The following is a 545,884-nucleotide window of genomic DNA, read 5'->3' as shown; positions in this document are numbered from 1 at the left end:
ACACACTGCTGGTGTTACATGAGATAGCATTAGTAATCTAGAGAAATTCTTTAAGGAAAAATGCTGAGTTCACTCAGGCGATGTTTAAATAAATGACAGATGAGAGCCTATGTAAATATGATTAAAAATCCTGTGGTGGTTGTTCATGAATGGCTAAAGCTGGAGAAATGTCGCATTGCAAGGGGACTCATTTGCTTTACCTTGAAACCGATTTTATCCAAAGAAGCCATGGAGACAGCGTCCTTGGTGCTCTGCATGGACTAGTCTTGAGGAATCCCTGGCCCAGGTCCTTCATCTTTTCATTCAACATGTATTTACTAGGGTTTGGATGATATATGTATATTTAAAATGGGGGTCTTGTCTTAGTTAGGACTTCTACTGCTGTGAAGAGACACCATGACCACGGCAACTCTTATTAAGTAAACATTTAATTGGGGTGGCTTACATTTTCAGAGGTTTAGTCCATTATCATTATGACGCAACATGGCGGTTTGCAGGCAGACATGGTGCTGGCTACATCTTGATCTGAAGGCAACAGGAAGTCAATGAGGACACTGGGCCTGAACACATATGAGACCTCAAAGCCCACCCCGACAGTGACACACTTCCTCCAACAAGGCCATACCTACTCCAACAAAGCCACACCTCCCAATAGTGCCACTTCCAGTCAGCAGGTCTCATTCTAGAACCCTTATGTAGACCAGGGTCTGGCTTATGCATATAGACCAGACTGGCCTTGAACCTGCAGCCATCTTTCTGCCTTTTCCTCTAGGTACAGGAACCACAGATGCACCCTGACATGCACAGCTGGGATGATGTCCAGGTGCAGGATCACAGGTGCATCCTGACATGTCCAGTTGGGATGATGTCCAGGTGCAGGATCATAGATGCACCCTGGCACACCCAGCCGGGATGAAGTCCAGGTACAGGATCACAGATGCACCCTGGCACACCCAGCTGGGATGAAGTCCTTTATGAAGGTAGTGTGATGTGCGTTATGCATGGGCTGACTGTAGTAATTACCATGGTCGATAACCAAAGAAGTAAAATGTATGTTCTGTCTTCATAAGAATGAAGCCAAGGCAAATTATTCACCCATGTATGATATATTATTAAAATCATACAACATCTGAATTCAGAGGAATGAGTTATTCTCATAAATTGGAATTATCTGGAACCTTTCCATTCTGTTGCTTTTAAAAGATAGAAGAAATTCTACAGCTATTGTGTTCTCTTGCTTTGTGTTTTGATGGCTTGAGTTTCTGAGAAACAACCAAGAGAAAGCAGGAGGAAAGGATGTTTTCGGCACTCAGCTCTGCTCCAAGCCTTGGCGGATTGGGAACTGTTGTTCTGAAGAGCTCATTAGAGAAAAACATGTGAATACACACACTTTATAAAACAGCACAGGAGAGAGGACCTGGGTTCTAATCCTGCTTCTGGAACAAGCCACTTAGCATTTGTGTGACTCAGTTTCCTTATTCACAACCACAATACACTGATAAATTTGGTGAGCTGAGACACTCAGTGTGCCTGATGCCCAATAAGGACACTAACAGCCACTGTGTTTTCTGGGAAGAAGTGATTGGAGTTGGGAGGGAGGTATACTTGGTTACGCTGCCTCACCACAGTACCTGAAGAATTAACTCCTCCTCTAAATTTTGAGTTCAGCATTTTTTTCTTCATTGCATCAAGTGTTTGGAAAGAAAATATTTATTTTCTTCAATGTATTAACAAGTTACTTGTAAACACAGGGCACTTAGTTTCACTACAAGCATTTTTTTTTACATGCTTTCCTTTTAAAAAACAATTTTGATGGATTCCTTTCTCCTCTAATTAACATATCACATTTACGGCAGGTGTACCACTTGCTGTGGAAAATCAAGACTTTCAATTTTCAGGTCGTCAGCAACTGACATCGCAGTCCGACTTTAAACTGGATGAAATTACATATGACATTTAGAATTGAGTAACAGCGCTGACTGCCTCTGTGTCTATGGAGAAAAAGAACATTTCTTCTGACCTAGTGCTATCTTTTCCCCTTTTCAGCAAATAAATCATACCCGTGAGCTGAGAGCTTCTGTTGTTCTTTCCAATTCATTGACCAACCATGAAAGAGCAAACCAATCAAATGCCAAGAGTCTGGCCACTGTCCATCCGTGCCGCTCTCCAGGGGACTGCTGTCTCCCCAGAATCCTAGGCTTCAGAGAGACCTGCTTCCCTGGAGATTCCTGAGCTCAACTCTTTCAAAAGCTGACCTCTGAGAGGTGAAGCAGCGTGTCAAGTCGTGAAGGTAGCTGGTGATTGAAACGGAGTGTAGGGAGGGTCTGAGCACCTCTCTGTGTGTTTCTGAACTAAAGACTCCGTGTGTCAGGTCCTGTGTCAACTCCCGGATTCCTTAAATGTCTTCCTGTATTATCAGGTGTGCTGTTAGCTAAGTCATGCAGGCTCAGTACAGTATGCAGCTTGTTCTTGCAACAGAGTTTGGCTGGAACACAGACAAGCTCGTGCGGGTACTGTCTTCTTGCTATGATGAGAAAGTTAAATCCTTGCACGGGGACCACAGGAAGGCAAAGCCACTCCTCTTCCCACCTGGCCTGGTCCAGATCTCACCTGTAGATCAAGCCTGGTTGAACGTCCTTTGCTGTTCTGATTCCATGTATCGGAGTTTATTGTCTGAACTTGACAGAATAGAGTTTGGACTGACAACAACGAGAAGGAAGAAAGAAAACAGGAAGGCCCTGCATCCATTTATCTAATGTGGCTGGAAGTGTTCACTGGCTTTTGTACATGTCATCTCACTGCATGTCTCCAGGATGGATGTGCTGGGTCTTAGCTTGTACACAGGAAAACAAGCTCAGAAAAACAAGCACTAAGCTGCTTACATTTACATCACCAATCCTTAGCACAAGAACTTGGATTCAGCCTTCCTCAGTCTAAAAATCTCTTCAGTCTACTATACTGTGTGGTTTGTCAAGACTGTCTCCCACTTTAAAACAATGTGACGTAGCATCCCCTAAACTTAACTAAAAATTTACTTAAATTTCATCATTTAATTAAAAATATATTTAGTAACAAGTCATGTTTAACAAATAGCTAACAATAGACAAAGTTGTCTTGTGTGTGGCATCCTCACGCATTCGAATGAGTGGTTGATTGGACTGTACAAGAGGAGCAGGACAGGCTGGCAGGCAATTAGCATCCTGTGTTATTGAAGAAACTCAATGTCTCATCAACAGTAGGGGGAAGTCCTGTGTGTATAACCAACTACACAATTAATTACATAGACAGCGTGTAGATGTGCTTTATTTAATTAACAACCCTCTTCTCCAAGGCTTACTAAAATTCTCCAGTTGAATGTGTACTGAGATTGCATTAACCACCTCAGTCACTGGAGTTCTTTACAACATAGATTTCCAGGCCTTCAAAAACACCTCAGTCAGTGCACCTGAATATGAGTTTGGAGAGCTGTAATTTTCTTTCTTTTTTACCTGTATAGTTGATCTTTTGTTGTTGTTACTGTGCTGTGTGTGTGTGTGTGTGTGTGTGTGTGTGTGTGTGTGTGTGTGCATGTGTGGACATCAGAGGACAGATTTTAGGAGCAGGTTCTCTCCTCACACCTTGTTGAGGTAAGAGCTCCCCTGTGTCAGTAACCCTGACTGCTCCACGCTAGTTGGCCTGCAATCTTCAGGGACTCTGTCTCCGCCTTCCCTCTGGCTTTAGGAGTGGGGGGGGTTGCAAGCGCAAGCCACCACATCTGGCTTTTTGTGGGTTAAAGAGACCAGACTCAGGTTATCAGGCTTACATGGCAAGGGATGTCACCTCCTGATCCATTTCATCAGCCCTGTGCAGGTGATTTTGACACTGAGCCAACCCTGAGGTCCAGGACTCTGGAAGAATAGGTCAGCAAGGGCCACATCCTTCTCTCTGTCCTACAGAGCCCTCCCTTGTGTCTCTGATTCTACCCTCTTCCCAGAGAGCCGCGTCATGGTCATAGAAACATCATTCTGAGTCTTTGCTAAATGAGGCTGGAGGAAGGTATTGGATGGCACACACCACCCTGTGTATTTTCTCATCATCCACAAACATGGGGGTCATTCTGTTTTATTTGCACTGCCCATGGCTAGTTGTTGTTTGTTTCTCTCATTCATTTGTAACTTGTTTGCATTCGTATAAATTGTTCCACTGACAAACTTAACCCTGATTTCTTTGAATATAAAATGAGGTTCACAGACATTCAGAAGTTAGATAATAAATGGCAATTGTCCCCCATGTTGTGTCATCATCTTTCCTTCATGTCTAGCTTTTGAAAATGTCACTAAAACCACTCAAGATTAAAACCAAAAGGAGACTTGAACCCTGAACATTTGGAAGCTTACTGGATCTATCTTCTGATTTGAATCTTACCTCTGCAGTGTCAGGGCATTTAAGCTAATAAAACAGATTTTCAAGTATGTATATGTAACTACATTCAACCACCTTTCATTTTACCAGCCAGCTCCTCTGTCATCTTTAATTTGAATCAATGACCTCAATTGTATTTGCTACATGTTGGAAATCACTATTATTAACTTTGGGTGAGACAGTGAGGTCTTACTAAGAATGAGATGTGTGTGTTTCTTTGTCATAGATGAATTAAGACCAAAAATCATCGGACAGCTTCTCTACACCCCACACTGTAATTGTGACTGATGAGGTCCTAATGGGGAAAGAACCAGGCACAGAAGCTGAGAAAGGAAAGATGTCTAACATCCCAAGGAAGAATGATGATGACTATGAGGGCTTAAAATCACTACATCTAGTCCCTGAATGATGGCAAACATGGAGTCAGTGAGGACAAAGGAAAAACTCCAATAAAGCACTGTCACCAAACTGGGGCTCAAGATGAGAAATGCTGACTTAGTCTGTAATGCAGTCGACTTCCTAAGCCATCAGAACTAGGAGCAAAGAAAGGTAGCTGGGTGAAATCACTGTAGCCCAGGGTCTTTCTGCCTCTACAAGATCAACAGAGCACATTTCATAATATACACCCCAAAGAATAAGTTACCGTTCTCAGTCTAAAGTGGATTGACTACAACTAAATAAGCATCTGGTTTCCAACTTAGACTGACTGTAATGAGCACTCTAAACCATGTTTCTAACGTCAGAACTACTCCTTGTGACCGTATGCTGTGCGATATCCTATATGCTGTAAATATATGTTGCTATGATTGATTGATAAATAAAACACTGATTGGTCAGTAGCCAGGCAGGAAGGATAGTGTAGGCAAGACAAGGAGAGAGGAGAAATCTGGGAGGTAGAAGGCTGAGGCAGGGAGATGCTGCCAGCCACTGAGGAGAAAGCCTGATGTAAGATATCGGTAAGCACAAGCCACATGGCAAGGTATAGATTTATAGAAATGGGTTAATTTAAGATATAAAAATGGATAGCAAGCAGCCTGCCATGGCAAAACAGTTTATAAATAATATAAATCTCTGTGTGTTTACTTGGGGGATACAAATGGGGAGATTTGTCCTGACTGTGGGCCAGGCCAGACCAGGAAAACTTCAGCTACAACTGTATTTCCTTGTCACCTGTCCTTCCCTGGGAGGGCCCCCTTTCATCACAGGATAAATGTGCCCAACAGAGTAAAGTCACAAGTCCTATGACTTGTTGCCAGAGACAAGGGAGGGAGATTGGATTTGATTTCCACGAAATCAAGACACCTTTACTTGTGACGCCCTCTCCACACAGAATAGGCTGAACTGGCCTTTGTGGTAAGGGAGGCAGAGTTCCAGCCATGGTAGTCTAACACTGTGTTCTGTGTGCACATGGCACTTATTGAAATATACTGGACATTTTTGTTTTGGGCTGAGTATATGTGCAATCCCCGTTAGACTGAAGGAATGCTGAAGCTGGGAAGCAGGTCGACTCTAATTACCAGACACTAGATACATAAAAGCAACCAGGTCTCTCTAAAACCTGACCATTTGATCCTTTGTCTGGGTCAATGTGAGTGTGATCTTTATTGTGTAGAGAGAATAAACTAAAAAGTACTTGCATAAAATTATTCATTATATAAATTTACTAACATATACCCTTGTTTAGAAAATGCAGCAAGGCCGGGTGGCAGTGGTGCATGTCTTTGATCCCAACACTCTTGAGGCAGAGCCAGGCGGATCTCTGTGAGTTCAAGGCCAGCCTAGTCTACAGAGCGAGATCCAGGACAGGCACCAAAAACTACACAGAGAAACCCTGTCTCTAAAAACCAAAAAAAAAAAAAAAAAAAAAAGAAGAAGAAGAAGAAGAAGAAGAAGAAGAAGAAGAAGAAGAAGAAAAGAAGAAAAGAAGAAAGAAAATAAGAAAATGCAAATGCAGCAGGTCTAGGGACATGACTCATCAGGAAAGCACTTACCTATCATGCATGAGATCCCTTTTGCACAAAAACCAAACAAAAGCCATTCTACACAGGCACATGAAAACACAGGGACACATAAGATCATCAGGGTTCAAACAGATCAAAATTGCAAATGCATCTTTGCCTCCCCAAGTCCTCTTTTGGTTGTCATTCCTATCACTTATGTGTATCTTTGCTAGAATAGGGTCTATAGGACTGATGGATTATTTATGATAGTCACAGATGTGATTGTTCTGTGGTCTAAACGTGTATGGAAAATCCTGGGTGACCCGGATTAAAAGGGATTTCTTTATTGTAGAGTTTCTCAGAGTTTTTTTTTTGAGTACCCCAATACATTTTGTGATTCATCTATGAATTTATTACACAGTATTCCCCAATAGCCCTCTTTTCATAAAGTGGCCATGGGGCAAGTGTGTAGCTAGAGTTTTTCTACCTGGCTCATGGTCAGGACAAATCTCTCTCACCCGCCAGTCCCTCACAGAGACTAATATTACTTATAAACTGTATGGCCACTCAGACCCAACCAAGTAAACACACAGAGACTTATATTACTTATAAACTGTATGGCCATGGCAGGCTTTTTGCTAACCGTTCTTATATCTTAAATTAACCCATTTCTATAAATCTATACCTGCCATATGGCTCGTGGTTTACTGGTATCTTACATCATGCTTCTCTTTGTGGAGGATGGTAGCATCTCCTGACTCAGTCTTCCTGTTCCCAGAATTCTCTTCTCCCCTTGTCCCACCTATACTTCCTGCCTGGCTACTGGCCAATCTGCATTTTATTTATACAGAGCGATATCCACAGCACTTCCCCTTTTCTCTTTTTTTTTAAAGGAAGGTTTTAACTTTCACATAGTAAAAGTACATATAACAAAACAATTATCAAGCAAGAATTATAGTTACAATATCTAGTCTATTTATGATATCTAGTCTTTAACCAGGCCTGTGGTACATCCCTTTAATCCCAGCACTCAGGGGGCAAAGGCAGGTGGATCTCTGTGAATTTGAGGCCAGCCTGGTCAATATAGAGAGTTCCAGGACAGCCAGGGCTACATGGAGAGACCTTGTCTCAAAAACAACCAAAACAAACAAACAAAAAGACCAAAGCAAAACATTATAACAGGTTTCTGTAAGTTCTAAAGATAGTAAATAAGCCCCTGAAAAGATATGCAACATCTTCAGTCATCAGGAAAATGAAAAATTTTGAAACCAATGCCACTACACACCTACTATGGCTAAGTCATGTTTATGGGACTAAAGCTTGCTACATTTAAAACAATAAATAAATAGAAAAATGAATAAAGAAAAAAACCAGAGATAATGCTTTATAGACATCTGGGGGCCAAATCTTCAATGGGGGGAGAGGTAAGATCAGAAGAGGTGCTAATACAGATAGCGTCCATCGTAGCACAAGACCAGCCAGAGCAGTGAGGAAGTCTCAAAGTAGAAGAAAAGGTTTTCGGACACTCCTGGGGACAGTGGGAGCTAGTTCCATGAATAGGTGATGTTGCTCAGTAGCATGGCTGAGAGCATATGGGTCAACATCAAGTGGGCTTGTAAAGCTCGCTGTCTTAGGAACACAGGGTCCTATCTGACTGCTGGACAGTGAGGGAGGTCTCCACAGATGTGCAAAGCAGGTAGCTAGACGGCAAACAGCTGCTTGAACACGAACAACGTTAGCACCAAAGGCTGGGCTTTTGACATACAGGGTCTCAGCTTGTGGGGAAGAAACAAACAACCCAGGGTCTTGACAGAGAAGGCTCATCTTTTGATCCCATTTCTATAACATACCTGCAGAGTTGTTGGAAGGTTGGCAGGGATACGATGCTATGCCTAGACAGAGCAGGAAGTGGTCTAGTCAGAAAAACCTGCAGATGGACAGAGGACCTGAGACTAAGGTCATGAGCTGCTTGGGAGAAGTCCTAATCAGACCCTTTCATCACTTTCCAAAGTGCCAACAAGTGTTGACTGGTTGTCCCTTAGGTTCCAACTCCTGGAGTCTCATGTAGCCTTCGCATCATGTGGTGGTCCGAGTCACTTTGCTCTTGAAATGCTGAGCTAGCCCCCCAGTCTTCCCTAGTAAGTATGAAGTGGGAGAGACAGGCAGGCATATCTGAGAAAAATGGGCATGTGCAGACATTCTGATCCAAAGCCTCTGGGAAGCAGAAGAGAGCCTGTCCTTGTCTAGCTCATTTATTCTCTGGGACACTTTCCTTGTCCATTGCAGTCTTGTTGTCTATACATCACCTACCTCACACAGTTCCAAGCATAAAAGGGACAGTGTATGTAAAATGTTTGCTCCTGTTCTTAACACAAAGTTTACTCTTTCACAAAAATGTTCCTTAGAGGGAATGATTACGCCTTGTGACAACATTATAAATAAGAGACATATAAGAAATGATTAAACTAGAAAATCCCTACTTAGTCACCATGGTAATAATTTTTGCATCCACGGATGCTAAAATTAGAGAGTAAACACATGTTAGACAGGATGCATGTGTAGTCTCAAAGTATCTCCCCACAGGTGCTTATTAATTACAAAGGAAAACAATAATTACGATGGGAGAATTCGCCAGATGTCACCTTGGTCCTGTGATCAAAAGAAGCATGTCAGTCATGTGGGCCTCCTGCTGCGATGCAGGAAGGAAAAGACAGACTTAGATTTGTAGAACTCCCAACTAAAAGACATCACCTTGGTTTAACTAAGAGGGAACCTTTGCAAATCCAAATGGAAGGAGATAAAGTAACTGGCCATGATTCTCCAAAGGTGTCAAGGTCCTGGGACAAAGGAGATGCTGAGGGTTTGTCCCTGATTGGAGCAACTAGAGAAAGAGCACCATTACCGGTGATGTGGGATCTTGGCTTGAATCAAGGGTCCTGAAGGGGGTGCCAGTCCTTTGGTTGGTAAAATTGCAATAAGAGCCCGGATTCTGTATCTCTCAAAGTCATTTTTCTGATTTTGAGACGGTTATGTAAGATGTTAATGTTTGAAGACAATGGTGAAGGGCAAGTACAACTTTATACTGTTTCCTCAACTTTTTATAAGCCTGCAAATTTTCAAAATGAAGAGATTAAAAATTAAAAAAAAGAAGAAAGAAATGACTTCCCTATTCTGGTGCTTAGAGATAACAGGATCAGTATTCAAGGAGAGTTCCTCTCTCCTAGATATTTTGTGATAGAAAAGGTGAGAAGAGATCCAAGACGTGCATTTTAATAAGCATGTCCTCATCCCCAAACTTTGTATGGAGGAGTTACAAAGAGTCAGCAAAACAGACACAGAGGGTATGAGAGAAGAGGAAGGGATGGGAAGGGATTGCGTGTTCCTGTAAACAGGCTTCAGAAAGTGTCTCTGATGAAGGGGAACGGGTGGAGAGAGAGGCAACTGTGGGGTGGCATTGTTAGAGACATCATATGAAAGACATTGAGAGGGCAGAGAGACTAGGAGATTAATAGATACACGCTGGTTTTGTCGATGTGACTTCTTAGCATCTGCTGGCAAGACTGAAGTAGAGATTTCATAATTGTTTTTTGAATTTTTTTTCTCTGAATAGTGCTCTGCACTGGGACTCCTCAGCAAGAGGCCTCTGTACTGCTTACTTGCCTAAGGTGGTGACAAATCAAGGCAAATTGCAAGAGGAAGGGTTTATTTGGACTTAAGGTTCCAGAGAGATACGGCTCCATCATTGTCACAGTAGGCAGGACCAGCTCACAGGCAGGAAGCAGAGAGTGAACAGGAATTGGTGCATAGCTTATAAAGCTGCAAAGCCCCTCCAGTGAACACACTTTATCCCATCCCCCAGGCCACATCTCCTAAGCCTCCTCCAAATAGCACCGTCAATTGAGGACTAAGTCTTCCAACACCTGAACCTCTGGAGGACACTTCCATTTCAGCCGTCACAATCCCTTTAGCTGTGATACCGTCTAGGTACTGAGTTTAGTTTGGAGGACAGACTGAAAAACCATTGATCTGGGAGCCATTTGGCATTATGATGGACAAGTAGCTTAAAAAATAACCAGAGAGGAAAGGGGCCCCATAAACTCCAACATCTCATATAGTGCTCTATTGTTGAGCAGACAGTAAGCAGCAGCAGCTGACCCAGGAAGAGGGACTCCATGTTTCTCATGGGTCATCTTCATCTGAAGTGTTCGTATGTTTCTTCCTAATCATTGTCAAGACTGGAAGCCAGAAATGAATCTGAAAAATGGATGAATAGACACTGGAGTCACTTCAGATGCCTCTGCTAGAAGCTTTGAAAACAGCAGAAAGTATCTTTCTGAGTCTTTCATTGGCTGTACCTATTTTCCACTTGTGTATGTGTGTAGGTATCTGATAACAGCCATGCAAGTGATCTCGTGCTTGAAATGAAATGAAATTCTCTCTAGCAACAAGAGATTCCTCCCATCCACCCTTGAGGAACGATCTAGTGTGGCTTTGTTTGGTTGGTTTTTGTTTTGGTTTTCAAGACAGGGTTCCTTCAGGTAGCCTTGGCTGTCCTGGAGCTCACTCTGTAGACGAGGCTGGCCTCAAGCTCAGAGATTCGCCTGCCCCTGCCTCTTGAGTGCAGGGATTAAAGGCGTGCTCTACAACTGCCTGGCTTAGTTTGGCATTTATAAAGCAACTTTACTTTGCTGTCCTGATGACCTGATACGAGAGTTCTTGAACTCTTCTTTCAACAAGTTGCAGTTTCTTACTTTCCTCCCACTATTAAATAAGCCAAATAAAATCAGTAATGTGTATAGGAGGCATATAGATACAGCGATGATAGCTAGCTAGATAGATAGATAGATAGCTAGATAGATAGATAGATAGATAGACAGACAGACAGATAGACTTAGTAGAGAATGAGCAAATTCATTAAAATTTACTAAGTGGCAACCCTTTCCTTCCATGTTTTTACTTTATCTTTGGTGTAAAAAGGTAAAAATTAGCCATTGTTCCACAATAGCCAATACAAAAGATCTTCCCAATAGCCAACTACAAAATACTTGATTCAATAGGTTCCCCCAATCATATAGTAGTTGGCCTCCTGATGTGAAGTTATAGAATGCTTTGAAATCCACTATCATTTGCCTTTCAGACACAGCATTAGCTTAATTAGAGGCATACCTCCCCCTTGACCTTACCTTCTTAAAGTACAGACTCAGTTTCCTTTCAGCTTCTCCCAGTGGCTGCTTAGATCTTTTCTTAAGGAGCTTTGCATGGAGGTATTGGATTCGCTCCCTCTCCACTCCAGGGTAGAAGGATCCTGACACCAGGATTTTAAGCTGCATCAGCATGGAAGACAGCAGTCCTAGGACTATTAGTGTTACAAGAATAATGCTAAGAGGAACCCAAGTCCCAGACACACTGAGCCGTGGGTTAGGGATGCAGCTGGCTTCAAACACAGATATACTAAAGGAAGAATTATGGATGATGTCTTGAGTTCCTTGCCTCTAAAAGGAAAGAGTAAAATAATCAGTAGCATGCCATCTTCTGTCTCTGTCTTTCTACTTCTATGCAACACACTATTTTCCTGCAAATATTCAGGGAGCTTTGTCTAAAGTGGCTGTCTGTCAAATCTTCTTGGATGTGTCATGATTGGAGCAGGGGAGAAAGGATGACTTTTATCTATAAAGGTGACAGTGTTTTCCAAAGTGGATTTGTGGAGTAAATCTATGAAACAGGGTGTCTGCTCTATAGCTTCTGGTGAGCCACATGGCCATGGAAATGTTAGGTTCTCGGAAGGCAGAGAACTATGTTTAACAAACACAACCATAAACCCATTTTTTAATGGACACTTGGTCCTTTACTTAGGGCACACAGAGGTGATGAAAGCTGGGGAGTCAGCTCAGATGGAAGAGAGGATTGGTTGGTGATCCAGCCATTTAAGACCCAGGCATAGCTTCCAAGTAAGGTCAAATTCCTCTTCCTCAGGCCACAAAGTTAAAGGATGTTCACTGAGTCATAGTGTCAATTAATCTTTTGGAGTTCCAGGACTTCTTCTTCTTCTTCTTTAGACTCTTGATGACCCCTTTTAGGGTGACATGTTAACCCACATCACTGAGGGAGACCAAAAGTCTTTTTGGAGGGGATTTTTAAAACAGGGCGTTTTCTGGTGTCTCTGGGTGTTCAGGAGGGGCTAGAAGGATAGAGAACAAGCCAGCTGTTCAGCTGATGACGAAGAAGAACAGAAGATGACATTGAGCCACCCAGCTCAGCCACCCGAGTGGAGAGTGCATGCTGATTCAGCTCTTTTCTCCTCTGACCTGGGAAAGTCATTTAATCTCTCGGTGGATTTGTTTTCTAATTTGGTAGAGCAGGAATTAATGGACCAGATCCTGCCCATGAGTAAACTACTCCCAGTATAAATTAAACACCTTGGGGATGGGGCATTAACCTTACAGACTGGAATACTTAGTAAGTTATTATCACCCTTGTGCCTCAGAGCCCTGGGGCCAAGCAGAAGTAAATTCTCATTAAAAAAAAGAAAAGAAATAAAAAAACAACCACACCTAGAGAACATCTTACATCTTAGAGCTACCACCAAACCTGGGCCCTCTGTATAAATGCCAACTCACATTTGTGCCTAAGCAGTGAGAAACACTTGGGTAGCCTCTCTTCTGCCTTTATTAAAAAGACAGCCAGTCTACAATGAAATGGAGATTTTGGTCCCTAGAGCAGCAGCATGCACTCTTTAATACGATGCAAGAAGCAAACACATCGATTGAGTCAGTGCTGAGCAACCAGCAATAAGAAAGCAGCGGGAGTTCGGGCTGGGCAGGAGCTATTTAGTCTAGAAATCGAGCTGGGGATTTGCAATTGGGAGTCGGAGCTTCAGAAAGATTGAGTCAACATTTGTGTATGGGCTTGGTTCAGGGCAGTGTGGAAGACACATTCAGTCTTTCAAAATGCCAAGCAATATCCAAAATGAGACCCTGATGACTTAAAAATGTGTTTATTTCTCTTAAGTAAACAATTTGCTGAGATGGTGTTGCTGTGTGATGGATGAAAGTCAAGCTCTGCTATTGGATTGTCCTGGAAAGTTAATGGAGTCCAGAACCTGGCCCATGGGTTGTGTTCACTAAATAGGAACTAGGGCTATTATTGCTTATACTGCCCATCCATCCATGCTCGTCAGATCACTTCCCACATTCTTTATTTAAAACATTTGTCTAAAATTGTATGATAGTGGAAGAGAAATATTGGCAAACCTTGTACCAATGTTTCTCTTCCTGTCTGATTTCTCTTTCAGAAATCTGCAGCAACAGAGCAGGCGAGGAGCCTTCAAGGGCATCCTGGGATAAGGGCAGGGCATTGCCAGTCACTCGAAAGGAGGCTAGCTCTTGGCACAGTCTCCCAAGTATAGCAGAAGAAAAGTCAGGAGATGTCACAGAAATCTTGCACTCATATCTGACCCAGCATCCACCACTCAGCTGCTGTTGTGTGTGTACACAATGGCTTCTTCCACAGGCAGATGAGCTCTGCAGTGGAACTGTCTTGGTCTAGGCATTATTATGTCCCTGGTGCTTGACAGGGTACAAAATGAAATTTACGGGAAGAAAGAACTACACACACACACACACACACACACACACACACACACACACACACACATTACAGTCTAAACCAGCAAAAATTCACAGAACAGGCATGGATGTTTAGTATTGACTGAGAGAGAAATACCCAAGAGAAGCATCAGAGGATGGGGTGGCGTGGGTGGGGTGGGGGCAGGGGTGGGGGGGCACAATGACAAGAATGCTGTAGGGAGAGTGAGGTGGAGAGAGGCCTTTGGCTTCTAGGCTTCTTATTTGGATTCATTTGAAGCACGTCTACCATTATCGGCCTGTTCCAAATATCTAGAGCAGCAGAGAGCCTTATAATTAAGTGAATTCTTCAGGGGCAGCAGAGAGCTCAGAGTAATCAACTCTAAGAAGCAGCTCAGGAAGTGGAGGGCGAGAGCCCTGAGACTGTGTGCACTGAACCAGCAAAGAGGGAAGAGGAGCGTGGCTGGGGCAGGGGGATGTGAGGCACCCAGAAGCAGAGGAAGAGGGAAGAGGGGTCAGGGTGGCCCTTCTCCCAGCATCATGACAGAGGGGACAAGTCAGACATGTGGAGACAGTGTTTACACTGCACGGTGTACTTAACCCCGGCATGCACCCCATTCCCCCCCTCTCTCTCATTACAGCTGGTTCAACTCCATAATTTCCAATGTTAAAAAACAGGCAAGTGTCTACCATTTTCCAGATCTTCTGAAATGTTAGCATAATCACACATATCCATAGGGAAAAAAATGGGAAAGAAAAAAGAAAAGGAATGATGTAACCCTAGTCTTCTCTACTGGCTCATGGCTGCCAAGAGAAGAGAGAGAAGTTCAGGAAAAGCCAGACCCCCACTCCACCCTACCCCACCCCACCCCCATGAAACAGGGCCACCAGGTTGAAGAAGGACTCTCACAGAAGCCAGGATGTGGTGGTGCACATCTTTAATCCCAGATTTCTGTGAGTTCGAAGCCAGCCTGGTTTACAGAGTGAGCTCCAGGACAACCAGGGCTGTTACACAGAAAATCCCTGTCAGAAAAAAAAAAGAGAAGGAAGGAAAGAAAGAAAGAAAGAAAGAAAGAAAGAAAGAGGGAGAGAGAAGAAGAAGAAGAAGAAGAAGAAGAAGAAGAAGAAGAAGAAGAAGAAGAAGAAAGGAGGGAAAGAAGGAAGGAAGAGAGGGAGAGAGGGAGGAAAGAAGGAAGGAAGGAAGGAAGGAAGGAAGGAAGGAAGGAAGGAAGGAAGGAAGAAAAGAAAGTTTCTCACAGAAGCTTCTGGTAGGTATCAAGGTTGAGGCTCTGGCTTTGTTCCTCAGGCGGTGGAATTAGAAAGGGGATCTCAGTCTTGGCTGCACACTGGAGTTACTTGAGATGGGGCTGGAAAAAAAACCACTTTAATCTAAGTAAAGTGGATTCTGGAAAGGAAGATGCACTTCCTTGTCTCTTCAATCCCACCATGACACTACTCTTTACCCCAGGTTTAGAAGGTCTTGCTCTTTAGACCCTATGCCCGACTTTCCCAGTGTGTGGTCTGTAGTTCACCTACTCTAAGATCACAAGGAGTGTTCATGGAAATACTCTCCCAGTCAAAATGAAACACTACTAAAAGAGACCTGAAACTGTGTGTCTACCCATAGAAATTCTACACACACACACACACACACACACACACACACACACACACACACATACACACACAGAGTCACTGACAGAACTCACATTAAAAATAGAAGTTAGGTGTACATGGGCAGCATTTTAAGCGAATTTTGGGGTTCCCCAACATCCACCTCCTGAGGTGGAAGCCCTTTTCTGTTGACTAGGACTACATGAGAAAGTTCTCCATCAGAAAAGTTTGAAGTCTGTCTGTTCAAGTCTTGACAGTGGGAGAAGTCAGCCTCAAACCTGCCTCTTAAGTTTGTTTATATCCCTTGAGACTCAAGAAAAGTGAAATTAAAGTTTAAAACCAGAGACAAATCTGTTCGTACCCTCCAGGCTATGATGAGTCTAAGTTTCCCAAAGATAAAATGTCCTAGCTCTGGGAGCCCATGATCCTCCGGGAGCCTGAGATGATCCTCCGGGAGCCTGTGATACTGGGAAATAGATTTCAGCAGTAAGATTAAGTCAGCTGCCTCAAAATGGAGAAATTGTCTGGGTGCACATCATGTGACCATGTACCTGGTTTGAGAGGGACATAGCAATTTTTTTCTATGCACAGAGACATATGTGTGATGCCACCACAGGCCAAGGAATGCCACTGGCCAAGTGAAATTGCATGAGGGAGAGTGAATTTTCCCAGCTTTCTGAAAGGAGGACGTCTATGCCAACGGAACTTGGACTCCAGCCTAGCAAGACTGATTTTAGACTTCTCCCTGTTGAACTAAAAGAGAATAAATATATGCTGTTTTAATATACCCAGCCTGTGATCATTCGCTACAGTAGCCAGAGAAAAATAACATAGAATTCTATTCTAGCTCTGGGACCTAATTTAGCCTATACCTATTGGGCTCCTGTGAGCCAGGCACCCACGTGATCTGAGGGCACCGAGTGACGTGGAGGCCCACCAATAAAAAGCCCCAGGACACCACAAGACGTGCCTGTGAGCCCTACCTCTCCATGCAGTCTCAAGTGAACTTCAAGCCCTGGCAAGCTTTGGAACTGTTTGTTCACGGAGGAAATGAGTCGGTACAGCAGATAATCCACAGCTGCGAACAGCACCCACATGTAGAGATGGGTCAGGATGGGAAGGAAAAACAGCCCCAGGGTTTTCCTGCCTTTGGGAGTCAGCTGCAGAGATGGGATGATGATGTAATCCTTCCTTTCCTCCTTGTTCAGAGGGAGCACACAGGGCCGCTGTTGGAGCCTCTCCTTTTCATCAAACTGAACAAATTGTCTGGTGATATAGATGTTCTCGTACTTCCAGCCACAAGGGCCCAGGAATCGCTTCATGAAGAGGCCAGTGCTGACTAGAATGAGCAGGAGCCCGGTGAGGGCAAGAAGCTTCTGGCCCAAGGAAGACAGAAGCTCTGTCGTGACTACCATATGCGACAGGGCACCCAGGACTTCTCTTTTAGTGTCATTGATATGAGCCTCCAGGGTGCGGCTGGGACTGAAAAGGGAGACCACTAGAGTCTGGTTCCAAGAAACGAGGTCATCAAACAGATTCAGCGGAGTGGCGAGGCCATAAATCCACCGAAGGGCTTCACTATATCGTGTTAAAAGTGGAAAATGTATTGAAAAGCTCTTCGCCCTTAGGTTGCAAGTCATGCTGTCTAGGAGACCTCTGAAGTTATTAAACATATTTTCCACGTGCCCGAAGATCACTACCCCTGTGCCTGCCGCAATCAAAGCGCTTCTGCCTTCACGGAGGCCGCAGGAGAGAAAGGCCAGAAGAACGAAGCACCGCGCATGCTTGGAACGCCACAGAAAAATACAGGTGATGGTCCAGACGGCAGAGAGCACGCCCACTGAGGCGATTGATGGGAGGACCCAGCAGAAGGCTGCTGACAGGAGGCTCACTGAGAGGAAAGCCACAAAGCAGCAAACTCCCAGATGCTGGATAAAGTCCAGCCAGCCGGTACTTCCTGGAAACACATATATCCCCCAAAGCCGTAGGAAGAGACTAGTGCCCAAGGTCCAGAGCCTCATACTCCCCGTGTCCCTAGGAATGAAAAAAAACAAGTTCAGAAATTGCTTAGAGGTCAGAGAGTGGACTGGCTGTGAATACATATCATTTCTTTACCCTCCCTTTGTCTGCCCCTTCTAGTGGGACTCCCACCAGGAAGTGGGAGGTGGTGGCACACGCCCTTAATCCCAGCACTGGAGAAGCAGAAGTAGGTAGATCTCTGAGTTTGAGGCCAGCCTGGTCTACAGAGCAAGTTTCAGGATAGCCAGGACCACACAGAGAAAGCCTGCCTCAAGAAAACCAAAACAACAATTAGAGAGTAAGGTGTTTCTGCGTCCTTTGGCTCCAGGCTGGCCTTGTGATTGCTTTAATCAATTAAAGGCCATGTGACACCTTTAGGCCTGTGACTCACATCTTCATACTCTCTTCATACCCTGCCCTCTGCTGAATTGTATAGTTAGTGTCCTCTTGAAGTGTTAACAAATGCCACAAACTCACCAGATCAAAGAAACACTCTTTTTTTTCTCTTGGAACTCCTACTGCAAGTCAGTAGTCTAAGCTGGGTCTGTAGAGCCATGATTCTTTGGAGGGTCCCAAGCATTGCATTACTTCCCTGTGCCGGCTCCCCGAGGGGTCCTCGTTCTCTGTATCACAGCACCTCCCTCCTCCATCTCAAAGCCAGGTTGATTTTTTTCCCTTTTCTCTGGCCCCCACTTCCATCTTTACCAATTCTCTCTAACTCTGATCTTCCTGCATTTTGTTTCAAAGGAACTTTGGGACATTTTAGGGCCACTCACCTAGATAGTCTAGACTAACATTCCCTCTCGAGACCTTTAACTTAAGTGCATCTGCAGGGTCCCTTTTACCATGTAAGGTGGCATATTCAGGCTCTAGGCATTGGGGCACAGACAGCTTAGGAAAATGTTGTTTCACCTGTCCTATCAGGTTCTAGACCTGAGCAACATTTTATCCTGATGCTTCTCTCAACTGAACAAAAGGCCAGGTAATTGTCAAACATGTAAGACACACACCCCCAACCTCGCTGCCCTTGCAGCCAGCCTTCCAGCTGGTCACATACACTTGAAAAATAATAAATGCTATTTCGTTTGGTTTTCTCCCCACCAAATTTTGTCCTGGTCTGCTTGACTGCAATTGTTCATTGACAAGAGCAATGGTCCTGTGTCGTGGGTCCTAAGAGTTGACGGATGGGCTGCAATGTCAATAAAGCGCATTATGCAAAAGCATCTTTAATAGTCATCTATTTTCTGTGCTCTCGTTTTACAGACCAGAAAGCGTACCAAGGGCATCCAGACTTAAGTGTGGAGTTGGACTGGAGCCATGGCACCGGGCTTCCTCTTCTGCTATCCCTGCCTCATGAGTACAGGTCTCTCTGGAGACTATTCAGGGAAACTAAGAATATTCTTGTCCCTAAATTAATCATCTTTCCCAGATCTGGGATAATTAAAATTAAGGTGTTAATTTTAGGCTGTTTCTACTCTGCTCAATATGCATATTTAGGGCTCTGATGTTCTTACAATGAGTTGGGTTCATTTGGACTGTTTAAATAGATTTGAGGTTTCTTCTCTCAACTGACATAAAACTATCGAAAGAACATTGTACCATATGTATAAGATTTAATGGGGACACTGAGAAGCCTTTAAACACTCTCAAATATATTTGATTTCATACAAATATTATGGAATAGGATTTATGGTGCAGCTTGACATTGAGAAGCCATGCATTCATTGCACTGGGTATGGAAATGATGAACGTAGATGGTGGCTATGGAGCATGAACCGAGCAACCAGGTGAAAATCTGACTCTTTTTCTGTGTTCACGCTGAATGAGGTTAACAAAGGGCAGAATCAAGATGGAGGAAACAGGCACCTTAGTAATAAGCACATGTAAATTTCTGGTGCATGACACAGAGAGCTTGCAGGTGTCATTCTGAATGGATATTAGCAGAAAAGAGATGCAGAGAAAACTCTCAAGTTGAAGAAAGGCTTTATCTATTGCTTTTGTTCAATGCTGCAACAAAATTCCCTGAGAGAAAATCTTGGTAGGCTATTTAAGGGCAGATGTTCAGAGGCTTCAGTCCAACTTGTTTGATCCAGGATGATGGGCAGAACATCCAGACACCAGGAAGGCCTTGCAGAGGGCAGTTGTTACATGCAGACAGACAGTAGAGAGTAAGACAGGAAGTGAGCAGGGATAATATACCCCTAAGAACTCTTTCCCCAGTGGCCTACTTCCTTAAGCTCAGCCCCACCCCTTGAGTGTCCATAGCCTCCCAAAATAGTAGATAGAGACTATTCTGGAGACCAAGCATTCAAATCAAGAGCCTACGCAAGAACATCACATACTCACTACCATAACAAGGGTCTTTGTCACCCTGACTAGCTTCACAGAAATCAGGATCCTAAACATGTGGAGGCAGGAAAATGCCCAGAAAAGGGCATTTGCTTTGTAAGCCTGGTGTTTTGATTAGTTTTTGTCAGCTTGACACAGGCTAGCATCGTTTGAGAAGAGAGAACCTCAGTTGAGAAAATGTCCCCATTAGATTGGCCTGTGGGCAATCCTGTGGAGCATTTTTTTTTTTTTTTTGATTAACAATAGACATGGGTAGACCTATTCCATGGGAGAGGGTGGTGCCAACCCTGGATGGTAGTCCTGAGTTGTGTAAGAAGAAAGCAGGCTGAGCAAGCCATAGAAGAAAGCTGGGAAGCAGCACTCTTCCGTGGTCTCTGTTAGAATTCTGCCCTTACTCCAGCTACACATACACAGTTCAGGGTAATGCATCTTACGTCATTAGTGTGCACTGGCTACTACGTGTGTGCGCACAGCGTGGTCATGCAATCAGCACACGGGTGTTGTAGCTCTGTACTGGGAGCCCTTAAAAAGCCAGATGCAGACCCCACCCTCTCACTGTTCTCTCAGCTCTCCCCCCCATCTTTCTCTCTGCCCTCTGCACGTGCTCTTTCCCCGGCCTGGTCCTTTTGTCTCTCCCCCTTTCTCCTAATAAAGCTCTCTGCTACTAAGTAACCGGGTTCTGTCATGACTGTGACCTTTCCGCTGCCACCAGCGCCGTTTATCATTCGTTTCAGCCTCTGCTTCAGTTCCTGCCCTGATTTCTCTTTATGATGAACTGTAATTTGGACATGGAAGCTGCAATAAGCCTTTTCCTCCCCAAGCTGCCATGGTCATGGTGTTTGGTCACGGTAATAGAAAGCCTGACTGAGACATATGGCTACCTGAGTTCTGCTACGTGGAACCTGCATAAAAGTGGAAGGACAGAGTGAACGCCACAGATTTGTCCCATGACTTCTACATAGCAATGCATAGTAAATACACTCCACTCCCCCCACTAATACAATAAAGTAAAAATATTTCTTAATAAAGACTCCCCACAGGAGGCTGTTCTAATTTCACCAGAGGGAAAGGGACTTAGAAAGAAGCTTAGGGTGGGACCATGAAGAACCATCATTCTTTATTCCTGCAAACTTGTGTCACTTCAGAATCAAGTCAGATGGAAGGTGAGCAGTGTTTGCACACGGCCAATATCAATGGGTCTGTTCTCTGGACACTTCCCCGCTGGCCCTACACAGGAGGACCTGGTGGACATTGGACAGTGTGCAGAACATCCACCCCGGAGCAGGTCAGGAGCTGTCTCTCTCCCCTCAGATATGGCCCCAAGCACTTCCCTTGCCATTAATTTTAGAATAACAGCAGAACTTTTGGATTCGATCCCATGCTGTTATTTGACTGATTGGCACGTAGAAAGGTACTAATTGTCTATTACATCAAGGGCCCTTTGTAGGAAGCCTCCACATCCCCTACCTCAAATGCACTTTGCCTTTTACACCGAAGTTTTACACAGAAGCAGAAGTGGTGAGCCTTTACTGAAACCTGCCGGCCGGCACGCAGAGCGGCTGGTGGAGTGGAATTCAAAGCATTGCAGCCGTCAGCTCTGCGTTCTGCCTAGATCTCACAGGTCTGGGCTAGGGGACGGGGCTCTCAGCTGTCCAAGCTTGTTCCTACCGGAAACATGTCACACTCACCACCCATGACTGCTCAAGAGCTGACCCAAGTATCCCAATCCCATCTCCACTCTCTACCCATTCATTTTTCTCTTCTTCATCAAAACAGTTGACCCCATGAGGTTAAAATGTCTCCAACCAGCAGGTTGTCTTTAACCTAATTAGAACACCCAGTTTCATGTTTTTCCTAATTTCTTCTAAGAGGTCCCAATTTTTCTCGTCTGCTGAAGTATTAATAATGTATGTTGTAGGCTCATTTCTTCCTTCTCTTGCTTTATCCTCGTACAGCATGTTCTTAATACAGACATTCCTCCACAAGTATGAAACAGATTTATAGACACATTAAAATTTTAGTATTCTACAATAAAATCTAATATCAATTAAATGAGATCTATGGCTGCAATTTCATCCCGTAAGAGGCCCATGTTTACTCAACAAGCGACAGCTCCACCCTCACCCTCCTTGTCTTTGTGCTGAGAACAGAATATTACCCAGAGACACCTGCCCTTAGGGCGGAAGACTGGAGGCCTTCTCCTGGTCCACAGGGACAAAGCTGAGCCCCACCCTGAACCTCCTCTTCTCTTACCCGAGTGGGGCTTAGATTTCTTCCCCATCCTCGGCTTATCATTTTTCTTAATTTAGATGACATGATCCTTCCTGTTGAAGCTTGAGGAGAGAAACATCTCCCAAAACCTGGACATTCCCTGGAAAATGATGTGTCCCATCAACCCAACACAGTCATGTGCTTCCGTAGAAAATTGAGACTTTCTGTTTCCTGATCTAGGCAAAGCTTGAATGCTCAACTTCATGGGAAGCTGAGTGGCAAGATGGTTGCACCATTCACCTGATACTAGGATGCTATGTTATGCAGTAGACTTTGGCAACCTCTTTTTGCTTCAGTGTGGGCCTCACCACCCTGCTAGTTTTCTTCAGGGACTCTGATTCTCTCCTTTCCTAGGACCAGTAAAGTCCAAAGTCTGACAAGCTATTTGCTTGTTTCTTTCTCAGAGGCTTGGAGTCAAAATTCCCTGCATGCATGTCATGATCAGCCAGGGACACCATAAAGAAATGCCTTAGAAAAAAGCAGGAGACATTTCTTTTTCACAGTTTTGGAAGACCCTGTTCAAGGTCTCACAGGCCCAAGCTCTGGTGAAGGCTTTCTTCGTGGTGTGCAGGTGGCTGATGTCTCTCTGTGTGTCCTCACATAGCAGAGATGGGAGAGAAATCTCTGGCTTCTCCTCTTCTTTCTCTCTTCTTCTACTGTTTTTTATTCTTCCACAGTGTATTATCTTTAATCAAATGTGGAGACTCACCCTCTCTTTAGCAATGGCAAGCTAAATGTCCTTCTTCTGAGGACATATTGGGTGGAAGCAGGACCTGTAGACCATATTAACCTAAACTTCCTTAGAAAGCCTTTTCGTCACACAGCTGCACTGCGTGCACTGGGTTCGATCCCTAGCGCCTTTCTTTGGGGGATAGCTGACTAAAAGACGTTGGCTCAGTCTGGCGGGTTTTGGGCTCAGCTGTCAGTTTGCACTTGACCTTCCTGAAGCTAGTCCCTTCCTCCAGTCTCCCCACCCCTTCCCCATCTTAGCTCACTTCCCAGCCTTGCCCTGGAGGAGCTCTCCTTCCTCTTTCATTCCTTGGCATAGTTTGAGCGTGCTGTAAGCGGGTATTTATTTGAGCTCCGTTTGCTTCCCTTCCTTAGTGTTTACAGGACTGAGTCCTTCATCCTCTACACCATTTCTTTTGGCAGCTTCTAAAAGCCTACTTGATCCCTTTAACCTATCATTTTGCTTCCATTATCAATAATGCTGATTGCCTGACTCAACAGCCTTGTCTCTCCAACAAAAAGAGCCTGCTTCTCGCTTCTACAGCAGCAATTTCCCAAAAGCAATCACCACTTCCTTGCTTTTCTCTCTAGCCTATAGTTTGTGATGTGCCCAAGCAGGCAAGCCTTAGCTAGAGTGGACAGCAGAGCACTACAAGGACACCATCTCCCTTTCACAGGGTTAAGGTGATGCTCATGAGACCCAGTGAGAAGAAACAGAAAAGAACAGGGCTGTGGTGAGGACCCTGAACCAAGCCAAGTGCCCTGCGGAGCTGCACAGGCTGTGTATTTAACTTGAGCCCATGTTTACCTGCTTTTTATGCGGAGCTGAGCTGTTGCCGTGGAAACAGGAGCATCAGCCTTTCCCATCCACCCTGCACATGCAGCTAGCAAACACAGCTGCCGTTTTCTCTGGCACTGTGTGACACACACACACACACACACACACACACACACACACACACACACACACTAAATTCCAATGTATCAGCATGGCCTGGCATGGAATTCATGAATTTCCACCCCATACCCAGCGTCAACTCTGCCCACCTTACTGGGAGTCAGGGACACCCCCATTCCTGAGCACCAACCTTTGAGCACAAATCAAACTTCAATGTGCAAGTATATTTCCTATCTTACTTCAGATACAAAGCCTGGCTGGATCTCATAACAAATAGAATCATGAAATAATGATAACAACTTGCACGTGAACAGCCAGTCCTACAAGTGCTCTAGGTTGCTGTAGAAAACTCACATCCCCATTGGGGCACACAGAACGCTTGCTGCTAGAGCGAGGCTAGAAGGAATGAACATGGTCGTCTTGCTGGCGAAGGCCAGGAGCCTACAGCCTCAGGAACCATGCTGGCTCTCTCGCTGGCAGAGCACCCGACTGCTCCGCTATCTCACACTTGCCAACTCACCCTGACCCTGCTTCTGGACAGAGGCCAATGGCCTCAGCTCAGGCAGCCCAGATAATCTGCAGACACCTGGGGGAACACTAACCCAAAGGGACAATCTCTCCTTTCCTCTAGGGCACCGCCAAGCAGCTCTGCCTCCAGCTTTCTTCAGGACCTGACATGATATGAAACTCATTTGAAAAGAAATTCCAGCCAAGGGAAGAGTGAAATAAAAAAGATGCATGGCACAGACAGAAGGCCTGCTCTCTAGCCTGCATCTACCTACACAGACTATGTGGCTTTTCATAGGTCATTTCACCTCCTGCGTCCTCTCCAAGGTCCCTGCTGGTCCAGTGGTCTCTGAGTGACAGATGAATGAGAGCCACAGATGCCTGGAGGGAACACTTGGCAGCCGCTTCTGAGGCAGAGTATCAGAGCCCAGAATGAGACAGAGGAAAAATGAAAGGCGGCCACTTTCTTTTTCCTCGATCCTTTTCTCTCTCTCTCTCTCTCTCTCTCTCTCTCTCTCTCTCTCTCTCCCTCCCTCTCTCCCTCCCCCTTCTCTCTCTCTCTTTCTTTCTTTCTTTCTTTCTTTCTTTCTTTCTTTCTTTCTTTCTTTCTTTCTTTCCTTCTTTCAAACTTATCATTTGCTTGGGAACACGCTGTTCTTTCAGGCTGCCAAAATAGCATGAGCAGGAACTATGACCTCTCCTGAGGTGGAATGAATTCCTCACCAGCCTGCTTTAATCATTCTTGCCTTGGGAAAGCCAGCAACTGCCTTCTCCAACGAGGCTGCCTCCATACAAGAAGGGAGACTAATGAAAGCTGAAGGGTAAACAGAATAGCGTTTAGGGAACAATTCAGTCCATCACTGTGTGCTGCCAAGGTGGGAAGCTCACCGTTGGCCGGGCTGGGCCACTCCGCATTAGTGCAGCACAAACCAGCTCCCCACGCTAACCACAGTCAGGATGCCAGGCCACAGAGATTCACCCTTCCCAAGCCAGGTTGATCCGAACACACTGTGCCTTCAGCAGGACATCCCTGGGCAGCCTCCCCTGAGATTATGAGTACCTAGGTACCAGCCCCCCAAAAGCTGTCTTCCTGTTCCTTTGCTACATGGGCAGACAGCTGAGGTAGAAGATCAGTTTACAGTAGTCCTCTCTAGTCATGAGCCTTGATTCCAATTTACTAGTATTTTTTTTTTAAGTAATTTTAGAAGCAAGATTATTCTGAAGGTTTACTTACAAGTTTCCCTCTGCTTCCTCCACGAGCACAAAACACGCCCTCCTGGAAGCTCCAAGACTTAATATAGAGGAGGGAAAGGGGAACTAGACATGACACAGTGGCCACATCACCCTGCATCAATCTCTTCATTTCCCTCACAAAGTGACTAAGTCATTTAATATCACCAAGGGTAAACCGGTGTGAAAGAACCATGGACTTCTTTCTAGCACTTTCCTTAGAAGATGTTCCAGGCATTAACTCTAGGAACACAAAGATTTTTGAAGCTGGGGACTGCCTCTCTCTCTCCCCTCTTTTCTCCTCATTCACCCAGGAGTAGGGGTAAGGTGACAGGCTAGTTTTACCCTCAGGCTCCATGCAAGACTGGAGTCAGTTTCCTGCATGAGCCCAGGGTCTAAAGCACTGTGTCCTGCCTCAAAACCCCATGTAGGACACATGAGCTTAGACATTTAGCTCCATGGCTAAAGGACCATTGTTGTTTAAGGGAATTAGGAAAACCTCAGAAACTCCTAATTAGTCTGTGAAAGCTTTTATCTGAAAATTTACTATTCCTAGTGAAATTTAAGTGTCACTGAGAAGGGTGTCACTTTGAAGGTTATTATTAACTGTTAATAATAATTTTAATTTTATGGCTGAGTGAAAAGCAACAGAAATTTCAAGATATTAAGTCATATTTTCAAAACTATTACTCATGTGATGGTAACAAGCTTGGCCATTTTTCAAAAACACACCTCCACATCAAGATGTGACATAGTAACATTGCAATTACTCTCCTGATTAAATTACCAATTCTCTCCCTTCTCAAATATTTTTGTCTATTTCACATATGCTAGCTGGACTCTTTAGCAATGCCAACATTTTCCTGTATCCCTAAAATTACAAAAGTATCATCCATTTTGATTCAACTGAATTATAAATGAATAAGCATTTATTAAAATTCTACCAAATGCTTAGACACTGAGAGATGTAAAACCCTAATAAAATTCTAACTTCTGATTTTAAAGGGCTTGAGATTTATTAGAGAAACAAATATGTCTATCTCTGTGTGTGTATATATGTATCTACACACACACACACACACACACACACACACACACACACACACATTGGGGAGGGGGTTAAGAAGTTGGCTCATTCAGTTATAGACTTGCAATTCCAAAATCTGCATCCACAAGTATTTTTCCTCTCTCCATTGAACATTTGAGAGTACCATTCATTTTGATTCAGTTAAATGCAGTTGAAGCTATCAAGGGCAAGCTGAGACTATGAGACTTGAACTGATAGACTGTAGACCAGAAAGAGCTGGCAATGCAGCCTGAGTCCACAGGTCATTTCTCTGCAGCACTTCCTCTTCCTCAGAGACCCCAGTCTTCACTCTTCAACTGAGTGAATGAGGCCTGGCTATTTCATAGGTTCTTCATGCAAAGTTTATTGATTCAAATGTCAACCTCACTGAAAAAAAAGTCTTCATGATATAGAATGTTTGGCCAAAAAGCTGCATGTGGTGACCTAGCCAAACTGACACCCCAAATTAACAAGCACACCCAGATTGGCATAAATGGGAAAGAAAGACAAATAGATTTGTTTGTTTAGTAGCTGGGTAAGGACAAGGAAAGAGAGGTGAACTGGGTCTTTCTGTAGGAGCCATTTAAGCATGGAGACAGTGGCTCAAGGTTGCTATGGTTCTGATGAGGTGTCAAGATAAGCCCATCTACCCTGATATATATATATAAAATGGATAAAGACAGAGAGCTGGGAACTAACTAAATCAGCACGATTTGGCCTCCCCAACCACAGGGTCACATCCAACTTGAAACTATGAGGTGAATTAACTTTCTGAGGAGCATTGTACTGGGACAGGATGGGAGAACAAAGGTCTCCCTTTATTGGGAGTGGCCGTCTGAGACCACTTGGCTCTCAGACAGCCAGGGACTGCCTTAGGTTCCTAGAGCAAAGCTCTGGAGCTGACTGCCTGTAGCAAGTCAGAGGTGAGTTCAAGCTGGGAGAGCTGAGGTGTGGGAAGATAGCCCTGTAGCTGAGAGCTCACGCATGTCAGGGAGCCTAAGAAGAGTGGAGTGAGCAGAGGATCAGAAGAAGCACTGATTGATGGGGAGAGGCACAGGGCTGCAGAAGGCCCTTCCTGTGGGGAACTGACGTCAGGTTTTCAGTTGAATAAGGAGCAGGTTGCCCTGAGTGTGTCTGGCTGATCCAGAAACAGTGTTGGGGGCCCCAGGGGAGGAGAGAGCAAGCAGTGAAGATCTCAGGCAGGGACCTTGAGAGCGGACACAAAGGAGACCCAGGAAATGGCCCTGGTCTTTGGGACTGGGGGAAGGCGGGATCTTTAGTTGTTTTGGAAGAGGCATTTTTGGTAGAGGGCTGAACAAGAGTCCGGAAGGGAGGAGTCCACCAGAGGTGGACACTGTTGGGGATGGAAATGAGAAGAAGGCATCAGTGGGAGGAACAGGAAGCTCAACACCTGTGCCTGCATGGGCAGTGAGTACACGGGGAGCTGTCAGCATTTTCAGAAGAACGGAGGAAAGGGGAGCTGGGCCCAGAAGCCCAGAGGTTGGCGGTTCCTTTAGGGCAGTCTGCAGCCGCTGAAGAAGAGTCAGACTTACGACTCTCCAATACCCCCAGGAGTGTTCTAAGAGTCCCTCAGAATTCTCAAGAGGTGGAGTGAGACTAAATGGCCAAGCGAACTTCTACCTTAAAGACTCCTACAAATGGGTTTTTCTTGGGGTGGAGGAGAGGGGTATGGACATCTTAAATTCAGCTGAAAGATGTTATTTTAGTGCTTCTGTGAATTTAGAAAATGAAAATCCCCAGCTGGGGATTTTAACCCGGTCAGCTCCAATATTCCTTAGTGACTTGGAGAGTGCACATTACTATCAGCTGCAATTCTCAGCTTAGCAGCTTCAGACAGCAAGACAAGGGGGACAAAGGTGTAGAGCCCGTTCTGATTGTATAGTGTTACTGAAATCAGGACCCGGGCTTAGGAAGCTCACTGGGATTCTGCCAGCAAGGAGCAGCCATCATGAAAATTACTGTAGTATCCCAGAGCCAGGAGCATCCTCTTTTTTTCTCCCATCATCAAGGAATCTCTGCCATTTTACACGTGTTGAGTCATAGAAGCATAGATGACTCCAAGTTCATCTCAGTTCAGGAATTCCTCTGAGAACCGAGATGGGACAGGGTGGATTTGGAAGGTGCATGCCCTGGCATAAATAAGGCTGTCACAACAGCTTTTAACCTTAAGTTAGGACAGTCTTTCCTTGCCAACAGGCAATACAATGTTTCCTGTGCTGAACGTAGAACTAGAGCTCTGTTTGAGTGTCCAGTCAGGCTGGCTCCACCTCTCCTCAGCACTGCAGAACCACACGCCCAGCTGGGCTTTCCTGGAAAGATCTGTTATAATTTCCTCATAGATGCTGGTTATTTCTGTGACTCTACTACTGAGCCTGCATCTCACTCACCTTGGCCTTTGACACCCACAGCATCATCTGCTTTTTCTCTTGATTGAGTGCATTTTTCAAGCATATGGCCCAGTGCTTGGTTCCCAGGTCCCCTGACTGCCAAGACTCGGGACATATAAGGAAATCTAGATAGAAGGTGTGAGTCAGCTTTTCCTTCCTCATAAGTTTAAGAGTAGAAGGGTTTCTTTTGGCTCAGTTTTGGAAGTCTCAGGCCCGCTTGCATTTGGGCTGATGAAAAGGCAACACATCATGGTGGGAGCATATACATGGTGGGAGAAGCTGCTTGCCTCATGGAAACTGGAAAACAAAGAGAGAGGGAGGAGGAGAGATTATTCACACAATTCCCTTCAAGCCTCAGTAACATAACCTCAGATGTCTGTTTGGGCCACTTCTCAAAGTTACCACTACCTCCCAATAGCTCCAGGGATGGGGATCAAGCTGTGGGACCAATTAGAAATATTCAAATTATAAAATATAGAATAGAGACATTGGAGGATGAAGGCAGGATGCTTTCTGAACCCTCCTAGAGATAGAATGTAGAAGAAATGAGTTCAAAGAGAGAAGCAAGAAGGCTGTGGAGATTATGACTTGTTTGGGCATGTTTCTTTCCCACCTGCCAGTTTCCAAATAACCAACGTGGAGACTTACTGTTAATTACAAATGCTTGGTGAATAGCTCAGGCTTGTTACTAGCTAACTCTTACATTTAAATAAACCCTCCTCTGAACTGTTTCAGATATTTTTCACAGTGATGATAATCTGACAGAAAGATGAAGACAAGTTCACCAGTCGGGAGAAAAGATGTGGGGCCCTGGGAGTGTCAGCATACCTGGGCAGTTGCTCACCCTAGCCCTTGTCCTCAGCCAGTCTTGCATTAGATCATGGTCATGTGATTCATTGTGGCCACTGAGACCCACAAGGATCTTGAAGCAGAGCCTGTAGAAGAGCTTCCTTTAAAATGACTACCCTGAAAGGGATGTGTCCCCAACTGGACACGAATGTGTTTGCATGTGGTACATGAACAATAGTACTACTCTTGTAACAACAAAGTTGAGTAATAGGAAATGCTGGGACCTTGGTGGCATCTTTGATCCTTCTCTGCCCCAGAATGCTGATGTTAGCAAATATCCCAATTTTAAAAAAATAGTTCCCAAAGCTGGGATTAGTAGAAGAGGCCTGAAATTCCAGCTACTTGGGAAGATAAGGCAGGAAGGTCACAAGTTAAGCCTATCTAGGCATTTTAGTGAGGCCCTGTCTGGACAGCAAAGATGATGATGATGAAGGTGGTGGAGGTAGGGATGATGATGATGATGATGATGGTGATGATGATGATGATGATGATGATGATGATGATGGTGATGATGATGGTGGTGGAGGTGGGGATGATGATGATGGTGATGATGATGATGGTGGTGAAGAAGAGGAGGAGGAGGAGGAGAAAGAGGAAGAAGAAGGAGAAGGAGAAGAGGAGGAGGAGGAGGAGGAGAGCTGGAGATAAAGATTGATGATAGCGCATCTGCCTAGATTCAATCTCCAGTACCACAAAAAGCAAACAAAAAAGCAAAAGCAATCTTTCCATATCTACCCATCTCAATATATGCATATAAATTTAGAGGAATTCCCAGTTTTGTAACCTAAGAAGGATTTTGCACACATCCTTGCCCGTGCACGTACATAATCTGCCCCACACACCAGAAGGTGCATCTGTTACATTTAAGAATCAGCACTGTGACACCATCACTGTCAGCCATTGAGTGTACAGATAACCATCGTGTATGTACCACTGTGGCTCCACACAGAACAGTCCCAATGTGCTGCAAATGCTGTGTTCTGCTGTTCATTTTTCCTGTAAATAACTGCAGCATCATTTACCTTTCTTTTTTTTTTTTTTTTGTCCCATGGATTACATATTTTGAGATTTTTTTCCTTTTCCAGGGATTACATATTTGGGATCACATAGTATTTAGCCTTCCAGATGGCTGCTTTCTCTTGTGGTCAAGCTACCCTGAAATACATTTTATTAAGACATAATTAATGTAAAACAAACTACATGTTTCAATTGCACTATTTGATGTTTTTATACTTGCATATTTTCAGTTTTAAAAGATTTAAATGTATTTTTTAGTTATGTATATGTATCTGTGTAGGGGCATGTGCATATGAGTGCAGGTGCCTGTGGAGACCAGAAGAGAGCATTGGATCCCTTGAAGCTCTGAGCAAGCCTACACGTATGCTGAGACTAGAACTCTGATCCTCTGGTGAGGAATAGTAAGTGGCGTGAACATGTTAGGAGCTGATGGCCAACTCTTAAAGATTGAATCCATCACTCATCCTTAGGTTCAGAACCATCCCCAAGCCCTGTGAATATTTTAAAAGTTGGCTGTTACGTTAGCATTGTCAGACAACAGAATCTGGTCACATCCTCCAGGGTCCACACCTACACTTGGTGTAACACCTTACAGTGGTACTTGGTAAAGCTGCTGTAAACAGATTTGAGCTCTTATCAAAGAGGCTGTCTGCTACCTGTTTGCTTCTCCACATCACATATTGATAGGAAATGCTGTGGTCGCCTCTCTGGTTGGTATAGGCATCTTCTCTTGCTGTTGAGTTGTTTGTTCTCAAGTTGCTTACTTATTCTATGTTTCTGTAACTACAATACAATGTGACTGGGTAAATAAGGTGAGCTCTGATCACTTCTCTCCCTTTAAAATCCTAAACCACCAGTCACTGCAAAACTATCCTACGTGATCTGCGTGACATTAAGAATTCTAACATTTCCCAGCATCCTCTTTGCACACTAATAGGACATGTGACCTTTTGAGTCTTTGAGGAAGTGCTGTGTACATAGTGGGAAACCCTACAAACGCTTCCCTCTCACAGAGCGGGGCAGTGTCAGGCACATGGAATGCAAGGAGTGACCCACTCCACTGACATCCGGGTGTCTGGCTTACAGCAGCCTGCTGCTCAGCCCCAGAGCCTCACTCCAGAGTCCACAGACCTGGGTGCTGATGAGCTAGATCAAAGATGCAACCCAGCGCATCGGATGGGAAGAGGAGGAGGGGAAATTTGTCTCTGAGATTAAAAACATAATTAATAGTCTTCCAATCGTGGAGCTATAAATAGATCAAGGCAGTTTCTTGTATGCTGAGATGGAGTGAGCACAAAGAATAAGGAGGAAGGAAGGGGGTGTGGGCAGCAGGAGGGGGTACGGGCAGCAGGAAGAGGGTCACAGGAAGAGGACTGCATAACAAGGTCAACAGAAGTGTAATGGTTTATTATCTTTGTCTCTACTGCTATCTAATAGGAAACATGACCTTACCTAATTGTGGTTACCTCTAAGGAGGGCCCTGGCTACTAAAGGACAGGAGCTGAGGAGGGAGCCCTTATGTGGCATTCCTTTTGGTATATTTTAAATTTTTATTCACATGAACATTGCTTACTCAAAAACTAAATCATACAACCCCAATAACAACAATAATAAAAATGATTAGCTATAAAATTATGTTAATATAGGATTATAGTCATATAATTATATGTTAACTATATTATTTTTGTAGCTATAAACAGCAATAAGTTACTGTAATATAAACATTGGGGAAAAAAACAAATAATAAAACAAATGGACCTGAAGCCAGCTACTGGCTGGGCAGTTGTGGCTTGGACCCTCCATTTGCCTATAAAGCTAAATAGCATCTATCACCCTTACACTAATTACCAGCCGGCGCAGTAAATGGGGTGGGCACAACACACAGGGGTGTGAGTGGCTGGCATCTTCACCAGGACCCATCTGTGGGTGGAGGGCCAAAGCCATGGGGATACTGGGCAGACGAGCAAGGGGACAGAGTGGGATATCTCGACTAAACTCAGCAGCTGTGCCCTTGAAAGCAGCTGTGCCTGGTTGCAGAAACAGAAGTGGTTTGTAAATTCTAAACTAACCCCCACAGAATGTGTTCTGCTCTGGAGCTTTCTGAGCCCCTGGCTTCCTCTTGGCCTCCATTACTTTGGCCTCCGAAGGATAAACACTGGACATACACAGTCCTAAAGGTTGGTCCTGGCCAAGTCTCTAGGGGTTTCTTGGGTTGACCTTGTCTGGGCAGCCCCGGGGCTTTAAACTGCTTCCCTGTGGTCCAGCTTCTCCTATTCACTGTGGGTGCCTCTGTGGGACGGGTTGGCTGCTGCTCTGGTGTGAGCCAGAGTTGCCTCATCACCCATGCTTCTTCATTGCCAGGAATGAGAAGGGGTCATGGGACAAAGAATTGGTCAGTTCTTCCCCTTGTTTTTCTGCGGGGTGACCCTGGGGCCAGTGCCACCCCACACACCCGCAGTCTTTTCTTCCTGTGGCCTCTCTCTTAAATGAGAGAAAATCGAACCGAGAAATACCAAGATTTCAGTGTTGTCTTCCAGCTGACCTCGGCAGGCTCCCTCCACACTTGACTACTGGAGACCACAGACTTGGTAGAAAGGAGAAGACACTGCGAATTCCTGAATGTTACTGTCCCCTCACAGCAGGCACCAAGAGCTTTCTCTGAGGGACCCCTCCCCTGGTACCTCCCAGTGGTGCTGCTCTAGAAGAAATATGACTTTAGCACTAGAGATGGAGAAAACATCTTGCCAGGAGGTCGAGACTCTGGAAAATTGCTAATAAATTGCTACTGCTTGCTATTAAAAGGATCAGTAAGATAAGGCTGAACAGTGACTGATGGAGGCCCTCACATTTTGAGTATTAATGGGGGACATGGCGCCTGGCAGCTAGGAACAGTCTCACAACCAGAGCATGGATTCACCTCCTCCCACAAAAACTCTAACAGCTTCACTCACTGACTTTAGACCTGGAGTTACAGATGCTAGTTTTGAAAAAGGAAGTTATTTGGGGAGAATTAGGTTTCAGAGAAACCGCTTTATGCTAGGAATATTGAAAATTTTATTTACAAGAGTCTCGCGGGGCACCATTAGGATGGGGTGCATGTCCTGTGGGGCTGTGCCAAGACAGGAAGGAACCCAGGCATGCAGAGGGCTTCATGCTATTGCAGCCGTGCTCTGGTGCCCTAAGCACTGCTTTACTGAACATCTTGTTCGGTGCCTCTCTTCACCTCAGCAGATGGCCCTGAGGAGAACAGCAGGACCCCACAGTCAAGTGGGCACTCTAGGGGATGGGAAGCAGGGTCTTCTGGGGACTGATCTCTCCCCAACGACCTTCCATTATCCAAGAGGGAGGCACCAGACATCCACAGCTGAGCTTTGAATCACAAATTTCTACCTGTCTTCTCATTTTCTGGCTTCTAGATGGGCAGCTCCAGCAAGAGAAGCCTCTAGTGAGATCCAAGGAGTCTCGTTAGTGGGGAGTTCAGCTTGCCTTCCATTTGTCCATAGGGTTTCCCATTCAGAAGCCCTTCCATATAACACAACTTCCCATCCAAGTGTCTCCGAACTTGTAGAAGCTCCCACATTTGCCTCCCCGGGGATCACCCTGAGTTCACTGCCTCTGTAAAAAGCAAGTCTCTAAGGCAAATGTTGCCTGACAGGGCTGCCTGAAGGGGGCCCAGTGTCACATAGACGGCAGCTCTGGTCAGGGATTTAAGAATCTGGACCTCATGCGAGGGGGGCTAGCCATCTTTGGACAAGTGATTTGGGCTCCCTGGCTAGCTCCTCAGTTTCCTTCCCCAGGTGCTCTTTGATGCTCCATTTTCTCCTGCTCCAGGGAGCTCTGAATTTGCTGAGTTTACATACAGAAAAGTTGGGGCCTGAGGGAACTGTGACTACAAAAGGCCAGAACCCAAACACTCCTGAGATCTACATGAGTCAGCCTTGTCTACCAGGAACCGCTCCTCTGTGTCTCTGACTCAGGACAACAAACTCAATACTGCCCGAGTCTGAGCAGAACTGCAGGCCAGCAAGGGCCTGGCAGTGTGATGGAGGGAGGCTTCAGGACATAGACTGCTCTAAGTGGGTTGGCATGCAGACAAGAAGTTGCTGATCCAGTGGCCCATCCTTGTGGACTGAGGCCAGCATTCTACTTTTTAGGCCTGTGGCAACTTACTACGGTCATTTGCAGACTGCACCTCTTCTGTGCCCTGGGGCTTTCGACCAGCATTTCTATTCTGCAGAGCAGCCTTGGACTAAGGCCACTGAAAACATGCTACAAAACATCTTTTAAAACCTGCAAAAAGGGTGCTGCCAGAAACAGCTGTGTCCTCCTACCTGGGACCTAGCGTGGTGGGGACAGATAGAATCTGTCTTCTCACAAGGATACTTAGGCAGTCCGCAAGGTACAAGGTACTCATTGGACATCTGGGAGGCACCTCATCTGGACATCTTTAGGGGACCTGTCACCCTCAGTTGGCCTGAAGGTGGCAGCTCTTCCCAGGTCTGCAATGCACTGAGAATTTGCTTTTCTAAAGCCCTTTAAAGTAGGCCAGCTTCCCTCTCCCTGCCTGGACCACATCCAGCGTTAGCAGATTATGAAACAGCCTCACTTCTGTTTTCAGAGATTTGCTGGTAGAACCACCCCACCACCCACTGCTCCTGAACTGGGATAGCACAGAGCAGGCCTGGAATCAGGACAAGCCTCTGAAGGGCAGCACAGGATTCTGGGCAAGCCCCGGGAGTCCAGTTGATGTGATAGAAACGCACACTGGGGTACCTGTGAAGCCTGTGGTCTTGGCCCAGCATCCAAACCCATCTGAGGAAAATCAGAACAGCCACAACTTCCTCTCTGACCTCCTAGCCTTCCGCCTTCCTCCTAAACTAGGCGAATTGCTGAGTCATGAGGCCAGGTGACTTGGAATAGTATAGGAGGAGCCTGTAAAATAATGGAGGCACGTACAGGTCCAGCAAAAATTCAAAGCTGGCTGGGCGGTTGGTGGCACATGCCTTTATTCCCAGCACTTGGGAGGCAGAGATAGGCAGATATCTGTGAGTTCAAGGCCAGCCTGGTCTACAGAGTGAGATCCAGGACAGGCATCCAAACTACACAGAGAAACCCTGTCTCAAAACAAAACAAAACAATTCAAAGCTAGCGTCCAGTGTAGCAGGAGTTGATAGCCACAGACCACACACACTGCAATGAGATGTACTGCATACGTTGCTGGACATGCTGGGGACATCAGCTCCAGTCTTTGCATCCTGGAGTATCCCAGGAGTGTCCATAATGACGAAAACAGTCTCAGCTAACATTGATCTAACTATGTGCCCATCATCCTTCCAGGAGATTTTGTCTACTGGTTTGTTTAATGAAAATGGCCCTGTACTGCTGGTATTCAGTGATGAAATGATGAAACTGAGATACGTAGAGTTTACACTTCTTGTCCAAGGCCATACAGTAAATGAGTGGTCCCAAGATTCAAACCCAAGGCGATCTATCTTGGCTCAAGAGCTGAACAATGGTCATTGTTAATGATACGGTGAGCATTGCCTTCCACATAGACAAGACACAGAATCTCAGACAAGCAGGTTTCTGGGCCCCAAGTCTGCCCTTCATCCAGAGTATAACATGTCATTCAACCATCAGCATAGAATGGAAACTCTGTGGTCCAAGTGACAGCCACACGGAGCCACAGGAAGCCCACTTTGGGGGGCATAAATGAGGCCATGTTTAGTTCATTCCCAGGGTGCCAGGCTTCTTCCAGACCCCCTCCCTCAACACCTTGTCTCCACCATTCTGTCTCTAGCCCCTCAATGAGTCGGTGCAGCCCCTAACGAGGCAGCAGACCCTGGGGGAACAGCAGCTGCAGCAGCAGCTGCAGAGTAATGAGTGTACAGTGCCGGGTGAGCTAGAGAGACATTAGGATAGAAATTAAGCTAGGGAAGAGATGGATTGGAATGGACTTTGGAGACTTCTTTTTTCCATTCCACAGATTGCTTTTCAAGAGGAAAAGTAAACAGTAATAGAAAACAATTGTTCAAGGAGTGAGAGACTGTTTTCCTGCTACAAGCTTGACTTTCTGGCTGCATCTGCCTCCCAGGGCTCCATCAGTCTTGCAGCTTGGTGTCCTGGCCTGGGTGTCCAGGAAAACTTCTGCAGACTCTGTGTGCATAGGGCGGGGGCTGACAAGGATGCATTTCTTCATCAGCAACCTTTTCCGAGTTGGAGTATACGGAGTGCCTGGGGGTGAGAGGGGTCATAGCCAGATTGTCTCTGCTCCAGCTGGTAGAACCGCTAATCGCCTCCTGGAAGAATCCAAGCTATCCCTGGGGCTTTTTATAAACCTCCAGGATTTCCAGGACTCCTGTGTGGAACAGGCATCTTAGTGTCCTCCTCTTGCACAGTCAGAGCAACCATTTCATTTCTTAGCCTATGCTCTGCCTGCCCAGCCTTTTCCTTCCCTCGCCCACCTCCATCTAGTTCCTATCTCAGCGTTTGCAGCTCAATGGTTCCTGAGTGATGCGAGGCGCATGTGGAGGCTGGACTCTTATCGTTGTATTAAGGCCACTTGACAGGACCAAGCTCTCCGTCTTCTATTTCTGTCTGGTTCAACATCTACCATTCCATGCTAATGGCTGAAATAAATGTGAGGGAGAAGATTCATCAAGCTTTTCTGGAAGCAGGAGACAGTAGACGGTGTCATGTGCCTTGTGTTCACATCCACAAGGAGATTTATGACTTACATTCTTGACTAATAAGAAGCCTGCCCAGACTGAGATGGACTGAAAATTCTTTTTTTTTTGGTGTTGTCCGATTTTAGAGTTAAATTTATTGCATTCAATATTTTATCTCAGTATCAAATCATAAGGCTAAATGGAGCCTCAGATGTCATCTCTCCGGTCCTGGATCTTATGGGTTGGCTCTCTCCTTGAACCCCTGCTGGTGTTGCGACCTGACCCAGGACATTTGCTTTGTTAGATATGAAAAAGTTAGTGCTGAGAAGGTTGGGACCACCGGATTGAGAGTTTGATGGGCATGTTTAATCAGGTCATCAGTCATGGCTCAAGAACTGAACCTGACTTCTGTGCACGCCCAGCCACCATCTTCTCTGCCAGCATGGAGAGCTGTGAGTTGCAGAAGCCTTATGGCCACCTCGGAGGAGCTCCTAGAGAACCTAGAACGAGGAAGCAAGGTGGCCATGTGAGTCTGAAAAAAGCCCCATGACAAGGAGCCTCCTGCTCTTGTCAAAGAGAAACAGTGTGGTGTGGTGTGGTGTGTGTGACTTGGGCTTGTGACTACTTAGGCCTCGGGTGTTATTAGTAGCCAGGTTTACAGCTGGGAAGCCTAGGCTTAGAGGATTTAAGGACCTTCTCCAGTGCTGTGTGGATAGTTGGTCATAATGGGAATCTGTCCCTAGCTAAGGGCTGAACCGGACAATTAACAGTGAAGCCTTGTCACCAGCTAACTAAACACTTGGAAATGGAGAAAGAACGCAGCGCCGTTTCCTGTCCTCTGGCTCCTAAAAACACACTCCTCTCTGTCTCCCTTGACAAGGTTTTTCTCCTGCACTTCATGGGTTCCTGGGGGGTTTTAGGGAGAAGCCGGTGTCCTTGGCACTTTCCTACCCAGAAGGACCACCAGGTTTATTTCTTATCTGTTCCCGGCAGCAGGTCTGCTGTTCACACATTAGTATGGGGAATGAAACCCCAATTTTACATGAATCTGGCCATTCTGACAGCTTTATTATCACATCCATGAGCTTCAGTTTGGCAAGTGAGCAAGCGTGAGCACTTAATGCAACACGATCGGGGCATGAAGTAAGGCTTCCCATGGTCTCCTGTTCTAGACAGAGTTTTGCGAGGCAAAAGCCTAAGTGTGGCCAGGCACAACTGGAAGCCAGCTCCACAGGGCTTTATCCAGAACAGAGTGAGGTTGTTGCCTCCACTCAGCAAGTAGCTGAGGATGTTAAGCCTATGATGCGATGATAAAGCAGGTGCTCTTGACCCTCCTGGGAGGTTCCTGGAGGCACACCATCTGCTGAAAGCTACAGGGTAGCGAGAGGCAGAGGCCGTTGTGCCCTCCTCAGGAAAGCGCACAGCCACCACAGAAGCTTCTAGTGGGCATCTGCGGATATGCCACAGGCAAAGGACTGAGTCACAGGATGCTTCCAGGGGCTAAACCAGGGCATTCCCCTCCATAATGGAGGTGCCCAAGAGAACAGAGAGGAACTATTTGTTGAACTAACCAACAATACTATATGGCTGAGGAGCCATTTCTCAGCTACTCACTAGCTATACGGCTTCCGGGTGATTTGCTTGAACTATGAACTTACAGTGTCAACTGTGATGTGGAGATCATAGGCTCATTCAGCAAGGATGCTCTGTGTATTGAACAGCCTGGTAATAAACAACTGTCCCCACACTAGGGACACATGACAGCAGCAAGACCCCAGGCCAATGCAGAGCTCAGAGCCAGCTAGGCTGCCTCCACACCTGGCTCCCTTCTGCTTGCCCCATAGGGCAGCCCAGGCTCAGTGAGTTTCTAGAATGAAGCACAAGATGCCCTCTCCCAGGGCAATAGAGCCCAGTCATTGAAAGGCAGGGCCTCAAGGTCAGATGGCTCCATCTCTCATGGCTGTAGGCCGCGGCTGTTACTGAAGTTCCTAGAATTTCATTATCTTTGAACAGAGGCGAGGTTCATTCTGACATCGTTGAATTTTATGAAGGCTACTATGATACTACTTATAAAACAGTCTGTCACAAACCAGAGCTCGAGGAAAGGGGGCTGTTGCCACTGGATACAAGACTCCCCAGAGCTCTCCTCATTGCGGGATTGTGGTTGGGCAGAAAGAGGAGGCCTGGGTTTGAACTGCAGTTCTGTCTGGTAGGATGCCCTTTTAGTCAGTGGCACCTGCTTGACTTGTACGTTGGCACTAGAGCCTTCCCTGCTCTCTACTCTGGATCAGCAGGGTGGGCACTAGAATAGTACCAAGCACAAGAAGGACCCAGGAAGTGCCCGTGTGTAAAAGCTGTTCTCTCTTGTCCAACAAGGCTGCCAGGCTGTGATGGGCTTAGGTGGAGGTGCTTAGCATCTCATTAGAAAGAAGGCTCTGAGGTTTCCTGGAAATTCCTTGACAGGATGCCTGCTTTATGACACTCGACACCACCACAGCCCCTGGGACCCATGGTTCAGTTCAGCAAGGAGGAACAGACACAGCATAGGTCCTGCTCAGTCTGGGGTCTGTGTTGGCAGAGAAAGCAGAAGAAGACTCCATAGGAAGCACCAAAAGGCAATTCACTACGAGGCAGAGGCGATTCACGCTGTGAATCGCCCAGACTGCTGTGGAAGCAGGAGAGCAAGCCAGCAAGACGTCATTACCGTTTCTGTGTGACTCTTCCGGGGCTCGGGAACAGGGGTAAACCTCACGGCTGTTCTCTGTGACTTCAAGGGGAAAGCGCCAAGGAAGATAGAGTTCTGCCCTGGAGACGCAGTCCGGTCAGGCTGGAGCTCAGGGCTCTTTATACAATGAAGTTCTTTCACTTCTTCAGACAGTTCTGCATCCTGCTGTGCAGATGACACACTGTTGGTCTTTCCTTGTCTTTCCCACCAGAAGTAAAGCGGCCTCATGGCTTGGAGCACAAGGTCTTGACTGAGCACTTACCTGCTCTGTGACCTCGGCCCCGCATACATAGAGTACTTTATCACCAGACACATAAATGCGTGCTCAGCTAACGGCGTCCTTCAGCATTGTTATTAGTTGTTACTAGTTGTTACTAGTTACATGTTACTACATATGGGCCTCTAGATCAGTCAGTCTTACATAATAATCTAGCCCCAACACCAGGGACCATCCTCTAGTGTTTTATTTTTGTTTCTATTTAGTCATGGACCTACTGAAACTTCAGCACCTCCTTCTCTGGGATGCTTGTCCCTTTCCTTGTACCCATGGCATCACCTTGTACAGACTTACCAATGAGATTTCAGCTAGCTGACAAGAAGGTTGACATACACGTGTCGCAATGCAATTGAAGTTAGCAAATATCCACAGGGAAGCCCAGGAAAAGCTAAACAGATGCACCCTCACAACTTTGAAGCAGAGAAACTGAAGAGGGGCTTAAAAGACTAGACTCATGGGCTGTGATCCAAACCTTACAGATTGATCTGAATTCTTCCTTGGGAAAATTCAAGAAATGGGTTGTAGTGGGTGGTTGTCTGTACCATGCCCTGAAGGACCACCCCTAGTGAGGCATCGGATAGCTGCTGGGTACCTGCTGCTAGGACCCTGGGCATGGCCCAGGCAGGGACCCTTAAGACGTGGAATGTACATAACGTGCTCTCTCCTCTTTGCTACCTTGTGGTCTTCGATGCTGGTGTAGATTAGGGCAGAGCTCTCCAGAGAACAGTGCTGGACCATGCCTCACCTTTCCAGGATATTGCTACAATCCCTATTTCCTGTATTGTGGGAGTTTCCTGTATCGTGAATTAACCCCCCAATAAATTTTTATAATCATTAAACTATTTCCGTGGATTGGTAGAGATTTAATCACATTATCTGGCACCCAACACAGGGCATGGGTAAAGAGTCTTTGTGTGTGTCTACAGCTGTGTATAGTGAAAAGAAAATAACACATTGATAATAGCCACCCAAGGCCCTGTTCTCAGTCAAAGGAGCCTGGCTAGGCAGGAGAGAGATGTCCTGAGTCTGTAAGACATTGTGGACAGCCTCAGGAAGGTCAAAATCAGCTCTAGCAAAGACAACCCTGCCTGGTTGACCCAGACAGGGAGATCCAGGATAGATCCTCCCATGAGGATGACAGATGATAGGACTTGAGGTTCTTCAGAACGGAGCAGTCACATCTAGGTTATGGGAGTCGTCACCTGCTCTTCCATTAGATTCTCTCCTCTGAGGTCTACAGCGATGTTCTGAAAGGGGAACTTTGAACTGTTGTTCATTATTGTTAGTTGCTGTATGTACATAGCATGTGGTTTCCAGTGTGTGTACATGATGGCATGGTGACCTTGAGATAATTAGTGCATCATCACTTAGTGTGCTTTGTCTCGCAGTAAGAGAGCTAGAACTCTACTCTGTGCAGGTGCCTGGAATGCGTCTTACAGGCAGGTGGGGTACTTTTGATCTTTTGAACTTGTTCCTTCCGTCCATCTGACACCTCTATTTTTCAGCAGCATCTTCCAAACCCCCTGTCCCAGGCCTTGGCAATTACCAATCTGCCCTCTACTTCTGTGATTTCTAATTTTTTGGCTCCTCCATTTGGTTGACAATCACATGGCCTGGCTTGCTTCGCTTAGCACAATGTCTTCCAAGTTCATCTACTTTGTTGAAAATGACAGGATTTTTGTTTTCTTTTTTAATGCCCGTTGATGGCTGTTTGGGTTGCTTCCATATTTTGACTATTATGAACAGTGGTGAGATGAGCACAGGAATCTAGATGTCTCTCTGACATGCTAACTTCATTTCCTGAGGATTTAGACCCAGTAACGGGATTACTAGATCACACAGTAGATTTAAAAACCCTCTAGTGTTTTTCATAATGGCTGAACTAATTTACATCCCCACCCACACAGTATAGTGTTCCTTACAAAAGGAATCTTAAAAAAAGCTGCACCCTGCTCATAGTGAATGGGTGGTAATTTGTTTTTTAAAATAAAATCCAACATTTAATTTTCTGTTGGTGTCTCCTGGCCTCCCTCGGTCTTTCTCTCCACAACCTTTACACAAGACGAGAGACAACCACTCCAAGTGGGTGGTTTCTGTGGATCAGAGCCATTTGTTCCATCTCCTCATCCCTCTGTTCATGGGTAGTAGGCAGAGTTCTGACTGATACCCGGAGGTCAAAAGGCACAGGTGTGTTTGTCGGCTTGGACAAGTGACATAACTCTGTCTGAGCTTTGGGGTCTTCATTGGTAATAAGATAATCAGTGAGGTTGTAGTGAGAAGTTCCAGAATTAAGAATGCCTCCCAGTTCCCAGTAACTGTTACGAGTCATGGATTGTAAGGCAGACTCACACTCTCCTGATCACATGATCTCAGACACTGAGTGTGCTCTGACTCTCTCTGCGTCACTCAGGAATATGAGGGAGGTGTTACCTACTACTCCATGGAATCACACAAGGGGGTGAGAAGTGGAAGTGGGTGGGGGTAGGTGGGGGGATTCAGCGAGGACTGGCACGGGAGTCAGGCGTCAGGGAGGGAGGTTGTCAGGAGGCCTTGTCCTCAGGCTTGTATTCATCAGCCACTTCGAGATGTTTACATTTTGGCCTAAGAGGAAGTGCTCTCAAGATCTGGGGCATGTGAAACTGAGTCAGGATATGTGTGTTATGCTTCAATGAAGCCTCCTGTGACGTAGGCATCTCACTATTTTTTCTTGGGTGAAAACGCAAAGCTCTAACTTATTGTTGCATGCTGAAGGAGCTTCTGCTTTATTTCAGTTCCTGGAAAGCTCTCAGAAGCACCGGTTGACCAATAGGGCCCCTTTTCCAGCTGAAGGGGGACAACAAACATGGATGTTGAGGCCCAAACTGTCTCTTCTGCCAGACATAGGTGGGAGAGGTCACGAAGCTTCAGCTGCTTCTGGTCCCCTCTAGGTTCCCACTCACATGGTCCCCAGGCAGGTCCTCTGTGCCCTTCTCAGGAAGACCACACGAGACTATGCAAAGCACCCCCATAGCTTGGGGACTTGGACATGTACCAACATCTGCACTGCTGGGTCCTATCTGTGCTCAGCCCTAGGACCCTGCCAGGCTGAGCTCACATGAAAGGATGCTCTAACTTTAGGCCTGAGCCTAAGGCACCAGCCTGGCTTTGATAGTCACTTTCAAGTGTGCCTGGATGCCTGGGACTTTAGGAAGGCATCAGGTCAGATATGCAGCTCTTGGTTTCTGTTTCTGTGGGCAATATCCTTCACTGACAGACACTCTTCATTAAAGGCCTGCTAGGAAAGATTAGTGGTCACTGAAAACTCCCAACACAGGTGGAAGAAATGTCATTTTGTAGTCATTTTCCAACCAGATCTGGTTATGCTCTGTGTCCTGAATAGGTGAACTCATTGTGGTGTGTGTGTGTGTGTGTGTGTGTGTGTGTGTGTGTGTGTGTGAACTCTGTGGTGTGGCTAGTGTTTAACAGCTGATGGGTGGTGGTATAGATCATTCACTGGCACCTCCCCATGCCCCAGCATTGCGGGAGTCACACAAAGAGCCACCACCAGCCCCCATGCAGCCATGCCCAGGTCAATGCATGCAGCCATTTCCAGGTCAGTGTATGCCGCAATCCCCAGGTCAATGCATGCAGCCATCCCCAGGTCAACGCATGCAGCCATCCCCAGGTCATCGCATGCAGCCATCCCCAGGTCAACGCATGCAGCCATCCCCAGGTCAACGCATGCAGCCATCCCCAGGTCAACGCATGCAGCCATCCCCAGGTCAATGCACGCAGCCATCCCCAGGTCAATGTCCTGCAGGGATGTTGCCTCTCCACCCTCTGCTCATCACAGCACCTTGTCTTCCACCTCCAGAGCTCAGGCAGTAAAGTCCTTCAGTCAATCTCATCTACAGCAGTGACCACCGAACCCAGGACGAGGGGCTCCACATCCAGGGCTCTTGGTAGCTTTAACCCTTCATTCAAAACCATGAAACCCCAAATCTTCCAAACTCCAGTTATTTTCTCATTGACCCTATGCCCCAAGTAGGAAAATCCATATCTGATCACGTGTGCCAGGCTGCAGTCAAATGTAGGTTCCCCCAAAATATGGTATTCATTAACCTTTCGACCTTATGCATATATAAATACACTTCATCTTCAGATTGAGGTCTTGTCCCCAGCATATCTCATTTTATATATGCACATATTCCAAAGTTTAAAAAAATATCTGAACTATTGTTGGTCCCAAGCACTTCTGACAAAGACGATTCTGCCTGGTCGCAGGAAAGGTGGGGGACTGTAGAACTTGAAGAGGAAGGGACCTGCTCGTAGAAGGAAATGATGGACATGCAGGAAGGAAAGGAACAGTAACCCCCAGAAGTCCTAGGATCTGCACTCACAGAAAGGTGATGGGAAGGGTATAGATGCACATGATGCTAATGGCGTCTTCCACCCTTCCCATTTCCTACTTAAAATTCACACTTCAGTCCAGTATCCTCATAGGTGAGCTAGGATGTGCACGTGATCCTCTTTCCCAGTCTCTGAAGCAGTGGATTGGCTCCAAGAAGCTGCAGGGATCATGCTCTCCATTTACTTCCATCATCCTCATTACCAGCTTCTGGGGCTCTGGGTCCAGAAGGCCCTGGACGGTTTGTGTCAATCAACCATGAGAGAAACCTCCAGGCAAACCTAAGGAGGGATTGTTTAGCCTCTAGGCGGAGGGATTTTGTGGACTGGGTTAGTTTATATGGGAAGATCCACCAAAAGTGGGCAGCACCATCCCCTAGGGCCCTAAACTGCACGAGAAGCTGAACACCAGCATGCTTTCTGCCTCTTGATTGCATTGTGAACGGCTGGCTCAGGTTCCTGCTTGTGATGGACTGCAAACCCTTCCTCCTTATTTGGTTTTGCCAGGCATAGGTCCTAGCAACCTGGAAAGCAACTAAGAGGCACACTGAACTCTCTTTGGGTACCTGCCTGAACCCAAGGGGAAGTCACAACATCTGCCATCCGTACTGACTACTGGAGATGTAAGACACGGAAGAGCTCAAGGGGGCGGGGTCAAAGGGCTGGGAATGGCTCTCAGGAAGGCCTGTGAGCAGCGTGTTCATCAACTCTGGTTGTTGGAACAAAACACCATGGTGGCAGGGGTAGGGTGGGAGTCCTTGGCTTAAGAAAAAGGGCATTATTTTCTTTTAGTTCTGGAAACTCGAAGTCCAGATCAAGATGTTAGCAGAATTGGCTTCTTTTAAGGCCTGTCTGCATGGCCTCCTCACTGTGTCTCACACAGCCCTTGTTCTGTGCATGCAGGCCCTAGGCTCTCTGTAGAGGCTCTCTAGATCGTGGAGGTCACATCCGCAGAATCTTCTTCTTTTTCTAATTTTATTTTGAGACAGGGTATTGTTATGTACCCCAGCTGGCCTGGAACTCACTATATAGACCAGGATGGTCTAAAACTCATTCAGATCCATGGGACTCTGACTCCTGAGTACTGTGATTTAAAACAAGAACCACCACATCCCTGAATCCAACTGAAATTCCTCAGGAGACTCCCTCTGTACTGAACACATGCAGACATTTTTCCATTGTTCCCTAGACAACACAGTTTAACTAGTTCTATAGTGTTCAACAGTGTAAGTTGTCTAGAGACAATTTAACATATGTGTGTACATATAAATTGTGGGAACAGGCTGGGGAGATGGTTCAGTTGGCGAGGGCTTGCTGCACCAACATTAGGACCTGAATCGGATCCACAGCACCCACCTAAAAGCTAGATCCTGCAGTGTCTGCAATCTTAGCCATGGGTAGGCAGGAGAAGACCCCTCAGGGCTTCTGGGTCTGTCCAGCTGAGTCCATGAGCTCTGGGTTTAGTTAGAATCATAATCTTCCATTTTATCCTTGTACTTTATGGATACGTTTGTATCCATGCATTTATATGACTGTCACATATAACATGATATTTCATACTACACTAAGAGGTGCTTTTGACACCTATACAGTTAAATCTTTTATAACCATGTATCTTTCTTTTTAATGTGTTTTAAAACGCATTTTAAATTAAAATAGTCACTCCATTTACTCCCTTGCCTTTCCTCTCTCTGGTCCCTCCTAGGTACCCTCTCTTCATACCCTCTCAAATTGATAGCCTCTTCTTCTTTGATTATTATTGTTGCATACACACACACACACACACACACACACAAATATATAAATACAACCTGCTGAATCCAATTTTGTTAAATCCAATTTTGTTATTGTGTGGATGTGGTTTCAGGACTGACCACTTTGTGTCAGATAACCGACAAGGGAACTCATCCCTGGAAGAGGCCAGTTCTTCCTCTCCCACCCGTCAAGAGTTACCTATAGTTCTTTGTTGGGGAGTGAGACCCTGTGGGATTTTTCTCTCCTTCTGGTTAGTTCACAGGTCCCAGATGAGTCAAGCTGGATCTAAGTTGAAAGCCTCCTCCTTGCTGTCTAGCTTCTATGGGACCAGAAAACTCTATGCAATCTTCCAAGGGAGGGAAATAATAGTCCTACCCAGCTGGGACACCTATGAACTACAGCAATGACTGGCATGGCCGAATATCTGTGAAGGCTCAAAAGTGGCATTCCCATGTTGGTGGGATCCAACACCTGTCTAATTGGACTTAAGGCTCACTCAACAGGAAGGAAATCACATCTGGTGCCAGAAAACTAGCCAACTACCTGGGGCTAGTGAGGTCACAGACCTCAGAAAGGAATCTACCACCAATAGGGATCTACCACCATACTGCCTAGGGCAGCATGATTTCTCACTACATTCTGAATTTTATCCTTGTACCCACAGAGAAGTGTGGCTGCCACCCTTCATCCAAGAAACTCTCTACAGCAAATGGAGACCATCTCAGAAAACCACAACTGGACACAATACAGAAATGAAGGAAGTGTGGGGAGTGCAGCCCACTGGATACATCAAACCACAACTCCTGCGTCTGTGGCTCATGGACATCAAGGAAGAAGGGATGGAAAGACTACAAGAACCAGAACCCAGGAAGCCCACGGTGAAAGTCTCCCCTAGAAATGGCTGCGTACACAAGTCAGAAACATGTGTGATGATCTTCAAGTCATCAGCAAGTCAGAGACAATTCAAATGGACTTCCGGACCAAAGGGGAAGGGTATCAACCACTGTGTTCCATGTTCCATCAGCAGCCTCCTGAAAGGGGTCAGCCATCAGCACCCTTTTTGGCAGCCTGTATAGAAACTTCCAGAAAACCTTCACCAGCAATTAAGACTAATTATCTTAGAATCTCTCTGACTATTAATAGAAGAATGGATTTTCTTCTGTGAGCACTTGTCAGGATTAGCATTTCTTAACATGAGTATTGACCAATTGTCCTCTGTAAACTTTGTTTCTGTCATTTATCTTTGAGATTGACTTTTCAACTGCACATTTCTCATGGATCCCCGAGTGGCATGGGAATACTCTCCACCTGGTGACTATGCCTTTATTAGAAGAATTTTTGAAATTCCTGTGGCCTGTCAGTCATGTTTCTTTATGCCTTTGGGTGTTCTGTCTTCAAAAGGGTTTTCTCATCACAGAAATCCAGAGATGTTCTGTTAGATGAGTTGTCTTTACAGGTCAATCTCAACCCAACTGGAGCTTGTATTTCTGTGTGACATGAGCCAAGACTCTAGTGTAACTTTCTCCTCAAGAGGCCCTCCTTCCTGGTTTCTCAGTGATGCCTCTGGCTGCCTTAGGAAGCTATGCCTGGAAGTTACCAGCCCACCCAGGCTCCTGAGGTCAGCGGTCAACTCTCCTCTGTTCTCACTTGGCAACTTGTGGGGATTCTTTCCATGCAGGAAAAGTTCCAGTGATCCTAACTGGGAATGTTTTGCCAGTCCACACGTGAGTGGCTTGCTCTTTTCCTTTCAGAAATTGCTCCAACTGCATCACTCTACCTTCCAAATTAATTTCCTTTCCATTTCAACAGGAACCAAACAGAGTTGCTATGTACTCTGCACTCCCTGAACTAGCACACAAGGCAAGGCCCGTCAGTAAGCGCTCCCTGTGCTATGGAAGCCAAAGTCGTAATCTATGGGGAGTGGGAGGGGTAGGGGGTTGGGGGGTGGGGGGAGCGTGGGTGGGGGATGGGGGTGGTGCACACCTTTAATCCCAGCACTCGGGAGGCAGAGGCAGGCGGATCTCTGTGAGTTTTAGGTCAGCCTGGTCTACAGAGTGAGTTCCAAGACAACCAGGGCTGTTACACAAAGAAAACCTGTCTCAAACAAACAAACAAACAAACAAATGCTTGGGCTGGAGAGATGGCTCATCGGTTAAGAGCACTGGCTGCTCTTCCAGAGGTCCTGAGTTTAATTCCCAGCAACCACATTGTGGCTCACAACCATCTATGAGATCTGGTGTGCTCTTCTGGCATAAAGTCAATAGAGCATGCATACACATAAAGTAAATAAATAAATCCTTAAAAAAAGATATAGGGAGAAAATTATTTTAAGTTTTTCACACTAGAAAAATACACCCCCAACATTCATTATACAATGGGGGTCCTGTTCCACACAGTATCCTAGAGAGGCTCCCATCTCCATGTGCTGTGTGTATTCAGGGAAGGCCACCTGCCCCAAGGTCTACTAGGGTTTCCCCAGACTTAATTCTCCCAGCCTGGGCTCCGAAGGTCAGAGCTGAGGCTTCTGCAACTACAGGAGAAAAACAAGGCCTGGGAGAACGTTTACAATCAGTCAGGGACATACCTCAGGACTGGTCGGAAAGAAAGCCCAATGCTTGTAGTAATTGCTGAAGAGGAAGCATCGGCCACCTCATGTCTAGACACACCTCCTCCTCCCTCTCAGGCACGGTTAGCCCTAGACTTGCCTGAGGAGGTCTCAAATGGGGGTTGCCTGATCAGACTGGCCAGTGGACACGTCTGTGGGTGTTTTCTTGGTTGATAGTTAAGGAAGGAGGGCTCCGCCCACTATGGGCAGTGGCTAGGCAGGCCTGCTGTATAATAAAGCTAGCTGAATGTGAGTGAGCTTGGGAGCAAGCCACTAAGCAGAATTTCTCTGTGGTTTCTGCTCCAGTTCTTGGCTGTTCTCCCACCCCGGCACTGTTGTTCAGTGGTTGATTGTGACCCGGAAGTGTCAGCCAAGCAAACTCCCCCTTCCCAGGATGCTTTGGGTTGTGACGTTTATCAAAACAAAAGCAAAAAATAGAGCATGGAGAATGGCAGTGGAGAAATAAACAAATGTGAGGAATACATAATCAACAACAGCCAAGGCAATATGGCACCTCCAGAGCCCAGCTACCCTACTATAGCAGGCCCTGATATCCCAACACAGTTGAAGCACAAGAAAAAGACATTAAAACCAACTTTATGGAGATGACAGAGGTCCTTAAAGAGGAAATGAACGAATCCCTTAAAGAAATCAAGGAAAAGACCATAAAAAGATGGAGGAAAACATAAGTGAATCCTAGATGTGAGGGAAGGGATGGCCAGACTGCAACCCGCAACTCCAAAGAGGCTAGCTAACAGGGAAAGACCCTAGGAGGGACACATGGATGACCCTGTGAAGGAGAAGAGGATGAGATCTACATGAGAGGACTGGATGTGCAGAGGGTGAGGAGTGGGGGATGAGAGTATAGGGTCAAGCTGGAACAGAGACAGAGTGGGGGCAGGGAGTGAGATACCATGATAGATGAGGACATCATGGGAATAGGAAGAGGCAGGGTGCTGGGGAGCCTCTCAGGAATCCACAAGGATGACCCCACCTTGGAGTGCTGGCAGTGGTCTAGAAGGTGCCTGAACTGGTCTACTCTGGTGACTAGCCTAGCAAATAACCTAGCTGTCATCATAGAGCCTTTGTCCAGTAACTGGTGGAGGCAGATGCAGAGATCCATGGCCAGGCACCAGGCTGAGCTCCGGGATCCAATGGATGAGAGAGAGAGGGAGATTGTGCAGGCGGGGGACATTGAGATCATGACGGGAAGACATGCCGAGATGACCAGCCACACTGGTGGAAGCCCATGAACTGTGGACTAGTGGCTGTGGAGCCCCCATGGGACTGGACTAGGCCCTCTGGATATGGAAAACGGTTGTTTGTCTTGAACTGTTTGGGGGGCACCCAGGCAGGGGAATCGGGATCCATCCCTGGTGCATGGACAGACTTTTGGGAGCCCGGTGCCTGTGGTGTGACGCCTTGCACAGCCTTGGTGCAGTGGGAAGGGGCTTGGACCTGCCTAGGCTCAGTGTGCTGGGCTCTGCTGACTCCCCATGGGAGACCTCGATTTGGCAGATGTGGGGATGTGGGGTGGCTTGGGAGGAAGGGCTAGAAGGTGGGAGGAAGGAGGAGGGGGCATCTGTGGGTGGTATGTAGAGTGAGTAGAAAATTTCTCAATAAAGAAAAATGAAAAAAAAAAGGAGGAAAAGAATAAATCCCTTAAAGAAAGCCAAGAAAAAAAATGAACAAACAATTGAAGGAAACTTATAAAACTGTTCAAGACCTTAAAATGGAAATAGAAGCAATAAGAAAACACAAAGTAAGGGAATTCTGGAGATGGAAAATGTAGGCAGGGGAACAGGAACTACAGAGGCAAGCATCACCAACGGAATGTAAGAGATGGAGGAAGAGAAAATCTATTGAAGATATGATAAGAGGAAATAGACACCAGCCAAAGAAAATGTTAATTTAATGAAATTCCTGACATGAAACATCCAGGAAATCTGGGACATGTGAAAAGACCAAACCTAAGAATAATAGGAATAAAAGAAAAAGAATCCAAGCTCAAAGACCCAGGAAATAGATTTAACAAACAATAAAGGAAAATTTTCCTAACCTAAACAAGGACACACCTATAAAGGTACAAGAGGCTAATAGAACACCAAGTAGATTGGACCAGATAAAAAAAGTCTCCTCCTCCCTACATAATAATTAAAACACTAAACATACAGAACAAAGAAAATACTAAAAGCTGCAAGGTAATAAGATAAAGTAACATATAAAGATAGACCTATTAGAATTAGACCTATTACACCCGACTTCTCAATGGAGACTCTAAAAGCCAAAAGGGCCTAGACAGATGTCCTGTAGACTCTAAGAAACCATAGATGCCAGCCTAGACTACTATACCCAGAAAAACTTTCAATCACCATAGACAGAGAAAACAAGATATTCCATGATAAAGTCAAATTTAAACTATATCAACAAATCCAACCCTACAGAAGGTACTAGAAGAAAAATTCTAGCCTGAGGAGGTTAACTACAGCCATGAAAACACAGGGAGTAATTTCACATCAGCAAAATTGAAAGAAGAAAAGCACACACACACACACACACACACACACAGACACCACCACCACCACCACCACCACCACCACCAACAACAACAACAACAACAAACCAGGAATTAACAATCATTGATCATTGACACTTCTCATGTCAATGGAGTCACTCAAATCCCCAATAAAAAGACACAGACTAACAGAATAAATGTGAAAACAGGATCCATCCTTCTGCTGCAAACAAGAAACACACCTCAACATCAACAATAGACATTACCTCAGATTAAAGGATTGGAAAAAGATTTCCCAAGCAAATGGACCTAAGGAACAAGCTGGTGTAGCCACCCTAATATCTAACAAAATAAAGAGACAGAGGATAATTCATATTCATCAAAAGAAAAACCCACCAAGATCTTTCAATTCTTAACATCTATACTCCAAACATAAGGGAATCCATGTTTGTAAAGGAAATATTAAAGCTTAACTCACTCATTGATCCTCAAACATGGATAGTGGGGACTTCAACACCCAACTCTCACCAATGGACAGGTCATCCAGACAAAAACTAGACAGAAATGCTGGAGCTAATGGACATTATGAACCAACGGACCTAGCAGATAATTACACAATGTTTCACTTAAACACAAAAGAATACACCTTCTTCTTAGCACCCCTAACAACTTTTTCCAAAATCCACCACATACTCCACCACAAAGTCAGTCTCAAAAGATACAAGAAAATTAAAATAACCCCCTGTATCCTGTCAGACCACCAGAGATTAAAACTGGATTTCAACAACAGAAACAACAGGTTACCAACTCATAAACTGAACAACTCTCTACTGAATGAAAGCTGGCTCAAGACAGAAATAAAGAAACTGAAGAGTTTCTAGAATTCAGTGAAAATGAATACACAACATACCCAAACTAAGTGCTTACATTAAAAATAAAAAGAAGAGATCTTGTAGTAACTCAACAGCACACCTGAAAGCTCTAGAATAAAAAGAAGTAAGAACACCCAAGAGGAGTAGATGGCAGGAGATAATCAAACTGAGAGCTGAAATCAGCAAAATAGAAACAAAGAGAACAATACGAAGAGTCAATGAAACAGAGCTGGTTCTTTGAGACAATCAACGATTCTGCAAACTCGAAACTAGAGAGCAGCTGAGTAGAGAAGGCATTGCACGCTAAGCTAATATGGCTGGTTCCCAATCCTAGAGGAGGCATTGGGCACAGTCCAAAGCCTTGGGATGAGATGGTTCCCCAGCAGGTTGTTGAATGAAAAAATAAATTAAAAAAAAAAAAAAAAAGAAACAGGAAAGGAACAAGATTGCTCCTAGGTATGGTAGAGGAGGTTTGTTGTAGATATGGGGGAGAGCACAGTGAGAGGCAGGGAAATCTGGGAGAGTCCAGAGTGGACATGACCAGACTGAGCTGGCCATGTGAGGAAAGGGGTGAAGGGAGAGCAGAGGCAGAGGCAGGGACATCTGGGAGAGTCCAGAGTGGACATGACCAGACTGGGTTGTGCCATGTGGGGGAGGGGGGGGGAGGGGAGGGAGGGGAGCCAGGTGCAGTAGCCAGGAAAGAGGGAGGTAACTAAAATGTCCAGACTATCTAGGGAAGAGCAGCTCATCCCCCTGGCAAGGAGAGTTTAGGGTAGGGGCTGGGTATGGCAGTCAGGAGGGTCCAGTGACAGGTAGAGACTGAGGGATGCTAGGGGAAGCTGGCAGCAGGGTCTATTTTGATGTGTTAAACAGACATTTGTTCTGGGGTTGAAACCTAACAGGTGTTACTTTGTAGCCCTCTTTCCCAAACAACCAAAGATCTTAGTAGCAGTGTTAGCTAGAGAAGTGCTTCTAAAACAGTGGATCCTTCACATGCATACATAATTGCTTTCTAGAACTTTTACTTACTTTCCAGAAAGCTGATGTATCATAGAGGTGCACACAAAAACACGCAGGTAATTTGAATTGCCTTTTGTACAAACAGGTATGGTGGCCCACACCTGGAACCTCAACACCCACTGGGTAGAGGCAAGAAGACTCGGGAATCTAATGTCATTCTCATCCTGAGATATGTGAGACCATGTCTCAAAATAACAACACAAAGCAGAGGCTAGGGAAATGGCTTGGTGGTAAAGTCCTTGCTGTGCACTATGAGTTTGGATCCTTAGCACGCAGGTAAGAAGCTGGGTGTGGTAGGGCACACTTGTAATCCCACCACTGGGGAGGCAGAGATAGATCCTTGGAGCTCACTAGCCAGCCAGCCCAGATGAATCAGGGAGGTCCAGGGTCAGTGAGAGACCCTGCCTCAAAAAGTCTGGTGAAGAGGGACTGAAAGAGACACATGCACACATGCACACACATACACAAATCCCCACACGCACATGTGCACATATAAGCACATACATACACCACACAACAAATACACACACACACACACACACACACACACACACACTCCACCACCACCCTACAAGAGAAACAAACAAAACAAAATCCTTCCTTCCATCCCTTTTCCTCTGAGAACTTGATCTTGGCACAAGACACTCCAGTCCTGTATCTGCCTGGCCTGCCTGTCTTACAGGTTAGAGCCAATTTGTGTCACCCAGCCTGGGTCCACCCTTCAGCCCACACTCCCTGCCTTTCTGGTCACTTCTCTTCAGAAGGGAAGAACTAAAAATAATGTTCCATTTTATCTGAACTAGGTATAATTAGAAATTGTCTACCACTCGTTCATTTCTCTGCTCACTTGTTTATTATACATCTGCCTCCACTGGAAGATAAGCCTCATGGGAACAGGGAGCCTGTCTCGCTCTCTTCCCCCCGCCTCCCCTGCTCCTCCATCGCTGCTTGGCAGGGGACTAGCACAGCACATAATCACCGAGCAGAGAGATGAGAACAGGCATCAGGTTTGATTTAATAAAGCAGCTTACATCTACCTGTCACCTCGAGCAACCATCCTGTCTGTTCTTTGCCCACAGTCCAGCAGTCAATGTTGACGTTGTATCTCCCTCCTCAGCCCGGCTTGGTGTGGAACCCGTTTCACTGGCTCTGAAACAGCACTCCTGAAGGTTATGCTTCTCCTTCAAGGTCAGACTCTCCGACCTTTCTCAGCCACAGACTCTGGGAATCGGCTCCAGCCTGGGGCACCAGCAGCCTTCTTGAGATTGGCCAGAGCCTGCTTCATTTCTATTTGGTTTGCCCGTGTTCTCAAGTATGTGTTCTTCCTGTCCTGTAGGAGTGTTCCTTGAGGGTCCAGCATCAGGGCTTTGCTCATCCCTCTCTGTCCTAAGTGGAGCTTGCCTGATACTCTCTATGCTGAGCTCTCCATTTTCAGGGGTGATATGCTGGTTGCTAGTACATGGTTCATCCCACGTATGGATGTGTGTGTGTGTGTGTGTGTGTGTGTGTGTGTGTGTGTGTGTGTGAAGGTCTGAGGACAGTTATGAAAGTTGGCTCCCTTGTTCTGTCATGCAGGGTCTGAGGACGGAATGGAGGTCTTCAGGTTTGGTGTCAAGTGTCTTTACCCAATTGACTGAGCCATCCCGGTGGCCCTGTGGCTGTTCTTTTGCTCTGAGCTGTTGTAGAATTATTCTCCTGTATCTGCATTTGCCTGAGCTTAGAAGAAAGGATCATGCAACTTACTTTGGCCAGTGGCCTATGAGAAATAAACAAAGATGTCACATGTTTCTTCTGTGTAGGAGTGTGATGAGCCAATGTTTGCCACATGGAGAATGTGTCCAGGTGAACTGAGTCCTGAGTAGCCAGTGTGAACTCTCCATCAGGGCACAGCACTCCTTTGAGGCCTGGAGAAATTAGAGCAGCCTGTCACTGTGATCCCACATCTGCCCTTATGACTCACCTCCTCAACCTGACGCCTCCAGTTGCCATCAAGAATTCTACCCGTTCTGTTGTGAGAAGCTTAAGCCCAAATTGTCTATGTTTAGACTAGTTGAAATGTAGCTCTCTTCTGGACTGTCCTGTTTTGGTGAGTGACACCAACACCCTTGTAAAAACCGTCTCCTCTCCTGTAGACTCAACACAATCAGAGACAGTTGGCCCTTTCTTTCTCTTGTGTTGTGGTCCTCATGGTGTCTCACTGGTTCCATCACCTTTGCACTTGGACTATCATCTCTTGAGTGGTCTCTGTATTGTTTCCTCTGCCTTTCTGTCATGCCTGGTTAACGCATGGCTGTCACGAGGTAAACACCAAGGTCAGATTCTTCCTTTACATAAAAACTACAATGTACTTATAGAGCATGGAGGAAGTTCTCAGCCCTGGATCTGTCAAACCTGCCATCCACAGTCCTCTTTGTCCCTCTCGAACCCTCCAAGCTCTTTCCTCTTTCACATGGTTCTGGCTTGAGAACCAAACCACTTACTTGGACATAAGTAGTATATAACTTGGGGCATTAATTTTGTCAATATGATACTAATGAAATATTTCTGGGCATGTCCGTGAGGGTGTTTCTGGATGAGATTAGCATTTGGATTGGTGGACTACATAAAGCAGATGGCCCTTTCCATGTGGGTGAGCCTCATCCGTGAAAGGCTTACATAGAACAACAAGGTGGAGAAGTCTGACTTCTTGGCCTGGGAGAGTCCGTCAACCTTCTGCTGCCTTGGGTGGGGTCCCATCATAGGCTGCTGTTTCCCCAGAGTTTACACCACTGACTTCCCTGGGTCTCCAGCATGTAGATGGTGTGCAGTGAGACCTCACACGAGACAGGTCTGCATAATAAATCCGATTTTCTCTGTCTAGAATGTATGTGTTCAAGGCATTGCCTCACCTTGTTCACCCAGAAAGCTCAGAATGAACTCTGACTCCTTATAATGCTTTTCTTCTCGTTCATGCCTCTCAAAACCCAAACTCTCTTTCCAAATCCCGCCGATTTGTCAGCAGAAACTTCGCTGACTGGAATTGGCCCCACTTGTAGGTTGCTGAGGCCCTTGTGGTTACTTTGTCTGTTTGTTTTGCCATATCACGAGAATCTCTGCAGAAGTATCCTCTCCATCCAATAGTGTGATTTTCTACATGAAGCCACTGAGTCCTGAACACCTTTGATCTCTTACCCCCCAGAGCAAAGTGCTAACCTGTGTTATTTTCCATAAACATTGGTTGAGTGAAGAAATGCCTAGATGTGTCCTCAGTTCCCAGAGGGTTGTGACTATGCAAAGGGGATTCATGTGCTACTTTCACATTTTGATGAAACGGGGGCCATTTCAAGGCAAGGCAATCATGAAAGCTTCTTTTTAGTTTTGCAACTAATAAAAAAAAAATGGTCCACCCTGGGGTTATGAAATTTCATTTTATCTGAGTTAGAAATGTACTGCTGGTAATAATGACCAACTCAACATTAGGAACATCTGTGTTTTGCCATCAAGAGCTTTTCTCAGTGTAGGTCACTAAAGAAATAATGCTACACCCCAATCACATACTTACAGCTACTCGTTCACAGCCATTAGTAATGAAGAGCTCAAATCGCCTTGTGCCATTCCTTCTAGAAGAATCCCCATCATTGTTAATGTAACGAGTCCTTTATGACCTCCTTGCTCCTGGATAACAGCTTCCGTCTAGCCCTGGGAATACGAATGACAGGATTTTGTGACATAATGAGTTACCACAGAGCCGATGGCTCCCTAAAGATAGTTGCACAAACACAGACAAGATTTGCACAGACTGGCTTTGAGAACACATCCACGGCCCTAAAGCGCCCCTCACCCATTGTCAACTTCAGCAGCATCTGCTCCATCCAAACACTTGTAGGAAATGCAAATTTTAGGGTTCCTCTTCCATCTATTGTTGCAGGGTTGTTTTTTTTTGTTTTGTTTTGTTTTGTCTTGTTTTGTCTTTTATATAATGATGGGACCTTTGTTGACTCACAGTGATCCAGGACGCTTGCCTGGGACCAACCTGCAACAGTAGCTTCACTGGGACACGGATGAACACCAATGATTCAGACCCTTGAAAGTGATAACTCACTGAGTGAGTGAGGAGTAGGCAAACTTTATCAAGAGATTTACAAAATAGTGAGGCATGAAGTGGAGATTCCCTAACTGTAAAGATTTGGTAAAGAGAGAAAGTAAAACTCCCAGTGTCAGTGAGAAAGAGCCACGGTGGATTTCTGACCAAACTTGTGTCTGAAGCTTTTATGAAGCAATGGTTAAAGATCAAGATGATATTTGGTTAATTAGAGGACCCAACATTCATTGAATGCTCTCCTGCTCCAGAGAGAGGATCATGTCCTGTAATGGTCCGGGCTTACTTACTGGGTCAAGGTCACCTAAAACAGCCATGAGGAACGAAACCAGGCTCGGGTTGGAGGGGCCACAGCTAGGCTGAGGCTGTGACAGTTCTATTGAGAGCAATCAGACTTTATCAGAAACAGAACATAATGGCAATTGCCAGGATTAATACAGCTGTAGTTGCCAGGACATAGGAAGTTTGCAAGTCCCAGGGTACACAAGATTAATGTCAAGCCTCCATTCTTCCTTGACTACTACAGAGGAACACAAAGCAGCCTGGATACTTCACTGCCTGAGGGAGCACATTGGTCTCTCAGAAACTGGAGATTGTGCCTCAGGAGCCATGGACTCTAACCTGAAAACCCTATGATGCATTCCTCTCAAGGTAGCTAGGTCAAGCCAACTCCATGGTTCCCTGCAATGCCCTGTTTTCATGGTGCTCCCCTGGTCAGATGTTGTTGTGTAGTTAGAGTTTTCCTGCCTGGCCCAGTCAGGACAAATCTCTCTTACCCGCCAGTCCCACAGTGGCTCAGACCCAACCAAGAAAGCACACAGAAACTTACATTGTTTACAAACTGTATGGCTGTGGCAGGCTTCTTGTTATCTACTTTTTCTATCTTAAATTAACCCATTTCTGCTTATCTATACTTTGCCACATGGCTTGTGGCTTACCAGTGTCTTTACATGTTGCTTCTCATGGCGGCAGATGGCAGTGTCTCCCCAGCCTTCTACTTCCCAGAATTCTCTTCTCTCTTGTCCCGCCTATACTTCCTGCCTGGCCACTGGCCAATCAGAACTTTATTTACACAGAGCGATATCCACAACATTGTTGGGATCCTTCTTATCCATCTCTGTCTTCAGCTTTCTTAGTTGTTGACTTTGACTCTCTGTTAGCTGTTGGTTGGTGTCGCTACTTCCAGTTTTGCAGGTGTTCTAAGAGTTGTTAATTATCTTAAGCTGTTAATTATCCTAAGCATTCTGTGTTCCTCACAACTGTCAGGAAGTAACCATGATTGATATCCCTGCCTATCTCTTTGTCTAAGGGACCCATCTTGGGTCTCTTTCTTAAGATGCTGCAAGTTTGTTGGACAGCATCCTTACTTATAATTTAATCTATTGTAACAAGCTAAATTAGAATATGTAAAAGCAACCACACCTAGTATATGTCTCTTGAGGGCAAAGGTTTCCCAGAAGTTAGCCAGCTAGTCTGCCATCACTGAACTTGCTCCTTAGAGCCTCGTAGCCAGCTGCAAGCACTTTGTCTCTTAGCCTGGTGTCCTGGCTTGACTATTTTAACCCTATGACTTTGTTTTAACTCTACCAGCCATTCCCTCTGTGGCACACATGGACAACCTGCAGTTTTCACCAAGGACCCCGTTTCCCTGTTGCACACTTGGAGCTAGCTCTTGCCTCATCAAATCAGAAATTCTGGCAGTGGAGTCAAGACACTTGTTTTTAACAAGGCCTTGTGGGTGAGTCAAGATGTCAACGCTAATGTTTGAGAACCACTGCACTAACAAAGACACAGTAATATCCAAAGTTAAGTAAGCCAAAATGGAAATACAAAGCAAGGCTGGACCTCATGCTGTCTTCAAATTAGGGATGGTTCTGGATTTAGGATGGGTCTAAATGTCTTGACAGAACATTAATAAAATATAATGTCTTATTTTTTTAATGCACTGCAGTCAATTAGCTTCATCTATTTTATTGTACATTTGATCATCTATAATTTTGAATGTTAGGAATAATTATCTCAAGAGACTACCTACTTCTGTCTCGTCAGTGATGCCATTAAAAGCTTGCATGCACTATCATACCCAGTCTCCAATGCTTCTCTTTATTTCAATATTTAAGTAGTTCAATTACTTATTAATTATCCTGTTTGAGAAAAAAATTATGACTAAAAAAAAGCATAAAGACAAACATTAACAGTGATAAACAATACAAGAAACTGGTTGGCTCAGGAGTTACAAGAAAGAATCATGGAAAGTTTCAACCTGGTAAAATAATTCTTCCGAGTTTTTAAATTGTAAAAATTAAAATGCCTTTAAAATACACAAAAGAGTGCCATTGTAATGCCACTGTTGGTAGCTATAGCAGAAAATTAAGAAAACGACACCTTTTCTGGTAGCCAATTTCTGCTTCTGATGACAAAAATTTTTAGCCAAAGTGTACAACTATATATGTGAAGGAATTACAGCACAGGGCTGTGATCTTGAAAAGGGGGAAACTCAGCTAAGCCCATGGCCATGTCTTTTTGTCTGTGGGCACTTCCATGGCCCAACTTAGGAAAGTATGAACAAGGACAGTTATGACCCTGCAGAACTAAGATTCTGAGGAAACAGTGGGCTGTTGATGCAGCTAGGATCTGTAAGCTAAGGACCTAAGAAGAGAGAGCTGTTTAGTGGGATGACCTTCCCAGAGGTCAGGATGGCCACTCACTTCAATTTCTTCACCAACTGCTGGACTGTTTATAAAAGACCCACATTCTAGAGAGCAACCATTGTGAAGCTATGAGTTAACGGGTAATGCTGGGGGTAAATACTAGAATTCGAAATGAGCCAGAGTAGGAGCAGCTCAGTGAACACCAAGGTGTTCACTTGTGACTACAGTGAGGCTGTGCCTAACGGTAAATGCTATGCTGTAGGACGCAGTTCAAATCCTAAGCACTCCTGTCCTCAGTAAGGATGAAATAAAGCTGACAGGTAGAAGGAACACACAGCCTTGAAGAAACTTCAAAGAGAAGCACACCCAGGTACAATGTAGTCAAACTACTGAAAGACAAAGATGAAGAGGAAATTCATATAAATCTTTAAAGCTACAAAACAGGAAACGTGTAAGAAATAATGGGTAACTTTTAATCAGAAACAACAGATGCCAGAGCACAATGGAATGACACCTTTAAACTTGATGAGGAGAAACTGCCACATTCTTTATCTACTGAAAACATAAGGCAAAACTTGGGGTATGAGCAAAGGAAACAGTTGAATGAAGAGCAGATATAGAATGGGAGAAAAATCTTTTATACCTATGCAGCTAATGGAGGGTTACTATCTAGGCCATAAAAGAACACAAAATCCCAAATACCATGAAATCAGCCCAATCACCAAGTAAGTGCACTGGTGAAATGAAAAGTTATCATGAATAACAATGAAATGCAGATGACCAATAAACATGGAGAAATGGCCCACCTCCTAATGCATCAGAGAAATGCAAGTTCAAACTACACTGAGATTCCAGCCACATGCTGTTGACAGGAATGTGAACCAGTCACTGTGGAGATCAGGGGGAAAGTTCCTCAAGAAACCGATCATGTGTTCCACATAACCCGGCTCTAGCGCCCCTGAGTATTTATCTGAAGGACTCAAAGTCAACCCAGGATGGAGATATTGGCACATCAATGAATATTGCAGCATTATGCACAATAGCTACATTATGAAATCAACTTAGATGTCCATGAACAGAGGAACTGATTTTAAAAAATGGTACTTACACAAAGCAGAACATTTTAGTCATCAAAGAGAATGGAGCGGCATCACTGCGTGAAGAATGGTGGCAACTGGAGACTTATCTCAGATAAGCCAATAGCACATTTTTTTCTCACTCATCTGTGCATCCCAGATTTTATAGAAATACATCCGATCAAGTACATGTATACACCTGAGATTGGAAGCAAGAGGCTAGCAAAACATCTCTACTGTAAGGGACCAGCAAAACAGCTCTGCTGTAATGGTTCTTTGCAGATGATTTGAATTCAGTCTGCAGAACCCACATGGTGGGAGAAGGGAACCAATTTTCATAAGTGGTTCCTAATATTTACACGTGCACCATCACATACACACACACACACACACACACACACACACACACACACACACACGCACACACACACACGGGAGGGGGGGTGGATATTAATAAATGAAATTTTCAAAAAAGAAATTGATACATTCATACACCATTTCATTACTTAGGCAGGCAAACTAAATAACAAAAACAGCCAAAAGAATAGGCAGGGTTGGTAGACTTTCCTGTTATGATAGTTTTACATTTTACATTAATTATTAAAATATCTAATTTAAGTTGGCAGTAATAAATTGAGGATGCATTTTGTCATTTATCTAGAAGTGATAATCAAAAATTAATGCAAAGGAAATAGAAGAGTGAAAATGGAATATTAAAAAAGAAATTAAAGCAAAAGATAAGAAAAAAGACAACAGCAGATTAAAATACTTGAAACTGAATATCACGATGATAGAGATGATAGCCAGTCATATCAGTAATTATATTAATTATAAATTAATTTATTCCATTTAAAAGGTAGAAAATAAGATGGGATGGCTCACTGGTTGAGAGTCATACTGCTCTTGCAAAGGACCTGAATTTGGTTCCCAGAAGCACATCGGGCCGAGCACAAGCCCCTGTAACTCTAGCTCCAGGGATCTAATACTCTCTTTTGGCCTCCTCGGGCACCCACTCTCACATGTACCTTCCCCTCTACAGCACACAAGTATACCTCTAAATAAAAATAAATTTTAAATAAAGCAGAGACTAAAAGACCAAATTAAAGGCAAAAGCTAATCACATATCACCTGAGACACAGTGAGGAGGCCCAGGCAGGTTCAAAGCAGCATAATGAATACACTGAGCCAGAAAGAGTGATGTAAACACAGCCCAGAGTAGATTTCCAGCAAGGAACGCAGTGATAAAGGGCTGGTCCATGATGGCAGTCTAATTAATAAGGAAGATCTAACAATAATATATTTTACATAGTTAATAACAGAAGTTCAGAGTGAATGAAAAAAATGCTTGCAGAGTTAAAGAAAGAAATACATCCAACTACAAACAAGAGCTGTAGATTTTAACACCTTCCTTTCAATAACTGTTGGGATTCTATAATCAATAAATACATACAGTTGTAATTAATGTGAATCAACTTGTTCTAATGCCAATTATCAATAAGGATAGGGCAGTTTTGGCATGAATATCAGTGAAAAGGATGTCATTGGTGTTTACAGACTAACACCACCACCACCAGCTGTGGGCAGCCAGACCAGCAGGCGCTGGACGGAAGGACAGCCTCAGGAGACAAACTCTTGAAGTGTTCTCTCAGCTCAAACCAATATCAGCACAGTAAAATGCCCATATGTTTGAAGTGAATGTTCTTCTGCATGGTTTAGACTCAGACAGCAAGCACAGAGTGGAACCCTGGAGCTGAGGAATAAGATTCAGTGTCTGGAGGGAGATGGGTTGCTTCATGGTTTGTATTAGACAAGAAAATATAAAATTAATTATCTAAGTTCTTACAGTAAGAAACAAGAAAAGGAACAAGTCAAATTTAAGGTAATTAAGAAAGCAAGAAATCATCAAGAACAGAAATCAATGCCCAGGAATCAACAGAAGAACAGACCACATTTCCAGGTTGGTATGTTGAAATGATTAGCAAAATTGATAGCGAAATGAATAGCGAAGCTGATTAAGAACGAAAAATTACTGTTATTGGGAGTAAAAGGAGATAATAACTTCAGATATCAAGGGGATGAAAAATATTACAAATTCTTTCATGAGGATAAATTGACAACTTACATAAAACTGACAAATTCCTTAAGAATTAACCCAATCAGGCAGTTTTACATTTAAGCAAATTTATTTTTCAGTCAAAATACTCCCATAAAAAAACCTCAGTTCTACATGGCTTCAGTGTGGGATCTCATCAGACATTTAAGAAAGACATATTGTTTTTAACCCCATGCAGTAGCAGTTTGCTCCATCTTGAGGCTGTCACTGCCTGGATATCAACCCGGCAAACACATTACAGAAGGAAGACTGGAGACCACTGTCCATCATGGTTTCAGATTCAGGAGTCCTTAACAAACTGAATCCAGCCTTAGAGAGAGATAATGATGTCAAGACCACACTCAAGTCACTTCCCCCCAAAAATCAAATGGTTGGACTCTGGAAAACACATCTGTTGCATTCCCCATATAACAGAGTATTACAGGAAACCCATAATCACTTCAATAGAAGAAGAAAAGGTATTTGGCAGACTCTAACACCCATTTGTGACTTTCCAGAAATCTCTTAACAAACAGAGAATTAAAGGGATCTTTGAGATGACAAAGAACATCTATAAAAATTCTGCAATTGTCATAAAATGTAAAGGTTAAATATTGAACCATTAATATTACCCATTAATGTTAATAACTAATACAATATGATTTAATAGTTGAATAGTTAATATTCAAGAAGTCTTGAGCAGGACAGTCAGAAGAGAATCAAAAGCAACTGCCCAGTGATACTTCTTTTTCCCTTTCCTAGGATGCAAAAATTCTGGCAGGCTCTAGAGCTACTGTCTTGTACTCAAAGCAACCATGAAGAAGAAATCCATTTAATAGTAACCCATTTTTCCAGGGTCTTTAATACCTATGGCTTCATGCAAGTCATTCCTGATCGATACAAGACAAAATCTTGGTTGGGTTCTTCCTATATATTAGGATGTAGGTTTTTTCAATGAAATTCCAAAGCCTGTTGTAGAGGGCATTATTGGAATCCCTTGTAAGTAACAGACAAGTAAACCCAACCAGAAACACATAAACAGGAAACAGAAAGAGCTCACCTCCCTCTTGCAGCCTTCATAAAGAAAATTAGCCAGTTTGTCCATGTCCTGTCTGCCAGATAGCTTACAGAGAGGATACTGTATTGCTGGTATGGAAACATAGAGTGAGGTCTTCTTCACAGAGGCACTCTACAGTCTTTTACACTGTTACATTGTTAGGTCATGAGCAGTATTTTTTTAAAATATAATACAGGAACATGTTGTCTTTCAGTACATTACCCAGAATTGCTGGAAGCAGGAACTGCCACCTTTTCATGTCATTATGCTTCTTCTAATGACAACTTCTCAACACTACCCAGTGCATTCCTTGGATCCTGGAGTCTCCTTGTGTATTTTATGTTCTCAGGTCTTTATTACATAGCCACAAACAGTGGGCTCAAGATCCAGCTGATAAACCACCCAGCTCAACTTGTAAGAACAACATACCTGGCTGAGCAGTCTGCTGACTCTTTGATGTTTCTTAACCACAAGAAGAGAAAGGAAAAGTGGTCGTGGAGAGGATTTTGTTAGACATTGCAGCCATGGCAAGTGTTCCTGCTTCTGCTGGGCTCCAACCTTTCCCTGCAGAGCCTATGGCCCTGCTTTCTCTGGTGACAGGTCATCCAGGCCTAGGCTGACTCTACCCTGGGCTCCCAGCATCTGCTCCCTTGTAAGCTAGGATGCCTTATTCAAGGCTCACACAGCTCTTCAGGAAGATATGTATAATGAAAAGAAGCCTCCAAGTGTTTGTTTCTGTTTTCATTTTCTTTCTGGTTCTCCCCATTTCACACACTCACTTGCCTTGTATGCTGAATATTTCGTCCTACCAGTCAGTTCCCAAGTAATCACACAGACTTATTATTAATTATAAACACTTGGCCAATAGCTTAGGCTTGTTACTAACTAGTTCTTATATCTTAACCCATATTTCTTATCTACAGTCTACCACATGCCAGTATCTTTTTGCAGCATGGCATAGTCACCTTGTTTCCCCCCAAATCTTGGTGACTCCACCCCTCTCATCCCTGTGCTCTCTTTTTCCCGTCCACAAGTCCCACTTAACCTCTTCCTACCTAGCTATTGGTCGTTAGCTTTTACTAAGCCAATGAGAGCAACACATCTGCACAGTGTACAAAAAGACTATTCCATCACATTGCCTCTGAGACAAACAGGTCAAATTCTAGCTAAGGTGTGGGTTGGGGTATTTTCTGTACTGGTTCACACTTTTGTAGCTCTTTGCCTCTTCCTTTCTCCTCCTCAGTGGTATTCTGAACACAGAATGATACAGGCTGAGGTTTAGTTTCTAACAAACAGACTGCAATGTCTAAATTGGAATCTCCAAAATGACATAGAGCAGGAAAGCTGTGCCTATGGGTACCCCAAAGTGGCTGACGAAGTTCCTATGGAGTAAAATGGTCCCTGGTTTGTTGGGTTGACTTTTGCATGATCTTGAGACTCTGTGCTTTGTATCCTGTCCCTTCTCCTCTTGAGAAAACCATTAAAAAATATGATGACAGCTAGGTTATTTGCTAGGCTGGACACCAGAATAGGCTGGTCCAGGCACCCTCTGGACCACTGCCAGCAGGCCAAGGTGGGTAGGGTCAACCTTGTGGATTCCTGAGAGCCTCCCCAGCACCCTGCCTCTTCCTATTCCCATGATGTCCTCATCTATCATGGTATCTTCCTCCTTGCCCTCCCACTCTGTCCCTGTTCCAGCTTGACCCTCCTATTTCTCTGTGTTCTCATCCCCCACTCCACACCCTCTGCCACCCAGTCCACTCATGTAGATCTCATCCACTTCTTCTTCACAGGATCATCCATGTGTCCCTCCTGGGGTCTTGCCCTGTAAGCTAGCCTCTCTGGAGCTGTGGGTTGCAGTCCGGCCATCCCTTCCCTCCCATTTAGTATGCACTTAGGAGTGAGTACATACTATGTTTGTCCTTCTGAGTCTGGGTTACCTCACTCAAGATGATATTTTCTAGATCCATCCATTTGCTTGCAAGTTTCCTGATATCATTGTTTTTTACTGCTGAGTAGTACCCCATTTGTCCAGCAACAGATGGAGGCAGATGCAGAGATCCAAGGCCAGGCACCAGGCTGAGCTCCGGGAATCCAATTGATGAGAGAGAGGAGAGATACTGCAGGTGAGGGACGTCGAGATCATGATGGAAGGATGTACAGAGATGACCGGCCACACTAGTGGAAGCCCATGAACTGTGGACTGGTGGCTGTGGAGCCCCCATGGGACTGGACTAGGCCCTCTGGATATGGGGAAGACGGTTGTTTGGCTCGAACTGTTTGGGGGGCACCTAGGCAGGGGGATCGGGATCTGTCCCTGGTCTATGGCAGGCTTCTGGAACCCGGTGCCTGTGGTATGACACCTTGCACAGCCTTGGTGCAGTGGGAAGGGGCTTAGACCTGCCTAGGCTCAGTGTGCTGGGCTCTGCTGACTCCCCATAGGTGACCTCGATTTGGGGAATGTCGGGATGCGGGGTAGCTTGGGAAAAAGGGCTGGGGGTGGGAGGAGGGAGGAGGGTGGTCTGTGGATAGCATGTGGAGTGAGTAGAAAATTTCTTAATAAAGAAAAATGAAAAAAATGGATTTCTGGTTTGAAGTATCTGGGATTATTTTCCTCAGAGTCTCCAGGCAGTGAATTTGTATTTAAAGTTTGTCAGAATCATCAACATTTTAAGCGCTCAGCACTTATCAAACTTAGAACATTCAGGATGAGTCAACCCCTCGTCTCTTCCATCAGCCACCCAAGAGCTGATTTTTCAGAACTGTGTCACAGCCAATATTTGTGCATGTCTGCACACCTAGTCAACCTGCCACGTCGTATAACAAACCAAGAGTAAGTGAGGCCGCACATGCCTTTGCTCCCAATGTCTCCTGCTGTCTAATCAAAGCTTGCGGCTCTGAGAAAGCTCCTCTGGTCTGTAGTCTGTTCCCTGCTGTCCTGCTGCGCTTTGATACCCAGCAAGGTTCAAGCAGCAGCCGGGTCAGGATGCTGTGGTGGTCCTCCATGGTGGTGCTCCGTGGTGGTCCTCCATGATGGTGCTCCTCTGTGGTGGTCCTCTGTGGTGGTTCTCCATGGTGGTGCTCCTCTGTGGTGGTCCTCTGTGGTGCTCCTCTGTGGTGGTTCTCCATGGTGCTCCTCCGTGGTGGTGCTCCTCTGTGGTGGTCCTCCATGGTGGTGCTCCTCTGTGGTGGTCCTCTGTGGTGGTTCTCCATGGTGGTGCTCCTCTGTGGTGCTCCTCCGTGGTGGCTCTCCTCTGTGGTGGTCCTTCGTGGTGGTGCTCCATGGTGGTGCTCCTCTGAGGTGGTCCTCCGTGGTGGTGCTCCTCTGTGGTGATCCTCCATGGTGGTGCTCCTCTGAGGTGATCCTTCGTGGTGGTGCTCCATGGTGGTCCTCCATGGTGGTCTTCCGTGGTGGTCCTCTGTGGTGCTGAAGGTCAGGCGATGATGAGCACATGTGTCTTAGTTACTGTTCTGTTGCCATGAAGAGACACCATGTTCACTGCACCTCTTATAAAAGAAAGCCTTTAACTGGGGGCTTGCATAGTTTCAGAGGTTTAATCTAACTATTATGATGGGGGAGCATGCCAGCAGGCAGGCAGACATGGTGCTGGAGTGGTAACCAAGGATTACATCCTGTTCTGCAGGGAGAGAGAGAGAGAGAGAGAGAGAGAGAGAGAGAGAGAGAGAGAGAGAGAGAAGAACTGGGCTTGATGTGGGCTTTGAAATTTCAAAGGCCAATCCGCAGGGACACACTTCCTCCAGCAAAGCCACACCTTTAATCCTTCAAGTCCTTTCAAACAGTGCCGCTCCTCAGAGACTAAGCATTCAACTACAGGAGCCTATGGGGACCATTCTTATTCAAATCATCACATTACCCAAAAAGCCTTGTCCACAGAAACCAAGTAGCACACACAGCCCCCTGATTTTCTAGGTGAGAATGGGAGCAGGATATCATCAATTTCTTACGTGGGAAATGACTAAGCCGGGTGAGAAGGAATGCACAGCTCTCACAAGGATGTGGGGATGCTCTTCTCCACATAGGGACACTTTCCAGGATCTTTTTCTCCCATCCCCAGCTCTCCATAAAGAGCGGGGTACATGGAGTGAAACTTTCCCAGGACATTTTCAAAGCCTTGTTTTGATAGCTGTCACCTCCATCGGTGGGCTGCTCCTCTGGGGTGATGCCCTTTGCTGTCCTGAGGCCTGAGATCCTTCACTGGGCTTTCCTTTAAGTTGACCCTGGGCAGCAGGCTGTGGAGACCACTGAGGGGCATCTTTCTCTAGCAGAGACACTTTCACACACAGTAGGGGACACCCAACTGGGGTGATTGTCCAGGTGGAAATGCTTACAAAGGAGAACTCGTCCCTCTTTGGAAGGACCAGCAAAGAACAAAATGTTTTTCATGATAATCTGGTCAATCACTCATGATCTCATTGTTGGTCTATGTGGGCTATGTCACTCATTTCTGCCCATCCTCTTCCCACAATCTCATCTCCTTCCCTGGGGGTCTCAGAGAATATAAATGACATTGTTAAGCCTGAACAATACATATGAGTCATTTGAGTATAATTCTTTCAACAAGACAAAAAAGTGCACTTTGTGACATAGAAATTGGTCATGTAAGCACTTAGGAGTGAGCATTTTTTTTTCCAGTCAAGACATGAAGAAAATGGACACTGGTGGTTATCAGGCAGGTACCTTAGAGTTCTCCATCGACACCTTGAAACATTCAGAGGCCATATTAAAGATTCACTGGCAGGGGTGGTGACAAGCAGAGATCATGAAAGAATCTAGGGAAAAGATGAAATTATCATTCTACGCCAATGAAAATAAGGAAAATCAGACCAAAAAATCAGAATATAAAGCAAATATATAAACAGAACCCAAGCTAACAGTAGTTTTGCTATAGAAGTGTTACCAATGAAGTCAGACTTTAACAAACAAATGTAGCAGAGGAGGCTGAGTCACTAAGTGAGAGCGAACAGAAGCAGGAATGTACTCACAGGCAGAGTGGCAGGAGGTCAGAACCCAAGGGGAACAAAACCTGTCAGAAGTGGTAATCTCTTAGGAGATTGGGGTTGTCCTGGAAGGGCAGGTCTTCCTGCTACCCAGTGACGGGACTGAGAGAATGCTAACGTGTTTTCCAATTCCCCCTTGCCTCCTTTCTTTACAATCAAATGGAACGCAGGGAATCTTCAACTGGAATACTGAAGGGATGCTCACAAGAAGAAAAGAGCCACCGGTGAAGGCCCATTTCATGCTGATCCCACTTATGCATTCTAATGACACCTCAAGAACCTCAGGTACTGTTAGAATAAACAGCCCCTGACAAAGCAGCCTATGGAATGTGAGCACCATTAGAAGGAACTGTACTGTTCATAGCATATTTCAAGTAGATTATTTTAGAATGGTCTTAATGAATTCTCTCTGGACAAAGTAGGACATGCCTAGCAGATTGTGGTTACATGAAGCTCCTTCACAGAGAAGTGAGTAATCCAATTTATTGCCTGAAGACCTAGGTTTGCATCCAGCACATCTTCCAGATAGGTGACCTTGCTCATAAGATTTAACCCATCTGAACTGTAGTTTTCATACCTGTAAAACAAAGATTTAAAATATCCTATAAGGTAGTCTCCCCTCCCCCCAGGACATGGTTTCTCTGTGTAACAGTCCTGGCTGTCCTGGAATTCATTCACTTGAAACCACTGAGATCCACCTGCCTCTGCCTCCCAAGTGCTGGGATTAAAGGTGTGTGCCACTACTGCTTGGCTTAAGAATTAATTTATGTCGTATGCATTAATTAAAGTTATTTTGTAAGCAATGTGTTATAGGACAGTGAGTACTGATATCCATTAATATTGTTAGCGGGCTTTGATCTTGGCTCATTTTAGTCAACATTTTATCAAAGGCATGAACAAAAACCAGAGAGAAGCCTTATCAGATTACAGGAGACACAAAGTGGGCAGTGTGAGCGGATGGGTTTGATGAACCCCAAGACTCACGTAATTCAGTGACTGCCAGTGGTGGGGCAGCCTAATGATTTCAGCAGCTTGAAATACTGGACAGAATCCATAAGGAAAAAATAACCAAGAATAAACTTTAGATTTGCCATTGGCTAAAAATGAAATCCCACAAAGACAGAATGAAGACGCATTTTTGTCTTTGAAAGAAGATCCTCTGGAGGATCTGAGATGCTGGATTGACCATCAGCTCACTCTGAAAAAGTGGGTGGGAGCTAGCTGCAGAGAAGGCAGCACAGTTGTGGGCTGTGCCCATAGGGATCTCCTCCTCAGGCCACTGTCCATCTGGAGCTCTCTGCTTCACTTCGGAGAGGCTAGGATGACAGTTTCTAGCAAGTGACAAGTGGCCCCAGGGATTTTATGTCTCTAGAATGGGAAGGGTAAACTGGGGACAGGTGTAATGGTGACCCCGTGACTGTAACAAGAACAGCTGCCACTTCTGGCTTTCCTGGCACCATACTCGGCCTGTCGAGTAAGTTACTCCATTTCTTCCTTCCAACACTTGAAAACTATTCCGTCCCCCGTAGAGGAGAAACAGGGTTCTCAGCTCTCAAGGTTAGATACCTAGCAGACATGTCAAGCTCTGCAACGCAGGACTTCCTATTTTAATCCAGGGCAGGTACTTTTAGCTGATGTGCTTTCTGAGAGTTAGAGGGAATAAAATAGCTAAAGCAGAGCATTTGAAGGTCTAGCTTGTGGCAGAGGATCAGCCCTTTTCTGTGTGTTTCTAGACGATAGCAGGTGTTTCAGAATAATAAAATACGTGAAGGGAGAGTGAGGCTCAGGTTTAGGAAGAGGAGTCTGTAACGAGTCTGTCTGTTCCACCAGCTGGTTCCCAAATAATGACATGGGGACTTCTTACTAATTATGAAAGCTCAGCCTTAGCTTAGGCTTGTTTCTAACTAGCTCTTATAACTTAGATTAACCCATTTCTGTTAACCTACATGCTGTCATGTTTGGCTCGTGGCTTTTACCTCTCCTCCTGCATGTCCTGCTTCCTCTGCGTCCGGCTGGAGACTCCTCATTTCTTCTTCCCAGAGCTCTCTCTGTCAGGAAATCCTGCCTAAACCTCCTGCCTAGCTATTGGCTGTTCAGCTTTTTATTAAACCAATCACAGTGACATATCTTTACATAGTGTAATCAAATATCTCACAACAGGAGTCTGAGACTGAGGAGTGGGATGTGTTCCATGGAAACAAAGCACTTGCCAAGGGGTTGGCCAGCACTTTATGTTGCCTCAGTGCTACATGGCTGCCCTGGAGAACTTCAGTGATTCCTAGAGAGTCAACAATTTCATTAGATTCATCCTGGACACACGTATTAATTTGGATACATAACCTCAAGCAGCAGGAACTCTTTTGACCGAGCAAGACGTCGTCAGTCCTCAGATCCAGTGTAGCTGAGAATGTGAAGCTGTGGGACTTCCTGTTCAGTTCACTCCTCCTGGTTTTGCTGATCCATCTTCTCTTATGGAAAACCAGCTTTGGTGAGTCATCAAAAAGCAGAGCCACCAGCACTCTTGAGCTTCTCTTTTGCATCTAATAGAGGCGATGGACAGCCTCTCTGGTGTCGTCATCTAATAGAGGCGATGGACAGCCTCTCTGGTGTCGTCATCTAATAGAGGCGATGGACAGCCTCTCTGGTGTCGTCATCTAATAGAGGCGATGGACAGCCTCTCTGGTGTCGTCTAATAGAGGCGATGGACAGCCTCTTTGGTGTCAAGGCAAAGTAAAAGAGAACACCAACAAAAACCGTTCACAGGTTAGGCACAGGGTTGACTGAGTTAAGTCCATACCCCTAGTTCACCACCAGTCAGGGACATGGAGCGGGATAAATTAGAACATGGCAGGGCTTATGAGAACAATATTGGTGGGTGAGGGAGTAAGTGGCCACCAAGGAGGCATTTCAGATGGAACAGCGCAGAGGAATCTTCACATCAACCATCTGATTGATAACTAGGTCTCTCTCCCATTAAATCAAAACAAGCTTCTTGGGGCTGTAGACATGGCTCAGCAGTTAAGAGTGTTCACTAGTCTTCTCAAGGACCCAAAGGTTCCCAGAACCTATGTTAGGCAACTCACAACTGACAGCATTCCTGCTCAAAGAATCCTGTCTCTCTGGCTCCTGAAGGCATCTGCACTTATGTGGATACACCCCACCCACTACACATTTAAAAATAAAATAAATATTTACAAAACTAGCTTTTCAAACAAACAACAGTTCTTTATTGATTCTAGAATAATCCAGAACCTTTATTCTTTTTGTTGGACATTAATCCATTAATTTACTTTCACACTCACACCTACTTTTTAACGTGTCACTGTTCTAGACACTGCAGGCGTCTAGACAAAGGTGGTAGAGTCAGAGTCCTCCAGATTTCTTACCCACTCTTCTCTTTGCTTAGAACATTTTCATCTTGCTCTAGCTTACCACTGTCTTTATCTTCCTTCAATTTAACAGTTTGCAGACACCAACTACCCCACTGCCTGACTGGGTTAAACATGTCAATGTACCTTCTCATGAATCTAGGGATTTCACTTGTGGAATGCTCCGACTCCACTTGTGATTCTTCACCCTGGGTGTCTTTTGCAGAACGAAAGCTTCCCTGGGGGAGGCCATGTTTGTTTTGTTCATTGCTCTGCCTGGGACAAAATGCTTCTAAATGAAGTACGGACTAAATTCAGTTCATCTGGCAGGTATTTATTAAACACATATATGGCAAACATTTTTCTTAACATTGGGGAAACGAACAAAACCAAAACCAAAGACCGGAATCACGTGTGTCCCGGGGATGTAAAATCTTGACTGCTAGTAAAAATTTTGATTTAATGATCAATGAGTAAGCTGATTCATCTCACTACTTCCAAGTAGTAGAAATGAATACCAGTGGTTCTAAGTGTTTGGAGTTGACCTGCAGGGAGACTGAATGGTACAGAGGTTTTGTTCTGTAATTTTCAGACTAAGGGACTTACACGCTTGCCTGTTGTGCTAAGAGGGCAACTGTTCAGTCCCTCAAACTCTCATCCCCCACACTATTGCTCAATGAACAGTTCACAGGCAAGAAGTGGGTGTGTGATCTATAGCTTATATTGTCCATAAATACTAGTGGGCATAGAGGGCCTCACAAGATGATCCAAAGGAGACAGAGATGCAGAGCACATGCTTTTTAAGTGTACTGAGAGGTAAAGGTCATCTTTGATGACTGATTTCTTACCTACTCCTGTCATAGCCCAAGTAAGAGTGACCATCACCTTTGTTGTTGGCCGTGGAACTTTGGCACTCCTGGTTATGTGAATTGAAGGTCTTGCCATTAATGGCAATCATGCTGCAAAAATTAAGTCAGGATCTGTTCCTGAGAGTTGCAAAAGGAACCAAGATGATCAGTTTTGAGAACAGTGAGGGGTTTTTTGAGGACATAGAAGAAACTCTTGGGACTTTATAAAAGGAGTTCTCCGACAGCAAGAGGAATACCTCACTATAATAGGGATGTACTTTGAACAGTGAAAACTAGTATTGGATGTGTGGGGAGCTGGGATAGAAGGGAATTGTTGGAAACAGAGGAAATGGTCATGACCAAAAATGGATACAGAATTGCTGAATGTGAATCCCAACTAGTACCTGATTTCAGAGCCTGTGGACAACCCGATGGCAGCTCTTCTGGGGTTGTCTTGCTTTGGGTTTCAGGAACTGCCATGAAAGGATGTGGGGATAGCCTCATCCACTTACACTAACACAGTATAAGCCGGTCTTTGGACAGATTGTTAGGTCAAGTTCCCATGTATCTCCACAACTGGAGATAATCCCCAGCCCCTCACAAAGCTGAAGAGACTCTGCAATGGAACTGCATCAGTGGGATGAGGCCTTGGCTTGCCATCTTCACCCAGAGACCAGTGTACTCAGTGTAGTGGTTTGATGAGAATGTTGCCCATTGGCTTGTATTTTGGAATGTTTGGTCCTCAGTTAGTGGAACTGTTTGGGAGGGATTAGGAAGTGTGGCCTTGCTGGAGGAGGTGTCACTGGGGTTGGGCTTTGTGGTTTCAAAAGGCCACACCAGGCCAAGCATGTCTTGCTTTTCCTCTTTCTGTCTACAGATCGGAATCTAGGTCTCAGATACCGCTCCAGTGTCTGCATGCTGCCATGATCTACACCATAATGATAACGGACCAAACCTCTGAAACTCTAAGTCAGCCCCCAATTAAATGCTTTCTTCTACAAGTTGCCTTGGTCATGGTGTCTCTTCACAATAGAACAGTAACTAAGACACAGTAACTCTGTTGTCAGTAACTCTGAGGACGAACTCTAAAATCTCATCCATTCTGCTCATAAAACCTCTAAGTTGTGAGTCACTTAACTGGAAAGCACTCCAGCAGCTCTTAACGATAACAGCAGAAATCTTCCTAGACTTTATGGACACAGTCTGCTAGCAGCAGTGTGATAAAACCAGAAACCCACTCACGTCATAAGGAAGGAGGAGAACTGGAGCTATCCCCTGGAAAAGATAAGGCAGTTCACAGGCTGATGGTGGCAGGCTTGGGGATGCAAGTGGAGATGTCTCAGAAAGCACCATGAACAACATATGTAAAGAAAATGGTTTATTTAAAGTGTTAAATACCATCACCAGAATGAATTTGATTTACATCAGTCAGTGTTTGTTACAGGCCTAATCTGCCCTCCCCCCATTTTTCCCCAACTGGAATTCCCTTTACTTGAAAACATTCTATGTACAGGGCAGCAACGGTCACTGGCATGTGCTATTTACATGACGGAACCACAAGTTGAGGTGCAGACATGTGAAAATTAAAAAAAAGTACACCAACTTTTAAATAAATACTGCATAATGACAAGTATGTACAAATATTCCACAGTCATGTCTTTCTTAGTAAAATTAGAAATAATTTGTATAGGAATATGCAGAAAAGATTGTGACTCATTTTAGTGTCAGGAACATAGTGAATGTCTAGCCTAGGGGAGAACGAAGACGCTACAGGTCTCTTAAACCAAATCGCTGCTGGTAAGCAGGTGCTGAAAGTATCTCATAGCATTATGTTCCTTCGCCTGGGTCTGCCAGAGGTCTCAGAAAATCAAGACACGGTCTTGGTGTAGTTCATGTTGCACCACATAAAGAGAAGGCATTTTGAGTGATAGCTCATTTTAACTTTTGCACCATATCAAGCATGACAGTTTTCAATGGTCAGCATTGAATTCGAAAAGAGAAACAAAGAAAATATTTTTGTGTGTGCATGGCCTCCATTTAAACAAACGGGATGTAGATAGATTTCAAAAATTACTGCAAGGAGATAAAAGCAATCTTTAAGGACGTGTAATCAAAGCATATGTAGGAAACAGAAAGGATGGGTGGTTTATTACATTGACCAGTGACATTTCCTCTCATTAGGGACCTGGAGAGAAACCGGACCTCGCAGTGCCACTCAGCGGTAAAAACTGCCCGTGAACCACACATGGGGTCTTGATTGAGGGTTTGCATGTAGACTTTTGGTGATGGTGTCAAATAACTGTTAAGAGGCATATTGATGTTCTTTGAGTCATCTAAAAATTGGAGCTTTAAAATTGTTGCAAATTTATGTTTACTATATTTCTTTAGAAATATAATTTGTGAAAAATTGAATTTTACTACAGAAAAATGAATTAATAAACAGCCCCATGTTTCAGGGCTCCACATATTTAGCAGTGTTTCTATTCACATAGTAAATGGAAATCAGCTAAAGAAATTGCTTTAACAAATTAAAAAACAAACAAAACCTAAGACCTACAAATAATACTTAACCCCCTGTATGAATAATGCTGGTGCTAAAAACAAATTTGTTAGACATTACAATGCCACATGATTTTAGGATTTTCCTGTAAACTGAACTTTTAAGGTGAAAAAAAAATTACCATGCACTGTACAATAAACTGCAAATGTTCAGATATCTTCTTTGTCAAATACGTGCTGACTTGCTTGATGTCCCAAGTCATGTTGCAAAATCCTTTCAACATGCTTGAAATAAAGAAAGCTCTCAAACAGATTTGAGAAATCCCTAAATTCAGATACATCTGTGCTCTGAATCGAATATGGGGTCAGGTGAAAGATTTGCAGTATTTTAGTATTTTCTAGTATTTTAGGGTTCACTCAGGAGGAGAGAAGAAAAAAAGATTCAAAGTGGGAAGAAAAGTAAGAAGAGGAAAGATGTGAAAAATTTGCACATATTGAACTTCATAAGATCTGTATATTTAACATGGAAATAAATTGAATATATTATACTTATTGTCACATAAAGTATCTGCTAGAAAGTATTTTCATTTGTAATGTCTGCCAAAACACAGACTATGATTAAAGAATAAACATGGTGTGTCTTTGTATCACCCTGTTGCATTCTCTCCCATTTTAAAACCATGCACTAGTGAAATTTACTTTTAAAAATAATATAAATTGTTGAAAATGGCTGATTTTTATTTTATTTTATTATTATTTTTTTGCAAGTTGCAGCCCCGAGAAAATAATTTAAATATTCAGCTAATCTGTGTCCATGCAAAAAAAAGTTTCTTTAATTTCATTCAGTACAGTGCAGTCCCAGAATTTTGATTTCAGAGTCCAACACATCTTGGCATTAGTGAATGCCATGCCTCCTGGGGCTTCCCAGAGTCTACCAGTCTCCCTGCCGGAGCCCCCTTGGGAGCGGTGGCCAACTCTGCTCCTGACCACATCTTTGGTCTCTTGCTTTTCACCTGACGCTTCCTAGGACTTTGCTCCTTGCCCTGTAGTGTGGCTTAATGGCTGTAGAGCTCCATTTCTGTGGCATAACAGGCTTTGGGGGCAGATAAATGAAGACAAAACGATAAAAATATAAAGGTGCCATTGAAAAGGGCTGACTGACTCTTTGAGATTAATCCATGGCTTCAGATTGGACCGGAACTCGAGTGTCACTGAACTCCAAATGTGACAGTTCTTCACAGCTCTGCTCTTTGACCTGAGGGCCTTCGCTAGGGCACAATGTGTACGACTTCCTCTGAGAACACAGGATCGCTTTGTATCCCTAGACGTGGGCTCCAAAGACACAACATCAAGCATGCAGTGTTACCAGGGGTTTCGGCCTGTGCACTTTCTTCTGTTTCTGTATCACTGGTTGTTATGACAACACTTTTACAGCTGCTATGAACGAGAGTAAGAAGGTCCAGTAGAACTTTCCAGAGACGATTGGGAAGCTCTTCTTGTCAGAGGTGCCAAGGTCGGATCTACTAGGGAGGAAGGCGGGAAGAGTTTGAACCATCCAATCACCATATTGGATAGTTCTAGTTCGTCTAAAAGTATCTGGGCCACTCCCATAAAGGATTTGTGGTCCATGCGGCCATAATCTCCCCAGACAATGATCTGTTGGCAAAATAAAAAGTAACGTTAGTGTAAACACACACATCACAACAGACAAGCAAAGTTATAATTAAACTAGTAAAATGTGTTCAGCTAATGTGCTGTTGTCAAAGGTCAAGTTAAGTGCTGGAGCCTGATTAATGGCGATGTTGCCTTTAGCTCCCAGAAGCCAGGGTTACATTAGGAAAATTTCTCTACAGTGTCTGAAGCCACACAAGGAGCAAATCTGGTGTGTAGCCCAGGTCTGAACGTCTGTGGGGATTCCCCTGTGAGGGGGACAACAACAAACACAGCTGTAGATCACTGCCACTGCCTTCCAGTTGACGGAGAATTTCAGCCACGAGGAACAGGAGAGATAGCAGGTCTAAGGCCAAGCTTCGGGAAAGCCTTTCCTATGTCAGAGGCCAGCACTGAGCACACACACACCTGTAACACCTTTCCCTGGGGGCTCTCCTCGAAGGACAAGAGCTGCTGATACAGGGGCTCCAGGGTCTTCCTCGCCACCTTTGTCTTCTTCTTGGCTACGCAGACTCCGTTGTCCAACAGATACACCTTGACGTACGGTGCTGGGGAGAGAAGACAGTGACTGATGCCCAGAGCTATGAACTGGCCGGTTCATGGGGCCAAGAACAATGGCTCCGTCTTCCCTGAGAGCACACTAGCCACTGGCCTGCCTTCTTTGTCAAAACCACAATGACACTTGTCAGCCATGCAGTTTTAAGTATGTTGACACGGCCTTTGAGATTTGAGAGCCTTTTCCCCCACATCTCTTTCTTGTATGGATTTAAATGTTGAATTAAAAAGGCAAAATGTTTCTAGTCCCTAACGATCCAAAGGCAATGTCTTTAAATTACCAAATTTTTGGTCTCATTAAACATGCTTAAAATGAGGCTGGAATGTTTATGTTCACCCCCGAAGTTCACTGACTATTCAAAGGCATCTATCAGCTGGCAATGGTGTGAATTCAAGACAGGGGTGGGCTCTGAGGTGGTATGCTCAAAAGTAACTTGGAGCGACAGTTCAGTAGGAATTCTATGACTAAAACCTTTATGACAGACGGCTTTTATGAAAAGCATGTTCCTGCATGTCTCATGCTATTAATTATGGTGAAGGAGTCAATTATCCTCAAGACCTTTACACCATAATTTCAAAGTGATACAGTTAGTTAGTAACCTACACTTTATTTAAAAATTCCTTCAAGGACTGAGGAGTTGAGAGAGAAATGAAGTATTATAAGTTAGTACAGATGCCAGGATAGGGGTGCTTTCAGAATTCACAGCCTTATATACAAAGAAATGTCACTTTTACATCATAACAACACAGACTATGAGAAATAACTATGGAATATTTTCTGTTTTACCTGGCAGTGTCTTGGAACCTGGTTTTACAACAAGGCCTCGAGCCCGAATGATTTCCACCTCCAACTGTCCCTTTTTGTCCATCATCCCCACCTGGATGTCACCTGGTGGGACACAGGGCAGAAACACAGGAAGTAGGAGGAAAGCTTGAGCCAAAGAACTTGGTTTCAGACAGTCCCCAGATGTATTCATTCTTTAAGATTTAAACGTTCTTAGCAGTGTGTTACTTTAAAGACAAACAGAAATCACAAAAGAAAAAAACTAACGTTTACTGTTAAAATCTGGGACCCTTTATTCTTGCTGGTGATCTTGTTAAAAGTATCATGAAATTGAAGGAATGTGATTTTTCAGATGGAAAGGAAAAACAATGAAACCATGTAATGGAGACTCTCACCCATTGCAGGAGTAGCCAGGGTCTGGCGTCCCACTAGTTGAGCAGGGCCCAGGCCATCAAGGAAATCGCTGAACTGGCTGTCAGAGGCCAGGCGGACACCAGGGAAAATCAGGCTGAAGGCAGAACAACAGGCAGGATTAAATCCTCATCCTTCCCTCCTTTCAGGCAAGCTCAGGTTTCCTGCTGGCCTCACTGGTGTGGCCAGGCTAAGGGACCACTGATACTCATTAGACTCCAGCATCCCACACCACCTCCCACAACTCTCAGACCATCTTACATCCTCTAGCTTCCCATGCCTGTCACCAGAAGCACCTGCTACTCTATGTGGGCTTCTGTTATGTGTCTTCTCTTGCTTGGTCTGGAAGGTAGGGGAGATGATTTCTGTCGTGCATGCTCAGTATACACCAAGCACTCATCTACGCCATGCTTTGCCAAGTTTAATCCTCTTAACTAAACTAAGAGGGAGTCTATTATTTATCTTTATACAGTTGAAAAAACTGGATCATTCCCATTGGCATATAAATATGCTGCCATTTCATCATGCAAAAGGAAAAACAGCCCCTTCTCCTGACTGCACTCTCCTCCCCAGCCCCCACCCACTTGTTCCCCTGAATCCTTGGAAAGCCCTTCACATTCCCCTCTTCCATTTTATTTGGAAACTCTAATCGGCTTTTTGTTAATTTGTTGAGATGTCTCCAAATTCTGAGACATCTCAAAATTTCTCTACCCAGAAGTCAGCCAATGACGATGGCAGTTAATGTCATTGTCAGCCAATGACTACAGCAGTAACTCCTGCTGTCACTGACACAATCCATCCTTCCTTTTCCTGAGAAACCTTTTCCAGTCACTTCCTGGAGATGCTGGGCTCCCTGCAAAGCTTTCCCTTCTCTTCTGCCATTATGCTCTAATCTCTGCCAGTTCTGCTATTAAACACCCAAACTGCTCTTTTTAACTTCTTATCTTTTCCATGTGTCTGAGTTCCCTTGGAAGTTCCACCCAACTTAGTGGTGTCTGTGTCGGAGTTGTCTGGCCAAGGGCCTCTCTGGCTTAGCCTTCTTTTCTGGGCTACACACATTCATTCCAACAGCATAGTTGGCTAACAGGGTATCTACTGAGCATCTGAAAGTTAACTTATTCTAAACTGACCAACTGAACTCTCCTAAACACACACACACACACACACACACACACACACACACACACACACACACACACTACAAAGATGAAAAAGACTAATGAAATAAGTGGGTTTATTTCTTCAGAGATGGCCTTTGTATATAAAAGACAAAGGGTCCTGAAATCAGGTCTTATGGACTGTTTAGCTGACCTCTCTCATTTATTTTCCTTGCCTTATTTTACCCTCGACACTTACACAATTTATTGTGTATTTTATTGTTTTCCTTATAAATTAAAGTTTTTGATGAATTTTGTCTTGTCTTTTGGATGAGTGGAGGTAGTTTTGTCTCTTGTTGGTGCTAGACTCCAGCTCTTACACCCTAGGATGCTATAAACAATGGATACCTTCACCCTTGGTGAGTCACCTTCATATTAGAAACATGAAGTGATTTACCCAAAAATCTTGAGTCCCAGAAACCAAGATAAGAACTTTGGTCTCTTCTTGCTTTATTGGTTCCTATGATTCCTACACCCACTGTCTTAACTTCTGATTTGATTCTCTTGTATGGCTCACACCCAACTCACAGCACACTGTCTGGGACACTAGAATGTAATATTTGTTGAATGAATTCATGAGTATTCATGTTATTTCTCCAATAAGATGGTAAACATTTGAAGTAGAAGTCATCCTTGAAACATTTATATCCCTGGCAGCTTCCTAACAAAACTATAAACACGTGTGTGGGGACCATGCGGTCAACATTTTTATAGCCCATGCAGTATTCACAGAGAACATGCTCAGAGCACATTTATTTTCACTTTCCTTCAGGAAAGAACACATTTCTTTAGTGTAGTGTACGGAGTGTGTCACATGCCTGTGACTGAACCACTACCACACTCACCTGTGACTCAGCTTTCTACCTCCTTCACACTTCCTTAACGGTCAGCAAATCTATTTCTTTCCCTTCACCTCAAAAATGCAACCTGTTTATACACCCTATTTAAAAACTGCAGGATTATGTACCTCTCCTTTACAGAATGACGTTGGACAAAATATCATCAGGGTATGTAGTTAACAATGAGCCAACATTTCCTACGGCTTCAAATCTGTGAATTGGCTACATGTGTCTAAACATGGAACACTTCCATGGCGATGACAGAGCAAGGCCCTGAGCCCTGCTTTCTTCTCCTGACACCTTTGGTCTCATCTATGATAAGAAGTCACTAAATACTGCTGTTTTCTGGAGACAGGGCCACCCCATGCTTACAACCCTTTCCAGGTATCTTATGGTCGTGGATTCAAAGAAAAGCTACATAGAGAAAAAGGCTCACCAACTTCTTGTTGCTATTTTCTTCTGATTATTGTTTCACATAATTAAGATAAATTACATAACTTTCAGTGCATAAATTTTTCAATAGCATCTCTTCAACAGATCTAAGATTTTTTTACATTAAAAATTACTTTTTATTTATTTTATTTCATGTGTCTGGGTGTTTTGCCTGTATGTAGATCTGTGCATAGTGTGCATGGAGTGCCTGAGGAGGCCAGAAGAGGGTAGCTGATCTAGAACTGCAGTTACAGTTGTGAGCCTGCACGTGGGTCCTGGGGATCAAACCCATCCTTTGGAAGAGTGGCAGCCAGTCCTCTTAACCTCTGAGCCATCTCTCTAGCCCCAAGATCGAAGATTTAAAAAACTAATATTGCCTACATGGTGTGACATGTATGTTTATTATTTCTGTGATTTTATTTATTATTTTAAGCTCGGACAAACTATTTTATTTGTAGGTAATATTGACAGTCCCATTATAGCATCTTGTTGTGGAAGTAAGACACTTTATCTCCTCCAAGTTATTTCATTCAAAATAAAAAACCCCGATACAAATTGCTCAGTGGAGGGTGAAACAGGTTCTCAGGACTCAGCCAGGTTAAATGGAAAGGGCCTGAGGATGGATCCTGTGATTTAGCTCTTGTGTGAGCATGGCCGAGGCCTCACTCACTTTCCTTCCGAGCTGTAGCTGTTCATGCTGCCGTCCGTGGACTCGCGGCTGGCCTGCCGCGTCATCCAGTTCCTCATCTCCACTGCCAGGCCGGTCTCTGTGCTTCTCTGGACAGTGCTCCTCAGCTTCTTCCCTCCTGCTTCTGCAGAGACAGAAATCCAAGGGCATCACAGTGTGTCACCGAGGCCTGGCCGCAGAACAGCCGGCTAGCACCCGGAGACTGCAAATTCGAAGGACTGCAGACAGAGTTCTTAAGGAGACACAGAGAAAACGTATTTTAAACACTTCTAAGCAGTGTCTCCCTGAGTGAGCAGCACAAAGTACCATTGTTTATTTCCACTTAAAACAGTGTTCATGTCATTAACATAAGAAACAAAGAGGTTCAAACTGAGGATAATGAAATGCGCTTTGTTTTCATCACATACTTAAATTACCATATCAGTTATGCCTCTGGTATTTCACTGTAACTTTTAAATGCAAAATTCATTTATGCTTACCTTTTTCCCATCTCTTTTGTCTTAATTAAAGAAATAGGCCTTCATTTGGCTTACAAAGAACCAGATGGTGAGGGATACTCAACTTTTAGCTTTAACTTTATAAAAAATTTTAGGGTAACGTCTATGAAAAGGTGAAGAAATCTACACAAAAGGGGTAACTCTATTTGAAGGCAGTTTTGATTCTGCTGGTAACTTCCAGAAAGATTGTGTAATACAAAATTCCTGAAGTGTCACATGAAGGACCTCTTCAGTTTTTGGTCTTGGACGGTCATCTCTAAGGTGGTTGCATCTAGTGGAGCTTTCTCCCAGAAGGCCACCAGAGGAGCAGCCCTGAGGGAGACAAGCGCGGGGCATGGCTGAGCAAAGCAAGCTAGCTGCTCCAGAGAGGGAGCAGCATTGGAGCTGGGCTTGGAAGACAGGCCAACAGGGCCTCCAGGAAAAGAAGAGCATGTCTGGAGCAAAAGAAAGTGCATGGACAAAGGAGCAAGCCAGGAGTGATCTCGTGTGGAGAAGAAAGGGCCTTGGCTGAAGGAGCGCTGGGAAGTGGGGTATCGGGAAAGAAGCAAAGCTGTGAGGAGCCCGGCAGGCTGGAATATGGAGCTGGATCCATTGCGTGTTCTGCTGGCTGCAAAAGCCGTTAGCATCTGGAGATAAACAGCCATGTGACGCGCTCTTTCACCGTCAAGGGCTAGTAATTCTTCTCAGTGATGCTGGTGCTCCTGACGCGTGAGACTCTTTCCACCAAACTTATATTGCTCCACTTTGAAACACTGCTTTACATTTCGCTTTATTTCCAGTTTTGATACACATTAAAATGCTTTAGAGTAGACACAAAATACACATTATGACTGATCTCCAGCTAATCAAAAGCTGTACTGTGGGTAAGTAGCAAACATGTACTGATGATAAATGGTAAGAAAACATAAGGCTTCCTCAATGATTCCAGAAAGCTCTTCATCAGAGAAATGTGGTGCTACTGACACAATGATTCTTTTCACCAAGATTTGTGTGTTCGCTTCCCTTTGAAAGGCCTGAGTAGAGACGAAGTTGGAAATACGAATTTGTAGCCTCCTGTGGGATAAGTGATAATACATGGCTCACCACTGGAGGCTACCATTAAAAGTTAGACCATGAAAAAACATGGATGAGCCAAGTGATCAGGCCACAAACTAGTTCTGTTAGGGGAGTGAAAAGATAATTTATAAGGGATACAGAGCCACAGCCATTGTAGTCCAGTCATCAAATTCAGCAGCATGCCGAATCGTCTATCAAGTTGTTCTGGACAAAAATGGACTCACTGTTTCTAATCAAGTCTTCTGGTTTTCAAAAACACAGAAGGTAAAGTCACAAGACAAATAGCATGCACAAACAAAGCATCCAGACAAAACCCAGATACAGGATATTGTTCAAGAGAGCTGGCCCAGTCTCTGAAAAAGTTAACACCATGACAAAACCATAAGTAAGATAACGTAGACTAAAAGACAGCAAGGAGATGGTAGCCAGTGACCTTGGTTGTATGGGTTTTTGCCTTGTTTGTAAAACCAAAATGAAATAAGAAGTCCTTTAATAACCTTGTTGCACAAGTTTCTGAGTGTGGTGCATGTTTGCATACATGAGGGTATGTGTGTGGAGGCAGACATACACATATGTGAGGCTGAGCACAGGTCTTCCTCGGCAGCAATCTATCTTACTCACTGAGGCAGCTCAGAGCTTCAGACTGCCAGGATTACAGGCAGGCCCCACATCTGCCTGCCACTCATTTCCACGACTGCTTAGGATCCAAATTCCATACTCATACTGTGCAGCAAGCCCTTTACCCTGCTATCATCTCCCCAGCCCCTAAGATTTATTATTTTATTTCAGAGTGATCTTCAAATAGCTATGTCACAAAGCAGTATTATGGTTTTGCTCTCAGAAATCAGGAAACGTTAGGCTAACATGAGGGCTGAGTTCCTGCTTTACGGTTCATTTCCTTTCAGTATCTGCCCCAGGTGAACAACTACCATCACCTGAGACACACTTCAGTGGCATCTAGATGAGGATCTAGATATACACAAGGGAATGGCATGGAGGAACCTAGGTTATCCAAGGATAAAGGACCTTAGTTCTTAAGGATCTCAGGACATGGCGCAGCAATTCCAGAATCTATTGTCTTCTATTTACTCTGATGCTATTGAGCAAAAGTGACTTGAAACTATGCTGTTAGCGGGTGATGAGAACCAGACCCCACTTGGCTAAGAATAACAACATTTAAAAAGAGCTTGTGACCCTTCTGTCCACAACTGCTTTACTCACATAATCTCTTCATAGGTCTGAAAATTCCCACTTGTCCAGACGAAGCACAGAGAGAGGCCCATCAGTCACAAGATTCCCTGAAGCCACACAGTGAGTGTCAGCACCTGAATGTGTGCTCAGTTGCCAGACTCCATGTTCTCTGTTATTCATTAGCTTACTGTTAGAACATAACTAACTGCCTGGGTGGAGATGACGCAAAGAACCCTTTACAAGTAGCCTGGTGGCCTGGGAAGAAGCAGGAGCCTCAAACCAGTTAGGCTCGGGTGTCAAATTGCTTCTCTGTTCTTAACTTACTGAATGGCACCGAGCAAGTCACACCCTACTCCCACATTGTGAGATAAAAAGGTAACTGGAGGGACTCTGGTGGGCATTAAAGAGAGCACCCATCTAAAGTGCCCGGAAGAGTACCCGGAACACAGCAAGCCTTCAACCAAGGCCTTGGTACAAGACACAGACAGGGAAGAGGGGAACACCCCTCTTCGGACTGGTCCTGACCACTAACTAGCTGGTTGTGTGGTCTCCTAGTCATAGTTCCTCTCTGAGTCCGGGGCTGTCTGTCTGTGAAAACTAGGGTAGGGAGAGGAGAGCACCTGAGCCTTGGCCTCTTTATCTCTGAAGTCTGCGATCATCTCATTAGTGCACGAAGGGCCATGACAGCCTGTGTTGAGGAGTATGCTACTGTCAAAGAATCACAATTTCCTGGCTAAATAACTTTTTACAGCAGCCCTTACACACTTATCATTTTACATATTCCATTATCTGAAACATTTACAGACTTATTTATAAATTCTCAGCACCATAAAAATCTTTATGTCAATTCAAAATAAATACAATTTAACTTAAATATAATGCATTATGGTGATTCACATGTACTGCTACAAATGATGCCACGTTGCTATGCAACCTAAAAACTGAATCCATGTAATAGTGAAGATCTGTGAGAATAAGTACAAGTGAGCCAGGCAGAATTCTCTGCTGGTCCTGATGATGACGTTACTTTACATGGCAAAAGGGATTTTGCTAATTAATTGTTTAAAGGTAGGGAGATTATCTGATGGGCCAGCATAGCTGCTCCAGGCCTTTAAAAGCAGAATGCTGTCTCTGGCTGGCTTCAGAAGAGGAAATTAGAGACAGCAGAATCACCAGGACGATTCTTTCTACCTTTGCTTATTTGAAGATGGAAAGAGACACATGTAAAAGACATCACAGCCACCGAAGCTGCTGAGAGTGAGATCTGGCTGACAAGCAGCAAGAAAACTTGATTGGAGCCCTACACCTCCAAGGAACTTGGTTCTGCCACCAACACGAATGCCCCTGGAAGCAGAGCTGCTGGCAAGAGCTCAGCCAGTGTCTTGATCTCTGTGGTGTTACACATGATCATTCTGTGCTAGGCCTAAGATCTAGTAAGTAGATGCTGGTGTTGGATGCTAACTGTTATAGCAGCAGAAGACACATACTGAAGATCTTCTTTTCTCAGACGCATCTTTAAATGGAACATACATAAAGCTATTTTATTATGATTGTAGGGGAAGACCAACCAAATAGTTATGAATTTAGGTATGCTTTTTGAAAGTGAACACCTGTGCACATGCATATATACTTACATGCATAGTATACTAAACAAGACACAAGCAGTAAACCCATATCTAAAGCCCAGGTTGGGTTGTGGTTGAGCCCTTAAGCCACTCACTCTAGTATACAGTTTTTTGGAAGAAGATGCCTGCACGTCAAAATCAAGTTCTTTAACTGCCAAACACCACAGGGAGAAGGCAGCAGTGCACAGGAGGCAGCCTTGCCTTTCTGCTCTGCTTAATCCCATGACTCATTTATAGGGCACTTCCTGTATTCAAGGAAAACCAGTTGGTTCAAAACTCAAATGCCAGTTTCCCCTAATATCAGAAAACTCTTCAAGGGGCTTGACAACAAAATGAAAATGTCCTCATTGCTACTGAACTGGGAGACTTTCTTATTGCCCTGCTCAAGACTAGGCTTGACATATGATACCAAGCTCAATTTCATGGTGGTATCTTTTAAGTCCTTGATGCACAGACGTCACCTTGCTTTCCCTACACCTAGGAAGTCTCATCAATGTAATCAGAATTATTCCCACTTCATAATACAATTTTTCTTGCCATCAGTAGGAAAAGGAATTTCTGAGCAGGCTGGAAGACTGGAACAGTCTTTAATTTTTAGTGCAGACCACAATTCATGAGCTTTAAATTACTGAGACAGTATTGTGTCCAGAATCACTATTTTTCAAAATATATATATATATATATATATATATATATATATATATATATATATATATATATAAAGAAGTCATCTGTGTTACACAATAAAGACTTTTTAAATGCAATAAATAAGAAGTTCTAAAACAATCAAGGACTTAAAACATTTTTTTTGGAAGCAATCTTGGATCTATGTGTTTGCATTTGTATGTGTTCTCACTGTGGGAAATGAAATTCGAAGTTCTCAGTAGCTACTTTCTTTTTAGCAGCTGACATTCACATTTTAAAAAATCATGAGTACTTTCCAGTTTAGAGTAGTCTTCTATGGCACACCTCTAATTTCCTCGACTTCATTTATAGAATGATCTCCAGTGTGTTCACCAATGGCCACGGTGACCACTGAAGGTGTAAGGTCCCAGCAGTAGATTTTATACCAGACATGAAAAGAGATCAACAGTTTGTCAGCCTCTTTGGTCCCGTAAGATATCACCGTCGTGAGTAAGTATTATAACTACTTTTAAGGATCTCTCAGGGCTTTTCACTCTATAATTCAAACCTCTGAAAATTTAAACAAATGAATGAACAAAATTCCACATCTTACAATTTCTTTTGGGATAATTCAAGATCTGCATAAAAGGTGAAGACAAATTAATGGGAATTAACAGGTGGCTCTCACAATTGTTTGAGGACTTAATATAAATCCACTCAGTTCAGACTTTTGCTATACCTACTATCAAAATTGAAGAGCTACTAGCTGTAGTAACAGTGAACTACAAAAAACAAAACAAAACAAAAAGGGCCACAATCCTGGTAGACAGTAAGGCTAGCAAAGTAGAGTCATTTCCGCATCTTTGAAGTTAGCTGTGGTCATGTGACTTATCTGACCAATGAAATGCAAGCAAAATTGCTGGGTGTGGCTTTAGGGCAGGAGATTTAACAGTGGGTGTATACCTAGCCATACCTCTCTCTCTGTGGAAGCTGATAACAAAAGTCAGCCTGGGTCCCTGTGTACAGCCACACATACAAACACACGTGTATCCCATTGCAGACATGGTTTATTTTGTGTAAAGCCATGTATGTATTTTTGGCTGTCATCAGAACCCAACAAAACTTATTCTCATACACACACACACACACACACACACACACACACACACACACACACACACACGACAGCATAAAAAAAGAAGCTTAAAATCGGGACAGAACTTAACCGCCAAATTCAAAACTGAAAAAGGAAGGTGGAACTACCGTCATTTTGACTTGGAACTATGCAGGGCCCTTCTAGATCTAAAGCCTTCATAACTCTAGTCTTCATAACAGCGCAATCTGTTTATTATTACAATTACCTTCTATGTAAGAAAACCAGCCAAGTCCACAGCAGGCAAACAATACATATTTTAATTTCACTCTTGAGACGTCAAAGCCTACTCCTGTTTTTCAAAGCAAGTTAGATTCCATCTTCACTCAGTATTTTGTGTTTTTATTTGATAAAATATTTGATTTTTAACTTCCAATTAACCAGTGACTTGAAACCTCATTAACTTTTTCCTTGGATAAGTTTAAAATGTTTTACAGATAGTGTTGGGATTCTGATCATTCACGCACTTTTGTTCACTCATGAAAGCTGGGGAATGTCAGTGCCATTGCTACCTCACTAACCTTTGACCTCGTGAGCACAGTGACAGCATGTACTTAGGGAAGAGTAGAGACTGGTGTTAGAGGCAGTTACTCCCTATAACACCGACTCATTTCAATCTCTGGGCATGCCACTTTAGACCCACCCACACCAACAGGTAGGGATTTCATCAAATGATGTCCTGGCAGTCAAAGTGCACTGAATATTGTAAACAAACAAACAAACAAACAAACCCCAAACTGTGGCGTCACCACCATGAACAGCTGAAAAGGGCCCTGACCTTTTTATGTCTTAAGTCATCTATAAGTAGTGGCTGTAGTGGCGTTTGCTCTGCCCATGACCTTGGGCTATAGGGCCTGAAGGAGATCCTTCTTGCTGTTGTACAGGACCTCTTAAAAGGAAAAGGAAGCCCCTTCTCCTTGCTGCCTGCTTCCTGATCTGATCTAACCACCAGGTGGATTGGCTCCCGGTCAGATCAGAGGACCACTGCAGATGTCTACTCCATTCTGTATTCGTGAGTGTATTTCCTCAATTTGTATCTTTGTAAATCCCTAGTAACCATTACATAGACTCACATGGATTGACCTTAATAGAATCACAACGGAGGACTAGAACATCCTTCTTTGTGAATTCCTATAATTATAATTATTAATACTAACTTTGAACAAGAAATAAAGCCAAGATAATGATACCTCGTGTGTTGCTAGGTATGCCCACTCTACCGTTCTCTCCAGAGCAGTGAATTTATTTTGGTATTCTCAACACACACACTAGAAACTTCCTCCCGTGGTTTCTCTGTTCTCTCTTGTCAGTTTCATGGGATTCTCATCTCCTTTTGGATGTTGCTGTTCTGGACCACTGGAAACCATCAGCTCCTGATCCAAAGTTAAACCACTAAGAGAGCTGGTACCATACTTCTCGACTTTTCCCCTTAACGTTAGTCATGCCAGGCTCTCTACAACGAAGGGGAAACAGCACCCATGCCCTTAGGACTCTCACTGGATGTCCTAGGCACTGTCTCACATGCCATGAGTGATCCTCAATGTTACACCCTAGATGCTACAAATTCAGGTTTCCACTGAAGTATTTACCAGCTATGGACAGGGAACTTAGGTCTCAGAAACCCAGCATTCTTATCTGTAGATCTTAGATAATCCTTAGCTTATGACATGAGTACATGACCTGTAAGTGGTGTTTAACTAACAGTGATGTGTAAGATTAGATACTACACATGCAAGCCTCTAAAGCTGTAAAATGATACACAAAGCTTTATTTGAAAATGACTCGAAGCACACGTGAAATTGCCCAAATTAGTTTACACTTGTCCAGCTCACTCTTCTTAAGTCACTACAGCCCTACTATACATCGAAGGGGCGAGGTTCTGGCAAATACATAAATGAGTCACCTCACGCAAACTCACTTTTGGGAGAGGGGCAGATTACATTCGAAAGTAACTGGGAAAACAGAATTAAACTGAATTTCTGAAGGAAAAATATGAAAAAATTACCAGCCCACTTTATATAATTTCGTTCAATCCCAAGATGAGAAAGGAAGTTTCTAGACCTGCATTAGTAAGAAGCAGGTCGAGCACCTTAGAACTGCCTCTTCACTGCAAACTTCCAGAACCACGGAGAGCCAAGGAGCTAATTCTGGGAATGGAGCAAGGCTGCAGATGTGCTCTCTACTGAAGGTCCCGCTGCCACACCAAGAAGGACTTGACAGCTTCCACGACTGGCCGCGCCTGTCATCACTGCTGCTGGTTCTCATTCCAAGGGGGATATTTATTCTCTCGGACCTGTCGCTACCTTCTGTCTTAAAATGGGTCTTTTAGATAGGTGGTTCTTATTCTTAAATATCATCATACATTGAAGAACCATCTCTTAATATGAGAAAAAGACCTGCATGTCTCACAAAGGCTCTAGAACTCAACATGGATGAGAGTTTAAGGAAGATTTTTCTGAGAAGGGATTGCTATTGCTCTATGCAAAAATAACAGTGTGTATGATAGTTGAGGGGCCAAACTTGCAGCAAATTTAAAATATGAGAAAGCCATGTTTACCATAGATCTCATCTGTACATTTCCCTTTCTTGACTGCTCACACTCAATGAACAAAGATGAAAACAACTAAATAGTAAACTATTAAAAACATTTAAAGCCATAAAAATAAAAGGTAATCACACTGAGTTCAACAGCTGGCCGTTTAGCCACTGGCAGCCATTTTCAATAACCAACTGATATTTGTTAAATTTTTGTTTTGCCAATTTTCTTCCTAAGAAAAACATTCCATTCTTCAGCTGCAGAAGTTAACTTTGTCACATGTCACATTTCCTGTGCTTTGCAATCAAGGCATTAGCACATGGCTACAGCTTGCTGCCACCAACATTGTATCTCAAGTCGCCAAGTTCAAGAAGCAGATACCAGAGGCTTTCAGTCTAACAAGGGTGCTGGCCAGACTGGCTGATTTCTAGGAGCAGGTCATGTGTACACAGTGACTCACCATCAAGGAGACACGGGCAAGTGGTGATGCATGTGACAAGCAGCAATGCATGCAGGGTGGCTTCTGTAGCATGGTTGTGGGCATCATATCTATCCTCTAGACAAAAGTTTCTAGTCTAATCCAATTTTTATTTAGCAGATAGATTTTCTGCCTAATTGTCTGATTTATGTTGAATGTTTTCTAAATAACAGATATCTCGAACAGGTTCCATTTCTAATTTAATAAAAAATGTACTCCAGTTTATATAATGATAATCCCTAGTATAGGACAGAGAAAGTGGGACAAGCATTCTTGCACCTGTAAGAATCCAAACAGTTTCTTGATTCATCAGTGTTTCCTTCACCTCCAATAGTATCCTTTCATGTCCTGATAAGCACATAGATAGCAAACTTGGGCCAGGCCTGTGGTGATGCCTTTAATCCCAGCACAGGAGGTTCTCTGTGAGTTCGAGGCCAGCCTGGTCTACAGAGTGAGTTCCAGGACAGGCAGGGCTGTTACACAGAGAAACCCTGTCTGGAAAAACCAAAACCAAACCAAACCAAACCAAACAACCAAACAAACAAAAAAGAAAGGAACCTTGGTCATGTCTCCATTCACATCCATATTTTGTGCTTGCTAGAGATAGAATGTAAAGGGATATGTTACACACACCACACACACACACACACACACACACACACACACATGCTATATATAATACAAATGTATATATATATATATATATATATATATATATATATATATATACTACATATATATGTAACACATAATCATATAATTCCCACCTACATAAGTTTTTTATTTAGTAGTGAGGGAAGCTAGTAAACAAATGATGATGGCCCAGAGCAACATACTCTGAGTTCTATATGAATAGCCTTACATCATTAGGACTGCACAACTTTCTGTCAATGACAGAAGCGCTCTATGATGGAGAGGTATTCAATAAGGTCATCACTAGATACATGATGCTACTGAGCACTTGAAATAAGGCTTGTGCCTCAGGTACTGGATAACACAGATCTAGAGGTTCAGAGACGAGCAAAATATTTTAAACAGTTGCAATAAGAGAAGGTTAACATAATAACATTAAGTCTCAACATTACTTCAAGATATATATCATTATAGACTTTGCATAAAAATAAGCTAAACTAAAAGAAATGAAATTTGTTACTTAAGTTGTTAACTAGGCAAAGGTGGAATTACTATTTCAAATCTAGGTCCATCCAAGTGTTTCTCCACCTAGAGAAACTCTTGTGGTTTATGAGACCTCACAGGTAGATGGGATGTGAACTGAGCACTAACAAACAATTAAGATATACACATAGTAGTGGAAGAACAGTAAGGTATCAACAAAACTGGAGCAAGGAGGCTTAGTTTATAAGTTTAGTAGTTAGATTTGGAAGGACTTAGAACATCAGGATAAAGGCTTTCCTTAGAAGAAATGGGAATCTGGTTTGCTCTATACCAGTGGTTCTCAACTTTCCTAATACTGTGACCCTTCAATATAGTTCTTCATGTTGTGGTGACCCCAGCCATAAAAATTTTTTTGTTGTTACTTCGTAATTATAAATTTGCTACTGCTAAGCCAGACGGTGGTGGCGCACGCCTTTAATCCCAGCACTTGGGAGGCAGAGCCAGGTGGATCTTTGTGAGTTCGAAGCCAGCCTGGTCTATGGGGTGAGATCCAGGAAAGGTGCAAAGCTACACAGAGAAACCCTGTCTCAAAAAAAAAAAAAAAAAAAAAAAAAAAAAACCCAAAAAACCAAACAAAACAAAAACAACAAACAAACAAAAACAACAACAAAAAATTTGCTACTGCTATGAATTACAATGTAAATATCTTGTGTTTTCCCATATTCTTAGGTAACCCCAGTGAAAGGGTCAGTCAACCAAAAGGGGTCAACACCCATAGGTTGAGAACCACTGCTCTAGAGGCAAAGAAACTGGACTGGACCCGGAAAGCAGTGAGAGCGGGTGCAGTGCTATATCGAGGTTTCAGAGATGAGCCATTGGATCCAGCTGAGCTGTCAACAAGAATGAGAAGAAACGGAACAGAGAAATGCTGGGAAGGGAGCAAATTTCCTTGGCGGAAGTTGAAAACTCTATGTTCTCTGGGTCAGATTTGGTCAATAAATGTGTGTGTTTGTCCTGAGTAATGCTGAGATTTTTAAGTTTTGCTGCCAATATTTTAAAGTTTAAGGGTTTTATGGGAAAAACCAAGTTTATGATTGTGTTGAGTACAAAAACAAAAGCCATTGTGCCAGCCTGGAACAGAGTCAGCTTGCCATTGCCCAAAACGACTCTTCACCAGTCTTCTGTGGATGGACCCTCCCCAGTTTTCAGCCCTCTCCTGTTCCTCTCCTGCCTTGAGGATCTATGTGTTCATGCCGCCACTGATCTATAAACCCTAAGGGAGCAGGTACCACCAACTAACTGATCTATTTTAAACAGCCAAAATAATTTTCCTTGTGTTACTATCATGAAATAAAACCCAAACCAAGATATTATCCAGACAAAAGCAGGTTCTTGGGGGGATGTCAGAGAAGGTCACAATTGTGCCCCTTATCACTTGTTCACAGAAGCATATTACTAGTGTGATCTAAACCCCACACGAGGCCCTGGCCTCTGGATATATTAGACAGAACTAAACCTACAGTGGACTCTCTTCTCTGGAATTTGGGGATTGGGACTGAGAAAGGCACAGTTTACAGAATGGTGGCACTGCAACACATGAACCCAGAGATTACCAATGTTCACTAGACATATACTCTGGGCAACAGAGCACAAGAGAGAGCCGGGCACTGAAAGAACTGAAGCAGCCATGTGAGGCAGGAATGAGGAGGGCAGGAAGGGAAGAGGCTGCTCTGGCTGCCTTTAGATCTGTGTGAGGCCTAGAGGACTCTATAGATTTGGGGGAAAGTCTCTGCAAAAACATCATTTACACATACACACACACAGTTCCTCATTTTTATTTCCAAATTTTAAAAAGAGAAATATTTCAAAACTAAAACCATTGTTTAATGTAGGCAGTTTCTTTAAGTACCTCACCTTATAAACACACGGCAGTTGGTAAATCTCCTTCCTCCCCAATCAAAAGCCAGTACAACATGAGGTAGAACAAATACAGATGATCTTCTTTAAGCCATAGTAATGGCCTAGCATATCACAGCAGAAAGCATTTTCACTGGGTGGATATAGTCCTGGATAGTGATGGGGGTTGCCATGACAACTTCCTAGGCAGTTTCTTCTGTAAGCCATTGTATTGCAAAATGTCTCCACAAAGAAGCTCTATCTCCTTGCGGGCCTTGGTGGAGCATGAAGGCAAACTGGGGCTTACTTTCACTTCTATATTTAAGGTTCCAATTACTTTAGGGCGGTGTTTCTCAAGCTATGGGCCACTGCAACCCCTCTAGGGGCAAATGACCCTTTCACAGGGGTTGTCCAAGGCCTCCAAATAACACAGGTATTTACATGACAATCTATAACAATAGCAAAATTACAGTTATGATGTAGCAACAAGTAATTTTATGGTTGGGATCCCCACAATTTGAAGAACTGTACTAAAGGGTCACAACATTAGGAAGGTTGAGAATCGCTGGTTTAAGGGTGCTCTTTGAACCTAAGATAGTGAAAGATGCTGATTCTTAGGTTTAATGTGAGTTGAAGTGTTGATCCATTTATGTTTTTTTTTTAACCTCCAAAATATCTTGCTTTACTGTGTGTGCCTTAAGTACAAATCTAATACAAAAATCATGTCATTTTTAAATATGATGTACTTGTTCAATGAAAGGATTTTTCATATAAAATTATAATGCAAGGGAAATGGATTCTATAAAAAGGTCGACAATAAAAGAAAGAAAATGGTCCCCAAAGGGAGTGGCACTATTGGTAGGTGTGGTCTTGTTGGAGTAGGTGTGGTCTTGTTGGAGGAAGTGTGTCACTGTTGAGGTGGGGTTGGAGGTCTTTTATATGCTCAAGCTATGCCCAGTGTCTGAGACCACTTCCTGCTGCCTGTACATGAAGATATAAGAATCTCAACTACCTCTCCAGCACCATGTCTGCCTGCACGTCGTCACACTCCCAGCTATCACGCTCCCATCATGATGATAATGGGCTAAATCTCTCAACTGTACGCTGCCACCTCCTCAATTAAATGTTTTCTATTATAAGAGTTGCCATGGTCATTGTGTCTCTTCACAGAAATAGAAACCCTAACTAAGAGAGAAGTTGGTACCAGGAATGGGGTATTGCTGTGAAAGGCCTGACCGTGCTTTTGTTTGGAGGAATCTTGACTCTGGTACTTGGGGTTAGGAGAGCAGTGGAAAGCTTTAAGTGTTGCTTAGTGGGCCATCCTAGTAGGAGCGTGGAAGACAGTGGTGCTGAGTGTGGTTTGATGAACCGTGGGGTGTTCACTCAAGAGGTTTCAGAGGAGAAGAATTTTAGCATGTCATCTAGAAATGTTGTCTGAGGAGTCTGCCTGAGGCTAAGTGAAATGTTTTAAATTAATTCCATTGACGGAAGAAATCTCAAAACAGCCTAGTATAGACTTTGTTGTGTGTTGAGTATAGCAGTAACTCTAATGAAGATTTATAATGAAATAAATAAATAAATAAATAAATAAATAAATAAATAAAGAGAGAGAAAGAAAGAAAGAGAAGAAAAGGAGCAAGATGAACAGGGCAAATTCCAAAATGAAAATTTTGAGGAGAAAAAGAGCTCCAGGAAGTGGAATGGAGCTAAGTCCTGTGTTCAAGGAGATAAATGGATTAAGAAATGGAATATACAGAGTGGTGACCTCAGGGTAAGATCCCACCCAACAAAGTTTCCAACTTGTGAAAAGGAACTAAAGAAAAGGCTAGAGCTGGGTGTGGTGGCACACACCTTTAATCCCAGCACTTGGGAGGCAGGGGCAGGCACAACTCTGAGTTTGAGCCAAGCCTGGTCTACAGAGCAAATCCAAGGACAGCCAAGCTTAGGCACAAAAGAAAACCATCGAAAACAGAAAGCTGGTGACAATGTAATTGAACAAGCAAGCAGCAGAACTTGGCAGCTTTGGCCACGGGGTTCTAGCTTTAGAGTTAAGGGTAGAAGAAAGGGGTCATGGAATTTTCCTCCATGACTAAGAAAAGCCGCTGAGACCAGGCGTGTCAGAGGTGTCAACTGACGCCCAGAGAGGCCTTGTGTGAAGCTGTGAAGGAGAAGCCTGGATTGCTTTGGAGACCCCAAGATGTTGGAAATGCCAGACTGTGGCATACTTGCTGAGGAGAGCTGCTAATAGGCAGTAGAACCAGCCCAAGAGAAAGACGCGTGCTGCACTCAATAGAGCTGAAAAGAGTTGTTGATCTGAAAAGCATTTGATATCAGACATGGAGATGCAGAGTTTGGAGGTTGTCCAGCTGGTTTTCAGTCTTGCTTTGGTCCAGTATTTCCTCACTATGCTCCCTTTTCTATGTTTTTGGAACAGTAATGCATATTCTGTGCCATTATATGTTAGAAGCATGTAATCTCTGGTTTTTTTTTTTTTCACTTTGATTTTATAGGGGATTAGAGTTAAGAGATTACATGGTTCTCAGAAGAGACTTTGAATTTTGGGCTTTAAAACATTGTTGAGACTGAGATAGAGTATGGAGACTTTGGAAGTTGGACTGAATGCATATTTGCACTATGACATGGCTACAAGCCATTGGGGGCCAGGGAGTGGGATGTGGTGGTGTGAACGAAAATGGCCCCCTGAGGGAGTGGCACTATTGGGAGTTGTGGCCCTGCGGGAGTAGGTGTGGCCTTGTTGGAGGAAGTGTGTCACTGAGAAGGTGGGCTTTGAGGGCTCATCTATGCTCAAGCCACACCCAGTGAGTTGGTTTACTTCCTGTTGCCTACAAATCAAGATGTAGAATTCTTCAGCACCATGTCTGCCTGCACACCACCATACTCCCAGCTGCCATGTTCCCTACTATGACAATAATGGCCTGAACCTCTCAACTGTAAGCTGCCACCTCAATAATGTTTTCCTTTGTAAGAGCTGCTATAGTTATGGTGTCTCTTCACAGCAATAGAAACCTACCTAAGACAGTAGTCTATACATCTCTCTCTTGCCCCAGTTTGGCTTTGGAAGATGTGTAAATACTGTGATCAGACTTAAAACGTCTAGATCACACACTGAGAAACAATTCATAGGGAGAGATGGTTTGATTTGCATTCGGCTGAAACGGAAAACACCAGTGCAACTATTCAGTTAGTCCTAGCAGCAACACCTGTTTCCTGCACTGAGAGTTATACTGACATACATGGAGAATATTTGACTTCGACAGAGCAAAGGTGAGTTTCCAGCTGTTACTCAGCAAGATAGTTTCTAAGACTTAGGTGTGTCACTAACTCCACACTAGGACTCACATCATCTCATTAATTGAACAGGCTCTTAAAAGGCTGTGTGTGTGTGTTTAGGTAAGTCCCTTTTTACTGAGAGTCCTATCTCATTCACAGTGGCCTCAAACATGTGGTCCTCTCGCCCTGACTGCCCAGTCCCAGGATTTCAGGTTTGCACCATTGTGACCATCGAGAAGAACCTCTGCTTCAGTGACCCTCGCTATCATATGCAGATGTCCCCGGCTTTCTAGTGACTCTTAAGCGACTTTCGTTTCTTTCTGATTTTCTTCTAATTTAATTTTAAACTGGCTGATATACAGAAGGAATTAAATGCTAACTTATTTAGTTACTTTGTGTTGAGTTGACAGGCTCTCTGTGTATGGTGGCCAGATTAAGTTTCAATCAGAGGTGGTAGGGTGTAAAATATTGGGGAAGTAAAATTCGTCCCATAATATACACATAACTAACTAAGGACCATGAGCTTAGAAACGCAGGGGCATGTAGACGGCCTCTAGGAGACCCTCATGCATCAGCAACTCAGCCACACAAACGTGTTCTCTTTGATGGGAAGCTATAGGGTTGCTTCTACAATTACAAATGGAAGGAAACATTGCTTGAAATAGTTCCTCTATTCTTATAAGTGCTCCAAATATTCAAATTTCCTATGTATACTAATTGTATCAGGAAGGAAGAATTACTGTTGGGACCAAATGTGTTACAGAGTGAAAATATAACCTGTTCGAACAGGTTCCATGACAGAATGAGTGAATGTCATTTATAAGTTGTTAACAACGGGAAGAGTAGTATTTCCACTACTTTTATCTAAAACAGCCTCAGAGATCTGGAGAACATCCTGTGGAATCAACGCAGGGAAAGGATAAAAACAAACTTGCCAGTAATCAGAAAAGCTGAAACAAAGACCAGTCTACACAGTGAATTAACTTTGCTTCTGGCCTGACTCAAGCCAGCCACACTGGGATTTGTTATGTGTAGGCAACGTGTTTACCTTCTCTGAGTCTATATTTTCACAAGAGTAAAACATAAAAAACAAAAACCATCTCAAAGAACTCCCATGAAATAAAAGGAAGGAATACAGAGAAGCTGCATAGTTAATGATAACTATTACTGGGCTCAGTTCTCAGACCATGGCCTCCTACAGGGAGATTCAATCTAATACAACTGTTATGAAACAATTCTTAAAGCACTGTAGTCAGCAGTTATGGGGTTAGATCCTAATTCTACTACTCACTAGCTGAGGATTCCAGGCAGTTTTCAAATATGTGCAGGATGATGTTTCATGAAAAGTTAGAAGCTTGTGTTACTGATGCCTGAATCAGCATTTTACACACTCTCTCAGGGGACCCCTCTTTAACTCCTAAATCAGGCTCTCTTAATGCGTCTGATTACACTGTATTTTACCTAGCTAATACCTGTTATAGTTACAACGTTATTTCTGTTTCTTCATTAGACTCTAAGAAGATAAGATAATGCACCCAATTCACACTCTCACAGCTACAAACACATCAAATACCCTCTCTGAGTATTTCTGATCATGACTTGACCTCTCGGGCACTTTCTGTACGGAAGAGCAATGCCTAGAGACACTGTTTAAGAACGAAACGAGAACACAGCTATTGCACTATTTCCAGGTGAAAATATTTTTAAAAAGATTTTAAAAAACCAAAAAAAAAAAAAAAAAAAAAAAAAGAAAAGGGGAGAATAGGAACATGCTAGCTTTGCTCTCCTCCGGGCTTTACTGAACAGACTAGACTGCTAATGTAGTCAGTCAATTCCAGTGATCAGGAGACCATCGCTTCCATTAAATCAGCTGTTCTCTACCAACGTGAACGCCATGTTCAGAAGTATTTCCTTTTCTTGTGAGCTGGAATAGGTCTCACAGGAATGATAGAATAATGCTTCCAAGTATATTGCCCACATGAACTCCATGTGTTCTGCATGGGTGTCTCAATAGAAAAAAACATTGCCGAGTGTTGTGGTCCTGCTCTGGACCACCAGTGTCTGTGTCTCACAGATCTGTGGAGATGTTGAAACAGTTTCTTAAAACACAGGAATTTCAAGAGTGAAGGAGTGTTGTGAAACCAGAAAAGAAAGTTTGGATTCATTTCTCTTGGCTGTAAGTTGACTCTGGGCCAGTGAAGGATTCACTTGTGGAGAGTCCCTCCTTGATGGGAATAGAGGCACATATATGGTACATTTAAAAATGCTGCCTTCCTTGTGGAACATTTTGTCTTGGCAACTCAAGAGGCAATATTATTGCACAGAAATCTGTTCTCATGTGTATACGTAGAAACTTCCTTTGGGATTTGTCTGTATGAGACACAGATAAGTGAATGTACTTTCAATTTTCAAAAATCTTCACATTTTGTTTAAGCCTTTCTTACTATCTCAAAAATGCTTTTAGGATGGTATTTTGTAAACCCCCACATCCCAGTAATAACTTAAGAATGATGATAGCTTATGCGAAGTAAACTCAAGATTGAGGAATTAGCATTAAATGCTTAGAAATAAGTCTACATTTTATCTAAGTATATGTATTTTCAGGCACACCTAACTGAATCACAGTTTCAGTACTTACTAGGATAGTGAGTATGTGCAGTCAAGTATCCATAAAGAACAATCTAGAACTTGGAAGCTGAGCACCAGGCTGTGTTTGTCACTCTAGACTTCCAGTACTAACTCCAGTGCCAACTGAATGGGCAAGTTTCTGAATTCCTTTTTGCCTCAGCACCTTCATTTGTGAAACACGGCTAAGAGAGGGTATGGGCCCTCAAGGCTAAACACTACAGGACACAAGCAGGGCCTAGTGAGCAGGGATTCTGGGGACCAGCTACAAATAGGGTTGTCCAGTCATTCACTTGAACGGTCTCTAATTGGTTGACCTCATACCTTTCCCAGAATTTTAAAGAAATAATTTCAGGAAACAAGTCAGCTGTAAACGTACAAAACAGAAAAACAAGGATAAGTATGAAAATCAAAAGTCATGGTTTCACAGGGAGTTGCCTTAGTGTTACACCTGCATTTATATGTGTCTGTGTTTATAGCAAATTAAGATTCAACATCAAGACAGAAGAAACTTGGAGAGCTGAAGACTGACTGTATCATTAACTGTCCGCCCCTCTCCAGAGCGAACACGGGAAATTCTTATTCCCATCTGTTCTTAAAGTAGGTAGTTAATTTCTTCTAAACTAGAGTTCGGTAGATTCCTAGTAAGAAATAAAAGCAAGTAAATCTTAATTCTATACAGTTTTGGTTGCCAAATCTTATGAGAGTTCTTCATCAAGGAAAACCAGGATCTGTTATTCCAAACTTTATGAAGGTCTGCAAATCTCTCGGTGAAGAGTTTAACAGAGCCAGTCCCTTTTACTTAGAATGACACAGTTGAACAGGAGACAGCCAACAGCCAGAATCACACATTAGCTAGTGAACGAAGTTCCGAGTGGACACAGCGCAGAAGTGCCTTCAGTGTGTCTACCTTCTCCCTGTCCACCACACTGCCTCTCCACCTGATCTCGGCTGTCACAGGCGGGACACCTAAAGTTCGCTGCTGCAGTCCTCCTTAGTTTTCCCGCATTTCTGTCCTCCAGACTACATGCTGACACAGAGACTGCGGATTTAGCAAGTAAACAAAAGCAAATAGTGTGGGGGCACACAGGAGTCGCCGCCTGCCTTCACCCGGTCTACGTGTTCATTCAGCTTCCAAGTGCTCCATAATTCAATCAATCTCACCAGGCAGCTATTCCCCAGGAAAGCCTGGAGAGCTCTAAGAACAACCTGCAAACAGTGCTTCTTAGACCAGTGCTCTAGGGGTCTTCCAGGCACAGTCCTCGCAGCGGCACAGAGGCTATTTGGAGTTCTCACCTGAGTCCAACCCGCCTGCCACCAACCCCAAGTGATCTACAACACACACACCAACCAAGAGGGGGCGGGAACAGTGGTCCTCACCTTCTCCTTCTTCTTCCAGGGAGTTCATGCAGGGGAAGTAGCCTGCAAGAGCTTCAAAGGAGGCAGAGAGGCTGCTCCGGCTCTGGGAGCGTTGCATGGAGCGCCCAGCGGCGGCTGTGCCCCCCAGGCCCTGCCGGCCCATCTTGCTGGAGGACCCGCTTTTCCCGCGGTACAAGATACGAGGCGTCTTGGCGGCTGGCGCGCGGCGACCGCTGCGGTTCCAGAGCCTGCTGGTCGGGGGGCGGGCTGGTTCCGCGGAACCCTAGGGTTCCGGTCCCTGCCTCCCCGGCCCAGCCCGGCTGGGATGTGGCTGGGACCTTGGCTTTGCTGGGGAGGGATCGGGAGGAAAACTGTCAAGAGGAGCAGCTGCTCACTGTGGAAGTCCAAGGTGTCGCCAGGGGAGCTGAGGATCCTGGAGGCTGGAGCCGCTAGCCCGGGTGCCCTCCCTCGCTGGGAGCTGCTGCTGATGCCGAGCTCCCCCGCCAATCAGCGGCTGGAGGGGGCGGCACCACCGCGCGAGGCCGGGGCGCACTTCAGGTTCTGACCTGCAGACCCCTTGTAGCTACCAGTTTCCTCCTCTGGCATGGCCAGCAGCTGAGAATGGTGTCTAATTAGGTGTACCGAGTAAGGCAACTCAGAGTGGAACGTGGGGAAATTCCTGGTACTCACTCTCCCTTAACAATTTCTCTTCAGCAGCTGTTCACACTCCCTAGGTGTAGATGAGGCACTATCTTTATCATATTTTAACCAGTGCTTATGAAAACCTACATTAACCCTCTCTTTTTAACTTTAAAGTAACGGGAAAAAGTCAACAGGAGAGTTCTTTGAAAAGAGACAACAGAAATACCAACACTGGGGAGACGCACAATGATGCGCGTGAAGTTTGCCTTCATTCCAGGAGCCTCTAATTTCTTCTTTCTCTTAGCTGCCCACTGTTGCTAAGAATAACACCATCAAGTGTAACATCACAGTACAAGGTTACATCTTAACATAAATTTGTAAGCAACACAGTTACTAAAAAACAGCACCGTTGATAAGCAAAGTTACCATGTTTCTGCAAGATGGAAATCTCTGTCTCTGAACACAAAGCAAGTCTGATACATTTTATTAGGAGTCAGAAGAGTGCCTTAAGTTTCTAAAACCTTAGGGAAGTCATTTACCCTCTCGATTTTCTTTTTGTTGTTGTTGGTTTTTTTTTTTTTTTTTTGAGACAGGGTTTCTCTGTGTAGCTTTGCGCCTTTCCTGGAACTCACTTGGTAGACCAGGCTGGCCTCGAACTCACAGAGATCCGCCTGGCTCTGCCTCCCGCGTGCGCCACCGGCTCCCTTCTCGATTTTGTAAAGTAATCACGCGCGCGCGCACACACACACACGTATATACATGGTTTTTACTAGGAGTACTGAGAAATTCAAGTGTTCAAGTTCAGTTAGTCAACCAAGCTCCTGGCAAACGCCAGGTATGCGTGCGCGCACGCGTGTGTGTGTGTGTGTGTGTGTGTGTGTGTGTGTGTGTGTGTGTGTGTGTGTGTGCATGTGTATTGCCAGAGGGGAGGAGTTAGGGAGCAGCAATAGATCAGTACATGGCTTAGTGTTACAAGGAAAAACAGATGCAAACAGAGGAAAAGGGCAGTTGAGAAATCTCAGAGGTGGCAAGGCTAGGCCCCTGAGCAGAGGTCTGGAGAAGGCAGGAAGGAGGGCCTGCAGGGTGCTGTCAGCATGGACTTGGAGTGCAGAGACACCAAAGGCGGAGCAGGTGAGAAGGGATGGAGCACGCAGGACAGGGTGAGGGCTTGGCTCTCAGACATGAGAGCTCAGGAAAACTGCTCACGAGGAACAATACTCTCACATCTTTCTAAAAAGTCCAAAACTTTCAGCACACACACACACACACACACACACACACACACACACAATCATTGTAACAAAAGGTTTTGTTATTTAGACCAAATTTCTCTGTTTTCAGACAGATATTCATCCTTTCTTATTAATATTCCACAGCTTGAAGTCAGTTCCCTTTTCAGTATTCACTCTCCTACATTTCAAAACCAGATAAAAGTCAGAGAACTCTAGGAAAACATTTTCATACACATCGGTTTACTGAAAGAACAAAAGCTTTTACCATTAAACAAGAATTTCATTAGAGGGATAAAGAAAAAGATCCCAGGCTGAGAGAAATGGAAAGGATTTATTTAAAGTCATCTTACGGTTTTTGAACTGTCAGTCATGATTTTTTAGTGAGTTATGAAAATAACGGACTTGCATTTGATCAGTAATTTATTCATTTATTTGAATTTTTTGTTTCTGACTGTGTATGGATGTGTGTATGCTCATGCATGCATGTGAGTACTAGTGCCTTCAGAGGTCAGAAACATGAGATTCCCCCAGAGTTGTGAGCCACCTGACATGGGTGCTGGGAACCAAACTCAGGTCCTCTGGAAAAGCACAGTGCTCTGAACCACTGAGTAATCTCCACAGCTCTTGGTCAAAATTTTAAAGAGTAAAACTGATATAAAAGAATCAGAGTTTGTCTACAGTTCTGTTTCATGAGTAGGTATGCATGTATATATGTATATTGAACTATGATGTAAAGTATGTTTCTTGCCTTTGAAACTATCTTATATGTGAGGAAATTTAGACTTAAGAGTAAAATAGTTTCTTGTACTGGCTCAGAAGGATTGAATGGCTAAATCATTCATCTTTTAACAGGCTATTTGCCTGAATGGGGCAGGGTAATAAAAGCACACAGCTTTGCTATACGAACACAAATACTTGAACGAAGTGGGGAGTGAAAGTTACCTGCTTAAAAACTTTTGGGAAACACTGCCAGGACATTTCTAGCTTCCTGGCAGGAGGAACACATGAAGGACGAGGGCTGAGCAGAGAGTTCCCAGGAAACAAAATGGATGGAGATGGATGGGAAACTTTGCATCTTGGTGGGTGACAGTTGCCCCAGAAAGACACATGCCAAGTCTCTAGCAGAGGCTGTATGAGGAGGTGCTCTTAGGCCATGTTATGTGCCTCAGCATTGCTTGGTCAGACCGGAGGAGTCCAGTGCATGTTTCTAGCTGAGCAGCACTCCTCTCTTGAAACGCCAAAGCAAGGCCTCCCTGGGATGCTTTCAAACAGTTAAACATTGCCATCTTAAGTGACAAAGACTGGCATAGAGAGGGGAACAGGACACGCAGGAAGGTGGAGAAAAGCTACTTTACTTTGGGGAAGAAAGATTCAAGGTAGAAAGAACTAACACACACAGTAATGATCAGATAATTCTTGTTTCACATGATAGCTTAGAGAATAGTCTGAAATGATTGAGGCAAATTAGATTCCACTTTATTAGTCCTGTGCTCAACTGCTTTCAAAATATTTCTAGTTTCACATAAAGACATGTATTTCATGATATTTAGCATTGTTTATTTATTTAATTATTTGTTTATTTTTTTGAGCTGAGGATCAAACCCAGGGCCTTGCACTTGCTAGGCAAGCGCTCTACCACTGAGCTAAATCCCCAACCCAGATATTTAGCATTGTTTGCATTTTTGTTTTTGAGATGGGTCTCATTATGTAGCCTAGACTTGCCTCAGACTTCTAATCTCACTGCCCCAGTCTCCTGAGTGTTGAGAATACAAGAGTGCACACCAACACATGTGGGTTGCTTACACAAATTTTAACAAGCCTAGTTATCATTCCTTATTCTATTCAGACACATCTACTGTCGCCCCTGATTAATTTAAAATTCATATAAACAACACATAAAACCATTTCAGAAGTACACGTGTCCAAATCCAAGACACGAATAGTTTATGTAGTAATGCATATGTAGCCTAGCATGTGTGGCTACACAGTTAGTACATGCATATGCAGTCTGCTCTGTGTAGCTACACACTGTACATACTTTTGGATTTACCTCTCCAAGGATGGACCATTATATTTTACTACACAGAAACAAGCATATTTCTAGAAAATGACAAACTCAGGATCCCAATTTATTTTTAATTCTCTTATCCATCCAAACATAATTAGAGATTAAGAGTCACAAATAAACATAATAAATTCCCTTCTAAAAATAAAATCCTGAAAAAATTCCATCAGAAAATATGAAAATCATCTTTCTGAAGGAAAGATAAACAGATATACTTTGCATATGCTAGTATTGTATGCCACTTGATGAATGCAAACCAACGTATTTTACAGATAAGAGTTCATAGAAACATACTACATTAATATGTCAAATATTCCATCAGTCCTAACAGAGAATCTTCTTTGCAGATGTCCTAACAAAGACTCAGCCATATTAAGTACATGTGCACTGTGGCAGCGCAGGGCTGAACCACACAGTCTGACTTCAGGTAATGTCTGAGAACCATGTCACAGATGTTACATATGCTCATGTAAAACTAAGATGGTAGAAAGATACAGAACATAGAAATGATAAATGTGCTTATAATTATACTGTGAAGTTCATCAAAAACAAATGTGGACAATCCAATCTTAAAGTCATACTGCTTATTTTACCTACATAGTTATGTTAAATCTGCATTGCTTTCCCCATAAAACATACCAAATATTATATATCCCAGAACTGAATTTAAAATCTGAAATCAACATTCTTTTCTCTCATTCCTAGCTTTATGTTAATATGGCAGAAATAAAGCATAAACCTTGGAGCTTTCAGTTTCAAAGGTATTTTTAGTTTTTACTTGGCAGATTTTGAAAGTGAAGAACAGATGTTACAGTTTAGCAGCTGCCCAATCCACAACCCAGCCAAGCTGAAGAGGGAAAAAGGTGCTCAAATGTGATAGGAGGGAAACAAAAGAGATGAAGTAGTCAACAGTCCCATCATTAGTGCAGTGAGATTCATGATAACACATGTATTTACCTCTTAGGAAAATCTGTCCATGGAAGTAAAAACATACTGATTAAGCTAAAACATGGTGATAAGATTTCACCTGTGGCACGAAGGGGAAAAATCCTTAAAGATCAAAGCCACATGTAATGAAAAGAGAAAGTGAGGAGGAGCACACACTGGGACACATCCCTCTAAGCACAGTAATAATTATGAAGATAACAGCTAGATTTATGTCCTTCATATATATAATTTAATATCAACACTACGAGGTAGTTACTACCATTGTCTCTACTTCACAGATGACAAAATTAACAAAATAGTCATCCAATAAATATTTGTTGCATACACACCGCAGGCCAGACATGCTGCCATCACTGAGGATACAATAGCAAACAAAAATTGACAGAAATCCCTGACCTCTTGCAGTTTCCATACTAGTGAAGTGGTGGCTAACATTAAATGCCACTATTGTAACCAGCCTTCCCCCCAAAGCTCTGCACGGCAACACATAAAACCATTTCCTAAGTACACAATACTTGCAGAGATACTACAGACAGACTCATTATATAGAGGAGGAAACTGAGGCGCAGGCTGTTAAGAAATGGAACCCGCAGTAAGTCTACAACGTCTGAGTCACAGCGCAAACCAGCTCTTGAATCCAGTACTTTGCTGCACTCTACTTCAACAATGCTTAGACTCTGTGGTTTTGAAGATAAAGGAGAAACCAGCTCAGATGCACCGTTTCTCCTGTTCTGACCTAACACAGATTATATCTCTTATGGAAAAATGTGCAAATCTCTTTCCAGCAGCAAGACAGAAGCAGTTCTGTAGCACCAGGGGACGGCAGCAGTGTCCTTCCCTGACACCCTCCCAAGTCCTAGATCTCCCAGTTTGAGGGCTCAGTGCCTGTAATGCTCTCAGTCCCTACAGTTTAGATGCCAGGGTGCTTCACCTGTGATTCTGACTGGCTATAGATTGGTGTTTCCACAAGCCCCTCCCCAGCAGCTCCCAGAACTGAGGGAAACATCTGGGGATATCTCATTACAAAGGCTGTTGGTGGAGACACACAGGGCGCACTGAAGAAGGAGCTGGTAGTTTCTATGCACTCTCTTAGCTCTCCACATGTTGAGCTATCTAGAATCTCTCTAAACTGCCTCTGACGGTGTTGGTGAAACTGAATGGCACAAGCATTAAGTAGTGAGGTGGTGGCAGCTATGTGACAAGGTGACTGGGAAAAGGGTGTTGTCTAATGTCTGCTCCTGCAGCTTTTCAGTGTTCCCTCTGAGAACAGGTCAGCTCCCTTCTGAAATGGGGCCTTATCTACTATCAGAAAAAGTAGATTTTCTTGCTGATGAACTTCAAGGCAAGGAGATTAGACTTTCTGTGTCCTTCCTTAAAGAGAAGAAACTGCTTTTTAATGGCCTATCCTGTGGAAGGAGTTATAAGCCAGGAACGATGGGGAAAAAAACCACATACCAGAAAAATGCATACCCCCATAGCCTCATAATGCCTCAGTAATAAATTCATACAAAGTCTATGTAGGAATATCAGGAGATCACTCTCGAACATTCCAGGAAAAAGAAGACATTTTCTTTTTCTGCTATGATTCACCTGGAGATTCTGGGGAAGTACCATCCAGTAACTTCTCATAACATGAGATCAATAGCATTTCAGAATTTTATGGGTGCAATCATTCTGTACAAGTAGACAATAAGATCTAAATGTCTTCCTGAGTTTCAGGTACCAACGAAATAATGATGTAGCATCCCTAAGATAAGTGTGCTGAAACTTGTTCTTCCATAACTCATTATTTATTTGCTCCTTTTACTGAAGCGTGACTACAGTAATATTACATATGCACAGAACATCGGATTCCCTCAGTCACAATTCAGTCCAGTTTTTGCTTTCTTTCCTTTGTGACTGGCTAAGTTCCATGCACTCATTTGAGTACACCTGGAAATAAAGTTTTGATGACCACTCTGTTCAGGTAAGTTACATACTGTTTAGACATAAACTTCTTAAGTTGTTTACACTGCTTGATACTATTCAGACATAAAGGAAATTTGATGTTTTTGTAGATGTCTAATTTTACTTGTAGACAACTTAATCAATTCACTATATATGGAGATAGGAAATTTGTAACATTAAGGTTGTTAAAATCCAAAGGCAGTAGAGATAAATGAAGGTTCTCCAAAGTATTAAAAAATTCAGGATTTTAAATAGAATATTGGAAAAAGAAAGCCCATGAAAAACATTCCTTCCAGGTCAAACACATCACCTAGACTGGGTATAAGTGAATTCCTGCCTGAAGGTAGTTCAATTCTACTCAGTGTATTGAAAAACAGGAAAACAAGTGGCTAATTCAGTAATCAAACTAAGCAACTCAGCAGCAGCTGACACCCCGAAGGTGCTGTGCGCTAAGGGGTGAGTGACCCGAGTGTCTGTGCGCTAAGGGGTGAGTGACGAGTGTCTGTGCGCTAAGGGATGAGTGAGTGACGAGTGTCTGTGCGCTAAGGGATGAGTGAGTGACGAGTGTCTGTGCGCTAAGGGGGTGAGTGACGAGTGTCTGTGCGCTAAGGGGTGAGTGACGAGTGTCTGTGCGCTAAGGGGGTGAGTGACGAGTGTCTGTGCGCTAAGGGGTGAGTGAGTGACCCGAGTGTCCGTGCGCTAAGGGGTGAGTGAGTGACGAGTGTCCGTGCGCTAAGGGATGAGTGAGTGACGAGTGTCTGTGCGCTAAGGGGTGAGTGAGTGACGAGTGTCTTGCTAATTTGAAGCTTTACAGTAGGATAGAACAATGTAGATGGAATATGTGGTTCTTGAATTTAAACTGAAGTGGCTCCACTAACCTGCTTGATTTACACCTTCACAGTAAGTCTGAGGAGGCAGAACTATTCCAGGGAAAACAGTCTCAGGTGGAGGCAATCTGTAGTATAATTTATATTCCTTCTATCTGCTCAACAAATACAATAATAATTCATTTTTATCTCTTAAGTCCTTTTGAAGTCTGGGAGTTTAGTGATAACAACTAGAATGGATCTTTTTCCTCATAATGTTGACAATGTAACAAGTAGAAAGACACTAAAAAAGAACCATCAAGAACAACTCACAGCAAGGCAGCGTGACACATGTCTGTAAGTGTAGGGAGGTGGAGGCAGAAGGGTCAGGAGGTCAGGGCAATGCCTGGTTCAACAGTTAAGTTCTAGGTCAGCCTGGAGTGTGTGTATAGGCAAATACTATTCCATTTTGTATAAGATACTTGTCCATTTGTAGACTGAAGTATGGAGATACCATGGAACCAACCCCACAAGGATACTGAGGCTACTCTTCACACAGACAACTGGAAAAATGATACTGAATAAGTTTATGCCTCTCAGTGTCAACAACAGCACTTAACCAAAATTCCCTAGGCATTTCCCATGGTTTAATTATAAGGGCTTTAGATATTACAGCTAATTGATAATAATTTTGTTTTATAAAGTTACTTTCCACAATTTTTTTCTTCCTTTTCTTTGTGTGTGTATACATGTGTGTGTGTGCGTGTGTGTGTGTGAGTGTGTGTGTGTATATGTGTGTGAGTGCTAGCCCATGTAGACATATGTGGAAACCACATATAGGAAGCTGATGATAAGTTGGGTTCCTCAACTCTTCCTCACCTTAATTTTTGGAAATTGGGTCTTGTCATTTTGACTAGCCTGTCTGGCTTGTCAGGAAACCCTGAGATCTACCTGTCTTCCCCCATCCCTGGTGGGGTTACAGGTATATATCATTAGGAAGCCTGAGATCTACCTGTCTCCCCTTAGCCCTGGGTATATATTACCAGAGCAGGCTTTTTTTTTTTTAAATGTGGATTCTGGGGATTCAAGGTCAGGTCCTCATGGTTCTATAACGAGTACTTTGCCAACCAAGGTATCTTTGTAGCCCTCTCAAATATATATATATATATATATATATATATATAATATACAATTAATATAACATAATTGTATATTAATATTGGTATATATTAAACAATATACGCAACTCCAAACATATCTTGAAACTCATCAGTAATATTTTACAGATTTTGAAGCATAAAGAAGACAAATGTATGCACATCCATTAGCAGTGATTTAAGTGAAGAGTAGTTTACCTGTGCATTCAAATTTTCTTATGTTTCTGCATATTGGATAGTCTACAAAATATATATGAAGCATCAGTGTATTATTCTTACCCAAGAGTCTCCACTGAAAGCATTTAACACAGACCACTGATTGCTTAGTAGAATGGATCACTCACTCACTATTAAATAACATTAAAGAAATAGTTATCCATCAGTGCAAGTAGATGAAGAAGTGGGTTGTGTCAACTACTGACTGGCCACTGGTTAAATCTACTGCATTTAATCACTATGTGTTATTTGAATTAGTAAGTATAAAAAGACTAAAAGAACAGACCATGTAAAAAATGAAAGGACCAGCGTGCATCTGGAACATAGTTTACATAGCCCAGAGGTATTTAAGATAACAAGCATCAAAACTAACAGAGAAGGGGATAGGAAGGGGGGGATGATGAGAGAGGAGGAGGAGGGGAGTGGGGAGGAGGAAGAGAGGGAGGGGGAAATGCTCCTGCTTTGGTGGTGATAATTGCTACATTTTTAAGATCAAGAGACTAATTCTATAGGTTGCAGGATTATTACATTCTAATACACAATTTAGAAAAGCATAGCATTCGACTGGAAAAGTGAACTAAAGGGGAATCTAGAAGTAAATTACTTTGGCTTTCACAAAAAGCACAAATTATATAGGTACAAAATGACTCAGAAAAGAATAAACCAACGGAAATGTAAGAAGTTAAAAATAAAACTGTTCTCTATGAGACCCAAAATGATCAACTTGCTGTCACCTCCCAGAGTCCTCCAGGTCCTGTTCTCACTGGCCTGCATTTCAGAGCCGACCACTAGACTCCAAGGATGACCTTGCTGTGGCTCTCCAAGAAGATCCTTCCAGTTTCCTTCCAATCCCTCGTCTTCTCAAACCCCTCCCCCAGTGGACTGCACCTCTTCTATCAAACTTATACCTTCAATGTCTACAGTGCATCCTAGCAATCAGTTCTGGGCCCTCCTCTCCCACACACTCCCCGCCCTCACCCCAGGATGGCCTCTTTCCATTTTCAGTCTGGAAACTCAAATATGTTCATGCAACTGTTCCCAGCAGCTTCACCTCTGAACTGAACTTCTAGAGAAGTCGGGTTAACATTACCTCTAGAACATGTCTCAGATGGCTCAGTCTACTCTTTTGGTTTCTTTCCCAAAGAAATCTGTTTCTTCTTCTCTTTACAGACTTAATAAATGACATGAGTGGCCAATTTTGCTCAGTTAAAAACATCTGGATATCCCTTCTTAATCTTTACTGAATGCCTTTCCATCAAATCATTATCAAACTTTGGATTCTACTTTAAAAATATAATTAACGAGTTAAGGACTGTCCATTTCTCTTTAGACCAGCCCAAAGCTTTTCCTCCCATGCCTCGAGACATTGTTCATGAGGGAGCCAAGATCATCTTTGAAAAAGAAAATGTTTCATACCAGTAGCCACGCAAAGCCTTTTGAAAGTCTCTGCAGCTACAATACGATGCCAACATGCCGCATGGCCTCAGCACCTGTGTTTGCTCTACCACAGGCCGTTCTTGCTGCAGCTCAGCAGGATGAAGGCACTCTGGGGTAGTCTTTAGGATGGACTCTGGTCTATCTCAGCTCTTCCATCGATTTTCCTTCCTCGGGACTCAGCCTTTTCCTGGAAAGGGAATCTATGTGGGGGATGGAGAGACTCTGGTGTGGTACATAACTGTTCTTCACAGAATCACTCCAAAATTGTAATGTTAAAAGTATGTACTTTTTTCTTCTCTACCCGTCAACTGTAACCATGACTGGAACAAAGGCTATCTCAGTTTATTTACTACTGACACTTTCTTCGTATCCAGTGACTAAAATGTCAAAGACACACAATCTTACCCAGCTAATAAATACAATGGGAATCTTGGAAGGTGTTTGTAATTTTGTCCTATTTAAAAATCCTAGTTTCTTATATTAAGAATCACAGTATCAAACATTGAGGAAGGATACTGTAAGCTTTAAGCCTATCACGGAAGTTTTATTTTAGTAGATGCGATTGCAATGTCAATGTTCTCTTGGTCCAGTGATTTCCTAAGCCAGAACTGTACCTTCCCCAGTACCGCTGGAAGAAGCCTCCTACAACTGACTTCAGATATTAAGAAATCTTCCTTCAGGCTGGACATCGTGTAAAACTGCCTGGGAAGGGTCCGTTTCAGTGAATGAGCCTAGGTTAGGGAAAGCAGCTGCAGTCTGGCCTGTGCACCTAGGAGAGAAGGACCCATGATGCCAGGTTGTCACAGAAAATGGAACAGACCCAGAGATCCACAGGCAGGCAGGAACATTGCATTCTGTGTAGATTTATGACATTCTCAAAATTATTACAGTAGTGTTCAAGAACACAGAAGCTGGGAAAAGGAACAAGTCATCTATATAAGCACACCTTTCAGTTGAAAAGAATCACCTTAATTTTCCTTTAGAAAGCTCTTAAAATACAAAGCTCAGTGAGATTCTAAGGCACTGAAGAGGTGAAGGGGCAATCAGAGTCCTATGCACGGTACTGTTCCCATCTGCCAGCTGCTCCCGAATAGCTCAGTGATGGAGGATTACAGTTTTAATTAAAGAATAGTTAACAGTCAGTGTTAATATGGTATTTAAACATCCTTACTGTGGCATCCCAACTGAGCTCCAGTTCTGCTTCTGTTCTATGCAGAGTCTGCCTCCATAGAAAACCATGAAATACTTAAGACATGGAAGCCATTGCTTCCCCCACAGCCCACTTTCCAAACCTAGGTTTTTCATAACGAGTTACTTAAAATATTAGAGAATATAGCTGTCTTATTTTCTGGTGAGAATTTTTATTGAAACTATTTTTTCATACAATATATTCTGATTATGGTTTCCCTTCCCTCATGTCCTCCCAGCCTCCCCACTATCCCGCCCCCACCTCCAGTCCTCCTTTACCCCTCTCTTAGAAGACAAGGTGGCCTCATTTTTAGTGGCTCAACTCACATGAGATGTCTGCAGGTCATGCAAACTTTAATCTCCCTGGGATTTGGCTTTTAGTACTCAACTGCTTCCCTTCAAAATGTCCTCAAATCTTTCCTCATTCTTTTGTATTAAATATTAAAAATACATAGTGACCAGAAGCCCCCTGCTGTGCCTTAAGGTGTGTGCATCGGCTCTCCTCACTGTCTCAGGACAGGAATCAACTCCACATTTATTATCTGTGTCAGAAGTGTATTTTAAAATTCCCCATTCCATCTTATTGAGTCAAAACAGCTATAAATGTACTTCAACATATCCCTAGTCTGTGCTTTCTAGATACACATGGAAGGTGTTGTATGCTTCTTCTATCTGGTAGTTTTTCAGAAAAACCTAAAAGGGACCCTGGGCAGAAGAAAGCAAGGAGAGGGAGTCGGGGAATGAGAGAAAATGATGGAAAGGGAATGCAGTCAGAGTATATGATAGACCAGAACAAAAATGTCATTATGAAACGCACTACAATGAATATACACTACTAAAAAATGTCAAAAACTCTTTTGGCTATTTCATTTATATTTAGGTACTTGCTATATCTCCAGTACCTCAAATGTATTAGTATATAAAGGAAAGACCATGTTCCCACAAAGCTCACAATGTAGCCAGGGGGAAGCACCAACTAAACAAGGAACCAGTCCATTCTACAGTAAGATAGTGAGATAGTACAGCACATAAGAAAGGAGGAGGTGACAGCCACCATGATTCCAAAAAGATGATGTTTGAGACAAGTCTTGAGATGGCTTTCCTGTCCTCTGAGCTGCCTGCCTCCCCTTCCTGTTACCATCTGCTTCCTCCTATTATTTATCACCTACAGTGCGTGAGGTACTATAACAAGTCCCAGGGATGAGATCCACGAGGGAGTCTATCTCTGTCATTAGATCACAGCTAGCAGGAACAGAAGCATGAAACAGACATCCCTGTGTGCTAAGTGTTAAAATAAAAGTGTGAACACAAGTCACAGAATTGGAAGAAACTAACTCTATTGTATTTTGACTGTTTTTGAAGAAAATATAGTCTTCTCCTCCCAAGATTTCTACTACACTATTTGTACCTTCATCTGTGTTCAATGGAGTCCTGGTTGTAGTTACATTAATTATCTCCAAAAGATTCCTGCAAATATTCAGATATTTGAAGTTTTCTAGCATTCCATTTTACTTTACTAGTAGAGTGCTGTGATTTCTTCTAAAGAAAGCCCGTCATTTTGACAGTGTTAAACCTCAGAATCCCATCCATTTACTTTTCAGACTCACTTAAATACTCCACTTAGTTTTCTTTGTCAAGTTTGGAGGATTTCAAGTCTATTAAAAAGTTTGTTTACCAATGGTCTGCCTCCTCCAGTTTTCCTTTCTATAAGACCTGTTTCTATGAAGACAAGTAGACTATGTCCTGCTATTGCATTTATGAATATCATCTCCCCAAGGCTCAGCTTCACCTCAAAAACACTTCCTTTTTAATTTCAAATGTCAGTTTTCCTTGTTTATTGAACCACAGGACTTCCTGTGGGATCGGTTACTCAAACAGATCACTAAGCACCATTGCCCACTGAGTAATTGCTTTTGTTATGTCATATAATAATCTCTATATAAGATGTTCCTCAATTTTTAAACAGCCCTTATTATTCACATTTCAGATGAAAGAACTATGAATGTCACTCAATTCCTCCCAAATGTATTTTCCAAAGTCTTAGGACATGTACTATACATCTAGCTGGGAGGATTTCATAAGAGCCTGTGATTGAGTGATTATTTAACACAACAGTCATTTACTGGAAGACTGTAAAGCTTACATCCGCCTGCTGAAACACCTCTGACTCATTTACGCTGTGAGGTGAGGCATGCTTACTGCTGAGCATGTGTCATGCTCCCTGGGACAGAAAGGAGAGGGAGTAATAAGCACAGAGCATAGGGACCGTGACATGGGACAATCACACAACTGTTTAATTCTAGCTGCACGGCTGTTAGAAATCTATCAGATTAAAGAACCTTCACTTCAGTTTTAATTTTGCCTTTTATGTTTCCTTCAATAACAGAGCCAGTCTCTAGCTCTGCAAATGGATGAAGCTGTTGGCTCTCCATGAGGAAAAGACCGGCTGGCCCCAGAAAAATGGTGAGGAAGTGCAGAACTCATTCCACTTCCAACAAGAGAGTAAACACTATAGGTCTTCAATGCTACTCTGGGACTTTTAGTAGACACTCCAAGTCTCTGGCTTTAAAGAAAGTCTGCTTTTTATCCTAGCCAGTTATCTCTTTAAAAATAAATATGTGAATTTCCACAGGTCATTAAATCTCTTTTCACAAATATACTTGTATGATTTCTCTCTACTGCACACACAAATGTCTCTGGGCTTCTTTCCAATTCAATGGCTTACAGCTAAACTTTTTATTTTCTTCTATACAACACCAAGATAGTCTCTACTGTTGAAGAATATTTGTTTAACTATGTAAAGATGTGTTGCTGTTTTACCTTGTCTGCCTAAGGCACTTGATTGGTATAATAAAAAGCTGAATGGCCAGTAGTGAGTGAGGAGGTGTAGGTGGGACTTCCAGGCAGGGAGAGTAAGTAGGAGGAGGAATTTAGGCTTAGGAAGAAAGAAAAAGAGATGCCAGGGGCCAGCCCACCAGACAAGGAGGAAGCAGGAAAGTAGGACATATAGAATGAAAGGAAGGTAAAAAGCCCCAGGGCAAAATGTAGATGAATAGAAACAGGTTAAAATAAATTATAAGAGCTAGTGGGACAAGCATAAGCTAAGGCTGAGCATTCATAACTAATAATAAGTCTCCATGTCTTTATTTGGGAGCTGGTTGGCGGCCCAAAGAAAATTCCAACTACACTCTGCTTTTCCTTCTTGTGAATTGTCTAGAAACTAGGCTGCCTAACTCCTTAGTCTTCATCCTGCAAGATGCTTACTTCTGTCACTTGGGGTACAGGATGGAACAGTGATACTGTGAGCTCTGGAACCTGTCCTGACTACACTTATAGGCCACAGTCCCAGCTATAAGGTACACTTGGGCAATTCTTCTCTGCACCTTAGTTCTGACCTGTAAATGGTAGAGAATGACGACAATAAATGTATAGATACTGTGAGAATTACCCAAGAGCGAATATGACACAATGCATGGTATATCATGAACATTCAGTAAACATCACAATCATCTGAATGATTAATTTAATAGTTTGTTCTTTCCTCAACTGACCATGGCACCATGTCTCATGATAGATGTTATAGTTTGGGTCTGAAATGTGCCCCCAAAGACTCAGGTATCAATGTATAGAGATAACTGGATTATGGAGGCTATGACTTCATCAGTGGATTAATTATTGGCAGATTCATCCCTAGACTATTATGACATAATGGCATCTATGTGTGGATGAGGCTCATCTAGAAAAACAAGCCACCAAGCCTCTCCACAGCTCCTGCTTTGCTTCCGGTATAGCATGATATTACGCTTCACTTTAGATCCAATGTAATGGCACCTGCCCATCATGGAGTAAATTCTGAAACTTTGCCACAAGAAATCATTCTTCCTAAGGTTATCCGAGGTGCTTTGTCACAGCCATAGAACACTGACTACCACAACAGACATACACAGAAAAGCAAAGATCTTGTTTCTATGTAATGTGGCCCAAATATTACTAGAGACACTTGGTCAGAATTTGGTGCATTGTTTTATGCTTCTGAAAGATGAAAATTTAGATTAACTAGAATTCAGGACAGGCAAATGTCAGCATCCCTTAACATAATTTCAATACAATGTAACTTCCAAAGAATTAAAAAAAGTAGTTTGAGCAGGCTGTGGTGGCATACTCCTATAATCCTAGCACTCTAGAAGATGAGGCAGAGGTGCATGAGTTTAATGCTAGCCTGAGCCACACAGCTAGACTTAGCCTAAAAATGATTTAATTAATTAAAATTTTCAATAGCTGAGTGACTTTTGATATAGACTTTGGCTTTTACAGACACCAAATGGAACTTTGTGTTGCTATGGCAAATCAAGAGTTTTTATTTTCTATTCATAATATTTTTTAGGGCCTATAAGGTTTTATTGCTGTAATTAATAGTGTTTCTAGATGCTTTAAGACATAAATTTATTCAAGTATTAAATTATTATTAGTGTTACAGTAGCATTTTGGGGACCAAAATAAAAATAAATTCACCGAAAGTGCAATATAATATAAACAAGCAGCTTTTAATGATGCATGTGGCTGAGAGCCACCTGCAATGATGGAGAGATGGGGAGAGGGGAAGATTTACTAAACTAAAAAGTAAAAATAGGGAAATTTGAACCAATACCACAGCAATCAAAAGGGTGATAAGTGAGCACTATGAACAAGTGTGTGAAAATCAAGTGTTAAGTTTAGATAAAAGTGGACACCTCACCAGAAACACACAGGCAGAATCATAAAGAATGAACTTGTTTGGTATACCCATAGCTAGCAAAGGGACTGAATCAGAAGTCACAAACCAAAATTAAAGACACTGACCTGGTCTAAGTTTTGTTCCCTGGTGTTAGGTCAGGGTCTAGCTTTGTTCCCTGCAGTAGATATCCAGTTTTCTAGTCCCACTGGGTTGAGACTGCATTTTCTCCACTGAAGGGCTGCCACAGATTCAAGGGTGGCTTCTGGTCTCCCAGTTACGTTTCCCTTGGATGCATGCCTGTCTCTGCACCAGTACCACAGTGTTGTGATCATATTTGTAGCTAAGTTTAAAATGAAGACCTGTTAGCTCTCTAGTCTTCTTCTCTTAAGGTCTGACTATTTAGGGCCATTTGATTTCATAAGACTTTTATATTTCTACAAAAATATGATTGAGGTGCGAGAGCATTTAATGCCATTGAACTCACTGTATTTTTCACCTAAGAATAGTTGAGATGGCTTTTTTTTTTTTTTTTTTTTTTTGAGACAGGTTTCTCTGTGTAGCTTTGCACCTTTCTTGGAACTCACTCAGTAGCCCAGGCTGGCCTCTGACTCACAGAGATCCACCTGGCTCTGCCTCCTGAGTGCTGGGATTAAAGGCATGCGCCACCACCGCCCAGCGGCAAAATTTTAACATATTTTATCACAATAAAAAGCCTGAAGATTAAATTATCTGCACCAATAGTAAATATCATAAATATCATGCTTTCTGTTTCAACAAAGAACATTTGTAGTTTCTTAAAAGAATACTCTTGTCTTCATACATATACACGTAAGTATATGACACACATGTTTCTTTTCTTTTTTCTTTTCTCTTTGGTTTTTCGAGACAGGGTTTCTTTGTGTAGCTTTGCACCTTTCCTGGAACTCGCTTTGGAGACCAGGCTAGCCTCGAACTCACAGAGATCTGCCTGCCTCTGCCTCCCGAGTGCTGGGATTAAAGACGTGCACCACCACCGCCCAGCGACACACACATTTCTTAATGGCAAAAAATGTATTTCATTCATATCATTATTCTTATTCCCAAGCCCATCACAATGAGTGGGTTCGGGTTACTGATTTGTGTCTAAGGACACTTTTATCTCAATACCTGCTGGTAAAGGAGCTATACATCACTAAAGCACATTTTTAGCTACTAGTCTCCTAAAAAAAGTATTTTGAAATTAAACACCAGCCTCTGTAATAGTTCTGAATGAGCATCTGACTATAACTCCTGTTGAAACTTCCCTTTGGAATTGATATTTTTTCATTAGTATTTTGAACTTGTACTTAGAAAATTTATGTTTTGCTATTTTAGAAGCCCTAGCTCATTCATTTATAACTTGTTCAATACACCAACATCAATGGATTTTCTGAGCCCATCTTTTATACCTCCACTTGATCAGGAAGCAAGTCAAAAGAGAACATATGAGCCTCACTTTCATCATCTGAAGCATGCAGGAGAGAAGCCCGGATAATTTTTTAAAGAGCAGAATATATTAAGAATAAACAGTGCCAATTTCTAGCTACTTAACTAAATACAAAAAACCCCATAAAATCTTGAATTTCTAATGCCACCGAAATCTGTGGTGAGGAATGATTCATGTCCCTGACTGTATCTTTGATACTATGGTATCCTAGGTACTACTACTAATATATATTAAGTGGAGGTGAATTAAATTTTATTTTGAGAATTTTGGGGCAGTTCTGGAAAAACATGGGAACCCTAGTTGTTTTTACTAGCTAGATTAGAAAGCATTGATTGTACATAATAATTAAAATTTCCATGAATCTAAATGTGTATACACTTCTGAGCATACACATATATCAATGCCATATATAAAACAAGGTAGAAAAGTATATTTAATTATGTCCTTCAATCAATTCTTATGCTAGTATTAAAACTCTGGTTCAGTATGTATTTGTATGGTTTTAAAATTATCAATAATTTAATCAAAATTTAATATTAAAGGAATATAAAAAATTATTATTAAAAGGAATAGAGAAATGCAAATTAAAACTACAATGATATGTTATCTCATATACGTTAAAAGGCTTTCATCCAAAAAAATGAAAGAAAACTGTAAGAGAGGATGGAGAGAAAAGGGAATTCATTGTTGGTGGGCACGTAAATTATGAAAAATAGTATGGAATTTCTTCAAAAGATTAAAAATAAAACTACCACATGACGCAGTAATCTCACCTCTGGGAATACATGCAAAGGAAAAAAAAAACAGTATGCCAAGGAGCTATCATAAACTCCTGTTCACTGGAGTATTACTCAGCATGGCTAAGACATGAAAGCAGCCTATGCTGTCTGTCCACAGTGCATGGATGGATTTTAAAATGTGACATCACACTCGTGACCTCACTTCCTGTGACTTGGCAACAGCCTGCTTCTTGGCTGGTGGCTGCATCACTTCGTTTTGATGTGGCCTCCTTCCTGAAAGATTCATTTTGTGCAACAGATATATGCTAAGAAGTTTTTAGACTAAAAAATGTGAGCTTATCTATTATATTATGTAAAAATGGAATACTTTTTACCATTTGAAGAGGGAAATTCTTATCATTTTCAACAATATGGATGAATCCACAGGACAGTGTTAAAATAAGTCAGGCACAGAAAGACAAATATACACTGGCATAATTTGAGGATAAAAACAACCATTTACCTAGCGCTAACTCAGACCTTAAGACACCCATGGCGGCATTCTTTTTTTAATCTATTTCTAGCCCTGTGACCTGGCCACAGTCTTGAGTATCTCATCTAGACTCCTGCACAGATCTCTGAGATTTTTGACTCCAGTGTTTCCTTCACAAATCATCTTCCTGTTTAAAGTCACAGATCAAGGCCTGAGAGAGCAAGAATAGCAATTAAGAGAACACAGTGCTTCAGCAGAGGAGCATAGTTCAGTTCCCAGCACTTATGACCGACAGTTCACGACTCCCTGTAACTCCAGCTTCTTGGGGATCTAAGGCTTCTGGACTCCATAGGTATTCACACTCATGTGCACACACCCTCCACACATGTCACATAACTAAAAATTATTTCTGAACTATTTCTTTTTGTTTTTGTTTTTGGAGACAGGGTTTCTCTGTGTAGCTTTGCACCTTTCCTGGAACTCACTTGGTAGCCCAGGCTGACCTGGAACTCACAGAGATCCACCTAGCTCTCTCTCCCGAGTGCTGGGATTAAAGGCGAGCACCACCACCACCTGGCTTCTGAACTATTTCAAAACTCAAATATCTTCCTTAGTAAGACAAGAAACTCACTGGGTTGATAGGACAAAGTCTGATACTGTGCTTGGAATTACAAGTTCCACAACCTGTTCAACGCTTCCTCCATCTCCTCTGCTGCAACTTTCAGGTGTGCACAGCTGTGGGTAGTCTTGTACTCTGCACTGTACCTGCCACACTGCTTTACTCATGTCATGACCCCTTCTTGTCACCAGGGGTAAACTTCACCTTGTCCCAGAGCTCAGCGGCCTTGTATTCCTGCTTTCAGAACATGGAAGAACTTGCAGTTTGGCTGAATCTAGCATTGTCTCTAGTCTCGACTTTCTCCATTTCTATTAATATGCAGAAACCTGGTTTATCAGAACATTCTTTGAAGGCCCCTTCAGGCTATGTGTGAGTGAGGGTGCTGAAGGAGCCCAGCTCTGCAGCATTTCTGATCACACTCAGTTCAGGATTTTCTCTTCCTCCACCTAGGCTTCAAGTCCATGGTCTCAGCAGCTTTGTCCTCAAACTACTGTATGACTTAGAGAACGCTCTCCTGTGTCGCTGTCCATACACTATCCTGCACAGCTCAGCTTAATCCCAGATCGCCTCTAGGAAAGTGATGGCTGTTAGGGCAAATATTTTTATAATATTTCAATTCAGATAAAAGAAACGTTTAGACATGCTTGAAAACGAAAAGATAACAGCATAAACTCTAACAACAACAAAAATACGCAAGGGTAAGGACTAGCTAATTTCCCGAAATATAGACTAAAATACTAGTATGAAAAGATTCTTAAAACTTCAGTTATTACAGAAGCACAAGTTAGGATGGTGAGCTAACACTCTTGCTTGCCACGTTCATGCTGACATTAGTTTGCTGACACTACACACTAACGGTTGGGAAGCAATGCCCATCAGCACACTAGCGGTTGGGAAGCAATGCCCATCAGCACACTAGCGGTTGGGAAGCAATGCCCATCAGCACACTAGCGGTTGGGAAGCAATGCCCATCAGCACACTAACGGTTGGGAAGCAATGCCCATCAGCACACTAACGGTTGGGAAGCAATGCCCATCAGCACACTAGTGGTTGGGAAGCAATGCCCATCAGCACACTAACGGTTGGGAAGCAATGCCCATCAGCACACTAGCGGTTGGGAAGCAATGCCCATCAGCACACTAACGGTTGGGAAGCAATGCCCATCAGCACACTAGTGGTTGGGAAGCAATGCCCATCAGCACACTAACGGTTGGGAAGCGATGCCCATCAGAGCACACTAGTGGTTGGGAAGCAATGCCCATCAGCACACTAACGGTTGGGAAGCAATGCCCATCAGCACACTAACGGTTGGGAAGCAATGCCCATCAGCACACTAGTGGTTGGGAAGCAATGCCCATCAGCACACTAACGGTTGGGAAGCAATGCCCATCAGCACACTAACGGTTGGGAAGCAATGCCCATCAGCACACTGACAGCAGTTGGGAAGTAATGCCCATCAGCATCTAGCAGTTGCGAAGCAATGCCCATCAGAGCACACTAGCGGTTGGGAAGCAATGCCCATCAACATACTAGTGGTTGGGAAGCAATGCCCATCAGCACACTAACAGTTGGGAAGCAATGCCCATCAGAGCACACTAGTGGTTGGGAAGCAATGGCCATCTCTGGCAGGAATGTTGGGGCATACACATGGATGCCCTTTTGGGAAGGAGACAAGAACAGCACTCTGGTGAAGATGGTGTTAGAACTTCAGCTAAAGTAATTCAGCCCACAGCAAAGATTCAGGTGGATTAGTTAGTGTCCAGGTATGCAGCTCTATAAAGGAATGCTCTCCCAAGTTCACAAGGAGAGGTCAGTGAGCATATCAGTTTAATGCCCTTTGCGATGAGTGTGGAAGTTATCTGGAAGTCCAGCACTGAGAAACAGTGAGGAGATATGTAGTTGGCACACACTCTTTCCCTAAGTGTCCCAGCTGACTGCTTCCTTAGCAACAGAGATGGGCTCTCTACAGTGTGGTTATACACTCAGTCACTTTAATCAGGCTATAGGCAGTATGATGTCTGTCTTGTTCAAAGCTGTATCTTTCATAAGCGGTATAGCAGTTACACACTGTAGCTACTCAAGGAATATTTGTTGAAGGAATGAATGGAGGTAACATTTTGCATTGAGGTTACTCAGGCTAACAGAAAGCAAGAAATTGAACTTAAGCTCTTGAAACAATTTTCACATGGATCTTTTCAGCCAAAAAGCTAAATTCCTACATTTCATTCAAGTAAAACAAATGTTTGTGAACAAACATTTCTGGCACTACCTGAGTCACTTTGTATGAGTTAGTTATTTAAGACAGAGAGAAATAGATTCACACTTTCCATTCTTTTCCTATCACACGGGAACAGAGACACTGACATTCAAATACTATTCAATGTCTATTTTAAATTATAAAGCATGCACGTTACACCTTTCCTTTTAAAACAGCTTTATTATGCCTGCAGCAGCAGCAGCAGCAGTTCTCACGGTGCTATCTAATCGCTGCTATGGCATCCTTCAGAAGAGCGCTCCCTCAACTTCACACGGCATGCCTACTCAAAGCATAGCCATGAGCTGCAGGACATTGTTTCAATAAAAAAGCTACATGCACGCTGCCCTATAAAGCTGGATTGGAACCGGTGACACAGCTAAGGCAATTTCAAGGCAGGACACGTTATTCACGGTTTGGTGGTCATGCTGGGTGCACATATATCCACTGTGCTGCCAGTATAGCACACAAGCAAATTCAGCACAAAAAAGAATAATGACAAGAAATGAGCACTACTGATCTATGTCCCTACCATACTACACTTTTTACTGTTAATTTATAGTTTATTCCTCCTAGTTAAGCACATATATATAGTATATTTATGCTGTGTTACGCTGGCAGCAGCCTCATACATGTTTATTGGGCTTCTGGTTTTGTCCAGCAGGCAGGTTGGGTGACTGTTCTGTATCATAGAGGTCTGTGAGTACTCTGTGATGTTCTCACAGTGAGGAAATGGCCTAATGACACATTTCTCAGAACTCATCTCCATTGTTAAGTGATCCTTATCTATCTGTCCTTAACACTAAATAATATACAGGAAAAATCTTGCTACTGTTTATACTTAATTTTCATGTGATTTCCTTCATGGATTAATCAATGGATATTCACTACTACCTGAAGAAGTATCTTTACTAGTAAATTAATCTGTCTACCCCAAAAGAAAAAAATTAATAGCATAAACATACCAACATCTCTTTTAAGTAAAGCTAGATTTAGGGTTAGGTCATATGAATTGTAGTAAAAATTTTCATCAAGCTAATTCTGAGGATACATTTTTAAGACTATGGCTCTTCTGGAGGAATTACACTTTTCCACACTTTGGATAACTTAGCAATCAATGTTCTGCTATGGTGCCATATTGATGAGCTCATGCAGTTGCTTACTATTAACAGATTCCAAACAAGCAAATACAGGGGCAACCGCGTCTTTGAAAATGTGACAGCTCCTATCATCTCTTTGGCTTGTAAGCCATGCGTTGTCTTCAATTCACTTCTGTGTAAACCTCTTTCCTTTTGGTTTGAAATTTAATTGCTTCTTGAAAAGCACAGAACATGCTCTATTGCCCACATATTCAGCATTTCACACTTCATTAAATCTGGTCTGACAAACCAGGATCCCAGCTGGGACTTTTATGTGAAATAAATAAATTAAAGGAAGTTATTTTAACCACTAAGTATCTATTAGGTGAGGCATGCTGATACACAAATGTATTTATGGCAAAAAGAACTGAAACAAAACAAATACAATATGAGGGGCTGTCATATATGAGCTACCTGTGTCCAAAGAGAAGAACTGGAGTAAACTTGGAAGTCACAGGAATCAGATCCAACTCACATTTCCTGCTTATTAGAGAGGATGAACCAATTGCTTCATATAATTTTTGGCTGCCATAACTTAGTTTTTGAAAGATTAAAGCAATTTAATTTGTAAAGAACAATTGCAGTTAACAACAAATTTGAAGTCTCCAAAAAACATGACGTGGCCCCACAATGATGATTCTATGTGGACAATAATAATACCACTAAGCTGACAAACACCACCTAAAGACCAACTTTGGACTGCAAACTGCTCAGGACAATTTTGAGATGGCTAGCTGAGATGATCCAGACTCACAGACTATTTCGAGGGAGGGCTTGAGACAAGCCCTTCACTTTTGCATTATGCAGAGACTGGACAACAAATGATTCAGCTACCTCTCCCAGGACTTGACAACTAACCAAAAATTTTTCTTTTCAGGATCCCCAAAGATGCCTTTGCCCACAAACAGCAGGAAGTAATTTTAAGAACATGACACCCACATTCCCAATAGGTGGGGCAGGTGGTTTTTGGTCTTTCTATGGGTTTTGGATAATTGGTCATTGTTTAGGATGGTTGATTATAAGTTGTTATTGTTAATGGTCAGGAAAAAAAAAGGGGGTAAACAAAGGAGATTAGATTTAAGGTTACTGTTTGAAAAAAAAAGAGAAAAGAAGATATAGATAAGAGGTAATTATTGAACCTACTCTGAAAAAAAAAAGATATAGAAATAATAAAGGGTAGATTATTGAATCTACTCTGAAAAGAAAAAAGAGAGGATATAGATATGATAAAAAGGTAGATTATGGAACCTACTTTTAAAAGTAACTACTAGTTTTAAATATTTTACATTAGATTGGATTTTTTATATATTGTATAAAAATTATGTACAATTTGAGATTGATTTTGTTAGAATATATTATACATATATTTCTAATCTTGTTCAAGGTATTGTACCTATATAGTTCATTTAGTAGTTAGTTATTACAATCAAACTTGTAGTCATATTAGGTATGCTTTCAAGGTCAAGCAGAAATATATTTTAGATAGACAGGTCATCTTCAAACACTTCAGAGATCTGCAGAATATGGCATTTAAGATGTTTTAATAATATAGACTTTTTTCTTTGTTTTTATGACTATGAGACATGTTTCCTCCTAGCAGCACCTAAGAGAAGATGGGCATTGAAGAAACTCCACATGGAGTTAACTTTCATTGTGGCCAAAGTTAGCTACTAGGCAAGGAAGTGCCCTTTGCATTGACGGCTGACAGTTTGCTGTCCAAAACGGACAGACAGGACATAATACAAAGGACTGTCGATCCTTGACAAGACAAGGTAGGCTCTTTAGAAAATCCTGCTTCACAAATGAGTCTGTCATATACACTAAGCCTGTAGACTGAAGATGATGCCCCAACACTGTAGAGATACTTCAGGTGACTGTCCAAGCAGCCAGCTGTTTCTTTCATTTCTCAAATTTTTGGGAAGTTGCTTGTTTGCACTTCCTGTTTTACTAGTTAGTATTACTTCTTTCTTGGGTCTCTGAGGGACTTGAAGATTAGATAGTTATAATTTTTCTTGTTAAGAAATTCAGGAAAGAAACTCACTAAAGAGGTGTAAAGTGTATAAGTTTGAAAGATATAAGATAGTTTGGCTTAGTAATACAAATTAGGATAGAAAGTGAATTAGGTACATTCCAGACTCACCAAAATCAGATAGATAATGGAATATTTTCTCTGAATTTGTCAAATGCAAATGGGCTAGACACTGTTGATGTATTTATTGTTTGTATATATTGTACTTAATGTATATAGTTTTTCTTGTATTAGTTATAATTTTTTATTTTAGATAAAAAAGGGGAAATGTGATGTATTGTGCCCCCCAATATTGTGCACTCTAATAAAGTTCATCTGAGGCTCAGAGGAAAAAGACAACCACTATATTAAACATAGAAGTCAGGCAATAATAGCACACGTCTTTAATCATAGCATTTGGATTCTCTGTGAGTTCAAGGCCACACGGGGAACAGAGCCAGGCACAGTAACATATGCCTTTAATTTCAACTAGTTAACCATAAAGGTCTGGAGGTCTGTACAGACGGGAAGTGACATAACTGGGCAGAGAGAGGAAATGAGATGGCAGAACAGAAAGGGATATAGGCGTAGGTATAAGGAAAGTAGGTCTCTTTCTAGACTGAGGTGTTAGTGAGGTGAGGTTGTCTGTGGCTTTTCCTATTCCTCTGATCTCTCAGGTTTTAGCCCCAATATCTGGCTCTGTTTCTTTCTTTCTTAATAATACCATTTAGCAATTTGTCTTACATCTATCCTTATGAGAGGTCCCATGTACTCTGCATCTTCCATCAATAGAACCTATCCTTATGAGAGGTCCCATGTACTCTGCATCTTGCATCAATAGAACCCATCCTTATGCTTATTAGAAATCCTTTCTCTCCAGGCCCTTGACCTGAGCTCTGTTTATCAGCCAGCAGAACTCATTCTTATTGTAAAGGTCACAGGTACTTCGCTACTTTGTTGGCTAGTTTCTGTGTAGCTGTCCCTGAAGCTTTGCTGTGATAACTGTCATGTGGAATCCGTTCCCTAAAGTTTGACTGTGTTTAAAAGCGTAAGAAGAACAAACCTCAGCATCAGACTCTCTAGCAGTCTTGATCCAGTCTGACTGACCAGGTCTGGCTGCACTGAGTTTTCATCCTACTTCCTGGGCCATTCATTCCCTGCCCGTGGGGATACCTCCAGCGACCTCACCACGCTACAAGAAACAGTTTTGTTCATTAAATAACCAAAACGAACAAAGCAAAGTCAAGTCTTAAAGAGTTTGGCAAGTCTTACTTCTACAGAATCTCTTAATTTTAAGAGTAAACAATATGCCTAAAATGTAATTATATTAAGTTTTCTTAATCCTAAAACGGTTTAAAAATATCAATAAAAATATAAGGAGAAGAGGGCTCTATAAAGTGATTTTTACCAAGTATAAGGCTCTGAATTTTATCCCAAAAACCCACATTAAAAAACAAAACAGAACAAAGTAGGGGATGACAGAGCACTCTGGGGCTTCATAGATAGCCAATTTAGCCAGACTGTGAGTTCCTGACTCAGTGAAAGGCTCTGTCTCAGAAGTAAGCTGGAGAGATGGTTCTGTGGTTAAGAGCTCCAGCTGCTTTTACCCAGGACCCAGGTTCAGTCGACAGCACAACATGGCAGTTCACAACCATCTGTCACTTGAGTTCCAGGGCTCTGGTACTCTCACCGGGCCTTTGTGGGGACTGCATGTATGTGGTGTACTTACATACAGGCAGGCAAAAAAAAAAAAAAAAAAAAAAAATCAAACCAAACCCAAACAAAAAACATCAAATACATAAAGCAAAAATAAAGAAAATAAACTGGAGGGCAATTATGGAAGACAGTTAATGACCTGATTTACACATGTATACATACCACATATGTACATGCATATGATCATGTAAGCATCCATCCATCCATCCATCATCTATCTATGCATCCATCCATCAATCCATCCATCCATCATCTATCTATCTATGCATCCATCCATTTATCTATCTATCTATCTATCTATCTATCTATCTATCATCTATCTTTAAAGAGAAGGGAAGCTATTCAGCCAAAGATATGCAATTTCATGTTGAAGAAAGTAAGAAAAAAGGGGGAAAAACCCTTAGAAACACAAAATGTGCTATTTAATGGTGAAAGCAAGAGATTTCAAGGGTTCAGATATAAATAAGTTGCAATCCTGTTATATAAAACTTCAAAAATGGAAGAAGAGGCTGTAGCTTTGGAATGCTTGAGTTTCATCTACATAATGCTTCTGAGGCTTTCTCAACTCTGTTGTTACTCCTCCACCAGCAGGAAGCTGTTTGTCCCCTCGCCAGGTTCCCTACGGTTCCGCTCTGACACACTGCTGACTGCCACCATCATACCGTTTGTATCATAAGTAACCAACTGAATTTCTCACATAAGAGGAACTATTAAATTAAAAAGAAAATTTTCAGTGCCTATATTCAATTTTGGGGGGATTTACAAGGAAACCCATTTCCCACATTCATACATTTGCAAAGATTAGGACTCATGAAGTCTATGAAGGAAAAAGCAAGAATTGGACTTAGGAGAATGCCTGCTAAGGTCATGCTACTTAAGACTCAACACTGGTCTGTGAACTTGTCACACTTCTTAGTCAGCCACTGTAATTTCTTCTCATCCTTTCTTTTCTTTATATATGCTTGGGGAAATAGGCTCTTTCCTCGTTTTATCTTAAGAATGTGTTTCTTTGAGCAGCCTTTTCTATACTCTGAAAATCCAGATTGCTGCAGCTGTGCTAAGAGACTAGCCTTTCGGGATTCCGAACTCTTCCAAAAGAGGCGAAAGTCACAGGTTGGAATATCAAATGTTATCTAAGGTGGATATGGAAAATAATCTGGCTTTGTGTGAGAATGATTCTGGAAAGCAAATCAGCAATCGAAGAGTTTATGAGATCTTACAGAACAAATGGATGTGACTAGTGAGAGCATTAACATAGAGCCACAGGGCTCTGTGCTCAGGGAAAGTTGTCAACCCTAAGAGACAGTTACTAACCTTTAGCAACTTTTTCTGCATGATATGTTGGCAGTGCTAGAAGTCAGGCATCCGTCAGTGAAGAATGCTAGAAATTTTATAATTCCGAATGTTTAGTAAGGGAGAAAATAATGGATTTTCATTGAATCTTTAGAAGCTTATTGTCTTGGGATTTTAACAATGAATCTCTTTAATTTCCATTACTATATTCACGGCCTAATGTATAATGTTTACAGTGTGCATTACTGTCTTCTTATGGATTTTAGTATACCACCAATCCAGACAAACCTAGGAAGCTTCCAGTCTTTTTTTGGAAAAAAACTAAACCAAAAACCTATGTATTACTTGGAGATGTTGAATGGCTCTTTATTCTTTGGAGGTTTTGAAAGGTTACAGTGATCTTGGGTAGTTAAAAATTTATGCATAACCCATCATTACTAAAAATGAAAAATAAAGTGCTTTAACGGATCAATTTTGATTACTATGAAATACAATTAATTAATGGCTTAAATAAGATTCCCAGCTTTATTCCTGAGGTTATAGACTTGAAATTAGGTTTCTGGTGTGAAATGAAAATGTAACTGTAAATCTGAACACATTTTCATCTATTCGTATGCAAAAAAGATCTAATCAAAGCAATTATGCTTTCCACAATCCAGGTTAATACTGAAAATATTTTACAACCCCCAGTTAGAACACGTGTTAGCTAGTAATATTGGTGCAGCCCATATATTATCAGTAACACAAACAAAGCATTACATAGACCATAAGTTTTCTATAGTCTCTTTGTATGATAAACAAAAATAAAACTTCTTACCATAGTATGCACAAACTTTTAAAAAACTTGCCTTCTGTAGAGCACCCAGCTGGATCAGGCCCTCTGGATAAGTGAGACAATTGAATAGCTTGAACTGTTTGGGAGGCATCCAGGCTGTGGGACCAGGACCTGTCCTTAGTGCATGAGCTGGCTATTTGGAACCTTGGGCTTACACAGGGACACTTTGCTCAGCCTGGAAGGAGAGGACTGGACCTGCCTGTACTGAATCCACCAGGTTTAAATGAATCCCCAGGGGAGTCTTGGCCCTGGAGGAGATGGGAATGGAGGGGAGGGGATGGGGGGAAGGTGGGGGCGGGAAGGGGGAGGACAGGAGAACCCACGGCTGATATGTAAAATTAAAACACAAATATAATAATAATAATAAAAGTAAAAAAACCCAAAAACTTGCCTTCTTAATATGACACACATGTACATACACATCAAAAAATTACAGTGCTTTCAAAGGGAGCAAATGAGTCTTATTTGCCTTATTCTTTACTATTTCTAAGCCCCAATCTTTGATTTGGTAAGAATTTATAGGGTGTATATCACATTAATTTTATTTATTAAGGGTATGTTTTACTTTACCTTTTAGTATTATATAAAATAAAAATTTCTAAAAAACACTCAGTGGCAACTGCTGATGACCAATGAAAAGTTCTTTGATCTATCTGTAAAGTTCTAAACCTTGATGATAAAAGAGAAATCACAAAGGCTTAGATCAATGTTCAGTGAAAGCTTTTACTATAGAAAGAATATTTAAAATCAATCAAGCATAAAATCTCTTTTATGTCAGACAAAAAGAACCCCAATATTTTTAGACATCATGAAGGAGATCTAAGAGCTTAAGTGAGTAGTGTCTTCCTGAGTAGCTTTAAAGCTACTTATTTAAGTAAGAACCTGGTAACAAACAACTCAAATTATATAGATGAAGTCGAGAATAGAAGCTTTATGAATTGTAGTAGTTTACACAGTACCTAAAATCTTGTAATTTTAAAAGTTTATGACCCAATGTGGCATGTGCAAGCTAACCACTATGACACCAAGAAGACACACAGTGGCCTTTGAGTATTGTAGTCCGGCACTAGGACCTTTTGTCTCTGGCTATATAGAAATTTGCTTGTACAAAAAAAAAAAAAAATCACATTGCTACACTTTCTATATAATTAGGGGGGGATATAAGTGAGAACACTGACTGCATCCTATTACGAGATAATAGTTCTTCCTTTGTCAATACATATCGTTTAAGGTTGCCATTAGGCATAAGGGAAAAATTTTACCATCAGTGTATTGCTTTCACAGTTCCCAGCCCTAACCCAGCTTCATAAGTTATATGTCTTTGTGATACCTTGCTTATAGCCTTGCTGCACTGGGGATGGGCTTGGTCCTGCCTCAACTTGATATTCAGGACTTTGTTGACTCCCCATGGGAGGCCTTACTCTTTCCGAGGAGTGGCTGGGGGGTGGGTTGGGGAGAGGTGGGGTAGAGCGGGAGGAGAGGAGGGAGGGGGAACTGTGGTTGGTATGAAAAATGAAAAAAAAACTTAAATAAAAGCTATATATGTCTATAGAACTTAGTTATATCTACTGCTTCACTCAAAAGATCATCAATGGTGAAAATAGTTTAAATTAATGAAACTATCAAGTACAGGCTGGGAACTTTATTCAATTACATCACAAATTTACAAGGCAAAAGTTATGGGTCTCAGCATCAGAAGACAAAAGAATATTCTTTATACTCTGCTAAATAGTTCAGAATTTCATTAGCTTTTCCGCAAAGGACTGAATTCAGAGCTATCATATCATCCTGTTACCCCACTCATGTTTTCATAGTCAAGAGAATGAAAATACACAGATGACAAGGCACTTGTACATGAATGCTTACACCAGCATTATTCATGACAATCAAAAGATGCAACTGGCCCAAATGTCCATTCATAATTGACATAAAAAGAGGCACAACCACACAAAGCTGAAAACACACGAAAACATAGGTAAATCTTGAAAAAAATTATTCTAAATGAAAGAAGTTAGTCAGGAAAGATGAACATCTATAATGGAAGCCCAGAATAGAGAAATGTAAAGATATGCTGAATGGATTAGCAGTCACCCAAGGGCAGAGAAGAAGGAGAGAGTAAGAAAGGAGCTGACAGTTTCCGGGAAGGGAGGCACTTTTGGGTGTGATGACAATACTCTAAAATTGTGGAGATGGTTGCATATGACTTGAATATATTAAAAACTATTGGGTTATATACTTTTTAATGAATTGTGTGGTGTGAGAATTATATCTCAGTATTGTTTCTAAAAGAAAGTCACATATTTAAATATAATGATTATTAAAAAATTGATATGCTCTTAAAACTAGTGTTGGTACTTGACAGAATTTTTGGAGCCAGATGTTTGTGATAAGAATATAATTATTGTTGTAACATTATGTGCAGTATGTACAAACTGGATCAACCATTTAAACCTATGCAAACGAATAGGACTTTGCTTCCCAATCCTCCCTCTGCTGTGTGGAGGGTCTTCCCCTCTGTGTACCTGCTACATCTGTGTGTTTCCTTGTCCCCAATAAAATCATTTCTTTACCAGCAAAAACAAACATAATCATGTCAACAGCTTAAAAGAAAATTCCCTAACTGTTACTAGTGGATTGTGGGGCTTAAATATTCTACAATAAGGATGTACTAAGTATCTTTTTTTCCTCAGGACAAAAATTGTAACTTTCAAGTAAAACATTTCCCAAATACAAAAATAGGAAGAGTTATTTGCAGGAGGGGGAAAACCCCCAAACATAAAAGCAGAAGTCTTTCCATTAACATCTGATTCAAGAAGAGATCATTTGCCACCCTGATTTATTACACTAACATTTATTTGCCTTGAGTCAGGTCTTTTAAGAGGCATAAAAAGATGTCATTAGCTTTGAAGGGGAAATAAAGTTATATATACACAAATAAATATTCCTCCAGAAAAAGGATTCCAAATGTGGACATGCAGAATTATATCACACAAGTAAGTGTTGCACAAAATCACTATTTTTCAGTTTTAATTTGGCACAGCTTTTCAGTGAGGTGCTGTCATAAACAAACAAAATAGTCCAGGTGTGTCACTGGAGAGATGACCCAGTGGTTAGAGCACACTGCTCTTGCAAGGGAGCTAAGTCTGGTTCCCCAGTAAGTATCCTTGTTAGGTAGTTCACAACCTCCTGTAATTCCAGGTCCAGGGGACTTTACATCCTCTTGGCCTCTGTATATACCTCCTCATGTGCATGAATGAACACATGCATAATTAAAACAAATATTTTTAAAAGAAAAAAGACTTATTTATATAGAAAATATAGGATTTGTCATTTTCTCTTATGGTTCTAATATAATGATAACATTCTCTTAAATAAAACTGACTTTAAAAGAAAAAATGTTTGTATTACAATAACACAAATTTTATTCCCGTTAGTCTTGTACTATTTGCGCCAACCCCTTGCCTCCGGGACGCCTAAATTTTAATTTAATGATAGAATTTTTAATGGACTCAGGAGTAAAGTTTGATTATGCTTAGGGTACATAATACAGAACCACAGCAGAAACGGTCGGCAGCTAAGATTAAAGGTCTTCCTTATGACCCTGCCTAAGCCACTGGTCATAGAACCCAAACCTGAGAAGTCTACCTCTCTCATGCCCCACAAGGATATCAAGTAACATCTTAATAGTCAGTACTAGTCGGCACTAAGGCTCTGCCCACTTTTTCCACTCTATCTCCTCTTAAAGGAACATGCTGTAACTGGAGACTGAGGACGGTTTTGGACTTTATCCTAATTGACTCCACAGCCCATATATTGACGCTTCACTGCTGGCTTATGGCAAGACTGCAGATGGTGAGTCTTCAGGTGACGTTAACCCGAGGACGCTTAGGTGTTTCCCCAAGTAGTCCAAGACACGCTTCACACTAAAGAATTATTTGCTTAATGCAACTTCGGAATTAATTACTTATTCTCTCAATATTTTGCATAGTCACAAAGCACATAAACACAGTAACACTTTATAAAGGTCTGTAGTTAAGAAAAGATTAGCACTATTAGCATGATTTAACCTACCTCCCCACCGTTATTTGGCCATGAAACGCCACTGTTTCGTTTAACAGCTGGTAGCATCCAAAGACCTGATATCTGTTAGAGGAACTTCAGGAGACACTGCTCTAATGCAAAGGCTGTATGTTCACCAGGCCACACCACACCAAGTAACCATTTAAACCACCACATCCCGCCAAACCCTGCCTATCACACCAAGTTATCATCTAAACCGCCACAGCTGTCTATTACACCAAGTAACCATCTAAACAGAGGAAGAAAACTCCACATCTTGCTTCTGAATCGCTTTGCCCTGGCGCCTGCCACTTTGTTAACATGTTTTTCCTTCTCAATCCCTTTGAAAATACTGATAGACAAAAATAGATCTTAGATTGGCAAGAAGACTCAATGCCATATTAATTCATTAAATACTTCAACAACCTTAAAAAGCAATAAATCATAGATTTAAAAACTTCAAAAAATCCACAGATGATACAGAACAGATTAAAAACTTAATTTTACTTTCTTACTTGGCATTATGACTTACATACTGAAGATTTGGGTTTGGGAAATTTAAAACAGGCTGTCACCTCCATCCTCTTTGAAGTCATGGTAGAAAATGAATGTAATATCTAATTGGGGGTGGGTGGGGTCAGTTACAGCAGCAATGGAAGCATGAACAGGCTCTGAGACCCGGACTCCAGCCTCCTCTAAGTGCAAGCCTGCTTCCATTCTAGAGACACCACTGTTAGGCTCCCTTACCTCTCTCCGAGCTGGAAACAAGGCCAAAGAGAAATGCATTTTAGAGACATTATTTTAGAAAATCACTTGTCTTCAGTCTGTCAGATATATAATTAGCAAATATTTGATTTGGAGACAGACACTGAGCCAGATGTTTATAGAAATAAAGAAATGAATGCAATATAGAAAGCCAGCAGATATGTGAATGTAAATTACTTTTATGAGTTAATCAACTATAATGTGTTTAGGTATGATTTGTTATTATGATTAATAACACTTTTTCATCTGCATCTAAATTAGATAACTACATTTTTCAAAATTTGGATTACCTTCCTCAGTAGAAAAAACAGGTGGTAAGAACACTTCCTTATTCTCAGGGAACGTACAACAATACATAATGAATACAGCTACTCGTATTCTAGAACTACAGCAGTGTATATGAAATTGCACTTGTGCTGGCTGGAGGTAGCACATGCTTTTAATCCCAGCACTTGGGAGGCAGAGCCAGGCGGAACTCTATGAGTTCAAGGCCAGCCTGGTCTAAAGAGTGAGATCCATAACCAAAAGTCAGACAGAGAGTATCCAAAATTAACAAAATCAGAAATGAAAAGGGGGACATAACAACAGACAATGAGGAAATCCAGAGAATCATCAGGTCATACTTCAAAAACCTCTACTCCACAAAACTGGAAAATCTAAAAGAAATGGATAATTTTCTGGATAGGTACCACAACCCTAAGATAAATCAAGACCAGATAAACCATTTAAATAGTCCAATAACCCCTAAGGAAATAGAATCAGTCACAAAAAGTCTCCCAAACAAAAAGAGCCCAGGACTAGATGGTTTCAGTGCAGAATTCTACCAGATCTTCAAAGAAGACTTAATACCAATACTCTTTAAATTGTTCCAAACAATAGAAGCAGAAGGAATATCACCAAACTCCTTCTATGAGGCTACAATTACCCTGATTCCTAAACCAAACAAAGATGCAACAAAGAAAGAGAACTACAGACCAATCTCCCTCATGAACATTGATGCAAAATTACTCAATAAAATACTGGCAAACAGAATCCAAGAACACATCAAAACAATTATCCCCCATGATCAAGTAGGCTTCATCCCAGGGATGCAAGGGTGGTTCAACATATGAAAGTCCATCAATGTAATACACCATATAAACAAACTCAAAGAAAAAAACCACATGATCATCTCACTAGACGCAAAAAAGGCAGTTGACAAAAATCTAACACCCCTTCATGATAAAGGTCTTGGAATGATCAGGAATACAGGGAACATACCTAAACATAATAAAGGCAATCTACAGCTAGCCAACAGCCAACATCAAATTAAATGGAGAGAAACTCAAAGCAATACTACTAAAATCAGGAACAATGCAAGGCTGTCCCCTCTCCCCATACTTATTCAATATAGTACTTGAAGTTCTAGCCAGAACAATAAGACAACATAAAGAGATTAAGGGGATACAAATTGGAAATGAAGAAGTCAAGCTTTCCCTATTTGCAGATGACATGAAAGTATACATGAGAGACCCCAAAAATTCAACCAAGGAAATGATACAGCTTATAAACACCTTCAGCAACATAGCAGGATACAAGATAAACTCAAAAAAATCAGTAGCCCTCCTATATACAGTAGACAAACAGGCTGAGAAGGAAATCAGAGATACATCACCCTTTACAATAGCCACAAATGATATAAAATTCCTTGGGGCTACTCTAACTAAGCATGTGAAGGACCTATATGACAAGAACTTTAAGTCCCTGAAAAAAGAAACTGAAGATGTCAGAAAATGGAAAGATCTCCCATGCTCATGGATAGGCAGGATTAACATAGTAAAAATGGTGATCTTACCAAAAGCAATCTACAGATTCAACACAATCCACGTCAAAATACCAACACAATTATTCACAGACCTGGAAAGAATAATACTCAACTTCATATGGAAAAACAAAAAACCCAGGATAGCCAAAAGAATCCTGTACAATAAAACAACCTCTGGAGGCATCACAATCCCTGACCTCAAGCTCTACTATAGAGCTACTGTAATAAAAACAGCTTGGTACTGGCACAAAAACCAACATGTGGACCAATGGAATTGAATTGAAGACCCTGACATTAACCCACACACCTATGCACTGCCACTGTCTATCCAGTGTGTCTACCTGGACTTGCTGCCTATCTGCCCAGCAGTTGGGCCCGCCTTGGCATGGTCCTGCCCTTTACCTCTCTAACCTCTCCCCATCTTGTGGAAGTCTCCAGCAGACCTCCTCTCACCCCATTCTAACTCACTTTGCATTTCTCTGAGTGGCCTCCCTCTCAGGCCGCTCTGAGACTTCTTGAACTCCACTGGCACCTCTTATTCTGTAACCTATATATTTATACACATATAGATATATTTATTGTGTGATATATCATCCATTATCTGAGAGTTAATATTAGTAATTAATATTGGAATAAAAGAACCGTGTTTGCCTCAGGAGGGCTATCAAGGAAAGCGGGGCTATTTAGTAAATTATTGCCAATGAAACCACTATACCTTGTAAAACCATGGTTATTCTGAATTGTTGGAAGACCCATATGTGTTTGTGTTTATAACACTCTCATAATAAGATATAAGTTCAAAAGTATGCAAAACTTCTGTTTTTAAGAAATACTTAGAAATCCATGTGGAAAAAATACTACTTACATTCAATTACTTATAATTCATTTTTCTTCAAAAAGAAAAGCTACCATGTAATACTCATATATATTTTCTTCATTATGTCCAAAATCATGAAGCACCAAGATTAAAGCCTGAAAGATTGTAATGACCCTCCTTTTGAACTAAAGCTAGGCCAGTGTTGGTATGCAATAGACTGGGGACTCTGCTGCTGCTGCTGCTGCTGTCATGATGGCAGGAGGTTGTTGAGGCTGTATCCAATCAGAGCGTCCGGTATTATTCCTGAGTCAGCAGGTTAGGACAACTGGAAGAGAGATGCTTAACCGAGACACTACTTTTTTTCATAAGATTAGAACGTAAGCTAAGAAAGGAAGCCAGATGAATTCTTAGATGTTTACTTTTGTGTTTAGTTATAAAGAATAGCATCTTTTTCATTGCTCATGAAATTGAGAATTTTGTTATTAAACATATAGTTTCTTTAATTTATTTAAAATAACTTCATTATATTTATTAGCAAAGAAATTTTTCCAAGTGAAATAAGTCACATAAGTATCACATTTGAGAAAAACCTGACACACAGTCTTTGTGTTAAATCTATTTAACACGCTGAAGTACATTTGTCAGACTGGAGTCTCCAATAAGCTACTTCCCAACTGCCTGGTGCAATGAAGAGGATTCGGTCTGCTGGAGAGTCACAACTCTAGCATCCTTCTTCCTGTGACACAGAAACTCTAGTCCAGGACAAGAAACCACAGCTGGAAGTAACAGGAAGGGCCCAGGACGGAACAGGGAGCAGAGACACTTCCAGTATCAGGTGGAGCAGAAGGAGTGACAGGAGGGCCGGGCCCGTGTCCGCGACCTTCAACACCTCTTTCCTTTGGAGAGGAGAGTTTGCCTGAGAGGTGCTGACATAGAAAGCTGCCTCAGCGTGTCATCTGCAGACAGTCTCCTGGAGTCACTGTGTGGTGCTACTGGCCTTCCTAGACAGTTATTACCAGACTTCGTCACTGTACCTCACCTCACTGTGAGTCTCCTAATCAAAATGTTTCCCCACCTTGGCTAATACTTTGTTATGAGCTCTTACCACACTTTGATTTTTCTAAGCAATTATAAAGCTGCCAATAAAAAATGAATTTTGAATATACCAGAACAATACAAAAATCAAAGTCACACTTAGGACCCAAAGCCCCCAGATTACATCATTCCATTAGTCCCTAACTTGAATACTAAAGAAAAGCATGCTAGATTCTACTTTCTCACATTTTAATCCAGATTAAATGATATAATTTAAATTATATATCTAGATTAACTATAATCTGTTGCCTCTTCCTCTCATAGCAGATACAGCATACAAAGGCAGACCCTTTGGTAGAATTGAAATCCCAAAGCCATTTGGCTTTGATGATGGAAAGATGGGGCAGACTAGGTCAGTATCCTCTGTGATGGACTCTTACTTCAAGGCAAACTTTGTAATTTTGACTAATTACTCTTCATTTGTTTAAGATTGTCCATCCGCCTGGAACATACATATCAAACAGAGAATCTGAATGAGCATTTATCAAACTGTTTGTTAAGTAGTAAATCTAAATAAATATTCACTGAATAATTTAAAAATTCTACAAGGCAGTGAGTAGTAGTTTCAATTAAAAAACGTTTATCTTGGAATAAAACATTATTAGGATGTCTTCACTTAGAACAGCATCAGAGAGGATGGATTCCGTGTTAGTGTTCATCCTGTGAAGTCTGCAATACACAACAGCTCTCCAGCCCTTGGGGATAATGAGCCTCAGTCCTTTTCTACACTGGAAAGTGAGCTTCACAGTCCCTCCTCGCCACTGCCCACAGTTACACTACCGTCTGCAGTTTTCCTCATTTTCCAGCAGATACCTGCAGTTGTCTTTGGAAGTCTTCATAGTGTTAACTGAAGCAGGACTCAGAAGAGCAAAGGCACAGAACAGTTCTGTGCGCCAGTTCTGTGTGGGGATTCATTTCAAACGGCCTGACCTCAGAACTACACTTGTGTTTAGACTCACTCGGAAAGCTTTCAAGCACTTGACTAATAAAATCAAAAAATTTCTTTTCTTTGCATGTGTTTCTCAGCTCAGAAACATGCTCTTTATGGCCTACTTATATATAGTTATTAGGCAACTACTGATTTTTCCCATGAACAATTCCTCTTGGCTATTTACACCTTAGATTTATAAGCAATTAAATGAAGTAAAGCCTATATTAAAAGTCTTACCCCGAGGAAGTTTTATTTTGAAAGGGTGTTTTCCCCTAGTGATATGAAAAGAACTAATTACAAAAGCACATTGCAGACGACATGGACTCATCAAGCGGAGCGACTTTGGAGCAGGTCTGTCTCCATAAAGCTTTTGATGTGTGAAATTAAATAATAAACTCTTGCTCCTGCTAATCATATGTTTTAATATAGTAAATACCGGTTATAGTTTTATATTAGGAAAAGTTTAAATCTTGTGTTCTCTAGTAAAAAAAAAATATAAATTGTGAGTTAACTTTTATTTCTTCATATGTTGCTGCCAAGAAAGTATCTAAGATATAAATAGTCACTTAAGTGCATTGTAGTGTTTTTGAATCCTCCTCTTCTATCTCCTCTTTACTATTACCACTGATGGCAGTCAGAATGATTCTCCAAAGGTGCCTATGAACTACCTCATAGACGGAAAACATGTTGCATTTGTCAGCAAAAGGTCCTTTTTAGACGTTATGAAGTTATGGAGCTGGACAGTGGTGGCGCACGCCTTTAATCCCAGCACTCAGGAGGCAGAGGCAGATGGATCTCTGAGTTCGAGGCCAGCCTTGTCTACAAAGTGAGATCCAGGACAGGTTCCAAAGCTACACAGAGAAACCCTGTCTCGAAAAACCAAACCAAAAAAAAAAAAAAAAAAAAAGAAAAAAAACCCAAAACAAAACAAAAAACCAGTTATGGATAGTAAGGTACACAGATTAGAATCTAGGGTCAAACAAGCATTCTTAATTTGTGATAGGAAAATGAATAAAATAACGTAAGAGTTCACTAGGAAATTAATAACTTATAACCTGCATGTATGGAAAAGTATAATACAAGACCATTTGCATTTGCAGAAATAATGGAAACAGTGTTTCCTTAACTTTTAAGAGTTTTATTCTTTTATAAACAGTAACAATAAGACATAAGAGGATGAGATCATGATGAAGAAATGAACCCACCCTTAGCTTAGGATAAAGTAATTTTCTTTGGAGACTGTGGCCACTGGTAGGTTACCCACACTCCAGGAGATGGCCGCACACCCACGAACACATGGACAGCACTTGTGGACTCAATTGGTCATTAGGGGAAAAAAGAGCCAAGTTAAAGGGGGGGTCTATTTTACACACACACACACACACACACACACACACACACACACACATAAAAAAGATAGACACACATATATATCTCACAATGTGTGTGTGCAGTAGCTATATATAACTTATCTATCTATCTATCTATCTATCTATCTATAGCTATATATAAGGAGTGTTCTGTAGCTATACAAATTCTTTTGTTACTGACTTCTTTTGTTACTAGATCAAAACCACTAAGTTGGTATTTGGAAATAATTACCAATTTTAAACATGATTAAAAATTGAATGATAAGGAGCTTCTGAATAATTAATGAAGACAGGCCTCATTTTCTTTTCTCTAATACATAGGAAAGGGCTACACAACAAGGAAATTTAAAAAAAATTAACTCCACCAATATCACAATGTTTGTGAAGGTAAAAAGTAATCTATGATTAGTTATACATGGAAACAAAGCCAGTATTGTTAAAGAATCTCTATATGGGCTCACAAGATCCATAACTTTGAAATAGAAATGCTGTGTAAGTATATATGGAATACTTTTGCAAACACTGTACAAAAGACATTGGCTATGGAGACACTGACCGTTCTCTTTTGATTCCAGCTCCTGGGACACAGTATGCTTAAGAGCTTCTGCCATTTTTTCATAATCATCCTATTTTATTTTATTTTATTTTTTTTGGTCTCCTCTCTGTGACCACCTTCCTGGACCAAACTCTAAAGCTCAATCTTCCAGCGAGTGCTGTGTCAGTTTACTACTCTTTGTTCTAACATTATGTTCTTCTCGGACAATTTCAGCTTCAGTGTAGTCTAAACTTTGTAACTCTCATGCCAACGTCAAGATGAGACACGTTTAGATGAGTATGTTTTGGATACCTCTACTTGGGGATCTGCACGGATGACATCAGGGTGTTGTGGATCACACATGCCTGCTGATCCTTCCCTACATGCCCTCTCCTGCATAGAGTATGTGTTAAGAACATGGTGATCACCTATGGCGGCAAACGAGGAATCTGGGGGGCAGCTTTGAACCACCTCTTTAGCTGCTCATGTCTACCCAGTGGTCAGCGCCTGAGTACTAACTGCACTCCTTAAAACTCCCCTGAGTCTATTATCCTTTCTCTACCTCATCCCAACTCACTCCATTCCAACAGGAATTTCATGCTCACTTATCTATCAGCCTTATCTCCAGGCAGTCAGGCCTTTAACTTTTCCATTAAAATTACACAGAACAGCTTAATTATTCTGGCACACATCCACCTTTAGACCTTGTTCATCATGGTTTCTGTCTGGAGCCTAGTTCATGGTCACTCCAGTCACTGAGATGATGCCGTGGATCAGGGCTGTCTTCTCCAGGAACTACCTCCTGAAGCCCTAGACTGGGGAGCTAGCTGTCCTCTGCATGCCCGTGTAACTCTAGTTCTACCACTGACAGATGCTGGAAGCAATGTATTAAATATTTGTCTTGGATTATGTTTTAAGGATCCTGAGCCCGGCGGTGGTGGCGCACACCTTTAATCCCAGCACTCGGGAGGCAGAGGCAGGCGGATCTCTGTGAATTTGAGGCCAGCCTCGTATACAGAGTGAGATCCAGGACAGGCTCCAAAGCTACACAGAGAAACCCTGTCTCAAAACACCCAATAGAATCCTGAGATAAATGACCTTTGCTTGCCTTTGTGTTTGACACATCTGATACACAGTAAGTGCTCAATGTTTGCCAAAGATTTTATTAAGTGGAGTTAATTATGTAGGTTAATACCAGATATTATCTAAGTTTTAGTCTTATTTCTCATTTTGAAGTAAAAAATAAATGTATTTTTTATTGCCACATATAAGAAGTTCACATGTTAACTGAATGTGATGTTTCAAAAAGTGTATGCACTGTATGATGTTTCAAGTGAGTTAAACACCCACAGTATCTTCACTCCTTAAGGTCTTTTCTTTAGGCTTTTTGGAATGCCTAAAGCATGTCACCACAGTTTTCCTGGAGTGTGAAAACTGGACTGCTCCCTGAGGCTGTCCTACTGCAGCCCAGGAGCCAGGGCTCTGCCTCTTTGCACCCCTCCTTCATTCATGCGCTGTGCAGCTCAGGAGCCAGGGCTCTGCCTCTCTGCACCCCTCCTCCTTCATTCATGTGCTGTGCAGCTCAGGAGCCAGGGCTCTGCCTCTCTGCACCCCTCCTTCATTCCTGTGCTGTGCACTTCTCAATCTTTTTAAAACACAGACTTCTTTACAGCAATTTCAGATTTACAGATGTTTGTGAGGTTTAACTAAGGAATTGCAATAACGTTTTAATTGCTAGAAAGTACAAAATCACCTGTCAATCAAAATCCCAACATTTGTTATGTCAACACGACACTTACTAGCTGGTTTTGAAATCATTTAAAGGTAATCTGCGCATCTGCAAATGAAAGTTATGTTTCTATGTAAAAATGTGAAATGGTATTTTGAAACACCAAACAAAAATTACAATAACAAAACCTACAAAGTAAATTGTAACCAGAATTTAAAGAATATTATCAAATAACTATTTCAATATGATGTTATTATCACACAAGGTCCAATTTTCATTATCAAAGTATGGTTTGCAAAACCAAGATTAGGCGGGTCCAAGAATTAATACAATCAAATTATTTTGTGTTGTAGAAATATACTCCAATTTCTGATAAACAAAGCAAAACAAAAAACCTAGCAACCAAACAGAAATTAGATTTAATCCAGTTGCCTATAATTCATTTTACTATAAAGGAACACCATATTACATGCCTTTGTTTAAGTAGAAGATATGCTATTATTTTCAAGATACTAGGGTTTAATTAGCAACATCCATTTGAAAAAGAGGCATGCTTTGACTCAGAAATTTCTTAATTGCTAACAGTGGCTTTTCCGAGTAGGAGTGTTGTATATAACTTATTTCTGCAGATGTAATTAGAAACCGGATTTAAAGTAGCAAAGCCTTGAATATCTTCACTGTCAGCAGAAAAATCCTTCCATCCCAGCAGCTGAAGAGTATACTGGTTCTTGAAATTTTAACAAGGAAATGAAGACTTAGTAAAGAAATGGATAGTATAAATGTTGCATACAAATTGAAAAGGTTAGGTTGTCTGCAATAAACACAAAATGTGAGGTTAAATCTCCATAGCAAATTGCTGGGAAAGAAAATTAATGCAGCATGCTCCATGGTGAGGAACCTAGGGGAAAGCAAGGGTCCCTTAGATCAAAGCTGCCTCACAAAGCCTCAGCACCTAGCAGTCACGGTCAGAGTCTCCCCTGAGGAGCAAAAACACACACTTTCAACAGCTGCCACAGTTCACTTTTAAACTGGCTGCTAGATTGCTGAAAAAAAAAAAAACCATCGCTGTTACTTTTCAAACGGATGAACTAGCCTAAAACTCCCCTTTCCTCTGGACGATGTCACTATCCACAATTACTGTGATAAAACACCATGAAGAGTGTATATTGTAAGGACAACTCAAATAGGAAGAAGTCAAGAGTAACATCAAAGTTCCTACCGGTTTGGCTGAGTTGAGACGCACTGCGACTCTTCCGGGACAGACCAACAATAGCTACCATTTTGGCCCCAATGCTAGAGCGTCGCTTCTTGCCACTGGTACCCAAGGTGCCCACTGCAGTGTCCGACTGGCTGCCATCATTCTTCTCGAGGGAGCACATGTCTCCACTGATGCTCGTGCTTTTGGTCATGTTCTTCCCTGACATGCCCATCTGTCTGCTTTGCATTTTGGATGTAAACACACTGTCAGCCGGTGGATCATTAAAAATGAAGAGGAGAGTAAAAGGAAAAGACAGAAGAGGCATTTTAGATGAAACATCAGGAATATAACAATCAAATTTATCATCTTTGGAATGTATTTTTAGGATTTAAGATTTCCAAGTAGCATAGTCTTGAATATACTCTATTCTCTATCCAGACAACTATAACACATAAGGCAACTATGAACAAAGTCAGAGTCAAGTTTATTCTGCTCCTGAGGCACTGGGTGAATGGTCATGGAGGAACACAAACACAGAAACTTGGACCTTTCTTAAGAGCAGGAAGACCACATGTGCTTTAAGTTTAAGTAGGCTTACTTAATAATGGTTAATTTTTCTAAGAGGGCTAGATATTTTCATTAGTCTTACGTTTTAAAAAGTTGTTTCCTTTTACTTAATTTTGTAATTATGGGTGTAATTCAAGTTTTTAAAAATAAAAACTTCCCTCATAGTTTTAGACAAAGTCAGAAAGCAGTTAACGAATTACTGAAACATGGAAGCGGACCATGGACCACTGCAAGACTAATACCTCACGGGGAGTAAATTGAAGACAGGACCAGGGATTCTTCCAGTTACTGGGGAGTTGTAGGACGCAGAATGGGGATGAAACATCTGCAAGCAGGCTCTCCAGCTGCTCCCTATAAATCTGGGATCATGTGAAGAAAGCAGCCTGTTTTCAGGGATTGGGAAATTTGTTCAGACATCATCATTTTGATTTGGTATTAGAGAGTTACAGTTCGTGTTTTGCTTTGGTCCTGATAATGGGACTGTTCAGCACATGAGTAATAAAAGCTAGGGATTAAAAGTCAAGAGACAAAATATCTGCACATTTTCTCCAAGATTTAAAAGGATAGATAAGGTCCAGTGTGAAAATTTAAAACTACATTGAACTATTTTATTTCTCATATCAATTTTAATGAGAAATAAGGCAGAGAGAAAATCACTGCTTGCATTTTCACACTACCCCACACTAACAATGTTCCCATTTGTTGGATTTTGTTCTTCTTTAATAAAAACGGAGAGAACTCGTGCAGAAGGCAGTCTTCCAGTTGAATGCCAGCTGTGTTGCTACCTCACTGACATCTTTTGAAGAATAATTATTTGTGCTACTCTGAGCCCCAGGATTATCACTTGCAAAAGAATATTTGTTTTAAATAATTTGTGAGGGGAAAAGCTGGTAAGTGGAAATTATAACATTAGGGAATATGTGGAAGTTAAAGCCATTCAAAAATGTATGGGTCCTGGACTACTGAGTCCAAAAAATATGGATCCACTTTCTCTTGACTGCAGATGTGACTAGCCGCTGGGTCCCTTCCCTACACTGGACTGTAAACTGGAACTGTGAGCTGAAAGGAAGCCTTTCTCTCCTGAGCTGCTTGTCAGGATATTTTATCACAGCAAGAGGAAATAAAAACTGGACAGTTAAACCAGATCATTTGGGAAGTCTGGATTCATGAGATGAACCAATTAGGTACATAACAGGGAATAAAGGGAATATAAAGGTAAAATTATTTGTTCAGAATGATTATTTTAGTAGAAAACATAAATATATGGCAAATATTATAGGACATACATATGTATATAGATGCCATTATCCTAAAAGTAGCTTTAACTTTTTCCCAGCAATATTTGTTTAAAATGTCCATTTTTCCTATTCTGGTTTTCCCAAAATAAACATAAAAAGAATCAGCAATGGCAACAATAAAATAAAATAAGTTAGAAGAGGCAAAAGAAAAGAGCAAGCAGGGACCAACAGCACATTTCCTCTACACAAGCAAAAGTACTGAACCTTTGTTGTTCCATGAATTGAAGATGACAGCTTTCTAGATACTCCTGCTATGTTATTAAGTTGTAAAGTGATTGACTGCAGGGTGATTGGTTCTAGATAAGGGTTTGCATAGTTCTAACTATTGCTTTGTGTTCTCTAAGATTTGGCTTTAGAATATACAAACTTTGCATATTTTGTAGTTTTAAAGTTAAGCACATAAAATTGTCAACACAATTGATCAATTTTACAACAAAATTACAGTTGTTAAGATGCACCATGAAATAAAATTAAGAGCCAAATCTAGTATTATTAGAGGAAAATAATATCTCTTTTCCACAAAATATTTGTAAATATTATCCAGACATACATAGCATATAAAGATATGTGAGTACACTGAATGAAATATATTAATTGACAGGTTTGAAAGAATACAGCTAAGTGGCTTAGCCTTAAAATTATGATTTGTAAGAACATGGAACAGCATTGTAAATAACATGTTTTCACACGTGAATGAGTATTTCATCACATGGAAACCTGGGGAGAGAGGAGGACCTTAGAGAAGACTTAGCGAATGGTGTCTTTTAGATCTGGTGTGCAGAGGTGCAGAAGGTCTAGCAGTACAATACAGTGGAGTATGCAAAGCACAGCAGGGAAAAGATGCACAATGAAAAACTGGAAGTGGGATTAGCTAAGCTCCCATGCACTGTTGCCTGGAAAGACACACCTCGTCTTCTTTCCCACTGTTTTGTTCTTGGATGTCAAGTGTGATGAGATAATCTGTTAAGATTACAACTCTCCTGTATGTAGATGTTTGTATGGTTTATTCATATGTGAGGGTGTATGTGCCCATGTATCTATGTAGCAAGTCAACATGAGTCAGGATGTCAGTCAGGTGATGGATGTCTTCTATTGCTCTCCCTCTTGTTTTTTGAGGCAGGGTCTCTCACTGAACATGGACTTCACCAATTCAGCTAGACTGGCTGGCTGAGCAAGCTTCTGGGTTCCTCCTGTCTGCCAATCAGCTCTAGGATTACTGGTGTGAGCTGCTGTGCCGAGCTTGCACATGTGTGCTGGGCATCCAAGCAGCTTGCACAGCAAGCATTCATCCACTGAGCATCTCCTCAGCTTCCCTATAATTCATTCCTAAGTGCAGTCTTGGTAGCTGATGGGCAGACGTTTCACTCTGAAAGTGTTATACCTTGAATTTTAGCTTGTTCCTTGCATGGACCTTGCAGCTGCATAAAGTTCCTTAATTTAAGAACCTATATACTGTTTCTTTTCTAATGTGTGGAACTTAAGGTTGTTTAATTTACTATTTATTAACTTTACTTCACTTTAGCTCAAATGACCATCAAAGCAAGTACAATAGTAATCATTTACTGAACAGTGATTAAGGGATACTACTTATCACCATCGTGGGGGATATAATGAGGACATCGTTTACTGGCTGTGCAAAAATGCAGGCAGAGCTTAAACAGAAACCCATACTCTACTGTCAAGAAGCCTTGATGAAGTCAAGCATTGAAGAAAATCTCCTTGAAGCATACAGAAAAACTAAATTTCTCATAGTAATTCTTTGATTTCAGTTATGACAGAAGTTTAAAGTTTAAGATTTTAATATTTATTGGATGTCCTGGATATGAATACATTATATTAAAATGATACAATGTATTAGAATTGAGCTTTCAGTGTGTTGAGAGGCTATGTATGTGTGTGTATACTACAAAGTTAATGTCCAGAGGTGGGTAAGAATATTTAGCTAAGTAATAAAGTATTTTTGGTCAAAAATATCTGTCTTGATTATAGCCATTAGCAATGAACCTTTAAGGGTTCAAATCTTGAGACTCAGGGCAGGAGGCAATCAATGTTCCATGATCTCAGAATAGTTCACTATTTACTTGAAATAAACTAAGGGACACATGTGAAGTCCAGAATTTCTGAAACTCCTTTCTCAATAGCTAGTTAGCATGTAAAATTTCAATACATTAAAACTGTTTTAGACACAAAGAGTTTTTCTCTGGAGAAAACTAGCTCTCCCACTCTCAGGATCCCTCAGTTGCTGTAGTGCTTTGTGCAGGCTGGAGTCCAAGAGCACACCAATTGATATCCAGTATTAATGACCAGCTCTGAAAACACACCTGAGGAGCATTATGCAGACTGAACAGGTTACATTATATATTTATAATATACACATATGTGGAATAATGAAAAAGAGGACATAAATGTGAAAGAAACCAAGGGGGTATATGAGAGGGTCTAGAGGGAGAAGGCAGAAGGGAGATGATATCATTATATTATAATCTCAAAAATAAAATAAAACAACTAGAAGAAAGAACTCTTGATTTGAAATTTTAACAATTCAAGAAACCCTGATAAAGTCAAGCACTGAAGAAAACCTTTCTGAAGTATACAAAAAAACAGACTTTCTCAATTATGACAGAACCTTGAAGTTTAAGATTTAATGTTTGTTACTGGACTGATCATCTCTTTAAAATATATTTACTCCCTAGCTACTATGAGGCTGGCTTTGTCCTGAGAATGGGCGTTTCCATGAGGCAAGATAATAAACAAATGACCATATCAAACAGCGGTACATGATATGGAAAAATACAGATAAAAGAGATAATGATGTACTAGAGGTTTAGGTGAAATTTTGGGGTGATATAGGGAGATTTCTCTGAAGAGATAATTGAGCTGAGTCCTGAATGATGAACCCAAGTCATGTATACCAAGGAGTTCAGTCAAGTCATGTACCTCGAGGCAGGACCACAGCTGGCTGTGAGCTAACTTACAAAGCTACAGCGGCTGAAAGCACAGGAAAATGCCTGAATGCACTAGATGAAAATCACAGCTTGAAATGCTTATTCTTATTAAATGAGCTATTTGGATGTTAGCCCAGAGCTGAGACCGGAGACCATGAGAACACAGATTGTATAGGTTGTTGGGCCAGAAGATTTGGGGGGGGGGGTTCTAATGCCAGTATTTTATCTCTGAAGACACACCATCCAAGGCTTCTAGAGAGATTGTAGATATTTGCCTTAAAAAGTGATCTTTGTAAAGGATAAATCATTAAGGGAATTAGGAATATTCCTTAGTTGAACACTTATAATTATTAAAATTAAGTTTGTCTCCATATGAACCTCTCTTTTCTGAATTCATACATACTTTCTTAAATTATTAGAAACATATATCCTTTCTCTACCAGGATTGTAGGAGTGATTTAATGAAAATAATTGAACTTGTGGGTCATATTATTACATATTCTCATGGCTCTCTCCTATCTTCTTTCTCTTTCCTTAATGCGTTTGAGCTGTGGTCTTATTGCATTGCCCATCTGACCCTGAGCTACACAATGAGATGATAACCCCCAGTCTCAAACAGACTGGCAGTACTCAGATTTTCTAACTATTTTGGCCATTCTCATATGGTTATTTTCAGCACCTTCTATCATATTGGTTATATTTCCCCAGATTCTATCTGTATGCTTTCATTAAATACACAAATAAATAGATAAATAAATAAAGAAGACAAAACCTGGGCCTGATAAATAAATAAGAAAGACAATACCCAGGCCTGGACATGGCTCAGTTAGTTAAGTGCTGGAGGACCTGAGAACACACAGACAGGCTGGACATGGGTAGTGTGCATCTGTGACCCCAGCACTGGGCTTGGCACCACTGAACTGAGGAGCAAGTCTCAAAACAACAAGGTGGAAAGCAGTGGAGAGAAGCACCAGATTTTGACCTCTGGTTCCCACGTACATGCATATGCGCTAGCACGTCCATGTAATTGAGAGGAGCACGTCCATACATACAGAACACACACACACCCCCTCCTACAAACCTGCATTGAAAATGTGTTTCAGTCACAAGTGTCATTATTTTCACTCATTGCTAATTTAAGAACAAAGTTATGAGTTAGAATTTTTAAATGTTTTCATTATAACATGTATCTTATAAGCACTGCATATTTTTTCATATCAGCTAATACTTTATTATCCTCAGAGACTTGCCCTAATTGGCCTCTTCTCCCTTGACTTATTGGCCGCCAAACGTTTCTCGACTCAGCTAATTTCAGCTATGGTAAACATCACGGTGTCAAGTGAGCGATTCCTTTTGCTAATGTCTCTCATGCACCTACTTGATATCAGGTCCCAAGGGAGTGAGTGGGGGCTGAACTGGTGCCTGAGCTCCACATTCCCGCACAAGGGGGCTGAAACTGAAGGGACAAAAGAATGGTTTATTTACTTATTTATTTTTCTCCACACAAAGAGAATTTCCTCTAGTTGGTTTACAATACTCTATGCAGAAGAACATCTTTCTCTAACGTGTCTAGAATCCACTCGGGCTGCTGGTAGTTGTGGCTCTGCAGTGCAAAAGAGAAGGACCCAACAGTCATTATGTGGAATAAGTAGCAAGTCATTGCAACACTTAGAGCTGCCAGAGGAAAGAGACACAGGACTCAGCACTAAGAGACTCTACTGCCGGAGACTTGAAAAGAAGAGATCGAGAGGGCTTTAGAAACATGTTTCTTGAATCATGGGTAAGAATGGTGGCACATAGGGAGGAATTTTATAGATTAGGACACAGAATTGAGAGAGCATGGCACAGTTTAAAGATGAGTAGTGTGGCTTGGCCGAATTACCCAGGTGTCATAGGCAAGGGGTAGTGATGCTGAGTCCTTAGAGAGCAAAGCATTCGCTCAAGGAGTACTGGTGTAGGCAATGTTCAACACTGGAATTACGTCATCTTCTGACCGAGAGGTTCTGGAGGAAGCTGTCCTCTCAGGTCAAATGCGCAGGGGACTAGGCCAGGCTAGAGAGGTGAAGTCAACACATATTTGAAGAGCAGGGGGCACGTGAGGATGGGAGGATGGCTGAAGCAGGCCAGCTAACAGGGTAAGGGAGGGTGGAAAAGTTCAAGAAGGCAGCTCAATGAATATGTAAGGGTGGGAAGGGAAACCTGAGACAGAAGAGTGGTAAACCACAGAAGACAGAAGAGTGCTGTTCATGGAAGTTGGAGTAGACAAAAACTGCAAAGATGACATTTGAAACGAATATTTAAAAAGGGATTCCAGGTTGGTAGTTTTGAGGGTTTACTGACTTTGAAGAAAAAAAAAAAAACTATTCAACTAGAGCTATATCAGTTTCCAAGGAACCAAGAAAGGGCTCTAAAGAAGGAGAGGAGAAACTACAATGGTAGAGAATTCTAGAAACACAATGGGAAAGAAGGAATGAGGTAGGAAGCTCACAGGGCTATCAAGAGGAGGGAAAAGTACTAAAATTAGGATTCCTGGTATTTTACTAAATTTTAGAAAAAGTGAAGGACTTTCAGCAAATGGAAAAGAAAATTAAAATCTGTTACAGAAAGTTCCAAGATGGAAAAACATAACATTAAGAATCCAAGAGAAAGTCTAGAAACTAAGATAACAATCTTACTTTCTATGATTTTAATTTTGGATCAAATGAAAAATGTAAAAATGAAGTTTCTAAGATTTTCTAACTTCTGTTTCATAATTAAGTAATTTTTCAGCAAAGGAAAACATTTTTAAAAGATGTATTTATTTGTGTATGACTACATGTATGGCTGTGCACCTCATGCAGACCTGGTGTCTGAGGAAGCAGGAAGAGGGGCTGACCGACCCGGAACTGGAGTGAGCTGCCATGTGGGCACAGCATGGAAAGCAGGCTCTCTGCAAGAGCAGCAGATGCTGGGACCCCTGAGCATCTCTCTGGTCACCATGCAATACTGGCGTTCTTCTCTTCTCCTTGAAGCCACACATTCTTAGTCAATTTTAAAAGGTTTGCTCTCAATTTAACTCATTTTTTAATCAGCATTTAGTTCTGAAGAAAACATAGGTCATTTACTTTTTGAAATACTCATATATTTTTGTACTGGGACTAATCCTTATTATTCCTTATGTCTTAGACCAACAAAACTAACTAAAGCCAAGTATTCCTATATATAAATGTCATGGGCAGTGACAGGTTTCTCTCCAACTCATTTTTGTTTGAGTTTTTTTTCTGGCTTTACCACAAGTATATATAGCATTTAAAATAACATTAAAACCTCTATAACAAAATATTAGAAGATATATTTTACCTATAACTTTAGGTATCAACTTACATTTTCACCATTCTTATTATTAAAGAACCACTAATTGTTAAGATTGTATAAAAAGAAAATGTGTATTTTTTTGAAATAGGAACACTAAATAAAAAATTACATTTAAAAGTCTTTCAATTATTTGTTTTATTTATCTGAATATTTTGCCTGAATGTATGCACATGTGTGCATGCTGCCTGCAGAGGTCACAAGAGGGCGTCATACCCCACGGAAGTGGAGTTTTGGATGGCTGTGAGTTGCCACAAAGGTGCTGGGAGCCAAGCTCAGGCCCTTTGCAGGAACAGCAAGTGTCCTTAACTACTGAGCCATTTCTTCATTCCATAAGAAAAAAATTACGTTTGCTTCTAAAAGTGGTGCTGGGAAGGCAGCTCAGCTCTGCAAGCATGAGGACCCGAGACTGACTCCCAGTCCATGGAAAAGCCAGGCATGGCTGAGCATGTCTGTAACCTCAGCACCGGAGGGCAGCGACAGGCAGACTCACAACAACAACAACAACAACAACAACAAACGCCTGGGCAAGCAAGCCTGGTCCACAGAGGTGAACTTCAGTTCAGTGAGAGACATTGACTCAGGGCAATGATGCAGACAGCAGGGTAGAGGGTGGTGATGCAGACAGCAGGTAGAGGGCGGTGATGCATACAGCAGGTAGAGGGCGGTGATGCAGACTGCAGGGTAGAGGGTGGTAATGCAGACAGCAGGGTAGAGGGTGGTGATGCAGACTGCAGGGTAGAGGGTGGTAATGCAGACAGCAGGTAGAGGGCGGTGATGCAGACTGCAGGTAGAGGGCGGTGATGCAGACTGCAGGGTAGAGGGTGGTGATGCAGAATGCAGGTAGAGGGTGGTGATGCAGACTGCAGGGTAGAGGGTGGTGATGCAGACAGCAGGTAGAGGGTGGTGATGCAGAATGCAGGTAGAGGGTGGTAATGCAGACTGCAGGTAGAGGGTGGTGATGCAGAATGCAGGTAGAGGGTGGTAATGCAGACAGCAGGTAGAGGGTAGTGATACAGACAGACACTTATGGACTGTTCTGGCTCTCAATGTATGCACAATGACACATGTACCCCAGACTCATATACAAGCACTATTCTACACACCACACACAAAAATAGAAAATAAAAAATAAAAGTAATGTGAAGGCTAACCTTAACATGAAAATATTCTTTGGATATAAATTTGACCACAGAACTACAAACTTGTGTTTGAACAATCGACAATGTTTAAATGGACACATGTCGAGAAGATAAGTAGTACCACTGACTGCAAGTGTAAAGTAGGTTAGGGTCACACTTTGAAAAACAGTATGCATTGTAATTTACCTGCAACACTTTACTGTAATACAATAAAGCATTCTGTAATCACTGAAAATTTTCAGAGAATAAGAATACGCTTTAAAGCTACATACATATTTTGGCTGGCATCTACTCATTATCTGAGGCTCATATTGATTCAAATCTATCCTTCAAACTGACATGGCGAAACCTGCTGGACATTCCGAAGTCTGACAAGAAAATAAAACAAAACCCCTCTAAAACCTTTTCTACAGATTTTTCAAGAACAAATATTATTATTCATAATGACTCATTTATCCTTGCAAAGTGTCTTTTGCAGAAGTTGTCTTACATTTGCCTGATGACAGCAGACCATGGAAAAGTGGTCTGTTGCCCTTAATGATTCTGAGCATTTATTGCACAAGTCAGGCAACATGATTTGTAGGTACCACATGCAACTTCTACTGTTCCCTCAGGTGCCTGGAATCAGGAGCTCTCCATCAGAGCTGCCACAGCAGTTTTAGTGAGCATTGCAGCACCAATCTAGAAAACTCTATCAGAAAAGGATGGGTCCCTGTCTGTTCTCTTTGGCCTTTGGATTCAGAACCACAGCAGAGGCCTAGACTGCTTTCAGAGACAGCACTGCTCTCGGGTCTTTTGTGTGCCTAGAAGAAGCAGCTCAGGGTAGAAAAAGACAGACAAGAAGCAACATGACAAAAATCCAAATGAGGGCAGGGCAGACACAACACACAACACCAGACCACAGGGCCCAGCGCAGACTCAAATGTTCACCAGCTCCATGTTTGTGGCTACTGGAGTTATTTCTAAACAATGTGTGCACATGCATAGGTGCTTGCATGTGATATGACTTTATGTCATGTCAATGATCATCACAGCTCAAACCATGGAGAAAGAAAGTAAGTCAGAGTGGATATGAGGGCGGACTCGCAGGGGGCTATCATGTTAGCATCTAGCACCTAGCTAAGACTCATTCAGTTAGAACTGAATCCACACACATCCTATAGAAGATTAAATGACTCTTAATCACAGATAAGCAACCATTGTTCACTGTTACAATCACACAGTTCTTACCTCTTTGTCCTATGCTAGTAGCTTTATTTTTGAAGGAGTTTATATATAAAATTTCCATGATTATTTACTGACCACTAGAGAAAATATTATTCATGTAAAAACATGCCAATAAATACCTGATTTTGAATATTTGCTTAGCTAATATTTGTGCATCTAGACTATATTCCAGTCATGATTTCCTTGTATAAGTTTGTTTTCTATGACAATCAGTCACCATGATGAAAGAAGACCATCAGGATGTTAGATGTTTAACCCTTTTCCCCCTTTTTATGTTCTTCCATTGACACGTGTGGAGGTCAGAAGACAACGTGGGACAACTTGTGGGAGTCAGCTCTCTTCTTCTATCACATGTCTGAGGGACTGAGCTCAGGTCCTCAGGCCTGGCAGCAGGCACACTCGCCAGTGCATTTACCAGGGGAGCCAACATGCCAGCCCTTGCCCTTCTTTCTAGATCCCAACTCAATCTGCCCTGCAAAGACTGTGCCTTGCTGCTCTGGAGTGGCAGCTCACTAGGCAGAGTGCTAGTCCTTCGGGGTTAGGAAACACAATGGGACTGGAATTGACCTATGGGAGTTAGGAGAGCCACCTCTCAGTCGAGTGCTCAGTGTTTAGAGTTTTCTAATCTAATTGTAAGATGGAATGAAGGAAGTAATAACATGACAAGACAATGCAGGAAGCAAAAGAGGAACAGTGTCAGGGTTTTCTGGAGCAAATATATTTCCTCTACTAAGAATTTCTAACATAAATGTGAGGCATTGCGTGTACTTTTATCTGTGACCCCCTTGAGCAAATAGACAAACGGACAAATAAAATATATTCCTTAAGAATGTCAAAGAGCAATGCTTGTCATTTATTCTACACTAGAGTCAAAACTACATGAAGCAAGCAGTGAGCTTCTTTTGTTCAAAAGTCTAGGTTTCAAAATCATGCCTGCCACCATTCTTATTTTATAGACTCTTCTCCCCAACACTACATAACTTAAGTTTCTCAAATGCTCCTTTTACATGGAAGGAATTTAAGTGGGGTAATATTGCTTTTAAATGTTATGCTTTTAAATGTTAAATATTGCTTTTTTAAATGTTACTTAATGTGGTGGGTTGAAAGAAAATGGCCTCCAAAGGGAGTGACACTATTAGTCGGTGTGGCTTTGTTGGAGTAGGTATGACCTTGTGGGAGTAGGCGTGACCTTGTTGGAGTTGGTGTGGCCTTAGTGGAGGAAGTGTGTCACTGTGTGTAGGCTGTAAGGTTTCTTTTTCTCAAGCTTTCCTTGGTGTGATAGTCAGTCAACTTGCTATTGCCTGCAAGATGTAGGCCACTCAGCTATTTCTCTAGCATCATGCCTGCTTGCATGTCCTTATGCTCCCTGCCATGATAGACTGAACCTCTGAATAGTAAGCAAGCCACCACAATTAAATATTTCCTTTATAAAAGTTGCTGTGGTCATGGTGTCTCTTCACAGCAGTAGTCAACCCTAAGTAAGACATTTAAGATTAGGCAAAAATGTTACCTGACGTAAGGTAAAAAATGCACTAATCCTTACAATGAGGTCATCACTTCGACCTGGGCATACATAGCAGGAGGTCCAGCAAAGGTCACCTGGGATTCACACATCTCGTAAGGAATTCGATCACCTAGTGGAGGCTAACTGAACTTATTTATGACATACACTCTGGCTGTTATTCAGGTATAACTGAGTTATCGAGGCTGTCAGTGAGATTCAGTTGCCACACTATATGAAAAGGGGACAGCGAGAACAGAAACTTACCCAGAAGTTTTTCTAAGGCTTTCCATCTCCTTTCCTTCTGGCTCTCTTAGGTAGCTTGCTCCACTGTCCAATGTCTCCGAAATCCTCTTTCCTCTGCCTTTTCTCTCACCCTTTGCGCCCTCACATTCTTGTAAACAGAACCATCCTAGATGGCACACCTGTCATTTCAATCACTCTTTTGTAAATACCCTCCACTTGTTAATGTTGCTCTTCATATGGCAACCAAACGGCTGACTCCTTGATAAACCCTACAGTGTGGCTCCTCCATGCACAGGTTTCAATATTTAGGCAGTTTAAAACATTTTAGCAGGATGGCGCACCACATCTCATGGGAACAGCAGAAGTCAGAAGGCCGCACATCTGCTAGGCACAGCCCGCAAAGCTGAGCTACATGATGGCCACTGCGCCATTTTGGTTTTCATCTCCACATGTTGCATGTGGGGGGGGGGGGCTTTTAATATTTGTACAACTTGGGGATACTGGATTGATGGAAATTTTCCTATGAATCATTTATGCCTTCGCCCAGGAATACTGCTTCTAAGCTTCCCCAGGAAAGTCCTGAGTATACTATCCCTCCCACTTTAGGGAGATAGCCTTATCAGCTTGAAGGTCTTCCTTACCTTGGAGACTGTGGCACACATAAAAGATCCAGAGGTCTCTTCATGAGACCCAGAGACACTCTTGAAACATCTGTCCCTGTACTTACTCAGGAACAAAGTAAACTTTAAAAGGTCAACAAGATTTGGTGGGCTAGAGGAGTTGGTCACAGTTCAGATTACAAGCCTCTTCCCGCTATATACTCAGGCAATTATGTGGTACATACGGCAACAAAGTTAGATTAGCTGAAGTTGTCTCTGCCCTACACAGGGACTTATATTGATGGACAAGGAATGGTGTAGAATGATGATAAAGGATGAAAGGGCAAGACCTCCCTTTCATAGAAAAGTTAGCAAATGCAGAGTCATTGTGGTCTCATATGATCAAGGAACAACAGAACGCCAGAATTAGACATATAAACAAATTCTAGGGCTGGGGATTTAGCTCAGTGGTAGAGCGCTTGCCTAGCAAGTGCAAGGCCCTGGGTTCGATCCTCAGCTCAAAAAATAAATAAATAAATAAAGAAAGAAAGAAAGGTAGAAAGAAAGAAAGAAAGGAAGAAAGAAATTCTATAAAGATATAAAATGTAAACATTACATTATGCCAGAATTTGAATAATAACTGCAGAAGCCTTGGCCTAAGGATTTTTCTTGTGCATTCTAACCATTAAGAGTTAATAATGCACTGCTTGGGACATGGCAATCTGCTCAGGCTGGCTTGGAGACTTTGTTTTGGTCAGCATCCTTGAAGCCACAAAAGCTATCAGCCTGAGAACAGGCTGCCATATGCCTCTAGATACTTAAAAATTGGGTTATGGGTTGATGGTTAAAAATGTTTGTAAAAGATAACTGTTTATCAGTGAAGACTAAACTTGAGTGAAAAATGACTGCAAAGGATAACTTCTGTTCTGTCACGGTTCATCAATGATAACTAGACTTAGGACCCTAGATGTGCAAGAAAAAAAGTTAAACTCATATCCAAAACCAAAAATGATATGATCTATGATTTAAAACATGAATCTATCCACACTTACTAAATTCTGTATAAATAAAGAAGCACTCTGAATGCTTGTCAGTCAGGCTGCAAGACTCTCTCAACCATCATGCCTAGCTCATTCTTCCTTCAACGACCCCTTACCTCCTCTCTGGGACCTGTCAACTGCCAGGGCTGCGTCTGGCAGCAGAGCAAACTGATTCTAGTAGAAGTCACTGTCGTCTACTTCAAAAGCCGGTTCACATACACTCTGTCCCACCCATCACAGCCTACACACCTTCATTCAACTCAGTCTTACACTTTTTGCTTCACTCTTGGCAAATAACTTTTTCTTAAATTTTCTAAAAAATAAGAGGGGGGGTGCATATTGAAAAAAAACTGTGCACTTCATTAACAATTATTTGTGTAAATAATTAGTGAAAACATATATAGGCATTTATGTTTAAGTTAGCAGTTGTTATATGAATTCTGGAAGCGTCTTTTCAGCTACCTACTTGTAAGGACTCAGACATTACAAATAATGGAGTCTTTCCTTAATGACCAAGATAATAACTATACATCTTATCTGTTTTCTGGATCGCAGAAGATATGGAACTTTAGGTAGACGAGCACAAGCTACAAGAGAAGTCCTGATGAAAACTGGCTTGAAACATTGCATGTCCTCTTACATTGACCTTACATCTCCTGCAGGCACCACTGCATGGGTTTTCTATCTTGAAAAGTATTAGGGAAATAACTGAAAGACCAAAATAGCTACACGTAAATGTACTTCTTGTCAAAGAGAGAGGTGGGGAGATTACTCAAATAGATTGTACTTGTGTATGAAATGATGAAAAAATAATTAAAAGAAATAACAAACAATTTTCCTTACGCCATAAATGTGCTTTATGTTTTCAGGTTCTTATAAAATATCTTGATCTAACCACTACGTCAAAACAATGGTTTCTAACACTGTCAAACATGCACTGAATGTTTGCCTTTGTTAAACACTCTTCTCCTGGCTTCTTGAACAATTCACAAACTCCCTTGAAGGTAACAGAGGTCCCTGGTTCCTGGGTAACAATGAAAAACCAACTTTTAAAGCGTGCTTGGAAACCAGGAGAGCTGGCTCACACTGACAACCCACGAGATTGAGCAGGAAGATTACGATGAGCTAAGGCTAGCCTATGTTACAGAGTAAGTTCCAGGCCAGCATGGGCTACAGTGTGAGCCCTTCCTTCAAGAGAACAAACAAAGTAATCCTATGAGCAGTATCATGTGTTGAGAGACTGCTGGTGGAGACGCAGCCCCCAAATAGTGTCATGGTGCTCAATCAGTGGCCTGAGAACTCCGTGAATGTGGTTTGGGTAAAAACCACCTATCAGTGTGACCTTTCCAAATACTATTTCTTCATTATAGAAATAGGGACAACTGTTTGCCAAGAGAATGTGAGAGGAAAATTTAAAAGTAACTGAGATGCTTTGTACTCTGTTTAGCCAGAGGTAAGCACTCAGTATCCACTTACCCTTCTAAAGATTAACTATTTGATGACATTTTATTCAAATTTTTCAATTTTGGTTTAAGTTTGAATAACAGCAATAACAATAGCCATTTGTGCTAAACATTGTTGTAAGCTGTTGATATATATAACAATTTAAGAATTTTTAATAATCTAAAATATGAATAATTTTATACCACTTAAATATCGGACAGAGAATCATAAAATTTAAGGAGGGGCTGACAAGATGGCTCAGCAGGAAAAACACTTACTATAATACCTAAGTTCAATGTGGTGGAAAGAGAGAACCAACTTTTACAAGTTGTCCTCTGACCTCCACCGCTAAAACACACAGACACTAATTAAGAAGTGAATAAATATATGTAAATACTTTTGAAAACACTCAAACTTCAGGCATGTGTTACAATCAAGCATCAAAAGGAAAAACAAAAAACAAAAAAGCAACCTGATCCAGTTTGCGCACCTGTCTTGCAGTGAGGTTTACTTTTTAAAGGGGCATATTGTTTAGTCAGTGACATTTACAAGTGTCTAGATGTCAACTTGACCGGAAGTAGAGGCGTTTCCGATTTCACCTGCTACAGTGACTGAGAGGAGGTATGGGCTCCATCCTTCCATTGGCTGCTCGGAACAAGGAGATGTTGTGTTTGGGGTAGGGCTGTCCTCAGCTGCTGGCTCTCCCTCCCAGGGAGGCCGCTGCTTACACCTTCACTGTCTCCATCCTGTTCTCTATTCATTAGCCTCTGACCAAGTCTTTCCTTCCCTTCTTGTTCTCCTGTTCAGAGATGAGACATTTATAGACATGACTATAAGTCAAGTGTTCTTTGCCCTCAGTTGGGCAAATTGACAAATAACATGCTACCTTTGGTTCCTAGCTCCTTTCATTACAGGCAGGACAAATTTGCTCCTCTTGGGCAAAGCTCTGGGAAAAAAGCCACACACTAAATTTTACCCTTAAATTATAAATATTGTCCAATTGGGAGAACACAGGAGGCACAAAATGTCCAGGAACATTAGTAGAGAGCAGTTTTCATCTCCAACTACTCACCAAGGTGACTTGGATTTTAAATAATACAGCACATAGGTATAGTCCCAGGAACCCTCTGGAAGAAGAGCTAGACATTTGCAGCTTGAATTTTCTCTACTTGTAACTGCAAGTGGCATACAGAATCCACTTAAGGAATTCTAACATTAGTTACTGAAAACTGACCTTATTAAAAATGTCTTTCTTGGTCATTTTGCTTTTGCAGAGTTCAGACAAGATGTTATGACTCAATTTTTGTCAATCGACCATGTGTAAAACATATTAAGTGGACTTCTCTAGCCCCACACTTTCTTTTTAGTTAAAAAAGAATACAACAACATCCCTTTCCCCTCAAAAAAACAGTGTCTATACCTTCTTCAGTTAGTTCTTAGCTTATCTGTGGCCTATGTTATTCTAAAGAGTACATACTAAAGAATGAGCTTGGAGAAAGTATTTTTTCTCATATACAGATATAACTACAGATTTAAAATTACTTTTCAGACTGGCTACTTCTTTTTTTTTTTTTTTTTTTTTTTTTTTCAGGACAGGGTTTCTCTGTGTAGTTTTGGATCTCACTCTCTAGACCAGGCTGGTCTTGAACTCTGCCTTCCCAGTGCTGTGATTAAAGGTAGATTAAAGGTATGCACCACCATCACCTGGCACTACTTCTTAATTTTAAGAACAAAATACTATATTAGTTCAGTAGGTGCCATAATTATACAGGCTTACTTTGGTTATTAATTACACATATAAGAAAGTGGGATTTTGCAATTTTTAATATCTTGAGACAACGTTCCTATTTTAAATTCCTAAGAATATTAACCCACAGGTGTTACTGAGGTTAAAATCTTTCTTAAATAAGAGTTAAAAAATTATTAGATATTTTGCTTGGTGGAGGTGGCACACATCTTTAATCCCAGCACTTGGGAGGCAGAAATAGGTGGATCTCTATGAGTTCAAGGCCAGCCTGGTCTACAGAGTGAGTTTCAAGGCAGCCAGGCAGTTATATGGAGAAACCCTGTCTCAAAACAAAACACTAAAAAACAAAAACCTCCCAGATTGTTATATATTATATATTTATGGAAATTACAATTTGAAGTGACTAGAAAAGAAGAAAAGTTAAAGCAAACACGTACTGGAGGCATGTGGAGGCTATGCTCTGTCAACCACAGCAGCAATCATGCTACTGAGTAAAACATAAAATGTGGAAATCAGAAAAAAATGCTAGATTTTTTTCAAAATAAAGGAATTCATTAACAAGAATATTTCCAACAAAATGAAATTAGATAAATTAGGAATTCTAGTTACTAGGATAGTGGTTTATTTGTCAGAGACAAGTCCAGCTTCAGCAACCAGATTTGTTCAGTTTAATTATTCCAGTTATAACACTGAAAATTTCTACAAAATTAATGGCGATAGGACATTTCCCTTATTTGTGGTTAATTTATCCATTTTATGCTATTATTCCATTAACTTAAGCCACATTGTGGTAGAAAAGCTGACAATTTTGGATTAAAAAAAACCCCACCAAGTTGCTTAACTATCATGTGGGCCTGAACAAGATTTGATATTGTGCTTTATAGAAAAGAAGACACAATTTGGGATAATCAAGTTAGGATTATAATACAAAAATTTTGTGAAAATTATGAAGAACTACAAGAATAAAAGATATTCTTATGTAATCACATATATATATATATACACAAAATAAGCCACTGTTTGCTCTACTTGTCAGTAGGTTAAAATATAACACGGTTTAATTTTAAGACAGTAATTTTTGACAAAATTCTTCCTTTTGATTTTTTCATGATTTAAAAATCACAGAATATGTCATAAATTCAAAGAAGTGCAAAACATACCCACTCAAAGAATAATTTAAAAATCAATACACTCGTGATCACTCTGCAAGCTAAGAAAATGCTTATATAATCCCTCCTCTCTCTCTCCTCTTTCTCACTGCTTGGACTCCTGGAGCTCCACCTGGGGTTTGGCCATGGATCTCTGCATCTGCTTCCATCAGTCAGTGGATGAGAGTTAGGGTGTTCAGCCATCTGATCACCAGAGTAGGTCAGCTCAGGCACTCTCTCGACCATTGCCAGTAGTCTACAGTGGAGGTATCTTTGTGGATTTCTGGGGACCTCTCTAGCACTCTGCTTCTTCCTATTCCTGTGGAGTCTTCTTTTATCATGGTATCTCTTTCCTTGTTCTCTCACTCTGTTCCTTATCCAGCTGGGATCTCCCACTCCTCTAAGCTCTCTTTCCCCCCTCTTCATTACTCCCCCTCACGTCAAGCTTGCTCGTGTAGATCTCATCCATTTCTCTGTTGTTGGACGATCCTTCTGTCTTTCTCAGGATCCTCTTTACTAGGTAGCCTCCCTGAAGTTGTGAGTTGCAGCTTGGTTATCCTTGGCTTTACATCTAGTATCTACCTATGAGTGAGTACATACCATGTTTGTCTTTCTGAGTCTGGGTTACCTCACTCAGGATGACATGAGACCATGATTGGAAAAAGCACAGGGACAAATAGCCAAACTAGTGGAAACACATGAACTGTGAGTCAATAGCTGAGGAGCCCCCATGGAACTGGACCAGGCCCTCTGGATAAGTGAGACAGTTGATTTGCTTGAACTGTTTAGGAGGTCCCCAGGCAGTGGAACGGGGACCTGTCCATGCTGCATGAGCTGGCTTTTTGGAACCTAGGGCCTATTCTGAGACACTTTGCTCAGCCTTGGTGCAGGGAGGAGGGAACTGGTCCTGCCTCAACTGAATGTACCAGGCTCTGCTGACTCACCAGGGGAGACCTTGCCCTGGAGGGGGTGGGAATGGGGGGGTACATTGAGAAGGAAGGCTGGGGGGGTGGGAGGAGGGAGGACAGGGGAATCTGTGGTTGATATGTAAAATTAAATTAATTATAAAATAAAAATATTTATAAAAAAAGCTAAGGAAGTGGCCTTTTAAAGGTCATTGGCAAGTAGAAATGGTTCATGCAAAGCTTGTAATAATTATAAAATTCAAAGCATACAGCTCATAAGGTGGAGTGAACTATTCAAGACTGGATGGTCAGCTCTCCAGCACTACACAGACTGGATGGTCAGCTCTCCAGTACTTCACAAACTGGATGGTCAGCTCTCCACAGCACTACACATACTGGATGGTCAGCTCTCCAGTACTTCACAAACAGGATGGTCAGCTCTCCAGTACTTCACAAACTGGATGGTCAGCTCTCCAGCACTACACAGACTGGATGGTCAGCTCTCCAGTACTTCACAAACAGGATGGTCAGCTCTCCAGCACTACACAGACTGGATGGTCAGCTCTCCAGTACTTCACATACTGGATGGTCAGCTCTCCACATTACTACACAGACTGGATGGTCATTTCTACAGTATTACATATGGGAGAAGAGAGGATGGTCAGCTCTACAGTCCTACATAGAGTTCACAGCCGGAGAATTTGTTTGGAAAAACCTCTCCTCGTGGTTTATGAGCCTGATTTGAGAGGAATACTACAAAACTTCTTTACTGGAGTACTAAATAACTTCTAAAGGTCCTTTCAATTATGGCCTTTGGTTTTCTGTATATAAGTAAATGAGAAAGAAATGAGGAACTAAGAATTTAAGAATGAGCCATGAGATAGAAGTTGAATGCACTCACTAATTAGGGAGAAGAAAGAGGAGGAGACTGAGACAGTTGAGTAGGTAAAGGTGTTTGCCCTGATTCCAATCCTGACCTCCTGAGTTTGATCCATGGGTCGCACATGATGGAAAGAGAGAACCAACTCCTGCAAGTTGTCCTCTGGTACCCACATGCTCAGTGTTGCACCCTACCCGTACTCCATAGACAAAACCAATACATGTAATAAAAGAATTAAGAATCATGACTACAATCTTTACTTTTCAAATCATCGTTCACACTCATTATATAAGTTTGGGTATTTTAATGCCCAAACCTCATCTTTTAAGTGTATGGGCATGGGCATTTCTTTATTCATCCATTTTTCACAAAAACTCATGAAGGAACTACATGGAGGCGCTCAGAGAAACACATGCTACCTCCAGAAAGCTGAAAGTTCAGCATCAAGGCAATACCATTGCTCGCCAAAAGCAGCATCATGGAAACGGGGGTTGGGGGGGGGTGGGGAGCTTCATTCCTGTAGACAGTCAGTGCACATGTTTCCCTATCATAGTGGTACAGATCTAAACTCAGGATGATCTCCATCTCAAAACAGAAATGCTGCTGCTTGCTCTATCCCTCCCTAACTTAACAGTTTTATGTCCAATGACATATCAGATGCATATATCTATTAAAAACATATACATGTGTGCAATGTATTCTGAATGCCATGCATCAGGTGGAAAGACATTCATATGTAATATATTTATATGTATGGTTTAGAAAATGGGGTTTTAACCATGAAGTACTCTGTGAAGACAGAACAACATTATTATCTATTAAGTGAAGACTTTGAAAACATAATTGGATAAGAGGATAATTACATATAATCTTAACAAGCATATAAAAATATCTTCCTATAGTTCTCATTTATTATTAAACTGAAAAAAACTTGATTATTTTATAGCTCAAAACTCAGATATTATTTGTTCTGGCCATGTAATGTACAGAATAAAATCTTACAAAATGGACAAATTTTAATAACATTAAATATTATATGTAGGAATTATGGACTCCTAATCACCATGTAAGAGTGAACTCAAAGTAGTCTTGAGAGACACAACAAAGAAACAGATGATAGCAACAGTGGAGTGGTACAGTTGGTATAGATGGCACTTGGTAAGCATTGTTAGATGCAGCTTGGTCTACACACACACACACACACACACACACACACACACACACACACAGCATAGATGGAATTCTAGAGTGGTGAATTTTGATCTCAGTAACTAAAAGTATGGAAAATATAGAAAATAGGTCATTTTTCTATTGCATGTTAGTGTGCTATGAGTTGATTTCATTTGAAGTAATTTCCCAAACAGTACAGTGAATCATATTTTCAAATATGTCAAAAGTCAGCAAAAATGTTCACTGTTCATAAGATTTATTGAATTATATGAAGTATTTTTATGAAGTTCTTCTACTAGTGACAGTATTTGAGAAATAAATCTCATTTTACATTGCTTGGGTAAGTTTTCATGTTGTTGCATTTGTGACCTGTTATTTCAGTTTGAATTCCTTTCATAGTTTCACCCATCTGCTCACTTACGTCACCCTTATGGTTATTTTAAGTTCTAAAGATGTCTTCTGGATAAATTTTATACCACAATTCTATATTTAAACACAACAAGAACAAAATATTTTCCTTTTAAAAAATACTAGCGAAATAAAAATATATAAAATTAAGGTATATTTCAAAATTTCAAAAGTATTGCATAAAATAATTACATCTGAAGATTAGGAGACACTAATTTAAATGACTTCATTATAGGACATGTCAAAATGCACATGCATTTTACTAATGTTGACAGCACATACAGTAGTTCCCAAAGTTATCGGACCAAAGACTCACTTACACACACACACACCCACCCATACACACCTATCAATTCATAGGATTAACTTTCCCAAGAATACACTTGAACAATGCTGATTTAAAAGAATGAACTTTATGTTTCTAAGTATTAGTACCCTCTATACTTAACCTGTTGACTGATTTTAGGTAGATCTCTTTTTCATGTTCATATTTAAGATTAAGGAATATCATATACATAAAATGGAAAGATCTCCCATGCTCATGGATAGGCAGGATTAACATAGTAAAAATGGTGATCTTACCCAAAAGCAATCTACAGATTCAAATGCAATCCCCATCAAATTACCAACACAATTCTTCACAGACCTGCAAAGAATAATACTCAACTTCATATGGAAAAACAAAAGACCCAGGATAGCCAAAAGAATCCTGTACAATAAAACAACATCTGGAGGCATCACGATCCCCGACTTCAAGCTCTACTATAGAGCTACCATAATAAAAACAGCTTGGTACTGGCATAAAAACTGACAAGTGGACCAATGGAATCAAATTGAAGACCCTGACATTAACCTGCACACCTATGAACATATAATTTTTGACAAAAAAGCCAAAAACGTACAATGGAAAAAAGAAAGCATCTTCAACAAATGGTGCTGGCATAACTTGATGCCAATGTGTAGAAGGCTGCAAATACATCCATATCTGTCACCGTGCACAAAACTTAAGTCCAAGTGGATCAAAGACCTCAACGTAAATCCAGTTACTCTGAACCTGATAGAAGAGAAAGTAGGAAGTAGTCTTGAATGCATTGGCATAGGAGATCACTTTCTAAATATAACACCAGTAGCAACAGACACTGAGAGAAACAATCAATCAATGGGACTTGTTGAAATTGAGAAGCTTTTGTAGAGCAAAGGACACTGTCAACAAGACAAAGTGACAGCCTACAGAATGGGAAAAGGTCTTCACCAACAACACATCTGACAGAGGGCTGATATCCAGAATATATAAAGAACTCAAGAAATTAGACATCAAAATGCCCAACAGTCCAATTAAGAAATGGGCTATAGAACTAAACAGAGAGAGAATTCTCCAAGAGGAAGTTCAAATGGCTGAAAGACATTTAAGGAAATGCTCAATATCCCTAATTATCCAGGAAATGCAAATCAAAACGACTGTGAGATACCACCTTACACCTGTCAGAATGGCTAAGATCAAAAGCACAGAAGACAGCTTATGCTGGAGAGGATGTGGAGCAAGGGGAACTCTCCTCCACTGCTGGTGGGAATGCAAGTTTGTACAGCTACTTTGGAAATCAATATGGCGCTTCCTTAGAAAATTGGGAATCCAGTTCCCCCAAGACCCAGCTGTAGCACTCTTGGGCATATACCCAAGGAATGCTCAATCATACCACAAGGGCATTTGCTCAGCTATGTTCATATCAGCATTGTTTGTAATAGCCAGAACCTGGAAACAACCTAGATGCCCTTCAACTGAAGAATGGATAAAGAAAATATGGTACATATACACAAGAGAGTACTACTCAGCAGAGAAAAATCAACGACATCATGAGGTTTGCAGGCAAATGGATGGAACCAGAAAAAATCATTCTGAGTGAGGTAACCCAGACTCAGAAGGACAAACATGGTATGTACTCACTCATAGGAGGATACTAGATGTAAAACAAAGATGACTAGACTGCTACACAACTCCAGGGAGGCTACCTAGAAAATGGGACCCTAGGAAAGACACATGGATCACCCAATGACAGAGAAATGGATGAGATCTACATGAACAACCTGGACAACAGTGGGAGTAATGAAGGGCAAGGTTTGAGGGAAAGAGAGCTTAGGGGAGCAGGAGATCCCAGCTGGATCAAGAACAGAAAGGGAGAACAAGGAATAACAGACCATGATAAATGATGACCACATGAGAACAGGAATAGGCAGAGTGCTCGAGAGGTCCCCAGAAATCCACAATGATACATCCTCTGTAGACTGCTGGCAATGGTCGAGAGAAAGCCTGTTCTGACCTAGTCTGGTGATCAGATGGCCAAACACCCTAACGGTCGTGCTGGAACTCTCATCCAATAACTGATGGAAGTAGATGCAGAGATCCTTAGCCAGGCCCCAGGTGGAGCTCCAGGATTCCGATTGTCGAGAAAGAGGAGGGACTGTAAGAGTGTGAATTGTGGAGACCAAGATTGGAAAAGCACAGGGACAAATAGTCAAACGAATGGAAGCACATGAATATGAACCAAAGGCTGTGGAGCCCCCAGCTGGATCAGGCCCTCTGGATAAGTGAGACAAATGAATAGCTTGAACTGTTAGGGAGGCACCCAGTCTGTGGGACCGGGACCTGTTGTTAGTGCATGAGCTGGCTGTTTGGAACCTTGGACTTACACAGGGACACTTTGCTCAGCCTGGAAGGAGGGGACTGGACCTGCCTGTACTGAATCCATCATGTTTAAATGAATCCCCAGGGGAGTCTTGTCCCTGGAGGAGATGGGAATGGAGGGGAGGGGATAGGGGTAAGGTGGAGACGGGGGCGGGAGGGGGGAGGACAGGGGAACCCATGGTTGATGTGTAAAATTAAAACACACATATAATAAAAAAATAATAAAAGAAATATCATATAGAGGAACCTATGAATTTGTGTATAAAAATACAATAATCTAAGAAATACCCATTTTGGGCCTTATACTCAGGTTGCACCCAAAACTAGAGAAGCTTCTCAAATACACTGCTGAGCTATTCATTCAAAATGACATTTCATCTTACAACAGGCTCATCAATCATGGATAAGGGCAGGATAGCCCACTCCTCCGAAGGAATTTCAGGAAGTTAGAGCTTGCAGGGAGGAAAGGAGCCGCAGTCCTCAGTGGTGTAGACACTCATATGAGCTTCACTCAAGTACCTCCTGACCCTGTTGACTCATGCCTGACTCATGCCATCATTCCTTGCTCAATACAGTAGGTCACAGACAGACAGGCAGGCAGGCAGACAGACAGGCAGACAGGCAGACACACGATCAGGAGAGGTTCTTGGAGAAGAAGGATTTGGTAGGAGAAGGAAAGGATCAGAGGATAATAAGGGCAGTGGAGACTTTAACCCAAGAATGTTATAGATACATATGAAATAACGTAATAAATAAGCTAAATGAATAATCTTTTTAATGTTTAGTTAAAAGCTAATAATAAGTCATGACTTCCCTCCTGAGAAACTTTTCCTATGAAATCTACTAAAAGTCGTTTGGCTGGGAGTGGTAGAGCATGCCTTTAGAGCAGTGAGAGAAACACTGGCCTTCCAGGTCAAGACACGACCTTACTGACTGGAGAAAACTGAGGCTGTGGGTGGTTAACGCCTGTCTAGTCAGGTCTCCACTCTCATGCCTTTCTTCCTTCTGCTGAGCAGTGCATTCAACCCTGCTTCTGCTCAGTCCTTGCTCCAGCTGCAGGCTTTCACTCTACTGACTGTGCCTTCTTAGTCCTGTCCTCAGGGGCACTGACTCTTCAGACCATGATCAATCTGAATTCTCCTGACTCTTCAAAATGGATGACAGGCACTTTCAGCTTTTCCATGCACAGAAAAAAATGGTGGGCTAGTGACATTTCTTATATTTCATTTCCTACATTTCACGGTCCTAGTTTGTCTGCTGCAAATTCTTAACAATACAGAGTATACAAATGAAGGCCAATGATTACACTTATGAGGAAAGGATGAAAATGGGTCCATGAAAAGAAAGAAAATTGTCACCTGCTTTTAGAAATAAAGTCTGTACTTCTTTGCATCATGAGAAAATAAATACACATGAGGAAAAAAAGAGATGAATGAAAATTTGAGAAAACTAGCTTTTAAGTCATGTTGGAACTGAAGAAAATATGCTTGAAGTTTTAATATTTACATACAATACTTACTGAAAATATTTCTTCTTTCAACATTAAAAACTAATACATTGTGACCATCATCCTGTGAAAGTGCATGAGTCAGTACTTTTTTAATATTAGCAGGCTGTGCAATCATCCATACCATCTACTTCAGTAAATCAGCATCACAAACAAACCTGTGACAGTGGCAGTCACTCTGAGTTTTCCTTTCACCTCAAATCTCAGCGGCCACGAATTTATTTTTAAAAATACAAATCCCTTCATTGTAATGAACCCACAAATAAAAATATCACACAGATGCTGTGGGATGTTCTGTATGTCAAATGTGTTGCTCTGATTGGGTAAAATAAAGTGCTGATTGGCCAGTAGCCAGGCAGGAAGGATAGGGTAGGCAGGACAAGGAGGAGGAGATTTATGGGAAGTGGAAGGCTGGGGGAGACACTGCCAGCTGCTGCCATGACAAGGGAGATGTAAGGTAATGGTAAGCCACGAGCCACGTGGCAAAGTATAGCTTAATAGAAATGGGTTAATTTAAGATAGAAGAAGTAGATAACAAGAAGCCTGCCACGGCCATACAGTTTGTAAACAATGTAAGTTTCTGTGTGTTTACTTGGTTGGTTCTGAGCTTCTATGGGCCTGGCGGGTGAGAGAGATTTGTCCTGACTTGCAGGCCAGGCAGGAAAACTCTAACTACACACAGATACACTGAGGTAGTCATAGAAATAAACACTTGTTCTGTCTCACACACTGTACATCTGAATGATCTTCTGCACAGATAGAGTACCACATATTTTTATTTCAGCAGATTTGTCTATTCTGGACATTTAACACAAACGTGGTAAGTACCATGGCCTTTGTCTTTGGCTGTTTCACTTGGTATCAAATTTGGAAGCCTTGTCCACATTGAACATTGTGAATCAGTAATTTAAACCTTTATCAAGTTGACAATGTACCATATATGACTATCTCATATTGTTTAACTGATATTCAATGAAAAATTTTTATCAAGTTTCACAAACTGACTACTTCATAAAAATTGACTGCTTATGTTTCATGCTATCAATATAATGTTTATATTGATGTTTTTTAAGAGATAAGGATTTTCTAGTAATATGCATGAGAGAAAAATAGTTTAAGTTATGAAAGCAGAATTGGAGTTGGGAAAATAGACATGACTTAAGTGATAATTAAATAGAAAATCAGTAAGACCTGGAGCTTGGAAGGAGGCAATTCTGTGTAGTGGAGAAAAGTTACCAAAGAACAATGCCCAGCTTTCTGGTTTGTTCAAGTTTGAATATAGAGTTGTCAGACCCATAGAGACTGAAAAAAAATTAGGGCTGTGTGTTTGGTGGGCTGGGAGGTAATAAAGAATCTAATTCTACATATTGAGTTCAGTGTTTCCTGTGGTAGATAAGATGACTAAAGCTCTTGGCTGGAAATAAAAGTTTTAAAAGAAAGTTTTCTGTAGACTATTCTAAAATGGATGAGAGCATCTTCAAAAAGGCATCATGAAATTTCCAGGCAAATGGATGAAACTAGAAAATACCATCCTGAGTGAGGTAACCAAGACTCAGAAGGACAAACATGGTATGTACTCACTCATAAGTGGATATTAGATATAAAGCAAAGGATAACCAGACTACAACCCACAGCTCCAGAGAAGCTGGCTAACAAGGAGAAACCCAAGAGGGACGTATGGATCGCCCTTGGGAAGAGGAAATGGATGAGGTCTCAGTGAGTAGACTGGGGGTGAGGGGGTCAATGGAGTGTAGGGGATGGGGGATGAGAACATAAGGGAATGGGATGGTCAATCTCGAACAGGGTTGGAGTGGAAGAGCAATGAAAGAGATGCCATGATAGAGGGAGACATCATGGGGATAGGGAGAAACTAGGTGCTAGGGAAGTTCCCAGGAATCAAAAAAAATGACCCCACTGTAGACTACAAGCAATAGTAGAGAGGGTGTCTGAACTGACCTACTCCAGTATCAGATTGGTGAATATCCTAACTGTCATCATAGAGCCTTCATCTAGTTACTGATGGAAGCAGATGCAGAGATCCACAGCCAAGCACCAGGCCGAGCTCCAGGAATTTAATTGAAGAGAGAGAGAGGAGAGATTCTATGAACAAGGGGCATCAAGATCATGATAGGGAAATGTACAGAGATGATCAAACCAAACTGGAGTAGGCAAACTGTATAGGTAAGACAGTTATGTAGCTTGACCTGCTAAAGTCCCCCTTGGCAGTGGGGTCAGGATCCATCCCCAGTGCATGAGAGGGCTTTTTGGAGCCCAGTGCCTATGGTGGGACACCTTACACAGCTTTGGTGTAGGTGGAGGGGCTTGGATGTATCAGGCTCTGCTGACTCCCCATGGAAGATCTTGCCTTGGAGGAGATGAGAATGGGGGTGGGATGGTGGGGGAGGGAGCTGGGGAGTGGGGGAGGGGAGGGAATCTGTGGTTGGTACATAAATGAATAGAAAATTTCTTTATATATGGAACTCTTTAAAAACAAGTAAAGGCAATTCTAAATGGCTGATGCCATTTAGAAGAAAAGCATGCACAATCACAAAAACCCAGAGCAAAGTCTCAGAAAGAGAACAGTAGTGGAGGCAGAGTCTAATAAAACTGCCCTGATAGAATATGAAGTAGACAACTAAATTTAGTAGCCTATTTAATTCTACACAGTTTTAATGAAAGTAATGCAATGCACAACTGTATGATTATAGTGACTACTATATGTATGTACATGTGTAGTAAGAAGTATCAAGACATTATGTTATGTAGTTTTATATGCAACAGTGAGGCAAAGAGAAAACTTTCCTCTAATATATTTATATAATGTAGTTCACAAAATTGAATGGCATTTGCATTCTTTTGACATTTAACTAAAATTCTTAAAGAAAGATGATGACAATTTTTTCTAAAATGGGTAAGTGTCATGAAGAGAGAGCATCCTCAAACACTTTCATAGCCAATGCGAAGGTAATTCTACATGGCTGCTCTAAGGACTTCCACGAGCCACCTCTATTTAAGACTAGAGTGGATGGGTAGTCAGGTCAGTTATCACAGGAAAGAAACCAAAGCTTTCAGATTGTGAAAGAGGATGTAAAGTCATCTGCAGTCATAGATGACTTGTATGCAGAGTCATAGAAAACTGTACATACAAAATCAACAAACAGAAGTCAGTGCAGATCCTAGCAATGATTTATAACAGCACCAAAATCAAAATGCAAAGAGTAATATTTTTTAAAAAGTGTATGATGATTACAGTAAAAATTCAGATATAACTGCAAGAAAGTAAAGAAAAATAAATGGAACAACACCTCATGTTTGTGAACTACAAAACATAATCTGAAAAATGGCAATGATCCTCCATGCTGGGGGATGGCTCAGCCCACAGGTGCTTGCTGTGTAAGCCCAAAGGCTTGAGTTTGATCCCTAGAATGCATGGAGAGCAGGAAGGAAAAAACCAACTCTACAGTTTCCTTCTGACATGTACCAGCACACACACAGCAATAACATTTTAAATAATTAAAAATTGGTTTTTAAGTGGTAATAACTCTCAAATTGACTGAACCAGCCTCTACATCAAAATTCCAACTGCTTTCTTTTTCAGAAACTCCCAAAGTGATTTCAGGATTCATTAGAAAATACAGTACATCCAAGGAGTAAACAGACAGCATCTTCATCTTCTGGGGTATTCCTTTTCAATACAGACATTCCTGAGCCCTACTTTAAATATACAGAATCACAACTGGAGGGGTAGTGTCCAAATATTTCTACTTCTTTTTTATTGTCAAATATGAGCATAAGAGAGTGTTGGAATAAGATTCTCATATTATTTATTACAGGCAAGCTGTATTTTCCGTGAGAAAGAAAACACATGCCATTGGTGCAACTACAAACAGGAGGGAAGCCTACCGTGTCCTCTGAGAAGAGTCAGCATGGAACAGTGTTTCCAGAATGCAAACAAAAATGAACTCAATATAAGTTGAGTACTAAATAATGGTGCATTCTGAAAATATCTTCCAACTGATGGAAACACATTTCATTGTGCTCTTGGCTAACTACGGAAGCAGTTACCTCTTGAGTTCCTGATTTTAAGGTCACATCATCAGAACAACACGTGTTGGTGTTGCTGTCTACTGTGTGCATCCAAATTCTGGGAAAGAGTGAAGCACTGACAAGGTAAAAACGCCTAGGAAGATAAAGCAGGCAGCCATACAGGCCGGAGTGAGGATGAGAACATATGATTTTAGAGTCCCAGTCACCGCTATTTTTACATGAACTATTACTGCTGGTCCTCTCCCCCAGACCCTCCTCCTTTTTGTTTAAAAAAGGGTCTGGCTCTGTACCCCCAACTGGCATCCAATTGTACTCCAGACTGGTCTTAAACATGTGGCAACATTGCTGTCTTAGGTTCTCAGGAGCTGGGATTGCAGATGTGAGTCACTGTGCCTGCTATAATACTTGCCCATTAAAGTGGGGTAAGTCTATTTTCTCATTTTAACCATTATGTAAACTATGATGTAAAATTAGTATCCTATCAGCAATACCTTTGTATACATATTTAAATAACTGCTCTCCTGTCTCGATAATTCAATAGTGTAAATCTCTCTTATAAAAACAACTAATCATGAAAACTTGAATCTATACCAATGTTTTCTTCCAAAAATTCCTATTGGAAGAGTAGTCTTCATTAAAAATGAAAAGTATATTTGTGCAGCATTTATAGATACAGTACTAATAAAAACTTATGAAAATTCTCTCTCTCTTTTTTTGGTTTGTTTGTTTTTGTTTTTCAAGACAGGGCTTCTTTATGTATCCCTGGCTGTCCTGAAACTCCCTCTGTAGACCAGGCTGGCCTTGAACTCACAGAGATCCACCTGCTTCTGCCTCCTGAGTGCTGGGATTAAAGGCGTGCGCCACCACCGCCTGGCAAGTTTCTTAACTTCTAATCTTTGTCTCATGTCCCCAGAACAGGACATGGAAGAATGGATACGGTTTAGTTTGGACACAAAGCTATGAAGATGGCAGGGTCTGAAAAAGTATTCTTGTCACCATGGTTTTCAGCTTCTAACTCCTTCCTACAGTCCTGTGCCTTCCGACAGCTACATTGACGAGTTTTTTTTTTAATTTTTATTTTAACTAAGAAACCATTTTACCTCCAGTGTAGAAATGTTTCACTTCATTTCTGTCTCAGTTATCAGTTCAGTAGATGAGATGTTTTCTAAATAAATATTGGTTGAATGAATGATTTATCTTTATCTTTATCTCTCAGTATCTTATTTAGTCACAATTTCTCGCTTCTCCTATTATACAACATAACCAGAAAATGTATATAATATACTTGTACCTTCTACAGTATACCATGTGCAATCATTAAGGTGATGGGAAAATTTTACCAGATATATATTTGTGTAAATACAACACTCAATTGTGAATGCTATCATTCATTAATCAAAATATAAAAACTAACATTTACGGAACCATTTTAAATTTACTTTTGCTACCCATTTTCTTCTTAAACATTTAGCGAATTTACTTTAATATGACTCACTACAAATGAACAACACAGTCTTGCACTGAAAGATGCATCCTGCAACAAATTCTAATCATTGCAAAGATACTAGCAAGCATAACAGCATTCTTGTGTATTAAAGTCATTATGGTAAGGATTAGAACTGCTGTAAATACTCAACAGTGACAATTCTTTTTACTTGGTAAAACTTGAATTCAAAGTGAAAGATATGAAACGTCCACAGCTTACTGTAGAATAAGACAGTTTCCAACTGTATAAGAATTTAAGTTACGTTTAGTTTTTGAACAATCTATGATTGTAATATCAAGTACCAAAACACAATGTTGCTAATAATAACCATACATAGTTCCCCTCAGAATAAATCAGTTAGATTGATCCTAAGAAATGAAAGCAAATTCAAGAATTTATAGTCATAATGAATGAGGAACACTAACATTTTCTTATGAGCAATTGTAGTAGTTACCTCTAGTCATCTTAAGAAACATAAGTTGCCTACAGACATCAACCTGGCCCTTGAAATGTACAGGTCCACAGCATCCACAGTAAGTTGAGTAAAGATAATCATCTCACTAGGAATATACTCATCTCCCTTGCTCTCATAAAATAAAGTGACCTTTTTGTCCTGAAGAAAACAGTGATAGCAACATTTAAGAGTGGAGAGCTTACATCATATACGTCTGAGCTTCTGCCCTCACAGTCTCTCCAGCTGGGCGCACTGTATAAACAGCACGATCTAACACGTCTGTCCTCCAGACAGACCTGGGTAGCTGCCATTTCCTTTCAGAGAATCATGGACCAGGCAGCATGGTGCATGCCGGGATCTGAGCATTTAAGAAGCTGAGTCAGGAGGATTATGAGTTTGATACTAGCCTGGCCTAACCATAGCAAGTTGTGAGATGCTGTTTCAAACAACAAAGCCAGAAGAACCACAAATGCCAGGATATGGAGAACACTGTCCCTGTTTCTAACTGTTCTCAGGCCTCAAACTGCACTAGAATATCTCATAACATCAGTAAGTCTCAAGGGAAATAGGGACTATTATGCGTTTTCCAATTTTTTTTTAAGATTTTTTTTCTACTAAGCAATTATTTTTTGTAAATAGAATCTTATTTTAAGGGTACTGCCTTTTCCCTAAAGAGTCTCCACTCTCGGTAAGAAGATATGCCAGTTCCTCTTTCACTCATCTTTAGAGGGAAGCAAGGGGAAAAAGAACATGCTAAGAACACAAAGTAAAATCAAACTTAAATTTATTGGTAAACAAAATCAATCGGATCTAGTGGCTATAATTCAACGTACTGCAAGCCAGCCTGATGGTAATTTGCAGTGTGGTAATCGGCTGTGTTAGCAGCAGACACACACAGGCACAACACAAGAAGACAAGGGAACTCTGAACAGGAAACAATGCTTAGGAAGGAAGGGGAAGACGCACTCCACTAGGGGGAGCCCTCCACAGCCGCCGGCGGCTTTACCTGTCCTCGTCGTCCTCTTGGGAGACACTCCTGCGCAAGTGCTCTCTGCTCCACTGCTCTCTTTCTCTCCCTGGCTCGGGAGCATCTTGTGCTTTCCTTTCCTCTCCTGCTTCTGTGTGTCTCCCCTCCTCTCCTGCTTCTGTGTGTCTCCCCTCCTCTCCTGCTTCTGTGTGTCTCCCCTCCTCTCCTGCTTCTGTGTGTCTCCCCTCCTCTCCTGCTTCTGTGTGTCTCCCCTCCTCTCCTGCGTCTCTGTGTCTCTCCTCATGGTGTGTTTCTGCAAGCTCCTTCCCTCTCCCACCTTCACTTTGTATCTCCTCCTTTACCTCTTGCTCCTCCTGCACTGTCTCTCCTTGCTCAGCCCCTCCTCCCCCTCCCGCCTCTACTCCCTTCATCCTTTGAATGAAACATAAGTGGAAGGCATGCAAAGAAACACAAAAGAGAAAAAAGAAAAGTCAAGAAAAATGCAAGTGAAATGAAACAGAGAGACAATGAAAACGATCAAACTTAGGTGAAACTGAAATCACTTAAACGTTGAATGCATTTTCTCACTGCATACCACAGATACACTGGCAAGCAATACCTAATCACGATAGTTTAAAAACTGTATCTTTAGTTACAGAATAACATGGGAAGTGGGCTGGGTCTGCACTCTCCATTAGAGAGAGTTCCAATATCCACGAAGCAACAAGACAAGAGGGAGCTGGAAGAAAAGCTAATGTATACTAAATTTTCTTGAGGCAGTCAAGAATGTTTCCATGTATTTATAATACTTTCAAGAGGGTAAGAAAGTCTCCCATTAAAATAGTAATAGTTTTTTTTAATTAAGGAAATATATTCAATCAGAAAGAAGCACCCTCCAAGATAATTGTTTTTCATAATTATCAGAACGTTAGATTCACACCTTTACTAAACCAACATTTTAATTTAATAATGATCTACCCATGGCTGTTTATAAGTTACAAGCACAAAGATATTATTCCAAGCAATTTAGTACACAAAACTGTCATCAGTTCCATAAAAATTGACCAAGATAAAATAAAATAACATATACAGAATATCTTATTGCTTTTACAATATATATAACAATGTTTTAGAAGACTACGTGCTATTTATCCAAAGGAAGACGACCCTCTGAAGAGCAGGGCATTGCTGCCCCAGCGCCTTACCTGATTCTCCGGTCTCCCCTCGGCCGCTCCGACTGGACGGACATGTGGCTTGTGCTGCTGAAACGAGAGGCACTACTAGCCCTGGAAAGCGCGGACACATCACTTACGTCACTGTCCGAGGATCTAGTGGAGACAGTGTCTGCCCCTCTATGTGGGTCCCATCCCGGTCGGTACTGTTGACACAGATTGACAAATACGCACAAGCCATCAGTATTACCACAGAAAGCCACCATTAGCCTGCTCCCATTCCAGCACTGTAACTCTGCACCCGGGGTACTGCAACACCCAACGCAGTTGCATAGAAAACAAAAGTGAGCGGCAATTATCCTAAGACAAAAATAAAACTTATATGAAACCTTTGTTTTTAGCAAAGTAACTGCAGCTTTTACACCACACCCCGATGAGGGCCATTAAAAGTTTCAAACCAGCAATGGCCTTAGGGAAGAACACTTAGCTAAAATCTGGGAAATAAACATTTCGCTTAACATTAGGAAGCACAGCTCTTAAATTTCTGATAAAAATTTGAAAGAAAAAAAAATCTGGTCAAGTTTCCTCTGTGTAAATACCAATTCTAGTAGCCATCAACTTTCTCTTTAATCCATTGCACTTCACTGAAAACCTAGAGATAATACAAAATCCAATTAATGAAAAACTAAGCGTTTTAGAAAAGTCAGGAGAAAAGAGAAGTTTAATTTCTGAGCAGTTGCAGGAATTTTGATGAATCCTAGAAATATTAGAAAAAGTCATTATTTACAATAGCTCAATCTTCCTGGAATTGAAATAATTAGATGTTAAGTGGCACAGCAGGGTTCAAGGGATTCTAGGGTACTCAAATATTCTGGGAAATTGAAAACCAACATAAATATTTTATGTTAATGACCTACTCTCATAAAATACATTTAATGTTAAAACTAATGGGCATAATTGAATTTTATCACTGACAACAAAAGATCAGTTGCCAAGAGTCTTCAAGCTGAAATTTAAAAAAGAAAAAGAAAAAAAAAAAAAGGAAAGGGAGGTAGGGACCTTGGAACAAAGGAGACTCAAGCGGCTGAGCAAATTTGAGCAAATTAATCTTTAATATTCCTATTGTAAGATGATAATAATAATCATATTCTTCCTGCACGATAGTTTTGAAAATTAGAAACAATATGTATTTCGTTACATTATAGCTAGTATGATGTAAATAAGTGAAGTACTATTACTATGTTGTTACTTCTGGATTCTTCTTCTAAAAACCCACCCAGTGTGGCTATGCTGTGCCCCTATCACTGCATAAGAGAATCTCTGCTAATCGAGCTTCTTTTATGCTCATTATACACCTTATGCTGAAATATGCTTATTTTTAAGAATTATTATTAGTCTAAGTTTTTGAGAACTTTCTTAATATAGGTACAGGCAAGTTTCACAAAACTTTTGATAAAACAGGTATTTTATATAAACCACTAGCTGTAACCCGTAGACTTATCATTTCATAAAATAATCCATGAGAAATAGTAGTTCAGCATAAATATTTGATAGATACATTTTAACCAATACAACTTGAACAGCAAGTGGCCATAGCTTAAACATCTATATCCAAATGACTTGTTTTGTTTCTTCTGGACCTCACAATTTCTAGCAATATACATTTTCATTAAAAACTGACTTCAAATGTAAAATAAAGGGACTGTTTCTAAGATGCCATAAAACATTAATAATCAAATTCATTAATCTAGAAATCCATAATTAAATTAGGTGGCAACTCGCTTTTTTAGTTCACCTTACCTTTCAACTTTAACTACTAAAAAAATAAACTATCCAGAACACTGCTGCCCTGTTACCCCAGGAAATGTCTATATATAAAAAAATATGGTGTTTATTAATATGAATAAAGTTATTCACTTATTTGGTACAAATTTAGTTCATAATACTCTTTTTCAAAAAATTAATTTAAAAGTACCAATTAACTTATTATTGTTTTATTTCAATAGGTAGATTTAAGATTTTCTCTTATGTATCCACCTGTACATCTAAATAATATATTTATGAACAATTGTAATAGACTATATTTATATTATCCACTCTAAAGTACATTGACCAGAAGTTGAGACAGATATGAAAATCTTTAATTTTACCAATAAATCTTTAAATATTTCAACTACAAAAATGTTTTAATTGTTCAGTAGATATTTAACTGTACCTGGGGGACTTTATTTTTTCTCATTTCTATAATTTATTAAAAAAAGAGAGGCAACCTGCTACCATTTATTTTGAGATATTTCATAATTAGATAGAAAAGCAGTCTAGCATTATATTCTTATTTGCTTTTGCTCATGAAAACATCGTATCTGAATTCAAATGAAAAGTAAAGAGCGTTAACTGTAGCAGGAAGTAGAGACAATAACAGTCATTAGACACCAAGTGTCATGAGTGAGACTGAATCACTAGTCTGAATTCTAGCCATATAAATGACTAGGCTTCCTTTCTTGGACTAATTGCTTTTACGAGTGTCTCAGTTATCACTGTAAACAATGTGGAAAACAACAATGCCTTTTTGCTATGCTTGCTGCAATGATTAACAGAACAGCGCCTGCATCCAGCACAGTACTGGACACATAGCAAGAGTTTAAATGGCAAATGAGACTATGTTTTGAAACCTTATATTTGGAAACAAACTACTCAATGCCAGTAAAATAACTTTCTTAATTTTGTGTTTCTCTTAGCAGATAAAGCAAATGACTGTTGAAAGTTCAAGGCCAGCTTGGGCTACAAAGCAAGACTCTGTCAAAGAAAACTCAACAGGACACTCAGTGTCTCCTAGAAATAGCTGTTGTGGAAGTGCAGTGCCTAAAGCATACAGTCATGCAATGAAAAGGAATTAAACAGTATAGCTTGTATCAAGAACAGAAAATAGCTAAAAGCTGTAGTTTGATGGTATAATTATCTACTCAAGACTGTACCATTCTGTTTATTCCTAAGCAACTAAGCATGTTTACAATAGGGATATATCTGTGTCTTCAATCACAAATAGGTATGTAATAAACAGAATGAGAAACTTAAAAAGTGAGGCCAAGAAAGTCATTTAAAATTACATTATTCATTTGTATGTGTGTGCGTATTTCATAATGCCAGAAAGTAGGCTGCTGGAGAAAGAAGTCATCAACAGTCTTTCCCAGCTATGATTCCTATGTACTATGATAATAACCTACTAGACAAGACATGATCTCTGATGCAACCATGGCATGACAGTTATGACCGTCAACCTATGGTTTTCTGATTGGATTTGAGGCTCACTCTATAAGAGGGAAGGAAGGTATGCCTGGCACTATAAATCTGGAAAACAACTGGTTGGCTGTGGAGATCATGGGTCCTGTCTGGGAACCCACTATTTTTTCCTAATGAAGATGTTGTCTAAAAGCCTTCTAAGTACTCATTTCTACCTAGAGACCAGTGTTGCTCTCAATCTTGCAAAGGGCAGAAGTTAATGCAGAGACTCATAACTGGCCAATACAACACTAGGAACTTCATTCATGGGTGAGTGAACCATGAGACCCCACTGATTCGTGGGGACTCTGCAGTTACTGGCTGGTGGAGGGACAGGTGTAATTTTCTGCAGTAGACTAACTAAGATAGATAAGCTGCTCATGCAAGCCTCTCTAATTAAATTCAGTGGGTTGCACACAAGAGGAAGACATGAGAACAAGTGGGGAGGGGACTGGAGAGAAAGATTTCATTGGAAAGGGAGAGCATTGGAAGGAGAAAATGACTAAAATTCATTGTGTATTAGAGAGGGCAATGGAGGACGAAAATGGCTCCAATTTGTGTGTATATGTATGAAGCTACCAAAGAATAAAACTATGAAAAAAATAAAAAAAACGCTTTAATATATAAAGGAAGAACATAGTTTAAATATACTTAGGATAAAACATAATCATATATATAATTCAAGATCCCCATAAAATTATGGCCTGATACTATAATTTACATAGAAAATGTCTAATGTATTTTTTACTCAAAGTATGATAAGCAAAAATTGTAATTTTAACAGTGATATAAAAGCAATTCAACTGTTATTATACCCAGAAAATGAGCTATGAGTGTGAATAATAAATTGGCTTATTTAGGAAATAGTTGGTGTTGCCTTTGCAATATACATCAAATAAGGTTTTAAACAATTGTCAGGCAGGGTACAGTTGACAGATTAACAAGGAATGCTCATTATTCTATTTGGTGGAGCAAAAACAGAAGCTACATAATCTAAGCTGAAAACTACCCTGCTTGGTGATCACTAAAATCTTGGGCAGGGCTTTCCCAACAATATTGTGATATTTCATATGTCAATTTCAAGCAGATCATGAACTATGGAAATTTACAGGAAATTATCATTCTTCAGAATGTTCTAGACTCTCAGGAGTTCCTAAGTGGCCTGGAAAAGTTAATGTTCTTCCCATTTATCTAAAATTAGTGGAAAGTAACAGTGTATTTGCAAAGCTCTACTGGAGAGCCAGAAATCATTAAAATTTTAAGATATAGTTGATAAAAATTGAATTTTTAAAATAAAAGTTCCATATTCTTAAGTATCTCCATTTGAAGGTTTTGGGCAATTTCCCAAACTGTGATCCCCACCCCCACATAGCACTGCATCAACTTTGGCTATGCCAATCTTTGTACATGGACATCTCAGATAAAGAATTATGAGTTTCCTCAAGCACTGGTTAGCTCCAACTGAACAAATCTTACTAAACACTGTATCTTGTTACAAAATGCTAGCCTAAAAAATTACTACAAATGCTAGACAGAAAACAATATCATCATCATAAAGAACAAAGTAAGTTTATGTATCAATCTCTCCAGTATTCTCCACTTTAATTATTAAGAAATATTGGTTACTCATTTAAGAGACACCAATATTACCTTAATATTTAGCCCCTTGGGGGTAATGAATAGGTATTTGGTCTTTGTATTGGTGAGTACTTAATGGCCATTACTGCTGGATGCCCATTCCACATGCTTCCTCCTCCTCAGTTCTTTACTAAGCAATCCAGCCATTAGACAGCAGCAAAGCAAAACTTTATTTTCTAGGCTCCCTCACAGCTGGGTTAGAATTAGACTAGAGTAACCACTAACACATGAACAGGGATCAAGGGATAATCTTCTGTTTACAATGGGCCAACGCTGGCCGGTGGAATTGCCCTCCTCTCTGGCTGAAATTTACTATTTACCCACTGGTGTAGCAGCAATTCTGTGAATGAAAGGCTTTTTCCAAGAAAGGAGCAGAAAGACTACTTCAATAAGTAGTAATTCCAGTCCTGGACTGCTGTTTGTACTCTGTGTTGAATGGAAAAGATAATCTTTTACTGATTTTGTAATTTTGTCAGATTTTTGTTGTTGCTGGATGCAAACCTGACCAATTGAGCTGGCTAGGTTTTTGTCAACTTCACACAAGTTCGAATCATTTTAGAAGAGGGAACCTCAATTAAGAAAATGCCCCCACCAAATTGGCACATGGCTATACCTGTGGTTCATTCTCATTCTCTCTCTCTCTCTCTCTCTCTCTCTCTCTCGACAGGGTTTCTCTGTGTAGCTTTGCGCCTTTCCTGGAACTCACTTGGTAGCCCAGGCTAGCCTCAAACTCACAGAGATCCATCTGGCTCTGCCTCCCGAGTGCTGGGATTAAAGGCTTGTGCCACCACCGCCTGCCCACCTCCTTCTCCTCTTCTTTTTAAAGATTTATTTATTTATTATGTATACAGTATTGTGTTTGCATGTATGCCTGCAGGCCAGAAGAGGGCACCAGATCTCATTACAGATGGTTTTGAGTCACCATGTGGGTGCTGGGAATTGAACTCAGGACCTCTGGAAGAGCAGCCAGTGCTCTTAACCTCTGAGCCATCTGCCCAGCCCACAGTTCATTTTCTTGATTGATGACTGATAAAGGAGGGCACAGCTCACTGTAGGTGATGCAAGCTCTTGGCTGGTGTTCCTGGGTGCTATAGAAAGCAGGCTGAGCAAGCCACAAGAGCAAGTCAGTGAGCAGCAGTCTTCTATGGCCTCTGCATCAGTTCTTGCCTCCAGGTTCTTGCCCGGACTTTCCTCAGTGATAGAGTGTTACGTGAAAGTTGTAGATGAGACAAATCCTTTCCTCCCCAAATTACACTTGGTCATGGTGTTTCTCATAGCAATAAAAACCTTGACCATGACACCAATATACAACTCTTTCTAGTGTATATCCGAAAAAATATATTTTCTAACCTCATGCTAGAGACATATTCTATAAACAACAATATTAATGAATATTAAAATGCAGTCATATAAGAGGCAATATATTATGATGACCATGGGTTAAGAGAGCTGAAAGACATGGATATGTACTGAACTATTCTTCCACTACAGTAGCCATGTAATCTTAAGCAACTCTGTTGATTTTGTTGAGTCTAGAATAAAACAACAGATATACTAACTTCCTCTCAGGTCAATGTGAGCTAAAATTAAAAAAGACTTGACTCAGTAGATATTTATCATGACAGTCATAAGCCACAGTCTTTGATGACACCAAAGTTCATTTTCAGGATACCGAGTTTTGCCCACCATTCAGCTCTACCCTCAAATATCTTGACCTAAAAACCTTGAAACTAGCTAGTGATCTCCTTTATAAATTATTTTCTAATCCTATGTCCTGCAAATAAAAGAAACCAATAATTCCAATTTGTTAATTCACCTTCAGTCATTATATAAATTGTTAATCTATAATTATGCTTATATTATACTCTAAGGAAAGTTTCAAATCAAGAGAAACAACAACCTTTAATTATAACTAATTAAAGCTTGAATAATTCTTATGGTTTACAAATGACTTTACATAATTTATTTATCATTTCACTTTCCCAATATATAATCATTGTTATTTTTTAAAATTCTACTTATGGATAGAAAATATACTTAGAATACTAGCAATCGGACATTTACTGATTTAGGTTTATTTTCTTCCCTTTATTATGCTGTGAAATTGCAAATGCATGTCATCTGAACTTTCCGCCTCACTCTGGAACTGTGGAGTCTGCTCTTCTCAGACACTGAAGAACCCGTAGCCATGTTAGTAGAAATGACCCATTTCGATTATGAGACAGCATCTCATTTGTTCCTTTTGAGACCAGACCCTTACTAGCAAACAATTTCATGCACACTGAAGCCAAGAGAGGACAGAATAAAATGCCAGCTCTTAGTCTAAACTGACGGACCCACACATAGCAGACACACTCCATCAACTGGTGCTAGTGAGGGCCTCTCCAAAGCTCAGGTCAGAAACTTTTATGGTCTACTCAGAATTAAGAAATACTGAGAAACTAGAAAGACGAGCACGAGAGGGTAAACAGAGGGGTTGAAGACGGAGATGGGAAGAACATGTGGGACGTTGAAGGGGGAAGATGGCTAGTGGGGGTGAAAGGGCACAAGAGGGAGGCTAAGAAAAAGACAGCGGTAGAAAGATCAAGAAAAAATTAAATTTTAAATATGCCACAATGAAACTTAATACCCTGCTTACTAATTCTTAAAAATTTTTAAAAATATAAAGAAATCGGGCCTACCTACAAAAACTTATAGTCTTTTGTATCCATTTTTAAGCATTACATGGCTCATTACCTAACTTTTATACTTTATTAGAGAATATTTACATGCATTAATAAGATATGCGACACCCTAATAGACAAGCTTTATTAATCATATCCCAGGTGTGAAATGGCAAGCTAGCATCTCAAGTGTTGCTAAAGAAATAAGACATGAGAACACCAAGAGCAGGACCACAGTTGTGAGAATCTGAAGCAGGCAGGTACAGAAGAAATATGAGCAGAGTTATAAAGTAGGGCTTTATTTCAAATATCAGTACCTTGGAAGGTAAGAGAGAGATCACAGGTACTTGTATGTAGGAGAACTAAAGCTAAATAATAATCTGAAAACTACATGGTATTGAAAAAAACCAAACAAACCTAAAATGGCCCCAGAATCCCTCTGGCCCATTACATTCGAGCACATGGCAGATACAGGAGCACTGTGTTGGGAATCTGGAAGGCCGTTACTTTGAACTTTTGAACCTGTTAACATGAAAGAGGAGAAGTAACCTGGTCCCCAGAGGCTACTCTGGATGGAAGAGCAGCCACGCCTGCGCATCCAGAGCAGTAGACGCTACACAAAACTCCTTGTCTGTAATTTTCACTAGTATCTTAAATATTCTATTAGTTACATTTCATTTTTATTATTTATTTATTTTCGGCTTTTTAAGACAAGGTTTCATTGTGTGGTCCTGACTATCTTGGAACTCACTCTGTAGAGTTATGTTTTAAATACATATGTTTACTCACAATAGTGACTGCCTTCGAAACCTATAATACTGCAAATTTTATGAAAATTTAGAAAAGCAGTATAGAAGAATATAGATATTGGTATTCTAAAAATATAATATCTGGGAGAGGGTCCAGCCCATTGTGGGTGGTGCCATCCCTGGGCAGGTGGTCCTGGGTTCTATAAGAAAGCAGGCTGAGCAAGCCAGGAAAGCAAGTCAGTAAGCAGCTCCCCTCCATGTCTCTGCATCAGCTCCTGCCTCCAGGTTCCTGCTCTGCTTAAGTGCAAGCTCAATAAACCCTTTCCTCCCCAGCTTGCTTTTTGGTCATGGTGTTTTGTTGCAGCAATAGAAACCTTACTAAGACAGATGCTAAAAACTCACTTTCAAAACCTTTCCCAAAACAGGCTTAATATTTTAACTTGCTTTCAATATCTACATCCATGTTAACTCACAAAACTAAAAATAAATTAAAATAGAATATTCTATTGATTGCTGACTAGGGCCAAATCAAATGCCCACAGCTGGAGGAACTAGAAAGACAAGTGTGTTGCCCATTCTCAAAAGTGCATATTTTAGTTGGAAAGACAAGAAACAGGAGCTGTACAGTACACAGAACGAAACACGTATGACTATCGATCGGGTAAATTGTTTTTTTTTTTTTTTTGGAGGTAAAAGAGAATTGTTACTCCTTGTATTCTTAGACAACACAGGAACAAACTGTGCTTGTAACAACAGTGCTATTGTCCATAGGCTGACCCTTTTATCTGCAGGTAGCCAGAGACAATTTTATTTAAAATTCTTTCTTTTGTTTGTCTTTAGGAACATTATATTTACTAAAAAAAAAAAAAAAAAAGGAATTCCATTTTGGATGGCATTTTCTACTGTGCTACCAAAGTATAAGCTGCTGTTTCAGTTATTTGAGACAGGGTTTCTCTGTGTAGCTTTGGTGCCTGTCCTGGATCTCGCTCTGTAGACCAGGCTGGCCTCGAACTCACAGAGATCCCCCTTTCTCTGCCTCCCGAGAGCTGGGATAAAGGCGTGTGCCACCACTACCTGGCCAAACAACTTCTTCATAACAAATTATTCTTTTAACACTTCCTACCACTAAATGTGACTCTATGGCTGGAAGTAGAAATGAATGAATAATGGAAGAGAAAATAAATCTGTTTCTGAAAGTCAGTATGAAATTCAGGTTAAGAGAACCACACTGGAGTGTGATTTTACAGCTAAGAAAGATGCTTTTTAAAGTGAACTTTCAGAAACAAACTCAGAATATTTTCTAAGGATTTGAGAGGATAGTAGGGAAAACGGAAAAAAAAAGAGAAAGAAAAAAGTTACAAAATCAACCAAAATGCTCCAACCAATATAGCTTCAGTTAGCAGTGTTAAGATCATTACCCACATTGTAATGAAACATGCTTTGCATACTTCATGCAACCAGTTACATGTAGACCAGAAAAGGGCCTTGGATTTCCTGAACTGGAGAGGCTGTAAGCCACTATGAGGACACTGGGAACCAAACTAAGGTCTTCAAGGGCAGTACATGTTCTTGACCCTGAGACATCTCTCCAGCCCCTCAAGTGTTAATTTAAATGACCATTAGCTAATCTGCAGAGATTTGTTGTGGTCTGAGCTGAGTTGCTTCCAGATCAAATGAGGGAGTCAGTGTCTCAGAATGTGACTGCGCCAGAGGTCAGGGACTTTAAGAATTGACTAAGATAAAGGGAGGTCATTTGGCTGAGCCTAACCCATTCTGACCGGTGTCCTCATGGAGCCACGCTATCGTGACATGGCCACAGAGAAGAGACTGGGAGAACCCAAAGCCAACACTGATATGTTAAGGCGGGACCTCAGAAGGAAACAACACCTTTAACCTTAATTTTCAATTTCTAGCACCCCAAAAATGAGGAAATACACGTTCAGAGTTTAAGCTACTTAATCTATAGTGCTTAGTTAATAAATTAATATAACATGTTAAATAAAAGGAGAAATTAAAGCTAATTTTTTTCAAAAGAAAACCAAAGATAATTATATTATTAAAATACAAAATGTCTAACATTTCATTAAAATTATTTACTGTGAATATTTTATATGTATTTGCATGAAATGAAGATATGACCAGAAGTTGCTTCCATCAACTAAAACATCAAGGACAGAAATTCACTCGATCAGCTTTATGATGTGTGTGTTGTATGTTTACATATAAATCTAAATTAAGTGTAAACAAACATTTCTAGCTAACTATATCAGCAATAGATATTTGAAATAAAATTGAAGGATATACAGATCAACAGGAAAGAAAGATAATAATCTGACCAGACTCAGAAAAGCACAAGAACACTTAAATAAGTTTTTAGGTTTCTTAAAAACTGTAACTTACTTCAGTTTTCTCTTTTCTTGCTTTTATGATTGCCTTAAAGATAATTTTATCTATCTGTCCTAGACTTTTGAAGGCCACAAATAAAACCCGAATTCCAAGGGCTCACTAGAAACAGCAATTCTTTATTGTCCTCTACATTCATCACTATCACTACCATTGCTAGTGTTAGATTATGGCTAGATGATGCTGATCTTCACGGCCCCATCTCAACAGCTCTCTGTGTACACAGAGTAGATGATGCTGATCTTCACGGCCCCATCTCAACAGCTCTGTGTGTACACAGAGTAGATGATGCTGATCTTCATGGCCCCATCTCAACAGCTCTGTGTGTACACAGAGTAGATGATGCTGATCTTCACGGCCCCATCTCAACAGCTCTCTGTGTACACAGACTTAATTAGGAAAACAATTCTGTGCAGAATATGAGGTAACTCCCCTATGGCTGTAGAAAGGTAGAGGGAAACTATGCAGTTTACTTCTGGAGTTCCATTTAACACTACTGCTGTGGGATGTCTTTCTGTATGCTGTGAATATGTGTTACTCCCACTGGCTAATAAATCAAGCTGCACTGGCCTATGGCAGGGCAGGATGGAGCCAGGCAGGAAAATCCAAGAGAGACATGAAAGGAAAAAGGAGAGTAAGGGGAGATGCCAAACCACCCGTCCAAGGAGCAACATGTAATGGGATACAGGTAAAGTCACAGAATAAGTGGCAATACATAGATTAATAGTTATGGGTTGAGTTAAGTTATAAGAGCTAGCTAGTCGGAAGCCTTAGCCATGGACAGGACTGGAACTTCCAGCTACATGCTACACTGCAACCTACATTAAATCATAATCAACTGATGAAAATCAACTGAGGACTGATTTTCCCCAAACTGCCCATAAATCGGTATTTCTGTACACTGCTCTGGATGTGGCTGCTACCGTAGGTACTGATGACTCACATCAAGAAAAATAGATACATTCCCAATGACTTATCATCCCTTCTTCTACTTATTTCAAGGATAATAGAGGGTTTGGGGATTTAGCTCAGTGGTAGAGCGCTTGCCTAGCAAGCGCAAGGCACTGGGTTCGGTCCTCAGCTCTGGAAAAAAAAAGACAAAATAACAAAGATAATAGGAAAAATGATATCAATGTATACACAATATGTTTAGTTAGCTAAAAATTCTAGTCTGATGGATATTCAAGATAAATGGGAACAAGCTGTGAGGTGATGACTCATGCTTTTAATCCCAGCACTCAGGAAGCAGAGGCAGGCAGATCTATGTGAATTTGAGGCCAGCCTGGGCTACAGAGTGAGTTCCAGGAGGGGCTCCAAAGCTACACAGAGAAACCCTGTCTCAAAAAAAAAAAAAAAAAAAAAAAAAGATAAATGGGAACACTCCCTTTACAAAGATTATTAAAAAAAAAAAAACTAAGAAAAGGAAAAATAAGACAAAAAGATTTTCAAAATATGACTGAATCCTTTGTCTTCTCAATATATGACTGTCCTTTAAGCAATTTTTCAAATTTGACAATGGGAGTGAAGGCTTTCTTTATTAGGGCTAGTCACAGGACAGTACTGATAACTGCTGCCATTAGTAAGTACTAGCTGTAAAATCTCGTACTAGCTTTCTTCATAAATACACTTTTAAAGAACTAGCCACAGAGTGGAGTGCAAAAGTACACAGAAGGCAGTGGCTGGCTAAGGTGGAGGAGCAGAGAGGAAGCCATCTCTCCGGTGCACAGGGCACCGGCTGATATTTCCACTGCTTGGCAATCTATGGTGTGGTGGCAGCCATGACTCAGTGCCCAGTCTTTCTAGAGGCCGGCCAGCTGGCTTGGCAGAGAGAATTCTTCCAAGTACTGGAACTTTTATCTTTTGTGCCTCCCAAAGCAGTTCTACTGGTTTCGGGAAGTATGCTGGTAGTTTGCTGTGCAATCTGTTCAATGCAGGGTTTATGGAAATGAACACAATAACAAAGAAATTGCCAAGGCAAATAGATTTCAGAAATGGTGTGTTATGATGAAGAAATTGAGATGTGGCCTCAGAGTAGAGTAAGGTCAATAGGAATTCTAAAACTGTGACCCCTACTTCTGCTTATGAAAAAACAGACTGTTTACTGAGAGGAGAGAAGTTCATAACTTCCTAGTGGACATCACAATGGAATCCTGAGCACCTGAAAGCAGAAGCATTGCTGAGGGCGCCATGATGCCTGGTTCCCTGAGTACCAGACTGTCATGGTACTTGAGAATGGACGGGTGTTTCACAGCTCTCTCTCCAGTAGAAATAAAGCCTGGCTTACACTCACTGCACTGCTTGCTGTATAATGTCAGCAACTCAAACTTTTGGCTTAAGAAAAAACTTCCCAAACATTTTATTTCAGTTAGTGCTCTAAAACTCATATATAAATTCATTGTTCTATTTCTAAATCATATCTAAAATTCATACATTTTATACATCTTAATAATTTGTATAAGACTATTTAATCTGTATTTTAAATTCTGCCTTATATAAGTTTAATCTATGAGCTTTCAGATATATTTATAACCCTCACAATTAAGTTGTATTTGAAAATGTATACTATTAATTATAGGGACAATACATGTATATAATGCCAACTTTGACAGTATAATTTATCTCAGTAATTTTGTTTATAAATATTAGTCACCTGTTACAGTTGTCGCTTTTTATAATTTGCATGTCATTTTCAAGGTTCATAAATTCCCACCCTTTATATTATTTTTCTTTTATATTTTGGTTGCTTGAACCTATTAGAAAAGGAAGGGAACATTTAAGGGTATTTGTCCTATGTTAGATCCTTTCATTAGCTCAGTTATTTCATAAGTTTTATTTGGATCCACCACTTTCATTTGTACTGTCTATGAATATCTTTGATTATGTCACTATTAATAGAAAATTAACTAATAGCACCCACGTCATTACTGAGCATTTACTAAGTGCAAAGCTGTATCTTTTCATATCATCACACTGCCCAGTGAAGTTTCTCCCATCACACTATTAACAGATAAAGGGCCAAAGCCATCCGAACCATCCAAAAGAAGTCTGCCTGGCTCCACGCTGCACTTGAGAATTGCTTCCCCAATGGGCTGATGACACCCATGTGGTCACTCTTACCAACACCCACATGGGCACTCCTGACAAGCTTCCGTGATGTCCTCTCTCTGATATCACCATTCCTATGTTCTGAAAAGTCAATATAAAGGCTAGCACTGAATTTGCTTTCTCTGTTGAAAACAGTTGTGATAAAATAGAATAGTTTAATTTATTGTGACAATCTTGCAAATTGTCTAAAATATTTTATATTGTCTACTATGGTTCCATAAACTTTAATTTTATTTGTACTTAAAATTAAATATGTACCTGTATTGGTATCCATATTTTATTTAAGTGGATTTAATTTTAATGTGTTACTCATGTTTATGAGATGTGTGCACGAGTGTTTATCAAACTAGAAACTTAAGCAACAAGCGGCAAGACATACGTCAGCAGTGCCTGACAACTGGCACTACAATGGACGGAGAAAATAACCCTTCCTGTCTTTCACAGCATCGTTTCTGCTTCTAGAAAACCAACTCTCTGAATTCAATTAATAGAATAGACTTTTAGATCACAGGTTAAATGAACTGTAGGGTTTTGGTCTATATTTGAAAATATCACAATAATTTATGAATTATACTGCTTTTTAATTGTGTGTAGTCAAATCAGAAAATTGCAATGTAGGTGATATAATAGAAGAGAACAACGTGATTTTGGAGAAATTTTCCATAAAATGTCCTTTAAAAAACAACATTACAGAGAAATAATCTTTGAGGTCCATTGTACATTCTGTGCTAATGAGTTGTATGCTATTTTTGTAAAACAGTAAACAACAACAACAATTTTTTTTATTCAGTTGTTTTTTTTTTTCCTTTTTTGGTTTTTCAAGAGGGGGTTTTTCTGTGTAGTTTTGGTGCCTGTCCTGGATCTCACTCTATAGACCAGGCTGGCCTCGAACTCACAGAGATCCGCCTGCCTCTGCCTCCCAAGTGCTGGGATTAAAGGCGTGTGCCACCACTGCCTGGTTATTTAATTGTTTTTAAAATTATCCAAGATGCCAAATATAGCTAATTCAAAAATAAACATTTATATATTTAAATATTATATAATTTTTCATGGCATTTGATACTTAATTATGAATGATTATGCTAATTTATTATTATATTATATAAATCACAGGTCAACTATCATTTGTGCTGGTAAGTTTTACAGACAAATTACATGTTTCTGAGCCAATGAGAGAACATTGATTTTGAAGAAGAAAAGTAAGTTAATAAGTCACTGTCAAGAATGGAAAGGGTAAATGAATCACATTCAAGATGGGAGAATATTCAAAGCCTGAGAAGCACGTGGACTGCAATGCCATAGTCTTCTCTGAGGAAAATCCTTGAGAAAAACAGAAATCACATGTGCATATTCCTTTATAGTCTTATCCAAAATATCCCCTGCTTCCGGTTTCTGAGAATACATAAAATGTTTCTAGAAAGACTTGCTTAGCAGGATGCCTTTAAAGAGAACACTAAGGAGGGTTTGTTAGTACTGTGAGTTGATCAAGAGTTATTTAGAATGATCCATACTGAGGACTTGAGAAATCCGGAGAGGGGCCAACAAGGTCGACGCTAGGGATTTGAAAAGCTAGTCTCATGTTTAATACAATTTGACACAGAACTTCATGATACCATCGCCAACACTCCAGGATTATAGCTAAAAGTGTAGCAGGTGGTTTATATGCGTAAAGCTTTGGGTTTCCTGTCAGTTATCTGAAAACTGACAACCTGGGTTAGCTATAGCACCGTTTCCCGTGACTCAGTGGGTGACCGACGTGCATGTGCTAACCGCCTCTGCTTTCTAACGAAGCTCACCTAGCCTTTCTGTACTCTGTGTAGCCCAGTCTCTATTTTATACGGTGTTTTCTCCTCTCTCTACATTTTATAATACTAGATAACCTATTTTTATATTTTAGAACAGTAAATTATTTAACCTTTATTTCTAGCAGTAGATATCCCTGCTTTCTATATTTGGTGACAAGATACCAAAGCTTCTATTATTTTAAAGTAAAAAATCTAACTTTATATATTTTATAACAATTGACTACCTAATTTTCAATACTTTATTAATAGTTCCTTTATTAGATTAGTTTTTTTTGGGGGGGGAAACTGGATATAACATATTAAAATACATAATCCAATAGTAGTTTTTTAAAGTGGCACTTAAAGAAAATCAAAATAGGTAAATAAAGGCTGGAGGTGTGAGTGTCTCTTATTAAAAAGAAGACATGATTCTTAAAATTGTGATCTAAGAAGCTATTAATATGGAAACTAAAAACAACTTAATCTTGGCTGAAAAAACATACTCTGTAATTTTTCTTTGACCTTTAACAGAGAAAGGTTAACCTAGAAATGACTGGGAGACAGGGTACAAGTACAGTACCAAGTACAATTCCACATTTGGAAACAAGTGCAGCTGTACATTATCGACTGGATTATAGTTTGGAGTGAGCAGGGGCAGAATCCTAGCTCCACAAAAAGGAAGGCTGTGATTTTTGTTATGCTCTGTCCAACTCCATACAAGGTCTTACAAAATGTAAGGTAATTTACTCTCAAAATAAAAAATCCAATTTTCATTATTATTGATCCCTGGCTTCTAGCCAACTACTTCCTTTACAAAAACTAAATTTCAAAATTGCTTCATATTAGAGCAACAGTTTTAAAACTTTAGTCTATATCAGAATCATCTAATGGAGATTTCACAGGTGTGAAGAATGTACAGAATTGTATTTCTTTTTTTTTGTTTGTTTGTTTGGTTGGTTTTTCAAGACAGGGTTTCTCTGTGTAGCTTTGCGCCTTTCCTAGAACTCGGTAGCCCAGGCTGGCCTCGAACTCACAGAGATCCGCCTGCCTCTGCCTCCCGAGTGCTGGGATTAAAGGTGGGTGCCATCACCACCCAGCGAGAATTGTATTTCTAAAATGTCCCCAGGTGCCATGGATGTCAGTGCTCTGGGATTATACTTTGAAAATTATGAAATTATCTTGCTCAGTATAATTAGTTCTTTATTAGTACTCCAGCTTTTTCCAAACCTAAAATGTTTAATGTCAAAGGTTAAAAATCTGGGGCTTTAAACATTCAGTTACCAAAGAGTGGTGAGGACTTCAAATTTATGTTTTGGAATACAAAAACTCTTAGCCATACCTATAGCATCTCTTTGCTCCAAGACTCTGAAATAAACTTGTAAGGTATTTCAAATAAGAATCATTGCTACTGCTTCTAGAGGGCAGGCTGGCTGGCTGGCTCGCTCGCTCACTCATCTATCTATCATCTATCTATCTATCTATCTATCTACACATTTATTTACTCATTTATTTATTTATTTATTTGCTTGCTTACTTACTGTTTATGGTTTTGAAACAAGGACTCACTGCGTAGCTTTGTTTGCTTGTTTGTTTGTTTACTGTTTATGGTTTGAAACAAGGTCTCACTGCGTAGCTTTGGTTGGCCTGGAACTCACTTTGCAGACCTGGCTAGCCATGAACTCACAGAGGTGTCTGCCTCTGCTTCCTCAGTGCTGGGACTAGGACTTCTTTTTTATTATATGACTGATGCAGCTCATTCAATCAACTATGCTTTGCCTTTTCTGCCTTTGCTTGCTTCCTTGATTGATTTATTTTTTGTTTATTTATAAATAGCATTAATGATTGTGTCCAGGGCATCCTACCTTCTAGGCAAGTGTCCTACCAGTCAGGTGAGCCCCATCCCCTCACTGCCTGTTAGGATGCCACACTGCACACCTGGCTCATTACATCTTGAGCTACCTTTCCCTTACTTTGTCCTGGCTTTTGTTTTTCATGACACACTTTTCTAAAATGATGATATTATTGAGAATATTATATGTAATAATCACATTAGACACGATACTCAAGCTATACAATAATATGATCCTAAAATGCCTTTAAAAATATAAAGGCAATGAAGAGCAAGATAAATAATACTCTTAATTTTCTTCCTGTCTAGATCTCTTATCTCAACTTATACCCAGAAGATAATTTAAAAACATACTTGCTAAATCACCCCTTGAACCTTCTAAGCATATGTTTGCTCCCATAACTCAGTAATAAATCAGATTTACTTAAAATAACAAAGTAGTAAAACAGAAAAAGATGTACAAAAACACACAGGGTGACAATGGAGGATTTCCCTAAACATTTTTGAAGGGATGCAAATTTTAAAATAAAATAAAAAAATATAAAACCTTTGGTCTTTAGGTCTTTAACTTTATATGTTATATAATAATGTGTTTCTAATAAGGAGAAGTAGTATATCCCTAAGAGCTGGTACACAAACACATTATACATTTTAGCATTTAATATCACTGGGCCATTACATTATATGTTTGTGTCTGACTTATCTATATTCAGTCATTTAAAAGAATCTAGCAGCTTCATATGATTGCTATTTTACAACTTTTAAAAAGAAAATTGTCTTGCCTTCGAATGGTAATCTTGTTCCAGTCTGGGATCTGATCCGGCTACCTGTTTGTATTTGTTAATTTTCATTTGGCGATTTCTCTCCTCTATATCCATAGCACCTATCAAGTAGAAAAAAACCCATAAAATTAATGTTCAGTTCTTACTTCTAAATCCTAATCAGGATGTATAAAAGAAGAAATGTGAGGCTGATCTGTTGTTTTCACTTGAAGTAGGAGATATAAATTAAATGTAGTATTCTCTTTAATTTAAGTTAAACTATGCATATCAGTAAATAAAAGCATGACTATTAAACATAATAATTTCAATCTGAATAAAATATACTTGGATTAAAAGAGAAGACAACTAGATTAAAAAAAAAACACTGGCACATCTGTGTCCAGAAGAATATATTTGATAGTGCACAAATTTGGCATGAGAACTTTGGCTTTCAATTCATCATGTCAGTCTAATTGGTTTGCAACTGATTTCTAACTGTTTTCCAACGCAATTTAAAACTGTACTTTTAACTACTGTCATAAAATTAGGCTCCTTGTTAAAGCAAGTTTTCCTAGAATACATTATAAATCTAGTTATCAGAAATTTGAAATTTCTATAACTAAAATTAAAAAATGTTTATGGAATACACTTTTGATGATACCATGCTGGTAAGTATACAAAATACTACTGAAATCAACTAAAAGTAGAACATGAAAAATGAATGATAAGCCTATTATAAAAAGGAAACGTGTCTCAGTAACTATTACTATCTCAAAATAATCAATTTTAGATGGGTTTTTAAACTCTGATTTGATTTTAAAAAATTAATTTAACCAACCCTACCAAATATAAAAGGAATATACTAAAAGTGTATGATTTCCATAAAGAGAATTTATGGGAAGATTATTTTTTTCTTAAACATTTACAATGAAAAGCACCAAAGAGGAAATGAGTTCAATGGACTCACTGGAGGCTACAGGAACACTGTCATGTAACTTTATAAGCACTATGCATGTGGACACAAATATAAACACACAAACACATACATACCCTTTGCTCAAGATCATAACTTTAAAGCTGAAGTAGAGATATATAGACAAAAATGTACCCATCAAAATAAGCATCTAATACTTACCTGATCTAAAAAAATATTAATATAAACGGGACTGAAAATATCGCAACATTATTAGCAGTTACTGAATCCTCTCCTCAGTGTTTTAATCATTTTAAATACTACTTATGCTCTGTAAAAATTTCATTATATATCAGATAAGTCTTGCTAATAACAAATTTTAAGTGAAGTCTTGGAAACACAATTTTCTAGAAAGATTAACAAATTATTGGGTAAAAGTATGCATAAAGAATTAAATTATATGACCTCTAAATCTGTCATCAAATTGCTGTTGTGCTATGAGACAGGTTTAGGTGGACCTCAAACTCGCGTCTCAGACTCCTAGGTGATGGGATTAGTCCTGTTTTTATGCCATCAAACTTAGACCAATTATTCAGTAAGTAGTCAAAAAACTCTTAGAATAGTCATGTTTTAGTAACAGTTTAACTGACTCCACATTAAATTTAAGATTGCAGAATAAACTGAATGATATATTAAAACATATGAATACCTGTGATGTGATCTCTAGTCAAGTATAACACCTGTTAGTCCATTAAACAACACCAGTGAAATTGTTCATTGCTCAAGAACTACTCAGACATAAAACAAATTTATTTCACAACAGCAAAAGAATAAAATTAGCCCTGGATGAAAAAATATGTGTAGTGAAAATAGGGTATTAGCTAAACATTGTTTGGGAAAAGTCTTTAAAATTTCATTTTGCTATCATAATAGTAAAACAGAATGTTAAATACAAATAATACCAATTGACAAGAAAATTTAAGCACACATAGACACAGATAAAAAATGTATAAACATAAACATAAATATTTTCCAATACTTAGACTTTTTGGTATGGAAAACTTCTATGACAGCTACATGTAGTCCTGAATACTAGAGAGTAATGTGCCAACAGGGAGGAAGGGCAAACTTCTCATATAAAGACAATAATATACACTGTAGGTTTGTGGGTGTGGGTGTGTATGCGCAAGAAAACCACTTGGTCCTGTAGTGGAGTCCTCGTTTGTGTGAGTGCATGAGTGTGTGTGCATGTCTAGATCACAGGACCAGTTCAGGGGACACTGTACACCCTGCACTTTTGAGATAGAATCTCTCACTGGCCTGAACTCATCCATTAAGTTAGGCTGCCAGGCCAGTGGACCCCAGAGATCTGCCTGCCTCTGGCTGCACAGTGATAGGGATACCCACAGAGTATTCCTGGCTTTTCTCCTTTAACCTGGTGGCAGGTATGGAACCCAGAGCCTCACGCCCTCAGAGCAAGCAGTTTACTACAGGATCTCTCTCTTCAGTCCTGACTAGCAGATTATTTTGCTGGTGTGCAAACTTTCACTTGGCTGCCAGTCTGCCGGGCCCCGAAGAAAGCAGCCATAGGCAATACTTACACAAATGACTGTGTCTGTGTTCTTGTAGCAAACCCATAGTGAACAACATACGAAATGTGAGAAAATGAGAACATGTCCTCTAAAATCGAGGGGAACACTGTCCATTTTCATCAGTCCTATCTAATACATCAAATAAACATCAGTGAAGTATTAAACAGAATCATTAGGCAAGAGAAAGAAACAGAACACAGCAAAAAGAGCCATCTATCTCTCTTTGCGGATTGTGTGATACTGCCTGTGAGAAACCAGCAAGACTCCTGCAAGACTCTCAGAACTGATAAGCCCAGCAAAGCAACAAGAAACAAAAATCAACAGAAAATGAATAGATTTTCTATGTAACAATTACATTTGCAATAGCATTAAGAAATTAAAATTGAATACCTAGGGATGAAAATATCAAGGAAATGAAAGGGTGCTACAATCTATAATATGAAAAAACTTCCCATGTTTTTGTATTGGGAGAATTAGTACTATTAAAATAGCCATAGCACCAAAAACAAAAACCCTGCAAATTCAATGCAGTCCCCAAGAAAATACCACTGGAATGCTTCACAGAGCGAGAAAGTAAACAAAAAAGCAAACAAACAAAAAATCGAAATTCAACTGTAAGTAAAAAAACAAAAAAACAAAAAAAAAAAAAACAAAAAAAAAACACCTCAAAATTCATCAAAGCAAGCACAAGCAAGAAAACCAACGGCGAATGCATGAAAATATCTGATTTCAAAATGCACTCATGATTAATAGAGATAGCTTAACTACTTGATAAATATAGACACAGAAACCCATGGAGTAGGAAACTCAGAACTAAATGAATGCAGCAGCAGCTGAGTCTTGACAAGATCCCCAAAATACACACCAGACAAACAAACAGTACTGAGCAAACTGGACATTCACATGGAGATTGAAACAAAACCCATACCTCTCAAATTTTATAAATACCAGCGGAAAATGCATCATGGACCTCTATGAAAGACTTGAAACTAATAGTTGAAAAAAACAAGAGAACTCGTCAAGATTATAGCAAGGATTTCCTGAATAGGACTCCAATATCCTAGGGAACAAAATCAAGAATTTAAATATTGGATTATAGAAACTTTCCAACTTCTTCACAGCAAACAATCAATAGAATGAACAGACAACTTAATTGTCTTTGCCAGATATTTGTCTAACAGCATTAACGCACAGAATGCACAAAGAAATGAATAAACTTCCTTAAAGATTTGTTTCTGATCATGTGCATATCTGTGTGCATGTCTGTGCATGGAAAAACAAGTGCCCAGGGACAGCAGGAGTGAGCATCACATCCCCTAGAGCTGGAGTTACAACTGGTTGTGGGTTCTGTGCCATGTGTCAATTTCTCTAATATACTTTTAACAACAAAGAAGAGTAATCAATCAAAAATGGGAAAATGATCTGAATAAACATTTTTTTAAAAAGGACAAATGAAAAAGCAAAAATAAAAATATAAGTGGCTAATTAATAAATGAAGAATGCTTACAATTTAGCCACCAGAAACATAAAAATCATAACTACACTGAAATTCTTTTCATAACAGAGAGAATGGCTGTTACATTATTGTTATTATTTTTTTTTAAAGGAGAGGGTAAGAAATCCTGGTGAGCTGGGCAGTGCTGGCACACAACTTTAATTCTAGCACAGAGGAGGCAGAGGCAGGTGGATCTCTGTGAGTTCGAGGCCAGCCTGGGCTACAGAGTGAGTTCCAGGAAAGGCGCCAAAGCTACACAGAGAAACCCTGTCTCGAAAAAAAAATGCTGAAGACATCAGCAGAAAGGAATCCTAACACATAATTGGTGGGAAAGTAAGTTAACACTGCCACTATGGAAAATAATATATGAGCTATTTTTAAAAACAAAACAAAACAACACCAAAACCCCAAGGTAAGTAGAATATGACTCAGTTACACTACTGGTGGGTATTCAGTTGAAGGAAATGAGGCTCAAACATAAAATTTACTGTGTCCCATTAGGCAAGTTGTCGAATTAAAGTGGGAACCTTGTCAACAATAATAAAAAAAAAAACATGGGACATATACATAATAGCATATATTCAGTGAAAAAAATGAATGTCATTTATAGAAAATGGATGGGAGGATATTATGTTAAACAAAATATATTACATAATCTGGGTCCCAGAAAAACAAGTATCACGTGATTTCTTTCATCAATGAAGCTTAAAGAAAAACAAAAATTAAAAAAAATAAATAAAGATGATCCAAAAGAGGAGGGCCTATAAAGGAAGGAAAAAGTAATTAGAGAGAGAGAAGAGAAAGGAAAAGAAAAGGGGCAGATGGGAGTGAGGAGATGGTCAAAGCCAGGGGCAAAATGAACTAATCTGCATAACTAACAACATTTATGACTTAAAAACCTTACATTTATAAAACAAGTATGGTACAAGATTCAGGTCTTGGCATATTGGTTTAATTTTTCATAAAAAAGGTCCTTTCTCATTAGTAATGATCAAAAAATTGTAAAGGATCTGAGCTGGGAGGATAGCTTAATTGGTTACATGCTTGACTTGCAAGCAGGTGGACCCGAGTTCCATGCACAGAATTCAGCTCAGAAAGAAATCTATGCATGATGATGCACACTGACAATTCCAGTGTTGGGGAAGTAAAGACGGGTGAACACCTCGGACTCGATGGCCAGCCAGCTTAATTTAGTAGGTTCCAGGCCAATGAGCAACTCTGGGTTGAAAAATGAGGTGGATGAAACCTGAGGAGCAACAACCAAGGCTAGCCTCTGATGTTCACACAGATGCACACATGTGCATGTGACTACACATATATACACACAAACTATATGATTAAACTTATGTATCATTATTTATATTTAACTGATCACTACAACCCTTAAGAATAATACTAATCTACACTCACTTTATTTAACTATAGCTACCAAATTTCCAATCTCCAGGTTAACTCTTCCTTCCAGACAATCACCACTTATAGAATGTATCCAAGAAAAATTCCTGATTCTAGCCACAAACAATAAATCTCAATGGATCACATTAGCTAACATGCTTGAATAAATAACCCCTCAAAGAGTAACTTTGAAATCTTCTAGGAGAAAACGCCATGGGACAAATGAACACCATACCATAATCAATATGCCTTATATGAAGTCTTGGACAGGAAGAGTCGCTGATAAAGAAACTCACCATAAAGAATTCCCCACTGTCAGGTTTCAAACTGGACAAAAGGCTGAGGTGCCTATTTACTATATCTAAGAGGACCTTGGCCTCCAGCTTCTCCCAGCTTCCCTCAGTCTCTATCTGTTACTGTTACGGCCCTCTTGGCTGGCATACCCCACCCCCTACTGTTGTGGGATGTTCTGTATGCTGTGAATGTGTTGCTCTGATTAGTTGATAAATAAAATGCTGATTGGCCAGTAGCCAGGCAGGAAGTATAGGTGGGATAAGCAGAGAAGGAGAATTCTGGGAAGAGAAAGGCTGAGTCAGGAGAAGCCAGCCCACCATCCAGGGAGCAGCATGTAATGGCACACAGGTAAAGCCATGGAAAACGTGGAGACATACAGATTAACATAAATGGGCTGAGTTTAAGTGTAAGGGCTAGTCAGTAGTTAGCCTGAGCTAAGGGCCAAGGAGTTTTAATTAATATTAAGCCTCTTTGTGATTATTTTATAAAAGGCTGCGGGATTATGGGTGAGAGATTTGTCGTGACCACAGGCCAGGGGGGATACAAAAAAACTTCAGCTACACCCTACCCTAAACTTCTCCAGCCAAGGGGCTGGGCTGGCCTTACCCCAGCCGCCCTACCCTATATGACCCACCCATTTTGTTCTCTGGACTCTATTTTTTGGGCCTCCTGGCTGCTGTACCCGGTTCCCCTCTCTCCCCTTGCCACCATCCTCACATGGCTCAGGGTCCTGTGCACTACCCACTCTCCCCACTCTCCTGATGTCCATCTCTGCCTATTCTCCCTTTTATCTGTAACAAACTTTCTCCTCCATCATACTTAGGTGTAGTCATGCCCTTTCCTTTCTTTTTATTTCTTTTTTTTTCATTTACCCACCACCAAATAAATTTTTCTTTGTTGGACTTTTACACAGTTAAAGGAAAGTAATCCAGAAATAATATTTTTGTTTCATCCAAATTTAACCTTTTTTCCCCCTTCCTCTTCTTGGAATGAAAAACAATTTATAAGATGAAGGCAAATGGAAAGAGAACTGACTGGATGAAGAATGGACCTTAAAGTTATATACAGATGAGTAAAGATAGGTCAATCGAGACAGTGATACTAGATAGCTTTGTCTTGTTTTGTTTGAGAGAGGCTCCTACAACACAGCTCCAAGTGGACTGAACACAGTCCTCTGCTGCAGCCTCTTGTGAGTTATTATTCTAGTAATCTGCTTTCAGACGCATCTCTGCTCATTTTACAAAAGCAAACCAAGACACAGGAAATTTCTGTTTCGGTTTGCCTCTGTAACACGGCAGGTAACTAACACAGCATATGCAAATGTCTGAGCAGTTCAAATATTAAGACTTGTTAACAATGTTAATACTGACTGTATTATAACAAATGCAAACAAAATAGTTCCCCCAATTATTGTGATATGATTATTGTTCATATTGGTTTCCTTTATATTTTGGTTTCAACATTTTAAGAGTCTTATAAGCTTTTAGTTATAAAATGAAATTATATTAGCCAAGGCTTTAAATCATAATTTAAATCAATAATGATAATACTATCTCAAACAAAAGACATATAAGAGAAGATAAACATGTGGGGGTTTGAATTGAGAAAACATGTAGAGAAAAGAAAATATTTGCTACTTAAATTAAGGACACATTGTTAAATTAAATGATAGTAAACACTAAATGTGATGCTTCCAATGCAGTAACACTTTTTTTCCAAAAATACATGTTGACCTCCTAAAACATAATCATATATTTGGGTCATGAGCTGGGTTAAAGCTAGTAACATTTATGCAGCAATACGTAAATAAGGAGAGGTTTAGGGGGTGTAGACACTAATTTTGATTCACAACATACACAAAAAAAAATAAAATTCATATATTTTATTCATAGTGTCTAAATAAACATTTCACTCACTGGTATTCAAATTTGTAATCAAACTTTGGATTGTCATTAGTTGGAAAGTGATTTACAACAGCAAAAGGAGATATTTACAAGTATGGGGTTTGAACCCTACTCATGTCCACCAACCCACTTGTGCCTCTTTTCCCAAGCCGCTAAGTGGTCAAAGATATAAGAACTGCAAAGAAGAACATCATGCTGTTTAACCCCACTTCAGACACTGAAGGAGTGATCCACAAACAGGGAAATCTAAAAAATGGATAGTAATAATGAGGGAAAAACTCAGTTGAGGTCACTCTTAAGAGAGAGAAATTGGAGAACGAGATGACTAGGTATCAGGGCAGCTAACTTCATCTGGATGGAATATAACCTCCCAGTAGCTCCCATATGAATACAAGTTACACCGAGGAACCTAAAGAAAGCTTGAAAGTAGATTGAAGTGGTCTTACTTATAATCTCTACATTCTTGTCTTAGTCTCATCTCAACCCTCTAGTCTGTATTCTCTATGTCATCCTTTGCATGTTGGACCCATTTTTGGCTTTAAAATGTGTCACAGGTATTCTGTAAGGTTAAGAGTGTGTTGGGATGGGAAACAGGACTATTTCATTCTAAAATCCTCAGACAGCTTAGGTATTTATCTGGTCAAGATGGTACACAAGAGAGACCTGTAAGCTTTAGCAACTGTCTCAACATCTAGAGGCCTACTGAAGGAATGTTTTATAAACATTCCTTGAAAAAATGGATTGCAGGATGTTAAATCTAACAGCCCTAGATTAAGAATTTTATGAATAATTTTTCTCTTATGTAAGTCAACTATGTTGTATTATAAAGTTAATACACCATATGGTAACTAGGGAGTAACTTTAATGCAACATAATGAAGCATGTTGATCATATGGTTACTTTAAGATGAATTTTTAAGACTTTATTATATTTTTATTCCTGTATTAATAGACATCGTTTAGACATTAAATCTAGAATTGATTAGAACTATACAAAAATGTGTGGTTTTGATCTATAATAATATTAAGAGGAAGCTTTAAACAGTTGAGGAACTCATGTTTTAAATAATATTATATTTTGGCAATATGTTTAGGAATTTATGACAAAATCTCTCCAACCTTATGATTATTATCCTTTGGTTACACAGTTAAGAGCTAAAAATTCAGGACAATTTAGTTATGCCAAGACCCAAATTTCTGTTATTATTAAAACAACTCATCTCCTACATGAGAAAATGAGTTGTTCCTACTTTTTTGCTTATTTTCCTTCTCCATGGTAGTGTTTTGTTTTGGTTTTTGGAATTTCTAGGTTTACTCTTGAAATGGAAAGTATTCCATCTTAGCTGGCAATTATTTTATTCTGTTAAATGAAAGTACAAATGTGTGCATGCAAACACATACATACAAATACACACATTTTAATTTTAGAATTTTCTCTTTAAACAATCCCGGGAATGTCCATTATTCAAACATCTTACTTGCTAGTTGGTTAGAGATTACTGATGTATTAAATGCAGTGTCAAAATGGTAATGCAAAATCTGACTTTGCTAAAAATAAAGTAAAAAGTAGATATATTTTTCTGAAAAATAACCTTTTGCACAATTTGAGCTTGATTATGAAAAGTACTTTCAAGTTCCTTCAAATTATAAACATGATGTGGGGAGTAGGGGAACCTGGGGGAGCGGGAGAAGCGGGAGGGGAACTGTGGTTGGTATATAAACTGAAAATCAATTTTAAATAAAATAACATGTAATAAAAGGGAAAAAACTACAAAAGTGATGTTTCTAAAACAATACAACTCTTAATATTTAAATGACAACAAATCTAAGGTTGTACATATATGATTTAGACAATGCCTCATTAAATGATATAATTTTCATATTACAAATATCTTTGTGAATCTATTATATGTGAATTTAATACTAAAAAGGTTAAAAGCAGTATTTTTTCTTTTTTAAAATTTTATTGGATTTATTTATTCATTCATTCATTTATTTATTCATTCATTCATTCATTTATTTATCTTGTTAGTTAGTTCCATGGGGGTAGGAGGGATGTACAAAAGCTACTGTATGCTGTGGAGGTCAGAGACAAATTGTTGGGGGTTGGGTTTTCTCCTCTCACGTGGGTCCTGGATATGGGACACAAATCATCTGGCTTGGTGGCAATCCACTAAACCGTCTCACAAAACCCCCCACCAAAAGGTCCTAATTATTTTTAAGCTTCTGGAATTATTTTGATCATACTAATTTTACTATTATTCTCATCGTTGGTTAAAGCGGCGCTGCTTCTGGCCTGTCGCCGCCCTCAGCGGCCATGCTGATGGAGCAAGAGTGCCTTAGTTAACTGTTTAGAGCTTTATTGAGAGGGAGGGAGGGAGGGAGGGAGGGAGGGAGGGAGGGAGAGAGAGAGAGAACCAGAGAGACAGAGAGACAGAGAGACCACGCTGAGGGAAGAGAGCTGAAAGAGAAAAGGGAAGGACACAGAGGGCCCGCCCGCTTTTAGGCTGGGCCACATCCTAGGCTAATGACATAATTAAGGACAGAACCCTTACACTCATAATCATATTTTTATATTTTGAAAAGAAAATATCATGCTTCAATTAATATTCTTTTTGGATTATGATTTAAATGTTTTTCATATTTACCTATCCCTGACTTTCTTGTTTAAGGAAATGTCTATACATAACTTCCACTAAACTTTTCTATTAAAGCTTTTCAAGTAACTTAGGTCTCAAGGTTCTTAATACTTTCTCTAAGCTCTAGCAAATGTCTTTTCCCAACACGCTGTGTTTTTATTTAAGATTTTGATATGTTTAGTGACCACACTACAGTCAGTTCTCTCGTTTCTTTGATGGTAGTTTTTAAGAGGATGTTCTTCTTTTTTAGATTGATAAACTTTTATTCTCCTATGAATACATATAAATCTGGGCCAAGGGTTGTAGAACAGTGGTATAACATGTGCTCAGGATGTGTGAGGTCATGAGTTTAATACCCAGGAACCCCATCCTCAAATAGAATCATTCTGTTAAACTAGCTGGAGTTCATTACGAAAACTAAGTAGTGTTTGGGAGCCAGCCCAAGCTCACCTTCCTAGCGAGTGGACTAGAATTACATCTACGTGACTTCACTGCTGCTCTATCCTACTCAGACATTGTTTCAGAAATGAGAAAGCTCAGGAATGCAAGGATTGAAGCTGTGATTCAGTCTTATGTGACTAGTACATTCTACACTAGCAACTACAAACTAATACACCTGTGACACATATAATACGTATTATATATTATAACGATATACAAATAATAGATAGCAAATGTAAATAATAATAAAATAAGTAATAATAAAAATATATAAAGCAAAAATAATTCTATATAACAGAAAGAATGCATCCATATATTTTCCCACATATTTGGGGTTGAGCTCTTATTAGGTTATAGTGACAAAGAAAATAAACTTCAACATCACTAGAGATATGAGTCTAGGCTAATGAAGTTACTAACCTTTTACTGGTTAACACTTCAGTGAGCTTTAGAAAAGCATTAACCCATCTCACTTTTCCTACTGCTGACATCCACCATAAACTGCTAGTCACAAAACTTGCTAACAGCATTCCCAGTATCAGACCCAGTGCTTGGCTCCTCCTCTGCTGATCCTTCTTTTGTTCATGGCTTTGGACAGAACACACTCATCTTCACTTACCCCACGTTTACTCTGAGTTTGTTGAATCTAATACAATGAGGTTAGTACAGACCAAGACCTTGTTTGCAGCGTTATGACTGCAACAGAGTCAGAGAGCCCACACTTCACCAGGACAGACCTATCTCCCCACCACAGGGATGCCAAGAGAGACTTCAGATTACATTTTACCTAATAACAAAACCTGTTTTCTTTTTTTTAATTTATTTTTTAAAATTATATTTGTGTATTAATTTTACACATCAGCCATGGGTTCCCCTGTCCTGCCCCCTTCTGCCCCACCCCCACTATTCCCCCCATCCCCTCCCCTCCATTCCCATCTCCTCCAGGGACAAGACTCCCCTGGGGATTCATTTAAACCTGGTGGATTCAGTACAGGCAGGTCCAGTCCCCTCTTTCCAGGCTGAGCAAAGTGTCCCTGTGTAAGCCCAAGGTTCCAAACAGCCAGTTCATGCACTAAGGACAGGTCTGGGTCCCACTGCCTGGGTGCCTCCCAAGCAGTTCAAGCTATTCAATTGTCTCACTTATCCAGAGGGCCTGATCCAGCTGGGGGCTCCACAGTCTTTGGTTCATAATTCATGTGTTTCCATTAGTTTGGCTATTTGTCCCTGTGCTTTTTGCAATCTTGGTCTCAACAATTCACGCTCTTATAGTCCCTCCTCTTTCTTGACAATTGGACTCCTGGAGCTCCACCTGGGGCCTGGCCAAGGATCTATGCAACCACTTCCATCAGTTATTGGATGAGAGTTCCAGCTCGACTGTTATGGTGTTTGGCCATCTGATCACCAGACTACATCAGATCAGGCTTTCTCTAGACCATTGCCAGCAGTCTACAGAGGATGTATCATTGTGGATTTCTAGGGACCTCTCCAACACTCTGCCTATTCCTGTTTTCATGTGGTCATCATTTATCATGGTCTGTTATTCCTTGTTCTCCCTTTCTGTTTTTTGATCCAGCTGGGATCTCCGGCTCCCCTAAGCTCTCTTTCCCTCAAACCTTGCCCTTCATTACTCCCACTGTTGTCCAGGTTGTTCATGTAGATCTCATCCATTTCTCTGTCATTGGGTGATCCCTGGGTCTTTCCTAGTGTCCCATTTTCTAGGTAGCCTCCCTGGAGTTGTGTAGCAGTCTAGTCATCTTTGTTTTACATCTAGTATCCTCCTATGAGTGAGTACATACCATGTTTGTCCTTCTGAGTCTGGGTTACCTCACTCAGGATGATTTTTTCTAGATCCATCCATTGGCCTGCAAACCTCATGATGTCATTGTTTTTCTCTGCTGAGTAGTACTCCCTTGTATATATGTACCATATTTTCTTTATCCATTCTTCAGTTGAAGGGCATCTAGGTTGTTTCCAGGTTCTGGCTATTACAAACAATGCTGCTATGAACATAGCTGAGCAAATGCCCTTGTGGTATGATTGAGCATTCCTTGGGTATATGCCCAAGAGTGCTACAGCTGGGTCTTGGGGGAGATGGCTTCCCAATTTTCTAAGGAAGTGCCATATTGATTTCCAAAGTGGCTGTACAAGCTTGCATTCCCACCAGCAGTGGAGGAGAGTTCCCCTTGCTCCACATCCTCTCAGCATAAGCTGTCTTCTTAAATAATCCAATCTGTTTGATTTAAAAACTATGACCTTCACTCTAAAGCTCCGTACTTTAATTAGGGGCATTCGTACCTTTCCTGGTGGACTCTGACGTGTCATTCCTGTCACTAAAGTGCAGAGCAGCCTCGGGCTCTCAACAGAGGCCCTTTCTCCCTTACCCAGAATGATGGAAAGCTGACCCTATCATACTAGCTGCTAGAAAGTTGTTCAAAGCTTACACAACATCACACACACACAGACACACGGGGACACACACACACACACACACACACACACACACACATGGACACACAGACACACACACACACGCACATACTCACACACTATAGTATGAGTGGGTAAGAGAGACAGGGCCCCCAAACAACCATGCCCTTATTTTCCAGGCCTGCATTTCTGCTTCTCGTTTACTTTTCTAATCCCATGTAAATCTCTTTTATGTTCATTCAATTCCAAAGCAAATTTCACACATCTCTTCATCCATCATGGACCCTCAGTAACTTCAATCACCTATGTACATTTCTAGCATTAAAATACATTTGCCTTCCCAACTGCCATCTATGTTCTACCTCAGAAACCCATTCCTGCGACCAAACTTGCTCTCTTTATGTTATCTGTAAATGTCTAACACAAAAAATTAAATAACAGATTAAGCTCTGATAACAATCTCCTCTTAGATTTGTCTTCAGTATCATATTAAATTAGTTATTTCACCAAATCTTTTCTCATTCAGAAATTTTTAAAAACCTGCATTTACCTATGACCTCCCCTGCTCATTTCCCAGCACATGACTTCAACTGGCCTCGTCATGAACCCTACATCTCTCCTCCTTTTCCACTTTCTTTTGTAACTCTTCGTCAGTGCATCTTGGATCCAAATAATTATATCAGAGCTGTGGCAATCACCATTTAAGGGAAACAATGTCATCATGAATATAGGATCTCTGTGTGTCGTCTTGGTGGGCGTCTTCTTCCAAGCCCCAAGTTAGCTGTTCTTTATAACTTCTCTACAGCACCAACATTGTTTCCCTGTTTCCATATCAATTTGAAACATCCTTTATAGAAATAACCAACATTTTCTAACTTTTAATATACAATATGATATAACAAGTATTGTTTGAACTAACCCCAATTCTGACAGACATGATCATATCATTTTTTGTGATTCTCATATAATAATAGTGTCTATAATTAATTATTGCAGTTTTTGTTAGACAAGCTCTGATTTTGCTTGCCTTGATCTTTCCAACATCCAGTATGGTACTACAAGTGTTTGTTAATGAAAAACATTCGTTGAATGTTTTTCTTCCACGAAACCCTTTATGTAAATCTGTTTAAAACTGATTTTATTTGAATTTGTAACTTTTTTGAACATACTGTTCAAACCATCCATACTGGCACATTTACATATTATCCTCATCTATTAATTACTAAGTAGTAGGAATAAGTAAATAAATTCAATAAACTTTCTTCATGGCCTATGTTAGATCTTTGGCATCTTCATATCCTAGAACAATAATGGTCATGATATAATGAAAAAGCTTTTTTCAAGTTATGTAAAAGTGGAACAAATCAAGTTTTAAGGTTAAAATAAGTTTGAGAGTAAATTATGTTAACTTAGTAATTTAATCTAGCTGACTTTATCCCATAAATACTCACATGTATACATATACACATGTATGTATCTTTTACATCTGACTATTTTTCTAGTTACAGAACAACAACATATACACATGAAATTCACTATTTTACTTTTATCCATCAAACTGAAGAAGATGCTGTAAAAGTTGGAATATAAATACTTTTAAAACCTGAAAAATTAAATATTTTCATATATTAGAAAGTGAAAATTTATGAAATGAGTAAAAAAAATAGTAAGATGTTTCCAGGATAAGTTAGATTATATGAAAAGAAAACTGAAGAAAATCAGTAGGAGAGACAGACCTGTATATCTTTTCCTTGTGGAATCCACTTCTTCTGTGGTCACAGCATATAATGAACAGACATAGACAAAGGAGATGGGTGTGAGTGGATAAACTCAAAGGTAACTGACACTGGAGGGAAGAGCCCCAAGTCATTGAGAGAAATCCTGTGTAGTTGTAGGGAAGATAACAGTCAAATGCAAAGCATTAAAAAAAGGCAAGAATTGATGGCAAAGTAGTTAAGTAGCTATAGGTTAGCAGAATGTGAAAAATAAAGTTAGTGCATAGAAGAGGATCTAAAAGTTTAGTTATATAAGTACAGCCGATCTTGAATACTGACACTGAAGAAAAATACCATTAGTAAAAACAATATTATTTATGTGTCCACATTTTTTAGACATTGCTGAGTCAAATTAAAACCTGTGAAAATGCCTTCAATATTTAAGTATCTAAAGAAAGAATTTGAGTTATGTCATTAAAAAGAGCTGTATCCACCCAAAACTGTGATGTTTCTCCAATTAATCAGGAAAAAGTTTGTCTATCCAGCCAATATCTCATTAAATATTCTACTCTAGTGAAATATTTAAATGAAAAATTACAAAATAACAAAGTACAACATAACTCATTATAAGAACAGTAGATGAAATATAAGGTTGTAGTTTATCACTGAACATTAAAATTGTCATTAATTTTGAGAAATTTCATTTGACTATATTACTTTATAATAACTACTTATTCAGAAAATTCTTACAAATATCACATTATAGATTGTTCCTACAGTTTCTTCTAACATTTACCCTTGCAAATCACTATTAACTAGAATAGATAAGGCACACATTTAAGAAATAATTCTTTTCTAACTACTACCTGAGAAGTTGAAAACTTATTGGTTTATACAGCAATTTGAAATCAAGAAAAAAGTCAATTAAACTAAGCTTTCAAAGAAAATCTTTCAGCATATTGATGAGGTAGTTTTAGTACATCTAGCACAGTGAAAGAACAACACAAAGTCATAATCTCCTGTTGAAATCAAATCCTCTTTCCTGAATACAATCACAGACTTCTTAAATACCACACTCTGTTCTAGATAAATTGAATTATGAATTTTGAGTGACTTGTGAAGGAAAAAACATATTGGAATACAAATATATTAGAGTTTTAAGTCCTGAGGTAATTAATTATTAAAACAAATGCTTCTTTTCATGGATGGCAAGAAATAAAATCTTTCTATTACAAGAAAAGTACTAAAAAGTCTTAGAAAAGGAGAAAGAGAAATAACTGAAAAAAGAACGACATTTGATACCTACCAATGTTCTCTTTATTGTCTAAGCATATTTTCATGTATAAAATCAGACACTCCTCACAATTGTATTTCAAACTAGAGGCCCCTAATATGATTGAACACAAGAAAAAACCAATCTGTGCCCTTCTGAAACATACCTATGTACATGTATGTCAAAGAGCTGCAAGCCGTATGCCCCTTTCCATTCCCATTTCACCCACACTGTGAAGGTAATGTAAAAAATTAGATACAGTAATAGCATAGGCCCATGCTGGAGTCTGACTGTCACATTATTATTCTTTGATATGACATTTTTATAGATAAACATTAGCACAGTGATAAAATAGTTAAAAGGATAACATGTTAAAAATAAATTGGTAAGAATTGGAAGATTGTTTGTTTACAGATACATCATCTCATTTTTTTTTTTTTAGAAAACATGAATTGCAATTAATTAAGCTTCCTTTACTTCTAAGCATTTTCCCGCACACTGGATCAATTGAAATGGTTATCATACTACATATTGTTTTGTAAATGATGATTTCTTCTCAGTTTCACTCATTATTATAGTAAATAGTGGAGACAGAGAGAGTTTAAGTGAACTTACCCAAAGTCACAAAACAAATACAGTGGTGGAATCAGTAACAGAACAAACATTTTCCTCATTACCTGGCTAATTTTCTACTGCTATCTGACCCAAGAACTTATGAGACAAGATATTAAACGATGAAGAAACAAAGAACCAAACTTCTCACCATGAGACCTGAACTGGATATTTAGTAAAAAAATTTCACATCACAAATGGTCAAGTAGCCCAGGATGCTTTCATTTTATAGGAGATCGGTCAGAACCTACATTCTTAGAGACAATCATTTAATACAAATTTTGTATTATTCATAAAAGGAACAAAAAAGATCTATCTCGACCATCTCACTACTGACAGGAAGTGTCCATTCAACCACTTTCATTATTTATGTATCTACGATACAGTGATTAACAGGTCAAAAGAGTACATATAAAATATAACTCAGGCAGATAGAGTCATCATGCAAATCAGCAATCCTCCATGTACAATCAGTTCCCAGCTTTGTGGAAGGCTTCTTGTCTTCCTTGGGGTTACAGTTAAATGTAGTATGTGTTAAAACAGTCTCATTTAAAAGAAACACTGTACACGCATGGTGATGGAGAGCAGATGCCACTGGCCCCTTGAGGAAGCTGTATGTCAGCTGCTAGGTCCCCATGGGCCAGTGTTCTTAATGAGTTATTTAAAAAAAATGAAGGAGGGAGATGGTGTGAGGTAAGATGGAGAAGGAAATGGGTGCTATAAGTACAGTTTGTTGTATCTACGTGAGAAAGTCTTAAAAATAAAGTAAAATTTTAAAAGTTTTGTGTATCCCCTTCCACTTCCCATTTGTATAGCTTTCACTTGATCATCACCATGATACAAATGTTATCATCTCTGTCAGTCAATGACCAGTTACCACACCCTCTACCACCAGCACACCAGGATCTTCATTGAACCATAATCGTTAAGAGTGATCACAAAGAGCAAAAGGAACCCTGTTTTGCAAGTGTTGACTTCTGTCACAGTTATGGCTACAGCTCTGTTTTAGACTTAGCAGATACAAAGGGTTTATAACTATGCAAAAGTATCTTTCAAGAAATATTTTTAAATGTAAAGAACTATCAAGCTGTAAATCAGAAAAGGATTTGAGTCTAACTCAAACAAAACATACACATATACATACTAAAAAACTAGATCCTTTGGCTAAATATTCAGGTATTTTGGCTTTTACAATTAAAAAAAAAAGCTACCATATATTATTCTTACAAACCATATTTGGTTTAGTTACAATGTTGAAAATGTGCATATCTACCCCTGCTATCCAAAATTTTAAGCAAATCAAAATGTCTTTCCTTGTAAATGATGTTTTATATTCTCAACTTTCTACTGAACATATGTGAAAAATTCAAACAGACATCATAACAAACTTTAGTTTAAAAAGCTGATGGATAAGACCTGCAATTTTCAGCACAGGCACTGAGCATCCTTCTACAGCTCTGTTGATGAGCTAACGATGTTCCCACTCATCACCACTCAGAGAAGCACATTACAGTTAGTACTGTTGTTGGAGAGACTGTCCTTGAGTTATCAGACATCCTTGAAGAACAAGCATTATATTCAAATATTTCCAACACAATGAAAAGGAAACAAGAACGGTTTAAGTTTTTTAGAGAGTAAAACTAACAACAGAATGTGATTTTTATTAGTTCAGAGATTTACAATGATATCTGTAAGAGATGTATATTTCCAAAACAAGCCTGGATGAGCACACACTCAAGCAGGATGGTCTTAGAACATGTCAGGAGGAACATAACTGGATTCTGGAGTTTCTGTGAGGTCCTGAAACCAGGCCCTTGAGAATCAAGTGTTGGCTTTATTTATTTCTAAGTGTACTAATAGCACTTAAATCTAAAGCTTATCTGTTCATTTGTATCTTATTAAACATTAACTTAATTTGCCTTACAAAGATTTTTTATCAAGAAAAATAAATTCTATCAAAATCCATAAATTATAAGACAATATGTAAAAGTAACTAAGAATAGAATCCTGATTAATCTTCCCAGATTTAATGGATAAAATATCAAATTAGAAGACTAGTTTAGAATTATTCTTTAGATTGAATAAATTATAAAATCCTTTCAAGAAATCTCAAGGTATTCAAAACTAAAAAATAAGAATATAAAATATGAAAAATTCCCAAGAAAATTTCATGTGTAAAATTTAATATAATCACCCATAATAGATAAATTTATAAAGCATAATACACTGAAGAAAAATCCCTATCTTCATATCAATTAGAAATTCTATAGGTGTTATGATACAGACATGTTTATATTGGAAAAAACCACCACTCAAATCATACAAGGCTAAAAGTAGAACTTACACAGCCACAGTGATTGGAAAGCCTAAGTGGTCCCCCTGGATACTGTTAGGTCAGAAAGATAATACATACTGCTCCAATACAGCATTTCATTGACTTGATTTAAAAAAAAAAAAACAAAGAAACAAAACAAAGAAACAGGCACAACAAGTCAAGAAAAGGCCCACAGATTGATTTTCAGATAAGACAGCAAACCAAGGGTACCAATGAGCTTTCATAGTAATTATCATATATGAAGGCAATTCAAAAAGGTTCTTAGATATAACATACCTCACACATAGAAAGTGACAAATTAAGACTAATAACTCACTTATGGAAAGTATTAATTAATCACCAAATATATTAGAAGTCACTAAAGTGCTATTTTCACACATTTTGAATGATTTAAATCCAAGACTATCTTTCAATGACTTTCTCATGTGAAATCTATGAGCCTGTAGTATTTCCGAGCATTTATTAAACTCGAAGAAGTCACCCAGTTAGCTCTCTCAGCACATTTCCTCTGTGGCAAATACTATATAAAGCTAAACTATTTTATGTAGAAATATGCTTTTTTTTTCTCAGAGGGCATTTCTATTTTTTGTTAACTGCACATAAAAAGCAAATATAAATCAAACAATTTAATATTTGTTTCCAATATTTAATAGCACTCATTGTGTTAGTAATGATCACAGCACTCTTGTCTGCAATAAGATTGCTCATTGAGCCAGGTTGTGGTGGTGCACACCTTTAATCCAAGCATTCGGGAAACAGCAGGTGAGTTTGAGGCCACCCTGGACTATAGAGTGAGTTCCAGGACAGCCTGGGCTACATAGTGAAACACTATCTCGAAAAAACAAAAACACAAAAAGAGTGCTCATTGAAAAAATGAACTATATATTATCCATGATTATGAATTTTCCATTTATATTAAGAATATTTAGGGCTGGGCCTTGCCTAACATATGCTGGACCTTACATTCAGAACTTAAAAAAAAAAAAAAAGCTTCATTAAATTTATAACCTAAACCAAACCTAATGGGATATGCTAAATAAAGAATATAAATGACTAAACATTAAATTCTGGGGATTAAATTTGTATTCAAATTGTTATATTTTACACTCTCCAGATCTGCAGCTATCTATCACATTAGATTTCTTTTCTTTCTTTTTTTTTTTTTTAATTTGAGACAGGGTTTCTCTGTGTAGCCCTTGCTGTCTTGGAACTTACTCTGCAGACCAGGCTGGCCTCTAATCACAGAGACCTGCTGCCTCTGCCTCCCAAGTGCTGCACTATCCATCACATTTGTAAGTGAAGTAAACCATTCCCTTCTGGTAGTATTGAAGTCATCTTATTTCGGAAGTGTTACAGAATCTCTAAAAGAGCTAAGAGTAGATGTTGTTCCACATTCACCCAAACATTTAGTTTCTAAATCTATATCATCAAATGAGTAATTTAGTCCTAAAGAGTTTATCACATTTATTAACATACTTCCTAAAAATGGCAAAATTCTCAGCATTATAAATAATTTTTGTATAAATTTTCACAGAAGTACAACATATATTCCTGATATGCTAAGAACTTCCCATCTCTCATTTAGGTTCATATACTCAGAAACTTTTTCTAATGCCACATTTTACCACAATCAATGTCTGTTAGGGAATTCTGATAACTCATGAAAGATGATCTTTTAATTTTAGTAGATAAAGCCATATCTGAGCAATGATTTTAGATTTACCTAAAGATAAATTACTCCAAGCATGTCATCCATAAAATTTGGGATTATAACATGCTGTTGAAAAGGAATCAGCACCAAATGGTAAGGTTTTATTTTCCTCCCATTATATCACTCTAAAGTCCCACATTAAAAATATCCTCTATATATCCATCTTGCTTTTTAAAATTATAAAAAATTTTGGTACATAAGTATTCAACATTTATTCTCTTTCCCTAGGATATTGCATAACTAATTCCTTAAATTTAGGGTTTGGATTTAGACAATCAATTGTCATAATATATAGTAAAACTCACAATTGTCAAAACACAAAATTTAAATCATTACAATATATGAAGTAATCAGTAATTTTCTCTTTGTAAGTAGATTTTGTTCAATTAAAGGATGTACATAATTATACATATATTTATGTATTGTATATACTCACATGTATGTATAGATATATACATATACATACATATATATATGTGTGTGTGTGTGTGTGTGTGTGAATAAACTAAAAATATTTAAATTAATCTATGAAATTTGGTGTTTGTAAGACTTGAGTTCTTGGCAAACATGCATGGCCTTGTGATTTTGATACAGCAATAGAGGTTTATATGGTCACAAACACCATGTATCAGGTATGATGCCAAATACTTGTTTTTGACCAAGGATAATCCACATTACACAATACAGCAAAGAGAATTAATTATTCAATTTGTTTGTTTATACTGGTAGAAATCTAGCACAGAATCTTATCAACAAATGCAAGAGCTCTGCTACTGGACTAAATCTTTAGCTTGAGAGATGCTTTTAAGGGGTAGTTTTTATATATAAATCATAATATAAATTAATTTTACATTTGTATTTATATTTCAGTCGTCTTAAATGTTTTAAGATAATTACTATTTTCAAGTAAACTGATTCTTCAGTTAAGAAATAATAAGCATAAAAATTCTATTTACAGCTCCAATGAATTCATTTAAATTCTTCAAAGGAATTCTATTTTGTTGTACTTTCACTTGAATTTGGCATCTCTCCTGGCATGCTAGACTTAATACACAATAAGCTTTCTCCACGCACTCTATTCTTCTTCATAGCTCCTGTCCGGACTATAGATAGCATTCCAACCTCTGTTGCAGCTACTTCTCAACTTGTGTATGTCACCAGACATGGGTCCTTTGTCTCTCCTGTGTCCTTCAATAGTTCCTTATCAGCCTTAAGGTTAGCACACAACGGATGGCAATAAATATTCGTGAATGAACTATTTTAACTTATACTGATATGTTTGAACTATAGGATTTTAAGCTCTGAGAAAAAATAAGCCAACACATAAAAATACACTGTTATCAGTCCTACAGCCATTTAAAATCATCTACCTTGTGAAAACTTCATTCAAATATTTTAAACTTGGTAAAATTTATTGTATACTCATTTCTCTAATTCTAAATTAAAGTACTTCTCATTATTAAACTGATCTTTACAATTTGCATTTCTTTCCTTTATTCCTCCTAAAATATGGGGGTGGGGTCTGCAAAAAAGTAAGAAAGGAAAACAAAATATTTCAGTTCACTTGTAAAATCAATGATGTGAAGAGACATTCTTGGAATTCAAAACTGTGCCACCCTTTTTCTTTCATGTCATAGCCAGTAACTTCTGACTCCAAAAGTTGTAAATAAATCATTACAGTAGAGCTATCTATCACCTAGCATCTGTAGAATAAAAATAGGAATGCACAAAAAGACAAAACTGAGCAACTGTATGAGCTTTCTCAGTCATGTTTGGAGAGTGTGTTCTCCACTGAGACGCCATCACACATAAAGCTATCACACACTAGTACTACTCTGTCATTTCCCCTTCAAAACCTCGAGGTGAATTTTATCAACAATAATAGTTAAGTATTTGTAATCTACAAGGGATCCACACAAGGTCAAGTTCACATCAAAATGAGAAATGAGGTACAAGGACACGCGCATTTCAAAAGCATGAAATGCAATGTTCACAGCCTCATGCTTTCCCGTGGGTTCCAAGCCTGACAAACCTGGCTCAGGTTGGAGTGTCTGTGTCAGCAAAGCCTTGTCCTCACTTAGTGTACCTAGCGTCGCTCCCTGCTGGTCTTCCCATGTAACTTCTAGTATAGATAAAACAAACAAAACAAAACAAGTCATCAGCGCTTGTCTGAAACAAAGAACACCACAAGAACCTAAAGTACTTCAGGAATCGGGATTATATTTTAGAGACACATTCTCCAACATATTATATAAGTTGTTAAAATTTTAAATATAGGAATTTGATATCATGCAGATTGTTTTCATGGATTTCAAGGTCCAAAATATTAAATTATATTTTTTGTAAACTTTTCAATTTACCTTTAATAAAATGAGTGGATGGAAAGTATGAAGAGAATAATTGAGAATCTAAATGGCTTGATAAAGAGCATACTACTTTACTTTGTGGATATAATAATGCGAATTTGTTTAAGAGGTATAAATTATTAGGAATTGTTTTATTGTGGCAATATTAAATATTTCTATGCAATCTGAAATATTTTTATACATGAGAGAAAATTCATTACAATCTGTAATGAAACACCTATTTAATTCATCACTATGTTCATGACCTTCGTTAAATGCTAACAAAATCTATGGTATGAAATACTTCAATCAATGTATTGATAAAACAAGGCAAAAGCAGTCATAGCTTGGCATCATGAGTACACAGTATCTGGCACATCGAACTGTCTAGAATAATTTGCAGATTGGTGCAATATTCATTCTTTAGTAAATAAATATTCAGCATTTACTATAATATAGGCACATGCGTAGATCCCAGAGCAGACAAAACTACAGTCCCATGAAGGTTTTAATAAAACTTATAACTCAATGGCAAAGAGCTTGTAGCAATGAACATGTAAACATCCAGTGACTGAGAGATGAATGCTAAACAGAGAAGCATGGAGTAAGTGAGAAGGAAATGGAATGGTTAAAGCATGGTGGAATTCTGGATGGTAAAGTTAATGAAGTCCTCTCTAAGAAGGAAATTCAGTTGAGGGGGAAAGGACATTGCGTGCGATAATATTCAAGTGTAAACATTTTAGGTTAGAATGTATGTAGTTCTGATGTAGTTCAGAACAATAGGGAGGTCTCTGTGGATGAGCAGAGTGCACCAAGACAGAGTTTGGGAAAACAGTAATGGTGATGGGAAGATTGCAACTTGTTGGCCATATACTGATAGTTTCATTGTCTACCATTAATCTTCACTTCACATTAGCTCTCAGAAACACTCTTGTCATCTGCCTTCTTTTTAAAAATTTCCCATTTATTTACGTATTTATATATGTATGTATTTATTTGGTGTGTGTGTGTGTGTGTGTGTGTGTGTGTGTGTGTGTGTGTATCTGCCCATGCACACAATCTCATGGGCACACATATTCCTGAACATGAACACACACACACACACACACACACACACACACACACACACACACACACACACAACCATGAATGGAAGTCAGAGGACAACCTGTAAGAATCAGTTTAATCTTTCTGCCACGTGGGTTTCATGACATTGTACAATATGCTTGACTCATGTAGTAACCAGACATGTGATTTATGTACACTGGAAGGTAATAAGGTATTGAGGAAACATCATACAACTCCAGATAAAATCTACTCCTGTATAGATATCAATTATTTTTATAATTAAAACATTGTTATTCATATTCCCTTGCACTGACATCATCTGTAAGAATAAACAAAGGCAGCAAAACAAAGATAAGAACCAACATTTTTTCTATTATGACTAGCCTAAATATTAGAAAATTCCAAAAAGCATACAGCAGCAAACAGCTATGATAAGGAATTAAAGACTATCAACCTATAACCTTAGTAACCTCCTTTTATTTGTTCCTTCCTCTCCTTTGTCTTTCCTTATTTCTTCCTTCTCTCCCTCTATGTACTTTTTATTTGTCTTATTTATAAGGTTAACTAAATTTGAAATACCACAGACAGCTATACATTGAAAATTACACATTCAAGAAACAAAATATTGTATATACAACTCACAATACATTTTATGAGAAACAACTATAAAATGGTAAGATGAACAATCATAATGAATCACTAATGAAATGGCCAATTGAGCTGTGTGTGTTAAGTTTTTAAAGTCATGTAGTATCATCAACAATAACAAAACAATAATTAATTAAAAACAAAATGCTTGAGACATTAGATTCCATCATCCACATCTCCAAAACCACCATGTTTCAATGAAAACCCAATGTGGTACTTTATATGACATGAAAGAACATTGAAGCCCACAGAAATGAAAGGACTTGCTAAACTTCAAAAGTCTTAGAAAGAAAAATAAGACGAAGACTCAAGAATCGGACTTATAGTGTATCCTTTAAGCACTAAGAGACTTGAAAATTAGCAGTGGATTGAAAACAGACAAAATTGGTTGGCAAAAGTATTCTAAAGCTCTGTATATTAATTTTTAAATTCACAAAAAGCAAGTATAAATAAGTTCAGAGAATGTATTCAAACATCATAAAATAAAACGAATTGTAAGCCAATCCATTCATTTCTACTCTGGTATTGTTTCTTATCTCAATTAATTAATGAAAACCAGTAAAGAATGTGTGTGTGTGTGTGTGTGTGTGTTTGTGTGTGTGTGTGTGTGTGTGTGTGTGTGTGTGTAACAGTAGAGTTGGTTCAGGATGATGGCCATAGTCAAATTTGAACTTAAATCTAAAATTAATTTTTCAGAGTATCCAAGAATGACCCAAGAAATTATAGTAATAACAGCTAACACTAACAATTTAAATATACTTAATTATTTCAAAAAGAAAATATAGTAAATCCAAGTGGCAAGTAAGGTTACAGAGAAGAGACAGTTTGTCATTTCCATCCTTGCTAGATATCTAACATTCGACACCTCACCTTTCAGAACCCTCCTACTCATAATTTGATTTCTTACATGAACTTGATTCTTATGAAGATTTTTTAAGTGATAACAGTAACAGTACAGACTGACCCCTCAACAATAATTCTATTTGAATGTTTTAGAAAATCTAAAAATTTTGCATTATTAAAAAAAGTTGTTAAAGAATGACAAAATATGAAGTAACAGGAGAGATACCAGAGGAAAAAATGTGCTCAAGACCTACACAGGTATCAAAACTATTAAAACCACCTTCTCTCTTAGAAAGCTGTCTCTCAGAATTATTATTTATTAAGCATATATACAAAACACAATAAAATACAACACAAGATATCTTGACCTCAATAATAGGTGGAAAAAACAATGGTTCAAATATTGATTAAAAATGAGAGATTACATACAAAACATTCAAAGTTCTTATCTTTCAAAACCTTATCCATCAGCGGTTCTCTAGGCTTAGTTATACCACACACAGGACTGATATAAGTGAAAATATTAAACTTTGTGAGATAAAAATATTTACAATGATGTAAAGACAAATAAAAAGTTGTAAGGAGTAAAGAGTAAGACCACTAATCATCAACAGGAACATTTATATACATGAAAAGGAAACAGGAAAGTAGACAGTCTAGAGGAGAAGACAGGACAGGAAGTAGTCTAACTTAAGGAAAGATCCCAGTAACGGAAGAGAGGACAGGCCGTCAAAGGTGAAAGTCTTTAGCCAGTGAACCCATAAAACCCATAAGAAGCAGATTCCTATTAAAATACTTGGAAGTCTTTCAACCAAATATGGCAGCAAAAGTGCTTACAAGGCGTGCAGCCAAATAACAGTGAAATGTGAACATGTGCTTTTTCAGATCACCAGTTATTTTTAAATACATCTGAAATTTTTCTTTCACAGCTTCTAAGAAACATCAGAGGTCAATAAATGTGTCAAAACTACACTTTTGAGAGTTCATGTAAATTTCCATTTTATACTGACTTTTCGTATTATAAAATGTGATTTAATTTTATTTCTATTTTCACATTACTCCCACATTTTAAATTATACCACAGAACATATAATTATCAAACTATATTATTAAAATTATAAACATAAGTGATAAATTATATGTGAAACAGTATAGATACTATTTATGAAAGATGGAGAGAGGGAAGAATACATTTAAGCCAGTGAATGTAAATTCTCAACCTTCCTAATGCTGTGACTCTTTGATACAGTTCCTCATGTTGTGGTGACCCCAACCATGAAATTATTTCCACTGATACTTCATAATTTTGATTTTGCTACTGTTATGAATCAAAATGTAAATATCTGTATTTTCCAAAAGTCTTAGGTGACCTCTTTGAAAAGGCCATTTCATCCCCAAAGGGGATCACAACCCACAGGTTAAGAACCACTATTTTGGATGAAAAGTCATCTCAACTAAGTTATTAAAATACACATATTCCTTGCCTAGCAAGTGCAAGGCCCTGGGTTCGGTCCTCAGGTCCACAAATAAATAAATAAATAAATAAATAAATAAATAAATAAAATAAAAATACACATATTCAGATCTTAATTTGGTACAATAGCAAAAGGTCAAATGTTATAGTATTTAAAGACTGCTAATTTTTTACATAACAAAATGCTGGCATTATAAGTAAATATATGTAGCTATGTTGGGTTATTAATTACTCCATAGGTCATACCTTTTAAATTCAGTTGTAAGCTAAGGAGTTAAGTCATAAGTAATGTGAACACTGAATTTAAATATTAAAAGTCAACCACTTCGTTATTTGTCAACACTATTTTAATCCATGTATATAAAATGGTAATTCCACAAATGTTTTCAACTGATTATGTTTATTATTATTTGCCATCATTGAACTCACAATGCTTCATTCTATTTTAAGAGTTTATTTTAGCGTTATTTTAAAATCGTTTCTAGATTGAAAAAAATCTATTGTATTTTTTGAAAATCCATCACTTATTTTCTTCAGAATTTTGCAACATAATATGATCAAGAAAATAAATCTTCACAATTTAATAAGATAGAGCTGTATTAGCACCAATAAGTTATATTATCTTGCCTGTGAGTGTGTGAGAATGCATGCGTGTGTGTGTGTGTGTGTGTGTGTGTGTGTGTGTGTGTGTGTGTGTATGTATGTATGTATGTATGTATGTGTATGTGTTTGTGTGCATGCTAGGCAAATGCTATGCCACTGGGCTGCATCATCACCCTAGGGTAAACATATTAGAGGTTAAATAACTATTTAGAAATAAATACAAGCAAGTATTCTTAATACTAAATAAATGAAGTTAGGACTAAGGCTTACACCTCCATAACGTAAAGAAATATATTCATACACATTGTAAATCAGTACATTGAGTCTAATATGCAGAAAAGCCATTTCAGACTTGCCTTTTTTCCCATTATTAGGTAAGCTTGATGTTTCTTCCCCGTTGTCTTTAACATTGAAACCAGACAACAATAATTAATAATTAAAGTCATTAACAATCCAAATAAAAAGTAAGCACTCCAAAAAGAATGAAACAATGCACTGCAAAAATAAACACATGCACTTAACATGACACCCACACTGCATACATCAGAATAAAGCATCTGCAGTATAGGCTCCTATTCTATAGGAAAGAAGTCAAAGCCACCATAGGAAAAAGCAGTTTGTATTATAGCACTTTGTATTGTGTTTTGCTATGATGAGACCTAATGCAATTTACTAATTTCTTGAGAATGAGTCACAGGTGAGAAACTGGTTTTAAAAATGTAATTCTTGTTTATGTTAAGTGGGAAAGAAAAGTGATTCTGATATTGCAGAAACTGTCAAGTTAGTGCCATCTGTAAAATTACTATACAGCCAATTCATAGAGCGTGAAAGACTCAGGACTTGAGTGAATGAATGAGAGATAAAAGAACAGGAAAACAGAGACATCAGCTCTTCAACTAAATGAAAATGGAAATTATTCTATGGGACCACAATTCACTAAATTTAACTCTATATCAGCCAGGAAAATGAAAGGCATTTGAAATTCTAGTGTTGAGAATATTTGATATTCAGAATGGGATATAAGTATACAGTTCTATAACCAAGCAACTAAGATCACCTTTCTTTCCATTATTAGATACATATTGATAATTTCTCCACTTGATAAATTACAACATTAGTGGTATAAAGTCTTTTTGTTTTAAAAACTATAAATTCTGTTCAGAGAATGCCTCCATGAAAATATACCTTGGGTAGAGAATACACAAGGGCATTATTTTCTTACAATGATATAAGGAGGGAAAGGGCACAGCCTAACTTTAAAACTCATACATTAATTCATATCATAAAAGATCAATTAAAGACTTCACAGAAATTGGCTTATTCTGTAGATTTCATAGAAAGTTAAAATTCAAGACCTCAACTTAGAGAAAATTAGGATCCAATGCTGAGGTTCAAATAAACAGTGACAACTGAGTGCAGTTAGACAAGTGTAGTTCTGAGTATATAATATTTTACTCTGACAGACTCTGATATCCAATTATGGTGTCATTACAAAAACCTAAGAAGCCAAAGCCTGCGTGCCTCTAGAACGCAGAGACCACAGGGAGGAATGGCTGGTAAAGAGGGTGCTGATACTGAACTCAGACAGAGAAGGGGAATCCAGAGGAGATGGTTCTTATTTAGGAAATGAAATAGTGGAAAAGTGATAGTCTATTAAATATCAAAGAAATTCAGTATGTTCATTCTATATACCCTTAAAATGTGCCTTGCCTACTTTTAAAACCCTTAGCCAAGAAAATAGAGCTCCCTTGTTCAGGGAAGCATAAGGAAAATCAAGTTTTCTAGTAGCTAGCTAACCAAGATTATTTATTAAAGTGAAAAGAAACCACCAGAATGTAAAGAATAGGCTTAGGTAAACAATGTTTACATTTAGGCCAAAGACTTTGTCTATAATTCTAGTTTGTTTTGATTATTAATGAGATATTCAAACAATTGGCCAAATTAAACACTGGAGTTGATCAGATGCTCTCACAGTAACTCTCAGGAAGTTGTAAGATTGGACATTAACTTATTCAGGCAACACACAGTCAGACAGACCTGCCTTGACCTCGCCTCCCTCCTTGTCTCCCCCCTCTTCTTCCACATGCCCAATTTCTTCGTGAACTTCTGTATTTGCCAAAGTAAAAGAAAAAGACAAGACCAGGGGTCTGGTTGTTAGTCTTAAAAGATAATAAACAATGAATAATTTTTAATGAAATAATGGGTGTTTATAAAAAGTAAGTTACATACTGCACTTCTGACTTGCCTCCGAAAGCAAATCTGTTTACTGTTAATGCATCATCACAGCTGGCAGTGGTACTGCCTTGGGAACCAGAAACTGTGACACCTCAGAAGATTTGGCATAAGTGGGTAGCTCAAACACGGAGGCACAATTCTTTGCCTCTATAGTATGTGTATTATTAGGAAAATATTACATACATTTTTTTCTAGGAAGAAAACCATAACACTATAAACTCTTTTTTTATAATTTTTTTTTTTAAAGACAGGGTTTCTTTGTAGCCCATGGCTGTCCTGGAACTCACTCTATAGACCAGGCTGGCCTTGAACTCACAGAAATCTGCCTGCCTCTGCCTCCTGAGTGTTATGATTAAAGGTATGTGGCACCATTAACAACAATAGTTAAATTATAGCTTTTTTTTTTTCTAGTTGCTAAAGGCAGCCTAAATACTTCATTATGTTTATATTAGAAATGCCATTAATGACAGGATCTAGCAACCATTTAGAAGAAGCTCAGAAATTTGGACTATCAGTCTGGATGACTACACCTTTAACTTTGGTTAGAGGTCGAAGCTCTACAGAAGAGATATACAGTATGTCCTCTAACACTGAAGGAGTTTCAGGTTCGTGGATCTCTGTAGCCTCAATATTAGCATGTCTGAAAATGTTGCTCAACATCAGCCAGTACCATTAAGCAATACAAATTAAGCAAAATCTCTTCCACACTGAAAAGAGAGGGAAGGTTTTTGTTCCTCTTTCCTTTATGAAATAAAAAGCAGAAATCAAAATTAGAGACATTATGAGAATTGCTAATGTTAGTGCTTTTAATGTATTCTACCTGGGAAAAAACCAGTAGGCAAAGCATTCATAAAAGTCCTGAATCTCTACCCCTGAATTTCCCTTCAGCAACGAGGCTTGTTCTTTTCCATAGCTATCGCTGCACAACATGCAACTATCACTCCACAAGACCCTTGCTGCAAAAGACAGGACAATGTAAGCTTTAAGGTTTTGAGGGAACGGAAGTTGCACACTATTGAACCCTCCTCATGAAAACCATTTAAAAAGCACAGGATTTTAGTCGGATGGAAATACTCATACTCAAGCACTACAGCAATGCCACAGATGTCTTTCTATCAGGCGGAAAACGAGAGCGCCAGCCACACCACCAGTGTGCTGCTTAGAATTACGGTAGGTGAGAATAGGAAGAACCCACAAAAGCTGATGATCATTCAGTCTCAACTGACAAGAGCACACTTAGATCCAAAAGATACGTAAGACAATAAAAGGTTTGCTGCTCAACGCAATCCACGTATGGATTTGTTGTAAACATGTCACAGGGCTATGAGCTTTCTAGAAACACACCGTGACAAGTTTTTAGTAGCAATCTATATACTATGTGAGGTATCACTTCACTTTTGAAGACAGTGTTTCATTTGTCAACTCCATAAGTATCTGTTCCAGTCTAGGCATCCTTCTATGTGCTGGAGACACAGCAGTAAAACCACAGCCAGCAATTCCAAATTCTGAGTCTAGCAGCTCTTTATCAGACTAGCGAATGTACGACAGTCCACATATTCCGCCTCAGTGTGTTTTCCCAATGTATAATGCTGTTTTGAGAATAGAGGCATGAAACTGTCACATTGTCCTGGAATACTCTAAGCAATGTACTACAACCGAAAACAGGAAATAGGAAATACAAGTCACGACCACTATCTAGCTCAACAACTTCTTTTGTAGAAAGTCAATAATAATAATAAAGGATCATCAAAAATACAAATGAAATATAAAATGATAAATATAGATAGACTCTGTATATGTCCTCAAAGGCATAAACATAGACTGCAACTGATATCTCTGGTTATAGTCTCATTCAAAATCCAGAATTTTGTTTTATAAAAACAAATATTATCTAGTTATTTAAAAGAGGTTAAATGCTTTGTACTTTTGCTTGAATCAAATTAAATTCCATGGTGTTATTTCACAGAAAATAGAATTTGTGTACTTTCTTAGAAAAACAAAATAATTCAACTGTATATAAAACTATACAAGCAAAGGGACATCAGTTGCAGCTGGGTTTATCTTGGTTGCACAGCCCCCCAAAGGCCTTCAGCACAAAACAAACCCTCCTATGTACAGACCTTCATAAGGGTCTATCTCCTTGACTCCATTGTCTAAGGAAAACAAAATAAAACTAAAACTAAGGGGAAGGGGGACCAAAGCATAGGGGTTAAAAACAACACAAATTTCAAAGTTACAGAATTGATCATCTATTAAAGAAAACTTCAATGGTGATTTGGATATATACATATACAGCTTTGAAAAAGAGTTACTAAAAAGAGGGACTGTGGTTTAAAAGATGTTCAAATTATTCTGTCTGTTATCCTTGATTATGGAGAGAATTTAACCGAGATTTATAACTGCTTGAGAAGTGTGTTTGAGAGTGTCAGACTCTCCAGTTACTAACAGCATCAGTGTAACACACATCTCTTACTGTGGATTCAGGATTACCTGCTACTTGCATTTGGGTTTGAGAAGGACCACCATTGTCGTGCATCAGTTAACCAGTCCTTGCAATGTGTGAAAACTGATTTAGCTAGTCACTAATAAACTTTGTATAATGGCGGATAATTTCATAATCCTAGATGTAGCAAAGACATTATAATCCAGCTGCTTACATGAGGCTACTGCTAACTTTTAAATATAGTTATTCAAATTTGAAATATAAAATGAGTAAAGATTGTTTCTTTTTATCTCCAAGCATAATTTTTACATGCAATATATATTATATTCACAAATATAACTACTGTCAAATGAAGTCATGCACATAGCTAAATACAGGAAGATAATAACACAATAATAATTGGAAATCTTGATTTCCCCTGGCTCTCATGTGTATTTCCTAATGGCATAATTAGAAAACTGAGAACTTACTTCTCTCCAGTGTTCCCTTTGGTGGGAGCTGTGGCAGCTGCCGGCCCCTTCGTCCTGCTACAGGAGTACTTGATGGACTTGTCTGGACAGACCCGGTCCGAGGGTGAGACCTACAAGATGCACATTAATGTATCTTCAGTAAGCACTGAATTAGGTCAATATGTTAGCTGGTTTATGAAACGGCTGTATTAGTGTGATTTTTAAACGTGGATTGCTGTTGGTTAGAAGGAGAACAAAACAAATATGGACATTTGAACAGTTACTTAAACACCAAAAAATGTTTATGTTTTGGTGTAATATGTATACACACACATGCACACAAAGCCTATAATAAAACATGAAATTAATACAGACTACTAATCTATTCATATAAAGCAAGCAGAAAATTCTACAACTTAAAAAAATAAAACTCTAGTTTTTCTACTATAATATAAATTCTAACCTTCCTCCTTTGACCCAATCAGATTTTTACTTAAGTTTATACTAAATATCCTTTTTATTAGAAAACATCTCATGAATTTACAAAAAAAAAAAAAAAAACCAAGTAACTTCAAACTCAGCTAAAGAAAATTCTGACATTTATATTAATGTTCATAGAAACTAAATACATCTAACTTCATTTACTGTCATGGTGATGATTAGAAAAGTCATGCCTAATGAGCACAGTGATTTCTCTTTCTGTGGAAGAAAATGATAGTTAGGACAGGATTTACCCAGGACTCTTGACTAATGAGAAATCACAAAACAAATGCAATCAGGACAGTTAAGAAACAAATTACAATGGTGATGGTACATTATTATATCCACTGGATATAAACAGTGTGTTTATAAACACTGACAAGGTTAGTATCGACTTGTACTGGTGATCAGCCAAAAAATGACAGAAGAGACCATTTACTGTTGGGAAAATAAAATGGTGTGTGGGTAGAGCAGACAGGGAAGTTAGTCTGATCAATTTATCTTTCACCTCGATAAGGCAGGTGAAGGAGGGGCAGATCTTCCAGTCATTAATGAAGGCATCGACCTCATGAGGTTTGTATCAGGACGTTCAGAGGATCTGGAGCGGGTGGTGGTCCGCTCAAGGAGAGGCCGCTGTTCTGTTGATCTGGATCTGTGATATGGCTGTCTATCTGCTGCTTCACAATCCCTGAAACGTTAGTCAGAAAGCAGCTCAGTTGGTCTTTAGTGCCCTTCTGCTATTTGGTCATGATGCATCAAACTGATTTTGAAAAAAAAAAAATGCTTAAAATTACTGTGTATGCAAAAAAGAATCTTCCCAACACATCCTGAGTAATTTCTGACTATGCTTAAAAAGTTCTAAAGAACCCAAATCTGATTTTATTAGCAATTCCCAGTAATTGAATTATAACTGAGTTGCTCAGTTATAATTATTGTAACCACAGCTACCTGCTTTCCAGAATGAAGAGAACATGTGAGCTGTGTGATGTATCCTAGTTTAAAGATATTCAACAATGTTTCCTAGTACTTTCTAGAGAAGAGAAAGTTATGCAGGATGTTTATTAGCAAACGGAGTAAGATACAAAGATGTTAATACATTATTAAAGTATACTGCTAGGTTGAATGTTTTAAACAGAGGGATGGAAATGAGCTTACAGGAAAACAGGGCAGCTTGGAAGTGCACACCCATGTTTAAACCCACCCTGCAAACAGACTTCACTCTGCAGAGAACTGGCAATATTCCACCATCCACCTAGTGAACTCCAGTCAGACCAAACAACCAGACACGTATTGGATAAAACTGGAACTTCAAAATGAAAAATAAAAATAAAAAAATAAAGACCTCTCCAACCACTGAAACTTAATTCTAGTTGAAGCAAGAATACTTAGACTATGGCCAAGAATTATTGACACTTATCTCTTGGAGTCTTCAATAATGCTCATACACCCTAATGAGATCAATAAATGGCTAGAATTTAATTCCATGATTTGGAAGACAAATCTAAAAACATTAACTTTTGCTCTAGAACTCAAAAGAAACATATATGACCAAAATCTATTTCAAACAGTTACCATCTGAGCCACAAGCAGTCACAGGAAAGGAAGTATTTACAGACTACAGGGAGAGCAAGCAGTAATGTCATGGGCTGAACCATTTTACCTACAAATACGCTCTGATTTTTGAAAATGAAAAAAATGGGCGATTAGAGAAAAGTAATTTAAAAAAGGACACAATATCCTCAGTATCATGAATTATATGTCATACAGATTTGGAAAACCAAATACTATTAGAAACAAAGTAGTGGATTCATCTTACATTGTTTTATATCTTTAACTAATACTTTAAAGTTACAGAATAAAATAGAAGCACAACCATTTAAAGAACTTTTATGTGACTGATTTCCTATGTTAAGTTCAGTACTGTTTCTAGACACACCCAGAGCAGGGGAGGAGCTAGAGAGACGGCTCAGCTTAAAGGCCAGTCATGATAAAAAATGTCATGATATCCAAGATTAAATATAAATTCAATTATTTGATTACCATAAAAATGAGGTAAATGGAATTTCAGCATAAAATTCATAGTTCTATTCTTCTGAAATTCTATGTTAGAGGAAACACAGCTTTTGAAAATAAATGTGACCAATAATTTGTGGCCCATTCTTAGTGCAAGGCCTCTCTGGTTTGCCCTCATAGCAACAGGTCAATAAAAACAAAGGCCACACAGCTGTCTTTCTCTGTACTTCTTACATTTCTAAAAACCTGTATTTTGAAGAATGCCAAGTTTTATGTTTTTTCAAAGATTTATTGTGATCTTAGTCTAATAATAAACTTTTTTCTCACATAGACTTTGGTGGAAAAAAACTTAATAAAGTATCTATAGTGATCACAACAGGACGCTGGTGTCCACTCAGTTGTCGAAAACCTCATCTGTTCTTACCTCATCAAGCAATTTTTCAAATGGAATATGTGTGTGTGTGTGTGTGTGTGTGTGTGTGTGTGTGTGTGTGTGTGTGGTGTGTGGATATATATATATATACTGTTACATTGTATAGTTTGACCTTTTTGATATTGTATTTTTAAAAATAATTGATACATAATTCTAGTTGAGGGACAGAATATTAATTCAAATATCCTGACATGTCTCATGTCTTAAAAGGGTTCTGTTTGTTTAAAGAATAAACATCCCCATCTTAGGAAAAATACCTCATAAAGATTTTTCTTTCCTTAGTGAAAATGGTTTGATAATTACAGGGAATTTTTACATTTTTCCAGATTTCTTTATTACCATAAATAATATGAAACATATAATCATCACAGACTGAGTGAAAGTAGGTTAATAAGTGAAAGATTAAAAAGACCACAGTAGAAGGTAGAATTTTCCTCGTAAATGCTGTCACAGTAACGAACAGCTATTATATTTTAAATTCTGCAACACACGAGGTCAAGCTATACCTTCTGTGCCCACTGCGAGCTAAGAATTGAAGTGACAGGGTAAGGCTGAGGGGTTAAAGGCCTAGCAGCACTCAGTGAATGATAAGGAAACCTAGCATTTCTAGCAACACTGGAGTCGGCATTCATTTCTGGAAGAATATACACACAACCTCAGTATCAACAACTGAGTAGGAAACAATAAATAGCTATTTATAAGGTTTAACATGTGCAGTGTTTAATTGTAGTTCCTGAGCCGTGGTTTGTATTCCAATTGAAGTATTTTTCTTAGTAATCCTAATGTATTTACCTTGTTTTATTCTAGACATAAAAACATTGCTTTAGAAAGGGTAGCCAATGTTTTACTTAAAAGTATACAACATAAACAAGAAAATTTCACTTGTAAATTTAAGTCTTTAGGAAAACAATTAAACTGTATCTTAAAAAGTGATTTAATGATCTATCCCAATTTTATTTTGGAATAGTTCACAATTTCAATCAATGTTTAAAATAGTTCACATTTTTTGATTTGTCATTTTCTGGATTGATACAAGTAGGATGCTTCACCACTGTGTAGAGGGCTGTAGTGCAAACTGAATGCATTTTAAGAGGAAACTGCCTAATCGTCCTTCAGTTACCCGACACTGAGTTTCAGTGTGGTAAGAAGAGCCACCGTGACGATCAGATAGCATGCGCAGACCGAGGAAAGCCATAGAGATAGGACAGGGTAAGAAAGTAAGGATTGACACACCAGCGTAACGTGGACAGGCTGAGCCGGTTGTGTCTATATACATATGCACATATCTGTAGGTCTGCATAATAGAAAGAGCAAGGGGGTGCCTAAGAGTAGCTCGAGAGAGGAAAAGGAATGGAAAAATGATACAATTATGTTTTAATTTCAAAAAGTCAAAAAAGGAAGTAAATAATTTAGATGTGCTTTGATTGAAATGTTAGTCTTTACTTGGATAATCTAAAAGTGAAAGACTATTACATTTTAGTATCCCTTCAGGAATTTTTAATGGAAAAAAATTCAGGACATTTAGTGAAGCTAATTGAGACTTGAAACATTTTCTCTGTCCAATGGGCTATTCTTAAAATATTTTTAAATTTTCTAAGTATCTGATTTAGGGAAGTTTCCAGGGAAGAACCAACCTGCAGGGTTCCTTTCTATAGCTTACTTCCGTCTACATGCCCACTCACTCCAAGGACCACATCCAAATCAAAGTCAGTCTCACATAGAGCATCACCAAAAGACCTCTAGAACAGTACAAATATGCACAAAATAAGAAATTCAAAACAGGGCTGAAGATTAGCCACAGCACTTAAGAAACTGGCTGCTCTTCCAGAGGACTTGGGTTCAATTCCCAGCATCCACACGGCAGCTCACAACTGTCTGTACTGCAGTTCCAGGAGATTTGACACCCTCACACAGAATATATACAAGCAAAACACCAATGCACATTAAATAAATGAATGAATGAATGAATAAATAAATCTAAAAATTCAATACAACCAGCACAATAAAATGTTTAAAAGCAATATTCAGAAATTAATGAAAGTCAGCTTAACTTTTGACTGAGAATCTGTTGTACATGAAAAAAGATGAAGAAATTTCATATTTATATTACAAAATAGTCATAAGTACTATTAGATAAATTAGATTTTCTTAAAAACAAATCTGTGGAACATGAAGTTACTTAGTTATTAGTCATTCATTTCCCTTACAAAGTTGAATTCATTTATTCATCTCTGTATTTTTAAATTTTCTCTTTTGAGACAAGGTCTCATGCAGGCCAGATTGGTCTTAAACTTGCTATGTAAATAAGTATGTTCTTGACCTCCTGATCCTCTTGCTTCACTGTCTGAGTGCTGAGGTAACAGGTGTGTGCCACCACCCCAGCTTAACTGATTTACTTATGCAGTAGGATCTCCCTGCTGTAGAACTGACTGGTTACAAACTCTCCATTTTCCTACCCCCGCCTCGTGAATGCTAGAATTACATGTGTGTACTGTCATGCCTGGTTCTGAAATTAATTTAAAAAGTAAGATGTGAGCTGTATGTAGTGGTACCTCCCTTTAATTCTTTTTTTTTAAGTGATTTTTTGGTTTTATGTATGAGGGCTCTATCTGCATGCACTACTTTATGCCAGCAGAGGGCATCAGATCACATTACAGGTGGCTGTGAGCTACCATGTGGGTACTGGGAATTAAACTCAGGACCTCTGGAAGAACAGCAGTGCTCTTAGCCACTTAGCCACCTTTCCAGTCCCTAGGTCTCTTTAATTTTAAAATTTAGAAAGTTGAAGGAAAAGGGGTCATGAGGTTCAATTTTAGTTTGGGACGTATATGGAAACACTATCTCAAGAAAACAGCTGAGTGAAAAGCTGAGTTGCTCTGAGAAGAAGGAATCCAATTGGACTGTAAGATGATGATAGCAGAGGGTCACTTTTATTCAAAATGTCTTTCTCTCTAGAAAAGTTTCGGGATGTTAATTGCATGGCCAGAGTAATAAAAACTATAGGACATTACCATACATCATCAAATAAGACTGAGGGTATACTTAATATAACATCTACACATATTTGTATTACCATAACAACTAATATTATATGACTCAAATTCAAAGATATAATTTTCACATTCTGGATGATGTGTCACATAATGCATTTCACCTTTTCTAAAAATTATACTATTTCCATTAAGAGTATTGCAAGAAACAATAGGGCATGTAGTTCAATGGTAGATCATGTGCCAGAAATGTTAGGACATGCTGGGTTTCAAGCCCAGTACCACGAAAGAGGTATGGAACACAAGGGAAGGGAGAGTAGAGAAACAGTCACCCTGAACGTGATGATAAACAAGCACATGTATGCACAAGACTCCTGTTCTCATTTAGAAGAAGACAGATTTAATTATCCCTGGCATGTAGCATGCATGCTCTGCTGAATTTAAAAAAAAATAATTATTTAAAAGCAACTAAACTTACTCAAAAGTACCAATATATACAGACTCATCCAAGCTGGTAACAATATAATGATGGCAAATATGGACACTGCTGAGAGGAAGTGAGACACTGTTCATGAAGAACATGATTACTACTCATCAAAAGCCTTGTCATCAAATGACTGGGGTCATGATGCCTGCAGAGCTATTTTAAAATAGTCATTATTTGAAATCACAAGAACAGAAGATCAAAAATCTCAATTTTCTCAAAACATTAGGGAAAACCACAATTGTGAACAATGAAGAAAATTCGTGTTAGTAAGTATGGACACACTGTGATAAACTTCCTTGAGGACATCTGGAGAACTTATTAGGAATGAGAACTTCTCATAATCAACTGTTATTTGAAAAAAAAATAACAGAAACAAAACTAAAATGGGAAGAATTGTTTATCTATGAATAAGAGCATGCAGCATATTAAAACCGTGACATAACTATTATCTTTTATCTATAAAATTCACATTGGATGAGCTAGTTTATTTTCAATGGATACCTGAGTTAACAATGCTTTGTTGATTAAAAAAAAGTAAAAAATTTCCACTAAGATGTTAGTTGGACATTATTTTTCCAGATCTTTGAAGATTCCATAAAATAACATTTTAAAGGTATGCCTCTAGTGTGGACTGTCATTTACCATGAGACAATGTGATAAAATATAATCCAATGTCTTGCTACCATATTCAACAATTTCTCTAATCAAGCTTGAAAACTCAACCAGCTTTCCTTAGAATGGGTGTAATGGAGGACTGGAGAGATGGCTTGGTGACAAAGAGCATTAACTGCTCTTCCAAAGGACCCAGGTTCAATTCCTAGCACCCATATGGCAGTTCCAAGAGATTCAACACCCTCACATAGACATTCAGACAAATCACTAATGCACATAAAATAAAAATCAAAAAATCATTAAAGAAAGAGAGAATGGGTGTAATGCAAATTGCCCGCATGCCTTACTGCTGCTGTGCTCAGCAGTCACTTCACAGTGACATCCAAATCATATCCATCAATAGAAAAGTACATGTTGACACCCCAAGAAGCCCCTTACATACATTTTTAAAGTTCACACTTAGAAATGATGAACTATCAACAAAAGTAGAAGATGAACTATTAAAAGAAACTTCTTGGGAAGTTAATAAATGGAGTTTTGGAGTTAATATTATGTAGTCTGGGAAGAATATTTTGTGCATATGTTATCCAGTGAGAGAACTCTACTTTTCAAGAGAAAGATAGTTTAAGAAGTCACTTGTTTATACTAATTTAATACTCACTCATTCTTAAAATACATATGTGTTGATTAACATGATGTGCCATATACCACACATGGTAATAAGACTTTTGGTCAAAGTCACAGCATGGTAAGATATAAGAAAACATGTAGTCCAAAAGGCAAGAACTTGAGAAGTCAGAGGAAAAACTCAACAAGGCTGAGAAATAGTCAATGGGTAGAATAAGAAACAAGAGAATAATATATTACACACCAAAAAAGCTGCAGGAAGACATGGTAGACACACACTGACACACACAGAACTAACCTGAATAAAGGTTGACAAGCTATAGGGATGAAAAAGATCATTTCAGTAAAGTGGGGGAGACAGGGAACAAGCTATGAGGGTGAAGGTCTAAGATATGATGATGTGAAGGAAGCAATACATAAAAATATGTAGTTAAACAGACACGGTAATCAGATGGATATGAGATGAGTAGGCTTATAATCCAGAAATTGACATAGAAAGGGAATACCAAGGTTGGGGCTAGCTGAAAGTGACATCTTGTCCCAATAAACAAAAACAACAAACAAAAATATTCTTTTGAAAACTAACAAGTGAAAGAAAGGAAGGTACAATCTCAAAGTAGCTTGAAGAGGTAGAACAGGATGAATGTATTTATTAAAGAACATTAAACATTAATCTACAAAGAAGACAGATAAAATATAACATATATAAAAACCTGATGTAGAAAAAAATACCAAGGAATTAAGAGAGTGCCATTAAAAATATAAATGTGCTAGAGAAAATGAAGCAAGTTGTCAGCAGGAAGAATGATAATGACAAAAACTAAGACTTTTTGTTTTTTTTAAGGCAATTGGATTTGAAAGAACCGGGAATTACTGCCCAAGCTGTTGAGCAGGAAGTACGTCATCAAGTCTTATCCAGCTGCAAACCTTGCAGGCTACAATTACCACTGATCGTGACAGTAATGCTAATGACCTAACTTCATTCTTTTTTATGGTTGAAAAACAATCCACGATATGTATAAATCACAGTTTCTGTATCATTTTCTCTACTGTTGGACACCTATGGATCCATAACTTAGCCATTATGGATGGCGTGAAAAATGGTGATATGCAAGTACCTTATGATATGCTAGCTTGAAGACTTTAGGGTAAATGGCCAGGAGTTGTGAAGCTGGGCAATATGATAGGTCTGTTCTTTGTTTTTTCAGCAGTCTCTGTACAGATTTTGATACTAGCTAGATTAGTTTGAATAGTACTTACTGTAGTTGGTGCTAAAGGTTTCTCCTCAGAGCTTTTAGAATTTCCAAAAATTTCCTTGTGGCCCAGTATGACAAGCTTATCTCCAGTGTCAGTTGTTGTGATGGCACATTATATACCAAGTTACCCAAAATACAAGACTGAAAGTTTTTCTTGAATAATTTCCTAAAATTCCAGTTCCCAATATTTACCAAGTATTATTAATTTCATGTATTAAATCATTTATCTTCTCTTTCTCCATCTACCTTGATATGTATCCTTTTTGTGTGCTTTTTTTTCCTTCAAACCAATCATGCAGATATTCTTCAAAGTGGCTATTTCAGTGAATAAGCTTACCATGTTCAGCCCTAGTTACACACTTCAGAGTGTATGTAGTACCTACAGTACTAACTCTCAGCCCTAGGTAAGCACCTCAGACTGTACACAGTACCTACAGTATTAATACTCAGCCCTAGGTAAGCATGTCAGAGTGTACATAGTACCTACAGTCCTAACCCTCAGCCCTAGGTAACACATCAAAGTGTACACAGTACCTACAGTCATAACACTAAGTCCATTACCAGAATACATAGGTCCTAAATGATCAAGAACTATTGTCTCATATTCATGTTGTGCTATGACTTATGACAATGCTCCAAAAGGACTAATTTTATTTCATTGATTTTGCTCCTGTTTTTTTTTTTAATGTCACTGACACTCTACCTTATAACGACATGAATTAATTAATTTCTGTTGATTAAAAAAGATAAAATTGAGTTATTGTCTCCTAAATGGAACTGTTACATAAAAATCCACCACAAGTTACCAACTATAAATATCAGCAATTCCTTTGTACATGCATAGCCACAGCAGTAATAAGTATCAGGAAAATAAGTAGGTTATGGAGGTGTATTTTCAAACTATGGAGAGGCTATATTCTCAAGTGAGGATGTATTTTAACAAATAATAGTCACCCTTACTTGACAAGAAGGAAAGAAAATGTGACTCCTACAGTTAGCTGTTATTTCTTTCCTGAAGCAGCAAGTTTAATAAATATTATTTAAACCTCCTTTGTTCCACCCCAAAGAAACAAAATTCAGCGTTTCATGTAAAGTCTCCTAAGTGAAAGCCCAAATTTTCCTGGTTGACCAGATGGGAACTGGGAACGCCACAATGAGTATCACATTCTGGACACCTTTACTCCATGTTTACTTCCTGCTCAAAAATAGTAAAATATTATTGGTGAAATTATTAAGGCCACTCCATGTAGTTAAAAGGGTGGTTTATTTTGTGGGGTAACTTACAAATGAAGAGATAGGTTGCAGGGTCTGGGAAAGGTATAGCACAGTCCGGCGGTGTTCTCTGGAGAACTCTGCTCGGTCTACCTCCAGTGTCCAGGGTCCCAGGCCTCTTCTCTGGACTCTGGGTCTTCAGCGTCCTCCCTTAGCCCTGCCTTGTGGGCGTGACCATTACAGAAGCTTTCAGGCCAAGGCTGGGATAGCTACCCACTACATCTCCCCCTTTTGTCTAAATAAGAAGGTTCTAATCTAATACAAGACTATATACAAAGAAATGTTTATCAAATATTGTCTAGGAGTAATGAGGGATGATGACCTAGATAAATTGGAATTACAAGAATGCAAACAATATTAAGCAAAAAACACATACTAAAATCCAGGGAAGTCTAGAGCATGGGTGGGTGGCATGTTACACAGATCATTCCAAAAGTTGTCCTATGCTAAAGAACCTGAGTCTAATACTTAATATATTCTATCTAAGATAATATATATATATATATATATATACTCTAAGTTGTAACTATAACTGCTAGTCTTCAACCTCATCATTAATAGAAATGGGCTAAATATAAGAGTAAGAGCTAGACAATGGTAGGCCTGAGCTAATGGCCAAGCAGTTTAAATAATATAAATGTCTGTGTGTTTATTTTACAAGTGGGTTGTTGGACTAACAGAGCTTGGTGGCACCTGGAGAGAAGCTCTCCAACTATAAAATATTATCTTTATTTACTATACTTGGAAATTTCTAGATATAATACATTCAGACTATGGCCCACTTATATTTATTGATACATGTTCATAGAAGAATTATCAGATGAGAGCACAAGCAATCTCAAAAACTAAGCTGAAAACCTGGCTACTTAGAGATGAGAGCTAGTCTCTGCACATGCCTCAACATAACTTTCCCTTTCGAGGGATCAACTAAGCTAGAGAAAAGCTGGGTATTTAGTTCAAAGAGCCATTCACTGTGCAAGAGAAGGAATGAATGAAGATTGAACTTTGTTAATTACAATATTCCTGGGAATTCATTCAACTTCTGGATAAGTAAGAGCAGGCAAGACTAGTGACCCACTAAAGCATCAGGAGAGCAGCGTTTGCTACTGACATAAGAGAACACATAAAATTAACCCAATAAAGATGAAGCAGGAAGCACGCACATGTTCAGAATCCAGGAGGAAAGTAGTATGTAAACCAAGATTACAAAGACAGGACAAATTTCACTGATAATCTCCATGTGTGTCCCCACAGCAGAACTTTGCAGGAAGCTCACTATATCTGAAATAGTGAAGGAAGGAAGTAACTGGTGACAGGAAATACGATGTAGAGAAAGATGAAAACCAGGTGCCAGAATCACCAGGGGAAAATAGCAAAATTAAAAGGTAAACACATGACAGCCATATGCAAGAGTGATGGAACTGCTGTGTTCAGTTTTATCACATAAAAAGATTCATTAGTTAAGCATAGCACTCCTTCTAGTCCACTTTCACTCCTTTGTGACTCCCAGTAATCCACAGAACCATTCTCTAGCTGGGAGGCACAGCCACCATACTGGGCTGGAACACAGACAGGCACACTTTACTCCCCTTATACAACATTGCAATCTCTCCGGTTATCCTCAGTTCTTCAGCAGGCTGCCAAGAGAAGGCCCTCCTCACAGGCCAGACCCATTCCCTAGGGACTTGCCTCATGTTGTGTACCCAGGTTCTACCTAGTTTTTTTTATTGATGCCCATTTTATCCTTTGGTTCTAACCCACCTCCATTCTTTTCTCACTCCTGCTGATCCACAGAACCAGGGACCTGACAGCCACCACACTTGGCTGAGATATAGCTCTGCCCTTAACTGTGGACCTCAAAGTCACCACACTTCACTAGGGCCAGAGCAGGTAACAGCAACCAAAGAACAGAACACCTGCACAACAAAGACAATTATCAGGTATCTACAGCAAGAAGCACTTCAAATCCTGTAACTCCAGCTGCCTGGATCAAAGCACAAAATCACAAGCAAAAACTAGACAAGCTGACTCGTCCAGGAGCCAGCCACCCCATGGCAGCCTGTGATAGACTCGAAAAGAGGACAAGACAAGAGCTTCAAGACAGCAATTATGAAAATGCTAAGAGGATATGAATAAACGCATTAATGAAAACTGAAAACATAAAACACTTTAATGGAATGATGAAAACAATTTAAGATATGAAAATAGAATTTAATAAAGAAATCCAAAATGAAATAAAACTAAAAGTTAAAAATTCAAGTGGTCAAATAAAAACATTAGAGATAAGCCTCACAAAAGATTAAAGGACATAGAAAGGAGAATTTCAGGTCTTGAAGACAAGGTAGAAGAAATAGATAGCCAAGTGAAAAATGTTGAATCTTAAAAAACAAAACAAAAAAAAACCAAGCACAAAATATCCAGGAAATCTGGGATACCATGAAAAATCCAAAACTAAGACAGACAGAAGAAATCCATATGAAAGACAGAGAAAACATTTTTTACAAAAATCACAGAAGAAAAGTATCCCCAATATAAAGAGATTCCTATCAAGGTTTAAGAGGCATTCAAAACACCAAATAAGCTTGCATTCCCACCAGCAGTGGAGGAGAGTTCCCCTGGCTCCACATCCTCTCCAGCGTAAGCTGTCTTCTGTGTTTTTGATCTTAGCCATTCTGACAGGTGTAAGGTGGTATCTCAGAGTTGTTTTGATTTGCATTTCCCGGACAATTAGGGATGTTGAGCAATTCCTTAAATGTCTTTCAGCCATTTGAGCTTCCTCCTCTGTTGAGAATTCTCTGTTTAGTTCTATAGCCCATTTCTTAATTGGACAGTTGGGCATTTTGATGTCTAATTTCTGGAGTTCTTTATATATTCTGGATATCAGCCTTCTGTCAGATGTGGGGTTGGTGAAGACCTTTTCCCATTCTGTAGGCTGCTGCTTTGTCTTGTTGACCGTGTCCTTTGCTCTACAAAAGCTTCTCAGTGTCAAGAGGCCCCACTGATTGATTGTTTTCTCAGTATTTGTGCTACTGGTGTTATATTGGTGAGAATGCAAGTTTGTACAGCCACTTTGGAAATCAATATGGCACTTCTTTACGAAATTGGGAATCCATCTCCCCCAGGACTCAGCTGTAGCACTCTTGGGCATATACCCAAGGTATGCTCAATCATACCACAAGGGCATTTGCTCAGCTATGTTCATAGCAGCATTATTTGTAATAGCCAGAACCTGGAAACAACCTAGATGCCCTTCAACTGAAGAATGGATAAAGAAAATATGGTACATACACACAAGGGAGTACTACTCAGCAGAGAAAAACAACAACATCATGAGGTTTGCAGGCAAATGGATAGATCTAGAAAAAATCATTCTGAGTGAGGTAACCCAGACTCAGAAGGACAAACATGGTATGTACTCACTCACAGTAGGATACTAGATGTAAAACAAAGATGACTAGACTGCTACACAACTCCAGGGAGGCTACCTAGAAAACGGGACCCTAGGAAAGACACAGGGATCGCCCAATGACAGAGAAATGGATGAGATCTACATGAATAACCTGGATGACAGTGGGAGTAATGAAGGGCAAGATTTGAGGGAAAGAAAGCTTAGGGGAGCAGGAGATCCCAGCTGGATCAAGAACAGAAAGGGAGAACAAGGAATAACAGACCATGTTAAATGAAGACCACATGAGAACAGGAATAGGCAGAGTGCTGGAGAGGTCCCTAGAAATCCACAATGATACATCCTCTATAGACTGCTGGCAATGGTTGAGAGAAAGCCTGATCTGACCTAGTCTGGTGATCAGATGGCCAAACACCCTAAAGATCATGCTGGAACTCTCATCCAATAACTGATGGAAGTGGATGCAGAGATCCTCGGCCAGGCCCCAGGTGGAGCTCCAGGAGTCCAACTGTCGAGAAAGGAGAGGGACTGTAAGAGTGTGAATTGTTGAGACCAAGATTGGAAAAGCACAGGGACAAATAGTCAAACGAATGGAAGCACATGAATTATGAATCAAAGGCTGTGGATCCCCCAACTGGATCAAGTCTTCTGAATAAGTGAAACAATTGAATAGCTTGAACTGTTTGGGAGGCATCCAGGCAGTGGGACCGGGACCTGTCCTTAGTGCATGAGCAGGCTGTTTGGAACCTTGGGCTTACATAGGGACACTTTGCTCAGCCAGGAAGGAGGGGACTGGACCTGCCTGTTCTGAATCCACCAGGTTTAAATGAATCCCCAGGGGAGTCTTGGCCCTGGAAGAGATGGGAATGGAGGGGAGGGGCTGGGGGGAAGGTAGGGATGGGGACGGGAGTGGGGAGGACAGGGGAACCCATGGCTGATGTATAAAATTAAAACACAAATATAACAAATAACAAAAAAATAAAAAAAAGAAAAGAGACCTCAAAAAAAATCAACCCACCAAATAAATAGGATCAGAAAGGAAAGTCCCCATAATACAAAACACTAAATGTATAGAACAAAGAAAGAACATTAAAAGTTTCAAGGGGAAAAGACCATGTTACACAGAAAGGCAAGCCCATTAGAATAAAGCCTCTCATTTAAGTGGAGACTCTGAGAGCCCAAAGGCAGGAATGGCTGTTCTACAGGCTCAGAGGGACCATAGGGTCAAGCCTGGAGCATCGTACCCAGCAAAACTATCACGGCCAAGAGAGAAAGAAATGCAGTTCACAATGAAACAAATTGAAGCAAGTCCTGCCCACTAGTCAGCTCTATAGAAGTCACTAGAAGGAAAGCTTCAGTCTGAAGAGAAAGTTAACTATACCCAAGATGATGCAAAGAATTAATAATCCCAAAACAATAAATCAAAAGAGGCAGGGGAAAGGCCATACCCAACCAGCAAAACAACAGGAATAAATAAGTATTGTATAAAATTAATAACTCAATATTAATGGTCTCACGTTCACAATAAAAAGACACAGATAAAGACATTAGATTAGAAAACAGGCTTCATCACTCTGCTCCCTCCAAGAAACACACACAGGGTGACATCTGTTTAGAGAAACAGGATGGAAAGATATTTCAAGCAAATGGAACTAAGAAGCATGCAGACATAGCTATTTTAATAAAAGATAAGACTTTCAACTGAAATTAGTCAGAAGAGATTAGGAAAAACATTACATGCTAATTAAAAGAAAAAAAATTATCAAAAAGATATTACTAAACATTTATGGCCCAAACACAAGGGCACACTACAACAGCTAAAATTACATATTGACACTAACACAGTGATAGTGGGCAACTTCAATACTCCACTTTCACCAATAGACAGATATCCAGACAACTAAGCAGAAGAAGGATGGAATTAACGCACATCATCAGTCCTAAGGGACCTAACAGGACATGAACTGCATACAGCCTCATTGACATGATGTGCATCGTTTTTGCTCTTCTTTTCATTGAATCTAACAATGTATGACCACCACTCCCTCACCCTGTGAACACCGAATCTCTCCTGTAAGAGGGACTTCAATAGGCCAGCAGTGGCTGCTCTCTCAAATCCTGATGTAGGGGAGGCAGCTGACTGGCCAGTTGCGGGTGCACCCGAAATAAAGCTTGCTTTAATTGGACAATCATGGACTTGGTCTTTTCTCCTCACGAGTATCAGGTTTAACATTTGGAGTCCCCCATTATACCTTTTCTCCAGGTCCTTCGAGGGGCTGAGCCACCTGGGGGGGATGCACTTTGGATATTAATCCAAGGCGCCAGGGCAGGCCTTCAGCCCAGGGACAGATGGAGTCAACACAGGATTCTGCCAGTCCTTCGAAGAAGAACTAACATCATATTCCTCAAACTATTCTGCAAAAACAAACTGAATGAACATTGACTAATCTTTTTATGAAGTCATTATTACCCTGATAAAAAATGACAAAGACTACCCAAGACAATTATAGATCAACATCCTTTATGACCACAGATTCAAAAATGCTCAATAAAATACTTGCAAACCAAATTCAAAAACACATAACAAAGATTATTAACCATGATCAACATGACTCCATCTCAGAGATGCATACAAACAAACAAACAAACAAAAACTACCATATTACTAAAAGAAAAAACCAACATAATTTCATCTCATTACACAAAGAAATAAAATCTAACATGCCTTCAGGGTAAAAGTTCTGGAAAGAGTAGGGCAGTGGTTCTTAAGTTTCTTAATACTGAAACCTTTAATACAGTACCTCATGTTGTGGTGACCCTCAACCATAAAATTATTTTCATGCTACTTCCTAAGTGTCAATTTGCTACTATTATGAATTATAATATATTCTGTGTTTTCATACATCAACATAATAAAGGAAATTTGCAACAAGTTAACAAACAACATCTTTCTGAACAAAGAGCAACTCAAGCATTTCCATTAAAATGATGAAGACAAGGATGGCCAATGTGGAGGTTTGGAAAAATGGCCCCCAAACTGAGTGGCACTATAAGGAAGTGTTGCCTTGTTGGAGGAAGTATGTCATTGTGGGGGAAGCTTTGAGGTCTTTTTCTCAAACTTCAGTCAGTGTGACAATCAGTCAACTTCCTGTTGCTTGCAAGATGGAGCACCTTCAACTCCAGCACCATGTCAGCCTGCATGGTGGTAGGCTCCCTTTCATGATTATAATGGACTGAATGTCTGAAATTGCAATTGAGCTACTCCAATTAAATGTTTTCTTGATAAGATGGTCATGGTGTCTCTTCATGGCAATAAAAATCTAAGACAGCCTCTCTCCTCCTACCTATTCAATACATCAGAAGACTAAGCTTGAGTTATAAACAATGGAAAGACGAAGGGAGTACAAATAAAAAATGAAGAAGTCAAACTATCTTCATTTGCAGATGATATGATTGTATACAAAACAAGACCCTACAAAGTCCACATAGAAAATTTTACAGCTGATGAACACTTTGGCCAAAGCAGCAGGACAAATAATTAACACAAAAATCAGTAGCCTTCCTGATATTTAAATGAAAGACTGAGAAAAATCAGGAAAACAGTACCTTTCACAACAGCCTCAGCAACAGCAACCAAAATATTTTGGGATTACTGTAACCAAGCAAATGAAAGACTTGCATAATAAAAACTTTAAACCATTGACTAAAGAAACTGTAGAAGACCACAGATGTAAAGATCTCCCAGGTTCCGGGATCAGTGGGATTAATATTGTGAAAACAGCCATCCTACGAAAATGAAACCACAGATCCAAAGCAATCCCCATTAAATTCCAACATAATTCTTCACAGAATTAAAAAACAAAACAGGAAAAAGTCTTTACCAATAAAAAATCTCATAGAGGGTTATTATCTAGAATATGTAAGAGAAAGCTAGAACAAGACAATAAACAAACAAAAGAGTGAACATCAAGAAATCAAGTACCCAGATTTAAAAATGGGGCACAGAACTAAACAGAGTTTGGTCAAAAGGTGAAACACAAATGACTAAGAAACACTTTTGAAAATGTTCAACATTCTTAGCAACCAGGGGAATGCAAATTAAAACTACTTTGAGATTTCATATTACCTGAGTCAGAGTGGTCAAGAATAGTAAAACCAATGACAGCAGATGCTGGTAAGGATGCAGGGGAAAGGGAACAGTTACGCATTGCTGGCAGCAGTGCAGACTTGTGCTGTGGATATCATTCTGTATAAATAAAATGCTGATTGGCCTGTAGCCAGGCAGGAAATATAGGCGGGACAAGCAGAAAAGAGAATTGTGGGAGGCAGAAGGCTGGGGAAGACAAAAACTGCCAGCCGCCGCCATGAGAAGCAACATGTAAAGACACTGGTAAGCCACAAGCCATGTGGCAAAGTATAGACTAACAGAAATGGGTTAATTTAAGATAAAAGAACTAGATAACAAGAAGCCTGGCCTGGCCATACAGTTTGTAAGCAATATAAGTTTCTGTGTGTTTATTTGGTTGGGTCTGAGCGACTGTGGGACTGGAGGGTGAGAGAGATTTGTCCTAACTGGGCCAGGCAGGAAAACTCTAACTACAGACATGTATAGTCACTATGAAAGTCAGTGTGAAGATTTTCAAAAAGCTAAAATTAATCTCACATGACCCAGCTATACCACTGTTAGGCATATACCCAAAGGACTCTACATCTTACTACAAGGATACTTGCTCATCCATGTTTATTTCAGCTCCATTTATGATAAAAATCAGAAAAAGCCTAGATGTGAGTAGGATCAAAAGTGGAGATGGAACCTTTCAAGGAATGTAGTTGGAATACACTGCTAGAATGAAAGAAAGGGCAAGCTAGAATAGGAGGAGTAAATGTGGAGGGGGTACAGGTGAGCAGGGTAAGGAGGGAATGTGAGGAGGGACAATGAACACTAAAAGCCTTTTGAAAAGCCAGCTGGAAGACTGCTACTACAGAAGCTTCCTAGGCATAAACACAGTGAAAGGAACTTAAATGGAGTTATCACAATTGGAGTGGGAGTGGGGAAAACAATTCCTACACTAGACATCATATGCCATCAAGTAACATTTTCAGTACCATGAATGGGTTAATTCTTGAGTCACTGGACTAAAGAGTCCCATAGGCTCCGCAAGTATCAGAAGCTATTGGCAAACTTACTGGTTACTCTCTACAACCTGATGGTGAGACCCTAATGCTAAAGACTCCACTTAAATATCAAACATTGAAAAACTGAACTTGCGCCCAACTAGAAATTCATCCCTGCTTACCAACATTCATGGTTCTAGAAGTTAAATTGTGTGCTACTGGAGGTGAAAGGTAATCATTAATTTCACTCAGCTACAAATCTTGATACCTATAACTTCAACCTATATGCATATTTGCCCACTATTGCAATAGTGGTACAAGTATGTTGGGAATAACCAACCACTACTTGATTGGATTTAAGGTCCACTCCACAAGATGAAACCTACACCTGACACTGCTAATAGATCAAGAACCTGAGCACTAGGTCATGGGCACTAGGGGAACTCCTATTAGTATTATTCTGTTAAGTAACATAGGAATAAAATGATTTCTAATGACCCAGTACTATACTCATGGAGCAGTGCATTGCCCAACTCTTATCAGAGAAGCTGCTTCTTGTGGTACAAGGTAATTAATTAAACAGAGACTCACAATTGGACATTGTGCACAGAATAAATGACTTTGGAACACTAATCCATAAATGGCGTACTTTTTCTTCTTTGTTTTTTGTTCTTTGAGACAAGGTTTCTCTGTGCAGCTTTGTGCCTTTCTTGGATCTTACTCTGTAGACCAGGCTAGCCTGGAACTCACAGAAATCCACCTGCCTCTGTCTCCCAAGTGCTGGGATTAAAGGCATGTGCCACCACCTCCCAGAAAATGGCATGCTTTTATCACACGTCTCCCCTCGAGGCTCAGGGATCTTTTTGGAAATGAAGGCACGAAGATTGTAAAAGCCAGAGATTATGGATGATTCCAAGGAAACAACACCTTCCAGATACATCACTCATACACATATGAATGCACGGAGTGTGTAACAGCATGTAAAGATGTGCACAGTTCAAAACAGAGAAAACATTGTTTTTGTCTGCTGAGTAGTACTCCCTTGTGTATATGTACCATATTTTCTTTATCCATTCTTCAGTTGAAGGGCATCTAGGTTGATTCCAGGTTCTGGCTATTACAAATAATGCTGATATGAACATTGATCAGGGAAAGTAGAATCAAAGTCCCACTTTTAACCAAGAAGATATTTGCAAAGATAAAATGCTGAGAAAGGGAAAATTAGTTTCCTCCAATAGAGGAAACAGTCATAATCCAGGGTAGGCCCATGCCCAGAAGCAGCTAGTCAACGCAAATGGACTCCATGTTTTATTCTACTTGTCTGTTTTGGGTGCTGATTGTTTCATTCTGGTACTTTTTGTTTATTGGGCATTGTTTGTTTTGACTTTCTTTATTTGGTATTTATTTTGAGAGAGAGAACATGAAGTTGGGTGGGAAGGGAGGTAGGATGGACCTGGGAGGATTTGGGGGATGGGAAGTATATGACCAAAATTAATGAATGAACAATATTTTAAACAAAAAATAATAAACATAACTTTAAGGAAAATAAACATGAGAGAATTGCTACTTAGCATAAAAAAGTTTTTCCAACTTCAAGAGTTCAAGGCAGTCTGTCTAAAAGCAGATGAACACTGTACTTAATTCAGGCCCTCACGGAATCTGCTGCTTCAACAAAGGCAAATGCCTTAAGACATATAAAAGAGACATGTAAATGTATTCACAGCAAATACTACAGGTAGACATTCAATGACTTGTTTTCAAATACAGATTTTAGTGTTATATTTTAATCAAAACATGAATGATTTTTTTTGTTTTGTTTTGTTTTTCAAGACAGGGTTTATCTGTATAGTTCTGGCTCTCCTGGAACTCACTCTGTAGAACAGGCTGGACTCGAACTTACAGAGATATTCTTGGCTCTGCCTCCTGAGTGCTGGGATTAAAGGCATGTGCCACCCACACCAGGGTGGATCTTGTGTTTCTGGATCACAAACCAAATGAAAGTACAGAAAGAGACTTCATAAACTTCCCTTTGAAGGTAGGAATTGAGAATTTATTAATTATCGGAAATTGATAGTCAATCTGGAGCTAATCAAGAAGTGAATCTACACTAGTGAATTGAAAAACTAAATAAACCACATTATACCTGTCAGAATGGCTAAGATCAAAAACACAGAAGACAGCTTATGCTGGAGAGGATGTGGAGAAAAGGGAACTCTCCTCCACTGCTGGTGGGAATGCAAGCTTGTACTTTGGAAATCAATAAGGCGCTTCCTTAGGAAATTGGGAATCCAGTTCCCCCAAGTCCCAGCTGTAGCACTCTTGGGCATATACCCAATGAATGCTCAATCATACCACAAGGGCATTTGCTCAGCTATGTTCATAGCAGCATTGTTTGTAATAGCCAGAACCTGGAAACAACCTAGATGCCCTTCAACTGAAGAATGGATAAAGAAAATATGGTACATACACACAAGGGAGTACTACTCAGCAGAGAAAAACAACAACATCATGAGGTTTGCAGGCAAATGGATGGATCTAGAAAAAAATCATTCTGAGTGAGGTAACCCAGACTCAGAAGGACAAACATGGTATGTACTCACTCACAGTAGGATACTAGATGTAAAACAAAGATGACTAGACTGCTACACAACTCCAGGGAGGCTACCTAGAAAACGGGACCCTAGGAAAGACACAGGGATCGCCCAATGACAGAGAAATGGATGAGATCTACATGAACAACCTGGACGACAGCGGGAATAATGAAGGGCAAGATTTGAGGGAAAGAGAGCTTAGGGGAGCAGGAGATCCCAGCTGGATCAAGAACAGAAAGGGAGAACAAGGAATAACGGACCATGTTAAATGATGACCACATGAGAACAGGAATAGGCAGAGTGCTCAAGAGGTCCCCAGAAATCCACAATGATACATCCTCTATAGACTGCTGGCAATGGTCGAGAGAAAGCCTGATCTGACCTATCTGGTGATCAGATGGCCAAACACCCTAAAGATCATGCTGGAACTCTCATCCAATAACTGATGGAAGTGGATGCAGAGATCCTCGGCCAGGCCCCAGGTGGAGCTCCAGGAGTCCAACTGTCGAGAAATGGGAGGGACTGTAAGAGTGTGAATTGTTGAGACCAAGATTGGAAAAGCACAGGGACAAATAGTCAAACGAATGGAAGCACATGAATTATGAATCAAAGGCTGTGGAGCCCCCAGCTGGATCAGGTCCTCTGGATAAGTGAGACAATTGAATAGCTTCATCTGTTTGGGAGGCACCCAGGCAGTGGGACCGGGACCTGTCCTTAGTGCATGAGCTGGCTCTTTGGAACCTTGGGCTTACACAGGGACACTTTGCTCAGTCTGGAAGGACGGGACTGGACCTGCCTGTACTGAATCCACCAGGTTTAAATGAATCCCCAGGGGAGTCTTGGCCCTGGAGGAGATGGGAATGGAGGGAAACGTCTGGGGGGAAGGTGAGGGTGGGGGCGGGAGAAGCGAGGACAGGGGATCCCATGGCTGATGTGTAAAATTAAAACACAAATATATATTAAAAAAAGAACTTACAGATTGTGAAGGGAATGTATAATACTGAATTGAAAAACTAAATAATAGGAAGCAAAAAATTACTTGCTAATTGAAACTAAGAACAATAAAAAATATCAAATCTATAAGGCATCACATGATTTTAACTTAAAGATAAACCAAAGTAAACAGCAAAAGTATTTAACATGAAGGTTTCATTCAAGGCAGTCAGTAGGTAAAGAGAAGACCAAGAGAGTGTTCAGGGGTCAGGTATATAAGTGTATTTTCACATTTTACAAGGTAAATCTATAACTGTTGCAAACAAGAAATTGCCAGAAATGTATTGAACAACAGTAAAAAAGCAAACACAAAAAACAATTAGTAGTGTTCAAAATAACAGGAAAGACTAAAAACTGTAAATGAAAACAGAAGTTAGCAATAGTCATCTTAATTCTTAAATTACAAGATACTACATTTCTATGACATTTATTCAAAGACATCAGCAAAACTGATGGCTATCAGTTTTCTTTTGGATTTTCTTTCATATTTGTCTATGTGATTTCAAACTTCAAGAAATTACCCATTAGTTTTTTGTAATTTTTTTAAATCTGCATATCAACATCAACTACTAACTAATTAAAGAGGGATAAAGAAGGTTACACATAGTCTAACATAATTTCCAATTTACTCTAAGTGAACACATCACCACAATTCTCTTCCCTGCCTAATTGGCCTGAAAATGTTGCCAGTGAACTGGTTCAAAACTCAAATCATCCCTTCTGAGGGTGACTCAGTAAACGTTCAGGAACAGGGGACAGAGAGACTGCAAGAATGAGATGATGGGGAGAGACTGTGAAAGCTGCTATCAGGACACGGCATAACTGCTGCACCCATCGACTCACAGAAGATGTGGGTATCTGCAAGACTTGCTCAAATACATCATCCACATTCCATTATGGATAGGGGAGGGCTCTTGAGGCCCTGCCCACACACAGGGGCTCATAATCAATTCATGATTGCTGGGGAAGAGTATATACCTCACCAGTAAGTTGCCCCTGATCAAGTAAAGCAGCCCCATCCATGCCATCACATGCACACACACGTGCGCGCGCACACACACACACACACACACACACACACACACACACACACGCATGATCACAACAAAAAGACACTGAAGTAGAAGGAGGGTTTTTCAGGAAGAAGAAGGAATTTGGAAGAGTAGGAGTGGGTATAAGAGAGGATGGAAAAGCCATAAAATCAGAATACATTATACATGTATGAAATTGTGAAAAACAGTAAGGAGTAAGTAAATATTATCAAAATAAAATGTAACCTAAGCCACAAAGGGCCTTGAGAACTTAATGCCAGTAGACATCTTCTTCGTTCTCATCCCAGTTGACAGCCAGATTCTGCTAAATGCCAGGCATGCAGTATTTCCCTCTAAAATAAAAGTAGCAGTTTTATGTATTAGACTTATTATACCCAACTTCACTGGAAAACCCCTTTAGAATAGGTGATAGTAAGGTTGAAATGAAAGAGGGTGCTACCATAGACTGAGCATTCTTAGAGACCCAAGATAATCTCCTAGGAAGGAGTGGATCAGCTATCTTTGACCAAGTAACCACAGACAAATCAGGTCAAAGAACTTCAAATTAGTCTCCTCTTGAGAAGCAGAGAAGTGAGGAAGCAGGTTGTGAAGACATGTACAAATAACCCAGTATTATTCCATATCAGATTAGGAAGTTAGCAAAGGAGAGTGATGTCAATTCTGCTGCTATTCTCTCCTTTTTGGTAGCAAAGTTTACTTCATTCCTGATAAAAAAAATTTCAGGGTAATGAGAAGATGATTCTAATCCATCAAAAAGAAGGTATTTTTGGTATTCTATTTCAAATAGTTTGCATACTTTTACTTTACACTACTAAGGTATGGGTTTTATACTTCATTAATAATCACACATGTATATATAAGAACAGAACTAAAAGTGAATTATTTCACATAGACAGGAGCATGCAACTCTACACACAGACTCAATTGTAAGAAAAGTATACCTTGCATCCCTGTGATGGGGCTCAATGGTCTGACTGTATCTGGAGCGAGGTAGAGTAAGAAAATGACTGCAAGCATGGCAGAAACAAGAAGAAAATGAGACTCAGGAAAGAAGTAAAAGGTATACTTTATTTAGTTATAAAAATTAGAATAAAACATAATCAGATAATAAGCAGAGCCAATGAAATTGCTACTGGAAAGCTTGGCCATCTTCTTGATGCCCAGTGGAACATGGCAGTGTAAAGGGTAAAATAAACCAAACATTCTGAAAGTAAAATGCAACAAAATATAAGATTTAGATTTTTAATTACATGATAAAATTAGTATTGCATCAATATATTGAGCATCATATTATCACAAATGTTATATTACAAAGATGTTTTCCTTCTTTTTCGGAGAAAAGGTAGAAGAAAAAAGTAGTAAAAAGACCAGCAAGCATGTTAAGGGCACAGAGATTATATTTAATACCTATAATGCTTAGGACATTTCATGAGGTTTTATTTTTCTTTGTTTGTTCCATCCCTGACACTGCTTGAATCAGGTTTCTGCATCTTTGGAATAAGTTTCCTACCTTCAAACCCTCCTCCCTGTGCCCAGTTCATTCTTCACCGTTTGTATAGACTCTCTCAACCCTACCCATCTTAATGTCACACAGCACGTCACTACCTTCCAGCTGGGTAAGACAGACCACCCAGCACTCTCTATGTACAGGAGGTGGCTCCCAACTCCACAACCTGCTCATGCTTGTCATCCTGGCAGAAATGACTGTCATTCCAAGCCTGTCTCTACTCATTTGCCCATCCTTAAAGTCCAGATGCTCTTTGAATCCTTCCCCAATAAACCCAAAGATGTAATGCTCCTTTCTCTTCAAACAAGATTAGATTCAGTCTCATAGCATTTTACTTTCTATAATTAGTAAATATAAAATTATATGTCTATTATACCAAAATAGTATCTTTAAATTTCTGAACATAATGGATGATCCACTAAGTACTTATGGGTTGACATCATATTTTAATAATTGGTTGCCTGATATAAGATATAAATGGTGGCCAGTTGGTGGTGGCACACACCTTTAATCCCAGCACTTGGGAGGCAGAGGCAGGTGGATCTCTTTGAGTTTGAGGCCAGCCTGGTATACGGAGCTAGTTCTGGGACAGCCAGAGCTATACAGAATAACCCTGTCTCAAAAACCAAAAGGAAAAAAGAAAAGAGAAAGGAAAAAAAAGAAATAAATGGCATCAGTATCTGAGGTACCCTAGAGGTTTATACATTAAGGCATTTCCTTTTTTAGCATATAAATCTATTACATAACAACTTATAATTTATCTTCTGATGATTAAGTAGAAGATAGAAAAAATATGAGACATGAGGAAGGAAGGAAGTCTCTAATCCAGGAATCTGTCTAAAGACTCTGCCACCTGAGAAGCAAGACCTCCAGCACGATCACCGTTTACTGTGAAAGGTGCTAACATGAAACAATATTCTTTGCATAGACAGATGTCTTATACTGAACAAGAAACCAACCATAAGGCCTGAAGATGCCTGGCCATGGTAGGTCTCATTCTTTTCTCTGGATGTTTTGAGATATTCTAACAAGACTGCTACCTTTGTTTGTTGTAAATTATGCTACTTTCTGAACCCCTATGATCTTATCAACTGTAATTCTGACAATAATCCTGTGGAAACACCCTGAGATCTCATTTAGACCCCTTAGCAAACTACTGAAGACAGCAACGTCAAAACTCACTAAAATAGTATAAATGATTATTATAAAAGCAATGAAAGGTGATTTTCTCCAAGAGAAGCCCACACCCAGGTTCTGTACACTTTACTTCTGAGCATCTATCTTTTTCTTTACCTTTGTTCTTAAATACTATAGTAACATATCACTTATTTAACCCCAAATCTGATTAGTCTAAATTGTTCTATATGCCAAAGCCATACATTTAGTTAGCCAGAGCTAAAGTCCCTAAGAGACGACAGGGAACCCTGCAGCTCCTGAGGGTGGCTGCATGGAGCTATGCCTCCTCCATTCCACCCTGACTTAAAAATTTTATTTGTGATGCTAAAATCATACTCGCAGGAAGGAAAAGCATCAATATAAAAATATAACTGCAGCTGAGTGGTTGTGGTGCATGCCTTTAATCCCAGCATTGAGGAAGGAAAGGCAGTCTGATCTTTGTGAGTTTGAGGTCAGCCTAGTCAACAGATTGAGTTCTGGGACAGCCATGGCTACACACACAAAAAAACTTTGTCTTGAAAAAAAACAAGCAAACAAACAAACCTCAAAAACAAAAAACAACAAAACCCATACATATATATATATATATATATATATATATATATATATATATATATATATCATATGCTGTGATGTTATTAAAATATATAATACTCTTTATATACATTCTAATAGTAAGCTAACTCCTATGCCTAAAATCTTAAAAAGATTTCTTGTTCTAAAGCCACATGTTCATATCCCCTCAGAAAATATGCTCCCAGCTGTAGTAGTCACCAGGGTTACTAAAGAAACAATGAGTCAAAAGGTGTAAAGAGGGGGCAAATGAAGAATGACTGTAATCTATTTACAGTGCATTATTTCAACTGGTAGTCTGCATGAAAGTGCTCACAGTACTTGTAAACAGTATTTACTTTTCACAACAGAGTAAGAATTTGACTAAGGACGATACAGTCAGACTGATAAAGAATGAAAGACCCGATAGAATTTAGATACCTAATTCTTAAACACTGCCCATAAAGATAATGAATGCTATACCTCATGCAGCCACCACTGTCACTGAATACAGAACTATAACAGAATGTATACAGCAGCATATCACATGGGGAATGGTCAGTGTACAAGTCTTCCTATACAATTTTCCAGCATGTTGCCAAATACTGCTTCATACCAAACTCCAGGATGTGTAGATGAGTTTTGCTTCTGTAACTTCGCTCTTTTGGACTGAATAAACATTCCCATTTCTCAAAGTCTAACTCAGGTGCCATCTTCTACACCTTTTCCATAAAGCCTGAATTAACTTATTCCTCATCTTTATGATTTTTGTTTGTTTGTTGTCATTTTTGTTGTTTTAGGTTAATTGCTAATCATTAAATATAAAATATTTGAGTTGATGTTTCCTTAATGTTATGTGTATGGCACATTTTTTTCACTAAGTACTATAAATTTTTCCTTTATTCTTTTTTGAGAGTGTGTTATGTAGTTCAGTCTAGCGATGTAGCCAAGGCTGGTCTTGAACTCCTGAGCCTCCTGCACTATCTTCTGACTACTAGCATTACAATATGCACTGCCTTGCTCAACTAACAATACGTTCGATAAAATACGACTAGTGTTATACTTTGTGGTAACTGGTTGTCTGATAAGGACTATAAAACTCTCACTGGAGGCAGTGTCAGTTAATTTGCATAATTCTATATAATAAATTTATAGATATAGAAATCAAATGCTTGGTTTTTGCCAAACATACGTAAAATCCTAAATACAAAGTCAAGACCACTTGGGTCCAAGTCCTATGAAAAAGTGTACATTCAATTAAATGAATTTCTAATTCAACACATTAGATTTTACTAAGGAGAATAATGTATGAATCTTTTAAAATTCCTAAATTATACAACTTACAAACACAAGGAAATTCTGTCTTTGGCTTTTTAATGCACTGTACTATTGATTGATTCTTGTGTTAGTCAAAGTCTGATCACTATGACACAATATTGATATAACCTATTTCAAAGAGGCAAACATTTATTTTGAACCAGTTCCAGATGTTAATACACCATGATGGAGATGGTGAAGTGAGCAAGAACAGTTCATCTCAGGCTAGCCAGGAAATAGGGGGATAAGGCCTACCTGAGCTGGATCCCTGACTACCTTTCCTCTAGGCTCACAGCTCACAGGGAAGCCACTTACACTAAACTCAAAGCATGTCTTCCTCTCTCAGCTAATCTTCTGTATATTCTTAAGAAACATACAAAAGTGGCTTTATAAATCACCCAGACATATCTCAAATCCAATTAAATTGATCAGATTCATAATTCTACAAAATGATATTCATAAACATAAAACATGAGTACTTTCCCCTTTTTAAAAGAACATTCAGATACATTTGATTACTGAAAATCCTTAAGAATATTAGACTTGAACAGACATTAAGAGAGAAGGTGTACAGTGAATGTTGCTTCTTGTATTAATGAATTGCACAAATAATCAAAATAATACTAGAAATGCCTTCTATTATTTGTTTCTATTGAAATAAAGTCTACTTTACATGATGTTTTTAAAAGACTTACAATAGATCCCAACAAAGAATGACTGTGATCTGCACATCTACATCCTTCCTTGTAAATGTGAGATGGATTTATCTACTTCAAAACTTCCATAAACATTTGAATATTCTTGCTATACCTAAGTATTCATAAGATCATGAAGAAAAGCATAATGACTACATAAAATAGGGATTAATTATCTGGGTTTTAAAAGAAGATATGAAAGGCAAATGGGCCTATGTTTGTGGTCATTTAACCTAGAAATATGTGCCTTAAAATATTGACAAAATATTATGGATTTAATGCAACAGTAAACAGTTATTTTATAATTTTATTCTAATACTTTCTACAAGGATTATAGCTCACATTTTTCCTTCATATTGAGTCCATCTTTTTTCATTAAATTCATTTTATGTAAGCTTACCAGAAATTTAAAGTCATTTAGACAGTTTTATTGCCTCAATAAGCAAATTTTCAATGGCTAAGAAGCTGTGACAGCTATATAAATAATTTGAAAAGCTAATAAAGTTCATTAACATTCTATTAGGCAACCAAAATACCTACTGATCCTTTTTATAATGCGTTCCAAGTCTAAGGCAAGCCAACATGGTGATCCTACATTCACTATTATCAGTGATAAGCATATTTCCCAATAGGTAGCGCATTCATAACCACCCTTAAGGCACTTATTACATGAAATGTTTAAAAAATTTAAAAAGCAAAAAAGGTTAGTTTTTACTTTATACTAATGAAATATTAATTTAATAACTATTTGGTTTCTTCTTTGATCCTAGACACTAAAATTCATATTTGTTTGGCTCTATCAATGTAGAAGATACACTGTCTGTTATCTTTGGATACAAAAGGGAATTACATGCATGGATTGAGTATTAACCTTGATTCAAACCAAATGATCTCTTTTATTCTTCCTGACCGTCACTTGTCATGTCAACGGACTTGAGTGACAAGGAATGTGTCACTACTTCATCATGTTTTCTGAATACGATATTCAAATTTATCATCATCTTACCCTAAACTCATTTGAGAGTTTGAAAAAAGTCCCAGGTATTTTTTTTAAATGTAACCAAAATGAATTAGAAAGTTAATTAATTTTCTTAAAATTAGTAGTAATTAATATAAGTATTACAATATACCATGTTACTCCCAAGTTTGTCACAGGTAATGTGGCAACTTCAGAGAAGTTTTGCAAATACAGCAAGTGTGACTTAAGATGTTAAAGCTTTACTCAAGGCCATGAGAGAAAAACCCTTGGAGAATTATAATAAAGGTTTCGTTAACAAACCAGACTGTCTCAGTATTTCTGTATATGAAGAGTCACACTATTTCTCTGAAATCTATTAAAGACTTTCAACTCTATCAGCAAATGGATATATATTACACATGATAATTTGCTATGTGCAGGTAAAAAAATCATGGCATTCTGATCACCATTATCATCTCCTGTGAAAACCTGCCAGCTAGTTTTATTTAATATTTCTTGACAGGGATTAGTCAGGCAGTGCTGGTAGACCTCATAGCTGTGACTCTCCTGATCTCCATCCCAAATGCTGGGATTGTAAACATGAGCCGTGGTGTTCGGGTGGCCATGGTCAGGTGAGCCTCGGCACTGTGGTGAAGCCATGCTAGTCAGGTCCATCTCACCCTGTTTTGGTTTTCTTCTCAAGAAACCTGGCCGTGTTTAACCTTTTCTGTTAAACAAATGGCTATCTTAAGAAAGAGTGTACAACTAAGAAAGAAAAGGCACAGTTTGGAAACTCAGATGAGACAAAGGACTAGAGAAAACATTTTACAAGAACCCTTCCTGAAGGCAATAGAGGTCAGTGAAAGTTGTGTTTACCTGTCTCTATCTGGAGAGTAATGGTCATCCATGACCCGGTGTCTGTCCATTCGGCTAATTGTATTGTAATGACCAGGAGCACGTGTCCCTCGAAGCCCCTGTTCCACATTCCTGCTAAGACAGGAAGATCATTAAATATCTGATTAATCTATAGCATAACCCTCACAAAATGGTAATAAAATCTATTTATTTGGTTTATCTGTATCTCTGATTAAATAAATTTTATTTGGAAATGAAAAGTTAATTGAGGATCGGGCTGCTTTACAGATACAAAAAGAGCCTATTAAGAGAATATCCTTCAGGATAAGATAAAAAATATCATACTTTTCTGATGGGCAACACCAGTTCTCTATAACTGATAATCAGTGATATACTATACACAAGAGGTTTATGAGAAGATAGGTTCAATGTTGCACATGTTTTTTAGCATGGGCCACAGGAACGGTGAGAGGGGTGCCTTACGCATGGTCGCACCTGAGTTCAAATCTCAGAAAAACAACTATCAGTACCTATCCAATTGTAACTGTGTTCTCTGGTAGCACTCTGGCCTAAACTACCAGCTTTATGATTTATTAAATTATAGCTGTCTAATTGTTTTCTTACCTAAATCCTTCCCTTAACTAGTCTGAATACGGTAGTCCTTTGAAACCATGGAATGAAAGCTAAAAATTTCATTCTTGGTGATGGACTAGGCTCCTGTCCTTTGCAAATCATCTTTTCCATTACTTTGCAATGCCACGCTTGTATACAGAGGAATGTATAAATACATAGGCAATTCTAATATACATATTTATCTATATTGTATTAGCTAGTCAAAATCCATTAAATAAAATTATATCTTCATATATTACAATTTTTTTATCTAATATGTCACCTCAACTATCATGCATAAATTATATATAGTATTGTCTGTGATTTATACTTCATGTAGCTCCTTGGTACAAAGTTAGGTTGGTCAGAGATTTCTAATATTACAATATCTACAGCAATAGATTGGTGTGACCATTTCTCTCTCTACTCGGGCACAATTTTTAGTTTTTTTAAAAGAGTTTTTAAAAATCTTTTTTAACTTACCAATTACTATATGATTCATAAATATAATTATTTGGTTCTAAATGAATCTGCTTAATACTTACATGCAATCTAAAGCTAGTTTTTCTTAACTGTTTTGAACTCTTAGGGCAAATAACACAGAGATCATAAACAGAAACTGAGCCATGTCACATCTTAGTCCCATTGCAATGACATGATTTTTCTTTAAAAGAATGTTTTAAAGAATAATTTATTTTTAGAGGACATAATGGTAACTTATGTAAAATTCACCCTAACTACTATGCTGTCAGCCAAATTCACACACTATCCTACCTTTGTGGAGGAGGGACACTCGGTGACCATGACCTAGTCCTTCCTATAACATCTACTCGGTGTGGAGACCCTGGTGGTGAGCAATGGGCTGATGACATTACTTGTTCTGGAACTGACAATGTGGAGCTTTGAAGATCGCGACCATTGTGCCGGTAATCTAGAGGAAGAAAATAAAGTAACAATTACCTACACACTAAGTTCTTTGTGTTACACTAAGGAACATAAAATAGTAGTAAGGCTGGAATACCCTTAATGTGATAAGTGTGGAGTATAACAAATACAGTATAACATGTTGAAAAGTTGTAAGCGCAAAAGTGAAAATGGAAAGATATTTGATACTTAGGTAGTTACTACGTTCACTGTATTGGGTAGGGTAAAAGTTTAAGCTGTTTTTAAAAATTGACTAAGATGGTTCTAAAGATATTTCATCTCTAAAAACTTCAATGTTTCTTAACTATTGTTGATATTCACAGTTGCCAAGTTCATAAGATGCTTCATAGCCTGCACTCACACTTTCAGTAAGGTTACCCAAACTAGGTAACACTCAACGACGTTTTTCCTGAAATGCTTGGCAGAGCTACGACACCACAGTAGTCTGAAAACAAAATTAATGATCAAAGAAGAGGAGGACGGCAGCGACTCAACATCCTCCTAGAAGTTAACATTAGGAAGCAAGGACACTTGGACAGTGGAAGGAAGAGGCCTGGCTCTGTCGGCAGAGCAGCAGTCCATGTGGAGAGGCCAGGGCCCTCTCCCGAAGCTGTATGGAGGTGAACTATGCGTGTGATGGAGAAGCATGGACACGGCTGAGCAGGGCCGTGCCATGCTGCCGTCTGGTTGTCAGCGTGTGCAGTGCAGCTGTTAGTGACCAGCCATCTCTCCACAGATACCTGATGATGGGCACCTCTAAAACACACTGCTGAACTGTGCGCTTCCTAGATTATTTAGAGGTTCTGGGGGCAGCTGTTAAGCAACAATGTGCTTTGCATGCATAAGGCCCTAGGTTCATCCCCAGTACATGCCGACCTAAATTGATTATAGACAGACATAACTCAGAAAACCCATTTCACTCCTATGTGGCTTCTTCTCAGCAAGTTAATGTTCTACAGTAAGACTGGGTACCATGGAACAGAGCAAAAGATAATAATAATAATAATAAAAATAATTGAAGAAGTAGCCGAGGAAATAGAGGAGGAAATTTTGAAAGGGAAGAAACTCAACTAAGGCTTCTACCAACCCCTCTGAAAACTCTGGCATTAGTAGCTGAGGTTTTCAGCAAAGGGAATGCACTTTCAATTTTTTAAAGACAAGCTCTGGCTTGGGACTATGAATGGATAAAAGGCAAGGTGCTTATGTAGCAGACAGTTGCTATTTATCTAGACACAAACTGCCTCAGAGAAGAACGGCTGTGAATTGTAAGCAACTGACATTGGTAGCAGCTATTAAGGGCATATTTTTGTGACACACATACACACATACAGGTGACACCGTGGTAAATAAAAATTTTATATATTTTTGTCCATATACAAAATCATTTGTACAAACTTGGAGATAAAACATACATATAATCATGTACATGCAAACATGATTATATATGCTTTTTAAGTGAACAAAATGATAACAATCAAATAAAGAGAAAAGTATAAGGAATTTGTTACTGTAAGTTACATAATCTGTGAAGTACTATTTGAAAGTGGATTTGAAGTATATATATATATATTCTAGATTAATTACCATAGGAAGGATTTAAAAAAAAAAAAAGTAAAGGTTAAGAAATTAACAAGTTCAAGTTCCATGACAGCCAGGGCTACACAGAGAAACCTTGACTCAAAAAAAAAAAAAAATTAAAAAAAAAAAGAACAAGAAAAGAGAAAAGAAACTATAAATGTTCAGTTAAAATAAAAAAGGCAGGAGAAATAGAAGTTTAAAAACAGGAATAAAAACAATGGTAATTAAAAAAAAAAGCCCTAGCAGATGTTTAACTATATCAACAAACCACTCAAATGATAGTGGTCTATGCACAGTAATTAAAATGTAGATTGATGGAGTAGATAAATAATTTCCAGGAACTGATGGTTATAGGAAGTTGTAGAACAGAAGGTTAAATATAACAACCAATCTCCTTATAACTATCAATGAAAGCTTGAATTTGGAGTTGAAAAGCCAATACCAATTATAAAAGCACACCCCCAATAATGAAATTCTTACAGAGGCATTCGTTTTTGTTTGTTTGATTGTTTTTTTCTTTAAAGATCTAGTATTTATTATGTGTACAGAAGAGGGCACCAGATCTCATTCAGACGCTTGTGAGCCACCATGTGGTTGCTGGGAATTGAACTCAGGACCTCTGGAAGAGCAGTCAGTGCTCTTAACCTCTGAGTCATCTCTCCAGCCCAATTCTTAAAGAGAACTCTAACAAAATATAAAGTAGAACTGTATGAAGAAATCAACAAAACTGAATAATAAACTGTATTATAAGGGGATAAAGGGAGAGATGTTCTATAAAACAGGAAACTCAGTATTAAGAAGAAACCAGTTTTGTTTTGTTTTGTTTTTTTAACCGATTCAATCTACTGATTCAATGTGATTGAACAGAAATTCTAACAGTTTGTGGGTACTGACAAGTCACTTTTAAAGGTTATGTGGAGAAGCAAGCAGCTGAGAATGTACCAGCACTGATTACCAGAGCCTGAGACTGACTGGAGGAACATTAACTACTTAGCATAATTTCTAACAGTCAGAACATTGTAGATAGGCCAAAGAATAAAGCACACAGTGGAACATAGAATGGCTAAGAAATAAACCAACACAAAGATGTTCAACAGATCTTTACCCAAGGACAAAAGCACAGCAATACAATGGAGCAAATATAGTCATTTCAACCAATTGATAGCAAACTCCTGAACTTGAACAGAGAAGAAAATCATTCTAGGATGGCAGAAAGATGGCTCAGCATGAGGGTGGTAGAAGACTCTGGAACCCTGGACTAGAAAAACAAATGAATGCCACAAACAGCATTTTAACAGAACATTTTAGGAGGCCCCTGGAAGAGAGTAACTTAACAGCTGAGGCCCGGGCCATGAAGTTCAGAGGGTGACAAGGACTCAAACAGCAACTAACCTCCAGGCAAGTCCTGAGTAGTACTCCCTTGTGTATATGTACCACATTTTATTTATCCATTCTTCAGTTGAAGGGCATTGAGGTTGCTTCCAGGTTCTGGATATTACAAATAATGCTGCTATGAACATAGCTGAGCATGTGTCCTTGGCAATATGCCCAAGAGTGGAACAGCTGGGTCTTGGGGGAGATGGATTGCCAATTTTCTAAGAAAGCGCCATATTGATTTCCAAAGTGGCTGTACAAGCTTGCATTTCCACCAGCAGTGGAGGAGAGTTCCTCTTGCTCCACATCCTCTCCAACATGAGCTGACTTCAGTGTTTTTGATCTTAGTCATTCTGACAGTTGTAAGGTGATATCTCAGAGTTGCTTTGATTTGCATCTCCCTAATTATTAAGGGATGTTGAGCAAATCCTTAAATGTCTGTCAGCCATTTGAGCTTCCTCTGTTGAGAATTTTCTGTTTAGTTCTATAGCCCATTTCCTAATTGGAGTGCTGGGCATTTTGATGTCTAATTTCTGGAGTTCTTTGCATATTCTGGATATCAGCCCTCTGTCAGATGTGGGGTTAGTGAGGATCTTTTCCCATTGTGTCACTTTGTCTTGTTGACCGTGTCCTTTGCTCTACAAAAGCTTCTCAGTTTCAACAGATCCCATTGATTGATTGTTTCTCTCAATGTCGGTGCTACTGGTGTTATATTTAGGAAATGATCTCCTTTGCCAATGCATTCAAGACTACTTCCTACTTTCTCTTCTATCAGGTTTAGAGTAACAGGATTTATGTTGAGATCTTTGATCCACTTGGACTTAAGTTTTGTGCACGGTGACAGATATGGATCTACTTGCAGCCTTCTACATGTTGACATCCAGTTATGCCAGCACCATTTGGGAATAGGAAGAAGCAAAGTGCTAGAGAGGTCCCCGAAATCCACAAAGATACCTCCAAAATAGACTACTGGCAATGGTTGAGAAAAAGCTGGAACTGATCTACTCTGGTAATTGCATAGCTAAATACTCTGTCATGCTAGAACTCTCATCCAGTGACTGATGGAATCGGATATAGAGATCCGTGGCCACGCCCCAGGTGGAGCTCCAGGAGTCCAATAGGCAAGCAAGAGGAGGGATTGTATGAACAAGGATTGTTTAGACCATGATTGGAAAAAGTACAGGGACAAATAGCCAAACTAGTGGAAACACATGAACTATGAACCAATAGCTAAGGAGCCCCCAACTGGATCAGGCCCTCTGGATAAGCAAGACAGTTGATTAACTTGAACGGTTTGGGAGGCACCTAGGCAACGGGACCGGGATCTGTTCTTAGTGCATGAGCTGGCTGTTTGGAACCTGGGTCCTATGCAGGGACACTTTGCTCAGCCTGGGCGAAGGGAGAAGGCGACTGGACTTGCCTCGATTGAATCTACCAGGCTGAGCTGAATCCCCAGGGCAGTCTTTGCCCTGGAGGAGATGGGAATGGGGAGTGGGCTGGCTGGAGAGGGGGCTGGAGGACAGGGGAATCTGTGGCTGATTTGTAAAATTAAATTAAATTATAAATTAAATTAAAAAAATAAAAGAGAGCAGCAGGAAGCAGAGCAGGAATAATTTTAAGCTGTGAAGTTTGGGGATGGGGAGTGGGACATGAGAAAATTAATGTTGCTTCCAAGCAGAAGAAGCTGGAATTATTAAGATTAGTGCTATCGAAGACAAGCCTCCTGCTCTGCATTAGAAAGACAGAAAAGGGGATCACGGGGCAAGATGTCACTCAGTTAAAGCTCCATTTTGTATAATGAAAAGCCTAAGGGATGTATTACTCCTAAAGAGCAATTGTACATAAAGCTGTTCCTGAAGTGGCCAAGTCAGCTGAACACGGACAGCAGTGACAGCCACATGGGAACAACAGAGAGGAACACTGAGGAATCATGGATTCTTCTGTGTGGTTTCAGAGTGCTGCTGACCAGGCCATGTGTGATAGGCTCAGAATCCCTGCATCAATGCTGAGGTCAATGGATGGCGGTGTATAGAGAAGCATGGGTGACAGTGGAGACTCAGAGATGTTGGAGACGCCAGGGCCTGGAGATATCTGCCAAGAAGAGCTGCGTGCATGGAATGGAACCAGTACAAGAAAGAGATGTATGTCACTGGCAGCAAATCTGAAGGACAGAGCCATTTTGGCCCTTTGAAACTTTGGCTTCAGACACCAGACATGAAGCTTGGGAACTTGAGGTTTTTCTTAGGGGTTCTGGTCCAGCCTTTATGCTCCCATTCCTTTTAAATATGTTTTACTTTCTGCTGGATATGGTGGCACACACCTCTAATCAGAGCACTCAAGAGACTGAGGGAGGTGGATCTCTGTGAGTTTGAGGCCAGCCTGATATACAAAGCAAGTACCGGGATAGCTAGAGCTGTTATATAGAGAAATCCTATCTTGAAAAACCAACACACACACACACACACACACACACACACACACACACACGCACACATGCAAGCACGCACGCACGCGCATGCACGCACGCACGCACGCGCATGCATGCACGCACTCCTTTTAAAGTGTATATATAAATATATTAACTATATATATATTCCTCTTTAAAAGGGAATATATATTCTTGTTGGTGTATATTAGAAGTATAGGGTGTCACATTTAAGACATTACCTTCAATTTAAAAAGGAGCTAGATTCTGAATTTTTGAACAGTGTTCAGACTGTTAAAGATAATGGGGATTTCTGAAGTTGGACTAAATGCATTTTGTATTATGGTATACCACACAGCATATAGATCCAGGAGCCAAATGTTGTACTTGGATGAGCAATTTCCTCCATGGGCTCATGTATTTGAATACCTCATCCATAATTAAAGGCACTGTGTGGGGAAGATATGGAACATGTAGAAGACAGAAACTTCCTGGAAGAAGCATGTCACTGCAGGTGGGTTTGAAGAGGTTATATATCCTTGCCTCAGTTGCCCCAGAAAGGGACAGTGTCTGTCATGAAACTCACAAGGCCTTCAGGAGACTTTATGAGGTGTCTTCCCTTTACTAAGATTATATAAGCTGTAGATATAACCGGCTTGTTAAATAAGAAACACAGAACCGATTGCAGAGTTAAAAACCACGAGGTCAGAGCAAGAGTGGAAAACCATACCCTTCACTGTTTCTGCTGTTCTTCCTCTCTGCAAGAGAGCTACTTCTGTGCGTCCTGTCTTTTTTATAGACTTTCTGTTCTGTTTTCTCATTGGTTGTAAACCCAGCCACATGAACTCCTCGTCACTGCCTGTTTGTACAGACCTCCAGGTCTTCTCTGGTTGGTATTGAGATTAAAGGCGTGTGTCTGCCATGCTGGCTGTGTCCTTGAACACACAGAGATCCGCCTAGCTCTGCCTCCCAAGTGCTGGGATTAAAGGCGTGCCCCACTACTGCTCAGCTTCTGCTCTGGCTTGCTCTGACCTCAAGGCAACTTTATTGACATACAAATAAAATCACATTTCAATACAAATAAAATATCACTATATTTCCCCTTTTCTATTTTAATAAAAAGAAAAAAAGGAAAAGTTATAACTAATATAAGAAAAACTATACAAAAGTACAATAACTATATATACCATATATACAAACAATAAATACCTAAACAATGTCTAGTCCATTTGTAATTGACAAATTCAGAGAAAATAATTCCATTATCTATCCTATTTTGGTAAGTCCAGAATGTACCTGATTCACTTTTTATCCTAACTTATATAGCTAACAGAACTGTCTTATAACGTCTTTCAAATTTATACACTTACAGCTCTTAGTGAGTTTTTCTGAAATCCTTAATAAAGATAATTATAACTATAATTAACTGATCTTCAACTCCCTCAGAGACCCAAGAAGGAAATAATACTACCTAATAAAAAATAAAAACAAGAAGTGCATGCAAGTAGCTTCCAAAAAAAAAAAATGTGAGTTGACAGAAACAGCCAGCTGCCTGGACAGTCACCTGAGGTTTCTCTGCAGTGTTGGGGCATCATCTTCAGCCTATAGGCTTAGCGTATATGACAGACTCTTTTGTGAACTAGGATGTATACAAGGTCAACAGTTTGACCTCACAATTGGTGAGAGCAGTCCATGTACCAGAAACACCTGAATTCCATTAGTGTCATGTCATGATTCAGGATTTTAAATTCTGGAAATTATTGATGTCTTTTCAATTCAGCTGTCCATTTTTCTTGGCTGTGTATATGTGGCTTCATCTTGGCATGCTGTTCTTCTCCACATCCCTCTATTAAATGCCAGTCTACTATTGAGAGGGGTGAGCTTAGTTATTCTTCAGGAATAACTGTTTCATCTGCTGTTCCATTGCACATCAGAAGCCATTGGCCCACTCCCTGTTCAGTTGCCTTCAAAGAAAAGGGCACGGTACCTTTTACAGATTGCAAAGGTCACTCACTTCAGGGATGGTGCCATATTGTCCTGGCTTCAGAAGATGCCTTTTGTTAAAGCCACAACCACACTCGTTTTGGCAAGAAGTGGTAGTCCTTGGTTTAATGTCCTGTCTGTCCTGTTTGTCAGCAGTTGATTAGAGGATACCCTGTTGTCCAGTGGCTAACTTTTGCCACAATGAAAGTTAACTCCACATGCAATTTCTTCAATGCCCATATTTTCTCTGAAGTAGATTGGTACTGCCAGGAGCTGTCATGTCTCATAGTCATAGCAAAAAAGAAAAATTCTTAAGTTATTAAAACATTTTAAATGCCATATTCTGTAGATCTCTGAAGGGTTTGAAGATGACCTGTCTATCTAAAATATATCTGTTTGATCTTGAAAACTCACCTAATATGACTACAAGTTAAATTGTAATGTCTAACCACTAATTTTCATTTCTACAATAAGCAGTGTAATTAACTGGGCTGATGATCTGCAGTGGTGTACCTGCCCAGAAGTTGCCTATGGGGCTCACTGGTGGCCAGGACTATCACTGACGAACCCATCTACTGTGAATAACTCCAGTAAACACTGGTCAGGAAGCCAGGCTTGGACAAGTGGAAAGTCCATTAGCTCTGTGAGCACTCCCTTTTCTCAGTGTAAAGTTTCTCTACACCCCTCTCATGAAAAGTCAGGCAGCAAATGTGAATCATAAATAAATCTCTATTTTCCCCCAACACACAATTTCTCTGAAAGGACAGAAAAACCCAAATGGTTCAACCTAGTCATTTTGTGGAGAGGGAGGAACAGAGAAAGTCCTTTGATGTTATTGTGCACAGGATTGGCAATGGTGATTATCTCTGGTTGTCAAGCAAACACAGCAGAAGATGGGAAAGGCAGTCTCAATACTGTCTCTTCTACAGTGAGCTTGCCTGTGGCTCTGTCTGAGTAGAACTTTCTTGATTACTGAATTGAGGTGAGAAGAACCTCCCACTGTGGGAGACACTGTTCCCTGCACAGAGAACTGCTTAAGAGTGAAGAAGGGAAGCCGACTGTCAGTGTCCATGCATCATTCTCTGCTATTGAGTGTGGACGACTAGTTGCTTTGAGTTCCTACTGGCGATGAGGGACACAAACTGAATTCATGAGCTAAAATAAACCCTCCTTCCATAAGCTGCTTCTTGGGTCAGGACATTTTATCACAGTAAAAGAAATAAAAGTAGGACGATAAACATATATAAATAGGACAGTATACTTCAGAAAACAAGAAAAAATAATATTTTACCATATGGAAATAAATGTTTGTGGAAACAGATGTTTAAAGATTTAAACATGAGAAACTATATATATGTATGTATTAAAACACTACACATCACCTTACTAATATACATCAGTTTCAATTTTAACACATTAGTCCAAAATTTAAAAAACTAATTCAGGACTCAAAAAAAGATGAATAATTTTTTTATCTTAAAAACAAAAAATGAAAGAATGTAGTCATGTCTAAAAAACGACATTGGAGTGAATTGATTTCATGATTTGAAGGGAATAGGTAAGGTGAAAAAACACTGAAGTCAATGGATATTTACGAGTGATAAGTAAGATTAGTCAACTACAAAAGGAAGAGAGTATGAACATGGAAAAGGTAGCAAAAATAACAAAGAAAAATCTACGGAAGAAACAACTGAGGCTGAAGCTCCTAACTATGGGAAAAGTGTAAACAACTTTTGCATTCTTAGCAATTACTGTATTGTTCATTCTTCATAAGAAATAAGGCAAAACACAGCAACTGAGTTTTTAGAAGTAGTTTATTGACTATGGCATGCATACCTTACTCTAAAAAAATCTATCAAAAAGTCAGCAATCACCAATGTAGTTATAGCAGGTCTTATACATAAAAACTATTTTTTCCTGAGTAAAGTTAAGTATAATTATGATTAATTATAATTATTTGTTAGATTACTTAATCTAGCAAATTATAAATCCAACAAGATTAGAATAAATTATTATATAATATTAAGGAAACATAAAAAAAAACTTATTATTGAATTGTTTTAAAATAGAACATTCATACATATTTTCTTACCCAGGGCCAGCTTCTATAAAGAATATTCATTCTAACAATTTGCATAGTATTTCCAGCAACTGTTTGGAAGTTTAGGTTGGCAAAGTTTCCTTGAGGTTATTTTTCGAAGATATGGAAGCAAATTTCTATTCTTCTCTTTGTTATTTTGATGTTAATGGCGAACTGCACTTACTTTTCACAGCACAGAATTCTCCACACTTACCTGACACTACACCAACGCCATCGTCACAATCGTAGTCAGAGACCTCGCTGTCACTCACTCTCTTCGACCCTAGAAACAAGTGAGCCATGATTAAACTCGATGATTGTTCAGAAGAAGAAGGAAAAAAAGCTACTGAAGGGAAAAAATACCTGAAAGCATTCTAAATACTCGATGATAGAGAAAAAAAAGAGGAAGGTTATTACGCGCTCACCAACACTGATTTTCACAGACATTTCATGAGGTTAGGATACGGATCACAATGAGGTAACAATTTATACAATTATTCAGAAACATGTAAGACAGAATTTGTAAATAAGTAAAAGTCTATTAAAAGTCTATTAAGAACAAAATATATAATTAAAGTCTGTTGAAAAATAACTGTTAGCATTAGATGCTTTGGGACAAAGGCACTTAACCCAGGTAAATTTTAAAACACAGAGATAGGTTGTTTTCCAAGTCATTAAATTGTCACTTCCTGACATGGATAACTAAGAACTTTGAAGCTAATTTTTATTTACGATCATAGAGAATTTCAGAAACATAAATTGATTCACGACATCTTTAAGTTCTTTTTTCCTATTATTTTGGTTGTTTTTTTCCATTTCACATATAAAGCTAAATGCTAGTCGCTCTGTGGTGATTTCTAAGAAGAGGCCCAGGAGCACCAATAGGTTGTAGAATTTACTTACATTATAAAATAGCTTTTTTTTTTTCTTGTCTTTGAGGTAAGATCTCACTATGCAACCTTGGCTGGCTTGCAACTTATCGTGTAGACCAGGCAGGCTTTTATCAAACAGAGATTTGCCTGCCTCTGCCCATGTTCGTCACTAGGAATTTTAATGTTAATCTCAACACAGTAAAACTGACATTTTTTGAATAAAACAGAATTTTAATGAATGCACTTTTAACTTAATTATGAAATATACCATGCACAGAAAGAAGTACTAAATTTTTAACAATATGTGTCTCAGCATAGACACACTATGCAAAAGAATATTTGATTAATTTTTCTTCTATCTTGGTATCAGAAGACATTTAATGCTGAATAATGATAATGGCACTACTGCAGTTTCTCACCCTGACTTGTTTTGTCTTTTATAACATACCACACACCATTCATCGAGTAATAGTTTCAGAAATAACGTAACGTATACGGTCCTCAAAGCAGAGATATCAAGACGGTTTAGGAGTGCCTTCTAATACCTACAAGCATCTGTCAGAAACACTCTGTATTTCCCCATAGTTGTTTGCTTATTTGTTTTAGGTCATGCCCTTTCCTTGAGAGAAAGTGTATGATTCCAGGTAGTGCAGTCCCCCTTTTCTCCCTTTAAAGGAAAGGGAGATCACACCTCACACCTCAATTTTGTATCAAGTAATTTTATCAAATAAAATCCTCCACAACTTATGTCAGAAAGCTTCAATAAAAAAACACTGACATAAAAAAGCATAAACATTGTTGGGAGGTGGTGATTCATTCATGTGCATGCCGTTAATCCCAGCATTCAGGAGGCAGGGGTAGGTGGATAAGTGAGTTCCAGGCCAGCCTGATCTACAGAGTGAGTTCCAGGAATACACAAAGAAACCCTGTCTGTCTAGATTAGACATATATATGAGAATTACTTGACAAATTTCCAACAAACTGGGCAGAATGGAGTGTATAAAGCTAGAACATATTTTTTAAATGGATTTTGCCAGATAAAAGATTACACAGATGGGGCTATAATACAGAAACTTACGCAAATTGCCTCCCACCCAATTTATAACAATATTTCTTATTGTACAGGTCCAAGTATGAGGTTAATAATTGCTATTATAAGTACATAGTACAAAGATGATGAGCTTTTACTATTAGCCAAGGGTTAGGACAAGAGTAATACCAGAAAAAGACAAACGAATTTTATCGAACTTTGTGAGCTGTGCTGTGTGCAGCGTGCCTGTGTGTGTGAGCGTGTGTGTGTGCTTGTGTGTGTGTGCATGTACATGTGTGCAGCGTGTGTGTGTGTGTGCACGCATGCATGTGTGTGTGTGTGCAGCATGCCTGTGTGTGTGTGTGTGTGTGTGTGTGTGTGTGTGTGTGTACCTGAAACAAAGATGCATAAACTAAGTCAAGGACTGAAAGTCAGGCCTTTCAGTAAAGCATAATAAATACTAGTTTCTTCTAATTCTTATGGAATTGAGATTTTATGTTTCCATATTAACCTTAAAGAAGTTAAAATGTGCTGTAACTAGGTTCATCATACTTGGATTTCGTCTTTTTAACATTCTGGTGAAGTCAAGGTTTAGAGTTAATTGGTCTATTAGTTGTTTGTATTAAAAATACTATTTTCAGTATTTCATTGGTATGAAACATTTGGTAACTATAGAAAATGAATTTTCTAAGTCTTTCTCTGAAAACGTCAAAATTGTTGTCTTTTGCAATTATATCCACATTCATTTTGAATGTAGATTGCATATACAATGGAGACAACATTTTTTCCTATGAATATCACATTTCTCAACATTACTCATTTGATATTTATTATTTTCCATTATCTGTGATAGAACCTGTGCAATAAATGAATGCATCCTCATTATTCTCATCCTGGTCTGCTTGCCTGTCTGTGTTTTAAAGAAAGAGAAGGAGAGCATGGACCTGGGAAGGTAAGGAGGAGCCGTGGGAGGGGAAACTTTGATTAGAACATCTTTTATGAAAAAGAAATATTATCAATAAAAAACAGAATCTTAAAAGGCAAGTTTTTAAAAGGTGATAAATGGTTATTACAATGAATGATTAAATGTTGCTGTAGAAGATAAATAGACTATAAAATAGATCTTATAGGAGCTGGAGAGGTGGCTCGGCAGTAAAGAAAATTTGCTCTTGCAGCAGACCTGGGTTTAGTTCCCAGCACCCACAGGACAACTCAACTCCAGTTGCCAGGGACCTGAAACCCTCTTCTACCTCTGTGGAGGGCAGGCATGGACATGGTACACGTACATGCATGGAAGCAGACCAAACACTCACACACATAATATAGACACATTCTTAAAAATTTGTAACAAACTGGATATACTTTCCATGTATGCATGTGAGGAGTCTAAATTCATCCTGCGGTGTAATTGCTCTATTGACTGTGTCTATTTGCAATTTGTGTTGTTTTTGTATTTTCCCTAATTTATTTTACTTGACTTACCAATAAAAAAGGTATTATCCTAGAGACTCTTTCAATAGGGAATAATCTGATAATATTCTTTCCAGGATAATTTATGTGTATTGCAGGTGTATTAATACATGGAAGTTGAAAATTATTTTTTTTCCCCCCTGTGTTTCACGACAGAGTTTCTCTGTATATCCCTGGCTGTCCTGGAACTAGCTTTGTAACTCAGGCTGGCTTTGAACTTGTGATCCTCCTGCCTCCACCTCCTTCAGCAAATCCTACCAGAGTGTACAACCATCAGCAAAAATTATTTTGATAGATAAATAAAAACTACTGAAAAAGTTTAGCCCACACTCATGATAAATACCTTATTAGACTCATAAGCAGCAATCTCCTCAAACAATAAGAGTTATCTATAATCCCTATGACTAAAACCACACATAATCATAAAATATTGTGTGCTGTCCCTCTGGTGCCAAGAACAATAAGGGGCATTCACTCTAAAGGTGAGGTTTCTATTCCACACTGAACTGCATGTTCTGGATAAGGCAGTGACACAGGAGAGAGACGAGAAGAGTGTAGATCATAGGACAAGAGGTAAAATGATCTGACTTGGGAATCAGAACTTGCAGAAAATGAAGGGATGGCTCAAAGGTTATGTGCTGCTCTTGCAGAGGACCCAAGTCAGATCCAGGCAAACACTTACAGCAGCTCACAACTACCTGTAACTCCAGTTCCAGTGGACCCCAGTTCCTCTGCTGGTCTATTCTGGCACCTGATCTCATGCACATAAATGCACACACAGACACACACTTATACAGACAATAAATATAAAATACATTTATCCATTCTTCAGTTGAAGGGCATCTAGGATGTTTCCAGGTTTTGGTATTACAAACAATGCTGCTATGAACATAGCTGAGCAAATGCCCTTGTGGTATGATTGAGCATTCCTTGGGTATATGCCCAAGAATGCTACAGTTGGGTCTTGGGGGAGATGGATTCCCAATTTTCTAAGGAAGCGCCATATTGATTTCCTAAGTGGCTGTACAAGCTTGCTTTCCCACCAGCAGTGGAGGAGAGTTCCCCTTGCTCCACATCCTCTCCAGCATAAGCTGTATTCTGTGTTTTCTTCAACATGTTGTGTATGCTTAATCTTCATGACAAATTTCTAATCAGGCTTTAGAATCAGTCTTCAGTTTTCTTTTTATTTTTTTTTTAAAAAGATTTATTTATTTATTTTGTATGCAGTGTTCTGCCTGCACACTAGAAGAGGGTACCATCTCACTACAGATGCTGACATCTAATGGAGTCTTCATCTCCCTGTCCTGATGGAAATATTCTGCATAACTTGATCCCTTTATTTCCTATACATTTAGAATCTGCTCATCCACTTATAAGAGAAAACATCTCATAGGACTGGTACTATGCTGAATCTACCCCCAAACACGTCAAAGTGACTGGGTTTGGCATTTATTTCTTTATTTGGGTGTTTCTTAATATTATTTAATAAAATGCTAACTTTTCCAACAGTATTATACAATGTTTGTTAGATAGATTCCTAGAAAATTAATATTATGTTACTATTATAAATATTTAAATTTTTTGATTCTGTGTATTAAAGTACAGAGGAATACAAATAGCTTTTATTTTTATACATTAATCCTATTTCACAATGTGTCTAAAGATGCTATGGAGAATTTGAAGTAAACATATCACCTACATATAACCACTGTTTGTTTTTTCTCATGTATTAGACAGGGACTTCATTTACCTGATAGGAAATCTATTAAAAGTCTACAGGAAATCAGATCTTAAATGGTTGATTACAGACTGAACGGGTGAAAGCTGAAAGATCAGAGAAGCAGAACAGCCAGGCACTAGTTCTCACTACAAAATCCCCAGTCTGAAAGAGCTCCCATCACCTCCTGCCTTATAGTTTTCTCTCCACGCAACCATATCACTTCTTGTCACAACCTCACTAATGCTGGGATCAAAGGGGTTTGCCTCCACTGTCTAGCTCTGTCTTTTAGATTGGATCAATCTTGAGTATCCCAGGGTGACTCTGAACTCCTGATATTCCTGCTTCCTCCTCCTCAGTGCTGGGATTAAAAGGTGTGAGCCACTACTGCCTGGCTTCTATGGTTAACCAGGGGCTGGCTTTGTGCTTTGATCTTTAGGCAAGCTTTATTTGTTAGAGCATACACAAAATATCACCACAAAGAGACATTTAAAATTCTATCCATTATGGACTAGCAAGATGGCTCAGCAGATAAAGGCCCTTGTCACCAACTCTTTTGATTACTGAACCACGGATGAAGGCAGTTTCTGATTCTCACAAGCTGTCCTGTTGACCTTCACACATACCTTAGGCATACACACACCTACATACACAAAATAAAAGTAAATTAAAATGTATAAATATATCCATTTAAATTTGTCTTGTGAAGCCATATAAAACACAATACAATAGATGTACTTCATTGATGAAATAATACTATACTAAAGGAGATTATTTAGATATACTGAAATAAAAATCTGTTTTTAAAATGTTTTAATATCAAAATAATAAACACATAAGCATGAAGATACGGGAAATTTTCCAGAGGCAGTAAGGAAATGCAGTTGACACATTAGTTAGGATTTCATATATGCACACTAGCCAAACCAAACACAAACAACCAAACACACTACACTGTGCATATGAAGACATGCATTGAATACCACATGCCATGTTTACCTGAATTATATGAACTTAAGGCTTTATCTGGAAAACAATGTGGAAGTAATGTCAAAGCACAAACTGATATTGTTACTGGCAGTAGAATTGTAGAAATCTCATCTCTAATTCATACTGCAGACAGTAAAATTCAACATATTCAAAGTGTAAAACACCATACTAATTCAGAATCAAATAAAAATGCATTATATATGAATGAAAATTAAAATTAAGTGAATAGAAAATCTGACTAAATTAAAGTATTAAAATAAGAGCAGAAACTAAAGAAGATACACAAAATCAAAATCTAATTGTAGCCTGCCACACAGCGCTTCTGTAGGAACATGGTTACATCACATAATCCGAAATGCAAGTGATAACTAGTAGACATGGAGATTAAACAAGTAGACAACTGAAACCGAAGGAACCACTGAAAAGTATAACTCATTTTTGAATTTTTATTTTAAAGATGGACAGTTACAGTTGAAGTAAAGGCAAACATTCAAAAATCTTAAGGATTTTTACTTGAACATTGTAATATCATTTAAAGAAATGTAGAGATCATCAAAAAGTAAAGGGATACAATTTGATTTTTTCTCTCTGTAATAACTGATGTTTCTAATGGAGAGAATGTAACTTACTGGAGGACCAGTTCTTAAGGAGGCTTATATTCTAACATGGAATTTAAGTATAAAAAGTGCAATGATAATTTTAAAGTCAGCAAATAAGCAAATACTTCAATTGCCAAATTTTCATAAGACTGATCTGTTCTGTGGGAAGCCTACACTGTAGGTCAATCACATGAAGTATTTTTAAGCACAGAACTTTTTCTTCCTGGCTCCAGTATCTGAAGTAGAGTGGGAACAGAATAAGAAGTAAGCATAAGAAACCGTTTCTTTTTTATGTTTGTTTTGTTTTTTCGAGACAGGGTTTCTCTCTGTAACAGCTCTGGCTGGCATGGAACTCACTCTGCAGACCAGGCTGGCCTGGAACTCACAGAGATCCACCTGCCTCTGCCTCTTGAGTGCTGGGATTAAAGGCATGTGCTACCACGCCTAGCAAGAATCCATTTCTTAAGGACATCAGTACAATCATAGACCACAGAAAATAAACTAGTAGACTAACAGTTTTATAAATACTATAACATTTAACAACATCATATTTCTATTACCTAAGAATGAACTGAATAAGACAGTTTAGGTTAGTATTAAAACAATAAACATAACAATGAAATCAGCATGAATTATAAATATCAGGCTTCACCAGTGCAGACACTTTCATTATTAGATTTCAAACTTACCTTTCAACATTTTCATTTAAAATGTATGTAATATAGTCATCTATATAATTTTTAAATCTAATGATCATCATATTATGTTAGGGGTTCTCACATATTTATTATCTACTTTTGTTTTCTCTATTTAGTACAGCCCCGGTGCTTCTGTTTGGGCCTAACTAAAATGTTCACAGCTCCTATTAGTCTTTGATTTCTCTAAACTACTCTTCAAAGCTCACATGGCCTAACAATTTTATGGTTTATACCTCTCTGTTCTACAGAACGTTACACAGAGATTCAAAGAGAGAAAGAACAAGTGTAAGTATGGTACTGTCATGAGCTGTGATGCTTGATTATTTTAATCCATCTTTTTTTCTGCCATATTTTACTATCTTTTGTTTGTTTTTTGTTTTGTTTTGTTTTGCTTTGTTTTTTGAGGCAGGGTTTCTCTGTGTATGTAGCCTTGGCTGACCTGGGACTCACTCTGTAGACCAGGATGGCCACAAACTCACACAGACCTGCCCATCTCTGCCTCAAGAGTCCTGGGATTAAAAGCCTGCACCATCATACCCGGATCCCTCTATGTTATAAAGAGTCACTAAGTCTTCAATAGTCTTCTCTGATTCAAGGGTATGTGTCTCTACACTTACATCCAAACTCGAGGTTTATCACCATGATAAAGGACACTGTAAGGTCAGAGGTTAACAGGGAGGGGCATGGAGAAAGAGGGTACTCGACAAGTATGTATCTACAGGTACCACTGATAGTCAAAACGCCCTACCATCTGTAAAGACAAGGGATAAAATATTCTGTGATAACAAAGACTCAATCTCTGGAAAGTTCTAGGGTCCATCAATATCGCAGCATCACACAAAGTAACTCCAACATGCAGCTAGCCCCTATGGAAGACACACGAGGGCAGGCGGCATTAGGAGAATTGCTATGCTGAGGCCTGGCTTACATACCTGACCACTGTACCTTGGGGTATGGCAGTGAAGATTAATGTGGATAAAATCTAGAAGGCAATTTTTTAATTCTGTTTTTTTAAAGATTTTATTTATTTATTATGTATACAGCATGTATGACTATAGGCCAGAAGAGGGCACCAGATCTCATTACAAATGGTTTTGAGCCACCATGTGGTTGCTGGGAATTGAACTCAGGACCTCTGGAAGAGCAGTTGGTGCTCTTAATCTATGAGCCATCTCTCCAGCCCCCAAGGGAATTTTTGAATGTCATCCCTTCTTAGACTTACCAAAACCTCTATTACGAAGATTTTTAAAGGTATCTCAATATCACATTATGTTGCAAAATATTATTCGAAGATGTCTTACATTTGTTTATGCTGTGGAACATCTGCTTTAATGATGTAAACATGTGTTGCATTCCTTTATGTTGCATTTGTTTAACTCTGAAGCTGTATGACTGTGCCTGTCTACAACACTTGATGGTCTAATAAAGAGCTGAATAGTCAATAGAAAGGCAGGAGAAAGGATAGGTGGGGCTGGCAGGCAGAGAAAATAAACAAAAGGAGAAATCTGGGAGGAGAAGAAGAAGAAAGGAGCAAGAAAACAAGGAGAGGAGGATGCTAGATGCCAGCTACACAGCCACACAGTCAGCCAGAGTAAGCATGAAAGTAAGATTTACAGAAGTAAGAAAAGGAAAAAGCCCAGAGGCAAAAGGTAGATGGGATAATTTAAAGTTAAAAAAAAAAAAGCTGGCAAGAAACAAGCTAAGCTAAGGCCAGGCATGTATAATTAAGAATTAATCTCCACGTATATTTATTTGAGAGCTGGGTGGTGGGCCCCCCAAAACAGCAAAACAACCACCAACAACATTAGATATAATTTGGGGGGGTGGTTGTTGTTGTTGTTTGTTTTTCGAAACAGGGTTTCTCTGTGTAGCTTTGTGCCTTTCCTGGATCTCACTCTGTAGACCAGGCTGGCCTCGAATTTAGAAAGATCCATCTGGCTCTGCCTCCCAAATGCTGGGATTAAAGGTGTGCACCACCACTGCCTGGCCTAGATATAATTTTTTAAACAGAGTACATCACATAAAGGTGGTGAAAGAGTTATAATGCCTACCTAAATAGTGTGTCTTGGGTGAGTCACAGTATCAAGCCCCATAAGCTTGACAGGTACTTAATGTTGATGCAATTAAAATAAGAAATATTTCAAAAACAAAAGCACAACATATGACAAACTAAAAATTAGAAACACATGGCATATATTAAATATATAAGAAATTTAAGTATAAATACACAAATTACCAGAGTTTTGTCAGATAGGACTTAAGAAAAATTACTGTAGACCTTGGATAGGGGAGTGAACATGGAGGAATTTAAGAGTTTTAAACCTGTTCATAACTGCAAAGACTGAAGCCGGTGAAGATTCTTTTCCAACTATATAAGAAAGAACACTGGCTGACATGTACACTTACATAATGGGAATTAGTGCACAGTGAACTGTATTACTAATCTGTACTCTGTGATTTAAGAATCTACTAACAGGCTACTTTGGCCAGGAAGAACAGACAATTTCACTGTAGTAATACTGTAAGCATTCCAACAGAGCAGGCTGTAACAGCACTTACAAATAGGGATGCATGAGTGTTTATGGTCTCATGAGGGTAAAAAAGACCAACAGAAGCCACTTCTAATTAATTTTATCTGAGTATCTGGTACAATGTTTAGTGAAAGTAAAATTCTAATCATTAGAGAGAATTAATTTTTTCAAAGTATGAAGATGATCCCCTAGGCTTTCCAGTGACTCTCATAGGACCGATCTTTTAAATTTATAAATATCAACAGCTTTCAGATTTCTAATTCAGCCCCCATTCAGCAGAAAGGAGGTGATCCATCTGAAACCATCTGTTACCGCCAGGCATATTACTCACAATAAACAAGTAACTTCATGGTATTTTCTTATAACTGGACACTTGTGAAATTTCACTGATGCCAGTGATACAACATTTGACAGAAATGTTAGTAAACCAAAACCCTGGTAACCATATGGAAAGCACACACTTCATGATAGCAAGAGCAGTAAGTATTCACCTTATTCCTCTATCACTTAATTGTCAGAAAAAAAACAAAAACAAAATTAATCTTAAGATCTGTAAGTGGTGGAGCAAAAGTCAGTAGTAGCATTTTTAAATCTGGAAAACATTACTAAACTGTGCAAAAACTATTATAAAATGGCCTGATAAAATAGCTAGAACAAGAACACACTGGTTTGTATTTGAAATTAATTAATCCTGTGTGTATATGCGTGTGTTATATGTTTGCATGCACATGTATGGGTGGCTATATAGGTAATGTGTGCATGTGTGTGGAGGTCAGAAATCTCTCTGTCTCCACTCTTGTTAGAGACATAATCTGTCTCTCGGGGATCTGCTGTCGTGGCTGTCACTGAGCAGGAGCTGGAAGGACAGATGTGTGCCAACTGCTCGGTAGTTGCCAGGAATTTCAAATCGTGTCATTATGCTTGCGCCTCACTTCACTGACAGAGTGAGCTCCCCAGGCTCCAAATTTAAAGAACCCTTAAAACCATACTATGAGGTAAGCAATGTGATTTCCACTTGAGAAAAGAGAAAAATCTAAGAGAGATCATCTGGTTCAAGTCATTCACTTATAAAGCGGAAAAAATCAACTTAAAATGTGAAACATAATTTCAACAATAATGTTGAAGTCAACATTTTAGGAATTCATAAAATATTTGAGATACTTTTAGATATCAGCAAACTGAGTATACTCAGCTACTTTACCAAGTTCTATATTAACTAACGCATTTATATATTTAACAAGCTAAATACTAATACTCTCAAATAAGTGTTTCTTTGATGTTATCTCATATCATATGCAACCAAAATGTTGTGAATATGAATGCTATAGGTGTAAATTGATGTTACTGTTTTAAATTATTAAAAAGCATCAATAGGATCCACAAAAACACTAACGCATGCTTATTAGAACCTATAATGCTGTTTCCAAATTCTGTCAGATGTACAATCACGATTAGAAACATTCAATGAAAGTCTGATAAAGTCTGTCAAACTTACTTTGTAACCTGCGTGTTGGGCTCTCTCCATGGAGCTGTCTTCGTGGCAAATAAGGAGAAGGGTGAGGGAGAGGCAAGGAAGAGATGTCATGGGTCTGCAGTTTGTACCAATGTGGTTCATCATCCAACAGAGCTGTTTCCAATTCTATTAAAATCTAGAACCCGAAGACATAGAGACATATTTTTTCAACAATAATCTCTTCAATTGTCTTATAACTTTTACAATATTATCACAGTAGTGCTATTACAACAAACCCAGGAGATTTAATGTGGCCAAACAGTCAGCACGTTCTCACAGTAACTAAATGAGAAATAATTTTCCTAACATTTTAGTGATTTTATACTTCTGTGGACCAATGGAATCGAATTGAAGACCCTGACATTAACCCGCACACCTATGAACATATAATTTTTGACAAAGAAGCCAAAACTGCACAATGGAAAAAAAGAAAGCATCTTCAACAAATGGTGCTGGCATAACTGGATGTCAATGTGTAGAAGGCTGCAAATAGGGCTGGAGAGATGGCTCAGCCGTAAAAGGCTAGGCTCACAACCAAAAGTATAAGAAGACTGCAAATAGATCCATATCTGTCACCGTGCACAAAACTTAAGTCCAAGTGGATCAAAGACCTCAACATAAATCCAGTTACTCTAAACCTGATAGAAGAGAAAGTAGGAAGTACTCTTGAACGCATTGGCAAAGGAGATCACTTTCTAAATATAACAATGGTAGCACAGACACTGAGAGAAACAATCAATCAATGGGGCCTCTTCACACTGAGAAGCTTTTGGTAGAGCAAAGGACACAGTCAACAAGACAAAGCGACAGCCTACAGAATGGGAAATGATCTTCACCAACCCCACATCTGAGAGGGCTGATATCCAGAATATATAAAGAACTCAAGAAATTAGACATCAAAATGCCCAACAGTCCAATTAAGAAATGAGCTAGAGAACTAAACAGAAAATTCTCAACAGAGGAAGCTCAAATGGCTGAAAGACATTTAAGGAATTGCTCAATATGCCTAATTATCCAGGAAATGCAAATCAAAATGACTCAGAGATACCACCTTACACCTGTCAGAATGGCTAAGATCAAAAACACAGAAGACAGCTTATGCTGGAGAGGATGTGGAGAAAGGGGAACTCTCCTCCACTGCTGGTGGGAATGCAAGCTTGTACAGCCGCTTTGGAAATCAATATGGCGCTTCCTTAGAAAATTGGGAATCCATCTCCCCCAAGACCCAGCTGTAGCACTCTTGGGCATATACCCAAGGAATGCTCAATCATACCACAAGGGCATTTGCTCAGCTATGTTCATAGCAGCATTGTTTGTAATACCAAAACCTGGAAACAACCTAGATGTCCTTCAACTGAAGAATGGATAAAGAAAATATGGTACATATACACAAGGGAGTACTACTCAGCAGAGAGAAACCATGACATCATGAGGTTTGCAGGCAAATGGATGGATCTAGAAAAAATCACCCTGAGTGAGGTAACCCAGACTCAGAAGGATGAACATGGTATGTACTCACTCATAAGTGGATACTAGATGTAAAACAAAGATGACTAGACTGCTACACAACTCCAGGGAGGCTACCTAGATAACGGGACCCTAGGAAAGACACAGGGATCGTCCAATGGCAGAGAAATGGATGAGCTCTACATGAACAACCTAAACAACAGTGGAAGTAATGAAGGGCAAGGTTTGAGGGAAAGAGAGCTTAGGGGAGCAGGAGATTCCAGCTGGATCAAAAACAGAAAGGGAGAACAAGGAATAACAGACCATGATAAATGATGACCACATGAGAACAGGAAGAAGCAAAGTGCTGGAGAGGTCCCCCAAAATGCACAAATATACCTCCACAATAGACTACCGGCAATGGTTGAGAGAAAGCTGGAACTGATCTACTCTGGTGATCAGATGACCAAACACCCTAACTGTCATGCTAGAACTCTCATCCAATGACTGATGGAATCGGATGCAGAGATCCTCGGCCACGCCCCAGGAGTCCAATTGTCGAGAAAGAGGAGGGACTGTAAGAGCATGAATTGTTGAGACCAAGATTAGAAAAGCACAAACTAATGGAAACACATGAATTATGAACCAAAAGCTGTGGAGCCCCCAACTGGACCAGGCCCTCTGGATAAGTGAGACAATTGAATAGCTTAAACTGTTTGGGAGGCACCCAGGTAGTGGTACCCGGACCTGTCCTTAGTGCATGAGCAGGCTATTTGGAAACTTGGGCTTACACAGGGACACTTTGCTCAGCCTGGAAGGAGGGGACTGGACCTGCCTGTACTGAATCCACCAGGTTGAATTGAATCCCCAGGGGGAGTCTTGGCCCTGGAGGAGATGGGAATGGAGGGGAGGGGATGGGGGGAAAGGTGAGGATGGGGGCGGAAGGGGGGAGGACAGGGGAACCCATGGCTGTTATGTAAAATTAAAACACAAATATAATTTAAAAAAGGATAAAGAGAAAAAATAACATAGCAAAACAAAGATTGAAAAATGGGGTTATATTAAAGGAAACATCATCTTTTCTATACTGGTGCTTGTACGCCTTTAAAATAATAATTCAGAAGGTTAAAAAAAGCAGATTTTATACTTCAAACAGTGACCTTTATTATCTATACTGTGACCATCCAATTACATGGATATTAAATTTGCCATGACATAAATAGCAACTTTTACTTTTAGAATTACTTTAACTAATTTTCATCTTTTGTTTTCTAACTCAAAAGCATTTTCATTTATAGTTACTAGTATAATAACTTCATAATAACCAATGAGAAAAAATTAATTTAAAGTATCTATTAACAACCAATCATGCCACATTATTCATCTTTATTATGAATAAAAAATGACTATCTTTGCCTTATAGGACAGGTTGCCAAAACTAAAAAAGGCTAAATGACTTGTGTCTAGGGTCAGATAAGCTTGTTACGAGATAAAATAAATCAAGTTTCTTCCTTAACTCTTAAAGTTCACTGAACCATACTGCTGACAATTCAAAACCAAAACATCACACCACCAGCCCTCTAATAATGTATAACTGCTTTATGTCACGCAGAAACAAACAGGGAAAGGCACACGATAGTATAATATGAATTGTTTAATTGTAAAAGATATTAGAATTAGCTGTCCTTCAGACTGCTGTGCAAGTGTGGCAGAGGTGCAAACATTAACTAGGTCTACCGTGTAAAGATGAACTGATGAGCTCCAGTGCTACTCAGCTGCAGATGAGTAAGCAAAAGCTGTCACATCACAGGGTCTAAATGGTCCCTGTCCCTTCTGTACTAGAGGCACTGTGCTACAAATGTTAACACATACTACACCTACTTACTCCTCCTACTAAACTGAGCTGCATATTAGCATTGTTTCCACTTGACTAAAGAGGAGATTAAAACAGGAACAGATGGAATTGTTGGATACACAGATAGGAAATGATGGTACTAGAAATGGTCAAGGGCCATTGGCCAGAGCTATTGTTCCCAAGAACTCTCCAAATGATTCATAGCTTTCTAACTTTGTGCATGCGTGCGTGCGTGCGTGCGTGCGTGCGTGCGTGTGTGTGTGTGTGTGTGTGTGTGTGTGTGTATGTGTGAGTTTGGTTTTTGTTTTTTTCAAGACAAGGTTTCTCTGGAACTAGCTCTGTGGACCAGGCTAGCTATGCAGATTGTTCTGCCTCTTCCTCCCAAGTGCTGGGATAAAAGATGTGCGTCACTATCGCCCAGAAAGTGAGCACTATCTTTATTTGGTATAAAGAGAAGATTCTTTATACCCCTCTCTATGAAAAGTCATGGTGAGTCCTGGGATTAAAGGTATGCCCAACCACTACCCAGTAAGGTTTATACCTCTTTAGGAGACATAATTCAGTTCATATGTCTATGTCTTTTTATTTTACCCATGAAATTATCCTTTCATTTAATCAGGAAAACTAGGTAGAATAAAGAAATTTGAAGCAAAGAGCTGACAGTTCTCAGTGTTACATGCAAACAGTTAGACCCACTTCCCCTCCTAGGCCGCGTCCCTCTGTTCTCCACGTGACAACTGGAAATGTCATCCTCAGCTCAGAATTCAGACAAACTTTGCTTGCACCTCTTTCACTAGTTCCCCTGCTCACAGGACTGATGCAGAGAGGGAACCTGTTCTGGGGTCCTGTAACCTGGAAGCTTCGTTCCTTACCACTTTCTGTGCCAATTTGAGGCAGGGACCTAAACTCCTCAACCCGGATGCCTTGTTACTCTCTCTGCAGAAATCTTAATTTTACTGCTACTTCCTTGGACTGTTTGAGTACAACACAGCAATTATATATTCCTACTACATACTCCTGGTCATTGCAATATCTGGATCCACAATGAGCTATCGATTTTTGAGGTAAGCTATAGAAACATGTCTAATACATTGTATGGTTTACAATGTAATCCATTAATAAATGAATAACCAGCCTAATAAAATAACAAGAAGTAGAAAAGACTACACAAGACAACAAGATCTGTGTCAAGTCATCATATAGAAGACACCCCCACCCCTGCTGCCGCCACCAGTTATTATGGGGTTTTCTTTGCTTGTTCTGCTCCTAGTTTTGGTTTTGCAACAGAACCTCACCTCACTCTGATGCTCACACTGTACTTGAACTCTTGAATCAGATGATCAGTTTCCCTAGGAGCTGGGATGATAGGCATACATTACTACTCACACATCCAGTTTTGCTCAGAAGTTTTAGAAACCTTGTTTTCTTTAGTGTCACTACAGTTTATCTTAAAGCAGTAAATTCACTCTGCTAGGGCATTAACAAACTATACATGTCAGAGTGTTCTAATGACAGAATGGTCAGAGAAGCTTTAGACTGCACTCCTCGAGGTACCTCTCCTAGAAATTCACTCTCTTCTTCTCGAACTCTAGCTTGATCCCAAAGGGTGATTTCAAGCATCCGTTCCCGGAATTCTCTTCGGTGGACAGGTGAGTAAATGAATGTCTGGTTCCATTTGGGTTCCAATGTTTTCTTTACTGTTTTTGTTCTTCTCTTGTTTTTATCACTATTTTAATAAAAAGAAAACATGCAAACTTACATACAAAGATTTTACTCTAAATTTAATCCAGTTAAAATTTCAAGTGAAATCTTATTACATATTTGTCATATTACAGTATGGTAAACTGTTAGTTTCTGTTAGATTATGATACAATTGCATCATCTCTGTAACTTAGTAAGAGCAACAGCTCAAATAAACCCTCTATTCACCTAAGCTACACAACTTTAATTGTAAAAAAACAAATTCCAATGTTTACTTCATATACAAATACAAGCAATTGTATTACTTATTTTATGAAGTAACTTTATCTCAAATAAATACTATTTGCTTATTTGACAAAAAACAAAAACGTCTTTAGACACACAAAACACAGTTTCTGTGTATTGTAGCCAGAATAATATATGATGGAAATAAGAGCTAATTATCTTGATGGACGGGACCTATTCCTAGGAGCCTTTCAAACTTACTTTGATGGACTATCACCAGAAAAGATTTTAAATTATGTATCTCATTACATGCCTATATCATAAATATTATTAATAAGTTAGAAACATGTCTTATAATAGTACGTCATTAGTTACATTAAAATTACTAAAATAGAAAATTAAAAATTCTTTAAGTTAAAGAAGTTAATTAACTCTACTTAGACCTGGAGTCAGAAGGAAGCTGGAAGAATACGCCATACGTTTCACTCAAGAGATGAAAACCCAGATCCTCCTATAACTAAGGAACCTCGCTAGTGGGCTGAAGAGGAGTGCTCCCCGAAGCCCCCCAAACATTCCACACCACCGCAGAGGCTCGGCAACCGCCACCTCTACCTCCCGACAGAGCGGTGATAAAAACAACCCCATTTTCAACAAGTAGGAAGAAATAGGTTTTGCCTTTCTTGAAAGTGTAACTGAAACTACTCAAGTGCCATCATGGAATTTAAGTCAAATAGTACAAAGGGAATAACTGTGCTTAACAAAGACTCATCTGTGGAGGAGCATTTTAAATAGACTGGTAGAAATGACAATGAGTCCCTAGCCACTAAATTATAACAGTACAGGAAACATCTGTTCTCTAAAATCCAATCAAAACTTTATTTACAAGCTAGTACTTTCATCTTTAACAGCTTGACGTTTGTATTCAAAACTTAAAATGGAAAAGAAGAGATAGATTTGTGGCCATACCCAAATTTACCTCAAAATATTACTTTTATAGAATGATACATTAAATAGAAAATAGTTTTGACTAATATAATTAAGATTTTAGAGCAGATATATGTTTTATACCTCAAGGACACTCTGGGAAGTCTTATCAACTAAATATCAATTGTTATTTCATATATTCAAGAATTTTTTTCCTTAAAAATTATCATGAAAAAGTAAATTAATAGCTCATGTTTATTGTCTTATGTGTAAACACTGGGTCAAAGGAGAAAAGCTGAGATGATGGTGTGACTTTCTCTGTATTGCAAAAAATTCTTTCTCTAAGAGGTAAAAATCCTAAAACAACCATTCAACAATGTAAACTTGAAAAGTACACAACTGTTCGCAAATACTTGCTATCCGACAAGTAATGTGGCTGAGAAATGACCTGAAAAAAAAGTTCAGATAGCTCTCACATTCTTTGAAGTTACAAAAAAAAGTTTAACATTGTGTGATGGTTTAGAAAAAAAATGGCCCTCAAAGTGCTATTAGAAGATGTGGCCTTTTTGGAGGAAGTGTGTCACTGTGGGGGCGGACGTTGAGGTGTCTTTGGCTCAAGCTTCCCTCAGAGTGACAGTCGACTTCCTGTTGTAGCCACTGAGTCAGGGTGTAGCCCGTAGCCTGTAGCCACTGAGTCAGGGTGTAGCCCGTAGCCTGTAGCCACTGAGTCAGGGTGTAGCTCTAGCTCCGTGTCTGCCAGTACGATGCCATGCTCCCACCCTGATGATAATGGAGTGAACCTCTCAAACTGTAAGTGAGCCCCCTTGATCAAATGTTTTCCTTTGGGCTGGAGAGACAGCTCAGAGGTTAAGAGCACTAACTGCCTTTCCAGAGGTCCTGAGTTCAATTCCCAGCACCCACATGGTGGCTCCCAACCATCTGTAATGAGATCTGGTGCCCTTTTCTGGTGTTCAGACATGCATGCAAGCAGAACACTGTATACATAATAAATAAATAAACAAGCCTTAAAAAATAATAAACAAGCCAGGTGGTGGTGGCGCATGCCTTTAATCCCAGCACTCGGGAGGCGGAGCCAGGCAGATCTCTGTGAGTTTGAGGCCAACCTGGTCTATAGAGTGAGTTCCAAGAAAGGCGCAAAGCTACACAGAGAAACCCTGTCTCGAAAAACAAAAAATAAATAAATAAATAAACAAAAAAATAAATAAATGTTTTCCTTTAAAAGAGTTGCCATGGTTATGGTGTCTCTTCATAGCAATAAAGATCAGGCCCCAGGTGGAGCTCCAGGTGTCCAACTGTCAAGAAAGAGGAGGGTCTGCAAGAGCGTGATTTGTTGAGACCAAGATTGCAAAAAGCACAGGGACAAATAGCCAATCGAATGGAAGCACATGTATTATGAACCAAAGGCTGTGGAGCCCCCAGCTGGATCAGGCCCTCTGGATAAGTGAGACAATTGAATAGCTTGATCTGTTTGGGAGGCACCCAGGCTGTGGGACCGGGACCTGTCCTTGGTGCATGAGCTGGCTGTTTGAAACCTTGGGCTTACACAGGGACACATGCTCAGCCAGGAAGGAGGGGACTGGACCTGCCTGTACTGAATCCACCAGATTTAAATGAATCCCCAGGGGTGTCTTGGTCCTGGAGGACATGGGAATGGAGGGGAGGGACTGGGGGGAATGTGAGGGTGGGGGCGGCAGGGGGAGGACAGAGGAACCCATGGCTGATGTATAAAATTAAAACACATAATAATAATAAAATAAATTTAAAAAAAGAAGATCTAGTAAGACACAATGTACCTGAGATACAAAGGACAATGTAAGGAGAGATGTTTCCATTAACCCCACTGCCTCAAAAAGCAAGGAAAATTTGGCAAAATAATATAAAACTAAATAATAAAAGTTAATCAAAAAAAAAGTTGCCACAAACTTTCAGTATGTTAAAAATGAAATGTGGGTGGGTGGTATGGCTTAGTGGGTTATGGCACATGCTGCTCTCCTTGCCTGACATTGGAAATCAATCCTCTCACAGACTGTCCTCCTACTTTCATGTGAATGCTACGACATGTGCTCAAACCAGACAGGCAGGCAGGCAGGCAGGCAGGCAGACAGACAGACAGACACACACACACACACACACACACACACACAAATGTAATTTAAAAATAATCTTTTTTAAAGTATGAATTGTTGAAACCTAAGTTGTTTGAGGATGAGGCAGGGTTAAGAATGCAGTATTTGGGCCAAGTGAAGGTTGTGGTGGTGCACGCCTCTAATCCCAGCACTTGGGAGGCAGAGGCAGGTGGATCTCTGTGAGTTTGAGGCCAGCCTGGTCAACAGAGCAAGATCCAGGAAAGGCACAAAACTACACAGAGAAACCCTGTCTCAAAAAACAAAAACAAAAACAACAAACTAACAAACAAAAAGCAGTATTTGTTTGACTGTGATATCTACCATTCAGTTGAAATTTAGGTTCTACCTGGCCACTCCAATTATGGTTAAATTTTTTCTTTCATACATTTCAAAGTGTGTCTTTGGACAAAAAAAAAAAAAAAAAAAAAAAAAAAAAAAAAAAGGATAATCTAAAGTGTCAGAGACAATAAGGTTTTTTCAAGTTAATTTTAAAGCAAAATATTAATTGTAAGAAGTTTCCGATAACTCTAAATATTGTGAAATATTAACAAATTCTGAAATTTGTTTTTAAAATTTTATCAGGTAAAATGCAATTGCTAATTGCTTACATTATCTTTTTCTTTGCTATCATTGCTCAGGTGATGCTCAAATACTATAAACCTTGTCTTTAGGGCAGGGCATGCAAACCTCTTTAGCCTTCCCTACTTGTATAAATTTATGTTTTAATCCCCTATATTCAGTCAACCCTCTGTTTACTCAAAAGCTCAGCTGCATCCAGGAATCTGATGCCCTGAAGCCATGATTCTTCTCTGCCTAAAGTAATAGCCCTCTTCTCTTCTCCTTCCTTCCTTCCTTCCTTCCTCCCCTCCCCTCCCCTCCCCTTCCCTTCCCTTCCCTTCCAGTGTGCCAATTCTTTTCAGAGAAGCCAACTGAATAAGATCATGAGGCCTGTCCCCAGCCAATGGGGAAAGGCATGGTCGCCTCAAGAATGGGATTAAAATCCACGTTTACTTCTTGTCTCAGTGTGCTCCCTCTTTAGAATCCTCTTCATCAAGAGTTAAATGTGCCCCTTTTCCAAAATTGGAGTAGCGGTCTCTTTGTGATCTTAAACTTAATTCTAACAAGTATACAACTCGACTTTGATGAACTTTCTGATTAAAACAGTTACGAACATTAAGGACCGAAGGTTTGCAAACAAAGGGAACATGTGTTCAGAGCGACTTCCAACCACAGAAAAATGACTCAGACTGGAGAGCACAGTGCCCTGGAGACTAGACAGACAGACAGAGAAGTGGGAAAAGTATCCTCCCTCTTTCCTTGTTCATGATTCTTGCTGTAGTCCCTTCTATTTTGATATGCCTGCAATTAAGAGTGACTAGATTACTTTTAAGGAAGTATTTTTCCAGTCTTAAATCCCTTTAAAATCTGGATAGAACGAAATCACTGATGAAAAAATTCAAAATACAGTGCTTGAAGGAGGTGATTATGGGCCCAGTTGCAGTTGAACATAAGTGATAAATACAAATCATACTTGTTAATTTTATGAAATGTAGTAAAACAACAACAGTATGGTCAAGAGGTCTAGATGTGAAAAGTGGAGAAGAATATGAAAACAATTTAGTTCCAGCTCCAACTTTGTTTACTATACAATCTATTAAAATTTCTTATTTTAAAAAATAAATTTTAATAATTTGGGCACAGAAACATATATTACTTAAGAAATACAATGTGCATTTAAATAAAATCATATATAGTAAATGCAAAGTTTTAAAATAATCTCAAATACTTACTGTCATTTTTTGATACATCAGAATGATTATATTTATAAAATTTCACAACTATGTGACTGCTATGATAAAAAATAATTAATGATATAGAACTGAAACATTCTTTGCTTTCCAGATTATTTTTAAGAGCATATTTGTTTTAGTTTCAAATCCTTACCTTCTGTCTGGAAGAAAGTAAATTTTAACATAAGGATTCCTTGGCCTCCCATCTTCCCTTGAAGGGAGATCCTTTGCTCCCAAGATTGTAACTATCAACTGGTGACCGACCTTGTCAAACCATAGCTTTATCTGAAAAGCAAAAGCATTTCTTATTAGCTCAAAATTTACTTCAAATACATGTTTATCTTTCCAATCTTTATACCATTCTCTAGTACTAATATTAAGAGAGATGACATTTTCCCCAGTAAACTCTGATTAAAATAAAAGGATATACTATAATAACTTCAATGAATAGATTAATTAATTCTGTTTTAGTTTTATTGATAAATCACTTGGACTTTTTACTATCCAGATACAGTGACTTATTAATAAACATATAATAATTATACTATTGCATTACATACTTTGTATACAATAATTCTATATCTTCATGTAAGAGTCATTTGGGTTCTTTTTGCTCATCTAGGAGTGGTAAATAAGTGCTCTAAATGCAGTGCATGGACAGGAACAAGTAAATGGTATTCAGAGGAATTTTCAAGCAAATGTTTTGTGTCTCCATAGAAAACACATTTCAAAGGATGGAAGAAGGCTAACTAGTAGCTTGAAGAGATTCCTTAAGTTTTTGTTTGAAACAATAATAAATTCACCTTTCAAACTTTTTAGAGGCATAGTTTCTTTTTCAGTGAAGAAAATGCACAGGATCCTTAAAATAGTCAAGTTTAACTTTAAAATTTTAAATAATAAAATGTATATAGTTTTGCGGTATCATAATTAGGGTTTGTCACTCCATGTTACCCTGCTCCTGAATTCTTTAACTTAACAGTTATCCTCTCCCCCAACTTCACACTTTGACTCCTCGCTCACTGAGTATTCTATCTGGTTCTATATCAGAGATGTGCATTGCCTAGGATGCAGCATCTCTTACCACCAGTTTAAAACTGAAATGGAACCAAAAATCTGGAACTTGAGGATCACCAATTTTAGTTATACATGAACCACAGCAGTTCAGTTCCAATTTACAATGGCTTAGGTTGGGTCCCTCTATATATATTCCAGAAAATCAAAGCTGAGTAACTGCTGAGTCAGAAGAGATGATTGACAGCTTAAAATGATATACAAAGTGATTTCTGCTCTTGCCTTGTCAGGGTTAAAAGAGATGAGCCCGCTTACAGGAATAAGAGATACTCAAATTTTCAAAGTAACTTGTTTTCATGTTTTTTCTCTTGAATTTTAAAGTAGTTTTATCTTGCTATTGTATAACAAAAATTTTGTACCAGTTAAGTTCAAAAATACTGTCAACAAGATTTTCTCCCTCTGTGTTTAATAAATGTCTGGTAAGTACTCTTATCTGGCATATTAGAAAGATACGGATTTCCAGGCTGCCTATTCACCTCCACATTAAATGAGAGCTCAGGAGCTCTAAGAAGGACAGCACTCACTCTAAGGGCCCAGGGCCGCCCTCCCCCACAACAGCAGATCGAATGGCTGCACAGGGAGACATGCAGATACGCCAGCTCCTGGGGATCACATGAGGACCGTGGCAAACCTACACACCCAAGGCTAATCTGCTTCCCAAGCAAAACTGTCTCAAACAAGCAATGAAACAACCAAAAACGGAAGAGAGGGGCTGGGGACTGACTCAGAAACTTGAAAGGAAAAAATTTAAAAATCTGCATGATTAGCAATATTAGACTACAGACATAAGGATAACAGAATAGAATAAGCTATTCTTTTCACAAAAGCTAGAAAAAAAATTAAAGAAATTCAAATGTTTGATTTTTCATGGGATGAAGGAAATGTAGACAGTCTCACATTCTTCTAAAACCTGTGATAAAGGGCATATTAATTTAAATATTCTACACTTTCACCAATAACAGCAACTTTTACAAGTTTAATTTTTCCCATAAACTATCATCTTCAGATAAAGCCAACCACTACCACTTACCACTATTTCTTTTAAAAACATATATTAGCTTTATTGTTTTAATACTGTTGCAACAGTATGATATTGTTAACTAAAACATACTGTCCAAATATATGAATATTAATACTACTAAATAAGAACCTATCCCATTATACCTGATCAAAATCGGGCTTTCCAGAAATTGTCTTGAACTGGGCACTTGCTCACAGCCCTAATTCCAATTGTTTTACAGAGTGTGCATTGAAGTTTTAATAGATATCCCTACCAAACAGGATTGTATTATTCATGCTACTTAACACATTCTTGAGCATGTGTTTTAAAAATAATGTTTCAAACATAACTTATTTGTTCCCTAAAAGTAACAAATATAACCTCATAATTCTATCCTTGACAAGCCTTAGCTCAATTAATTTAATAATCTTGGTATCATTTTAATTGTTTAATATGACTATCCTCTTAGCTTTACCATGTCAACAATTTAAATTGTTCACAATAGAAATTTAACATCAAATAAATATTTTATATTATAAGATATTAAGTAGAATTAATATTTTAATTACTTAAAAGAATTATTATCCAAAGCCAACATTTTTTTTAAAACATGCAACAAAGCAGGGAGGACATAATACTACTTTTAAAATAATTACATTGGCATTACTATACAATGTAAACCATATCCTAATGAAAAGAGGCAAACAACTTGTACCCAATAGTATATAAAAGCAAATAGTATGATAAAATACAAACAAAACAATACATTTATATCATTTGGATTGTGATTTTTTTATTGTTCTTTCAAACTCCAAAAGTTGATTCATATATAACAAATACAAAAAATTTGTATTTTAAATAAGGTACAAATATATTTGCCAATCTCCTCAAGGAGTCATTGCTTGGAAAATGCAAGAAAATGTGGATGTGATGTGGTACAATGAATGATTTAAAGAGACAGCAACCTTTATGTAATAAAAGAAAATAATCTAGAGTTTTAAAATTAGCTATTTCAGGAAATGTTACAGAGATAAGCAAAATCTACACCAAAACAAAATTGGAATGCAACTTTGAAAACTATATATTTGAGTACTTCAATAACTTACAAAATAACTAACAATGATTGTCTCTTTAAATTTGTATTCAATATTCTAATCTCCATGCAGAATTTTACAAGCTGCCTTACAAAATGATTTGGAAGTCAATAGTATGATTTGGAGCAACATACCAAAAAAAGTTTTCCTACTACGCATTTTCCAAAAACAAACAAGTGAGGGATAGAAGACGACCTTAGACTCTATCAGGCAGACAAAGTCTTTACCTGAACCCTAGGAACAAAAGGCGTGGTTCTTCTACTAAGGCTTTGGCTCTGGTAGGCAAAATTAAAGAAAAAAGCAATAAAACAAAACCAAAAAGGACAATATGCTGGAACTAAAAGACCAAAATTAAAAATAAACACATAAAACTGCCCCTTAAATATAATGTTTCCATGGCAACATATTTAAATTAAGTACTCATTATAAGAAATATATATTTCCCAATGTTAAAATGTATGAAACCTATTCAAAAATTTATAAAATATTATAATTTGTTGAATCACATTCTTAAAATATAGTCAATATATTAGGAAATAAGACTGAATATAGAAGAACATAATCAGGATAATATAAATTTAAAGAATGATTAGAGTATAACCCCAAAATCAAGAAATTTAAAACTTTACCCTTAAACTTATTACAGCCTATGATATCCATGGGTGACTGGTCCCAGGGTACCCACAAATACCCAAACCACCAATGTTCAAATCCTTTATGTAAAATGGCATAGTACATGCACAAAACTAAAAGGATCTTTAATGCTTTTAATCATCTCTAGACGGTAAATGCTAGTTTATAATATCAAAAATAATGGAAATGCTACAGGTTGTTGGTATATTATTAAGAAAAATTTACAATATTAAAGTCTATAGTTGTTCAATAGAGACATAAGATTTTAAAAAACTGATTCACAACTGTGTAAGTGTGTGGCTATGAAACCTATTAAAATGGAAGTCTAATTGTACATAGATTAAAATATAGTCACACATGATGGGGGTACTGGATCAACTGCTTGATACATTGTTTGAGATGTTAACTTCCAAACACGCCTCCTAACAACACTATTGCATTGCATTTTATTTTCAGAGTTCTTTATAGTTCCTGAAAGTTTATGGCATGTTCACTGCCTTGTGATATTCTCAACAACTCTGGGAGTTACCCATACTTATCCCCAATACACAAGTGAAGAAAAACACACAAAAAGTTCTAGAGGAACTTCTAAATGCTCAAAGCGTAGTATGATATAAACGAAGTTCTCAGAAAAAAAATTTAAAACATCAAATTTCTCTTCTGAATCTCTTAAGCTTTAAAAACCATTTCCAGTACTTGAAGAAAATATAATAACCTAATTCAGTTATACCAATCAAGATCAAGAGGCCCATCAAAGAACAGATTTAAGGACACTGAACAGGACTCCAGGGCCCCTTCACCGCAGCTGTGGATAGTGAAGGGCTCCTTCCATCTTTCCCGCTGTCAGGGAAACGGGGATGAATAATGGGAGGGCTTTTGCCCAGGTCCGGATCACTAGACAGGCATGATATTTAAGTAAGAAACAAATCTCAAAGCCAAGGAAAACAACCTTCACAGCACATTGTTGGTCAGAAGTCACCTTTCTTTCTCTCCAAAACCCCAAGTATCAAGTCTGAGTTTTCTTCCTTTTCAAATGGAGATGTCCCCAAAGAAGGAGTGCCCAGCTACAGGATGAGGTGACATGTCTGTCTGCACAAATCTGCATGGACAACAGGCAGGCTGTGAAGTTCCCACATATCAACCAGAGGTGCCGACGGGACAAGGAAAGCTAGAGATTTCATTTTCCTAGTTCCATCTCCATAGGTTTGAAATAAAATATGTCAATAAAAGGAAATATTTTATAAACATATATTACTTCATAAAATAAAGGTCTCTTTAAAAAAGAATACTTTCAAAAAACGAATCCTTTATAGTGAACAGTTCAGCATCACCTAAAAGAAGCAGCTATCAGATTCCTAAAAATCAACATTTTTTAGTCCTTATGTTTACCCACAAGTTTATACATTAAAGGTGACTACAAAATATGTTTGTTCTTAGATGGAATTTTTAAATGGTGTAAAATATACAAACATACAATTAATTGGAAAGCTGTGGGATTCTCACTTTTCCCAACTTTCAACCTTTGCCACCACCCATGAAAACACTCCGTACCCCACAATCTCCCTACTGCTCTTGCTGCTGCTGCAGGCTATGCCACAGACCCTCGGGACAACGATGAAGGAAGATGTGAAACTTCACACCATAATCTAACTGGGATGTCCAAGGTCACTCTACTGTTCCTTGTAATATGACCCTTAGGGTTTCTGTTAGTTTTAGCCCAGCTTGGAACAAACAGCATGTTCCAGGCCAGTAAGGGCTACATAGTGATACATTCATAGTCTCAAATTTAAAAAAATAAAAAAGAAAAAGAAAAGGAAAGGAAAAGAAAGGAAAGCAAAGGCAGAGAGAGAAACCAACACCTCCATAAATACAGTATTCTGAAATGTTCTGGAGTTCGGTAAAGGGAGATATGAAAGACATATTATTATTCTAAAATTACTCAAATCCCTAAAATGGGCAAATAAAATTGGTATTTGTAATATTTAGTGAAAATAAATTGCAAAAATGTTAATATAAAGTGACTTTGCAACTATAAATTGCAGACAATATAATAAAAATATAATTATCAATAGAATCAATAGTGTAATATTGATTTCACTAATAGAAAAATATTAATAATTCTGAACCTTTCTCACCTAGAAAAAGAATAAGTATTTTAGCCTAACAGCCTATCAAACTACTAGCTTAATGGTGTAAACAGATTTAAAATTATTCAGAATCACAAAAGTTATCTTGCAAATGAAGAAACTGCCAACTTAAAGAGTCAAAATAAGTGAATGCAGCTGCTGAGTGGGCTAACATGGGGTTCAGGAAGAATAAACTTGATTGGACTCATTATGATTTTCTTATCAAATACATTAATGGTCCTTTGTGGGGAAGTCCTAGAAAAATAAGAAGCCACAGTATTTAGCATGGAGAGAAAATTAATTACACACATCTTTTAAAAATTAATCAACATCAATTGAGTATAAAAAGCAAACAAGAAATGTCTACTATGTTTCCTGTTTGGACAAATATCAGTAAATGAAATCACCTTAAATATGTGCAAATAATTTCTCTTCTCAGGCATTAGAAATGTCATGATTTTGTGAGGAAAGAATCCAAATTTCTCAAAAGCAAAATGTCAAAGATAGAAGAAAATGGAGATGCAATTGTGATGGGTAAAGAGAAGGATCAATTTGCGTGAATCTAGAGAGATCTGAGAGATGACCTCCCAGGAATGACTATCGAAGATGATCTTGATCCCACCAGTTAAGGGAAAACCCATCTGAATTATGGGTGAGCCATTCCCTGGCCAAGGTCCTGGGCAACTGAAGATGGAGAAAGTTCACATCATCTGTGCTTTCTAGAGGACATAATGTGACCAGCTGCTTCAAATTCCTGAGGCCTGGCTTTCCTGCCATGAACAACACTACCTTGAACTGTGAGACAGAATACACCCTTTCTCCTTAAGCTGCTCTTATCATATTAATTAATCTGCCAACAGAAAAGAAGCTAAGAGGAAAACGGTACAGCTAAGACTTCCTAAGAGTTTTCCTAAGAAGTGATATAGATAGGTATATTTTAAACTCCTACATTATCATAGCAAACCAAAATAGCCTGTAGGTTAATACAGATAGGGAGAGAAATGTGTAAGGAACCCAGGAGACCATCTTGGTTACATTGATCTCATACAAAGAATGTGAATGAAATTCAAGGTTATACAATAATAAAAGGCATTCTGTATTGTTCATTTATATTTTGGTGATTAAAACTTAAATTTATATATGTATGTACACTTATATGTATGTATATACATATAATGTATATATAATATACATATAATAGTTGATTGATGGATTTCATGTAATTAGAATAGATTAGATTTTTAATAACCTTTAGTTTATACTTTAGCATGTGTATTACAATTTTACTTCTAAAAAGTTCTTTTGACAAAGTAATTTTCCAAAGTAAAAATAGGCAACATTAATATGTATCTATTTTAGTGGCATCATTATTAGTAATAATATAAACTAGAAGTTAAGCTAAAATGCAGTATATAGATAGGAAAATAAAAGTAAGGGGAATTTTTAAAGACAAGACAATGTCTATACAGTACTAGAGAAAAAGGACAAATTCAGGCTACATGTGCAGAACATATCTAGAAACCCAGAACGTCTGACGCAGAAGCTGGAGGAGCACCAATTCAATGTCAGACTGGTCTACAAACTGATTTTCAGTCCAGCCAGGACTACACAGCAAAATTCCAACTCAAAAAAAAATAAAGAAAGGAAAAAGAGAATGCAAAAGAACATGGAATTTTTTTATTTTAAAATATATACATGTATTATAAAAAGCCATATGAAGTGTCAGGATTATTAATGACTTTATTTTTTGATTTTCTGAACTAACTAGATCTCTGATAATAAATAGGAATTATATTAATAATCCCTGTCTGGTTTGTATGTAAATTGAGTGTGTATCAGTGTATAGTTTCAAAATGTATACAATTAACATTTTAACTAAATTCATAGAATAGTTCCCTTCCAACCTATAAACTTCTTTTCATATTAAGTTAGAATTGCATGGATTTTACATTACCTTCGCAGCCTTAGCACTTCCGTCTTAGTGCCAGACTTATTTAGAATCAGGAGAACAACAGTTGAGTTTAAAATACTCCAAATCCCTTCTCAGTATTCTCTAGCTCCCATAGCACAGTTTGTATAGGGTCTTGGAATGTGAAATGATATAACAAAGTACAACTGTTACAGAGCAAGGAGGATCCCAAAAATATCAAATACTGCCTTTCCCTTAAAACTAAAAGAGAAATTTTCAGCTATTTAACAAGAAAGTAATTCTAAGGAATTTAAAATACAATTTCATAATAGTTTTGGGTTTAATGCCACAATTTTCAATCAGTATTAAATTTCTGGGTTGTGAGGACTTAAACAGTTCTTTTCTTCAGTATTTAGGAAATTTCAAATTTAACAATCACTAGCAAATTTATAATTACTATAGCAATAATTACAAATGTGCTCTAATAAAGGAATGATAATGTAATTAAATGATTTAAATTTGCAAACTTCTTGTAGTAAGAATACAATATAGAATATAGAATAAAACTTTTAACTTGTACTAAAAAATACATAAATCAATGCTCACATAAGTACACCCAAGAGTCTACTACATATATCCCTCATATTTAGTTTAGTCTGTTGATTTAAACAGAATCTTTATATATAAGTACAATATTAAAGTCCACGAATTATTGTCAAAGTCACCCCAAGTTCCCTTAAGATTGAAAAGCAAAGACAAACACAGGAATAATCGCTTCTGCCTTAATACACAATCTTTGTATGATATACCATTTTCCTCTCTCTTAAGAAACTATAGCAACTCCCAGTTATTTTAAAACCACGAGTAAAACTTATCACCTCAACTTCTGGAATAATAATTAAGTTCAAAAAGTGGGGTTATATATATCTTCATAAAAATAATTAAGCTCTATAAAACTAATATTAAAAGAAAGTATTTCAATAAATAGTGCAAATGAAATTTTAAGTAACTACAAATTGTCAAAAATGTAAAAGCTGATAGGTAAAGGCACAAGTATGTTCTAGGAAGAACTTGGATTAGAAAAAACAAAAAGAAAGAAGGAAAAACAAAAGCCCCTAACACCATGTTTTACACATATCATTCACTATTCCCAAAGAGATGGTGTTAGTGGTTACGTACAGAAAGCTGTCCAGACAGGAACTGCGGGACATCCCTCAGCATTCCAGGACTCATGGGAGACGTAACAGATATAGAAGGACGGTCCATTTTCTGAGATTCAAATGAGCTAGAACCTGAAATGACAAGCATACATAAAAACGATAAAATGCCTCTTCACTATTTCAGAACACTCAGCATATTTCATTTAAATGTCCTTTGAATGTCAATTTATGTAGAGCATTTTATTGCTAAAATGTTAGAAAAAAATCTTAAGGAGATTTGGGTGATGTTTTGCTTTTGTTTCAGACAGTTGATTTTGTTGTTTAGTTTGGTTTTGCGTAAGTTCAATTATGGATTCTTTTAAGAGCCACATTTACACCTCTGTCAACTGTAACAGCCACAGGCTCTACTTCAGGATTTACTTGTCTATTATTGAGTGTACTATACTCAAACTTTATAATGAGAGACCATTAAAAATGAAAAAATAAGAAAAAACAAAACAATAAACCACCTCAAGAAAACTTAAATTTTAAATGCGGAGAACCCAAGTACTAGACTGCTCAAAATTATTAAATGTTTCTGGGTCATTTTTAGTCCTATCTTGAAGGATATAAAATATTACACAAGGAACACTGAAATGAGAGGTTAAGAGAAAGATACAGAACAGCAGCAGAAACAGCAATAACAAAATGTTATAAGCATTAATTTGTTCCTATGCAGTTGAAGGAACCAGTTGGAATGTGACCAGACAGAGGATATGAAGTTGGAATTATTTGTACTAATGCGAGGGAAATGGCTTTACCAGCTCCTTACAGCATGGATTAAAATGAAGAGACAAAGAGAGGGAAGAGCATTCAGACCTCAACGACATAACAACACCAATGGCTGTGAAAGGGAATTAGCAGAAGGAATTCAGACTATACCATGAGATAAAGAGGCTCATAGGCCTGAGGAAGTGGCTCAGGGGAACAGCCCAAGCCAACTATGTATGGTAGCCTAGGTTCAATCCTCAACTAGGAAGGAGGAAAAAAAGAAAACAATAGAAGTGGAAAATATAGAAAGACTGAGATTCCAATTCTGTTATCCAGACCAGAAAGTCCCCTGTACACCAGTTAGTCTCTAAAAAGTACAGTGGGCTGATGTGCGCTGGAAATTATAAACTCAGTAAAAGGTTAGAGGAGCAGAGGGCGGGGAGCAGAACTTCCTTTGGAGCCACAGTGACCTTTGATATATCCAAAAGCAATGTACAGCAAATAACATACAGATGGACCAATTGTGAGAGCCAAGACAAGAGCTGTGTGTCTAGTTGAAACACACATGCATAAAATTCACCTTTAGAAAGTGTATTCTGTAAAGCTGTTATAGGGGGAAATCTGGAAGTTTTGGATCAAAATAAAAAGCCTTTTCACAATATTTAGAAGTAAAATAATGATGCTTTTGTAGAAATAATTTGTTATCTCTCAAGGCTTACAAAGCATTAGATAACAGAAAAATTAGTAGAACGCATTCTTTAAAGAGCCAGGGATAGAGACAATGACAGCACCTTTTAAACATATAGCTTCAGCAGTTGCTTAGCTGGAAGTTAAAACGAGACAGAGTAAATAATCTACAGATGTATCCCAGAGCAGAGACTTAAAGAATGGTCCCTTGGACAAATCTCTAAATGAATGTTTAAAGAATAAATGTTTGGAACCACTTTGAATAAAGATTCTTGCCTCTTCAGAAACTAGTTTAGCAGCCTAGCCTGATGCTTTTTACATAGTCATAATGAAATAAAGGGTTCCCTATTACATTCATGGCATCTTACTGATATAAGGGGAAAAAACTTAGCCTGCCCCATAGTTTTTCATAGCATAGTGATAATACAGCTACAACACCAAACACATTTGCAAGTACTGAATAAAATGAGAGCAATGAAGACAGCACTATGTAATCCGAATGTTTACTTACTACAGTGTAGTTTTGGTTGAGCAGGACCATCACTATATATTGCCAGTGTCACTGAACAGTTACATTTCCATGGTTTGTATTGCTTAGAATTGACTGCATCCAATAATTTTAATGATAAAATCAAAATATAACTACCCCTTTGAAAGTGTTTCCCAAGAGCTCCCATATCCTCCACGGAAAAATTCTGTTGTTTTGTTGTTGTTGTTGTTTGTTTTTTCCAAGACAGGGTTTCTCCGTGTAGTTTAAAGGCATGCACCGGCAGCGCCTGGCCAGGGGAAGTTTTCTAATAGTGCTTTGAAGACTGCAACTTGGCTGCTGCTGTTCCAGCATCATCCTCTCTACTAGCCCTTGCCGACTCCATTGTGCCACCCTGGCCTCCCGGCACTTCCTCACCTGGGCCCAGTCTTCCCTGCCTAGCACTCCTGCACTCTCCTGCAGGTGTCTACCTCTGCACCTGTGAAGCTTCCCCCAAAGAGCTCCATCCCAGCTCCCTCCCAGCTCCCGCCCAGCTCCCTCCCAGCTTCCTCCAACCCTCAACAGTTTTCTATCACAGCCCTCACCACTATCCTAGTTTCCCTTCACTACTTAGTCAATCACGACTCAGTTATCAGGAAACAAATGATAAAAATAAAATAAGAAAAATGTGTATTTGACTGTATGAATTTTTTACTGTTGTTACTGCTGTGCTATAAAATTAGAACTAAAATAAATAAATCCTTTACCAAGATAGTAGAGTTACAAAGTTGCAAATTTAATTATTTTTATTATGTGTTTTAATTTTACACATCAGCCATGGGTTCCCCTGTCCTCCCCACTCCCGCCCCCACCCCCACCTTCCCCCCATCCTCTCCCCTCCATTCCCATCTCCTCCAGGGACAAGACTCCCCTGGGGATTCATTTAAACCTGGTGAATTCAGTACAGGCAGGTCCTGTCACCTCCTTCCAGGCTGAGCATGTGTCCCTGTGTAAGCCCAAGGTTCCAAACAGCCAGCTCACGCACTAAGGACAGGTCCTGGTCCCACAGACTGGATGCCTCCCAAACAGATCAAGCTATTCAATTGTCTAACTTATCCAGAGGGCCTGATCCAGCTGGGGCTCCACAGCCATTGGTTCATAATTCTTGTGCTTCCATTCGATTGGCTATTTGTCCCTGTGCTTTTTGCAATCTTGGATTCAACAATTGACACTCTTGCAGACCTTCCTCTTTCTAGACAGTTGGACACCTGGAGCTCCACCTGGGGCCTGGCTGAGGATCTCTGCATCCACTTCCATCAGTTATTGGATGAGAGTTCCAAGATGACTGTTAGGGTGTTTAGTCATCTGATCACCAGACTAGGTCAGATCAGGCTTTCTCTCGACCATTGCCACCAGTCTACAGAGGATGTATCATTGTGGATTTCAGGGGACCTCTCGAGCATTCTGCCTATTCCTGTTCTCATGTGGTCATCATTTATCATGGTCTGTTATTCCTCGTTCTCCCCTTCTGTTCTTGATCCAGCTGGGATCTCCTGCTCCCCTAAGCTTTCTTTCCCTCAAACCTTGCACTTCATTACTCCCAATGTCATCCAGGTTGTTCATGTAGATCTCATCCATTTCTCTGTCATTGGGTGATCCCTGGGTCTTTCCTAGGGTCCCATTTTCTAGGTAGCCTCCCTGGAGTTGTGTAGCAGTCTAGTCATCTTTGTTTTACATCTAGTATCCACTTATGAGTGAGTACATACCATGTTTGTCCTTCTGAGTCTGGGTTACCTCACAAAGGATGATTTTTTCTAGATCCATCCATTTGCCTGCAAACCTCATGATGTCATTGTTTTTCTCTGCTGAGTAGTACTCCATTGTATATGTACCATATTTTCTTTATCCATAATTCAGTTGAAGGGCATCTAGGTTGTTTCCAGGTTCTGGCTATTACAAACAATGCTGATATGAACATAGCTGAGCAAATGTCCTTGTGGTATGATTGAGCATTCCTTGGGTATATGCCCAAGAGTGCTACAGCTGGGTCTTGGGGGAGATGGATTCCCAATTTTCTAAAGAAGCGCCATATTGATTTCCAAAGTGGCTGTACAAGCTTGCATTCCCACCAGCAGTGGAGGAGAGTTCCCCTTGCTCTACATCCTCTCCAGCATAAGCTGTCTTCTGTGTTTTTGATCTTAGCCATTCTGACAGGTGTAAGGTGGTATCTCACAGTCGTTTTGATTTGCATTTCCTGGATAATTAGGGATATTGAGCATTTCCTTAAATGTCTTTCAGCCATTTGAACTTCCTCTGTGGAGAATTCTCTGTTTAGTTCTATAGCCCATTTCTTAATTGGACTGTTGGGCATTTTGATGTCTAATTTCTTGAGTTCTTTATATATTCTGGATATCAGCCCTCTGTAAGATGTGGGGTTGGTGAAGACCTTTTCCCATTCTGTAGGCTGTCGCTTTGTCTTGTTGACCGTGTCCTTTGCTCTACAAAAGCTTCTCAGTTTCAGGAGGTCCCATTGATTGATTATTTCTCTCAGTGTCTGTGCTACTGGTATTATGTTTAGAAAGTGATCTCCAGTGCCAATGCGTTCAAGACTACTTCCTACTTTCTCTTCTATCAGGTTCAGAGTAACTGGATTTATGTTGAGGTCTTTGATCCACTTGGACTTAAGTTTTGTGCACGGTGACAGATATGGATCTATTTGCAGCCTTCTGTACATTGGCATCCAGTTATGCCAGCACCATTTGTTGAAGATGCTTTCTCTTTTCCATTGTACATTTTTGGCTTCTTTGTCAAAAATTATATGTTCATAGTTGTGCGGGTTAATGTCAGGGTCTTCACTTCGATTCCATTGGTCCTCATGTTGGTTTTTATGCCAGTACTAAGCTGTTTTTATTATGGTAGCTCTATAGTAGAGCTTGAGGTCGGGGATCATGATGCCTCCAGAGGTTGTTTTATTGTACAGGATTCTTTTGGCTATCCTGTATTTTTTGTTTTTCCATATTAAGTTGAGTATTATTCTTTCCAGATCTGTGAAGAATTGTGTTGGTAATTTGATGGGGATTGAGTTGAATCTGTAGATTGCTTTTGGTAAGATCGCCATTTTTACTATGTTAATCCTGCCTATCCATGAGCATGGGAGATCTTTCCATTTTCTGACATCTTCTTCAATTTCTTTTTTCAGGGACTTAAAGTTCTTGTCATATAGGTCCTTCACATGCTTAGTTAGAGTAACCCCAAGGTATTTTATATCATTTGTGGCTATTGTAAAGAGTGATGTATCTCTGATTTAAATTATGTAGGAAACTTTAGGGGTAGGTAGCTATGGTGAATAATGGAGATGGTCATGGCATTTCATTGCAATACATGGGTACCCAAGTAGTCAAAATGTAACTGTATGCTTGTCATGCAGTTTATTAGAATAAGCCTTAATAAAGCTACTTTAAAAAGTCCACAGTAACGATGGCTGAGGAAAAATAAAATACTGAAATTATTATAGTGTGTATTTTTTCAAACAGTGCTGTGAAATAATATGAACATTTCTATCTTTACATGGATTTAACATTAATATTTGAGACTATCCTTTTTACTTCTCCTCCTCCATATTTAGAAATCAATTTCAAGCCGGGCAGTGGTGGCACACGCCTGTAATCCCAGCACTCGGGAGGCAGAGACAGGTGAATCTCTGTGAGTTCAAGGCCAGCCTGGTCTACAAAGCAAGTTCCAGGAACAGCGCAAAGCTACACAAAGAAACACTGTCTCAAAAAAACAAACAAACAAAAAAAATCAATTTCTTCATTAGACCTTTGATGAATGGTACACTGAGTGCCATAACCCAGAATAAATTCCACTTACTGGATTCCAGTTGTGCATGTGTGCTGTCGGGTATTCTAGGTATATCTCTGAAATGACAGAAAGGGAGAAAAAAGAAACTATTAACAATTGATGCCTCTATTTTAATCAAAATTACAAATTAAAAGTGTCATATTTAAACTGAGTGCAGTGAAAGCATATGAAATATGACCAGCCACAATTTCTGTTTGTGTTTGGACAAGCTGGCCTAGGTTTTCCATATAGGTGAAGATGGCCTAGAATTTGCAACCGAGTTCTGCCTCTTCCTCCTAAGTCTGGGATTACATTTTTGCAGCTACCTCTAAAAGTAATTAAATTCTATGTGCATTTGTAGCAGATTTATAAAAACACACTTTATTTATTATGTACTTTACTATATAAACATTTACTCTAAAAAATGTTTTGTATTCAATAAGGTTAAGTTTTTATAAACATATATTAATTCAATTCTCTATTTTTGCCTTTAGTTATAAATAAGTTATAATGGAACTCAAATTAAATATCATTAAAACATTCCAGTTATAACTCAAATCTTAAAATGTAGTGGTTACATTGGTAACAGGCCAACATGATTCTCATGGGAACTTTCAAAGTTACCTTGTAACCATAATTACATCAAAAATATCTATAGTTATTTGATATAGGAGGGTCATTTATTACTATAAATTATTTAGAATATTAAAATATAATGAGTACACTTTAACACTAAAGTAGATTTGATTAATACACTAAGCTGATACACTATGGTTTTACCATATTTCCAAACTTTAAAAAGGCAAAAGGCTACCACCCATTATTTCCTAAGTAAATGGAACAGGGCATGATTACAAGGAATGACTTCTGCAGCCTCCATTCACAGATGCTGCAAGCTACTCATTGACTTAATAATTCATTCACTAGTTTTCTGTCCAGTTATACATTTTTCTTATTTAATTTTGACACACCTTTTATATTATCATAGAATAAAAGTTTCTGCAGAAAAAGGACTTTCAGACACTTCTAGAATAATCCTCATAGCTTAGATGAAAGGGTTAAATTTATTGCCACCTTTGGAATCTATAAGCTATTGGCAATAAAATACAATGATAAAATGTGTTTTAATGTTGCCTATTTCATTATTAATCGCATTTTTAAGAAATTACTTTTCCTTAAGTAAGCCCTGTGTCTGGGAATTATATGCAGTTTAGTTCTCTCTTTTGTCAGCTAGAATCAACATTAAAAAAAACAAAACAAAAAACAAAAACAAAACTGTAAGCTATGTCTATTCCAGGGATTGGTATTTTCAGAGTGTACAAAACGAATAAAACTTTTCCAACAATTGTATGTTAAAGTAGTACCCTCCCCTACTAATAAGTGGAGGTGTACACTAGTTATTAAGATTACAACAATTAAAAGTCACTAAATATTTCTTCTTTTTTATAATCACCAACCTATTTTATATAATCAGATAAAGAAAAATTACTAATTTTGGTCAAATGTTTTAATTAAATTAAAAAGATGTCTATGAAAACCTTACTTGCATAAAGTAGTCAGAAAACTCTGGGCTGCAGAACACAGAGTGCTGAATAGCAATCCTCTTCACACACAAATGAATTTCTGAAACCAGGGCTGGATCAATGGCGCAGTCCTAAGAGCACATACTGCTCATGCTGAGCACCAGCACTTCCATATAGGCTCACAACCATCCATAACTCCAAAACCAGGGACTCGGGCCCTCTTTCTGTCCTCTGTGTGCACCAAGCTTGCATGCTATGCTCATACATACATTCAAACAAAACAGTCATACACATAAAACAAAAATAAATACATCTTCACAATAAGTCAAAAGGAAATTACTAAGACTATCTTACCCAATTGGCCTTGATACAACAAGCTCAACCTGTGGTTCAGGTTTGGATTCCAGAATAATGTTGTAAACTTCCTCAAATGTGGCTCCTTGTAATAGCCGCCCATTCCATTCTAGTACTTCATCACCTGTGGTTCAGGAATAATCTTATAAACATAAACCAAGTCCACCAAATCTACTCAAAGTCAACCAATCGTTGGGATTCAGTGAATTTCACAATACATTCACCATAACAGAATAACAGACATAATGAAACAAACTCCATAGCTAGAATAGCATATTTCATTTGCAAGGATAATGTTAGTAGAAATACACCACCTAACAGTCATATCCATTCAATTTTTAATTGTAGACAATGATCAAGGTCAACTCTTGGATGACCTCAAGATCCCACTCTAGATATGTAGGACATACATTGTTAAGTAAGCACTGGTTCCTTTAAGGAGCTTCAGCTGCCTAAAGTCTAAAATTTTTTTAAGAAGCTAAGTGATATCTTTTAAGATAGTAATATGAAATCTTCTTCAAAGAATTTAATGATTTCTCCAATTCCTATTGGAGAACAAACAATATGGGGATGACATAATTTAGAAAGTGTGCATTTACTGATGAAGTTGGTTTCCTAAACAATATTGGAATTTTTTTAAAAAGAAAAATAAAGATTTTAGGGAAACAAAATAAGCTAATATTGGAGGCAGATAAGAATATCCATCAGTAATATAAAATATATGAATTTGAGTGTACAGGGAAGTGGGAGAGAATCTAGAAGTTGGAAGAGAGATGAAAATGATCAAAATACACTGTCTAAAATTCTCAAAAAAAAGCATTTAAAAAAGATATTATGTCTAGTATGACATAAGGAAAAAGAGTTATAACTTTCCATTAAGGACTAAAGATTTTAATACACATGAAAGAAACAATAATTACTGGTCAAATCACTTATAAATGAGATGCATTTTTTTTCATAACTATTCATGGCTAGCAGCTTTCTTTTTGCAGTGCGGGGATCCACCTAACGCTTTGACAGGCTAGGCAAGCATCCTCTTCACCCCAACTGACCTTTTAATGTAAATATCCAGTGGTAGGAACCTACCTGGTCTAAGATGTCCTACTGTATCAGCTAAACTTCCTTTCTTTACTTTGGTAATGAATGCACAAAGCCGACCTGATTCAGTCATCTTTCCTCCTACAACCTGTTTAAAGGAGGAAAGGATCAGAACTGTCATACTATTAAAGTGAGCACAAAGACTCCAGTAAAAACACCGGAACAATTTTCAGATTCCAAAACTGTAATTTAATGTACTAAATTTCATTTCTTAATATAGTGTTGCCTTTTGAACGTAAGCATCTGCATTAAGGAATGTTTTTTATTGCAAATTTGTTGTAATTTAGTTCTCTTGTTGAAAATATATATATCTTAGAAACTCAACAATTCCTTACTATAGAATTCTCATATTTATCTCTCAAAACATTGAAGTAAATGTTTTTTATTTATATAAACACTTTAGGTATAAATTTTAAACATTCTAATACAAAAATTAAAATAAAACATTTTCATTAATATTTAGTTATATTAATAATATCCATAATGACAACAGATCTTTCTTGAGAAAATTATAAAATTTAACTAACTTCGTCAGAAATAATATAAACTTTAGATTATTTGAAGCCTAATTTTCTACCTTTTAATTTTTATTAAAATATTTATTTTAGAAAACGAAATACACATTGGAAACATGCATTAGGAGTGCTGTAAAATCCCATAGTCTTACGAAACTAACGCTTTGGTCTGGCTGGCCACTCTTCAGGCAGGCCATGTCAAATTTCAAAGCAGGTGACTCCAACGATAGACTAACTTCACGAACTAGAGCCAGTCAGTTTCTTCTCTGACAAGTGAGTGAAAGGTCCTTGCATTAAATGTTACTGAGCTGTCCTATCTTATTCCATGCATGTTTCCCCAACAACAGTGAATTATACTCAGTTACAATTCAGTCTGTACTAATTAATACTATGTTTAACTCTGAAAGTTAGACGTAAGTTTCTTATGGCTTCACATCTTCATGAAAATACTTGTTGCTCAAGAAAATTTAACAACAGTAGCACTGTAATTATTAGTATAATAATACTGTCAGTGGTGGTTATTATAAAATTCAGACACAATGCCAGACATTGGACTTCTGTTTACTGCTTTATTTTATCTGAACAACTCACCGTACAGGCTACTTTCCCCACTGTGGAGTCATATCTGATACCGTGAGAAGTTGACTTTTCCAGGGTTGTGGAAAGAGGACCGACTACGTGCTTTTGTCTGCCCCCACTCTCCCTGCCTCTCAGTGTCCTGGCTCTCCATGCCTTCCTTCCCTCTTTGGCTCAGGGTCATGTTCTCTCTGGACTCTCCCAGATGTCTCCGCCTCTGGCTGTGCTCTCCCTCATATCTACAATAAACCTTCTCCTCCATTAAAAGCAATAAAAGAGTAACTACGCTAACTGAAAGCAAATCTAAGCCTTCCTAATCTCTATAACCACTGCTTTATCATAGACATTCTGAACTGAAATCCTATCACCACCACCATCACCATCTCTCCGAGACCACGGAAAACTGGAAGACCTCCATGAGTGCTGACTAAGATGAGAGGTAACTGTCAAACACACCAACCATCGCATCTCACACCACCAACAGTTTTAATACTACCGCTTACTATATTCTAGAGTACAATTTCTGTAGCAATGGCTTAACTCTGAAAGATTTATTCTTTTTTATTTCAGTTTTTCATTAGGAATATTAGATATACAAAAGCTAAAAGAGCTCTATTTTCTTATTTGCCAAATAGTGTTCTATGACTTTACTGTTCAAATATAGAGATCAATATATTTGTCACCTGACACAATTATTTAGGGGTGTCCAGATTTCATATGGTATTTTGAGGGTTGATATAGCTCAGTTGCAGAGTGATTAACTAGCATGCGTAAGGGCTTTAGTTTGACCCTGACACCCTAAAACCAGTTTCCCATAAAACATACACATCTAGACATAAAAAACAATTTACTACATCAACAAAAATTACATTTTGATTTAGTACATATATTTTCAAATTTGCATAATAAAAAATTAAATAAAGCTCTTACTTTAATACTGACATAATTATAGGCAAGATAAACAGTTTAAGCTCAAGTATATTTATTGTGTTTAGGATTCAAACTTTTTTTAACCAAGTTATTATCAATGTCTTTTAAAAATGTATGTTAAACTATCAGAAAATATGGACTATCAGAAAATAACTGTGCACATGTATGTGTGTATGTGTGTGCTTGGACATGTGTGTGTTTGCAGGTGAACATGTGTATGTGTGTTCTTGGACGTGTGTGTGCTTGCAGGTGAACATGTGTATGTGTGTGCTTGGACGTGTGTGTGCTTGCAGGTGAACATGTATATGTGTATGCTTGGACGTGTGTGTGTTTGCAGGTGTACATGTGTATGTATGTACTTGGATGTTTGCAGGTGAACATGTGTATGTGTGTGCTTGAATGTTTGTGTGTTTGCAGGTGAACATGTGTATGTGTGTGCTTGGACGTGTGTGTGCTTGCAGGTGAACATGTGTATGTGTGTGCTTGCAGGTGAACATGTATATGTGTATGCTTGGACGTGTGTGTGTTTGCAGGTGTACATGCATATTAGTGTGCATAGAAATGAATGTGTCCACATATATAACATGTGTCTGTTTATGCATGGATGTGTGTGTGTGCAGGTGTACATGTATATAAATGTGCATAGATGTTTGAGTCTGCATATGTGCATATGCATGTGTGTGCCTGGATATGTGTTTACAGGTTTACATGTGCATGAGTGTGCTTGGATATATGTGTGTGTTTTCAGGTGTACCTGTGCACAGTATGCATAAAGTTGTCTATGTTTGAAGGTGTGCATGTATGTGTATGAGTATCCATAGATGTTTGTGTGTCTGCAGGTACACATGTGTATAGTAAGAATGATGTGTGTGTCTGTTTGCAGGTATATATGTATATGAGTGTGCACGGATGTGTGTGCATTTGCATAAAGGCCAGAGGACAACCTTTAGTGTCCTTCTTCATCACCAACCTGGAATTTGATGAGTAGATTAGGCTCGCAAAGCAGGAAGTACAAGAAACCTGCCCGTCTCTGCCTCTTCAGCTTTAGGATTACCAGGGTGCAGCACCAGGCCTGGCTTCTGCATGTGGGTTCTGGGATAGGAAAACCAGGCCTGGCTTCTGCATGTGGGTTCTGGGATAGGAAAACCAGGCCTGGCTTCTGCATGTGGGTTCTGGGATAGGAAAACCAGGCCTGGTTTTTGGATGTGGGTTCTGGGATAGGAAAACCAGGCCTGGCTTCTGCATGTGGGTTCTGGGATAGGAAAACCAGGCCTGGCTTCTGCATGTGGGTTCTGGGATAGGAAAACCAGGCCTGGTTTTTGTATGTGGGTTCTGGGATAGGAATCAGGGCCTCTTACTCACCAAGCAATCACTCTACCTCCTGACTATCCGTCTAGCCCAGAAACTTGATAAAAATACTTGGAAAATGAGTTCACAGGAATGAATGACAGTGTTTTAGAATTCTTGAAAATGGAAATAAGATAGACCCTAAACTGGCACAGGGAGAAAGAGCTATATTTGTTTTAGTGATAGATCTGTAAAGTAATATGGAGCCAAATCCCATAAAATTCATTACATACCTTTAAACCCAGCAGTGCTCCTGTATCTCGAGGTACACTCCCATCTTTCAAACGCTTATTTAATAAAATACGACCAATTAGGCGATCTCCATCTTTGGATGGCTGCCAGGTCACAGGATGCTGACATACAACATCAACAAATAAGAAAAATTAATTTTATGTCAAATTACCATGATTGTACAGTATCTCTAAACACGAGCATTCTAAAGTATTATGATTACACAAACCAGTTTACAATCCAAATTATTGACTTAAGCACTTAGAATATTCTTTTTATAACCCCACTTTTATGAATGCAAGGGTTTTTAAAATCCAATTATAGAAAACTCTCAGTTATCATCTACCACAATATACTAAAGGATAATAGCTCTAAAATTTTCTTTAAAATATATGCTAACTCAACTTGCTGAAGATTAATTCAAACTCATAGTCAGAAAAAGATACAATAAAAATCTACTTAATTGACTTCAGGGAAAAAAAGACAATTTCTTCTTCAAACACATTTGGAAATTTTTGAAATACTCTTAGTAATGGTTAAAAGGGAAAACATTAAAAACGTGAAATCTAAACTCATAATTAATGTAAAAACTGCACAAATCCCCAATACCTGTCCAATTGAATGCGCATGGAACAAACAGATCTACTCAAAGATCCACAGATTATGTCTCTCACTTCTCTAAAACTCACGGATTGTTTTTAATAGGGTTTTGCTACATAACCCAACCTTGCCTTGAACTCACTATGTAGCTTGGGTTGGCCTTGATATTACTCTGTGGCCTATGTTGGTCTCTAATCTTATGATTTCCCTGTCTCAAGCTCAGCTTCTGCAACAGTGACATTAACAACATAGGGCACCACAGCTGCCAAACAGTTCACTTATTATTTTAGACTTTTTAATCTATTCAGTAAATTTCTTCTAATAGATCATTCAAAGACAGTTATTGTTAAATAACAATCATATTACCAGCTTGTTTCTTTCTTGTGGCTTTGTAACTGATGAACCATTTTATTATTAATAATATGCTAAGCAATGAAGTAAATGATTTGTGTAATCATAGTAATTCCACGATCACCTAAATGGAGCATGCCTAACTCCATGCAAAACTTAGCAGGCAAAAGGACAAATTCCAGGCAATCACATCTACATGGTGAAAGATTACTTTATTTTTGCTATACTAAAAGCAAATAAATACTAAGTATCAAAGCATGTGGCGATGACTCTACTGCTAATCAACACGACATCAGAATGCCGTGACAAAAGAACAAAAGACAGCGAAAGGGAAAAAAGAAAAACAACTTCCTCTGTGCAGACACACCCAGTCATCTCCCTTTTGCCTGGGATTCAAACTAGTGATAATTTGATTTCCTCCTAAGGAAAATGCATGTGAACGTTAAAGAAGCCAATCCAAAAGCATTTATTGTTTATAACATTTCACAGTTCTCTCATTCAACTGTACACAAAACATTCCTTTGCTCCGAAGTTTTATTTTCATTTATGTAGATTTTGGGATGCTGTCGATCAAGGAAAACAGCAATGCAAGCAAAAGGCTTTTTGGCTTAGTCATTCAGTTGTTTTGTTTTTCTTTTCTGCACCTTCAGAAATGCTACATTGACCCTTGAAATGCCCTGTCCTTTCATTATGTCCTGATTTAATGAGTGACAGAGAGCAAACGAAGGAAGAGCAGATGAGCAGGCTAAAGGCAGTACCTTCACACTAGGGCTATGTTCCTCGTTAAGAGTGGTGCTACTACAGGTATCTACCCCAGAGTCCTTAATCTGAGGCTCAGACCATTCCAAATCCTCTTCCAAAGAGTGGCCACCACAGTACATCATTTTCCTTTGTCTCCCAGACCTGGTGTTAGAATCCGACCAAACTCCCTGCTCACTAGTTTTTCTTTTTCCCTTTTGACTGTCCCCTACAAGTGTGAGATAAAACAAAACAAAAAAAGATACAAAAAAGAAAACATGCAAAGGTGTAAATAAAAAAGGAAAAGTGAAATGATAACGGAAATTAGATAGTAAGGCTCCACACGTCTCACCAAAGACATTGGGGAGGCCTCACTGCTATGCCAAGACGTATGGTCCAACCAGTTGTAATCCATGTCTCCTGTGAGAGCCGGGCAGACAAGATTGCAATAAAGGAGACAATGGAAAAGGACAGACAGAGAAGTTACAAACATTTTAAACTGTGGGATCCTAACTGCTTTCAAGAACTCTATCTGCATTACCATTAGATACCAGGAAAGAGCTATGATTCCAAAGAGAACTCACAAATGCAAACTACAGGGCTTCTGTTGTCATTCAGGCCTACAGAGCAAGCCTTGCCATAATTCCTTAAAAACAGAATACTTCTGCTACCAATAAGCAAAAGTAGAAACAAAGACTATTGGATAACCTGATTAAGACAAAGACTGCTCAGCTATATATGGATTTGAGTTCATTTATTTTTGCATGCTGGTATAAAATCATGAGTTTTTCCTCAAGACTGCTGAATGTTTGTAAATTAAACAGTGACTCAGCAATAATACAATTTTAAATCTAAATAATTAAGTATTGTTCCTAGAAATGACATATGATAATCTTTAGAATGATGAAAACTCAACATTTTAAGTGGTTAAAAATAGTTACACAACAGATTTTCTGTGAAAATGATTTTAAAAGTTTCCTTCTATATCTATCAGTAGAAAGGAAAAGTGAAATCATAATATATAATATGACTTACTTAATATTACATTAAAACAACTTATCTTTTTGAGAAATTACATTGTTACAGTTTTGATAGACAAATCACATGATGGCAACTTCTGATAAAAATCTATTTCCCAAACATAGTGTATTTATTTATGACTTCAAAAGGGACTTTTTTTCAAATACACATACATATATACACATATTTTAAACATTGTTAGTATTTTCATTCATTTAAAAATATTTACAGAATACCTTCCATTTGTTCTATGTTGTGCTAAGTTCTAGATAACAATGAAAGATGTTTGCAACAATGTGGGCAGAGACACAACAGATTAAGTGTGTCACAGGAGAGAACAAAATACTAGGATAAAATGTGAACTCACCAAACACACCTAAAGTAACTGTTTTAACATGGGAACTGAAAGATGTGACTTAGTGGACAAGTAAAGAGAGAGAGAGATGGAAAAGAAGAGAGAACATCCCAGTAAGAAGTAGTAACAGCATACTGTAAAAATAAAAGCAAAATGGGGAAGTGGGTACCAGCATCCCTAAAGGAAAGGAAGGAAGGAGAACGCAGTGCTATACAAGAATGGGATACAAGAATTAGAAGAATCCTTTTACACCTATTACAGGCTACCATTTCCAAACATTAATTTAAATAAGAAAAAATCTGACCTAGGCTTTAAAAATCTGGACCTAAATTCTATAAAGAGAAGGGTTAGAAGACACTAAAATTGAAGGATGTTTTCATAATCTCTGGGAAAGATAAAGGTGAGCATACCCTGCACAAAGGTAATGACAAGAGCTACCACAAGAAAAAAGAACTGAGAATTTCCAGTATAAGAAAGACTGAACAGTCAAGGTTAACATCCAGGTTTCTAGTCAAAGCAACTGAAAAGAAAAAGGCAACTCTGAGGGGACAAAACCACAGGAGGAAATTTCGTCAGAGAAGACAGCACAGTGAGTTATCTGTAGATCTGAAAGGACATTGATTATAAAATTCCTATTTCATAAAAGCAAAATAATTTTTTCAAGTGTATCATAGAGGTTATTAAACAATGGTTGGCCTGGATCTAGTAATAAAGATGTTTAAAATTCCTAAAATGGCAACAAGAGAGTCTGAAAACATGTCAGAAATGCATACATCAGGTACCTACCACTCAGATCCAGAGAATCAAAAAGAAATAGTAGGGCCTAGCAATCTGTTTTCACAAGACTCCCAAGCAATTAGGATCTCATGTAGACGTGTCTAATGTCACAGTAATGTGATACTGTAGTCTACACATGTGTTGGTCCACATTCATGGCACTCCTAGTACACAGACAAATGCAGCCCAGAGACTGGAAACAATTATCTTTAAATGTTTCTTTAAGAAAACAAATTAAACTGCATGATCTAATACACACAAAATAAAATGTATAGAAAGAACTTCATTCTTTACCCATGGGCCAGACAGGTGCTTCTTAAACAACTTTATCACACAGATAAAAAATTAGAATTCTAGTAGTTCACACCAAAAGATGAAGGTGACCAGTCCATTGTATATTTATACACCTGCTTGGGACTACTCAGGAGCCTCAAAGTATTTCTATATTAGAAAACCTGCTGCCTTCTCAAAACATATTATAGTTCCATAAGGAAGCATTATGTGTTTCTCAGTTAAAGGAGATAAATAGTATGACACCTATAAATGAAAAGTCTAGGTGATTTAAATGAAAAAAATTCATTCAGTTCACAATCTCTCATGTTCCCCTGATTTCAGACTACACAAAGGTCAGAAATATGGCCTGTACTCTGTAAATAAAGTAGTTTAGTACTTTAAAACATTTGGAACCAAAGTAAATATTCCTCCTACTATTGAAAAAAGGGGATAAGAGTATCATACACCTGGTACTGAATAGCATTTTTAAAAGAGTAAGATCTAGTGCCATTTTGAGAATTAAATAAAGTAATGATCATCAAACACATAGAAAAAAATATCTTCAACTATCACAAATAATGGTGTGTAGACATTACCAGTCACTATTTTATAATAACTCTTATATGACTTCAAAGGGCAAAATTAATATAATAAAATTTCATTTGGTAATAGTATGAAAACCTATTCATGGATCTAGAGCAAGAACTGTTAAAAGACACAAAATAAGCAAATGGAAAATGAACAACTGAAATCGACCTGAAATGTAACAAAGCCAGATGATGGGCTCCTCTACAATATAGAGAAGACAGAGCAATGACTAAATGCCTTTGAGTGTAGAACAGGAAAAGTTACTCAATATGGAAAAAGGATATAGACTAAAGAAGTATAGAAGGTGAACAAATATTCAAAGACCTGAGAGATGGTAATAAAAGATATTCATTCTCATTATAGAATGAGAAAAAAATAAGCTGAAAAGTTAGGAGTTGAAAATTTCCTATAAGGTAAAAATGAAAGCCTACAGGTTCAAAATGTCTTTAAACTAGAAGAACAAAAAAAAAATCTATACAAAGATATAGCCTAACCAAAGTAAAAAAAACAAAACAAAAAAAACCTATTATAACACACACACACACACACACACACACACACACACACACACACACACCGCTTAATAAAAAGGGTGAAAAGCATTACACTGACTGACATAAAATGTTGCATAGGAGCTTGGTAGGGTACAAGGGATGAGCACAGTAGTTTTCAATTGCCAAAAAAAGAGAAAAAAAAGTCAGCTTAGATTCTAAAGGTGATGAAATTATCTTTCAAGAATGAAGAACACTGTGAAAGAAAAGAAGGCTAAGTGAGTTTTCCATGCAGAACCACTCTAGAAGAAGAGCTAAGGACACAGAAACACGGAATGACAAGGAGCCTGGAAATAGTGACAGGAATGAAAAACATGGCGAGTCAAAATATGGATAACTACAGTAGAATTTTGTTCTCCCGGGTCTTCTAAATTATTTAAGATATCTGAAGTGCAAAATATATAATGCTTAATTTTTGGTTTTCAACACATGAACAAGGAATATTTAACAGGGGGAGATAACTAAATATAAGAGCAAAAGGTTTCTCTATTTACCTCTAAATAGTTAACTATACAAGCCGGTAGTATGTAAAATGTACACATGAAACATATTACATTAGCTAAAGCAATCAACAAAAAATTATGAAAGGAAAAACTATAGAAAAATTTTAAAAAATGTTCAAAAATCTCAAGGGAATACAAGAAAGATAAAAAAAGAAACCAAAAAATTGAAAGGAAGATGAAAAGAAGGAAGGAAGGAGGGAGGGAGGGAGGGAGATGCCAATGGCAAACATAAAAAGAAAGTGAAAATAATAAATCTAAGCATGGACAAGGAAATACTTAACAAAATATTCATAAATAAAATTTATCAAAGAAGAAATAATCCATAACCAAGTGAAGTTTGTTTCTGGAACACAGAGTAGATATATGAAGATCAATATAATTCATCTTATACAAATTAAGGAAAAAATCAAATGATTCTACCAATTTATCTATTGATACTGAAAATATTTTTTTTAAAGATTCAGAGAATGATGAATAGACAGAAACTTGACCAACATAAAATACAACATAAAATCTAAAGCTAAGGAACTTAACAATGAAAGTTGACTGCTTTATAAATAGAAAAAAGTCAAAAAGAATTTCTTTATTTATATAGCTCCAATGCTGAAATAACCAAAACATTCTAGAATACATTACAGCTAAACAAAGTGACATACAGACATCACAGATGCTGCCTAAAAATTAACTGAAGGTGGGGGCAGATTATTGAATAGGAAAAACTATTGACATTTAGAACATGTTCAAATGCATTAATGCCAAGTGCAAAAAAATCTCAAAATGTCATTAAGGGGATGTTTTATGAATGAAATAATATTTATATAACTTTTTGAGATCTTCTTAGTGATTGGCACAGGTAAGAAAGATGTGCTTAATGTGATGTCTCTCTAGAGACAGCATCACAGTAATCACTGGAAAACAATCAACCATAGTCCAAAACTGTTAATGGAAAATTCTGAAAATAAAAAAAAAAAAAACCTTAAGTTTTACATTTCTGTTCTGAGTTGCATGACTAATCAAGGTATTGTAGTAGTCTGTCCCACTCAAGAAGCAAGTCACCTTTTATTCACCATAGTCTATCTACTACCTTCTCTGTGGCCAAGGAGAGAGACTTCATTACATACATTACAGAATATTGTTAATATGTTTTATTATTGGCTGTTATAATTAGTAATCTCTTGTTTTGCTAAATTTACATATTAAACTCTCAATATGCATATGATGATAAGCGGTCTAATGTAGCATTACATACTGTCTGTGGCTACAGGAAGCACTGGGGCTCTTGGGACATATCCCTGACAGAAAAAGGAGGAAGGCAGTACAGACACACACTGCTTTACTGTCTGTTTCTTCCTTTGAATACAAGTTGTAAACATTGGCTGAAACTAGTGAAGGGCACATCTGCTCTCACTGTTCTATGCCAGCAACTTCCTACAGATCAGTGACCACTTCGATGTAAAAGCTAAGCGAAGGTCTTGCTGCCTTTTAGGAAGTTTAGAGAGCACACCAGCTCCAACTCGGTCTGATAGCCAGTTATTCTGTTAGTGTAAAATGACATAATTAAATACAAAGATCTGGCTGGCTGTAAGTTATCAAAAGATTCAGAATCTTAAAATAAGTCTTTTTCAATTCAAACTAAGTCAATCGTATATGTATATTTTAAACTTAAGCAAGAGCTTATTCAAAATATTATATAATTGTTTTTCATTAGGTTTATGAAAGTTTTAAACTTAAGTAGTGAACTAAGGCATTATTCCACATTATTTTAACATAATAATTTTAAAGAAATTGCAGCATATGATGACATGTTTCATTCTTGGAGCTAGAACACTTAACGTTAAATTACTGACATGACTCCATCCTTCCTTCATTTTCTGATTTGGCAAGTTACTTAATACAATGAGTCTCATTTTCTCATTTATTTGAAAGGAAATTAATTGTTGTATCTTGCAGACTATTGAAAGGTTGAAATAAAGTAATAATCATAAAGATTCTTTGCAAATTATAGCTATATCAAAGTTGATGGTATTATCATCTTCCTTATGAATAAAAGTAAGCATGTCCTATTTTCCCTCCTGCTTCTCACATTTTCATTTATTCTCTTCAATCTCTTAAGACAAATGCTGTAATTTCCTAACATATGTCCCCATTCAACACAGGTTCTGCAAAATGCTAATGGCTTCACTAATTTGCAGAGTCCCAGGTGAAATAGTATTGGAAAACTCCAAACTGAATATAATTAAATAGATTTCTTGAGTGCAGAGTTGGGGTCCTTGTGCTTTGCTGAGATGATCACACAACATGATTTCAACACAATTAACAGAAACACAGACCCCTCTGATGAAGTCTCCCAGATGCAGAATTCTGAGAATTGATGCTGAAACTTTTCTGTAGGGTCAATTTATCACACAGGGGTATTCCCACATAAACCCAATAATAAACAGTTCTCTATAGGAGATACTACATAGGGCAATTGTTTTCTAATTATACCCCATGGAATTGCTCCCAGGCTACTAGAATGTGGGCAGAAGAATGACTATAAGGTGGCTTTCATATTCCCTATTTGATGGTCTTCCTCTTTTTATGGGACCTGGGATTTGCTCTTAAACTGGGAAGATATCGCTCTATATCATCAAGTTGCTATTCACCTTGTTTGTAGATAATCTCTTTGCCGGCTTACTAAGTAGCTATAATGGAGAGCCATAAGGAAAGGACCTGGAAGCAAAGGAATTGTGAGCAACACCTAAGAACAGTGGCTCTATGTTAGATGTCATTACAATGAAAGAAATGCTCCCATGAAATTATGACAAACACTTGATGTCAAGAAGTGTATCTTGGGGGCAGAACTTATGCCTCAGCAGTCAAGAGCACTAGATACTCTTCCAGAGGACTTGAGTTTGATTCCCAACACCCACTTGGTGCTCAAAACTGTCTATTATCTCCAGTTCCAAAGAAACCATGCCCTTTTCTGGTTTCTGCATTCACTGTACATGCATGTGTTGCACAGATATGCATGCAGGCAAAAAAAAAAACAGTACTCATAAAATAACATTTTAAAGAAGTTTCATGCCAGGAGGTGGTGGCACATGCCTTTAATCCCAGCACTCCAGAGGCAAAGGCAAGCAGATTTCTGAGAGTTTGAGGCCAGCCTGGTCTAGAGTGAGATTTAGGAGAGCCAGAGCAACCCTGTCTTGAAAATCCAAAAAAAAAAAAAAAAGGTAGTTTCATAATAGGTACCTGTACTTGATTTCACATATACTTTTAAAAAACATGATACAGTGGTTTCATAATGTACCTAATAAAAGTATAGCATAATTAATTATATCTATGTAGCTTCAGTATGATTGAGTTCTACTTATTCAAAAGTGAAAGTCCAGGATTAATATTACAACTGATAAAGGTACTTAACATAAAATTATTTGCCAACAGAGTTAATACATGTGGCAATAAATCTTTGATTTTTAAAAGTATTTCTCCTGTGTAAGTCTTTAGAAAATAGCTATCCAGAAATGGAAAAGTCTCATTATTAGAACTTCCACAAATAGCTTCGAGTCCACATGGTCTAGAATGCTTTATTTTTAAATATCTCAAGTATCATAAATTAACATTTTCTTCAATTTATTAATATGTAATAACCTTTTTTAATAATAAAAGCCTGTGTTTTGTGAATACATACAGTTGATCCACTGAAGACTATAAGAAATGTAAGATTACACAAAAGGATAAATGTCACAACTGATAGTGACATCTAAACCAGGCTGATATAAAGCTAACATTTTCAGAACTGGACTTTCATGTTTTAAAACACTTGCTTCTTTCTGAAACGGGGCCTTGTCTACAGAATATATCATCTTTCCAACTTTATTAACACTAGTTTTTAAAAAAGGTTAAGTATATTTTGCTTACTTTAAAAAAAACCTAATAATTAAGGGAAGCATTTTACAATGTATGGCTTAGGAAACTACCATAAGCATGAATTCTTGAATTTTCTAACCCAATTTTTTCCGAAAAATTTTCAAGTAAACCAAAAAGGGCCTTTAACAACCATCTAAAAGTCAGTAGAATTAAGCCATGAAAAGCAAAGGAAGCTAAACCAGTCCACACTGAATGTAAGTGCTTCAAAAGGACATCCCTCTGCAGTTAGGAAAATGGCTAACAATAGAACTGTATAATGAAGTCAGAAATATGCCACATTATGATTAAACTAAATTTAAAAAAGAAAAGTATAGTATCTACAATCCATCAATTAGCAATCAAACACCACTCCTAAATCTGGTTCTAGGTCTACATGAGAGTGCTAGAACCTTGGCAGTGAGTAAGTCACAGAGTTGTAACAGAGGGGAAGGTAGCTTAACAGTGATCCACAGCATGAAACAGATCTCTGTATCTGAAGACTCCAATCCCACAAACAAACATCTAAGATTGAAAATATTTTTGACTGTGCCTGCTATAAGCACATACTGACATATGTCCTTGTCATTATTAACCATAAAACAGTATTACATTATGTGTATACATATACATTGTATGTTAATACCATATGCATACATATCCATTGTATGTTTTAAGATGAAAGAGGTACAGGATGGTGTACACACGTTACATGCAAATGCTGGCATTTTAGATAAAGAACTTAAACATTTGCATAGTAATATCTGATGGGTGGGGGTCCTAGAATAATTCCTTGCAGAATCAAAGGATGATTATATATTTTACATTGTTAGACTATAGAATGCTTACACATATGGATGCACATACGTACACAAACACATATAACAAGTGTTATAGAACCACTATCCTTATCTCTAAATTAGTCTGTTATTTTGTGCTCTGCTCCACTTTTTTAATTAAAAAAAATATTTACTAGATATGAACATTTCCATAAGGAGAAGAAAGGGAGTGGAGGGACAGGAAAGGGGGTGGGGACAAAGGCGTGGATTCTGTTCCATAAAGGATGGATGGCATTGTCTAGACATCTTTATGGTTGTCACAAGTAAACTGGAGTGTTACTGGCACCTAGGAGGCTAAGGCTGGGGATGCTGTGAAACACACTGCTGTGCATACACAATCTCACAAACATGATTATCTAGGCCCAACTATCGATGGTAATGTTTAAAGAGGAAAATAAAAATAACAAAGCAAAAGGTACATTATAAAGTTTACCAAAAACATTCCAAACTTTGAGAAAAACACTAAATAGTTAAATTCAGAGACACTATGGCATCAGCATTAAAGATTTATCTCAACCAGTTTGTGACTGCCTAGCTGAACTCAAATAGGGTAGATAATTAACTTAACATTCTAAAGGTAAGTATATCACATTGAACTAAAAAACAAGTGTTATAAGACAAATGGTGCATGGAAAAAGTCAGTGTATAGAAGCAATGACTTCTGAAGTCTATGTATCTAGTAATTTTATTCTTAATTTCTTGAGGTGAGAAAGAATGCTATTTACCTCTACATTCTCCACTGGATCCAATCCAACACCTTCTAAATAATAGGCACGGAAAAAGTTCTTGGCAGAAAAATGAGAAATAGATGCTTTACATTTACTGAGGCATTGAATTATATCTCAAAAGTACACCTCACCAATTAAAAAACAGTGTATCCTTCTTAAACAGCAATGAGGAGGAGGCTGAACACGGGGCAGAGCCTGTAAGAGGTGAAATCAACACAATCCACATAACCACAATTATATTTTCATTCAAAATGCTGGAGAATCATCTTGTAGAATTCTTGACTACTATAGAACACTAAATAAGCATTCTAAAAGTGATCAGAATACCTAGTACTTGCTAATTGTCATTTGTGTGTGTTTGTATAGTTTTGTTTGATTCCTTCAGTAACCAATTACAAAAAATGCTATTATTATTCTTCACAGATTTATAGATAAGGACTTAGACCTAAGCGTTTTAGATTTCTTTATTTTATTTTATGTACATGGCTGTCTTGCCTGAACATATGTATGCGCACCACGTGTGTGCCTGGTGCCTGCAAAGGCCAGAAGAGAGTATCAATAACTTAGAACTGGATTCACAAATGGCTGGAAACCACCACATGGGTGATGAGAACTGACTCAGGTCCTCTGCAGGAACTGAGCATCGCTCCAGCCCCAAACTAGAGGGTTTTAAAAAGTAGAACAAGACTGTGTGCTCAGTGAATACCACACCCAAGATTGAACTCTGAGACTGAGCAAGGGATGCATTTCCTTTTAAACAATCTTTTCAAAACCTTTTACACAAATAATAAAATACTCACTAATAGGCTATTAATATCACTTAGCAAAATATGATAAGCAAAATGACATTGAGGCTACTTATGACTGAAATTCTATGTACTTAACATGGTCTAATCTTACCTAAGTAGTGAATTAATATCAAAATATCACTCTACAAATAAAGTCTAGGAGAAAAAAAATAACACCAGCCAAAATGAAAGCAAGTTTTAAACAAATCAAAATCAAAGCTTGTTTTGAACTGAAAGATGAACCTTTATCATTAACATAGCAGGGATCTCTTCTGTGTGCAGACACATATAATTCTTGGGCAGAAGATTTCTGCAATGAAATGAGTCTATGCTACATATACATTATTAGATTAAAAAACTTTAAATTACACTAGTTGGCCCACATATGCCTTGCAAAGATCTGAGAGTTGATATATTTTTTTAAAAAATGAGAAGGAACAGAAAAATAAAGACAATTGAAAAACTAGCTATGATGTAGAACAGCTTCTTTGGAATTGTTTAGCCTAGGCTGACAAAATAAAAGAGTGGTTATCTTAGAAAGTCTCACTGGTCCTCCTCAGAAAGTCACACTGATCTCATCAGAAAGTCTCACTGGTCCTCATCAGAATACATTGCCACAAAAGTTTCTAAGAAAAAAAGTGTTTCAGAGGCTGCTAATAAATTCTTTTAATTATTAGGGGAAAATTCCATGCACTAGTTAACCACCAAGGATGACTGTGAATTGCTTACTTCTACATCTGATACCTTTTCACAAATAAAAATGTTACCATAACGATGCAATGTCCAGACAGGATACAAGCATCTTCTCAGAAATTCCTAGTCTCAACTGGTAGCTGTTGAGCTACCATTTCTTCTTACGACTCTCCTAGTGAAGACTATTCAACAGGACAAATTGCATTATTTATATTTCTTTCACTAAACTTGAAAGTATGATTGTGCCTATGAAATATCTATTAGCAGAAACAGTACTTTGTAAAACAAATAATTAGGTGGGCAATAAGTAGGACCCTGTACAAGAGTAGGTCCTTGGAGCTCAAGTTAGAAGAGAGTATAGATGTGAGTGTATGAAGTTTCTTCCAGTATATAGTACATGGTGAACTTGTGCCTAATAGTATCATGTATGAATATAACGAACACAGAGTTAATTTATTAGAGTTTTTAGTGCCATTACCTTAGAACCATGAACCAAATACCCTACGTGCTATCGCATAGAAATCTTCTAGGCATTAAAAATGAAGCACCTCTGTGAGTTTTGTTAAAATGGATTCTTGTTCCGTAAATGAAGGCATTATTTTAGCAAAGGAAAAGTAAATTATCTACCAGATAGAATAGAAACCAAACCACCAAAAGTAACTATCAGCTTTTGATCTATCAGTATCATAATATATACCCTACCAAATGTGGAAAACCACCATTACTAAATGTACTTAAAGACTATTTCTTCAGGAAACTAAATTTCTACATATTTAATAAAATTGATTGAGACCTACAGTTCTCTTTTAGAAGTTACATTTCTATTAATTCAATTTTCTCATAGCTCACAATTGAAAGCAATAATTATGAAATAAGGCTAAACTTAATTTTCAATTGTATGTGCATTTCCCTGATCCATTTGTTTAAATTTTTATGTCCGCTTTTGTACAGTAGTGCTTTTAGAGATTATTATTCAAGACTTTTTAACATACTACATAAGATCTACTGATCTGTCAAATTTCCCAGTAGGCCACACTCGCGCTTACTTTTACTTGGGTGCTGTCTAGTGAAGTGCCTTTCCCTACAACATTCAGCCACTCTTCTACAGCCGTTAGCGTTGTAACATAGGGCGATGGAAGAACCCGGCTGAGCCCGTGCTGTTGCTAACCTCCTGCCACTGTTTGGCACATTTCATTATAGTATGTAGTCTTCCTAGATGGTAATACGAAAGAACCCCAATTCTTATCTTCCTTTGTTATGAGGACAATTTTATCATACTTCCTGCAAATACCATCATGTCTTGATAATTATTTTTAATCACATTTTTCTGATTTAGTTTTAGATAAGAACTACTTTTGATTTGTATTTTCTAATTAATTACTTATGCTTCAGTGTAAAAAAATCACAGTATTAATTTTATATGACATAATTTTATATGACTTTCTGGATTCCTCTGCTTATTCGAAAAAAGAAAAGGACTATTTACTAAATATTATAACAGAGCTGGAAGGAAAGAGAAGCAGAATTTGGCATGAAGAACTCATGTTAGATACTCATCAATCTAATATTCTTTACCATATATCAAACTAAATGCCAGAGGAAAAAGTTAATGGTTAAAAATAATTTAAAAGAGAACATATATATCTAACTATTTAATAGATCTGGAGATGAAAAAAGTGTGTCTGAGGACAGGCATAATGGAAAAATGTCAACAAGAAAACTCAACTGCAGCTGTACTAAGCATTCTGTCTCCAAATGATCAAAGGAAATTAATAGACAAGCATCCAACTAGGAACAAATTTAACAAAAAATAATAAATAATTAGACAAAAATCCCAATTCACAAAACAAGTCTTATGAATTAATAAGAGAAAACTAGAAAATATCCAGAAGGAAGTGGGCAGGGAGAGTAAAGGAATGAGCAGACAACTCACATCACAACAGAACAAGATGAAGTTCAGATGACGAGATGTGGGGTTTGTGGCCTATTCAGTAGACAAAAATTTGGTGCTATGAAATACAAAGTTCTAGCACATGTGAAAATAGCACAGAAGATGTTAAGAACGATTCTGGAAAGCAACTCTAAATATGAATTAAAGCTATAAAACCCAAAATTCACACACACATACACACACACACACACACACACTCAGATATGTAGGCAAAAAAAGTATACATAAAGAAGACCATGACAATATTACTTACATAGCATTTAGAAGAAATTTCCATACCTCAAACAAATATTTACTTCATGATATATTCTTATGACAGAACAAAGTGCAGTCACTTAAATTTCTAAAGATAGCAAATGACTTGAAAATAAGATTATATGACAGCAACTGAAAAACAGTATTAAGTTATTTATAGTGTTATACTAAATTTATAAATCGAAACACTCTACATTCAGAGAAAAGGGGCTGAAACCTAAGTATAATAGCAGTTCATTTTAGGAAAGGGATATGGTGGTATTTCATTCTTTAAAATACCTTGAGCAATGTTTCAAGTATTCTATTGTAAACACATTCCTACTTTTATAAAGAAATGCAAAAAAAAAATGTTACTTTTCAAATTAGAACTAATAAGTTTGTGTAAGCATGCCTTCTAATAATACAAGGAAGCCTTCAAAAAACCAAGAGAACATTTTTTAAATGGCCTTTTTATCCAAGGATAACAAGGCACTCGGTTTTTATATTGTATGATTTTTCTCATATGGCCAACCCCTCTAAAGTACTTGAAATAGGGGTAGAAATCGCCCTGAACGTTCGTTCGCTCAGAGTTCTCAGGGAAGCCGGCCCTGCACAGCCGCCCGGGGAAGGAGGGCAGAGCTTACCTTTCTCGCTCACACTCTCGCTCTCAATCTCAACATCATCACAACTCGTGTATTCAGGTGTGGACGCCAACTCCTCCTCAGAACTGCTCAGGGAAACCTGGCGCATTTTACCTCCTTTCTTCGATTTGTGAGGCCTTGGCGGCGGGGGCCTCACGGACTCCGACTGGTCTGAACTCAGAGAATCGTTCCTGAGCATGGTCTCCATTTTCTCCCGTTTCGTTTTCCTGACAGCAGAGCTGGGGTCTAAGTGGTGGTGTTTCCGCGGAGAGTCAGCTCGCCTGGTGTCTAGTCTATCCACCGGGACAGGGCTCCTCCGGGGGCTTGGGGGACTGTGATCTGTGGTCCTTTGTGGATAAGGACTTTGCCTCTGAGCCTCTCGAGTTCTTTCCATAGAATAAGAGCGTTGACTCTCCATCGCAGCTCTACGCTCAGATACAGATCTTTGCCTTGAGGGTCGATCCATCCTTAGCAGAGAAATCCTGGAATCTTCGAGTTCAGCGTTTGCCAAAGACACATCACTGTGCCTTCTCTCGTGTCGTGCTCGAGACACTTCAGCGTGGATCCGCATTTGTTCCTCATAGGGTTGTGGCTTCACCGGATACCGGGCCAAATTCGGATCACTTCTGTAGCGTGCCTGGTACTCCTCCTCCTCCCTCCTCTGCCTTTCATCTCTGCTCTCCACATCCTCGTCATCTACAACATACTCTTTGGAATGTCTACGGCCTCTCCTGTTAGAATCCCTGTAATTTAAATGGTCAGGTTCTTCATAAAACTGAGGTTCACGTTGAGATCGTCTATCAGCATAATCTGATGGAGATCTAGGCATTGTGCTATCTGAAGGAACATACTGTGGATATTCCTCTCTCTCTTCACTCTGGTCGTATCCTCGATTTTGATCCCGGGACACCGATGGACTTCTTTTCCTAGTAATCAAAGAAAAAGACTCTGAGATGACATTTAAGCAAGTTACACTTCACTGATCCAAAGCCAGCTGGATGGATACATTCGGGTAGATCGTTGTGTCTTTTTTTCTTGTGAAGGACATAGCTTAAAAATACTATAATATTGTAATAAAATGAAATCTATACAACACTGTGTGTGTGTGTGTGCCTGTGTATGCACACATGTGTCATGCAGGTACATGATATAGAACATTCAATTTACTTGGGCATTATTTTTATAAAAGTGACTAAAGAAAAAAATCATTATGTTAAGTGTATAACATGAAAATTACACTGTAGTTACAGGATAAGAATTTTTTTAGTTACACTTATTGCACCTAATCTTGAAGATTAGACTTAGACTGAGATTATTTTAACAAGCAGATATTGGGAAGTACTAATGTTGCACACTGAATTATCGATGAGAAACACATAAATAAATGCAACAGTATTATCACCAATCTTAAGATGCTGAATGGTCCTAAGGAACTACAATCTTATAACATTGATACCTAAGCTTTGGCAAGATAATTTGTTTAAATGAAACCTTAATGTATTAAGGATTTCCTATGGAATATTATCAATCATGCTTAATACTGCAGAAGTATAAAAAGACAATTTTATTCCTACCTTGAGGAAACAACACAAAAGTTTTGAAAGTAAGTACAAAGTAAATAGTCTTCTTAACAGAGGGAGGATTCCAACTACAGACAACAAGTAAGAAAATTTACCTTCCATTATAGAATTCAGTTCCAAAAGAATGATCGTTACTACACAGCCAGTCCTTTGCTAAACACCTGAGAGAGTTTGTTAATCATTCTATAGGAAACGAAATTCAGTATTAAACTAGCATCACTTTGTTGATTATGAAATAGGCCTGAAACATCACAGTATACATGCTCATTTCTATGTGACTTAAGTAGAATGGAATAGTGATTAAAATCTGAAATTGGACGGATTATTGGTCCTGTTACTCAAAATAAAACTTGAAGTACAACAATTTAGTACATTAAAATTCTACCAAAAGCCAGGTAACATTCCACTGTAAGATTCTTGAAAGTAAATAATCTACCATCAGTTACTCTGACATATTATATTGTGACAAGAAAATATCTATCAAGTACACCATGAATCATTTCATACATACTGTATTTAAATTTTAAAAGTTCTATGTGCTTAGACACTACTGTATTTTTGGAACTAACAAAACTCCATTAAAATTCAAATATGTCTTATCTGTATGGTGGTGTCCAGCCTGCAGAAAGCCTTATGAAATAAGCCTTAGTATTTGTTATTTTCAGAAAAAAAATAAGCAAAATAAATGATAATGTGTACATTTCTCTAAAAGGATAACAAAGCATTTAAGAATATTCAACCCATGAGTCATAATTCAAAGCAATTCACCTAGGAAGTTCTGGGTTAATCATTCAAAGATTCTGAGGAATTAAAACACACGAGCCAAAAGTACACTTTTTTTTCTAATAAAATATATGGGGCACTATATAGCACCAGACGTTTTCTTCTCTTGCATTCTATTCCTATTTCCTGATATAATAATTTCAGCACATACTTAAATTTCCTTTATTTCTACTCACATACTTCTCACTATGAAACTATAGGGTAAAATTCTTTTTCTCTTTGACCATACTAAAGTAACGTTACAGGAACTCATGAATAGAAAACACATTCGAAAGACCCTGTATCTATCTACCTTACCCAGCAGCACTTGCTGTCATTGCTGAGAATTTCTAGTCAAGTACTAACTCCCTAGTCATTTCTCAATAGTCCACTTGTATACTGCTCCAGATGTTCTACTACAAACATATGCATAGTAACTTGAGAAAGAAAACATCAATTATTTAAAACTTTGTGTCACAAAATCATAATGATTGATGAGAAAATGCCAAAAAAATAACTTTTTCCAAATTTAAGTTACTTTTCTAATGTCCCAGAGGCAGTTTCAGTTTATATATTGTATATTAACTTCATCCTGCTCTTATAATAATTTCCATTGGCAATCTTAAATGGTTTGTGTTAATGATATCACTATAATACTGACCTTATTTACCAATTAATATCCAATTTCTGAAAATGGAGCAGTAGACATTTGAAAACATTTATAAGGACAATAAAAGAACACATGAAAAGATAAGCCTTAATATTTGTATGTTTTTAACTCTTAGCTAATGATATATGAAACTTTTCAGAATCTCAGTAATACGGACAGTCATTCTATAAATTTGAGTTTTATATTACTACAACTTAGCACTAGCTACATATTCCAATAAAAATTCTTACTGGTAAAGATCATTTAAGAACACCATTTTATAAATAAAATATATTGAATCACATAAAAAAATTAAAAATCAGAAGAAACCATCATTTTTACATTTTTTACATTTAATAACTTATTTTAAAAATGAAAGACTATATAGGTCACGTGCAAAGATTCAAAAATTTGAAACGATACCTCCATCTTTTTAAATGCTTTGTGAAACATGGATATTGCAAAAATGAATGAAAAAAATACTTCATGAATACAGTTATATAATGCTAACTCCAGAGTTTAGATTAAACATTGCAAAGTCAAAATTCAAAGATCTTAAACTATAGAACATCATGAATTTAACCAAATCTATCACGTGGAACATGCAATATACACGTCCTGTGCTGATAGTTCCTATTTTAAAAGCTTAACAAATCAATTTATATTTGTAAAAAGCATGAAAAAATTGTACACATCACAATTCATATTTAGCATTTATATTTTTACCTTTGTTAAACCAATGCACATCTGTCGGGGAAGAGGACTCAGGCTGATGAAAACACATCAACATTATGCCAGGCAGTGCTTCCTCTTAATCCTTCTAACCCTAGCAGAGTCATAGGAGCCATCCTTAATCAGACCAGTTGAAAGACTCTTGGTTTGCAATCATTTTATTACAAAACTCAACTACTGAAGGTCAAAACAGCATTCATTCAGGGAGGAAGCCACAAGATACTGTAGCAATGGACGCGTTAGCAGGTTATTTTAATGCTGTCACTATGTGGCTGGATATAGCTACAGGTCAAGTAAGAATGTACTCTAAGGAGGATTATGGTACTTAGCTGATTACTGCCTCACAATACTGAACCGAACACAATCCGGATCCAAGGCATTTCTGGTCACTATACTTAAAACTGGCAGCTTTACGAATTTATAAACCACTTTCCCCTTGATAAATCACACTCCTTTTAAAATGGCAGAATTCAGTATCATTAAAACTGATTAATAATTCTGCTCTTCAGCTTTTGTCATAAACACAGAGCAAACCCATTCTGTAACTTTTTTCAATGTTTAATTTTGTTTTTTAATCTAAAAAGACAATGTTTCCCCTCAAAATTAAAAAAGGGGCAGGTTTTATAGCTATTCATTTTTAAAGGTGCTCTACAAACTAAGATGTGAGTTAGACATTGAGTATGAATCCAATTATTTTCATTTAATATGTAATCTAAACAGCTCCATCTCATTGTCTGAAATCTTCTACCTCCCATAATAAAGACAAAGGAGTACAGCTTTCCACAGTCAAAAACCAATTATTTAAAAGTTAACATTATACTCTTGAAAAACTGTGTCTAAATCATTGCAAAAAACATCTATAGCATATAAATAAGGCAATGTTTGAGGTCTAAGCAAAGAGACAGAGTATTATGCTATTTATTAGTCTCACAATCGTTAGGTTTACACAAGAGTCTAGGAACGTGGTAGCACAGTTCAGTCATTTGTGGAGTGTTCATCTACAAAATTTTCTTCTAGAATTCGGATAGGTCTTAGGAGCACTGTGGGGTAAATAGAGATAATAGAGTGATTCTCTTTTGTTTTCCCTCATTTTTGTTTGGTTATTTGATTTGTTTGGTTTTGTTTGGTTTTGTTTCTCTGTGTAGTTTTGGTGCCTGTCCTGGATCTCACTCTGTAGACCAGGCTGGCCTTGAACTCACAGAGATCCACTGGCTCTGCCTCCTGAGTGCTGGGATCAAAGGCATGTGCCAATGCCACCTGGCCCACTTTTGCTTTTTAAGTGATTTTTGAAATTAATTTATTTTTATTTCATGTGCATTGGTGTTTTTGTCTGTGTGAGGGTGTCAGGTCCCCTGGAACTGGAGTTACAGGTAGTTGTGAGGTGTCATGTGGGTGCTGGGAATTGAATCTGGGTCCTCTGCAAGAGCAGTCAGTGTTCTAAACCACTGAGCCATCTCTCCAGCCCCACGCCAACCTCTTTAAGTCTCCCAGCTTATGAACATATTTTGTACGAATTTATTGCATTTCAGGAGTAATTGAGTATTTAAGTCTCCCAGGTTTGTGAAGAAGACTATCACTTGAGACTAGATAAGATGAATTAAAGAAAAGCTTTTCTTGAGAAGAGAACATAAGCATCTTCAATAACTAAAATTCAGGAGAGTAGCAGTACACAGAAAGCCTTCACTAGAGGATTTCTTCTAAAAGAAAATTCATTGTAAACCACAGAGAATTGTTTGGACTACTATCAGCTCAAACCAAAAACAAATAAAATGTATTTTATTTAAATGTGGAGAGCTGAGTACAGTGGCCCACATCTGAAATCCCAGCACCTGGAAACTGAAACATTAAATAATATACAAAAATAAATTTAAGAACCTTCAGAAATACCCAGAGTTGGGGGGAAAATACTTCCTACATAACTCCTGAATATTCTGCACAATAAAGTCACATGTGGCACACTGATATATATATATATATATATATATATATATATATATATATATATATATATGGACAGAAAACTAAAAATTGATACCAATTATTCCTACATGATGCATATTCTGGTCTGTCCATGAAGACAACATTAAAACTATGTTTCAGCTAACAAAATGTCCATTCTCACACAGAGAAAACAGCACCTCACATCTGTGTGTCGGCAGGACACGTGGGTTGCTCCTAACCTATCTCTATCAATCTCACTGCTTCAGGTTACGATTAGTCAGCCCCGCTGCTTACTTACAAAGACTCTTCAGAAAACAGATAGTTTTCTCCTTAACTCCTTAAGGTAAGAAAATACTACAAATTAAACTCTAGCTGATTATCTTCAAACATGGATAAATGTCATTTATATCTTGAGATACCATCATTTTTTCCTCCAGCACCATTCTCAAAAAGATAGCACAAAATCTACATATTTGCACTACAAATACATTAAAATAGAGGTAGAAATTTCAAGGGATATTTCTAAAGACATACAGAAACATTTTGTTCCCTGTTCAAAATTTCCATATAGTACCTCTTTTTAACAATTTTGCTTTTAAAAAATAAATTTCTCCTCAATGAAATTTTTCTTAGCCTCTGGCCAGTTATTTCCCCACATTTTTCTACAAATTCCTTCTGACAGAGACATATTAAAGTCAAATTCAGAAAGAAAAAGATGTAGGGTGGTGGTAGCACACACACCTGTAATCCCACTGCTCCAGAAGCAGAAGCAAGTGGATTTCTGTGAATATGAGGCCAGTCTGTTTGTTACAAAGAGAAATCCCTGTCAGGCTGAAGAGATGGCTCAGTGGTTAAGAGCATTCACTGGCTGTTCTTCCAAGGTCCTGAGTTCAATTCCCATGCAACCACATGGTGGCTCACAACCATTTATAGTGGTATCCGATGACCTCTTCTGTCACACAGGTATATGTGAAAGTAGAGAACTCATACAAAAAATACATAAGTAGGACTGGGGATTTAGCTCAGAAGCATAGTGCTTGCCTAGCAAGTACAAGGCCTAGGGTTCGATCCTCAGCTCAAAAAAAAAAAAAAAAAAAAAGTAAAGAGAAACCCTATCTCAAAAAAAGAAAAGAAAAGAAAGAAAAAGAATGTGGTATTTGTTAGAGGTAGGCCCCAAATGAAATTATGACCCAGAAAAAGATCAGACAAGGATGGTTCTGGGTCCTGTAAAAGAAGACTATTAAAATTCAACAAGGATTTCTGCATGACCAATACTATTTAAAATATACTGTTCTTCTTTCCAAATGTTCCATTAAAAGAGAGTATCAACTAAACAGCATGTCTGAGGTCATGAGGATAAGTAGCCAAGTTAAACAGTAGGGTCAAGATGGTCTTTTGAATATGGACATGATTTTTAACAGAAAGTCCTCCAGAAGAATTATATGGCTTTATTACTCTATGGCAACTATTTCTTTAGCAAGTTTAAAACAACGGATAGTAAATAATTACTTGCTTACCCTTTAATTTATGTCTACTTTCTAAAATGCTAGGTAAGAATAAAAAGAAAAAAAAGGCTATTTTTAGGTTACTTAAAATCTTCAGAGTGAAAAAAAAGTAGGAAATGTATTCTGAAAGCAACAATAATGAGCATCAGGCTTCCTCTGTCAGTCATTCCTCTTCCTTCTTCGAAGAAGGTCTGTTCCCAAGCCTGTGGTTTAGGTTGCACTGAACCCCCTTGCTGTAGGGTTGAGCCATAATTAGCAATGCTAACTTTCACATACATTCTGCTTGTATAACAAACACCTCAATGCCTAAAATGGCCTGGTCACATTGACTTTTCAGACATTTTTTGGACAGTTATGAGACCAAGATTACTGCTTCATAATTAAAGATTTGTGTAACTCTCAGAGATAATGCAAGTCAAATCTAGGACAAAAAGTTTTGGAGGAGCCTTCCCTAACTATACTCAACATCTAATTAAGGAAAACTGAAGACAGAAGAAAAGTATTGGATTTTGAATCACAACATTAAAACTCAGAATTCTCTTGATTCTGAATGTACCTCTGGAGTTCAGAGATAAGTAAACAAATTCTCATCATTTTTAAAGCAATTCTCAGTAGTGTTTTCTACTACTTGTAATTAAAAACTTGTCTTCAATTCTATATATTCCTATCTTATTGGCTACCATGAAATTAGTTCAATTTCTAAAGAAATTGTCTTTCCTTTTATAAAAGGTAAGCATTTGAGGATCCTTATACATATACTATATTTTAAAAAATGGGTTTCCTGACAGTCACATGCACATCCATCCATTTAGACATAGACAGTGCTGGTCTGAAAGTACTGATTTTGCTTCTGACTCCATATCAACTCTGCTGGAACTCTTGTCTGAGCAAGCAGCTCATTCTCAGGAAAGAGAGAAGTGTAAGACACTACCACTTATGCCACTTCCTGTCCTAAACGCAGAGTACACAGAGTGTAACAGGCCAGCAACATCCTTTTGGTGAAGCACTCTTACAATGTCAAAGGAAACACGAGTGTATTAGTAGGAACCCAGCAAGTGAAGGCCTAGAACACCCAATCACCCTTCTTCCAACTTCAAGCAACACAGTCCAACTTGAAAAGAAACCTCTTCGGCATAGGGAGGAAAGAAGGAATTAGGTATGAGTCTTAGACTGAGCACTACCACATATGTCATGGTACAACCAAGTACCAAATAGAGCCCCACAATCCATTGCCCCCAAGCTGGTACCCACAGGCTAACCGTTCAGAACTGTGATAGCTAGGTGGCCAAGAAGCTGCACCATCACTATACCCAAACTCAAATAAGAGAAGATAAAATCAATACTTAAGCTACCAAGAAGCAGGGCATGAAAGGTAGCAGATAACCTTGTCTTAGAGGCAGAGTCTGAGCCTAGAGAGATAAGAAACACCAAGGAACAAATAAATGTCCCAATGCCAAGACTACAGTTTTCAGATGCAGTCTCAAAATCTGCAATGGAATCAGGCAGAGGTGTGTGTAACAGTGTTATACACAAGTTGTCCTGCATCACTGCCACCGAGGTAGACTTTGGATACGCTGTCTCAGGCCTGTGGAGGTTCCTACAGCCAGAACACTACTCAGAAATGACCTAAAAGCAACAGCTTTGGTAGCTAAAGGACTGTCCCTAACACCAACCCTTAAAACTCAGGCAACACAATTATTACCAGGCCCAAGATCATTGTTCAAACCTCTAGAACTGTTCTGACAATCAGCAGGACACCCACTATGGCAAGACCAGGTACCAAGCAGCCTCACATTTCAGCTTGCATTGCATCCAACTGTGCCATAAGTCAAAGTGTACTCTGAAAATGTTCAAGTACTATAAACTATAATGTAGGTTCAATCCATCTTAGCATCATTCTTGGTGGCCCTGGGACTGCTTCCTCCAACAATAACCAAGCATTGGACACCATAGTATGATTCATCCCCATCCACTAAAGGTATGAAGGGATAGCCATCACAGAACTTTGCCTTGGAACTAAGCATCCTACTGCTGAAACCTAATGCTAAACAGTTCCAAACAGCTCTTGTCCCGGGAACAACATGTGCCTGCAGTCCTGGTATCAAGTAGCAGCACATGGTCCAAGTCTGTTGGTCATCTCCTCCAGTCAGGCTCATCGGCGGCTGGTGAAAGGATTTGAGGACCATGAGTCCTCCTTAACAACAGGGAACCTATAGAGTACTGCTCCAGACCCACCTCACTGGTCTTGGAAGGCTCCTCAGCACCGATGGCACAGCACTGCAGCACTGTGGCCATGAGTATGGCACTGGAGGCTGATGATGGTCCCTTGGTTTGAGTTCTACCTGGAGCCTGGCAGAAGCTCACAGCCCCTAACAAGCTGGTTTCTCTATATGAGCCAACTGTAGGAACAGTGAGAAGTTTCAGGGGACTCCATTTCAGGTACTACTCCATTAAAAAAAAAAAAAAAAAAGACAAACAAACACAGAAACTTTGAATTTGGGACAAACTTTGGCTTAGGTGGCCCTCTCACACTAAATGACAATAACATACAACTCATATTAAACATAAACATAAGGCACAAAACCTAAGGCTGAAGAAGTAGATGTAACTACAGGCTCAGAGAAAGTATTAGCCGATTGCATAGAACTAATAGATCAGCATAATAAACAAAGGCAGATTATGAACACCTTGTCTTTGTACTCATGATCTATCAGTGCCCAAAGGGCATACAACGTAGAAGGGAATCAGGAACTTTCAGGGATCTAACTTAAATTGCTTAATGGTAAAAAATGTGCCAGACACCAGCCATAAAGTAACCAGTAGGACAAGCTTCAAGGATACTCAATAGTTTCAAGTAAACACACACACACACAAATTCAGTACTCTTAAAAAAAGAAAGTTAGTGAGCAATAAATTTCCTTTTAAGTCAAACAGAAATCGTCAAGCTAAAAAATTGACTGAGAAAATCTAAAGCCTGATAAGAGTAGATCAAATAGAAGCATTAGTGAGCTCAGGGACAGTATATTTGAAAATATGTAGTCAGAGAAGAAATGAAAAAACATAATAAAGAAAGCTTACAGTGATTTTTAACATCATTGAAAGAGCAATATGTAAGGTTTACTTTCTAAGGGAAACTTGAGACTACCAAAGGAACAGGAAGCTTATTTTAGAAGACAATACTAGAAAGCTTCCTAACCTAGAGAAGAATACAAATAACCATTGGAAAAGGTCAAAAGTCTCTAGAGAATCAAATAAGTATAACCCAACACAGTAATTATGCTCTTCAAGATGAATGACAAAAGAAAATTCTGAAGGCAGCATGAGAAAAGAAGCAAACACATGAAGGATACCCAGTTTACTTCACGGTAAACTTCTGCACAAATCTCATAGGCCAAGCATGAGATTTCCATATTGCTGAATGGGAAAACCACCAGCTAGAAAGAATATTGTAGTCAGCAAACGTACACTATAGAAATGTAAGAAGCAAATTCTCAGGCCACCTGCCAAGAAAAACTGAGTGAATATATTTCTACCAAACATAAAATATGCTAAAGGGAATTCTTCAGATTAAAAGATAAATTAATGAGGAAGAAACCAACAGCATCACAAAGGCAGAAAATTACCACACGATAAACATTTTAAGTTAATCTCAAAAACTCCGACTATGATGGCAGTTTGGAGGCTGAGGGAGACAGGAAGACACTGACCAATAGGTACAAAGTTATATTTGATAGATGCATTAAGTTCTGATATACTACTTAATGATACAGGTGTTATAAATAATGATACCATAATATACAATTTCTCAAAGCTAGAAGGATGTTTTTCACATTGTGATAAAGAAATGAATTTTGAAGAGATAGGTATGTCCAATCTGATTTAAATATTAAATGATAGATACATATATGAATGAAAACATCACATGTGTATGTGCCTGTTAAAATTAATTTTATTTTTAAAATACTTCTTTTTCAGACAGGGCTCCACAATATAGCCATAGCTGTCTTGAAACTTGCTGTGTAGACCAGATTGGCCTTGAACTACAGAGATTAACTGTTTCTGCCTCCCAAGTGCTGGAATTAAAGGTGTGGGGCACCACACTTAGCTAAAAATACTTCTTAAATGGAAAGTGAAGGAAATGATGGTAAGGGGCTAATAAATAATTAATAGAGTCCACAGAGTTGAACTAGAACCAAAGTCAAGAAAGAAGTTATAAAACACATCTGGTTGCCAACTTAATATCTAACCTATTACCTTCTAACAAACAGAATCTTGGCTACTTATAGAGAAGAAGTGTGTCTAATATAAAAACTGATTTTCCCCAGGTTCTCCTGAGCTTAAGAATAGTCGTATGATAATAGAAGACAATAAAATTAAGATAGGATTGGATTAGGCCCAGTTTCTACTAACCTTGGTTTTACCAGTGAGAAGCAAGAAGCCCAGTTGGCATACACTGTTTACTATTTGTGCCCTTTATCATTTGTACTGTGCAGTCTTGCTACCTATTTACTCCTTTCACTGGAAGAGTTACAGAATCCTGCTGACTTTCTGGAATGCCATGTTCTCTTTGAGCTTTGTGCACTCAGATTTCCTAGGAAAACTTTTTAAAAAGAAAAAAGCTTCTTTCACAAGTATATGATTACGCAATCTACGTTACTTACATATGTGTAAGTACAGCCTTGAGGTCAGAGAAGAAAATCTCAGGTATCTAGCATCAGTAATGACCTAGTTGTTCTTCCTCTGAAACATATGTCAATAACAAGTGACATGCAGGTTGTCAAAAGAAAAGAAGCTAAAGGTGGAGTGGCCTGAGATGAAACTATGTAAACACTACGGCATTTTATCTCTTTTTATGCAAGGATTGCTGCAACCAAGAGTCCCTTGTAAGCATCTCATTTCAACTGCTAGGTTGGTGGTGTCATATTAATTTCTTTAAATTAGCTATGTAGTGTTAATACCATGGAAATTCTCAAACCTTGCAAGTCAGGTCCTTTTTTCTTTAAAACTCTCACTGTCAAATATTTACCAGAGCACACTATTCCTCAGCCAAACAAGAGCCTTGAAAAAGAATAATGATTGCTCAAAAGTCCCCATTATTCATCCTGAGACTTCATTAGTTCAAAGACTACCTGAGACAGCCTGACCTGACATTTGACAGGAAGACAGTCACTGAGAAGGAAAGAGAATGAAGCAAAAAAAATAATTCTTCATCACTCACTGAGAGCTTCAGGGTTGACTTTTCACAAGAACGAAGCATGGGTGGGGCACAACGCCTGCAATTGTAATTTATAAATAAAACTTGGACACCCTGAGCTGCTGTGAAAGTCATTCTACCCCTCTTCCTACGCACTTTGACTTGAGCTGCATGCTGAACAGATCTGCAGAGAACTTGTGGAGTAAGAACACATTAGAGCTGCTGAAAGGCAAATGCTGTGACTATGATTTTCAAAGATCCAATGTTCAGTGTAATGACAGCAGGCAACAATGAGCAGGCCCAGGCTTCACTTAACATTTCCACAAAACAACTAAAAGTAGTTATCAGCAAATTATATAACTGAATCCATGTGAAGGCTTCCTAGATGGTTAATGTATACAAAAACCCCTCTTATATTACGTCAGAAATTAAAATTGTTTATGTTCTATTTCCCTACAGAATGTAAAGCAGCAGAAAATATAAACAAGTAAAAGAGAAATGGAATATCAGAAGCAAATTCAGAGGTGGCAAGAGAAGGCAGGCACACACACACACACACACACACACACCTGAAATGTGTGTACTATAGGCAAGTCAGCAGGTCGTGAGCAGCGTCTGATTAAAGCCAGGAAGAGGGACAAATGAATAAATTTGGGGCAAGGAAGATAAATTCTATTATTCCAATGAGCAAATAAGAAGTTGCAAACTAAAGTCAAGCAGAATGAGAGAATGGAATGAATAACATCTGGTCAAACATGTGGAACCTGGTACAAACAAGGGAAGAAAAACAAACCGTGTTTTCCTTAAAAAACTAACTGAATAAGACTTGACATACAGAGAAAGAAAACGTTCCGTATAAAAAGGACGTACTACGTCCCATGAATGGATCTATTCCGTGAAGAAGTCATTACTTAGACAGCAGTCATGTCTCTTCACTAATAAGGCTTGTCAACACGAGCATTTTGTCAACTTAGACAACTCTAAGTCTGTAGCAGGTATCAGTGCTTGAAGACAATATACCTGCTATAAGTTCAAGTGTGTGATAAAGAAGATTGTGGATTGTCTGTATTATTACTGCAGTGCTCTAACAATGGTAGGGATAGTGAAAGTGGTTTAGCCAAGCTCAACAAGTGACTAGGTAACAAGTACCCTGCTGCGGGTAAAGATAATTTGTACTGTCCCATGTGGATTACATCCAGGATCCCTTACAAAGAGAATGAAGAAAAGACAGGCACTTGTACAGTGAAGATGGTATCATGTGGAGATCTCCAACCACTACCAACACAATCTGGAACCTCAACCTCTTTATTATGTACAACACCAGGTGAAGGGGTAGCCGGTCTCAGTAGGAAGGCTCTGTAGGCAAGAAGTCTCAGGCTATAAACATACAGAAGGTGGACGTTTTGCTAATATTTGTACACACCGATCAACTGTGTATAAACACTCAAACTCAGACTTCCAAAAAAAGCTTTGCCATTTCTCTTGAATGTGGCCATACAGGAAATGGCTTTGCCAACTGTCCCAATAGATCAGAGGTTTTGGAAAACCTACATATAGGTAATGGATTTGCCAATTATCCCAATAGATCAGAGGCTTTGGGAATCCTCAACAAGGTCATGCCCATCCCAAAATGCTCACTCATTTGGGATTGGCTTACTCCAGGCTTCCTATAGGAACTCTCCAGGTCAACTGTCTCCCAAGTAGCTCAGTATACAAGCTTCAGAAATCTCTTAACACTTGCACTACTTAGTATATGAGCAGAAAGGAAAAAACAGGAGAATAGGGGTCTCCTCTTTTTTTTTTCTTCGCTCACCCCTGCCCCAGAGGGGAGCCTTTCCTAGAGCTCATAAAATTAATAAGCCTAAATTATTTGGGACATAACTTTCTTAAAATGTTATATATTTTTAACTGATAAAAAAATAAACACACAGAAAAACAAATGCTACCTGGTTTCTCTCATATGAAAAAATAGGGTGTGTGTGTGTGTGTGAGAGAGAGAGAGAGAGAGAGAGACAGAGAGAGAATGAGAATTAAAGGGGGCCATGGGAGAAAAACAATTTTGAAGCTATTCTCTAAATGCTAATCTATATAAGACATAATACATAATAACAAATACTAAAAGAAGTGCTTAACATTAATGACAAAATAAAAAACAATTGAGGATGGTTACATGTAAATGATAAAAAGAATCACAAATTACCAGTGCCATGTCCATGGGGAATAGGCTTGCTACATAAGCATGAAGACCCAAGAGTAATGAACTGAGAAGCAGGCCCATGGGCACATCTGTACTCCCAGCTCTTCTGAGGCAGAGAAAGGAGGAGGATCATGGGAGCTTGCTGGCCAACAAGGGCAGCCACAATGATGAGCTACAGGTTCAAGGAGAGACCCTATCTCAAAAAAATGGAGGTAACTGAGGAAAACATTTGACATTAACTCCTGACCTCCACACACATACACAAGCATGCACACAGATACCCCCACATAAATGTGAACATTTGTGTGCACATGCATACACAAACAAAGAGAAAAAGGAAACAGCTTAGTGAACAATTCAGAGGCACTGGTCACCGCCCTCAGAATCTTGTAAGCAGAAACGTACTCATTAATAAATAACTTCTTATCTGATTTCTTCTCCAGACTTTGATAATTCATAGACTTTCCTGAATAAGAGCTTATATATCTATCTACATACTCTCACTCATTACCTCACATTTAGGAAGAGAATTTACAGTTGGCAGGGAAAAAATATCAGTTTAATGTAATGTTATTAAATATCTCCACTATATACAAATATCTTTAAAAAAACAAACTTAGAGAGCTTTTTGAGGAAACCTAGATTGTCCATGTGACCAACTTTAAAGATGGCAAATCAAACAATTAAGGAAAGCATTTAATTAGTATTGGGTATATGCCATATTGGTCATGAGTAGAATTGGTAAGTTGGTTGTTCAAAAACTTCAACGGTTTTAGGCATGTCTAAGCAAACTGACAAGACTCCAACTCTCAATATGCTCTTTTATCATTGTTCTTTTCACGCCATATGAAACCATTTATAACAAATTATTCAGTTTCAAGTAAATATCAATTTAGTAAAGCAGACATGACATGTCCTTCTGTTTTATAATGCCCATACAAAAGTTTCAGTTTCTAGCCAACGTATTACATTAAAATTTCTCTGTAAAGGATCTTGTAATTGCACGTTTAAGTTACAAATATAATATTACCTGATTCTCCTTTCAAAACTAAAAAAACCCACTTTAAATGCATTGCTAAAATTAGCTGCTAGGTCTTCTGAGCCCATTGATCCCGTGCCCACAGCACACTCTTGCTGCTGCTGCTGACTGTGTGATTCTGGACCAGTTCCCCTCAGAGCAAACATGGCTCAGCCTTGCTGGGATTTGCAGCCCGTCTTACTGTCCAAGCCACTCCTTCTTTCCACAAGAACACTTTAGGGGACAAGCAATGTCCTTCGTGTATACCTGATCTTAGAATAAGGGGAAGAATAGAGACAATGAAGTAGAGGATCTCTACGTGCCAGAGTACCTCTGGTAGAGCACTATAAGACATCAATATAGCTATCTCCAGTTTCCATGTGTGTGATGGGATGGCGGGGGGACAGGGGGATTCTTCGAAATGGTAAATCACAACATAATGATTTTCCTTTAAATGCAGTTATAATTTCATGTTCTAAATATCTTTGTAGAAAAATAATGTACACACAAGTAAAATCACAATGTGAGTAAAATGCCATTTCCACAGCAGCTGATAATTTGGTTTTAAGAAAAAAAAGTTATCCTTTGGTACAACTTTTGAGTTTCCACTGTTTCACATATATGTGAGTTTCCACACATATATGCAGACATATGCACCTTTATAGATACAATCTGGTCAGAGTTATCTATGATAAAATATTGAAACAAACTGTATTTAGAACATGAAAAAATACTGAGTAGCATATCTGAAAGTCCTTATTTTGAACTACTTAAAATGAAATCTATTACACAATTTTTCTCTGATGATTTAGTCTGCTCATATATTCAAGAAACATTTTCATGGCATTATCATAATTTTAATATGTTATACATATTTTATTTATCAAAATTATTGAGCAACTTTATATATAATGATTAACAATACAAAAATAAATAGCTCAGGTTAAAAATATATATTACACATTAATAGAAACCTATAGCCATTTTAAAGCCAACTTCTTTATATCCAATGAAATACCAAGAAGAAAACTATTTTGCTATGTATTTGATTGTAATGGGGCACTTCTTGCTTCTGCTTTGATCTACTTTTATGCATGATAAAGAAAAGCTTAAGGAATATCAGAAGTTGTTCTATAAGCAGCTTTCCCATTATATCTGAATGTAATAACATACAGTTGATGTGAAACTTTAAGAGCTTTAAAACTAAATTTCCCAAACTGTAACAAAGCATATAGGATGTTACTTAACAATAGCCTCAAAAATAACATAGAGTTAGTATATAACTACAGACATAGCTACAGATGATCTTATATACTTTCAGATAAAGATGATCATGTACAGCAGAACAGACCCAGCACTTTCAATCACTCAAATGAAAAATATATGACTTACCTACTAAACTCCAAACCTATTTCTTAACCCAACTTCCTAAAACCATTAAGGGAAAATAAAACTATAAAATAAAAGCAGAAAGTCATGATCATAGAAAAAGAAGTAATCCCAAAAGATAATATAGAAAGTAGGATGTCCCCAGGCTCTTAATCCTCTAGCCAAAACCAGAGCTTCAGGTCTTTGGCATTCAATGGAGCATTAGACAGGCACCTAGAAGCTCCAAGGGAAGATGATCCTTCCTCCAAGACAGTGTCTTAATATTCTCTGAAACTGGACTCCAACTAGAACACAGGCAGTAGGAAATCTACTGAGTGTCAATGACTTACCACCATGAGCAGACTAGAGTGGGAATGTTTGACAGTTCATATCAATACAAAGGACATGTTATATTTTAAAACTAAATGCCTGTTTCATAAAATTAGTTTTCATAAAAGTAGAATACTATTTCATTCTCTTTTCTAAAAATAAATTTAGACAGAATCTTGGGAAATTTTCCATTATTTACTGTTGCCATATGAAATCAAGTAACTACATTAGAACAGTAAGTATTCTATCAGAAATGTTAGTTCCAACTCTAAGAAACAATTTTTGGAATTAAATAAAAGTGAGTGAAAAAATTTTAATACTTTTATTAGGTAGGATATCACTAAATTTCCAAATATTAAAAAACTGTTCTTTCCAGTGTGGAACCCATTCAATAAGTTTTCCTAAATCAATCTTCTTTAATAAAGTTCATTGCAAATACATTAAGTTTTTCATCACAAATTAATCAATGAAGCATATCTATCCCTACCTCTCTAGATAAAAGAGCTAATACTTAGAGTATGTTCAGATTCATCAGCCTTGGGCCAGAGAGACGGTATAAGAAGTAAAGGGAGCTTGCCATGCAGGCTGGGAGACCTGAGCTCAATCCCAGAACCATGTAAGGGTGAGAAGAGAAGAGAAGCAACCCCGCAAACTCACTCTCGTGTGGCACTCATTCACACAGAGACCATGCTCATACAATAGATAATTTTTAAGTGTTATCAGTCTTGTTTCACTAAAATTCGCTATTTTTATTCCAAGAAGAACATAACTTCTATTCTCCTTATCATAGACACTGCTGGCATGCTTTCCAGACCATCTGATTATAAAATCCTCCCCTAGCTCTGTAAGCACTGGCTGCTATATAAGCACTTTCTCTCCCAACAAACAGGAATGAAAATAATAAAAATCTTCACTTCAAATACAACTCCCATACCAACCCCAGGTACAATATAGAGCTAATGACCGAAGATATGGCAATATCATATTTTAAAACTCTTGATTCAAAGGAAAAAACTGTCTTGTGCTATACTCAAGACTCAACATTACAACATATGTCTTCATCTTTCCATGCACACTTAGCCAGGCTCTGTCAGATTTGTCTTTACCTGAGACCAAATGCTTCCTGAGCTCTTCCCCCTTCTTTACCCTCCCATCGTGTCCTGTAGTTGATAGAACTGACAACTTGACAAAATCTAGACTCAACAGGACACAAGCCTCTGGGGGAATTTGCTGTGGAATGTCTTTCTGTATGCTGTGAATTGGTTGATAAATAAAGCTGTTTGGCCAATGGCGAGGCAGGATAAGGTTAGGCGGTACATTCAAACTGAAGATGGAGATGAAGAAGGGTGGAGTCAGGCAGAAGCTGTGAGCCACCAGCAGGAGAAGCAAGATGTGAGAGAACAGGTAATGCCATGAAGCCATGTGGCAAAACAGATTAATAGAAATGGGTCGAATTAAGTTATAAGAGCTAGTTAATAATGAGCATGAGCCATAGGCCATGCAGTTTGAAATTAATACAAGCCTCTGTGTGTTTACTTGGGACTGCAGCTGGAAGATAGCAAGGACCAGTTCTCCCAAGTGCTGCAGCCAATGAGTGGTGTTACCAACTCTGTTCAGCCTATCTTTACTGTCTTCATTGGCAATAGGAACCACTGATGTCAACACAGACCAAGGCTGGACCAAGGCATGGCCCTTCCCAGAAGCCCAGGCCTGTTCGATACCATGGTCCCTGGTGGTACACAAGCTGCTCAGATCTGTATGGCCACAAGAGTAGTACAGCCCTCGGATATTAGCATGGGCCTAGGTGGTGGCCCAGACCCGGCTCATTCACGTGGCTCTTGGTGGCAACACGGGCAACGGATATCAACAAAGACTGCCTACTGTGGTTGGACCACAGACCCAGACATGGTCCTTGTTAGCAGCCTGGGTCAGGATGTTGCCATGGCCCAGGTGGCAATGAAGGTCACTTAGATCTGAATGAACCCCTCAGCTGCATGTCCCTTGAAGACCAACTTGGCCTCAGGAGGCAATGAAGATCCTGGGCATCCATGAACCCTCAATGGCAACCAGAGAATCAAACATCAATACAGACGCTGGCTGCGGCTAGGTTAGGGATCCACACATGGCCCTGGCTGCAGCTTGGCCATGAGACACCCTGGCCCTGGTTGGCAGCACATGTCACTCAGGTCTGTATAGCCCTGGCAGCAGCAAAGCCCTTGGACACCACCAATCCTGCCATAGGTGGCAGCCAAGATACAGTGCTACCCCAAAACTGTTGCCTAGGTGGGCAGAGATCAACCACGAGCCAGCTGGTGCCATGAGGCCAGGGTGCATGGAGGACCCCTCTTAATTAAAACTATACAAAAACTTCAAAGGGGGTAGATGGCTTATAAGACCATATTGTCCACCCATATGCCTCCTCCTTGACTCCTGATAATCAGTAGTTCTGATCTTTTCTACCAGCAGATACTACAGAAGTGCTGTCTGCCTGGATCCTAAATGAGCAGGGTAAAGGCTACATAATAATTTACTGGCTGTGAGGTCCACGGTAGCGATCTGGCAAGGGACATTAGGAGTAACTCATGGAAGCTTAAACAAGCAGTGATGGTCTGCACTGAATAAAGTAGAGACACCATCACTGCTCTGGAAGATTGTAAAGAGGAGGGTCAAAAGATGCAAAGTGTTTATGTTAGAATGATTCTACCATTTAAGACTGGAAAATGCAATGGTGTGTCTATGTTGCCTAAAACTGTTTCATTAACCAAGATGGTACAAATACCCTAGTGAGGATACATTTAGCATAACTGATGGGAGACTGAAAACTGTGAACCCAGGCTAAGGATAGAAGATGTTATTACAAAATTGGGACCCTCTGGTGGATATAATAATATGATAAACCTTCAGAATAGCTGAGGCTACAGAGACATAATTAATACCATCAGAAGTCAGGAAGTAAGACCGCAAAGTACTAACAAGGAATTCTAACCCTAGATTTATGAAAATAATCACCATGAAAATATGATATTTCTGGGGCAAGAGATGACAGATAAACAGGAAACACAAGGCTAGATGGACGATAAGTAGATAACAGATGATAGATTGATTGATTGATATATAGATACATACATACATACATACATACATGATGGATAGATACATACATACATACATACATACATATAAGATGGATGGATAGATAAGTAGATATATACATACATACATACATGATGGATGGATGGATAGATAGATAGATAGATAGATAGATAGATAGATAGATAGATAAATGATAAAGACAGACAGATAAGCAGAAGACTGAAACCAGTCACTTCACATAAAAGTGACAACCCCATGTCCAGTTGTAAAAATCTGAACAAAGTAAGGGAGTTAAGCAAATAGCCAGAAAGAACATTTGACACCAGAAGAACAAAGTTATACAATTGTGATTTTTCCCTATCTATCTGAATATCTTAAAACCATTATGATCCAGTTAATTATAAACTAAAGAGAGGGACATATACAGACATTATGAGGACTGAATACTGCTGTGGGATGTATTTTTGTAAGCTATGAATATGTATTGCTCTGATTGGTTGATAAATAAAGCTGTTTGGCCAATCGCAAAGCAGAATAAGGTTAGGAGGACCATTTGAACAGAAGAGAGAGGAAGAAAGATGAATGGGAGAGATGCTGCAAGCCGCCACCAAAAGAAGCAAGATGTGAAAGTATTGGTAAACCAGGAAGCCACGTGGTAAGACATAGATTAATAGAAATGAGTTAAGGTATAAGAGCTAGCTAGCAAGAAGCTTGAGCCATAGGCCATTCAGTTTGTAATTAATATAAGCCTCTGTGTGTTTACTTGGGACCAAGCGGCTACAGAAACAGGTGTGACATAGAAAACTTCCATCTACAGAATACGAGATCTAATTGACACAAACATTCAAAGACATTAAAGGACCACAGTGTAACCACATTCTCCTTAAGAGTAGATGCATATTTAATTAGATAATAAATGAAGTCCCAGAAGTGATAAACCAAATCCAAGACAGTTCAACCTGAAGACAGCTAAAATAAATCTTTTAATCCCTCAATAAAATATGGAGGTGGGAAAGGAACTAAATTGAGCAGAACATTTTCTTTTTTCCCCAAAAATACCATGGACTAGAGGATGCTAGGCATATTAAATATGCACCAGGCTTGTAGGCATAACCTTAGAAAAGCAATTAAAGTTGAAGGGGCTCTAACAGGCCTAAGCATTGCAAACATGGCTCTGGCAGGTCCTGCCTTCTTCTCTTCCCTCTTCCTTTCTAAAAACCATTAGATTACATTCCTAAAGCTAGCCAAGGTGTATTCCCTTATTTGGCCACTTCCTCCCTGTGAGGCTGACTACCAAGGTCCAGCTATCAAAGTGTTCAAGTCCAGTAATCAAAATCGCCCTTTTGGCTATGCTAATTAATCTGTGCAATCAACATTAATTGGTCCTCATCCTAAGATGGGGTTTCCCCTTTTACCTTTATAAACTGTAATTTGGCTATGGGCCATCTCCTCTCTATGCAGAAGCAATCCTTTGTCCCTACAGAGCAATATCCTTCCTCTTCTCCTTCGTTATTCTTCTCCTCTCTCTCACTCTCTCGCTCCTGTCTTTTATTCCTTGCCCTTTGTCCCTGTGGGGCAAATAAATCTCCTTTTAGCTAAGAATGTGGTCTTGGGATGTCTTGTGCAGATACTGGTCCTTTCAAAAGTAACCAAATGCATATAAATAGGATGTCTTAAAGAGAATTAAAATTCAAAACATGCCAAAATAATTACTTTAATTACAACACATAAATTTTCATATTATTTTATCAAATTATAAAAAAGTCAAATGATTATAGCATGCAATAATATTATATGAAAGAACTCACTGCTATAAAATAAATAATAAAGCAGGTTTGCTTATCATTATAAAAAATACTACAGACAAAAAATTTTCACTATTCACTCATAATTTATCCTCAGATGAAGAAATAATTATTTAGGTCCTTACAGAAATTTGAGAAAATTCACTGCGATTCAAAATTTTATGCCTAACTACATACAAACATCAGAGAAAAGTATCCAATAGACACATTCCTAGAAAATATCACTGTTTCCTTTTAAAACTACTGAAGACATTCATTGTTTCAATGAAAAATAAATTAAATTTTCAAAGTTAAAAAAGCAATTAAGTTATATTAAGGTGCAATCAAAAGCAGACTCAAATAGAAGCAATAAATTCCAAGGAAAAGAAGAAAATGTCTTGATTTGTCCTTGACAGGCAATTACATGATACATGATCTGAATTATGTATCTCAAAATGCATATGTTAAAGCCTTAACTCCCAATATCTAAAAACACATATATATTTGGAGATAGAAGTCTGAAAGACATAATTAGTTGAAACTTACAATGGGGTGGGCCCTGGCCCAGTGACTAGTATGCTTACTAGAAGAGATTTATACATCCAGACCAAGCACATATCCATCCACACAGACTAAAGACCATTAAGACACAGCGAGAGGGGGTGGTCATCTCTCTTGGCTGCAGAACAGGAAAGAGCTACACTTGTTGAGACCTTAGTCTTGGACTAAAAGCCTCCAGAGGTTCTGCTGCTGAGCCCCCTGTTGCCTGGACCTTTCTATGGCAGCTACAGTAAACTAACACAGATGAGTACATTCTTTAAAACACACTTAGAACTTATTTTAAAAATCAATAAATTGGCCAATAAATTAGCCAGAAGGTGGTGGTACACACCTTTAATCCCAGCACTCGGGAGACAGAGTCAGGTGGATCTCTGTGAGTTCGAAGACAGCCTGATCTACAGAGCGAGATCCAGGAAAGGCACAAAAACTACACAGAGAAACTCTGTCTAGAAAAACAAAACAAACAAACAAACAAAATCAATAAATTAAAATTAGCACAAAATGAAGGTAATCAGTGTCAATGATGGAAAGCAATTTTATGTATTTATGGTGAAAATATATTTAAATTAGACTTTTAGGAAAATAATTTTGCAGTTTAGTTTTAGAAAGCTAATATATTCTAACCTAGTCATTAGATATCAGATAATCTTTTGAAGTAAAATCTTGAGACTATAAAAGACATAATAATAATAATCAAGATATTAACTAAAATAAATACCGGTTAATAATAAATTATTATTTATTTATTATTATTTAATTAGTTTCTTTTTAGGCCATATTCTAAGTGTATTTCATTTTCTTATACTTTTAGGCTTTATAAAATTCATTGTCATAGTATTTATTAGTTACTTTTAAAATCACAAAATCTAAAGCATTTGCTTTTAATTTATTACAGTTTTCTATATATTTTTATCAAATGATATAAAGGAGGTCAGAGTATTACTCTAATACAAATCACTGAGAAGTGTAATGTAAATAATTAAAAAACAGAATTTGCTTTATGTGCAAGATTTTACCAACTCATATAAAGTGAAGTTATGCTGTTGGGTTGGAACTTCCAGCTCATCCCTGCATGATGCAGAAAGCCTCTTTCCTGTCTCACTCACTCTCTAAACCATGCCCACTGAGACAATCGAATGGAAGCACATGAATTATGAACCAACGGCTGTGGAGCCCCCAGCTGGATCAGGCCCTCTGGATAAGCGAGACAATTGAATAGCTTGATCTGCTTGGGAGGCACCCAGGCTGTGGGACCCGGACCTGTCCTTAGTGCATGAGCTGGCTGTTTGGAACCTTGGGCTTACACAGGGACACATGCTCAGCCCGGAAGGAGGGGACAGAACCTGTCTGTACTGAATCCACCAGGTTTAAATGAATCCCCAGGGGAGTCTTGGTCCTGGAGGACCAAGGGGATGAGGCATGAGGGGGGAGGACAGGGGAACCCATGGCTGATGTATAAAATTAAAATACATAATAATAATAATAATAATAATAATAATAATAATAATAAATATATATTATTCAGCAGTTGAATGTACCATATCCCAGAGCAATATAGGTGAAGTATAAAATTAAGCAGGAAGCAGAAAAGTACCTTTCTATAAAAATGAAACAACTATGCTTTTCAGGGGTACATACTCTGAGAATCTATGTAAAAAGAAAAGGATTGGGAACTTTGGGCTTAATCTGATTAGCATAAATTGGAGAAGTTAATATAATGGAGTGAGGTAAAAAGAAAACATTTAATTCTTATTCTGTCTCTAGTTTGAGATAGTACATTCATGAACAATTACCACATTATTGCAAAACAATGGATTTCAAAAGAGCTTTGTCTTCTTGCCATAAGCAATAGAAAACTATGCAAAGTTTATGAAGTAAGCAATTTAAGAGTGGACAGGATACAACACAAGCTGGGTTTGTAAGTGGAATGAAGTTTCTCCATTGCTTTCTCCCTATGAGCAACACCTCAAATTAAAGAATAATGAAGTGGAGCCCAGGCAAAGAGAATGGTCTCAGAGAAGCTAAGAATGAAGTAGTGGTTAGTGTTAGCTACTAAGAAAGGAAGAGTCAGTTTTCAAGCATGTAGCTCCTGATAAGTCAACCACACTCCAGTAGAAAGCCACCATCTAAGAATTTTTGAACACTACAAACTGGCCTTAATGGGGAGTCAGAAAAAAAGACACAAATTAGATAGGAAAGGCAGAGAATGTGAGGGAGTTGGGAAAGGTAAATATGATCAAAAGTCATTGTATAAAATTCTCAAGAACTAACTTAAAGACTACAAAATACATTTTGGAAGATTGAGAGATGGCTCAGGAGCACGCACTGCTCTGCCAGCTGACCAGGGCGCAGACCTCAGCAGCATATCAAGAGACTTACAAGTGCCTGTAAGTGGTGTCTCTCTCTCTGTCTCTCTCTGTCTCTCTCCGTCTCTCCCTCTGTCTCTCTCTCTCTCTCTCTCTCTCTCTCTCTCTCTCTCTCTCACACACACACACACACACACACACACACACACACACACACACACACTTTTCCTCTTTGCCATCCTCGGTATCAGAAAGAGATCAGGCTGGATTAGATGAGCACTGAAACAATGAAGCTTGAGAACGCTGACGACACAGGCCGGAATATGATGGACTGCACTGGGAAGGGCTGAACGCTGGGAATACTTCTCTGAAGTTGAGAGCTACTACGAAACAGTCCCATTAGCAAGCTTAGAAAGGTATTTGTGAAAATCCTTGGCATTCAGTTGAGTTTCCACAAGGGCCATGCACTAAGAACAAAGAAAAAAACATTCATCACAAAAGTGACAATGGACAAAAGAAAAATAGGAAAATAAAAACAAAAGAATACTATCACGAAAAGCCTAAAATTGAGTTTGCCAAGGTGGTTGTCTGTTATGTAGCTGCCTGACAGATGAACTTCCTTTAAATGAAACACAAAAGTAGAATCTCCACAAGAAACTATATACAATCAATGTAAAGAGGAGGAAATGAATCCATAGTCATAAGAATTGAAAGCAAAACAGTACTAAAGATGACCAGCATGCTGCAATTAGCAGAGAAGCACTTTAACTGCAAGGAATTTATAAAAGGATTTAGTGGGAGGAGAGATATATACATTCAGGAACTGGAAGAATTTCAGGAGATTAATGGCAAACTAAATTAAAAAGCAACCCCCTCTATCTCCTCAGGGTTCAGGGAGCTGTTCGAAGAAGAGAAAGAAAAGTTCTAAGAGTGGGAGATGGGTGACTCCAGGAAACAGTACCATCCCGGCACAAAAGGACTGTTGTACACTATGAAATCAGAGCCTGCTCAGCACACACAGGGCCTGCACAGGTTCACGCCAGACAGAGCTCCTGTGTTGAGAGAGAGGTGGACACAAGCTCCCACCCCTAACCAAGAAGCGATCTGCAATCACCATCAACTTACAAAGGAGAGTCTCACTGGGTACACTAACCACATTAAGGGCAGGCTCCACGCCCAGCAGTGGATGGCCAACACAAAATGAACTCCAAGTACACTTTTGTCTCACATTGCTTGGTTGGGGCATTTTTGTCCCTTTGGTCTTTGGCTTATAGATTATGGTTTCCGACAATGTGTTTTTATGGGGTGTGTGTGTGTGTGTGTGTGTGTGTGTGTGTGTGTGTGTGTTGTGCTTTTTGTTTTTGATTTGTTTGCTTGATTGTTTTCTAAAGGGAGAGAAAAAGGGCACGGAATTGGGCGGATAGGGAGGTGAGAAATGTCAGAACACACTCCAGGGATGAAATGCTTGTGAGAACACACCCAAAAATCCTGACAACAGTCTTGTGACCTCAGTTTCTTCAGAACATGGAACTGTTCTTGGAATGTTTTCATGTTCCTCCCAGGTGGAGGGGTTAAGAGTGAGTTTACTTAGATTAGCCACTCCTTGCTGTTGTTATTCAATGAAATGTTTGAAGTATCCTTTATACACCTCTACAGAAATATGTTTTGGTCATGTGTGGCTTGTCCTTATGATTGTATACAGTTTGAACTCATGAGAACTTTCTTAATACTTCCAGTATGAAATGTCTGGGGATCTAAATACATTTGGCTATTGCATGAGACTTTAGTCTGCCTTATTCATCCACTCCATTCTCTCTCAGGTCCCATGTCCTCTAGATCAGTGATAGAGAAGGATCTGGGAAGAGTTAGGGGAGGGGATACCATGCTCAGAATATATTGTATGAAAAAATGTTTCATTTTGAAAAGTCAAATCATTTGGCGGGAGCTAGGCTTGGCAGCTAAAATGACTGCGGGGCAAGCAGGACCTAATTTAGGTCCCCAACACCCCAGTAAAAGCTGTGTGCACTGGGTGGGGAGCACCAGAAACTACAGCACTGTGGGCAGAGACACAGATCCTGGGACTTCCAAGCCAGCTAGTTTAGCCAAACTGGTGAGCTCCAGGTTGTAAGAGACCCAGTCTCAAAACATAAAATGCACAATGATCAGAAAGAAACCCAATGTCAATCTCTAGCCTCCATGGCAATCACACACATATTCAAGTACACACACAGCACAACATGCATGTTCACACTTCCACATGAAAACATACACATAAAAACATGCACAAATAAAACTGTTAAAGAAAACCTAACCTTTGAGAAGTAAGCAAACAGAATGCCAGCTGTGGTGGCAGTGATTAAGAGAGAAAAAGCAAGCTGCTGAGTACAGAAGCCTAACAACTGCCCTCAGGTAGGCGCAGACTAAAACAACCAACTTGCTAACACAACGTCTGACTTTCTTGAGATAAATATGGAAAAGGTAATGATAATAGACAGAAGGTAACACTTTAAAAGCTGGGCACATTTTTATTTGGCTTCCTCTTATACTGGTATAGTGCTGTGCATCAGGCAAACACTGGAATTCTACATTATTATTTATGGTAACCTGTACTTACACATACAAGTTTAACATTTTACACTTATGTACCATCAAACATGTTATATAATGAGTAATATATATAAAATTAAAATAGACGAATTTTCATAAAGTTGTACTTGAACCTCTTCTAAGTAGTAAAGTACTATAATAGGTTAAATAGCACATATCAGGTAAAGGAGTAATTTTAATCAGAAGTTTAATAAAAGCACAAAAATTTTCCTACAAGGTACCAATCAAATCAAACATTAAAGATTAGATAGCTTTCAAGTGAACTTACCCATTTCTACTGAAAATTAATATGTAAGATTATAACCTCCTAATTTTACATTGATAAGGTAAGCATAATCAAAATGACAGTAAAGAAATATTTACTTGTTACAAATGATTATTACCCAGAATACATAAGGAGTCAAAACTACAAAACCAACCTCACCTATGCCCCTGTAACTAACCCTAATGAAACTCCTGGGTCACACACACATACACACACACATACACACACACACACACACACACACACACACACACACACACACCAAAAAAAAAAAAACAGAGGATGGGGGGAGATATCAAACCATTTTGGTGAACATAAACACACAGAATAAGGATTAAAGATAATATTGTAATCCACTAGTCTAAGCATCCAATTTGTATTCATTGATGTTATGTTACCAATGTGTATGATTTCAATTTAAGTATTTCTTCTTATGCTGTCTAGTAAGAAAATTCTGAAAACGTTTTATCTCCAATTCTACGTTTCCATCTAAAACCATATGACTTCAATATGGCAATGAATTTGCGACTGCATTGTGTCATTTGATTGAAAGCGATTTTCTTAACATGGGTTTTAAGGTTATTAATTCATTGACCCAGAGTTCATCAAAAGAAACATAACTTAGATACTTCAACTCAATCACAGGACTCCTTGAACAGCACAAATATTTTCTTGCTTGTAGTAGAAAAAAATTGTGAAATATTCCAAGCATTAGGATTGGATATGCCAATCATGAATGGCTTTGAAGGATGAGGGAACCCTAATTTTAACTACAAGAGACCTCTATCAGCCCTGCCCCAACAATTCCCAAAGAAATGGGGATTTTGTGTGACAGCTGGAAAGAACTAACTGTTGCCAACTATCCGAAGGCAGGTGAAATAAACTCTTCCCAGAAGCTGTGAGATGGCCATTCTATACTTGGGGTTCAGCCCTGGGACCCATCTGAGTACAACTGGGCTTCTGATTATAAAACTGCAAGACAATAAAGAAATGGTTGGCTCATTCAATTTGTAGTCATTTGTTACTATAAAATAGAAAATGAATCAATGAAAAAGTAGAAAAATTTATGACTGACACATAAGCAGGTAAAGAATTATGATATTTGCATTATATAATCCAGCTTGGTACTTCATTTAGTTGAAGCTGTTCCTGCATGCATTTGTTACAATACCAATAGTAAAGAATACAAACAAGCATTTCCTTCACTGTATGCACTTCATGGGAAACAGGATAATATTCTTCAAAGCACACATTGCTTTAAGCTTCAAATGTATTTTCATCTCCAGATTTGCATTTTGTGTAAATAGTTCTTAGAACAATCTGTTCAGTTTTTCTAGAAAATGCAGCAAGTCCTATTCTTATGATCGCCATATTTCATTTTGAAATAGAGCTGTACCATAGAAGAACACACAAAAAGAACAATGTTCAGAAATAGATTGTAAAAAATAAGGTGTGGGGATTGAAAAATTTTTAAGATTGTTCATAATCACAGATAGTCATATTTTAAGCTTAGACATTGTTCTAAAAACTAGAATTTCATCTTTAGCCTACTCATTCTAATTATAAACATCATGAAATTTTCTTTAAAACTTCCTGTACAAAATATATTTTGTGGGTTGGGGATGTAGATACAGAGTGCTTGCCCAGCATGTACAAAAGCCTGGGTTTGATCCCACATTCAGTCTCACAAAGAATTTAAGAAGAGCCTGTGCTATCTGAGACCTTGACTCAAGAGAAGATGAGAAAAGAAGACCACTGCCCTGGAAGCACATCTCATGAGAATGTAAGGAGCGAGTGTTCCTGATTCTAATAAGTACCCTGTTCTGTTTCCTTCCACTCTAATTAAATATTTATATACAAGTCAGATAAAATTAAAATAATAACATTTCAGCTACCATCACCTCAAGGAAAACACAGTTTGAGGGAAGGCTCAAGATCCTACATTAAACCACACTCCAGAAAAACAGATAAAATATTTTCATATCCAAAAGACAATTCCATATATGAAAAATACAATTCAAAACATAATTAATACATGAAAAAGTCATCACTTAAAATTGAATGAGATACAACCTGGATATTAAAATAATTAGCGAAAAAGGATGTTTCACACCACTATCTATATCAACAATATCTAAGGAAGTAAAGATTAGGGACTCATAATGAGAAAGAAAACAGTAAAAAGGTAAGATATTACAAAAAAAGAATAAAAAATGAAATGATAATTTTAAAAAATGAAAAATGTGTAATTAAAAATTTACTACGCTTTTTATCCTGTTGATCATGAAAGAACAGATAAGTCGATCTTAAATTTGTTTTCTAAAGAGAGAGAAAGAAGGTGTGGAATTGGGTGGGTAAGGAGGGGAGTGGGTGGGTGGGTGAGGAGAGGAGGAAGATCTTTGAAGAGTTGGGAAGGGAAACCACAATCAGAATATACTGTATGAAAAAAAATCATCATTTTTCTATCTAAAAGGGAAGGATGCATTCCATCGAAAAATTACAGAAACTGTAAGATAATCTACAAACAGATGCATGATGCAAAGATCCTCAGCCAGTCCCCAGGTGGAGCTCCAGGTGTCTAACTGTCGAGAAAGACGAAGGTCTGCAAGAGCATGAATTGTTGAATCCAAGATTGCAAAAAGCACAGGGACAAATAGCCAAACGAATGGAAGCACATGAATTATGAACCAAAGGCTGTGGAGCCCCCAGCGGGATCAGGCTCTCTGGATAAGTGAGACAATTGAATAGCTTGATCTGCTTGGGAGGCACCCAGTCTGTGGGACCAGGATCTGTCCTTAGTGCATGAGCTGGCTGTTTGAAACCTTGGGCTTACACAGGGACACATGCTCAGCCAGGAAGGAGGGGACTGGACCTGCCTGTACTGAATCCACCAGGTTTAAATGAATCCCCAGGGGTGCCTTGATCCTGGAGCACATGGGAATGGAGGGAAGGGGCTGGGGGGAGGGTGGGGCTGGGGGCAGGAGGGAGAAGGACAGGGGAACCCATGGCTGATGTATAAAATTTAAAACACATAATAATAAAGAAAACAATTTAAAAAAAAGAAAAGAAACTCAAAGTGATTCCACTAAAATCAGAAACAAGACAAGGCTGTTCACTCTTTCTGTATCTATTAAATAGAGTACCCAAAGTTCTAGCTAGAGCAATAAGACAACAAAAGGATTTCAAAGGGATACAAATTGAAAAGGAAGAAGTCAAACTTTTGCTGTTTGCAAATGACATGATAGTATACATAAGAAACCCCAAATATTCTAATAGGAAACTCATAAAGCTGATTTAAAAAAAATTTCAGTAATGTGGCAGGATACAAGATTTACTCAGAAAAATCAATAGCCCTCCTATATACAAATGATAAACAGACTCAGAAAGAAATCAGAAACTCTACAATAGCCACAAACAACATTAAATATCCTTGGGTAACTCTAGCCAAACAAGCAAAAGTCCTGTACAACAAAAACATTAAGTTTTTAAAGAAGAAATTGAAAAAATCAGAATATGTAAAGATCCTACACTCTTGGATAGGTAGAATCAATATAGTAAAAATGGCCATCTTATCAAAGACAATCTACAGGTTCAATGCAATCCCCATCAAAACCCCAACACAATTCTTCACAGATCTTGAAAGAACAATACTCAACTTCATACGGAAAAACAAAAATTCAGGATAGCCAAAACAACCCTGTATAATAAAGGAACTTCCAGAGGCTTCACCATTCCTGACTTCAAACTCTACTATAGAGCTATAATAATAATAATAATAATAATAATAATAATAATAATAATAATAATAACAACAACAACAACAACAGCAGCTTGGTATTAGCATAAAAACAGACACATGGATCAATAGAATCAAATTGGAGACCCTGACATTATTCTAAACCTGTATGAACACCTGATTTTTGACAAAGAAGATAAAATTATACAATGGAAAAAAGAGAGCATCTTCAACCAATGGTGCTGGCATAACTGGATGTCAACATGTAGAAGAATGCAAAAAAAATTCATATCTATTCCAATGCATGAAACTGAAGTCCAAATGGATCAAAGACCTCAACATAAATCCAGTTACTCTAACCTGATAGAAGAGAAAGTAGGAAGTAACCTTGAAGGCATTGGCACTGGAGACCACTTCCTAAATATAACACAAGTAGCACAACCACTGAAAAAAATTTTTTTAAAAAAAAAGTAAACTAAGAGACTTTCACAACTTTTGTTTGGATTGTTATTGCACAAAAATCACATTTCAATTGCCCAGTTTAAATCCAACAAGCCAATTCACAAAGGCTCAAGATGCAACTTTAAGTTAAAATAAAACCTGACACACAAAAGAATAACTAGAAATAAAAGTTCATGTGTTTAAATCAAGTAATTAAAAAATACTCAGACTATCCATTTACATCATATCAGAAATGTTTTAATTCATAGAGGCCAATACTGCGACGCAATCACAAACAGTTCTTCAAAGAACCCACACACCTGGTCAGCAACACACCAAAGTGGGAGAGTTTGTGTTTAGTTATTCTGACTTGACAGTGTCAGATACTCACTATATTACCTGATAGAACGAAATTCATGGTACTTCTATTTTAAGGAAATCCTCAAAAATATTTAAAGTCAAATGTAAGTACAATACCATTACTGCAAACTTCCAACACTTTGTTTTTGATAATATATTATTGGTTGTAAGACAGGGAAAAAGGCATACATATGGAGTAAGAACTAAAAATGGTCTCTATAGGTTTGAGATGACTTTGTGTACACAACACAACCAATCTACAAAACATCTATAACAACTGGGAAGTAAATTTTGTAGTGACAACGTATACAGGATCAGGACTATGTCACAGTAAGAACAACACTGGAGATGACACAATACCTGATCTTAAACTGTATTACATACTTAGTAAGAAAAACAGCATGGAACCAGCGTGTGTGTGCACATGCGTGCGTGCGTGCGTGTGTGTGTGTGTGTGTGTGTGTGTGTGTGTGTGCCAACAGAATAAAAGACACACAAATAATCCTACACAGCTAGAACAACCTGATTTTCAATAAAGTTGCCAAAACTGGCTATCAACATAAATATAAGCACTTCAACAAATGATGCTGGGGAAACTGGACATCTGCATACAAAATAATAAAACTAGAACCCTGTTTCCACTTGGAACTGAAAGTTATTGAAAAAGTTCAGTGGTGGAGGGTTGGTTGAGTTAGGTAAATGTTTGCTGCTCTGGGGAGAAAGAGCAGGAGTATACCAGCAGGTCAGCCAGTGTCGCCAAATCAGAATGTCCAAGTTCAAAGAGAAACACTATCTTACAACTTAAGAAGAAACTCAACAACAATTTCTTGCATCCACATAAACACACTCACACAACAGACACACATACAATTGCCTCAAAGTATAACTACTCAACACCACCACTTCTAGGAATATACTTGAAAGAACAGAAGTCAGTATACCATACTGACACTTGAACATCCAAGTTCACTACAAACAATGCACAATAGCCAGGATGTGGAATCTGCCTATGGGCTGGCAAGACAGTTTAGTAGATAAAATGATTGCCACTCAAATCTGAGGATCTGATTTCTAATCACCTTAACCTGCACAAAAGCAATAATTGGAAACTGGAAAGCAGGTACAGGAGAATTCCAGGAAGCTCACAGGACAGATGGACTCGAATGCATTGTAACAAACAATGATACCACTGCCTCAAACAACGTGGAAGGACCAACACCCAAGGTTTTCCTGTGACCCGACATGCACGCCACCTCACCTGCTCATCCACATTCATACACAAATGAGCCTGTCTGGACACACACACACACACACAAACACACACACACACACACACACACACTTTAAAGATTAAATAATTAAATGAAAACATGATATATCTATGCAGTGGTGTCTTATTTCATCAGAAAGAATGAAATTATAGTATTTGCATGGAAATCCAGAGAACTGAGGGTCATCATTTTAAGCAAAATAACCCAAAGTGAGAGAAAAATATTACCTGTTTCCTCTCATATGAGGAATCCAGATTTATATAATATATAGACATATACATCATAAAAGCAGATGGACTGTGTGGAGGAAGAGGACCAAAGAGCAGTGTAAGACAGGGTAACGGAGGGGACTGTGAGTTAAGAATTGATAAACACCTATAAAGACACCAACTAAACATGAAAAGAATACAAGTGTAAGACATACTAACTGACTCAGTTTACTATAAAGATCAGAGTGCTACATAAAATGAAAAATAAACCAATGGAACAGAAAAGGGAATTCAGAAATAGAGCCACATTTATACAATGATTCAATTTTCTATGTTAGCTTTATTCAAAACAGCTGAATAGAAGACACATCCTTAAGTCTTTTCAGCAACTCACAGGAGGACAATTGACTATTATCTGGAAAAGCATGCATCTCGGCCCCATTGCTCACACTATAAAAACAAAATTTAATCGGTGGTTGATCTAATCTAAAAATCTAAAATTCCATCTAATCAAAGGTAAATAGAATATGGTTTTTGACTTAGGAGTTGACGATATTTTTAAACAGTAAAGTAGAAAATAAAAACTGTAGGAAGAAGAGGGCAGATGCTCCACAGAGAAGCATATACAAACGGTCAATAAACACTTAAAAAGTTGTTCACGTACGTCGTTAGCTATTGGGAAAATAATAATAAAAAAATGCTCAAAAGGAAATGACATTAAAAAAAACTCATTAAAATGACCAAACATAGAAATACTAATATCAAGAACTACTGCTGTCTTGAAGTAAAAATAGTAATAAATACAGCCAGTGGGATAGCAGGTGTGTCAGAAGTGCTCTGGGTTCAAAGGGAAATGTTGGACACTTGGGCCGGTAGGCAGTGTTGTTGGTGAAGTCTTTAAGTGCTGGAACAGGGGTGAGCCTGAGGCTCTGTAGACTACCCTGGTGTCTTGTTCTCTCAGCTTCCCAAAGGCAGACACAATGTGATGTGACAGCCTCTGATCTTGTCTCCACTCCCTTCCAACCATTGGAACAATAATCAAGTAAAACCCTTCCATTCAGTGGCTTTAGTCAAAGTATTTTTACCACAGATATTCAAACATGTCAGTGGAAGCTTATAGAGTACAACCATTTTATAAAAGACTAACTATAGAAAATGCCCTATAATCTACAAATTCCAATTTTAGAAATTCATAAACTTATCTGTCCAGACTAAAGATCTGTGTAAGATCGTGGTATGTTCATAAAATGGAATGTTGTGCATCAATGAAGAAGAGTGTATGTATGTAACACACACAATCTCACCTGCAGTTATAACAGCATATGTGTTGGTGTTCCCACAGGTACATACAGAGAATAAGCAGGCACACAAAGCAACACTCCCAGCCATACAGCTACACGTGCCATAGAAAGTCAGGGGCAAATCACTACTTCAAAAGTCTCACAGTAAAAGATGAAAAGGTTTACATGGATATAAGTTCATCTAAAGCTTGAGTTTAATTTAAGCAATTGGACTTTAGTTTGTTCCAGAGTAATATGACAGTGGTGGACCAGAAAAGTTTCAAACTGTGTTTCTTATAACTCAACATGATTCTTGTGCCTCCTGTTCTAAAACAGATATATCTCTGAGTTAAACTCCAAAGAAAGAATCCTCTCTGTTAAAGTACCACCTTAAAGTACTGGGCAAAGATAGAGTACTCATCCTGCAATGGTTAAAGTTCCCCGTAAGAAGTGTTCACCCATGCTTTAGAATCACATCGAATTCCTCAAATTTCAGAATCAAATTTCAAACTGTACATGCCTCCAAGCACTGACTTTTTTGAGGGCATAAACTTTTGTGAGTAATTCACAACTAGATATAGAGACAGCTCAGAGGACCACAGCAAACATTAAATAAGTGCATTTTACCATGCAACAAACAGCAACAGCATTTGTAAAGTTAATAATAACTGGCTTAACTTCCTTAGATTATTATAAATTGATAAGAAAATTAATATTTATATTAACCTATTAGTTATCATCAAAAGCAGTTGCTTTATAAATTAGGTCATTGAAGAAATCACTTAAATATAACCAATATAATTATTAAGCATCTATGTTAATTATGATATACAATCAAGGATCATAATAAATATTTCTGTAAAAATGTCAATGATACACATATCTGACTTAAGTCATTTTTCTCAGAAATCAAACACAAACAATTGTAAAAATAGCCTTCCATGGCTCTAATAATGTTTAAAAAATATACTTAATAAAGTTTATATACATAAATTGGGTCCACTGCTAACTCAATGTGTCATGTTAAGATAGTTTCTAGAATCCAAACATATTTCCTTTGCTTCCAAAGACAGGATCACAAAAATTAACAATTACATTTCATGATGAATTCAATTCCTTATGCCCCTGAATATAGATGGTCCAGGAAGTATTCCGAAAATGAAAAATGATGGTGCTATGATTGTGCCAAGCACAACAGTGCACACAGTGTGCAGAGTGCATCCTCAAGCTCTGAAAAGACAGCATGCTGCTCCCTCAGTGTCAGAGCAATCACTAATGCCAGGCATGAATAACAGTGCCTGTGCCAGAATTTATGAACACAAATTAGTAGCTTCATAATAAACTGAAGCAATACCTAATGGTCTGTAAAGGATTAAATACATTTGACCATAAGTACTACCATCCTAAATAAACATTTATTTGGAAAAATCATCAAAACATTGACGTTTAGAATTGTTGTAGTGTTACAATAGAAATGATGTATTTCCATTAGGTAAGTTAAAGATTTATAATTCATTTTATTACATAGTGGTCTATCATGTACCACCAAACACTTCTGTGAGAAAAAAAAGTAGCACTGATAGCAATCAAGGTCAACAGGTGTGAGGCGGGTCTACTCCAGCTAAACAGATCATGTCACTTGTGCAACCTCCATTAGACCGTCAACAAAACAACAGTCCTTACTCTACTGGGGTTTAATCTTAGTTTAAAAATTCTGCATATCCCATTGCATATATGTACAAGGAAGAGAAAATATTTTTGGTATCTTTTCTGAATAAATTCCAGTCTTATTGTGCCCCTATCTGGTCAGATGGAACAGCAAGCTGACTGTCACACATTTAATGACCAAAACAATAATTGCATCTAAAGGAAAATATGTATTTCTTCACTGTATGACAATGCTAAAAACCAATAAAGAGAAAAATTTAGAGAATAAAGTATACTTTTACATAAATTTTATTACAAAACAGGTCATTGTTATTATGTTCATTTGAGTGTTGCCCATAGCAACTGTTAACTCAGTGCAGTGCCCTCCATCACAGACAGAGTCCAAACATATTTAATCTTAATTCCAAAGCCAGGATTGCAAAACGTAAAAAATAGATTTCATGATGAATTCAGTACTTGAGGACTTGTATACTGATGATACAGGTAATTCCCAGTTTAATTTGAGGGAAAATGAGCTCACAATGAGAAGACTAGATGACAAGAATTTCCTTAAAAGGCTTCATCGGTGATTTACAAGAATCCAGGCACTTTCCATTTTCATTGCTGGGTCATTAGCTGTCCCATCTTAGCTGCTGGAGAACAGATTGTATCTCCTGTTTCCTTGATGTTCTAAAATGGTACTGAAGGCCCATAAAGAAGAGAGGACCAACCAAGAACGTTCAGCCTGAAGCAAAATAGTTAAACTATATGGTTTCCAAACAAAAACTACTCTAAATAATCTAAATCTATAAATTTAGATTATTTAGATATAGCTACTATTTACAGCTAATAAAATGATTTGGCAATCCAAATTAATCTCCAGTTCAGTGATGTATGATTTGCACAATATTACTGACATACATAAAATCTTTCCTTATTTGACAAGTTGAACTTAGAAATGTTTTTACAGCACATTAAAAAGATGTTCAACTTTTAACCTTTTATTGCTAATATGTCACAGAAATCACTTCACTGCCATCAAAAAGCTGATAAAAGTTGAATTACACACTTGAAAATAGAAATGATACCAAAGAAAAGTTTTAATTTCAAAACTGTTAGGCAGGGTCCCCTTTTCATAATGGATTTCCCCACAAGTGATGCACAGTATTTTAGAAATTTCTTCTAAAAAGCAATTCAGAATAAAATGAGTTGGCCAAATAAATCTACAATGTTATTTTCCTGTCACCTCAAATATTATAACTAATATGTCGGCACAAATACTGAATCTTCCATCCAACTAATCTAAAATAAAATTGTACTGCTCACATACCAACCCCAACTGAAGAGGCTTATGTAACTGAAGGACTTGGAGCCCCTGAGGTGCAGACCAGCGGAAAGGCCCCACTCTGCGTGCACCCTCAGATGACAGTTCTGCTCCTCCTTCCCTGAAGTTGTTGAGGAAGGAGACTTTAACAATAGTGGGTTTGGGTTTGCTTCAACATTAACTCTAACATTCTGCTGAGGCACAGGCATTTCTTTGCAAGAGAATTGAAGCAGAATAAGAAAATTGAAGCAATCCATTTATCTAATCTAAACACAAAATACGACCCAAACTGTTAAATGGGGTAATATACATTGGGAATTCATATACTTATTTTACACTCTCCATACTTCCAAAATAACTATGTGCACAAATGCTTTTGCTTAATCATAAAAATAAATGAACTGGTTGATTATTTCTAAAGAGCAATCTGTAAATTAATGCCATGAATTTTTATAGAATAAAACAATAAGAACTTATAAAGGCATGATTTGTTGTCTAAAATGGAGTAAGTTCATTATTTACTAGTATTTCTGAGAAAACTAAACAATATTGATTGATGGGAGCACTAGAAATTTCACAACATATTGTTTAATTGTGACAAAATAAAATGCCAGAATTTAATAAGAGCACTGAAATTATAAACATGTCAACAACAAAGCAAAATAAGGCCAAGACAATGGCAGAGCAATGGGCACACTGCCAGCACTTACTGAGAACCTGTGCTACACCATGCTGCCAAAACACAACTTCTCTAGTGAGCATGGACTGAGGCACACAGGAACTCTCCATATCGAAACATAAAGATAAGACTATAAAAGCATTCATTCTAAACCTCTGATAGCTTGTTCATGGAAATTTTTAGAAAGCCACATACACTATATATATATGGTTTTACAATAGTTAAAGAAAGTAACATAATATGCTACTGAATAAGAACAACGTCTTAAAGAACCTACTGTAGAATACCCCAGCGTTTCATATACCGTCACTCCTTAGAGAAGTCTCAAAGCAAACAATGAAAAAAACTGTCCATTCCCTAAGGGAAAAAAAACTCTCTACATAAATAAAAGGTCAAATATATTTGCCACCAAGAAAATTTTTAAATGACAATACATTTTCAGAGCATCCTTCTCACTTGCTATATTAAGATACATATTGTACAATGAGGGTTTTTTTTTTATCTCTAAAATAGGCTGCCTCACAGTATTCAGAGGTCCTAAAAGAAGTAGATCGATAAAACCATTCAGTACTCTAAGCACTGTTAGCCCCTCCATCAATTTCTAGAAAATTTCAGAGCATTTTTGTGTTATCAGACTATCTGTATCAGTCCTTCCCTAACAACTTAAATGAGGAAAGAGCCTAGTGATAAAACTGCATTTTAAAAGCTCTCTTCAGTAGAATACCTCCGTTAGTGTGAGCCAGAAAAACCATCTAGAACATATGTTCATAACTGAACAACCTTCACCACAAAAAAAAAGATAACTTGAAAGAGCAGTAGAAATTTAAAATAAAGAATCCTCCCAAAGAAGCAAACCTAATACTGCCTGCAATTCCACAACACAGCTTATTTAAGAGTGATTATTGATCTACCCTGCATAGAGAAATGTCTTAGCCCAGAAATTTTCTGCATGTTTTACAAGAGCATGCATGATTGCTTATTCATATTTTCCAACAAATCACACATGACTATGCAGTGCCACGCTTATATGTGCAATGCAATCACTACCATGATTGCAGTAAAACATCTATCAGGCATTTTAAATTAATCATTTTATTTATTAGGAAAGAGACAGTGAAACAGCCTGATCTGTATTATGTTTCAGAGGTCAATCTACATTTAACATTCTCAATATACCCTAAAATAAGAGATTTTCCTTCTTAAAATCAAATTAAAAATGCTATGTAAATGCCGTATTTTGCTTAAAAAAAAAAAACAGCACCCATACTACTAATAGCCCAAGGCAAACAATGTCACAGACATACAAGCTTACTACTCTGAAAATAATCTTAGAAAAAAATATACTTTAGCCTTACCCACCTTGCATCGTTCAGCGTTTGTCCAAACAGCTCGTTCTGTAAAATATTTGGTGGGGATGAAAAAACCCCATGGAAATGAGATAAAACAGAATTGCAGACCTGGCGCAATGTCTCAAATTGCATTTTCTTTCCTTTTATCCTCCTCTTATTTTTCCTTACCACCTGTCTTTAAAAGTCATCTATTTGCAGACACCATCAAATAAAAACATGCCAATCAAGTTCCATATTTCTCCTGAGCTCTGTAAAAACTGTGCTTAAATGAGCAGAGGTTGATAGTTAATTGTACAGTCATTATTCTTCTAATTCAGTCGGAGAGACTCAGGGCTTGTGCAGCTTCCAGCGTTCTCCTGACTGTAGCAAGAATTCCAAACAGCAGCGAGCTCTTTGGGCATTCCCAGCTGAAGTGTGAGGCTGAGCTGCTTTCATGTACTCTACTTATATTTCTCTAAGCCTATTAAAAACACGCAATGAATATATGCTGTCGTCAGGAGTTTCTGCACATCTGGCTGCCAGCAATAAAACCTTGTAAGTAATAAAAAACGGGACAAGGTATCTTCTCAATGTTGCTACTGGGAAAGAAGAGAAATTATGCATTGTTTCCAGCCTCTTTCTCTTTTCTGAAAAAAACGAATGACTTCAGCCAGAGAATGTGTCTCTTCCAGCTACTGCACAGGACTGACACACTAAAAATAAGTGCTCTGTTCTCCTTTCAATATCACGAAGTAATAAGACAGACTATGACAGACAACAGGCTTCCACCACCTACAGTTTTCAGGCTGTACTCTGCAGCACAGTACACTCAGAAAACGTGCACTTGGTCATACTAATTTCTTTTTTAACCCGCCCTAAATTATTTTTAAAGAAAAGTTAATAGGGTTCCTTCTGGTCACTTTTTAAAGGCTCTATACAGTGACTATATAGTGGGTTATGTAATTATGGAAAAATATTTTACCATCTTAATTAAAACCCAACTAAATGATACATTATATAAAATATTTCCCATAAATTAAAAAATGTAACCATGATCAAAGATATTTTTACCAATTATTCTCAATTTATTTCAGTAGAAGAGCCTACTTCCTGAAGGTTCCAGCGATGGTCTTAGAAGACTCTCAAACCAGCATCCATCCTCTGCAAATAACTGTCTCTGATGAAATCTTAGGTGGTTCTATGTACAGGGCCATTTATCTAAGATGTTCAGCTAGAGATTTGACCTAAACTAAGAATGCCCTTATTTTGATGTCATTACTTCATATTTTATAGGTGACCATCAATCTATTTGTCAAACACACACATGTCCATTCATAAAGAACGTTTTCAGTTTTCAATGCCTTTTAATTATTTTTCTTGCCCAAAAAATACTTTATATGTTAGTTCTGCTACCATTTTATAGGGAATGGAAAACAGGACTTTAATGATTGCACAGTTTTTAAGAGTATTTGGAATGAGAGTCTTTACGCTGTCCATTTCATGGGTCCCTGCTCTCCATTTTCTATGCATGTGCAAAGTCATTGGCACATATACAGAACCCACTATAAATAAGCCATTCTCTAGTGATGAACAGGAAAACTATTACCCGTGACCCAATCAGAAAGATTCAGTTAAGAGAAAATGTGTCTACATTTTAATGCACAAGAAGTTTAAGTGTGTTTCTTCCATCTACCTCAATCAGAAGAAACCCTACATGCTGTGTGTTTTTAGGACTCTGATCATAACTTGATCATTTTGATCTGAAAATGGTCCATTTTTACAAAATGTAAGCATATATTTTTAAGATTCTTACTGCTTTTGGCTTAATTTCGTGGCTTACAATATGTGATTTACTAGCTAAATAACTGTTCTTGTGGATAGGTTTAATTTTTATAAATAAAGCTCTTTTGAAACAAGTCTGATAATTTATATGAATATAGAATAAACCATGTTTTATTGTTTAAAAAATGTTTCTTCTGTGTCTGAAAATTGGATCTGGGGGCAGATCATAGTAAGAGTTTCGAAAGTAGCTTAAGCACCAGAGATATCACTGAAATGAATCTTTAAGATGAATCCTTGAACTCACCAAAATTACATCAACTGGCTTGCTCAGAGATTTAGCTTATGCTCTCTCCATACAACTCACACACCACCGCCCCTGCTGTCCTGTCTCCTCCTGTCTCCTCCTGTCTCCTCCACGTCCCTCAATGGCACTTCTTATTCTCCTCGCCATCACTACCTTCCCTTTGTCCTACTAATTCTGAGTGGGTCAACTGCAAATCAAGACTTCAGGTCTAGATTCTGTCCTTCTCCTCATGACCTCACTTCCTCTTTACAGTACGTGAGAAAGTAAAATCCATATAGTTACCTGACAGAATTTGAAACATTCATTCATCCGTTGAATTGTGTCTTGCACTCTGTTTTAGCCATTTAGCACAGTGACCCATACAGTCAGTGTACAATAAGCATGTTACATAAAAAGATACAGACTTTATTAAATTGTTAGTTTTTTGGAACCTCCTCCATAGATGGAATATGAAAATCAGCGAAAGGTTCAATTTTTCTGGTATATCTATGTTTATCTGATGCCTCCTTGTTTTCAAGTTACCACAAGTTATCACATCATGCAATAAGTTCATGAAGAGAAGAATTACTATGTTTATGAATAAAAACCCTGTGATTTGATGGACTTTGTAACTGGCCAGGGTCTCAAGTTGCAAAGACTGTTAAAGCTGTTGGCCCCATGTTCTTGTTATAGTGTACATCAACCCACACAAGGAGACTAGCAATCGCTGAGTCTGTCTGCCAAGAGCTGGATCTCAGCACTGGCTGAACCATTGTTAGCTATGATTCCCCAGGATGTTCATTTTATATATTTAGTATATAATTACTTCTTCAAATCAAAACTAGCACCCTCGTTCATCTTCTAGAGTTATTATTGGATTAAATATGTAATGTACATAATGTATTTTATAAACTCTACAATACACAGTATTTAGAAATCTCACTATAAAGAACTTATAGAAGCAAATTACTGATAAAAATATTTAACTATTAAATTCGGGTGTAATTTTTATCACATGTATTGATCAAAAAATAGTTTTCTCATGCATGCCTATAGTGTCCTTTTCAGCAGATGGCAGTGGCAGATAATACTTATGATTTCCCTTTTCCAGAAAACTTCAGTAAATTAAGAAATGCCTCACAACTAAGAGTGACCTCATCTCTATCTAGTCTAGTAGAAATGGAATTTAACACTAGAAGTGATGAGGAAATGCCTTAGCTCTGTGTGGCTGTTCCACTAAGATCTTTAGCAACTCACTGCAAACAGCAGGCTTGGTAAGAGTTCCCAGGTTCAGAAGTGCTTAGAAGCATTTCAAAGCAAAGGCAACTTAAGTAGATACATAAAATGCCATTCAACACCTGAAGTTCAATCCAAGAGCAATTAAAATAATTACAAAAAATGAAAACAAAGTTTTTCACCTGTTAAATAGGCAAAATATTGACCAAGTGACCATCATATTGGCAATAGCCTACATTGGTAAAGCATTTTGGAACAATATTTAGTGATATAATCAAAGAATTAAAAATGTACAAAACAGAAAAATTAAAAGTCAAAACACTAATATTACCTCAGGATATAAAAATAACAATTTCTTTATACAAGAAAAGGCAAACTTTCAATAGTTTGTACAAATAACCCTATAATTACAAGATAATCACTAACCAGTAGAAGTGGGAGTTAAGAATGGGCCTTTAAATATATGCTTAGCAGTGCTTAAGTAAATCATATACCATCTTACTAATTTCCATCTGTTTAGCTATGAATGTCCATTAGCAACAGACTCCTTTAACAAATTTCTGAAATTCTATAGTAATATAATTTGTTACTATGAAACATCTAAATAATAAAACCAAACTTAATGCTAATTTCTTTATATTATCTTCAAAAAGTCAAATTCATGGTCATTTATAAGTTTTGGTTTACAAATATCTAAGAGATGCTAGTTAAATATTAAGAAAATTAACATAAACTCAAAAGGAAAGAGTCAGATTCTGGTGATATTTCTTACCTGATAAGAAACACAAGTTTCTTACTTGACAAGGCACCATTACTCAGGGCATAGTTAGGTTTGTTATTTTAAATATGTGCACATTTAGCTTTAATTTTTATATGTCTGTCTGTCATCTGTGTGTGTGTGTGTGTGTGTGTGTGTGTGTGTGTGTGTGTGTGTGTGTGTACACATTTGCCCCTGTAAGCTCATGGCAGATGACTTGAAGGAATCGGTTCTCTTATCCCATCATGTGCGTCCACTGACTGAGCCTGAGTCATCCAGCTTTGTTGCAAGCATCCTTACCCACAGAGCCATCTCACCAGCTCTAGTACTTTCTTTTCTTAAACAAGATCCCACACCATAGCAAAGGCTAACCTCATGACTTAGAACTCATTATGTAGCAGCCTAGGCTGGCCTAAAACATGGGGATCTTGTTGCCTTAACCTCTCAAAGAGGGAATAAAAGCATGAGCCATAATATCTGGCTCACTTTAAATTTTTAATAGTAACAAAGTAGGGCCAACAGGGTGGCTCAAAGGGAAATGATGCTTTCTGCGTAGCCTGACCCTGAGTTCATTCATGAACCATGGCCTGTACATATCTGTACTCACACATGAACAACATCCACACACATACAAACACATAAAAATAAGTAAATGTAAACAAATGTATCACAACATCCCTATAATACTCTTTAACCTGCAAACAACTAAACTAGTATATCTAAGCATAGCTAATGAAATTAACTATGGAAAGCATAGTTATGGGGATTGTGATGACACAAATATTTGAAGTCATGACAAAAATCTAGAAGTACTAACAGAGCTTTTAATTTCTTAAAGCATATAGTTGTATACATATAGTCTATCTACATGTTATGTATTATATCCACATTACTCACATACGTATAATTGATACAATTCCTCACTTCTCTAATCTTGTTCCACTGACTATCTGAAGTGTAGGAGAGGGGAACAGATACCAGAGAACATCTTCAAAAATCCTGTCCTATGTTTCACAAATTAATACCATCTATTAGAAGTATTTCACTGAAGCAACGATCACAGAAGTATTCACTTCAGAGAAAACAAATCAGTTAAGAAACACTAGGCATAGAATCCCTAACAAATGTGAATGGGAGGCATTCACAATGGGTCATCTGCCCTATGTCTCAACTTAGGATGAACCAGACAGTATATTCGGGATCAAAGAGAGGATAAATTTAGACAAAAATACATGTATTCAAATCTAAAAACAACTAGAACATTTTTCTTCACAAACGTCTGATAAAGGGGCTGGACAGTGCTCAGTGAGCAAAGCATCCAATAGGCAGGGTCTCACCTCCAGACCCATGTAAAAGTCACCCAATAAGCAGGATGAAGACAGAAATTCTCATCTCCAGACACATGTAAAAGTCAGGTGGAATCAGCACACACCTGTAATCCCAGAAGATGAGAACAGAAGATAGGGAACCCCAGGAGCAAGATGGCTAACCCAACTAGCCAAGAGTGCCAAGTTCCTGATTCACAGAGAGACCTCTGCTCAAATGTGAAGAGCAACCTAGGAAGACACCTATGTTAATTTTAAGTACCCACATTCATGTGAACATTCATACACATCTGATGCACACACACATACAAAAAATCTGATTAAAAAAATCAAAGTTAAAATTAAAGCAGGTCACCAGGTGGGAGTGGCCTATGCCTTTATATATTCACTTGGGAGGAAGAGGCAGGCACATCTCTGAGTTTGTGGCCAGCCTGGTCTACAGAGTGAATTCCAGGACAACTACACAGAGTAACCCTGTCTCAAAAAAACAAAATAAAATAAAACAAAGCAAGTTGTATAATGATTCTAAATTTTTGTAGATGCCTACTTGCTTTCTAATATAAACAGTTAATTTATAGGTTTCTCAGAGACTGAACTATATTGGTACATACTATTTGTCATGGCTTCAGGGCAGACTCAATCCAAATCACCTCTGTCATCTAAGTTGGAGGGGTAAAGAGGAAAACAAGGACAAGCCACCATGCCGCATGGAGTCCAGCATCACAACCTCTCAGGCTCTCTTCCAGGATATGAGGGCTAACCCTGCTGTGCTCTGGCTCAGACAGATTTGGAGAGGCCTAAAGCTGCCAGTGACATGAATACACTTTTTCACAGAGTGCGAGAGCCCAGCTACAGAGGCCGACCAGATTCTACCTCCCAAACGAGGATATTCAAAGTGCACACCACCCAGAAGGAGGAAAATGAGTCTTTCAGAAAAGTTAATGTGTGTCCAGTGTCAGGACTGCTAGCTCCAAGTACAGCCGCCAAGAAAACCACTGGCAAGGACACCACAGTCTCGGGATCTATCTGAACATGGTCGGAGCCAACTCAACTGCTTGAGTTACACTTTCCCAGAACCACAATGTAAGGGATGTTTTCAGCCTTGGGAGCCCAAGGACTCCATTTGAGCTTGAGAAGTGAGATCAAAAGGCTCTTTTGCCACCTAGTAATTCCCAAGCTTCCCTGCACTCTCCAGGAAAGAATACGGACGGAACCTTGCTTTTATGTGAAAATAACAATAATCATTGTCACAACTATAAACATGTTTCAGCAAGATATGAGAACAGTGACATCCATAATAATATTGGCCTAAAGAGCTCTGATCTATAATCCTTTCATGTAATTCCTCTTCACCTGTTACATATAAAAAAGATTGGGTGTTTTATTTTCTCCATTGGTAATTTTATTCCGCTAATACAAATGTGTTTCCGCCATGAGACAGGCTACAGAAAACTGTGTTAAAACACCAGAATATGCTTTTGCTTCACCTAGTAACTATCTTACTATCAGGGCATGCTACTGTAGATCTCAAGTATACACAATATTTTTTTCACTTTATTAGCAGGTATTAGTTGTATAAAATAATAGGCTTCATTGTAAGGTGTTCACACATGGATATATCATACTTGATTATAGCCACTCCCCTTATTTGACTGTTAATTCCTCTTTTAAGAGAACATCAATTAGTTTCTATGCTGAAAAAAGTTATTAACATAGAAATATAAGAATAAAATTTAACATTACAGTCCTCTGTTTTCAAATTAAGTTGCACATTACAGAATATTTCTCATAAATGAAAATACATTTTTATTCTTGTCATTTATATAAAACATGCAATTCAATGTACAGAAAAAGTAACCAACAGCTTGTTTCTGGCTGAGGGCAATGAGAAAGAGAGTGAGAAGGATCTCACTGTTCTCCATTGCTCTGTGTGTGTTTATGTTATTATTCCTGCCTGTGGTTCTGGTCCGTCTACAAGCCCCAGTGGCCATCACAGAACCATGGCTATCACTAAGAAGGTCACACTATGGCAACAGCAAAGGGTCCCAATGGGCCATTTTGCCAGCTGTTTCCAAAATGACACAAGTGTTTGGAGAGTCTCTCAAGAGAGGTCTTGTTACAGTCAGTCACAAGGTGAGGGCTCAGTCAGCTGCACTAGATGCTGCTACCTTGTTCTCTGTGAAGTGCCCAAGCAGGGGCATTAGACATTCATCTAATGAAAGACTACATTACATACAAATATTAAGTTGATTTATTAAATTTCTTTAAATTTTATGTTGTGAATATAAGGACAAATATCTAAAATATAGTTTGCAATGAATCTGAAAGAGATCCAAGGAGTATAAAAGAAGGTTGGGGCTCAGTGGTTAAGAGCACTGGCTACTCTTCCAGAGGTCCTGAGTTCAATTCCCAGCAACCACATGGTGGCTCACAACCATCCATAATGAGATCTGGTGCCCTCTTCTGGCCTGCAGGGATACAAGCAGGCAGAACACTGTATACATAATAAATAAAAAGAAGGTCGGGAGAGAGAAAAGGAAAGGGGAAAATGATATAATTATATTTTAATCTCAAAAATAAAATAATTAAAATTTTTTAAATTAAATTATATGTTGAACCAAAAAAATTTACTTCCATCCCACCACAATTACAAAAGGAATAATATCAATTAATATCTAATAATCTAGTACCTTAGTCCCCAGATGTACTTAGTAGGACTACAGTTTCAGGACAAATTAATGACTTCCTGCACATGTGGAAGGTTCAGGCTTATCATATGGACCCCACGACTCTCTAACTCTTAGTCCTTTGTCCTCTGGATGGCATGCTAAATGTTAAGTCACTTGAAGATGGAGCCCAACATTTCCCAGCCAAAGCTACTGAATCTCAATGTCAAATGATCCAAACTGTTGTGCTGCATGGAAATATTGAAAGACTAAATCCCTGTTAAAAATCATTTATTCATTCATTCGAGAAGTGTCTGTTAAGTATAGTTTTAAGGGTACTTTTCAACTTCTAAAGAGAACACAGGAAGAAAAAAGGTAGATTGGAGGAGAAAGGACGGAGTGAAGAGAAGACAATACCATCCTAGTCCTCATGAGTTTTGACTTGTAGTCTAATGGGATAGACAGTAAATAAGTGATATTATGCCTCTTGAACCCTGAAACAACCTTGGACTCTGCAGCTCACAGGATGTTCTCCTGGACTAAGGGCCATTCAAGATACAAACTGTGGACAATAAAGTGTCACACATGCAAGGAGTAGAGCAAGAAAGAGTATTACAGGTGCAGTGTACTGCATGTTCAAACAAGAAAGATTATTACAGATGCAATGTACTGCATGTGTAAAAAAGGAGAGTATATTATGATGCAGTGTACTGCATGTGTAAAAAGGAGAGTATATTATGATGCAGTGTACTGCATGTGTAAAAAGGAGAGTATATTATGGGGCAGTGTACTGCATGTGTAAAAAGGAGAGTATATTATGATGCAGTGTACTGCATGTGTAAAAAGGAGAGTATATTATGATGCAGTGTACTGCATGTGTAAAATGGAGAGTATATTATGATGCAGTGTGCTGCATGTGTAAAAAGGAGAGTATATTATGATGCAGTGTACTGCATGTGTAAAAAGGAGAGTATATTATGATGCAGTGTACTGCATGTGTAAAAAGGAGAGTATATTATGATGCAGTGTACTGCATGTGTAAAAAGGAGAGTATATTATGATGCAGTGTACTGCATGTGTAAAAAGGAGAGTATATTATGATGCAGTGTACTGCATGTGTAAAAAGGAGAGTATATTATGATGCAGTGTACTGCATGTGTAAAAAGGAGAGTATATTATGATGCAGTGTACTGCATGTGTAAAAAAGGAGAGTATATTATGGGGCAGTGTACTGCATGTGTAAAAAGGAGAGTATATTATGATGCAGTGTACTGCATGTGTAAAAAGGAGAGTATATTATGATGTAGTGTACTGCATGTGTAAAAAAGGAGAGTGTATTATGATGCAATGTACTGCATGTGTAAAAAAGGAGAGTATATTATGATGCAGTGTACTGCATGTGTAAAATGGAGAGTATATTATGATGCAGTGTACTGCATGTGTAAAAAGGAGAGTATATTATGGGGCAGTGTACTGCATGTGTAAAAAGGAGAGTATATTATGATGCAGTGTACTGCATGTGTAAAAAGGAGAGTGTATTATGATGCAATGTACTGCATGTGTAAAAAAGGAGAGTATATTATGATGCAGTGTACTGCATGTGTAAAAAGGAGAGTATATTATGGTGCGGTGTACTGCATGTTCAAACAAGAAAGAGTATTATATGTGACAACAAATGCACAAAGTCCCGATTGTCAGTATCAAGAGGATTCGGGCATGAGCAAGAAGCACAAAAAGAGAAATGCATCATAAATACATCAAAATATCACCACCATACTATGTAAGGATGCAGGGACATCAACTAGAGAGTTAATGGAATAATCCAAGCAAGATATTAGTTGCCCTGGATTAAAACTCATAGTAAAGCAGGAAAGAAAGGAACAGACTAACAATGGGGAGGCTAACTCAAGAGCACTTAGTCATCAGCCATAGGAGTAAGAACCGCAGAGCGAAGGCCAATGGGTCAGAGACAGCTATCAGAGTTCTCTCTTAGGTAATGAGGGGTTAGTCTCCACATGTGTGGAGACAGAGAATGCTAATGAGGAGCAGCCTAAAGAAGAAGGGAGAGAGGTTGAGTTGAACCTGAAGCATGTGCAGCACAAGGCTCTTTAAAAGATAGGTAGGTTGGTAATTGACATGTCAACAGAAGGTGAATTACCAGCAAAGATGTAACTTCAGGGTGCATTAGAATGTTAGTAAGTAGATGAGATAACCCAGAAGAACATTAAAAGGAGAGGTGTGAGCACCAAGAACCAGCAGGATGGCTAGCAGGTCAAGACCCCTACTCTCAAACCTACTGGGCTGAGTTCAGTACCTGGGATCCAAATGATAGAGGCAGAGACTTGACGCTCGTGGGGTGTCCTCTGACCTCCACATGTGTACATGTGTGAGCCCACACACATGCTCATACACAAGCTAATAAAAAATAATTCAAAATAAAGGCACCAAGTAACTAAGTTCCACACTAAAACAGCAGATGAAGGACTCTGGAAGGAGCCCTAGAGACCAGAAAAACACAGTGATTGTAAAGAATATGATTAACTCAGCATTACATTCATGCATTCTGAATGTGAAGAACCACAGCTTGTAATCTTCTGATTCAAAACAATTCTCCTGAAAATATTTCTTTTGACCTGAACTCACTCATTCCATAGGATCCAGATCTTGCTTTGAAAATGATCTATGAACAGACACCTTAGTTTTGCAGCTACCCCTTTCTTCCCTCCGCTTAAACTAAGCAGGCAGAATTTGTGTTCAATCCAAAAGGACCTTCTGAAAATAAGAACCGGGAAGTATACTGTTCAATCTTAAGATTTTTAAATTATTCCTATGTTCCTCAGAAATAGGGACTTATTAGAGATTCCAGCTAGTTATGAATGAGGTTATTTATGCCCAATCTTGAAAAACATAGAAGGAAAGTATTCTATTAAGTCTGTTACCCATGTGGTTTCACTCAAGATTCACATTTTCTTACCAAGTTCTACCCCACTGATTCTGTTACTCCATTATTTTTATCTTCAAAGAACCTCCCTTGAATTCAAATTCTCTTCTAGGTACTACTATTCTCTTTTTCTGTTCATCTTCACAGCAAAATTTCTGGAAGTTGTATACAGCCATTGCACTTACTTCCTAACATTCTTTTCTGGATCAAATGATCAAGTTTCTACTTTTAACATATTATTGAGAATACTCTTGGCAATGACTTCTGTATTGCCAAATTCAACAGACAGTTCTCCCTTCTTTGGTTAACACGACGTACCTGTAGGACTGGATGCTGCTGCTGCTCCTTGACAAGAGGCCGATCTCACTCTTCATTCCTCACGACGCCCGTGGACGTCCTCTACCCTGATGACTGTTGTTTTCTTACTGCCTGAAGTCAGCTCCTCCACCCTCCCTGTGCCTCTCCATGTCCTGAAGGTCCTGTGGTGGCTACACTGTATACTCATCTGCAGGCTCCCCAAGGAAACACGGGTCCCATGACTACAGTCATCTGTACTTCCTATCTTTGACTTCATCTTCTAAAATCTCAGACTCATTTAATCATTTGTCAATTTGGCATCACAAGGATTCCTGACTGATGTTATCAAACCTGTTTCCTCCAGGTTATCTAGGAACTATCCTTGATATTCTTTGTTTTATACATACTTACCACATACATCCAAACTATCAGTAGATTTTTACCAGTTTTACCTTCAAAACACAAGTTCATCAACATTTTCCATCTCAATATAATCCTAGGTGGGGATGTAGCTCAGTGGTAGAGCGCTTGCCTAGCAAGCACAAGGCCCTGAGTTAATTAGTTCAGGCCACCAAAAGTCCATGTCCAGAGTGTCTTAACTTCTCTCTGCACATACTGACCCTCAGTGTCTATTACACAAGAGAATGACCATATTTTCAAAAGACTCAAGTAGTGTGTTTCTTCCATGCTTAATCTCTATAGTGATATCCAGTTGTATGTCAAAGATGCTAAATTCTCCTGTTTTGTAAGACAAGCATGAGATGTGTTATTTCGTACAAGTGAATTTTGGTTTCACTGTTTGTTTTTTCCAAGTGGTTTATGGCAAAGGCAGGATAAGCATCCTGAAAATAGGCCTTCCAAAACACCCAAATCACATTTGACATGATCTGGGAACAGACATCTGACTTTTGCAAGCCCTTTCTTCCCTTCGTGAAAAGTAAGCAAAGCAAACTATTTTACTAAAACAGAATTTCTGCAACTATGACCATGGAAACCAAATGCTCCTTACAGAAAACTCCCATGCCTCATCTCATTCAGCAGCTTCCTACAAAATCTCTCAATTGACTTATAAGTTGATGTTGCAGCTTTTAAGTGGCCCTAGAATTTATTTGAGACAAAATAATGTAAAAATGAGTAAAAGACTAATTTAAGCCTTTGTGATAAACACAATTCCTAAACCATGTGTCCTTCTGAAGGAATAAAACACTAAAGCACAAAATAAATGTCAAGACCTTCAATTGTGTCAAATCACTCACATACATTTTACACAGACACATGTTTATATATCACAGAAGTGAAAAAGGTTGTTTGGCATCAAAATTTGATTCCCTAAATTATATAGTACTATCATTTTGATTACATAAAAAGCTGTGATACACTTTCTCTGAAAGATTTAACTACATCAAGTCTGCTGTATTAAGACAAGTAAGTTTTATTCATATTTTAAAGTGGATATACAAATAGAAAACTCAGAATTTGAAAATACTAATGAGGAAAATAACATTTAAGAAATGGACAAAGAAAAAATGCTTACATGAAAATATATTAAAAGAAAAAGGAAATGAAAAGTAACCAATGGAAGGGGTTTCTGCACCAGTAGGGAGGAAAAATCATGCTAATGTTCAATTTTCCAGTTCAGACACTGTGTAATTAGGTAAGCACAGCAAGAACTACTCTACAGATAACCTTCCAACTACCCTTGGAAGACTTTCATTCCACATCAAGTTTCCAGTCATTCCTCAAAGCTCCCCAACTATATCACATAACGTGTATACACGACTACTAGGTGTGTATCTCAGAGAGAAAATCAGCAGATTATAATAAGCTTGGGTCTCTATACCATCTATTTTTACTGTCTTATTGTGAGAAAACTCGAGTACTCAAAAATTACTAAGGAAACTCATACAACTTTGTATTAATTTTAGTATTCCAAATCTTAGGAGAAGAGCAATCTGATATGTATTAAACTATCTTGACATACACAAGACTAATTCAATTCACTCTCTAGGATTCCTAATATTAAAAGTAACCATACAAAATTAAAGCAGAAATACACTGGTCACAGGACCTGGAGAAATGGAGTTAGTGCTAACCAGGCAGCTTCCTCCCTGCTGGCTAGCTTTCATAGCTTGAGAGTGTCATGCAGGGAGCAGGGGTCATCATGGGGCTTAGCCAGCTGTGTACCCTGTGAGCTACAAGAATGATCAGCATGGCTAGGTGTGTCCATGGATGCAACAGGGGGGTTGGGAGTAACCAAGCACTTTCTAATTAGGTTCAAAGCCCACTCCACAAAAGAAAATGCATGCTTCATGCTGTACTTCTAGTCAAGAACCGTGGCTGGAAATGTATAGATCTTGGAAGTGAAGTTCTTGATACTATTTTGCTAAGCAGACATGGTAAAAACAAACAAACACTGCTCTCAGGACTCTTTGAAGGAGCTTCTTTGTGTCGTACATGATGGTTAACACAGAAACTTACAGCTGATAAAAGTGCAGAGAATACATGTCTGTTGAGTGCTCAGCCACAATGAAACACATACATCATAATCCCTACCCTCAAGGCTCAGAGACCATCTCAGAAGAGGAAGCAGAAGATTAGAAGAGACTGAGATCATGGAAGACCAGAGTGAACCAGTGTCTTCTGGACATGAAAGGGCTGTAGCAGCCTTACACTCACAACTGCACAAGATCAAATCAGTGAACAATTAGAAGCAAGGATGAGCTTCGGAGGTAGGGAGATCAGTTTTCTTTAAGGTAAGATGATCAAACTCCAGGGGAGGGCCCCATACCCATGAGCATACAGACAAAGCTTATTATAGTTGGTGGGGTTTTATTTTTAGTTTTTGGGTTTTATTAATAATTAAAGGATATTAAGTTGGAATTAAAATTATGAAAATTATTCATATAATTCAGCTCTTTGTACAATGTACCTTGAAAACTTGAAGTCTAGTAACGATTTTTGGTAAGTGCTTAAATATTCCTTACCCAATCACATATTTTAAGAATTATACATAGCTGTAGGAGCTATGCCCTAAGCAGATAAAAAGGGAATCTTCTGGAGAAAGACTGCTTATGTGCAGTCACAAGAAGAAAGGCAGAGAACAAGAGCAGATATTGCAGAATGATTGCTAGAAAGAACACAAATGTTTCACCATGATATTAAATCCATGTGGCAAGTTGACAAACTTAAATTCCTGAATTACTGAATAATTAAATGTATAAAATAAGAAAGTATACCTTTAGTTAAAGTTTTGACACTAACTTGCTTCTAGTTACTTGTTTGCTTTAACTCTGTGAGGTAGACAGGCCAGCATGAGCCCTGAAAAGACCACTGTTGCCCTCCACACTAGATGAGGGAGGTCTACTGGTCGCCTCCTTGGTTTCATCCCTCGTGCCTTTAAGTCTGCCAACAGGTTTACCTCAGACTTGTTTCATCCCATTTGGCCATAGGAAAAGGGAGCATTGAGGAAGTTACTGTCAATCAATTCATTTTGTTTATTCACTATTCTGTACTCAATGGTCTCTACACCTGCCTCATCTCAGGGTGACAGCCTAACTTAGCAGTAGCCCTTATCCTTAGACCTCTGGCCAAATGGCAGGACTGTTATACTGAACGCAATGGAAGAGACAATGTAAGGGAGACACGAATGAGGGAGCCTACAAGTTAGTATACAGCATTAAAAATTGCCAAAAGTGCTGAGCTGGAAGCAATAGGCCCATAACTCACCATTCAGACTCATGTCCATGGCCAATACATCTACAAAATATTTGTAAAGGACTCTATGAACAGACAAATCAATATCAGTTAAGAATACATGGGCTCTAAGGGAAACAACTACTAACAATCACTGTACTAAAACAGTGGTTGTGAAGCTGAGGGCTGCAATCCCTTTGAGGGTTGGACAACCATTTCAGAGGGGCATCTCAGATACCCTGAATATCAAATTTTCACACTGATTCATAACAGTAGCAAAGTTACAGTTATCAAGTAGCAATGGAAATAACTTTATGGTTGAGGGTCACCACACCATGAGGAGCTGTACTAAAGGGTCACAGCACTAGGAAGACTGAGAACCACTGTACTAAAGGAACACAGCAATCAAAGGAGGATTCCTAGTGGCCTGCTCATGGACCAGTGCATCACTAAGCCTTCATCAGAGAAGCTGCTTCTTACAGTTGATGGTAAGTAACACCGAGACCCACAACTGGACTACATGAACAGAGTGAGAGGCTTTAGAGCACTCAGCCCTCATCACACCTCTCCCTCAAGGCTCAGAGACCTATGTAGAGGGGAAAACAGAAGGATTATAAGAGCCAGAGGTGTGAATGACTCCAAGGAAATAACGTCTTCCAGACACAACAGGGCTGATGTACATATGAACTCATAGAGACTGTGACAGTACATTAAGACCTGCCCAAGTTCACACCAGACAAAATCTTAACAGGAGAAGGATGTAAACACAAATTCCCACCTCTTAGGAAGAAGCTATCTGCAGTTTAGAGCTGCTGGGGAAGGAGAAACCAGTTTCCTCCACTGGAGTGACACCGGGTCTGTCAGCCACTCCAGGACAAAAACTCTGCCCAGGAGGAGCCAGCCAACACTAGACAGACTCCATGGTTTTGGTTTTGGTATTTTTTGTCTTACTGGCTTTGGTGTTTTGTTTTTCCTGTTGGATGGTTTCTTTGATTTGATTTTTGGTTTCGTTTTTTAAGAAGACAGAGAAAGAGAGAGAGCATGTAGTCAGATGGTAAGGTCTGGAAGCGGTTAGGGGTGGGGAAAGAATATAGCCAGAATGTATGAAAAAAACTGTAATGAAAAAAATTTAAAAACACATTAAATTTATTATAAAGATTAACTTTTATATTTTTTAAACAGGGCAGACCTGAGTAATCCAAGACATACATTAGTGTTCAAATTGAATAGCCTCAAAAAAATGACTATTTTGCATTAACATACAATTTTCTCAGCAATAGCTAAAAGAAAGAACATGCTAGCTCCCAAAACAAAGTCTCAATGTCTTTCCAGCTTTCTCTGCCTTTGCCCCTCTAGCATCATGAGGCATTTTCCTTAGTACTATTAATATCAAAACTATATTTTGCAAGTGAATATTCAATGCTTTAAAAAAGTTGTTAAAATGAAATTAAAGACACTTTCAAGAAAAACAAAAAAATAGAGCCTAAGATAATCAACTGTCACTAAGGACATGGCTATCAATTATAATTGTGCATGTTTAACAGGAGCAGTCTTGTCAAGTTGGTCTAAAAGTAGACAACGGGTTCCCTAGACTTTGAATAGGAAGAACAAAACCTTATAAGAAAATAAAAAGTCAGACAGCAAACAAAAGGGAAATTTTCTGTAAGACAAAAGAAAGTGATTTTTGATTGCATGTCTCGACGTGGAAAGTCAACAGTAACCAACTTCAGACAGAGGAATGATCATGGAAATTATCCCAAATGCACCAACAGGTATAAAAGTGAATTGAAAGAATAAAATATATGTCTGACATAGAAGTGGATATGGAATATGAGAAAAGAACAAACTATCAAACCATCTGATCCAATACCTTATGGTAATACTATGAAATCACTGAACTCAAGGCACATGTACATTAGGCAAGGATTATATCACAGAGCTACACCCAGGCCTCCCCATTTTTCTGTAAGTATCTTTTGATAACTCTTCCTAAGTTTTCAAGTGAGTCCTGAAACTTACAAAGCATCTGCCCCAGCTGATTACAGATGAATATCCTGCTTGTCTCTATTATTTTAAAAGAAAAAAAATAATGTTTTCAAGTGTCTAGTGGGCATCATCTAGCTACTACACCTTGCAAAGACAAGTCTGCACATTCAAGAATAAGATAAGTAACCTGAACAGATTATATCCATTTAATTAAATCCACACTTTAAAAATTCTAGGAAAAAAAAAAAAACACTTCTACGTGAAGTTCAGAAGAACATTAAGGATAAAATATTATTTGGTAACTTGATATAAGAAGCTAGTATTCCTCTGATGGCAAAGCCAGTGAAATTAGAAGGAAAGAATATCATATACCAATATCTCTTATAAACATAAGATTTTTAAATTCTCTAGTAAAATAGTAGCAAATCAGATAGAGAAATACACAGAATATCACCCTCAAACCAAAGGATGAGTCCAGCAATGCAAGGTACGTATAGCACTTCAAAATGATCAGTGTAACTCAGCAGACTAAAGGGAAAATAAGAGAAGCAGAAAAACATTTTTCAAAGCTTTCTAGTCATTCATTATTAAACTCAGGAAACTGGTAATAGAATTTCTTCAAAAGAGTAGAGAATATTTATGAGAACTCTACATGTAGCTAACATCAAATTTGATTGTAATAGCCACACATTTACACTAAGATTTGAAACAAAGAAAAGATAACCACTTTTTCCCACTTTTACTCAACAACACAATGAAGACATCTGGTGGTTAAGAGCCGGGGGGGGGGGGGGTGTGGGGGGGTGTGTAAAGCAAAGGACCAGCAGGGGAGTGAAGGGAATGAAGATGGGCAGTATGGAAGCGGATAAGTAAGAACAAAGTATACTGACATAGTGTGAAATGCCGTGAAATCCATCACTTTATATGCTGGCTTCAAAACAGTACTTTAATAAGAAGATAAGAGGACCATATTAAAAAAAGAAAGAAAGAAACGATTCATAAATGACAGAGTCATCTGGGAGAGAGAAGGAGAGGGAAATACAGTGTGGTACTGTCACTACGTAGACAACCAGATGAAGCGATCTGATAAGAGTTCAAAAGTAGACCAATACGTCATCAACACAGGTAGGTAGTATCAAAAACCGGTGATGAGTAAGTTATTTAATAGCTACTCCTTGTGAAAACAGCCTACAACATGTAAAACAAAAATAAACCTTAATTCTTCACCATATCTACAGCAGATTCTAAATTAAGACAGGATGAAAAGATGACATTATTTGCTGAAGACACCACATACTTCACACACAGGACTTGCAAGAGTCGAGCTGGATGTTACCTGAAAACCTCCTTCCTGAATTCCGGATCTTATAGACCCAAAAGGTGCTACACAAGATGCCAAAGGAGGAAAGCAATCCTACTTAGCTTTGCTGCTTATGAACCACAACAATGACCAGTATGAGGACATCTCTAAACCTCATTACCTAAAGCTACAAGAGTGGTAATCAACAGCTGTATGATTGGACTAAGGCCCATTCAACATGTATTAAAAGACGACTCAGGGTTAAGAATGTTTGCTGATCTTCCAGAAGACAAGAATTTGGTCCTCAGTCCCCAGATTAGATGGCTCACAACCACCTGCAACTCCAGGTCCAAACAATTCAATGCACTCTTCTGGCATCCATGGGTACTTGGACAAATATATGCATACAAACACACAAATAAATAATAAAATAAATCTTAAAAATAAAAGAAGGAGCAGAAGCAATTGAGAAAGACATTGTGACATCAACCTCTGGCCTCCACATATGCAAGCACTGTTCAGTGCACTCACATACATGTTCGAACTACATTCACCAAAATAAATAAATGACTAAAACTAAACATCACCTCATAGCTACCATACTACCTGAGTCTTAATATGAAATATTAAGTAATGGATATAAAATTCAAAAATAGAAATCATAAAGTTTCAGTACTCTAGATAGGAGTAGGTTTGGAAGGATTTTTCAAAGAACTAATGAAATTTACATATACATACTATATGACATATGAATTGCTACCTACATATGGAGACTACAGAGAAGTTTTGCATAGATCATAAGGAGACAAGTCTAAGCATATGAGTTCATTGATTCACTATAATCATTGGGCCTTTTAACACAGCCTTGACTGTCATTACTAAAGAAATGGTGAATAAAACAGAAACACACTAGGGACTGCATTAGTTTTCTACCATTGTTAGAGTAAGTAACCACAAAAATAGAGGGTAAATAACACAGTCCTGTGGTTCAGAAGGAACATTCAGCTAAGTGGTTTGTGGAGTTTTAGCAAAGGGTTCATATTTTGTTCACTGAAACTTCTGGCAAAACTCAGTCCCTGTGACTGTAAGACCAGCATCCCCATTGGTTGGGTATACACTGAAGACATCACCCAACTCCTAAAAGTCACCAGGTTCACTGACTCAAAGCCCCTTTCCTCCGTCTTAACACAGAAGCATGGCCTCTTCTGCTTTGGATTTCTCTTCTTATCTCTTTCAATCAGACTTTTAAAGGAAGATTCTCCACTTTAAAATTCACAAGACTTAACTGCACCCACAAAGATAATTGAGAATAACCAATGCCAGTAACTTTAATCACATCTGTAAAGCTCTCTTCTGTAACACAGGGACATACATATTCACAAGATGCCATGATCAGGATGTACAAACCTCTGTAACATCTACTACAGAAGGTAATGCAGAACTCTGGAGCAATAATCTAACATCCCTACATGAATAAATCTCTTTAAATGTAAGACTATTATATATAATGTGCAGAGTTGTGTTCATGTGTAACATCAGAGGTTATATAAGGATAAATTCTGAGGTGAAAATAATAATAGTGGGAGTGCCTTATACAGATAACTCGAGTACTATTATAAATTGGAAAATATGATTAACAAAACACATGGCACCTGATAACCACAATAAGATAAACTCAAAGTCGCAGAGGAGACACTGATGACCAGGAACTTAACTATAAAAATCTCGCTTCTTTCCTACTATTTTAATACGATTCCATCTGTCTTTAAAATTCCTTCATTAAAAAAAAAAAAAACTATTAAAGTTTTAACAAATGTTTATAAAAAAAACACATTTCCCTACTTGATTCTATCATTAAATTTGTTCATTTAATTCCATAGTTTACATTTTTTTCTAACATTTTTCAAATATTGATTTTTGTAAGTGCACCATTAATACTGACTTGGTAGATTATAAGTGTCTCTAGTACAGAGCGTCTTTACCGACTGCATAATCCATGTAAGCTAGTACTAGAATTAAAACACAGGCTCAGGAAATACCACAGACTAGGTCAGGGCTTCTTAAAATTTTTCCATTTTTGCCAAAGATATTTGTATACTATCTAGGAACACAGGTATGTAAGATATATATATATATATAAATCATTTATTAATGATAAAGCATATAGATACTTATTTTAAAATTACTCTCTAGCATATGCAACTTTAATATTTGTTACAGATGAAGGCAAAATTGCATACTAGTGAAATGTATTGTCTACTTATGTTTATATAAGGAATTAAATCTTGACTGAGTATTTGTTACTCTAAGGCATAGAATATCCACAATGCTTTTCAGAGTTAATCAATATCTTGCTTTTATAATCACCAATGCTAAGAATATCACTTCAACAGAAGTATGTTGCACAAAATAGTACAAATATTTAGGGCCTTTTCAGAAATTGTTACAAAGTTTGTCCTGATGACAAGCTAAAATTCATTTAATGCTTTAAAAAATAACTAAAAGTCAAGTCAGAAACTCAAACAGAAAATTTTTAAAGCAAGCATTCTAATACAATAGAATCCAAAAAATAAACTCACTTGATTCTTATATGATAAGGAAACAATTAGGAAAATATTAGAAATCTTTGTTTCTATATTAAATTGTGTTTCTGTAAGAGCAGAAAATTTGTATGTAAAGTAAAATCACTGCAACTCACAACACAGCCCTGAGCCAGGGCACTTCAGCCAGTGATTGTGGGTGTAGTCTAATGTGACAGCATCTGCAGTACACAATGCACACTGCACATGCTGTATGTTTAGAACCCAAGGCTATAGTGCAGTTGCACAATAAAACATTTGTGACTACTGCCAGAAAAACCTTGGAGTCATTACATATGACATTTTGATTCAATTTTAGTTACACGTTTATAAACCTTTCCTTGTCTGCTTCTTCACAAGTCTCCATACTTGTTACCTAACCCCATGTACAGGTGTGAGCCTCAGCCTAAGAAGCTGAGGACACAGTCATGGAGTAGTATTTGCTACAGTGCAATGTCACTGGGAACTTTCAGTAAGTCTAACAACTCTGTGTGGTTTTCATCAGATGTCACATAGAAAGCTCTAAAAAGACTCCGAAAACCATAGAATGTACTGTCCACATAAGAGTACTTTTTGAAGACATTGTACTTATGTGTATGTGTGTTTTTTCAAGTGTGTATGCTGGTGCTCATGCAGACCAAAAGAAGGAGTCGGACCTTGGTGGTTGAGTTACAGCCATTAGTGAGCTCCCCAACATGGGTGCTGGAACCTGAACCCCCATCCTCACAAAAAAGAAGCAAGACTTTTAACAACTGACTCATCTCTCCAGCACCCAAGATGCTATCAAGAATGAGAATGTCAGTCCTCTTATTATTATCCTGATGGCACAGCATTTACAAGCCAGGCCAAGCCAAAATAAAGTACCCAAACACAGCTCTGAGAACATGGAAACTGGAAGAGCGTCAATCAAATCCATTAGAGCAATGCTACAACGTGACAAACTCAAACATGGAGGCATAGGCATCTCCATGAAATTATGCTAATGCCCCATCAAATGGTGCAAGTTTCAAAGGAAGGGTACTGGGTACCAATTTTGTATGGACCTTTAAGGACTTTAATACACATTAACACATACTGAGGTGTGTTGACCGATATTTTAAGGACATTACTGCAAAATAAAGCTAAGACAGAAAATCACTGTAGTCTTTGAATAAATTCAATTTTGGCAAATAAAAGATAATTTGATACATAAAAAGTATGGAAAAACCAAACCTGGTGATGTGTGACAGTAACCCAGCATTCTTAAGGCAGGGGCAGGAGAAATGCAAATACAAGGCCAGTATGGGATGCAAAACAAGACCTTGTCTCAAAAACAACAAGTAATAAAAATAATAACAAAGGGTGCTAAAAAATACTTGGAAATACATTAATTTTTTTCAGTGATACAATTTATTTCCATTTATTCTATTATAACTGATGGTCAGTAAGTGTCTACTATTCTAAAATCTCAATGTATTAACACAAATATATGAAGAAGACTGTGTCCTTAAATAGTTCAATGTTCAGCAAAACAGTGTAACAGGAGCTTAGCAGGTGCACTGAAGAAGATGTGTTAAATACGGTAGTAAAAGTACCTCCCACAAGGCTCCGTGACAGTCGCAAAGACTCTAAAACCAGAGGTAGAGCATGTCACCAACGCATGAGCTGACCGCAGCTGTGACAGCATCCCCAAGTCCTGCACCAGGTCAAGACAACCAAAAACCCCAGCATGAACAGAACAGGGACTCATGAAGTCCCAGCCCCAGTTATGGAGCTAATGGATGGCGGCGGCCAGGAGAGAGTCAGTGTTCTCCAGAAATGTGGCCCCTGAGATCTTCCCACATTCCAGTAGATGGTGTAAATCGTGAACATCGAGGCAGCCCTGAGTGGACTCCATTGTATTTCCATTTTTTCAAAGAACACAAGAAGTTGGGAGGAAAAGTGGCGGGAGAATAAGAGAGGACTAGAAGATTAAAACATGGGGGTAGATTTGATGAAAACATATTATAGGCATGTAAGGAACTCTCACACAATAAGGAATAAATAAATTAAAAATTATCCTTTATAAGCAAAAAGTATAATTCCTGCTGGATACAGGCAGCTTTCATTTAAGTAGGAACTTTTGAACTGGGCTTTAAATTTAAAAAATCTATATATATTTAGACAAACACATCAAAGCACATCCTCACTTAATCTTGGCACTGCCTGGAGTGACCTCCCAGCAGGCACAGCCTTACAGGCTTCCTTCATAACTTCCTCCAAGTGTTAAGTGAGTTTGTTGAGTAAGATCTTTTCCAGCTTTCTATTTAAAATAGTTAACATCTCCCACACCTAAAGATTCCATTTTCTCCTTCCCTTATCTCAATCCCTCTCCAGAGCTGTGCTGGCCCTGAGAAGTTCAACACTATGGCTGGAACATTCATACTGCAGTGACGGGCGCCACCTAGAGTTCTGTGCGGGCAGATGCACAGGACCATGGTTCCCAGGATACTACTGCAGTGACGGGCGCCACCTAGGGTTCTGTGAGGGCAGATGCACAGGACCATGGTTCCCAGGATACTATACCTTGTCTTCCCCACCAAAATAAGCAATCTCAGTGAGAAATTTTGTCTATTTAAAAGCTAAGGATTAAAACTTTAAGTACATACAAGTCATGCAAGTAACACCAAATGGATTTTGTATTTATATTCAGGCATTTGCGTGTGCATGTGTGTGAATGTGTGTGTGTGTGTGTGTGTGTGTGTGTGTGTGTGTGTAACAATAACTAAGGAAAAAGAGGTCATGATTTTGAGAGGGAGTAATTGAGGAGATGAATGTGGGAGGGACCGGAAGGATGAAAAGAAAAGGGAGAAATTAAAGTATTTTTAAATTGAAGTGTAAGTTGGGAAGCATCAAAAATGACCTTGTCATAGCTTTACTTAAATAGTGTGAGTCTAGAAACAAAGTACAATGCACAAACCCACTATAAGCAAGAGTCTGGGAAGGAATAAGATGAGCTGATGCCCAAACAAACCCAGAGACAGTACCTGTTGAAAATGAAGGGTTAGATACAAAAGGGATTTCTGAAATTGAATTGACCAAAATCACAAACAAATGTAATATGAAAGTCAACAAGGAAAAGATAAGAATGAGATTTCCGTATTTACACTTAAGGGTGCAAAATACTTGACAGTAATATCTGCTTGGTTAGAGAATAACAGGAAACCAGTACTTTGGGAGGGACTGAACACTTGAAACTGAAGAGTTTAATACTGTAGTATTTGTGAAATTAAAAGCATTTATACACCTTGCATTTGTAAATACAAATCCAGTACATGAAAATATCAGAACCAGAGGCTCATATGTAGAGTTAAGTACCCATTTTTAATATAAAAATGCAGTGGTCTTGTTTTTCACGGTCTTGGGTATAAATGTAACCCATTTTCTAGTATAAACACATAAATCATCTTTGCAGTGAGTTTGGCTATAACACCTGAGTTGTAAATCATTTTTCAGGGTACATTTCTGCCATCTGGTGGCAAATATGATAAATACAGGTTTATTGACTCAAAAAACTACAGTCTATAAATACATTTAGAGGGAAAGGCTCTCTCAACCCTCAATTCTATTTTAATTTCTGTCTTTCTTTTATCTGAATACTAACACATTCAAACTACATGACTGGCAAAGTATTATTGATGAAAACAATGTTCCCAATTTCTTAGGACCTTCCTAGTTAACTCATGACATCCTCCAATACGCACTTGATGAAAATTAGTTAAGTATCTATAAACTTAAATATATTAACAAAGCTTATGCTGCCAAGTTTTATTGCTTTCCAATTCTAATAGCTCAGATTTTTTTTAAGAACCAGATATTATGTTTGTACAGACTGATTAATGGAACAGAACTGAATGTTATAAATATACCCTAGGATATAATTCAGTGTTATAAATGGTATCTCAAGCCAAGAGAAGGAAATAATTATCACTCAATAAAAAGTGTGACAATGGGACAATCATGTTTCAAAGGGCTGGATCTGTATCTACTGCAACACTGAGAAATTTCAGATAAGTCACTAGTTTATAATTTAATGATATCACTGTATTTAGAAGAGATCTTGAGAATATTTTTTAATTTTGGTAAAGAAGGTTATCTTGATTATGTATCTAACTGAAAACCATCCAAAGAATAAACATAAACAGCCAATAAGCAGAGGAAAACTGTTCAGTTAGAGAGATGCAAGCAAGACCAATCTGCTTCGCTGAGATTAACTACAAAGAGAACTGAAGACGTACATCCTCATACAAAGTGTCCATAGCAGCACCATTCATAACAAAACAAAACAAAAAAGAGGACCATGATAACCTAAACATCTGCAAAGCCTTACAGTTGAAGAATATAGTATGCCTATACAATAATCATTACTTGGCCATAAGAATGAAGGATTACTAGATTTGACTATAAAATGAATAAACTCCAGAAAACAGTATGCTAAATTATAGAGTCTGAAATAAAAAGCCACTTATTTCAAGGTTCCATTTTACAAAATGTTCATAACAGGCAAAAACAAAGAACATGAGACAGATTAATGCTCGCTAGAGGGGTGAGGGGTGAAGAGAACAGGGAACAATAACTAATTACTTTGGGGTTTATACCTGAGGCTACTGAAATACTCTCAAATTAGACAGTGGTAATGGTTGTATGAACTCAAAGATACATTAAAACATCACTGAGTTGAATATTTTTAAAAGATTAATTTTATACCAAGTAAATTATATCTCCATTTCCCAAGAAAAGGATCAAGAGACAAAGAAAAATTACATTCAATTATGACATGTATGCATTAGGAAAAGAATAGTATAAACAAAATCAAATGTTAATAACAACTAAGGATGGGAACGATCTGCAATCTAAGCTTTGAACACTGTCGCCTACAAGAGTAGAGATCAGTCATCTGCTGTCATCCTTCCTTCTTCTAGAGTGTGGGAAGGGACTATGAATATGATGTCACGCCCATGATTAGGTCATGTCATATGACAAGGGGGGTAATTTTACAGATGTGATGCCTCCTAAGACTGCTCTAAGGCAAACAAGAGAGACTGTCTCAGGTAAGTTAGTCGATGATGTTAGCCCGAGATGTCCAGCAGCACATACTCTCTCCTGTGGGTTTTGAAACAAACCCTGCCAGGCTGTGTGGTGCTGGCAGAGCTGGGGACAGCATCTCTGATGGCTGACAACCTGTCACATAGCTGCAAGACAATGACTTCTGCTGACAGCACAGTGGAAGAGAACCTTGAGCATCAGTTAAGACTACAACCCTTGTCAAAACCTTGAGTTCAGCTTGGTGACAGCCTAAGCAGAGGGCCTGGTTAACCTACACCTTGACTTTGACCCACACAAACTGGAAGACAATAAATTTAAGTTGTCTGGGGCCACTGAATTTGTGTTATTTGTTACACAGAATAAAAAGCAAACATAATCTATCCTACAAAAGGTTCTTTTCCACAATATAAGTAGAGATTATTAAAAACATATTGTATTAAATTTCGTCAACCAAATGGGGAAAAAAGATAAGAGCAAGTCATAAGAAATTTAAAATATTCTTAAATACATATAGTAATATTCAACTTTACTCAATAATGATAGAAAAATTATTCAAGTATATAATGCTATCTCATTTTTGACAGGTAGATTGGTAAAGATCAAAAGTTCTAATACATTTTATTGGCTAAAGAATTATGAAGTAAGAATCCTAGTAAATGCTGGCAAAAAAAAAGCCTGGTACATACTTTATACAGGGCAAATTGGCAATGCTTATGAAATTTTTCAACTATACTTATGTATTCTTTTAACTGAATGATTATGGGGATTTTAGTTTATCCTAAAAATTGACCCCTGAAAAATTAAGTACACATTTTGTTTGCCTATATGTCCATGAACCATGAAGGCCAGAAGAGGGCATAGTATCCTCTGGAACTGGTCCAAACTAGGTGTTCTGAAAGAACAGCAAATGCTCTTAACTGCTGAGCCGACTCTCTAGTCCCCATTATAATAGTTTTATCAAAGTTATATCAACAGCAATAATACTAAGTCATTTTGAAAGAAATAATTTAATTCTCACTAATAAAATACTTCAGGGCTGGAGAGATGGCTCAGAGGTTAAGAACACTGGCTGCTCTTCCAGAGGTCCTGAGTTCAATTCTCAGCAACCACATGGTGGTTCACAACCATCTGTAATGAGATCTGGTGCCCTCTTCTGGTCTACAGTCATACATGCTATATACATAATAAATAAGTAAGTTTAAAAAAAAAAAAAGGTTAAAAAAACTCAAAAAAATACTTTAATATTGTTTAGGCCTACACGCAAAAAAAATTATTTTTATTATATTTTTTGTTTTTATGTTTTGTCTGTTATTTCAATTTTTAGCCAGTCTATGAAGAACATGAACAAACTTTATACAATGTCAGGTAAGACAGGCCTACACAAATTGTAAGGTGTGAGTAAGGTAGGCCGCTGTACTCTTCTCTGTGTGAAATACACCTTTCTGAGGTGGAACAGTTTTTATGGTCCACTGGCAAGACCAATTAGGACATGTAGTTTTCAAACCCCAATGCATACAGCCTATCCTAAAATACTATTATATTCGTCCACTAAGGAATCCAGTGCCGAGACATTGTTCTAGTTTTCAAACAGCAGAGTTTATATGTAGGATGTATCTCAATGCTAATAACATGTCCACACGGGATATGTGTTTGCTATCTTGGACGTCAACTGTTATTTCACTGCTGAGACGCTCAGGAACTACTCAAGGGGTACCAACTTCGACACAAGGTGCCAGGAAGCCGGTCTAAACAAAACACACATGACTTCTAACACCATTAGATTTGTTTCTTTTTGTTAAGTCTTCCCTTGCTTTACAAAAGAAAATTTCAGTATTTTGGCATTGAAAAGCATTCACTTTAAAAGAAAAGAACTTTAATAATTTCACTCCTTACGGGACAGTGCAGCCAATAGTTCAGTATTTGCACGCACCAAAAAAAAAAGAAAAAAGAAAATCTTGGGATTGAGGTCAGTTTTAAAGACCAAGATAGAATAAGGAGTTAATACAATATATAATAAAACCTATTATTTTGGTAAATTGATATCCCGTAATAAAAATAGGGAGAAAAACATCAAGCACTTACATCCTTGAGAAAAGTCATGCTTCACAGAGTAAGGTGAAATGTGTCTTGTCCATCTGTATTACTTTAACTTTAGAAACTTTGTTTCTTAACAACTCAGGCCCCTCATGCCAACATTAGGGGCTTTCTTTAAAGAATTCCTTTTTGTTACTGATGCTTTAAAGTCAATGATGTTTTCACCACATGTGTACCTTTTTAATGTCAATTCAGTGGCTATGAGCCCTCTAGTGGCCAGAAAATGCTAACAAAATTTTATGCAGGTTACCTCGTTTATAGTACCTGATTGATAAAATACTTATTTTAAGACATTTTCGTTATTGAAAAAATATATAAACAGTTAAACTTCATAGACTACACTGACAAAAACGTTGTACAAAGAGCACAGGTTACCTTCTATCTCTTTCCTGCACATACTCACATACACTTGATCTACAGTGTCCAAAGTCTCCCAGAAACCTTGTGTCTGCAGCACACAGTCCGGACTAAACTACAAGTGGAGTGGCAATGTCCTGCCCGCGCAGTGCCACCAGACACTTGCCTGTCACACAGTGCTTTATCTAAGTACGCTGCAGCCGATCCTTAAAAGTGGGGAGAAGATGCATTGCTGCCAGTGACAGATGAGTTGAGAACCGTGTTCGCTGCACATACAGCCTACGTAGGATGAAATCACGGCAGGAACTGTGGGCCGGGACTTTTCAAGCTCATATCAGTTCATTTTAATTCAATCCTTAAGAAAATAGTCAAAATACAGAAGAAATACCAACCTATGCGGGATGCCAGAGTAACCTAAAAAAGCCCTGGCACATGTTTCAATTATCTTCTTAGGTCAGTTAAGTGAAGGAAATTTGAAAATAATTTAATTCTATTGAGCATAGAAATCTGCTGTAATATATATATATATATATATATATATATATATATATATATTACACACACACATAAATAGCAATCAAATATTTAAATTAAGGGCTGGGGAGGTAGAGGGCCTACCACACAAGCAGCTGACCTTAGTTTAGCTCTCCATCACTCAAGTGAAAAAGCCAGGTGTGGTCTGAGACAGGTGGATCCCCAGAGCTCACTGGCCAACCTGGGCCATCAAGAAACACCAGGTTGAGTCTCAGAAAGTAAGGTGGAGAGACCATGAAGAAGACACCTGACTTCTGATCTCGACCTTCACATGTAAGAGAGAGATCTAAGCTTGTTGTTCTAAAAGAACAAGCTGACTGCTGTTTGGTAAAATTGATTATTATTATTATTATCACTTATTATACATCTTTATTTTTTGAAATTAAAATATAATTTCATCATTTCCCCCTTCCTTTCATCAAAGCCTTCCCAGGAGGCCCCTTGCTCTCTCAAACTCATGGCCTTTACTTTCTTAACTATTGTTACATAAATATGTATGTATGTAGGCATAAATATATATTATATACACATACATATAACCTAAATATAAATACAGCCTGCTCAGTCCATAAAAAGTTACTTATGTGTATGATTTCAGGATTGACCACTTGGTATTAGACAGCCACTTTGAAGGCTGATCCCTTGGAAAGACTCCATCCTGCTCTAGCATTCCTTCGTCACCACAGTTCCTTGACTAGGGTTGAGGTTCCATGAGATTTCCTCCTTTCCTGTAAGCTTGTCTACTGGTGTCAGCCTTGTACAGATCTTGTTTAGGCAACCATGCTGATTGGACTTCATGAGTATAGAAACACCATAGTGGGTGGCTGTTTGAGCCATGCCCTCAAGCACCACGCCTAGTGAGGTAGCAGGTAGCTGTTATGCCTCCCTTCTTGAGGTACATGCCTCTGGGACACCCTTAAGACCTGGGATGAATGTACACACTCTCAATCTCTCTCTTCACTACCTCATGGTTTTGGATGATGGAATGGACCACAGCAGAGCTCACCAGAATACAGCATTGGACTGTGCCTCACCCTTCCAAGATCCTGCGATAAATTCCTTTATTCTGTCTTGTGAGTTAGCCCCAAATAAATTCTTTTGCTCATTAAATGGATTGCTAGCGATTCTCTCTCTCTCTCTCTCTCTCTCTCTCTCTCTCTCTCTCTCTCTCTCTCTCCACGCACGCACGCACGCATGCACGCACATTCTCTGGCATTTCTAGGACAAGAAATCTACAGCAAATGCAAACTTCCTGGTCCTCAGGCTCCTACAATCTTCCCACCACCTCTTCTGCTATGACCCCTAAGCTATAGATGCACGAGTTGTGTTGCAGGCATGTCAATGTACATCACTTTTTTAAAAAAGACTGTTTGTCTTTCAGAATTCTTACACATTCTTCAATAAAACAAGTCATATAGCACTGGCTATCTCAGAGCATGCCATTTATCTGCAAGTATACACCAGATAATTCTGTCAATAAAAGACCAAGTATAGGCAGTAAGGACATCACTAACATTAAGGACAGTATTACAGCTTTCACTTACCATATGAACTCTTTATTGAATGGGTTCAATTCACCAAAACTTTTACCAGACACCTAGCCAACATCACTGTTGTTATGGTTAAGTCCAATTATCAATTTCATGAGATGTAAAATTACTCAAGAGACAGGACTCTGCACATGCCTCTTGGAAATTATCATGAGTAGGCTGAGGTGGGAAGTCCTGTCTACTGTGGGTGGGACCATTTCCCTAGGATGACACCCTAAACATCATGAAAGTGAGAACACTGGGCAGAACTTCACAGTCCTTTGCATCTTGCCTGTAGGTGTGATGTGCTCAGATGCCACAGTTCAGGACACTATGACCCTGCCATCATGATGGCTACAACCTCAAACTGTAAGCTGAAATGAACTCTTTCCCCCTGAGTTGCTTTTGTCAAGGATTTTTATCACAGCAACAGGAAAATAAACTAAGACAACTGTTTTTTATTTCTTTAGATAATCTAGAAGGCAAAGGAAGAAATACCCAAGGATAAAGTTTATGAGGTACATTTGCTTCCAAGTTGTTAAGATTCATTTTTCTCTTGAGGCAATTATCAGTTTTACCCCTTATACTTCAATATAGTTCTTAACCATACTTTGATTTCCTCTAAAAAATATCTTTCCTTGTCTAGAGACATACCTCAGTAGCAGAGCACTTCTCTGGCAATGCAGCAGTGCGGAAAAAAAAAGGTGTGGAAAAAATGTGTATCTTTTTATCTGATTTCTGTCATGTTCACAGTTTCTTACTATATTACTTGTGATAACCATTTTCAATAAGATTCATAAGCACTATGCCACAGTTTCTTCAGAGAGCTTATGAAAATAAAATACATATGCCTTAAACCATATATATTCCACTTGGTAAATTTTAAATGCAACTTGTCTGCTCTAGGCACACTGTCAGTACTTAATGAATACATGCATCTTGGAATGTTAAAAGTACTATTGTTGAAAGTCTGATTATGAAAAAAATTACTCTTTATTCAATTTTATATTATGTCTTAAACATTTTGGTGACAAATAAAAATTCAATGAAACCAGCAAGATGAAATGCAGGAGGTGGGAGAAATAGCATTAAAATTCTCAGCGGTTCTCTCTCCAGATCAAGTATTCCTCAATCTGAACAGCAAATCACACACTAAACTATCTTCCTAGGAGCTACCAAAGGCAAATGTCTTAATCACTCTTCGACTGCTGTGAAGAGAGGACATGACCACGGCAGCTCATAAAAGAAAGCATTTCATTGTGGATTGTTTACAGTTTAAGAGGTTTAGTCCATTATCAGCATGGCAGGGGGCATGATGGTAAAAGGCAGATTTGGTGTGGAGAAGTAGCTGAGAGTTCTACATCTTGATCTGCAGCCTTACTACATTACAAGCTCCAGGCCAGCCTGAGCTACATAGTGAAACCTGTATATAATCAAATTATATTTCAAGAAATTTAAAAAGAAAACATTTGTAATGCATAAGCTTAAAAAGAAATATAAAGCACTTTTACAATTTAGTTCAAAAGTGTAAAAAGAAAAAAAAGACACCACAGACTGTTTACCACAGAAACTATACAAATGCCTGCTAAACACAGGAAGAAATAGCCTCTACCTTTACTCAAGAAAGACTACAGTGAAAAACTGATACACCCAGTAGGAAGGCTGCAATTTACAACAACAGCAGCAAAAGTTGCCATGTTAAAATTCATTTCTTTATTCTTAGAAATCTGCTTTATAATCTTGCCCATATCAAATATAAAATACCTTAAATCTGTCATAGCTAAATCCTGAACATCACATATATATAGCATGTACTCCCCCCCCAAAAAAAAAATGGATAGAATATGTAGGCAACTCAATGTTGCTTCGTACATGTTTATTTCTGCTTGGAATGAATATAACGAATACTTCATTTGGGTCAGCAAGATGGTTCAGCAGGCACTCAGCACACAAGCCTAATGACCCAAAGTCAATCTCCAGAGCCCACGAAAAGGCAGATGGTGAGGACTGATTCCAGAGTTGTCCTCCTCTGACCTGCACGTGTGAACCCCGACACTCCATGCACATGTATACACAAACAAACGGATTAGAGATTCAAAATGATGTTTACCTGTCAGAAGGTATGTCACAGGCAATCGGGTGCCTCACTCCGGATCCATTTTTAATAGAATCCTGTCTTGTGAGCCCATGAGAGCGAGCTTTCTCCACTGAAGGGACAGTTAAGTCACCTGAGGGTCCTTGGAACTGAGTCTGCTCGTGTAGTTTGGCTTTCTTCTCCTGAGGTGCCTCCTCATTTCGAAGCCCTCGAAGAACCTTTTGATCGGGTTGCTGTGATGTAGTAGACCCACTATTATAAAACCATGCTCCTGATTTAGTGAGGATTTCTTGTTGTTTTCGGCACAAATTACACACCCACATAACCTGCACACAATAACACAGAAAAAAAGAAATAAGTCTCCCTCAAAATGAAAGAGAAACAAAAGGAGAAGAAATTAAAGCCAACAAAAAATTACATGGTTATGCTTCTGAAGTTAGAATGAATTCAATATTAAATGGTACTATAAATTAAATAATTCATCCTTTCTTCTAATTTTAGAAGCATGATTATAATGAAATTACACTGACAGAAAAACATATCAAAATGATAGTTGTTTGCTTGCATTCTGTAATTATTTATTTATTTATTTAGAACCATGATGTAGTAAACAGAAAATGAATTTTGAAGTTAGTCGATTTTAAATAGTATCTCCAAAATAGGAAACTAAAATCTTCAGCAAGGTACTGAACCTTTTTAACTATAGATCTCAATTTCCTTAACAAACAAGGGATAAAAACAAAATGACAGCATTTCCTCTATTTTTTTAAATAAAAATAATTCATAAAAATGCATGTTATATACTAGATTTTCAGTATGTTAACCACCAAGTATATCATGTGCTTAAAGAGTTTTATTTCTTTTAAGTAGCTATCAATGACAAAAACAAAGCTAACAACACTACTAATTTCAATAAAACCTATACACTGATCATAATGTGTAATGATGTATTTGATTCTTTTATTTTCACATCTACATGTATTTTGGTACTATTCAAAATAGCTAAGTAATGGATCCAATCTAGACATCCATCAAGAGATGAACAGATAAAGAAGACAGGGGACATATATACAACTGCATTTTAATCACCAGTAAACAGGAATGGTCATGATGTGTGCAGGAAAACAAATGCAGCAGATCTCTAGGCTGTGGAATGAGCCAGACTCAAAAAGAAAAATACTACTTGCATTCTCTCCTATGCTGACTCAAGATTTAGGGGCGGGAGTCTGGAGTAGAGAGAGCAGCAGGAGAGGGAAGAAAGAGGTACTAATGCAATGGGAGAGGCATAAAAAGGTGGGCAGGAGGGAGGGGGAGAGAGAGAATATGGAAGGTAGGTGATTGGGTGGGTGAATGGATAGATGGATGGCAGGCAGGCAGGCACACAAGCAGGCAGGCACACAGGCAGGCAGGCAGGCACACAGGCAGGTAGGCAGGCAAGCAGGCACACAGGCAGGCAGGAAGGTACACAGGCAGGCAGGCAGGCACGCAGGCATGCAGGCAGGCAGGCACACAGGCAGGCAGGCACGCAGGCAGGCAGGCAGGCACGCAGGCAGGCAGGCACACAGGCAGGCATGCAGGCACTCAGGCAGGCAGACAAGGCACTATATAGGAAGGGGATCTGAAGGGAACACAGAGTGAAAAGAGAGCATAGAGGGAAATAAAAACAGTAAAAGTACCCAACACAACAAATGTGTATCAATAAAACATATTCCACAAACATCTAAGATAGAACTGATTTTTATTGTGGTTTAAAAAAAAAATCCAACAAATTGAACCATCTTCACTACTTTTAAATGATACTTCAAGTAATATTAACTATATTCAAATTGTTCCCAAGTAGAATTTGAAAACTTCCTATAAACCTCAATTCTATACCCACTAGACAGAAATACCCCCTTTCCTCCCCTATTCCCAGCCACAATAACACCTATTTCATGCTTGACTGGTAATTGAATTTTTTTTTTTCAGAATCCAGTAATTATTACTGTATGACCAGAAAACCTTCTCTATCATCTCAAAAATCTTTTTTGATTAACTGGAAACTCTAAAAATAAATAAATAAACAAACAGAAATATATTTGTGAAATGTAAGGTAAGCACATATTTCAAATGAGTATGAATCACACACTCACACTGACTCTCACACACACTCCACATTTAGATTTTTCATATTTAAATGACTTCCAACAATACAGATAATCACAAAAAGAGAAAGCCTTTTTGCCTACTAATCAACAACAAAGCAGAAATCAGCTTGTGAGATAATTACCCATCACTGCATCCAACCAAGTGGTTTTCACTGAAATAAGGGTGTTTTGTAAAATATCATTTAAATGTTCCATTAAACCAAGTTGTATTATTTTTATAGTTTGTATCACACAGCATTATAATTGTTTATTATGATTATGATTTTGTTCTTTCATTGCATGGGGTATATATTCCTTAATTCACTACTAACTTTATTATTATTTTTGGAAGCAAAGACTATTGTGTATTAGCATAGTAAGACCATAAAGTCATAGACTACTAAGATCAAAATGCCTACTAGGTTGAAGTCAACTTGAAGTAATCCTCAAGGAAATATTTGAAAGAGGTATTTGATACTATAAAACCAAGATTATGTTTCATCAATTGCCAAATAAGATACTCATCAATAATGTTAATATATGTGCCATTTTTAATTTGTAAATAAGGCAGTATTTTTAACAAAAACACTGTGGTCTCACTCATTTTTTAGTAAACAACTCCACAGTTCATTTTCTATGATTGATGTGAATACACATTAAATATAAATATATACAAATACATCAATCAATAGTTTTAAAAATAATACTATGTCCAAATGATAACCAAGCAATGACCACTTTTGAGGTGACTTGTGGCAAGTGCAGATGCCTTCAGACCTCTATTAAGTGGAAGTCCTTTGAAAACACATGAAGAACTGTCGCCGGGAAGCAACACGAGGGCACTGACTAAGCAGATGCTCTTTCACTAAGCTCCATCTTCAACCCAACCAATAAAATCGGGTTTCGACTTCTCTGTTTTAAACAAATCATTAATCTCTTAGAGGACTCTAAAAGTTAGCTTTCTTTGGAATAAGTCACACTGAAGACATTAAAGAATAACTTGATAATTAACAACAGAACAAAATGAATTTACAAGGCAATTATCTAAATACTGTTCTTTACCTCTGTCAAAAAGATCCAAAACTAATATATATTCAAGATGACAGCTTGAAACAACCGCAGCAAAAGAATCACAATGCAGTTGAATGGAGACAGGTGCACAGGATCCTTAATGTAAAAACTCCAAAAGCAACTTATTTTAAGAAATAACCTAAAGCTGAAGAACTCTCAAGAATTTTTTTTCTTAAAGGAAGGGTGTAGCCACTGTGGAGAGGGTGGGGTGGGGGACTAAACATAAGAAATAAGGGTATGGTGGGAGTCGGGAAAGGGTGGGAACGGGACAACAAATGCAATCACAATACCCTGTATACAAATCTACAATTGTCAAGAAGAGGGAGGGAAGCAGGGAGGGAGGGAAGGGACTCAGCTATTAAAGGCTAGACTCACAATCAAAAGTATGAGAGAGGAAGAGGGAGGAGAGGGGGAGAGAGAGAGTGTGTGTTAGTTCTTCAGTGAGATGGTTTATCAGTCCCTTCAGTGTGGTCATGAACTTCAACAAATCAGGTATAAAGACCACCACATTATTAGGAACAAACTAGAGATCAAATTCTGGGGCTAGCTGGAAGCTGGCACCACAGTTAACTTATTACATATTCTGAAAGTGCAGTGATTTAACCTCCTAAAATGGGGATGGGGCTTGAAGATCATGGACCTCAAAAATAATAATAGTAAACGTAAGTCTGGGAATGTGAGTGAAAATTTAAGGAAAGTCAGCTGATCACCACACGAGTGTGAACTTCACATAGACTAACTACTTCTTCACTGAGCTACAAAGATTTGGTTTTAATTTATCATTTTAATTGATAACAAATGAAATCTTTTTAAAGTATCTGTTCTATTGAAAATGCACTACTAGAGAAATTTTTAAGTGGGGTATAAACAGTTTCAGTACATTAAGCACGTCACAAGAACTCCCAACTCCTCATGGAACTTCGTCCCATGAAGTAACGTGGGTTAACTTGAAATCACAGACATATTTAGACTACAGAAGCCAGGAAACAAGTACAAACAGTAGCTTTTTCTAAAAGTCAGCTGTCAGCACTACTACTCTATGAAAATAATGACAGCGTTCACAGACAAACTTGAAGGAAACTGTAATTTACCATAAAAATTAATTTCAGACCAGAAAATTCCAATTTGTAAAACTAATGGGAAATAACTATTCATTATGTTTTATGGATTCAGACAACACTCTCTAGATGATTAGTATATGCCAGACACTATGCAAGGAGTTGGTGTATAAATAGATGTAAACTTTGTTGTGGATTTTAAAGAATAGAGGGAGAGGAAGCCACCTACCCACCCACACAAATATCAGAAATAGGTCATTGATCCATAGGACTTATTTGTTGGGTGGCTTTAAAGAAAAATCTGGCAATGTGCTCCTATGACGAACAATGTAGAAGGCACAGACAAATACTTTGGTGTCTTCTTCCTGGCCCGTTCTTAAGGACAATGCATGCTGGGTTCACTCTGAAATACCAATGCACCAGTGAGTGCTAGAGCATCGTGAAGGGTGATTCTTTCAGAAGAATTTTAAATATAAAGAAAATAAAAGATATTTGTTAAATTTAACCAAGCACATTGTCCTGTACAAAGACAAAGTCTAAAGAAGAGAAATAGAACACAAGTGATATCAAACTCTGGCCTTACCTCTGTCTGAATTCTCCACACTCCCACATCCACATCCATGTACACACAAACACAGAAGGGGTAGGCTATTTTGTTTTTAACTTCCCTTGTCTATATACTTAATACATTCTCCAAACACCATTTGGCTTAAAATAAAGAACCTTCTCTAAAATAGATCACTTTTAGGCCATAAAGAAAGGCCACTGGACATGCTGGTATCCACGGCCCATGATTCAAACCCAGGCTGTGTTGATCCCTGTGGTCCACATGGATGTCCATGGTCTGTGGTCCACCGGAGGCCATATGGATGTCTGTGGTCTGTGCTCTTGCTGGAAGCCATATTGATTGATATCTGTGGTCCATACTGCCAAAGGAGGCCATGTTTATGTCCACAGTCTATATGGATGTCTGTGATTTGTACTGCCCTTAAGAGGACTGGGAAGTGAGTGCAGCTGGAATGATTGTGTAAAATTCTTAAAATAACAAATAAAAAAAAAAATATTATGTTGGAAAAAATGAAAAAAATAAAAAGAACACTCTATATCTCCAAGATACAAATATATACATACATACATCCATACATACATACATACATACATACATACATACATAAACACATAGGAAAAAATAAGTAGCTTTCTTCTATCCTAATAACTTGCTGAGAAAGAAATTGGGGTGGGGGAACCATTTATAATAGCTTAAAAAAAAAAGACTACAATAAAATAATGTAACCAAAGGTGAATGATCTATATAAGAAACATTTTTAAACATAGAGGAAAGACACTGAAGAATACAAGGAAAGACAGAAAGGGCTTGCATGCTCTGGAGTTTACGGAAACTACACTGAATTCTATTGTGAAAATGGCTATATAGGGCAGGCAGACAACACAACCAGTGCTGCTTGCTGCACACGGCTGACAACTTGCACTCAGGACCACAGAAAAAGCGGGTAAGTGGCACGCTCCTGCAGACCCAGCAGTCCTAAAGGATAATGGAGACAGAGACCAGGAGTGACCCAGGAACTCAGAGCCTGGGGTAGCTGCATCACACAAACAAGGAAGACCTGCTTCCACAGCCCCACAAAGTTATCCTCTGATTTCCACATGCATGAACTTGCATATGCACACGTGTACACACACACACACACACACACACACACACACACACACACACACACACGTACAGAGAGAGACATATAAGAGTTTTTAAAGGCTACAGTAACAGAGGTGGTCGTTAAATTCCACACATTCCCCTTCAAAATTCCAATGAGAGAACAAAAGTTAATATAAGAACAGATCTGAGTCATTTGATTTTTGAAGCAATCAAACAAATTTCTACCATTCAAGGAAAATGGAAACACAACATACCAAAATCTATGGGACACAATAAAGGTGGTCTTAAAAGGTAAGTTTATAGTCCTAAGTGCCCACATTAAAAAAAAAAAAAAGAGAGAATGTCAAATTAATACTTTCCTGAAAAACTTTGGGAACAATAAAACAAATTGAGCATCCCTTTATGATACAAGGGGTGGGGACAGGGACAGAGAAAGCTTGCAGCAACACAATAAAAGACAAGACATGACAAACCTGTAGCCAACACCAAGCTAAATAGAAAAACTCAGAGTTCCCAGTGGGATCAGGGACAAGGCAAAGGTGTCTACTCTCTCCACTCCAATCAAATACAGTGCTTTAAGTCTAAGCTAGAGCAGTAAGATATGAAAAGGAAACAAACGGGCAGAAACAGGAAAAGAAGAAGTTAAGGAAGCCCATTCTCTGAAGATATCATCCTTTAAAGAAAAATCTCTGAACACAAACACATACACACAAAATCTTAGATAATAAAAAATTCAACATAGTGGAACAACACAAAACGAAACACACACACCTAGCTTTTCTATATACTAATGATAAACAGGCTGGAAAAATAGTAAAATAATCCCATTCACAACAGCCACTGATAAATAGTGGATCAAAGACCTCAACATAAATCCAGTTACTCTGAACCTGATAGAAGAGAAAGTAGGAAGTACTCTTGAACGCATTGGCACCAGAGAACACTTTCTAAATATAACACCAGTAGCACAGACACTGAGAGAAACAATCAATCAATGGGACCTCCTGAAACTGAGAAGCTTTTGTAGAGCAAAGGACACGGTCAACAAGACAAAGCGACAGCCTACAGAATGGGAAAAGGTCTTCACCAACCCCACATCTGACAGAGGGCTGATATCCAGAATATATAAAGAACTCAAGAAATTAGACATCAAAATGCCCAACAGTCCAATTAAGAAATGGGCTATAGAACTAAACAGAGAATTCTCCACAGAGGAAGTTCAAATGGCTGAAAGACATTTAAGGAATTGCTCAACATCCCTAATTATCCGGGAAATGCAAATCAAAACGACTCTGAGATACCACCTTACACCTGTCAGAGTGGCTAAGATCAAAAACACAGAAGACAACTTATGCTGGAGAGGATATGGAGCAAGAGGAACTCTCCTCCACTGCTGGTGGGAATGCAAGCTTGTACAGCCGCTTTGGAAATCAATATGGCCCTTCCTTAGAAAATTGGGAATCCATCTCCCCCAAGACCCAGCTGTAGCACTCTTGGGCATATACCCAAGGAATGCTCAATCATACCACAAGGGCATTTGCTCAGCTATGTTCATAGCAGCATTGTTTGTAATACCAAAACCTGGAAACAACCTAGATGTCCTTCAACTGAAGAATGGATAAAGAAAATATGGTACATATACACAATGGAGTACTACTCAGCAGAGAAAATCAATGACATCATGAGGTTTGCAGGCAAATGGATGGATCTAGAAAAAAATCATCCTGAGTGAGGCAACCCAGACTCAAAAGGACAAACATGGTATGTACTCACTCATAGAAGGATACTAGATGTAAAACAAAGATTACTAGACTGCTACACAACTCCAGGGAGGCTACCTAGAAAACGGGACCCTAGGAAAGACCCAGGGATCGCCCAATAACAGAGAAATGGATGAGATCTACATGAACAACCTGGACGACAGTGGGAGTAATGAAGGGCAAGATTTGAGGGAAAGAAAGCTTAGGCGAGCAGGAGATCCCAGCTGGATCAAGAACAGAAATGGAGAACAAGGAATAATAGACCATGATAAATGAAGACCACATGAGAACAGGAATAGGCAGAGTGCTCGAGAGGTCACCAGAAATCCACAATGATACATCCTCTATGGACTGCTGGCAGTGGTCGAGCGAGGGCCTGATCTGACCTAGTCTGGTGATCAGATGACTAAACACCCTAACAGTCATCTTGGAACTCTCATCCAATAACTGATGGAAGTGGATGCAGAGATCCTCGGCCAGGCCCCAGGTGCAGCTCCAGGTGTCCAACTGTCGAGAAGGATGAGGGACTGCAAGAGCGTGAATTGTTGAATCCAAGATTGCAAAAAGCACAGGGACAAATAGCCAATCGAATGGAAGCACATGAATTATGAACCAATGGCTGTGGAGCCCCCAGCTGGATCAGGCCCTCTGGGTAAGTGAGACAATTGAATAGCTTGATCTGTTTGGGAGGCTCCCAGGCTGTGAGACCGGGACCTGTCCTTGGTGCATGAGCTGGCTGTTTGGAACCTTGGGCTTACACAGGGACCCATGCTCAGCCTGGAAGGAGGGGACTGGACCTGCCTGTACTGAATCCACCAGGTTTAAATGAGTCCCCAGGGGTGTCTTGGCCCTGGAGTAGATGGGAATGGAGGGGAGGGTCTGGAGGGAAGGTGGGAGTGGGAGCGGAAGGGGGGAGGACAGGGGAACCCATGGCTGATGTATAAAATTAAAACACATAATAATTAAAAAAAAGAAAAATAACTTATGATTGGGGGTCCCCACAATCAAAGTGTCACAGCATAAGGAAGGCTGAGAACCGCTAGATTAGAATTAATATTGTTAAATTTATCATCCTACCAAAAGCAATTTACAGATCCAATGCAATCCCAATCAGGATTCTAACACCATGCTTCACAAACAAAACAAAACCAAAAAAAAAAAATCAAAAAATTTACATAGAAGCACAGAAGCCTGAGGACAGTCAAACCAATCACACACACACACAAACATACACACACACAAACCATAGGAGATATCACTATAACTGATTTCAAATTATACTACAGGGTCTTAGTAATAAAAAACTACATGAAAAAAAAAAAAACTACATGGAACTGGCATAAAAATAAGACACACAGATCGAAGAGATAGAATTGAGCATCCAGATATAAGTCCATACAACTACCTGATTTTTGACAAAGATGCCAAAAACATATAGTGGGAAAAAAGCAGCATCAGCACATAATGACTGGACAACCAGATTTCAACATGCATAAAAATGAAAGTAGATCCTTATCTCTCATCTTCTATAAAACTCAACACACATAGATGAGGACTTCAACACAAGAACTGCCACCCTAAGGCTACTAGAAGAAAAAAGGAGAGTGCCCAGATCAGAACGTTCTGAATGATTCTCTGATAGCACGGGAAGAGCAAGGATTAACAAACAAGACCTCATGAAATAAGAAGCTTCTGTACAACAAAGGACACTGACATGAGTGAACAGCCGGCCTACAGAATGGAGGAAAATCTTTCTCAGCCACTCATCTCACAGATTCGTGCCTAAAACATACAAACCTAAAAAACTGAACCTTAACAAGAGAAACAACCCACCTTAAAGGGGGTTAGGTGACTATAGAAGTGAATAGAAAATTCTCAAAAGAAATATAATGGCTAGGAAACACATCCTTCAACATGTTCAACATCCTTGGATATCAGGGTAATACAGGTTAAAACTACTTCAAGATTCCATTTTACCCCAATGAGAACGGCCATCATCAGAAACACAAATGACAATAAAGGCTGGTGACAGTGTGGTGATAGAAGATTGTGGGTGTATAAACCAGCACATCCACTTTGGAAATCAGCCGGGTGGTTTTACAAAGAAAATTATTAATAGAGCTTCCATATGACCCAGCTCTACCACCAGTCCTGGACATAGGCTGGGTTTCATATCCTGCTACAAAGACATTTACATATCCCTGGTCACTGCAACTCTATTCACAATACCTCAAAATGGAATCAAATTTGATATCCACCAATAGATGAATGAATAAGAAAAACATAAAAACATAATATACACAATGTAATTTTACTCAGCTATAAAGAAAAATCAAATCACAAAATTTGCAGGTAAATAGATCAAGCGATAACATACACACGTGTGTGTGTGTGTGTGTGTGTGTGTGTGTGTGTGTGTGTGTGTGTGTGTGTGTGTAGAGACAGAGGGGGGGGGGGCACGCTCAACCCAAAAAGACAAGTGTCTTGTACTCTCTCTCGTGTGCAGATCTTAGCGTCCAATCTTTTGTTTTCTGTGTTTTCATCTGGAGCACGGTGGAAAACGGGAGTAGAAAGGGACTTGGGAGGAGTGCTAAGGGAGGAGGGGCAGTAGATTATAGGAATAACAAAAGTAGTGAGTACACCACGGGCAGAAACCTTAATCAGGAAAGGGCACAGGATCAAGGAGAAATCAGGGATTCACTCCACTTCCGTGGGGGTATGAAAAGCTATAAGGAGGCTATTATCTTACAACATAACTTTTAAAAAAATAAAATGAAGAAGGCATGTGAAATGAAACAACTGGAGAAATACTGGACAAAGGATTAAGCAGACAGTTCCCTCTGCTCAGGCAGACCCCAAACATCCTTCACCAGGGCCTACCCAGGCTAATTAATACACCTGACCCAACCCTCCACACACCCGACACAATCCCCCAGATCTAGCTCAGGTCCCACATCCAGTGCCCTGGTGTAGTCTGTGCCTCCAGGATTCTGCTAGGGCCCTCCCTTCCTGCCCACGAACTACAAGTTCCTCCCATATCACATTCAACCCCTCTGCAGAACCTGCACATCATTTGCCAGGTCTGGCTAGATAAATCCACCTGATTCTGGCCTCCACACACCCTACCGAACCCCCACCTCTAACCCCCAAACTCCAGAATACACACCCTGCATGCCAGTCCAGCACCCTGTATCCACCCACATGACTTCACTCATGCCACTTAAGCCACATCCAAATTTTAGGCCCAACCAAGTCCACATACTCTGTGTTCTGCCCCAGTCTGCTCTGTCCATATCACAAAAGGACCTAACAAAATAAAAACACATACCTATAAGGTAAAATATCTCACTGAAAATATAAACAATATAAAAGATCATGTCAGAATCTCCACCCCCAAAGAAAAATCTATCAGTCAGTCCTATAAAAATGTTCACCAATGAGAATTACTCAAATGAGCATCAGGACATAAAATTTTAAAGATCATTAACTATCCAGTAATATAAAGAAGACACAAAGAAACTGGTCAGTGAACTTAAAGAGAATAAATGCCTAAGAGATGACCAAGAAAATACAAATTTAAGGCTGTTGGAAATGACAACGACAATTCAGGATCTGAAAATGGAAGTAGAAAAAGAGATAGAAAGACTGAAGGCTCGAGGTGAATTGGAGATGGTACTGAAAACCCAATAGCAGAACTAGAAACTCAAAGCAGAAGATTGAATATTGGTAAATAAGCAAAGAATATGAATAAAAACTTTTAAAACACAAGGAAGGATCATATAGGGAAACGGGACACCATGAAAAGACCAAAACTTTTACTTATGGGAATAGATAAGGCGATAATCACAAGGCAATAGCACAGAGCAGCTCCTAAACAAGACCATGGAAGAAAACTTCCTCCAACTATGGCAAGGCGCACCTGTACAGACACAAGAGGCACAGAGAACACCAATCAGACAAGTCCAGAAAAGAAACGTCTTATCATGTTATAATACCAATTACATAGAAGAAAGAAATGGAATTGACAAATGCAAGAGAAAAAGAAAACACACATAAGGGAAGCACACCAGAGTAACAGCTGGTTTCTCAATGGACACACTGAGAGCCAGATGAGCCTGCAGCAGTACATTCTGAGCGAGCCCTAAAAGACAACGATGGCAAATCTAGATTAATATTGCCAAAACTATCTGTCATGGCTGAAGGAGAAAAAAAAACCATGATATAAACAGCCTGAAAACACTATATCTGACAGGGCAAACCTAGAGAAAATACAAGAAGGAATATTTTATTTTTAAGAGAAGAATAAGCATAGCCAAGAGAATGTAGGAAAAAAATGAAATTATAACTACAGAAAGACAGGGCTGGTGAGATAACTTGGTGGTTAAGAGTGCTGGCTGCACTTCCAAAGGTCCTGAATTCAATTCCCACAAACCACATGGTGGCTCACAACTATCTATAACCATAGTCCCATTAGATCTGATGCCCTCTTCTGGTGTGCAAATGTACATGCAGACAAAACACCCATATACGTAAAGTACATAAATAAATAAACCTTCAAAAAAAATTTTAAAAAATACTGAAACACAAGGTACCACTAAGAATGCCACACCAAAATACAACAACATAACAAATGCAATTAACACAAACCTTTCAACAATAACTTTAAATTTTAACAACCTTAATTCTCCAATCAAAAGAAAACGTAAATATCTATCTGCTGTCTGCAAGAAAAACATCATAACTTTACAGATAGGCCTTAAAGTAAAAGGATGAATAAAAGTATTCCATGGGACCAGCAACCAAGCAGGTGTCACTATTCCAATATCTGACAAAAGAGATATCAAACTAGAACTTATCAGAAGAGGTAAAGAAGGATACTTCATTCTAATCAAGGCAACAATTTATCAAGAAGTCATACTATCCTAAACATATATGCAACAAACTCTAGAGTGCCCAATTTCATTAAAAGAAAAAACTATACTACTGGAATTAAAGACACAGATTAACATCAAGTCACTAATAGTAGGTAATGTCAATATACCACTTTATCTAATGACAGGTTGTCTGGATGAAAAGTAAACAGATAAACATCATAATTAAATAATAATTTGATGTATTCAGCAAATGAACTTAACAGATACCCAGAATATTCTGCCCAAACACCAAAGAATATATATATACATACGTCTATATATATACATACATACACACACACTACACACACACACACACACACACACACACACACACACACACACACATACACACATATATATGCTACTCAGTATCACATGGAAGCTGCTCTAAAATAGACCATATCCTGGGGCATAAAGCAAATCTTAAAAAATTCAGAATTTTGAAGTAATTCTCTGCATCCTACCTGACTATAATGAAATAGGACAGAACTGACAGAAAACAAAATCTCTAGTAAGTATACAAACTCATGAAGATTAAATAACACATTACTGAATGATGAATGTGTCAAAAAATAAACCAACAGCTTTTGGTTCATAATTCATGTGTTTCCACTAGTTTGGCTATTTGTCCCTGTGCTTTTCCAATCTTGGTCTCAACAATTCACGCTCTTGCAGACCCTCCTCTTTCTCGCCAATTGGACTCCTGGAGCTCCACCTGGGGCCTGGCTGAGGATCTCTGCATCCACTTCCATCAGTTATTGGATGAGAGTTCCAGCATGACCGTTAGGGTGTTTGGCCACCTGATCACCAGACTAGGTCAGATCAGGCTTTTTCTCGACCATTGCCAGCAGTCTACAGAGGATGTATCATTGTGGATTTCTAGGGACCTCTCCAGCACTTTGCTTCTTCCTGTTCTCATGTGGTCTTCATTTATCATGGTCTGTTATTCCTTGTTCTCCCTTTCTGTTCTTGATCCAGCTGGGATCTCCTGCTCCCCTAAGCTCTCTTTCCCTCGAACCTTTCCCTTCATTATTCCCACTGTCGTCTAGGTTGTTCATGTAGATCTCATCCATCAGGCCCTCTGGATAAGTGAGACAATTGAATAGCTTGGACTGTTTGGGAGGCATCCAGGCAGTGGAACCCAGACCTGTCCTTAGTGCATGAGCTGGCTGTTTGGAACCTTGAGCTTACACAGGGACACTTTGCTCAGCCTGGAAGGAGGGGACTGGACCTGCCTGTACTGAATCTACCAGGTTGAATTGAATCCCCAGGGGAGTCTTGGCCCTGGAGAAGATGGGAATGGAGGGGAGGGGCTGGGGGGAAGGTGGGGGCAGGGGCAGGCAGGGGAACCCATGGCTGATATGTAAAATTAAAACACAAATATAATAAATAAAAAGGAGGAAAAAATAAATCAAGAAAGAAATTTTTTAAAAATTACTGGAAGTAATGTTCTTTAGGTTTTCCAACTTAAAAGGAGTATAGGGTTTAAAAGTATTCTCTTATAATATTCTGCATTTCCTTGAGATGTTGTGATATTTCACTGTCCATTTCTGACTCTGTTCATTTGGATCCTCTCTTTCCTTTGGTTAGTTGGCCAGGGTCTGTCAGTCTTGTTTATCATTCTTAGAAACCAGCTCTAGAGGAGTTGATTCTTTGTGTTGTTTTTCTTTGCTTCTTTGCTTCATGAATTTTGGCTCTGATTCTTATTTTTCTTTCCCCTAGTGGGTTTAGATTGTTTTAGTTTTTCTAAAATTTTGAGTTGCATCATTAAGTTGTTTATTTGTGTACTGTCTGATTTTATAGTGTAAGCATCAGAGCTATCAATTTTCCTCATAGAATGATTTTTAATGTGTTACAGAGATTTAGTTGCATTGTATTTTCATTTTCATTTACTTCCAGTAATTTTTAATCATGGACTTTAGAGAAGAACCTACAACCATCACTATACTAAACCAGCATAATCCCTAACTACATTCTAGCTAGTTATCCTTACATCCACAGATAAGTGCGTTCTCACCCCTCATCACAGAAACCTCTTGGCAACACAGACCATTACAGAAAACCACAATGAATCAAAATGCAAAGAACAGGAGACCATGTGGTTGCCCAGTCCCAACTGATACATCTACAACACAGTTTTTGCACCTCAGGCCTAGGGTTCGTTGTGGGAAAGAGCCAGAGGAACAGGAATTTTCTATGAGATTTCATCTCCTAGAAATGTCAGAGAAGCCCATTCATTCTCATCAACATGCCTGCCTAAATAAGACCTGAGCAATGATGACACCAATGGACATGCTAATACAGGAAGGGGCAGTCTCAACCCTAGACAAAGAACTTCAGGCAACTGAAGGATGCTGAAAGCAAGGGAAATGGACTTCCCGGGGGAAGGGCCTCCCAATCAGTTATCCTGAGATCACACACGTGCAGGCAACATTATACAGACTGAGCAGATTAAATTTATGTATTTAAGCACATGTATGCATGTATGCATGTATGTATCTGTAACATCTATTACAGAAAACGAGGCCATAAATTTGAGAACAAAGACACAGGAGAGATTGGAGGGAGGGGAGGAAAAGGGAAAATGTTGTAATTATATTTCAAAAAAAATATTTAAAAATGGTTTAAGCAGAGATGGGGCAAGGAAATGCGGGAGAGGAAGCTACAGAACATGGTTTAATAAAACTAAGGCCGTGCGACGGTGGTGATGCACACCTGTAATCCCAGCACTCAGGAGGCAGAGGCAGGTGGATCTCTGTGAGTTCGAGACGAGCCTAGTCTACAGAGTGAGATCCAGGACAGGTGCCAAAACTACACAGAGAAACCCTGTCTCAAAAACTAAAAAAAAAAAAAAAAAATCTATGAAAAAATTTACGGAAATCCACTAGTTAAGAAGTTAATTTCATAATACAACTTTAAAAAAACAATAAAAGGGTTAAAAATAATTGCACTGCATAGGTGGGCAATACTGCTACCAGAAGACATACTTTATTAAGGGAAAAGAGCAGTACAAGACATGGAATACATCCCAGTAAGTTACTGGTCAGGGGTCCCAGGGGTCTCCAAAACAACAAACTATTGCCACTGCCCTTGGTTGCCTACCATAGCTACACATAGGACACTAATGCTGAAGAAGACACACACTTTAGCTACACAACATAAAGAAATCAGTTTCAAACTAACCAGGACACCCTCCCTGCTGTCTAACTTTCACAGTGTTACAAAGTGCTATTCAATCTGCTGGGAGAGAAGAGACACTAGTGGATAATCTTACTCAGAGAAATGCTATACCACCAGCCTCCCACCACAGCCTGGACCTACTGCTGCAATAGTGGCATGGTTGTTATGGGTAACTATCAACTTTCTCATTTGAATTGGGGCCTGCTCCACAGAAGGGGATTTCATGCCTGGTACTGAAATTCCTGCCAAAAGCCATATACATGCAGTTGTGCTGTTACACAACTACTAAATATTTATGTTTATACCCATAGAACTTGACTACCCTCATCTTTTGTCATAGAAGCTTCTTCATGCAGTGGGCAACAATCAGTGGAGAAATGCATGATGGGCCAATGTGCAGAAAATAAGAGGCTAGGTATTGAGTCCTAAGTGAGAGATTCTTTATCAATGACAACAACAAGGCTCAGCCAACACCACGGGAGATGAGGAAGGGATGTGCAAGCCAGAGACAAGGAGGAGTACTATATAATATTGTCTTCTGGACAGGGCATGCCTAAAGCAATCATGGATTGACAGGAGCTATGGTTACCTGCATAAGACCTGAACAGATCAAGGCAGGCAAATTTCCAGGATAGGTGGATTAAATGATCTTCAGGCCCATCCCTTACTGAAGAGCTAATATTTGAAGGAGGAAGGAAAATCATTGTTTGTTTGTTTGTTTTAAGATGTGGCCACTGGTAGGTTCCTCATGATCTACTAGCTGGATCCACACCTCACATATTAACTGAACTTAGTAAGTTATCAAAGAAAAAAGAAAGATGTAAGGTTGGAAAGGAAGGATGCTGGGAGACATGGAGGAAGTTAGAGTAGAAAATGGAAAAAAGATATGATCATATTTCAATGTATACTTGCATAAAATTCTCAAAAATGGAAAAATTTAAAAGGTTAAGACAAATCGCTGGCACCAATCATGCATAACTAAACATGTAAAACTGGTAACTACTAAAGGTTAACAGAAATAATAAGATACATATTGATATTTATATTCACACTTCAGGTAAGTTAATATATGATATAAACATATTAGCTAACTGAGAAATGATTTCTCAATTTTCATACATATATAATTTAAAAATACCACACAGGTTATTTCAGAGAGGTGTGTGTCTGATTGTCTGTGTCTGTACACATGCAATGATGGGAATAATATCGCCAATCACTTCCCTCAAAAGTGTCCAATTAGTAAACTTTGAGAGAAGAGGTTCTGGGACTTGAACCTTGGACCATACACATGCTAATCACACACTCTACCACAGAGTGACACCCTCAGCTCAGTTGTAACTACTTTGTAGTGATTTTTTTATCCTCTTTATTAATGTTTTTTCTGAATGAAACTTTAGGGAAAAAAATAGGTAAGTGGTTTCCAAAGCAAATTAGTCATTGAGAAGTATTTAATTCTGTATTGACTATTATCAAAATAGATAATTGCTGCCTTCAAAATAAATATGCAACATTAAATCTTTGAATTTGGATTCTGAATTATATTTTTTAATTATATTTGTGTTTTAATTTTACATATCAGCCATGGGTTCCCCCTGTCCTCCCCCCTCCCGCTCCCGCCTCCGCCTTCCCCCAGCCCCTCCCCTCCATTCCCATCTTCTCCAGGGCCAAGGCTCCCCTGGGGATTCAGCTCAACCTGGTAGATTCAGTACAGGCAGGTCCAGTCCCCGCCTTCCAGGCTGAGCATGTGTCCTTGTGTAAGCCCAAGGTTCCAAACAGCCAGCTCATGCACTAAGGACAGGTCCTGGTCCCAATGCCTGGGTGCCTCCCAAACAGTTTAAGCTATTCAATTGGCTCAGTTATCCAGAAGGCCTGATCCAGTTGGGAGCTCCACAGCTTTTGGTTCATAATTCATGTGTTTCCATTAGTTTGGCTATTTGTCCCTGTGCTTTTTCCAGTCTTGGATTCAACAATTCACGCTCTTCGAGTCCCTCCTCTTTCCGACAGTTGTAGTCCTAGAGCTCCACCTGGGGCCTGGCCGAGGATCTCTGCATCCACTTCCATACCACAAGGGCATTTGCTCAGCTATGTTCATAGCAGCATTGTTTGTAATAACCTGGAAACAACCTAGATGCCCTTCAACTGAAGAATGGATAAAGAAAATGTGGTACATATACACAATGGAGTACTACCCAGCAGAGAAAAACAATAACATCATGAGGTTTGCAGGCAAATGGATGGATCTAGAAAAAAATCATCCTGAGTGAGGTAACCCAGACTCAGAAAGACAAACATGGTATGTACTCACTCATAGTTGGATACTAGATGTAAAACAAAGATGACTAGACTGCTACTCACAACTCCAAGGAGGCTACTTAAAAACAGGACCCTAAGAAAGACACAGAGATTGCCCAATAACCGAGATCTACAGGATGAGATCTACATGAACAACCTAGACGACAGTGGGGGTACTGAAGGGCAGGGCTCAAGGGAAAGAGAGCTTAGGGGAGGAGATCCCAGCTGGATCAAGAACAGAAAGGGAGAACAAGGAATAACAGACCATGATAAATGAAGACCACATGAGAACAGGAAGAAGCAAAGTGCTGGAGAGGTCCCCAGAAATCCACAATGATACCTCCACTGTAGACTACTGGCAATGGTCGAGAAAAAGCCTGAACTGACCTAGTCTGGTGATCAGATGGCCAAACACCCTAATTGTCATGCTGGAACTCTCATCCAATAACTGATCTGAATTATATTTAAAGCTTAGGTTCACTTACAAACATAAGGAAACAGAACCTTTCTGCAATTGTAATGTTGTATCACTAGTCTGTGCTACAGCACTTCGTTCAATCACAATGAAACCCATAAATTGCATGCTGGAACTACACTTAATTTTCCACCTCTCCCCACCCCAATAAAGAAGTAAATTAAACATCTATTAAAGATATAATAACATTAGCTAAGTATAAACAATCAGGATATGATGGCTATTCTTGGTTGTCAACTTGATCACATCTGGAATTATCTAAAACCCAAATGGCTGGGCACAGCTTTGAGAGATTTTTTTTTTCTTAATTAAATCCTTTGAAGTGGGAAGACCCACTTCTAATCTGGGTCCTTGAGGTGGAAAGATAAACTTTTAGTGCAAATCTTTTGAGGTGGGAAGATCCACCTGGCCATACCTTCTACATAAAGGACATGGAAAAAAGGGCATTCTCTTTCTTTGATGGCTTACTCTTGCGCTCATTATCAAGTCTTTCCTTCACTGATATTAGAGTCTACTTCGCTGGGGTTCCAGCATATACTGAAGACAGTTGAAACATCCATCATTTTGGATTGAACAGCTACAGGAGTCTTGGTCCTTCCATTCAGAGATAGCCATTGTTGTAATACCTAGACCACAGCCTGTGAGCCATTCTAATAAATGCTCTGTGTGTGTATAAATATTTAATTTATATATATGTTCAATGGCAATATTTAATTTTAGGTATATATTAGTTATATATTTTATATAAATGCTATAAAATTAATAATATATTAATTTTAGATGTCTTTTTCATTTTTTCCAGGTCACTTACATATCCAATATTTATTTCAGGTATTGTCTCAGTTCTTAACTAGAATATGTTTTCTAGAAAAGTATGAGATACTTATCTATTTTAATTCACTGCCATCTTTCCAGAACCTTAACATCAGTGAGTGGATGAACTAGTATATGAACTACAGATATATTACACCAGTGAATGGATGTACTAGTATATGAACTACAGATATATAAATAACATCAGTGAGTGGATGAACTAGGATATGAACTACAGATATATTGCACCAGTGAGTGGATGAACTAGGATATGAACTACAGATATATTACACCAGTGAGTGGATGAACTAGGATATGAACTACAGATACATTACACCAGTGAGTGGATGAACTAGCATATAAACTATAGACATAAGAGAGTTATACACTGTTTTCATTAAAAGTTTTGCTGTGCAAAGTTCTAAAATTCAGTTTCATATCTTAAAAATAATATTTAAGACTCCCCAAACTCAAATACTATTACAAAATATATTCTTCTCATCAAAATGATTTAATAAAATTAAAAAGTTCAAAAAAAAGTTTTAATATTATTTTATGTACATAATACTGCTTATTTCATTGAAAACATCATATGTAAAGTTTATTCATTGTTTTCCAAACTTGTTCAATTCAATATATTTTACTTTCTTAATTGATTTTTAAATAATATTTTGATCTTTACTGGGGAAATGGCACATTTATTACTCAATATAAAAATCAATTGGTGTATATATAATACTCTTGAGAACATTTTTTTCACTAAGACCCTAACTGTGAGTAGTTTTAAAATATATATGAATAAGTCTTGATGGAATATATATATGATGATCACAGCTCTCTTATATGATTCATCTTTCCTACTTCAAACTTACACCAAAAGCCAGTTGTCAAGACAATATGCTACTGAAACAGGAGAAAACAGATAGACCATTGAGATAGGACTGGTACTCAGAAGTAAATCCACAGTGGTTTTTAAAAATGACATGACCATTGAACAGGATCATTTTCAACAAATAGCATTGAACTACTGAGTATCCACCTACAAGAACAATAAGGTTTTAATAAATCATATACAAAAATTAACTCAAATAGCTCAAAAAACTTATTGTAAAACTTAAACTCATACAATGATTAAAGGAAAAATAGGAGTAAAACTCCATGACTGTGGTTTAGAAACTTAGGAACTTCATTTCTCAAGTATAACAAAATAAGTAACCAAATGAAAATTTTGGTGCACCAAATGAAAAACCATCCAAAAATTCTTTTAAAAATTGGAAATTATATATATCTGATGAGCAGCTAGTGTCCAAAGCACATATATAACTCATACAATTCAATGATAAAAGTCAACCAAATTATTAAATGAACAACAGACATAATCATTTTTCCACTGAATGCAATAAGTACAAGAAGAGATGCTGAACGTCATTAGCCATTAAAGAAACACAAATAAGGGGTTGGGGATTTAGCTCAGTGGTAGAGCGCAAGGCCCTGGGTGTGGTCCTCAGCTCTGCAAAGAAAAAGAAAAGAAAAGAAACACAAATAAAATGTGCTACTTATGGTGGCACAAACCTGTAATCCCAGCACTGAGTGGCTAGAAGCTAGGCTACTTAGTGAGACTCTAGACAAGCTGGCTATGCAGAAATACCTTGTCAATAAAGAAAACAATGAGCTCTCTTTCCCCCGACCCTTGCCCTCTATTACCCCTCACTCCATGTCCAGGTTACTCATGTAGATCTCATACATTTCTCTGTTGTTGGGTGATCCCTGTGTCTTTCTTAGTGTCCTCTTTACTAGACAGCCTCCCTGGAGTTGTGAGTTGTACCCTGGTTATCCTAGTATCTACTTATGAGTGAGTACATACTATGTTTGTCTTTCTGAGTCTGGGTTACCTCACTCAGGTTGATTTTTTCTAGTTCCATCCATTTGCCTGCAAACCTCATGATGTCACTGTTTTTCTCTGCTGAGTAGTACTCCATTGTGTATATGTACTACATTTTCTTTATCCATTCTTCAGTTGAAGGGCATCTAGGTTGGTTCTAGGTTCTGGCTATTACAAATAATGCTGAGCACGTGTCCTTGTGGTATGTTTGAGCATTCCTTGGGTATATGCCCAAGAGTGGTATAGCTGGGTCTTGAGGGAGATTGATTCCCAATTTTCTAAGAAAGCGCCATATTGATTTCCAAAGTGGCTGTACAAGCTTGCATTCCCACCAACAAGGTAGGAGTGTTCCCCTTGCTCTACATCCTCTCCAGCATAAGCTGTCTTCAGTGTTTTTGATCTTAGTCATTCTGACAGGTATAAAGTGGTATCTCAAAGTTGTTTTGATTTGCATTTCCCTGATGATTAAGGATGTTGAGCAATTCCTTAAACGTCTTTCAGCCATTTGAGCTTCTGTTGAGAATTCTCTGTTTAGCTCTATAGCCCATTTTTTAATTGGACTGTTAGTTATTTTGATGTCTAATTTCTTGAGTTCTTTATATACTCTGGACATCAGCCCTCTGTCAGATGTAGGGTTGGTAATGGAGGGCAAGGGTAGAGAGAAAGAGAACTTGGGGGAGCAGGAGATCCCAGCTGGATCAGGAGAACAAGGAAAGAGATACCATGATAAATGAAGACCCCATGGGAACAGGAAGAAGCAAAGTGCTAGAGAGGTCTCCAGAAATCTACAAAGGTACCTCCACAATAGACTACTGACAATGGTAGAGAGAAAGCCCAAGCTAACCTACTCTAGTGATCTGATGGCCAAACACCCTAACTGTAATGCTAGAACTCTCATCCAGTGACTGATGGAAACAGATGCCCCAGGTGGAGCTCCAGGAGTCCAACTGACGAGAGAGGAGGGATTATATGAGCAAGAAATATTGAGACCATGATTAGAAAAAGCACAGGGACAAATAGCCAAACTAGTAGAAACACATGAACTACGAATCAATAGCTGAGGAACCCCCATGGAACTGGATCAGGCCCTCTGGATAAGTGAGACAGTTGATTAGCTTGAACTATTTAGGACGCCCCCAGGCAGTGGGACTGGGACCTGTCCTTGGTGCATGAGCTAGCTGGCTTTCTGGAACCTAGGGCCTATGCTGAGTCATTTAGCTCAGCCTTGGTGTAGGGAGGAGGGGACTGGACCTGCCTCAACTGAATCTACCAGCCAGGCTGAGCTGAATCTCCAGGGGAGACCTTGCCTTGGAGGAGGTGGGAAGTAGGGGAGGGTTGGGGGGAAGTCTGGGGGATGGGAGGAGGGAGGAGAGAGGAGAGGGGAATCCGTAGCTGATATGTAAAATTAAATTAATTATATGATGATGATGATGATGATGATGATAGATAGATAGATAGATAGATAAATTTTTAAAGAAGGAAAAAAGAAAACAATGAGATAACACTTCAAACCTATCAGGATTGACACAAACTAGACGCAAAGGCCATATATTACATTATGTAAATAAATTTATATGAAATGTTCAAAACAGGAAAACTCATAAATAAAATGTAGCATGGTGGTTACCAGAGTGTACAGGAATGACTGCTAATTAGGGTGGTCGTGGGGAGTAGAAAGAGAAATGTTCTAGATCACACAATGGTGATGGTGGTGTGGCATCCTTAACAGACTAAAAACCTCTAGCTTGTAGACTTCTCTGTTATACAAATTATGCACCAGCTTACAAATTAAAAAGAAACACCTCCTGTGGAAAAGGTTTTCTGTAGAACTTTCAGGCCAGATGGTCTACATCAACTCTGGGGTTTCTCCTTAAGATTCTAGCCCAAAAATTAGGAGACAGAGTAGTTTCTTTGGTTGAAATTTGATCCCAAAAAGTGCAGTGCAATTCTGAGAAATAAAACACAGAAAGAAGGTAAGCCAAAATTTTTTAATTAAATAATAGACCATTTGGCGGAGGCAAATGAAGCTAGGCCATGAGAGAATTTTCTCAGTCACTGCACCAAGGGTAAGGAGACTGGGACATTGATCTAGTAACTAAATGGAACTTCTGTGTCTCTCCTTTAGGTTAGGCTTAGAGGATTGTAAGATAGTCTCAGACAGAGAAGTCTGTTGGTGTGCCCAGAAACCATGCAGGTGTCATCGGGGTGAGCTGACGGGGTGTGCAGAAAGCACCTGTAGCAACTGCTAGAGAAGGAATCACGAACTCACACCATACAAAACTGGTCTACAAAATTAAAATTTAAACAGTAATAAAAGCCTTACAGATCTTTGTGTGAAATGAATAAATTTTGATACAATATAAGCAAAACGTAAGTTTATTCCATTCACATATATTTTTAAGTCAAAAAAAGAACTAATGTTTATGTTAATAACAAAATCCTAGACAATTACAATCAAGAATGTAGGAATGGTGGAGTATTAAGAAACTTAATTCAACATTTTAAAGAATATAGGAGACAATATTATCATCTCAATCAATGAAGAAAGAGCAGTCACTAAAGTTTAACACCACTATAGGGTTTAAATTAACTCTTAGAAAACTAGAAATACAAGTGAATGTCTTCAACTTGGGAAGTGAAATATAAATAAAAAACTAGTTCTGTAGATTCATAAAGTTGACTTCTCAAGAACTTGTCAAGAACACAGAGATATGTATATCAATAGAACAGCATGGAGGACTCAAAAATAAACCCATGAGCCGGATCTCCCTGGTTTTGACAAGGTTAACAAAAACATACATTGCAGAAAATGTTCAACAACTGGGTGCTAAGAAAACTATGTCTACATGTAAAGGACAAAAACTGTATCCCTATCTCTTGCCATTCACAAAAATCAGTTCAAAATGTAACTAAGACCTTCACAGTAGACCTGAAACTCTTGAGACTAATATAGGAAAAATTAGAAGCGCTTTAAGATATGGACACAGGCACACATTTTTCTGGAAAAGATTCTAATGGTCCAGGAAACAATTTTTTTTTTAAATTGGCAAATGGAATTATATGAAACCATTTAGTTTCTGCACAGCAAAGGAAATAATCAGTAGAGTGAAAAGAAGGCTCACATAATAAAAGAAAACCTTTGTCAGCTCTACATCCCAGAGGAATTAATGTCAAGAATCTATCAAGTGCTGCAGAAACTACACACCACCACTGAACCATAGCATCTGATTAATAACAGGCAGATGAAGTGGCTGGACAGTTACAGAAGAAACACAACTGGCAAATATATACTTGAAGTATGCTGAACATTGTTACACATCAGGAAAACATAAACTGAACCTCATTGAGATTCCATCTGACACCATCAAGAAAACACACAAAAACTGTTGGTCAATGTGGGGAAAGAGGGACCCTTGCACACTGCGGTGAGCAACCCCTAGAGAAATCAATACCGAAGCTCCTGAGAAAGCTGGCAGTACTAGATGACACAGCTCTAGCACACTTTTGGATGTGCACACAAGAGACTGTAAGTCAGAATACTAGAGATGGTTGCACATGCAATATTTATGGCAACACTGATTCCAAACGGCTAAGATACAGAACCAGCTGAGGTGTTCATTAATAGATCCATAAACAAAGTGAGTGCAGCAGACCTACATGATATTGCTTTATTCTGTCATAAAGAATGAAAATACGTCATTTGTAGAGATATGGGTGTAGCTAAAGAGCATCATGTTAAAGACATAAAGACAAATCTGCATATTTTCTCCCATATGTAGAAATCATATATTTACTTGTTTGTTTGTGTGTGTGTGTACATATGAGAGAGTGTATGTGCGCATTTGTGACACATAAAGGCGGGGAGGGCTGGAGAGATACCTTAGTCAATTAAGTATTTGCCATACAGCCATGAATTTAAATCTCCAGCACTCATGTAAAAAGTCAAGCATGGTAAAGGGCATCTGTAATCCCAGTACTGGGGAGGCAAAGACAGGAGGGTATCTGGAGCTTGTTAGCCAGCTAGCCTAACCAACTCAGTAAGCCATAGATTCAGAGACCTTGCTCCTTAAGGACAGAGAGAGAGGGGGAGGGAGGGAAGGAAGGAAAGACTGCATGTCTGATGGCCAGGGAGGACAAAGGAGAGTACTAATCCCCTGGAGTTGAAGCCATAAATATTTATGAGCCACCATGTAGGTGCTGGGAACCAAACCTAGGTTCCTTGCCAAAGTAACAAGTGCTTTTAACCTGTCAGCCACCTCTCCCATCCCTTGAAATCTAGATTTAATGAAAACAGGAAGAAGGACTGGGAGGCAGATGGCATGAAACAATAATTGAGAATGAATATGAGCAAAGTACAGTTATATATAGATAAATGCTATAATGAAATCCACCATTATGTATACTGCCAAAAGATTAATTTAAAAACATTGGGGGAACAAAAAGAAAAAACCTTTCCGAAAGCCACATTTGACAGAGAAGGTTTAATAAACAAAACACATAAGATGTCAACAAACTACATGGCGAATGAGCAAACTACAAGAACTGTTGTTACTTGTCAGGAACTACAGAAAAGACTAGAGCCCAGACTTGCAACACTGAGAATGCCCTTAAGTAGGCAAATTTCAAATTACAATGCCTTTGACAAGCCAGTGTTACAACTCTTAAAGAATATTTTCAAATCAAATCAGTGGAATAGAAACTGCAGGTAAGCAAATCTGTCAGGCAATCTTTTTTTTTTTTTTTTTTTAAACAGGGTTTATCTGCATAGCCCTAACTGTCCTGGAACTCGCTTTGTAGACCAGGCTGGCCTCAAACTCACAGAGATATCCTTGCCTCTGACTCCTGAGTACATAGATTAAAGGCATGTGCCACTCCTGCCTGGTTGTCAGGCAATCTTAATCTGCATGTATATCACAATTTTCTTAACCTAGTTTCCAAATTCATCTGTATTTATTGTTTTCTTAAAAATGGAAAGAAACATGATAGTTCCCTATAATAAACGTGAAATATTAATTTGTAGATTTTAAAACTTAACAGCATCTTAACTCTGACAGCAAAGACACTGTAAAATGTAGTTTTAGGGTAAGGGACAGTTCAGATTATAATTTTAACTGGTACACCTCATCAATTACCAGCAAAGTAGATTGTCAGAACATGGTCTAAATATGGAGTGGTGTGGAGAGAATTCTGCATGCTTGTGAGAAAACTCTAAGAGTCTTGGGACCTCAGTTACCTCGAAAACATGGAACTGTTCTTGGAATGTGTCTTCATGCCCCTCAAGTGTAGTGGACAGGAGTAGGTTTATTTCAGATTATTCGCTACAACTGGCTATTGCTATTTGTTTGTATGTCTCTATGGGAAAACAACTGTTTGCAATGCACGGCCTGCCCTGTGACTGTCCACTTTACTGTGTGACTGCTCATCACCCTCAGAGTGTGAACCTTCTGATGCTCTGGATAAAGTGGCTGTCGCACGAGACTTAGTCCTCCTCGCTGTCAGCTCCCTCGTCCAGGTCCCACTGCCTCCAGGTCAGCTCCTTTGTCCAGGTCCCACTGCCTCCAAGTCAGCTCCCCTCATCCATGTCCCACCACCAACTAAAGCAGGTAAATCAATAGTAGGTCACACTTTAAAAGCTTGTTTGTGTATACAATTTTAAAATAAAATAATGCTACTTGTCAATTTGTAGTTGGTTAAAAAAAATATACAAATTTAAGGAGGAAAATATGAAAACATGCAAGAAAAAGCCTCAGAGGAAGTAACCCTTGACTGTGGCAGAATACAGTGCTCATGTGTGTTCTTCTGTTTTCTGCTGTCAAGAAACTGCTGTTAAATACAACAGTATAAAGCCATCTCCTTGAGACTTTTGTCTGCAAAACAGCTAACCTCTAAAGAAAGTTTCTTCTTACTAATACTGCAGTTAGGAAACAAAGCATATCAACTTACAAACAGTCATTCCAGACTGCCTTGAATGCTTTACAATAATAACATTCACTGGTGAAGCCAGGAAGTCTTAAACAAGAGATTACTATGAATCTACTATAAATAGCAAAAATGTCAGCTAATAGGCCCACTGATGTGATTTTATTAAAGCATGATAAAGATAGCACTGAGCTTTATAGAGTTTGTAAAATTGCAAGTGTTATTACTTAGACTATAGTGGAAACTGTGGTAAATTAATCACCTATACATACTTCCAGTCACTTCAAATAATAATGAAGATAGCATACCTAATAAAATTGTGGTACTCATGAGATACACCTGAGAATCAAGTGATGAAGAAATTTCAAACCAATGAGTACTCATACTCAAATTATTTGGGTCTTATCTAGCAACTTACATAAGGATCACTGTATTAGTTTCATTATCACCAATGTAATCAAATATCTATGAAGACAACTTAGGAGAGAAATGGTTTGTTTATAGTTTAGGGGACACAGTCCATCACAGTGGAAAGGAATGGCAGGGGACCATGAGGCAGCTGGTCACAGTGTGTACAGTTTCAGGGACTGTGGTGATTATTTTATTTGTATTTTAATAAATAAACAAAAGTCAGGCGGTGGTAGCACACACCCATAATCCATTCATATGGCAGGCAGAATTCTCTGTGTTCAAGGACACAGCCAAGCGTGGTGACACACGCCTTTAATTCCAGTACCTACCATAGACGTGGAGGTCTGTACAGACAGGCAGTGACTAGGAATTGAGGTGGCTGGGCTAAGAGCCAATGAGAAGGCAGAACAGCAAGGCAATAAAGGCACATGTTAGACAGGAAGAAGCTTGCTGAGCTAAGGTTAGCTGGTGGCTATTCCTATTTCTCTGATCTCTACGGCTTTCACCCCTGTGTTTGGCTCTGTGTTTCTTACTTAATAAGACTGTTTAGAAATTCAACTACAAGGGACACAGTCCATCAAAGCAAGAAGGGATGGCAGGGGACCATGAGACAGCTAGTCAAAGACGACGACCTCTGGCCTGCACATGTGCACTGACAGGCAAGCACACGCAAACATGCATACAATACACACATACACAGCAAAGAAAGAATATGAACATTTATTTAACTCGAATATTTAATTGGATGAGACTTTCATCAACCAATTTTCATTTGGCTGATGAGGTTTGACAACAAGATTATCTTTGCCTATTAGCTAATATGTTTCATTTTTCTACAAACAGAAAGCAAGATAAGGCAGTTCTAAGAGATACTGAAGATAACTAGGCATATGAGAATGCAAAAACAATTCCATAGTATAAATTGTACTTGGCAGAATACTAAAATTAACATTTCCAAATCCTTCCTAGGCTATTGGCTTAAACAAGGTATTTCTAAGTCAAAAAAAAAAAAAAGAAGAGTCATTTGATAATTATCAGTAATGCCTTTTTTGGTATAACTCCCAGAAACTGACAGAATAAATCACTAACTCAGTAATAAATTTTACAAGGCTAATGTTTTAGGTTCTTTGCTTTCAGAAAATTGAAGGAAAACCTAAATTAGTAGCCAACTGATATATAATTTAAGTTTTGATGACAGGGCACCACACTTGTCACATGACTTGTGAAAAATTCCAAAATCTGAGTGAATGGTTACAACTGAACTTCAATTCAACTGGTATTATTTTTTTTTTTTTTTTTTTTTTTTTTTTTTGGTTTTTCGAGACAGGGTTTCTCTGTGTAGCTTTGCGCCTTTCCTGGGACTCACTTGGTAGCCCAGGCTGGCCTCGAACTCACATAGGTCCGCCTGCCTCTGCCTCCCGAGTGCTGGGATTAAAGGCATGCGCCACCACTGCCTGGCATGGTCTTATTATTGAGAAAACTTTCTCAGCAAATACATCTATTAAACAAAAGAGAACTTATGTTAAATTCTATCAAGGTTTATTCTATCAACATTTATCAATAGATTTATGAACAACTTTGATAATCAACCTACCCTTTTCCTTAAGAAATGAGTTTCTAGTAAAATTTTATTAAACTTAATAATTTCAATTATAAATTTTACTTGTTACTTTAATAAACTGTGTATTAATTTTAATTTAACTCACTCCAATAGAAAATATCCAGTCTTTAAACCTTCTAGTCACTAGAATTATTTGAATGTCTCATTTCAAATTATACATATTTTGTTGTGACTAACTATAAATAGATTTTTCTCACAATATATATACAAGTATATTCTCTTTGGATGTCTAGAAAATAACTACCAAAAACATTACTATATGTGAAAGAAATCTGTGGAGGAACCTGAGTGAGTAATGCTGTCCCCAGAAGTCAATGAGCATCAAACAAAAGGCCTGTGACAGGCCTGAGATACCTACCTCTGAGTGGCTAGTCAGGTGGCACAGAGACAATTCAGGCTACTCTCATTGCTCTTGGATGACAGACAGAGCTTGAAGGTAAGTTCTTCTATTTCTTTTTCTATTCATTTGTTCTATTGCTGAAGACGCCACACATTTTGGTCACAGAACTTTGAACTAGTACTGACCTAGAAGCTTCCTTCCTGGTGACTAACCTTCATAGTGTCAGAAGGAGCCATGTAGATTGCCAGGTGAAAACAGTTATCAACAGTCTTGCTCAGCTGTAAACACTGTGAACTGCAATAATGACCAATGCAATAGTGGACTTTACATATTGGGGATAACCAAAAGCTACGTGATTGGAATAAAGCCCATCCAATAGGAGGGAGGGAACTCATACCTAGTACTGAAAACCTAGCAAAGAACCGTAGAGGAGAATCTACCACTACCATTCTGCTAAGTTGATAGAGTATCCGACTGTCTACTCAGCCTTAGAAGGATAAATTGGCGCAGCTCTCAAGTCTCCTCACAGAAGCTGCAACAACAACCGACCAAGTGCAGAGAACACGCGACTGTGGCATGCACATCCCAGTGGGACAGATATGACACGACTTGTATGTCCACAGTTCGGGGAATATGGGGAAGAGGGGTGACAACGTTGAAAGTCTCTTCTGGACAAGACCGGGATGGTGCACCCAGGAACTCTCAACAGCTCCAGCTGCCAGTACAAGCCCTACACCAGGTCACGCAGACAACATTCCGCGTGGGTGAGGGAATGGCTCACAAAGCCTCCCGCTGAGGAGCGAGAGCTCCTGAAATAGGAAAAGGAGCTTTCCATTAGGGATGAAGCCCTTGACACACTGCCCATGTCCTAGAGGTCAACCCTATACTCATGTGCATATGGACAAATCTAACTAGACTCAAGAGACTGTGTGTGTGTGTGTGTGTGTGTGTGTGTGTGTGTGTGAGAGAGAGAGAGAGAGAGAGAGAGAGAGAGAGAGAGAGAGAGAGAAGAGGACATGTACTTGAGAAGGAAGGAAAATGCAGGAGTGCTGGAAGAAGAATATGATCAAAATGCATGAAAGCAATATATGAAATTCTCAAAAGAAAAAGAAAAATGTGGGGAAAATATAATGTTCATGTTCAGAAACAAAGAGGGAAACCATCAGCAGGAACACAATCTGCATTTAGTTTTTGACACTTATGGAAGTTATCAAACTCCTGAGCTATTTCAAATCTCCTGGTTATGTTGTTTACAAATACAATAATACTCCTACTATAAAATGTCAATGCTGATAATGCTAGAAAATTTAAGCTCAAACTACATAAGCATGATGACAATATTAGCTGTTATACTAAAAATATCTAAGGAAGTATAAAATTTTTTCAAATAACTTAAAATATTGAATAAAAAGCATAGTTCAAAATCAATGCCTGGACTACCATCTCTGCTCCTCCTTTTAACAAACACACATGAAATTCCCATTCATAACCATCTTATATTGAGCTAAAGTGTACCATATTCTAAGCATAGTTAAGACTGCAAGTCCTTTTCCAGAGGAAGTTCCAAGAGTCAGGCCTTGACTACTACAGCATTCTTTTCTTCCCCACCAAGAGACTGCCAAGAAGACAGACAGCAGGCATTTAGAATAAGTCTGCCCAGCTCATGGAGTAATTCGTACTAATATTCTATTTAATCACCATTTGTAAAATGGTTTCATGAGAAAATTCATTAGAAACTCATACATAGCATATTAAGGATGTATGTTCTTCCTCATTCTCAATAACTGCCCCCCCCAGACTTAGTAGTGATTATTCCAATAAATTAAAACCTGCATCCCCCAAACACTGGCAGAATATTAGCTTTCTATGTTAACATGAAATAATACCTACCTAAATTAATCATTTCCAATACATGCTAAATTAAGAAACAAAATGAGGAAATTCAATATAAGCCAGGCAGAGTACATATTATGAACAGTTTTTTGCTTAATGGCTTAATGCATGAGTTACCTCTACATAGTTTTATTCTTCATGTACTTTCTATATTTGGAAATCTAGGATCTGTGACATATGGGCTTCTGAATATGTTAACATTGAGAGAAAATCAGGGCTTATAGTCAGAGAAAACAGGTATCTCAACCCACCTAGCACATTAGAATCACCTCAGTAACTACTAAAAAGGAAAAAAATTCTCAGAACCACCTTTGGATGTTCTGATTCAACTGGTCCTATGGACAAAGAAGTGTGTACAATTTCTTTTTCAAAGCTCATACACTGAATGTGACACAATGAACAGACAAACAGCCATAAGGAATTTTCCGAGATAAATCGTGCCAAATCTGACTATTAGCTGTGGCACCTTGAGAACATTATTTAACCTATTTGACAATCTATCTTTTTTTTATAAAATGAAGACAACTGAGGTACTTGAAGGGAGACCGTCAAGCACTGTTCTGTAATCTCCGATGACCTGGTAGTCAACAGCTTCTAGGAAACATTGGTGACATATTGCATATTTACACTTTCCAATGTGCACATAAATAAATTCAAGCTTCCTGCCTGTACTTTTAGAACTTAAAGTTAATGTGATATATTTTAAACATAAATAATAGAGTTCTCAGTTACAAAAATTTATCTGATGTTCTCAAGTGTTTATGTTCATCAATTGGCACAAGGATACAACAACGTGTTTGCTAATTTGGATTAAAAGGCTGTAGAAGTACTAATCAAAACCGGTGCAATGCTTAAGAATGTTAATAATAGAAATACATATTTTTCATAATTAGCAGAAAATTATTTAATATATTTAATTCTGTTTAAAATTTTTTCAAAAATACACCCTTATGACTATCTATACTTTGATATTAAAATGTTTTAATGTGGTAAACAGAATAGTCTTACATTTTTTATTTTAATGAAAATTCTAAATTGCCTTTATTAAGCAAGTATGTGTTAGATGCAAAATACAGCAAATACTTAAAAACTCCTAGTCTACTCATTTCAAATGAGTTTGAGTAGCAACAGTTAACATCAGAGGGGAACTAACTAGTTTATAGGTACCCCAGAAAAGGACTTAGCCCCCTCTTATGTGCTTTCGTGCCTGATGTCTCCTACTCCTTGGAGAGAACAAATTCCAAAGGTTTTTTGGGCGGGGAGCTGAAAAAGAATTATCAGTGATAAATTTATTCTGATATTTATTTTAAGATGATTGGCAAAGTTAAACAACTTTTTATTTCAACTCCTAAAGAATATATCATTCATGAAAAAATTCAAAATAAAAACATGAAATTGAGAAAGTAGACTAAAACATTTTCTACAGAAGTAAAGAAAAGTATGGTGGCTGTAGGTCCCTGGTGGAGGGAAGGTCAGCAGGTCAGGGGGAACCACCAAGGATTGGGTTTGGGCAGCAGGAAAGGCTGGAGGAACCACATCACCAGGGGGTCCCCAGGCTGGACTGGGCAGAGGGGCTCCTGCCAGCCATCTGCAGCAGGACTGAGTGAGTCTGCAGAGGCCAGAACTAAGGACAGGAAGGGCAATAAAGACTGTCTACTTTAGCCCCAGCCTAAGAAATGTATTTGTCTCAGCTTATTTATATCTATTCATCTCAAAACTATGTTAAGAGTGAAGCATATTTTACTCATTCAAGAGAACAACCAACCACCCAGAACAAGTATGTAAAGAAAGGGGAGCAGCTCTTGCCAGCTTATTATCCATTCTGCAAGCACTGAGTAAACCCAAAGGCAATTACAAAACCCAGTGTCCATATTCACGTCTGTCAGCTCTATGTTCTTGTGAGCTGATGACCAAACTTAGTCATTAGTAAATAATTTTAATATCAACTGTGTATTTCCAATCTTTTAGTACTGATTAAATGCTTATGATAAATAAAATACAGTTTCACTGCCTTCAAACAACCAATATGTAAAATATAGGTAAGAGAGTAAATCTCAGAACAATACAAGAAAGACAAAAGCAAAAACATACAAAATCCTGAAGAAGTGTGGACAAAACCTTGGTATTCTGTGAAAGGAATATCTAACTGCTTGGAAGAATATGAGTGAGTTTGTTAAATGGACTAAATGAAGGAGACTCTAAATGTAATAAACAATCTGTAGAAAGAAAAACAAGCATTAAATACAATGTTGCCTTCTTAATAAAAGATACAATTCAAAAAGAACTTGAAAAATAGAGGCAGGAGAAACAGCTTAGTCAGAAAGGGCTTCCTACTTAGCTGAAGCCTGAGTTAAGAATCCCCAGAACCCAGTCAGGTACGGCAGCCTGCTCCTATAACCCCAGCTCCTGTGAGGCAGAGACAGGTTGGGGCAGGCTGTCTAGTTGAAATGCCAAGATACAGGTTCAATGAGATCCCCTATCTCAAAAACAATAAAGTGAAAAGAATAGAGGACGACACTAACATTAACCTCTGGTCTCTACATGCACATGCTCACATATGCACGTTTGTATAAATGCACACAAGCACAGACACGTCAAATACGAAAACAGGCAAAAGAAGCTGAAAAGTGGAACCATGGGAAATGAAACAGATGAAGGTAAAATGCCATTCATGGATGGTGTCATATGCCAAGGCCAAGGCCTAGCAGCAAAGAATACCTTTCTTGTATCCCAGTCCCTCCACCAATTACATGTATTCAATCAAGTCAATGAGTCCTGGATTTTTATGGACTCTGTGTCATGTGTATCTCTACTGAGCATTATCTTACTTTTGTTGACCGTTTTCCTGCTTTTTCAGCATCACAACAAATCTAACACTACCTGATGAAAGTATCATCAGCCTCAACTGGTGCCATTGTCAACTAAGGAAGCTTACGTCTAACTTGAAAAATGTGCTGGCATTTGTTAGAGCTGCACAAACAACTCGTGAAGTCTATTGTGATAAATAGATAAAAATAAACTTTGAACAGAAGTTAAGACAGCACATCCTCTCTACAGACACAGTCCCTAAGGAATCACTGCATGTTCACTGTCAGCCAGATATTGTGGGTAGCTAGAGCTAAGGCAGAGATATTCTTAGAGATCCAAGCTGACCACATCTCAGGTTGATAATAGTCTCGTGGGTCACATAGTTTGGACCAAGAGAATCTATTTTAACAAAGTGCTGAACTTTAATTCTTATTGCAGGTTATAGTCACCTATACAATCAGTACTCCAGGCCATAGCGTCTCTCTTGTCTGTGTATGCTACCATCCAAAGCAAGCACTGAATATAATAACAAATAAAAGTAGGAAAGACCTCAAGATAAATGACCATCTGTATTTAATAGTTCATCTTATGGTTTATATGAATAAATAAATACATGGAACTAGCTAGTGACCATCTGTCAGACTCAGGGAAAGCACAGTACTTTTCTACTAGAAATATGATCCCTGAGACACAGAAAAGGAAATGCCTTGGAAGAAATAATAACAAGTGTGGGAAACACAATAAAGCAATAATTATGACAATACCCCACCAACAACTGACTTTTATTTTCTCTGTTCTCCTAAGATCAATTGATAGCACAAAAATCAGAGCACTTCTATAAACAAGGAAGCCACCACCAAGGCTGCCACAGCTAGTGCTAGCTGAGTCCCTTTCAAATGCCTGACACTAATTCTAAAGTATCGAGAAGGATGTAGAGACGGCTTTCCGTGTTGATAGTGACATAGAGTAGTACAGGCATCATGAAAACAACATGGTACATGTCTACAATATGATACAGAAACCTGCTACTGAGTATAGTTTGAAATGAAATAAGAATACTGAGATGCCTGAATATCTCAATAGTCACACAATAGTCACACAATAGTATTCACAATAGTTAAAAGACAGAATCAACTTGGGTATCTACCAATGAAAGAAATGATAAATAAAATGAGATAATATGTAAATCTACAACAAATACATGCAATGGAATACATATACAATACAAGAAAGAACAAAATCTTGTCACATCTGACAGCATGGATGAATATGAGGTGCATCATGTTTGGCAAAATAAGCCATGAAAAGTAAGATAAATATCACATTATCTTTCAAAACACTAATCTCATTTAAGGATAGAGTAGTATGGTAGTTACCAGGGAGAAGAAAGGATACTGGGCAGAGATTAGATAAGAGGTGGCAAGTGTCTGAAGAGGAAGCATACCTAGTAACAAAAGACAGGTCAATAAACTGCTTGAGAACAGAGTTGGTAGTAACGATGCACCACATGCACGCACACTGAATGACACCATCAGCAGGTTTGTACATTAATTAACCTATTAATCTTCAAAAAAGCCTCTAAAAGTTGTTAGAATTCCCACAGGATTTTAAAAAGGGAAATCATTAAAATGTCTTTTCTTCTACTCAGAGATTTCATTCCAAATCCATATTCAGTATTTGCCACAAAATGCACTGTCCCCAACTGAGCAGCTGAAGACTTTGAAAGGAAGCAAAAAATTCGAGGTGGTTGAAAAAAAAATGGTACTGCACAGAAGTCTTCAACTATTTTGAATGTGTATCATTTGCAAGGGGAAAATTTGAACAGGCTCAAGGCTGAGTTTGACTCATGAAAAGCTACAATGGAAAGATCTTTGTCTTTATATGCAGAGCATCAGTCTTGAGAACAGATCTAAATGCAAATAGACATTCCTGGGCAGATATCAAATTATCAAAACCTAGGGTGTATTTTATTAACTCATGAAACAAACTATTGTGAGAAAGAGAAATATTAAATATTTATGATAAACTACAAGATAATCATTTCAGTAAACCCATTTTTATGGCATTGTAGTTATTATTACAGGCATTAACTCTAGATATTAAGTTGGAAACTTTATAAAACCTGAGTAATATAACAGTGAGTTTAGGAAAACATTGTAAGGTAAAGGAAGGCTTATCATAATGAAGAATGCTTTGAAATAATAACGAAAGTATTAAATTATAAAAATTCAGGCCTCTATAAAAAATTAATATTTTCATCTCTAATATAATGAAATGAAAGTTGTTTTTTGTTTCAGTAAAATCAGCATGCATAAGTATGTTATAATGTTTAGCAACTATCATGCAATATAACCAACAAAATACTTAGAAGGATAAAATTAAATGTAGCTATAAAATTAAATTTACCACAACAATAAGAAAAAGTATATTAGACAGAAAGAAAGAAAAACTCTAACCACTTTGTCCTCCTGGTGTGAATATCCACGAAAGCAAGTTTAAAAAGACAGAAAAGACAAAACAAAAAAAGAAAGAATTAATTCCATTCTTAGTAAGAACAGCTTTTAAGAGTTTCTTAGTGAAACAAAGTACAGAGAAATGTTTACACTTGGACTGAATTCTAAAATCTCAACTTTAAATTAAGAGGGAATTTTTCCCATTTATTTTATTAAATTCAAGTAAAAGCATTCCAAATGTTAGATATATTGAGAGAGAAACAAAATAATTTCCATAAGAGCAATTAAATACCCAAATATCAGAAAAGGGAAAGTGCCCTTTTCACAATTAAGCCTTAACTAAATACTGAACTCAGAAAAGAAAACAGAAAAAGGTTTAGAAATAAAGACTTTATATATATAAATGATAAAACATTGCATTCTTGCTCAATACAACTATCAAAAGTAGACAAAATGAAGTATTACATAAAATATGTATATTTGCTTCACAAATTATTTCTACTAATTTAGATTTCTTCTAAATTTCACATAAATGAAAAGAAAAATTAAATAACTCATTAAAGATAAAATATTATTATTTTTATTAGCAATTGCAGGTAATAGCCTCAATATCTGAAATGCATAAACAAAGCAAAGAAAAAACAGAGTCAAGAGAACCTTATCTTCCCCTCAAAACCCTCCCTAGCTACCGTCTCTATTTCCTCCTATATCCTGCCCAAAGATCCAAGTCTCCCTCTACTTTGCTGGGTTTTCTACTCTCTGTAGTTAAACTGCCATCATTGTCTCCTGCATGCTGGCCATTTCTAATCACCTGAAAGGCCCCACTTTCATTTCACCATAGTATTCTCACAGGCCTGGCCTCTTTAAAAAATAAAGAAAGAAATTCTAACTATAGTCTGAATTGTCATCTTCAAGAAAACAGAGTTTTCTTACAGGAAAGAGCTTTATCAAATATATTGTCTATTGTCTACAGAGTTCAATGGAATAGAATTGGAGACCTAGATCTAAGTCAATGCAACTATAATTACCTGATTTTTTTTAAAGATGCCAAAACTATACATTGCAGAAAAGACAGCACCTTCAACAAATGGTGCTGGTCAAACTTGTCTTCAATGTGTTTTTAAAAGAAAAAAATTTGAGACTAGATTTTTATCTCTCACCCTGCACAAAACTCAGCTCCAGTGGATCAAGGACCTCAACGTAAGAACTGATACCCTGAAACTGCTACAAGAAAAGTAGGAAATACATGTCAACTTACAGGCACAGGAAGGGGCTTTATGAATAAGATTCCATAGCACAGGAAACAAGACCAACAATCAAGAAATGAAAACACATGACACTAAAAAGTTTCTGTGCAGCCAAGAAAAGTGTGAAGTGAGTGACCAGACAGCCCAGAGAATGGGAGAAATCTTTGCCAGCCATTCATCTGACATGATTAGTGTCTAGAATATACAAAGAACTAAAAAAAAGGCAAAAATTTAAAAAAAAAAAAAAAAACTCCCCCCCCCCAAAAAAAAGGTTATGGTACTGATTAGAAAATTCTCAAAAGAAGAAATGCAAATTGGCTAGGAAACACATTTTTGTTTGTTTGTTTTGTTTTGTTTTTCGAGACAGGGTTTCTCTGTGTAGCTTTGCACCTTTCCTGGATCTCACTCTGTAGCCCAGGCTGGCCTCGAACTCACAGAGATCCGCCTGGCTCTGCCTCCTGAGTGCTGGGATTACAGGCGTGCGTCACCACCACCCAGCAGAAACACATTTTTTAAACTGTTCAACATCCTTTGCCATCAGTATTAAAAATGCTTCAAGATACCATCTCACCCCATTGAGAATGGCCATTACCAGAAATAAATTCCGATGTGGAAGTCACAAAAAAAGAGAAAAAAAAAAAAGGAACGTCTACAGACTCCTTGTGGAAATGTACACCAGTGCATCCACTTTGGGAAGCAGTCCATGTGTTTCTCAAAAAACTAGAAACAGAAACTAACATATGACCCAGCGATACCTGTCCTGAGCATACACCCTCAAAGGACTTCATATCCTCCTATTTGCACATCCATGTTCACAGCCACTCTATTCACAATGTCTAAGAAACAGAACCAACTGAGATGTCCAACAACAAATGACTGGATAAGAAGGTGGTGCGTATACACACTGCAATGCTATTCAATCATAAATGAAAATAAAATCTCTATGTAAATGAATGGAACTGAAAAAAAATACATGCATACTGAGTAAGTTAATATGGCCTACAAAGACAAACACAGTTGTCCTCTCTCATCTACAGCTCCTAGCCTCAAAACTTTTGTGTGTTTAACTTGTAGCACATGAAGAAACCAAAGAACTAGAAAGAGGTGTTGGGGTAGGTGATACAAGAGGGACAGGAAACAGTAAGTGATAGAGAGCTAAAGCAGAGGTGGAACACTGAGGTCGAAGGCTTCAGTGGGCAGCAGGCAGGAGTGTGGAGGAACTAGGGAAGGAGAATCTAGGACAAAGAAAGAGTGTTTGGAAAACCATATGGATGCCGACGATCTCACAGCTGGGGAGGAAGAACCACTTTTTGACACTGTGTCCCCATTAGTGCATTTCCTAGACTCCACAGGCAGCCCCACACTTTTTAATTGTTGAGAAGGCCTGGTTATGGGGCATTTGAGGGGAGGCAGAGAGGATGGGAATAGACACATGATCAAGATTCATTGTAGAGACATATAAAATTCTTTAGGATTAAGAAAAGTTATTATTAAAAAATAAATTAAAATTAAGTGTTTAAAAAAATGATGATGACATATATTCCAAAATGGTATGTCTAAGATATGTAGACCAATATTTTCCTTCCAGTCATTCACTCAACAATACACTGACCTATTACATACTAAGTACAGAGAAACATGCACTGAGTAGTCCAAGTGAATCAAAGAGATGCAATCAATTAACAATGAAATTTGAGAATACTAGATTAGAGATCTGTATAATCCAGTGTATTACAAAAGAGAAAGTAGTTGATTCACACAGAATACCCAAAGAAGGATCATGAAGGAGGTGGTGCCTATGTTGACAAAAACAAGTAGGCAAGGATTTTAGAGTGAGGTCTAGAGAGAAGACTATTTCTGACTGCCATAGAAGGATGAGCCAAGGCACAGCAGACACAGATGGAGGTAACTACAGAGCAGTGCTGTCATGTGGCTCGTCTGGGACAGAGGACTGAGTGAAGTGCTCCTAAAGTTAGTCAGGGGACAGACCGTGAGGCTCTTCACACCATAGCAACTGCAGTCGCTCGGCAGATGCGGAATCACTATGGCAGTGTGTGTGTCTGAGGAGCCAAGACTAGAGCACACAGACCAGTTGAGAAAACAGAATTAAATGAGAGTCTATAGAAACAAAATTATTCCATTTTTAAAACCTGTGGGGAAAGGGAAGAAATCTGAGGTCTGGCTTTCTGGTTTAGGTGACAACATGTAGTGATACTATTGGAAAAGGTAAAAATTTCAGAAGGAAATCTGAGGATTATTCCAACAGCAGAAAGGATACAGGAAGTCTAGTTTGGAATAAGTAAATTCTAGTGGTATTCTAAGATATTTACAGAAGAAGAATTATAAAAATAACATTTCAAAAGACTACAATGACATAGTTCTTTTGTGGATCTTAACTATTTGAATTTAAAACAAGTTAAAAATAAGGATTGTTAATTTCTTTAAAATGTGATTTCATTGTTCATTGTTTGGGGCTAATAATATTTGAAATTAACTTACTTTACTGAGAGTGTCTTAAACTATTATAGAGTCTTCATTATTATTAGAAGGCACTGTGGTTGTCACCACACTCTTCTAAATAGTGTTTCCTAACGTGAGGTTTGCCTTAGCTACTGATAAGCAGCTCGTCTTATATACCGAAGAGTTCAAGTTCTCCAACATTTTAAGAGCAAACAGATAGCAGATGTAGGTTTCAAATGCAGATCTGACCATAACTGGTCCTGCATCCAGTAGTTTTTCTCTTTTCCAAAATAAACTAGACTATACGCCTATCATACACTTTCAATTTAGCATTAAAGTTTAAGTGTTTATTTATGACACACTTTAGATGTGTTATAAACTGAGGTTATTAAATGTGTGTTTATCAAATCTTGATACTACTTAGTTCATTCAATATAAGGAAATGTCTACTGTGCATACTGTGTGGCAAATGAGCACGCATTATCTAAATCCAACTTCCAAGCACATTTTTTTAATTTAAATACTGTCATTATGTGTTACTTGGAAATACAACCACTTTCCAAAATTTGATTCTACAAACCATGGATGGCACACTAGAATTATGCCAAAGATTATGTTGATATAATTATATAAATTTGCTTTTCTATTCCTCAAATTTCAATTAACCAGTTTTCTAAAATAGTACATTTCAATACCTTCATTATAATATATGGAAGAATAGTTAAAAAAAAAAAAGCCTAAGTCACTATATATACTATATAATAATGATAATTAATGAAGCTTCTTAATTAGATTTTAGATTACTTAAGCAGTAGAAATACTTAGCTTTACTTCATTTATCAGAAGTACATTTATCAGGTATTTTAAGAATTATATGAGTAAGTTAGTAGAAACTGATATAAGATATTAAACCCAGAATAAAACCTTAGAGGTCATTTAGATTAATTCCTTTATTTTCTATATTATTTCTATAAGATGAAATGTCCTATTTGAAGTGCTCTATTTAAGCTAAACAATGTAATTCTGAAAATTTTCAAAGTTAGATTAATCAAGCAGATGGAAATCAATTAAGCATGTGGCAATCAATTTTTCTCACCAAAAGACAAAAGAAACAAGTTAAAGCTGTCAGATTTTGAAGGGTAAATAATCCTTATTGCCAGGCATGGTGGTGTGTGCCTTTAATCCCAGCATTCAGGAGGCAGAGGCAGGCAGATCTCCAAGTTCAAGTCTAGCCTGATCTACAGAGGGAGTTCCAGAACAGCCAGGGCTACACAGAGAAACCCTATCTCGAGAAAAACAAAACAAAAGTTTAAAAAAACTCCTTGTTATAAATTACTCTCAATGTCTTTTCAATTCAATGTTTTCCACAATTTAAATGTTACAAAATAATGTTTCCTCATCTCTTCATTTGACTAAAATCTTATGGAATTTTTACTTGTTAAGGAAATATCATCTAAAGAGGAAAATAAAAAGCAGAATGTGGCAGTATATCTTAATTGGCATCTCCATATGACCAGCATGTCTTTTGTTCTGTGTCCTCAGTGTACCAAGCAACATAACTGACTATCAAGGGTGGTTCCACATGAAAGAGCCTCAAAACTAAACAAACAGTTATATTCTTGTATTCTCTTAGAAGATTACAAGAATTTTAATAACTTTATATTGAGATATAAAATATTTATATTCTCTATAAGGATAGTCTGACAATATTTCACTGACCTTAAGTCAAAGAAATGCATTGAGCAACTATTGAGAGCAAAATCTTCTATGACATGAGGCAGCTGGGTATTTACAAGACCAAATTTGAAAACCTAAGTTGGACCTTGTAACTTGGATGTTTTCCCCATTACATTCAAATGAATGACTTCCTATATAAATTAAGATGTTCAAATTACAGCTCTCTCACTTGGAAGAAATTTTACAAGTTCGAATATAGAAACCCATGGTTGTCTTCCCTGAACTAAAATCTAAATTGCTTTTTAGTCTTTTACTTTCCTGACATCATCCTCAGATATAAATCAAGAAGAGAGAATCGTGAAGTGTCCTGCCTCTGGCTCCTTCCTTCTTCAATGAAATCGCTCATGCAGCTAAGCTAAAATATAGAGATTTAAAGTTGTTCACAATACAACATATGTTCAAGGGCATTTTACTGAACTTAAGACTTCTGTAGTGAAAAGCTACATATTAGAAAAATACATATTAGAAAAAGAGATATGTATTAGCAAGCAGTTAAGCTATGATCAGATGTCATCAGATACTTCTGTTTCTAGTCTACACTGAGTAGCAAGGATTAAATTTTTCCCTCCTGCCTGAACAAAAAGCTTATAAATATGGAAGACTCTCTGCTATTTGGTTTGCTGTTCTGGGATTAGAAATCACACATGCTAGACAATTGCTCTGTCACTGACCTAGGTCTATAGTCCTGTTTTGAGATATGTAGCCCACACTAGATTCAAATTTACTGTCATCCTGCCGTGGCCTTCCTAGTAGCTCAGATTAGACAACGTCCTCCTTATCTGAGAGAGGAGTGTCTTTTCAGACACTTGATATCAGGTGTCACGCAGTGGATAGCAGTTGAAGCATAGACTCACAAATGGTCCAAAAACGGAGAGTAAGTGTCTCTGGAGTGCTCGGTCGTAACAGGGTCAACTATTACACACTTTCTCCCCAGCCTCAGAGAACTTTATGGAAGTGGAAGTATTAAGAGTGTAAGAGCCAAAGGTTTGGGAGGGCTGGTGGAAACAGTATCTTCTGCACATGACAAGACATTCATGAACTCACTGCAGCTGTGGTTGTTTGTACAGGCCGTGCACAAGATCAGTTCAGAGAATACTCCAGCAGGAAGTAGGGAAGAGCCCAGAAGCCCCTACCCTTTCTGAGGAGTTGTTGACAGTTGATGGCTGTTAGGAAAGAGAAAGCCTTTTTTTAGGGTATGTCTCCTTGTACTATACCATGGTCCATCAGATGGCCTCACATGTATGTGCATATAAGCAACACTGACTCAGTGGATTATTAGAAAGAATGAAAGAGAGGAAATGGGACAGAATAAAGTTGGGAGGAAAATGGAGGAGGATCTGGAAAGAGTTGGAAGAGGGAGGGTTAAATACAACCTAAATACATATATGCATGTATGAAACCTCAAATAATGTTAACATTGTGTTTAAAGGTAATTAATATAAGGCAACAAAGGGCAATGTCAGTGAAAGATAGACAAGGAGATAAGCACAGTAATAAACCCAGGTCTACTGTTCAAGAATTTCCATAAAGCAGGACAGTAAGAGAAAGCTTAGGAAGAGCCTGGAGACACAATCAAAGAGAAAAAGACTGAGAGGCTGGGAGGAAATTTTGTGGGCATTTTTAATTTAAAGAAAATGAAAAATATTAAATTGGAATTTGAGGGAAGCAACTAAATGTGCTTGAAAGAAATTAGGAGCATGTGATCCCTAGAAACCACAGAATTCAACCAAAGGAAATAGAAAAAATAATAAGGATCAAAGCATAATTTAACAATAGAGAAAACTTAATAAAACATTGATTTTTTAGGTCAATAAAATTATCAAATATGTGGCCAAATTCAACACAAAAAAAAGACTAATTACCAATATAAGGAATGATGCAGCATCACCACTGAGTATATGCATATTAAAAAATAATGGAATATTATGAAGATTTTTACATCAATAAATTTAATTATGTGAAACTAGACAAATTCCTTGAAAGATATAATTATGAAAACTTATTCATACATACAAAAAACCCTCTGAATCAAATAAAATACTGAAAGTGTACTTTAACACCTCCCCAGGTACCTTGACAGATCAAATCTAACAAGTATGTTTACTAAAAAAGGACTGGTGTCACTGGATGGCACCAATAAGACAACTCAACTGCTCTGCATTAGGTCAGACATCAAAAAAAAAAAAAAAAAAAAAAAAATCAGTTCTATACAAACTCTCCTATGACATTAAAGAGAGTAAAATACTTTATAGTCTTTTCCATTAGGCCAGTGTGATGCTAATTCCAAAATCAAGGAAAGACATCTGCAAATCAAATTCATTAATAATGAAATGAGTTATCTATCATGACCAAGAAAACAAGGTTGGTTCAACAGTCAAAAATCAGTCAATATACCTCATCATCTTAAAGAAGCAAAAAATAATCTCAATAGAAGGCAAAAGGCATTGGAAAAGTCCATCTCCTATTCAAGACCTTAAAAAAAAAATTTTTAGCAAATTTGTAATGGATGGCACCTATGAAAAAATTATAGGTATACCTAATATTGAAAAACTGAATACATTCTTTCTAAAACTAAAGATTTCTGCTTATATCACTTTTAACTTAAAATTATACCAATGTATGTGTACATTTACATATACACATACACATGCACAAACTATCATCAAGCCAAGAGGAAGCATTAAGAGAAATAAAGGATTAGTTCTGGGCAAACAAAACATTGAGAGAAATAAACAATAAAAAAATGAAGATATGAAATCACACAGGAGAACTAATTCCCACAATTATTCCCAAATAATGTATGTACAGATTTGTCTGTATGTAAAAACTATCTAAGTAATTAGTTTGATGATAAGATATTAATTAGGAAGGAAATTCAAAGAATTTAACAGAGCATTTGTAATAATGCTTTTTGCTAATTTGACAAAGTATTCTATGAGTAACATTTACATATTCACTAAAGTAGATAAAAGTGTAGATAAAACCTGGTGTAAATATGAAAAAATAAATTCCATAACTGAATGCAATTTCATTAATATGAAAACAAAAACAAAGGATATTATACCTTCCAAAGCTACAAAATGAAGAAAAGATCTCAGAGCTGGAATGGTCTTGTTTCCAATGACCAAGGAAGACAAATAATCTACAAAGTTTGTGAAAGTGTTGTAATAATAGAGAAATCTCTATCAGAGTTCTGATAGTAATCAGTGTCTATGAAAATCAACCTTAGTCTCTCTGGATCAGAGTTTTCATTATCCACAACAAAGGACCTATCAATTAATGTCTTCACTGTGTTCGAAAGTCAAAGGCCCTGATTCTAACCAACATCACAAGCTGACTTGAAACACTGAAGACCACCTTTCCCACTCAGTAAAAGATGAGAACAACACGGTGTATTCTTCGGTTAATCTGAGATGTAATTTCAGGTATCTCTTTGACTTTATTCATAATAAGCTTGACTACTGGAAAACAATCATATTTTGTCCTGTACCTTGTTGGAGCGTAATGACACTCGACCCCCACACCGAGCGCAGAACTTCGTTTGGCAATAAGAACAGTTATGGCCACATCCATCAGCAAACTTCGTCTTGTGGCAGATCCCACAGGTCGGGGCGTCGCCCTTCTGTTCTTGCTGCTGCTGTGATTCTTCTCCCATCTTCTTGACTTGTTCCTTATACATTTCAAACTGTTGATGCAGTTTTCTATAGGAAAGAAAAGTGGTTTTCAAAATTTGTCTTCTGATGATCAAAGAAAATCACAATCTATTTTATAATTAGAATATACAAGATGAGATTAAAGGAGTATAAAATTTAATTTTATAAACTATAGAATATCTTGCTTGAATGGCATATTGCAACATAAAAGTGTTGAAATTAGTTCTATCTTTGATATACATATTAATTATAAAATTATTTTTGTGGGACATTTCCTTGAATATTAAACTAAACTTCTACCTACCGCTATTTTTCAACAGTTTAGCTTCAGAAATACAGGAAGACAATTTTACCTCCACAAAGAAGCCAATAACCTAGTGTCTTAAAAGCAGAGACACAATCTCAACTGGAGTGAACTAGACTCTCCACAGAGAGATAAAGGCATCTGTTCACTAGTCAGAACACCGACATATTCTCAGCCTAACAAACAGAGTTGTGAGAAAAAAAAAAAAAAGTAAATTAAAATTAAAATACTGGAGCCTACAGAGCTGTCTCAGCAGCTAAGAGCAGTTTTACTCTTTGGGACCACAACTGGATTCCCAGGTTCAACATTGGTTGGTTCACAGTGTCCCAGGAACTCTGAAGCCCTCTTCTGACCTCTGTGAACACACAGACTTGCTCATACTAACATGCAGAAACACACACATAAATAAATAAAATAAAATGAATTTTTAAAAGCAGGTTAAGAAAAAGGACAACTAGAAAGTTGTATCATTACAAATTTTTCTATTGTACTTATTATGAATACAATTTTAATGCTTCATAACTATAATTAACTTAAGATTTAGAAAACCCTGGGGAGTGCTGACACAGTGGCACACCCCTTTAATCCCAGCATTTGGGAGGCAGAGGCAGGCAGATGTCAGTGAGTTTGAGGCTACCCTGGTCTACAAAGTGAGTTCTAGGACAGCCAGGACTATTACACACAGAAACCCTGTTTTGAAAGCCACCAAAGAAAACATTTTTTAAAGATTTGTAAAACTAAAAGTGGTATCGCTCCAATCCTAAAATCTACAAATTATAACTTATTTTAAGCCCATCATAAGGGAAGTTATCAGGCAAACAGTCTAAATTTCAAAGAACACCAAGTCTAATTGTTCCATCTCTGGCATAACATAGGAGAAGGAAGTAGTACCATACTGATAGGTAAAAGGAAATCTTTGTTATTTGGGGAGTTATTTGTTTGCTTATTTTTGAGATATGACCATCTCATATATCCAAGGATGGCTTCGAACTTTCTATGTATCAAAGATGATGTGGGCTTCTGATCCTCCAGTTTCAGGTGTCCACTGCTGGGATTACAGGCACACACAACCACATCTGTTGTGTGTGGTTATGGAGACTGAAACTAAGGCCTCACGCTCTAGGTAAATATAGCTCTAGACAGAGATGACTTAAAATTTTAACAAACACTGCAATGGCAAGAGTCATCTAACGTGACAGCTGCAAACAGCTAAAGGTCCAGGCGCAGAGTACTTTCCCACAGCCCTCCCTCCACAAGTACTCTGGAAGACTTGAAAACACAGCCAAGAAACACAGCCCTGCTTTTGGGGGAGTGCATATATGCAGACATTAAAAGGTAAATTGTGGCTGCTGAGGCACAGACATGATTTCCTGATTTTGCTAAAATAGTAAAAGCTTTCTATAAACCACAACAAAAAAAGTAAGCTCTGTCACTTAAGATGAAGGCAAAGAGCCATTATAGCTACAGACAAGACTGCAGAAAATCCTTTCTCCACAGTGCAGAAAATACCCAAACACAAACAAAACATCTTATCACTGGGACATGGGAGGAAGCTCCTGCCCCAAACTGGATACAGAACTGGAGATCAGGTCTACTTGTTTCCATAGGTAAGAGAGACCAAGAACCCACAGGGTAACTAGGACCTGTCAAAATTGGAAGGAGGGAATCATCACAGAGCACACCCATTTCCCAGTGATTCAATCATGAAGAAATAAGCATCAGAAGCTGACTCCTTCCAAAGACTCTGGGGTATGGGAGTGACCTATGTAGCCCTCACATGGGGAGTATGTGTAAGGATGGCAACTTCCAGTACGCCAGCATCCATGAAAAGGGAATGCAGGAGCAGCTCACATGCTTTAAAGAGTTTTGTACCTATGTTGTACAATGATGGCAACATCAAAATCCAAACTTATCTGAAGTTGTGATTTCTTTAAGGTTTCAATTCTCAACACCAACAGCCTGTTGGAAAGGGTATTCCACATCCAGCTATAAATACATTCAAAGATACAGCACAAAGAGATAAAAACAACATATAAATAATCTACAAGGAACACAACAATTGGACTCAAGAAGACATGGATTTGGGAATAATCACATTTGGGAGGGAACAGAGGTAGAACATAGGAGGAATGGGAGGGAGAAAGAAAGAAAGATATAATTATACTTTAAAATTTTAAAAAATATTAAAATAAAGAATTCATAGAAAAGTTGGAATCATTCACAAAGAAATGGGGAATGAGAACAGAACATTGTAACAATGAAATAAGGAACTGGATGGAAACATTAGAAAGAAAACTATGCTATCGAAGATAAAGAATTCCCTCCTGAGGAGACTACAGTGAGCTAGAAAATGAGTTGATAAAAACTGTCCAAAATGAAGCTGACAGAAGACAAGAGAGGTCAGAGAAACAGCAATGACCTCACCATCAATGTTGTTAGTGAAATATAACTCCAGAAAAAAAAAATAACTAAAGAGATAAGAGCAAGGAATTTTACAAAAATAACAAAAAGGCACTAAGACAAAACACACCTCAGAGAAGCCCTTATAAAATAAACCCCAAATTCTCATTCATTCCTCCACCTCACCCCTCTTTCTCTCTCATCCTCTCATCAAACAGCCAGAAACCAAAGTAAAAACTCTAACGGCAACTAGACAAAACTAGGTATGAATAAAAACATCATAAGAAAACATGTTATTGTGTATGCCAATTTAAAAATTAAAGGGGAAAAAATATACAAAACAACTAGAATAAAATTAAGTCACAATAACCACTCCTCATCTACCAGTGAGAAACTTGTGTATAATAGATAATGTCCTCTTATCAAAATAAATTAAAAATTTCCTTCCAAGGAAAAAACAAAACTCAACTGTAGGCTGTCTATAAGACCCACTTCACCACTGAGGACAAACAGATTAAAGGACTGAGGAGATATTCCACACAAGCAGAAACACACAAAGCAAAGAGGGTTACCTTACATCTGATAAAAATAAACCACTATGTCAAAAACTGTAAAACGAAAGTTCTTCCATTATAATAAATTCATCAAGAACATATATGAATTCTAAATATGTATACACCCAACACTGAAGCAGCAAAATATGTAAGGCAAATACTAGATTACTAATGAAACAGTTAAAAAAAAGAGTGATGGGCCCCAATAGCTTGCTATCAACAATTTATAGAGCATATAAACAGAAAAATCTTAAAGTGCACTTTAGGTATAATGGAACAAAAATAAATTACTTTTCTATCCCAAAATGGCAGAATACACATTCATCTCAAAAGCATGCACTACAACACTCCAGGATAATCCATATGGTCAACTACAAAACAAGTCTCAGCAAACTTAAGGAAACCAGAACCACATCAAAATGTTTGTTTGGGTTATAAGATATGAGACACAAAACAATATAAAAGATTTTAGAAAATTCACAAATGTGAAAAATTAAATAATATGCTCATTGTTAACTCGTCCCTTGTTATAAAGAAAACAACTATAACGACCTACAAAGTCTTGAATGTACAGTCATGTGCCAAATGATGATGCTTCAATCAACGATGAGCTCCACATATAATGGGAGTTCCATGAAATTATAATATAGCCTAGGTATAGATATACCATATGATATTTGTAGAGTGATGACATCATCTAATCATACATTTCTCATAACACCACTGTGAAGTGACATACAACTGTACAAGGTACAAGTCGACTTTTTGTTTGTTTGTTTTTTTGTTTGTTTTTTTGTTTTTCGAGACAGGGTTTCTCTGTGTAGCTTTGCGCCTTTCCTGGATCTTGCTCTGTAGTCCAGGTTGGCCTCAAACTCACAGAGATCCGTCTGGCTCTGACTCCCGAGTGCTGGGATTAAAGGCGTGTGCCACCACTGCCCAGCAAATGGACAGAGGTTTTTTTGTTTTTGTTTTTGTTGAGCTGAGGATCGAACCCAGGGCCTTGCGCTTGCTAGGTAAGTGCTCTACCACTGAGCTAAGGGCTAGAAAGATTCAAGTCAACATTTTTAACCCCAGGTTTGACATTATTTCCTGCCTCCTTTAAAGTCATCCTGTCTTTCTTTTAGTCCTCACACATATCAGGATGGGTTGTGACAAGCTCTCTCTGTCTTCGACTCACCCTTCTCTCTCTAGTCCTTTATCTCTGTGCATCTACCTACCTATCTGCCCCCTCATCTGTGTAGCCCAGGCTGGCCTAGAACTCAAGAACTTCGTGTTCTGACTCCCAAGTGATAAGACTAAGGTGTGTGCTATCAAGCCTAACAGAAGAAAGACTCCCCAACCTGAAATCATATCTGAGCCACAGCAGTGAGAATGTTAAATTCTAACCAGTAGGCCCAAAGGACAAGACACTTTTCTAGTTTCTGAAGGTCATTCAAAAGGACTGCCTCTCATATCAACTACTTATTCATATCTTTTAACAAATACTATAGATTTGGCTTTCTATATTTTTCTTCCTGGTTTGAAGGAGTATCATAGATACCTTACATATAATCCTGTATAAATTTAAACACAGTAAAATCTTCTCCAAGTCTGTGGTCTAATTGCTTATTCTGCAATAGTCAATATACCAATTTCTTCCTTATCATAGTGATTTAAATGCTGGCTCTGTGTGTGTGTGTGTGCGTGTGTGTGTGTGTGTGTGTGTGTGTGTGTGTATGTATGTAGGCATGTATGTGCACAGATACATGCATGTGCATTTACTTGTGTTAGTCATAAATTCTCCAATCTCTTCTAAACAGCCTTATAATTCTACATCTCACAGCCAAGCTTTTAATCAATCTGAAGTTTATTTTTATATGTGATATGATACAAAGATTCAATCTCAATGTTCCTTATATAGAGATTCTATTTGCCCATCATCATTTATTAAGTAGTTAATCTCTCTTCTGCCAATTTGTGCGATCAGCCTATCATATATTAAGATCCATACTTACATTGATGTACACTGTACTGTATTTCACTGGGAGCAGTGTCTACTCTTACTCCAGAACAACACTGTCAAAACCAAACTTGCAATACATTGAAAGGTCCAAGAAATCTTACATAGATAGATTTTAATATAGAACTTTCTAGAAAGGCAGATTAGAAAGTCACCACACTTTTCAAAGGGCTCATAACTGAGACATACAGGCAGCCATAAATAATGTGCAAATAAATGAGCTAGGATATATTCCACTAACACTTTATGCACTATCCAAGTTTAGTAAATTTCTGGTATAAAAACAATAGTCAAAGATACTACATTCTATTAAAAAGCACTTTACAAACTAATATTTAAGTTATACACAATATACATAAATTTTGAAATGTTGGTAACTTTTATTATTTCATAAAAGCTTAATAATCCAAAGTTTTCTGTATGTTCTATATCAATATTCATCACTAAAGAAGTCATCAAATTCAGTATTTTCTAAAGAAAATGTTATTCCCTGTGAACTAACAGATCCTATAAATTCGTGTTTACTGCTATTCCTGGAAATCGTTCCCCAGCCTCGTAGTTTTATTGTTATTCTTTACACATGGGTTTTCAAGCTCCCCACAAACCAATCATTGACATTACTGCTTTAAAAGGCATCTGTGGCAGGTTTGCTCTTTAAAACTTCACTTTCCATGGTGAACTCACACCTTTTCATATTTCTAGACAGATGCTAAATTTTCTCCCTTTTCTGAGACTCATCATATAATCTCTATAGATAGAGATATCCAGCCTTTGGATTATTTAGACGTAGTTTTTAGATAATATATTTTTGTTATGATTTAGATATGAAGTTTTGCCCCAAAAAGATCTTGCACTGAAGATTCGTAGCTGAGGAAATAGTTGTGGAGGTTATCAAAACGTTGGGAGGAAGGGCCTAGCTGAAACATGCTGGCCATTAGGGGAAGATCCTAAAACAGTGGTTCTCAATCTGTGCATACAACCCCTTTTGGGGATTGCATATCAGATATCCTGCATATCACATACTAACATTACAATTCATAACCATAGCAAAATTACAGTTATGAAGCAGCAATGAAAATAATTTTATGGTTGGGATCAGTACAACATGAGGAACTGTACTAAAGGGTCACAGCACTAGGAAGGTTGAGAACCTCTGTTGAGAGTATCTTCTTTCTGACCCCTTCCTCCTTCCCTCCTCTCTCTTCTTCTTCCCTGAGCCCTACACCAACCCATCTGCCTGCCATGAGGTATGTAACCTCTGCCATATTCCCCCACCACCACCACCATGTTCTGTCCAAGTGACGGATACAGCCAAGCAAACAAGGACTAAACTTTCTGAAACCATGAACTAAAATCAATGCTTTCTCCCTTAGGTTGTTTCTGTCTAGTACTGTTATAGAAACAATAAAAGTAACTATTTTCTTCAAAATTAAAAAAAAAAAAGAATTCCTTGCTACATCAATTTATAAAGACTCAAATTAAAACATCTACTCTGAATTATAGAGATGACTTGAAGAGGGGAAAGAAATCCATACACCTCTGACATATTGCACTTTGGGTGGCTGCCCCCACAGGCTCATGTTTGAATCCTTGGTCCCCAGTTGATGAGCCTGTTTAGGAAGGATTAGGAGGTGTGACTTTGTTGGAAGAGCTGTGTCATGGGGTGGGATTTAAGGCTTCAAAAGCCTCCTGCAACCTTCCGTGTATTTTCTGCCTTCTGCCGTGGATCAAGATGTGAGCTCTCAGTTGATCCTGCCTTTGTGGACTCTGACCCTCTAAAACTGTAAACCCCATTAATCACTTTCTCTCATGAGCCACCGCAGCCATGGTGTTGGTCACAGCAGTAGTAAAGTATCTAAGACATCAGCTTGGTAACTTTTTTTGAAATCTAATAGTTAAAAGGTAAAAATAGTTCGGTATCTTTACTCTTCTCTGTTGAAAAGATTTTACTATTGGTAAAACATTTTACTTCCATAAAACACTGTGATGCTCTTCTCCATTTCCTTGAAAACCATAGTGAGCTTTCCACTGCCACTGCATCGTATTACACATTGGTCTGAGGACAACTGACATCTTTAGAACATTTTGATTCTTCCTACTTGGGTTTCCATTTATAGCTAATCCTCAAAAATAACAATGGTTTTCCCACTAATATTTTATCTCAAAATTTTGTGCTTTAATTTGTAATCAAATATCCAGAAGTCCATGAACTAACCTCTATTTCAGTTTAAACTATTTCCTTCCTAATTCATTTTATTTCTTTTAAGATAGCATCTTTAGACTTGAATTGTCCAAGAGAACTATATAACAACCGAATTATTTCCATGTTCTACATGTGGTTATGGGGAAAGTGAAAGAAGGTTCCCCAACGACTCCCCAGAACTCACAGAACCCTGGTACTTTCCCTCCTTCAGTGTCCCTGCAGCACTTCAACATCCCCTCCTCAGGAATGTATTTCACAGCTTCAACGACTAGGTCAAATCTCTCCCTCAGAGCTCTTCAAAGCATCAGAACATACTACATTTATCACAACTGCAATTTTTGCTCATTACATGACTTTCTGATCACCTCTACTTGTGTACTGAAAATGGAAAGACCCAGGAAGATTTTTGTTTTGCTCTCAATTTTACCCCAATGACTAGCTTAATAATATATGTTGCACAGTCAACTTGTCAAAAAGTACTTATTGAATGCTTGAATTAATAAGTAACATTATATATAAAACCTCTTTGGTAGCTAGAACAAAACATGTAAACTGGAACATAACCTAGTTCTTGTCAACAGTAAAATAAGACACCTGGATGTATGGATATTGGGCAGTCATATAAACAAACTAAAAATTAATTGAAACACCCAGGAAATAAATGTAAAAAAAAAAAACCTGGTTCCAGAAAACAAAAATTAATTGTAAAGAGTATTAGCATGACTTCACAGAAAAGGGACATTTTTTAGCTTTTAAACATCCTGTTCTTGGAAGGTGAGCATAGTAGGTTTCAACTGAGGAATTAATTTCTACTTGGAGTTTCTCATATGCAAAATATACAAGCAGATGAAAATTCAGGAGGTAGGAAGACTGAGCATTTTTTAATAAGATATACATCAGGAGAGAATAAAAACACAGAAAAGCAGGCTCTAGAAAGGCAGCTTAGAATATCTAATTCCATGCATAGGACTATTTCCTAGATTATTACATATCTACCCTCATTTTTGACATCACATTACAGAAATCAGTAAGGCACTATGAAAATATTTTACAAAATGATCTGAAATGAATCAGATATCCATTGACTTCAGGCTACCAATATAACAATCAGACTGGGTCCGAGTCAGCGACTACGTAAAGCCCAACCCCAGCCTCTACTTAACAGATCCCCAGAGTCATTTCCGGTCCCCAGCTTGCACGCCTACCATGCCCGTTTGCACTGCACCAGTCTGGGACTGACTGGAGTAGAGGTCCGGAACTACACTGAGAACTTGGGTAGGAATTCCCAGAGCCAGTTCCCCTCACTCCTTTCCCTCTTTTAGCATCTCCCCAACCACTGAGTCTCAAGACCTGAGCTATGTGGAGCAGAGCAGAACCATACCTGAGAGGTTCTCAGGAACAGTAGGGACTGGGTGTGGGGGAGGGGGGGGGACAGAGTACTGAGAGACACAAATGGAATTGGGGTATCTCAGGGATGAACTAGAAACCTAGTGTAATGTAAACTCATAGGAATCTACAAGCTAAGACTCCAAGTAACAGGAGACACAGAGCCTGAACCAGCCATCTCCTATGACCAGGCAAGACTTCTGGTGGAGGGACTGGGACCCCAACACGGCCACAAAAACCTTCAATCTACATTAGTCCTTCCTGCAAGATTTGCAAGGGTAAAGGTGGCACAGAAATTGTGAGAGTGACCAACCAATGACTGGTCCAGCTTGAAACTCATGCCATGAGAGGGAGCCCACTGCTGACACTGCCTGGAGGACCAGGAACCAGAGGCTAGATAGCCCAGAGACCTAGAGTAGAACCATAGATTACCAGCCTAAATAAATAAATAAATAAATAAATAAATAAATAAATAAAGACAATGGTTCCTAATGATATTCTGCCATACTCATAGACAGGAGCCTAGAATAACTGCCATCAAAGAGGCTTCATCTAGCAACTGATAGAAACCAATGTAGAGACCCACAGCCAAACACTAGGCAGAGCTCAGAGAATCCTGCAGAAGAGGGGGAAGGATTGTAGGAGCCAGAGGAGTCAAGAGTATCACAAGAAAACCCACAGATTCAATGAACCTGGGCTTATAGGGGCTCACACAGACAGAAATGACATCCAAGGAGCCTGCATGGGTCTGACCCAAGCCCTCTGCACATATGTTAGTTGTGTAGCTTGGTCTTCTTATGGGACTCCTAACAGTAGGGGCAGGGGCTGTCTCTGACTCTTTTGCCTGCTTTTTGGGGTCCTTTCCTCCTACTGGGTTGTATCATCCAGCCTTAATACTAGAGGGCACGGGGAATGCCTAGTCTTAGTGCAACTTGATATGCCAGGTTTGGTTGATATCCCTGGGAGGCCTGCCCTTTCCTGAAGGGAAATGGAGGCAGAGTGGATAGGGAGGGAGGCTGTGGAAAGAGTTAACTGGGGTCAGGATGTAATATATGAGAGAATACAAAAAAAAAAATTTCCAAGGTCAGTCCTCTTATCCTATCTGCTAGCCTACCACCCAGCCCTCCCACTGCATCCTAAATGGGACTAATTGAAGTCAGAACCCAGAGTTCCAACTACAACATCAGCCACCCTAGCTACTACACCAATCTAGAAACAAAGTCTAAACCCTGAAATCCAACGTGGCTCCAACACTGAAAACCAAGCATCATTCAGCTGCCCCACACAAAATGACAGACAGGGGAAAGAACAAAGACCCAAACACCCACCAAACAAAGGCACAACCAGATATCTACACCAGGTAACACCAAATCATCATTAACTTCAGACGTCCAGATCCCATCCCAAAATCACAAACACCAACAACCAAGACAGTACTTCTCCTCCAGAAGCCACTACTCCTATTATAAGATTTTCTGAGAAAAGCAATTTAGCTAAAGCATGTTCAGGATATTTGATCATACAATGACACTCTGAAACTGTGTTAATAAAGTTAAACTTGGATCAGGGGGCGGAGCCAGCAACTACTTAACAATTGACCATAGAGACTTTGGAGAAACCAGGACACAACAGAGAGGCTTAGAAAGACTCAAGGTCCTCTTAGATCTGGGAAGTGTGGGGAGGTCAACGAGTCACTCCTTCGCTGCTTCTTTGGTCTATCAGGTTTTCACTCTAACATCTGACACTCGAGTCATTATTAGTAATAAAATAATTTAGATAAACCCAACAGAAGCATAAGACGAAGCTTTCAAAATACCAATTATGATTATGTTCAAGACCTCAAAGAGAGAATAAGAATAAATGACTGGATGAAGACTTTGAAAACACACAGCACAATGACAAGGAAAACAGTTCAAATATGAAAACAGAATTTAACAAAGAAATAGAATCACCACAAAAAAAGCCAAACTGAAATAAAACTAAAACTGAAAGACTCAGGGAATCATTTTAAAAGTCCAAAAGAAAAGTCTCACCAATAGACTGAATGAATTAGAAGACAGAACTTCGGGTCCTGAGGACAAGGTAGAAGAAATTGAACAGTCATTCAAATGTTAAATCTTAAATCTCCAGGAGAAGCAAGATGTGAAAATACCAGTAAGCCACAGCCACATGGCAACTTATAAACAAATGGGTTAAATTATAAGAGCTAGCTAGCGAGAAGCCTGACATACAATTGATAATTAATATTAAGCCTCTGAATGATTATTTTATAAGTGGCTATGGGACTTTGGTGCTAGGTAGAACAGGAGAAACATATGACTACATCCAGGGGAAAACCTACCATTATTATGAACCTCATCAGAGAAGTTTCTTCTTGCTTTAGATGGTAATTAACACAAGAGACCCACAACTAGACAATGAGAAGAGAGTGAGAAACTTTGGAACAATTAGCCCTAAATGGGATGTCTTTATCATATCCCTCCTTTCAAGGCTCTAAGATTTATACAGAATAAGGGACCCAAAAATTCCAAGAGCCAGAGGTAGTGGACAACATCAAGAAAAAAAGTGTTTTCAAGACACAATAGGACTGATGCACACATAAATTCAGAGACAGTAACAGCATGCACAAGAACTGTGTAAGTTCAAGTCAGACAAAATGCCAGCAACAAAAAACGGGAAGTGGGCATCAAGTCCCATCTCTAGTCAAGAAGCTATTTGCAATTGGTAGCTGCTGGAAGAGGGAAAATCAGTCTTTTCAATGGAATGATACTGGGTTTATCAACCAAACTCCAGTACTGGCTCAATGCCCAGGAGTAGATGATGATCACAAAATGAATTCCATGACTTTTTGTGCTTTTTGGTCTTTGTCATTTTGTTTGTGTGTGTGTGTGTGTGTGTGTGTGTGTGTGTGTGTGTGTGTGTGTATGTGTGTGTGTGTTTGTTTTCATTAAGAAAGACAAAAATCCATGAAGTTGGTATGGAGGAGTTGGAGGAGGGGAAAGAATATGATCAAAATATATTGCATGAAATTCTCAAATTAAAAAACAATTTTGAAAAGTGAAAAATATTCCTATTAAGTCACATAACATTCTCTACTAACACTATGCTTTTTTCTTTTTATGATATTATAATATAATTACATTTGTCCCTTCCTTCCTCCCTCCAAATCTCCCATATACCTTTTCCTGCCTTCAAATTCATGGCTTCTTTTTCTATTCATTGTTATTTCACACACATACGTATGTACATATGTATACATATATAGTCCACATGTAACATGTTCAGCTCATATGTTACTTGTACATATGTTTCAGGGGCTGGCTGTTTGGCACTGGATGACTAATTGCTGTGGAGGAGCACCTCTCCCACTCCCAGCTGTCCTCAGTTGCCTGTAGTTCTTTGTGTAGAGTTGAGGCTTCAGGGGCTTTTCCCCATCCACTCTGACATGTCCAATTGTGGTATCCTTCTTCAGCTCACATTTGGACTATCATGTGGTAAGACTTTATTGGTGACGTTGGGACATTACTAGGAGACACAACCTCACATAAAACTCTCTGATCCTCTTTTCTCTTAAATATATCTCATTAATTTAAAGACATTGCTTCTCCAGCTTTGTTTTTTTGTTTTGTGAGATAAGACTTTACTAGAAAATCCAGACTACCTTCAAACTTGGGATTCTCTTGCCTTAGCCTCTCAATTATAGGAGTGAACCAGTATACCCAGCTGCTTCTCAATTTGTTATGTTACCATAACATCTGAAAAGTGATTAAACTGAAGTCATTAAAGTCAAGCTCATAACAATGTGCATATAATCATTAGATATAAAGTTTCTGGAGCATTAATCCTCTTCACAAAATTAGAGGCTGGGATTAAAAATAAGTAAAAATACTTTCAGCTTGTGATTATAATGAGGTCACAACTTGTCTTCAATATATACATAATCCTTCTTGACTAATAGGGAAAGTGTGTTCATAGCTTCTTTCTTCCTAAGACAAACTCAACTTTGAATCTTAGAAGGAGATGGACAGAGAACTTATTCTGAGGCCACTGTGGGCACAGACACTCTACCTTCAACTGGAAAATGCTTCTTTAAAAAAAGAATGTAAAGAAGAAGAAAGGAGGTATTAAAGAGTAAAATGCTTTTATGCCCTGTCATCTAGATAAAATACCATACATTTAAAAATAAATAAAACTGATGACATTGTTTGCATTTCTAAAAATTGGTATGACTTAGTCATAGTTAGTCATGGTCAACATAATTAACTATTATCAGAACATAGTCCAAGAATGGAGTCATATGAGGAGAATGCTGAGTGAGAAAACTCCAAGAAAAGTAGACAAGACAAACTTGTGACCTCAGTTTCTTCAAAGCACAGATTTATTCTTAGAATGTGGTTTCGTGTCCCTCGGTTGTAGCCAACAAGAGTGAGTTTACTTCAGATTATTCATTACAACTGGCTATTGCTATTTATTTATATGTCTCTATGTAAAAACACGTTTTGCCACATGTGGCTTGTCCTTGTGATTGGACTCATGTGACTCTTGTTAACCCTCAGAGCACAAATTGTCTGACGCTTTGAATAAAGTTGAGTATTGCATAACACTTTAGTCCACCTCATTTATCAACTCCATTCCCCGAGGTCCCACTGTCTCCAGAGCAGTGACAAACTATGAGACTTGAATCACTTCACACAGTGCAGGGACGTGACACAGTATAAACCCTACCACTCCTCTGCCAGCGTCTTTGCTTGCCTCTCCTGCTCTCTCCTAGGCCAGATGCTGAGTCACTAAATCCTCAAGTGTTCAGGCACGCTCAGTGAACGGCACACGTAGCATTATCAGATAAATCAGTGAGAAGATGCAGATAAAGCCCCTGATAGTAAGCAACTTTAATGTTTGAAGATACCTTAAATTAGCTAAAGTATTTACTTTTACAAATAACTATAAAATCATCCTCCCCAGTAACTGGAAAAATAATGTCGTCAGGATGTATAAAGCAGCACTACTAATAGTCAAAAACTAGAAATTAAGACAAAATATTCCAGACTAAATAGGGAAATAAAATGAAACCTACTAAGATATCAAAGTACTATACAGCAAAGCAAATAAATGATGTACAGCGACTTCAAATCATACTGGTATATCTCACAAATACCTTGTTGAAAATGTATAGCCTAAATAAGGACAGAAATAATGATACAATGTAGAAAATAGTGGATTATAGAGGTCAGGGCACAAGTTAGCCTCACCTCAAGGATGGAGGCATTGTTCCTGGAAAGGAGCATGAGGGCTGGGAATAGTCAGCTTCTTGGCCTCAATGCTCATTTCCAGATACCGTCACTACAGAACAAGTCAATGCACTGCATATTTTCAATTTTTGCATCTCTCACTAAATGCATTCTTTGCATAAATATAGCAAGTAGCACTTTCATACTTTCTTTTGAGAGAAGATCGTGCTATGATCTGTGCTATGTCATACTACTGCAGTGCTGAACCATGAGACAAATACAACATATTAGTTTTGGTTCTTACTTTTTTATTTATTCCTGCATGGAGCCACAAAGAATTTTAGATTATTCAGAATAAAAACTATGTTGCCCCTGGAAATATCCATGTGCAACAACTGCTTGGACCATCTCACAACTACCTATCAACTGTTTTGACCATGACCAGTCAAGCACCAGTAAGTGGGTCTAAAAGGAAGATCCTTTGTCAACAGTATCATCAGTCTTCAGAAAAAAATAGAAATAATAAAGGAAATGTAAAATTAACAATATTTTCTTGAGATAGGGCCTCTATTATGCAGCTCTGGCTTCCTGGAACTTGCCATGTAGACCAGGCTATCCTCTAACTCCCAGAGACCTGTCTACCTCTGTCCTTTGACTGCTTAAAGATGTGTACCACCACACCCAGACAAAAATTACACTATTTTCAAAGTCTTCTATTTGCTCTGGCATTAGCCTTCAAAACAGTATGATCAACACTTTAAAGGACCATATCTCTTCTGAATTAGTAACAGGATGCTCTATTATTTTAATTTTTCATCTCTGATCCTAGATTCTGCTATGTTACATACTACATAAACAAGCAAAAGCATTACTGTCTAATCTTCAACAGATACAAGTAGTACGGAACTAGTCTTCTGGAGGAAAAATGATAGGAAGAGGTCAAAAAGAAGAGAGGGAAAGAAAAGAGAAGAGGAAAGGAGAGAAAACGAGGGGTAAAGAGGGAGAAAGGAGGAGGGGGAGAGAAGAAGAGATGGGGGAGGAGAGAGGAGAGACAGGAGAGGGAGGGTTGTTTAACAATCAGCCCTTTGATAAGAGCTTAATATTGATCCTTGGATTCATATTTGATAGCTAAAAAGACAGTCCATTTTTCCTGCACTATTGAAAATCACTTTCAGGAGACGTGAGACAGGAGAATCTTTGAAATCCCCCAAAGCATATAATTAACCTTTAGAAAAACCCAGTCAACGGCTCTGAATAAAACAAATGCAAATATAAGGCAGACAGCCTCCATCCGACGGGAAAGAGGACTGGTCTCCTGAGGTCACGGGGACAGCAATGTCCTTTCTGCATACACGTCTGGGTTTGAATTTCCATTACAATATTAACCCTAACATTTGGTTACAGTGTTTTTGAAGAAAAGTATTGAAATAGGAACTAATATTAGAGCTATTCTTATTGCAAGAGCTATTCATTTGGAAAATTTCCATCAGAAATAAATGAAAATCGAATGTGAACTAATTATAGTAGATGTTCCTATTGCTCATTATTTAGAGTTTTCCTCTCTTCCTGTGTACATGGTTGGACATTTTAGACTCCCCTGCAATTAGTTAAGATCTCGTAATGAATTTGGATCAATAGGCTGTAAGCTCAAGTGACTTGTCCACTTTTCTGTTATGCAATTAATAATAGGTATAACCTGTAAACAACTTCTTTAAAGTGTTTAAAATAGATTAACAACTAAAAGAAATGGAATCCATATATTTTTAATGTTTCAAGTCATTGTTAGAATATACAACTATATTCCCAAATTATGTTTTGTAGTCTAATAAAGTATCCGATGAAAATAGGATTTGGTGGTCAAATAAGTTTAGATAACAATGCTATGATCTAATCATACTTAGGTTCTCAGAATTATTACAATAAGCAAATCTGCTTAACCATTTAAAACAACTTACCCAAAACTATTTGACCAAACAACAAATTTAGGAGCTAATAAATACCTCCTACTGTCTTGTAGTATTTTTGTTTAGAGATACTCTAGAATATGCTACATTATTAGAGAAATAGATTTTTTCTGGGAAAATGTGGCTTACATATTCATATTAAACGAGGGAATTACCTCTTCTGTTCCATTAACCTCTAAGCTGCCCTTGTTTTCTTTTTAGATTTCCATGGAATAGCTAATGGCAGAACTACTGAACAGTTTTCCTCTCTGAGGGCACTCATCCCAAGGGAAGAATTTAAATGTATACTCTTCAGTGTATAATGTATCACAGATAAGATCTAGTCTATATAGACCAGCTTACTTACGTCTGGGGCTCCTTTTCATTTTGTTGTTTTTGCTGGGGCTGAAGAACGTTATTTACCAGTTCAGTGATCCCACTAAAGGGAAACCACCTGTTTAAATAAGCAAATAATGTGACTGAAAAACCAAAAGAATAACAATGTAGATTCAATGTTTTCTACCCAAAATAATTTTTTTAAAAAGCAAAACACACACACACACAGAGGCATAAAAGCTACAGCCAATGGAAATGTGAGCTCCGATTATCACCAGGCAATCAGGAAGTAGGGAAATTAAGTTTGAACACTTAACTAGTCCACAAGCAGGCAGCAAAAGACTCTATCCAGTCACTATGTGGATGAAGTAAGAAGCTGCAGGCAGCTCTCTTACAAGCCAGAGTCAGGAAGCAGGAGACACACCAGCTGCAGCCTATCCAGTATTAGTGGAGGCTAATACCATCAGAGGTGCAGAAAGCAGAAGAAGGGCGGTCGGGTCTACTGCGCTCACAACACGTTACTTACTGCGTCGGCTGCGGTTTGTGCTCTTCTTTGATCCTAAAAAGATAAGTTTGCACAACTGAGTGCACTGTACTAAGCAGCAATTTCTACCTATATATTTGTGGTCAGATACAATGGACATGAAAATTATCACATGGAAAAATTTAGTGCTACCCCAAAAATTAGAACTGAACATTCACTCAGTTTTATACACGGGCTTGTTTGGTTTCTGTTTTGCTTCTAGTTCTAGGGCATGAACATAGCCACACATGTTGGGAGTCACACTACTCCTGAGCTACAAACCTCAGCCCTGGATAAACTGTTCTTTGACTAAACCTCTAGTGCTCTTTAAAACAATGTTTTAATCACAAGTTTTGCTACATATTTTTACTTAAAGGTACCATAGTAAATACGGTAATATTAACTAAAAATAAATAGTTTCTATTTTACTTCTTAGTTTGTTGTTGTTGTTTGGGAGTTTTGGTTTGGTTTTGGTTTGGTTTTTCAAGACAGGTTTCCTCTGTAGCTTTGGAACCTGTCTTGGAACTCACTCTGTAGACCAGGCTGGCCTTGAACTCACAGAGATCTGCCTGCCTTTGCCTCCTGAGTGCTGGGATTAAAGGCATGCATCACCACCACATGGCTTAGTTGATTTTTAAGAATAAATTGAAGTAAAGGCTAAATATTTTAAATAAAACACAGGATTTTATAAATGAATTTTTAAAGCCTTAGTAACTAATTTTATTTATGCCTGAAAGAATAGATAAAGAGTCAGAGGAGCAGTGTAGTCAGTCTCATAAACTACCACTACTAAACACTGTCTATGAAACTTAAAGTAGTCATGCTGCCACAAGTCCTCACACAGCTACAGTATAACGAAAACAAAGTCAAGCAAACGCCATGTAAGAAACTATAATCAAACCAAGTGCTTCTCTTTCAAGTCTGCAGAGTCCTACGGCATCCAGAACTGAGTCGGCTCTCTTACTGAGGTAAGATTTCTATAGCATCAAAATCCTGGTCAGGAACTGATTCCTAAACAGTCAATTCCTAGTGGATATGATGTGAGTAACTAGACACATTCAACACCACCTCATGTGGCACCCTTAGTGAACCACCCTTGGGATTAGCATTACTCACTTAGGCTCCCTCATTAAAGTCAAATTATTCACCCCACAGACCTACATCTGTGCACTCTTTTCACAATTTCCAGGAAATGAGGAGAGACTGGACCAATACATAGCTGCAGGTGTGCAGATGTACTAGTATTACGAAGACTAAGAGGATCTTACACAGGGTAGCGAAAAGACTGGTAAAATTGGACTTCTGTCTTGAGAAAATGTATCTATCTTCTCAAAAGAAGACCAAAAATTGGTAAATAAAATTTAAACAAAAACCTAGGATTTTTCATTACAAAATTATACCAAGAACATAGGTTAAATCTTCCCTTTAAATCAAATATATGTTAGTTTTATAGTATGCAATAGTCCATCGTGTCAACTTAACGGAATTAAGCAGCACTGTGAGATTAGTGAGGCACATCTCAGGAGGATATTACTAAATACCTTACTAGAACTGAAAGACTGCCCTGCGTGTGGACAATACTGGCAATTCAGAGGGCTCAGATGAATAAACAGAAGAGGGAGCCCACTAACAGGGCTCTCTGTGCATTCCATCCACCATTAGGTGAGCAGCCCTTCCCATAAGCTCCTGACACCATGGTAGTGCCAGGATCAGCAACAGATCCAGCTGACTTTAAACCACAAGCTATAGAAAGGGTCAGCTGGGAGCTGGAGGGCATAGAGAGACTGTCAGAATGTCAGAAATTTAACCAGGGTTCCATGTGTGGACAGACAGCTAGAGCCTAGCAGGCTGTGGAAATGCAGACAGAAGACTGGAACAAACAGAGTTCTGAAGCTGGGGTTCTCAATGGACACTGGGACACTGCACCATTGCCTCAACAAGCTACAAGGGTTGTGGAAAGTGCCCTGCAGAAATCCTCGCAGTCTTCTGAGGAGCACACCAGGAAGAGACCTCCCAGACACAAAGGAAACACAGGCAGGCAAGCTCCCACACTCCCTCACAGCCTCACAGCCTCGGTGTAGAGGCTCACATGTGCTCCCAAGCACTGGAGACAAGGCTGTAACTGACAGATGAAAAGGAGGAGCTCAGCCTGGGAAACCTAGCTAAGAGCTGACCTCCTACACAGGAAGTCTTCTAACATGGGAAAGCTGAATGCTGAGACAATCAGGCTCGGCCCCACCTTAGAGAATAATACAAAAGTCAATCCCCGGGAAAGGACAGGCCACAGCACCCAACTAGATAGAAACACTAAAATCTTCTATTTCATCTATTGGTTTTTTTACACTTTACACTTTGTACTTCAACTGTACAATTGTGTTTTAGCTTCTCTCATGGACTTAAAGGCCTGTGTGGTTGCTCTTCTGTCACTTCACTGACATGACAAGGTTCCCTCTGTTTCTCCTGTCTGTGACCGGCACTTTCCTCCTCATCCTTACTGGACTCACCCTTTCCTGATGTTAACTCTCCCAACCCTGGTCACTAAAGAACTGGGAAACTGCACTCGCCCTCTTCGGGAAAATGTGGCTGTCTCTGAAGCCGGCTGGGGAGAAATTAAAACAAAGGACACAGGTAGCACCGGGACCTACTGTAAAGTCACATTGTGTCCAACAGTCACCCCAAAAGTCAGCAAGGAGAGCATAAGGGTAAGTGAAGACAAGCTACCGGAAGGACTCACGGAAAACACCAAAGAGGATTAGAAGAAGGAAGGGGGGACTGGAGGGCACATCCATTGCAAACATTCCTGCTGCTGTGATAACGTCCTCTATTAAAGGAACGCTCTCACGTTTCGTAAATAAATGAAGATCACTCTACCTTAAAGAAAAAGAGGCACAACTAAGTCGAGAAGTGTATAAAACAGGAGCAAATGTGTTCAAATGATTTTCTATGTCTACTGTCAACAAAACTAGTCTGGTTAGGCTCCCAGTTAGCTTTCCAATGCTGTGAAAAACGCTGTGAACAAGAGTAACTTAGGGAGAAAGGGTTTATTTCACCTTCGGGTGGCAGTCCGTCACGTAGGGAAATCAGGGCAAGAACTCCAGGCAAGACAGAAAGTGGGAGACAGAAGAGAAGCAGACAGACAGCTGGAGGAAAGCTGCTTTCTGGTGTGCTTGTCCCTCCTGGCTTGCTCAGTTGCTTTCCTACACAACCCGGGACCACACTTAGGTCTTCCCACAGCAGTCATTAACCATGAGAACAACTGCACAGAAATGCCTACAGGCTAACGTGATGGAGGCAGTTCTTCAACTGAGATTCCCTCTTTCCAAATGACCCTAGCTTACTTAAAGTTGACAGATTAAAAAAAAAAAAAGACAAAAAACCCTAACTAGCATAAGTTATTAATGGTGATAGTACAATAAGACAGGTACCTGTAAAATTAATATATGCAACGGCTTCCCAAAGCTCATATTGAATGAAGTAGAATTGCATATTACATCAAGAAAATTTATATGCAAAAGCATTAGAAATGGGTAACATCATGAAAATCATCATCAAGGAAGAGATTTTCAGTAGTCAAGAGATTAAATCATCATCACCAATATCAAGAATTCCTAAAAAGTGCTGATGCTGACTATGAAGACATCATTAACTTTTTTGAAGTAAGATGGCTAAGTCCAGGCCAAATGTTAAAAAGGTTTTATGATTTATAATGTTATCAAACTGTTTTAGGTATCAAAAGCAAAATTTGTGTCATAACTTGCCAGTGAAAACTGGCTTAGAGACACAGTATTTTTCGTGGATTCAACTACTCACTTAAAGGAGTTAAAAGTGCATCTTTCAGGTGAAAAGCAGCTTATCAATACAATGTTTCAAATCATAGCAGAATCACAAATGAAACTGAAGTTATGGCAAACTCAAATTAAGGAAGATAGTTTTATGCATCTTGACATTTCTGCTAAACATAATCCTATGAACAATGAAATTTTTCAGGAAAATATTTAGGTATATTTTTTATTCCATCTGTACTTGACATAATTATGATACCTGCCAGTTTTCAAACAGAAAGAATAAAGCTTCGTTCTGACATTTACCTTGAGAAGATGTAATTCACCTCTCTTCACTAGGCATTTATAGTCTAACTTCCAGAAACAAAGCCCTAGCTTCACACTCACAGCTCTTGTGGTCATCTTCTGGCAGCCCCACACTTGTGAACAACTATTTGCAAGAATGGAGCACACAAAGAGCAAAATATACGATAAGCACTTTGAGGCCTCACTGAGAAGTGCACCTATGCCCATCGATCCTGATCCTGGTGCAAACACAATACCAAATATCACACTAGTTTTATATTGTCCTCTTATTCTTTTATAGTTAAAAAAAAAATAGAAAAGTCAGTGTTTAATTAATTGTATGTATTAGTGGCTGCAAACTGGAGCTGCTTGATGACTTTACTCCCCAAATGGGCTGAAGAGATGACTCAGTCGGTGAAGTGTCCACTGTGACCATGAGCGCCTGAGTTCATTCAATCTCCAGCACACAGGAGAACAGCCAGGCAACGAGGCATATTGACTTATAATCCCCACACTGGGGAGGAGAGTATCCCAAGGGCTCACTGAACAGCCAGCCCAGACAGCAAGTCCCAGAACCCAATGGGAAATCCTGTCTCAAAAAGTCAGACAGATAGGTTCTAAGTCACAAGACCCAAGGATGATGGCTGGCCTGCACACACACACACCTACCCATGTAAACACACACAGACACACACAACAGCATTCTCCAACCTGGGAATGCAGTGTGGCTGGTGGAGTGCTTGTCTATCCCAGTACATGAAGCTCTAGGTTTGATGTACAGCACTATATAAACCAGGAGGTAGAGGCAGACGTTCTTTATGTCCGTTACATAGGGTCATCATACATAATGAGTTTCAGGACAGCCTGAACTACGTGAGAGCTCGTCTAAAAAAAATATAATTTTTTGTTTTGGTTTTTTGAGACAGGGTCTTTCTACATAGTCTTGGCTGTCCTAGAACTCACTATACAGATGAGGCTGACCTCAAACTCACAGAGATCCACCAGCCTCTGCCTCCAGAGTGCTGGGATTAAAGGTGTGCACCATCACACAGCCACTTTTTTTGAAAGACTCTTTGAACAGAGCCTACATAATTAGAATTATTTTGTGAGAATTCTTGCATTCCTGTGTTAGAAAATATTATAAAAAATATACACAGACATTATTTTTGTTCATCAGCTTTCATTATTGTTTGTGCATTTAATAAGTGGCCCAAAACAATTTTTTAATCTTTATTTATTTTTTTTTTTAAATTTAGTGCCAGGCAGTGGTGACATATGCATTTAATCCCATCATTCAGAAGGCAGAGGCAGGTGGATTCTGATTTCAAGGCCAGCCTGGTATACAGCGTAAGTTCCAAGACAGCCAGGGCTACACAATGAAACCCTATCTCAAAACCACCCCCCAAAATAATTATTTTCATTTTAGTTCATGCAATTTTTTTGCCTGCATGTGATCTGAAAGAGCAGCCCATGCTCTTTACCTCTGAACTATAATTCCAGCCCCAAACTGAATCTTCTTTATCTAATATGACCCACAGAAACCAAAAGGTTAGAAACCTCTGTTCTATAGAATTATATTCATTTTTTTTACTTTGGCACATAGTAAGCAATACATTTTATATGCAGCATACACATTTTCACAGGTGTATATAACAGAAATGAAATTCTGTTAAATACTGAGTGTAATTGGCAGTAGTATAGGCTGTTGTTTCCCATGTCTTCTCTGTTTTTAAGTGCTAGTTTCAGTGCTAAATTGATTTTATGGTCCTTAGTTTAAAAAACACAATCTGCAATAACTACAGGCAGGTGTAGTTTATCTCCTCGCTTGGGGTGTTCTTCAAGGCTTCCAGAATATTCCTAAGGTTTAGAATGCTGGCTGAAATTTTAAATCACTCACATCATATGGTGCCTTTAGTCACTCTTACACATGCATATAGATATGGTAGGTCAATATGTCTCCATATAGTTTCCAAGTCACTGTAACTCTGTAAGCTATCAAGACTAGAAGGAAAGCAATGAAGCTGAACGCAGAAAAGGAAATGAACAGAAAGTAGACAAGAGGTATGGGACCCACTGGGCTGACAAAGGAAGCAAATCCTTTAAAGTAAACACAGCCAAAGCCAGCCAAGCGAGTGGAGCCCTAAACAAGAGGCGAGGCAGACCAGAGAGCCAGAGCCAGAACAGGCCAGAAAGGAGAAGCCGGCAGAAGGAGAACAAAGGGCATGAGCTGTCTTTTGTCAGGGGCTAGAACTTATCAGAGAGCTAGAACTTCCTAGGTAGCTCAGACCCACTGCAGATAAAAGCACACGTAATCGCTATTTGTTTTTGTTTGTTTGTTCTGTTTTTTTTTTTTTTTTTTGAGACCCTGTGTAACCCTGGTTGTCCTAGAACTCACTCTGTAGCCCAGGCTGGCCCTGAACTCACAGAGACCGCTTGCCTCTCTGCCTCCCAAGTACTGGATTAAAGGTGTGCCCCGCCACCACCCACATCATCAGCTGTTTTTAAACTGGTAGGTAGGTAGCACGCCTATTGTACCAACAATTTGACACATTTGTATTACAGCTGAGAATGTATGTTCTTTATTTCTTTGATCCCTTCCACTGCCAGATTTATAACTTAATTTAATATCAACCACATTTTCTTTTTATAATTGTTTACAGATACCAGTAATTCCCTGGTTTTCTTAAAGCTTCACACATACAACTATGTTTGGGAAGGAAGGATGCTCTTTTCATGAACTAAGTGTTAAGTTTCCTATTACAGGAAATAGAGAGATGACTTAGTGGGTAGGAGTGTGTACTGCTCTTGTAGAGAACCTGAGTTTGGCTCCCAGCACCTATATCATGGGGATCACAACAGCCTGTAACTCCAGTCCCAGGAACCTAGGCCTCCAATGATGCACATGGAGCACATAAACACATATACATAAATAAAAATAAATATTTTTAAATTCATACTAAATGAAAGTTATCTTCTCACCTTTCTTGTTTTAGTAGTAAAAATTATTCCAGTAGAGTTTAAAAGATTAGTAATAACTATTACAAAATAGGTACTGCTCAGCAAAATAATAAAGTTATCTTTAAAGAATTATTGAATAGTCTTTTCCTTTTTGTTTTTTTTTATTTTTCACAATCAATGCTTATATAACAAATTTAATTTCAAATTTAAGCCAAATGTGGATTTGTCACATCTTTGAGACATCCACATTTATAAGCATAACTAATTTACTACTTAGTAACCCACCAGCAGGTAGTTTAGCAAAGAAAGACCTACAGAGTATTGATTTGCTGTAACTTTAGTTGGCACACAGCTAAATGAACTGACAGTGTAACTAAGTATTACTTTCAGGTAAATAATCTCAATAACAAACAAGTCAGCAACATATATACAAATATCAACTAGATAATTAAATATTTCATAAATTTATAAAGCACTAATAATACCAAAGGAATTCTGAAAGTCAGAAATTGTCCCTAATAAATTGACTTATTATTGAAGTAACACATAAAGGTTTTCTGAAAAGTAATGTTGGTGATAATGCTGCTGCTGTTAAAATAGGTCAAAATTCTCAAAGAACTATCGAGAAAAAATTTAAGGAGTAAAAGGTACAAATTCCCTACAGCCCAATAATGTGCACTTGTGTATTCTGACACATGGTTTGTAAAACAAAACACTGAAAACAAGCTGTCAGGGCTAACAGCACAGCTCAGCAGTAGAGCCCTAACCTAGTGTGACAGGCAGTCTAAGTGAGAGTGGCCATAGGCTCAAACCTGGTTGAATACCTGGTTCCCAGTGGTAGAACTGCTTGGGAGGGATTAGGAGGTGTGGCTTTGTTAGAGGAGGTCACTAAGAACAGTCTCTGAAGTTTCAAAAGACTTTGGCCATTCCCAGTGAGCCCTCTCTGCCTCCTATCTGTGGGTCAAGATGTGAGCACTCAGGCGTTCCTGCCACCACGCCTTTGCTCTGCCATCACCAACTTTAGCTTGAGCCCTCCTGAAACACAAATCCAGTTAACCACGTTGTTTTCAAGGTTACTTGTCGTGGTCATGGTGTTTTGTCACAGTAATAGAAAAGTAGCTAGTACACCTAGTATACAGTAAGAGAAAAGTAGCTAATATACCTAGTATACAGTAAAAGTAGCTAGTATACCTAGTATACAGTAATAGAAAAGTAGCTAGTATACCTAGTACACAGTAATAGAAAAGTAGCTAGTACGACTAGTATACAGTAATAGAAAAATAGCTAGTACGACTAGTATACAGTAATAGAAAAGTAGCTAGTATACCTAGTACACAGTAATAGAAAAGTAGCTAGTATGCATGAATGAACTGAGGGAGAAAGGAAAGGCGGGAAGGAGGGAGGAAAGTATCAACAGGAGAAAGATTTAGAAATAACAGCAGTAACAAACACAATAAAAACTCCCATGGTCAATCTCACAATAACAGAAAATGAAGAGGGAGAGAAGGAGGGCGGAGAGGTGAGAGGAGCAAGTCCTCATTTCTTCTAAGTTGATACTAGAAATAAATGCCATACTAGTTGGAGGGATAGGTTAAGTCATACTAAGGTTGGCAGAGGTCAAGTTTCTTCTTCTGAGATATTCCACTACCCCTCAGAATAACCCAATTGCTGAGTACAAGAATTTGTAAGTTCTTCCATGTCTAAGCTTAAAGAGAAGTAACTACCCAGGTCTCTAACCTTTCCTCACCCTCAATGCTTTTCTCACCCAAGTCATGAGTCTAGCTGCATCAACCTTGGCCTTTCTTACCTCCCTCCTGTTAGTTATTTAGGCAGCGCTCTTACCCTGCGAGGAACACATCCCAAACACAACATATCCACAGAAGAGCTGTTTATTATTATAGGACAGGAAAAGACGTGACAGGCCTGTGTGAAGCACACACGTGAGTGAGGAGAGAAGAGAAGAAAAGGAGAGAAGAGAGACCTGTACAAAACGGCGCCAGCTTTTTAAAGAGTGAGCCGCACATGTGTACAGGACTGCATGTGGCTACTCCACACATGCGCGTAGATTACATGGCAGTGCACGCTTTACGCAACCATGTAAAGCCAGAGTCCTAGCCACACAAGATGTTCTGACCTGGAAATGGCTATTTTGAACTGGAAATACTTAGGTGGTCCGCCGGGCAAACCCAACCGTGTGGACGTGTTGTAATTTTCTATCACCCCCCACCTTTTTTTTTTTTTTTTTTGGTTTTTCAAGACAGGGCTTCTCTGTGTAGTTTTGGTGCCTGCCCTGGATCTTGCTCTGTAGACCTTTAAAAACTCAGGTACCAAAGGCCCAGAGTCATTATTATTTAAGTATTCTTTAAGTTCATGAGTCTGTAGCTACGAATGCAACCAACCAAAAATTGTTTTTCTTTTCCCTAAAAAAAAAAAATACAAATGGTTCTCATTATTTATAGAACATTCTATGTTATATACAGTTGCTATCAACTGTGAATTAGCAAATATTGAATCACTTCCTAGGAGCAATAGTTCAACAGAAGTTTCCTTCCAGCCTCTGCCCACAATATTTTCATCAACCAATCAATTCACAAACTCATATATCCATTCACTGAACATATGGATCATATCTATACTGGGCACAGGAGTGTACTGGTAACAAAGATAAGCATCATGTCTGTTTTCATGGGGCTTACAGAGAAGAAGAAAAGATAACAAAATTGTGATTACAAAATGCACTTGAGGCTAGAAGACTACTAGTATGTAAAAAAGGCTCGACATGGTGAATAATAGGAACAGAGGGGAACTTCATTTACTGGTCTCTCAGAAGGATGTGATAACTAACATGAGACCTAAAATTAAACAAACGTGAGCTTGCAATATCATCAGTAGCAATTTTCAACAAACACTTGAGGATTTAGTAGATATTTGTTGAATGCTATGGCACAGAGTTGTGTGTTAAGAACCAAGGGAGCCTGGACTCTTTCCTTGCCCTTATGTAGCTTAAACCCTAGAAAATTTCAAAAAATGTTGAAGACCAGGAAAATAGCTTTTAGACACAGAGGAGTTTTGTTTTTTCTTATTATTCCTGGCTAGAAAGGTGTAGACATGTTACTCCACGGTTCAAGGTAACTAGTCTTGTAACTGTCTTGAGACTATGAAGCTTCAGCATTTGGGATACCTTGCTTAGGTAGAAAGGAAGCCTGCATCTGAGTCAGGAATCAATGGTTCTCTCTGAACATAAATGATACTTTGATTTATATTTCTTAAATACTTACAAAAGATCTCTTTGGCTCCCAGCATCTTGACAATTGCATAATGACTCTATTAAGACCTTATTTTTTAATTTCTATACCCATTAGAGGTAAGTCTTACTCCCAAAACACCTCTCATATCCTAAAGCAGGTAAATCAGGTAGAAAAATTCTGAGGGTTAAAAGTACATACTAGCTCTTGCAGTGGACCTGAGTTTGATTCCCAGCACTCACATCAGGTGGCTTACTGACCTGTAACTCCAGCTCAAGGGGATCCAAGACCCTCTCCTGGCATTATGGCCATCTGTACTCACACGTATACATACTCACTCATAGACATACATACATAATTTTAAAACAATAAAAATTAATTTTTAAAAATTAGTAGCTAAAATAAATTCAACATAAGGCATCAAGTATTGGGCTATTTCTCTAATGTTTTTATTAAAAATATATCAAAAATATTAAAATTTTAAAAATATCTTGGCATGTACAAACACATAACCTACATTATATAACTAAGAGCTTACTATTTTTACATAAAAACTAAATATACATAGCTTGAAAACATTTTGAAACTTGCCAGATTTATTTTTTATAAGTTTATTTGTTTAAGATCAGCATAATTTAGCTATTCAATATACAACTAGCAAATGATCTTACCTAACAAAACATAGTATATTTAATTACTTCAAATCAAAACTGATTATACTATTGGCCTGTAACATATGGCACTATTCACATTGTTTGATATGGGACAGTCTGTTGCTAAGCAGCATGGTCAACAAAACATTTACTGTGTGTGTGTGTGTGTGTGTGTGCACGTGCACGAGCGCCCATGTGGCTATCCTCTTTAGAGAAACTCTCTGCTCTGTGCTCTGTTGTTCTACTGAGGTTCCCAATGGAGCTAGACAGGCGAGTAAGCTTAGAGCTGTTATTTCTCTGCACAGTATGGCTGGTCTGAGAATAGGTATAAATGAGACAGAAAAAAGTATTTTTCTCAACAGATATGGCACAGACAGTAGTGTATAGAGATAATCATACAGAATCAGCCTGATTTTAATTCTTGGCACGTCACTAACTAGTTAAATAATCAAGCAAGTTACTTAATTTTGTATTTTAATTTCCTCATCTCTTCAGTGTGGATATTGGGTAGAGTATAGATTAGTTAGTAAATTGTGAACACGAAGTCCTGGATTTGGATCCCACCACCCAAATGAAAGCCGGACACAGTGGTACACGTGTGTAACCCAAGGGCTACAGCAGAATCAGGTGATTCCGTATGGGCTCTCTGGTCACCAGTCTAGACAAAACGGAGAGTTCCGGGTACAGTGAGAGAACCCATCTCAAACAATAAGGTAGAGAGCAATAAAGGAAGACATCCAGTGTACTGGCCTGTGACCTCCACACAGACATGCAAAGGCAGGTGCACACACATGAACACACAAAGGAAAAAGTAACAAGTGACACAGTTGCTAACGTTGGATACTGTGGGCTGATGTGTGAGTAGTCTGTCCTTACCATTTCAGAGTAAGGAGAGAGGATGACACCAGCCTCCCGGCCATCCTACTTAGAGAAACCAACAGAATCCTCTAAATTGTCTTCTTCAAGCTAACTCAAGTTGGGTTTTTGGTTTTGAAGTTGTAACAGTGTTAACTAGGGCTGGGGGTGTGTCTCAACAGCAGAGCATGTGAAGACCATGGATCTGTCCTTAGCACTTCAAGGAGGAAATGAGGGGAAAGGGGGGAGGGAGAAATAAGGGGCCCTCACAAAATAAATGGAAATGAAAACACATACATGTGCACACATGTAAATACACATATGAAATACATATAATAAAACAAGTATAAGCAATGGGTTAAACAATCAAGTTTTCACTATTTATTACCACTGTACATACACACACAAAAGAAAGCAACTTTATTCTATACCCCCAGATGAAAAATTAATATTCCATTTCTATTAATGTCCTATCACAGAATTTTCAAGAAATGTCGACCAGACTGATGTGAACTAAGATACAAAATAGGAGAGAATATAGGTAAGACTGAGGGACTTGATTACACTATCATGGATTTCATATGTCATAGTAAGGGATTTAAACTTATACTTTGTTGAAAATAGGAATTCTTACTTTTAGAAGTGTCATTTGTTTATTTATTCAGTAGACACTTAAAAGTACCGACTATTGTCAAGAGCTACACTACAGTCTACACATATGACCGCTGCTTTTTGGAATTAACTCTCTAGTAACTACTTAAAAAGAAACTAGCCCTGGTAGCTGGGGCTAGGGGTGCATGCCTTTAGCCGCAGCACTGAGGAGACAGAGGCAGATGAGTTTCTGAGTTCTGGCCAGCACCTAGTGAGTCTAGGCCAGCCAGGACTACACAGTGAAGCCTTGCCAACAAAACAAAACAAACAACACACAGCACAGACATCGGATAAAATTATGAACAGGGATGGTGATGACGTAGGGGGCTCAGTGGCAGTTTGTCTAGCAAGGCCACAGCTCTAGGTTCAATCCTCTCGCCTTTAAGGTGCTCACAGTACACAAGAACAGTCTCAGTCTTTTCTACCTCTGAACACATTTTCATCTCCTATAAAGACATTTTCCCTGAAGAAAAAAAAAAATGTTCAGAGAGTACAACATTCAAAATTTAAGGAAAAAGAAGACACCCATAGAAACCAATCATCCACACATGAGTTTGGTTAACTTCTAACTTAAAACTGTTATTCTAGAATCATGGACTCCCTTGCTCACACATTCAGGAGTCCCGTAAAGGTACTAAACTCAAAGATATAATATGTCCACAGAGGACATGATGCAGACCTGGGGAGGTCCTGTACTTGCTGCTACAGTCTCTGTGAGTTCACACAGCCTCTGCTCAGGTGACTTAGAGGGCCCTGTTCTCCTGGCATCCTCCACCCCTCTGCCTCCCCCCACTCCTTCAGCTTCCTCTTCTATTGGGGTTCCCTGGTTATAAGGGGAGGGATTTGATGGGAACATCTCATTTAGAGCTGTGTGTTCCGAGGTCATTATCTCTGCATAACGTCTGGCTGTGGGTCTCTGTATCTGTTCCCCTGTGTTGTAGGAGGAAGCCTCTGATGATGACTGAATAAGGCATTGGTCAATGACTAAAAGAGGATGGCATAACATCATTAGGAGTCATTTTATTGATACTTTTTTTTAAGATAGTAGCATTTGGCTTTACTCTAAGTCCTTGAGCTATCTAGTCTCTGACTCTGGGTCACCCAAGCAGTATCAAGTATAGGTTCCATCTCGTGGGGGGACCTTAAGGCAAATGGCATTGGCTGGTCACTCCACAAGCCTTGTACCACCGTTGCCCTAGCGTATTTTGCAGGCAGGACAGAGTGTAGGTCAAAGGATTTGTGGCTGGATTGGTGTTTCTCCTTTGGTAGCCTGCAGAGTCCCTTCCCATACTAAAGATGCTAGAACATGGTGGGGCTCCTCCCACACACTTTCTTTCTGTTGGTTTGCCTGGTCCAACTGCGACGCGATGGTTTTTGCTTCATCTTATTACATTTTACTTGAAGAAAAGGAGGAGGAGGAAAAGAAGAAGACTGTTCTGATAACCTATAACCTGCACAGCAGTCTCACAGACTGAAGAATTAAGTAATTTTCATATGGTAAAATAGCTAATAAGGACTACAAGGTTAAGGACAAAGGACTTAAATTCCAGCCTAACTCCAAAGCTTAAGATTTTAATTACCATGTTGTACAATAGATCAGTAGCATGTACATAATTTATAATACAGATTGATTCCATTTTTTTTAATATTATTATAGGAGCCAGTGAGATGGTCAGTGAGTAAAGGCACTCACTACCAAGCTTGAGGACCTGAGATCTATCCTGGGTACCCACATGAATATGGAAGGAGAAAACAAACTCCACAACATTGTTCTCTGACTTCTCCCTACACACTGAGGCAAAAATGTACCCATACATATTAACACTTACACTCACAGTAAATATATGCAAAAGTAATTGTTATCCTAACCTGATGTGATGGAACACTCCTGTAACCCCAGTAGTGGGAAGGAGGAGAAAGGACTATCAGGAAATCAAGGTCAACCTCGGGTACTCAGTGTATTTGAGACCAAGCTGAACTGCATTAGGTCCTGTGTCAAATAAAATGTAAAGTAAATGAGCATTGTTATTTCAGAGAAAATAAATAAACAATACAGAGTAAGAAATGACTGAGCTGGGTGGTGGTGGTGCACACCTTTAATCCCAGCACTCGGGAGGCAGAGGCAGGCGGATCTCTGTGAGTTCCAGGGCAGCCTGGTCTCCAAAGTGAGTTCCAGGAAAGGCGCAAAGATACACAGAGAAACCCTGTCTCGAAAAACAAAAACAAAGAAATGACTGAAGACTTTTTCAATTCTGAATTTTTTTTCAAAAATAGTCTTATTTTCACAAAACCCAGTAAAATTAAGTATCACTGAAAGACATAAAAAGACTAATTTTGCTGTTGTTAAAATTTACAGAACTTTATTACATGGCTAATCTTGGTTGTCAACCTAAATGTATCTGTCATCACTAGAAGACAAGCCTCTGGGCAGGTGTGTAAGTATTTCCTGGAAGTGTTAAACAAGCAGAGAGATCCTCCCCTACAATGGGTGGCATCTTCTGGCTGCTGTCGAGACATAAAGGGATCTAAGCTGTTGGTATTTGGTATTCCCTTTGCCCTTGATGATAAGTACCTCTACTCCTTTATCACACCTGCCACTGTCACTGCTGAAATACTGATATCAGAGCCCAACTTCTTTTGCTTTCCAGTGTGGACTAAAGACCAGAAGCTATCCAGGAGTCCTCCAGGCCTGCACTATCACATTGAGACGACACAGGTATGGGTCATCTTGGACTGATCAACTAGCTACCTGGGTTTACAGCCACTCCAGCATGCCATTGTTGGACTAGGTAGTGTGCACTATGGAAGCAGATCTAATAAATTTTTGTAATGTATATTCATTCTATCAGTTCTGTGCCTCTAAAGAGCACTAATTAAAGGCCTGGATACATGGCTCAATGGTTAAGAGCACTGACTGTTCTTCCAGAGGATCCAAGTTCAATTTCAGACACCCACATGGTGACTCACAACCATCAACTCATTAGATGCAGAAAAGGCCTGTGACAAAATAAAACACTCCTGCATGATAAAAGTCCAAGAGAGATTAGGGACACAAGGAACATACCTCACCATAATAAAGACAGTTTACAGTGGGCTCAGAGCCAACATCAAGATAAATGGAGTTAAACTCGGGAAATTCCACTAAAATCAGGAATAAAACAAGGCTATCCACACTCTCCACACCTATTCAATATAGTAAGTGAAGTCTGAACTAGAGCAATATGACAACTGAAGGAGATCAAAGAGATACAATTTGGAAAGAAAGAAGTCAAGGTATTTTAATTTGCAGATGATATGAGAGTATACATAAGTGACCCCAAACTCCCACCAGGAAACTCCCACAACTGATAAACACTTTCAGCAAAGTTGCTGGATACAAAATTGACCCATAAAGATAAGTACCTTTATATATACAAACAACAAACAGTGTGAAAAAGAAATCAGGAAAACAACACTTTTCACAATAGCCTCAAATCATATAAACTATCTTGGGGTAACTCCAAACAAGCAAGTGAAAGACTTGGATAATAAACACTTTTAAGACACTGAAGAAAGAAATTGAAGAAGATATCAGAAGATGGAAACATATCTTATGCTCATAGATGGGTAGGCTTAATACAGTAAAAATGGCCATCCTACCAAAGCAATCTACAGACTGTGGTGATATTTTGTGTGTGCTCTAACAAATAAAGCTTGCCTGAAGATTAGAGGGCAAAGCCGGCCACTAGTTAGCCATAGAGGGCAGGCAGTGGTGGTACACACCTTTAATCTCAGCACTCAGGAGGTAGAGGCAGATGGATCTCAGTGAGTTCAAGATCACCCTGAGCTATATACAAGATTGATCCAGTCTAAAAGAGAAACAGAGCCAGGCAATGGTGGCACACACCTTTGATCCTAGCACCAGGGAAGTAGAGACAGGAACTGATATGGCTGTGTGGAGAAAGGAATGTAAGACAGGAGGAGACAAGAACTCAGAGCCCTTTCAGGCTGGGGATTTCGTAGAGGTAAGAACTCTAGTGGCTGGCTGCTCTGCTTCTCTGATCTTTCAGCTTGCACCTTGATATCTGGTTCCAGGTTTTTATTAAGATCAATTAGGATTTGTGCTACAACAGATTCAATGTAATCCCTATCAAAATTCCAAGGACAACTAAAACAATCCTGAATAATAAAAGAACTTCTGGAGGCATCGCCATCCCAATCTCAAATTGTACTCCAAAGCTATAGTGATAAAAACAGAATGACATTGGCACAAAAACAGACACATTGATTAATGGAATAAAACTGAAAACCCAAAAATGAGTCCACACACCTATGGACAACTGATTTTTTATAAAGAAGCCAGAAATACACACTGAGGAAAAAGACAACACCTTCAACAAATGGTGCTGGTCAAACTGAACAGCTGCTGCACGTGGGAGAACGCAGACAGATCCAGACTCATCACCCTGCACAGAACTCAACTCCAAAATACCTCACCTCACCAAGGCCAGACAAGTGAGTCTCACAAGTGAGAAAGTGAGGAACAGCCTTGAACTCATTGGCACAGGAGAAGACTTCCAAAACAGACCAGTAACAGCACAGGCACTGTGGTGGTTTGGATAAGAATGGCCCCCACAGGCTCATATATTCAAATGCTTAGTCAACAGGGAATGAATGGCACTATTTGTGGATTAGAAGGATCAGGAGGTACTAGTTAGAGTATGTGAGGCCTTGTTGGAGGAAGTGTCACTGGAGGGAAGGTACACCAGGCCAACTGAGTCTTGCTCTCCTTCTCTCTGCCTACAAATAAGGATGATGTAGCTCTCAGCTACTGCTCCACCAACTGTCTGTCTGCTATCCTGATTCTCACCATGGTGATAACGGCCTAAACTTCAGAAACTGTAAGCCAGCCCCAACAAAAGGCTTTCTTTTATGAGTTGCCTTGGTCACAGTGTCTTCACAGCAAAAGAACAGTGACTAAGACAGACACTAAGAACAACAATAAATGTGATCTAAGGAAACTAAGGACGACCTTATACATGGCAAAGGACACTGTTGTGTGCTGTGGAATGTCATTCTGTACGCTGTGAATATATATTGCTCTAATTGGTTGATAAATAAAGCTGGCCAATGGTGAGGCAGAATGAGGTTAGACAGGACATTCCAACTAGAGAGAGGAAAGAGAAAGGCAGTGCTGAGGAGACGCTGCTAGCCACCATCAGGAGAAGCAAGATGTAAGTACTGGTAAGCCACAAGCCACGTAGGAAAATTATATATTTATAGAAATGGGTTAATTTAAGATGTAAGAGCTAGGTAAGGAGAAGCCTGAGTCTTTAGGCCATATAGTTTAAAAATAATATAAGCCTCTGTGTGTTTATTTGAGTCTGAGCGACTGTGAGGCCACAGGATCCAGGCAGGACCATTGAAAACTTACAACTACAGTTGTAGAATATTCCTTTACACTGTGTGAAGATAGGTCACTGTGCCTAGTTTAATTAATTAATAAATAAATAAATAAATAAATAAATAAAACTAGGCAGCCAATTGCTAGGCAAGATTTTCAGGACAGAGAGATAGAAGAAGGCGGAATTGCCAAGCAGAGAAGGAAAATAATGGGCACTACAGAAATGAGGTAATAAAGCCATAAGGCAGAAAGTAAATTAATAGAAATGGGGTTAAGTTGTAAGAGCTAGAGAAACAAGCCTAAGCTATTGACTAAGCTTTCATAATTAATAAGTCTCCGTGTCATTTTTTGTGAGCTGGCGACCCAAAGAAACATCCATTTACAGGATACCATCATTCAGACAAAATGAAAGGCTACAGAATGGGAAAAGATTTTTTTTTAACCAAATACACATCTGATCGAGAGCTAATAATATGCAAAATATATAAAGAACTCAAAAATTGGGATATCAAGAAAAAAAAACTCAATTTAAAAAGGGGATTCATGCCAGGTATGGTGGCATATGCTTTTAACCCCAGCACTCAGGAGAGAGAGGCAGGTGGTGGATCTCTGTGAGTTTGAGGCCAGCCTGGTCTACAAAGCAAGTTCCAGAACAACCAGGGCTCTATAGAGAAACAGAAAAGAAATATGGGGTGCAGACCTAAGCAGAATCCTCCAAAGAACACTCAAATGGTTGAGAAATACTTGACAGATCATGCTAGAAAAGATAAGTAAGAAGAACACTCATTCAGTGCTGGTATAAGTAGGAAGTTGCACAGCCACTACGGAAATTAGTGTGGCAGTTCTTCAGTGTCTTAGTTAGGCTTATTATTGCTGTGATGAAACACCATGACCAAAATAACTTGGGAAGGAAATGGTTTGTTCAGCTTAGACATCCATATCACAGTTCATCACCAAAGGGAATCAAGGTAGCAAATCAAACAGAGCAGGAACATGGAGGCAGAAGCTGTGCAGAAGCAAGGGAGGAATACTGATTACTGGCTTGTTTTTCATGGATTGCTCACCTGCTTTCTTACAGAACCCAGGACCACCAGCCCAAGGATGGCACCACCTATAGGACCTCCCCCACCAATCACTAATTAAGAAAACATCCTGAGGCTTGCCTACAGCCCAATCTTGTGGAGGCAATTTCTCAACTGAGGCTCCTTTCTCTCTGATGATTCTAGATTGTGTCAAGTTGACATAAAACTAGCCAGTACACTCAGCAAGATGGGACTCAATCTACCTTAAGATCCATATATACTACTGTGGCGTCTGAAAGAGAATGGCCCCATAGGCTAATAGACTCAAATGCTTGGTTACCGGAACGGCACTATTTAGCAGGAATAGGAGGTGTGGCCTTGTTGGAGGAAGAATGTCACTGGGTGTGGGCTTTGAAGCCCAGGCCATTCACAATGTCTTTTTCTTGCTGCTGACTGCAGATCTGGATATAGTACTCTCTGCTACCATATCTCTCTGCATGCCACCATGCTCCCTGCCATGAGGATAATGAACTAAAACTGTAAGGAAGCTGCAGTTAAATGCATTTTTAAATAAGAGTAGCAATTCTTTCCACTGTGGGAATTCGTTCCATTCAGCCAATGGCTCTGGGGTACAAGTCCTAGGGCATGGCTTTGTCTGTGTACATGACCCCTTAAGAGCTGAGAGAGAGGAGCCTTCGCTCTCTTGAGTGGCCAGGACTGGATCAAGTGGTGTGGAACAGCTTGCAGTTGGTCCCCTCCACCCCTAGGGCAGAAGGACAGGACAGCAGCAGCTGGACCAGCAGGATCAGCAGTGGCATCTTAGTGAGTCTCTACCCCATTGTACACCTTACTAAATTAATAATAGACCTCTGTGGATGGTCACATTAGGTCATGAAGTCTCATCACAATAGAAATCTGACTAAGACCGAAGTTGGTACCAAGATGTTCCTGTCACAGACCTGACCATGCTGCTTGCTCGCAGAATGAAGACTTGCAGACTCTGGATTAGGAAAGCAAAGGCCACAGTACTAGGAAAGTGGAAGACAGTAGTGCTGAGAGCAATGCTGATTATAACAGCCACCTCAAGCGGTTTCAGAGGAGAAAAATATTAACCAGTGTCCTAGAGCCTGTTCTTGTGCTATTTTAGTGAAGAAAGTGGCTGAATTTCACTTATGTGTAGACGTTAGCTGTTAAGTCACTAACAAGCAAGGTACAACCTGTATAACCACAGAGGGTAGATACAGAATAAAGGAGTATAGAGAAGGAACACTACAATAGACAGCTATGGATGAATGGAGTGGGGCAGATTGGGCTGGGAGAATAAAATGGGGAGGGAGGAAAAGGCAAGGGAGAGAATACAGAGAGGGACAGCCAAAACTAAGGGCCATTTGAGAGGTAGTATAGAAACCTAACACAGTAGATGCTTTCTATAATGAGAAGGCAATCTAAATGTAATCTCCAAATGACAGGGGAGACTGAGTCCCAACTAGACATCCCTCTTCACCAAATGAAGCCAGAAAAGAGGTCACAACTAATTGAGCTGTTGGCTAAAGGGCCTCATGGAAACCCCTAAACAACCTAGGCTATTGCAAAGGCTATAGGTTGCTCTCCACAAACTGACGGTAAAACCGTATTGCTGAAGACAACATCTACACAACGCATTGATCACAAAGATGGTGAACTGGTACTACTAGAGTCTCCTCCCCAGACTACTAGAGTCTCCTCCACAGACTATTAGTCTCCTCCACAGACTATTAGAGTCTCCTCCCACAGACTACTAGTCTCCTCCTCAGACTATTAGAGTCTCCTCCACAGACTATTAGAGTCTCCTCCACAGACTATTAGTCTCCTCCACAGACTACTCGAGTCTCCTCCCACAGACTACTAGAGTCTCCTCCCCAGACTACTAGAGTCTCCTCCACAGACTATTAGAGTCTCCTCCACAGACTATTAGAGTCTCCTCCACAGACTATTAGAGTCTCCTCCACAGACTACCAGAGTCTCCTCCACAGACTACCAGAGTCTCCTCCACAGACTACCAGAGTCTCCTCCACAGACTATTAGAGTCTCCTCCACAGACTATTAGTCTCCTCCACAGACTACTAGAGTCTCCTCCACAGACTACTAGAGTCTCCTCCACAGACTATTAGAGTCTCCTCACAGACTATTAGAGTCTCCTCCACAGACTACTAGAGTCTCCTCGCACAGACTATTAGAGTCTCCTCCACAGACTAGTGTTCATGGTACCAGAAGGTACTCAGCATGCTCTCAAAGGACAAAGATGAACACCAACTCTACTACAAACCCTTAGATGTACAATAATGACCTTCCTGCCAGACATGCTGGTGCAACAGCACCACAAAACTTATGGGAGAAACCGACCCAGTCTGACTGGATTTAAGGCCCACTCCACAAGATAGAACCCATACCTGGCAGTGCTTGGGTAGCCAAGAATCAGAAACTAGATAGGCCAGGGACCTAGTGTAAAACCACTGCTAAAGGAACACAGCAGTAAAATGACTCCTACTGACATTCTGCTGTCCTCATAAACTAGTGCTCAGCCCTCACCAGAGAAGCTTCCTCCTGCAGCAGATGGAAACAAACAGAGACTCCCAGCCAGGCAATGCGCACAGAGTGAGGGAACACACAACCCTAAAAGGGATGTCTTTATCAAACCCTCCCTCAGAGCGTAGAGAACCCAGCAGAAGCAGAGGCGGAAAGACTGTAAGAGCCAGAGGGGAGGGAGGACACCAGAGAAACCAGGCTTTCTAAGCACAGCACAACATATGAACTCACAGACTGAGGCAGCATGCACAGGACCTGCATGCATCTGCACTAAATGGGATCCTAGAGCTGAAGGAGAAGTGGACACATGCCCCCATCTCTGACTCAGAAACTATCTCCAATTGATAACCCATTACAAATGAAAAATCAGTTCTCTCCAAGGGAGAAACAAATCACACTTAGGCCTCATGCCCAGAAATAGATGGCCAACACAAAATGAATTCAGTGGCAGCCTTGGAGGTTCTTTTTCTCATAATGTGTGTTAGGGCATTTCTTTTTTAACCTCACAGATCCTTTGCATATATATTATGGCTTCCAATTTTGTGTTTTTATGGAATTCCTGTGGAGGGTGGGAACGTGTGTGTGTGTGTGTGTGTGTGTGTGTGTGTGTGTGTGTGTCTACATTTATATGTTTCCCATGCTTTCTCTTTGGCTCTTTTTTTCCCTGTTAGTTTGTTTAGTCCTGTTCTGATTTACTTGTTTCTGTTTTCTTTTAATATTATGACTTAGATGCCTGTTTGTTTTTTAAAACGAGACAGAAAGGGTGTGGATTTGGAGAGGAAGGAAGGACAGGGAGGAGTTGGTTAGAGGGAGGACATCATAATCAGAAAATATTATATAAAAAATCTAATATCAATAAAAGGGAAAAAAGAATATATGAGTAGCACATATTATATTTCATGGGTATTTGGAAAAAAAGCAAGAAGACACAAAGTTGAGTGTTATAGAGAAGGAGGGTGCATCTGGAAGAAATTGGGGAATTGGGGGAGGGATGAATATGATAAAAGTATATTGTACAAAATTCTCAAAAAACTAATAAAAATTCTAAAGAGAAAATGAAAATTCATACACAATTTGTACATGAATGTACATAACACCATTATTCATTATCCACAAAAAGTAGAAATAACTCAAATGCCCATAAATAAAAGATTAACTATCCATACAATTGAAGAGTATTCAGCCATTTAGAAAAAGGCAAAAACCAAACATGTTATCGCATGAATGACTCTTGGAAACATTACTGTAAATGGAAAGCAGCCAGATCCGAAACTACAGGCAATTGCTACGATTCCATTCGCAGGGAATGTCCGGAACAGACCAGTCCACAGAGATGAGAACTAGGTTAGCGATTATCTGAGGAGGGGTAATGAAGGGAATCATTTAATGGGTGCAAGACTTCTTTCAGGTTGATGAAAATGTTTAATAATTAGACAATGATGTAGACACTTAAGATGACCAATGCCACTGAATTCTATGCTATAGTAATTATACATATATTATATAGTAATCAAAGTTTTATATGTGCATTTTAAAAAGAAATATCAATACAAATTACAATACAGATGACCCTTGAAAACCTATGCTATATGAGAAAAGTCAGTCTCAAAAACACTGTATGAGCTAGCCGTGGCAACCCAGGCCTGGAATCCTAGCTCCTTAAGAAGCTGAGATAGGAGACAGGATTGGGGGATCAAGGCCTGATGCACACTCACAAACTCAAAGCCAGGCTAGGTCGATCTGGGGAGACCCTGTCTGACAACAGGAATAAAAAATGGTCTGGGAATACAGCTTAGTGGAAGACAGCTTCACTAACAAGTGTAAGGCTCTGTATTCAGTCCTCATTGCTCAGAGTGTGTGTGCATGTGTGTGTGTGTGCACGCGCGTGCATGTGTATGATTTTATTTGTGTGAAAAAATCTAAAATTAGTAAATCAATAGAAAGTGAATTAGTGGTTTAACAGGGTGGGGGAAGGGAGGAGTACGTGCTAAGTACAGGGTTTCTCTTAGAGGAAATGAAAACATTCCAGAATTAGTTTATGGTTATGGCTGGAGAACCTGATCTTGAACTTGGAAAGGTTGAACTGTATGGCATACACACTACAGCTCACTGAAGCTGCTGTACAGATGTGTGTGTGCATGAGAAAGAGAGAGACTTTTAAAAAATCAAGTCAACAGAAGAGTACTAAAAATTTAAAGAATGACAAAAAGCTCTAATATCCTTAAAGCAGAAGAGAGAACCTGCTTCTTTCCTGTCACCCTGCACCTCTAAGCATAGGCTCATGAGTCAAGGTGGAATTCTTTACCTTTAGTCAAATTCTGCATTTATTCTCTCAATTTACCAATTGTAAAGTTAAATATTTTATACAATTCCAGGATCAAAATGTGCCAAAAACAGCATGAATCAGAACTGAGCTTCCTTCTCCTTCATCCATGTTATCACCCTTGACTCTAATAAAGGCCATTGGAGCGCTGTGTGTGAGGAGGCTAAAACTGCAGCTCAGCTCACAGTGTAACAACTCAGCCTCATGCTCCCTCACTCTCTCGCACAAGACCAAGCCTAACGATGAATCCTCAAACTTTGATAACAGACAAGACAGAATAAACTCAGAGTCTCCTAAGTGTCAAGTCCCAAGCCCCCACCCACTCTCCAAAATGCCAGTGCTGGTGACACTGTCCTAAGTAGGACTCTGGCCGGATAAAGAAGTCTAAAGGTTTCGCCAGAAAAGCAGATCTCCTACAGAGGGCAGGTGGGTTCCTGTCTGCCCCCTGGATTAACACCTTAGTCTTCTAGAAAACTCCACTAACCTCCCTCACAGGTCAGCTGCCTCTGGCAAGGGCACCTGGTCCCGGATCAACCCAGACAGTCTTTATCAACTCAGATCCCCACCCTGCTGACTGTCATACAATCTGCTTCCCTTTCCACCGTCTTGCAGATCTTCTCTCTGCCCGCACTCCCACCCCAATGGCCTTGGCAGCTTGATTCCCAGTAAACCTCTCTCCCTGCCCAGGGAGCGGTCCAGTTCACAGTTTCTCTGCACCATAACTTCTACCACTTTGAGAGGAAACAATGTTGACCCCAGAGTAGATAGGATCCAATGTGTTAATTTTAAAATGCCTTAATTAGAGGGCTGGAGGTCTATGCCAGCAGCACAATGCTTACCTAGCATGTAGAGGTCTTGAGTACATCACCACCGCCACCCCCCAAAAAAAACAAACTTTTAATTAAAAAAGAAAAACAACCAGGGCTGGAGAGATGGCTCAGTGGTCGACAGTACTAGCTGCACTTCTAAAGGACCCAGGTTCAATTCCCAGCACCCATGTGGCAGCTCACAAACATCTGTAGCTCCAGTTCCTGGGGATCCTATATCCTCACACAGACATACATACAGGCAAAACACCAATGCACATAAAATAAAAATAAATAAATCAGTATAAAAAAAGGGATGGAAGGAAGGAAGGAAGGAAGGAAGGAAGGAAGGAAGGAAGGAAGGAAGGAAGGAAGAAAGAAAGAAAGAAAGAAAGAAAGAAAGAAAGAAAGAAAGAAAGAAAGAAAGAAAGAGAAGAAAAGAAAAGAACCAGTCAGTGGAACTTACCATGGTAATGTACGTATGGCAACCCAGCACTTGGAAGGGCAAGAGAGAAAGGTCACTAACGTGGAGGCCAGAGCAGATTCATCAAAGACATTGCCTCAAAACTAAACCAATCAAAATAAACAACTTTAGCATACGTGTTAACAATTTATGTTGCTTGCCCATACATAAGTAATAGAATCTGGAGTATGCAAAATTGGCTAAAGTAAAGGGCAGAAAACAAGATGTACCATATAAAACGTTGAGTAATTAAATTATAAGTTTCTTTTCTAATTGGGAGGGGGGGGGGAACCTGACGGAAGTAATTTAAGTAAGACGAGATTTGTTTCAGCTCGGAGTATATGGACACACTCCATCATAGTGGAAAAGTGGTGTGGCAGAGCCCAAGACACGTGAGACAGATGGTAGTGTCACACTCACAGCCAGGAAGCAAAGAACAATAAATCCTGGTCCTCAGTCTGGGACTCAGTCATGGAATGAATGGGACCAGCCACATTTAGGGTCTTCCCAACTCAACATGACCTAGGCTTGTCTCTTCATTAATTACAGATCATGTCAAGTTGACGACCACTAGTAACAATCACAGGAATCCATTCAGGTAGGCACTAACTCATGTTTGCAGTTATTAAGAACTGAATATTTGATCCAGGACAGACACCAAAACTAAACAGAGAAACCCTGTCTCAAAAATCAAAAAAAAGAAAAAACTGAACATTGAACCATACATGGTGGAACCAGCACTAGAGTGGCAGGCGCTGGTAGGCTTCTGTTAGCTTGAGGCCAGCCTTGTCTACCAAGTAAGTCCCAGGTCTAAGTTCTAATTGCTGTGTCTAAGAGGTCCATAAAACAAAAATGTCTCTAACCTGCAAGCCCCTTGCCCAAGCACAGACACTTCCTGAGATGCCAGAGGCTATGGCTTACGGGAGATAACAAGGGACATGTTTTTACTCCCTAAACAAGTTTATCTGACCCAACTGCACCCACATGCTTGATCACATGTGGAAGGGAGGTAACAGGCAGGAAGTACATCAAGGATATATGCTGGCCCCTTATTGGACCTGGTGAGAAACACATAGCATTATGGCTTTGCCTTTATAGGCCTCTGCCAAATATGACTCATCACCATTTTCTGGGAACCCCAGAATGGACCTGGCCAGCGTCTAACATCCTGCACAGTGTTTACTTAAAGCTTGCTTCAAAACTGTGGTAGGTGGTCTTCTTCCCACCTGGTGGGATTTACACTTGTCAAGGCTAAATAGGGAGACCGCCTCAAAAGTCAACAAAAAGAGAAAAGCTAATACTCATTAGCTAAAGATACAATCAGAATGTGCTAATGAACAGCAGTGGGGCATGCCTTTAATCCCAGCAAAGGCAAGTGGATATCTGAGAGTTCAAGGCCAGCCTGGTCTACAGAGCACATTCCAGGACAGCCAGGGCTACACAGAGAAACCCTGTTTCAAAAAAAAAAAAAAAAAAGAAACAGCCACCTTTAAGAAAAGTGAGTAGTAGTTCTTTTATATATCTGATTTTCTAAGTTGATTTGTTAAATACATGTTTCCTAATTTTAAAATTCATTGTCATTTGGAATCCCTACTATTTTTTATCTATTTAGGTCAAAATACTACATTCTAAAGCAAACCTAACTTTGTCAGACAAATGCCCCAAACACTTGAGAACTCAAAGACACAGCAGTCATCTGAGCTGTTGTTTGCCTTGGTCTTTGGTTTTTCAGGGTTTATTGTTTGTTTGCAAGAAATATTAGTCAAGTTGCTGACAGTTCCTATTTGATATAAACAACTTACAGATATAGACAGAGATATATTAGTACAACAGAAAACAACATAAATATGATATTTGCAATTTTATATTTTCATTAAACAGTAAAAAAAAATCTTGAAATTGACATATTTTTGAAATACAAAAGCACATCTTAAATTCTGGATTGCACAATATGTTCACTTATGTTTCTGAGCAGTTTCTGAACCCTCAGACACTGAAATGTGGCCTAACTGCTGGCATACTGCATGAGTTTCCTTTCCATCTATCTAATGAATAAGTGAAATAAGTATTTGAATAGTATATTCATCAAGACTCAAATCTTTACTTAAATTTTAATCTCCAAGTACACATCCTTCCAGGGATTCCTTATATGAAGGACACATGTGCACTCACTTCTAAGATTTTACTGGATAAACAGCAAAGCATAAACTTTCATCACAGAGCAGTAATTCTAAGAAAGCATTTGTATCGACCACCAACTGCTGTGGGATGGTCTTTCCACATGCTGTGAATATGTGTTGCTACTATTAGTTAATGAAAAAGCTGTTTTGGCCTATGGTTAGGCAAGGTAAGAGCCAGGTGGGAAATCCAAGAGAGATAGAAGGAGAAGAGGGTGGAATCAGAGCAGACACCATCCAGCCACTCAAGAAACAAGATGCCAGCAGACTGGTAAAGCCATGGCCATGTGGCAAAATATAGGTTAATAGAAATGGGTTATTTTAAAATGCCAGAGCTAGCTAGCAATAAGTCTGAGCCACAGAACAAACAGTTTGTAATTAATATAAGCCTCTGTATGTTCATTTGGAATCAAGCGGCTTCAGGACACAGGAAAACTTTCAACTACAGTCAGTCCACGGGTATGTCTTGTTTATGCGTCTTTTCTGAACGAAGACTTCTCATTGTTCTAGACATCTACTTGCTTAGTGCTTCTCAAATATATACTGTTCTTCCCAGCCACAGTGACCTTGTTGCATGGCATACTGAGCTCTGTTCACGCTTAACTGAAAGTCTTTGCCCTTTCATCCTCTCCCATCTATTCCAGCCCCCTTGCAACTTCTGTTTCTCTGAAGTCAACTATTTTTAAGACTCCATATACAAGAGAGCTCATGAAGCACCTGCTTCTTTGGACTAAGTTCATTTCACTTAACACAGCATCCTCCAGGGTCCCTGACACTGTCCAAAAGGAAAGGAGGTCCTTCAGTTTTAAATCTGAAAATATTCCACTGTGTTTATGCTTCTACTTTTTTTTATAGTCGTATACTGTTGGATATGCAGCAAAATTCTATATGCTTCCTACTGAGAATAATTCCGCAAAGATCATGGAAGCACAGATATCCTTCCAACAATCTTATCTCATACCTTTGGGATATTTAACCAGAAGGAGGACTGCTGGATATGTAGTAGTTCTGTTTGTAACTTTCTCAGGAGCTGCCACACTGTTCTTCACAATGGCAATGGCAATTCCAACCAACAGTACTTGAAGGCTATTTTTTTCTTACCCTCTCCAAATCTTATCTTTCATCTTTCTGGTAAAAGCCATGTAACATGTAACATCTCCTTGGAGAGTTAGCAGTTAATACTCCTTGATAATTAGTGGTGTCGATCATTAGTTACATACTTAATGGCTATTAAATGCCCTTTTCTAAGTCTAATTACATTCTCTGTCACTGTTTTTTTTTTTTTATTTTATTAAGTTGCTTGTTTTCTTGCTGCAAAATTTTGAGTCCTTTAGAAATTTTTGCTTATCAGAAGTTTGCAGATCCTTCCTGCCAGTCCTTCACTGTGCCCTTCCTGGCATAAGCTTCTCATTTCAAATAATCCAATTGATCTACTTTTGCTATCATTGCCTATGCTTTGGGGTAATAGGAAATAGAAATACATGAATATATGTATCTATACAGAGATACATACTGTGTGTGGGGTGTGTGTGTGTGTGTGTGTGTGTGTGTGTGTGTGTCCTCTAAATCAATGTCACAGAACTCCTTCTGCTGTGGATATCACTCTGTATAAATAAAATGCTGATTGGCCAGTAGCCATATAAAAGTAAGAGCTAGACAATGGTAGGCCTGAGCTAATGGCCAAGCAGTTTAAATAATATAAGTGTCTGTGTGGTTATTTTATAAGTGGGTTGTTGGACTAACAGGGTTTGGCAGGGACTGGAGAGAAGGTCTCCAACTACAAATGGCGCCCAATGTGAGGCAAGAGTTTCCACCTAAAACCTGAGAAAAAAAGATGATCCAACGTCCAAAATGGTATCAAGGCAACTGGCTCATAAGATATACCCTCACAGACTACTCCATAATCCTAAAATTTTCTTTGTGTCCCATAAGATATAGCGCCCCCCTCCAGCAGGAGGTAGTAAGAGAAACTACACCCAAATTCCCAAATATATAAAGCTGGCTTTGGAGATGGAACTGGCTCACTCTTTCTCTAAACCCAGACATATTGCTAATAAAAAAAAAAAAAAAAAAAAAAAAAAAAAAAAAAAAGGTTAAGAGATTCTTGTGTCTCAAATCAAAAAAGGCTTCTGATGTGGGACAAAGAAAAACGAATATTTTTATTTAAATCAGGTTGATTATAAATATGATCTCTTTCTAAAGAAAAAAGGGGATATGATATACATATAATAGGATGAAAGGGTAGATTAAATGAACTTACTTTTAAAGAGCAACAACTTGTTTAAAATGTTTTACATTGGTATAGATTTTAGTCTATTGATACAAACTTAAAAGTTAATTTTGTTATACTGTATAAATATTTCTACTCTCGTTTGAGGTATTATGTTTATATAACTCATTTAGATTGTGATGGATAATTAAGAAATACAGATCAATTAGTCTTCTATGATAGTCAAACTTATAGTCATGTTAAGTTTTCTAGGTATACACAGATATATTTCAGATAGACAGTTAATCTTCAAACACTTCAAAGTCCTACAGAATATCACATTTAAAATATTTTTAAAAGGTAGAATTTCTGGACAGTGAGACATGTCTGCTCCTGGCAGCACTGATTTACTTCAGAGAGGAGGATGGGCATCGAAGACACTCTATATGGAGTTTATCTTCTTCTTGGCAAAAATAGCCATTTGGGCAAGAAACTGATCTTATCTAGACTGTTTGATCAACTGGACATGCAGGACCCATACAAAGGTGACCACTGAACTTTGCTTGGCAAAATGGTTCTTTAGGTTCCTGCTTTGCAAAGGAAACTGCCAGACATTCTACAGGACACTGAGAAAAGTGACCAAGAGACTCTAGCCCTGTGGGCTGAAGACAGATGCCCCAACTTTACAAAGGAATATTAAGTGACTGTCCAGACTGCTAGCTGTCTCTGTCTACCCTGCAAGACTCCCGAAAGTTGCTTGCATCCTTCTTCCGTTTCTCAGGTAATAGTATATCCTTCTGAGGTCTTTGATGTAGTTGAAGACTAGATATATTTTATCATAACTAAGGAAAATTATATCTATCTACTTATATTTTATCATAACTAAGGAAAACTATATCTAAGTTAGATATTAAACCTTAGACTCACAAATATAGGATAGTATATCTTCTTTAATTTTGCCAAATACTAATAGACTAGATATTATAAATAGACTAGATATTGTAACTGTAATTCTTGCTTGATAATTATTTTGTTATCTGTAATTTTACTATATGAAAGTTAACCTTACTTTAAAAAAAAAAAAAAAAAAGAAAAGGGGAATTACTGTGGATATTGCTCTGTATAAATAAATGCTGATTGGCCAGTAGCCATATAATAATAAGAGCTAGACAATGGTAGTCCTGAGCTAATGGCCACACAGTTTAAATAATATAAATGTCTGTATGTTTATTTTATAAATGGGTTGTTGGACTAACAGGGCTTGGTAGGGACTGGAGAAAAGGTCTCCAACTACATCTTTCCCCGTGCTTTCTTCTTCCAAATTTTAGTTTCAAACCTAAACATTTATTAAGGCCAAAGGCACAAAAGCAACAGAGCCAAATGAATACAGATTAGAACCTTCAAAAATCTGAGCAAAACTATCATTCCTATTTTTATTAACCTCAAGTATTTGTTACAGTAATTGGAAACTGTGGTAGTTTGAATGTAAGTGGCCCCATTGCTTATAGAGAGTGGCACTATTAGGAAGTGTGGCTTTGTTGGAGTGCATGTGGCCTTGTTGGAGGAAGTGTGTTACTGCAGGGGTGGGCTTTGAGGTCTCCTTTGCTCAAGCTGTGCTCAGTACAGTAGACAGTTCACTTCCAGTTGCCTACAGCTCAAGATGTAGCTCTCTCAGCTCCTTCTCCAGCACCATGTCTGCCTGCATACCATCAGGTGCTGTCATGACAATAATGGATTAAACCTCTGAACTGTAAGTCACCCAAACTAAATGTTTTCCTTTATAAGAGTTGCTGTGGTTATGGTGTCTCTTCATGGCAATAGAAACCCTAAGACAGAAGTTAACATAATTTTCTGAATTGTATATGCAAGAGTCCTTTAAACTAAGTATTATAAACTGATTTTAGGGATATTAAAACTATGACTTAGAGAAATAAGACAAAATTCACGTCTTGTTCATTGTTATATCCTTAGTGCTTGGTAAAAATATCATATAATGAACTAAGTTTGATTAACAGATTGTTGAATTCATTTATTAAGTTGATAATTTGGTTTTTTTGCTTTACAGCCTATCAGATTTTCAGGCTTTCCTTTTGTATATTTATATATATATATATATATATATATATATATATATATATATATATATATATATATATATATATATATATATTTACAATATATATATTTACACTTTACAGTCCATAAATAGACATTACCACTTGCCAAGTATGCACAAGGCCCTGAGTTCACACCATTCACCTGTTGTTGTCAGCATCTGTTTATGTGCGTTAACACAAGAAACACAACTCTCCCTTCAATGGGGATAAAAGACAGTTTCTTCTGGAGCCAAATATAAGTGATCATGACCCAAGAAGGCATATACTTTGGGTTACCTTAAATTCCATGTTCTTACACGTTAATAACCAATTCCTGATATTTTCGTAGTAACTGAGTAAAGAAAATTACAAGACACAGCTTAAATACCTTGGTGAAACATCAGATAGGTGGGTTTCAGGTGACAGACATCATCTCTTGACAGTCTTAGCTTTGAGGTGGTGAAAATGAGTGGTCTACTTAGTGGTCTATATTACAAAGGGTTTCAAACTTGACAGTCACAGAATGGTAAACACAAAAGAAGGCAATGAATAGTCTTCCTTATTGGACTTATTTATTTTATTTTATGGGTATGAGGAGAGTTTTGTCTGCACATATACTTGTATGCCCTGTGCATGTAGTGCCGAGCCAAATTAGAAGACAGTCAGATCCCCTGGGTCTGGAATTACAGATGGTTATCAAGGTGTGACCCAAACCCTGGTCCTCTACAACTGCAGTAAGTGCTCTTAACCACTGAGCCATCACACCAGGCTTATAACAAGTAGTTATTAAAGGGATTGTGATAGCCCACAATAAATTGTAATTAGGTTCTGGACCTGCTCTATTCCAGCTTCACCACATCACTTAAGTTCTAATCAGCTGGTCAAACCTGTAGAAGATTCAGTACAAAGTGTGGCTTCTTTCCAGGAACTTTAATTGGCATTTGTTTGACTGGTTTTCCTTTGGTTTGGTTTTGCTTTGTTTCTCCTGTAGTACTGAGGATCAAACCTGGAGTCTTGCATAAGCTAAACAGTTATACTGATGGCTACATTCCTAGCCTGTAATTTATTAAGAAAGGGCTCAGGATGTAATAGTCTCACTTAGGACATACTATGTAGCCTAAACTGGCTTCAAAATCAAAATCTTCTTGCATAACTCCTGGAGTTCTGAGGTACCAGGGCTATAGGCATGATCCACAGTGCTCAGCTTTAGCTTTTAGCATGCTACTTACTACCATGAATTAACTAATTACCAAGTGCTGTTGGCTACCAGACTACTGAGACAATAGACCCCAATGAATTGGAATCTTCTAAGAGCCTCGTGCTGGGGGTTGGGGGGGCTAAAGTTCTGATGCCAGCCTGAGGAGGAACTTGTCTCCAAGGGACGGGTCTCATCACAACAGTCTTCAGTACAGACTGAAGCAGAGACAATGGTGGGCAAGAGGGGAGAGCACACTGCTTAGCAATGTACACCTTTTGCCCTCTATTTACACCGAAGCCTCCTGTCATCCCCAAATGAACCTCTTACTTGCCTTCCTCTGCTTTCACTCTCACTGTCCCTAGCTGGCAGACTAGAATAGATGGCCAAGCCCAGCTCTATTAGGGCTGCCATGACACAGTATTTGTCCCTAAAAATTCCGGAAACAGTATTTAATAAACTAGTGGACATAAAGGGAAACCCCCTGTTGTATACACTTAGCTCCTCAACTTCTCCCCACATGCCACCCTGGCCTTTCTCATTCTCGGTTTGATCCATTCAGAGACTCGTTACATACGAACCCCGCTCCCCCTGTCGTATTTAACCATCACCCACTGCTAGACCTATCATTAATCAGAATACACCAGATTACTGCTCCACTGTTTGGCAAGAACTGAAGGTGAAAAGCAGACCAGACGGCCCAAGTTTGCCTCCTGGAGCCTGGCCAAAAGCTAATGCTGAATCTGGCAAACCTACGTTGGTACTCAGAGCATTTCATTTGACTGTAATCAACGCAGTAATGAGGTTAAACACAACAGGATTAAGATCCTGGTGACACATCTGAACCTGGTCTGCCATTTAAAGAATTAATCATCATATTTCTACACAATGATTCTGTGATTTTCTAACGCAGTATTCAAAACTCTGACTGTGGGTAAAGACAAGGCTTTCCTAGCAGTGCAGCCATTATTAAATGATGTAAAAATAATTAAGGACAACCGGCAGCCTGCAAGCAAGTCAGGAGGGCATTTACACCGCCAATCCTCACACTGCTCCTGCCAGCCTACTCTCTGCTACGGCTAATTCTCACCAACTAGAACAAAATTTTATGACAGGAAATTCTGACATTCAGAAATGGTAAGATATTTGGATTCTAGCTGCAACTTAGAGTTGTTCCTGTTTAGTCCTTTAAAAGGATATACAAAATGACATGGTAATGCTTAAAGCAATTACACACAAGTTCACATGAAAGTTACACATAATTTATATTCCAAGTTTCCTTTAAAAAAATCTTTTAGACAATAGGAGGCAGGAGTAAAATGAATATGTCAAACAAAAGATGAATAATTTTTCTTGATATTTAAAGTGAAATAAGCAAGTCTTTTTTTTCCCCTGCTCTGTAAAAGAGCTAACAGTAAATATTTTGTTGTTGTTGTTTTTCTGGATTAATAGTCAAAATTAAGGGTGCTCTGTAGTGCTAGCAGTCCACAGATTTCTTTTTGATAGTAGCCAAGGCTTTCCCTTGAATGTCTGATCCCCCCGCTGTCACCTTCCAAGAGCTACGATGCAGGCATGTGCCACCATGAACAGCTTGTTCTACTCAGTTCTTACTGAGTGTAAAAGTACCTGTCTACTTAAAGAAACGGTGGAACTCTCTCAGGAGGTGATAACACTTCACTGAACTGGAATTCAGAGCTAGTATTCAAAATCATCCAAATTCACTGCAAATGTTCATCTGTTAATCTGTGATATGAGCATATGTATTTCACACATGTAAAAATATTAGATGCTGGTGTCAATCCATTACTTATACACAGAGATACGTTATATCCATAGTTAGCAAGTGCTTGTGCATGTGAGTGTGTGCCCATATTCATGTGCCTTTCAAAGCCAGGTCAGTATTAGGAGTCTTTCTTCTCTATTGCATTCCACCTTTTTTTTTTGGTTGTAACCTTGTTTTCACCTTAGTATTTTATCTTGGAAAAGAAAATCAGTTATAACAGTTTATATCATTTTAAATCTTCTAAGTCCCTTAGCTGAAAAGACTGTAAGAGATGCTTAGCCAAGAAATGTCAATGTACATTACTTTCTTTTAAGTATTATTATAACATCAATAACATATAGAGCCAATATTTTGTCATCTAATTTTCTTTTTTTTTTCTTTTTTTTTTTTTTTAATGTGGAGCTGAGGATCAAACCCAGGGCCTTGCGCTTGCTAGGCAAGTGGTCTACCACTGAGCTGAATCCCCAACCCCAGTCATCTAATTTTATAACAAAATAATCTATGGTCAACTATGCTTTTTTATATTTATATATATTTTATGTGTATGTATTTGCCCGAAATGCATATATATGCACCATATGCATGCAGGAGCCCCTAGGTGATAGAAAGGGGCATCATATCCCCTCAAAACCTCCAACCCTTCTTTTTTAACCATCATTATTACTATGTGGGGGACAGGAGGAGACATGTATTCCATGGTCCATATGTGGGAGTCAGAGGACAATTTTGTGGAATTGGTTCTCTACTTCCTTCCACTCAGTGGGTTCCAGAGATTAAGCTCAGGTCACCAGACTTGTATTGTATAGCAAGATTCCTTTATCTGAGGAACTGTCTTGCTAACTCTCAACTGTACTTTAAAATCATAAATAACATGCAGGCAAGAGAGATGGCTCAGTGGTTAAGAGCACTTATTACTCTTGCCAGACTCCAGTTCAGTTCCCAGCACCCATGTTAGGTGGCTCCTAACTGCCTGTAACCCTAGCTCCACTCTACTGATACCCTCTACTGATCTACACCAGCACCAGGCATTAAGTAGTGCATATACATGCACAGAGGCATTCACACATATACATAAAGTAAATATCTCTTTTTTAAAAAACCGCATGTAACATCTTCCCTTCTGATGGAGTATTCACTGATAACTAGAAATAAATAAACCAACTGTCACAGCGCAGCATGATCATTGCACTCAAAATGCCATTGAATTATAACTGCATCACTGCTATTTGTAGTGGCCCAAACAGCTGGTCCCAACAGTTCAATTCTACCATTATGACGTCAAAGTGGGCATAATGTAAAAACAAACATACATGACTCTGTTCCAATAACATTAGAATGGAAATTCCATGTTTTTCATAAACCTTATTATTATTTTGAGTTTTTAAAAATAATTGAAGATGTAACTACTCACAGAGAATAGATCAGATTTGGCCTATGAACATTTGCTGACTCCTGAAAAAAAAAACCAATTCATGAAGGTAGAAATGGAGATCAAAACATGTTAGAAAATGTTATTTCTCACTCCTAGAACTATATTGCAGACCTACTACATCATAATTCTGTGATGTTGCATGTGTGATGTATATTTGAATGAAATGGGGGGATCATATTTGTAGACAGCAAAATACGAGAAAATTAAGTAAGATGACCTAACTGGGATCATAGTAAAGCTATTTCCTTCAGCTACATCTGGATAGAAAGGCCACTATAACTTGAGGAAGAGTTAGACTGAGTAACAGAAGCATATGATAATATGTGCATATTATTGTACTTGATTATATATTTATGCTTAAAATGAATTTCAATTACTTACTGAACACTACAAAGTGTGCCACTTCTAGCCTATTCTTTTTCTTGTCATGTGACATAAGATACAGAGCCCTCTGGGCTACTATTAAGAAGAAGGACAGAAAAATAATTAGCAATGGAAAATATGACAGCTAGCTACACACTCTTTAAATATTTCATATGTCTTCTTGCTAAACTTTCACAACCTTCAAGGTAGTAGGACCTTAAGGGCATTAATAGATGGCAGAAAATATGTTCCAAGTCAAAAAGGTATGCTTCCAAAGATCTGGACTGTTGGCCTGAATCTAAAAAAGCCCACCAGCATCAAGTGACGACCATTCTGTCCAAAGTATGATATTTTTCCCTCAAGTTTTTAACTGACTTTAAATAATACTAAGTAGTATTCTAAGTGTGTCTTCTGTAGCAGATACAAATGTAAAATCATAACATAAAACGATATTGGAATGCATGCTGTTGAAACTCTTCTTAGTGTTCTTAGCTCATTAATCACATAAAATATGAAATCACTGACACTATATGTAAAAGGTAGGTAAAGTTTCAATAATCCTCTAAGTAACAGTAAGAAAGAGTCACAGAGAAAATCGAGGCTGGCATGAATGTTAGGCTGTTCAGAAATGAGTGACAAGACAGGAAGGGAAATGACCTGACCAACACCCACCTCCATTGTCCTTTACCATCGTACACTCTCAACGGAAGCTTCAAACTGTCTTTTCTGAAAACCAACTCCAGTATCGGAATAAACTGAGTTTGCCTAACTAGAAACATCAAAGAATTTCTGGACTGTGATAACCATGTTTCTATAGATTGCCACTAATAGTAACACATCAACAAATAGCATGCATTTATTCATTTACCTACCCAACAATAATGATTTCAAACTATGCGATAAAATAAAAGGTCAAGTGTCCTGAGCACAGCGAATTCTCGTAAGGAGAGACACAAATCAATCGACAGCCACAGAGCCAGTAAAAGGCAGAACACAGTCCCTTTTGGGTTATATGCTATTACTCAATAGACTTCAGTCAAATCCTTTATAGGCAAAAATGAATTTTAAAAGATCCTACTTGAACGACCGTACTAAAAAGTTAAAAAAAAAAAAAAAAAAAAAACCTCATTAGAGAAAATAGCCAGTGCCTATTATATTTATATTTAAAAGCTAGTATAAGTACAGTTTTTCCAACTAAATTTAACTTTTACCCAAATTCTCAAATATCTCCTGTTCTCAAACTAATTCTGTACATTTCTAAAAGTATCTTGGTAATTTACTTTGAAACAATATTGCTATGTTGTTCATTCTGGTCTCAAACTCCTGGTCTCAAGCAACCATCTTACATCAGCCTCTGACATCCTGGGATTACAGGCACATATCCCCAAATCTGGAATCAAAGATATCTAAATAAAACTCTCTCCATTGTAATATAATTCATCCATCACTTCTTTTATGGTCAATTTCTTTCTCTGCTCCTCGAAAAGAGTGTCTGACTATTTTGGGGTCTTTGCATTTCCATATAAATTTTAGAATCAGTCTGTCATTTAAAGTAAAAGTGCTTTTGTTTACATTTGCTACATTTTTCTAAAATTTTCAACAAGTTAAAACTGAATTTGGGGAGAATTCACATTTTAATTGCATGGAGACTCCAATCTATCAACATTATTAATCTCGAATTTCTCTAAATAAAGTATCATAATTTGGGTGTTCAAAGATTATAAACCTTTACTTAGATTTCTTTCTACTCTTTTGATGTAAATCACATATGCTAAACTCACTATTTCCAGGTGGGATTTGTTTGTTTGTTCGCTTGTTTAAGATTTAGCTCAGTATTTTAAATGATGTGTAGGGTTATGTGTCTGCATTTGGGATGTATTCCTAAGTTTTGGTGCCCATGAAAGCAATAGGCAACAGATTCCCTAGAGCTGGGGTTACAGACAGTTGTGAGCGGTGTGATGTGGGTACGGGACCAAATTCGGGTTCTCCAGAAGAGTAGCGCGTGCTCTTAACCTCTGAGCTATCTCTCAAGCCCCTCAAATGTTGTTTTTAATATAGAAATACATTCTTTTCATAACTATTGACCTTATCATGAAGCCATAATAAAATCTTAACTTTAGAGTGTGTTTGTTTGTTTAATTCACTGCATACCAACACATGTTAATGACAGCTGTATCATTTTCCCCAACTCTGACTGATATATTTCTCTTCTGACCTTTCTGTCCTGGTGAACACTCAGTGAAATCACTAACACTAGGATATTGTTGTATTACTTCATATACAACTCTATTTCTGCCAATTTCTACTTCACTGAGGTTTGTTTTTTAATCAAATGCCTAATAGATTTACCCAGCCCATTCCCTGCATGTAATGATATTACCACAGTTTTCTATACCTTTATTCTGTTAATGTTGTCAATTACACTGATTTTCAAACATTTAACTAACTTATGGCTCTTGGGAATACATAAATTTGTGTTCTCTAATATTTTTAATTTCTTGTCATTTGCTACTAATTCCTGCCTTTCTAATATTTGCATTTATATTCCTGAATAAAATTTTGTCTATAAACTTTTCTTTCCAATAATCCCAATTCTTCGCATAAAAATTATGATGATGTTATAAAATAAATTAGTTTTGTTAATTCCTACAAAGTTATTTTAACATCATTTTATTTTTTAACCTTCCCATATTCTTATATTTTCAATATCTATATGAGGCTTTGAACACATTTCTTATACATAGCTGATGAGTCAGATTTTTATCCAGTCTATCAATAATTTATAACAATGTGTCTACATTTGTTTGATTATTTGATTTTGCGATCTCGGTCAGCCTAGAATTCACAGGTGAATCATGCTACTCATCATCCCAAGGGCAGACTACAGGCGTGCACCCCCATGCCAGGTAACACACATTGAGTTCACTAATAAATTGGAGTTCAAAACTATTCTACCACCTGTTCTCAGACGTCCTGGATTCAATTGATTGTACTTTCTGGTTTACCTATGCTTTCGTTTGAAAGTGACACATCCTGCTACTGTCATTTTAAAATAAACTCACCAATTATCCTATGTATTGATTTACTAAACCAGCATATATGTTAACTTCTTCCTGACAACATAATTTAAACCACTTAACTCATTTACCTGTCTTATTGTATGGGTGCAGTGTTGATAATGTTTTACCCCAATATCATCATACTTGTTTACATTGTCAATTTAAATTTCCATTTTTTCCAACTTTTTTATTGTTTTCTAGCCTTCCACCTAAGGTCATTTTCCCTAGTATCTCCTTATGTGGGGAGCTGTGACATATTTCAGCTATTGTAGTTCTGAAATGTCCTTTAATTTGCCTTCATTTGGGGGGCGGGGTTTGCAGAACATTAAGTTCGGCTATTTTCTGTTTTTCTTCAAGCTGGGTGCAGTGCCACAGACACACACTGCTAGAACAGCAAGCAGATCGCTGGAGCCCAGGAGTTGGGGCAGCCTGAGTAACATCAGACCCATCTCTTTCCTACTTTTCCCTCACTGCTTTGCAGACGTCATTCCCAGGCTTACACTTCCATTTTTCTGTTGAGAACTGATATAGATTTTATGGGGGACACTTTGAAAGTTGGTGTTTTTCTGCTCTGGAAGTTTAAATTGGGGGGGGGGGTGTTTATTAAGAAAAGCCTACTTAAGGTTTCCTTATGCTTAGCTTTCCTGGGTTTGTAAAACTTTGCCAATCATTGCCTTGCTGTTCATCAGTGGGGGATATATCTCAGCCATTATCTCTTACGACTGAGTCCGCCTCAGCTTTCTGCTCCTCCTGAAATCCCAGCTACGTCTGCTGCCTCTTATTTCAGCTTCCTCCTTTTTCCTCCCTGATATTGTACTTCCATGTTTTACTAGACATACTTCCCTACCTTGCAGTTAACTATTTTTCTGTTACCTAAAACACTATAAAATTCAGTCAGTGAGTTCTTGACTTCATACTGCTGTTTTCCATTTCCATATATTTTTCGTTATCATATCCAGTTCCCTGCCAAAATCCTCCTTCTTGTATTTTGCTAATTTAAACATATTTATTTTCTAAGTCAGTGCTTAGGAACTCCATCATCAGAATCGTGTTATGCTATCCCTTAGTTTCAGTTTTATGAACTTGTCTACTATATGTTTATTTTCATATTTGTAAGATAAAATATATTTTTAATAATTTTTTAGATTTTATTTGTTTCATTGTATGAATTTTATTTGTTTTATGTGTATGAATGTTTTACCTGCATGTATGTCTGTGCACCTTGTGTGCCTGGTGCTCAGAGTCCACAAGAGGGTGTCAGATTCTGTCAAACTGGAGTTAGAGATGGTTGTAAATCACCATGTGGTGCTGGGAAATAAGCCCTGAACCTCAGCCAATGATCTTTACCGCTAAGCCATCTCTCAGTCACTGACATAAATATAAATGGTAGAAATTTTTGAGACTATGCATAATACTACTTTCTGCCAGGAAAGAATGATCCTGCTTTGACTAGTGAGTAGATTCATTAACAATCCTGGATATCTATAATCTAATCAAGATTAGCGTTCAGCTTTGTTGTATAAGTAGACTTTTGTTGAAATTGGGTCTCATGTAAGCCAGGCTGGCTTTGAACTCACAGGATGATGTTGAGCTCCTGATCCTCCTGCTTCTATCTCCCATGTGCTGCAATTACAGATTACACCACCATGGGCATTAGATGGCATTAGACCATTCTCTTTCTGATTCATCCTTGCCACTAAAGTGTAGACCTCAAGGTCACAGCCCAAAGCTTGGGGATTAACCAGTCTCCATGTCAGTAACTCCTACTCCAAACTAGCTGTATTAGACCAAATTCCTTATTATGTCAAGAGCTCTTCTGAATTTCTCAGGCTCTTGGCCATCTTTACTGGAAACACATTCCCATAGGGGAAAGAAGCCTGAAACCCCAGCTCACCTTTTGGGTTTCCTTCTTCTCCGGGTCTTGTCCCCACAGTCGCCACTGCTGTATTAGCTCTCTGTTACTCTCAAACAGATGGATTTTACATTGATCCAGTTTGTCTAGTTGCTCTCTGTAGAAGGGTTAGTCCAAATTGCCTAATCCACCATCATCAGAAGTGCACCTCTCAACTTTTCTCATCTGTAAAATGAGGATAATAATGACAACTTCCTCAGAAGTACTATGAAAAGAGATCAGAGTGTCAATTACATACCAAGTGCACAAGCACTTGGGGCTGTAATTTTGAGCTACCTACTGCCAATCTAAAATAGCCATGAATAATAAATAACCTGTGGGGTTTTTTGCTTGCTTAGTAATCATTCTTTTATAGTTCAAATTTTCTTTGAGAAGCTAGTACTTGATTATTAAATACAATGGTATATTTAGTATTTAGTTATAGTTTTCTCTCCAGTTGTCCAGATTTTCTCTGTCCAAGGGTGAGCAACTAACCCAAACCTGAGCAGACAATCTATCCTCTGAGACTACGAACCTGAAGGAACAGATGCTGGAGCTGGTCAATATATGTAAGAGGCAGCACTCTGATGAGGCCACCTATGAATTTTACAAACTATTCAGAGATAATCCTTTAATTTGCTTTTTTCAAGGCATAGTTATTCAACTTTTCTGATCTAATAAACTTCTAACAAATATATTTTCTACTTGATGTTAAGCAATGTCATTGTGGTAGTTTGAATAGAGAATGGCCCCTATAGACTCATGTGTTTGAATGCTTAGCTCATAGGGAATGGCACTATTCGGAGGTATGGCCTTGCTGGAACAAGAGTGTCACTGTGAAGACTTTGAGGTCTTGTATGCGCAAGCTACACCCACTGTGACACAGGCTCCTTCTGCTACCTGCAGATCAAGAGGTAGACCTCTCAGTTCCTTCTGCCTGCATACCACTGTGTCCTGCCAAGATAATGGACTGAACCTCTGGAACTGTAAGCCAGCCCCAATTAAATGTTTTCCTTTCTAACAGTTGCCACAGTCTCTTTGCAGTAATAGAAACACTAACTAAAACCTTCCTTTTATTTGTTTGTTTGTTTGTTTGTTTTGGTTATTTTGAGACAGTGTCTCACTTTGTAGTCTAGACTAGCCTAAAACTCTTGGCAGGCCTCTTGCCTCAGGTTCCAAGTGCTGCAATTGCAGGCTTGGTTAAAAGGTCAATTTCCATTTCTTGAAACTAAACACTCTGATACTTCAATAGAGAATTCTTTCACTTTCAGACTTTTTCTATTAGCCCATATATTTTTAGTAGTTCCTTTGAAGAAATCAAAATAACAAAAGTTCTGTCTTTCTATTCAGAAAACTAACCAAATTTTCTTTGTTTACTTCTATTATGTGATTAAATAATCCTACCTGATCACTGCTTCCAGTGCTCCCTTTGTGGGTTGTCAACTCTAGTCCTACCCGCCCATTCCTTCCTCAGAAGGCCTGAAAGCTGTCACCTTCATCTCTAAGACATTCCCTTGGTACCTCGTGTCTAATTACATCCTGCTACTGGGAAGCACTGAGGAAAACTGGATGGCAGGAAAAAGTAGACAACTGTACTTTCTTTCTGTCCCTGGTTTCCTGCAGGGACAATGGTGATATTCAGGGAACTCAGGAGAAAACTGCCCGTGGGCTACAGCTCCAGTGACAATAGCCACACCAGTCTACTACCACATACCTGGACAAGACCCACAGGTGATCCCACAACCAAATTTGTGACTATGACGACATTGCACAGAAGTCACATGGACAATTACTGGGGGTTGGGGGGGGGGGGAGCTCAAGATTATCCTCTACTACTTTTTCAGTTTCCTGGGAGTACATCTTATTTCAGCATGAACACATAAAATACAGTAAACAAAAGCTAATGTGCACATCTTGATTTAACAAGTAGATGTTCATGTCTCCCAGCCTCAGCTCTGCTGACGTTCTCAGCTGGTCTTCTTTGCTGTGGAGCTGTCCACTTGCCACTAGCTCACCTGCCCTGATGACAGCCAAAAATGTCTGCAGAGAAGCAATTACTAGAATCACCAGTGTGTCTGGGTAGCAATGGGTAGATGCAGGCTCCAGCATCTTCTGAGGGGGTCGTACATGACTACATGTCCATCTGAGGTGAGTCATCCCCATGACTATCAGCTTTCTAAACCAGTAGCCCGCAGCTCCAGGTGACCCGAGCACTTACACCCCTGCTTTGACATCCATCTCCTCTCCTCCTCTCCCAGGCTAGCCCTGACGGTTTCCTGTGGTCACTGGTCTTTCCAGAAAACACAGATAATTAACACTTATGCTAACTAATTCCCATGTTAAACTTGCTTTGGTTGTGACATTTAGTACAGTTTTATATTCTTTTTCACAGGGTTTGTATTCTGAATACACAACTTCAGAGGCACAGAATTTCCTGTTCTAGTTGTGATGCTTGTGATTCTTGCCCTCCTCTGACATCCCTCAGTCTCCGAAGAGTCTCTTTATTTTCTTTATTCTCGCCTTAATATTTATGTCATTTCAATGACACCCAAAGCAAAAGAAATCTGACCATCCTAAGTTTAAATAACCAGAAGTTCAATCACAAAAGGCAAGAATTTCCTCAGAAACTCTGTCTTAAAATGAAATCTCATTTTATCATAATTGTTACTAGAAATTTTTTTCATAAATACCAAATGCACACTTTAGTTAAAAAAAATCTTAATGTCAAATATTAAAGGTAAGTATAATTTAATTGAGATAGAAATTAAAATGTGAAGCTTTCTTTTTATATTTTGTTTTGTTTTGTTGTATAGTTTAGTTGGTTTAGATTCTTGTTTTTATTTGTGTGGGGGTTTTGGTGGTTAAGTGGTTGGGTGGGTGGCTTGCTTTGTTCTGTTTCTCTTTTTTAAGACTTGGTCTCAATATATAGTATACTGGATAGCCTACAACTTACTCTATAGACCTAGATGGCTTTGAACTCACAGCATTTCTTCTGCCTCTGCTCCTGACTGCTAAGATTACAGACATGTGCACCAGGCCCCGCTTGTATATCTTCCTTTAGATTCTATTTGTTATATAATTTCAACTGTATAGAACCAACATACAAGCAAAACAATAAGCCTAATAAATACAGTACAAAATAGCAATAAGATAATGTCAAGATATATTAACTCATCTGAAGTTTTAAAAAACATCTGCTTACTTGGGAGCACAAAGCAAATGTCACAGTCATTCAAAGGTGCACTACTGTTTGAGTTATGCTCCTCTCCTGCTTCCATCCAAACACTGCCCATCACTACCCCCACATACCATTCCTCCCATCTGCTCTTCTTGCATTGCCATTATATTTAGAACAAGATCAAACTCTGTGCTGTGCCAAATAAATCCCTCTGCCCAATCGAGTCCTTACCTACTGTTCCATTCTCAATTTATCTGCTTTTAGCCTCAAGACAAATATAAAGAAAATAACTGAGTCACAAACATGCAATGCTAACTGTGTGTGTGTGTTGATCTGTATCCCTCTCCTTCCCTCCCTAACACACACACACACACACACACACACACACACACACACACCTCCTAATCCTTGAACAAGACTGTCCTATACACTTACATTCCTCACATACTTTCTTGTCCAACAACTTATTTCCTCCTCAAAGTCAATCTCACCTTCCCCGGCTAACAAATAACAGGCAATAAAAGAAAGTGGAATCTGTGAGTTAAATGAATTGGAAAGACGGAGGACATCTATGTTTTCCTCTCTAAGGTGAAGAGAACACTATCCCATGTGTACTTCCCACTTCTCTTCCTCTTCATGCCCCACACCCACTCCCCAGACACAGACACACAACAATAACTGATTCTGGTTTATATTGGGATCAGCTATTAAAAAATTTTAATATAATTCTAAAAATTTCTTTCCTTTTTTCCTTTCTTTCTAATATCAACGTCTTAAAATCCTTCAAGCAAGCTGTGTTTAATTCCTTCAGTGCTCTTCTGAGTGCCTAGATCTATGAGCTCAAGAAGACTAATACAGTAATTACATACAACCATCACCTTCATTCTTTATGAAATGTTGTCAATAATTAACAGTTTGCCTCCAGGGAATCTGCTCAGGGTCATTACTTCGTTAATAAGTCAGTGTCATTTTATTATTTGCCATTTGGAATACATAGTTGATTATTGCTTTTCACATATACTAAAGGCCATGGTGAGATCAAAGAGCAGGAAAAAAGTAGGCGCTCAAAGGAAAATATCATCCACAAACACTACAAGTATTAACTGGAAAACTTAGGAAGACTATAACTGCCACCAAGTTCACAGCTTTACCTTAGCCTAGACCTCTTTATTCTCACTTTAGGACACATAAATAGACACTGCACTATTGATATGATACTGCCACTAAGAGACCAAGAATCACAGCTATTTTATATTGTGATTACTGTATCTTCAGAGATTGATTTTTAAACAGGGTCTCTGTGTAGTGCTGGCTGTCCTGGAGCTCCCTATGTAAGCCAGGCGAGTCTCAAACTCAGAGATCACCCGAGTGGGGTTAAAGGTGTGCACCACCAGGCCTCAAGAGGGTTTAATCATGAAATCACTCTACTCATTATGAACCCAAGAAGGAAATAGCTGAAATTAATTTTAATATCAACCCAATTCATATTAAGCTTTCTACTAAGTAAATGCAATAATCTCTTACTCAAAATGTTAATATTATTCATATCTAGTAAGCCCTCATCTTAAGATTGTCAGGAATTCCCTAAAAACCAATTAAATTCTATTGAAAATAATTTACAGAGAAACTATATCAGCACTAGGAATAGAACAGTAAAGTAATGGAATGCTTTATTTAATTAATATGCATAAGGTCCCAAGCCAAAGGCACAGGAGAAGCCAATACAGCAGAATAGAGGAAAAATACTTTAACATATGACATTACAGATTTCTCTTTAAGAAAAAACTACATTCATTTAGAAAAATAGTTGATGCTACTTAAGAGTTAAAGAAGAAACCTAAGAAATAACTGAAATAGGGGAGGAAAAAAAAACACTGCCCTTATCCTTATAAGTACAAAAAACAATAAAACTCTTTCCTGCAATCTAGCTTCCACAGCTCCAGAAAATACTATGCCAGCTGCCAAGAGAGGAACGCAATTCAACAGTTCTGGCTACTGCAGCACCTATGAACCAGCATGGAAAACAGGCATAAAGGTGCAGTAAGTGGTACTCACATGTCAGTGGCAACCAACAGCTGTTAACAGGACAGAAATCATGCCTGGTACTAGACATCTAGTCAACTTCCTGGGGCTAGTGAGGTCATGGGCCTTAGAAAGGAATCTACCACCTCCACTTCGCTAGACCAGCATAATTACTTCATTCTAAATCCTCTTTTTATACCACAGGTAAGTGCAGAGCATGGGAAGCCCAGCCCCAACGGTCTCCTGCATCTGTGACAGGAGGGGTGGGAAGAGTCTGAGAGCTAGAACCTCAGGCAATCTGTAGTAAGAGTCCCTCTCTTAGGAATGACTGCATAAACTAGACCAGAGCAAAAGCCACTATCAATGGACATGGTAACAAGGAAGGAAAAAATTGGGGGGGGGGGGATCAGTGTCCCATCCTAGACAACCAAAGGTGACTAATGACTTCTGGGAGAATGATAATTAGCCTCTCCCAGAGATGAGCCCCCTTATTGGTTGTCCAATGCAAAGTGGTTACCCTGAAACCGCACACATACAAACAACAAAAACAGTCTCAGCAGGTTGTATTTCTATCTATTCGTGCATACTCTTAGATATATACATATGTGTGTAAAAATAATAATCAAAGAAAAGAGAGACTATCAATTTGAAGAGGAACACAGAGGAGCACAAAGAAGGGTAACTGGGAGGGCTGAATGAGGGAAAGTGATGTAACTCTAGTTAAAAACGTACTTAAAGCCAGGCAGTGGTGGCCCAGCCTTTAATCCCAGCACTCAGGAGGCAGAGGCAGACAGATCTCTGACTGGTCTACAAAGTAAGTTCCAGAACAACCAGAGCTGTTATACAGAAAAAACAAGAATGGGGGACTGGCCCAATTCGGCAGGACATTTGCCACTGAGCTTGGTGACCTGAATTTGATCTCAGGACCCACATGGTAGAAAGAGAAAAACAAATCCCATGAGATCCCCTTTGGCCTCCATACACACAGAGGATGCACACACACTAAATTAGTAAACGCAGAAATTAAAATGGGCGGACATAGTGGCCCACGCCTGCAATCACAGCTCTCAAAGGGCAGAGGCAGAAGAACACTGCAAGTGTGGGCAGCAAAGCAGGACTCTACGACTCAAACATAAAGTAATCAATTACTTTAATTATCCGATTAAATAGAAATCAGAGTGTAGGGGACCCACTTAAATGAAAATGCCTGTCAAGTGAGAGACATTGAAGTAGATGGCTGAGAAAACGTCTTAATGAGTCTGTACCAGATCTATACCCTCTTAAATAAAGCAAAAATTCTAAAGTCAAACACAATGGTGATACACTTACAATCTCACTCTTAGAAACAGACTTCCCTGTCTCAAGAAAAAACCTAATAATGTGCATAGATAACAGAATACTACAGCATATGCAGAGATGACTACAAGATAGGTAAATAGAAGTGAACAAATGTGCAGATGAGGCAGTGATGAGATTACACAGAATTATTTTATTTTTAATGCCTATTGTTGCTATAGTTCAATTTATAATAAAAGTCAAGATAAAGCGAACAGTCTGAATTTCTCATTTCTGCATGATAATCAGAACACTGTGTAAAAGTATCTATAAGAAGCAACTTCAGATGGTCAGAATTCACAGAACTCGTAGATCAAATTAATGAACAACCTTGATACATGTACCCCTGTCAAACTATATAAGTACAAATTAGAGCTTAGATAAACTGCAGAATTTCAAAAACAATGTTTAAATAGTAATGATAAGACTTTAAAAATCTGTCAGGTTACTAACAGCACTAGAGCACAGATGAGATTCGGCTCACCAATTTCAACATGTTATTTATTTAATTTTTTAATAAAAAAGACCACACTTTTTGGTACCAATAGATGAATCTGCTATTATCAACAGTCTTAGAAACACTTCGGTGGGCCAAGGATGTACCTCAGTGGTAGACCATTTGTCTGGCATGCACAATAATTAGATTGAATTCCCAGGGCAGCAAAACAAAAAGTAAACATTTCTTTAGTGGGGTGGGGATTTAGCTCAGTGGTAGAGCGCTTGCCTAGCAAGCGTAAGGCCCTGGGTTCAATCCTCAGCTTTAAAAAAAGAAAAAAAATTCTTTAGTGAAGGTCAAATCCTTCAATGAAGATAAATCATGCCTAGACTCTTACTTCCTCTCACTCTAATCTCGCTTTAAACCCTCAAGACTGACCTTCCTATAAACAAACTTCAGGGGGATAAAGAACATCGGAATGGCGACCCAGTGACCTGAAATAGATTGTGACCGATTGTTAACGTGTATCCTATGTCTTCTGTGCACCGACACCCCGCATTTGCACTCTGGCACAACTCTGTGACACACGAGTTCTATGTTGTTATTGTTACTGTTTCTCTGCCCATGACTAGGTTTTATAGGCCAGGAAAGCCTCACACTTACCTTAAACTACTGATACCCTGCCTCTACCTCCCTAGTGCTGTGCAATAGGCATTCTTACTTCAGTTTAAACATAACGAGACAAAGCACAAGAGATTAAGAGAGTCGTTCAAGCTCACAGAACTAGAAACTGGCAAGAATGACCCACAGCTGACCAAGAGCAAAGCTTTTATTCTGCTCCCACACACCACACTGCCTTGACTCCTAGAAATCGGAAGGAAGCATAGGACTAGGAGGAAGACAGTCAGAAAAGCATTGTTTGCTGGTATAAAAGGCCTAGCCTAGAATGCCTGAGGATCTTTTTAATCCTTAGTACACAAGAAAAAAAGAATGGAGCTCTTTACATTAATTAATTTAGGTTTGACTTATAGAAATTTCCACTAAACCATGTGAAAGCAAGAGTTTTAAGTGGGAATTTTTACTAGGGAATTTTCACCACTTAAACAGAGGTAGGCTGGAGAGATGGTTCAGCAATAAGGAAGACCCAAGGTCCACTCACAGCACCTACATGGTGGTTCACAACCATCCCTAACTTCAGTTCCAGAGGATCGAATGCCATCTGCTGACCTTCAAGGGCATAAAGCACACACACATGGTAGACATACATTCAGGCAATGTATAAATAAATGAATAAATCTAATTTTCAAAAAAAATCAATATTCAAAAAATACTTATGGTTATTTTATTTTTAAAAAAAGAAAAAAATTAAACAGAGGTAAAAGACAAACAGTAGGGCTCAGGCTGTAGCTCAGTGGTGGAAAATGTGCCTAACATATGTAAGACCTTTAGTTCAATGTCCTGAAAACACGTGCTGAGATTAGAGTGCGGAACTTAGACCTGCAATCAAGAGTTCCTGAGTGAGGGATGAACACTGCTTCACAGTGTAGAAGAGTCCAGAATAAGAACCAGTACAGAACTAATTCTACACTAGAAGGCTCCAACAGGCTCATCAGTGAATCAGAAAAGAGAAGGAAAATTGCAGGGTAAGAGCTGGGACAAAGCTGAGAACTGTAAACCAGAAAGGGTGGGAAGAGAAGAGAGTGTTTGAAAACATTGGAAATATTGAAACATATGGTGAATTGTGAGACAGTTTGAGCTATGGCATGATTATATAAATTCCTGCTGCAAAATCTGGTGGCAGATTGGAGGCATGTGTTCCAAAACAATTCCATAAGATTTCCTATTGAAGTTGAAAAAAAAAATGAGTAACAAGGGTTTTGTGTTCTTAACAGTATCTGAGGAGATTTTAATTTAACTTTTCAAATGAAAGCAGCTGGTTTCTCTTAACCTCAAATATTTCAGGATACTTAGTAAGTATAATATATAAATTCACTGGATTGTTTATTCCATATAATCTTCCCTTAAAGAGCACCCACTACTACAGGGAATAGGTGACTAGAAGGCTGGGGCTGGAGACTGACCTAGGGCCTCGCACACCTTCACCTCACTATGCAGCCCAGGCTGGCCTTGAATCTGCAATACTCCTGCCTCAGTTTCCAAAGGAGCACAGATTACCATCCTGTACCACTAGACCCGTCTTAAATTTCAGTATTAAGAAAATAGTCTGCACAAACTCACAAGACAAACCCAGGATAGGGAAGCAGAATACAGAACAGTGACTGTTCCAGGAGAAATCACCAGTAAGAATTCTCACACACAGAAACTATGACACTAATTCAACAGGATTTCTTGACATTTTTCAACAGGTCCTTTTTAATACCTTCCACTATTATTTCAAAGTCTCTCCCTGTAGATCGAACAAACTAGTGCGATCATCCAAACTTCTAAACATAGTATAGAAGAATAGGTGATTCTAAAATTTTAACAGCTAATACAGTAATATCAGTATGTAAACCCAGAAAGTTAAAAATAAATCTTTTCCCCAAATAAACTACATATAGATGGTTGTGTTTACCACATAACAAGAGTTGCAGTCCAAATTTACACAGTCACTCTACAAATTCAGAAACCAGTTTATAAAGCATTGAATTAACCTCTTTAATAGGGTCATGTTTTAATCTTCAAAACTGTGCCAAGCTTTCCCTGATTTCTTCCTCATTAAAATAACAAGTCATGAATTTTCTGATATCCAGTAATTCCCTTAACTGTAAGGCACTGGGCAAGCTTACATATCATGGTCATATAAATACTACTGTTTCCCATAAGGCCAGAAACTCCTGTGCCTCAAACAAAAACAACAGGGCACTTTAAACTCCAGCTAGTTAGCATATTCCTTCCAGGGGACCAAGTTAATCCACACCAAGCAGGTTACAAATTCTCACAACCCACATCGACAGATTATACTCAAGAGTGTCATTAGTTTATTCTCTCAGTAATTCTTATCCATCTGCATGAAGGTGATTCCATATAATATAGATTGGTTTGTCAAAACAGGGTTTCTCTGTTTAACAGCTCTGGCTGTCCTGGAACTCACTTTATAGACCAGGCCAGCCTTGAACTCACAGAGATCTGCCTGTCTCTGCCTTCCAAGTGATTCAATATTTTTAAAATTAGTATCTCTATATTGATGTTGCATACAAGAATGGCTACAACTGACCCCATACATCAGCTTTACCTTCTACCACTTTATCCCTTTTCTGCACCTTCCAAAGTCCTAGTAAGAGAGAAACACTAGCCATTCCCCAAAAGACAGCATAATTTTTCACAGTCCATCTTTTGGACATGTTTAAAATGCCCCTATTCTACATATACTAAATACTTTCCTGTAAGGCTAGCCTGAATGTTCTCTTTGGTTATAAAGCCTCCTTTAAATAGTCAATATTCATACATACTCCTCTCCCTATGTCAGCTCAACATGACTATTTTAAAGCAGCTATTACGTATTTTACTTTTCTGAGGCAGAGTTTCACTATACAGTCCACGCCATCCTCAAGCCCGAGATCCTTCTGCCTCCTGAGTGCTAGGATTACAGTGTGAGAGCTGCTTTAATAATTTGCTTGTATGACTCTTCCCATTAGATTGTAAACACTGAGTATGGAGACTACATCCAATTCCAGTTTCCCAAATTAGTGCAGTGGCTAGTTTATAGCGGACACTCAAAATACATTTGTTTAAACAAAAATCTGAATAAATAGCTAACCCAAAACAGTCTTTTGCTGTCCACACTGGCTACTACTCTGAGAATATTATAGATGCTCCTTAACTGTGTATAAAGAGACAGGTTATTTTTGATTTAAGAAGAGAACATACACTACTTGTTAAATAGGCGCCAAGTAAAATCTCTCCCTGACCATCCACACAATCACTTCACAAAATCTAACTGTTGCTTTGATCACGACTGGGTTATTCTACATAGATCCGTAAAGTATTTTGAAGTTTTTCTCTGCATATTATTTCTAACATAGAAAGCAACCGTTATGTTCAACAGCAGCAGCAGCAACACCTAATATTAAAACATCCCTAGAGGGCCTGTGAGGTGATCAGCCTGAAGACGTGAGTGCAGTCCTGGAAACCAAACGGTGGAAGGAAAGAACTGACCCATCAAATGGTCCCTGGCCTCCACATGTGTGCTATGGCATGTGTATGCCCACGCACATACACTTACAATAAATAAATACATGTTTAGAGATGTCCATATAGAGAACATAAATTGTCAGCGTTTACTTTCATTTTTCTGTCCTCTGTTCTTCCATTTTTCTTGCTTTCTTCTTTTTTCTTTTTTAATTGACTTTTGAGACAGGATTAATGATTAGCAAAACTCATTCATGACGGAAGTCCAAAATGGGTCATTTTAATTTCAAAAACAAAAATACATTTGTAAGATAAATTGATAAACGGTCTTATTAATAAAAATCCTGCAGGCAGATATTGGGGTTAAAACTGAGGAATAGGACAAGCCACAGCCAACCTCACCTCACCGACACCTGACTCCAAAGACAGCTACTTCCTGTCTACCCACACCTATATGCCTTTCGGTTCTGCCATCTCATTTCCTCTCTATATTACTTCCTGTCTGTCTGTACAGACCTCCAGACCTCTATGGTTAGTGCTGGAATTAAAGGCATGTACCACCATGCCTGGCTCTGTTCCCATTGTGGCCTTGAACTCACAGAGATCCGGATGGATTTCTGCCTCCCGAATGCTAAGATTAAAGGCATGTGCTACCACTGCCTGACTTCTATGTTTACTGTAGTGGCTGGCTTTTTCAACTCTGATCCTCAGATAAGCTTTATTAGGGTGCACAATATATTGGGGGCCTCAATATATCACCACATATATTTAACATAATTCTATTAAGCAAATCAGCAAAGGGATTGCAGAACTTTATAAAAATGTATTTAATGAATGAGTATAATGTGACTCCTCAAGTATTTACTGAAATAAAAGTTAAAAATCTCTAAGTGTTGTATTTTTCAAATTTGGCTTCAATAATAAAAACACTTCCTCGAAGTAAATAAATGCCGTGTTGCATGAAAAAGTTATCACGTACAACAATGAAAGCAAGTGACCAATGCTAGCTAACACCTTACTACAAGAGACTTTAACCTTTGTTATAAGTGAATAAAAAAAACCTACAAAAAAAACACAATAATAGAGCCTCTCAATTACAGCTCTTCACAGAAACTTACACTATACTTTAAAACAATGGATGAAAACAAAGAAAGAGTGAATACTTCCAATGATTGATAATTGTAACAGCATATGAGAATATACTAAGAAAACACTGAACAAAAAAATTACTGAAATTTTCAGACAGGTTTGATGGTTGGTGTACCTCCTGAGTCTGAGCACTTAGGAGTCAGAGACAGACAGATTTATGTGAGTTAGAGGCCATCCAGGTCTACAGAGTGAGTTCTAGGCCAAGCTGTGGGTACACAGAGAAAGCCTATTTCAAAAAAAAAAAAAAAAATCCTAAAATTTTCATTGCAGAAAATAATCTAATCTACAGGTAGTAACAGTATTTAGTTAATAACTAAGGTTATAGGGCCTTAAGAGAAATGACTTTAAAAGTTATTTGTCTTACAAAGCCATATCAAAAACAAACAAAATATGCAAATAGATAAACTAAGATTTTGAAACAGTCATTGAAATATGTAAATCTTCAATGGTAAGAAAATAGAAAACTTCTACAACCTTTCTGAAGATTCTGAAATTCAAGTAATACAATTTTATATTTTCAGAGAAATTCTTAGAAAACTTTTATAAATAGTAATTTAATGTAAAATAATGCTATCAAATTCGAGAATCTAATCAGTTCCTAATGACTACAACTACTATTGGTACCTTTTACAGCTTTGGGCTTTATACAAAGAAATAAGATCAAGATTCTATTATTTTGTTCCATATCTCAGTATATTGTCTGCTCAACGGAAATTACCTTCAAGTTAATGGGTAAAAATGTTGTAATGATGATTTCTACTTTACATATTTGTTAGAAGGTATCTACTGACTTCAAAACCTAAGCTCAGTGTCTAGGGGTGTTGTCCAATGGCAGACAGATGTGTGCTTGGCATACACATGGCCTAGAGGCTCAATCCCCAGTATCCTAACAGAAAAAGAAAGAGGGAGGGAAAAGGGAGAGATGGAGACAGGAAGGGAGGAGCAGGAGGAAGAGGGGGGCTTAACCAGAGCTTTTAAAACTTGAATGAACAAGCATGATCTAGCTGGGGATGTGGATCAATGGGTAAAGTGTTTGTCACAGCCAACTAGTCTACCAATCAGTGAGCTCCAAAGTAAGGTGGAGAGTAACTGACCTCTGTGTACACACACATGAACAAATCTATGAAATATGTTTTCAGTTTCAGAAAAATGAGATGAATTTGTCAATGATAGTGTTATTCAAAAGGGAAATTAAGACTAGATGAGCACTGTATATAGCTGAGAGATGATATCAACATTATCCTTAAATAAATTAAGTTCTTAAAATATCCATATATGTAACACCCATTTATGTTACCAGAAGAAATTTCAACATTACATCTGTCAATGAAAACCAAAAGTCAAAAACTGTTAATACCTATGAAGTAAAACTTGAAGATAAATTATCAAAATCCTAATAGGACAAAAAGAATTCCCATCAATCTTTTGCAAAAAGATTAAGGGTTTTCCTGCAGGTTTTACAAACTACCTGTATAGACTTTCTTATAAGTGGTAACCAACAGGAACCTGAAGAGATCATCAAAAGAAATTCTTGGAAATACATGTATCTGTTTCAAAAACAGACAAATAAGACTAGAGGTATACTCTTGGAGCGCAACTTACCATGCCTTTTTAGATATTGAAAAGATTTGATTTTTAAAATGTTTACAATTTAATGTTACTATCTTTCATAATACCCTGCATTTTTTCTCATAGCTAAAATACAAAAATGTGATTTTTAACCTAGTCCATATTATTCAATAAAACTACAAATCTATCTCTTTTCCTATATATGGTATGACATGAAAAAGGTTTGGGAGCCCTAACATAACCTAAGGAAGCACAGCTATCAGTGGGAAGGGGGAAATGAAGATTTTATTTGCATACTAAGATACTTTTTACAGACTTTGTCATATGAACAACTAGGAGAATTAAGCTTTAATATCCTAAGGCATCTATAATACATAATGAATAATTTCATGTGACTCTAGAGTAGTAATAATTATGTACCCACCCCTAAGACAATATGCTTCTTATGCTGTGTGTTTCATGGTTCTGAAGCAGGAAGTTCAGTGAAATCATGCATGTCGGCGGCACCGATACTTTACAGAGTTCTATGATCTGATTTTGTATACGTAATCTGATATCATCAATAAAGACTACAGTGCTGGTCTCCCATAAGGCACCTACAACAGCAAAACAAACACATTGCTCTTCCCTTGAAATACTCTTTACCTATACAGTATCACTTCAACCCAAAACTAACTGCCTTTACTGTGACTCCAAAATAAAAAAAAAATCTCTGGAAAACAAAACTCACTCTTAAGAAAATCCTTGATTTGCAGGTAAATGTTCATCCATTTCACTGGAGAAAAATCAGTATGTTTTACTGGATGTTGCTGTCCTGTCTCTAAGAATAACAAGTTACATGGTCTACACACCCTTGCATTTCCAAATTATGTGAATCCTAGAGTATATTGGCATCAAAATTTCAGTTTAGGGACCATGGACTTTTGCTTTTATCATTTTACAGATTTTAGAGAGCTTAATTGATTTGTTCAAGACAAAAATGTTAGTTATGTAAATGATAGAGTTGAAATATCTAAGTTTTATTTTTCTATGTCTACCCAAGACTGACCAAAACTGAAAACAGCTTCTTCAATATCAAGCAATTTCATTTTCCAGGGCTGAAAGACAGCTCAGTAGCTCAGTGAGTGAAGTGCTTGCTTTTCAAGCATGAGGGCGTGAGTTTAGATCCCCCAGAATCCACAGAGAGCCAGACACGGCAGCCCACAACTGGTGTAACCCAGTGCTCCTGCATCAGGACAGAGGTGGGGACAAGAGAATTTCTGGATGCGTGAGAGACAGCCAGACTGTCTTCCCAAACTTTCTTACAAATGAGAACCTGTCTCAAGGTAAGAAGGAGCGGATAAACACTGGAGGCTGTCCTCTGAACTCCTCATGCATGCATGGTATACCCGTGCACACATACAGAAACATGCACATACATATTATATACAGAGAGATTAAAAGACTTCCTGTTTTCTATAATATCTTGTATAAGCATCAATTATTACAAATTTTCAAACTGTTTAATTTGTATCAAACCTTCACAAACCTTTTCCTGCTGCTTGTTTCTTCTGACAGCCACTGTTCTAAGCACTGGCTAGGCTTATTGTACATTAGTTTAGCTGTATGGATCCAGAAGCTAAGCACACCATTTCTATGTCAATGCCATTTTTATAAAATTGTAAAAACTACAAAACCAAACAAAATTTTTAAGGGAAAGTATAAGTAATTACCCTAGATATTGCCAATTTTCCCAGTATCAATTCTCTCCATACAGGGATATGTCCTGTTCTTCTTCCAGGTACTGGGAATCCTTCTTCTCTGCCTTGACTTAGGTGTGGTCATATAACCTGCTTTGGTCAGCAAAATGTAAGCAGAAGTTATGTATGTACATCTGAGAGGACACTTTAGGAGACAACCTGCAATTCAACACAGTCCCCTTTTGTTCTGCTCACATCATTACAGACAGTGTGTATACATAATAGCCTGTGCACTGAATGGTAATGACAGACTAGAGAGCCCCAGCGGCCGAGAAAAAGAATCATGTAGCATGAAAAATAAATCAATGCTGCTTTAACATAAGGGTGTCTGAGGACAGCATAGTCTCTGACACAGTCAGCCTATTAAAAATGTATGATTGCCTCTCGGCTCCAAATCTACCTTTCTTTACACAGCTTTTCAGAACCTCTCCTTTGCCAATGGCACAATGTTCAGCCTTGTCAGTAGAGGGAGCCATGGTGACATCAAAGGAAGAAAGGGTGTCTTTCTGAGTGCCTTGCAGCTTTTGTTTACATAGCTGCCTGGAGCTTATGAATGCCCAGTGGGATTAGACCACTAGTATGCTTCCCCAGCACCTCACAGGAGATCCTTCCAGCAAATTCTAGTGGCACTCCCACCAAGCACTTCTTAGCAAGTCTGACTGGCATTCCAATAAGCCTCCCCAAGAGTCCCTTGAGCACAGCCAGCCTCTCCACCAACAGTCTCTGCAGATGACTTCCTGCTTTCCTAAGAACAAACTTTATTGGCCTAGTCTAGCACACATGAGCACAGTGGGCCCACAGTGGCCGAGTCCCAGCCTCAGACATAGAGGAAGGAGCTTCTTCCGCTGTTGTTGTTGTTGTTGTTGTTGTTGTTTATAACCACTCTATATTAATGTATTCCTGTTCAAAATTCTGTCAGCACTTCTGTGTTCTGACTAGACTCTGAACTTTAGTCTGCTCTAGCATATGCAACAATAAGCTGTAATATGAATGTATGTTAGTGTTTGGGAATTATTCTACTTTATTTCACTTCTAATGTCCATGGCTGTCAAATGAACTGATCATACTCTAAACATGTCTATGAAGCTGAACTTACAGTACATACAAAGTACATCTTTTCATTTAAACACACTCTTTGCTAATAATCAGAAAAAAAATAAATAATACATAAATATATACTTTATTTTAAGAAAAGGATGACTCCTCACAAAATATGTCAAACTATGTAATGCCTGGACTAATGCAATCATCTGTTTCCCAGCTTGAGGCTCTACTCTGTAGGCTGTGGAGACTTCAGGACAGGCATTGGAAAGCTATTCCTGCATTCTTCTGGTTCATCTGCACCCTCTGCTTCCTGTGCCCTACCATGTGCAGGAGCCAACACCACGTGCTACTGACACCACTGGCCAAGACAAGAGTCTTGCCTCACCCACAGACTATGATCCTCGGAAACTGTAAGCGAAAGTCAACCTCTTCTCCCTTAGGTAGCTCTGTCAGGTATTCCGTCACAGCTATAGGGAAAGCAGTTAACACACATGAAAAGGAAAACCATACTGTAATGACAGATTTAAATACAAATCTTTACTTGCATTGCAATATAAAATATATGCTGAGCCTTTAACATAACCTTCATACAATGGTAATATGTCAATGACTCTGCTACTTCAACTGTGTTAAAATTATCTCACACTCTACAAAAATACAATTATTGGGCTGAAAAGATGACTCAGCAGTTAAGAGTACTGACTGCTCTTCTTGAGGACCTGGGTTCAATTCCCAGCACCCACATGGCAGTTCACAACTATCTGTAATTCCAGTTCCAGGGGATCCGATACCTTCATACAGACAAACATGCAGGAGCATAAATGTGCAACAATGTACATAAAATACAAATAAATAAGTCATAAGAAATATAATTATTGACTAAAATACCTATTTAGGAAGAGTACTTAATCTTGATACTCAGAACACCAAACAATCCATACTGCCTATCACACTCCTCCACCCCATCTCTAGTTAGACTAACTTTTTGGCAGGGAGACCATCTCAAGACGTAGCTAGCCCTGGCTCAATACGAGGTGTAGCCTTAAAACTTAACATGCAGGCGAGAGGAGGGAGGAGAAAGGGATCTGTGGTTGGTATGTAAAATTTTATTAAAATTAATTTTAAAAACTTAACATGTAGATTGTGTGAAGACTAACATTTTAACTCAAAAAGAAACTCCTAAGTAAATAAAAAGTGAAAATCATATTGGTATTAATTTGAGAATGATATACTATTATAAACCCAAGGAAAAAGTACACTATGAAACATTATTTCATAATGTAATCTCTGTCTTAGTTAGGGTTTCTATTTCTGCCAGGAGACACCCTGACCAAAAGGCAAGTTGGGAGGAAAGGGTTTATTTGGCTTACACTTCCACATCACTGCTCATCATCAAAGGAAGTCAGGACAGGAACTCAAACAGGGCAGGAACCTGAAGGCAGGAGCTGATGCAGAGGGCATAAATGGGTGCTGCTTACTGGCTTCCTCAGCCTGCTTTCTCATAGAATCCAGGACCAGCAATCCAGGACTGTACTACCTACAATGGGCTGGGCTCTCCCCATCAACCATCAATTAAGAAAACGCCCTACAGGTTTGCCCACAGCCTAATCTTACAGAGGCATTTTCTCCAACGATGCTCGATACTCTCAGATGACTCTACTTTGTGTCAAGTTGACATAAAACTATCCAGCATAATCTCATTCTGAAATCTGTCTCAGGATACAAAAGACATTTTAAAAACTAAAAATAAAATTGTGTACTTTATAATATATATATTATATCATAGCAAAGAGACTGGAAAGATGGTTCAGTGGTTAAGAGCATTTGCCCCTTTAGCAGAGGACCCAGACTTTCTAAGCCCACAGAGCAGCTCACAGCCAACTGTAATTTTGGTACCAGGGGATCAATGACCTCTTCCGACTTTCATGAATAACAACACACAACCATGGTGCATATACACACAGGCAGGCAAAATACTTATAAAATAAAAATAAGTGTGTGTGTGTGTGTGTGTGTGTGTGTGTGTGTGTCCAAATTTATTTCCACTGGTGCTCAATAGAGAAATAAGGAGAATGACTCCAGACTAATAGAAAGTGTTCTGTACTAATCCCAGGAATATGTGAACATAGAACATGGTTCCTTTTGTGGCAAAAGGAAACTTAAAGATGTGGTTAAAAGCAGAAGATAATATTCTGGGATATCTGATACAGGCAAGCATAATCTAATCACAATAATCCTTGGACAGGAGAAGTCTTACTCACCTGAGCAGAAAGTGATGGAGACAATAGAAGAATTATGAGAGCCATGACTTCTTAAGAAGGATGCAGTACCCATTGTTGGCTCTGAAACAGGGCAACATGCAAGAGACCTCTACAAGGAGAGGATATTCTTTAGACAATTGCCAGTGAGGAAGTGGGAATCTTAATTCTATAAACAAAAAACAAAGGTGTGTGTGTGTGCCCGCACATACACACACGCGCACACGCACACGCACACACTCACACACACACACCTGTTTGGGCGACTGAAATGAGCAAGCAGATAGAACTTCCATAGAAAATGCACCCGTGCCTTCATCTTGACTTAAACCCAGTAAGACTGCGTGAGGTTTCAGACCTGCAGAACTGTCCAATAACAAATGTGTGTTCTTTCAAGCCACTAGAAAGGAATATTATATAACTCTGGAAGATCTAAGAGTTAATCATGAATGTAACACCATCCTTGCAATAGTTATTGAAAGTATTTGCTGATAACAATCTATAGTTGTCAATGTTTTCTTCATAACTATGTTTATTTAAAAAAAAAAAACATGGTGTACATATTTTAGAAATTTTTTTAGAGCTTTGCAAGTATAAACTCAATTCCAAAACAGCTTCTGAAGTGCCTATTATTCCCACTTTACAAACAAACACATGAGGTAAACCAAGTAACAGTGAAGCACGTCTGCTCTTTCTGCTTCTGAAATGACAGTGTGAGGGGAGGAAAATACATTTCAGTCAAAAAGACCTAGATACAGGGGTCAGTGAACTGACTCAGCAATTAAGGAGGACTTCCTCCAGAATCATGAGGTCTGGAGTTCTAATCCTGGCACCTAGATAACAAGCCAGGCACCCCAGCAAATGCCTAAAACTCCAACCCTGAGGACAGCAGAGAGAAGGGTCACTGGGGCCTGCTGGCTTCGAAGCCTAGCCAAAGTGTGAACCTCAGATTCAAGGAGAGACCCTGCCTCCAACAGGCAAAGAGGGACAGAAGAAACACCTGCTGCCCTCTCTGGGTCTCTATGTGCAAGCACAGACACAGACTCATGTGCATATGCTCTCACAGTCTTTGACAGACACACGCATTAGTAAATAAACAAGTGTTTGTTAAAGTATCTAGATACAAACCTGTGTTCTATATTTACAAGGTTCTGTGACCTGAAACCTAGTGTATAATCAATACTGAATGAATATAATTCAACTCCCACAAGCCCACCAATATAGTCAAACACAAACAAAACCTAATGGAAGACAAATTCAAAATAAAAAATAAACACCTGGGGCTGCAGAAATAACTCAATGATTAAGAGGGTTGGACAGTCTTCCAGAGTACCCAACTTCAATTCCCAGCACCCACTTGGTGGCTCAAAAAAATCTGTAACTCCAGTTCCAGGGGCTCAGACATATTCTTCTGACCTCTTCAGGAACCAGGCACTCATGTTATACATAGACATACATGCAGGCAAAATACCCATGTACATAAAATAATTTTTAAGTGAAATAGAGACATAGAAGAATGTTAAGGATTTTAAAATATATTTATCTCTGTCTTAAAGAGCTAAAGCATTATTAGAGGTTGTTGGGTCAGAAGAGGTAAACATGAAAAATAAACCTATTTAGACATGAATAATAATTTAGAAATAATCAAGCAAATCACATTAAAGCTTCAAGACAGAGACCATGAAGATGATGAAAGACAGATTTCAAAGATATTTGAAAAAATATGACTAAAAAATATTTAGTAATTGGTTATATTAGTGGCTGAAAGAATAAAAGGAAATCAAGATGATCCTTCTACCACCAAGTCTTACTTAAAAAATGTTTAAATATGCCTGGCACTTCCCTGAACATAAAAATAAATTGTTTAATTAAAAATATTAAAATTTAGTCCACAGATTCAAATAACTTAATTGCTCTAAGGAAAACAAAGGTTAATAACTACTACTGAATATCAGAAACATAAAAATACACAAAATGCTATGTAAATTGAAAGGAAAGACTCTGTAACTGACAAAATTATTTAAAAAGAGTCTCATCAGAGCAATGGAGCTGCACACACAGCACTTCATCAGTTAAGGAGTCAGGCTATATACCTAACAGAGTCAAGAATGTAACAAGGAAAGAGACCAAGAAGATTATCATGCTTCTGTCATTGGTACATGGAGTGAAGGAGTCTGTAAATACCAACAAGTTGTGACCCGTCATTCACATTCGTTAACTTGTCAGTAAACAGTGGGGTGTCAATCCAGGTTCTACCAGCAAAGAAGCACTACACTGAAACCGAGAAACTGAGTGTTGTATAAAGACAGTTTACAGATGTGGGGCAGGGATTAAGGAAGTCAACAAGGGGCGGAGGTGAGCCTGGACAGCAATGCTGGAAACATTTTCAAAACCAAAGGAGAAAAAGTGTGTGAACAGACTACCTGTGGATTGCGCACAAAGATAAAGCTACCCAGCCAGACCGTGGTGGTGCACCCCTTTAATCCCAGCACTCAGGAGGCAGAGCCAGGCGGATCTCTGTGAGTTCGAGGCCAGCCTGGTCTACAGAGCGAGTTCCAGGACAGCCACCAAAGCTACACAGAGAAACCCTGTCTCGAAAAACCAAACGAAAGATAAAGCTACCCACAAACACGTGGTATGGAAGAAGACTGTGAACAAATATGATACCCACATTGTCTTCTATCATTTACTCTGCCAGTACTTCACATTGACAAAACCTAAATGAAGTTGAGAATAAGGGAGCCATTTGATATGAACCACATAAATTAGCCTCCAAAGTATGCCACATAGTGAGGGAAAGTGGAATAGATGGAAAAATACGTAACAAACATTGATTCCAATAACACTCAACTGTATGCCCTTAATGTCTGCTGAAATTAACTTCCAGTTCCTATCAAGTTTCCTTACCTTCAGTTTGGAAACAGAATGCAACCATTAACATTAAACCTGGTGAACTTTTATTGTGAAGTTTCAATACATTCTAAGACCAATCTTTAGAGGTATGTATTTCTGACTTCTCATTAAGTCTCTGTGTTGTATATGCTTCAAAAGCAAAACACCTGTCAAGACATGAACTATAATTCTCTGTTAGATTAAATTGTAGATCAAATGCTTATGTTTCACAATTTCGTTTCTCAAAGTCTATTTCCTGGATATCATGATAACAGGAGGTGGAGCACTGGACAAGATTTTATGGGTAAAGCCTCCACTAAGATCAGTGGAGCCTCATGTGGCCCTATTCGGAAAAGTAAAAGAAAAGGCACTTCAGAGCTCCTGTGCCCTCAAACCATGTGAGAGCATAACAAGATGAAAGACACACACACACACACACACACACACACACACACACACACAGGAAAGTAAGACCTGGGCCAACAATGACTACATCACTGCCTTGATTTTAGACTTTTGCAGAAACCTGTGAAAAACTAAACTGAAATGTATTTCTTTTTCATACATTTCTGTTGATTATAAGCCACCCAGTTTAGTATGATTATACCTACCCAGACAAACAAGGACAGAGTTCAGCATGGTAGTTACCAGGTATGTGGAACAGACACTTCCTTAGAAATTTTGTTCACTAATCAATCCTATGACTGAATTAAGACTTGGCTTAGACCAGACAATTAGTGAAGAGCTATCAGCCTACAGTAATAGAGTTTGGTACCAGGAGACCAGGGAGGTAGCTCCTTTCTTAAGGCTTCCAGTGCAGGAGCACACACAGCAACGGTCCTAGCACTCAGGTGTAGAGGCAGAAGGACCAGAAGCTCAAGGTTAATCTCAGCTACACATCAAGTCTAAGGCCAGCCTAGGATACATAAGACCCTTCAGTAAATAAATAAATAAACAAACAAACAAACAAATATATAAATGGAAGTACTTCTATAGCTAACTATTGCACAGTTATAAAATGCAAGTTTTTTCAAAGTTAAATAACAAAAAGTTATAGTGGCACACACTTTTAATCCCAGCATTTGGGAGGCAGAGGCAGACGGATCTCTATAAATTCAAGGCCAGCCTGGTCTTAAAAATTAACTCCAGGCCAGCCAGGGTTACACAGTAAAACCTTGACTCAACAAAAACAAAAAACAGGAAAAAAAAATTGAAAAAATTTGTATTAGTCAAATTTAGAAAAATGATAATAGACATTCCAACAAAACAATGTGATATTACTCATAACAATAGTTACAACCCCCAAAATTGCGATGATTTAATATCCAAAGCCTATTTCTTACTCATTAAAAGCTAATGGGAACAGAACTGTATAGACACTACAACTCAGTGTCACATGAACCTATCCAGATGCAAGAAGAGTTCATAAAGGGAGGCCAGAGCTAGGGGCCATGATGTACAGCAATAACTTTCTGAAAGAAAATATAGATCTTTGATGAACATGAACACCTTGCCATCTCCATAACAAAATTCATTTTTGACAGAACAAGCCTTAATTCTTTCAGGCTAAAGACAGCTTTTGGGTAACAGAAATTAAGTGTGATAAAACAGGTTTTTCATCTATGCTCTTGGGAAACAAACTATTAGAAAAATTATAATAGACTTCTCATATGCCAACAAAACAAGATGAATGTGAGCATCATCTCCATCTGTCAACTAAATACCAAAGCGCCAAACACCACTGATTATTCTGCTACCTAACTACATTGCTTACTGTATTGTTTTTTCCCAGTCTTACAAGCCCAGAAGCCTAGTCACAGAATGCAGGAAACTGCCAGGCTATTTTTCCCTTCCATACAAACACAAGCTTAATTGGAAGAAAAACTGTTAAAGGCTTCCCGTGCCTTACTAAAAGGGGTATGTATCCAGCTCTGTTCAAGAACCTACCAAATGGTGTTACATAAAACTATTAAATGTTTATGACGTATAAACTAGGTAAAAATTATTAACCCCAAATACCTTTTAAAAGCATTTAGGTAGTACTATGTTACATGAAAATAGAAATAATGCTTTCAATATCTATATAACATACATGTAAAAATATTCATAAAATACAAACAGCATAAAAGTTGATGACTTTTGGTCAATTTGTTTTTATTGTACTGTGAACTATAGATCATATCACACCTGAGACTAAACTTACTGTAGAAGTGTCTGTCTGCATGCATCTGAATTCATCACATAAGCACCTGGTCCAGGCCAGAAGAGGATGTGGAGTCCACTGTAACCAGTGCCAAGCACATGTGAGTTGGTGTGTGGGTGCTGAGAATCAAGCAAGTAAATCGAACACTGAGCCATCTCTCCAGCTCCCTAACTGGCCCCTTTGACAACTCTACTTCTGGTCCTATTTCTGAAATTGACACCGCAAAATCTAATGAGCTTCCTCTTCCTTTCATAATACACAATCTATAATTCTGCAATTCAGTAATCTAGTAAAAAGAGAAACAAATCTCATTAACTCCAACATTTCAGTTCCATAGCTAATTTCTTCTATTTTTCTAAAAATTCATCCATATCTTCAAAATTTTCTCAGAAGTATGAATATATATACCTGACAGAAATTTATTCTAGTTAAGCCTAACATATAAAACAAAGACAGTATCATAGTTTAAAATGCCCAAGAATTGAAACAAAGCCAGAAGGTGAGAAATTCCTGAGACTCTCTTATCAATGGGAATAAGGGATGTTTCAGAAAGAAAAGACCAGGAGTTTTGAAAGACCACATAGCAGCCAGGCTTGATGGCACACACTTTTGATCCCAGCACTCAGGAGGCAGAGGCAGGCGGATCTCTGAGTCTGAGACCAGCCTGGGCTACAGAGCTGAGTTCCTGGACAGCCAGGGCTACACAGAGAAACCATGCCAAAAAAAAAAGAAAGAAAGAAAGAAAGAAAGAAAGAAAGAAAGAAAGAAAGAAAGAAAGAAAGAAAGAAAGAAAGAAAGAAAGAAGGGAGGAAGGGAGGGAGGGAGGGAGGGAGAAGAAAAAAAGAAAGAAAAGAAAAGCAGAGGAAAGAAGGAGAGGAGAGGGGAAGAGAGGAGGAGGGGAGAAAGGAAAGATCTCCAGCAGAGAAGTTTCCATGTTAAGATATAGCAGATATAATTCTTTCCGATTAAGAATAGCCTCGCAGAGCCCAAACTGACACCTACCCCTCTCTCTCTCTCTCTCTCTCTCTCTCTCTCTCTCTCTCTCTCTCTCCTCCCTCTCCCTCCCTCCCTCCCTCCCTCCCTACTTTTTTCTTTGTCTCCTCTTCTTCCTCCTCACTTTTGGTCAGTTTTCTACTTCTCTATTTTCTTTTCAAGCCTTTTCAAGTTACAGAGTTACTCCTCTAACTCACATTCATTTGATAAACTTAGAAAAACTGAAGCAATAAAGGAGGCTGCTGTGGGGCTGCTCCATCAGAAAACACTAGTCCTCGGACTAGCAAAGTTTAGAGCGCCAGCCACCACTGACATGAGCAGGTTTACATGGCAGTCAGTAAACAAGCCCAGTGTCTTAAAAGGCAGCTTACCTGACTCTCTCATACAGCTGTCAAATCCTGGAAATTCTGGATTCTAACTCTTGGAAAACTACCTTGGCTCTCTACTGTCTAATTTTATATTTTTTATCACCTGGATTACTGAAGTAGTCTGCTAACTGGGGCCCTAGCCTCTAGTTCTACACCTTCTCATTAATCATCACTGTAAAAGTATTTCCCAACAAAAGTCTAATTATATTGTGTCACTGGTTAAAACCCCTTCCGACTGCCATCACAATGACACTCATGTCCAGAGAACTGACCCTCGGCCTCTCGTCTCCTCTAGTAACTCATCTCCATTTAAAGCCCTGCTGAACCATTCCTTAACCATGCCCCCCTATATGCTACACATCTGTTTACAGTCGAAGAATTCTTTGGGTTAGGGAGACTTGAGAGGGTTTTTGCTTGGAATAGCTCCACTTGCCTGGATACCTTCTACTCATCCTTAGGGACTGAAGCCACCTACCTCAGACTAGTTCGGAAACTTCTTCATCTGCATATATTCATGGGGCACTGTTCTCAGTGGTTGTCTACCATTCACTATGCAGGATTTTAGGTGTGGTTCACCGTTTTTCTTACCATGAATTCCCTAAGGGTTAGCTGACAGTGGTTAAAAGGATCTAGATACCCAGAGATCTCTGCATTTCATTGGTCACCAGAGAATACTGAAGTCTAGGAGTGAAACCTCAAGATATTTTACCAGGATAAACTGGTACTTTGAAACAATGCCCAAGAAACAACAAACTACTTATACAATTAGTCTCAATGATTTTTACTGCGGTTATTATGTACTGAATACACCTTTACTGTATTCTTCATGACATTTTACATTATTTTGTCTTTATATGAAACGGTTAGTCTCAGACCCTTTGCCTGTGAAAGGCATCAACTATTTCTATCGGATACACTTTGTGTGAACCAAGTACAATGGTGCACACCTGTTATGCCAGCACTCATGAAGCTGAAGAACCAAGGTCATGAGTTCAAGGCCAGCCTGCGGTACATCTCAACACTGGCTCAGCAAACAGAAGCACTGTATGAGAAAGATCTGATGACCTATGTTTGTTCCCCCAAAACACCTAAGATGGCAGAAAATAACCAACTCCCAAAGGTAAGTTCTCTGACCTCCACATGTGCACCATGGCATATGTGCACCTGTACTCAGACATACACGCACAGACAATAAATGAATTAATTGCTTCATATTTTAAAGGCCTAAGGATACAACTATCTCTCAGTTATAGTGTCTGCCTAACACACACAATACCCTAGGTTCAATTCCTGAAGAAAAAAAAAAGGCATTTTGTACATTCAGCTCTGCTACACACAATGGAAATTTATGAATGATCAAAAGAAAAATTTTAAAGCAAAATATTCCTTAATTCTTAAGTTTCTTACATTTTAAAATGATATATAATTACAATTTTCTATTTTCTGATGAAAATGGATAAGCTAAGTTTAAAAACAATTGCAACTGTACAAATAAATAATTATAAAATATACAAGCTGCATTATATATGTCAACTTCCAAATAAATTAGGCATAAATTTTAAAACTAAATTTTACTTCAGAAATAACTATACAATTACAAGCAATCTTTTTTTCTTTTAATTATTAGATTTAACTTCAAGTATTCTCTAAATAATAGTGTTTAGTCTATGAAAGTCAATAATCTAGCAGAGTAGGCAGACCACAAATTGGGAAACATAGAAGATGCTCTAATAAAGGAAAAAGAAGAAACCTGGTTAAAAGCATGATCAGAGAAGGGGTCTCTAAACATGCATGTTTTCAGGGAAGGTCGGAAGGGTAAGAAAGACACGATCATACACACATTGAGCTTTCTGAGCAACAATTTGAAGATGGGTATTCTAAGTTCTAATAACCAGGCTTCAGACTCTTGTTTATAATAGGAATAATACAAATAAGTACATGTTTGGTTCAATATCATAATGAAAAAGTAACCACAAAGGATAATCACAAAGTAGCCTCCACACTTAGTCACATACATGCCCTCTGGCAAGCAGGATTTGGTATTCACATTATTTTCACTACTACCCCTTAGTTCTCAGACTTCCTAAGAAATGAATATTGATGAGAAAACTACTTTCAAGTCCTCATACTCCCTCACTTCAATCCTATGCTTACAAGTTATTTGTCCCTTGAACCCGGGCAGTGGTGGCACACACCTTAAATCCCAGTACTCAGGAGTCAGAGGCAGGCAGATCTCTGTGAGATGGAGCCAGATCTCTCCAGAGCTAGTTCTGGGACAGTCAAGGCTACAAAGAAGCCCTGTCTATCTATAGATAGATAGATAGATAGATAGATAGATAGATAGAAAGAAAGAATACATAAATAAATGAATAAATGGGACAGCCAAGGCTACAAAGAAACCCTGCCTGTAAATCAATCAATCAATCAATCAATCAATCAATCAATAAATAAATAAATAAATAAATATCCTACTAAAAATGGAAATAAATCTCTCAATCCCTTCACCTACATGTTATTAAAACATTTTAAGTCTTAAAAGAGTGTTGTTGGGGTTGGGGATTTAGCTCAGTGGTAGAGAGCTTGCCTAGCAAGCGCAAGGCCCTGGGTTCGATCCTCAGCTCCAAAAACAAAAAAGAGTGTTGTCTATAATTAGCAAACAAGAGTGATTACTTGTTGCATACCTACACACTCAGGAAACCCAGTCTATAGTGATCAATCCTAGTACACACCTAGTATAGGTTCGGAAACACAGAGACTTTAATAATTTAAGCAAGAACTTATTCATCAGTAAAGTTTTAAGAAACAACTAAGTTGGTCCATCACCCTTGTCTCCACCACCTCTTTATTTAAACAGCATAATTGTCCTTTTCTTAAAATGTACTGTCAACTGGAATATATTACTAATTGTTCTCTTAATTTAAAACACAGAATATAGATTAAAATTTCTTTATACACTTTCTTATAAAAATGCCAAGCTATTGTTAGAATACATCTAAATCCTTAAACTAAAAGTTTCCATTTTAGGCAAAGGTAATGGATATATTCACATGGTGCAGTGATCATCTTTATTTAAAAGTCTTTATGACTCACTATCATTCATCTGGCAGGCTATGTAGAGAGAGACACAGACAGACAGGTAGACAGGCAGACAGACAAATATTAGCATAAAGAAGGCCATTCTAAGCTGATATCAAATCTAGAAGCCATAAATTTGAACACATTTTTAAAATCTTGACCAATAAAAAGGGAGGAGAGGATGAATAAGGTCCTAACTAACACAAATGTATGAAGAGCTTCAACAGTATACTAAAAATCACCAACAGTAAAGAAAATGTAAATCCTAAACAAATGGAAAAGGCTCTCGCTCTCATTGGTAATAAGAAAACTGCAAGTTAAATCTACAGTGGCATATTTATTACTGAAAGTCTGACCAAGCTTACCACACACTGATTTGGCAAGGAAGTAGGAAAATCTCCTCAGTGTATGAGATTTATACATACTTCCTCTACAAAAATAAATTTGGTAGTATTTATTGAAGTTTACTGACTCTTTGTAAGAACAATTTTATTTCTAAGAATGTATCCCAGAGATACAGTCTGATACATTAAAAACAATGTATCAAAGTACTGTGTCTAGTGGCAAAACAGAAACAACTTAAATACCTGAAAGTAGGCATCAGTTAAGGAAATTACAAAACATTCAGAAAATGGGACAGATACTGGCACTGAACCAAATGTAGAAATTATCTCCTAAAAACCAAAATACAGGACATACTTATACTTTTATGTTTGCATACAAGCATGCTATATGGGTGGTGATGGCATGCGCCTTTAATCCCAGCACTTGGGAAGCAGAGGCAGAAGGATCTCTGTGAGTTCAAGACCAACCTGGTCTACAGAGTGAGTTCCACGGACAGCCAGGGATACAAAGGGAAATCCTGTCTTGAAAAACAAACAACAACACATACACAAGAAAAAAACATGTGTGCATGCACATATAAATACACATGCTTATATACACAGACATCTCTTGGCACCTAGATTTTATTGTGCAGAGAACAAATATGCTAGTAACAATAATTGCACATGGGTAATAAACAGGTAAATAAGATATTTTGTAGCAAAAGTATATATTATATATTCAATAAATAATTTTATAAATTAACTTTAAAACTCATTATAAAATTGCAACATTAAAAAATTTAAGCTGGGTGTGGTGACACACACGCCTATGATACCAGCCCTCAAGAGGCAGAGGAAGGCAGTTCTGTGTGAGTTTGAGGCTGTCCCTGTCTACATGGTCAGTTCCAGAACAGCTAGGGCTATGTAGAGAGACTATGTCCCGAAACAAAATAAAATAAAAAATCTAGCGTGGCATGGTGGCACACACCTTTAATGGGTGACAAAGGCAGGTGGATCTCTGTGAGTTTGAGGCCAGACTGGTCTACAGAGCAAGTTCCAAGCAAGCCAGGGTGACAAAGCAACACTCTGTCCCAAATATAAATAAATAAACTAAATACAATAAAACATTTAGAACTACTCATAAAATGTACATAATATGTACTTGTTAATTTATCAGGAATGTGCTTTATTCTGTATATGGGGGGGTGGCAAGTTGCCCTTTTAACATTAATAGGAAATCAAAGTTGAATATGAAGACAATGTATAATACACACCTTCTGAAACACATAAATAGCTGGATGTGGTAAAAACAATGCCTATAATCCTAGCACTTGGGATTGGGAAGGCAGAGGCAGACATATTGTAAGGCCAACCTGGGTTACAGAAAGACACTATCCAGTGGGCGGGAGAAGCGGGGCGGGATAGAAAAAGTAGTAAGGAAAGGAAGGAGAAAATAATTTCTGTGTTCAAAATGCTTTCTATAGAAGATTATTTTGGGTGTATAATAAACCTCAATACATATTTACTAGATACCTTCTATTTGATTTTAGTGGCTTTGACTTCTTGATACTTCTTTACAAAAAAAAAAAAAAATTAAAAGCACATGAAAACAAAATCAAAAAAAGACCACAGAAGTACAACATTCACTAAACAGTTTTCCTTTCAAAGACTTATTCCTCATTTTCCCACAGAATGAATGGACCATCTGCACTGCAGCTCTGCTCAAGGTCTCGGACTAGACACCCACTATGTGCTAAGGGTGCTACAGAGCAAATAACAACAGTGACTTCTCAAGACTCAAACTGAGATTGCCTCAGGGATCTGTGTGGGGCTTTTGCTTGGTTTTGGTTTAGTAATTAACCAGGGGGCTAGTGAGATGTAAAAATGCTTTGAAAATTACAGGAACTCACTTGAATGTAAGATAGCATTGTTTGATTGACAGAAGGCTTCCTCAGTATGTGTATGCCTAGCTGGGCCTTGAAGGAATCACTAATAATGACATATGAATCATTTTTAATTATTCAGGTCCCTAAAAAGAGTACTGTAGTGGCCTCAACCTGTTTTGATGGCTCACCTTTCCTACTGAAAACATCTCAGGCATAAACTTTTAATGTATGCATTTATTCATAAATTACATGCACCTTAGCATTAGCTAATCTATACTAAGTACTAATGGGGCATAATCTATTTTTTCAAAGATAGGACTGTAAGTTTCAGTATGTTCTTCTTGTATTCCAGCACATCATCTTGTGATGCCCTTGGATACAAACATCTTACTTTGCATAACACTTAGTATAAATACTGAAACTCACAGATCACACAAGTATTTTTATCCAGTTTTCAATTGCTTCACACGTCAAATTTATTTTTAATATAACAGTTTTAAAGTATTAGATATAAATTTGAATTTTGCTTGACTTCTCTGTGCCTATGACCTTCTCTCAGAAAAGATGCTAGCATGCAAATAAATGATAGCAATACCAAGAAATAAAAGACTGCTTACCCATGAGATGGTTAAAAGCCCTAAACTTTCAAGGGAAAGAGTAGTCACTTACAACTATCAGTACTATTTTTTCCTACATAGCACACTGTTATCCAACACCCAAGACCAGGAACATATTATTTAATAAATGGTCCAATTCTTCAAGATGATTTGCCTTTTGTTACTGTAATTCTGTCATAAAGTTTACTCTTAGCTTCCCTGTCTAATCTCATTTCAAAAGTGTCTTAAAGAACATTTAACACTATGTAAATAAGTACTTAAATCTGAATCTGTATTTTTCATTTCACATATATGGATATGTTTAGAGAATGTGTCTACCTAAATAATGTGAAATAAATGGACAAACATATGTATTTGCAAAGTATGTAGGTTTACTTGGAGGTGTATACACATAACTGACCTGAAAAATCCTGTAATAACATCTATCTAATAAAATACAATGTTCACTTTGAGCAATTTTTAATTCAGCAATCAAGTATTCTACTAAATGTCCATATATTGAATCAGTAAATATAGAACTATATAAAATTAACTAGCCAATAAATATTATGATTTAATTTAGTATAAATGAAAACCCATTTCCATTTAAATATGTGGGTCAAAGAAATAAAGCCATATTTTATTTGGGCATCATTTTGGCTACACTAATTTTTAACAACTATATTAAGAAATATAAATTCATACATCTGAATATAAAATTATAATGATCAAAAGTTTAGCACTATGAGTATACATTAAAGTTGAACTAAGTTATGAGTATGTTCAAAAGCTTTTTAAAACTATCTATATTGTTTCATAGTTTAAGCTTATTAAATTACTTAACTTTTTGTTCATATCCTATGTCCACTGATAAGTCAAATTCCCTAGTAATTATTCAAATCTAAAAGTTAGTTTTGAAAAAGCAATTCTTAATTTCAGTTAATATGTCAGGACTACATTTGCTTTCTTTTTCCTTCATTATTTTGTGAGAAATTGCATATTTTCCTAAGATACATACCTATTTGATATAAATTCTGCTACCACAGGCTATGCAAAATACATTTAAATTAAATATGAACACATGTACAATAGACAAAGGGTGTTTTCATATGTGAAAGAATACTGAATTCAACAACCTGTTTTCAAACTAGGTGGCTGGAGGTCGGAATGTTATTTCTTTTCACAGAGGAAGTCTGCACTTTTAATTGTATGTTTCTACAGAGATTATGGGAAAGTGTATTTGGTGACTTGCAAAAGAACTGTCCCTCTTTAGGCACATACAGGTTAATTTTTTATAGTGAGTAACTCGTTTCAAGCAAAAAAAAAAAAAATGAAAGAAAAAAATGACTTGGATAAACATCAAAAGGTTACACATCTAGACAGTGACTTTCCCGAAGTAACTGAGATACCAAAAATCATAAAACATGTAAAAACAAACCTGTAGGCACAAATCTCAGCTACACTGCAAAGTGAGAAGCTAAGGGAAACTCGGTCTGGACAGTTCCCTGGTGCTGAAGTTACACCGCCTCTCAACCGACGTCTGGCTGCTACTTTCACGCCTCCCACCCTCGGCAAAAATCCCGGCTGGCTGGACTGTGAGCAAACATAGTAGAACTTCACAAGCTAGGGAGCGACCCAAACTGCACGGAGGGCAGCAGGCGCCGGAGCCTCGTCGGGATCACCCAGATTTACTAGTTGCAAACAGGAAGCACGGCAGAGCGCAGGGTGTTAGCACCCGCCGAGGGGGAGGGGCTGGAAGATGGCGGCGGCCGCACACCCACCCGAGACGCGACCGCGCTTAGGCCCCTGGCCCGCGCCGCCGCCTCCCCGCCCGCCGCGGCCGTGGGCAGCGCACCTCTCCCCCCGGGGCTGCGGGGGTGGGGGGGACAGAGGCGGCCCTCGCGGGCGCGGGACGAGGGACCCCGGCGGCGCCCGCACCCCGGGCCTGGGCGCCCTCACCCGGGTCCGGCCCGGGGAGCACCTGTGCACGGCCATATTGGATTCCGTGCCCCAGTCACTGCCTCCGCGCGGGGGCGGCGGGGAAGGAGAGGGGCCGCCAGGAGCCGGGCTTCAGCCTCGTCCCCGGGAGCCCCAGGGGCCCGCGGGGCCAAGCCGGAGGGCGCCGGGGCAGAGGACGCCTCCCCCGAGCTCGCCGCCGTCACCTCCGCCGGCCTCGGCGCCCTCCCTCCGCGACACACACCCCCGCCGCTCCGGCAACGGGAAAGCGACCCCGGCGGCGGCGGGCAGCGGCGGGCCGCAGCCCTCGTGGCCCCGGCGCCACCGGCGGGAGGGAAGGCGGCGATCCCCGGCGCGCCGGCGGCCGCGGGGTTGCGGCCGAGGGGGGCGGAGGGAGGGCAGGGAGAGAGGCGGGAAGATGGAGCCCGGTCCTTACTTGAGCACCGACTGCTCCTTCTCCTCTTCTTTCTTCTGGCGATCCATGACAGCCAGGATGATCTTCCTCTCCTCTTCCGTGAGGTGGCTGAGGTCCGGCATCTCGGGCTGCGGAGGAGGCTGCGAGGCCGCCGGGGTGGGAGCCGGGCGGCCCCGGGGCCCGACCGGAGCCGACATGTTTGGTGGAGCCGAACCACCCTAGGGAAGCAGGGAGGCAACTCCACGGGCAGCGGCGGCTCCGGCGCGGGCGGCTGGGGCAGCCTCCGGCGCTGGGACAAATACATACAAATCAATGGCCTTCAATCCCCGGCGACGGCCCCCCTCCCCCAGGAAAGGAAGCAGGGGGAGGGGAGGGCCGCGCTGGGGTGGGGAGAGGGAGGGCGGAGGAGTGCGCGCGGGGAAATGTTTCTTCTTCCCGGGGGCGCAGGGCTGGCAAGTGAGCGGTTCGCGGGAGCGAGGAGCTGGAGGCCCCGACGCGGAGTGCGCCGAGCGGCGGGGGAGGGCGGTGGAGTAAGGTGGCGGGGACGGCTGAGGGTGGGGTGACTGGAGGGAGCGGGCGGGCGGGCGGGCGGGCGGGAGGGCGGCGCGCGGGCTGGGGCGCGAGTGGCCGGTGGCCGAGCGGGAAGCGCCGCCCGCGAGCCCGACCCCCTGGGGAGTCCCGGGAACTCGCCCCGGGTGCGCCCGGAGGCGGCGTGGCCCCGGGGCCCGAGGGGGGAGCGAGCGAGGAAGTGGCGCGGCTGCCGGTCCCGCCGGCCGGCCGCCCAGCCGGCGCGTCCCCGGGCGGAGGGAGGAAGCCCTCCGGGAAGCGCGAGGCGCGGGCTGCCGCAGGGGACCCCCGCCCCCACCCGGCCCGAGGCGGACGGCCTCCCGCGCCCCGCCGCGGCCGACGCCCGGACCCCAGCGGGCTCGCACACCCGCGGCGGGGCTCGGCACGCGCCCGCCCGGGGTCCCGCCGCCCCCGGGGTCCGCCCGCTCACTGCGCCGCCGCCGCCCGGTGCGGCCGCCTCCGCCCTCCGCCCTCCCTCGGCTCGCAGGCTCTCCCCGCGGGGCCCGCGTCGCCTCCCGACCGCCCAGGCCGGGACTCGCTCGGCCGGCAGCTCGTCCCCAGCACCCCCGGCTCACGGCCCGGAGTGGGGTGGGGACGCGGGGCAGCGCCCCGAGGTGCGGGTGTGTGGACGGAGGGGCCGTGGGGGCGGGGAGCTGCTCCCGAGCTGTCCCGGGCGGGGTCCTGGAACGGGGAAGACCCCAGCAGGTGGGTGTCCCCGCGGGGACCCGGAAGGGGCAGAGCCGGAGGAGTGACTCCAGGGAGGTGTGAGAGAATTGGGGAGCGCTCGTAGGGTCTCGGGCCGGGACCAGGGCGGGAGGAGTGCGGAAGTTCTGGAAAACTGGGCTGGCCAGCACCGAGAGGCGCTGGAGGCGGAGGTGACAGTCAGGGTTTGCCTGAAGCTTGGGATGAGGAGGAGACTGGAAGGTGGCGGGGGGGATCAGATCTGCTCCCCAGAGGATGAGCTGGGACCAAGGATTCCGGCTCTTTGGCCCTTTCCTGCCGTTCACTCTAGAGAAGCGAGAGGAGAGCCATAGCCTGGTTTTAGAAGCTGGGAGATGAGCTCCGTGAAAGAAGAAAAACGGGCCCGGGAGGAAGGAGGTGGCCGCCACCGGCGCCGGCTCAAGGAGAAGCCCAGACAGCTGTCCCTGGGGGCGGAGCGAGCCAGATGCGGGGTGATCCGGATCACCCCATTTTCCTCTTCCTGGCGCTCTAGACAAGTGCTTCGGATAGCAAGGTTAGAGTGTGCGTGCGTGCGTGTGTATGTACACACCTCCACCACGCCTTCCACACTCGCATTGCCTAGTACCAGGACAGATCATGGGCTAGCGAGTAAAGCCTTCGGGGTTTGCATTATATTTATGTGTAGTAGGCTCTCTCTCCTCCTCCCTTTGTTCCCCAGGTACCTACCATCTGACTAGTCTCAATTTAAGAGAACTGAAAACAGACAAAGCGTCACTAGATGGCTCTTGTGATTTCTAAGCTGGAATATTGTTTTTCTCCATGCTTTGTAACTGGAAAGAAGAAATGGAAAAGTCTGCTTATGTTTATTATTATTATTATTATTATTATTATTATTATTATTATTACTGCCAATTGCTACTACCACTCACCTGTTTTCAACCAGATTCATAATCCAAATTATCTTCACTGCTTTGGAGCTAGGCAAAACAGATGAGACAATTGATTTAAATGTTTTACAGTTAAAGAATGTTTAAGCTCATCATAAGAAAATGGAAGACTAAGATCAGGAGATTTATAAATATGGTAAATAATAATAGAGCTGGAATCAGACTCTAGATGAACTTAGTCCAATGTGAAAGTGTCGTGGTTTTCAACCTTACCAAATGAAGATGACATGTGTCACTTTTAAAAACACCTGAGCCCAACCCTGGGGCACATGAATCAATTCTGAGACCTGGGTCGTGAGTATGTTGTGGAAGTACCCCAACTGGCTAATGGCTACCGAAGGGTGAGAGCTATACAGATAATGGTGAAGAAAGAACACAAGACAGAGAAGGAAGCAAGCAAAAGGAAAGACTTGGAAAGAAAACTGAATCACTGACCTCAAATTCACGTGTTAAATTTGCTGTGCACACACTCCTTTGCTGCCATGCAATGACTACGTCCCAGTCAGTTGGTATACATACTTACAGCTTTAACCTAGGAAAGCCACCAAAACCGCAGTAAGTTCTCCTTTAAACGTGACGATAGCACTATAAATAATAACGTTCCACCTTATTTCTGATTCCGTTTTTAAAAATACCCTCCTCCAAACCCTAGCCAGCATCATCGAAACAGGATCAGAAACCAGAATGTGCACACACTGCTGAGTCTGAAGATTCTGAGGTTAAAATAGCTTAGTTATTTCAAATACATAAAATGTGAATTTGAAAGCAGTTAGTCAGACTGGAAAAAAAAAAATGTGGGTTGCTTTACAGCAGAGGGTCACCTTCTGGGACCTACATTATTTTTTGCAAGTCGTATAGCTTGGTGAGGTCTGTGCCCCCCTGTCCACTGCCTCACCTCCCTGGATGAGCCAATGCCAGCACTTAACACACAGTGGGCCTGAACCTGAATCTGCCACAGCCCACATCCTCCATGAGTATGAGTGGGCTGCCTAGGATTTGCTGTTTTTTGGTTGTGTTGTCTTTTTCTTACTACAACTGACTTTTTTTTAGAAGTGGAAGTACATAAAATTCATCTGTCATTAGTCATGTACCTTTACAAAGAAAAATTTGTAATTTTGTATCACACAGATGACTATATATAGCATATATATCATATAGAACTTTAAAATGATCTGTAACCTAGGTGATGTACTTTAAAAATGTTCACCCAATTTAAGATAGGATTGCTATGCTCGTATTAAAGTATCTTTACAGGGCTTTGGTTTTCCAAAATATGGATCTTAGAAATAATTTGTTTTGTTCAGGTTTTGTGTTACCTGAAATGTTAGTCATTTCTTACTATGTCATGTATGGACATGTATTCTATTTTACTTGGACATGTCCCTCAGTAGGTGAACACATGTGTAATAGACTCAAAATACAATGTTCTGGCTTAACTTCAGAAGGAACTGCTTTATTACTGAATTTGGGTTCTTGTATGCTTATGACCCCTATGAACTTTCCTTTTACATAATTATAATGACTATTTATAAGCTATAGGTAAGTATTAGGAGGTATATCTGAAGTATAAAACTATAAAATAATCACATTCTTAAAATGTATCGAGGCCTTTATATTGTGTTACAAAGTCTGGATACTTACAAGACAGTCATTTGTACTCTTCGCTGCATCCAGTTTGTCCTAACAGGTAGAGAGAGCTGCTTCTGTCCTTGAAGTTCTGCATAGTGAGCAAGCACCCTGGGCTGTGAATGCGGCTTGGAGCGGGGGCACTTGGCTGGTGTTCTGGTTGGTTTTTATCAACTAAACACAAACCAGAGTCACCCAAGAAGTAGAGAAGCTCAGCTGAGGACTGGGTTCTATCAGATTAGACTGTAGTAGGGGGCATTTTCTTGATCTGTGATTGATGTGGGAGGACCCAGCACATTATGGACAATGCTAGCCCTGGGCAGGTACCCCGGGGTTCATAAGAAAGCAAGCAGAGGAAACCAATAAGCAGCATTCCTCCATGACAACTGCTTTCATGAGTCCCTGCCTTGGCCTCTCCGATGATTGACTATAACCTGTAACCCATAAGCTAAATAAACCCTTTTTTTTTTTTTTCCAAAAGTTGCTTTTGGTCAGTTACTTTTATCACAGTAACAAAGACACAAACTAAAACAGAGTTGGTACGGGAAGTGGGTTTGTGGTGTTGAAGAGGCCTAAGCTTAGGCATTTGAATGCTTGGTCCCCAATTGGTGGAGGCTTAGTATGTGCAGCCTTGCTGGATGAAGTATGTCACTGGGGGCAGCGCTGAGGCTGTAGGCTCACCCTACTTCCGGTTTGCTTGCTGGCCTGACCCACCCCTTTGTGTACTCTGTAGAAGATGTAATCTCAGCTTCCTGCTCCTGAAACCACGACTGCTGCTGCGCATTGTATTTCCACGTTATTATTGACTGCCAGCTCTCTCTGCAACCATGAGCCCGAATAAACTCTTAAGCTGCCTTGGTCATGGTGTTTTAGCCCAGCACCAGAAAAGTAACTAGACAGCCTGGATTCAGTCCCTAGAACCACATGGGCAGGAAGTGAGCAGGCATCCTAAAACCACTCAGGCCCACACAGGTCAAAATATTGAAATGACTTTGTACTCTCTTCAGTACCAGTTGAACTTAACTGGTCTGCAAGTGCCGTTTGAACCCTAACCTCATCACCTAGTTAGTACTACCGTACTTCCCTTGAACTAGTCCTTCCTTTCACTGTTATAATTACTCAGCTGACTCCCTTTTCAGAGTTTTGCTCATTCCTTCTATTTAATATCCTATCCCATCTTTCAGATCCTCACTCCAACCTCCTCCTTTTCTGCTGTACTTTGTTTCCCTCTGAAAACTGTATTTTCACTACAAATAGAAGGATTTTTACTGCAGTTTATTGTTTAGCATTGATTGTGTACTTCCACCTGCTAAACTATAAGCACATGAACAGCAGGAATTTTATTAATGTACCCCAAGCACCTAGAATAATACATGCCTCAGCGAGGATTTGGTTAATTCCTTTCCAATGTGAAGATCATTATTACTGGTTTAAGTTGGACAGGAGAATGGGGAAAGGCATTCTGAAATGAAGGGAAAATGGATGCAAAGAAACTACTTTTGATTCAGATCCTGGCAGTATCTCTATCCTTAGCTACTGCCTGTAGACATGTCCCCTTTTCTGCAATGAGAATCATCTTGCCCTCTAACATCTGCAACTTTCATATGGTTTTCCCTTAGTTTGGCTTACCTTTTTAGTCATATGTCTGCCATATTCTC

General features: G+C 39.0%; 2 protein-coding genes across 27 annotated transcripts; both read right to left on the bottom strand.

Annotated features, from left to right (window-relative positions):
- Positions 1-10,570: 10,570 nt before the first annotated feature.
- On the bottom strand, positions 10,571-17,559 carry LOC118597253 (dendrocyte expressed seven transmembrane protein). The gene is made up of 2 exons (XM_036208656.1): positions 16,726-17,559; positions 10,571-10,597 (listed from the first exon to the last, which is right to left on the bottom strand). The coding sequence occupies exons 1-2, from the start codon at positions 17,557-17,559 to the stop codon at positions 10,571-10,573; spliced, it is 861 nt and encodes a 286-aa protein (XP_036064549.1).
- A 57,697-nt stretch (positions 17,560-75,256) lies between these two features.
- Rims2 (regulating synaptic membrane exocytosis 2) lies at positions 75,257-540,618 on the bottom strand. Of its 26 annotated transcripts, XM_036208689.1 has the most exons (31): positions 506,838-506,866; positions 465,642-465,674; positions 465,147-465,233; positions 448,600-448,810; positions 402,985-403,295; positions 330,288-331,210; positions 316,477-316,685; positions 314,770-314,889; positions 311,157-311,256; positions 310,071-310,194; positions 308,224-308,270; positions 302,470-302,582; positions 296,850-296,897; positions 293,612-293,742; positions 288,225-288,396; positions 283,352-283,505; positions 272,164-272,232; positions 262,360-262,516; positions 260,995-261,105; positions 254,855-254,920; positions 231,575-231,754; positions 230,608-230,717; positions 220,511-220,600; positions 197,755-197,855; positions 179,536-179,708; positions 145,594-145,835; positions 82,912-83,053; positions 79,798-79,910; positions 79,406-79,507; positions 78,472-78,611; positions 77,187-78,048 (listed from the first exon to the last, which is right to left on the bottom strand). In XM_036208689.1, exons 4-31 carry the CDS (start codon positions 448,786-448,788, stop codon positions 77,830-77,832), a joined length of 4,656 nt encoding a protein of 1,551 aa, XP_036064582.1. In that variant the 5' UTR covers positions 448,789-448,810; positions 465,147-465,233; positions 465,642-465,674; positions 506,838-506,866; the 3' UTR covers positions 77,187-77,829. The 26 variants fall into 26 exon arrangements, with proteins under 26 accessions (XP_036064590.1, XP_036064580.1, XP_036064581.1 ...); XM_036208684.1 differs by lacking the exons at positions 220,511-220,600; positions 465,642-465,674; positions 506,838-506,866 and adding an exon at positions 212,569-212,601 and having other exon boundaries at positions 465,147-465,204; XM_036208711.1 differs by lacking the exons at positions 220,511-220,600; positions 296,850-296,897; positions 316,477-316,685; positions 465,642-465,674; positions 506,838-506,866 and adding exons at positions 316,809-316,876; positions 325,975-326,034 and having other exon boundaries at positions 465,147-465,204.
- Between the last annotated feature and the right edge of the window lie 5,266 nt (positions 540,619-545,884).

Source organism: Onychomys torridus, chromosome 16 (genome assembly GCF_903995425.1).
Source record: "Onychomys torridus chromosome 16, mOncTor1.1, whole genome shotgun sequence".
NCBI classification, from domain to species: domain Eukaryota; kingdom Metazoa; phylum Chordata; class Mammalia; order Rodentia; family Cricetidae; genus Onychomys; species Onychomys torridus.
This window is presented reverse-complemented; position numbering and strand designations above follow the sequence as displayed.

Coding starts and splice junctions, on each gene's coding strand:
- LOC118597253 (XM_036208656.1), bottom strand. CDS start 17,559: ATGAGGCTCTGGACCTTGGGCACTAGTCTCTTCCTACGGCTTTGGGGG. Junction 10,598..16,725: donor TGAACAAGGAGGAAAGGAAG/GATTACATCATC, acceptor CATCCATTTTTC/AGATTCATTTCTGGCTTCCA.
- Rims2 (XM_036208697.1), bottom strand. CDS start 540,602: ATGTCGGCTCCGGTCGGGCCCCGGGGCCGCCCGGCTCCCACCCCGGCG. Junction 311,257..314,769: donor GAGCACTGCTGGGTTTAAAG/GTATGTAATGAA, acceptor TCCTTTAAACAG/GTTGTAGGAGGAAAGATGAC. Junction 302,583..308,223: donor ACATGCACAACTGGAATCCA/GTAAGTGGAATT, acceptor TTGTCATTTCAG/GTTCTAGCTCATTTGAATCT.